The sequence below is a fragment of the Chelonia mydas genome, chromosome 11 (assembly GCF_015237465.2).
Source record: "Chelonia mydas isolate rCheMyd1 chromosome 11, rCheMyd1.pri.v2, whole genome shotgun sequence".
In the NCBI taxonomy this organism is placed as follows: Eukaryota; Metazoa; Chordata; order Testudines; family Cheloniidae; genus Chelonia; species Chelonia mydas.
The window spans coordinates 28,725,967-29,302,682 of NC_051251.2; the positions used below are offsets into that span (position 1 = coordinate 28,725,967).

At 40.5% G+C, this 576,716-nt stretch overlaps 1 protein-coding gene across 3 annotated transcripts; it reads left to right on the forward strand.

Moving 5' to 3' along the window:
- The first annotated feature begins 118,565 nt into the window (after nt 1–118,565).
- GALNT13 (polypeptide N-acetylgalactosaminyltransferase 13) lies at nt 118,566–450,046 on the forward strand. Of its 3 annotated transcripts, XM_043525194.1 has the most exons (13): nt 118,730–118,965; nt 137,106–137,258; nt 144,318–144,564; nt 244,403–244,571; nt 283,055–283,221; nt 285,161–285,368; nt 287,899–288,069; nt 300,372–300,489; nt 314,996–315,176; nt 385,459–385,598; nt 393,910–394,008; nt 422,984–423,118; nt 445,306–450,046. In XM_043525194.1, the coding sequence occupies exons 3-13, from the start codon at nt 144,423–144,425 to the stop codon at nt 445,444–445,446; spliced, it is 1,671 nt and encodes a 556-aa protein (XP_043381129.1). In that variant the 5' UTR covers nt 118,730–118,965; nt 137,106–137,258; nt 144,318–144,422; the 3' UTR covers nt 445,447–450,046. The 3 variants fall into 3 exon arrangements, with proteins under 3 accessions (XP_037768671.1, XP_043381129.1, XP_037768672.1); XM_037912743.2 differs by lacking the exon at nt 137,106–137,258 and having other exon boundaries at nt 118,566–118,965; XM_037912744.2 differs by lacking the exons at nt 118,730–118,965; nt 137,106–137,258 and adding an exon at nt 119,069–119,434.
- Nucleotides 450,047–576,716: the final 126,670 nt, after the last annotated feature.

Here is a 576,716-nt window from a genome sequence, read left to right on the forward strand (position 1 = left end):
ATACGCAGCCCTTGTCTAATTATTTAAAGTTATAAACATAGTGATTCAGAACACTGACATCCAATTGTTGTTGTGTCCTCAAATTGTGTCGGGATCTATTCTCCATATTCTTTCATTCCAGTCTTATATTTAGGGCCCGACCAAATTCACAGGCATGAAAAACGCGTCATGGACTGTGAAATCTGGTCTCCCCCCATGAAATCTGGTCTTGTGTGCTTTTACCCTATACAATACAGATTTCCTGGGGGAGACCGGCGTTTCTCAGATTGGGGGTCCTGACCCAGAATGGAGTTGCAGAGGGGTCATAAGGTTATTTTTTGGGGGGGTTGCGGTATTGCTGCCCTTACTTTTGCGCTGCCTTCAGAGCTCGGTGGCCAGACAGCGGCGACTGTTGGCCGGGCACCCGGCTCTGAAGGCAGCACCCACCCAGCAGCAGCGCAGAAGTAAGAGTGGCAATACCATCCCACGCCACCCTTACTTCTGCGCTGCTGCATTCAGAGCTGGGTGGCCAGAGAGAGGCGGCTGCTGACTGAGGGCCCAGCTCTGCAGGCAACAGCTCAGAAGTAAAGGTGGCAATACCATACCAGGCCATCCTTACTTCTGCGCTGCTGCTAGCGGTGGCTCTGCCTTCAGAGCTGGGCTGCTGGCCAGAAGTTGCCTCTCTTCAGCTCTGAAGGCAGTGCCCTGCCAGCACCAGCACAGAAGTAAGGGTAGAAGTACCACAATCCCCCTACAATAATCTTGCAAACTTCCCCCCTTCCCCCACAACTCCTTTTTGGGTCAGGACCCCTACAGTTACAACACCGTGAAATTTCAGATTTAAATAGCTGAAATAATGAAAAATACTATTTTTAAAATCTTATGACCGTGAAATTGGCCAAAATGGACTGTGATTGGTAGGGCCCTACTCATATTCAAACTGATACACAAATCGCTATTACAATTATATCCCCAAGACCAAATAGTAAAATGGTACCATCAGATTATTAAATCCTAGAGGGAACTTCAAAGTATTTTGCTATTGGAGGATTCTATCAGTTTCTTTCTGTACTTGATCAGGAACTCAGCTCAGGATATGCAGGCCCTCCCCCAAATCCTCAAACTGGCCCTATAAGACTATATTGGATACCCTCAAATTTGGAGACCCACAGTCTTTCTGGATGTCATGATTCTCAAAGCTCAGCACTGGGCAGCTCTAGAGTAGGTTGTGAATAAATCATTAGGATCAAATGTTCACAATTCTTCCTAACTCCTAGTTTTACATTTGGAAGGCTACCTGCACACTTCTACTTAGGAACATTTAAAAAAAATTAAGCTGAGATTAGCATTGACATTTAAGGGATCCTTAACAGCAGGGACCTTATGACCTTGGGCTCCACAGGACCCAAATCCCAGGGCTGGAGATATGCAGTTGAACATGATTATGAGATTCATCAAGCTTACATTCTGAGTCAAATGTGGAGGCAGTATTTATTTTTTCTATAAACAGCACAACCAGTGAATTATTATGCTCTACTCCTAGACTATATAAGATATTTTTACTTGTCAATTTTTTCTTAAAGTGTTTCAGTTAAGTTAAATCCACTAGAAAGCTGCTACTGTCAAGAAAAGTAATAATGGACATTTCTAGATTTGAAGTTTGCCAGCTCAAGCAAGAATGACTTGCTGTCTGATGAATTTTTCAGTCTACCATCTCTCAGAAATAGTATCTACTCATATGACTTCTTGATGTATGTACTGAGGTGCTTTTTTCAATGTTTCATTCAAACATGGAACTTAACTTCCAGGAAAACACTGAATTTGTTTAAGCCCCATATAAATATTGGGACATGCTCTGTTTTGCAGGTACTAATTAAGAATATTTAATACAGAAAAGGTCACTTTTCATTCTTTTGTGTTTGGGAACATGCTTTCAGGAAGAATATCACTTCATGAATTTAATATTTGAATCACAGAGGCAAGTAGAATAATGTAGAATATTTCAGACCTTCATTAGAATACACCTGTTACATCATAAAACAGATACAATAAAACCTTGAACTTTTTCATTTCATAGGAAGAAACCATAATCCATAACAGAACGCTTGTTTCGTTTGATTAGGGTGACCAGATAGCAAGCGTGAAAAATCTGGACAGAGGTATTAGACACATTTAATACTTCTTTTCAGCAAGAAGTACTAATTCCTGATTTCTGTACAGTAAGTGTAAATATAAAGGAAGATTACTTGCAATGGACGAGTCCTTCTCATAGAAATTGTCAGAGCTTACCTTAGAATAATATCTCCAAATAAGGGGATACCTACTACAGATATGCATTTGGATCAGACCCATGTCTGTTTCCATTCTAAGGGCTATTCAGACACAGACACAAAGCACAGTATTAAAGACAGTATAGTACTTACAAAGGTAATTGTGATGTGTTAGCTTTCATCTGTCCGTTCATATTTGACCTAGAGTAGAGAAAATGTGAAAATGGAATTACTGATAAATAGGAGGGTAAAATTTCCAAAAGCACCCAAACCATTGAAAAATCTAAATTACACTGACTTTCAATGGGATTTGGGCTCCTAAATCATGTATGGAGTTCTGAAAATTTCACTACATCTCTCTTTAGGGAGCGGGTTCCAAGGTAACGACCTAAACTGGGGACAGTGAATACTTGAAAGGAGGGTTGTGACAATCTGAGAACAGGGGTTGCTATCTAACCTGATTTTCCCAGGATCGTTCCTTCTTGGAGATAGCAGTCCCAGGAAATTGGTGAGGGTGCTCATTACACATTGCTAGCCGCCCAACTTTATGGGCTCAGGATCATCCCAGTAGTCTTTTTTTTTTTTTTTTTTGGTACCTCAGAAGTGGCAACCCTATTTGGGGAACCTGTCTATAAATCTCTACTTACAATTTCATAACTCAATCAGAATTCATTCATGGAATGCCTCAGTTGATGTGGAGTTGGGCATCTGCTGTCAGACCTGTAGCATGTTCTCCTCAGACCAGGTGCAGTGGTGGGTTTTGTTTGATCATACTGGTTGCCTATTGAGGTGGGTCAATGGGTTGGCGGAAGCTCGGAGAACCAATTTTCTCCAACTTCTCTGCAGGGGGCTGCAGTTTAGAGAGTGAAAAAAATCCCAGATATGAAACAAAGAAACCCAGGTTGATGCTAGCCTTTAAAAGCCACAGAGTGGGTCAGGGAGACTTGGACACACAGGAGCCTTTGGGCAGGAGAGAGGGACCAGGGTGGCATGTTTAACTGTGGGACCAGTCAGGCTGAAGAGAAGCAAGCTGACCTAAAGAGAGAGGCAGGCTCTATGATTAGAAAGAGAAGCCACGGGCAGGAGGCAGTGTGCCTGGACTCCTCAGAGGACTCTGCTCTAAGCCCAAGAACTCTCCAGAGTGGAGCAGAAACTGGGAAATGCATACAGGTATTTTATTTAGGGTTGTCAATTAATCACACTTAACTCACACAATTAACTAAAAAAAAATCAATTATGATTAATTGTACTTTTAATTGCACGGTTAAACAATAGAATACCAATTGAAATTAAATAGTTTTGGATGTTTTTCTACATTTTCAAATATATTGATTTCAATTACAACACAGAATACAAAGTGTACAGTGCTCACTTTATATTACTATTTTTTATTACAAATATTTGCACTGTAAAAATGATAAAGAAATAGTATTTTTCAATTCATCTCATACAAGTATTGAATTGCAATCTCTTTATCGTGAAAATGCAACTTACAATTCTAGAATTTTTTTTTGTTACATAACTGCACTCAAACGAAACAATGTAAAACTTTAGAGCAGTGGTAGGCAACCTGCGGCCTGCCAGACAATTTGTTTACATTTGTACGGCCACCTGCAGCTCCCAGGGGCTGTGGTTTACTGTTCCCGGCCAATGGAAGCTGCGGAAAGTGGCGCAGGCCGTGGGGACGTGCTGGCCGCTGCTTCCCACAGCTCCCATTGGCCGAGAACAGCGAACCATGGCCCCTGTGAGCTGCGGGCAGCCGTGCAAATGTAAACAAACTGTCTGGCAGCCCGCGAGTGGATTAGCCTGATGGGCCGCATGCGCCCCATGGGCCGCAGGTTGCCCATCACTGTTTTAGAGCCTACAAATCCACTCAGTCCTATTTCTTGTTCAGTCAATTCCTGAGAGAAACAAGTGTGTTTACATTTACAGGAGATAATGCTGCCTGCTTATTATTTACAATGTCACCTGAAAGTGAGAACAGGCATTCACATGGCACTTTTGTACCTGGCATTGCAAATTATTTACGTGCCAGATATGCTAAACATTCATATGCCCCTCCATGCTTTGGCCACCATTCCAGAGGACATGTTTTCATGCTGATGATGATCGTTTAAAAAAAATGTGTTAAATAAATTTGTGACTGAACTTCTTGGGGGAGAATTGTATGTCTCCTGCTCTGTTTTACCCGCATTCCGCCATGTATTTCATGTTATAGCAGTCTCGGATGATGACCCAGCACATGTTGTTTGTTTTTAAGAATACTTTCACAGCAGATTTGACAAAATGGAAAGAAGGCACCAATGTGAGATTTCTAAAGATAGCTAAAGCACTTGACCCAAGGTTTAAGAATCTGAAGTGCTTTCCAAAATCTGAGAGGGATGAGGTGTGAAGTCTTAAAAGAGCAACATTCCAATGCGGAAACTACAGAACTGAACCACCAAAAAGAAAAATCAACCTTCTGCTGGTGGCATCTGACTCAGATGATGAAAATGAAAATGTATCAGTCAGCACTGCTTTGGATTGTTATCGAGCAGAACCCATCATCGGCATGGATGCATGTGCTCTGGAAGGATGGTTGAAGCATGAAGGGACATATGAATCTTTAGCACATCTGGCATGTGAATATTTTGTGACACCGGCTGCAGCAGTGCCATGCGAATGCCTGTTCTCACTTTCAGGACATTATAAACAAGAATCAGGTAGCATTATCTCCTGAAAATGTAAACAGACTTGTTTCTTTGAGCAGTTGGCTGAACAAGAAGTAGGACTGAGTGGACTTGTAGGCGCTAAAGTTTTACATTTTTATTTTTGAGTGCAGTTATATTTTGTACATAATTCTCCATTTGTAAGTTCAATTCTCATGATGAAGAGATTGCACTGCAGTGCTTGTATTAAATGAATTGAAAAATACTACTATTTTTTACTGGGCCAATAGTTGTAATCAAATAATATAAAGTGAGCACAGTACACTTTGTATTCTGTGTGGTAATTGAAATAAATATATTTGAAAATGTAGAAAACATCCAAAAATGTTTAAATAAATGGTACTGTATTATTCTTTAACAGTATGATTAATTGCACGATTAATTGCACAATTAATTGTGAATAACTTTTTTAATCGCTTGACAGCCCTAGTATTTTTATTTTGTTTAGATCGGTGTCTCTCTTATGCTATCTCAAGAGTAATTTGTTTTAGAATCCAGTTCAAAGTGTGTCTATTTTGCTTTACTATCACACGTGCTCCTGAAGAGTTAAATTGTAAATCCGGAGTGCCCACATGCTCGGAGTTCTTGGAGACAGTGAGCTTGGGCTACTGGGGAATCTGAGGGGTCAGCACTGGCCTAGAGCAGCTGGACTGTATGGTCCCATTTCTGTGAAGGAGTAACAGACAGAGAGCACCTGTGCCCAGGAGATGCGCCAGAGAGGCTGCGGGGAGAGAGGGAGACAGTGATTGAAGGATTTGATATTAAGGGAAGCTTAAAGCACATGAGTCCAGTGGATTGGGACCCAACAGCATCCTGGTGAACGGCCAGCAGAGGGAGCTTTATTAAGGTCTGTGGGTGAGACAGATTAATTATGATGGTTGGTTTGAAGATTCCTTGAGATCCAAAACAATTGAGCTGGGAATGGGGAGATGCAAATCTGGGCTGAAACAGCTATTGCATGAAGAGCAATGAAGAAATGCAGTACAAAAGGGATACAGAAACAGGAAATACAGTCCTAAATGGATTGGGAGGGAGAACAATGGATATTTTTTGAGACATGACTGTTGTATCCAACTGTCTGGGTAAATACACTTGTTTGGGATTAGAATTAACAGAGTATATATAGGTGGTGGACATGACGATTGATTTAAGATGAAGAGGTTCAGGGACGCTAATGGCTGCATCTCAGATAGCCTGACAAAGAGTCGGAGAGGAACAAGACAAGCTGGAGAAAGATAATGTGCTCTAGAAGAGTGAGATTTTGCTCACATGTGGTATAATGCACATGGAAGTATTTTGACGCCTCTATTTTAACTTTTTGTTTGTTTTTCATCATGAGATTGTCCGAGGGAAAACAAATTGAGTGAGAGCCCTCTAATGGAGGGCTGAATTCTTTGAGAGGAGCAGGCTGGAGTTTGCACCCCCAATTTCTAACTGGCTCCAGTGGAGCTTTGTGTTTAGCTGCCCCTGAAACTCTCTCTTTAAAGGGGTTTCCCCAGCACAGGGGCTCAGCACAAGGTGTAATAAATACAGAGGATTTAATGTACTTCAACCCTGGCCTGCTCCCTTGTCTCCACACATGGCTCTTTGCAACCCATGGAAGTGGCTAATGTATTAGAAGGAGGAGAGCCATAAATGAAGGTTTCGCCCTTCCACACATGCATTGGGGAATGAATGGGCACGCTGTACTCTCTTTCTCAAGTGCCTGCCATTTTTTAGACCTTTAGGCCTTCTGATCTCTCTAACCTGGTGTTGGAACATTCTTTCCAAATGAATTTAATTACATTTGTGTTTTTTACATTTTTGGCTCTGCTGTCACATTGAAAAAAATATTCAGAACAATTCCTACACAATAAGATAAATCTGTGTGCAAGGTAATATGGTAACAACTGTAATTTTCACCAATGGTATGGGTGTAATGACTGCTGGAAAGCAGTGACAATAATTAAATGTTGAGACAATCTTGAAGGGGAAAGACCTCTCCCTTTCATTTATGAATGTTCTTCCTCCTAGGAAACTGGATTTATCAGGAGGCAGTGCAAACTGACAAATTTAATTTTGCATTGCTTGCCTAGAAGCAAGTTTAATTATATTAATATTTGTTTTTATTTTTTAAACCCAAATGCTTTAAACTAAAATGCTTCAAAGTTTAAAATAGAGAGAGATTAACTGTCTGAGCCTTTGTTTGGATTTCTTCTGTTCAGATAATAATAGATGAGAGGAAGGTTTTTGGGAAGCAGTCCAAAGATGTGCATATTGTACCAATTAAGAACATAATTTTTTCTGCTACCCAATAAGAATATAAAAAAAAATTTAAAATGCTCATAATCAAGATTTGAATGATTGTGGCAAATTTTTTTTAATGTGGACAATCAATATCTATTTCCTAGCCCAGTTCTCAGAAAAGTTAAACTGTTTGGTTGATGTTTTTTTTTAAACTTCAATCAAGAATCAGACACCTCCCATAGAAAATTTCAGTCCAAACGATTAAAGTTTGACAAAGTTATAAGCCATGAAAACAGGCCCTTCTACTTGGAAACAGTGGGCAACAGTGGGCACAGCTACCAGCCACACCTATGATACAGAAATATAATGCAAATGGACAAGGGTAGCAAGTACAAGTGTTGCTTGCATCACCTGGAAGTAAGCCTCTAACTTATTTCCCGCAGCACCAGCAAGGCTTAAACCAGTTTTCCCCTAGGTTGAACAAGAATGCACATGTGTTACAGCTGGTCCTTCCACCTCCATCTCACAAGGAGATGTTTTATATTTTAGCTACCCTTCTTTGCTAGGATCCTTTGACACTCCATGGCCCTCATCACAGGCATCCCATGGGGCAGTTGCATAGGAGCTCCCTTCTATGTACATAATGTTCAGTATTTACTGCGGATAACTCTCTCTCTCTTCTCTCTCTCTCTCACTCTCAAGTTATTTTGCCTCCTTCCAGAAACTGGAGGGAAAAAAAATCATCTATATATCTGTAGATAGATTTTTTTTTCTCTAGTAGCTGGAAGGAGGCAAAAAAAAATTTCCTCTCTTAGGTGGCTCTTTGCTTTCTTCTGTCTGAAATACTGAGCTAAACTGGGAAACAAAGCCCTTGACTTCAGAAAACCAGACTTTGACAACCTCAGGAAACTGATGGACAGTATCCCCTGGGAGAATAACATGAGGGGGAAAGGAGTCCAGGAGAGCTGGCTGTATTTTAAAGAATCCTTATTGAGGCTACAGGGACAAACCATCCTGATGTGTAGAAAGAATAATAAATATGGCAGGCGACCAGCTTGGCTTAACAGTGAAACCCTTGCTGATCTTAAACATAAAAAAGAAGCTTACAAGAAGTGGGGATGAGGTGGATGAGGCTTTCTTCTGGCAACTAACAGAAGTTACTAGATCGCAGGCTCTGGTTCTTATGGGAGACTTCAATCACCCTGATTATCTCCTGGGAGAGCAATACAGCGGTGCACAGACAATCCAGGAAGTTTTTGGAAAGGGTAGGGGACAATTTCCTGGTGCAAGTGCTGGAGGAACCAACTAGGGTCAGAGCTCTTCTTGACCTGCTGCTCACAAACCATGAAGAATTAGTAGGGGAAGCAAAAGTGGATGGGAACCTGGGAGGCAGTGACCGTGAGATGGTCGAGTTCAGGATCCTGACACAAGGAATAAAGGAGAGCAGCAGAATACGGACCCTGGACTTCAGAAAAGCAGACTTTGACAACCTCAGGGAATTGATGGGCAGGATCCCCTGGGAGAATAACATGGGGGGGAAAGGAGTCCAGGAGAGCTGGCTGTATTTTAAAGAATCCTTATTGAGGTTACAGGGACAAACCACCCTGATGTGTAGAAAGAATAGTAAATATGGCAGGCGACCAGCTTGGCTTAACAGTGAAATCCTTGCTGCTCTTAAATACGAAAAAGAAGCCTACAAGAAGTGGAAGATTGGACAAATGACCAGGGAAGAGTATAAAAATATTGCTTGGGCATGCAGGAGTGAAATCAGGAAGGCTAAATCACACCTGGAGTTGCAGCTAGCGAGAGATGTTAAGAGTAACAAGAAGGGTTTCTTCAGGTATGTTAGCAACAAGAAGAAAGTCAAGGAAAGTGTGGGCCCCTTACTGAATGAGGGAGGCAACCTAGTGACAGAGGATGTGGAAAAAGCTAATGTACTCAATGCTTTTTTGCCTCTGTCTTCACGAACAAGATCAGCTCCCAGACTGCTGCACTGGGCAGCACAGCATGGGGAGGAGGTGACCAGCCCTCAGTGAAGAAAGAAGTGGTTCGGGACTATTTAGAAAATCTGGACGAGCACAAGTCCATGGGGCTGGATGCGCTGCATCCGAGAGTGCTAAAGGAGTTGGCGGATGTGATTGCAGAGCCATTGGCCATTATCTTTGAAAACTCATGGCAACCGGGGGAGGTCCCGGACGACTGGAAAAAGGCTAATGTAGTGCCCATCTTTAAAAAAGGGAAGAAGGAGGATCCTGGGAACTACAGGTCAGTCAGCCTCACCTAAGTCCCTGGAAAAATCATGGAGCAGCTCCCCAAGGAATCAATTCTGAAGCACTTAGAGGAGAGGAAAGTGATCAGGAACAGTCAGCATAGATTCACCAAGGGCAAGTCATGCCTGACTAATCTAATTGCCTTCTATGACGAGATAACTGGCTCTGTGGATGAGGGCATGTTGTTCCTTGACTTCAGCAAAGCTTTTGACATGGTCTCCCACAGTATTCTTGCCAGTAAGTTAAAGAAGTATGGGCTGGATGAATGGACTATAAGGTGGATAGAAAGCTGGCTAGATTGTCGGGCTCAACGGGTAGTGATCAATGGCTCCATGTCTAGTTGGCAGCTGGTATCAAGTGGAGTGCCCCAAGGCTTGGTCCTGGGGCTGGTTTTGTTCAATATCTTCATAAATGATCTGGAGGATGTTGTGGATTGCACCCTCAGCAAGTTTGCAGATGACACTAAACTGGGAGGAGAGTAGATATGCTGGAGGATAGGGATAGGATACAGAGGGACCTAGACAAATTAGAGGATTGGGCCAAAAGAAATCTGATGAGGTTCAACAAGGACAAGTGCAGAGTCCTGCACTTAGGACGGAAGAATCCAATGCACTGCTACAGACTAGGGACCGAATGGCTCGGCAGCAGTTCTGCAGAAAAGGACCTAGGTGTTACAATGGACGAGAAGTTGGATGTAAGTCAACAGTGTGCCCTTGTTGCCAAGAAGGCCAATGGCATTTTGGGCTGTATAAGTAGGGGCATTGCCAGCAGATCGAGGGACGTGATCGTTCCCCTCTATTCGACACTGGTGAGGCCTCATCTGGAGTACTGTTTCCAGTTTTGGGCCCCACACTACAAGAAGGATGTGGAAAAATTGGAAAACGTCCAGCGGAGGGCAACAAAAATGATTAGGGGACTGGAACACATGACTTATGAGGAGAGGCTGAGGGAACTGGGATTGTTTAGTCTGTGGAAGAGAAGAATGAGGGGGGATTTGATAGCTGCTTTCAACTACCCAAAAGGGGGTTCCAAAGAGGATGGATCTAGACTGTTCTCAGTGGTAGCAGATGACAGAACGAGGAATAATGGTCTCAAGTTGCAGTGGGGGAGGTTTAGGTTGGATATTAGGAAAAGCTTTTTCACTCGGAGGGTGGTGAAACACTGGAATGCGTTACCTAGGGAGGTGGTGGAATCTCCTTCCTTAGAAGTTTTTAAGGTCAGGCTTGACAAAGCCCTGGCTGGGATGATTTAGTTGGAGATTGGTCCTGCTTTGAGCAGGGGGTTGGACTAGATGAACTGCTGAGATCCCTTCCAGCCCTGATATTCTATGATTTTATGATTTAGCTCTGCCTGCAGCTGCCACCATTATTATTAACTACTGGGTAGAACTGATTTGTGAAGCCAGAGTGCTCAGGGTAGGACCCTCCTCTCTTGCTGACAGCTGCCCATTGTGGGTGACCGTGAAGTGGAGACCAAACTTTTTGTCAAGTTTCGTAAAGGTTTTTAAGGACAAACAGCATTGCAGGCATTCAAAACCAGATCTATTTATTTTGCTAACTTCTGCAGGTAGCACCGGTAGCCCAGACAATAGTGTAATGAGCCCATTAGAGCTAGGCAGGATTGGCATCAATATTTAGTGCCAATAAAAGCACATGTTGGATTTAATCTTTTTCCAGCTGTCCGGACCATGAATCTCTTCCAGTTCCACAACCAGTTTATGTGGCAAAACATCTTTCCCTTGAATCTGACTAAAATTCGCATACTCTGGCATAGTAAAAGGGGCATCAGCTGTGATCATTATTTTTAACAACTTTTTGAGCCCAAACACATCAGGAAAGCTGCTCAATATGACAAAAAGGAACATATCAAATCAGTGAGGAGGGGATGAAATTTGCCACTCCAGTGACTCCCCGTTATTTGGCCTGATCCCTTGGTTGGCCTGAAATAAGTCTGTAAGGCCCTCAGACTGTACATCCTATACCAACAACACACCCAACACTGCCAAAGTTAAGAGTATTAAAATAGCATAATGGTCTAAGAGTGATTCTCTGATCTTGGATATGTGCTCCAGAAAATATATATTGTGACTTAAAACACCACTGAAAATTAGATAGCATCTAATATGGAATGCATTTTATTAGAGGTTCACCAAGACACCCCTCCCCCCAAACAATTGTAGTGAATGGTCAGTGTCATCTTACTGACAGTCAGTTCTAGTATCTGGTTCTCATGTGATTTCACAGTGGTTTTGCATTCAGATTTAGAACTGGCTGCAGTGGAGTAGTTTAATAATAATAAAAAAATTATAATATTCTGTTTTTCAAACATGGAATAAATTTTATAGAGATCTGAAAAAACAACAACGCCTGATTAAAATTCTGCATTCTGATGCTTGGAGTAACTCAGATACAAATTGTTCTTTAAAAATACTCCAGAAGTCTTGAAATAGGAACGGGATAGTAAAAATACAGTATTCATACAACAGAAAATATGTACTTTCAGGAGTTACAAAATAAAATAAATCATGATGCAGGAGAGAAGATTTTAAATGTCCTCAGCTAGAAAGCTTTATGTAAGACTTGTTGGGCATCCCCCAGAAACCACAACCAGGACCTTGTATCTCTATTTAGTCACACACAAAAACACTGTATTAAGATGAGTTAAGGTTGAGAGTGTGGATAAATAATGGAAGGGTAAAAAACAGTACAGGGATGTTTCAATTAACCCAAAACAAAATAATATAAATCTAGGAAATTCAGAGTTAAGCTTTCAATTTAAAAGAAATCCGAACATGTTAAGGTAAGAAAAACACTGTTAAGACCCCAAAGCAACCTTAACTCTGCCCACCAGTGATATCGTTCAATAACCGTTTGATTAAAGTATTTTAGTGTTTGTGGTACCAGATTAATTACACTGATTTTTTTAAAGACACATTTGATATTTTTAATGGAAAGACTTTTGGAGGAGAAAGATTTGACACAAAATATACTGTTTATAGTGAGAGTCACAAAAATAAGATACACGTAGGTGAAAGCCTGGCCCCATTGAAGTTGGTGGGAATTTTCTCATTGGCTTCAGTGGGAGTGGGATTTCACACTAGGAGCTGCACAGGGAGATAGAAAATGGCTCAAGCTAAGTTAGAATGCTTAGAAAATTACTGAGATTTTGAAAGGTCAGTTCATCATTTTCAATATCACAGTGGAGAGTGACAGACCCTTTCTGTCTGAAGCATGGTAGAGTGGGGCAGGAAATGGTTTTCCCAACCCATGACAATTTTTGAGATTTTGAAAACTTTTTCCTATCCCGAAATGTTGAAATCTCAAATTGTTGAACTGATAATCAATCTGAAAATAATTTTGGGTGAGGTCAATCGAAATCTTTCAGTATGGGATACCATGGGCTGTTAGGTGTCCAGTCACTGTAAGGTAAAGGATGTTCGTGGCACTTTACAGAATTGGCTGACTGACTAATTATCGTAACAGCTTTTGTGGTAGGTAAATAAAATCCCTATTGTACAGATGTAGTAGCTGAGGCAGAGAACAGCAGAGGCCAATGTTTAGAAACAATTGTATAAAATTAAGCATCTAAATCCATATTCAGGCACTTAAGTAAGAGTGGCCAGATGACCTGCAACTTCAGAAGAAATAAAAGGGACAAATTTAAGTTGTGATTATTCTGAATCCTAGTGGCCAGGCCTTGCTGACTGTGAGGGGAATGTAAATAACCTTGAATCTTAAGGGGGAACAGTGACAAGCTTTCAAAGCTATTGATTGATTTTACATCAATTTACACTTTCAAGGCTATCTTCAAAGAGATAGAAATGCACTTTTCCTTTTTTTAAAAACGGAAAGCTTTGTATTTCTAGGTCCTCAAAGTCCAGCTCTGTGGGCAGGGATGGAGGAGTCTCTGTGGCTGCATCAGTAAACAAGGGTTCTCAACCTTTTTCTTTTTGAGGCCCTCACCCAGCATGCTGTAAAAACTCCATGGCCCCCCTGTGCCGCCACAACTGGTTTTCTGCATTTGAAAGCCAGGGCTGGCATTAGGGGGTAGCAAGCAGGGCAGTTGCCTGGAGTCCCATGCCACAGGGGCTCCTGCGAAGCTACACTGCTCAGAGTTTGGCTTCAGCCTCGGGTGGCAGGACTTAGGGCCCCAGGCTTCGGTTCCAGGCAATGGAGCGTTGGCTTTCTGCCTGGATCCCAGCAAGTCTAACACTTAATGGTCCCCCTGAAACCTGCTCGTGGCACCCCAGGGAACCCTGGACCCCTGGTTGAGAACCACTGCCTATAAGATGAGCTGATAATCATTCCTTGATTAACTCCAGACAAAAATTAACCTCTCACTGAGAAAACAAGCACATCTACTAGAACAGACAGACTTCAGTTAGCCAAAGAACAAAATAACTGCTCCTAAAAATATGCTGTACCCCTAAAGATTTCTGAATGCTTTAATGCAACGTAATGAGCTCTTAGCTCTTGGATAAAAATAGAATTTTTTTCTCCACCAATCCAGACTGTAGTCCTGGAAAGCACTGTATATTAGTCTATTAGGTTTAGAGTGCAATAAAAACATTTATCTTTGCCTGTCCAAATGTAGAAAGACAAAAATCAATTTCTCTGGAGCCAGTTGTCATTTAATGTTCTCACTTTAGCAACATGGCGCAATCTGTGTCACCAATAAAGTTAGATTTTGTGTTGTTTGTTCCAGGAGTGCAAAATGCACTTATCTCTTAGATTGCTTTCTACTGCAGTTTTCACAGGAAAGAGCCACTGTGTCCCTTCTGTCTTTGAGACAGCTAGTGTCTACTAAAGATGGTCAATCAAGGTTTGTTCTTTGTCATTTTGCTGCTTCTAGCAATGTAATTAACTTCTTTTATCAGAAAGATGCAGAAGAATTAAATAAGAGACTAGACACAATCCACACTAGACTGTCTTCTTGCTACATCCTGAATTTCCTCCCTTGCTTTAAATACAAATAGGATCCAACATTCATTCCTAATTGAACGTATGTATAATTGATTATTTCATCAAAGGTTGACCATGCTTCAGCCATCATTTGAATAAAGAACTTCCTTTGGTATTTTTCAAAAATGAAATTGAAAAGGAATGTATAACAAATAATTGAATGTAGTAGAAACATGTGGATGAATCTTTACATATTAATGCCCTTTCTTCAAGTGCAGTCTGCTAATACTCCATCTTCTCTTCCTCTCATACAGACCAGAGGCAGTGCAGTGAACTTAATGGAAATTTTGCCATTGTCTTTAGTGGGGCCAGGACTTTACCATCTGATTCTTAAGTGGCAATTACAATTCTCTCTTAACATCCTACTTGGACAGGTAATAGTGCCTAAAAGCCACAAATGGAAATGATATAGGTATCTACTGAAAACTGTGTCCAAGAGGGAGGAAGAGACAATACCTGCAAGACACGGCCAATATTCTACATGGGGAATACGTAGCACATAAACAGTTTGACAGATCTCTGGCTTGGTGTAAACGTGCTGGGAAATAAAGAAACTATATAAACCTAGCCAGGGGCGGCTCTACCAATTTTGCCGCCCCGAGCAGTTGCTGCCAAATTGCCGCCTGCCGCCCGAAAGCTGCTGCGGCAGGAAGAGCTGCCGTCGAATTGCAGCCACGGGACATGGACTGCCACCCCATTCTAAATGCCGCCCAAAGCACCTGCTTGGAAAGCTGATGCCTGGAGCCGGCCCTGGTACCTAGCCCTTTCCACATTTGGGCAGAGACCAAAAAACAAGCAAGCAGTGCTGAGGTTCTCTAAAGGAAGCTATTGGACAGATAACCTCATTGTCTTTGACTAGTTGGCTTTGTAATGGTTTTGAGGCAGACTCCTCTGAGGAGGGTATCAACCAGTAAGACAGTGAAATAATGCCCCTGGAAGGGGAAATTTATTTCTGTTAACAAGCCCAAAAAATGTACTTGTTTTGCCTACAACAGAGGCAAACAAAATAATTGCCCCAGCTGCCTTGGTTTCTGAGTAGGAGCCACTGAAGATTTAAAATGCACAAGTAGCAATTGTAGCTTTCTTTAGTAGTGGGGTGCGTGTGTGTGTGTGTGTGTGTGTGTGTGTATAATTATACACACACATACAGATATAGGGACCGATCTTGGCCTCTGATCCTTCCCTTTGCACTGCTCCAGCGGTGCACACCAGTCACATCTCTCTGGCTGGGATGATCTCGTGGGTATAGAGGTGGAGTAGCTGACTCCTACACACCCCAACCTCTGCAATCCCTTAGGCTGCTCTAAACTCAGATGGGGCTGACATAAAATGGACTGCATGATCAGAGAGCTGTAAGCAGCTCCAGGAGGCCTCCCCTGGTGCCCTGCAGAGACTGGAAGCAGCAGGTGATCTGACCATACTGTATATCGTAGGAGCTCTCTCTGTCAAAACATAAAGGTAGTTGGTCTAAATTGTGGGTACCGAATGAATGGGACGAGTGCTTGTGTGTTCAGAGTGCTCCCCTGGTTGTCTGGAATGAGCAGCTTACTGACATTTATTAGCATTTTTCCTCTTCGCTGCCTTAAGGCATTTCCATAAAATCCTAAGTGCTCTGCTATTCTTGTAGGATAAGCATTGTGCTCTTGCAGCCGCACTGCAGTTCTCAATGCAAATCTTTTTGTCTATTCTGCAGCTGATCCCTGTACAGAGCTCTTATTGTTAGAGTACTGAATTATTTACTATTCTTATTGTCGTTCAGGAGCTGTAGTCAAGGACCAGAACCTCATTGTGCTAGGTGCTGGATAAAGCCCCAAAAGACTGTCCCAGCCCCAAAGAGCTTGCAATCTAAAGAAAAGCCATGAGATGACAGGTGAATACAGACAAACAGATGGGGAAGTGTAAGAAAGCAATGAGACAATGTTGGTCAGCATGATAGGCGGTGGTCCACATCAAGGATAAGAGAGATTGTCTGGTGATCCAAAGGCACAATTTTTGTCCTTCTAGTTTATTAACTCTGCTTTTTGTCCCAAGGATTTAGTGCTCTGAGTGTCTCTTCACTGTAAGCCTGATTGCACATGGACTACAGTGATGTGGCTCCTGACTTACAGGTGTGAGAAGGTCAGAATTAGACACAGTTGGTTTTTTAAAAATACTTTTGACCAAATTCTGCTTTCAGCAGCATCAGTGATCTTGAGCAATTCTGTCTCCACTGAAGTTCCTCCAGATTTACACTGGTGTCAGAGAGAAGAAAATTTGTCTCTTTGTCTAGCCAACCAGCTGCTTTGACTGTCCTGGGACACTTCTTTTCCTATACAATCCCTTTACATTTTCCTCTAGCCCTTTTTATGACACTTTCATCTCTTTCCCTTTTTTCTCCCCAACACACTGAAGTGTCCCTTCTTCCATCTACCAGTTACACTGAACCATCCTTTTCCTTTCATTAGGCTCGTTTCCTGTTTTGATATATTAGATCTGACACACTTCGCTCCATATACTGAGTCCTGAAGTCAGGAGTCCATTTCCCTTCACTATTTCTTGTGTATGTGCTTCAGTCGAGCGTACTAAATTAAAAATATCAACTGGTTGGAGATGCATCTGATGAAGTGAGCTGTAACTCACGAAAGCTTATGCTCTAATAAATTTGTTAGTCTCTAAGGTGCCACAAGTACTCCTTTTTACGGATACAGACTAACACGGCTGCTACTCTGAAACAATGGGGAATCTGGCCCTGGGTGTCAGTTTTGGAAACCATCTGAGGCCATCAAACCAGCACATTCAAGAAGAGCTCACTGAATGGCGATCTGAATATCATTCAGCATGAAAGGCAAGCAATGACTTTTCTAGGCAGCATGGTCTTGTGTTTAAAGCATGGGACTGGGAGTCAGTCGACCTGCGTTCTGGTCCCAGTTGTAACAATGACTCATTGAGAGAACTTAGGCAAGTTATTACTTTACTCGGTCTGTTTCAGGATGGGGTCCCCATTTAGTATGGGTTGTAGTTGCTTGGGAGCTTACATTCATAACTTTGCTAGACACTAAAAATCATGGTCTTAATAAAATACACTGAATTTATGGCTTATTACAACAATCTGAAACCCACTAACCCAACTTCTTGTCCTATGACTACATGGATGTTGATGGGCCACTTCTCCTTGAATGGTCCCTTAGAATATGTGCTAACTAATTATGCTAAACTATCTGTTTGATCTTGTATTTAGCTGTGATGCTCGAAGTGTGTTTCCCAGACTCGAAGAAGAGCTCTGTGAAGGTCAAAAGCTTGTCTCTCTCACCAACAGAAGTTGGTCCAAAAAAGGATATTACCAGTGGTGAGCTGGAGCCGGTTCACACCGGTTTGCTAGAATCGGTTGTTAAATTTAGAAGCCCTTTTTGAACCGGTTGTTCCGCGAGGGACAGGTGGTTCTAAAAGGGCTTCTAAATTTAACCAGCCAAAAGTGGTGCCTTAGGCGCTGACTCCATGGGTGCTCCAACCCTGGAGCACCCAAGGGGAAAATTTGGTGGGTGCAGAGCACCCACCAGCAGCTCCCTGCCCCACCCCCAGCCCCAGCTCACCTCCGCTCCGCCTTCTCCCCTGAACGCCGCGCTCCGCTCTGCTTCTCCGCCCCCCCGCAGACTTCCTGCGAATCAGCTGTTCGCGTGGGAAGCTGGGGCAGGCTGAGAAGCAGGCCATGGCTTCCCGCTCAGGCCCAGGGAGGCGGAGGTGAGCTGGGGCGGGGGAGCGCGAGGAGGGCCGCCCGTGCTGCAGCAGGTAACCCGGAGGGGCATGCAGGGGAACTGCTCCCCGCCCCAGCTCACCTCCGCCTCCCTGGGCCTGAGTGGGAAGCCGCTGCCTGCTTCTCAGCCCTCCCCGGCTTCTCGCTGAATAGCTGATTCGCGGGAAGCTGTGGGTGGAGAAGCAGAGCGGGGCGATGAGTTCAGGGGAGGAGGTGGAGCAGAGGTGAGGTGAGCTGGAGCCGGGCGCGGGTCGGGGAGCTGCTGGTGGGTGGTCTGCACCCACCAAATTTTCCCCTTGGGTGCTCCAGCCCCGGAGCACCCAGGGAGTCAGCGCCACTTTTGATGTGATCAGTGGGGGGAGTGGCCTCTCCCCCTGCTCCCCCCCAGCTATGCTCCCCCGCCCCTAGGAGCCAGAGGGACCTGCCGGATGCTTCCTGGGAGCTGCCCCAGGTAAGCACCTCTGGGACTCCCCACCTCATCCCCCAGCAGGTGCCTCTAGCTCTTAGGGGTGGGGTGGGCACCCACTACAGTGGCCCACGAGACCCTCCTGCCCAGTTCTGGGGGCAGTCAGGGGACAGGGGAGGGAGGTGGATGGGGGGCATCAAGGAACGTGGGGGGGTTGGATGGGGCAGGAATCCCGGGGGGTGAGGGTGGGCAGCGATTCCCTCGTGGGGTGAAGAGGGAACCTGTTGTTAAGATTTTGGCAGCTCATCACTGGATATTACCTCACCCACCTTGTCTCCCTGATATCCTGGGACTGATACAAGTACAACAACACTGCATATGAGTAAAGTGGGAGACATTCTGAATATCTATCTGTTATTCTGAGGGGTCTATTAACTTTCCTAGTCACAAATGCCTTAGCAGTCCTCCTAAAGATAGTCCTCATCAGAGAAGACAGGCCATGTCATTCATAGTGGCAATTCATAGTCATTCATAATGACAATGAATAGTCATTGAGCCAGAGAGAGAGACAATGACTTTGTAGGGGACTCACCTAGGATCTGGGAACCCAAATTCATGATCCAGACTATTTAATTATTAGTACACAAAAGAATAGCTTTAACAGGAGAGAGTGAGAAAGACTATACTACCATATTCCATAGCCCAGTGGCTTGGGTTCCTCTCCTGCAATCAGGAAGACCAAAGTTCTCATATCCCTTTTCCACATGAGGCAGAGGGGGAAACTGATCGCATGTTTACTGCGTCTCAGGTAAGTGCTCTAACCAGTTGGCTAAAAGTTACAAAGGAGGCCACCATCACAAGTCTGAGTCCCACAAATCCTTTTTCTTGGGGACAGGGCTTAAACTATTTAGTAAATTTGTGTCAAATTCACAAATAGTTTTGGGTCAACTGAAACTGCATTTTTTGGTGAATAAACTGTTCATCTGAAAATTGTTGCCTAAATTGACGAGTCCTGTGTTCCTTTATTTTCTTTGAATGGTAAAAACCACCCTGTGCCAGGTTTATGTGGGTACGTCTTGCCAGTAAATTTTAAAAAAGATATTCACAGAAAATAATAAATGAGTAGAACCCATACCATCAATGATTATTGTTTGGGGTTGATACCAGACAGGCTCAGGCAATGAACGGGAAGAGCATCAGGCGTCTGTGTTAAAGAAAAACATTGGAGGATGAAAAATACAATGAGTTCCCAAAATGCAAACATTAATGCAGTGCTGAGCATTAGCTTTTAAATGCACAAAAATCAGGAGTTTCAAGTTATGGTTCCCACAATAATCATAACAGCCACAATTATATATAACTTTTATGCCTTTATATATGTGTAAAGTGGCAGAGTTATGGTGCCCATAACAACTATAAGTCTTCCTTTCCTGACTTTTTTGTGAATTTCAAATCTCCTCCAAGGGCCCAGTCTTGTATTTCTATTGGCAAAACTTCCATTGAATTAAAAGACCTTTAACTTCAGTGGGCGACTTTCCCACGTAAGTATTACAGAAATGGGCCATGCAGTGGTGCTTTAGCACAATTGTTTGCATTTAGTTACCTTTTTAACTATTACACTTAACTTTGATATGGCCCATGATATATTTGCCTTCTTATCCACATAGACAGCAACAAGATTGACCGGTTTGCAGATACAATATGCTGAGTGATTCTGCTGTTATTCACTCTTTAGATCTATTTTTAAATTTGAATAATTAATACAAGTAGGTAGTTTACCAGAATTAAGCTTCTAGAGATTCAGTTTTAGTCAAGAAGGGACAGTGGCCTTTCTAGGAGTAATAAAAAGCAGCCTACACTAAAACTTCAGTTAAGATCATTAAAATTGATCTTTTACTCTGATACTGATCAACAGTAAACTTGATTTTAGAACCTTGGAAGACATCATAAGAAACAGATAGGGACTCTATTACAGATAATAGCAGATTTTTTCTCTTTAGCACAAAAATCTGTAATATTATCATATTCTTTATTAATCTTTTGCTCGGTCTTGGAAGAAGCCCATGCATCACTATAACATTTTCAGGATATTTGAGCAAGTAATATTATGCTTTGATCTGATCTAGCTGCCTTTTTATGAAATTCAGCAATCTCTTGACATCTGTGGGAGTTATCTGTTTATTGATGGATCTCTAAATACATTTAGGATTATTTTTGTCACAATGTCAAGAGTCTATTTTATTTTTTTTAAATAGCTAAAGAGGGATTAAGTAAAATTTGGGAACTATTTCCCATGGGACCAGATTAGCCACAGATCCAGTAAGTAACCGTCTTAAATGTACAAGCCTTTGTCAATGCCAGGAGGATCTGTAAACAGTTGCTTACAAGATTTTCCAAGACTATGTTACAATTACTCCCATAATTTGAAGGAAAATCCCTCAAATCTCCCTTAGTATAAATTTATTTTCAATGGGATATTGGCTGGGGGGACCCTTCACTGGAAGCATATATCTGGGAGGAGGGGCTGGGGGAAGGTTGCAATTTGTCAATTGTATATGAAACTTGGAGTTCAGATTGTAGTCTTGCTATTTTGATTTTTGTTTTTGTTTTTTTGCTAATTAACTTCCAGTTCCAGGTTCTAAGCACATTAGGAATAATCTATTCTGTTGAATTAATACTTTAGCAATATACTCAACTCCTTCTTGCTTTGTCAGATTCTAAGTAAATAAAACTATCACTTTTTCCTTTCTTCTCTTCATCCCTTTGCCAAACATCCCATTCTACCATTTGGAATGGCTGTCTTCAGAGAGGCCAACTCTACAGTCTGACAAACACAGGTCAGAATAATCTTTCCTTCCTTATTGTAAGCTTTTATTGTACAGCATTAATGAGAGCTATGTGAAATGTTCAACTCGGTCCTAAAATGTACTCAGAAATATCCTTGGTTAGAGTTCAATGTGCATTTAGGTACCGGCAGTGCTTTGTTAGCATAATTTTTGCATCAATTAATTGTGAGAATTATTTTTTTGTCTTGCAATCAACTAACTTTTTCAGGTTACAATTTGCATTCAGACTGGACTCATTGGGAAAGGTGATATGGTATTCCTCTTCTGTCCCTTAGTGGCTGAGCCTATGCTGTGAAAGCAGGAGGTTTTTGGTGTAGGCCATGGTCTGATTCTTGGAAGGAGTAACATAGTATATTATTCTCTTCTGTAACTTCCCCAAATGGTGAGAATGTGTGACACTAAGCACCCTCTATTCATACCCTACACAGTAGTGTAAACAATATGCCTCGTGAAATGTACTTGAAAACTAACAACTCACTGATTATTAATGTTCTTGCATGATATAGGTACGCGGGAGGGTTAGGAGTTATGGATATATGGTAGAATTAGGACTAAAGTGTGTGTAAACCAGGTATTTGGGGGGGAGTTGTTAAACAGGTCTGTCCTAAACAAAGGAATGTGTTTTTACCTCAGATTACATATAAGCACTAAACAGAACCATCAAGACAGCAGGGGGAGGAGATGGCAGGAAACAGAACAACTTGCATTTCAGCAAACACAAGAGGGGGAAGAGAGAGCACAGTGCTTCCTTCACTACCAGACTCCATGTTGCTTTCCTCACAGCTTGAATAAACTTTGCTTTGGAAGGTAGAATCCATTTCAAAGGCTATCTTGGGTCTATAAAGACGGGGGTGCGGAGGCTGAACCTCAAGTGATAAGCAAAGGAATCAACTGACTGAATACAATAGTACTGTATTATAAGAGCACCCAGAGGGGGGGACTGCTGAAAGCAGGGAATCAGAAGCACAGCTAGAAAGTGCTGTGGCACAGGGTTTGCTAGGAGTGGTGGGATACCAGCACAGCTAAGTAAATAGCTATAGGCCAGCACTCAGAGCTGGGAAGACTTCTGGGAGTGGTAAGTCTCTGACACAGATAGGAAAACTGGGGGCCAGAACTCCACTGAGAGCAAGGTAGACTCAAAACGGTAAGTGATGTTTTTTCACACCTTAGGCGGTGATAAATCTTCACTGGTCTGGGTGAGGGAAACTGAGGAACTCAGGGTTACAGAGCAAGTGATACAACCCCTCACTGGTTTGGCACCCAGATCGTGAGAGAATGGTCTTCGTGTCCCAGATGTCTTTTACTCTGATAACTTCTCAGTTTTAGAAGGGAAAATGTGAGCTTCCATATCATGCTTCCCTACAGGAAACCTTCCAGTCCCTCCATTCCTTGTGCAGAATCATGGTTGGAACCTCTTCCATCTATCTTCTACTGGCTCACAGTTTTCTCTAGGTTCCTACTTGCTGTATTAACAGTTCTCCCCACTCCCACCACAAGCACCCACCATCTACAACATCTCTCTCCTCCCTCAACAGGTTCTGGGTGATTTTTGCTTCAGGTGCATGAGACAGTGCTTCACAATGTGAATAACTCTGCCTCTCCCTCCCACCGGTACCATGCTCCTGTTGCATCTCCACCAGCAACCTGCTCATACTCTTCATGACAGTGGCTCTTTAGATGCCTTCATAGAGTCGTAGATTCTGATTGTCCCTAGTGGTGCAAGTAGAAATCATTTCTTGCTGGTACTGCACTCATGGGAGGGACACAAGGGGGGCACATGACCTCCCCATGTGACCCTCCATGTGACTCCTCCCTGCCCTGAGCCCGGGGTCCCCACGCTCTCCCCGTCCCCTCTAACATCCCCCTTTGTATATAACATCCCCCAGTAAACATCAAGATGCTTAACTACTCACTTTCTCCACAAATATGTAGTATTCAATCTGTTTATATGGAATATGGGAGTTGGATGAGGAGCCATTTCAGCATATGTATGACTTATTAAAAGACAAATTTTAAGTAGAACTGTATCCTAAACTGCTTTAGGGTATTGTACCCAAACATTGCATTTCAATGGGGGATTCAACCTCCTTTATAGGAACAGACTCCTGAAACTCTTAACAGTCCACAAAAGTGGTCTATAGTCATGCAAATAGTCCCATTGTCTTCGGTGGGATTGATCAAATGATGAAGGGTTTACAGAATTAGGTTCCAAGTTTGTAAATTGTTCTGGATGAAACTGACAATGCCTGAGCTGTCAGATCAGAAGGAGCTTCATTCGAATAAAGGAGAGCAGATGTGTGATAAGTCTTAGCTCCGTTGCTAGGATGAGGAACACATTTTCAGCAAAGCTCTTGGCAGATTCCTGAGGCAGCTAATTTAAGGCCATCAGTGTCTGGCATTATAATCTTCACTTATAGTTCTCTCACCCACAAAGCTAGAAAATGAGGCATTTGTTTTCTTTGTTTTGCTGCTCCAGTTCCAGTTAACAAAATGCATGTTAGACTAGTTTGGCTGCAAAGAAAAATTCTATGTACACTGTGGATAACACCTGATTCCTGTAAGGCTGCAGAGCTGGGCTGACATCAGAATCCAAACATCTTCTGGTCAGTGCAAGCAGAGGCATTCCTCTAATGATTTGGACTTGATGTGATGCAGTTTGGATGTCATGGATAATTCAGCCCAATGGGGAGAAACTGAATCAAAAACACTGTTTAAATACCTTCCATCCCCCCACTCCACCCCTCTTGAGGACTCCTGACCAACATAACAGCACAGTACATATGCTAACAAACTTAAACAAAGCCTTTGTTTAAGTTTGTTAGCATATGTATTGTGCTGTTAAAGCCATTTAAAGAATAAATGCCCTCCCTAGCTGCGTTCTGCTCCTTTAAGGAGCAGAGCGCATCCCCACCCCCAAGTCTTTCCGATACCCCGTACCCACTAAAAATCTCTTGCCGATACTGTGTACTGGAGAGTACTGGAGAGTGTACTGGAGAGTACCGCCCTACTTGCACTCCTGATTGTCCCCTACTTATATCATGCCCTGGTTGACTGCAGAATGCCTAGATGAACCTACGTCCTAGAGCTCAGGCTGAATCTTGTCCTCCTCCAGGGTGCAGGCAGTTCTGCATACTTGGCTTCTTCACTTTTGTTTGTTGCTTCTGGGTCCTCCTCTAACCTTAACTATATTACACTACACTAAAGCTAAGGGAAACCTCTAAATCTGCCTAGTGATACTGTGCTAATGCTGCACAAGCTACAAAATGAACCTGAAAACCACTTTGTGTACACCCTGTTACCACTGTGTCTAATAAATACTGGTAACAATAAAATACAAATATGGGAGAAAATGAAGCAGGGACTCACACCAGATCAGGTCCTTTGGGGCATTTTGGCATGTTCAGTCATCTAGAACTCAGATGTGAAAAGTCATTCAAAACTGGGGAGGGGGAAAAATTTGCATTGAGTTTATTTCCAAAATAGTGCAAAAGGTCAAAGTAGGAGCATGAATTATGGTTTTGAAGTGATTTGCCCGCGGCTATTTTTTTTTCCTAGTGATTTCATGAGAGTAGAGTAATGTTGGCCCCAAAACAAAGCCACTGATCAGAACATAACTGAACTTCAGTTAAACCTCGATCCCAGCCCAAAATTTCCCGCTGCTCGCTATCTCTACTATCAACTGAACCAACACAGCAGATCTGAACCATCCCAGGGAATTTTGGATCTGAATCTGAACTTTGTGGCTTGGGGCCCATCTTTAAAGAAAATCTTCTCTCTCTGAGTGTAGTAAATGACTATGCTCTGTTATGTTTCATGGCCTAAAAATAGAATTTTATATTAAAAAGAAAAAAAAATACTTTGCTGGAGGTTTGCAACGTAACACTACTTTATTTCTTAGAATTCAGAGTAATAACACACAAGAACCCCAACAGAGGGAGACAAAGCTGGCTGCTCCCTAAAACAAACAGCACATCTTGCCCCGCTTTACTGTAGTCTGTCTGCAAACTGATACTGATCACATGCTTTTTCTTAGAAATCCCCCTGCCTACAAGCAGGACCACGAAAACCCCTCTGCATTTAAAGTCATAGATCACAGATTGAACAGTTTTCAAATATACCACACTCTATAGAGGAGAAGAGCCTCCAAATTTGTAGTGAAATAAAAATTGTTTTGAAATTATCTAAATTCAAATCTATCTATAGCACTAATAAATCTATGATTTTACATGCTCTCACTATAAACAAGTAAATATAAAATAAGTAAGTAGGAAGCAGCCCTACTGTCATTTTGAGGAGTCCATCTAGACCAGTAGTTCAGAGTTACAGAAAGACACACCAGTAGCAGAAGGAGTTTTCCACATCTTGTTATTTAATTTCTTTGTGGGTGGGGGACGGAGGGATGTTTAGTCACCTATATAATGCTTATTCTTGTCCTAATCAGATGTGCTGGGGCTGTAGTGGAGTGTAGTTTGCCTCTGAAGCCCACGCTTTCCAAAATGCTTGCTGTTCCCTATATGTCTGCTTGCAGCTCAGATCTTCTGGTCCTGATGGACATTTCCTGTTGCATTTATCATTAAAGCTTTAATCTAGCAAATCTATAAGGTGCACAGTGGCACAAAGCTGTTGCACTCCAGTAAGTGGAGGCAATAAGTGGGCACAAAGAAATGAAAGTGGTAGAAATAGTCTCCTCCATGCTAAGCAGGAATAAATCTCAAGTCCCTTCCATGCCTACTCTCACGTGTGCAGGATTAAAAAAGGGAAGTGGAATGGACAGAAAATGGGCATGTCTGAGACGTGGCCTTAAACGTGACTCTTTAGTCTAATGAGGTGCTATGCTATGTGCTCATCTCATAGGTCTTACTTCTGCCACTTGTAGGAGTATCTCACTTGCAATGCAGTAGTGCTGTCATTAATGCAGAATCAGGTTCCTCTGTGCTCCCTGTTCTTCCCATCACTTCCTGGCTAACTTTGCTTATATGACAGGTTTCAGAGTAACAGCCGTGTTAGTCTGTATTCGTAAAAAGAAAAGGAGTACTTGTGGCACCTTAGAGACTAACCAGTTTATTTGAGCATGAGCTTTCGTGAGCTACAGCTCACTTCAGATGCTATGCATCCGATGAAGTGAGCTGTAGCTCACGAAAGCTCATGCTCAAATAAACTGGTTAGTCTCTAAGGTGCCACAAGTACTCCTTTTCTTTTTGCTTATATGCAAAGTGCTCCCCACCTACATTGTGAAGAATCAAGCTCTAAAATGGCATCAAATAGGGATTACCTGGCTACTCAGTTCATATCAATGGGGACATTAAAGTATTTGCAAGTATCTGCAGAATACTGTTTTAAATTTTCTCTGAGCTTATATACTGCAAGTAAATGTTTTTATAATCTGCTAAAGCAGTACTAAAAGTACGGCAATTTTCCTTCAAAGCTCTTTAATAGCATAACTGCTTAGCAAATCTTCCTCATCATTCATATAAAGACATGGTGCTATACAGTTAGGATGTCATAAAAATCCACAGTAATCAATAAAGCACGGGGAAGAGACTATCAGTCGCCTTTTTGTTTAATTATTCTTGATGTCTGACTTCTAAAGCCCATGGACCCTAAAGATTTAAAATGTAATTAGCCCCCCTTTGAGTGATGTTGATTTAGACTTCATGATTTTCAATCATTCTGTTGACAGATGTCAGATGCAATGTAGAAGAACTTCCATAACTTTCTATGACAGATTGACAAATTGTCAGGAATATAAACAGAAGTTACACTAGGACTCACAAGTGCAAAGCTAGTGGGAAAACTTTTCAGTATGAAAGAGTCATTTCGCTGCCTGAATATGAGCTTTATGAAAAAAAAAAGTTCGTTGCCCTAAATATCAATGGATGTGTATGCCATGAAACAGTCCATACATTTATAAATGCACCTAAATAATATTGTTGTAAACATGTTTATTAAACCAATTGTTTTGATGCCAGTGAATTCCAGGAGGTGTTAGAGTACAAATCCAACTAAAGAACAGACTCTCAAACAATTATTTATAATAGGATATTTACCAGCATTGGCATTAGGGAGACAGTGTAGCCTAGTGCATAGGGCTCTGAACAGGGACTCAGGAGCCCTGGTTTCAATTTCTAGCTCTGCTACTGGTTTGACTGATCTTGTGTGATTCATGTCATCTTTTTGTGCCTCAGTTTCCCCATCTGTAAAAGGAGTATAATGATACTGACCTGTGCTATAAAGTGCTTTGAGATCTAAAGATGAAAAGCACTTATAAGAGATAGGTATTATTATTAGAACTTGAAATAGAGTATTCTAATGGTGCTCTAGGGCCAAATTCCCTCCCCCCCTTTGCACAAAAACTTATGGAAGTCGAGAAATTCAACCACTTTCCATGTGTTTCTAGCACTAGAAAAGCTGGTTTCTTCCCTCCCTGGTCCCTTTTAGGATGAGTTGGCAGATGGGTGGAATGGTCAAAGGGGCTGGTCTGGTCTTCTAATTGCGTGGAGATCAAAAATTCTGGGGGAGCCCTGGCCTGCAGGTCTTGTGACATCCATGCAGATGGCCTGCCTCTGTGTTGCTTCTTCTCTCCAGACAGCATGCTGACTCAGTACCAAGACTGCCCTCTGTCCCCTCAGTACCTGACTGTGCACTACCTCCTGCTAGGTAGAAGTTATGGGTCAGAAGTTCAGAGTAGTCCAAGTGCTTGTGCAGTACCCAGAGGTTTTAGGGCTCATTCTGTGCTGCTGTTTGCGGGGGCATACATCAAAAAATGCTGTTCTCACAGTTCTGCCCCAGTCCCCTCCCCAGATGAGAGATCCACCCCAAATCCTATGGAACTTTTCACATTTCTGTTAGAAGTTTGGGGTATTTTCTGGACCTATCTCCTCAGCATCCCTCTCCCCCTATACAAATGCTCAAGGCACATTGGATTCCCTTCCAGACATGGGACAAAGAAGGCTATGTGGCCTTTAAGTGGTAAATTTGACTCGGTGCACCATTGGATTCTATTTTAATCTTTAAAAGGATAAAAGAAAAGCATTTTGGACATATATTTAGTATGCATTTCACAGTACTTTATCCAGTAAACAATTTTTGCCACTAATGTACATACTATACGGTATATATTAATTGCATGATGGTTTGCCCTATAATGTATCAGATACAAAACTCCATTAAAAGAATGCATTTAGGTGGCAAAGTCAGGCACCTGAAAATTAGCAAATACCAGATTTATAATTGCCCATGGAACCTTAATTCTGTCCCCTTGTATGTCCATCCTGTGTACTGAACAAGGCAGGGTGACTGCTGCCATCTTGGCCAACAGATTGCAGATTGAAACGGGGACCTCCATAGCTAAAAGCCTGAGTATTTACAGCTTAAGTTAAAGAAATAGGCTCTGTAGCTGAGGCCTGCAACAGACTTGCATCTTCTGTAGATCAGGAACAGATGGGGAAATGTACACACCAGTGGGTTACTTGTGCATCAAAGTTGTCTTGTCCTCACACTGGAAAATAGAAGTCTTGCTAATGGGTAGAGGAAGCGGTGATGAGAAGGTTGGTTTGTTTGTTTATTTTTTTGGTCCCCATTTAGGCTGTGATCCAGCAATGGACTTCAATAGAATTACTCGCATGCTTACATGCGCTGATAAGTGCTTGGCTGCCGGATTGGGAACTTATTGAGGATCTTTCTTTGAGGGCAGTGAACCAAGATAAAGATCTAGGTATTACAGTCAAAGCACATCCTTCCCACAGAATGCTCCAAAGATCTGTTTCCTAGCTACATGATTTTTGCAGGCTATTCCACTGTTTACCCCTGCGTGACCTTGCAACAATATTACCTGGCCTCCTGACCACAAGGCTTGATTACAGTAATTTCCTCTTAGGAGGGTTTACAGCAGGGCTTCACTTTTTCATTTACAGCTTGTTTAGAATAGAAAAACATGTTTGCTCACTGGTTCAAGCATATAACACCTCCTCTCAGCTGTTTATGTTGGCTGCTATAAAGTGGTATACTGACTTCATGTTGATACTGTTGGCTTTTAAAGCCCTTAACCGCATAGGTCCTGGCTATATAATTGAGACCTTAAGTATCATCCTGACAGGAATTTGTTCGTGTACTCTCTCTCTCGACCCCCACCACCAATCCCAACATTGCCATCTTAAGTCAAAAAGCAGTTACATTTGTATTCTCATGGGTGCTACAGTGTGAAACTTTCTCAAACCCATCCCCGTCCCCCTTTTAAAAAAACAATTCTTTTTTTTTTTTACTTGAAGCTGTATTTTCCAATGACCATTGTTAGGCTCCCTGTTTGTTACCTTTTTTCCTTCTGTCTCTTTCCCACTTCTTTTTTTAATGGACATTCCAATTTGCATTGATCTGCCTGAATTAAGAAGGTGGATTTTAATGATGTTTCTATTGTACATTTAATTTGGTTTTGTGTGTTCCACAGAGCCGCAAGCATCTTTTAAAATGCAATAGAAACAAAATTACTATAAAATATTAGACACACAAAATGCTCAGAATTTGTTTTAGATTAAGCTTTTTTACAAAGCATCCATTGATGCACTTATTTCCAAAGGTGAATATACTGTACTATGTTTCTGAAATTCTGTTTAAATGAGCAAATGTCCTGAGTTCCAAAGTCTAATTTCAGAGTAGCAAACCACAATACAATACAATACAATACAATAAAGTATTGTAGGGTTTTTTTAAAAAAAATTCCACACACCACTCTGACAATTACCTTTTCAGCATTCTGCGAGGGAAATCAGGCACAAAATACCCATTAAAATAACAGAAGTTTTCTCATTCTCAATTCCCTGTGCACTCTGCTGAATATATCCCAATTTGTGTTTAGTTGCACACATTCAATATAAAAGCATATTTGGAACCAGAGAAAGCTGTAAAATTGAGAACAGTAGCAAAGACCTGGTTTTCACACCTCCCTCACTCTGAGATTCCTTAACATAAGAATGGCCATGCTGGATCAGACCAATGGTCCATCTAGCCCAGTATCCTGTCTTCCGACAGTGGCCAGTGTGAGATGCTCCAAAAGGAGTGAACAGAACAGGGCAATTTCAAGTGATCTATCCTCTGTCATTCAGTCGGAGAGGGTTAGGGTCCCTGACCATCTTGATAAATAGCCATTGATGGAGCTATCTTCCATGAACTTCTCTAATTCTTGTTTGAACCCAGTTATACTTTTGGTCTTCACAATGTGCCCTGGCAATGAGTTGACTGTGTGTTTTTTGAAGACATGCTTCCTATGTTTGCTTTAAACTTGTAGCCTATTAATTTTATTGGGTGACCCCTAGTTCTTGTGTTATGTGACGGGGGTAAATAACACTTTTTCTCCACACTAGTCATGGTTTTATAAACCTCTATCATTTCCCCCCCTTAATTGTCTCTTTTCCAAGCAGAAAAGTCCCAGTCTTATTAATCTCTCCTCATATGGAAGCTGCTCCATACCCCTAACCATATTGTTGCCTTTCTCTGTATTTTTTCCAATTCTAATATATCTTTTTGAGATGGGGAGTCTAGAACAGCACGTAGTATTCAAGGTGTGGGCATACCATGGAATTATATAGCGGCATTATGATATTTTCTCTTTTATTATCTATCCTTTTCCTAATGGTTCCTAACAGTGTTAGCTTTTTGACTGTTGCTGCACATTTCACAGATGTTTTCAGAGAACGATCCATGATAACTCCAAGATCTTTCTTTTGTGATATCAGCTAATTTAGATCCCATCATTTTGTAAGTATAGTTGGGATTGTTTTCCAATGTGCATTATTTTGCATATATCAACATTGAATTTCATCTGCCATTTTCTTGCCAAGTCACCCACTTTTATGAGATTCCTTTGTAACTCTTTGCAGTCTGGTTTGGATTTAATTATTTTGTAGCTTTGAGTCATCTGGAAACTTCCCCAACTCACGGCTTACCCCTTTTTCCAGATCCAGGATATGATCAGGAGAATTTAATCTCCTTGACATTATTTTAAATCTGACTAATAGAGAGCTGAGTTTGGTACATAAGATCCTGCTGATGACTGCGGTGTCTGTGCTTGGCCACAGATTGTTTTACTTGTGTATAATATGATCTGATAAAGCAATATGTTTCAAAAGGAGAACCTATTTTGCGGTGCTTAAATTTTGCATATAGGGTGTTATGCAGGATTCCTATCTTGTAAGTAGGAGAGCTGCTTCTGAAGAGAAACCACACCATTGTTCATTATGGGATTGTTCTCTCAATATAAGGAAGATGTAACTATATGAGAAACTATAGTACAATTTAGTTGACTATTTCTGTAGCTTTCAAAGCAGTCAATGGATGTACAACTATTCAAATATGTATATTGTAAAGCAATTATAAATGAAGATAATTCATTTAATACTTCAAGACATTCTAGAAAAATTGAAAGAGGAAGCAACCAAAGCAATTTCCTGATCTGTTTCTTGCTGGAAAATTATTGTGAGCCTGAGTACTTTGGAAGTTCTAGCGTCATTTTTGTATTGGAATTGGAGCACGATATAACCTATTTCACCGTTCTTTTGATAATTTCACCTAGCTCTTTTACAGGGCTTTGCTTCAGTACATCACACAGTGCTTTACAAAGGAGGTAAGTATATCATTGTCCCCAGTTTACAAATGGCAACACTAAGACGCAGAGAAACAGTGACTTGCCTGAGGTAACCCAGCAACAGAACCTGGAATAAAACCCAGGTTTTCTGAGTACTGGGCCAGTGCACTGTCCACTAGGCCACGTTCTGAAGGAGTGCAAGCTGTTAAAATGTTAAGACTTACAATACCTCTGTGAGATGTGATAGCATTACAGAGGCTGTACTTCGGTGCACTGTACCTCTGCACTTAGGTACAAGCTAACACAGATAGCTAGTATGACATATGTTTTTTAATTTAGAATATTGACACAAATTCAGTGTTGTGGTGCTGACGGAGGTTTCTTTGACTAAAGAATATATGAGAATTTAAAGAATGCTATACCAAGGAAAGGAAGTTTACTGTGTCTTTATCCATTGACTGCTCTATGTACTCAAATTATACACATTAAAACTTAATATGCCTGCCTGTGTTTTCTGCTGTTTTGCAATAGTCTTATTTTTACCTTTAATGCTAGGATCACAGTACTGTGGGAGCACATGGAATTCTTTGAGTAGATTACAGATACACACTTTTGGGGACACACCCATGTACTCCACATCTGACCTGGAACCCTATGGAAAGCTCTGGCTGTTGGGGAGCTGTATAATGTTCCATGAAAGGTAAAGTGTATTTTGAAGGCTCTCTAAATTCTTCTCCACCCTCAGGATCCAATGCAAACAAAGAAATATGGATGGGAAGTAGAGGATGGGTCTCTGTTTATGATCTACTTAAAGAACTCAGATACAGGTGAGTAACTTTTCTTCTTTCAAGTGCTGTCAATGCAGATCCCTCACACTTTTGAGATTGACAAGCAGGAACAAAACCCTAAGGTGGTGGGGGTAAGAAGGAGTCCTCACTGAATGGTGAATGTGGACACATTTTTAACTTCTGAGGTTAGGTGGAGAAGATAATCCTTCACAAAGGGGTGGCCGGAGCTCCATGAAGCAGCTGTTTTTATTTCCACAACGGGAACATGACAAATGTATTTGGAACTAGTCAAATGTGCTCTGGGGCTTTCAGGGACTGGGATAAGCACTAGCTCAGGAGTGGGAAAACTTTTTGGTCTGAGGGCCACATCAGGGTTCCAAAACTGTATGGAGGGCTGGGTAGGGAAGGCTGTGCCCCCCAAACACCCTGGTCCCTGCCCTGTATCCAACCCCTCCCACTTCCCGCCCCCGACTGCCCCCCTCAGAACCCCCCCACGCTCCTTGTCCCCTGACCGCCCCCTCCCGGGACCCCCTGTCCCTAACCACCCCCGGGGACCCCACCCCCTATCCAACCCTCCCTGCTCCCTGTCTCCTGACTGCCCTGATCCCTGACAGGCCCCCTGGAACTCCCATGCCCTATCCAACCCCCCTGTTCCCCATCCTCTGCTCCCGCCCCTGAACTACTGCCCCATCCAACAGCCCCCTGCTCCCTGTCCCCTAACTTCCCCCGGGACCTCCTGCCCCTTATCCAACCGCCCCAGCCCTGGCCCCCTTACCATGCCGCTCAGAGCAGCATGTCCGGCAGCTGCCCGGCCGGAGCCAGACATGTTGCCGTGCTGCCCTGCATGAGTGCACAGCCCTGTTGTCCAGAGTGCTGCCTGCACAGTGGCATAGCTGCAGGGGAGGGGGGGACAGCAGGGGAGGGGCCGGGGGTAGCCTCCCCGGCTGGGAGCTCAGGGGCCAGGCAGGACGGTCCTGCGGGCTGGATGTGGCCCACGGGCCGTAGTTTGCCCACCTCTGCACTAGCTCATAGCACGTTTCCATACAGGACTTAACCCATTTTGACAAGTGTTGGGATGATCTAGCCTATCTATCATCATGAAACCTGACTCTGTTGTCATAAATCACAACTAATCTGGGGAATTTATAGCATATTTTTGTTTTATTAAAGTAGCAGCTCCTTATGGGCCTTCTTCGCCTCTGGCATGTCTGACCTGGCAGTGAATGTGAGTTAGGGAGGATAATGGGTAAACTGGTGGTGTGATTTGGATGGAATCCTTGATTACATTACGGATACAATGGGGATGAGGATGCAGTTCCATTTTATCCTTGTGGAAGAGCATGTAAAAAGGATTAGCCACTAAAGGCTGGAGCTTGATGATTCTCCTGGCATTGGCTGCCTCATGTTCTCTCGGGCAGAGGGGTGTCAACTTGCTCCTGCTGAATAAGTCATGCCTATGGCACAACTATCTCAGAGGCTCTGTGCTACATGGGGGAGAGTCTGCAGGATTTTCAGATGTACCCATTTTAGCACCAAGCACCTTAACCACACCCCAGAACTGGCCTTTGGCCAATTTACTCCCTTACCCCATCTCAGCACAGAGCCCTTGAGCTCATATGGCAACCAACCCCATTCTTTTAGCCTCCCATGCTGTCCCATTTGTCTGTACAAGCTTTTGAAATTCTGGCTGTAGCGTACCATGGATAGCCTTGGTATGTATTCATTATTCATCACTAATAGGTTATTAGTATCTCTTATCTCACCAACAGATAGTTTGTGCTGGTGATTTAAAAGATTGTTCTCTGGACTCACTGGGTAAATACCAAGCGGATATGAATTTAATTAGAGTACAGTTTTTTCTTGTTTCTTTTCTGTGAAGAGAGCACTGGAGAAAATATGTTCTAATAAACAATCTTATTGGCTTCTCTTTTTAAAGGTTAAATTCTTCTATAATGAAATACCATTCTCTTCCAATGATGTTGCAAAATATGGATGATATTAGGAATTCAAGTCCAAACCCCCACCCATTTAAAATCTCTAAAATTTCTGGGATGTGATGAAACCTCATTCTTGCTGGCAGAAACTTACAAGCATGTGAGTGGCAAGTTTCTCTTCAATGACATTTGTACAGACTACAGTAAAAGGAACTGCAATTACATGACTTGGAGAGACTATAATGTTTATGGATGTTTAAATGCTGTAGAGGTCTGTACACAAGCCAGACAGCAGCAATCAACAGGATGTGATAACACCTAAGCTCTGTCTGCACTAGTGTTTCCACCGTGGTTACCAATGGTGGCATTGTACTGGGTGGTGAATTACATGTCCAACTTTTGCTAGAGAAAAAGGGGAATCCTGAGAAGATGGGTGGGGTGGGATGGACGGAGATATAAGAACACGTCGGAGGGGAGGCATGGATATTTTGTGAGGGAAGAGTCCTGAGAAAGGAAAGTATAGAAGGATCATGGAGATTCTTGAGTAGCAGGGCAGGAGAAGTGTGGGAGTTGTCTTGAGAGGAAGGGGGTTTATACAAGGGAGGTGTCCAGAAGGCAGTGCAGGAAAATAAGCAAGTGCATGGGGTTGGTTCCTGAGGGGAAGAAGGGGTGGTAATGGGACACTAAATGGGCAGCGCTCTGAGTTACTACAGAGAATTCTTTTCTAAGTGTCTAGCCAGTGGGTCTTGCCCACATGTTCAGGGTCTAAGTGATCACCATATTTGGGATTGGGAAGGAATTTCTCCCTGGGTTAGATTGGCAGAGACTCTGTAGGGGTTTCACCTTCCTTTGCAGAATGGGGCATGGGTCACTTGCAGGTTTAAACTGGTGTAAGTGGTGGATTCTCTGTAGCTTGAAGTCTTTAAACCATGATTTGAGAACTTCAGTAACTCAGCCAGAGGTTAGGGGTCTATTGCAGGAGTGGGTGGGTAAGGTTCTGTGGCCTGCAATATGCAGGAGGTCAAACGAGATGATCATGATGGTCCTTCTGACCTTAAAGTCTATGAGTCGACACAAGGTGGGATCCTGAGGTGTAATGTATGTAATTATGTCCCTGTAAGGAGAAGTGTGAATCTGTGTTTTGTGTGCTCCATCTGTACCCATAAGGAGTCTTCCTGGCTACTGTTTCTCTGTTGTGGGGAGGGGTCACTTTGAGACATATCAAGGAGGCTGCTACTGATTTGGAGGCACACATGCTTGCTATCTCATTCACACCCACACACTCTCAGAGCATGCTCTTTGTCTTGTGCAGACTTAACATTTGTTCTTCCTTGGTTTCATTCATCTAAAACAAAAGCCGATTGGACTGAAAGTTTGGGTTTGATCTTTGTGTATGGAAAATATAATGAGGATATTGGAGTGTGGGAGGCTAAGGGGAAGAGGGGAGCTGGTGAAAGAGGAAAGGGGGAGAGGTAGGACAGCAGCTTTTAAACTACACAAAACCTGCAGCCCTCTCCACCAACTCCACTACACCCAGTGCCTGGCTGCCTCTTCAGTGACACCAGCTCACCCCTTCCCCAGTCTCACACTGGGTGCTACCTTTGCTCATCCTCACAAGCTAATTTGCCAGTTGGTCTCTAATTGGAAAATCCGCCCCTGCATTTTCCTGGTATTCCTCACCTTTCCTTCTTTCATCAAATAAAGAGTTGATCTGCACATTACAGGCTGTGTCTACTTCTATAATCAACAATGGATAGGCTGCTGTAGAAACAGTCCTTTAAAAGATAGTTTAATTGAATATTAACTGGGGATGTGTGTCCTCTTACCTTTTAAGGATTTCTTTTTGAACCAGGAGGAATACACTATATCTTCCTGACTCCCTGTGGCAAAATCACAGGCTGCAAACTCATGAATCAACATTTATTCACCAAAACTATATTTGTGGTCTGAACTGGTGGCCTCTTTCATGCAGCGAGCAAAGGGCCAGTCCTGTAAGAACACCTTTCTTGATGGGAGTGGCTCTTACATATATACATAAGGCCCTTTGTTATGGGGTTCTATTTTCTTTAAAATTTCCCAGGAATTTATCAGTGTTTCTAAAAAAAAAATGTAAAGTGTGAAAATCAAATAAAAAAAAGAAAAGAAAATAAAGAGCCAGTGGGGTGAAGAGTGCGTGCTATTTATTGGCGGCAGTGGATGTGTATGTGGTCAGAGGAGCCTTCCAATCCTTACAGGCCTAATCCTGCAGCGATGGTGGGTCTCTGCTGCCAGGACCTGGCTCTTCACCCATTTCACTCCCCCTAACTGTGCGCTGGGGAAATGAGATGGGCAGGGAGCTGGGTGATGGGGAGCAAGATGAGCAGAGGGGCCCTCTCAGCAGCCAGGACCCAGTTCCTTGCCCATCATGCTCCCCCACTGCACCAAAGCAGCAGCTACCAGCTGGCAGTGACTCTCTTCTGCACAGGTGCCTTGTACCATCTGGCAGGCAGTCTGCAAGTGGGGAGCAAGGTCCAGGGAGTTCAACCAGCACTTGAAAAATTCAGGTTAAAAATAGGTAAAACCTGAATATTTGCTTTTTCAAAACCTGGGATTTTTTAGTGAAATTCAGTAAAAACTGAAAACAAAGGGCTTTACATATATATAGTCCCACTGACTTGATCCTAGATTCTGTACATATAATTACCTTTGTCAGCTCTGATCCTACAAGTATTTACACATGCTCAAACTTCCAGTGGGACTACTCAGTGTGTAAAGTTAAGCACGTACATGTTTTGTGCAGGATCAGGATCACAGATGGAGAGTCTTCAGTGGCACTAATCACATGAAGGACTACTCATGGGGTAAAGATTTGCAGTAGTGGCCCAACGTTTCTGATCCAAATCTCTCTCATCCCCACCCTATGAGGGGTTTTTCAAAAATAGCTGAAATACCTGTACATCCTCTGCCCATCTAGCATAAGATGATGCTAAATCAAATTTCATACATCTGAATTTGTTCTTTCCTAGAGCTACTCTTATCTTTTAAAATACAGGTATACTGGTCTGAGGAAAATCAGTACTATTACTCTTTTTTATTAGCATGAAGTATGATTATATCTGTGCCTAGCTACCAAAAATATGATGAAGAAAAAAAATCTGTGTATTTAAAAATAAAAGTTGATCAAACAGGAGAAATTCCATAAACAAAATAAAGAACTCTGGGTTGTGTAGTCAATTGCTGGAAACTGTACAACAGCTGATAAATCATACTCTGTCTAGTTCTGAGGAGTCCAGAATTATCGTCATTATGAGGTTGTGGAAAATCTAGCAAATGGTTGGCTAAGCAACTCCAGGAAGAAGTATCAAGGATGATAATTCAATTAATGTTTAAGACTGGATTGTAATTGGTAAAATTACTAACGGTTTTTCTTTATTTTTTTTTTACAAAAGATTGTATCAACCAGAAAAATGTCTTTAGATATATTGGTACAACAGATACAATCTTAAAAAAATAACAGGTGCAATTCTGACTCTTTCATTCATCATTAGTGAGATATTAAATCATCTGTACGTCTTCTTTCTTTGGGAAGTTCACATCCTCAGGAGCTACTTTTATAAGGATAGTCCTAGCATCAACCCCACTCAAATGAGATTTTCCTATTAATTCTCTAGATCTTTTCAACTACAAGAATTAAAAAAAAAATCAGTGGCAAAACTAGTTTGTCACCAACAAAAACGTTTTATGGAAAAGGACATCTTAAAATTGTCTTGATAAAAGATCTCTAGCTCCCTCTACGTACATTGCTCTTATCGCACTGAAATAGGTCTTTGTGAATGTTGTATCTGTTGCATTCTGCTTAGGACAGATTATGATGGAGGTGGTGGTGGCACAGAGAAGGCAGAACGAAAAGCAAATACAAAGACTTTATTTTTAAAAAGGCAGAAAACTTTGACTCATCCATACATTTTTACAAGATTGGGCCTAGTACTGCAATCAAGTTTCACATAAACTTGAAATCTATGAAAATATTGCTGGATTTCAATGAGATGGATTGAACTGAAGATATAGCAAATTCAGGACTTTGCTACAGCTATATTCTCCTAATAGATTACTAATTGGGGATTTCAAGGTTTGGTGGTTACAAAATGGCTATATTTAAAAGCATTTGTATGGTGGTACAATAAGATGCAATTGCAAATGAAGGATTACTGTAATTAAAATGTTAGAAAATGGTGAGCCTTTCAAGATATTCTAAAATCACCCAAACTCTCAATGATTCAGAGACAATTTTTGTTGTATTTATAAGCATTTCTCTAGCTTACTGACAATAAATCACTATTTAATTTTGGAAATGTCAGAAAAAAGCTGAAAACCTTTTATTGGCCTGGTACTGCACATGTAGCTGAAACACAGTGGATCGATTTCATTACCTGTAAGCAACGGATTGACATTTTGAGTGTCATCTGGGAGCACCACAGACACAAATCTCATCCAATTAAAGTATATTGAAAAGACCAATTTTATGCAGTTCTATTCAGTTTTATATTGTGTGGAATACTTGCATTTAGGATAATAAAGGAAATGGAAGCAACTGACAGCAGTTGTATTTTACTTCAGTGTCCACATTTTGCCCTGCTAATTAGCTCAACTCTGACTTGAGGAAAACTGTCTTCACTAGGTGAGAGAAGTTATTCATTCTCCTTGCCTGCCTGATTCTCATTCTTTTCTGAAAAGAAATTGTCAATCATGCTTAATTGCACTAAATTATGTGATAGATTGGAACAGAACTACTGGTTGCTTGAGGCTAAAATGGGTGCCTAGTTTACTTTCATGAGTCTGAAATTGGGATTTTAACCATGCTCTGGAAGCAATTTATATGATGGCAAAGTGGTGTCAGTGTTCAGGGCAATTGAGCTGTTCAGAAAATGAGGACACTTTTCCCCCCAAAAGAAGTTTTTTTCCTTGAAACATGAAATTCAACTTTTGAAACAGTTCTATAGAGCAGCATTTTAATTTGCCAGGTTTCTAAACTGTGGTTTATATTTTGGTTTTCCTGGAGATCTGGAATTCTCTCTGGGGCTGACGTCTTTCTAATTATTAATAGTGCTGAACAGAAATTTTGGGTAAAATTTTGCTCAGTTTTTGTATCCAACCTCAACCTTCTGTAAATGTATTCCTCACCTCTGCCACACACCTCTTCACTTCAAAATTTCAACTGGAAGTGCCGCAAGAACACGCAGCAAGCCGGTGAGAAATACCATTCAGAAAAGCTGACACCAGGAAATATCACACATCTTTTCTTAGCAATTTCTAATCTTATTTCTAACTATCTGACTTTGTCTTTTCTAATGCACAGTTGCTATAGTATCTGGGTATAACAGTCCAGCCTCGGCACAAGTCATGAGCAGGACTAGAACTTGGGGCTACGGTCCGAAAAACCACAAGCTTTTACCTCGGTAACAATAAGAACAGCTCCCTTAGCTGGAAGAACTAGGAACCTCTTATCCACTAAAGGCCAATTTCAAGATTTTATATGTACTTCAGATAAGCAGCCAAGCTTTTGGATCCTTAGCTGAACAAAGCCTATCAGTCTTCTGAGGTCTGTTCATCACAAGTGTTTTAAGTGGTCTGAGGTAAGGCACCTGATTCTACAAAAGTAAAAAACAATGTGCAATATCCTTTGTTGTCTAAAGCACTCCCCATTTAGTGACTGAGGGTTAGATCCACAAAGGGATTTAGGTGCCTACCAGCCACTTCAGGCACCTAAATCCAAAATTTTTAGATCCTCAAAACCCCTGCTCAGCTGTTGTCTAAATCTGTAGGTGCCTAAATTCCCTGGGTGCTTGTATTTCTGCTGCCTGTAGAGGCCCCATGGCACCTACATTTCTGCTGGTGGGTATGCACAAGGCTGCCTAAATTCTGATAGCACTGAGCTGCACTGCACCCGAGTCTCCTCAAACTAGGTATTGAACTAGCTATCTCGCCTGTGGGGCCTAAGCCCGTAGGGGGCCTCTAAGCATGTCCCTACACAAAACACAGCCCCAACAAGGTGGTTCAAGTCCTCATTCTGCCTGAGAGAAGCAGCGGTTTAACCCCAAGTCTCTTATATCCTGGAAGAGTGCCCTAACCACTGGGCTATTGTGTATTCTGGGGTGGGGTTCTCTAAATCTCTCCTGTTGAAGCTGTTCCAATTTCTATAAAATGTGTTAGAGCAGGGACTTTGGTCTCCCACATCCCAGCCGAGTGCCATAACCACTGGGTTATAGTGTCAATCTCTCTGGCACAATGAACATTTATTTAGACAAAGTGGAGTATTTTCAAGGTGAGAGCTACCCACTTCAGAATACCCTTCCGCCCAGTGGTTATGGCACTCCCATGAGATGTGGGAGAGCTAGTTTCAATTTCCTTCACTGAATCAGGCACATGGTGACTTGAACCTAGATTTCCCACATCCCATTTGAGTGCTCTAACTATGGAGACCAACTGCAGCTTTGGTAGCTCTACACTCAGCTTGCTGGCTTTTGTGAATCCCATTCTTAGGCACCTAACTCTTCCCATTCATTGTACAGGGAGCTGGACACCTAACTCAGGGCTGAGGATTTCACTGGGTGACAGGGAGCCTAAAGTTAGGCACTGCAAAGTTAGATCCACTTGTTTGTGGCTCTCCCCTGAAAGATTACCTAATCCACTGCATAGTAGCGTAATAAAATCAAACTCATCTGTAGCCTGTAATCTATATTACTTCAACTCACCCACAATCTCTCATCTTGTATACCTCATACTGTTTTTTACTGCTTTGTTGGAAAAATAATGTATGTCAATGTTTCTGTTTACTGTTAATAGAAATTCAGAAACTGAAGATCTGAGCTTATTCATCGCCATTTGTGCAAAAGTGTATATTGTAATATATCGGAATGATATGGACAAAATAAGTGTGATGCATGAGACAGCACTGCAATAAAATTTAGTTCTGAGGTGATCTGGTGACTTAGTTCAGACCCTAGTTTACTGGGGCTGCCTGACGAGAGAAAGCTGCAGGATATTTCTTACACAACTGTACTAACATTCACCTTATCAAGACAAGTAATTATCAAGAAAAGTTTACAGCATAAAGAAGAAAGTCATGATAATTTATTGATGCCACTAGATAGTAGAAACTCAAAGCAATAATGAACACCCTGGACAAGAATAGAAAAAGCTAAAAAAAAAAAAAAAAAAAAGAACAGTTCTGCTGTAAGGACTTCTGTAACGAGGCCAGAGGAATGTCATACTCTACAGATTCTCCTTGTAAATTTCATTGTTTCCAAAATAAAAAATAATTCCCACAACTTCTAGTCCCTTTGAGTGAATGCAACTTCCATGCAGTAAGTTGATGCATTTTTACTCTGTAGTCATCCAGATCAAACTATAGTACCTACAGTTGCACAAACTTCCCATATACATCTTAAGTTTTTTCATTAACGTCAAAGCTTAGTCTTGATCATTGAACAATGTAACGTACTTCCAGCCAAAAGGTCTCCAGGCACTTTCCAATCCTTTCCCGCAGTCTGCTGCCAAGTTACTGTTCCAGAAAGCACAGGGGCAACTACGGCCCCCCTATTTTCAAGCACAGGGGCCTAAAATTGTCTCCCTCTGGACCTTTTCACTCCAACTTTGTTCCTGTGGCAGCAGCAGCTGAGCATTCCCCTTGATCTCCCCTACGGGGTACCCCTAACAGCAGAGGAGCAGAGATAAGAGCTCCTTCCTCCATTTGAAAGGCAAAGGCAGCACCAGACTCAGGCGGCAGAGGGAACCAGAAGGAAAAGTCCAGCTTCCCACCTACTCACTCTTAAAGGAATTGGAGGAAGGGTCCCTTCCCACCTGCCCTTTATTAGAGAGACAGGCAGCTTGGGGTTGACGGAACATTGGGGACACACATGGACACAAACTTAATTTTATCTCAGTGCAGAGGCTTGGAGTATATGACTTCTTGAGGTTCCTTCCAGCCCTACATTTCTACGATGCTATGAAACTTGGAGGGTGACAGTTCTGGGAGGGAAAGTGGAGGACACCAAGCTCAGGGTGACATAGCAGGACACAGAACGGTAAAGGGGGACATAGCACTGGAGAGAGAGAGCACTGTGGGGATGTTCGCAGGGACACAGAGCTCTCTGAACATGCACACACACAGACACCTGTTATGGTATAACATGTTGCTCCTAGAGGGCTCTCAGGAGGGGGGAATTGAACTCTTTTGTGGAACCAGCTCCTTCTCACCCTCAGCTTTTGGAACAAAAATGACTCCACCCAACCCTCCAACATATTTTGTGGATGCAATTCAGTGGATTTTTCCCCACCTTATCCGCCTTCACATACCACTACCACACCATGGGCATAGAAACAGGAAGGGACTGAAAACGCAGGCCCAGGATTTGGCCCTAAGGCACTGTGCCTCTGCTGGAGAACAATTCCTACAGGGGGATATTTTAGATTCCCAGCGGTGAAGATAGGTATTTTGAGTCCAGCACTTACAGTTATGCTATCCCAGCTTAGCTGATGTGCATACACACCACTACCTTCTCCTGTCTGCAATATGAACTGTGTAACTAATAGCTAATGCTGCACTAGCTCATGTAGCGGAGCCATTTTTTGGAAGAGAATGTGAGTTGTGTTCATATCATACGTGCACAAATTCACTGATAACCATGATTTCTAGGAGGTTTTCTGTGACTGCGGACATTTATAATGGCAGGCTGCTTATGTTTTACATAAGATTACATATGTACATACACTGCTTCAGTTAAATTTAGTTTTGTGTTTTATTTGAAGTTACTACTCTTTTTAATTTTTGGAATAATAATTTGCATTGTGTTTTCAGATACAACTATTGGCTAATTCAATCAGGATTTAGTTGGGGATTGGTCCTGCTTTGAGCAGGGGGTTGGACTAGATGACCTCCTGAGGTCCCTACCAACCCTGATATTCTATGATTCTATGTTTGATTGAACTAGCCACTGAAGAATTAATCACATGATTTATCATGTTTCAGAGTAACAGCCGTGTTAGTCTGTATTCGCAAAAAGAAAAGGAGTACTTGTGGCACCTTAGAGACTAACCAATTTATTTGAGCATAAGCTTTCATGAGCTACAGCTCACTTCATCGGATGCATACTGTGGAAAATACAGAAGATGTTTTTATACACACAAACCATGAAAAAATGGGTGTTTATCACTACAAAAAGTTTTCTCTCCCCCGACCCTACTCTCCTGCTGGTAATAGCTTATCTAAAGTGATCACTCTCCTTACAATATGTATGATAATCAAGGTGGGCCATTTCCAGCACAAATCCAGGTTTTCTCTCCCCCCCCCAAACCCACTCTCCTGTTGGTAATAGGTTATCTAAAGTGATCACTCTCCTTACAATGTGTATGATAATCAAGGTGGGCCATTTCCAGCACAAATCCAGGGTTTAACAAGAACGTCTGAGGAACAGTGGGGGAGGGGGGGAATAATAAACGAGGGGAAATAGGCTTGAATAGAGACTGGGAATGGTTGAGTCATTATAAAAAGTAACCTATTTCCCCTCCTTTATTATTCCTCCTCCCCCCGCCACTGTTCCTCAGATGTTCTTGTTAAACCCTGGATTTGTGCTGGAAATGGCCCACCTTGATTATCATACACATTGTAAGGAGAGTGATCACTTTAGATAAGCTGTTACCAGCAGGAGAGTAGAGTGGGGGGAGAGAAAACCGTCTGTAGTGATAAACACCCATTTTTTCATGGTTTGTGTGTATAAAAACATCTTTTGTATTTTCCACAGTATGCATCCGATGAAGTGAGCTGTAGCTCATGAAAGCTTATGCTCAAATAAATTGGTTAGTCTCTAAGGTGCCACAAGTACTCCTTTTCTTTGTATGATTTATCATGTACAACAAAAGAAACCAGATGTATCACATCTCTGTTTGAGTCACCCCAATTACTTTCCAACATCACTAGCTCAATGGTGCAAAGTGAAGGGCTGGCTCAAGAGAAACTGGAATTGGACATTCTGCAGCATGTGGCTATGCAGTCAGACGTAAAATAATAAGAAAAAAATATCTATTCCTCTCCCCCCTCCATATGTATCCACACACATTCATCTCTTATTCACTTCAGTAACCATAGCAACTATGCAAGCTGAGAGCAAAATTTGGCTCCTAGACTTACCCATGTGCAATGAGAAAACAACATGTTAGAACAGTTCTGTAAGAAGTCTATTGTGATGTCACCTAGCAGCATGAATTTTAAATTCTCATCTCATCTTGTCACCTTGCTCACACAATTATTCAGGAATGCTAGGCAGTTACTAGGCTCAGATGAAATGAAGCTCAGATGGGTGTTGTGTCTTGTTCTTTAAACAACAAAACCAATATGAAGAAACCACTTGAATACAACAAGAACAGGAGTACTTGTGGCACCTTAGAGACTAACAAATTTATTAGTGCATAAGCTTTCGTGGGCTACAGCCCACTTCATCGGATGCATAGAATGGAACATATATATACATACAGATAAGTTGGAAGTTGCCATACAAACTGTAAGAGGCTAATTAGTTAAGATGAGCTATTATCAGCAGGAGAAAAAAACTTTTGTAGTGATAAACAAGATGGCCCATTTAGACAGTTGACAAGAAGGTGTGAGGATACTTAAATTTAGGGAAATAGATTCAATATGTGTAATGACCCAGCCACTCCCAATCTCTATTCAAACCCAAGTTAATGGTATCTAGTTTGCATATTAATTCAAGCTCAGCAGTTTCTCGTTGGAGTCTGTTTTTGAAGCTTTTCTGTTGCAAAATTGCCACCCTTAAATTTTTTACTGAGTGGCCAGAGAGGTTGAAGTGTTCTACTAACGGTTTTTGAATGTTATGATTCCTGATGTCAGATTTGTGTCTATTTATTCTTTTGCATAGAGACTGTCTAGTTTGGCCAACGTACATGGCAGAGGGGCATTGCTGGCACATGATGGCATATATCACATTGGTAGATGTGCAGGTGAACGAGCCTCTGATAGTGTGGCTGATGTGATTAGGCCCTATGATGGTGTCCCCTGAATAGATACGTGGACGCAGTTGGCAACGGGCTTTATTGCAAGGATAGGTTCCTGGGTTAGTGTTTTTGTTCTGTGGTGTATGGTTGCTGGTGAGTATTTGCTTCAGGTTGGGGGACTGTCTGTAAGCAAGGACTGGCCTGTCTCCCAAGATCTGTGAGAGTGATGGGTCGTCCTTCAGGATAGGTTGTAGATCCTTGATGATGCGCTGGAGAGGTTTTAGTTGGGGGCTGAAGGTGACGGCTAGTGGCATTCTGTTATTTTCTTTGTTGGGCCTGTCCTGTAGTAGGTGACTTCTGGGTACTCTTCTGGCTCTGTCAATCTGTTTTTTCACTTCAGCAGGTGAGTATTGTAGTTGTAAGAACACTTGATAGAGATCTTGTAGGTGTTTGTCTCTGTCTGAGGGATTGGAGCAAATGCGGTTGTATCGCAGAGCTTGGCTGTAGACAATGGATTGTGTGGTGTGTCCTGGATGGAAGCTGGAGGCATGTAGGTAAGTATAGTGGTCAGTAGGTTTCTGGAAAAGGGTGCTGTTTATGTGACCATCGCTTATTAGTACAGTAGTTTCCAGGAAATGGACCGCTTGCGTGGATTGGTCTAGGCTGAGGTTGATGGTGGGATGGAAATTGTTGAAATCATGGTGGAATTCCTCAAGGGCTTCTTTTCTATGGGTCCAGATGATGAAGATGTCATCAATGTAGTACAAGTAGAGTAGGGATGTTAGGGGACGAGACCTAAGGAAGCGTTGTTCTAAGTCAGCCATAAAAATGTTGGCATACTGTGGGGCCATGCAGGTACCCATAGCAGTGCCACTGACTTGAAGGTATATATTGTCCCCAAATGTGAAATAGTTGTGGGTGAGGACAAAGTCACAAAGGTCAGCCACCAGGTTTGCCGTGACATTATTGGGGATACTGTTCCTGACAGCTTGTAGTCCATCTTTGTGTGGAATGTTCGTGTAGAGGGCTTCTACATCCATAGTGGCCAGGATGGTGTTTTCTGGAAGATCACCAGAGGATTGTAGTTTCCACAGGAAGTCAGTGGTGTCTCAAAGATAGCTGGGAGTGCTGGTAGCATAGGGCCTGAGGAGAGAGTCCACATAGCCAGACAATCCTGCTGTCAGGGTGCCAATGCCTGATGGGCGTCCAGGATTCCCAGGTTTATGGATCTTGGGAAGCAGATAGAATACCCCTGGTTGGGGTTCTAGGCATGTGTCTGCACAGATCTGTTTCTGTGCTTTTTCAGGGAGTTTCCTGAGCAGATGGTGCAGTTTCTTTTGGTAATCCTCAGTGGGATCAGAGGATAATGGCCTGTAGAATGTGGAGTTAGAGGGCTGCCTAGCAGCCTCTTGTTCATATTCCAACTTATTCATGATGACAACAGCACCTCCTTTGTCAGCCTTTGTGATTATGATATCAGAGTTGTTCCTGAGGCTGTTGATGGCGTTGTGTTCAGCATGGCTGAGGTTATGGGGCAAGTGATGCTGCTTTTCCAGAATTTCAGCCTGTGCACGTCGACGGAAGCAATCTATGTGGAAGTCCAGTCTGTTGTTTCGACCTTCAGGAGGAGTCCACACAGAAACCTTCTTTTTGTAGTGGTGGTAGGAAGGATTCTGTGCGTTAGTATGTTGTTCAGAGGTGTGTTGGAAATATTTTTTGAGTCGGAGACATCGAAAGTAGGATTCTAGGTCACCACAGAACTGTATCATGTTCATGGGCCTGGAGGGACAAAAGGAGAGGCCCCAAGATAGGACAGACTCTTCTGCTGGGCTAAGAGTATAGCTGGAAAGATTAACTATATTGTTGGGTGGATTAAGGGAACTACCGTTGAGGCTCCTTGTGGCATGTAGCAGTTTAGATAGTTTAGTGTCCTTTTTCCTTTGTAGAGAAGCAAAATTGATGTTGTAAATGGCTTGTCTAGTTTTTGTTTTTTGAATACAGCTGGGTTCCAAATAGCAGGCCACGATTTTTAACACAATGGAGGGGCGCTGCTTCCCCCCCCCCCCCCATCACCTATACCTGGCATTTCATTGGTTACAGGGCTCGTTACCATATAATCCATAATGCAGGGCAGGCTCTCTTCAGCCTACCCCCCAGAACTCCGCTCTCTCTGAGACCTAGTACCCTCCATTCCTAGGAGGGGGATGCAGGTTGGGGACCTCAGCCCAGGAGGTCCCCAGGTCTGAATTTGGCCTGCAAAGGCCACAAAGTCTCACCCTGTCACCTGAGTCCATCACCAAAATCCCAGGTCTTTTACCTCTGGGAACCATTCATTCTCTGACTTGTGCTAGCGCTGGCTACAAGTTGTGATGAGTAAGCAATATCACCCTAGTACCTTAGTTTAGGTACCATGTACATTTCTACTTAACCCCCTGTGGCTTGCAGGTGCTGCAAGGAAGGCAAAAAAACTCCCTAGTCCTCCGCCAATTGGTCCATGGGAGAAAAATTCCTTCCTGACTCTCTGAACTGGCGATTGGCTAGACCCCTGCAGCATCTGTCAAGCTGGGTTCCCTTTGCTAGTTCAGATGGGTAGGGTGGGCTGCTGGAACAGAGCCCAAAGAGGCTTCACATGGCTCCTGTGTGGGGCCAAATCCTGTGAGCTGGGGAATGTTGGCCAATCAGCACCCCTCACCTTCAGCTGGCCATCCCACATTGAGTAACATGGGATCCTAAATGATTAAAATAAGTGGAAGTCACTGTATTGTGAAAGACAGGTAGACCATACGTTATTAGAATATGAAATTAAGTAATCTAATGTGATTTAAAAACATTGCAACAGACAATAAAAATATATGGTCAAATAAGTAACATTTATAGTTAATTGTAAAATAGCTGCATCTATCTGGCAGAATCATTACATTAATGCCTTTTCAAGTTTTAATGGTCGCATTTAGAGCCATTTACTGTGATTGGCAATATACCAATCAGAAACTAAATTTTTTTGGCATTAGATAGGGAAACTTTTAGTAGTGACCAAAAATTAATTAACAGAGTTGGTATTTCAACCAAGTGGAGCAGAATTATACTGTATGTCTTTGTGAAAATCTCTTAAGACAAAAAATGGTCTAATGGTGGTCTGTCATATAGGTTTCCTTGGACTTCTTTTTTCTCTTCCAGTTCCCAAACAGGCTCAGAAATTCAGAATACTATGTGATTAGAGCTAGTCAAAATTCATCTGAAATTTAAAGGTTTTTTTCAAACCAAAATATTTTGTGGAAAATTTGTCTTGAAATTTTCTAGTTTTGTGACCAACCCCCGAAATTGAAAAAAAAATCATTTTTTGAAAACCAAAACAGGTTGGTTTTCAGTTTATCAACCAACCATAACTTTTCCATGAACATTTTTGAATAAAACCAAAAATGGTTTATTTTAAAATGTTTCACAGAAGTTTCTTTCCATTTTTGACCAGTTCAATGTGCGATAATTGATATTGAAGTGCCAATATTCATTGATCTTCACAGGGAGCATGTAAGTCACACCATCCTGTTCCAGTAGGGCCCTTTGTCCCTCTGGGAGATTCATCCTGGGGAAGGGCAGGCACTTACTGTAGTGGGCTCCTTCCTTGAGTTTCTCAATAGAGTGAGGGAGCAGCTTTAATACCTAACAGGAGCTCCGTAGGATACTACTGGCTGAGGTTGCTCTGGGAATGCACTGAACTTACATACAGGGTGCTGGACTGGCTGACCTCTCGGGGTCCCTTCCAGCCCTATACTGATCATAGAAATCATAGAAATGTATCCCCTGGTTGCTTTGGCCACTCCCTCCTCCTGGCCCTTGCTGCTCACATTTGGGCCTGTTTTTACTCCTTACAAAACCCCTACATATATTGCAATATTTCCCCTAGTGAACTTTCCATCTCAGGGAACCTCTTTTGGGACTTGTGCCATCAGAAGCTAGGGAAAGCCTCAAGAGTAAGTCAATACTGTTATCGCCATAAAATCTCTGTTGGTGTTTTTAACTCCATTTTGTAGTTTGTCTCTCTCTCTCCCAATCTAGCTTCTAAATTTGTTTTTAGCTTCTTTTTCATGGCGTCAACTAGCTGAGTCATGTCTTGGTTTCAGTATGGGAAATCTAAGACTGAAAGCAATATTTTTCAAATAATTACAGTAATAAAGGGTAATTTATATGGCACTGAAATCCAGAAGGCCACTGAATGTCTCTGTGTTTCAAAATGTAGTTTTCCGACAAACTATCTATGACTTCTAAATCATAAATAGTTCTGGGAGCTCTTTCTGGAGTCCTTTGTAGAAGAATGTGTCGAATACATACTCGGTTATTACTTATGTACTCCTGTATATCTGAATACAGAGGCCCTGAAACTACAATCAGATATCCAGGTATGGAGCCTGGGACCCATGCAGAATCTCGGGGTTATGCGCAGATGTAACAGTGTGCCCTCAGTGGGTAGTGGACAGTGGGGACTGAACCCAGGGCTTCTGGTTCTAAAAGCATAAGCTTCTACTGCCTGAGCAAAAACACACTCCTCTGTTAGCCACAGCTATAGCAGGCTCATCAACCTCTATATGTAGCTCCACCACCACTAGAGGGGGCAGAGTACCAGACTTAGTTGCTGTGAGTTAGACAGGCGCTAAGATACACTCACTCACACGAATCACACTGCAGGATTGGAGGAGGCTGTTGTGAACCACATGCCTTTCTTTTCTAGGGGAAGCAAAGTTTGTTTAAGCCTTTGGCAAGTATTTAGATTTATTTATTACAGATGTAGTGTCTATCAGTGACAAATTTCAATAAGACCACTGAAGTTTAACTACACAGTCATTAATCCTTGTGCCAAAATTTTTGTTCTTTTTAAATTTATGTAATTTAGAGCAGTAAAGCATGAAGTGAAAGGCACAGCGATGTATGGCAGTACTTGATGGATTGCCATCCCTGATTTTCTGGTCTTCAGGACTACTCAGAAGTCACTAGTCTGTACACTATAGACACCCACAGGATGTTCATGTTCATAAACAGGGATAAAATGCAGGGCCTTCTATTCCAGTATTAGAGGCTCCTGCCACTAGCAATAAAGGCGAATTGTAATGCACACTCGGATGGGGCTGCTGTTCTAGTAGGGGGGCTTTGGTATGCAAACACTGGCTAGTGCGTTACTTTCCGGAGAGCTCTCTCTCGCACAGAAGTTCGTACCAATGTGGTTTTGTAAAAGGTGGCAATAATGTTATCAATAACCCTGGGCAACATTTTTCAAATTTTGGAGTTCAAAGAAACAGGAACATTTCTAAAATAAATAAATGAATAATAATAATAAAAAACCCCAGCTTCTCTCCTAGCTCTAGGTATCAGTATTTTTCCAAAAGTGTTTGGAAAGTGCATATGTGCCCAGTGTGCATTTAATTCCATGTATATACCAAATCCAAAATGGAAAGGTCAGTCTTCAGTTTGAAAACCTGTCCTTTGTCATGCGAACAGGAAAGACTAGTAGTCTGATCCTGGAAGGACTTAATTACTTGAGATGTTGAACACCTCCAGAGAGGTGCTCAATTCCTACTGAAATCAACATGAGGCACTCAGCACTCCATAGGATAGATCCCTTAATAACCCAATAAATGTCTAATATCTATGATTCTATGGAGTCGATGATAGTCTTAGATGTACTTGTGATAGATATGGCAATTTCCTGCCACATCCTTGGGAGACTTCTATTGAAAAGTTTAAGTATCTTTAGGGCCCATTGAATTAATGAATGATTTATGTATTAGTGTGGGACAGGACTGTATGTAAACTCTCTAGGGTGGAGAGGTGAGGTCTCTTAATACACTCCAGGATCATATTAGCCTTTTTTTGAAGCTGCATGTTGTTGACTCATTTAGTTTTCATTTTCATAACCCCCAGATCCTTTTCAGCAGTACTACCACCGAGACAGTTATTCCCCATTTTGTAGTTCTGCCTTTGGTTTTTCCTTGCACTTGTCTTTATTGAAGTTAGTCTTGTTGAATTCAGAACAATGTGCAAGAATGGACTTTTGGGACAATAAATGTTAAGTGGATTCCCCACCTCTGGTTATGCAAAAACACAGCCTGATGAAGCTATGCCCTAAGGAGTGGGTCATTGTCTGCAGATTATCTGTTCCTGGAGACTGGAGATCAAAGGCCCAAGCTGTCTATAGAAATAAACCCATCCTGAGTTCTGGTTCTGAATCTGAGACAGTTATGAACTTGTAACCATAGGCAGGGCTGGCTGTAGGGAAAATGGCACCCTTGTGAACTTGTATTTGGGCACCCCTGGTCCCTGCTACCTCCCCACTGCCTCCCTCGGCCCATCCTCCCCATCACCCATGGCCCCCACCACCATGCTTAACTTGTGCCAGGGCTTGCCAGGACTAAGCCCTGACACCTCTAGGCTTCGCAGTTCATAGCCCTGGCACCTCTGGGCACCCAGCCAGCAACCACCACTTTCTGACCATCCAGCTTGAGCCCCAGCCTCTCTTTCATTACAAATCAAGCACGGCCCCGCTGCCTCCCCATCCATCCCCCCATTGCTCCCAGACCCACTGGCTTCCCACCATGTTGCTGTGAGCTCCCTTCTGCAGCCTTGTACCTCAGGCCCACCCCACTCCTTGCCTCTTGACCATGGTGCCCTGGGAAGTCACCCATGTTGCCCACCTGTAAGACTGACCCTGTTTAAAGGACAGAGGCCAAGGTCATTGTTAGGGTGACTTCTGAGCTTTTTTAGCCGTTTTTTTTTTTTCTGCATGTAGGTTCTTTTATTGTTTTAGTATGTTTTCTCTCATGGTTTCACCTTAAGAATAAATGTGCTTGCTTAGCTAGAGCTGTGTAGTAATTTGTAACTAGGCAATTACATTGTGCATAGCCTTGAAAAAGAGAACAGATTGCAGACATTGGCCTGCTTAGCCAGTCTGGCTTGCTGTGAATATCACAGTGTAAAACAGGGAACTCTGCAGCCTTAAAAAACCCCAATGAGGAGGGAGGGAGAGGCAGGTCTCCACCCAGGAGAGGTGATGGTTGGAAGTGAGAATCTTTTAAATGGATGCCCTTGATAGACTATAGATGGGGAATATATATGCAGTTACTCTGAAACTGTGACATATAGGGGTTACATACAATCCTGGGTCACAATAATACATAAATCATTCATTTAATACAATGGACCCCAAAGATAATTGAACTTAATTCAGTAAAATCTCCCAAGGATGTGGCAGGATATTGCCATATTTGTTACAGTACTTACAGGCAGTTTTCCTACAATAGGAACAGTCAGCTAAATTAATTATAAAATAATTCTCCATTAACAATATCTAGTGATGCATATCCAATAGCAGCAAATGTCACACATTTCTGGAGTATTTTTAAATGCTACACATTTCTGGAGTATTTTTAAATTATTAAATAAGATCTAACCAGCATGTTCTACAAAACATTAAACCCATTAGCAAATTGTTTAATTGGCAAAATCAGATCTCTGATTTTTTGTATATTAATGTGAACCAGAAAACTTTTAACTCTGTCTGAAATAATCAATATAAATTTGTTAGCTACTTGATTTTCTAGTAACATAACCTGTCCCAAATGGAAAGACAAGGAAGTAAACAGCAGTTTAATTAAATTTACACATGATCTTTTTGCTTAGAAAGCATTCCTTTCCCATTAAGATAAGAAATTTTAACCTTGTAACACGACTGAATTTCAAAGCATATGATTTTAAAGGATCCCTACTCTGGAATATGTATTCAGTCCTTACTGGTCTCTGTTTTTCTGAAAGGTAAGTTAAAAAGTTAGAAAAACAATTTCCTTACTTTCTAATAGAAAGTTTCATTAACATGCTACAAGTACAATAGAGATGTTATAATTTTCTCATAAAAGCAAAATTCTTTCTTCTGTTGCAGGATGCAGTTTTACTTTTATTGTTCCTTTACTATCCTCTGTTTGTTAAATTATAAGAGCTTGCTAGTGCTAGACAGGGCCGGCTCTAGGCACCAGCGAAGGAAGCAGGTGCCTGGGGCGGGCAATAGAAAGGGGCGGCACGTCCGGGTCTTCCGCGGCAATTCGGCACCGGGCCCTGCAGTCCCTCTCTTCCTCTTCGGCAGCAGCTCAAAGAGGCTCGGTTTGTTTTGTTTTGTTTTGTTTTCCCTTCGCCGCTTGGGGCGGCAAAAAAGCTGGAGCCGGTCCTGGTGCTAGACCTCCAATGTCTGCAGCGCATCTTCATAAAAAACAATCCACGCCAAATCCTGAGATGCAGTTTTTTCCCTTAGTCGTTACTCATACACATTTCCATTGGCATTAGGATATCAAGATTTAGCACATAACTTGACCAAAATCCATCATAAACTACCATTGTAAATGGAGCTGAGTGAATAACTTGCAGCTGATAAATCTTGCTGCTACAATTTAGTGAGCAGATTTGTGATTTCCATTAATATACCTGTTATGGAATTAAAGTCTTTCAATTTTTTTAAACTCTCTGGAACAATCATAAGTATGCGAAACTCAAACTGCTTAGCTTAGCTGTAATTGGCCGGAGAGATAATGTGGTATTGTTTCTATTTTCTGATTAGATGAGTGCACAAGCATTTGAAGCATAAATTTTTGTGTGTGCTTTCTTCAAGTTCAGTTTTGTGAATTATGTGTAACTTCACATGTTGAGGCAGACCCTTAGCTGGCTTAAATTGTCAGCTAAGAATTTTGAAATGCACTTTATGTGAACATTTATGACCAACTCAATTACTTGAATTTTTGTGAAAAGCAAATGAAAAAAGGTGTGAGTATGGCAAAAGTAAAAACGGAAAAGTTTTAGCATGATTCAATGAACTCTAAATCGTAAGCAAGAATTTGCAATCGGTAAATTAATGGATTTGATTACTTCAGTCACACCTTACACTGTAGATGCACAGCTGAGATTCATGCAATTTATTTGTTAAGTATGAAGTATGGGGATGAAATCTGCTAGAATTAATTTAAGGATATAACACTTCAATTTCCAGTTCTATTTAGATATTTCATGCTTGAAAATGGGACTCATAAGGCCTAATCCCCTCCTCCCCCGGTTAAATACACAAATTTCCATTATTTTTTATTGCAGTACATCAGTTATTTCAACAGAATTATCATAGGGCTGTAACAAAGCAAAGATCACTAAATATAAAAATGTTAAAGTTTAAGCATGGAAGCATTTTATTCAATAGAAGAGCCTATGTTCTTATTTCAATAAATGAGCTAGTCATCTAGCGAAACCTAAATAAAGTTCTTTTGGTAAGTTCATGAAATGCATGGTTTCCCTTGTAGCTTAGTGTATAATATCTCACAACTATTGTAAAACTAATTCCAGAAGTGGCACAATATCGAAGCCAGCACAACTTAGAGATTTCTGTATTGCTACCTGTATGCTCAGGTTGACTAATGTGAAAGTTTAAGGCTCACAGTGGTGTCAAATATTGTAATTTTATTTAAAAAAAAGGAGTACTTGTGGCACCTTAGAGACTAACCAGTTTATTTGAGCATGAGCTTTCGTGAGCTACAGCTCACTTCATCGGATGCATAGCATATCGTGGAAACTGCAGAAGACATTATATACACACAGAGACCATGAAACAAAACTTCCTCCCATCCCACTCTCCTGCTGGTAACAGCTTATCTAAAGTGATCATCAAGTAGGGCCATTTCCAGCACAAATCCAGGTTTTCTCACCCTTCCCCCCCCCCCCCCCACACATACAAACTCACTCTCCTGCTGGTAATAGCCCATCCCTCTTTGAAACCTCTCTTTATAATGCACATGATAATCAAGGTGGGTCATTTCCAGCACTAATCCAGGTTTTCTCACCCCCCCCCCCCCCCACACACACACCCCTCCAAAAACCACACACACAAACTCAGGAGAGTGAGTTTCTGTGTGTGGTTTTTGGAGGGGGGTGTGTGGGGGGGTGAGAAAACCTGGATTAGTGCTGGAAATGACCCACCTTGATTATCATGCGCATTATAAAGAGAGGTTTCAAAGAGGGATAGGCTATTACCAGCAGGAGAGTGAGTTTGTATGTGTGGGGGGGGGGGGAAGGGTGAGAAAACCTGGATTTGTGCTGGAAATGGCCCTACTTGATGATCACTTTAGATAAGCTGTTACCAGCAGGAGAGTGGGATGGGAGGAAGTTTTGTTTCATGGTCTCTGTGTGTATATAATGTCTTCTGCAGTTTCCACGATATGCTATGCATCCGATGAAGTGAGCTGTAGCTCACGAAAGCTCATGCTCAAATAAACTGGTTAGTCTCTAAGGTGCCACAAGTACTCCTTTTCTTTTTACGAATACAGACTAACACGGCTGTTACTCTGAAACCTGTAATTTTATTGGAAGTCTCACAACATTGAGTGTTTTTGATAAACACCACGCTCCTGGGATCAGGTCATTGTGAATCTCAGCTTCCATTTAAAAAATAAAAGTTTCTGGCTCTTTTGGTTCTGGAGAAAAGCTTGAAAATAAGAACCCTAAGACTTTAAGAAAAAGTGTTCACATAAGAACCACCCAAATTTTGTATTTTTAAAGTCTCATAGAAAGGTAGGACTGGAAGGGACCTCAAGAAGTCATCAAGTCCAGCCCCTTGCACTGTGGCAGGACCAAGTAAACCTAGACCATCCCTGACAGGCATTTGTCCAACTTGTTTTTTAAAAGCTTCCAGTGATGGGGACTCCATGACCTCTGTGGAAGCCGATTTCAGAGCTTAACTACCCTTCTAGTTAGAAAGTTTTTCCTAATATCTGACCTAAATCTCCCTTGCTGCAAATTAAGCCCATTACTTCTTGTCCTACCTTCAGTGGACATGGAGAACAATTGATCCTCATCCTCTTTATACCAGCCCTTAACACACCGGAAGACTGTTATCAGGTTCCCCGCTCCCCTTCTTTTCTCAAGACTAAACATGTCCAGTTTGTACCTTTTCTTATAGGTCAGTTTTTTAAAAACCTTTATCATTTTTGTTGCTCTCCTCTGGAGTCTTTCCCATTTGTCCACATCTTTCCTAAATTGTGGTGCTCAAAATTGGATATAGTGCTCCAGCTGGGGCCTCACCAGTGCCAACTAAAGCAGGACAATGACCTGCCATGTCTTACATATGACACTCCTGTTAATACACCCCAGAATTATAGTAGCCTTTTTTGCAGGCTATGAATGTTTGGGGTTGGCAATACTGGGCTCTAAGAGTATGTCTACACTTCAAGATGGCAGCGTTATTCGCAGCTCAAGGAAAAATAGAATGGCATGGCAGCAGCATGAGTGGCGAGAGCAGCTAGCTTATCTGAGTGTGTGCTTGCCAGAGATGCTAAGTACATATGCAGGGCGGCTAGTTCCTCCCAACACTCACTCTGCTGTGGCTACCTTCTATATTTAGCGCATTAGTTTGATAAGAGCTAGTGCAAGTTTAACTCCTTGAGCTGGGAATCACACCCCCAGCTTGAAGTGCAGACATACTCTAAGATTCTGATCTGTGATGTAGGGGAAGGAGGAGGTGCAGTGTCCCAGCAGTGGCACCTGGAAGCATTATGCTGATGGAGCTCAGGAACAGGGACAATGGCCTAGATTTTCAAAGATATTTAGGTGCCTAACTGCCATTGATGCCAGTGGGAGTTAGGCACCTAAACAGCTTTGAGGCTCTGGGCCTATGCTTTTAGGCACTTGTCAAGGTTCCTTCACCACTCTGAACTCTAGGGTACAGATGTGGGGACCTGGATGAAAAACTCCCTAAGCTTATTTTTACCAGGTTAGGTTAAAATTTCCCCAAGGAACAAACTATTTTCCCTTTTGCCCTTGGACTTGATTGCTGCCACCACCAAGCATCTAACAAAAATATAACAGGGAAAGAGCCCACTTGGAAACATCTTTCCCCCCCAAATCCTCCCAAACCCTACACCCCCTTTCCTGGGGAAGGCTTGATAAAAATCCTCACCAATTTCCATCGGTGAACACAGACCCAAACCCTTGGATCTTAAGAACAATGAAAAAGCAATCAGGTTCTTAAAAGAAGAATTTTAATTGAAGAAAAAGTAAAAGTATCACCTCTGTAAAATCAGGATGGTAAATACCTTACAGGGTAATCAGATTCAAAACATAGAGAATCCCTCTACGCAAAACCTTAAGTTACAAAAAGACACAAAAACAGGAATATACATTCCATTCAGCACAGCTTATTTTCTCAGCCATTTAAACAAAACAGAATCTAACGCATATCTAGCTAGATTACTTACTAAGTTCTAAGACTCCATTCCTTTTCTGTTCCTGGCAAAAGCATCACACAGACAGAGAGAACCTTTGTTTCTCCCCCCCCTCCAGCTTTAAAAGTATCTTGTCTCCGCATTGGTCATTTTGGTCAGGTGCCAGCGAGGTTATCCTAGCTTCTTAACCCTTTACAGGTGAAAGGGTTTTTTCTCTGGCCAGGAGGGATTTTAAAGGTGTTTACCCTTCCCTTTATATTTATGACAGCACTCATCACCAGCAATTACTAGGGCTCTGATTCTGATCTCAGACCAGGATAAATTAGGCCTTGTTCTGCTGAAGCCAATGGAGTTACACCACCAAGAGTATGGATCTTAATCGGGCCTTAAATCTGTAGAACATTTATTGCACACAATAATGCTGTTCTCCATACCATCCAGGCACACAAGGTATTGTGTGCTGCTTACAGAGCGAGTGGAACCTCTTTGCTCTTAAGGCAGAGGTGGGCAAACTATGGCCCGCAAGCCACATCCGGCCCACGGGACCATCCTGCCCAGCCCCTGAGCTCCCAGCTGGGGAAGCTAGCCCCCTGCCCCTCTCCTGTTGTCCTCCCTCCCCTGCAGCCTCAGCTCACCGTGCTGCCAGTGCTCTGGCCCACCGCTGCTGCCGGGCAGCGCGGCGGCGTGGCTGGCTCCAGCCAGGCGGCGAGCTCCTGCTGCTCTGAGTAAGTGGGCGGGCGGAGGGATAAGGGGCAGGGGGTTCCAAGGGACAGGGGGTGGTTGAATGGGGTGGAGGTTCTGTGTGGTGGTGGGTTGGATAGGCGTGGGAGTCCCAGGGGGCCTGTCAGGGTGTGGGGGTGTGGATAGGGGTCGGGGCAGTCAGGGAATGGGGGGGGTTGGATAGGGGGTGGGGTCCCGGGTCATGGGAGGGGGTGGTTAGGGGACAAGGAGTGCGGGGGTTGGATGGGTCAGGGGTTCTGAGGGGGGAAGTCAGGGAGCGGGAAGTGGCAGATAGGGGGCAGGGGCCAGGCTGTTTGGGGAGGCACAGCCTTCCCTACCTGGCCCTCCATACAGTTTCACAACCCCGAAAGAGTTTGCCCACCCCTGTCTTAAGGAATGCAGGCAGATGCATTATGGCTCCCCCCTGCATGGGATTGTTGGTGGCAGAATAATTATCCAGACCAATTCTCACCTAGCACACACCCATGCTGCAGTAGCCATAATTTGGCCTTTAATTTCTGCCAATAAACTGGAGCAAAGAGGAAAGTGAAATTAACTGGACAAATTAATTGTTTTGCCAGTTTTTATTTTTTCAGAAAGAACTCCAGGATAGCAGTAGCAACATGCTAGTACTTCACAGGGCTGTGTGTTAAATAGTATGCCCCACAACTTACTACCACATAGAAATGTGCTTTCCTAGCCAGTTTTCATCCTGATTTGCTCCTGAGTTTTAAATGGAAAGTGCTTTCAGATGAAGTGCTCATTGGATTTCACAGGTGTAAGAGGCCATAATTTGCAGACAACAGGCAGTATAACTGAATTATTACAGTGTCCTGACAATTCATTATTACTGGTAGTGATACACGAGAAGTAGAAAATCTAGGCTGAGCAGAAAAATGGAAGTTAAAGCAAAAATTATTTTATTTGTAAACACAGTTATATTGATACAGATCTCTGAGATGTAATAGACATGAAACCCAACAGAGCAGACGCTGACTAACAGGATTAGGTAATTTATCTATCCAATATTTGTATTCTAACATATTTCAGAGTCATATTTGTTATGTTCAATAAGCTGCAGTTTACAAAATTCAAGTCTGCTGATAAATGTATTTAAAGAAAAATCTTAGTATACAGCCCACATCTCTTTACTTTATAGATTTATTTTTTGAATCATCAAGCCAAAAATGATGTTTTCTTAGAAAGAAACTAAAAATTAAATGCCTTCTATGTCCTTTTAAACTCCTCTCTTCAGGATACTGTTTCTGCATAGCCATTTAATGATTTCATGCACTTTGTCATGGGGCGCATCACTCCCCACCAGACTGGGACCTAGTCACTCAGGGGATTAGCTAGAGGCAGAGGCCCCCCCATCCATACTCTGCACACCGTGACTCCATTTCTTTATCTGCCTGCAGCCTCTCTGGCAGCTTCAGGAAGTGAAGCATCCTCTTTGTGGCTCAGCCCTCTGGCCGTGTTCCCCCCTTCCGAGGGCTTTAGCTTCTCAATAGTCTTAGGCAGTCTTCCTATTCACTGCCTCAGTGCCACTCACCCAATGACTGTTAGGGGAAGATGGACCTATCTTCTTCTCTGGATTCCAACCAAGGGACCCTCAGCTCAGCAATCTGGGTCTTCTCTCTTTGGTCTCACTGCTCTATCCCTGGGCAGCTTCCTACCACTAGTCCCCTTTCCTTCCTGGGCCTATCAGTTCCCAAAACCACCTCCTTCTTCCCAGGGAGCAAGTGACTGTAACCTACAATCTTCACTCACTCCTCCATTTCTCCTGGGAGTGTCTTCCTTTTCCCAGAAGCCCTTTCTGCTTTCAGCTCTGGGCTCTATAGGCCCTGCCTATTTCTGCCCTCCCAGCCTCCTTAATTATCTGCCTAATTGGTTAATTGGCCCATTTGGCCTGCACTAAACCTTGCAGAATGAGAGTAGGGTAGACACCCTATCACACATTTCTGCTTTAATGTTAGTATTTTTCATTCCTGATGTATCAAGTGTTTTTAAGTTAGTGGTTTTTAAAATGTTTTATGATATGTAGTTTTAATGTTAAAGGAGGAAACAAAACAAGGTGTACCCTTTTTTGAGTCTAAAATGAAGATGTCTCATATTGTCTTGACATCATCTGTTCTTTATCCTCTGTTGTCTAGATACCACATTAAAAGCACATTTGGAAAGCAACATACTACTCCTTTAAGCATTCGTGTGCACAGCAAGCCAACATTTGAAAGAGAGCAGATGGAATAAGAGGAAAAACAGATTCACAAACGAACTGAATTCCATTTGCGGTCATACTAGTTGGTTGAAAATATTCAAATAACCATCAAGATAAATGAGAATATGAATGAATCATAGTTCATTTTCAGAAGTCAGTGGTTCAGTGAACTTAAGCCTTCGTTCACTGAACTTTTGATTCTACAACTAAATAACAAGCTCTGCCTCTAATGGCTAAATGGCATTTCTTTTATTATAAAAATTCATTGGTAGCTGTAAATTTCTTATCCACTCTATGAAAGAAATAAAACTACCCCAATCTGTACACTGGTGCTCTAATCATCAGAGTAAGTTATTGTCCAATAATCTTGTCTTTTTGTTGTTTTAAAATATATTCTCTACCTTGTGACAAAATCCTGTTGCCAGATTCATCTCTGGCGTAATTCCAATGTAGTCATCTAGGATTCTGAATCTTTTTTTTTTTTTATTATGATACCAACTCTGTTTAAAATGTTGGTATGTTTCAGTCTGTCAGTCAAATGAATGTTTGAGAAGGGGTGTGTGTATAAACTGTATCGCCTGCATGTGCGAAGAACAGGTGCTTAAAAATGCACATGGGAATGTTGTCATCCAAAGTTGCTCATGCACAAATAGCGGCTGTGTGGGAGCCCCTTTGAAAAAATCGCCGTAGCTTTGCGTCTCCAAAAATCCATTGTTTTATACTATTGAACGTGAAATGCATAGACAACAAACGGAAATAAAAAAGAATATGGGAAGACAACTGAAGTTAAAATGTGTTATTTTAAGCAAGAAAATCACACATTCATGATGATTTTGCTACTTATTTAGGTCTCTAGCAACTAAGGCCCTGATCCACAAAGGTACTTAGGAGTCTATGTCCCAGTTTTAGGCTTCCATGCAATCCAGAAAACTCCCACTAAACCCTATAGGCACCTAGTTTTCTGGGTAAAAGTTCCCTAAGTGTCTGCCTCGGGACATATGCACTGCTGCCTCCCTCTAGGCATCTGGACACCTACCTCCTGCCTAGAGCAATCCACAAACTGGGAGAAAACAGGCATTTACCTGCCTATCATGTGTACGGGGCCTGATTTTGATAGGCATGCTCAGAGGCTGCCTTCTGGATTGGAGTCCCATTCATAATCTGGCCACTGGAGGTGCCCACCTTACAACTTTTAGCCCAATAGTTAGGGTATTCACCTAGGATGTGGGAGACACATGTTCAGTTCCCTTCTCTGCCTGAGGGGTCTCCAACCTCTCAGGACTGTGTGCTAACCAATGAGCTATGGGATATTCTGAATGGGGTGGGGGGATGTCTCTCATTCTCTCCTGTTGAAGCTGTTCCATCATGCATAAAAAAATGAAAGAGCAATTGTAGTAGAGGGACTGGACCCAGCCCTTCCTGCCTCTTAGGTGTGTGCCCTAACCCCTACATTACAGAATCATTCCCTCTCTTTGACCCAATGACTATTTAAGTCTTTATCCGCACTGGGGCACACACAAAGAGGGAGATGAGGGACCGTGTACGTCAGGAATCAAGGCCGTACTGGAAATCCTGGGACCAACTAATTGACCTACTGCTGAACACCCTGATTGCCGAGACCCTGGTTGGCTGGGAGGTGTCACAAGTCCTCCTCTTAAAGCCCAGCAATAGGAGCACAATGCTTTATGCCTGCAGCTGTGATTGCTCGTGTACCTGTCGTATTCCCAGCCTGTTTCCAGCCTTGTTCACCTGCTGGGTTCCTGACTCTGACTCTGACTCCTAGTTACTGACTGTCACTGTTCTGACCACCCATGCCTTGGTCTGCAACACAGGGCCCTGATATCCTGCTCCAGCTCTAAATCAGGCGTTGTGGATTGCAGTTTGTTCCTGTGACTTTCTAGGCACCTAAAAGTTAGGTGCTGCAATGCTGAGTGATCCAATGTCTAAGTCCCTTTATGGATCTGGGCCCAAAATTCTTCCCTCCATGACCAATTCTCAGTTTAGGAGGGGATTGAGACCCTCCTTCAATAAGGATCATGAATGCTCTTTTGATAGGATGAATTGGAGAGCCTCATGACTTATTGCTGGGCTCCAGATCTGACTTTAAGAATTACAGCATTATTTCCTGCAGAGCTGGGTTCATCTTTCCTCTCCTATAACTATTTTTTCAAAATAGTAAGCTTCTGCTAACTGTCTCTGTAGGTTCCTAGCTGGGATCCACAAAGGGACGTAGGTATTGCAATAGCGAAACGGTTCTTTGGGTTGCAACTCCTTTTCGATGGGATCGCCAGGAGAGAAACCCGCGGCTAGGGACTGAAGTCTCAGTGGCAGCTGGGGGCTGATGTGGGGCTGTGTGGGTCTTCAAGTCTGAACAATTTGGCTTGGCAGGTCCCCCTGTAGCCTGGGCCACCCGCAATTGCCCTGCTTCCCACCCCCTGCAGGCCCTGTGGATCACTTGCTGTACTCATGCAAATGTGTTTACCTACCAGTCCACTCAGCACTTGTTGTGTTGAAACCGGTTTGAAAAGTTGCTGTAGAAATAATTATAGCAATGGACTGTTTTCTGAAGAAAAGTGGAGGAAAGAAAGGTAACGAAGGGGAGTCAATTGCCACTTGCAGCAAAAGAAGGGCTGACAACGAGGATCCAAACAACAGTAAAAAACCAAGAAACTGCAAATACGACCCAAAATATTTGGAATATGGATTTACATGAACTGGCTTTCAGGAGGACCCATAGCCACAGTATGTGGTGTGTGGTGCAGTTCTGGCAAAGGAGAGCTTAAAACTGTCTAAAACGTTGCAGCACTTGCAGACCTGTCACAGTTCTTTTAAAACTGCTCGATTTTTTTCAGCGAAAGCTGGGAATGCTAAAGGGCCAGAAAACAGTACTGAGAATGGCAGCTACAGCAAATGAGAAAGCCCCTGAGGCATCTTTGCTGTGTCATAGTGGATAGCTAAAACTGTGAAACCGCACACTACTGGAGAAACTTTTTTTCTGTCACATGCCAAGAAAATGGTTTTGATTATGTTGGGGCAAGGGGCAGCAACTCAATTTGATTCAATTCCCCTGTCTAACAACACTATTGCCAGGCATATTCACAGTATGACAAATGACATGACTGAACAAATGATTGCTAAAATCAAGCAAAGTCCTTTAAAATTGGAGAATGACGAAAAACTCCAAGCGGAATTTCTGATCTGCCGGCCATTACCATAGTGTGCTACAGGGGAACAGCTCTTCATACTTTTGGATGCTTTTGTCTCTGATTCTGGCTTCGACTGGCAGTGTCGTGTAGGAATTTCCAGTGCTCGTGCAGTGATTGGAAAAACAGTGAGCTAGTCACCCGAGTGCAGGCTGTTGTACCTCAGGCAGTTTGGACTCACTGTATTATACACAGACAAGCCCTAGTTGCAAAAAAAAAAAAAAAAAAAAGGCACCCATTCTAAAACAAGTTCTCAATGAAGCTGTTTGCAGTGAAGAGTAGATCACCGAGTGTACATCTGTTGGAGTTTTGTGTGATGAGATAGGAGCTGAGCACCATCAGCTGCTTTACCACATAGAAGTTTGGGGATGGTGGCTGTCTCGGGGAAAGGTTCTCAATCGTTTATTAGAGCTCAGAGAGGAAATGAGAATTTCTCTTCCAAAGATTCCCCGCTGGCCGAAAAGTTTGCAGAGACCAAGTGGCTTGCTTTGCTAGCTTAGCTGGCAGACATTTTGGAATGCCTAAATGTGTTAAATACTTCTGTGATGGGTTGGACCCTCCTTCTGGGGTGCCATCTGATGTGCTGGGGTCCCGCTGAGCCCACTCATTCCACCAGCCTATCTTACTGCACACACACACATAGGTAGGGATGCACCCAGCTGTAGAATTACACAGAATCTGCAATCAGCTCTATGTGGGAAGACTCAGCTCAGGGAATTGCCCAGTACTCTGGTGCACACACCCTCTGGAGTGTAAACCCAAAATTATATTGTCTTACGCTATATAGACAGGAAGATATGCATGCTATGTGGAGGAAGATATGCACAAACTGTTTATAGAATAAACAAAAAACAAGTTTATTAACTACAAAAGGTAAATTTTAAGTGATTATAAGGAATAGCAAACAGAACAAAGCTAATTATTGAGCAAATAAAACAAAACATGCAAACTAGGCTTTTTAAATTAAAGGAATTGTCTACAAATAGTAATTTCTTACCCTAAATGTTTTATGCAGGTTGCAGAGTTTCTTGAAAGTAAACTGCACTGCTTGCATCTTAAATCTCCAGGTATACCCTTCACAGGCTGACCTTTCTTGCCTGGGCTCAGCCCCTGCCTCTCCCCCCCAGCTTAGTTCCTTTGTTTCTTCAGGTGTTTTCAACAGTCTTCCTTCTTGGGCGGGGAGGCAATGGAGAAGAGCCTATATTAACTCACTCCCCAGGATTGACATATGGTGGGAATCTTTTGTTTCCTAGTTTGACCTCCACCTCCTTCCAGTGGAAAAATACCAGAAGTCAAAAATGATGTCCAGTACCAGGTGACACAATCACCTGACCCTGAAGTGTCAAAGTAGCATCCCAGAAAACTTCTCAGGAGGGAGATTAATGTCTTCAGAGTCCTATTGTCCTTCCTAATGGCCCATCCAGGCTATTTGCATACTGTCTGGTGGGCATTCCCCAGGTGAAAACACAGTTGCAATTATTACATAGTCAATATTTCTAACTTCAGATACAGAAACGATACATGCATACAAATTGGATAATCATATTCAGTAAATCATAACCTTTCCAAAAATATCTCACATCACCCATCTTGCATAAAATACATCTTAGTTATGCTGTATTCTTATCATAACAATATTTCTGTGAAGAATATGGGGCGTAATGTCACAACCTCACTTCAAGGGCAAGATGCTTCCATCTTTTCTCTCACTGACAAAATCAAAAGTTGTATCAAAAAACTTTCCTTGTATGCTCATGTGGCCAGTGGCAGTTTTGAAGGGTGTTTTTTTTTTACTGCATGTCTTTTTGGACGAAAATGCCTTGCCAAAGCATGACTTGCAACCCATTATCATCAGCCACCTGAAAAGCCTTAAACTGCAGTTTTTGAAAGGGATCAGAAAACAGAGGTGTGGATGCAGAAATGACTGCAAGTGCTGTTATGTCACTTACAGTGAAAGAAACATTAATGGACCATTCCTGTGATGAGACATTGATGCTGAGATTTTCTGAGCAACCTATTGCTAACTTCTGGATTTCTATGTGAGAAGAATATCCAGAGGTGTCATCTGCAGCTTGAAAATGCTCATGCCATTTTCATTCACCTACTTGTGTGAAGCTGGCTTTTCATTACCGACTTTACTGAAAAACAAATACAGGACCCGTCTTACTGTTGAAGATGCCCCCCATCTTTACCTTAGTCACATAGAACCCCGCTTCAAGGATTTGTGTTAATCAATACAAGCTCACCCCTCCCATTAGGTGAATTTGTATTTTTTATTGCTGGATATAAAGATAGTCTTGTGATTGTATTGTGAATAAAATATGTAGTGGCTACGTTTTGTAGCTACAGCCTTGAAATGCATTTTTTATTTAAAATACTACTCTGAGTAACACAGGGCACTAGGGTCATGTAATAATTTTTCTGGTCAGAAGGGTATCACAGTGCAATGATATTTGAGAACCAATGCAAGAGTGAGTGTCACAGAACCTAGAAAATCCAGCAAGAACAGTGCAATCCACAAAGCAGAGTTAGCAGCCTACGCTCCCTATACAATAAGAAAAGGAGTACTTGTGGCACCTTAGAGACTAACCAATTTATTTGAGCATAAGCTTTCGTGAGCTACAGCTCACTTCATCAGATGCATACTGTGGAAAGTGTAGAAGATCGCTCCCTATACAATGAAGGAGGAGAGATAGGTACCTTAGACTGTGACCCACAAATATGCTAGGCAGGGAGCTGCTAAATTAGCCAATGGGAGATGCTGACCAGAGAGGTATGTGCTAAGCCCCACTCCTCTCTTAGAGATAGGCACCTAAGTTCAGGCTGCAAGGAGTTGCCTATCTCTGCTTAGTGATCCAGAAACAGGCACTTGCTGCCTGGAGTCAGACATCTTAGGTCGTAAGGCATTTCTTGCAGGAATGAATTAGGTGCCTGGCTTGCTGCTGCCACACTAAACCGCTGGAAGAGGAAATGGTGCCCACTTTATAACTTTTAGCCTGGTGGTTAGAGCACTCATCTGGGAGACCCAGGTTCAGTCCCCCCCCACTCTCTGCCAGAGGGGGAGAAAGGATTTGAACAGAGGTCTTCTACCTTTCAGGAGAATACTCCAACCACTGACCTATGGTATATTCTGAACTGGGGCTCCCTCAATTTCTCCTGTTGAAGCTGTTCCATTGTGGATAAATAATGGAGTTGTTGGAGCAGCGGTACCAGGCCAGGGTCTCCCAAGTGCGTGCCCTAACCATTGCAGTACAGTCATTCCCAAATTCATATTTCTTCGCTCTTCCTCTCTGCCACGGATTGTTCCAATGTGGATAAACACTTAGTCATTGGAATAACTCTGTAGCCCAAGTACTTTTGCAGATCCCACCCCTAATTACTAGGAATAATCCACATTCACTAGAAATAAGTGTAATACAGATACTCAATGCATGTGATCATGCCTCCTAGGGCATGTGTACACTGCATCTGGGAGTCAGCCTCCCAGTCTGGGTCCACAGACTTGTGTTAGCGGAGTTTGTGCTAATGTGCTAAAAAATAGCTGTACAGATGTTGTGGCTTGGGCTCTGAAGCCTGGAGTGGGGGTGGGCTTGAGGACTGAAGCCACAACCTCAAAGCTGTCTATTTTGAGAGCACTTGCACAAGCCCCACTAGCACAAGTCTGTTGACCCGGGCTGTCAGGCTTGCTCCTTAGTGCAGTGTGGACATATTCCTACTGACTGACCCCAGTGCCTGTAACAGCCTGCTACTTACTCCTTTAACTCTGGCACTGGGGCTTCTGCTTTTAGAATCTGTTCCAAAGCCTACTGGAGTTAATGGAATGGCTCCCATTGCCTTCATTGAGTTTTGTATCAGGCCCTTTGGAAGTAAAGGTCCTAACTTTTATTCTCTTTGAAGACTGTGGTGTCTGGTATTTTTTTGGTGCAAAATCACACAGTAGTAAGCCACATCAGTAGTAAGCAAGGTGAGATCTCATGGCTAGACAGTAACATAGAGAGATTTTCTAACACTAAACAAAGGAGCTTTGCAAAGATTTAAGCATCTTTCTGTGCTGTGTTTGTACAGTGCCCATCTCAATGAGATCCTGGGCCATGACTAGGGCCACTACTTGCTATAATGCCAATAATAATCTCTATAAGAAATAACCTCTAAATAAGGTGAAAAAAACTAGTTCTGCACTGCTTTTCTGCTTCCTCTATTTCTTTGTTTAGAACATATTTTATTCGGAAAATCTGATAAAAGCAGCATGATGTCATGTGTATTCCAAGGAAGTAATTCACGGTCAAGAGAATGTTACAAAATCTACAAAGATTATCAAATGTACAAGACATCAGGAACGGAGTTATACATAGAATTTGAGCATATGAGTTGCAAACGTTCTTACCCTGATGGAATTCTTCATATCAAAAACAAGAGAAACTTTAATGGTTATTGTTTAAATAATATACATTTTAAACTGTATTTCTTTCAGTGGTTATAACAGCATAACGATTGGCTTGCTTATAGCAGAGATGAGTGAGCTGGTTTGAATAAAACAAGACCTGTTTCTTTCCCCAAACTTAGTCAAAATTCACAGCAGACTAATTTCTGAAATTTGGTATAGTTCTTTTTAAACACAACTTCTTTCTCATCTTCACAGGGGTTTCCATGTCCTGGTGGTGGACTGAACCAGAATTGGGATAGAGACCAAAAGAAATGCTGTTGTCCTGGGATTTCCACCTCAACCTAAGGCAGAAAGTACCAGAAATCGCAGGAGAATGCCACATTCCAAAAGATCTCCAGCCCAAATGTACAGGCTCAAGAAATTCGGACAAAGCTTGATTAAGGTAATCTGGAAATGCAGGCTGAGGAACTCACATTGGGAATAAGAAAAGGAGTACTTGTGGCACCTTAGAGACTAACCAATTTATTTGAGCATGAGCTTTCGTGAGCTACAGGAACTCTTACCGCACCAGACCAGGAGGGGGAGGCGCTTTCCCTGTTATTTGTCTGGTGGTCTTGCCTAGTTTGCCCCACTGTGCTAGGCACTGTACAGACACATTTTGAACAATACTACGCAAGAAGGAGGGGGAAGATCTCCCTCTGCTTTTCATGAAGGAGTGGGAGCTGCACACTTTCCTTGCCTTGACTAATAGCAACAATCGCAAACAAACCTACAGGAAGTGTCTTTGCAGACAGAACAGAGGGTCCACTTGAAAGTAATCAAGGTGGGCCATTTAGAGATCCGATGAAGTGAGCTGTAGCTCACGAAAGCTCATGCTCAAATAAATTGGTTAGTCTCTAAGGTGCCACAAGTACTCCTTTTCTTTTTGCGAATACAGACTAACACGGCTGTTACTATTGGGGGTGGGGGGGGGTGAGAAAACCTGGATTTGTGCTGGAAATGGCCCACCTTGATTATCATGCACATTGTAGGGAGGGTGGTCACTTTGGATAAGCTATTACCAGCAGGAGAGTGAGTTTGTGTGTGTGGTTTTTGGAGGGGGGTGAGGGGGTGAGAAAACCTGGATTTGTGCTGGAAATGGCCCACCTTGATTATCATACACATTGTAAAGAGAGTGGTCACTTTGGATGGGGTATTAGCAGAAGGAGAGTGAGTTTGTGGGGGGGGGGGGTGGAGGGTGAGAAAACCTGGATTTGTGCTGGAAATGGCCCAACTTGATGATCACTTTAGATAAGCTATTACCAGCAGGAGAGTGGGGTGGGAGGAGGTATTGTTTCATGGTCTCTGTGTATATAATGTCTTCTGCAGTTTCCACAGTATGCATCCGAGGAAGTGAGCTGTAGCTCACGAAAGCTCATGCTCAAATAAATGTGTTAGTCTCTAAGGTGCCACAAGTACTCCTTTTCTTTTTGCGAATACAGACTAACACGGCTGTTACTCTGAAACCTGTCATAGGAAATTAGGCCACTCAGGCTGCCAAATCCCTACTTTAATTCTCCCACAACCTGGCACCCCCCTGATGGGGGTACCTACCCTGTAACACTAATTAATATGTTGATGAAAGGAAGCTTTGTTAAAGATTTAGCATCATCACGCTTTCCTAGCTTAGAGCATGTGTGGTGGTGCTAAATCTTTAACACCAGCTGTGAAGATCAAGCATAATCATATCATGATTCTTGATATTTCTAAAGGTTTAAAAAAAAGTAAGAAATAAACAAACCTTTCATGACTTTTTTATTACATCATAAAGGAGCAAGACAGTTTATTTAAAAAATCCTTTCACGATCACTTTTAGATGAAGAACTTACTTTCTAAATTCACAGATTTGTGGGTGGAGTATAATGCTGTTTTATCTTTCTAATACGGTCCCCTATCACCACAGTATCTGAGCACCTCACAAGCTTTAATGTATTTATTCTCACAAGCCCCCACCCCCATGAGGCAGGATGTTACTATTATCTCCATTGTATAGATTGTCTCTCTATGCCTCAGTTCCACAAGTGAGTTGCCCAGGATGGGACAGGATGTTCAGAGAGTAGGAATTGAACCAGGTCTCCCATGTCCCAGGCTAGTACTCTAATCACTGGACCATCCTTCTTTTCCTGGGAAGCTGACATTATAAATGTTAGGTGCAACTATAGAGGGTATTTCTTTTACTATTGTATTTGCAGTGCATGTCTTCCAATTACTCCCTTTGATGCTATTTCAGGTTGTAATGTGCTCTTGAGAGATTTTAAGGAATCATTTGGTTAGACAGAACATTTTAAAGATAATTTATTTTAGCAGTGTTTTTTGTTTTGATGTGTAGTTACTGTTCTGTTGAGCTGCTATTTTCATCTCAGTATAAGTCATAAATAGATAATCCCTCAAGAGAAGGGATGTTACACTTATAGTCTGAAAAGACAAATAGAAAGCTATATAAACCCCTAGGAAATGGCCATATCATGGGTATTTAAAATAGTACTCATTGGGGTACTTGTTCAGAACTTGAAATGTAAACCAGCTAAGAACAAACTTATAACAAAAGGCAAATAATATGTTTCACCCATGCCTAGTAATTCTTGCCTCAAGTCCATAACTTGTTTGTGCTAGGGTATTCTAACTTCTGCAAAGATTTGCAATCATGATTTAAAAACTGCAAGTAATGGAGAATCTACCTGTGATAGACTCTTCCGTGGCTGAGTGGCCCAGTGGCTAGATCACTGGCCTTTCAGTCTGTAAGGACAGAGGTGGGACTGAGACCCTCCCTCGCTATCCGGTCCCAGTCCAGGGCCCTGTGTAGATCAACCCCTAAACAGGGGAGATGGGTCTCCCTCCCAGCAGGGAGTCAGGACTCACTTCCTTGGGCTACTTCCTACAACTTTGGGGTGTGGCCCCATTAGTCCAGTTTCCCCAAGTGCTGGGGTTTATTTGCAGCCTCCTGTTGGCAGAGGAGCCCTTGCTTGCCAGCTTGGTTAACAATTCCCCAAAATACCTCCAATCTCTGCCTAAAATAACTGGGTAGGCAAGCATCAGAGCCATCAGGGACTCTTCTCGTCTCCCCTCTGTTCACTTCACTGAAGTCACTTCAGTGCAGGGGTAGGTCTTCACGTCTCCATGCACACACTGTAACATGATGGTGCCCTGAGTTGGCCCTGGGTTACGAACCACCGCGCTTGTTAAAAGAGTCTGGGCACACCCCGAATCTACCAGCCTCACTGCTTCTCTTCCGTTAACCCACACTGGGATGATTAGTTTTGCTGGGTTGCCTTGTCATGCTCATGTCCCCAGGGTCCATATCTTCCCGAAGCTGCATTCTATGTAGGGACAGGGTCTGGACCAGTGCCCAGAATGGCCACACGTGAAACACCGATCCTTATCTTGGGTGATTCCCTGTCTGGTCATTTGGGTGGTCTCTTCCCCATGGGCATCCACAAGTTCCATTCCCAACAATACCCCTTTCTGAACCTCCAGTGGCCCAGTCTTGAACTGGGTGTGAGCCAATGGCTCTGGGTCAGGGAATCCTGGGACCTCTCGGGCCTCGTGCCATCTGGGGCTCTGGTAAGGGGGTAGCATGGCTATGCTCCTCAAGGGGCTGGGGTCCATGGGTGGTTCCGTCTTTCAGTGGCATGGGACTCTTGGTCCCTACAGGTCCCGGGGGGTGGAGGGGTCATCACAGGTGACCTAGCAGCTAGGTAGTTCTCAGTGAGCTGGATGGCATCCATCATGGTGTCAGTACCAGCTCTAGCAGGACCAGTTCATTGACCTGCGCTCCAGTCTTTGCTTCTGGCTTGAGCCACCTCCAGCATGAGTCCTGCAGCTTCTGGGCTCCCGGCAGTTACCACTCCCCCCCAAAATGTTGTTGGAACGTCTCCTCTGAGATGTCTAGGGCTTCAAATAACAGACTTAACCTGGGCATATTCCTGGGTGGCGACAGGGTCTAAAGTGCGATACATGGTCCGTGCTACCCCTGTTAAATATGGGGCCAACACCGCTGCCACTGGGCTACCATGGGCACCTGCTCAAAAGTTTTCAGGAAAGCCCCAGGGCCATCATCGGGTCCCATGTTGGTGAGCCCGATAAGGGCAGGGATAGTTGACTCTGCTGGAGTGCTGGGTGTAATATTGTGCTGCTGTTGCTGGGCCGCCAATTTGCGGATAAGCTGCTGCATGCCATCTGCTGCAGCAGTTGCTGTTGATGGTGGGAATTTTGCTTGGTCATCCATTTTAGTAGCTGTTTCATCTCCATTTAAGGGTCTTTTTAAATTGCCTCTGGCAGGTACTAGGGCACATGCCCACATTGTCCACCACTTGTGATAGAGTCTTCCATGGCTGGGTGGCCTACTGGCTAGATCACTGGCCTTTCAGTCTGTAAGGCCAGGGAATTGGAGGGGGATCCAGACCCTCCCTCTCTACTGGGTCTCAGCGCCGGGCCCTGTGTAGATCAATCCCTAAAGAGGGGAAATGTGGTCTCCCTCCTGGCGGGTCGTCAAAACCCGTTTCCCTGGGCTACTTCCTACAAGTCTCTTCAGTTTGGGGTATGGCCCCATAATCCACTTGCCCTGAGTGCTGGGGTTTATTTGCAGCCTCCCTGTGGCAGGGGAGCCCTTCCTTGCCTCAAGTGGCTGCACTGGCTGGCAAGTTGCTGATTGGTCCCTTCAGGCAGGCAGACAGAGAGCTCCTGCCTCCTCACCAGTCAGCCCCTATCTGAGCCAGGCTCCTTTTTTCTCCCCCTCCAAGCCAAGCATTGGCTGCAGTATCGTGGGGTGGGGCCAGTTGAACCCAATGATTTTCTTTAACTCCACTGTGCTAGACACAACCAAATCCGTAGTTCTTCCAATGTTTAATTATCTTCATTGTTTAAAAAAACCCAAACTTGCATCTTGTTTCTAGTCTGAATTTATCTAGCTTTGGCTTTCAGCCATTGGATTTTGTTACGCCTTTGAATACTAGATTAATGAATCTGCTACCACAGAAAATCTTCTCCCCATGCAGGTATTTATAAACTGAACAAGTCACCTTCTATCATTATCTTGAATAAACTAAATTGCACTTCTTTAGACACTCACTGTAAGACGGGTTTTCCAGACCTTAAATCATTTTGTAGCTTTTTTCTGAACCCTTTCCAATTTGCCAGCATCATTCTTAAGCTAGAGACACCAGAACTGGACACAGTATTCCAGTAATGGTCTCACTAATGCTGTATACAGTGGTAATATCGTTTCTTATTTCCCTGTTTAAACATTCAAGGATTGAATTAGATTTCTTAGCTACTGCACCACGCTGAGAGCTCATGCTGAGTTGCTTATCCACCATGATCCCTAAATCCCTTTTATAGTCACTGCTTTCCAAAATAGTCTTCGTCCTGTAAGTGTGACCTATAATCTTTGCTTCTAAACATATGACTTTGTATTTGCCTGTATTAATAGGCATGTTCAAATGAGCCTATATTACCAAATGATCTAGATTGATTTATCTTGGCTATTTATATAGCTCCAATATTGTAGCATATGAGTAACTTACAATCTTTATATTTATCCTCACAACAACCCTCTGAAGTAAACAAGTACTGTTTCCCCATCTGTAATAGCTCTCCTTGTCTCCCTCTCATTTATTGATATACGTGAGAGAGACCCCAGAATAATCCAGTGTTTAGGACACTTACCTGAGATGTGGGAGATGCCGATTCTAGTCTCTTATTTGGAGCAGGGATTTGAGCCTGTCTCTCCCACATCACAGGTGAATGATCTAGCTAGGGCATAGACTCAACTTCTCATGTTGGAACTGTTTCACTTTGTATAAATTTAAGTAATCATTGGGCCAGAGAGAAAGAGAGAGACTGACTCAGGCAGAGCAGGGACTGGAAGCTGGGACTCTCGCATCCCAGTGAGCTCTAACCACTGGGCCATTCTGGAGCTCTTTCTGCTTTTTAGAAAAAGAATTTCCAAAGATCGCGTTTTCATCCTGATGTGGCAAGAAAACAAATTCTGAAATGTTTTGCAAAATGGAACGCATGGTTTATAGGCATTAATTCCATTTAAGACTTTACTTTACCGTATGAGCCTTTCCATGATTTTGCCTGGGATTAATGTCAAGCTAACTGGCCTATGGTTACCTGTGTCATCTATTAATGCATTTTACAGAGCAGATAGAGGCACAGAAGTGAAGTGACTCACTTAGTCACTCCCAGCTGGGATTAGAACACAGTTTTCCCTACTGCCCCCTCCTTTGTTCTACCCACTGGAACCTGGAGTCTTTACTTGAGGGAGCTGTTTATTTAAAATGTTTGTCTTTAACTTAAGTACTGATCTTTATAAAAGATGACTAATATGCAACTAAGATTTAAACTTATGCTTTTGCATCTTGACTGCTTCCAGAACGGGAATAGCATTGGTTTAAAACTGATGTAACTGAGTGAAGTCCAGTATCTTTATTAGTAGTTTATGAAAAATGATCAAGGAAAAGGGCTTTTCAAAAAAAGCTTTAAATACATTTAATTAATTACTCTAAAAATAACTAATGCTGTCTGTTCAACCTGAGAGCAAGTCCTCTCAGCCATTAAGGTTCTTGAAGCAAATGTTATGGATTAATCTTTCGCATATGAATGAAATTACAGCCTCTAACCTTGCTAAAGTATATAGACCAAGTTGGACTGCATCCCAAGTTGGTTTTTGCAAAGATGTGGATGAAGAACTTTCACCAGTATTTCCCCAGCTCAAAGTTCAATGATACTCGAGGACTATATACTCCTGGGGGGCTGTGCGGGACTGCGTGCCCGCAGAGAATGCCCCCTGCAGGTGTCCTGTGTTCCCCTACCGGAAACAGCAGGGAAGCCGCGCAGGGGGGACCGTGGGCGCAGTTGTTTTTTTTGGGGGGGGGGAAGGGAAATGCCCCCCTCCAAACAGAGGCGAGGCAGGGAGGGGCACACAGGGTTACATGCCTCTGCCCCCCCTCATTCTGCAAGCACAGAGCTGCCCAGCTGAAGGAGGCTGTGTCTGGGCTCCCCTGACTCTGCAGCTGAACGCCACATCCTGGGTCCTAGTGCCAGTCATGGTCCCCTTCTGTGTGCTGGGAGCCTGCTTTCTGTGCAACAGTGAGTGCCCATGGTGGGGGTGGGGTGGGGGGAAGGTGGGAAAGAGGGGAGAGTGGAATAGGGCATGGGGAGGGGAGTGAAGGAGGGGGATGGATAGGGGAATCATGGGGTGGGGGGAGCGGGAGCCCGGGCTGTGGCATCCCCTCTGCAGCAGCTGGGGCTCCCCTGTTAAGCAGAGCCATTGAACCCTCACCCTGACAAGCCTTACCCCCCTATGCCTGGACCCCTCTGAGCCCCCCACCCCCAGACCCCCACCCCACTGATCCCCGAACCAGTTGCACCTGGACCCCCACCCTATCTAGCCCCACTCCCCCAGCACCCGACCCCCTGAGCCCCCCACAGCCAGACCCCCTTCCAAGCCCCATCTCCCCACACCTAGGCCCCCCATCCTGAGCCCCAACCACCTTCACCTGGATCCCCTGCAGAGTCCCATTGACCCTGCACCTGGAGCCCCCCAACCAGCCTCTGTGTATCCAGATCTCCCACTGAGCTGCCCGCACCCAGATTACCCCACACAGAAACCTCTCACCCCACACCTGGATCCACCAACACTAAGCCCCTCCACACTTGGATCCTGCTGGGCTGAGCCTGTCCACCCACATCTGGTGCACCTGGCACAAAAGGGCAGGGCTCCGGGGTGTTTCTGGAGCAGGCCCAGCCCTTGCACTGTCAGGGTCCGGTGCATGGGGCGTCAGGGTGATCTCCAACCTCAATGCAGCCAGTGGCCTGTGCTCCCCAGTGCTATGCTGGAGCCACATTTATTTACTGACAAATAAAATTCGTAGAATTTTGCAGAATTTTAAAATATTGTGCGCATAATATTTTTAAATTTTTTTGGTGCAGAATTCCCTCAGGAATACATATGTACACTTGACGCTTTCAGAATGAATGAGTCTGTTTAGCATGGATGGTAGTATCATGTAAAGTGAACAGCAGCATGTCCCTAATAAAGTAGCAAACAAGTTCTGGATTGGTTTATTCCAGTTGTCAGACTACAATATTCTCATACTGGGGACAGCGGTCAGTTGTTCAGTGTCTGGGAGGTGGGAACTCTATCAATGACATATTATACATCATTGGCACAGATTCAGTTTCAAAAGCTGCTGCAGAGGGAAAGTCTGGTACATTTGTTCTAGAATTTCAGAGTCAGTTCCATCTGCCTAAAGTGGGATTGGGGAGCATTTGCCAGTGTTAAGAGGCAACTATCAGGAAGGGGAAATCCCCACATCACCACACACTTGGGGGTTTGTTCGCATCTTGTTAAACTGACGAGCTGTATGTGACACTTTGTGAGTAAAGCTATGGGGGAAATTCTTCACTGAATTCTAAAACGAGGAAATGTATATCAAGGTGGAATCATAACACTGGACAATGGATATACTGCATTTCCTGGGAAATAGAGAAAAGAAATCATATTGCAATTTTCATACTAGTGTTTCACTTTGTTAAACGTTTTCTCATTCTATCTCAGCGAAGGAACCTTTTGAAATGATCTGTTCAACTCTGATCTCTCTGGAGTTGGGGCAGGGCCGAGCGGGAGCCTTGGGGGTCTGTGAAAAATTTTAAATCAAAATGCGGGTCCTCCAGTTGCTAAAGTTTGAGAACCGCTGCTTTAAAGGGTTAAAAAGCCAACAAAAGGACAAATAAAATAGATTTTTGTGCAGGTGGATCTAGGTCTGCTGGTTATAGAGAAGTTTAATGGTACCAGCGCACTGGTCTGAGCCACTGCAGGTGTGCAGCTTAATGGAGTATTAATGGGTAGCTGTTGAACATGAACAGGGAATACAGTGGAGTACAAGCAGTTGCCATGGACAAACGAACAGTGTGCATTTTGAGTTCATGCAACTCAAAATAAAATATGCTGTAGTTTACCTAACTGCATTGCAGCATTTGTTATAGCTCCTGTAACTCCAATGTCTCCCTCCTCCCAGGTTTTTCATTCTATTATCCCAGCTTCATCTACTCTCATTTCTGAAAGCCATGCCACTACCTCTGTTTTCTTATCTGAAGCCAATGAAATAGTTTGATTTCCCCTCTCCCCCAACATTGTGGCAAAACCAAGACAATTACCAGAAGGCTTCTGTGTCAGTCACCTAGATCTGTAGTAACTGACATCAGCCATCCTATGATACAGTAACAATGGCATCAGAATTCCATGGAAGGAAATGCAATGTTTGTCTTTTTGCTGCTGATAGAATGCCAACACCCTTAGGAGTGCTTGTCATCTTGTATTACATCTACACCATACCTGCAGGATTTGTGCTGTTCTTCAGTGAGCAATGAATGTTTGTAAACAATTTTATTTATTAATGCCATATAAAAATGCATGTGTATTTTATATGGGCAAAAGGGATATTTTCCACATGCCTAATATCTGTAGCTGCATTAATGTTTACTCTCCCCTAAACCCAGTCTCTATTTTGTGTATGTATATAAACACGCCATTCATCTGAACAAAAAATGGGAGATGTTGAATTTATTTGTAGGAGGGGCTCAGATGAAGAGATTTTTATTCATGAACAGAGAGGCACACATGAGGATGTAACCTAAATTCTAATAATGAGGGTAATTGTACTCTGACAAACAGGGAGCTGGAGCCAGAGAATGAACAATCTTTCAGTCAATTCATCTATTTAACATTTTGATTTTTTGGTAAGATTTTTTTTTTAAGAATCTGACATTTCTTAACACACTTACCATTTTCTTTAATTTTTCATGTAAAGAAGATGAAGTTACAGCAGCTTAAGACCTTGCAGTTTATATTTTGCTCCATGGTTTAATCAGATCATGTCTAACGTTCTCTTGTCTTGAGTAAGTGTTCTTTGTTTGGCATTCATCACTATTAAAAGTCAACCTGCATTTTCTGTTTTTCTAAAGGTTTCTAGTTCCAGTATAACATTGACCTTGGGATTTAAATTGTCCTTCAAAATGAGAATAGTTTCTGTTTTGAATTACAAGTGCTCAAAGATAGCACTTGTAATTCAGTTGTTTTTGTACATTCCTATAATTAAAAGTGGATTCTTATTTTAAAATGAAATCCAGGAAGAAACCTTATTCTTTCAATTGGGACATACCAGAGTCTAGTACAGCATCGTAACTGTTCATTTCCTTACTTTTATGACAGAAAGGTGAACATTAATGTAACTTTAATATGCAGTATAAAGGGTAAAAGAATGGAGACAACTATCCCATAAATCCAGAAATCAAACCATTAAAAAGAATATAACAGTAACTAAATATAAATCTATAATTCTCACACATAAGAGCAAAATATAGAGTAAAATTAAGAAGATGTAGTAGCATGGGGTGTGGGGGGTCACTAAAATGTTTAGCACTAAAGTACAGAAACATTTCCAGCTCTATTGAAAGACAGGCAGGCAGCATATACTGTTACAGAATGAAGTCTTTTGAATTTCTGTTTTAATGACACAGACCTTGGAATTAAATTATATCTTAGAAGTCTGTTATTCACTAGTCTGATAATATGGAGAAAATTATCCAGTACTGTCTCAAATTATCAGCAGTGAGTTAAAGGTAACACAGCTCTTTAAAAGTGAGTGGCAATTCTGTCTCTTTGGCTAGTTCCAGCCAAGGGTTCTCTGCTGCAGAAACTGTCAGTTGTGTGTGTGGCATGAAGCCTGAGACCAATAACAAATGAAGAGATCTGTGTGTGAAGCTATCCATTTTTGCCTCTTGAGCTGCTGATGTGCAAGAACTGAGATTTTCATGAGTTTTTGCAAGATTTCTATACTTGATCAAGGGGGAAAATTTGCTGTTTCTGCAACTGTGGACTTTCATGGCAAAAGAGATAAAATCCTACCCTGCTCCAAATTCTGAAACTTCTGTGTGGAAAAACTGGCAGCTTTTCACAGATAAATGGCATTTTTCCACCTTCAATTTTTTTTTTACTTTTCTGTAAAACAACAGACCAAGAATGCTAACCCCAACTTAAAAAACCTGAGATGAACCAAAAAATATTTCACTTCACAAAATCAACTTCCCCTAGTGCCCCCACCCCCATTTCAGACAAGATGTGGCAGCGAACTTATTATTTTATTAGATATTTATTTATATCTCTAATAATGAGAACAAGTACCTGAAGAGACTTTATCAGAGGACAAACATGAGGGTGTTTCAAAACAGTGATAATGTTTTAGCTACACTGGAGAAACACCCAGAGAACTTTTTATTTTAATGGTATTTCTTTTTTTCTAGATTTTGTGAACCTGCGGTCCTGATGTATAAATTGTAGAGGGTATAGTTCTGCAAACTTGTCAGTCCCTGGCAGTTTACTTGTCCTTCACTGCTCAGAAATAAACATGCATTCATAAAGGATGATAATTATATTAAATAATTATAAGAATTAAATTATGAAAGAATCCCAGATGGGTCTTGGTTAAAAAGCACAGCCAGGAAATTCAGAATTCAAGATGGAGCTCCATTTTTGACCAATTCTGTTGTTCCTATGACTTGTAAGGAGACAAATTCAGGACTTAGGTTCCACACACAATGAGTGCATTCCTGCAGAGCTCTGGCTGGGACAGGGCACTGCCTTTATGTACCTAGCTCCCCAGAATCTGTGGAGTTTATATTTCACAGGTTTTCCATAAACAAAAATGGAGAAGCAGGCTTTCCAGGGTGGATCAAGGAATTTTGTCATTCATGAGGAATGCTTTCTTTCTCAACTCATACTAAGCTGTGTGTGTGTAAGAGGGGGTCCTTTAAAATTATTGTTTTAACCACAGGTTATGCCATTACTGCTAGGAGGAGGCATACTCATTTTAAATATAGGGAATATCTGTCTTCTGACAAAGTCGTAACACACTGCAGTGCTGTAGTCATGTGTCCAAGACAGTGCTTAGTCTCATACTTCTGGGACCGGGAGCATCACGGATGCTGCACATTCATCAGTCTCTGTGAGGCGGGAGCACTTCTCATAACTTTCAAGGGTCCTCCTCTAGCCAATGATCTGAAATTCATTGTAGCCTCCAATGGCTAGAGAGTAATCACTTCTAATAGCCATCAGCATGACTTGCACCTGGAGGATTTGGTGGTTTGAGGCTGGTGCTTGGGGCATAATGGGGAAGAAGGAGGGAGAAAAAATGACTTCAAAAGAGATTTCAGATCCTTATGTTTTCTTGCCTGATTAGTGAAAAATTGCATCTATGGCTGAGAGGCACAAAAACAACACTCAACAGACACACTAGCCTTCAGAGAGTAATCACATTAAAGCAGATTTTATGAATAAGTCACCATCTCTGATATAATGTCTTGTTTTGTGGAAAAGCCCATTACCAAAATAAATATTTTGCTTTATTTAGATCAATAAATGGAAAATCTTATTTCAGTGATGTATACTGTATGTTTACATTTATAAATTGTACTTCTAAATACAACTTTAAGTGCCTCTCTTTGCTTATGTTTTCCTAAATTTAAAAAACAAAAACTTGGCAATATTAGACTGTCCATAAAACCTTTATTATAAGCTAATTTGTTTCCAGTTTAGTAGAATTTCTACTAATAAACCATTGATTTATTGGGTTCAGTTAATTCTAAATCTTTTGTCTATTTTTAATACAGCCAAATAAAGATCTACTATATTGCAGGATAGTTATTCTGAGGTCTAATGAACTAGAATTGCAGTAACCAGTTGTCAGATTTTAAAAAAATTTCTAGATGCCAAGAATTCTAGATACTTCTAATGCACTAGGCTTGTGGAAGTTTTGATTAAAAGTGCAAAAGGGATCTTTCCAATTTCATAATGTCAGCCAGACCCAGAGGAGCCCCACAAATCAAAGGAAAGTTCTTGGCTGAAGTTAATACAGCACCGGCATATACTGGTGGTCAGATTCTCATTGTATTCTAGCTCTGGTGGCATAAAAACAACTGGATTCAGCCACTAAGGGAAATCCCCTGGTACAAGGGATAGTTGCCACTGGCATAGAACTGGCATAATAGCTCTCCGCCATGCCTCCTTGTAGTCCCCTTGTAGAAGGGGCCGGGCCAGGGGAAGAGATGTGGCAGAAGTGCTACTGCACTTCAGCTATTCCTGGCACTCAGAATACCCCTTTTAGGGTTATAGGCAACCAGGTGTAAATTAAAGTAGCTCTGAGACTGGTTTAAATTTCATCTGGGGTCAGCCTGAAACTTTACTTCCTCCTCTCTGTTTTTGTTCTTGTGCAGAGATTATCTAAACCAGAATGAGACTCAGAGTTCAGGCCTGAATTTGTGCCATAGATATTCAAGAGCTTCAAATTTATGGTAGTGAAGGGAGCTGAAGGGATATTGGACCACGATTTATAGGAGGTGTTGAACAGGAAATACTAGATGGTAGTGGAAGAATCAAAGAGAACATGGGACAGAGAAAAGAGAATTCTCCAAGTAGTCTCCCCCTAAACCCACTGATGTGACAAGGAAAGGAAAACCTGGTAAGAAGGTGTTCATATAGCAGGAGCGTGAAGGAGATGCTTGTTAGGAGCTTTCATGTAATATTGGTTTTGGGACTACATAAAATGCAACTCTTTTTTTATTCTGAGTTTAGTGTGGATGGGTGCAGTGTTTTTGCCTCAGAATTGCATTTGATATCAACAAACCTGGAGCTAAGTGGCAGTAGTTCATTACTCTGCTATATATGAAGAGCTAGATTCAGGAGCAAGGTCAGAGGGAAAATATGAAATATGTAGCCCCAAAGTGGAGAGAGACTACAGTAGCATGTTGCTCAGATTCCTGGGGAGGAGGATGTGTACAAAAAAGATATATATTTGATAGAATGACCTAGTTCACAAACACTGTTAAGCTCTAGTGAATTGAGCTCTAGACTTTCAATCTTTTTCGCTACAGTAAGAGCTAGCTATAGAGCTCTCTTCATTTGCTGGCTAAAGTGGGTCAAATAAATCATTGCAGATAACTTATTTGGGGAACGTAGTCCTCCTTCCTCTTTGATATATGAACAGATCATGATTTTTAATACATTTGTTCATTCAATATTGCTTGGTGAATAATGTATTTACTTGAACAGTTCATAGTGTAACATTGTAGGTTTTTGCCTGAGAACATTTCCCCCTTGGATCATTTCCTCCCATGCCATGACAGTGAATCTGTCCCACAGATTATTAAAGGTAAATTTTGAACAGGTTTGTTACTGGCCTAAGTGAAACTGCCTGTATAGTCCACTTGTCACGGAAGTCACATCTTATTGTTTTTGTTCTCCAAATGGATCTAATTATGAACTATTTTGATTTCTAATGAAATCAATTTTGTTTAATCACAAAGCTTTGTTTCTTGATTAAACAAATCTCAGCTCTAGGCTTCAAATCTGCTTTCTGACAGAATTAATAAAAACAAAACTTTGTGTATGCTCATAGATGAACTTCTTGAGAGAAAGACATGGACTCAGAGAAGAACAAAGGGGTGCTGTTTAGATGACTAGGAGACCAGAAGCTAAGTTTGTCTCAAGAGACACGAAGTGACCTAACTTGTATATCTTTTTCTTCTGTAATATAATATCCTGTAGTCAAGGACCTTGTAAGTTTTACTTTTAATTTTATTTTCTCTATTTCTCCCTATGCTTTTCACTCTTTAATAAAGCTCATTTTAAAGAAGAACTGCTGTCTGCTAGGAAGTTCACCCTGCCTTCCATACCAGAGGAGAATAAACAAGCAGGTAGCTGATATTCAGGGTTGTGCAGGCTAAATGAAGGCCTGGAGCCACACACTCACTCTAGGGCAGTGTTTCTCAAATGCGGCCACCAGGTGCTTTTCTTGCAGCCACAGCTGCCTGGGCTGTGATGGGGTGAGGGGTGGTCTTCAGTAGTGGTTGAGCCCTGCCCCCCTCTGGAGACACAAAAGCTGGAGGAGCAGGCAGCCAGTGAGTTCCTCACCTTCCTGGGGTCAGTGGGGTCAGGGTTCAGCCCTTGGGTGGTGGGTGGCAGGCTCCAGTCATGGGGCTTCAGGCTCCATTCTCTGGCCGTGCGGTGGCGGGCTGTGGCCCCAATCACCCTGGCCCTCGCTGCCTCCCCCAGTGCCCCATCACCACTGGCCCCCATTGCCTCTGTACCCACTTCCCCATCCAGGGTTTAACTTGTACCCAGGCTTGCTGGGACTGAGTAAGTCTGCTGTGAAAAGTGATACTTGTATGTTTGTTAATATTACTTTTCACAGCTGACTTACTCTCTAGCAAGTCTTAAAAAAATGCAACTAAAAAAGCAAAAGAAACAACAAGAAAAAAGACAAGAACGTGTAAAGTGCCTGATTTGTGTTTTCTTTAGGTCTGGTAAAGAATAGAGACAACTATACATTATTTTTTTATTAAGTCTGCAAAAAACAAACAAAGCCTACATAAATAAATGACAATGATTTGGGCATGTATATGTGTAGATTTACTTGTTTTTCCTAAAGTTAATTCAGTATTTTAGGAAAAATTGTGAGAGTGGTCCCCAGGAAGAGATGGTGGCCGCACTCTGAGGCCACCAAAAAGTTTGTGAAAACCCCTGGTCTAGTGGATCATGAGATCCAATCCAAGGAGGGTGATCCCTAAAGGCCCTCACAGGGGGTAACAACTGACAGATCAAGCAGGAGAATGAGGTGCAGGTGTAGTTAAAAGGTAACAGTGAGTATATCTTCGCATAGCAGAGGCAACAGCAAAAACTGCATAATGCTTTCCATTCTAAAGCCTATTCACAGTTGCACATAACTTTCTGAAACTTGCAGCTATCAGAGTGAAATTTTCCATGCTTGGTTTCTGTTCTAAGGTGACTTTGTTTGTAAAGGTGATCAGAATTTGTATACATGCTCTTGAAAATGAGGAGAGTGGGGGGGGGGCGGAAATAAATGCTTTCCTTTTATACAAAAGTTGTTGCATTTTTATTTTAAAGAACTTTGCTGATATAATGGCTGGTTGAAAATTTAAAAGTGGCAAGGAACTAGTCATCCCTGGGTTACATGAATTTGAATTTTTCCTAAGAAAATTGGTTTAGGGTTGATTGTTATGAGCCTTTGAAATCACATACTGAGCATGTGTAGCACTTACTGCTGAATATGTAGGGTGGCATTGGTCTGACTGTGCTAATTCAACAGGGGAGCAGAGTTAGCACAATGCCAAGTGCTCTTGTAAATCCCACCCATAGATCGTGAAGCTAAGGAACAGATCTGCTATGTGTGACTGACTAGACAGTGAAGATATGCAGGGGATGAAGCAATGACGTCACAGGAGTCTGCTTCATTCAGTCCCTGTGTATCTTTCAAGTTACCCAGGATCTGGGGCAAGGGTTCCTCAAGAGAGGTGCACAAGGAATGTTACTGCCTGTTGTGTAGAAAGCCCAGACAGGAGCCACAGTATGACTAGCAGCGCCCTAACTAGTGAAAATCGAAGACACCTTCCCCAGCTGAGCAGCAATTAAGGTTTGTAGGAGAGTACCCTTGTTGTGGGCCTTCCTAAAACATAATGGCATGGTCTGGTGCTGTCCAGCCAAATTGTTCCAGATTATGGAATTTACAGGTGCTATTTTCAAGACAGAATAACTGCTCAATCCTAGAGAAGCTCCAACTAACCCTTTTGTTTTTCTAGTTTAAAAAAAAACCTGGCAAATTGCATACAGAAAATGTAGATCAGAGGAAATGTTAAGGTTCCACAGTTAAAGAACTGAAACCCCAAAAGCAACAGTTATTGGTATACAGTTTTAACTCTCCCCCCTGTGTATGCATTACTGTGGCGTTTAACTGCACAATACCAAAATATTTCTCAATATACAGTACATTTTTTTCCTGCAACTTTTATAATTATGTACTATTTTGTATCTTGACACTTCCTGTGTGGCCTAGGGCAAGTCACTTGATGTCTGTCTCAACTCCCTGTCTGTAAAATGGGGATAATAGTACTTCCCTGCCTTACTGGGTAGGAACAGTTGAGAGGACAAATACATTAGACTGTGAGTGCTCAGTTACTATGATAATGGATATATAAGAAGAGACAAACAATTTCACTGATATGAAATTCACACTATCTTATTATACCAGATATTACTATGGGGAGTGAGTGGACTTTTCAAATGTGTAACTTCAGTGGGAGCAGTGTTAGATCAATGCTGAGTGATTTTGAAAATCACACCCTGAGTATAATAACATAGAGTAATAATGAACATTTGCTGGAACATAGTGACTACATAACTTGATAGCCTTCCCTGGATGCAATTCACAGAATGAGGGAATGTGCCATGTTGCTTGTTGAAAAGAAAATGTATAGTAAATAAAGTCAGTTCTGAAATACATTAGCATAAAGGGGCAGAGCTAACCTTTATTGTGCTATTTCCTGACATGAGAACTTCATCTTGCAATTTTAGGGCGTGCCTACACTACAAACTTTTGGTGATGCAAGTTACATTGGTATAAAGCTGCCACAGTCAGTATATCACTGTGCATGTGCATACTTGGCTCCTTGTGTCAGCGGTGCACATATTCACCAGGAGGGCTTGTTTCGATGTGTAGTGAGGTGAACCATGGGTAGTTATCCCAGTGTCCAACTTGCCACCATCCAGCATCCTGTCTTTTAGGAAGTTTTGACAAGGTCTGATGGGGCAGAAGTGAGTAGCACAGGGGTGACTGGGACTGCAGGCTCAAGTTCCCATCATGCAATTTTCTCCACCCCATAATGCCATCTCATCCCATAATTTTCACGCCTATTTTGAAAATCCAGCACAGGACTTGTCGCTGTCTAAAATCTTTGACAGAAGTATGGAGCCCACCTAGCGCTACATTATCATCACATGCCTTGCAAAAACAGGATGCATGATCCTCCAGCATTTGCAGAGCTGCAAGAATCGCCGTACAGAACATGACAATTTCCTGAAGGGCAGATTGCTGTAGGACACAGAGCGAACCAATTCAAGGTTGTTGGTGGACTTCGTGGAGCAGCTGCAAAGGATGGAGTACCACATCGGAGCCAGAGAAATGAGCACTGACTGATGGGATCATATTGTAAAGCAGGCTTGGGATGATGAGCAGTGGCTGCAGAACTTGTGGAGGTGCTAGTGCCTACAGGGCTTGCCTTCAAGACATGGTCCCCTGAGCACACTATTTGCATCCTGTGGGCTTGGAATACAGAGGAACCCTAATAATTACAGTATGCTGCAAAACTTTGAGCCATCCTTTGGCATCATTTAAATAGAGCCATAAGACATAAATTGCTGTTCTGTCCTGTTCTGTATGTGACAGGAAAGATATTGTCGTGTGATTGCTGTTCCTCTGCCACTCTTTGAAACATCAAATGTCACTTGACTGCAGCTCTGAAATCTACGTGAAGAAAAGTGCTTTCAACATCTCAATTGCTTGAGTCGCTTCTTCTAGCATGCTGCTTTGTAGCTTTCTGTAATAGCTGTCTCTAAAGTGCACAGATATGAAGAACATTTGTAGAATTAAAAAGAGAAAAGCTGTCACCATTCCTAGAAATCCTTGTAGTTTCTGTTTGTTGTGTGGCCCTGACACTTCAGTAATTACTTCAACCTTAGTGCAGTCAGGCTTTGTGCTTTTCCTATATGAAACATTCTTAGATTTCGTTTTTCAGATGTTTCAGCCCTTCTCCCTTGTCATATTCAGTGCTACTTTTAGTTTGTCAATGTGTTGAAGTCATTTTGTTAACTATATGAGAATGTCATTGATGTGATGTGTCTGACATTCCTTGCTTTACTCATCAGGGACTGAACTGGCCCCTTACAATCTATCCTGAGACATGTGCTACCCCAGGAACAGAGCAGAGACTGAATTGTGATTGTCACAACTTGGTCCCTGCTCCCCCTTGCTTTGGAGGGGAGTGAGGTGTAGAAGATATTTATCTTCCTAGTGCAGCCAAGACCTGCACAGGAGCGGCAGTAGTGGCTTCTTAGGAGGCTGCTCTTCATTTACAGCCACTCATGCCTTGCAAACCTACTGTATTCTGTGTAAAATGTCTATTCTTCAACCAATCTTTTGAATCTAGCTAGTGATTTTCTTAATTATGACCAAACTCTCCACACTTAATAGCTCAGCTAACTGTCTATTTCTGACTGCAACAAGCATTTTCTGGAGATTCTATACAAAAGGTGGCACATTGAGTGCAGCCTAATGAAAAGTTTACTGTCAACAAGGGTTCTATGCACCCTGTCTTGTTTGGGGGGGCTTAATTTTTTTAATGAGCTAGGATGTAGAGGTCCTCTAAGCATTGCCCAGCCATGCTGAATTATCTTCTCCTGTCTCTGTCTATTGTGATTTGTACTAGAATGGTTAGCTATAGATTCAGGGGGAGTTAGGAAATACTACCAAAATTTTTTTTGTACAAAGGTATTGTTACTCCTATAAGAGTCATACGATGATAACATCAAAAAAGAGTAGCACTCCCTTTTAATCCTTTTTCTTTTCTCCTTCTCTTCTTGACCCCTTTAATTTTAATTTTCAGTTTTATCTAGGTCAGGTGATTTGGGATTTCCTGATTTTTCTACTGCTATTTCCTGATGCCTGATTATCTCTTCAGAAGACCGCTCTCCCTGTCTTTGTCTGATGTTGTTTCAGGAAGGTCAGATTTTTCTCACTTTTTCTGTCTTCCCTTTCTTCCAGTATTAATTCCTCTCCACTGTGTAGTTTTATCCTCTCCTGTCTGTACCTCTCTCTCCCTTGCTCCTCTGTTTTCTCTTCTTCCTATTTGTCTCTCACCTTTATATTGAACGTTTTCTCACTTTGCTAATTCTATGTACTCTTTTCTCACCCCATTCTTTCTATCTCTACTACTACTCTCCCCCCCTTTTTTCTTTTGTCTCATTGATGAGTGTTTAAAATATTTGCAAATCTTTTATAATGAAACCAGAAACTAATCATTTAACTATCAGTTAACATTTATTTAGGAATTACTCAGAACTGACTGACTTTTATGGCTTTAAACTTCTCAAGCATGTAGTCCTCCATGACACACAGTGCACAGATTAGATTTAGCAAAATTTGATCATAGGATTAAACAGAAGAAGTTTAGTAAAACCCATTTTAATACATAGTCATGATTGACAATTTAAACACAAACGTCATAGAGGCAAAAGCAGATGAAAATCTATTTTTGTGCCTAAAACATAAGCTCGGAAGTTAAGATTTCAATTCCTTGTGCTGCCAAGGATTTCCTGTGGGATCTTGAGCAAGACACTCAACCTCTCTACCTCAGTTTCCTCATTTGCCAAATATGGATAATAGGGTAATACTATCTCACAAGGGCAGTGTTAAGCTCAATATATTAATATTTTAAAGCACTTAGAGAAATGCAAAATAGTATTTGTTATTACATGATGTGAAACTATACATCAAGGGACTTGATCCTCTGCTGGTGGTAATTGCCGTTGTTCCACTGAAGTCAATGGAGCTATGCTGATTTACACAAGCTGGAGACCTGACCCCAGGTGACCACACCAACCTTAACTTTGTTCTCTCCTTACTTGTATCCCATGAACCTTAAAACTCTCCTTGTTGCCCCACTAATCATAAGTATGTTCCTTTACCTCCACCTGCCCTCTATGTATGGACTAAAGATTGTCTTCTCTATGAGCCACAACGATATAGAGTAGGACAGAGATTTTGATATCCATCCACTCTCCATACTGGGAATGAGACCACCTTATACCACAAATCTCAGCCAGCTTCCAGGAGACAGAGTTTAAGGTTGCTGTGAAGAAAATGGGACAATATACAGAATAAGGGTGCCATAAGCATCTGCCAAATGGATCCTCCTAGCAAAATTGATCAGAGGGTTGCAAAATATTTTGGGAAGATATCATAGCATTCTAATCTATGTCAAATAGACAAGAGAGCACAGTGATGGGCACTTCATACATACTTATAAAAATAAATATTAGAGCTGATAAAAAAAATCTTGTTAATTGAAAATGTTAATTGAAAATGCTTCCATTTTAAAAATCCCTTTTGTTCGTATTTTGTTGAAAAACAAAATTTTAACATCTGACCAGCTCTACTAAAGATCAGATTAGATGCTTTGAGAATTTCTTGGTTCTTCTTCCTTCCCTTGTTTCAATTCTTACTTTGATTGTGCATTAAAATTGTTTGCCACATTAATTTTCTTTGAGTATTTTGTTTTGGTTTTATATGTGCACACATAAATATATCTAACCGTTTAAGGCCCCATTCCCATACTCATATCTAGGCAGGAGAGCCCTTTCACCTGCTTAGAGCCACCTGAGTTCAGTGGAGATCTTTGCAGGTGCAAGGGTCCACATGCAAGGGTGTGATTACTTGCTTAGGTCTTAAGACTGCAACCTCCACTCTGGTTTTCTCCTATAGCAATTTCCATAATGGTAGCAGTGAAGCAACTGCTGAAATTACAGTGATAATGAGCAATTCCAGTATGTCTGTACTTAATATTTTGAGATGGTCCCAAAATAAAAAAGTTCTCTTCTGGTCTGATGATAGAAAATGGAAGCAAGAGTTATTTCAGGGAATATCTCTCCTCCCACCACCAAATACTTATTATTGTGGTGGTATAAAAATTACTGAAGATAAACTTTCAAAATTCTTTTGACTGTAGCCATAGTACTTTACCACTATGGTTTAAAAATGAATATCATCAACTGTAGAGGATAAGAATAAAAATTAAGAGACATGAAACAATTTACTGCTTGTATTAGATCAAACTCAAGAACCCGAGAAGCTTGAACAAGTGGAATGAACTGATAAGTTACAGCAATGATTTTTTAAATCATATGTATACTTATTGCAACTCACAACCTATACTGCCTCTTTTCCGCAATATTCCCTGGTCTGGAATATGTGACATCTTCTGATTTAGTCCTTGGACTGTCAACACTTTCATTCATCTGTAATAAAAAGTTAGTAACTAACTAACTGCCACTAACTGCCTTCCCATCCATGCAATTCAATTTCCACAGTTGAGACTGAGCCTTAACGACAGTCTGTGCCACATGCAAACAGCATTTAAATTATTAAATTTGTCTCTTTATTATTCGACTACACTTCCCCTGAGGATTTTTATAGAGTGCCCAAATGCTTATATCTGTCTTTTCATTATATCTAGTAATACACCAATCAACTGTCTCTACAAGTAGTTCTATACAAAATAAAAACAAAAATCAGCTAAGTGCTAGTTTTCTAGGCATTGCAGTTTTCATAAATATTTGGATTACAATGGTGCAAGTGTCACTGTTTTTCTTAAATGTAAATTTAACATCAGTAGGTAGAGGCTTTCTTGCAGCATACTGCAACATAAGATTGACAGCTTTTCTATCTTTGTCAGACTCTGTAGTCACTGAATAAATCAAGAACTATTTACATTTTGGTTGCTGTTCAGCTTCATTTCCATGTAGTTAAACATGTGAGGGGAATGTAATGGATTCATTTTTCAGGAAAATTCTCTATTTCTTTGACCCCTCGAATGATTCAGCAAGACACTATCAGAGTCACTAACATCTTTGCTGAACCACTCTATGTGATGTCATGTTACCAGAATTCACTGCCATAATGGTTCACTTTTTCAGTATGACACATAGCCCATATCTTAATCCAATGTGCCTGCTGATCAGATTATCTGATTATATTGCTCTATACATAAATTCCCTCAATTTATAGGGCCACTTACAATACAGTTTTCCCAACTTTACACAAGAAAATCTCCTATCTTAATCAAATTTAACTTTCTGGAGATACACAGTACAGATATTGCGTAGCCATGGCCTCCGCTTTCATTCTAGGCTTGACAGTTTTCCCATCTGACATGTCATAAAACTTGATTTCCCGCAATCCTCTGCTTCATCTGACTTCCCCCGCCCCGAACAGTGGCCCAGGATATTCTCTTAATCTCAGGTGTTCTGTTCACATGTTGGAATTTGAGTAGCTAGAAAAAGTGACTCGAGTGAGTAAAGGGACAACTCCTTCCCCTTCTGTCCCTTTCACATGGAGAGCTGAACTCAGTCATCATATAAATGATGGTGTAACAGTGTAATTTGTACCAGGGCAATGGTAAGTGGGTGGTTGTGAAAAATGCATGAACCCTGGAGTGTCGCACCCACAGAATTCAAGCAGAATTTGGTATCTGGGTATGGTTTGGATATAAGGTAAAGTAGGGGGTACATATTAGGTCAGAATTTTTTTTAAAGCAGAACTCTCCATTTGAATCAATAGGGCATTGTATTTTAAAAAAATCAATAGCACAATATGGCACAAGAGGTTTGGTCTACTTTACACCTTCCTGTTAGTTGCTTTTCCTGACTCCATCAGTGCAAAAGTTATATTTGCTTTTCAGACCAGAGAATGCCAAATTAGTGAACGCTACATTAATTTGCTACTCAATCTACTGCTGAATTCCACACAGTGCCTGCAATGTTGGTGCACCCACTTGCATCTGGCTGCATTTAGCTCCATGTGCCCTATTTTAAAATCTTCATAAGCCTTTATGAAAGAATACAAAGCTAAAAAATTCTGCTGTTCTGATATGCTAACTTTTTATTTCTGGCATATACCCATTTACTTGAGATAAGTAAACAAACAAGTTCCTAAACATGCAGCCAATAAGTCCATCAGGTGTACGTCAACCAGTCTGGGAAGTATCAACCTTTTCTGCAAGTAGAAACATAAACCTTCCATATACACATTAAGCATCCTCAACATCCCTTTTGTAAACTTTTTTCTTTAGGCTGTTCACACCATCAACAGTTTAAAACCCTCCTCTGATTTAAATATGGTTTAGCAAGCTTGATACCTATACTTTTGCAAGCTACATTTTTATTGTTAAATGGAGTCCTTCAAAAGCTGAACAATCTCCTTGATCTTTAGGTGAAGGCAATAAACTCTCTTGTTTGGCTAGTGGCAAGATTATCTTTACTGAGTTTTGGGTATACTGGAATTTACATTGAGTTAATTTGCATATCAAAGTAGGCTTCCTCTTGGCTGCTACTCTGAAAAGTTTATTTGTGACTGGATGTAAGCATAGCTAACTGCTAAACAAAGGAATGGATCCTTAGTGGCATCATTGTTTGAAATATGGTCTAGGATTAGGACAATGGGTAATGCTGCCAGATATGTTTTGATTTACCATGACTTAAAGTGTTCAGTTATTTTAAACTAGTTTTGAAGAGAAGGGGCTAAACCCCAAAACACTGCCTGAGTTTGCTGCTTGACCCTAATTTAGGGTGGGTTTCAAGTTTCATACAAATATTTTGTATGGTCTTTTTGCCTCTGAACTTTCATTGGATGTTCCTTTGCTCTTGATTTAAGAAAGGGTAAACAGGAGCTGTCACCTGCCCAACATTATACCATTTGATATTTATATGCCTCTGTCGTGTCCTTTTTTACTTTCCACTTTTCTACACTAAACAGTCCTTATCCTTTTCAGTAGCTTCACAGAGTCCAGTTTATCCATTCCTCTAGCTATTTATGCTGGTTGTCCCTGGACCACTTCTACAGCATCTTTTGAGGTCAGAAGACCCTAAAGGAGGCACGGTGAGGCTATACCAATGGAAATATAATTTCAGTATTTTCTGTCTTACTTTTTATACATCTTTAGCATTCTCGCTTGCTTTTTTCACCACTACGGGGCACTGAGCATGTTTTCAGTGAGCTGTCCAAACGTTAGAGGGCTTATTCCTTCATCCGCGTACTTCCCTGGTCCTTCTCGCATGAACAGAGAGCAACAATACCCGAAGTCTGAAGGTGCAAACAATTCGATGTTTATTGGGGTGAACTTCTAGCAAGCAATGATTCCAATTTCCTTCCTTAGTGTCCCCCTTCCCAGCTCTGATACCACAGAGCCTTGCCTGTGTCCCTGTTCCCATTCCCCCTTAGCAAAACATGATTCCAATTCCCCACCCCCATTCCCTATTACCATTTCCCCCCCTTACTTCCTGATTGACTGCAGACTATATAGTAAAACTTGAGTTCTGCTTAGCTATACCTTAACCAATCATTTTACTGAAATTTAACTAACCAATCCTAACATATTGTAACATGATTATCTAACCAATTATATCGCACCACCTTAATTAACTTACACCTAGCAAAATTAATTATACAGCAGACAGAAACAATTAGAGAACCAGACAGATTAACAATAGAAAAGCGGGGGCCACAAAGATAAAACATACAGCCAGACAGGATGCTATCAGACTAAGTTTCCTTTTACATCTTCTAGGCTCTTCCCTTTATCTGGAGGTGATAAGCATTATCAGGACAGGATTGTATTTCTAACAGTCCAATAGCACCTTATTTCAATGTGACTAGTTTGAAATGTAAGGATGTGACCATTCGCTTCCCAGCTTATGGCTGCCTCTGCTGCTTAGCCAAAGGCATTAGCCTTTGAACAGGGCCTCAGACTGTCACAGTGAGAGAAGGCCCTTATACAGATTCTTTCTTTTATACCTCTATAACTAGCTAAATGATAAACATATACCTAAATTCTTAAAGTACAGGCCTTTACAGACAGGCCCGAATATCTATATCCTAACATCCACAATGAGCCACAGGTCTTTTTCCTGAGTGGTTTTAGGTAAGACCTCATCAGTGTGTGTAAGTAGTTCAGATTATTCTTTCCAACATGCATTGCATTTGTCAACACTGAATTTAATCTGCCATCCCGGTGCTAAATTGTCTTGTTTTGTTTTATCCTATTTTCTAGGAGTCTTCTCTGGTCTTAACTAACCTCAATAATTTTGTAACATCTGCAGATTTAGCTTCCTCTCTGTTCACCTTTTTCTCTTGGACACTGATCCTTGTACAAGACCTTAAGTATTCCAAGGTTAAATTCTTTCTATGTTGAAAATTTATCATTTATTCCTACACTTTTTCCCTTTCTGAGACATTTTCTAATCTGACAGAATTTTCTCTCTGTTTTGTTTCTTGAATAGCATCTTGTACAGGATTTTGTCAAAGTCTTTTTCAAAGTCTGAGTTATATCAACCTGTTCTTGTTCATCCGCTATTTTGCTGACTTGTTAAGAAAAGTTCTAGCAGATTGGCAAGCACAGTTTTCTGTTAGACACCATGATGGTCTGTCCCTATCAGATCCTGATCAGCTAAATGTTTTATAACCTTATTTTTAATTACTATTTCTATTGATATCCCTGGTGCTGAAGTTAGGCTCACTAGTCTGTAATTCCCAGGATTCCTCATTACTGCCTTTTAAAAAAAGATAGATACAACTTCTTCTACCTTCAGATGAAACAGCTGTTTTGAATGAAGAAATGCATATTTTTGTTAGTAGTTTAACCTGTTCTTTCAGTTATTTCTTTAAAATTACTTCAGAACTCTTAGCTGAATGCCATCAGCTCCTGGTGACTGGTCACTTTTTAATTTCATCAGTTTGTTCCAATGCCTACTCTTCTGACACCTCAGTCATTGTGACAGTGACAATACCTATTTACCTTTTTACCTATTTACTTTGTCTTTACTAACTAAAAAGAACAGGTATCTCTCCAACATCCTCTGTAGTGAGGACTGATGCAGAGAAATCATAAACTTCTGTACGGTGTCCTTATCCTACTAAACTACTCCCTTTATTCCCTTGTGGATCCACCAATTCTCTTATAGTGCTGCCTGCTTCCGATGTACTTAAAGAATTTTTTAAAAATATCTTTGGCTCTTTAATCTTCACATTCCCTCCTACCTCGCCTAATGTCTATCCTACATTTTACCATTTTAGCTGCCGTAGTTTATTACTTATGGAACTCTCAAAGCACAAAATCATTCTATGCCATATCTGTCATGTTAGTGTCACAATAACCCAAACCTAACCACCTACATTTCCTCCCATATTTGAGTGTCTAAACAAAGAAAATAAAATCTTTAGATGGCATTGCTTAACAAATTACATGACTATTCTGAGTACTATTCAATGCAATGAGTTCCTAAAAAGTTACCATTACATATACATGCATTTTCCTTCAAGGGGTGCAGTATTTACTGATGTTAATTACATAAATATTAGACACATCTAGAATGGTTGCAGATGCAAAATTGGCACCCTGACTGTTAGGTTTCAGAAAGACACTTTTGAAGTTACAGTTACCTTTTGTTTCCTAATGGACAGTCAATAAGAGGATGGAAGATTTATGTCTATTGACATTCTTAAGAGGAGAAAATCCATTACTAGCACAGTAACTGGGGATATACTTTCTCTTAAATAGTTAGAACTGCCACATCAAATCTCTAATTGGACTTTTACTAAAATATCTTCCATCTTGGCATCTCTCCACAACCTTTTCCATCTTCAGTTAATAAAATCCTCTTATCTTTAGGTAAAAACTTATTGTAAAGCTAGACCTGAATGAAAAGTGCAAAAAAAATTGTGACGGTATTTGTGATCTTTTATTCACTTTGCACAAACATTCATATGAGCAAAATGTTGTCAAGAATGTGCACAGAAAGAGGAAGTGTCCCAAATACCTGGGTTAATGTGTATTAAGAGAATTTTTGCAAATATACAAGAAGCATTCAATGAGGTTGTAACTAGGAAAATTCATGCAGAGTTTGGCTTTCTGTTTGTCAAGTACTCTATGTAAACACTTATGGCCAAATTTTGCTCTCAGTTACATGGGTACAACGCCCATTGTAGCCAAGCAGATGAAGGACTAGACATTACATGAATACAATGGACAAATGCTTTCCCAATCTGAGTGCAAGGAAAAGAAGGGAAGCTCCATTTTTTGGAGATGCAGAGGGATGTGAAAAGTGTGTCTGAGTAAATTTAAGTTAGACTTAAACATCAAAAGCATTTTTCTAAGACAGAAAAGATTTAGGCAGGAGGACAAAATATTTATGATGGATTATTTCAAGCATAACAGAGAAATGAGGTTTCAGGAGCATCAGTTCCATAAGGAACTTATAAGCGATTACATAAAGGGCCAAAAGGAGATTGCAGTGCTGTCCCAGGAATAGGTCCTTTACATCTGTTCATAAATCATCTGCACACTACAATAGCATGATACCAAACCCACAACTGGATCCTTATAGCAATGAAACCTACATCTTTGGTTTTACCCTATCTGTTGCAGAGCCTGAACGTCTGTGCGACAGGTATATTTATTTTGGCAAAAGATCTCCGTAAATAGTATATCAAGCATACTGCTTTAATGGCAATACATCCACAATACACTCCTTATTAAGTTATCACTTTAACTCTTACAAATCATATGAAAATTAAACACTTTCTAATTACATAATGATAAATCTTCCTCCGGTAAAGCAAACAATAGTATTTAATAGCAAGAATTTAATAATAATTACTAAAATATAATGCTTCGTTAATACATTTCCCAGTACAGTCCTCCATAAACTCCCTCACTTTAATTCATAAAATATATATAACTATGGTGATTGCAAGAAACTCATAATTACCACACAAAGATAAAGCTATTATAAACAAAAGTTTGGTTAAGCACTGGAATAGGCTTTCAAGGGAGGTGGTGGAATCTCCATCATTTGCAGTTTTTTAAGAACAGGTTAGACAAACTCTGTAAGGGATAGTCTATGGGTACTTGGTCCAGCGCCAGCGCAGAGAGCTGGACTAAATTACCTCTTGCAGTCCCTTCCAGCCCCACATTTCTATGATTTATGATTCTAAAACATCATAATTTCCCCTTGAAATCATGACATTTACTCCTACCTACATCAGGTATCTGCATCATCCAGCTTCTCCTCCCTTCTGCACTTTGAAATATGTGCACAGAGCACTTCTAATTTAGGCAGTATACCTATTGCAGTGAGACATGCCAAACCTGCGGAAAAAATGCAGAAATTGGGCTTGTTTTTGGCTTAATTGGCTTGTCAGTTGCTTGTTGGCTAGTTTTTGGCTTGTTGCTTGTTTGGCTTGCAGCTTGGTGCTACTTTTTTTTTTGATCAGCTTCCGGCAAGGGGGGGCAAGCAGGGGCAAGGGGGGGAGAGAGAGTCAGGGGTGCACTGTGGCCCCACCACAGTCCCAGACTACACTGGGGGGATCTAGTCACATAAAGTGTTGGGGTTCTTAGGGATTGTCTTGTTTTGGCCTTGTTTTGAAATGGGATTACCTTGATTTTTGGCTTATTGTGAAAGTCGGGGTGCTTATTTACCATGTGAAAGTTGGCAACTGATTGCAGCTGTGTTTATTTAAGTCACATCCTCAAGTGGCACAGCTTGTCTGTCCAATTATGAATAATTGCAGCAAGTCCCACTGCCTCGTCATTTCACAGTGCATTGCAGACAGATGATATAATTACTACATTGCTAATGGCTCTGTCATTGCAGACAGAGAGGTTCCATAGTACAAGTAACTCCTCACTTAAAGTCGTCCGAGTTAATGTTGTTTCGTTGTTACGTTGCTGATGAATTAGAGAACATGCTCATTTAAAATCACGCAATGCTCCCTTATAACGTTGTTTGGCAGCCGCCTGCTTTGTCCACTGCTTGCAGAAAGACCAGCCCGTAAGTAAGTTTGGTGGGGCTGGAACCCTGCAAGGTCTCTGTGCTTTGGTCACCCAGTTATCTATTAGGCTAGGTGCTCCTACATCTCTTCTACTGTCTCCTTTGGCCTGGGAGACAGGGCTTACTTCCTGGGCGCTGCCTTGGCAGGCAGGCTAGTGACCCTTCCCCTCAATATCTTCATAAATGATCTGGAGGATGGTGTGGATTGCACTCTCAGCAAATTTGCGGATGATACTAAACTGGGAGGAGTGGTAGATACGCTGGAGGGCAGGGATAGGATACAGAGGGACCTAGACAAATTGGAGGATTGGGCCAAAAGAAACCTGATGCGGTTCAATAAGGATAAGTGCAGGGTCCTGCACTTAGGACGGAAGAACCCAATGCACAGCTACAGACTAGGGACCGAATGGCTAGGCAGCAGTTCTGCGGAAAAGGACCTAGGGGTTACAGTGGACGAGAAGCTGGATATGAGTCAGCAGTGTGCCCTTGTTGCCAAGAAGGCCAATGGCATGTTGGGATGTATAAGTAGGGGCATAGCGAGCAGATCGAGGGACGTGATCGTTCCCCTCTATTCGACACTGGTGAGGCCTCATCTGGAGTACTGTGTCCAGTTTTGGGCCCCACACTACAAGAAGGACGTGGATAAATTGGAGAGAGTCCAGCGAAGGGCAACAAAAATGATTAGGGGTCTGGAACACATGAGTTATGAGGAGAGGCTGAGGGAACTGGGATTGTTTAGTCTGCGGAAGAGAAGAATGAGGGGGGATTTGATAGCTGCTTTCAACTACCTGAGAGGTGGTTCCAGAGAGGATGGTTCTAGACTATTCTCAGTGGTAGAAGAGGACAGGACAAGGAGTAATGGTCTCAAGTTGCAGTGGGGGAGGTTTAGGTTAGATATTAGGAAAAACTTTTTCACTAAGAGGGTGGTGAAACACTGGAATGCGTTACCTAGGGAGGTGGTAGAATCTCCTTCCTTGGAAGTTTTTAAGGTCAGGCTTGACAAAGCCTTGGCTGGGATGATTTGATTGGGGATTGGTCCTGCTTTGAGCAGGGGGTTGGACTAGATGACCTCCTGAGGTCCCTTCCAACCCTGATATTCTATGATTCTATGTAGGGATGTAGCTGGCTCCTGCCTCTTGCTAGTCAGCCCCTAGCTGAGCCAGTTTCTCTCCTTTTCTCTCCCCTCCAGGCCTGACATTAGCTGCAGGTATAATGGAGTGGGGTTAGCTGTGCCTCAAGGCTCTTTAACCCCTTCGGTGCTAACAGGTGGTTTCACTGTCCAAGAGAGATGACAGCTGGCAAGCTGGAAGCCTGAGAATGGGTACCCTTGGTGGACCATAGGAAGGGAATACAGGTGCAGCTGCCTTTAACTGTGACATGTACCATTTTAACTATACCGGTATTGTTAAAGCAGTACAATCCATGTGTGTAGACAAGGCCTTAGGGTATTATATATTTGAGAGACTGAGTCATTTAATGTTAAACCAATCATTAGGCACTTCACACTCTATTATCAGATTCATCTGTTCACATATTTTAATTTAATTATTTTATAACTATGAAAACACACACCAAATGTGGAAAAAAATCCCCTCTGACCAGAAATTCTTCAGCATTTTTGTATTTTGGTTTGTAAACTTCCCTTCATCTTGCTCTAATAAGTTACCAGGGATACATAGGCTTAAATAATTTTCTGTAATAACATCCAAATCAGTTCTGTATGACAGCATCACAGTAGCTTTGCCTTAGCTATCACAGAACAGAGACAGGCAAACACCAACATTTATGTGATATCATGGCAAAACAACACTTTGGGATCATCTGCTAAAATGTAATGCCTCAGTAGTATGGTTGTCTCTTTGACAGCAATTCAAACAGACTCTTGTTTGGACTGCGGAGTGACCTACCTACCTTAAAATTTTTCCCATATTGTAAGCCAAAAGGCTTATCTAGTCACATTTTTTGTACTATATTAACTACGTTGGTTTAGAAACAGATATAATCAAATGGTACAACCCCCCCTCCACTACCTCCCCCCTTACGAACTATATAGCACTATAAAGGTGATTTTATCAATATAGCTTGTTTCTCCAAATCTGAATGATTCCTGCACTGTCAGACGTTGCACTTTTCTACCAGTATTACTGTGTCACACTAGGGAGTTGTACCATTTTAACTGTTTCTAAACAAATAGTTAAAGTGGTACAAAAACGTTGTGTAGACTAGGCCTTAGACACCATTCATGCTGCAAAGGGCACCTTCCAGAGCCAGCAGAGGCTGCTTTGCTTCTGGGAATTCACCCTGACAGGAGAATAGATGGGCATGTCCCACCCCGAGCTAGTGCGCCAAATTTTGGGGCTCCGCTCCATTGTAGAGGGGGTGTTGTGGGGTCTTTGTGCCACCCCAGATTTTCTACCACTGTGGACCCTGAACCCACAGACCTATCCCAGATCCCCTAAATCTAGCCCCTCATCTTTGTCAGTCCAGAGGTTTATATTTTTAAGACTGGTATTTCCTTTTCTTTTTGATCTGCATTGCACAATCCCATGAATATTTTTGTCTTCCTTTGGGCACCATCCTTGTAAATATTTTCCTTTCTCTCATCTGAAGTCCTCAGACTCCCACTACAGCCAATTAATTTTGACCATGTTCTTTTTGGCTGATTAGTTCTGATTTCAGAGATAAACTGTTGCTTGGCATCTGCATCTCAAAATCAAATTTTCTCCTGCAAAATTGTAACATTCATTCATTTTTAATGCTCACAGGCAATTTGTTTTATTTTGAGGAGACAGTATATGCTTTGATCTCAGTAAAAAGCAGAATAACCTAATCTGATCTCATTACTATTTGTTTACTGAGATAAAAATGTTGGTAGCCAAACAGCCCTCGACAGGCTCTGTATATGCTAAAGCATATTTTAACACTGTGTCTCACATAGTTTTGCAATTCTTTTCATTATATGCAACCTATACTGAAAGACCCTTTTTTCCCGAGAGACATTTTATGTTGGGAAATCACTGAATTCATGATAGGACCTTGTGAAGAGCAGTTCCACAAACAAAATTTCAGCCCTTATTTAATTTTTGTGATTAGTATTTTATGCCACATCCTATTAAATTTCCTTTTTATTGGCCATGAGGAGAGTGCTTTTAAAATTCCTCTCTGACACTCAATTCGTGCTTTTTGAAAGGGAAGCTCTAAGACCATAATATGTGGCTCCTATGATTTCCTTATTTCATATCTCCTTTAAGTGGTTGTCTTGAAAAATATATTGATCTCAAAGGAAATTACTCCTTCCTCTGAGAATTCCATTTGTGATGGTATATTGAATTAACGGATTTTTAAAGATTTTTGTTTTATCTCACTCATTAAGTTTGATCATTTGCTAAAATATAATGCCTCATCAGTACTGTACATCCAAGCTTTTCTGTCTTCATCTTGTTTTATTTTCCACTTATTTCTTTTTTAATCTGCTTATTTTGTCAAAAGTTTCTGATGTTTCTCCTAAGCATTATCTTCTTGTCATTTTATCCATCCATTTTATGTCTGTAAGGTTTGGATGAAAATAAAGCTTCACCTAATTCTGATTTTAAAAATCCTATCTACTGATTAACTTCAAGGTTTCAAATGCATGGTTTCCAAATGGCTTTAATATACTTTTTTTAAAGATGCTTTGCCCATAACCTGTGGAATTTCCTGGCATTATTCCTTTGTTCCTCATACTGGGTTGAGGGCCATCACAGTAGCTGATAAATGTGTGGGTCTGGGTTTGTGGGACTATGGCATAATAGACCTTCTGAACGTACCAGGATCTAAAAATAGGTCTCCAGTGTCAGATGAAGGTTTTCTGATATGCTGGTGGTTACAGAGCTTCTAAAGATTTGTGTAAGAGAAAAAAATTTCCACCATCAAGAAGAATTGTGTAAGAATTAATAACACTAGTATGGGAATTTTACATCTGGCATATAGGTTTGATGGTAACGCCACCCTTTTTCATGCCTTTCTTTTATTGTTCAGTCCTCTCCTTTTCTTTAGTTCTTTAACAATATTTGATAATTTTATGTCCTATAGTTTGAATATGGGTGTGCAATCTTCTCACGGCAAACTTTTGTTGAGATCATGGGTCATGGTTGCAGGACTAGCTGCAACTTTACTCCCTCTTGGTTATGTCTGAGTGAAACTCCTAAGGAGTTAGGTTTCATGTGCTCACATTTTCTGGGGTGGAATCCCTTGATATTCCCGCTCTTAGACCTGGTCTTTGGCTAAAGCACCAGTGCACCAACCACGTTTACCCAGCAGGTCTAACTGGATTCAGCATCTGCAAGTCTTCCCTTTGAGAGCTGTCACCAGTGTTTAATCCAGTGATCAGACAGCTTCTTAAAACAAACTGTTGTTTAATCTGAACAATAGCAACAGCAAAACATAAGAGAAAAGGGTTGAAACACAATAAACATTCTGTAAGCATATTTGTCTTACCTTAAGTTTACAATCTCTCTGGAAGCTGAGGAAAAGCCTGACTTCTTCGGACCCCCAAATGGGGAGGTCTGAGTCTGCTCCTACAAGCAGCTCCCTGACAAGTGTCTCCCCCTTCTCTTTACAGAGACAGTTTTTAACTGTAACAGTCCTTTTGATCTGTCTGTCCCCTGCATTGGCAAAACAGCTGTGTAATGTTGGCTGGCACCTGGAAATAACATCTTCACAACTAACAGTTCAGGTATTGTTTCTTACCACCTCACCTGTTTACCAGGCATACTTTATTTGGATCCATTGTGTTATCTTCCTGCTTGTTTCCTAACAGCTCAGCTATTAATTTAAACTCCCATATACATACAGTAAACATTCCAATGTATCAGACAGTAAACATTTTCCATGACCTGGTCACATATATCATTCATAAAGTAAAACAGAACAGCTCCATGTTGTTCATACCATGGCACCATACACAGACTGGCACAGTCTTTGTTTAGCACAGGGCAATTACAAAGTTGGCCTGTGAAGAAGAATGTCATCCAGTCAGGGAACATCCATCCATTCATCATGTCTTATGCTTTCAATCAACCGAGCTTGAATTGTGAATTTCTACTATCGAATACTTAAACTGTACACTGTGAGTACTGCTTTATGAACAGTCTATAGGCTGAAATTGCTTAAGATACAAAATTGCTCAAGATAATTAAGTCCCAGGCAGACTGCGAAGAGCTACAAAAGGATCTCTCAAAACTGGGTGACTGGGCAACAAAATTCAGTGTTGATAAATGAAAAGTAATGCACATTGGAAAACACAATCCCAACAACACATAAAAAATGATGGGGTATAAATTGGCTGTTACCACTCAAGACTGAGATCTTGGAGTCATTATGGATAGTTCTCTGAAAACATCCACTCAATGTGCAGCGGCGAACAAGCGAACAGAATGTTGGGCATCATTAAGAAAGGGATAAATAATAAGATAGAAAACATCATATTGCCTCTGTCAAGGTTCCTTCCCCACTCTGAACTCTAGGGTACAGATGTGGGGACCTGCATGAAAACCTCCTAAGCTTACTTTCACCAGCTTAGGTTAAAACTTCCCCAAGGTACAAATTAATTTTATCCTTTGCCCCTGGATTTCCACTGCCACCACCAAACTTTAACTGGGTTTACTGGGAAACATAGTTTGGACACGTCTTTCCCCCTAAAATCCTCCCAACCCTTGCACCCCACTTCCTGGGGAAGGTTTGGTAAAAATAATCACCAATTTGCATAGGTGACCATAGACCCAAACCCTTGGATCTTAGAACAATGAAAAAGCATTCAGTTTTCTTACAAGAAGACTTTTAATAGAAGTAAAGGAATTACCTCTGTAAAATCAGGATGGTAGATACCTTACAGGGTAATTAGATTCAAAACATAGAGAATCCCTCTAGGCAAAACCTTAAGTTACAAAAAAGAAATACAGACAGGGATAGTCATTCTATTCAGCACAGCTCTTTTCTCAGCCATTTAAAGAAATCATAATCTAACACATACCTAGCTAGATTACTTACTAAAAGTTCTAAGACTCCATTCCTGTTCTGTCCCCGGTAAAAGCAGCATACAGACAGCCACAGACCCTTTGTTTCTCTCTCTCCTCCCAGCTTTTGAAAGTATCTTGTCTCCTCATTGGTCATTTTGGTCAGGTGCCAGCGAGCTTACCTTTAGCTTCTTAACCCTTTACAGGTGAGAGGAGTTTTCCTCTGGCCAGGAGGGATTTTAAAGGGGTTACCCTTCCCTTTATATCTATGACAGCCTCTATATAAATCCAAGGTACATCCACATCTTGAATACCGTGTGCAGATATAGTCGCCCTATCTCAAAAAAAGATATATTGGAATTGGAAAAGGTTCAGAAAAGAGCAACAAAGATGATTAGGTGGATGGAATAGCTTCTGTATGAGGAGAAATCAATAAGACTGGGACTTTTCAGCTTGGAAAAGGAGAGACTAAGGGGGGATATGACTGAATTCTACAAAATCATGACTGGTGTGGAGAAAGTAAATAAGGAAGTGTTATTTACTCCTTTTCATAACAGAAGAACTAAGGGTCACCAAATGGAATTAATAGGCAGCAGGTTTAAAATAAGCAAAAGGAAATATTTCTTAACACAATGCACAGTCAACCCGTGGAACTCCTTGCCAGAGGATGTTGTGAAGGCCAAGTCTATAACGGGGTTCAAAAAAGAACTAGATAAGTTCATGGAGGACAGGTCCATCAATGGCTACGAGCCAGGATGGACAGGGATGGTGTCCCTAGCCTCTGTTTGCCAAAAGCTGAGAATGGGTGGTAGGGGATGGATAATTTGGTGATTACCTGTTCTGTTCATTTCCTCTGAGGCACCTGATATTGGCCACGGTCAAAAGACAGGATACTGGACTAGATGGACCTTTGGTCTGACCCAGTATTGCCTTTCTTATGTTCTCATGAAATATGTATGCATAAACTCTGGAATAATTTCCAACTATGAAAATATGTGGACATTGCTATCTGAGTCCAAACAACTCATGAACAGAGAAAAGGCTAAATTAAGCTAACCAATTGTTAGCTGTAAATAGTTCACGTGCTCTCAGTTGGATTTGAGGGTTTTCCATTATGCCGATGGCATACTCATAATTCTAATATTATAAAATTACAGCATTAAAATTGCAAGAGTAAAATTGGACAGATTAATTGCTACTGAGGGTAGTATCACAATTGTCATCTTGCCATCTGTCCTGCTACAGTTGTACTGATACATGATATATTTAAACATACAGTATGTAGTTTGCTTGGATTTGAACTTTAACTGGTTGTGAAGAATGTATGAATGATTTTACCCAGAAGGATGTTGTACTGTTGTGCACAAACTGGGAAAACTGATAAAACTATATTGTTGCCACTGAAAATCTATTTAGTACAAGAAAAAAAGCTTTAAGGAGTTACATCTTTCAGGAGGAGAAAAGTAACCTCATCAGTCAATTTATAAATGCTGTGCTGAAAGAAACAAATTAATGTATTTTTCCAATGGCAATGGTGCAAACAATATAAATGACAATTTAATAAGGGCCTGGGAAAATAAGTGTAAGCAGATCTCACAAGGGAAATCTAGCTTTTTCTTTTATAGTGCACATTGCTTCTCTACACATTTCTTCTGTTGTTGTAAGTGCTGAGGCCAAAGCCCTATTCAATTAGGGAGAGTTAACTCAAATACATTGTGAGATACAGAAGTTACACCACACGTTTTATTACTGTTCATTTTTAAGTTGAAGAACATTCACAATTTATTCTTGAACCTAGTAGATTGTTGGCCATTGTTAGATAGATGGAAATGTGATAACTTACTTAGAGTATAACAGTAGCTACTGATGGCAGTAAAACTAATCTCCAGAAAATAGTATATGAAGAAATCATATTTTTAAAGTATAAGTGAGGTCACAATTGGATGAGTTGTATGTGTTAAAATAAAAAGATTTTCCTAAAGCCATTGTTTCTATATGAGATTTGGACTTAAAATTTACCATTCACAGAGAAATACATTAGAAGGGTAGAGGCAGGAAAAAAGAGGTTGCTATGATGGTGCTGACAGAGGTTTGGGATCTAAAAAAGGAAGTTTTAGTAGCCAAAACATAAATCTTATTGACAGAGATGGATACAGGAGTCAAAGAAAAATTTCATTTTTCTAAAATAATAATTTTATCTATCAAATATGTCTTACCCTAAACAAGCCTGAGAAATAATGGGAGTTATCTGATCTAACTTGTTATGGGGATTCTGCATGGTGACAGATCTTTGTTTTGAATTAAGTCTCCACTAGTCAGAAACATTACCTGCTATAGCATGAGCATCAAAAGCAAGTATTGTGAGTAAGGGAATTTGGCTGCATTTATTACAAAAATGATTGTCTGCTTACAAGATGAAATCCTGCCCCAAGCGATGAGTGGACATGCACGCCAGCTGCAGCCCTGTGGCCTAGTTATGTTTCTTGCTGAAAGTACTAGCACAATCCTGAGGAAGAAAGCCCCCTTCAGGAGCAGTTATAGTCCTACTTTGTAGATGCCCAGCCATGTTCTTAGAGGTAGAATCTGAGACTTCGCTCTGTCACTACCATATATATATGGGGATGTTTTATGTTGGGCAATTGCTCATCATCCCTAAAGTCATTTGGGGTTCCACAGGCTTCCATTTTGTCTCTTGTCCTGCTCAGTCAGTAGATGGGGCCATTGGAAAGTCCAGTGAGGAGGCATGGGCTCTGGTGCTTTCAGTATATTGGTGTGACCCCACTTTCTCAAACTCATTATTTCATCCAACCCAGAAAATACTGGTGAATGCCTTGGCTAATGTCTGTTTAGGACTGGGGCTAACTGGCGACAGTCACCTGGGATAAGACTGAGATGATGCTGGTAGTTTAGGAGGAGCATTCAGAAGATCTGTCAAGTATTATGGCTGAACCTCTTATTGAAGATGTATGCTCACCATTTGACTTTGTTTAAAGTTTGCTAGATGATGTATCAATAATGTCTAGGAAGATTATTTTTTCTTCAAGTCAGGAGATTGTGACTATTTCTTGTGGCTAGAGATCTTGTTACTCTTTTCCATACCCTTTTCACCTAAAAATCTAGACAACTGCTATGTGTTCTACTTGGCGTGACAGCTTACATCAACTGACATCTGAATTTAATGCAGAACTGGGCAGTCTGTTTGTTGATCCGTGTCTCCCCCTGGGAGCACCTCACACCAGTGCTCCACTATCCACATTGCTGTCTGTTTCTGGATTGAGTTCAAGTGTTGTTTTTTAGCCTACAAAGACCTAAATAGCTTGGGACATGCCTACTTAGAAGCCGCCTTGTTCCCCATGCCAGTGCCACAGCTGTACTCTGTAACAGCACCTGAGCTGGAGCCTCTTCAGTATAAAAAAGTAGGTTATTAACTGAGTGTCTCCCCTGAGGTGACCATGGAACCTACTTCTCCCACATCTCATTCCAAAAGAGACCAAATCTACACCCCTTCAGTGCATGTTGCAAGGCCCTTCTGTGGACCAAGGCTTTTGGGGAGGAAGGGAAACAATAAGGGCTGAAATTTGTGAGGGTGTGAGATTATCATCATCATCAACACTGATCATTCAAATTTATTATGGTGTTATAGAAGAATTCTGAAAATATCACGGATAGACCCTCTAACCAATGAAAAAGTTTTGGAAATTATTGGAACTCAGCAAACACTAGTCAGCGATCTTGTAAAATGAGATTCGATTTCCAGGGCACATTTTAAGAGATTCAGTGGGTGATGTATGTTTACGGGAACCAGAAAGGAAAGTTGATGGCAGAAGAGCAGAGGGTAGGAAAAAAAAAAAGATCTTGGATGGATGATATGGTATCCTGGGAGGATCAAAAGGACTATTAATCCACAAAGAGATTAACAGAGGATTATACAGAATGGACTACCATGATTGCAAATCCCCAGTAATGGAGATGCCACATAAAAAGAAAAGGTGTTGGAAAGGATATAATCTTTGGTTGGGTATTTTCTGGGTTAGGAGTTTTAGGTGATCATTTCTATAATTTATTCTAAAGGTCCTAAAATCCAGGATAGTGTTTTAAAAAAATATTCTTTATAATGTTTCAAAATATAAATACATACTGCAGCAGCAGCTGGACAGGGAGACAATCCACATCCAAAGATGAAGAGTTGGGTCTACCCAGTTCATTGTTAAAGGGAGACGGGGAAAGGTAACATCCTCCCTGCCCCAAGACGTTGAAGACTGCAAGAACTCCATAGTGAAGCTGTCATCTATGAAGACGACAGGAAACCTTATTCTTCCAGGGCATGGGAAGTGGAGCGGGTAGCAAAACGTCCCATACCCACCCCATAAGTGCCACTTTCAGAGGAAGCGTCTGATTGATGTTCAGCACGGACACACCTCTCTTGCCCTTAGAGATGCATATAATAACCCCCTTTGTCATTGCCTGCGGAAGACAGGGACAAGATCTATGGACAACCTGTCAGGGCATTGGGACGAGTTCATTTGCATGAACTCCCCCCCCATAATGTAAGGCTCTGAAGGTCCAGATCAGTAGGTGGCTGCTGTACTGCTCAGTGCCCTCTGCCATGTCAGCCTGATCCTTCTCAGGATCAGTGAGCCCAGCATGAAGTATCTCTATGCAGGAGTAATGAGTGTCCTTCAGAATTTGACTGCAGCATACATGAGATCAGCAAATCATTTCACATGAGTGACTGAATGCAGTTGTCCAATAATAATGACTTTTGGTCACTACTCATGTAGCCATATTCACACTGGTAAAACAGAAGTTAAAAAGTTCCACATCCTATGACAAGTCCCTGGATCATCCATGAAGCGATTGGCTATTCTATAGTAAATTGAGAACTACTAATTCACCTTCTCTCCAGTCTGAGTAGGTAGACTGATGATGTGGGAAAATCATAAGTAAATCTTTGTCTCCACCCTCCCCAAACTAAATGACTTTTCTTAGCTTAATTGGGCCATGTATTTTATGTCCTTCCTGTTTTTAAGAGCTACTCTAAGTGAAAATCACTCCTACTCTAAAATGAATGACGAGTCACAGGTAATGAAAAACTGTACTTTAGACACTCCCATAAAGTCAAAAACAGCTTCGTTGAGAAGAGTATTGAAGTAATAAACTTGTAATGAATGTCAGCAAGATGTGAGCCCTTTATTGGAGAAAACTCACTTACTCCTTTTTAACAACTGTACTTGTCAGTTATACAAGTGAAAATGCATTTTATATTTACAAAATTCTAGCATAGTTTTTGGTTTTACTCTCTTAGTAATATTTATTTTACACTATAGGTAAATAGAAGTTTTGGACAGGATTTCAATGGGGTTTTTTTGGTTGTGAAGCTATAATCAAAGACAGTTGTTTCTCTAGTTAAAATGTACAGTAACGATTATTTTCCCCAACCCCCAAAGGAAAGTCAGATACACTTTCTCTATGGGAGATCCCTATATGGCTATTATGGCTATTAAGCTATGAAGCCAAGGCTATCAATTTGAATGAGGGAGATTTAAAAAAAAAAAAGTGAGATTTTACTGAAATGTATCACTGAATCACACTGAAATTTTCTTAATCACAAGAGAGAAGTATTTCATATGTTTAAGTGCGATGATACAAGAAGAGATTAAAAAATGTCGTAACATTTGTCTATATGTAACCACTGTGTAACCACTATAATGAATCCTCAGATAAGAAAGTAAATGCTCTTGTCAGATTGTGTCTATATGTTCACCTGGCAAGTACACAGGAGTGCGAAAAGCACTTATCTGGCAGGGTTGGCAATTTCCAGGAAAAACTCGTTTAGGAGAGAGAGCTAGCAAATACTGGCTTATACCAGTTTACATTGGGAAACTGGGAAAAATAATTGCATAAAAAGTTTCTAGAAAGTTCAGCAAGCACAGAATTAATTTTTTCAAACTTTGGATATATCCATTCAAAACTGAGGAATAGGCTCAGTCTACATCAAAGTTGGTTTTCTACTACAGAATGCAGCATGCCCACATAGACTGGTAGTCTGCATCTCTGTATGCTTCTTATTGCTTAATGCTTCGTCTACAACTCTCTATTATTGTCATTTTCATATAACTGAATTTTGACTTATTTATATAATATCGAAAAATGAAGTCATGTCTGTATAACTTCCTTGAGAAAATACCAAAAAAACATATACAGATGTTCCTATGTTCAGTATTATAATTACATTATACTCACTACAGTTTTACTTTTTATTTGTATAACCCTACAAATCTTCTGCTTTATGTAACCACAATTTGAATATGTAACTAACAAACTAAAACTAAGTGTAATGTGGTGTGATTTGAACAATTTTTAAATAGAAAATGTCTTAAAAACTTAGACTAACTAGTTTTTCCCAGGCAGTAAAAACCATGATCTTACCTGGTAAAAACCACTGCAATCCCTGTAACCTGGGCCATTTGGTTGGATTAGATCAGAGGTCTCAAACTGGGGACTGCAACCCCTTAGGGGATCAGAAAGTTATTATGTGGGGGTCATGAGTACATGCATGTAATTTAAATCTAGCATTTTAGAAAATTACACACACCTTTCTGTTGCAACGTAGTGTATTTACTTCAAAAAGTATTGCAAATGTATAATGAAGCGAGCATTGTTCCTAAACAAAATATATATTATCACCACTTTAAGGAAATTGGTCTCTGGGAAGTGTAGTATTGTGCATGCAGGTTTGTTATCTTGAGACTAAAAAGGTGGGACTTAGACAATATTAGAGGGCTTGATTGTTCAACAGCTGAAATGAACTGCACACCAGTCAGAATACCGAGGCAAAAAAAGTAATGTATAATTTAACAGTCAGACGGGTAGTGCTAGGAGGTCGTGCAGGCTATAGCCACCCCCAAATTTACCTTAGCCCCCCCCATAGCCACCCTTCCCAGCATACAAGTCAAACAGAAGTAAGGGTGGCATGGGACAGTCAGGAGCTGCCGTTCTCTAGCTACCACAGCTCTGAAGGCACTGCCTGCCACCAACAGCTATAGGGCAATAAGAAAAGGAGTACTTGTGTCACCCTAGAGACAAACAAATTTATTTGAGCATAAGCTTTCATGAGCTGCAGCTCACTTGAAACCTGTCAATAGGGCGATAGTAAGTCTGCTGTGAAAAGTGAAATTTGCATGTTTGTCAATATCACTTTTCACAGCAGACTTACTAGTGCCCCATAGCCACCCTTGCTTCTTCACTGCTGCTGGCGATAGTGCTGCATTCAGAGCTGGGAGGCTGTAAAAAGTCATATTAACAAACATCACTTTTCACAGCAGATGTTGGATCATATTAAAGAAATTCTGTATTAAAATCCCAAATGAGTTTGATTCCCCATAGTTTAAATTCCGGGGTATTACTAATTAAGAGGTCTCTTGGTTTTTGGTACTGTTTCTCTCCCTCTATGTGTGAAACTTGCAAGCTGCTAATAGTGTTAGTACATTCTAAGACAGAGTCTGTTCTCAAAGCAATACTCTGTAAAAACAGAAACAGCACCCAGAGACTCCCCGCTCTTTTGTTGTATTCATCTCGCTTTGTTAACAATTGTGATTAAAATAGAGATAGAGGATGTATGTGGATGGATGCTTGGTGTGGATAATATCTGAATGATCAGGGAGGTGCCAGCCTAAGAATCCAGTGTCCATCGGCTGAAGAAGGCATCAAGTGGAAATAACCAGAGGACCCCCGGAGGGCAGACTGGAATCCACTCAACAACCTTAAGAATGGGAGAACCAAAGAACAAGATAACATCTGGCAGCACGAAGCCGTCAGGAATATGCCATCTGCTGATTGATTTAGCAACAGCATGATGAAGCAATTCCCATAGACTGGCATAGGAAGAAATTCCTATAAAAATGGACTCTAGAAAGTGAGAACTTTGGGGTCTGATTCTGCAAACCAACTTCCAGGAGCATTAGATGAGCATCTGACAAGGCCCTGCTCCCTCCTCATGTCCAGGCCACCTGGCCAGTGGCTTGGCATGAGCAACTCTAAGGCTGGTAACTATGATAACAACCTTGCAGAACCTGTGTGTGTGTGTTTGTATGAATGAATGTGTGAATAAATATGAAATTGAATGGAATGTTATAGCTATAACTAACTGCTTACTATGATTCTTTCTGTATTCACAATAAAATCCCCTTTAATAAGATCCTGTTGGTTTTTATTTTACTGATATAACACAGACTTGCTAGCTAGTAAGCCTGCTGTGAAAAGTGGTATTTGTATGTTTGTTAATATCACTTTTCACAGCCTCACAGGTAGCTAGCAAGTATGCTATGAAGTCTACACTAGTAAATCTGCTGTGAAAAGTGATATTGACAAAGTTTCTTTGTGCCCCCGGCAGTATTAAACAGTAACTATTAAAAAAAAACTTCTCTGTTTATAACAGTAATTTGATAAGAATGTGTTTGCTTAATTTAAAAATGATGAGAAAAGGTAAATTATTTTAAACAATAGAGCTATAAGTTTAGGATTTAAAATAGTGTTTTTAATTTATAAGGGAGGGATTCATACTCAGAGGCCTGCTGGGTGAAAGAGGTCGCCACTACAAAGAGTTTGAGAACCTCTGGATTAGATCTATGCCCCATAAACTAGCTAGCCATAATAACTGTTAAAAATCCTAACGTTATGCTTATGCCCATCTTCTTTATATGATAATTACCCAAGAAATGACATTAGTTAATCTGCGTAGGGCAGGTTCTTCAGCTAGTGCAATTCAGCATAGCTCTTTGACTTCCATGGAGCTATGCCTATTTATACCAGCTGAGGCTCTGGCCTGTAATATGGATATCTAATTTAATTATATCAAAGTATTATAGTGGTTGGGTCCATTCTTGTTTCTTCCTTCTTGCATACTGTCACCTGTTAATCACTAGCAGATACTCAACATACACAAACAAAACAGCAGATAAGAAATCAGAAAGTCTCCTCTATATGAATGAGAGACTTGGGACTCTATGCAAGAAAGCATGGTCTAGATATTCTGTAAACCTTTCCAGACAAAGTAGTATACAGGTTTAGGAAGTACAAACCTACCATATTCAGACCAATGATTCATCTGAGCAGGTGCTGGAGCCGGTCAAACAACATTTGCAGATTGTATAGAATAAACTATTTTTCCACCAGTTCATAAATAATTTTTTTAGGATGTCAATTAATCACAGTTAACTCACACGATTAACTAAAAAAAATTGTGATTAAAAAAATTAATCACAATTAATCACACTGTTAAACAATGGAATACCACTTTAAATTTATTATATATCTTGGATGTTTTTCTACATTTTCAAATATATCTATTTCAATTACAACACAGAATACAAAGTGTACAGTGCTCATTTTATATTTTTGATTACAAATATTTGCACTGTAAAAAGGATAAATAGTATTTTTCAATTCACCTCATACAAGTACTCTAGTACAATCTCTTTATCATGAAAGTGCAACTTACAAATGTAGTTTTTTTGTTACATAACTGCACTCAAAAACAAAACAATCTAAAACTTTGGAGCCTACAAGCCCACTCAGTCCTACTTCTTGTTCAGCCAGTCGCTAAGAGGAAACAAGTTTGGTTACATTTATGGGCGATAATGCTGCCCACTTCTTAATTACAATGTCACCTGAAAGTGAGAACAGGCGTTCACATGGCATTGTTGTAGCTGGTGACGCAAGATATTTACGTGCCAGATGTGCTAAAGATTCATATGCCTCTTTGTGCTTCGGCCATTGTTCTACGCTGATGATGCTCATTAAATCCATTAATTAAATGTGACTGAACTCCTTGGAGGAGGAGAACTGTATGTCTCCTATTCTGTTTTACCTGCATTCTGCCATATATTTCATGTTATAGCAGTCTCAGATGGTGACCCAGCATATGTTTGTTTTAAGAACATTTTTACTACAAATTTGACAAAATGCAAAGAAGATCAGATGTGAAATTTCTAACGACAGCTACGGCACTCGACCCAAGATTTAAGAATCTGAAGTGCCTTCCAAAATCTGAGAGGGATGAGGTGTGGACCATGCTTTCAGAAGTCTTAAAAGAGCAACACTCTGATGTGGAAACTACAGAACCCAAACCACCAAAAAACCAACCTTTTGCTGGTGGCATCTGACTCAGATGATGAAAATGAACATCACTGGTCCACGCTGCTTTGGTTGGTTTTCGAGCAGAACTCGTCATCAGCATGGACACATGTCCTCCTGAATGTTGGTTGAAGCATCAAGGGCAATATGAATCTTCAGCACATCTTGCGGTGCCAGCTACAACAGTGTGATGCAAACGCCTGTTCTCACTTTCAGGTGACATTGTAAACAAGAAGCAGGCAACATTATCTTCTGCAAATGTAAATAAACTTGTTTGTCTGAGCAAGGACTGATTGGACTTGTAGGCTCTAAAGTTTTACATTGTTTTATTTTTGAATGCAGGGGTTTTTGTACATAATTCTACATTTGTAAGTTCAACTTTCATGATAAAGAGATTGCTCTACAGTATTTGTATTAGGTAAATTGAAAAATACTTTATTTTGTTTTTTACAGTGCAAATATTTGTAATAAAAATATAAACATCTCTGTACACTTTGTAGCCTGTGTTGCAATTGAAATCAATACATTTGAAACAGTAGAAAACATCCAAAAATATTTAAATAAATGGTAATCTATTAACAGCGCAATTAATCACCACTAATTTTTTAATTGCTTTGAGAGCCCTAAATTTTGTGAATAACCTCATTATTTAGCTAGATGTATAAAGGGTTAGTTCATGTTAATGACATAATAGCATTTTTTTCTGCCGTGCTGCTCCTAAATTATTCATGAGTCATTTTATCACCATTCACCCGGTTTTCTGTTATTCTATCTCTAAAATAGGCTAGTACAAGATACTTAAGAGAAAGCTGTGTGTGACGGGTTCAGTCACAGAGACCCCCTTGGGACTGTCACCTGATGTGCTGAAATTAGCTCTGAGCCCATTTTCCCTGATGGCTTGGGACTTCAGAACCTTGCCTTGTTGAGCCAGACACGCTAGTTTGTTGCAACACAGACCCAGGTCTGGTGCATGCCCCCAAAGCTGCAGACTTTAACTGAAAACTGCTCTCAACACGTCACTTATCTCCAGCACCCAGTTCCCAATGGGATCCAAACCCCAAATAAATCCGTTTTTACTCTGTATAAAGCTTATACAGGGTAAACTCAAACCGTCTGCCCTCTATAAGACTGATAGAGAGATATGCACAGCTGTTTGCTCCCCCAGGTCTTAATCACTTACTCTGAGTTAATTAATAAACAAAAGTGATTTTATTAAGTACAAAAATTAGGATTTAGTGGTTTTAAGTAATAACAGACAGAACAAAGTAAGTTACCAAGCAAAATAAAACAAAACAGAAGTCTAAGCCTAATACATTTAAGAAACTGAATAGAGGTAAATCTCACCCTCAGAGATTGTTCCAATAAGCTTCTTTCACAGACTAGACTTCTTCTTAGTCTGGGCCCAATCCTTTCCCTGGTACAGTTCTTGTTAATTCCAGCTCAGGAGGTAACTAGGGGATTTCTCATGACTGGCAGTCCTTTGTTTTGTTCCACCCCCTTTTATATCTTTGGCAGAAGGCAGGAATCTTTTGTCGCTCTGGGTCCCCACCCCTCTTTCTAAATGGAAAGCACTAGGTTTAAGATGGATTCCAGTACCAGGTGACATGGTCACATATCCTGTGAGACCCCAAGCCTCCATTCTTCCTGGTCTGACTCACAAGAAGGCTTGCACATAAACAGAGCCATTTACAACCAATTGTACTAGTCAATGGGAGCCATCAAGGTTCCAAGCCACCATTAATGGCCCACACTTTGCATAATTCCGATAGGACTTCAGAATACTACTTCATATTTCTAGCTTTAGATACAAGAATGATACATACAAATAGGATGAACACACTCAGTACATTATAAGCTTTGTAACGATACCTTACAAGAGACCTTTTGCATGAAGCATATTCTAGTTTCATTATATTCACTCATTAGCATATTTCCATAAAACATATGGAGCGCAACATCACAGAATGAATCCCACTCAATGGATAATATGGCAGTAACATGCTTCCAAGCACGAAGCAACAGGAAGTTCATGTCCTGCAGAATGTCCTTTACGTGTCTTATTTTTTTAAGTCTTAGCTTGACTGTGACTGCAAATGATGGAGTACTTTTTTATAAATCCTACCAAGCAATTTGTTTCAATAATATATTGTGGAGGTGAATTCTACAGGTTAATTTATTTGTTTTACATGCTACCATATAATTTCATTGTGTCTCTTTTTATTTCTATTTCACAAAGAGGGATCATAGGAGCACCTACCTGGCCTTTGCTATATTATCAGTTATTTTACATATGTTGGAAATATCACCTCCTCTTCATCTTTTCTCTAAGCTCGACATCAGCCACACTATCAGAGGCTCGTTCACTTGCACATCTACCAATGTGATATATGCCATCACGTGCCAGCAATGCCCCTCTGCCATGTACATTGGGCAAACTGGACAGTCTCTACGTAAAAGAATAAATGCGCACAAATCAGATGTCAAGAATTATAACATTCATAAACCAGTTGGAGAACAATTCAATCCCTCTGGTCACTCGATTTCTGATCTCAAAGTGACTATCCTTCAACAAAAAATCTTCGAAAACAGACTCCAACGAGAGAGTGCTGAATTGGAATTCATTTGCAAATTGGATACAATTAACTTAGGCTTGAATAGAGACTGGGAATGGTTGATTCATTATAAAAAGTAACCTATTTCCCCTTGTTTATTCCTTGACCCCCCACTGTTCCTCAGACGTTCTTGTTAAACCCTGGATTTGTGCTGGAAATGACCCACATTGATTATCATATACATTGTAAGGGGAGTGATCACTTTAGATAAGCTAAGGAGTACTTGTGGCACCTTAGAGACTAACCAATTTATTTGAGCATAAGCTTTCGTGAGCTACAGCTCACTTCATCGGATGCATACTGTGGAAACTGCAGAAGACCTTCTTCTTCTGCAGTTTCCACAGTATGCATCCGATGAAGTGAGCTGTAGCTCACGAAAGCTTATGCTCAAATAAATTGGTTAGTCTCTAAGGTGCCACAAGTACTCCTTTTCTTTTTGCGAATACAGACTAACACGGCTGTTACTCTGAAACTTTAGATAAGCTATTACCAACAGGAGAGTGGGTTTTGGGTGGGGGTGGGGTGGGGAGATAACCTGGATTTGTGCTGGAAATGGCCCACCTTGATTATCATACACATTGTAAGGAGAGTAATCACTTTAGATAGCTATTACCAGCAGGAGAGTGGGGTGGGGGGAGAGAAAACCTTTTGTAGTGAGAAACACCCATTTTTTCATAGTCTGTGTGTATAAAAACATCTTCTGTATTTTCTACAGTATGCATCCGATGAAGTGAGCTGTAGCTCACGAAAGCTTATGCTCAAATAAATTGGTTAGTCTCTAAGGTGCCACAAGTACTCCTTTTCTTTTTGCGAATACAGACTAACACAGCTGTTACTCTGAAACCTTCTCTTTTAAGTCTCTCCCCTTCCATGCACCTTATAACTTTCCTTGCCCTTGTCTGGGCCTTTTCTTTGTCATCTATTTCTGAGATGGACATAGTATTCAAAGCGAGGGCATGCCCTCAGCATATACAATTATATTCAAGTACTTACACAACAGTATTTCTCTGTATCTTACTTCAACCTAATCGCTTGTACGCTTGTTTTGCCCTGTGTCCACACTGATATCGAAGTCTTTTGCTTGAGCGTCTACAGAATTTTACGAAAAGGAGTACTTGTGGCACCTTAGAGACTAACAAATTTATTTGAGCATAAGCTTTCGTGAGCTACAGCTCACTTCTTCGGATGCATTTAGTGTAAGATACAGTAGAATTCAGCCTCATGTAAGAGTAGCCCACGGCTGACTCTGGCTGGCCTGTGCCTCCTTTTCTTTGCCGCGCCGTGTGTGTTCGCCCCCTGCGGGGATCGGCCTGGCGCTGCCGGGAGCGCTCACCCCGCCGGTTAGCGGCTCCAAGACACGCCTGTACTCGGGCGGCCAAGGGGACGGAGGGGAGTTTTCCCGAAGTTATGAGAGGGATTTGTCGGCGTCTCGCTGAGCAGTCGCAGCAGCCCCCTGGGGGCAGCTGGGCGAGGCTCGCCTCTCAGGCGCCGCCTCACAACACCCGCGTCTGTGGAGGGAAGCGCCCCAAGCCACGGATACGCGATGACAAGGGCCCGGGCAGGCAGCGACTCTTGCAGTTGGCCGGGTCGGTTAGGGACTCTCCCCCGGGCCGTCTGCGGGGGCTCGGGCAGCTCCCTGCCGTGCTGCAGGAGCTGCGCGGGGCTTCAGCGAGCAGAGCAGCAGCCCGAAGTTTGTTCTCCTCAGCGGAAGCCCGCGGCCCCCCCACAGCCCCACCGCGGCCACTCTGCGGCTCTGCCTGCCCACGTATCGCGGGACTTGTGCGCACCGCTCCCGCCAGCCGCGGGAGCCGATTGGGTGCCCGCCCGCACAGCCCTTGGGGAGGTGGGGGCTAGTGACGTACCGGCCCCAGCCCAGTGCAACCCCCGCGGCTGCCGCTGTCGGGGCGAGCGAGCGAGGGGCTGGGGGACTGGAGGCGTTCGCAGCGCCGGCACGCGCGGGGGGAGGGAGCTGGTGACGTAAAGTTGCCAGCCCCCGGCTGCTGCGATAGGCGCAGCGGGGCGGGGGCGTGGCTGAGCCGGAGCCGCCGCCGCGGTGGCTCAGCCAGAGGTGACAGTGCGCCAGGCGCGCTCCCCTCACCTCTCCTGAGTCCCGCGCCCGCCGCCCGGTCGCCCGCGGCTGCGAGATGGAGACGCCCCTGGTGGACGAGGAGAGGCCGGAGCGGGGCTCGGCCCCGGGGGGCGTGTGAAACCCTCGCTCCCCGCCGAGCGGAGTCCAGGTGAGCCCTGGCGCCAGCGCGGGGCGCGCCCGCTCAGCCGGCTGCGGGAGGGCGCCCTGCAGCCGCGGTGCTGTGAGTCGAGGGCTGCCCCGGCGGCTCTGGAGCGGTGCGGGTGCTCCCAACTTTCTGCGGCGGTTGCCGTCCGGCTGGGCGCCCCGGGCTGCGCGAGGAAGCTGCCGGGGCCGTCGCTCCTGGCGGAGGCTGAACTGGTGCTACACGGCGGTTTGCGGAGCCTCAGAAGCCAAGCGGCGGCGGCGGCAGCAGCAACTTTCTCACGGGTTTGTGCTGCCTGGCCGGGGGAGGAAGGTGGCAGCGCCCAGCGGTGCTTCGAGGCTGCCTGGAGGGGTGAATCGGCGCGTCCCTGTCTGCCCGGCGGGACATGGCAGAGGGCATCTTCTTTCCTCGGTGCACGGCGGGCTGCGCTGTCTGGCAGCGGGCGGAGAAAGTCTTCCCGCGACTGCTCAGGGAGGTGCGCCGCTGCCTGACAAGCAGATGGGGCATCTTCCTTCCCAGCCACGCTCAGCACCACTGTAGGGGATGCGTTGTGGGTCGGGGAGAGTTGCAGCCTAGGAAGGGGATTGAGGTGTGGAATTAGGTATCTTTATCCTCGGGGACATTGATTACCGCTGCCTGGCAGAGAGAGGGGGCGTCTTCCTTGCTTAGCTCCTTGATGCACTAAGTATTGCTGATGGGATTGGGGTTTTAGGTCTCTACATGCCGCTGAAATCTGCTCCTTGGCTGTAGTAGTTGGTGGGCTATAGAGAAGGATGGGTAGGTGGAAGAGGGGGCTCAGGAGAGACTTGTTTGCTTGTATCTTCACTGAGATGCTGGTGCTGTGGAGGAATCTCAGACTCCAGAGAGACCCTGACCTGAGTCTTCTGATTATGATAATTATTGCAGTTATTTGCTGAACAAAACAAATACATGGCAAAAAAAGATGCAGAAACTCAGAAGTGGATTGTTGCCCTTGTATACCTACTTCCTGTCACCTTTTATTTTTCTGTGTTCAACTTTCAGTCTTTTAAATATTTAATGTAAAGACATGTCTGCCTTTTTGCTGTTCGCCGTGCAGCAATTGTACAATATGGGGCTGAAACTCTAACAACTTGGGCAGATTTCCTGCTGTGTGGAAAGAGAAGGGTGAGAGTGCAATAGAAGTCAGTCAGGAAACAAACTTGTATGTAAGATATCCTAGAAATCATTTAAATATAGGGCTGAGGGGAGGGATCTTGAGAGGTCATCTGGTCCATCCGCACATACTGAGGCAAGAACAAGTATACCTAGACCGTCCCTGATAGGTGTTTGTCTAACGTATTCTTAAAAACCTCCGATGGTAGGGATTCCACAATCTCACTTCAGTGCTTCGCTATCTTTGTAGTTAGAAGGCTTTTCCTAGTATGCAATCTTGCTGCAGATTATGTCAATTATTTCTTGCCCTACCTTCAGTGAACATGGAGAACACTGATCACTGTCATCTTATTAACAGCTCTTAACATATTTGAAGAGTATCAGGTCCTCAGCTATCTTTTCTCAAGACTAAACATGCCCAGATCTCTTACCCTTTCCTATTAGGTCAAGTTTTCTAAATCTTTCATAATTTTTGTGCTCTATTCTGGACTGTCTCCAGTTTTGGGCTGCACCCTTTAAGAAAGATGTGGACAAACTGGACACAGAACTCCAGCTGAGGCCTCACCAATGCCAAGTAGAGCAGAATAGTTGCTTTCCGGGGCTTACATATGACATTCCTGTTAATATACCCCAAAAAGATATTTGCCTTTTTTCATAACTGCATCATATTGTTGACTCATTCAATGTGTGATCCACTATAATCCCTGGATGCTCTTCTGCAGTACTGTCTAGTCAGTTATTCCCCATTTTATAGTTGTGCATTTGATTTTTTCCTTACTAAGTGTAGCTTTGCGCTTGTGGTCATTGAATTTCCTCTTGTTGATTTCAGATAAATTATCCAGTTCATTAAGGTCATTTTGAATTCTAATCCTGTCCTCCAAAATGCTTGCAGTGACCTCTCCAACTTGGTATCATCCACAAATTTTATAAGCATACTCTCTGCTCCCCAGGAAGACCCCTGTGGGACCCCATTAGATAAGTCTTCCCAGTTTGGCAATGAACTATTGATAATTACTCCTTGCATACGATTTTTCAATCGTTGTACACCCATTGTATAGTAGTTTCCTTTAGACATTTCCCAGTTTTCTTATGAGATGATCATGTTGGATTATGCCTTACTGCAAAGCATTACTAAAATCAAGATATATCACAACTACTGTTTTCCCCCAATGAACTAGGCCAGTAACTCTGTCAAAGAAGGCAATTAGGATGGTTTGGCATGATTTGTTCTTGACAAATCAATGTTGGCTATTCCTTAACCCTATTATCCTCTAGGTGTTTATAAATTGATTTGAACAAATTATTAAACAGTATCTTTCCAGAAATTGAAGTTAGGCTGACTGCTCTGTAATTCCCTGTATCTTCCTTTGCCCCTTTTTTGTACATTGTACTAAGTTTTCCCTTTGCTAGTCATCTGGGGCCTGACATTGTTTCTGCCTGGGAAATAATCCTGCCCACGCTCAACTCGTTTTGAAACTCTTTATGTTGAAGCAAATACTGGACAGAACATTAATATTCTGTTTAAATTATTTTTAGTTGGACTATGTATTTGCACAAGTGCTATTTAAGTTTTCAGTAGTGGTAAACTGATACTTGTATAACTTGCCCTCAAAATATTATTGGCATCCACAGTCCTAAAGATTTTAAAAATGTAAAGCAAGTGAGATACTCCTGTGCCAAAATAGTAGACAATAAGAGACTACCTTAGTGAGTTGCTGGGAATATAGTATGTGGCAAGACATTTGCAAGAGCTGATCATCTGCCATGTTACTGCTGAAGGTGTAATATCTACCTCAGTGGGTGTTTATCACTACAAAAGGTTTTCTCTCCCCCCACCCCACTCTCCTGCTGGTTTTGTAGTCATAAACACCCATTTTTTTCATGATCTGTGTGTATAAAAACATCTTCTGTATTTTCCACAGTATGCATCCGATGAAGTGAGCTGTAGCTCATGAAAGCTTATGCTCCAATAAATTGGTTAGTCTCTAAGGTGCCACAAGTACTCCTTTTCTTTTTGCATTCTGATTTAACACTCTTTTACACTCACTTTGAATGAGTGTAAATTCCCAAACTACAGGGCAAAAGAGAATCTGGCCTGTGTGTTTTCAGATCTGGGTTTTTGATTCATCACATAAAGTGATGAGTCAGTTGTAAAGGTCAGATATAGAATTCAGGTTCACATGCCAGCTGTTCTTCCAAGGATCAGGTTAAGCCTGATTTCAAGTTAACTGCATATAAATTAATTTAAATGTGTTAGAAAATACTTATAATCAGTTTGGAGTAGTCGAGGCTGAAGCAACAGCTGGAGTTGCCATTATTCCACCTTTGTTGCAAAATGAGAATGAGAATATTTGTTTGGGTGTTTCTGAATGGCTGAAAATAGTAAATGAGCAATAATTAATGAGAGTAAGGCATGATTAGAATTAAGTACTTCACAGGAAAGGAAAAGATTAGGGTCGTTTAACTGCTTGGTGGCTGTTGCACTCTAAGCAAAGAGATAAGCAGAACAATTACATTTTCCATGAAATCTCTATTTTCCATTGTATTCTCAGTTAGTAGTACAACCTCATTTTAGCTCTTAATAAACCAAAAGTCTTCTCTGTGTCCTGTGCACACGAGTAGTACCATACAAACGTTCTGATGCTAATGAGTTAAAACTGTTTTACTGAGACCCCTGTTTTAAGTCATGAGTCATCACTATGTGAGACTGCGCTTTAACCAGGGTCATTACTACAAGTATTTTGGTTCTTTTGTCATAAAAAACAGCTTTGAATGTTTTACTGAGCGAGTCAAAGTGTTGGGTGAGTGGTTAGAAAGAATGGACTTTAAGCCAAGCTGTTTCAAGGACTTATTTCCAGGAATGAAGACAGACCTAAGTTTGGGTCCCCGACTACTTTCAGAGGTTTATTCAGTGATTTCTTCATTGTGGCAATTTTTTTTAAAGATTAAATGAAAAACATATGGTCTATCAGCCCATCTTTCTATACAAATATGTCACTAAGAGTATGTTCCGAAAGGTGTTTGGGTAGTCATGAGAAGCTTGATTGCAACAAATAAAATAGAAATTGAAAAAGTGAGAGTTATGTTGATCGCAAATCTTAGAGGAATTGTGAGCGAGTGCATCTGAAGTTGATAGGTATGCTGCTGTAATGTTATATTACTCTACTGGTTGGATAGTTAAGGTTGCCTGAGTGTTTTCATTGTAAAGAGACCCTTTTTAGTTGCTTCTACTTTTCGCAGATCATTTGGGCTGAAAATTTCCAGATCTCTTCTCTGTCCATGAGTGAATTGCTTAAAATTAGTTTGAGAAAAAACAGTTCAGCAATATCAAACACAAAGGGGAGAAGGAGGGGATAGTGGTATAGTGCATGCTGCCACCAGGGGCTTTTCTTGCAGCCACAGCCTCCTGGGAGGTAATTTGGGGGGGCCGGGGGAGGGGGGAGGAGAGCAGTGGCCCCTCCCTCAGGGCTGCCAGCAGATTTGGACCCTGCCCCTCTCTTCCCATGGAGACACAAAAAAGCTGAAGGAGCAGGCAGACAGTGAATTCTCCACCTTCTGAGGCGCAGGGAGGTTAGGCTTCGTCCTTTGTGTGGCAGGCTTCAGCCACAGAGCTTTGGGCTCCGTTTCCCATCCATGTGGTGGCATGCTCTGGTCCTGAGCTCACCCCTCCCAATCACTGTTGGCCCTTTGCTGCCCCCCCAGTGCCCCACCTCCCTGTTCAGGACTTAATTTGTCCCCAGGCTTGCCTTGACTGAGTGAGTCTGCTGTGAAAAATGATATTTGTTTGTATATTAATATCACTTTTCACAGAAGATTTAGTAGCTAGCAAGTCTTTTTAAAAAAAGCAAAAGAAACAAGAAAAAAAGACAACATTCAAAGCATCTTATTGGTGTTTCTATTCTGTTTTGGTCCAGTAAAGCATAGAGACCAACTGTACATTTTTTTATGGAGTCTGCCAAAAAAAACCCCAACCCTACATAAATAAATTACAGTGATTTGGACATGTATATGTGCATATTTATTTGTTTTCCCCAAAGTTAATTAAGTATTTTAGGAAAAAATTGTCAGAGCGGCGACCAGCAAGAGTTGGTGGCTGCACTATGAGGCCACCAAAAATTTGTTGTGAGAACCCCTGTCTTGAGCAGTGTTTTGCAGCCTTCCAGATTACTGTGCTCCTTTCAAGAGTCTGATTTGTCTTCCATACCCCAAGTGTCACCTCATTTAAAAACTACTTGCTTACAAAATCGGACATAAAAATACAAAAGTGTCACAATACACTATTACAGAAAAATGCTTACTGTTTCATTTTTACCATATAATTATAAAATAAATCAATTGGAATATAAATATTGTACTCACATTTCAGTGTATAGTATATAGAGCAGTATAAACAAGTCATTGTTTGAAATTTTAGTTTGTACTGACTTCGCTGATGCTTTTTATATAGTCTGTTATAAAACTAGACAAATATCTAGATGAGTTGATGTCCCCCCTGGAAGACTACTGCGTACCCCCAGGGGTACACGTGCTCCTAGTTAAGAGCCACTGTTCTAGTGTAGTCTTTTCCAAATCAGACAGAACACTGTTTTCAGGTCTATTGTAATTTGGATAGCCTTCTGAAGGTACAAAGAAGGAAACTGAAGCGGTTGTGGTAAGTATGCTAATGCATGCACTCCCCCCTCAGAAGAAAGTTACTGAGTTCTTCCTCTTCTAATTTATATGGAGTGCTTATTGAAAGTAGGACAATGCTATACCTGGAATGTCTAGCTGGAGCTTCGTCCTATAACCATGTAATTTTTGAGTCTCTGCTGTATCAGTTTGAGTTTCTTGGCGTGCTGGCAAAGTACTTCATAGAAAGTATAAATAATGAAGGGGAAAGTTTTATAACTTGATTTAGGTTGGAAATTCTTTTGCAGCTTTAGGTTACGTTACTTTATTTGTAGCAGTAAATCCTATACTGTATTCTGTGTGAACCAGCCATAACAAACAAACGAACCACAATGCAAACAAAGCACAAACAAGTAAACTATACACACATTGAAAATTATGCCTCTCAATATGTTGACAAAGAAATTTAGCAACAAAGCAGCAAAATTAGGGACAACACTTAGATATAAGAAACCTTGTAAGACTATTAATGTAAGACTTTCAAGTGCTAGTCTCTTATGAGACAGTAGAATAAAAGGGGACAAATATATTTTTCTTGAAAATATGGGAGAACTAAATTTCTTCCTCTTGAAAAGCCTAAATTAATTGTGTTGTGAATTGCTTAAATGAACAACACTAGGAAAAATAGCTCCAGGAGTTAGATTTTCTGTTCAATATTGTGAGAGCTGTATATTTTTAAAGGACTTTTGTATCTGCATGATTGCTTGAGAAATATTACTGAGGATAATAACAGGAAAGAGAGAATATACACTGTAACATTCCGGTATACTAATTTTGGAATGATGAAGTTTTGAATTTACAGTAAACACAGTGGGGAAAACAGCATTTTAGATCTGGTTTAAAAATAGTCTTGTATTTTCGTATTCTGAAGTTACTACTATAAATTGTTTTTGATGATATCAGGGTTTCAACCTAGGTTATTTTTATTTTTATTTTTTTAAAAAAGAAAAATAATGGTCTCTTCATTAAACAGAATAAGCAAAATAAGCTTTTGTTGTGTTGCTGTAGCTCCAACCATTTTCGGTGTGTCCTGCATGCATAAGGAATATGATAATGTCCTTCTGTAGTAACTAAGGGCCAGATTCACACAGGTATTTAGGCTCCTAAATTCCATTGAAATCAGTGGAAGCTAGGAAACTTTGTGGATCGGGACCTCAGTGTTGGTAAGTCTTATCTTCAGTCTAAAGTTAGTAGCCAATAGTGAGAGTTGTCTTTGACTCTTCTTTTCTGAGATAAAATTATCAATTTTACAGTGCTGGGATTAGGTTTATATGATCTTCTAGTACTGAGGTTTTCCACACTGTTATGGTTTCAGTTTAAATCAGTAACAAGAGAAGTCAAATGGCTAGGCTTAAACACCTTGATTAATCAAAGATTTAGTCAAAAATTAATATAGCATAATACAGAAAGGAAGGCCAATATTTTGATAACCAGTCTGGGAGGCAGCAGTGCAGCTGTTCAGCTGTCTCAAAATTTGAGGTTCACTTTATTTCTATGTATACTAAAATTGTTTAAAACCGATAAGGGTTTCACCATTTCTTTGTATTGCTTCAGACCTAACATATTATTCTTATCTATTGTCTTTGTGTTTTGGGAAGCCTTTTTTTCTAGGCTGACACAGACTGTGCAGTAAACAGCTTCCTATTTTGGTTTGGCCATAGCATTCCAAAAGTCAGCAAAACTTTAGAAACATCCTGCACCAGCTATGGCTTGGCACAGAGGGCATGTTAGCTAAACATCAACAGAATTGTTTTTGTTCTTTTTCTCTGGAATTTTTCTATACCTAATGTTGAGTTTACAGTACTTCACATCTCACCTTTTGTACCTTAGGGACTTTCTCTTATTTAGTTCCATATTTCTGCAAGACATATTTGTAGTAGCCAGTGTGACAGGGTCAGGCCAGATGGCTACAGGAGAGTGATAGAAGGCAGATATATTAGCCCCAGATTAAGCAGATCCCTTTTCCCTGAGTAATGTAATGGGCTGTTCCAGAACAATCAGGAACTTGCTGGAACCAGTTAAGGCAGGTAGGTTAATTAGGATGCCTGGATCCAATTAAGATGCTGCTAGAATCAGTAAAGACAGGCAGGCTGTCAAGGTTCCTTCCCCACTCTGAACTCTCGGGTACAGATGTGGGGACCTGCATGAAAAACCCCCTAAACTTATTTTTACCAGCTTAGGTTAAAACTTCCCCAAGGTACAAACTATTTTACCTTTTTCCCTTGGACTTTATTGCTGCCACCACCAAGCGTCTAACAAATATATAACTGGGAAAGAGCTCGCTTGGTAACATCTTCTTCCCCCACCCCCCCCCAAATCCTCCCAAACCCTACACCCCATTTCCTGGGGAAGGCTTGAAAAAAAATCCTCACCAATTTGCATAGGTGAACACAGACCCAAACCCTTGGATCTTAAGAACAATGAAAAAGCAATCAGGTTCTTAAAAGAAGAATTTTAATTGAAGAAAAAGTAAAAGAATCACCTCTGTAAAATCAGGATGGTAAATACCTTACAAGGTAATCCGACTCAAAACATAGAGAATCCCTCTAGGCAAAACCTTAAGTTACAAAAAGACACAAACAGGAATATACATTCCATTCAGCACAACTTATTTTATCAGCCATTTAAACAAAACAGACTCTAACCCATATCTAACTAGATTGCTTATTAGCCCTTTACAGGAGTTCTAACCTCCATTCCTGCTCTGGTCCCAGCAAAAGCAACACATAGAACCTTTGTTTCCTTCCCCCATCCCTCCAGTTTTGAAAGTGTCTTGTCTCTTCATTGGTCATTTTGGTCAGGTGCCAGCTAGGTTATCCTAGCTTCTTAACCCTTTACAGGTGAAAGGGTTTTTCCTCTGGCCAGGAGGGATTTAAAGGAGTTTACCCTTCCCTTTATATTTATGACACAGGCTAATCAGGGCACCTGGTTTAAAAAGGACCTCACTTCAGTAAGTAAAGGGACCTGAGAGGGAGAGGGCTGGAGGACTGAGGTGTACAAACGCTATCTGGCATCGGGAAGAAGGTCCTGTGGTGAGGATAAAGAAGGTGTTGGGAGGAAGCCATGGGGAAGTAGCCCAGAAAGTGGTAGCTGTCACACAGCTGTTAAAGAAACACTGTAGACAGCTGTGATCCACGGGGTCCTGGGCTGGAACCTGGAGTAGAGGGCGGGCCTGGGTTTCCCCCCAACCCTCTTCCCCACTACTGGATATAAGAGGAGTTGACCTGGACTGTGGGTCCCACCAGAGGGGAAGGATCAGCAGAGACTGAGGGGATCAGAGACTAGGTGGATCAGCAGAGACTGAGGGGATTGTTCTCCTTCCTTTTCCCCTTGCTGGCCAGTGATGAGGTTAGCTGAGTGAACGGCAGGTTTGAGCCACTTGCAAAAGTGGCCAAACTGAGGGCTACCGTGAATCTCTGAGGGAAGCAAATCCGCCAATAAGCGCAGGACCCATCAAGGCAGAGGAGGAACTTTGTCACACCAGGTATAGTAGCATACCTTAAGGCTGGTGGCCTGAATGTATTTCTTAAAACCTGTTGTGTGATACTGCAGGAGAATACAAGAGTCATGCGAAAGTTACAGCATCTAACTGTGGTTCAGTTTTAGAATGATACAATTTAGCATGAATATAAAGTATTCTAAATGTAATGTATTATACTTCTTTACTGTTGACTGCTTTCTTATTTTGGGTACGTAATGTCTCACTTTTAAACACACTTATAGTTACAACAATGAACACCTACATTACTTGATTAATAGTGATATGGGGATAGCAAATAACAGTTTATCTTTCTGGTTAATAATTCTGTTTCTGAAAGCTGTTTCTCCAATATATTCTGTTTACAAGAGTCAGCTCCACAAACCTTGATAAAGTCCATTCTTTATTTGGTAACTGTTCCTATAGCGTTTAGCAGTGTACAGTAAAAGCTGTTTTATCTGGCCCTTCACCAACTGGAAAGCTCTATAAACCTACATTTCTGATCTTCATTTAAATTCTGGTTTATAGTCCAGTTGGCACAGGGCTGGCAGGGGTTTGGGCGCCAGAGGGGGCGCAGGCTCTGGGAGGTAGTTTGGGTGCGGGATGGGGCTTGGAGCAGTGGGTTGGGGTGCAGGAGGGGGTGCAGGTTGCCGGATCTGTGGGCTACTCACCTTGGGTGGCTCCCTGCAAGCGGCAACTTGTCCCGGCTGCTCCTAGGCAGAGATGCGGCAGGTGGCACTATGCCCTGTCCCCGCCGCACCCTGAGCACTAGCTCTGCAGCTGCCATTGGCTGGGAACCACGGCCAGTGGGGCAGGTGGGGTCTGTGGCCAGAGGCAGTGTGCAGAGCCGCCTGCCGCACCTCCGCCTAGGAGAAGCTGGGACAGGTTGCTGCTTGCGGGGAGCCATCCACGGTGAGTGTTCCCCAGATCTGGCACCCCACATCCCCTCCTGCTCCCCAACCTGCTGTCCCCCTGCACCCAAACTCCCTCCCTCTCTGTTAACCGGCATTTTTCACTTACCGGCACCCTCCATTTCCCCCAACATCTTGGATAAAACAGCTTTTACTGTACCTAACTAAACCTTTGCAAGCAGTGGTTCTCTCTCTCCCCTCCCCCACCCCCCTTTTGCCTTTGGTCAGGCTGCAGAGTAACATGGGGCTTTGGTTTAGTTTGGTCAACAACACTATATCACCTATACATGCCTTCAGCCCACCAATCGAGTATCTCAGTTTCTTGTCCATGGTCTTGTCTGATTGGCCTCAGCAGCAAGTGAGTTCCTCCTGGCCTATGTAGCTGGTTACAAGAGGCCACGGAGCCTCCAATAGGATGGTGTGTGTCTTACAGGAAGTAGCCATGGGATACTGTCATGGAAGCTTGGAGGTGGTGGAACCTGGCTGCACATGGAAACAGTTACTTGATATATAGGGCTCTGCGTAGCCTGTCCTGTTCAGGTGGCACAAGCCCTCCAACTATTTATTTAAAAAAAATGTTGGATTTGTAATAACTATATTTTCACCTCTGAATACAACCATTTGTCACTTTCTGTTTATCAGTGGGCTTATTATGAAAAGAGCATTTGACCTATGCTGTTCAGTGTTGCTGTAATATCTTATGAGTGTGTAATTTGGTGACTTTTGACCAGATTTCAGTCACAGTAAGTGCGCAGTCTCAAAATATGAAAATGTGACTCTCAGAAACAATCTACAAAAGAAAAGATGGACAGTGTACTGTAGGTAACGAATGCAATATAGTCTAGTGTAGCAACAGCAAGAAGTGCTATTGCCAACCCATCAACAGGCCACTTGTGACCTTTATGTCAATTCAGCTTACAGGTTCAATTTTTAAAAACTTTGTTACATAGGGAATATGCCGATAAGCATTTTGTGCATACAAAAGAAGACAAACTGCTACATCTACTTACAGGTTATTAGTTTTTAGTTATAGTGCATGCAGAATAATGGGATGGCACAGCTGGGGTTGTGTGCAGGTTGGCTAGTTTCACAACACTGTGGAACTTTATAGCATCTGTGCTAGTGAATACTGTAAAGTAACACAATTGTAAAAGTTAGGGGAGAAATCCTTTGGTACACAGTTGATAACAGTCTGCTCTACATTCTCACTCCAGTATTTGTCCCCTGGCTTTCCTTTAGGTCATTATCTGAATAGCTGGCTGCTACTGCATCATTTTATCCCTGTTTGGATGGGCAGTGCACATGGGGTTCTGGCCTGAATCTGTCAAGCAATCAACTTTGTGTGTGTGTGTATATATGTTATTCTAATACACCTTTGCAGAACATTGAGACAGCATCAGTAATCTGGAGGAAAAAAGGAAGACATCACTTCTGCAAGGCACACTGTTAATTGACTGTGACAAGGTAAAGTGGCATCTTTGGCAAGAATCTCTTAACCCTTTTTATCACGTGGCTGGGCAGGGTAAAAGAAGAGGAGGCAGGGTTCAGGGGAAGGATATATCCTGCTTCCCACTGTCTGGTTAAAGCCATGAAAAAGCCTCTGGAGATTGACTAGTATTTTTTTTTTGATTGAATTGTTTTATTTTTCATTGTTTATGTCCTTTATAAGAAACAATACACTGTGCCCTGAAGAAAAAAGGCCTTAAAAAGGACTTGGGTGTGGAGTTTGTGTCCTTTCCCTGGCTGGTGAAATAGCTCGCCATCTCACAAAGGCTAGAAGTCTCAAGGTGGACCCAGACTAAAGGTTCTGTATTTGAGTAGAGGCTGAGCAAAACTCCATATCCAAACATGCCTTTATTTTAGGATCCAAACTTTGTAAATGGCCTTTCTTTTTGTAATGGGCTGAGCCAAACCCCTGGATTTAGATACCTCCTAACTTTGTGATTTTTGAGCCCATCTTTTTACAATCTTTTAACTTAGTAAAACTAAGTATTGCTTCTCTGTGGTATAAATTATGACTCTTCGGAGTCAGGAGAACACGTCTGTCGTAACCATACAGCTAAGGGTAGCCTAGAATTCCTTCTTACCTGTAAGGGGTTAAAAAGCTCAAATAACCCGGTTGGCACCTGACCAAAAGGACCAATGGGGAAAGAAGATACTTTCAAATCTTGGGGGGGAAGGCTTTGTTTGTGTGTTCTCTGGGGAAGCAGAGAAGCATCAGGTCAGAAAACTTCTCCTAAAAATCATCCTAAAATGGGTCTCAATATTGCAAAAAGAGTAAGTAAATAAGGCAAGGCGCCTTAGATTATCTTTTGTTTTTAGCTTGTGAATTTTCCCTGTGCTATGAGGGAGGTTTATCCCTGGCTTTTTTTTTTTTTTGTAACTTTAAAGTTTTGCCTAGAGGGTAATCCTCTGTGTTTTTGAATCTGATTACCCTGTGAAGTTACCTTCCATCCTGATTTTACAGAGGTGCTTCTTTTACTTTTTTTTTCTTTATAAGTTCTGTTCTTTAAGAATCTGGTTTACCTATTTGGTTGGTATATTATTCTCAAGCCTCCCCAGGAAAGGGGGTGAATGGGCTTGGGGGGGATATTTTAGGGAACAGGAACTCCAAGTGGTCCTTTTCCTGAATCTTTGTCTAACTCACTTGGTGGTGGCAGCAATACTCATCCAAGGATGAGGAAGGATTTGTGCCTTGGGGAAGTTTTTAACCTAAGCTGCTAGAAATAAGCATAGGGGGTCTTTCATGCGGGTCCCCACATCTGTACCCTAGAGTTCAGAGTGGGGAGGGAACCCTGACAGTGTCTGAGCACCATGGAGGGAGACTCTGTGCTTGTGTACACCTTTTGGCATTTAGGAAAATGTGCCTGGCAGCATCACTTACTACACCTTTTAAATAGCATCTTAGCTAATGTTTGCCAGTACTGTGGGGCCAGTGATGCCAATACACCCTTCTGAGGCTTGGAACACAGCTGGTAGTGTTGACTAGTCAATGTATTTCTCTCCCCAGTGCTTTAAGGCTAGATTAGGATGAATACTGGGGGAGGGAAGGAGAAGTTCTGATTGTGGGATCTATCAGAATGTGGAATAATTTTCCAAAGACATTGATGTAAGCCTCGTCACTGGGGCCTCTAAAATTTGGTTTGAACATCACAATACAAAATATATTGTAAGTAATAGAGAGACAAGGTAGGTGAGGTAGTATCTTTTATTGGACCAACTTATGCTGGTGAAAGAGACAAGCTTAAAAGATATTATCTCACCCATCTTGTCTCTCTAATATTTTGGGACCAACATGGCTACAACACTGCAAATGCTGTAATGAATAGTCCTGCATTGGGAAGTAAGTTGTTTAGATGAACGCAAAGGTCTTTTCTCACTCTAATATCTGAGAGTCACAGATGTGAGTTTTAAATGAAGAATAAGTCCATTTTTAAATGTCAAGTAGAAGACTCTCAAGAGAGGAAAAAAACTGAAAAGAATTCTTAAAAGACACAAAATGATGACTGATTTTCAGCTAGAAATATCGAAATCTAATTTTGTTGTCTTATCAAATGTGAAAAGGCTCTGTTCTGAGCTCTTGATAGGCTGTCAGTTCCATCATAATTTGTGCAGATAATTATTCATAAATTAATAAACTACTTGTGGGAATCCAATGATGCCTTATGCTGTTTCTGATCTATTCCTAGGATATTTGCAGACTATTAAAATGTATTGAGGATTGGTTTCACAGTAACTTAAACATGTCTTAACTCTGGAATAAGAAGTCTGTATAAAACACATTCTACTTTCAAAACATCACAATTTAAGAAGATAAGGTTGCGAAGTTTACTTATTAATGCCAAACGACCTAGGAAGGTTTCTGGAGTGGTGGTTTGGTTTGTGCTTCGGTAGCAAAACTGATACAGTATGAAAGACATCTGTCACATGCATTGTAGCACACTTTAAAGATACACTAAACAAAAAATTTAATTCTCACTTTCACACTGTTTATTTTAGCCTATGAGATCACCTTTTATGCTTTCATGGCTCCAATATGCATATATTTTCTGTGCAGTTTTCTTGCTTCATGTTGTCTGATTGGGAATTGTCACCAATGCACTAATGTCCAAGTTAAATGCTGATGTAGAACTTGGCATAAACGGAGTCTATGTTGAGTTCCCTTTCTCCAAGCAGTATTGCGATATTGTCCATTCTGCATCTTCAGTGCATTCCACAACAGCCTTAAGTGGCTGATAGTCACATTCATTTTGTGACTCACCTGGGATATAACCTGGAAATTGCTTCCTATGGCCTTGAGCTCAGGTGATTAAACTAGACTCTCAACTGCACCTTGTACAGCAGAGTTGAATGTGTAGACTTGGCTTATTTCTCATGCGCTGAAGGTGCTCTGCTATGGTATTGCCTGCCCCATTCCCTTGCCATTGACCTCAAACTCTTGGGACATCATTATAAGTGTGCTCGTACAATTTATTAAACTGGCCACTTATGAGGCCAGGATCTAAAGCTGAAAACAAGGTTGTTATTGACCCTAGGTCAGTATTGGGAGGGTAGACACTAAGGCAGAGTTTTACATGGTATTTCCACCTTGTAGATTTTTATGTGTACTTTTAGTATTGAATGCTGCTCTCTGTGTGGTGTGCTTTGCTGGCATATTCTCTGTGTTGGTTTGAATACTTCACCATCACCACTTCTTAAGTTCCATCTTCATTAGCCATCTGCACCAGTTTGTGTTGAATGCTGCAACAAAATATTGCTTACAAAAAGTGTTTCTGCAGCTGTTGTGTGGACATGCTGTATGGCCTGTTCTTTGTAAAATGATGCAGCATGTTAACACACAACACAGATATTACCATACCAGTGCCTGTGGTCTGTGGCTCTCCTGAGGCCCCAGTGGAATGATTATGGGAAAACCTGCAAAGTATTACAAGACAGGTCTAGAGATGGCGGTGGGCAGAATTGCAGTGGTGAATTGAGATAGTAGGGCTTCCAGAACTGGAAGACTATGGCCCGAGTGGCATCTAGTATTTAAAATTGTGTTAGTGCAATTTTAAAATGCAGTGTGTCCCAGCTAAATAACAAAAAGATTGGAAATAAAAGTGTTAAGGTCCTAAGAGGCATGTAATGAGTTACATTTATTTATTCACTCATCCACCTTCCTGTTGCCCCTATAATCCTGAGCAACATGTATAGTTATTAATATGTACATAAAAAATCAACCAAATGCAGATCTTCTGCTCTTCCAGATGGTATTTTTTTCCCTTTGCTGTGTTTTATCTGGGGTTTCTTTGGGGCGGGGGAGGGGAAGGAGGAAACAAGAGTAGGGTGTGTGCGTGTGTTTGTGTTTTGTTGTCTTTTGATATTATAGGGAGGCATTAGAAAATAGGTCTCTGGTAAAATTTATAGCTTTATATACTCCTATGCTGCAAAATGTATACTGTAGAATTTACAGTTCAACATAGCTGAGTAAGTGATGGTGTTGAAATCCTGCCTTTCAGTTGTTTCTAGTTGTGAAACCTTATATTATATTTGTATAGTGTTTGGTATTTTATTATGGATAGAGTAAGGATGCTGATTTAGTTGGAAGATGTTTCTACATCCAATATCCTATGGGAAAGCAAGCATATTTTGTTTGCAGTGGAGATATTAATGGTGCACACTTTGTTGCGTTTTCTTTCTGGAGAACAGTTGAGGTAACCTTATCCAGTGTTCCTCCATTTATAAATAACTTATCACTTAAAGCTTTGCTACCATATGGTAAAGTGATATCTCCTGTTAAACCGATTTAAGATTACACTAAACCAGGAGAAATAACTGAGACGCCTTCTCTGCCTTTTAGAGGATTCTCTTTTATTCTTTTAATTTACACACCACCAAGAATCGTGGAAGTGGTGGACCGTTTGCTCTTCTTCTTGATTATTAAGTGCATGATTTTTCCCTTTAACCGTAGGTATTAAAAAGCTCTTGGGATACCTGAAAGGTTCTACCTTTTTGGTTTCTAAGATGAATCTGAAGCTGTTGAAAAGAACCTTGCAACAGTTCTGAAACCAAAACTAAAAAGACATGCTGTGGAAGTACAAATAAAAAAGATTTTAGTGAGTAATACAAACCTTATGTGCTCACTAAAATAAAACAATACAATGGTTTGGAAACTTAGTTGAATTCCATAAAAAATCACCTCCTTGAGAAATGCAGCTACCATGAATTGGGTGCTAGGGACAAGACTGCTGATTTTTGTTGCCAGGCAACAGCAAAGTGAGGCTCACAATCATGCTTGAAATAGATTCACCTAAGAAAGTATCTCACAAACAGAAGGAAGTATGAATTCAGTGTTGGGGATAGGGGAGAAAAATCTAACTAAAATAAGAACACTTTCCATAAGATATGGTTAATCAGATTGTGTTTCCAGTAGGCATTAACTGTTGTCAACAGTCCAATAGGCTTCTAATATTAAGATCAAAATAGCTAGAGATAGAAAACTACCTACTAGATTAATTCAACAATAAATTGGCTGATTTAAATTTACTGCACTACTTTATTATAAGAGTAAATGTAGCATTTTCACCTGAGGTTCTAACAGCACTTTTAATAAACTAATGACTAGAGATCCAGCACCCCAGAAAGGCTGTTTAGTATTAGGCCCATTTTATGGATGGATAAAGCAAGTTACAGAAGGATCAAGTGATTTATCTGGAGTCATAGGCCCAGATTCTTGAAGGTACTTAGTCTTCTAACTTCCACTGAAATCAGTAGGAGTTAGATGCTTGAATACCTTTTGAGGATCTGGGACAGAATTGCCAGGCTGGAACTTAAACCCAAGAGGCCTAACTTCAGGTTCCCTGCTCTAGCACTCAAACTACACTTCCTCTAGTAAACCATTAACATTACTCAATGCTTCCAATACTCTCGGAAGGTGTTGCTGTGAGTAGTGATTATTTATTTGTGTAATGCGCTCTTGCCCTTGCTTCAGGACACTTCATTCACACAGTTGTCAATTCTCTTATTTGTGTCCACAGTAGTAGGAACTATTTCTCAAAGGCCAGCTGATCAATGTCTCACAGAAATCTACACTCTAAAAATGTATTTAGACACATCTGTGTATGGCTGTTTCTGAACACAACTTTTCCACAAGGTGCTTGCTGCCCCTGAAGTAATGCCACTGCGATACATCCTCCTATCTCCTTAGCAATTAAAAGCCAAGTCAGAATATAAAATCACAAGAGATTCTGAAGTTGTTGGAAAGCAGGCTAATGAAATATGAAAATGAAAAACTGGAATATAGGATTAGTCGTATTATGGACATGGTTGGAGTGAACAATGAGGTTGTGAAATGGATGCTCCCTAGAGGAACCTAGAGTAAGATAATCAACAGGGACGTTCAAAGAAAACTCTCCCCAATATTTTAAAGGATGTGTCACTTTGACTGTTTCTCTCTGAGCTTACAGATAACACTTTAGCAAAATATCATATATTGCATCTTGTATATTTAGTATTTTTATTCACTTGGTCAAACAGATAAACTAGATAAAATACTGAATGTATAGGCCCTGTTGAGAGGTTAGCATGCAACACGTTGCCTGAATAGAGGAAAGACTACGTCTGCATGCTCCCCATTGCGATGATGATCAAGGAATTTGTCCAAGAGAGAAGTGTGGCTGGACCTGGCTTTGGGATAATGCCACTGGAACACTCTGCAAAATTTGAGCTAATGAGTTCTAGGAACTTGACATTTTAAGTGACAGAAGAAAATGCTGGCAAAAAAATATTTTTGTATTGACACACTTTTTAACTTTGGCTGCGTAAAATACTCTGAAAAATAGGCTCTATTCTCACCCAGTCACAAAGGCACACAAAGTTATGAACTTTTAGAAATTTTGGTTTTAATCTCTTTGCCTCGGTTCCTCCTCTGTGAGTGAAAATGGATTAATAATGTTTCTTGTGTACTCATATACTAGGATAACAAATGTCCTAGACTATCCTGTGAAGAAATTAATCCTCTATTCAGTGCAGAGTGTTGAGGATAAAAAGAAACCTTGAACAACCACCTCATTTACTGAACATTATTCATCCTGTGCATGGAATGCTGCAAGAGACTGATGAAAAAAATTGTATGTCATCATGATGCATACACACAAGGGAGCAAATGTAAGGGTTCATGGACAACTTTAATAATGGCATTCCTTAATGTTTTCAGTGCTTGACTTTGCAATCTTCAATTCTTTTACTACAGCTGTTTCTTAGTGGTTATTATAGACCAGGCTGGTAGCACTGCCTATGATGAAGTTTGTCTGACAGTTCCCTTATAAGATGTTGTTTTCAGTTGCTTATAATTTTGCTGATCTTTAATCATTTGAACTGAAATTTTCCATGTGAGGTGTCTACTTCAGGCTGGATTTCTTTTTGAAACCTGGAAAGTTTTTCAGCCAAAAGGATTCGGCTATTTCTGAGAACGAGGCTAGGGAAAAATAAGTTATTTTCCCATTAAAAAATTCTGGTTTCTTAACTTCTGAGTGCTGGACTTTCAGCCTTGATATTCTTTTAATGTATTTTTTTATCTGGAATATATATATTATGGCACAGTGGTGTGCAAGACAGTGAGAGCTAAGCCAAGGTCCCTGTCCTGAAGAGGTTATATTCTAAGCAGATAGTGAGTGGTGTGGAATGGGATAAAAAGAGATGCTAAGTGATAGATGCATGCTAAACTGCATTGCTAATGTTAGTTCCGTGTGTGTGTGTGTGTGTTTAATACTAACTCCTGACACGATTGTTAACCAGAATACACTGATTCTTTGGGCTAGCAGCACTGTATCCAACTTTTTGCTTTACGCCTTTTCTTTCTGATAATTTTAAATACTTTTTAATTAATTTTTCATTTAAAGAAATGTATGTTTTCTAATATAAAGCATTTATGGAGACAAGTAGACACTTGAAAATCCATTAGCTTGTTGCCAGAAACAAGGAAAACTGGAATGGACTCTTACAGTTTTATCTTCAACATATATAAGAAGTGTGTATTTCTGGTACATAACTGGCTAGGGCTGTTACCGGATGTTAAATGAAAATATCTGCTGGTGGCTCTTCCTCTAGTTCTGAGATATGTTAATTATCATCTTAAAATGGAGATTTAAAGGATATGAAGAATGGGAGGCATGATTCTTATCTGTTTGTAAATTACAAATTCTATTTAAGGTACTTAGTCTAGTCCTAAGTGTAAGAATCTGATGTCAATGCACAGCATGCACTGCTACACAGATTGAAATTACAGTCTCTATTTGCATAATGAACAAAAATATCCTGAATTATCTTTGACTTTTTTAAACTGCAGAATCCAGGTAGTAATTTTTAGTCCAGATGTTAATAACATAAGAGCAATTTACTGCCAAAATTAATTTTCCATTATTACCATTCACCATTAACCTCAGTATAGTTTATTGCACAAGCTTTATTGGACCACAGGTAAATTTCACAGTTAAGGAAAAAAGTTCAGCAGCATGTTGGAGTAGCCCTTGCATCAATAGAGACAGTGTTAAAACTTGTACTGCCTGGGGCATGGAAGATTTCATGCAGCCCAATCTATAACAGCTATGGTTTTATTATTATTTTTAATATAAATAAGTAAACCTAATTGAAGAGACAGGTTCTTCTAGATTATAAGGTCCTTGGGGAGGGTCTGCCTTTTTGTCTTATATAGCATCAATCACATCTTTGGTGTTGAACACATAATGATTCTGCTAAGCATCCCAAAAGCTAATTCTAACCTCCGTACTGGTAGGGAATGGGGGAGACCTAGCATATCAGTCATCATTTTTCCTGTTTTTAATAAAGATCTCTGTCTGTTGAGGCCCATACAATTAGAACTGGGACATGTGGAAAGGTTCATCAGATATCAAGTACAGAAATGGTACTTTAGGAACTATTTCAAGGGTTATGTTTAAATGTATACCATCTTTATCTTTCTCATCAGTTTAGTATGCAATTAAACTTAGTCACCTTGTACTTTATATTTTTTTATTGTTATTAATAATTCTGTTAATGAAATTCAGCACTCTTGCGAAGTGTTTTTACTGGGCTTTGGTTAAACATAGTGGTGGGTGAGGGAGGAGTAGTCATACCGTGTGCAGTGCTGTAGATTGTATATTTAAAGGAGAAAAAGAAATGTAACATTTAAATGGGTGCTCAGTTAAAACAAACCACCATCAACAAAAATGAAATACTATAAGCAAGTTATGCCCCAAATCTCAACTGTCTGAAATACCAACATCCTTGTGTGGGAACTCTGTCAATTCTAAATGTTTTTAATTTACTACATTATTGCTTAAATATTTTTTTAAAAGGAAGTAAATCTGAGCAGTTGTTCATGAAACTTAAGGTAGAGTGTCATATGTAAGACACAAGAGACAATTGTCCCGCTGTACTTGGCACTGATGAAACCTCAGTTGGAGTGCAATTCTGGACACCACACTTTAGGAGAGAGTCCATAGGAGAGCAACAAAAATGATAAAATGGTTTAGAAAATCTGAGCTATAAGGAAAGGTTAAAAAAACTGGGCATGTTTAGTCTTGAGAAAAGAAGACTGAGCAGGAACCTGGTGAGTCTTCAAATATGTTAAGGGCTGTTAGAGAGGATGGTGATCAATTGTTTTCCATGTCCACTGAAGATATGACAAGAAGAAATTGACTTAATCTGCAGTAAGGGAGATTTTAGGTTACATATTAGGAAAAACTTTCAAACTATAAGGATAGTGAAACACTGGAATAGATTACGGAGAGAGGTTGTGGACTTCCCCTCACTGGAGGTTTTTAGGAACACGTTAGACAAACATCTGTCATGGTTGGTCTATGTTTACTTGGTCGCCCCTCAGTGCAGGGTGCTGGACTTAATATTTTCTCTAGCTCCCTTCCAGCCCTACATTTCTATGGGTATGTTTACATTGCAATGTGGCTGGCTCGTGTTAGTTGACTTGGGCTTGTACTATGGGGCTGTTCAATTGTGGTGTAGAAGTCTAGGCTCAGTCTGGAGCCCGAGTTCTGCCTCAGGGGAAGGTCCCAGAGCTCGGGCTCCTGCCTGAGCCTGAATGTGAATGCCACAAGCCTGAGTCAGCTGACATGGGCAGTTGCAGGTGTTTAACTGCAATGTAGGCATACCTTGTGCTTCTAAGGAACATGAATTAACCAGCTAATCTTATTCCCAGAGCTATGCTGAAAATTAAGAGGATGGTTTTATCCCTTATTGGAAGTGGTTTGGAGGGCTCTTTAAATCTTCTTTCCCTTCATTGTGATTCTTCTAGTGGCTATTTAAGTACTCTTAATGTGCTCCAGACAGGAGTAACGGAGCATGAGCAGCAGATTCTCCTGCTTTTTTCCAACCCTTCCTCCTCTCCCCGTTCCCACCCCACCCCACAAAATGAAACCATTCAATGGTGATCCACCAACAAAGGCACATAAAAATATTTTGAGTCATAACTGAATTGTAAGATCCTTGGGACAAGGAGTGTGTCAGCTTCTATGTTCTGTAGAGTTCTGAGCATACTGCTGACACTATAAAAGAATACAAAACAGGGACTAGATAAGGGCAAAGCTAGAGCGGAAAATGTTTCTAAGGCTCATTGCTCACTAGCCTAAAATCAGGCTTACCAGCTATGGTTTTGTTTGAGGGAGAGTATGTTTGAATTGCATCCTTTCTCAGTTTTTGTTTTTGTTTTTAATCAGCAGGGAGAATATTGAAATATACAAGAATCCTCCTGTTTCAGTGCTCTAGTGAGAAGGATTCTTACAAGAAGGGGGCAGACCAGTGTAGTAGAGGGATAGTGTGGCATATATACACATACTTGTAAAGTAATCCATGCCCTGAGTTAGTTGGGTCCCCCAGAGAAGATGAAATTTTATTAGCCTTGTTACTCTCTTCTTGAGAAGCCAATAGATTTTGTTTTTTCAATATCAAGAAGGTAGTTTACCATTTTCTTTAATACGATCTTTTAAGTAGATTCAAATTTGGATCCTCGCAGTGGAGCACGCTCTTCCAAATGAGGGCTCTCTCTAAACTGTCATTTATTTTTGGAAAAGACATGTATGTAAGTGCTAATAGATGGCATATTTTGTTTTATTAGGCCCTTGGTAAGGTATCCAGCTGCTGAATGTTAGGATGCTGCTTTTGAAACCTGGCATCAATACAGGAAGTGTCCTATACGATTTCCTATCTCTGCGTGGAATGCTCTTTGTAGTTATGTGGAAGTTTAAATTTACAAGCTAACTTTAATATATTACAGTAGAACGACGAATATGTAAGGGGACTGTTGCCCCCTTACTAACATTCAGTGGGGGTGTTTTGGTTGGCTAGCTCCCAGTACTAAAAGGGGAAGGGTCTATGGGAAATCAGGACCCTGAGACTGATAGTCCCCAGAAACAATGGGGAGAGACCAGTGCTCCAGGTCAGCCTGAATGACATGGCGGGCAGGCTAATCAGGGAGTCAGGAGGCCAGGGAGGTCCTGTCCTCCATGTGAGCTGGATTTGCCTGGGTCAGACAGAGTGGGGCCGAGCTAAGCAGGGGCCCGAGCTGAGCTGCGGAGCAGAGCCATGCCAGATCCAGAGAGAGCAGACCCTTTCCTGGGAGCAGAGCTGCAGCCCCAAAGCCAGAGGCACAGCCCAGAGAGAACAGACTTGCCCTGGGAAGAAAGCTGCAGCAACCAGAGCCAGAGGGGCCAGAAAAGCAGCCCAGGAAGCAGGTCAGTGCTGGGAGCAGAGTCACAGAAGCAGCCTGCAGAGCAGACCTGTCCTGGGAGCAGAGCTGTAGCAACCAGAGGCAGAGGGGCCAAAGAAGCAGCCCAGGAAGCTGGAGGCAGAGCAGCAGCAGCAGCAGTGCTGAGACAGAGTGGTGGAGCTGGGGCTGGAGCCATCCAGAGCTGGGTGCGGTGAGCAGCCGAGGAGAGCGAGGGGGACCCTGGGCAGCAGGACCAGCAAAAGGAGACGCCTCAGCCAAGAGGCTCTGCAGGCCAGGCTTGGATCGTAACCCCGACAGGGCGGGGGCGACACTGGGAAGAAGGGTCCTACCACTTAGAGCCTGAGAGCGTGTGGCCACCACCAGAGCCAAGTGTCCAACCCACAGCATCCCTGCAGCGCAGCCAGGGCCTGAGAAGGCGGCCTGGGACTTACAAGGAACAGACTGTGAACTGCCCTGACGTTCCAGAGACACTGTTTGTGATGTTCCCTGCCACAGAGCGGGTTGTTTTGTTTCCTTTAACCTTTCCCATTTTTCCTTATTCTTTTTAAAATTAATTGTTGATTAAATAACTTGCATTTGCTTTAACTTGTATGTAATGGTCAGTGGGTCAGAGAAGTGCCCAGTGCAGAGAGAGTACCCTGGAGTGGGGACACCCTAGCCCGAGTCTTAGGTGACCACAGCAGGGTTGGGGGTTGAGCCCCCCAGGAATCCTGGGCCCAGCCTTGTTGGGGTTACGAGCCTTGTTGGGATTACGGTCTCCCACAGTATTCTTGTCAGCAAGTTAAAGAAGTATGGGCTGGATGGATGCACTACAAGGTGGGTAGAAAGTTGGCTAGATTGTCGGGCTCAACGGGTAGTGATCAATGGCTCCATGTCTAGTTGGCAGCCGGTATCTAGCGGAGTGCCCCAAGGGTCAGTCCTGGGGCCGGTTTTGTTAAATATCTTCATTAATGATCTGGAGGATGGTGTGGATTGCACCCTCAGCAAGTTTGCGGATGACACTAACCTGGGAGGAGTGGTAGATACGCTGGAGGGTAGGGATAGGATACAGAGGGACCTAGACAAATTGGAGGATTGGGCCAAAAGAAATCTGATGAGGTTCAACAAGGACAAGTGCAGAGTCTTGCACTTAGGACGGAAGAATCCAATGCACCGCTACAGACTAGGGACCGAATGGCTAGGGAGCAGTTCTGCAGAGAAGGACCTAGGGGTGACAGTGGACGAGAAGCTGGATATGAGTCAACAGTGTGCCCTTGTTGCCAAGAAGGCCAATGGCATTTTGGGATGTATAAGAAGGGGCATTGCCAGCAGATGAGGGACGTGATCGTTCCCCTCTATTCGACACTGGTAAGGCCTCATCTGGAGTACTGTTTCCAGTTTTGGGCCCCACACTACAAGAAGGATGTGGAGAAATTGGAGAGAGTCCAGCGAAGGGCAACAAAAATGATTAGGGGTCTGGAACACATGACTTATGAGGAGAGGCTGAGGGAACTGGGATTGTTTAATCTATGGAAGAGAAGAATGAGGGGGGATTTGATAGCTGCTTTTAACTACCTGAAAGGTGGATCCAAAGAGGATGGATCTAGACTATTCTCAGTGATAGCAGATGACAGGACAAGGAGTAATGGTCTCAAGTTGCAGTGGGGGAGGTTGAGGTTGGATATTAGGAAAAACTTTTTCACTAGGAGGATGGTGAAACACTGGAATGGGTTACCTAGGGAGGTGGTGGAATCCCCTTCCTTAGAAGTTTTTAAGGTCAGGCTTGACAAAGCCCTGGCTGGGATGATTTAGTTGGGATTGGTCCTGCTCTGGGCAGGGGGTTGGACTAGATGGCCTCCAGAGGTCCTTTCCAACTCTGTTATTCTATGATTCTGTGACTCTGCCAGACAGGAGAGTGGAAGGGGAGTCCTCAAGGGCCGGGAGGCCACTGGGTAAAGGAAGTGGGAGCGAGGACTCAGATCCTTTCGCTAGCCCACTTCACCAGGGTAGTGCAGAAGCCAGGAAAGTTCCCCAAAATGGTGGGACTATTCACCCGCTTACAAATAGTTAAGTTTAATCCTCCTTTCCAAACATACTCTTTTCAAGGCAGTGTTCCACATAGGTAGATTATCTAGTGGCAGTTTTCCTTCAGTGACATCTGGTGCTCAAGTGGTGGTCTAAATTTCAGTGGCAGGGTCACTCAGTTTTTTGGATTTACAGACATCTAGGTAAAATATAATCCAGCACAGGCAAAATCAGAAGAACTGGATTCTTTACAAAAGCAAAGGAAACAAATCTTCGTAAGATGGGTTAACATTACAAAGATGATATTTAGATACAGGAGAAAGGAAAATAGATTAATTTTTAAAATAGAGTAAAAACATCTCAGCATTATATGTTTGTATCATTTTTGGATCTTAAACCATGTATACTTGTTAGGTAATTCAGATATTTTTTTCTTTAATTACAGTGGATGCTCTCGACTTCACTTTCATACTGGAATTTAACTGTGTGGCTTGGATACATCCCAGCAATAGCCATCTTTACTAGTGTGTGAACTAAAAACCAAGACGAGATGAGGAGATTTGTCTACTGCAAGGTGGTTCTCGCCACCTCTCTGATGTGGGTGCTTGTGGATGTCTTTTTACTCTTGTACTTCAGTGAATGTAACAAATGTGATGACAAGAAAGAGAGGTCACTGCTGCCTGCTCTAAGGGGTAAGCCCAAGTTCTAAATTATGTACAAAGGTCACAGATTTGTTTGGAAGAATTTGTCCTGACCTGGAACTTGGACTGTGTTATGTTATATATTGTTCAAAATTAGAAAGGCAAAATATCAGAATCTTAAGCATTCTGGTTCATATTACTATATTGGTTCAGTTTGTTGGTTATGTTAATTTATTTTAGTATTAGACGATTAGCATATTAGCAGCTCAGACAATTTGGTATAAACAAAATTAAATATACAAGTCCCATTTATATGTAAGTATTTGTGTAGGAGAAACCACAGTTCTGTGAAGAGTTTTTCATAAAGGAAAAACTGTTGACTGACATGCAAATCAGTTGATATGCAGAGTCTATGTAACTGCATTTATTATGGTACATGTTGAATTAAAAGTTTGGTTTAACTCTAGTCATAAAACTTAAAAAAGAAAAAACATATATATTTTTTTACCTATTCTTCCATACAGAGCCATCAGGATCATGTTTGATTTAACTGTAGCTGCACAGGGGGTAGAGAATGGCAAATATTTAGCCACCCTTTCTCCTCCATCCTACTCCCCTTCTTCCCCCCACCCCCGCATCCACCCAGAAACCTCCCTTCCTCTAATATTCATTCAGATGATTAAATGAACTAGAGTTGTCCGTTTTGCTTTCTTCAATATTTTAATAATTTGCTTTACTGGCAGTTATCTAAATGGAAACTGAATCTTAAGAGATTATAACAGAAATAGTCGTGGAAAGCAAATTTGAATGTGTAATTGTGAATATTTGTACTGCAAACTTGGTTCTAAAGTTTCTCATTGGCTAAGAGAATACCATTGCACCATCTGTCTTACGTGTTCAAATAACACAATCCAAATGTAGACTGATACTTGTTCGAAAACAACCTCCCAGAGCAAGAATAAGTCATTGCTATTTGAGAGAGAATTTTGATTAACGAATACATTGGAGACTCTTAATAAGTGGAAAATTAACAAACAGAAGAGGAAGTAAAATTTGTCAAATAAATTATTCATTATGAATTAGTTGCTCACCCCTCCTAGGGAGTCTAGGTACAGCCTATGCAGGAGGCAAAGTAGTTTGAGTCTTAAGTCCCATTTAACTACTATATTTATAATGTATCTTTTGCATGAGAGTATGCAAAAGAGAGTGTACAAGGCCATCATTTTTATAATAAATGCATATGTGGATTAATGCACTGATCTGTGGACAAAAGTTGAGAATAAATCAATCCTTCTGCCATTTGTTTTTGTTTTGTATGTTTGTAAGGCTCAGTTCAATTGCTGTTTCTGTTAAAAGTTGAAATACCTCATGGTGGATCACTTCAGTTTGGAATGATCAGTTTGTCATTTGTTGAACTGATTCAGTCAGATCAGTTGCCAAAAGCAGTTAGCCTGAGTCAGCAAAAATCTGTCTAGCTTCTCAGCCAGGCTAAGGAAGTAGATGTAGGTTTGCCTGTCTTTATACTGAGTTTAGAGCTTCATTTATTTATAGTGAAATAAATAAATAGAATTCTATTGCAAAGGCTAAAACTAGTGATTGAGTTGGTTTTGTATGTCTGAAATATTCAGTTGTAAAATAAATGAAAGTATAAAAGGTTGTCTCTTTCTTGGAACATGAATTGGATTTGTTACAAAAATTTGAATAAAGACTTTGGTCAATAATACCTCTGTCTGAGAAAGGATGTAGAGGATTTCATCCATTTTAAAAAAAAACAAACAAAACTAAATAAAAATAAACCAAAAGCCCTAACTAAATAATAAAGGTGCTTAAAGGCCTCCTAGGGATATGTTGGTATGTCTATCTATTTTGATATTTTCTTATTTGTTTTAATTTCTTGCATTTAGGTTTTAGATCTGGGTAATCTAGTGTGTTTGATTTTAACGGGAATACTTGATCAAGATCTGGCCTATAGTAACTAAAAATTGATTTGCCTTTATCGTGAGCTGCAGAAAGAGGAGCACAGGGGTTCTCAACCTTTTTCTTTCTGAGGCCCCCTCCCCCCCAACATGCTATAAAAACTCCACGGCCCATAACTACTGTTTTTCTGCATACAAGACCCAGGGCCAGTGTTAAGGGGTAGCAAGCAGGGAAGTTGCCAAAGGCCCCATGCCTCAGGGGACCCTACGAAGCTAAGTTGCTCAGGCTTCAGCTTCAGCCCCAGGTGGTGGGGCTTGAGTCACCGGGCTTCAGCCCCATGTGATGGGGCTTCAGCTTTCTGCCTTTGGCCCCAACAAGTCTAATGCCAGCCCTGCTTGGCGCCACCTGAAACCTGCTCGTGGCCCCACAGGGGGCTCCGGACCCCTGGTTGAGAACCACTGCTCTAAAGTACAAGGTAGAGATTTCTCAAAAGATACTGTACTGTTGTCAGAACATGCCTTTAACAGATAATTACACTAATCTTAACTATTTGCTTGCTGATTTCTTTGTAAAATAAAAAATGAGACAATTCTACAATGGTTTTTGTTTTGGTGTTAAGTCTGTGCTTGTTTTTTTAATGTCGGTTTATTTAGGGTTTTTTTTTCTCTCTTCAGAATTTATATTGAATATAAATTGAATATTATATTGAATTATATATTTATATTTATATTGAAATATATGCATTTGACTACCACAGGGCTAAACGTTTTGCTAATCTGTATGGATTAGCTAAAGAAATTATTTTAAAAAAACCTCTTACATAATCTACCAGATTTTACTTCATAAGTAATTTGGGTGACTAGACTGCAGTCGGTATCTTCTTGTAAACCATGGTGTCTACTTTTCATGATTTTTAATATTCAGTTTATTGGATTTAATGTGTTATAGGTGTGACAAGATTTCTCTGCAGAATTCTCCTTTTCTCTCCATTGCAACTGAAGCTATTAAACTTATATTGTAGTATTACTGCAGCTGGGTGTCTGGGTTTTGTGGAGGAAGTCTTACAGAATATGTAGTAATAACCTTCCTGTTCAGAATTTTGGCAAATACAATATGGAGAGAGTGTGTGTGTGTGTTACTCTGCTCCTAGAAAAATACTTGAAGTTGTAACAGTGTTCATTGCAGAACTTTAATAATTATACTCATGTTGTATGAGGGACCCAGGGACTCTACAGTTTCATTGGAAGATTTCTTGTGCATTGCATGTTTTTTTTAAAAAGTCTGTTAAAATTACATTAAACTTCTGACTTAAACAAAAATGATGACGATCTAATTTCATCTTTAGCTGCTTGCTTCTGCCTAGTAATTTCAGTTTCTATGAATATAGAACCATGCCCTTTGAGACCCTCTACTTTACTTGGTAACCACATGCTGAGTGAAGTCGAAGCAACTCTCTAAATTGGAATTGCCTGGTTTAGTTGTTTTTAAATGTCAAGTCTAATATGCTCTGTTAACATAGCATTTGTATAAAAAGCTTTTGGTTTTAAAGACAATACTGTACTGTGCAAACTACAGCAGTTATTTTGCCTAATGAATAGTTGCATAAAAGCCAACACAGGTAATTGATATACCTATACCCATTATTTAATAAAATAGATTTTCAAAGGTAGACCAAGAATCTATGTACTAATTATTGTAAGGTCATATAATCCATTACTCTTGTAGTTAATTTGTAGGAGGGAAGAACTTCTACTTCTGTACAACTACATTTTTAGCCATGAGTAAAATAACAAGTAGTTATTCCATGCCTTCTAATCTGCGATAATTGTTAAATCTCCTAAATTAAGGTGTCAAGTATTCTTGTGCCGATTGAGGCATTAGATTAAATGATTCAAAAAGTTAATACCAGCACAACTGTTGCTAAATTATGGACAGTGGCAATATGGAACAGCACATCCTTGTCTAGTATTATCCACTAGCATTTGTCTGTACATCTTTAGGTTTGCTAGCCAGTATAGTGGAGGCCAAATGGTAAGAAATAGTGTCTGCTGTATTTGGTGGGATCAACTGAACGATCTCTTCATCTTGATGCAAATGTTATCCTAAACTGGAGTTGATATTTGAGTAATGGTTTCTTTATGCCATATGTTTGTTCTTGTTTTTTGAGCAAGCATCTTGTTGGAGAGAAGTTAGTTAGTTAAAGTAACCCCTGGATCACATCAAGAATTTACTTTTAAGAAATAGAAGAAAAAAGGTAATTTGGGGTTCTCTAATTTTAAATGCTCATAATTTGTTCTATCTGATTGCCTTAAATATTAACCTCAACATCATCCTAAAGAAGATTGCTGTTGCCTGTTCACTGAGTAGAAACAGATTTTTGGTTCCCCATTCATTGGATAGACACTGATGACCCAGACTAGGTCTTTTGTAGTACTTCTCCTTCTCCATACTGCTTGGGTGCCAGAAGGTTCCAGCATTTAGAGCACTGGAGAAACAGAGCACCTCCTATAAACTGGGAGGAGTAATTGCAGGGTAAAAGTCTTGTTCAGCCGCCAGTACAGGAGTCTTTGAAAAATTTAGCTGCCACACTCTAACATGTCTCTGCTGAGCATGTGTGAATTGAGACTTTTGGAGATTTATAACTTGGCCGGTTTGGATGGATTTTCATGGGGAAAGTAAAAGTCCCATCCCTGAAACCAGGGATACCGCTGCCTGATCCCACCCCTAAATTTCAAGTCCCTGCTCTAAGAATGCTTCCTTCTCAATGAACTAGCTGGGGGGGAAAGGGCAAAATAATATATTTTTCCTAAACTAATCTGTAGAAATGGCCAAACCTTTTATGAGGTGTATGTGTGGGGAAATTAGCTTGAGGTAGTCAGTAAAATTTCAGCTTCAAAGGTTAAAATTTCAGAAAGTTGTACATAACTGAAAAAGGATTCTTAAAGCAAAGTATTGGGCAACCTTAACTAGAGGTGTAGCTACCAGATCTGCCTGTAGTTAAATAAATGCACACAAGGGCTATTAACTTTGAACAGAATGTCCAAAATAAAACACTCTCTCTCTCTCCCCGCCTTAGCCCCCTTGATCTCTGTATACTGCCTGTCCTCCTTTCCTGTCTGTGTCCTGTACTTTCTACTTGGGAAACCCCTTAATCTGAGGTCGCTAGGTCTGGACCACATGCAACTCAGGGTGTATCTACACAGCAGCTGGGAACATGCCTTCCAGTCCAGGTAGATAGACTTGGGCAGCTGGCAAGCCAAAAATTTCTGTTTGTTTCTCCTGAATCACATTTTTGCTTGAAATCCCTGTGAAAAATTCCATTTTTTATTTTTTTTATTTTTGACATTTCGTCCCAGTTCAGAATGAAAACCGAGAATTTTTTCACAGGAAGGGATTTCCAGTTTTTGGCCAGCTCTAGTTAAAACCAGGTGTCTCCACCTCAAAATTCCCTTGCCTTTACTCAGTCAGTTTGTCAAACATTAAACAGTAACTGGTGTCTTATAGAAAACATTGGGGAAAAAAATCTAATCTGCATTCCTCTTTCCCTTTTTAAATTAATGGGATGCTGACATCAAATAGGAACTTCATTGCCTGCAAGTTCATTTGCTTAATTTGCCTGAAGCCCTAAACATCTCATTTTGAAATAATTAGCTGAGATTTGTCACAAATAAGCATTACAGGCTTGTTCCTGGTCCTGTTCAATTCAGTGGTGTTAGGAGTAAACCCAAACTGAAGAATAAGATGCAGGATTAGAAGAATTTATAAGCATCAATGTTAGTAGCCTTAGTAATAAAAAAAAAAAAGGGGGGGGGGGGAGAAACAGAAAATATAACTAAGCAGAACTGTCGCTAAATACTTTTTATTATAGGCAGGGCTAAGTTGCCGACACTTCCTATTATAAGGCACTGTTTTCAGTTACCTAAAACTGCCAGACTTGTATGGGCTGAAATTTTCCAGGCCAGGTGTCTGACTCAGGCTGAACGTTTTTGGAAAAATTCAGCCAAAATGGATCAGCCATTTTTGAAAGTGAGGCTAAGGAAAAATACATGATTTTGCCTATGTTAAAAAATGCTTGGGAGCAGGGACTTGACATTTGGCCTTTGTGACAGGGATTTATCTACTGTCACTTTTGTGAAAATCTGCCCAAATTTGGCCAAGTTAAATGCCTTTGAAAAATCAGTTTGCACGTGTTCAGTAGAGACTTCTTGGGTTTTTAATAGCAGATTGCTTAGGAACCTATTTCCTAACTTGTGAGTACTTGACTTTGCAACCTTAATAATGTTTTTAATTAAGTTTTTTTGCTTGTAATATATATCCATATGATGCCAGAAACTCTTTACTGTTGTAACTTTTTTTGTATTTAATGTGCATGCACATTTTCCATTTCCCTCTGCCCCGCCCCCAAGATGTAGGCTAAGCTGTAGTAAACACTATGCTAATGTTAATTATGTCCAATACCATAAATAGAGGGTAATGGTACTGAAGTTGCTAGACAAATTATTTAAAATATTATTTTGGAGGAGAATTTTCTCAATGTGACAGTAACTCTACTTTATTTAAACTGATAAAGTACTCCTATTTTTAGGCTGTGTTGTGATCATGTGAATCAAGTTAATGAAACATTTGGATGCTGTAATAAAAGTTTGGGGTTATGGCCAAGTTTAGAAAATGAGGCATTCATTTCAGTAGTTTCCATAGAAACATGTTTATCTGACAAACTACTGTATGCATTGGACACTCTGCATTTACAATGGTAGCACACATTTTTAACAACATACCTTATACACATACCTTATGTGTATAATAGATGGAAGAAATATTTGTTAAACAGAAATCTTGTCACAAATTTGTTGACAAGATTTAAAACATTGATTTGTCTATTGTGAAAATGCATTAAGTTTATAGATCTTTGCTATATACCTCATGAAATAGGGTTTCTAAAGGTTGAGAGAAAACTGTTACATAGACACCTTCTCTGATTGTGCATTTAAAAATAAATGGAAGCTCTGACTGAAGTTTATAAAGTCCCTGTCAAGGAATATCATTGTGTTTCAAGTACTGCATGGAAATATATCATAGGACTTACTATTATTTGTAACTGTAGAAGCGACAATAATTTAGTTGTTACTAAGTTACTTATTTTTAAAGATATTGAAAGTATGACTGCCAACCAGCTTCTTTTGTCAAAATGAAGGAATTTATTGTGGGATAGGTTTTAATAAGCAAATATTGTATTGGGAACCATGGTTCATGTTTATGTCTCTTGGAAACATGTTGCCATAAATACTGCTGCTTGAGCACTAAATAGTGCATCTGCAGTCTCATTTATTATCAGTTGCATCTGGTGGCCAAAATAAGTTATGGCGTTGGCGATTAGATATTAAATACCCTTTCACACTTCTCTAATAAAATATTTCTGAGCTCTGAACCTCCCCACACTCCACCATTGTTTCTGATTTCCTAAATAAAATTAAGCAACCAACTAAACAATTTACTGCTCTGTCTCCTCCCTTGATAAATATATTCTATCCCAATAGCTCTTCTGCTGCCACCTCTGCTCCCCTAATGCTATAAATGAACAGGTTTCCCCACCCACTCTGCTCTGCACTAATGAAGAAGGCTCTTGCATGTCTGAGAGGTAACTGCTGGTTTTTGAGCTATCCTAATGCGCAATAAAAGCAAATCTGATGTGCTCAACTCCACTGCATGTCATGGAACACAACACATAGGTGTTTCTGTCCTCCCCCAACACACATTAAACTGGAAATTGAGAAGTACAATAGAAAAAGGTTCATGCTTATGTTAATGTGCATAATACTAACGCTATGCCAATTTATTAAGTTGTCATGGTACATGACTATTCTTTTAACGTTCCACTGTTTGGTATAGAAAAGAATGATAAATACTTTCTAGTGGGTATGTCTTGTCATTTGATGAAGGTTTTTAAGTTCAGTTAGTATTACTGTGACTTGCTGCGTTAATATAGGAACTTAGAGATTCAGAGATCGCACCCTACAAAGGATCCCTTACAAAATGTTCCCTATAATACCTTACATTACCAGTCTTCACTTTGTATTGGGTTTTGTACTTCTGCCTGTCACTGAAGTGTCTGAGAAACTTCCACATAAAATTGATAGCAATAGCAAATTTCCTAATAGACTTCATGGAGTCTCTGGCACATTTCTCTTTTTGGGGGTATCATACCAGTGAATTACCATGTTGTAATAATATTCTGATACCGTTGGAGCCATTATGATCCCACATTCACTGTGGTGCTAAGATGGAAGTCAGCTTCTTATTCTTAGAATTTTTCTCCAGAATATATTAGAATGATACAGCTATAATATAGTCCAGTTGCTGGCCTGGCACCCATCCCCAAATCTGTAAACAAAGTACCATTATGTTACCAGTGGACAACTGTCTGTTAATACTATTGTGATAAGAACTTACTGCCATTATGTTTTATATAAAGGATGCCAGATTTAAAGGCTGTGAAACATATTTATAACAGCTGGCAGTCTGAGGATTTTGTTCAGCAGCGAAGTCCCAATGCTGTGCTGGGTAATTTTCATTTCATTTACATACTTTACCAGCCTGCATTTGCCAAACCTCAGCCCATGTTCCTGAAATCTGAACATGGACTGTGGTAGTTTGCATAGCTGAGAAGCCAGGGGAGCTAACTTCCTGATCCCAGTTTACCACCACCTCAGCAGCCATTCCCTCCTCCTTGAACAAACCTTTCTAAACACATCTAAAGTAAAGATGATGGTCCTGGGGGTAAGGAGAGAACAAGCTATAGGTTCAAGTTCACAAACTCCAGTCTTCAAGAGTATCTGCAGGGAGCAGATTCGCTTTCAGCCCCTACAAACAAAGCTGTAGGGTTCAGGTTGAGATTCCTTTTGCAAACCCTGCCCTGCATTTGCACAACACTAATTAAGAACCGCAGCAGGTGAAATCTCAGCTCCATTTGAAGTCAATGGTAAAACTTCAGCTCATTTCAATAGGGCCAGGATTTCACCCCAGATTTTTCTGTTCATTACTTTAGATGAGGTAAAGTACAGGAAGGAAAAATGGGAAAGTAATATATTGAATACAAATTTCATATATCCTGAAGCGATGTCTGGAGTTTGGAAATTGTAGGGTATTCAGGGCCTTTAAATGGCAGAGGAATTCCACTGTGTGTCTGCCTGCCCATCCCTTCCCTACAAACATTGTGGTGGTACCTTACTTCATACTGTATAATGGTGCAAACTACAGCTGGGAACAAAACCCTGGGTCTGAATATATCCAGATTTATGGCTGTTCAAAATACAAACCTGGACCTAGGTCATAATTTTAAAAATGACTTACCAACACAACAGATCAGACACCCCCAAGTCCAAATCTATATCTGAACTTTTCAGCTTTGGTATTCTGTGCTAAAATGTAAGTCTGATCCAGTTCTCTCTAAAGACTATGGGAGTTTCATAATGGACTTCAGTAAAAGCAGGATCACATCCTTAGTCTGATCCCATGGCTTTTGAACAATAAACCTAAATTATACAGCAGAAACATTGGAATTGTGGCACTGCCAGTTTCAGGATCTTTTGGTGCTACTGTTACTTAAATAAATTAATATGACTCTTATTTTAAAGTGCCTCATGTTTTCAGTGTGGTGCAGGTTTTGCTTATTACTGCACTGTAGAAGTTGTTAGGGGAAACCCGTCTGTTTTGGCAGCTGACAGGGGGCTTCAAAGTCTCTGAAGGCATGGGAATCTTCATCCCAGAGAAGCTGATTGAAGCTTTATGTATGGGGGAGGAAGTATATCTTCTATTTTCTGTTCCCTTTTGGGAAAGGAAAGTGGTGAATTTGTATTTGGGGAACAGGAGGGTATTGTATGCCACACTGCCCACACTAGTAAGCCTTTATTAAAAAAAAAAAATGACCTGCCCCACTGCACCTCACCCCAATGTATACTGTGATGGGGCAAGGCCAGATGTCTACAATAAAGTAGTGGGAGACAGATATATTAGTCACAGGCTAAACAAATCCCTGTTACCAGGATAAGCAAGTGGCAGCTGCTCCAGGTCAATTAAGACACGTAGGGCCAATTAAGATCTTTCCAGAAGGCAGGGAAGACAGGTAGGTTGATCGGGATGCCTGAAGCCAATCAGGGCCTGGTTGAAACTAGTTAAAAGCCTCCCAATTAGTCAGGTGGGCGTGCATGTCAGGAGCTGTAGGAGGAAGTTGCGCTGTTGGAGAGACTGAGCAGTACACACCATATCAGGCACAAGGAAGGAGACCCTGAGGCAAGGGTGAAGTGAAGCTTGAGAAAATGGGGGCTGCTATAGGGAAGTAGCCCAGGGAATTATATGCGTCCTGTTTCTAAAAAGTCAGCTACCATAACTGATGCTATTACGGTCCCTGTTCTGGAGCCCAGAGTAGATGGCGGGCCCAGGCTCCCCTCTTTGCCCCCACAGCTTAATCACTGAGACTGGGAGACAACAGAGACTGTGCAAGGGAGGATAGCCTCTCCTCACCTCCCTCACTGGCTTTTGATGAAAATGGCTCATTAGGCTGTGACCCTTGCCTCTAGAGAGAGAAGGGCTATGTGAAGGGTCACAGTGAGCCTCTAAGGCTAGCGAAATCTGCCAGGAAACGTGGGACCCACGGAGACAAGGACAGAGATCTGTCACAATACCAATATATACAACAAATTTGATGTTTTTTCATAAATAATTAGTGTTGACATAATTATGTGTTCATATTTTAAACCTGTTGTTGTTAGGTTTCAGAGCTAACCCTTCATTTAGGTGAGTGGGGAGAGTTCATGCTTTTCTCAGAACTGTTGTTTCCTCTATCTGCAGGCTCAGGCAAACATTGCTGTATTGGTTTACAGCTAGTTCACAAGTCTAAGAATACATTTGGAACCATAAGGGCTAGAGAGTGAGGACAAGATTTTAAAAAGACTAGTGACTTTGGGTGCCTCCACGTTTGGGTGCCCATCTTAAGTAATTAGGCTGACCAGATAGCAAGTGTGAAATATTGGGATATGGACTGGGGGATGGGTAATAGGAGCCTATATAAGAAAAAGCCCCAAATATTGGGACTGTCCCTATAAAATCAGAATATCTGGTCACCCTATAAGTAATCTAAAAGAGGCCCAATTTTCAGAGGATGGGTGCTCAGTGCATTCTGACAATTGGGTCTGTTTAAAGTTACTAGTTACTTTTGAAAGTCTTGACCTGCACTTTATTTTTTAGATGAAAATTGAGATTCTGAAGTATATATTTTTGTAGAAAACTTAAAAAGAATGTATTGCAATTTGCATGGCTGCATAAAAACATTGTACACGTGGCCTTTTCCTTCACATATTAATGGACAGAAAACTTTGTTAACTTTAATTATGCTACTCTGAACATATATCAAGGATGATTATACTATTAGGGATTTTTAAAGCATTTAACAAGTATAGAAATGAACAACTAAGAGAAAGTTAATGAGCATTCAGATATACTCTCAGCTCGTATAATAAATTCATTAACTTGGTTCTTTTCTTATGGATAGATTCTGGAGAGTTGCAATGAACAATTTTTCTTTCCCAAAGGCTCTCAGATGTGGAGTTTTTCAGGGATCATTCCTATTCTCTGTTATATTCATAATTCAAACGAGGCCATTAAAGGAGGGTGTGAGCTACCCAGGGCTCAGATGGACAATGTCTACTTCTACAGATCTGCCCTAGATAGCAATGCCTTTGTGACATGGCTGGTTGCTCAATAAAGCTCAATCCAGATAAGATCCAGGAGGGCAGGGGAAGCTTTTTGATGAGATAACTGAAAAGATGACTTTTTCCAGTTCTGAAGGCATCTGTCTCTCTCCAGTAGTCATAGTGGAACACAGTCTTCCGGTAGTGCTCTCAGAAATGCAGTTAGATGCAATGACCAGGATTGTTTCTAAATGGAAAAATTTGAAAGACATTTGTTTTATTGGATTTCAGTGGCTCTTTAAGCCTGTAGGGAGCCAGGGTGGCTCCCCTCCAAACCAGAGGGTAAAGAGCCACCCTCTCAGCCTGAGTGGGCGGGGCCAGACCAAGCTTACGCCAATCCCTGGAAGGGGAGGGGTGGGACAGGAAGTACAAAGGGCGGGGCCCTTTGCCCAGTGAGGAGAGCACCAGGGAGGGAGGCAGACACAGGCTGCTGGCTGCTCCCTCGCGATCCTGCTGCTGACGCAGGGGAGGCCCTGGGCAAGGAGGAACCTGACCGGGAGAAAGGCCTGTGGCAACCAGGACTGCCAGCCGCTGAATACCCGGAGGACCTGGAGGGGCCCGGCTGTAGCCCGGGCCAGCGTGAGTCTGACACAGAGGGGGAGCTGGAACTGCCAGCAGCAGAATACCCGGACGAGCTGGAGGGACCGGAGAGACCCGCTTGAGAGACCGGGTAGGAAGTAGCCCGGGGCGGAACTGCACCGTGGGGTGGGTGTGTTTGGTCAGCGGGCACGGATGGCCCCCGCTGACCCAAGCGGCGGGACCTTCGCCTCCCGCCACTGACTGGGCCCTGGTCTGGAACGCAGTGGAGTTGGGTGGGCCTGAGTTCCCCTACCCCGGCCAGCCTGCCTTGGGTAGCAGAACTGTGTGCTACAAACCCATACCGGCGCCCCCCCCGCCTGAGGGGCGCGCTGCCGACTCGTGCCGGCGCCCCCCCCGCTAATTCCCCAGCGCCCGAAAGGTGTGAGTAAGGCCTGCCAGTGGGACCATAGCTCTCCATCGCCCCCTAGGGGCTCGGAGGACAGGTGATCCCTATCCCTCCAGAAAGGGGTTAGCCGAGGGGGCCTCTGAAGCTCCCCAACTGGAAAGATGGAGATGGAAAGGCTTATCAAGTTCGTGGCTGAGAGCCAGGAACAGCAGCAGCACCAACTCGTACAGCAGCTGGGCGCCCACCAGCAGCAGTTGCTTCAAACGCTGGGGGCCTAGCACCATGAAAAACAAACCCAATGCTTCCAGCAGCTTGCAACCCTGTGGCCGGGCCATGGTGGTGCTCAACCGGAGAGGGCAGCCACCCTGACCCCTCCCGCCCCACCGATCGGTCCGGCCAAGATGGGTTCTGAGGATGACCCGGAGGCCTATCTAGTGACCTTCGAGCGGGTTGCCTCAGTGGCTGGTTGGGCGCCTGACCAATGGGCGACACTCCTCGGCCCATATCTGACGGGGCCGGCCCAGAAGGCTTACCGTGGGCTCCCAGATGATGAGGCCCGCGTTTATGTTCGAGTGAAAACAGCTATCTTGGATGCCTTCGACATTACCCCGAAGACTTTTCGGCGATGGTTTCGGGAAAAGGTCTACCCACCGGGCGCCAGACCCCAGGCCGTGGCCCAGGAACTGAAGGACGCAGGTACCCGATGGCTCCAACCTGAGCGTCGAACCGCAGCTGAGGTGACTGAACAGGTCATCCTCGAACAATTAGTGCACATCCTCCCACCCCAGGGGAGGGCTTGGGTGTTGCAGCACCGGCCACAAAGTCTGAGCACGGCCGTCGCGCTTATGGAGGACTTTCTCGAGGCAGAGGCCCTGATAGGACCGGCCGCCCGCCCCCCAAACCCTGGACCCAATGCACAGAAACTTGAATGGAGGGGGCCCACCTCCCAAACCAACAGACCCCACCGTACCCGACGACCAGATGGCAGCAGGACCGAGTTTTCCCGACGCCCCGAGTCCACACGACTCTCCGGCCCTGGACGCTTAACCCGAGCACCGGGCCCCAGCCCACTCTGCAGCCCCACTGGTGCCCTCACGTGGCCGGCGTGCCCAGAGGTAGGACCTTGTTTCCGATGTGGCGAGTACGGTCATCTGCAATGGATTGCAACTTTGGCCTGGTGTGCGTCGGGGAGCGACGGGCCCGTCCGCCCTCCGTGGCCAAACTGACAGCTCCCATGGAAGTCGCCGGGGTCCCCGTGGTGGGTCTAGTTGATTCGGGCTGTGGGCAGACCTTGTCCGCCAGGCGCTCTTCTCGGACACCAAGCGGACCATTGGAGAAGTATGGATTCAGTGCATCCACGGAGATGTAAAATCGTACCCCAGGGTTCGGGTCCCCATCACGGTGAACGGAGCAACTCAGTTAATGAATGTGGCGGTGGCGTCATCCCTTGCCTATCCAGTGATCCTGGGCCATGACTGGCCAGACTTCGTCGAGGTGCTCCAATCCCTACCCACCAAAGAGGCATTCAAGGGAGCCCCCGCCTGAGAAGAAGACAGGACCTGACTCGAGCTCCGACCCTGGAGCTGACCAAGGTCCCACCCCTGGGCAGGATGGCCTGGAAATGGCTCGTCCCCCTCCTGACCTGGTGGACTTTAGCCGGGATCAAAGGGAGGATCCTACGCTCCGGTTTGCCTATGAGCAGCTGGCCCGGGTGGATGGTGAGGTCGTGGAGGCGCGGCGCACCACCGAATGGCCCAGGTTTGAACTCAACCATGAGCGGCTCTACCGCCTTGACCGAGACCCCCAGACCCAAGAGGTCCAGACCCAACTCGTGGTCCCGCGCATTCATCGTCGGGTTGTCCTGAAGCTTGCACATGACATCCTGGCTGCCAGCCATTTAGGGCAGGAAAAAACTGTGGCCAGCGTCCTGGCCAGGTTCTTCTGGCCCGGCGTCCACCGGTGAGGTGAGGTGAAGGATTACTGTGCGTCGTGCCCGGACTGCCAACATGCAGCCCCGGCAGGGGTACGGAAGGCCCCCCTGGTCCCGTTACCAGTCGTAGGTGTACCGTTTGAGCGGGTAGCAATGGACCTGGTCGGGCCTTTTCCAAAAAGTAAGGTGGGCCATCAATACATCCTCGTCCTGACTACAAGCCTTCCCCGAGGCCATCCCCTTAAGAAGTATCACCACCCGCACTATCGCTGCGGAGCTCGTGAAGATCTTCGCAAGGGTGGGCCTCCCACGGGAGATACTCACTGATCAAGGGACCAACTTCACGTCTAAGCTGTTCCGTCAGGTATGTGCCCTATTGGGGATTAAGAAATTGCAGGCCTCGGTCTACCATCCCCAGACTGACGGATTGGTCGAACGGTTTAACCGGACCCTGAAGGGAATGTTGGGGCGTTTCCCCACCCAGGACCTCTGCCAGTGGGACCAGCTGCTCTCTCCTTTACTACTGGCAATTCGAGAATCATAGAATCATAGAATCATAGAATATCAGGGTTGGAAGGGACCCCAGAAGGTCATCTAGTCCAACCCCCTGCTCGAAGCAGGACCAAGTCCCAGTTAAATCATCCCAGCCAGGGCTGTGTCAAGCCTGACCTTAAAAACCTCTAAGGAAGGAGATTCTACCACCTCCCTAGGTAACGCATTCCAGTGTTTCACCACCCTCTTAGTGAAAAAGTTTTTCCTAATATCCAATCTAAACCTCCCCCATTGCAACTTGAGACCATTACTCCTCGTTCTGTCATCTGCTACCATTGAGAACAGTCTAGAGCCATCCTCTTTGGAACCCCCTTTCAGGTAGTTGAAAGCAGCTATCAAATCCCCCCTCATTCTTCTCTTCTGCAGACTAAAATCCCCCCTCATGTGAAGTCCCACAGGTGTCAACGAAGTTCTCCCTGTTCGAGCTCCTCTATGGGCGGTGACCCTGTGGGGTGTTGGACCTCTTGAGGGAGACTTGGGAACACAACCCGTCCGCAACACGGGATCTCTTGCAATACGTCTTACAACTACAGGGGCGGCTGGTGCGGGCGGGCGAGCTCGCGAGGGAGAACTTAAACACAGCCCAGGAGCAGCACTACAATCGGGGCACCCAGGCTTGATCATTTGGGCCAGGGGACCGAGTACTCCTCCTGCTCCCCTCGGAGGAATCAAAGCTTTTTGCCCGCTGGCAGGGTCTGTATGAGGTCCTCCGCCAGGTAGGGCCGGTCACCTACGAGATTCGGCAACCTGGTCGCCATAAGGAAAAACAGATTTATCATGTAAACCTCTTAAAACCCTGGCAGGACCGGGAAGGGCTCCTAGTTGCCCCATGTCCCCCCGAACCGGACCTGGGGCCCCAACCGCCCGAGGAGTCGGATAATGGTGAGCCCCAGCTAGCAGAGACGCTCACAGTTGAGGAGCAAGAACAGGCACTCCGCTTAGTAAGGGCATTCCCCAAGATGTTCACCACGAAACCCGGGTGGACTACGCTCACCTACCATGTGATCCAGACGGAACCCGGGGTGGTGGTCCGAGAGAGAACCCGGCCATTGCCTAGGCGAATGCGGGAGGCCGTAGAGGAGGAAGTCCAGGCGATGTTGGATCTGGGTGTTATTGAGCACTCCCAGAGCAAGTGGCAGAGCCCCGTCGTCCTCGTACCAAAGCCAGATGGGAGCCGGCGGTTTTGCATTGACTTCCAGAGGGTAAACGCCATTTCAAAATTTGACGCCTATCCAATGCCCCGTGTTGATGAGCTCCTCTACCGGGCTCGGGGAGGCCTGTTACATCACCACTTTAGATCTCACCAAAGGGTACTGGTAGATCCCCTTGGATCCCAAGTCCAAGGAGAAGACCGCGTTTGCCACCCCTTCAGGGTTATACTATTTCACCCGGATGCTTTTTGGCCTACATGGGGCCCTGGCAACCTTCCAGCGTTTGATGGACCGGGTGTTGCAACCATACACGAAGTATGCTGCGGCCTACCTGGACGATGTGGTCATCTATGGCAATAACTGGGAGGAACATCTTAATCAAGTAGTGGCAGTCCTCCAGGACCTCCGCACAGCCGGGCTTACGGCCAATCCAAAAAAATGCCAAATCGGGCGGGAGGAAACCACTTACTTGGGGTACACCTTGGGCCGGGGACAGGTCCGCCCCCTCATTGGGAAAGTCCAAGCACTCCCGGAATGTCCGGTGCCGACCACGAAGAGGCAGGTGCGTCAATTCTTGGTCTTAGTTGGTTATTACCGGCGGTTTGTACCCCACTTCGCAAGCATTACGGCCCCGCTAACGGAGCTCCTGACCAAGGACAGTCCCCGCCAGGTGCATTGGTCCAACGAGTGCGAGACGGCCTTTCAAACTATCAAAGAACGGCTGTGTAGCGATCCAGTACTCTTCAGCCCTGACTTTCATCGTGACTTTATTGATCAGACTGATGCCTCAGGCATAGGGCTTAGGACAGTCCTCTCGCAGGTGGTGGACGGGGAGGGACACCCGATTGTTTACCTCAGTCGGAAGCTGTTCCCCAGAGAATGGAACTACTCCGTCGTGGAGAAAGAGGCCCTAGCAGTTAAGTGGGCAGTCGATGCTCTCCGCTACTACATCCTCGGGGCCCCCTTTATACTGGTTACGGACCACGCACCCCTGAAGTGGCTTAATAAGATGAAGGACAATAATGCCAGGCTGATGCAATGGTATCTCGCTCTGCAGCCCTGTGCCTTCACGATTCACCATCGGGCGGGATGAGACAACGCCAATGCGGATTTCCTATCCCGCCTCGGAGAGGGTGAGGATGCCAGCTCCGAAGATTGGGAGCTGGATTTGAGGGGTGGGGTATGTAGGGAGCCAGGGTGGCTCCCCTCCGAACCAGAGGGTAAAGAGCCACCCTCTCGGCCTGAGTGGGTGGGGCCAGACCAAGCTTACGCCAATCCCCGGAAGGGGAGGGGTGGGACAGGAAGTACAAAGGGCGGGGCCCTCTGTCCAGTGAGGAGAGCACCAGGGAGGGAGACAGACACAGGCTGCTGGCTGCTCCCTCGCGATGCTGCTGCTGACGCATGGGAGGCCCTGGGCCAGGAGGAACCTGACCGGGAGGAAGGCCTGTGGCGACCAGGACTGCCAGCCGCTGAGTACCCGGAGGAGCTGGAGGGGCCCGGCTGTAGCCCAGGCCAGCGTGAGTTCGACACAGAGGGGGAGCTGGAGCTGCCAGCAGCGGAATACCCGGACGAGCTGGAGGGGCCCGGCTGTAGCCCAGGCCAGCGTGAGTCTGACACAGAGGGGGAGCTGGAGCTGCCAGCAGCGGAATACCCGGACGAGCTGGAGGGACCAGAGAGACCCGCTTGAGAGACCGGGTAGGAAGTAGCCCAGGGGCAGAACTGCACCGTGGGGTGGGTATGTTTGGTCAGCGTGCGCGGATGGCCCCCGCTGACCCAAGCGGCAGGACCTTCGCCTCCCTCCACTGACCGGGCCCTGGTCTGGAACGCAGTGGAGTTGGGTGGGCCTGCGTTCCCCTACCCCGGCCGACCTGCCTTGGGTAGCAGAACTGTGCGCCGCAGACTCGGGCCAGCGCACCTTCCCCGTTAATTCCCCAGCGCCCGAAAGGTGTGAGTAAGGCCTGCCAGTGGGACCATAGCTCTCCATCGCCCCCTAGGGGCTCAGAGGACCAACTGTCACAAAGCCTAATACCAGTGGAATGTTTCAAAGAAGTCCTGGAAAATTTCCTTTTCGTCCTGTGTTTGTACATCACTCTTATCTTCCACATGTTCTCTCTAATCCATTCAGTTGACCTTCGTAATTGTGGTGAGGAATTATGCTGCTTAAGGGCAGAGCTCTGTGATCATTTTCCTTCTCTTTTTTCATTCTGTGTCAAGGTCCAGTTTCCACAGAGGAAGACTGAATCTGTCTCAATTTCTTTAAGAGTCACTAGTGCACGTTTTTCTCTCCCATGCACCTTGTTCTCACAGGTTTCAGAGTAACAGCCGTGTTAGTCTGTATTCGTAAAAAGAAAAGGAGTACTTGTGGCACCTTAGAGACTAACCAGTTTATTTGAGCATGAGCTTTCGTGAGCTACATGCTCAAATAAATCCGATGAAGTGAGCTGTAGCTCACGAAAGCTCATGCTCAAATAAACTGGTTAGTCTCTAAGGTGCCACAAGTACTCCTTTTCTTGTTCTCACAGTAGTCAGACCAACCAGAGATCTCATTTTTATTTGTCCATTTCATTTTGCTCTCCATTCTGTCTTCCATAGTGACTTGATCATGTAGTATATTTAGTAGCGTGAGTGTTTGAGACTTAGTAAATTTTTTCTTGGGTTCTGAAGAGCTCTGCAATAAATTTTTGATTTGAATTGGATCTCTACATTCCTATGTTGTGCATAACTCTTAAGAATGACATGTGAGAGACTTTTAAAATGTTGTTAATGAAATGCATCATACTGACAACACTGTAGTCTGAACTTACTTTACCATTTTTGGAATAGGCAAGGGGAGTAGCTGCATAAGCTTCCTTGCCCTGCCCAAGTACCATTGTATCTCTAAGGTGCCACTATAAGGGACAAAAGGGCACTTCATTCTCCATGTCCATTAAGTCCTTTGCCTGCTCTTGTTATATTTTTGTAGTGCAACAGCTATGCAAGATAAAAAAAGGATAAGGTAAAACAATTTCTGATGCGTGAATCTTACAATCCGAATATGTTAAGGACACAATACAATGATTACTATTCTGGAGGTGGAGGACTAATGCTATTTGGAGAATGTGATTTTTGTTCCCATGGAGCTCCAGTTGCAAAAGATGTCTTGTTTCACATTTTTTTTGTACATACCTAGTTATTTTCTAGAGTTTAATGTTTAGGAGGACTGTTACTGAAAGTCTTTCTGGGAGAAATGCTTCATGGACGGATTTGAATTACTGCTGCAGTAGAGTGGCATTCAAGTGCAAGATTATTCCAAATATTATTGAAAGCATGGAGGAACGAACAAAGCCAGAGTGAAGAAAGGTTAAAAGGGGCAATTAGGAAGAAGACTTGAGTGGAGAAGAAGGAGCAAGAGGAAATAGGAAGAAACAAGAACAACAATGTAAGTAGAAAAGAAATTGTGAATTCTTTACAGATACTGTCAATTGTAGTATTTTTTTAATGTTGCAGACCTATTGGTACTGGGTGGAGACCACCAACTCACTTCATATAGAGAAATGACTAGCCAACCTCTGATTTATTAGACAGATAGTTTTGGGTTTAATCACCTGAAAGGTTCTATGTTCCATCACCAATTTCCTGAATCATCCGGTCCTCAGAGGTTTTGCCTGTGGCTTACCAAAAGTTAGAGTGCTTTACGATCCTTCCTGTACACAGTCGTGTGTGACTCCTGTACACTGTCACATGAGTAGCAAGGCTGCTCAAGGTAGAAAAATCTCCAGCTTTTCAAATGAAGACTAGGAGGTATTGGCCTGCACCCTCAGAGGAGTGAGTGCCACATAATGACCCCAGCAGGTTACTCTTATACAGCTACTTGTGAAGAAGAATTTTGCAAACATTCTTGAATAACTGTGAATGTTGTGTTGTGACTTTCGCTCTGTTTTACCAAATCATTATTAGCAAAGTCACTTCTGCTTGTGGGGTTTTTTTACTTTGAAGGACAGTTAATTACTCTCTGCTTGACTGACTGGAATAAAGTGGTATCATCCCTCCTTGATGGCACTCTTTCAAACTGATACCAAACTCTTAACAAACATGTGCTGGTAGGAATTAACAATACCATCTTTATCATATTTCACTGACATTCACAAGAGCAAATGCATTTTCAACATTTATCAGTTTAGGCAAGCGAAACAGTAACTATCAAAGTGACAGGCTTGCAAAAAAGTTGTTACACTGTTGAATAAAATGTCATGGTCCATTTACAAGGATGAAAACACACCATCCTCATCCTAGTAAATACAGTCAGTTATATGTGCTCATATATTGATCTGTTTGCAATACAAGGATTTAATAAATTCAGCATTTTTTGTATAGTCAGAAATACCTAGCACGTGGTCTGCTGTAGTTGTCATATTGTGTAGTACCTTTTAGTATATTGAGCTAAATTCTGATCTCAGTGATGGTGGCAGAAATGTGGAGCAAAATTACTGAAGAGATACCAAAACAGTCTCTCTTATTCTCAGCTGTTACTGAATGTTTAAGTATCAGAAATTGCCAAAAATGCCTTTTCTCTTTGGGATTTGGCAAGAAAGCAGTGGTGTTTTCTTTGAGACGTAGACCTCGTTACATGCCTTTGTCACCTCAATGCTGGATTACTCTAATGTGCTCTACATGGGGGCTGCACTTTCAGGCCATCTAGAATTTGCAGCTATTCATCTATTAAATAGTTTCCGCAATAAGGAGTATATTACGTCTGTGATCTGCACTACTGATCAGTTGATTTCTAGATGAAGTTTAATAAATTGATTTTAATCTATAAAGTCCCCTAAAGTTTGAGCATTGCTCTAGAGACCACTTCTCACCATATGTGATTCTTTGATAGTTGAGATCCACTAAGACCCTAAAGCTCGCGGCACCTGTCTTAAATTCTTAGTCTACCAGTCCCCAGATTTATTTACCTAAGGGCATAGCATAAAATTCTCTTCTTCTATAAGGCTTTTCCAGGAGTGGGAGGCTGCTGTTTAATATGTTCCTGGAATGAATGATTGGGTGAATCTTTGGTTGGTATTGATTGATGTAAGTAAACGATGTATTAATAATTATTTTAAACCTTGTACACTCAGTCCATTTAAAATATATAAATAAAATACATAACACTTGTCAGCGCTAATTAGTTAATTTTACAGAAGTTTAGGGCAGTAGGCCTCAAAAATATTTTAAATTAGAACATTCATTACTGATTTGAAGTTCAATAGTGCAACATGCTGAAAACAAATATTATCCCTGCCATCTATTTTAGCATATGCTCTTTTTCTCCTGGGAGCATACTCCGATCCTGCACAGATGGTGGTAGCCTCCTGAAGAGAGTACTTACCTTATTCTTCTGTATTATAGTTCAGAAGGTGTAGTTTATCAAGTTGTACTGTTTGTAAAGATATTCCTTTAGCATTGTTTCAATGGTTTTTGTTCCTATTTTTCTATTCTAGCGTTTTATGTTTGTTCCTTTTCATTATTCTGTCTTAGGCCCCAGTCCTACAATAGTGTGTGTCCTGGTGTAGTCCTGCTCCCATGTGGACCACCACTGTCTTTAATGGGACAGAAACCTGTGCATGAAGTTAAGCTTGTGTTTTTAAATGGGACCGCATATAGAAACAAAACAAAAATACTCCCCCCTGCCCCACCCCAAATTCCAGGTAGTGGTATAAATTGTGATCGTTATATTGCAAAGTGATATTTTAGCTCCTGTAACTTTTTAGTTTTCAGTTAAACTGATATTTTTGTAAATGTTAATTTTTGAATCAAAGTCATCATCTGAAATCTAAAGTATGAATAAACTAAATATTTTTAAATCACTTACCACTTTTAAGAAAATGAAATACACTAAATGATCTTACTGCTGGTTGGCTTTACAAGCATATTGTATAGTGTGATAGCAGTAGTGAAAACAGTCTCTCTTCATTGTGTGATCTTCTATTCAAGGGATCACTAATTTAAAAGAATAAAGCGGTTACACATTTACTGTGAGTGTGCACACGCACACACTTAGTGCAGATATGAGTGTATACAACATATCTGTTTTGAGTTTGCATTATTCTCTATAATAAATTTGTTATAATACTGTGTTTCTGAAGGGAAAATATGAAAGCCATCTGAGTTGGGAGGCAGGGCAAAGAAGCCATTCTCTCGTGTGTAGATTGACACTTTCTGCAGATTGTTCACCTCAGGATGCCACAGAGATATTTGGAACAGATGCTCAAAACTTCCAGGCTGTTTTTTGTACGTTTTTCTTTGTGTTTTTGTTTTTAAATTTCCCAGGTAAATCAGAGAAATAGAGCTAGTATTACATTCAAATCTGAGTATGAGCTATCTGCCGAACACCCCTACCTCCATTTGGTTACAAATATATACTTGTAAAATATATTACCCCTTGAAAAACAGTAGCTTAGGAGAAAAACATTTAATGAAAACTTTTACAGAAACACAACTGACTTCTAGCCTCAGAGATTGTAATGATGAATGTGGTATAAAACTATGGCCCCTATCTTGTGATTGGAGCTATGCAGCCATTGACCCATTGACTTAAGAGGGGCTCTACACAAGTTCAGGTGTCAGCCCAGTGCATATGTGATTGCAAGATTAAGACCTTCAATTGTGTAGCCCAAACTACCATCAGGTTCTCCCACTCCTGTTTATAAATAACACATATGCTTTTTGAGAGGTTGTTTTTACTTCATTCAGTATTGTTAACTATTCTGCTATGCTGAGGTTTTATTCTCTGATTTTAGCACCTGAGAATGGTACTGGACAGGATTTAAGAAACAAAACAAGACATTGAAAACATTAGAAATAGTAAGAGAAAAAGTAGGGTATTAAGATGATATAGCATTGTTGACAATGCAACATGTTGCATCCTCATCTTCCAATTTCAGAGAAGTGTTTGTTGCATTCGTCTTCTCTACACTAACAGCTGTCATTCAACATTCTTGGGAAACTTTAAAATAAGTGCTAATGAAGATTACCAGTAGAAAACACATTTTAACTTTTACCTCAAAATTAGTACACTATGGAATTTAAAATTATAATTACATGTGCACCATAATCGAAGATTTAAGCTCTAGACATTCCATGGTTGCCAAATCAGACAAGCTAAATAAACATTCATTTACATAATAAAGAATCAGAGTGAAATGTATTCCAATATCATCCTTCTTATCCTTGGGATTCTGTGCTTCTTTTTTGAAAAAAATCAATCAACCTTTGAATGTCCAATCACCATATAGTAACAAGGATGCTTGTTGGTATCTTGATCCCTTTGCAATGTGCCAGCTAGTGGAGGCATTTTACAGAAAGGTGTCATTTACTTGGAATATTTGGTAAAAGAAAAAATCATGGTTTTTTATGAAAGGAAAAGAATAGGGTAGAGAGAATAGTAAAACTAAATGTTCTGTGACAACATAGTAGATCAATAAAGTTCACACATTAATCTTGTATGATTGTACTTGTCACTTTTAATTTCAAAGTTTTATTTTTAATATAAAAGACTTCTTCAAGGAAATCCTTTGAATTCTGACTTATGTTTCTGCAGAATAAAGGTTTCAAAAGCTCACTGAATGAATTACCCAATGCATAAAAAGTAATTTGTAGTCAAGAATGTTTTACTGTAAAAGTATGTTTTCTTAGGTTCTTGTGACTTGTATACGTTTTCAAATATGAATACTCTAAAACGATATATGTATTAATCTCAAATTCTCTTTGCACACTTTTGATTAAATTAGCAAGAACTGTCATTTGAAAATGAAATGAATATATCACAACATATTTTACTGTCTGTTAGCAAAAGGGTCCATTCCTCTGTCCATGACATTGATTCTAATAGGAGCAGGATCAGAACCTAGTGCACAACCTACATCATGTGATTTATAACTTTCCAGTCAGAACCTTCTACATTACAACTATCCTTGCAAAGGTATGCCCAACTGCAGTGCAATTTTACACACATTTAAGAAAAGTTAGACATGAGGAATGGTTGTTAATTAGGGTGTGTCCACTGTTTTTTTTTTTTTTTTTAAACTAAAAACAAATCTTGCATTAAGTTCAGTGGGGCCAGGTTTTTATCCTCAATCAATAACCATTGTCTAGTTTTATTTAAGATGCAGCATGCCTTGTTTTATTTATAAACCAAGCCCCGTCTTCTTGTATAGATCTGTTTTGGTTTCTATTTAAATTTGAAGTTAATAAATTGGTAACAATAAGCGCCTAAACATTTAATACTTGCCAATATAACTTTAAGTGAATGTTCTCACAACCTTTTTATTTTAAAAATAATTGTTTTCAAGTGGCTAAACTGGTCTAGCCCTACTTGGGCAGATACATTTTTAATTGTAACACAATCAGTTTCACTTATCCATATATTCTTGAAGAGTAGTGACTTCAGGTGTACAATTACGGAAAGGTCTGCTGTTTAAATCCTAGCAGAATCCTACTGCCAGAAGTATGGTGTTATCTATCTATGTCAGAAACCTTTTCCTCCCCATTGTCCCTGTTAATTACATGCTCCACAGCTGATCTACTTACCAAGTATATTTAGTGTTGTTTTTGGAAATCTAATCACTTGGGCAGAGTGAGCAAGTGAAAGAAAATAGAAAGCATGATTATGCCCTTTCGAGAAGTCACTGTAAGGGTACATCTACATTGGAGTTGGGTGGTGTGATTCTGGGTTCACATAGATGTACCCACTCTAACTAGTGCCTAAAAACAGCATTGTGTCCTTGGCGACTCAGACTAGCCACCTAAGTAAGTACCCAGGGAGTTGGGTGGGATTGGGCAGCTATCTCAAGTGGCTGACCTGCCACCATAGCCACACTGCTATTTTTAGGCACTAGTTCAAGCAGATCTAGTGGTGGGTACATCTACACAAACTGGGATTCACACATCCCAGCTCAAATGTAGATGTAGTGTAAGTTCCTTCCACCCCACAAAACAGGGTGGCTTCTGTACTCCATTTCTTTCTTCTTGCTTGAACTAGGACTTCTGTTACATTTGCCTCATAGAGACAGATGTGATACTGGTTTTAGGTCTGAGTAGTAGTCTGCTTTATAATCAAGAGTGGATAATTACCTACTGTACCTGTGCTGACAGAAGTATGCTCTAGGAAGGGACTGTTTTTTCGAAGATGAGTCAACTCCATTATCTTAGTGGATATATCTGTTTTTCTTAACTATACAAGCTAGAAGTGTGGTAAAGTTTGCCAGTAAAGCTTTAATTCCAGCCTTGTAGAAGGAAAAGTATGCAAGTGTAATGCCAATCTGTAATTCATGCCTTCTTTATTTTTGGATGAAAGATCATTTTATCCCTGTTCTCTATGACTGGTTTTATATCATTGACAAAAGGAATTGAATAAAATGCTTGTACTTTTGTAGTACTTTAAGCAGTTTAGCTACAGTACGTTAACAGGTGTAATTGTAATCTATCACATGGGGCATAGTGTTCCTCCTTCTAAGTATGAAAGATGCAGTAATTTATGAATTACCTCTCAAAAGTAAAATCAATAATTGTTTCTTCTACATTTCTTGTAGAATAATTAGGTTTGGATCTTAAATATTTCCCCCACTTTGCAATATACTCTTTTGTGATGAATCATGCACTTAATTATTTTTAAATCAGAAGTGTCTGAAGGTTATTTTTAGACACGATGCCTACTCATATATTCTATTAAGATAAATGGCAGTTTGACATGGAAGGATATTCTGTTTATGTCTTGTACTTTAAAATGCCATGGACACAATTGTGTCAGGAAATTGGAATCATATGAGTATTTGATGAATTTGCATCTGCTGTCATTAACAGATCTCATTCTCTCCTTATGGCATTGTAGACAAGTTTACCCAATATTTAAGTGTTTTAAATGTCTATATTATCTGCTATTGCTTTGGTTACTCAGCATTACAATTTATATCTCAGAATTATACCTTTTTGTTTTTCAACCTGTTTCCTTAAATCATTGTCAAGTAAGGGCTCTAGAGACCCTCTCACCAAAAAGCCTGTGTTCTTTTAGCTTATAGATAGAGGCATGCCATCTACATCTGACTTCTCTTCCTACTCCTGCATCATACATGACATTACATAATTGTCTCCCTTTAATTTAATGGTTCAATATTAGCATCAAGCAGCTACATAGCCCTGCTTAATAACTACCAACATCCCCTCTAATGGATTCTCCTGGGCACTTATGCTTCCTATTCCATTCTCTACATATGTACAGAAACAAAAATGGATCCAACACTCTCTGCCTCCTCCTCTCTGTTCTTTTTCTGTGTACTTTAAAATTAAAATTGGGCTATTCTAACCCACCTGCTCCATGTATATTCATAGAGTTTAAGGCTAGAAGGGAGCATCAAGGTCTAGTCCAGCGCATGCCCAGTCTATTACACAGATGGTCACATAACCTAAGAACAGCCTTGTGTGGGCCAAACAGATTCTACATATTTTAAAAAGACTTAGTCACCTGTACTGATTTATATTTTAAATTCAGCTTGTTTTGTATGTAGTTTGCTTGTTTCTGATACAATATTGTCTATTTACACACTTGGGTAAACTAAAATGTATGGAACGAAGACAGTTTGGACATGTCATACTTTCTCATTCCGCAGCATTCTGCACTATAAAGTAATGTTGAAGGTACGCAGCTCTGATAAATGTTGTTTGGTTTTGGTGTTGTATTTTGATGATTTCCAGAGTGTAACAAATGATAGTTGATAAATCTGTTCCACAGTTGAGTTACATCAGGGGCTAAATTTGGTTTAAGTCTTTAAGAAAAGTCTTTAGATATATTTTTCAAGAGAGGGGTATTTTTTAGTACCAGCATATTCTTCAGTAACTCATGTACAGTATTACTATACAATTAAGATGAACAATTACTGCAGAGCCTTTTAAAAGGAAAGGAATTTATATAAATACATATCAGTTGAAGAACAATTTCTAGGTCATTTCTTTTGAGGTTAATAAGTTTTGGAAATATTTTCATTTTTACTGACTACATTTAAACATCAGTATAATGTGGTATTTTTCTCTGCTCATCTTGAAGTAAAATAAATTAGATCCCCACTTCTTCATTATGATTGGTAGAATGTGTTGGATTTCCCTTTTATCACTCATCTACTGAAGATATTTTGTTCTAGTAATTTTTTTAATTGGGGCACTTTGCATAGAAAACGTTAGAACTTGCACACTATCTTATAGTCAGTGTGTACAGTTCAAATTGAAACTCATTCTGTAATTGAAAGCACAAAACCTGCATTAGATGAGGCATTGGATCGTTTTTCTTTTAATGTACCAAAGTTTTATTGATAAATGAGATTTTTTTTTTTAAATCTCGCTTTCATTTTGCTTTTCAAGCATTCACTGAACAAAATTAACTTTGCACTTACAGGATTAGAAATTATGATTCCAGTTTGTCAAGGTATTTAAAAAATCTGGTGCTTTAGACCACAAAACATTTAGGACTGATTCAGTAAGGGCAGGTCTACACTTAAAACCCAGCAGCGGCACCGATGCAACTGTGCCGCTGTAGCGCTTCAGTGAAGACTCTCCTATGCTAATAGGAGAGCTTCTCCTGTCAGTGTAGTTAATCCTCCTCCTGTCAACATAGCGCTGACAAGACAAGACAAGCCCTCCTGTCGACATAGCGCTGTCTACACCGGGGTTAGGTCAGTATAACTGCATCGCTCAACCGTGCTGGATTTTCATACATCCACCTGGGCGATGTAGTTATACTGATGTAAGTTTATAGTGTAGAGCTGGCCTAGGGTACTTAAGAACTTGCGTAAGTACCACTGAAGCCAATGAAATTTAAGCATGTGCTTAAAGTTTGTGCATGCTTAAATATTATATGATATTGTGACATTAAATCTCATTACAGGGGTTGGCCTATGTGGATAGATCCTGGTGCACACAGAATCCCATTGGACTTCAAGAGAACTCCGTGTGGGTGCAAGGGTTCTCCTATGTGGATCCAATTGCAGGATTAATGGCTTAGACTGAAAGGTGTTTCTGGCACACTTGTGGGTAGTATAAAATAGTAAATAATGAGCAATGCAATCCTGTTGTTCAGTTGATTCAGCTTACTTAATTAATGCACTAAATCATGCCTCTCTAGATAAATAATATACCTGATGACTGACATGAACTCATTTAGAGAAGCATTGTATATTTCTAAGCTACAGAGGTAATTTGGAATTAAAATTAGTATACTAAATTTGGCTTCAGTGATGGTGTGGAAACTAAAATGGCCAACTGGCTTCTGCAGGAATTTATCAGTAACTCCTATGAGGCAGGAGAGTGTGTAGAGTGAGCATGAGCTGTCAGTTATTATCTGATAATGAATTCGCTGTGGATTCAGGTGTCCTCTTAGAAACATCTTTAAAATGAGTTAGAACTAGACCAATATAGTCAGAGAGAGAGTGTGAAGGAGATTACCAATACAAGATCTTCAGAATTATCCACTAGTGAGACATGGAATGAATTTCAGGAACATATGTAAAGAACTTAATTATATTATTTGAATTTATTTACAGTATATGGTATTTAAATAATGTGATTCAAAGATTGCAGTGGAGAATACTTATCTTTACACTATTTCAGTTTTTCAATCATTTTATTTTTAAAAATCCATTTGACTCTTGAGCATGTGATTAAGCTTTACCCAACAGTACTACCTTGTAATTTTGGGGTTTATATTTTAATTTTGTGAGTGAACTTAATAAATGGTATCTTTACACCCTTGTACCACCTTGAATCAGAGGATCTCAGAGTACTTGAAAAATTAACCCTCACAACACCCCAATGAGATGATACTGTAGATATTATCCAAATATCTCAATGTGGAAACAGCAAGACTGTGTCTTGTGCAAGATTATACAATAATTCAATGGCAGAACTAAGAATAGACTCTTGGAGGCAGATTCTCAGCTGGTGTAAGTGGTCTTAGCTCCATTGAAGACCAGTGAAATTTACTTTCAGTGGCACTATATGGCAGTTTACCCCAGTTGAGGATCTGGCCCCAGAACTTCTAACTACAAGTTCTGTGCTTCAACTGCTCTATCATAATCTTTCTATCTTTTTGTGTAATCTCCTAGTGACCTTGATCACTTTAGCAAGTACTAAATGGTGTCTAACTTTTGCACTGGAGAAGGGAGCTTAAATAAATGGCAACATTTTAGAACCATGAACATCTTGCCCAATTAGTACTTAATAATATTATTAGTTGAGTGGATATTAGATTACATTTTCTGCCTCTCTAAATTGTCTACCTTTCTAAGCCATGTGAGGCTACCTTTCTAAGCCTTTTGTTTTCATTTAATTTCCCCTTGTTCTCTTATTATGAGAATGGGTAAATAGAAGAGCACAATATGCAGAAAAGATTTTATTGTGGTAACTCTCACTTATGTAAAACATTTAAAGAAAATACATTTGTTTTAGTGGAACTGCTTTGAAAGAAAAATAGAAAAAATACGAAAATTTGGATTTTCACAATGGCCAATATAGTATGATATTCTGGCAAATTGAACTGTAAGTATTATAAACATATTGAGAGAGCTTCTGCACTCCAGACTGTGCTGAATTACAAGTATAATGTTCATCATGTAAATGTTGGTATCTGAATGTTGAATAAAGCTTTAAGGATAAAAGATTTTCTCCATTAAGTGATAACAAAGCCCTTTGTAATAGAAGGATTTTGTCAGTCTTTCAAGATTTAGGAATAATTTAACTGTTAAATTTTCTCATATTTTACACTGATTAAATGGTATTTCCGTTATCTGTTGTGCACTGGAAATCACAAATTTAAACATAGCATATTAGGACCCTAATATTAGCTGGCTAAGCAGTTACTACTAGAGTTGATGGTGCTGACCTTTTGTAATCTGTTAAAGGAAAATAATTTATGTGTTAGTCATCAGTATTAGTTAGAACAGGACGGTAACCACAATGAAGTTCCCAGCTTTCTTCTCCACCTTAAGGATATAGATAGTATTACAATACCAGACCAGACCACTGGTCCATTTAGCTCAGTACCCAGTCTCTGATGATGATCTTAGCTTTGAAGTAAGGTGCAAGTTACCCCACCGTGGACAGCTATAGAATAATTGCCTAGACGGGAAGTTTTTTTTCCCATTCCTGCCAGTGATTACTTTGAAGCATAAAGGTTTGCATTGCCTATAAAAACATTTTCTTCAATTTAGTATACTGTAACGGGACATTTTCATTATCCATAGAAATGTATAATTTTTAACTTTACCAAGCTCTTAGCTTCAATTTTATCTTGTGGCAGTGGGTTCAACAAGTTTAATTATATGCTATGTAAAAAGTATTTGCTTTCATGAGCTTTTAAAACTTGTTGCCTTTTGTTTTCATTTAATTTCCCCTTATTCTCTTTTTATGAGAATGGGTAAATAGAAGAGCACAATATACATTGTCTGCAACATTTGTTATTTTCTATTCATGTAACATGCCCCCCCCTTCTTTAACTCCTCTCTAAATAACAAGCCCAACTTTCAATTTCTCTGCAGATGGGGTTGCTCAATGACTGACCATTTTCAATCACTTCTCCCTGTTCTATCTTTCTGTTTATACCGTATCTTTGAAATAGGATGACCAGAACCTAACATATTCCAAGTAAGGGTGCACTATTGATTTATATAATGGCAGTCTTCTCCTGTGACAATTTGGCAGCCCTGTCACACCTGCCCTCTCCTCATTCTGAATGTGATGCTTCCAGAGGAGCTGTACTTCCTCCTACTGTGGTGGAGCCTGCTTACAGACAGTCAGGCCATATATCTCCCTCTCCTTTGACTGCTCCACTTGCTGGAGCTGGGCATGGAAAGAGCAGTCTACTGCAGGAGGTGTCCGTTCAACCTAGCTTTGTTATATCCCTCTGAAGCCCCTCACTCTCTCCTTTACCTTGATTACATAAATTGTTCTGTCAGCCACAAACATTTTCACCTCTCCAATTACCACCCATGAGGCCTTGTCTTCACTAGAGTTTTTACCTTGAGCCAATAAAATCGAGGTATTTGATACCTTTGTAAAGGCTAGTCTGGATGCTTTGCCAAATATTTGTTCCAGGTTATAAATGTTCACGGTTTTCCTTAAAAATCCGCATAGTGTAACTTACAGATGTTTACAGCCTTGATCAAACATTTGAGGGTTACTCAGTCTCATTTGGAACAAACGTTTTTAACTACCGCAAGTTAATTGCCTATCAATTACCCTAGTAAAAATCTCCAGTGTACCCTCAGTCTCTAAATTCCTTTTTGATGAAATGTAGAAATTATAGAAAATAAACTCCATTATCACCTTGATTCCTCTGATGTATTTGCCCCCTTTGCAATCGGCTTGAGAATGACAATCAGCACTAAATGTACATAGTAATTTACAGAATAGGCAAAAAACTGGGTTACTGGCTAGCACAGCTTACAAATTAGGGCCCAAGTCTTGTAATTAAATACATATTGTGTGCTGGGCTCTGGCTTTAAAAAAGCATGCAGGCTCCCAGTGGTTGGTAAGACACATGGCTGGTGAGCCTAAGGCAGCTGTGAGATTAAGGGAGGAGTTAGCTAGCTGAGTTTAGCAGCAGAGGAAAGCAGAGAGGTTGTTTTTCTTTAGCTTGTAGATACTCCACAGGGAAGAACTCAGGTTGGGAGGAAAAGGGCAAATTTGACAACACCACTGTTAGCTCTTCTTCTGCCTGCATGCATGGCAACCCTGGCCAGACAGGCATCCTGACCATGGAAGCTTCCATGCATAGCCTGGTCTTGACATGCTGGGGATGTGGCCTGCATGTTCCTGTTGAAGAAAGGCTGGGGAACCACCTAGTGTAAGAGGTGCCTGTAGATGGAATACCTCAGGAACCAGGTAAGTGAGCTGCAGGAAGAGTTGGCTTATCTATGTAGTATCTAGGAGCCTGAGGATCTAATTGACAGGATGGACATGGAGATGCGAGTGGATGGAAGATGCTAGCCAACTTGAATAGACTACAGTGGAGCCAAAGGAGAAAAAAGAACCATCTGCTCCACCAGGAGGAGACCTCAGGCAGTAGATTGTGATTCAACCTACATCCATGTCCCCCATTGATCAGGTCAAGGAATTATGGGAAATTCTGCAATTTTTGTATCAAGCCTTGGTTCAGGAACCAATCTCCCCTTTATACCATTGATTCCTATGGGAAAAGTGGTTTTGACTTACAATGTTTTGACTTACAATTCGTTCCTCAGAATTGCATTGTGTCGTTAGTCTCTGAGGACTCCCTGTATATGAGGCCCCATGATCTATTTCACGAATGTCAAAGGGCATACTGCTACATAACCCTGATCTTTCTTAATTTACACTCCTTAAAATGTAACTATCCAGCTGTGCTCCCTTTTGGTTAATTTAATCCAAGCACGTAGAAATACTTACATCTTCACTCAGAGGCTTCACACTTCAAAGCCTTTCTATCAAAAAGAAACAGAGTAAAATCTCTAAAGAGGAGACTCTGTATCTAATAGGCATACAGTTAATTATTCAGGAGGCTTGGAGTCTAGGATTTAAAAAAAACCCCACAAAAAACCCTCTGGAGATTTAAGTTATCAAAACCTGTTCAGAAGATTATTCAAATTGATTATGAGTAAGTTACACATGTCACTTACTGTTTCATTGGTAAACCTTACACCAAGCATCAAGCACAAAGTTTGCATTGTAAGAGTAAAGTTTTTTTGTCTCTGACACCATAGGAAGAAAGACATGACTCCAGAAAGATGGTTTAAGTAAGCCACAACTTTATTAAGTTTCACATCTGGGATGTACCAGGCAATGACTCATCCAGTGCCGGTCGTAGAATCGTAGGACTGGAAGGGACCTTGAGAGGTCATCTAGTTCAGTCCCCCGCACTCAAGGCAGGGCTAAGTATTATCGACCCAGCCCTGACATGTGTTTATCTAACCTGCTCTTAAAAATCTCCAATGATGGAGATTCCACAACCTCCCTATGTAATTTATTTCAGTACTTAATTAGCCGGGCAGTTAGGAAGCTTTTCCTAATGTCCAACCTAAATGGCCCTTGCTGCAATTTGAGCCCATTGCTGCTTGTCCTATCCTCAGAGATTAAGGAGAACAATTTTTCTCCCTCCTCCTTGTAACAACCTTTTATATACTTGAAAACTGTTATGTTTTCTCTTCTCCAGAATAAACAAACCCAATTTTTTTCAATCTTCCCTCAGAGGTCATTTCTAGACCTTTTGATCATTTTTGTTGCGCTTCTCTGGACTTTCTCCAGTTTGTCCACATTTTTCCTGAAACGTGGCACCCAGAACTGGACACAATACTCCAATGCAGCGCTACTCAAAGTGGGGGTCAGCGGACCGGTGCCGGTCCGCGAGCCATCGGCTGCCGGGCTGCGCACACATTGGAAAAAAAATTGCCACATCAGATAGCTTGAGAAGCACTGCTCCAGTGGAGTATTGTATTCATTGCAGAGTAGAGCAGAAGAATTACTTCATGTGTCTTACTTACAACACTTCTGCTAATACATCCCCGAATGATGTTCGCTTTTTTTGCAACAGTGTTACATTGTTGACTCATATTTAGCTTGTGATCGACTATGACCCCCAGATTCCTTTCCATAGTACTCCTTTCTAATCAGGTCCATCAATGGCTATTAGCCGGGATGGGCAGGGATGGTGTCCCTAACCTTGGTTTTGTCAGAAGTTGGGAATGGGCGAAGGGGGACGGATCACTTGATGATTACATGTTCTGTTCATTCTCGCTGAAGCACCTGGCATAGGCCACTGTCGGGAGACAGGATATTGGGCTAGATGGACCTTTGGTCTGACCCAGTATGGCCATTCTTATGGACTTATTTACCTGTATGGCCCTGAGGATGTCACATGGGCAGCAGATGTGTGCTGATTGGGCTGCGGGTTGAGAATCACTGCCTTTAGAGTAAGCCTCACTCTCTTTCCCTGGCTCAATGACCATTCATTGTCATTATGAATGACACTGAACAAAACAGATATTTTTGAACTGCCAGCAGATCAAAATATCAGTTATTTGCCAAGCTGTTTCCATCAACCGTGGGTAGTTCTGCTTTTATCAAACAAATTATTCTTATAAGGAAATCATTTTTACAAGATATTAACACAGTGGTATCAGCTACTTTGGAAATCATATTTCATGAGAAGGCATCTCTTTTGGTTTCACTACTGTTTGTTTTCATTTTCTAAAAGTTACGTATGTGGTTAGTCAGTCTTAACCTCTCATGATGTTGATAGCTTTAGCTCTTCATAGCAGGGATCTGTTCTGCATCCGGTTCTGTTCAATATCTTCATCAATGATTCAGATAATGGCATACAGAGTACACCTATAAAGTTTGCAGAAGTTACCAAGCTGGGAGGGGTTGCAAGTGCTTTGGAGGATAGGATTACAATTCAAAATGATCTGCACAAACTGGAGAAATGGTCTGAAGAAAATAGGATGAAATTTAATTAGGACAAAGTATAAGTACTCCATTTAGGAAGGAACATTCAGTTGCACACATACAAAATGGGAAATGACTGCCTAGGAAGGAGTACTGCAGAAAGGGATCTGGGGGTCATAGTGGACCACAAGCTAAATATGAGTCAGCAGTGTAACACTGTTGCAAAAAAAGCAAACATCCTTCTGGGATGTATTAGCAGGAGTGTTGTAAGCAAGACATGAGAAGTAATTCTTCCACTCTACTCCACACTGATTAGGCCTCAACTGGGAGTATGTGTCCAGTTCTGGGCACCACATTTCAGGAAAGATGTGGACAAATTGGAGAGAGTCCCAGAAATGAGTGACCAAAAACGATTAAAGGTCTAGAAAACATGATCTATGAGGGAAGATTGAAAAAATTGGGTTTGTTTAGTCTGGAAAAGAGAAGACTGAGAGGGGACAACGGTTTTCAAGCATGTAAAAGGTTGTGAAGAGGAGGAGGAAGAAAAATTATTTTTCTTAACCTCTGAGGATAGGACAAGAAGTAATGGACTTAAATTGCAGCAAAGGAGGTTTAGGTTGGACATTAGGAAAAAATTCCTAACTGTCAGGGTAGTTACGCACCGGAATAAATTGCTAGGGAGGCTGTGGCATCTCTATCATTGGAAATTTTTAAGAGTAGGTTAGACAAACACCTGTCAGGGATGGTCTAGATAATACTTAGTCCCGCTTCTAGCGCAGGGGACTGAACTAGATGACCTCTGGAGGTCCCTTCCAGTTCTATGATTCTATGATAGCTAAAATTTGGAATAGTAATAGAATCATGAAACTATTTAAGTCACAAAAAATAATCCCTAATGTTCTAAATAGCTCAGTTGTTACACAATAAACAAGGAAATGAGAGTTTCAGGCATATTATCTGTTAAAATGTTGTGTTAAACTCCTATACGTTATTGGGGTTCAAAGCTTTTTCTATGAACCACTTCAACTTCCAAGAGGAAGTCTGATGTGGAAATTAAAACACTGGAGTAGGAATCAGAAGATTTTGTTGTTTCTGGTTTTTCCATAGACTTCCTGTGTGACTGTAAGCAAGTCACTTAATCTCTCTCTTTGAATGAAAGGCCCTCTAGAAGTGTGAAGCATTAAACTACATATTATAATTCGAAACAGCATTTAAGTCCCTTTTCAATCTATCCTTTTAACCAAGGGTTGGCAACCTGCGGCACACGTGCTGATTTTTACTGGCACGTTGCTGCCAGTTGGGGTCCCGGCCGCTGGCCCTGCTCAGCCCGCTGCCTGCCTGGGTGAACGGAACCCCAGGCTGGCAGCGGGCTGAGTGGAGCCAGCGGCTGGGACCCCGGCTGTTCTGTCCACCAGCCCCGCTCAGCCCACTGACTGTCTGGAGTTCCAGCCGCCGGCCCCTTGCCAGCTGGAGTTTCGGCCACTGGCCCCGCTCAGCCCGCTGCCGGCCTGAGTGAATGGAACTCCAGGGGGGCAGCAGCTGAGCGGGGCTGGCGGCCAGGACCCCAGCTGGCAGGAGCCAGCGGACAGAACCCCAGACCGGCAGTGGGTGAGCAGCTGCTGGTCTGGGGTTCTATCCCCCACACAGCTCAGCCCGCTGACGGTCTGGGGTTCTGGCCGCTGGCCCTTTGCCAGCTGGGGTCCCAGCCATTGGACCCGCTCAGCCTGCTGCCGGCCTGGGATGCCAACCGCTGGCCCTGCTATCCTCGCTGCTGGTCTGGGATTCCAGCCATCCGGCCCCCTGCCAGCTGGGGTCCGGGCCTCTGGCCCTGCTCAGCCTTCCTGCCAGCTTGGGGTACCGGCAGCCAGCCCAGGGCTCTGCTCCTGGCCTGGGTCCAGCGCTCGGCAGCCCTTATCAAAAATTACACTACAATTAGCTTAGAAACGTACTTAAAAACTTTGTATATTACAGTAATCGTTAAGAAATAAATAATAATAAATACATAGGTTTGATGAAATAAAGTAGTTACTTATGCGCCTGTGCTTAATTTGTGTTTTCGATGATTTACCTTCTAAAAAAAATCTCACGTCTCACACGCCCACCCCAGGGGGTGCGTGCACCCTAGGTTAAGAACCACTGCACTAAACTGATAAGATCTGCATTTTAGTGTAATTTTAAATGAAGTTTCTTAAACATTTTAAAAACCTTGTTTACATACAACAATAGTTTAGTTATATAATATAGACTTATAGGGCGAGACCTTCTAAAAACATTAAAATGTATTACCGGCACGCAAAACCTTAAATTAAAGTGAATAAATGACGACTCAGCACACCACTTTTGAAAGGTTGCTGATCTCTGCTTTTAACCTTTGTTTTTCCATTTTTCATTTTGTGCTCCTTACCTTTCTCAGTGTTCTAAAATCTTTCAAAATACGGCTGTATTATTCTTTGCAATTTCATGACTGAGAAAAAAAATTCTGAACATCAAGTGCTTGAACTTGTACATGCTCTGGCAAAATACCCCTTGACATCATCAATATGAATGCGTGTTTTCCTTGTGCAGTGTGCAAGTGTGGGCCCTAGGTGTACTCTTTCAATTAGAAATTGACATTTTGTTTTCATCCTTTTTATACACATTATTCTACCTGTTACTTCATTTTTACGTGCTGGCCCATTTTTATTTCTTTAGCAGCTTGTTAATCTTTAGACCCTACATTGTGCATTACCATAATGGTGGTGCTAGCAAATCAGTTAAATTACCTTATGTTCATGAACGTTGGACATTTTTTTTCTGATGTTATGTTCATACATATTTGTTGAAACATTACGAAGATGTCACAGCTTCATAAACGTACAAAAGAATAAACATTTATATATTCTCTTGATGCTGTCTCTCTAATTTTCATGTGCCACTGAAAATAGATGTTTTGCTAAGTTTTAGAAATATAAATTGGAGCAGTAATTAACTTTACTTGCCCAGAAATACCTACTATATGGAGCCCTGTTTTCCTAGCTATTTGTTTTTAAGATGAATCTGAAAATCTCTTATCTCAGTAGCTCAATGACTACTATCTTTCTATTTTTGTATTTCACTAGTTTCTGCTGATAATGCATTTGCTGTCCCTCTTCTCTTTCCAGATTAATTTTTATGACTCTGTGATTTTTCTCATCATTCTTTGTTCTCATATACTTTGACATATCCTCACTTTTCTTAAGCTAATGCACAATGTTGCTTTTTAATTATACTGTGGTGTTTTTCCTTTAACTGGCATTTGTCTTACTGTTTCTTCTTGAAGTATATTCAAGCTTTTTTCATCCTTTTTTCTATTTGTTTGTGTAAGTGTGTTGTGAATTTCAAATATGCCAGGTCTCATTTTCAAGCTGTGATGTGACACTCTCAAGCGCTATCATCACCCTTCTGAGGGACTGAGAGAGAGACACACACAAACCCTGATGAAATCAGCAAAATTGTTTAAAATATTTCACATTACTAACTTAAGGGGATTTTTTGTGAAGAAACTCTTTGTAAATCTGAGTCTCGCAACAAAATATATTTAATTTAAAACAGCAAGCTGGCTCTATCAAGAACGAGCATGATTAGCTTTGGAATGTTCTCTTCTTTGTCATAAAGAGACATGCACATCTTTTCACTTCATCAGTTTCTTCATCATTAAGAGACCCAATAATAGATGCCCTCGACATCCACCCTCAGAAAAATGATACCATTGATGATAGCAGTCTAAGGCTTGGAACAGTCACTTTTATAAAAATGTAATATATAGGGGCAACCACATTCTTAAAAAAAACAAACAGATGGATACAGCAGTAGAATATTGTTTATTTAGAAAATTAGATTTAGAAATATGGAGACTATCCTAATCTTTTCTTACTGTGGCAAATGGCTGGCGCTATTATGGTGTGCCTGCGCTTTTCCTTTGTGTGACAGGTCAGGGTGCCGCCTCTTGCCTCTATCTTGGGCATGACAGCTCCACTAGTGCCCTGGTGGGGGAGGAAACGGGAGTGGGAAGGAACACTGGCCCACCCTCTACTCTGTCCCAGCCCAGGGGTCCTATGGACAGCAGCTAAGCACTTGGAGATGTTTTTTCTTTCCCCTTGGCTACCTCCTGCCCTGCTCCTTCAGCTTCTCAGCTTCTTACTCTCTCCCTGCTTGGGTAGGGTTTCTCTTGGTCCTCTGTGCCTGAGGAGTCCCTCTGCTCTGCTTGAGCAGGATTTCCCTTCCCCGGGTACTCTGATCCTCTGGTCAACAACAGTACTCCTCCAACTACGGTCAACTCTCCTTCCCTCCTCCCATCTGACTGAAGCTGGGGTTTTCAGTTAGGTCCCTGGCAGGCCCTTAATTGACTTCAGGTGCTCTAATTAACTTGTAGTAACCTCTTTTCAGTCCACTGGGAATAAGACTCTGATCATCCTGGGGTTTATATACTTCCCATCAATCACTCTTTTGCTGCCCTTTGGTGCTGCTGTATCATATTACTCTCTCTGCTGTTGCTGTTCATTCACATATGCACCTCAGTGGGTCCCCATCTCATCTCATTTATATTCAGACATTTCCCCTGTATTTATTTTTGCTCACACAGACTTAGTTTACTCCTGGTGGAATTCTGTGCCAAAATATCAAAAATTCTGCAACAAAAAATTAAAAATTCACACAATATTTTAAAATTCTGCAAAATTCTGCATATTTTAATAACACAATATAATCATACCGATTTTAATTATGTTTGGTCATTTCTTTCAAAGTACCTGTTAGCAAGTATGTCCATAACAATACATACAGACAACAAAAAAGATTTAGGAAATGTTTTTTGACAAATAGATTCCTTACGAGGCATCTTAATACAGAAATCTGAGTAATTCATTTAAACTACAATACAGAACCATATTTCTTGCACCCCCTCAAAAGCAGTGCAATGGCTTGGGGGAATCAGCGGTAATGGAGGAGCTGATGGAGAGGGAAGTAGGAAGGAGCCTGGGTGTGAATTTGGAGGGTTGTTGGGTATGGGTGGGAAAAGTATGGAACAGGTTTTTTTGGGAGGGGGGGCCACGGGGATGGATTGTTAGGGAGCTTCCCCCATTCATACCCTGGCTGAATCCTAGTCTCTCCCATTCAGTCAGGCACATCTGTCCCTGTTCCCATGTGTTCCTGCACCCCCATGTGTCCTTGCACCCCTGATCCTGTGTGTCCTCCCCAACCCATGTGTCTCTGTACCCCCACCCAGCCACTCCGCATCCCTATGTGTCCCTGTCCCCATGTGTCCCTGTCCACCTTTCCCCTGTCTCCATGTGTCTCTGTGCCCCCACTCAGCCACCCTTCTGCCCCTGTGGCTCTGTACCCCCTCTCTTGTTCCCATGTGTCCCCACTCAGCCTCTGTCCTTATGTAGCTCTGCACCCCTCCCCATCACCATATGGCCCTATACTGCCCTGTGGCCCTGTGCTTCCACTCCCATTCAGCTCCTGCCCCAGTCTGTCCTCCCCCATGCCTGTTCTATTGCCACAGCACCCTCTGGTGGGCAAGGGGCGGAACTGCATCAACATTTTTGCAGAAGCTTTTTTCTGCACAAAAACTTAAAAGTATGCACGTCTCATTAATTATGCACATGTGCAGTAGCACAGAATTCCCCCAGGAGTATTTTTTCTCTCCCTAGATTCACTCTCTTATAGCAGGAACAGGTCGGGGCTCTGGAGATTGGAAGGGGAGAGGCGAGAGCAGAGGTAGGAAAGGATTTTTCACTTTTGATGCCTGTTCTCTTTTGCAACTGGCTGGAACTGTGGGGAGTGAAAACAGGTCGCCACCATAACCGCCATTGGTTGCATCCACAATACAATATGGGGAAGCTGGCAGTCTACAGAGAATTCGTATAATAAACCCATCAGACTTTGAAGTAGTTGGCTAGCAATTCCTTGCAGAGTCATAACAATGACAATCTCTGACCAAAGAGATTGAAGTATTCTCTGACCGGTTTTTGGACAGTCTACATAAAAGAATAAATGGACACAAATCAGACGTCAAGAATTATAACATTCAAAAACCAGTCACTGGAGCAGGGACTTGAGCAGTGTCCTAGCCACCAGGCTACAGAGTCTCTCTCTCTCTCTCTCTCTCTCTCTCTCTCTCTCTCTCTCTCTCTCTCTCTCTCTCTCTCTCTCTCTCTGTCATTGTCATTATGAAAGATAATGCTTAGTATCCCAACCAAAAAGGAGAGCAAACCAAGACAGTGCAACATTCAGGCTCTAGTTGTTCCTTCACATATACGGTCTTTTCTCATCAAGCACTTCATTAAGATAGTTTTCTAAGTTCCTATATGAAATCATACTATAATGCCCACGTTCATAAGTTATTTATCGTAACATCCTTTTTGTCATGTTTATTTGATGTAGCAAAATTAAACACGAATACCATAATCTGCTTGTTTACTCAATATTCTCTTATACCCCCATAAAGTCTATATCATCATCAAATAATAAATACTTAGATTGTAAACTCATTGGAGGAATCTGGGATGCTGCAGTGATTATTGTTTTCTCCTTTTTTCTTTTGAGGGGAGTGGGTTTGTAATGTTCTTAGTTTCTGATTTCGTGTACCTACAGGAGTTGACTCACTTCTGATACCACATTCAATGGTCAAGTATAAAAAGAGACAGCGCCAAGATAGTGCAATGTGCAGGTTCTAGTCATTGCTCCACATATTTGTCTTCTCTCATCAGGCACTTCCTGAAAGGCTAATTTTCTAAGTTCTGCTATTAGGAAGCTATCTGTTGCAACACCTGGAGGAATCCAGTGCTCCAGAAGCACTCATGTATCTTTGAGGATGAGTCTTGCTTTCTGGAAAAAGAAATTTATTGAATCCAGTTCTGACCTTGTTAGAGTTTAAACAGATAGGGTCTTGCATTCTCTTGACACAAACAAAGTATCTCCCACATACCATGCTCAGGCCCAAAGACGCTTACAATAAAGTGCCACACAGTGTTGCCCCCTAACCAAAATACAAACGCTGAGAATGCAGCATAAAACAAAACATACCACAGCCTCCAAATTAACTGTTCAATATAAAATAATTACAACAATTATTGCCGGGTACTTATGTTATTCTAACTTTAATACTTGTATAATTTTTTTCACCCCCACGTGGGTCATCAGCATCCTATTATCCCATATGTTAACTAGCCCTTAAAGGGAGACACAACATTTTCTGGTGGGTTATTTGTGAGACAGCAGTGGAACAGTTCATATTAGAATTCTTAGTTTCTGTTCTTGGCTCTGGAAACAAAATGGGTATGTCCTACACTGCAGTTAGACACTGACAGCTGGCCTGTGCCAGCTGACTCAGGCTCACAGGGTTTGAGTTAAGGAACTGTTTATCTGAGGTGTAGATGTTTGGACTTGGGCTGCAGCCCAAGCTCTGGGACCCTCCCACCTCGCAGGGTCCTAGTACCCAGGTTCGAGTCAGAGCTGGAACGTCTACACCGCAATTAACTTGAACCCTCTGAACCCAAGTCAGCTGGCATGGGCCAGCTGTGGGTGTCTAATTGCAGTGTAGGCATATCCAATGTGTCCTAGTGATTATAGATAGTGTAGCTTAAAGTAACAAATACTGCTCCGTGTTTGAGTACTTTGTGATGAGTGAGGACCTTCGTATGTAAAAGCATGAGCCTGTACCATTTGAGCTAAAGAATTGGCTCTCTTAAGATGGAAGCAGTAGCAGAGTCATAAACCTCTATGCTTGATTTTTTTTATCCAGTGTATTATATATGTCAGAACTGTATTGTCTAATTTAGAGTATAAAGTCCTATGTGAAGGGGTTGAGTCTACCTCTAGACAACTATGCTGAAAGCAGGTGTTGTCTAGTATAGAACACAGTCTTTAAGGTGGAACAGTTTTTTGTGGGAGAGGCCTGATGTGAGAGTACTGGGCTGAAGGAGCATGGAAAAGAGAGTAATGGCCCAGTATTTCTGAGGAAGGTAGGACTGATTGTATATTTTTACTGAATTCCTGAACACAAATAGGTACTCTTGTCTGAGTGATTTTGATATCAACTGGGTCAGACATTCTCAGATTTACTTTTCAGCTTTTTCCTTACCTGTCTGGTCTTTGCACATTTGGGTTATTATGCTTGGCAAATATTGCATGCATATTTGTGGAGGCTATTTGAAAGTTTGACTCTTGAAATCTGTCTCTTTTTTCTCTCTGTTAGTCTCCATTTCCTATCCTTCAGCCTAGATGTTTTTCTTCCCTTACCCCAATCACCCATTTTCAAACACTAGCAGGTGACTTGGGGGTGATATTGAATGAAGGGATTCAGTTTTCAAACTCATTCTATCGGACTCTGGCCAAATGAGTAATGATTTGTAAGCTTCCTGTGGAGGTCCCCTGAAACAGAGATGTCCTGGAAAGTCTCAGTACTTGAAGAAAGCAGCTGATCAGACTTTTTTACTCCTAGAGATGAACTCTGTAGTAAGCAGCCTGGATGGGAAAGGAGCTAAAGTACACATCTAAACTTTTTATAACCTAAAATAATAGCTTGTTTTCACAGTTTGAGCTAAAGTTCAGGCTGATTCTCAATTATTAATTGGAACTAGTTCACCTATCCTTAATCTGAACCCATTCTTCAGTAAATAGGAGATGTTGTGGGGTGTGTCTGATCCAACTTCCTTTAAAGTGAATGAAAAGTCTGTCACTGATTTCAGTGGGAACAGGGTTGGGATGACAAAAAGTTAAGATACAGAAGTATCTGAACTTGTGAAACAGTTATTATTCTGGCCTTATTCCTCCCATATCTGCTGTTCTGATGCAATCATTGGTATTTTTTTAATTTAAAAGGCTGAACTTTGCCAAATGATTAAAGATTGTGTACACTTTCCTATGTACTACAGTATGTAGACATATATAATTCTCAGAATTGGAGATAGGGGAGAGAATTCATCCATTCACTTAAGACTGGCCTGAAGGTTTAGTGTATTGTATATCCATTAAGATTATAAACCTTCAGACATATAATTAAATTTTAAAGGCATAAGCGTTTATTCTGTTTTTTAAAGTAATAAAGTTTAATAAAATGAATCATTATTGAACAGCTTTGTGAAATCATTTATTGTATTCATGTAGAGAATAGTCCCAATAGCACTTTGGTGGTGGTTACATTTTTAAATACAAGCTAGAATATTGATCAGATTACATTAGGATGTAGTTAATACATTAACTGATCAATAAAATTATCCTGGTGGTTTTAACTTCTTAGTATCCTTTCTTTTCGCTCTTTAGCTCTTAACATTCAATTTAATTTCCTTAGACTTGGGTTTATATTTAGTGTTTAATTTTTCCATTACTTAAGTTATTGACTCTAAATTTTCCAATGTGATATTTGTTTTAATATATGGAGGAATCAATAAAAATGTATTAAAATATTGTCATTCTAGTACATACGAAAAAGTAAAGCTAACAAAAACAAACAGGGTTATCTTTAAACATACTAAAATAAAGTTTGGCACTATTTTGAAAAACACCGCAATCATATTATTGTAATTCAAATAGTTTAGAAGTTGAATTGCTTGTTGTATACAAACATTTATTTGGATGAGAAGTACAGGACCACGTTTTCAAATGGACCTCAAACTGGCCTCCATTTCTACATTCTTCTTCAAATAGACATAGCGCCTTCAGGCATTAGTGCTAGAAAAATATCTACATGGTTATTTGTGCCTACACACATGGAAGCCACATTTTTAAAGTATCAGTGGGTAGCCGTGTTAGTCTGTATCCACAAAAACAACAAGGAGTCCGGTGGCACCTTAAAGACTAACAGATTTATTTGAGCATAAGCTTTCGTGGGTAAAAACCTCACTTCTTCAGATGCATGGAGTGAAAGTTACAGATGGACACACAAATATACTGACACATGAAGAGAAGGGAGTTACCGGACTCGTTGTTGTTTTTAAAGTGTGATCCTTGATCTAAGCAATGATTGCTGGAGTGATTCAATGGTCTGAGGGAGATAAATGTACACGAAGATTTGTTGTTTTTCAGCACAGTTTAAATGCTTGTTTTAAAAGAGAAGAATTAGTTTGCTATCTCAGGCACACTTTTAATGCATACCTGTACTTAAAGGTGTAATCTAGTTATGTTAGAATAAAGCTTAGCATTGGCCAGTAACTGTTCTTTTTAGTGAGTCAGTGTTTCGGACTGGTCATCTCTATGTCAGTAGATCAAGGGTGGAAAAAACCCAAACAAAACATGAATGAGACTGGGGATATAAATGTGAGGTTGGTGTTTAGACTGTAAGCTCTTCAGGCCACTGACTTTGTTCTATTTTGAATAAAATAGATTTTGCTGTTTTTGCTGTTAAGAACATAAGAATGTCCCTACTGGGTTAGACCAAAGATCCATCTAGCCCAGTATCCTGTCTTCTGACAGTGACCAATCCCAGGTGCCCCAGTGGGAATGAACAGAACAGGCAATTGTCAAATGGCAAATAGAGGCTAGGGACACCATTCCTGCCCATCCTGGCTAATAGCCATTGATGGACCTATCCTCCATGAACACTATTGTAAAGTGTTTTGTACGTCTATGGCACTCTATATAGCTCTGACTATTTAAATGAATTCCTGTGCTTCACAGGTCACAGCAAAGAGGACTGAAAGTCCATTACCAAGGATAGGCTATGCTGCAGGCACTCCAGCACTGGTTCCTTCTTTAAGCAGCCTTAGTGGTAAATACAGAATATAACCAGACTAAAAGAAAAACAGCCTAATGACATATGAGTTAACCTTCCTCCCAGTAGTGAACAAATAGCACCTTCTCTTTGCCCAATACCTATCAGAAGTGTACAACATTTCCAGTTTTCCTGTCTCCTGCATCTGATTGCTTGCCCATTGATGTAATTAGTTTCCAACCTTAGTTCTTACATGGCTGGGCTGGCTCCCATTTAGGACCTCTTAGTCTAATTAAGACAGCCACATTCTTACATGGTTGACTACATCTACAGTTCAGGCAGTTAGGACAGAAAACTCGACGCACTCTCCTGTGATCTCTGCCAAAATCTGTTTGGGGTTTGTCGTTTAGTCAGATTCTCTCGTAACACTAGCAGCAGTAAGGAATGCTTTGCTTGAGCTAGTGTGTAGGTAATGTATTAAAAAGAGAAGTGACGATCTTGTCTAAAACATTATTGTTCTAAAGCTGCGCACAGTACTTGCACAATGCAATACTCTATGTGCTAAGTGTGACTATTTTTGTCCTGTGTTCTTCTGAGAGAACATTAATTGCAGTGTTTCGCCCATTAACAGAATGCTGGTAGTTTGTGTTCATCGATGCTGTATTGTTCTGTGTTTTTTAAAAAAAGCCAATCAGGTTTTCTTGATAACTCTAACATTGAAGACACATGCGTACATATATCCGACAAAGTGGGTATTCACCCACGAAAGTGAATATTATGCTCCAATACGTCTGTTAGTCTATAAGGTGCCACAGGACTCTTTGCTGCTTTTACAGATCCAGACTAACCCGGCTACCCCTCTGATAATTGAAGACACAGTGATAACATTTCTTGTAGCTTATGCCCTTGTAATGTGGACTGTTTGCTGAAAAGTGATGCTGTTTGTTAATGTGCTTATGATTTCCCAAGAAAACATTCTGAAGTTTAAACTTAGTGTCAAGTTTTAGCAAATATTTTCTAACAATCCTAACCATTTTCAACTTCATAGGTTTTTTTTTATCAATATTTCTTAATACTGGTCTTTGATGTATGTTTTTTCTTCTGATCCTTAGTCTTGTATTAACTATGGAAGAATACATTTTCTTGCATCCCTTTTCTCGCATCACGGGCCTCATAGTTGGTAGTGATGTTTTGGGCAGAAAAGTGAATAATTAAAACGTAGCAGCATGACAAACAATAGGCCCCTGTTTCCTGTAAATTTCAGTCATTAGATAAATGAGGTTTCCAGTTTTTTGTATTACTGTTTGCACAGCATGCTACATTAAATTACTTACTTACAATTCAGTTTCTTTATAGACCACTTCGGTTTCTTTATAGACCACTTGCTGCTGAAATAGTCCTATCCCAATCCTAGATTAGTTGAGAGCAGTGTCCTTTTGTAACCACCTTTAGAATTCATCCCCATAACACTAAAAAAAAATTATAAAAAACCAATAGAAAAGGCAATTTGCACCCACAATAAATTGTGCCCCTATTTTTGTGCCCGGAATTTATTCATGCTTTTTCCTGGAAATTCATTACAGGTGAAAAAATATGGTACATTTAATCTGCTGAAGCTCACCCTGAACAAAGAACCAGCACAAGGTGGGCTCAAGTGACTTTTAAATGGTCCATACATCTTGCAATTGTAGGCAAGTCTATGCACTGACTATCTGCACAGGGTGAATTTTTCTCAATATAATAATTTACAAAGGGGTCTCTTTTTTGTTCGTGGTAATTAGAGAAGATCTAATACTTGCCATCAACTGAGAGTGAGCAGCTTGAAGTTCAGTCTATATAAAACAGAGATTGTACTGATTGATTGTGGGATGCATGTTCGGTGAAATTCATCCCTGTGCGAGGCGCCTTTGTTCCACCCCAGTCTCTTGTAAATGCTCAAAATATGCTTAAGTGGAGTATAGGCTTAAGCTGGCCTTTTGGAGTATTTAGGGAGGGTGTTTGTTCTCATTACTGTGGAGAAGAAAGGGTTTCAAGTCCAACTGTTGTAAGTTAGGTCCACAGTTTGGTGATACTTCTGATTTCTCATCAAGTTACTAGTAGTATCAGGGGCCAGAAGGCCCTTATTTCGTCTGTGTTGTGGTGATTGTGATGGCTCCTCTTTGATATGGACAGTGCCATTATCACCTCCAGACTGGATTAATGAAATACACTTTACATGAACTTTGTCATCCACTGCTTTATTTTACAGAGTGTATGTTTTATACAAATGACTATATTGATCCTAGGAAAATAAATAAACACAATTTAAAATATGTGGTGGTTGGTGTATTTCTCTAAAAGGAAAAAACATTAAGGAAAGGGAGAAGGAACAGTTAGATGAGTTTTGCCTCTGGCTATGAGATTGGTTCCCTTTCTGTCTCTTTCCTCCCGCTATTGGCCACATAGCTAGGCAGCAAAACTCACAAGTGCTGAGAAGATTAACAAGTCCCATCAGATTCACTGGCCTCCATTCTTTCCTCAGCAGCAATGGCAGGCAGTTCTAAATAAATTTAGAGTTATTTTGATGGTAGAAAATCAAGGTAGCTTGCTTAAACATAGTCTTTCAGTTGAAGTCTAATATGGACACATGGCTAGATTTGTCAAATCCACATCTTTAAAAGAATTTTGAAAAGCTGAGCACCAAGCCTAGTTGTTTGTCAAGAGGAAAAAAGAGGGGAAGAAACAGTTTAGGCTATGAAAATAACCTTATAAAATAATCCAAAAAAATAAAATCAGGAGCAATAAAAGATGGAAGAAGGGACAGTTAATTAGGTTGAAAGATTACTTTAGAAGTCCAAGGTACACTGAACATTAATTCTGATGTGGTAAGGTATTAAATAGCTCCTTTCAGTGTCACACTGGTAACGGCCTTTCTCTATACTTCAACATATACACCTTGTAAAAGTAGAAAATCTAATTTTGCAACAACAAAAAAGGCTTTTCCCAGAAATCTGATCTTATTTACTGTACATTTATCATGGCTAGCGTGTCCCCGTTTTATCCTGACACTTTGCTTAAAAACCCCATGGAACCTACACTGAATACAGAACACAGCTGCTTAGCAATGTCAGACACAAATAGCTGCTTATGCTAGTGCTCCTGAGCCAGAAAAGGCTCCCTATTGTGCAGGTACAATTCTAGGTGAACATGTTTTATGTTTGGAAAATTTTTGCAGAGATTTTTCTGGAGTTTTTCTTCATGAAAACCCAAATCTCAGACGGTTGGGGTTTTGAAATCTTTGAAAGAAATTAAAAAAAAAATTCCCTAATATAATTGTTTTGAAAATAGGCAATTTTTCATTTAAACAAAAATTAAAAAAAATTTCTAGTTCTGAGCATCTGTGGTTCCTTCTCTGCAGTTTTCCCTGTGGCTGCCTTGTCTATCACAGGGGAGTGAGTAGTCCTGGTTAGTCCATTGCCTATGTCCCTCCTGAGCTGGGGGAGGCTCAGAGGGAGCAGCATAAGAGCTTGAGTGGCTCTGCCAGAGCCTAGTGAAGCACCTAGGGGAGATCATTTTAGCCAAAGTATTGACTGTTTTTTGAAATTATGCATGTTCAGACTGAAAAGGCTGTACACATAAGGTCACCTGGGGAAATTCCTGCCTGATTATCCACCTGTGTGCTCTCAGCCATCTAAGTAGCAAAGTTAAAATTTCTGTCACGTTGGATAGTTCTTTTGGTGAACATTGGGCCTTCCTGAGTCCCGGTTGGAGCATATACTGGAGAAGCTGGATGGAAAACTGGTTAGTCTGCTAGCCTAGGAGCCCGGAGACCTGGGTTTAGTCTCCTGCTCTGCCTCAGGCTCCCTACACTTAAACTGCATTCTTAATGTATATGTTGTAATCACAGATCTTGATGAATATGAAGCCATATGTTTGCCTTTGCCCAGTTTATTCTGTTTGATAGTCAGAAATGATATTGCATACACAGCAGAGCTATGTCTTTTTCTAGCATCGTAACATTCAGTTGTACATAAATAAAAACAGTATATTGTAAATAACAAGTTAGTTCTGGGTTTTTATGGAAATATTGCTGCATTTCCCCAGTATTTGGGATAAAATGAAAATGAAGTACTTGTGTATTAAGTACCTTTACCAATTTAATGTAAGGAATAACTGGGGTAATTTTAAATGTCTTCCTGCTCTTCAGTAACAATAGAGAAGACTGAGGTTTTTGTAACACAGCAGAATTAATATAACCTGCCTGTTAACAACAGCCACCATTGGTGCCTATCTAATAAATAACCTAAGTCATTCTTCATATTTTTATATAGGCATAAGCAGTAAGAAAGTGCCTCAGGTTAGAAAAGCATGATTATTTTAGTAAATGCTGTAGTCTACACAATAGAAAATGGGTAGTATTCTATCATATGCCCTGTTGTAAGGTGTATTACAGAAATAAAATTAACAAATATTCTATAATTCTGAGCCAAACACAGTAAAGAGCTGATGTATGAGAGTATATTTTTAATCCAAGGTAGTTTTATAACTAAATAAAACCAATCATAACTCTGAACAAAGCACTATTATATATGGCAAAGTATAAAACATTAATGTTCCTTACACTTGACAACAGTAAAAATGTCCTGGATTGTTTTGAGGCTATTGCTATCAAATGTTATTTGTCAATATAAGGACAGAAATTACGTATGTTCTGTTATGAACAAAAGTCCCTAAACTCTCCTAGAATATTGATTGCTGCAGGATAGGTTTTAATCTGGATTTCTGGAGTGAGTAGGTTCCCAGATACAGCATTGTCGTCATTGCCATTCATATATCATAGTGAATGTTCATTTTGCTTTGTAGTTCTGAGAAGTCTTGTTTTTTTCTTCCTGAAGCCTCCACACAAGCAGTTACACTTAGTCCATATTCATCCTAGTATAACTCTGTCATCTTCAAAAGAATTATACCTGGGTTGAATTTAGCTCATTGTTTACAATTGTCACATGCTCTGCAGCAGTCATGGTATGTGGTATGCAACTAATCAGTTAATTACAATGATGCTGACAGAGGAGAGTTTGGTTGCATTTTCAAATAAAAACAAAATTTCAGCACTTCTGAATTCTCATTGTCTTCATTAGTAGCCTAGCACACAGCATCATCAGATTGATTTTGTTTTTGCAGGCAATGTTTTAAGTTTAGTTGGGTCCATTTCAGAAAGTAAAGATGTTTTGATTAAACCACCACCCACTGTTTGCATTCAAGAGGTGTACTTTACTGTAAGTGTTGTTAGTTTCATATTTGGAAGAGCCTCATCAACATGATTATGGGCATTGGCCGCAAAAAACTATTGAGATCACACTGGCATAAACTAGATTTTACAAAGCAGAGTATTGGGCTTACCTTATTGAAAGTGGATGGTACTTAACTGGAGAAACCATTATACTTGAAGTGGATTTTTTTTCTCTCCACATGATGAGTTACAACAGCAAAATTTTTGCATTTTTAACTCTAAAGCTGATGCTTTCTTTATCATTTTTGTTTTCCATAATTAATTTTTTTAAACGGACATCTTTTAGGAGTTCCTTTGAGAAAGAAAGCAAAAATGTGTTTACAGCAACTGAGAGTTACAGTAGATATATCTATATTTTATATGTAAATATATATTACAGCAATACTAGTTGGAAAGAATACCTGATGATGTATTGTCAGATTATAAAATTTATTTAATATTTTTAATGGAAAGACACAAGCATAAAAATGTAATTGAATAGAGGATCATGCCCCCATATGTCAAAAATACTTCATTCATATATATTTTAGAATAAATAATGATTATATTGTAAATGCCCGTCATGGCTTTTTTGCATACCGGCAAATTTTCTGTTCCACATTATCAGGGTTACTGGCACAGCTTTAAAAACAAAACAAAAACCTGGATCTGGTGAAAAGGAAAGGTTGCAATCAAGGATAAATACTTTATTAATGAAACTTACAAAAATCTTTTTACATTAAAAGAAACTCTACATTTTAGAGGGTAGGAGCAGTAGCCAAGAGCATAGAAGGTTTTGGGACATTGTGATTCAACCTTTCACTTTCTGTTACCAATTTCAGTCCCTCCTATGGAATAAATTGAGAATTAGAGTTGCTCTTTCCACTTAGAGTTGCTCTTTCCACTGAGAGTGATTAAAATCATAGCTGGTACACTGGAAAATCCAAAATGGGACTTTCTGGCTTCATAGAAACTATACGAAACATTAATCAGGAGTAAAGTTTAGATTAGACATGGTCAGACAGTGGTTCTGAACTTGGTCTTTTCAATGATTACTGCCATTAATGTGAAGGTCTTACAAGAATTAGAACTGTAAGATGAGGATATTAAAAGAAGAACAGTTGGTTTTGATTTGTTGTCTAATGACTACCCTAATTTTCTGAAAGTAAAAGCTGATCTTTGGGGAGAGATCAGTACAGTGAAGTCCAGTGTTGTTTGTACATTACATTTTGTAATGCAGAATCTAAATTGCTGCTGCCATTGTTGGTGTTATCCTTTGCCTCTTTTGTAATGTTTTAATACTAGTTCTCTCCATGTGCTGTATATAAGAGATTAACTTTAAAGCATCAGGAAAGTATAAGCTCATGGCTGCTCTAATTTAGGCTCAGATGCAGTTAGGGTGATCAGAGAGCAAGTTTCAGAGTAGCAGCCGTGTTAGTCTGTATCCACAAAAAGAAAAGAAGACTCTAAGGTGCCACAAGTACTCCTTTTCTTTTTGCAGAGAGCAAGTGTGAAAAATTGGGATGTGGGTGGGGGTAATAGGAGCCTATATAAGAAAAAGACCCCAAAATTGGGACTGTCCCTATAAAATCAGGACAGCTGGTCACCCTAGATGCAGTTGCCTTTTAGAGCCCTTATCTAGAGCTGGTGAGAGGGCACAGGAGTGGCATAATGTCAGAATATCCCTCAGGGGACATTTCCACTGGCTTTCTAGAGGAGAGTAAAGAGATCACATTGAAATAGGGAATCCAGGCCTTTATGTTAAAAAATGTAAACTTTGTTTTGCATTAACGTAAGGTGCGTGTATTTGTTTTTTGATGTTTTGCAGTGTATACAGACGGAGGAATCCTGTTTTTTATGTTTAAATCCAGGGACACTGAGCAGCTGAATTTGGACAAAATAATTTCATAACTCTTGAGAACTTTGATATAATATATGAAAAATATTTGGAGTTGGATATATAGAGAGTTAACAAAAAAGCATTTAGGTGCCTCAGAAAGGAGAGAGAGAGACACACATTTTTTTTTCTTACACATTCCTTATTCAAAGTGATTCATTTAAAATATTTACTAGTATTTCCAAGACTCAGATATTTTTACTGTTTCTGTGCTATTACCCAAGCATCCAATACCTGCAGATTCAGTCTTAACAAAGACACAGTGCAAACACCAGTTCCAGAAAACTATTCTATACTGTTATTGCTCCCCTGTGTAACTGTATCCACATATGGAATATATTTCATGATACAGAAACCTTTGGCATAGAGAATCCTTAAATGGAACTAGCATTGAGGTTTATGGAGATGACACTAACATAGGCATGGACTTCAGACAATTGATTTTTAATCTTTTGTAGCACAAGGTGAAGTAAGAATCTTTGAAAAAAGGCAAGAAGTACAAAGTATTTTTTAAATGCTGGCTGTGAGCTAGGGGCTTGAGCCTGAGAGATTCTGGTTTAATCAAGGACTGATGCTGTGGGCATGGAAGAGAAGTTTGCATTAAGATGAGGTTTCAAAATCTTTTGTTTTATAGCCTGAGTAATTTAACCTAGAGGGCACTAATTTCTACATATGAAGCTCCTAATTATGATTCTTAATATTTATGAGTTTAAATAGCTTGGAGAGTGTTGCTATATGCAGTAAACTAAATATTTTAGTACACCTGCTTAGAACTGAGAAATTGACTCTTGTAAAGTCTATATATTCTGTAGGTTTGACTCCGCTTTAATTTCTGCAAGAAAATGAAAACTTTTAAGTGGTAAATTGAACTACTAGACAGAACAATGAAATATATTTTTAAGAAATTTATTCTCTCCTGGCTCTAATGAACTGATACATGCTTTACTAAAGATTTTAATGTCTGCTTTGTGCTGTATATTTCAAAACTAATCCAAGGTCCATTTTAGATACCTGAATCATGTGACCAAGAATTAGTTTGGTTATGTAATATTTGAATAATACTTTGTGCCTTTATTTTACAAAGAACAATAATTCAAGCCCCACAGTGCTTCTGTGACATAGGTTTGACAGCTAGTTCACAAGTGGATAATATAAGGTACGGATAATTTAAGCAATGATCCCAAGATCAAGGGCAGAAAAGGTGGGGGAATAGCACTGTATGTAAGGGAGCAGTATGACTGCTCAGAGCTCCGGTACGAAACCGTGGAAAAACCTGAGTGTCTCTGGATTAAGTTTAGAAGTGTGTGCAACAAGAGTGATGTAGTGGTGGGAGTCTGCTATAGACCACCGGACCAGGGGGATGAGGTGGATGAGGCTTTCTTCAGGCAACTCACGGAAGCTACTAGATCGCATGCCCTGATTCTCATGGGTGACTTTAATTTTCCTGATATCTGCTGGGAGAGCAATACAGCGGTGCATAGACAATCCAGGAAGTTTTTGGAAAGCGTAGGGGACAATTTCCTGGTGCAAGTGCTAGGGGAGCCAACTAGGGGGGGCGCTTTTCTTGACCTGCTGCTCACAAACCGGGTAGAATTAGTGGGGGAAGCAAAAGTGGATGGGAATCTGGGAGGCAGTGACCATGAGTTGGTTGAGTTCAGGATCCTGACGCAGGGAAGAAAGGTAAGCAGCAGGATACGGACCCTGGACTTCAGGAAAGCAGACTTTGACTCCCTCAGGGAACAGATGGCCAGGATCCCCTGGGGGACTAACATGAAGGGGAAGGGAGTCCAGGAGAGCTGGCTGTATTTCAAGGAATCCCTGTTGAGGTTACAGGGACAAACCATCCCGATGAGTCGAAAGAATAGTAAATATGGCAGGCGACCAGCTTGGCTTAATGGTGAAATCCTAGCGGATCTTAAACATAAAAAAGAAGCTTACAAGGAGTGGAAGGTTGGACATATGACCAGGGAAGAGTATAAAAATATTGCTCGGGCATGTAGGAAAGATATCAGGAGGGCCAAATCGCACCTGGAGCTGCAGCTAGCAAGAGATGTCAAGAGTAACAAGAAGGGTTTCTTCAGGTATGTTGGCAACAAGAAGAAAGCCAAGGAAAGTGTGGGCCCCTTACTGAATGAGGGAGGCAACCTAGTGACAGAGGATGTGGAAAAAGCTAATGTACTCAATGCTTTTTTTGCCTCTGTTTTCACTAACAAGGTCAGCTCCCAGACTGCTGTGCTGGGAATCACAAAATGGGGAAGAGATGGCCAGCCCTCTGTAGAGATAGAGGTGGTTAGGGACTATTTAGAAAAGCTGGACGTGCACAAGTCCATGGGGCCGGACGAATTGCATCCGAGAGTGCTGAAGGAATTGGCGGCTGTGATTGCAGAGCCCTTGGCCATTATCTTTGAAAACTCGTGGCGAACGGGGGAAGTCCCGGATGACTGGAAAAAGGCTAATGTAGTGCCCATCTTTAAAAAAGGGAAGAAGGAGGATCCTGGGAACTACAGGCCAGTCAGCCTCACCTCAGTCCCTGGAAAAATCATGGAGCAGGTCCTCAAAGAATCAATCCTGAAGCACTTAGAGGAGAGGAAAGTGATCAGGAACAGTCAGCATGGATTCACCAAGGGAAGGTCATGCCTGACTAATCTAATCGCCTTTTATGATGAGATTACTGGTTCTGTGGATGAAGGGAAAGCAGTGGATGTATTGTTTCTTGACTTTAGCAAAGCTTTTGACACGGTCTCCCACAGCATTCTTGTCAGCAAGTTAAGGACGTATGGGCTGGATGAATGCACTATAAGGTGGGTAGAAAGCTGGCTAGATTGTCGGGCACAACGGGTAGTGATCAATGGCTCCATGTCTAGTTGGCAGCCGGTGTCAAGTGGAGTGCCCCAGGGGTCGGTCCTGGGGCCCGTTTTGTTCAATATCTTCATAAATGATCTGGAGGATGGTGTGGATTGCACTCTGAGCAAATTTGCGGATGATACTAAACTGGGAGGAGTGGTAGATACGCTGGAGGGGAGGGATAGGATACAGAAGGACCTAGACAAATTGGAGGATTGGGCCAAAAGAAATCTGATGAGGTTCAATAAGGATAAGTGCAGGGTCCTGCACTTAGGATGGAAGAATCCAATGCACCGCTACAGACTAGGGACCGAATGGCTAGGCAGCAGTTCTGCGGAAAAGGACCTAGGGGTGACAGTGGACGAGAAGCTGGATATGAGTCAGCAGTGTGCCCTTGTTGCCAAGAAGGCCAATGGCATTTTGGGATGTATAAGTAGGGGCATAGCGAGCAGATCGAGGGACGTGATCGTTCCCCTCTATTCGACACTGGTGAGGCCTCATCTGGAGTACTGTGTCCAGTTTTGGGCCCCACACTACAAGAAGGATGTGGATAAATTGGAAAGAGTCCAGCCAAGGGCAACAAAAATGATTAGGGGTCTAGAGCACATGACTTATGAGGAGAGGCTGAGGGAGCTGGGATTGTTTAGTCTGCAGAAGAGAAGAATGAGGGGGGATTTGATAGCTGCTTTCAACTACCTGAAAGGGGGTTCCAAAGAGGATGGCTCTAGACTGTTCTCAATGGTAGCAGATGACAGAACGAGGAGTAATGGTCTCAAGTTGCAATGGGGGAGGTTTAGATTGGATATTAGGAAGAACTTTTTCACTAAGAGGGTGGTGAAACACTGGAATGCGTTACCTAGGGAGGTGGTAGAATCTCCTTCCTTAGAGGTTTTTAAGGTCAGGCTTGACAAAGCCCTGGCTGGGATGATTTAACTGGGACTTGGTCCTGCTTTGAGCAGGGGGTTGGACTAGATGACCTTCTGGGGTCCCTTCCAGCCCTGATATTCTATGATTCTATGATTCTAAGATCTCAGTCAGTTGGGAATGGAATCCTGGAGTCTTGACTCTGGGGCCTGTTATATAGGCACGATGCCCTGAGCAAATGGAATCAGTTATGCAGTGCCCCACATTGTGTTTTCCTGAAGTGATTGGATGTACAGAGACACGTATGGCAAAGCATATAGAAAGAGACTAGTTAGCTAGCCCATTTGTGAAGCAGTTTGTTTTTCGATGTAGGATTTGATTTGGAGACCAAATAAGTGCATTCCCATGAGAAAGCTAAAGTAGGGCGGCTACCTAGAGAAACTAAATGACTCAGTGTATTTCCTCTGAAAGCCTTAAGCTTCAGTTTAATTGGCTAAATGCGTCACTTCTGTAACCACTAAAAGGATAGAAGTCTAACTGTATTGATGTATTCTTTTGAAAGATTTAAACCCTTGGACAGACATCTGACCAGTATCTGTGGATCCAGTTAGAAACTGTCAGTATAAGACAAATTTGCTGTGGGTAAAATCCATTTTTAATTTACTTGAAATGTCTTTTCTTGCATCCTGTCATAATTTCATCTCTGGTGCTTGATGTTTTAAAGGCCAGTTGGAAGCAGTTAGTGTTTCTCCCCCATTTTATGTTTTTGCAGTGTGGATTCCAAGAAACAAAATGTGGTCAATCCAGGTGGGCTGCTTAGGTTTTGTTTCATCCCTCACATAATCCCCTGGTCCAACACTAGCATGGTGAAGAATAGGAGTACTGGGCCATGTCTGCCATTCTTCTTCTTCTTCTTCCACAGTAGTAGCTGTACCCTTTCAAAGGCACACTTTCTACTACAGAGGGAGACCAAGATTTCTGTTTTCTCTGTAGACCGCTTTTAGAATATGCTAGTCTGAATGCACAGTTGGTTTACTCATGCCGTGTGTTCTTTCCCATTTTTCATGAGTTTAAGGGATGCTCCTAAACATTCTTTTCTTAGGGTAAAAAAACCCATACTGCTGCCAGCTGTAGCGCAGAACTGCAGAAGTAACATTTGATCTTTGTGCTGGGAGGGGTGGCAATGGAGAGGCAAAGACAAATTTTGGGGTGGCTATAGCTCCCGCAAGTCCTGCTAGTGCTGCCCCTGCCTGCATGATTGTCAAATGATACATTACTATTTTTTGCCGATCTCAGTGTTCTGATTGGTCTGCAGTTTAATGCAGCTCTTCAGCTGCTGAACAATCAAGCCCTCTGTCCCACCCTTTTAGTCTCAAGACAACAAACCTGCATGTACGATACAATCCCCAGAGTCCAATTTTCTTAAAGTGGTGATAGTACAAATATATATTTTGTTTAGGAACAGCGATCACTTCATATGTTTACAATACTTTTTGAAGTAAATACACTACATTGGGACAGAAAGCTGTGTTATTTTCTAAACTGCTAGATTTACATTATATATTTTATTGCCGTTTCTCTCTATTTTCTGCATGTATTCATGACGTCCACATAATAACCCCATGACACCCTAAAGGGTCACGATCCCCCCCCCCCAGTGTAAGAATCCCTGTCCTAGAAGATACTTCAGTACATTTAATAACTTATCATGATAAAGGCAATACCTTAAAAGATAAATGCTTCTTTTTTAATGGCAATAACTTTGTGATTGATGTAATAAACCTTACACAGTACAAAAGAATAAATCTGTTTATCTCCTTGCTCTCCTGCATTATGGCTTGTCACAAACTAGAACCATATGATTGGTTTTACTGGGCAGTAAAACCTATATATTTTGTACATTGTACTGTAACAAGTTCTGATCAAATGTATACACAATATATAAAATAATACCTCAAGATCAAATACAAAGATTCTTATGTTTTCAGTTCTAATGTGACCAAATGGATAACCTCCTTTACAGACCTTGGGCCAGAGCCTCAGGTAAATTGGTGTAGCTCCACTGATTTCATGCCAGTTTGTTAGCTGAGGATCATGCTGTATGACTCTTTGATTGCTTATTTCCCTGCCTCAGAGATCTTAGTTGACCAGGATGCTGCTTATTTGGGCACTTTGCCTTTTGTGTATATAGAAAACATGCATGGACAGGAGGCACAGATACCAATTTAGGGAAAGAAGGGAAACAGTAAAGACTTCTAAGCAACAGAAAAAAGACAGGAATTGCTGTAGGACAGTGTCTTGCGTACAGTACTGAAAAAACCTTGAATAAAACACAGTGGTTTAGAAAGTCCATCTTTTGAAGTTTTATCTTTGAATATAGGTACTGCATACAAATTAGGAGCCAACACTTTCACCTTGGTCACAGGTGGATGTTAACAATTGTGACAGGGTCAGGCCAGATGGCTACAGGAGAATGATGCTATTGGGATCTAGAAGGCAGATATATTAGCCCCAGGTTAAGTAGGTCCCTTTCCCCGGGTTAGGTAACAGGGAAGGTTCCAGAATAATCAGGAACCTTCTGGAAACAATTAAGACAAGCTGATTAGAACACCTGCAGCAAGTCAAGAAGCTGCTAGAATCAATTAAGGCAGGCTAATCAGGGCACCTGGGTTTAAAAAGGAGCTCACTTCAGTTTGTGGTGCTCGTGTGAGGAGCTGGGAGCAAGAGGCACTAGGAACTGAAAGTGAGAACGCGTACTATTGGAGGACTGAGGAGTACAAGCATTATCAGACACCAGGAGGAAGGTCCTATGGTGAGGATAAAGAAGGTGTTGGGAGGAGGCCATGGGGAAGTAGCCCAGGGAGTTGTAGCTGTCACACAGCTGTTCCAGGAGGCACTCTAGACAGCTGCATTCCACAGGGCCCTGGGCTGGAACCCGGAGTAGAGGGTGGGCCCGGGTTCCCCCCCAAACATCCCAACTCCTGGTCAGACACAGGAGAAGCTGACCTAGACTGTGGGTTCACAAAAACGGCCACACTGAGGGCTGCCGTGAAGCTCCAAGGTGAGCAAATCCGCCAATAAGTGCAAGACCCACCAAGGTAGAGGAGGAACTTTGTCACACAATCCAAAACTAGTGTCAATGTGGTCTCATGATCAGCATTGCCGTGTCTGCTACATTCTAGACCCTGCATAGATTATTACTGCTAGGGGCTTGGGAACACTATACAACAAATTGGCCATGCACTTTGAACACAGGATGCAGCCCAGAATGTCCTCTATGCAGCTTTAGCCAAGGAGGTCAAGACGTGGACTGTGAACCACCGAGATTTTTGGGGTGCAAGGTTTGGGGTGCCTTTTCTTTCTGGGCACATGCCTAGTCTTTGCCCAAACCCTGAATTTACCTCACATTTTGCAATTAAGAAGCCTCTGTAATTCCAGTTTAAACTCAGAAATATTATATCCCTTCTTCCTTTCTGCCCATCCTTAGGATAAAGGCTACATAGGTTTGATTTTGTTTTCTTTATTATTTAGTGCCACAAGGATTTCTCGTTGTTTTTATAGATCACAAAGGCACCCTAGATCCCTGAATGTTATACAAAGTAAGAGCATCATTTATATGACGGAAAATAAGTATTTGATTCGATAAATTTTCAAAAAATCTTGTTATACATATAACATTTGTAACTTAAGCACCTGTTAATATCTCAGATCATTGTATTATTTTCTTTGAAAATGTTGAATTCTTTTTGTTTTAAATAGATATGAATTGGATGTTAATTCAAGATGAAAACTCAGTGACGCTTTCTGGGTATAGAAGTCCTTCTGACATCATTTAATGATACCACATGCTAGGATTGTTGAAGCTTCAGCCTTTAGAGTCACAATAAAATCATTTTTAAGATCAGCTCAGTAAAGCTTCATGAATTTTCCGATTTGACTTTTGAACATGGTATGGCCCAAATCTTCTCCTCTGTGCCCAAGTAAAGAGAGAAGGATGAAGAGAGTTCCAGGTCAATTGGAGCTAGGGGAAATAGAATCATCAGGTCCTCAGTAGTCAAATTAGCTGCTACACCCTCCCTAATGGAGTTAGATCTGGCATCCTGAATGATTTTGATGTACTCCCACGTTGGGAATGCAGGAAGTCATTTACTATATTACAAGTGTAACCCACATGCTTTGTACAGCAGCAATTGATTTGTAAGACCAAAGAAAGGGAGAGAAGCAATGGGGAGGAGACATGGATTATTTTGTTTGAACCCTTTATTCCCTACACATGTGCAGAGAGCAGGGCAGGGCAATTCATCTTGAAGGACCTAGATGGACTCATGGTGTGGCAGAACCTGGACATGCTCAATAGTTGTTTTTGAAACTGTTTAGAAAGTTTCCAATAAGGGTAAGCAGTCTTACAGGCCTTGCTCATTTTCATAATCTGCGAGTGGAGACAATTAGAGTTCAGAAAGGAAAGACTAGAACTATGGGAGTTGGAGACAAATACAATCCTGTGGACTCAGTGGGTGATTAATGCAGGACCAAGATATGTGTCTGCTGTGAGGGCTGCATCCCAATATCTATACCATTCTGAATACAAGTGAGTATTACTTCAGCTTTACTTACTAGGGTTGTCTAATTTATTAGTCTATAAAACTAATTTATAGTCAACCATAGCGCATGTACCTAGAGGGAGAACTGTAAGGGGGAGCATTTGTCACCCCCAGAGGCGACAGGGACTATGAAAACTATGCTTTGCTATAAACTAACTGCTTTAAATTGGGATTCTGTTTTAGTTAAAGAGAGCAGGGGGCAGAGTTCAGTCAGGTGAGAGTTTGTAAATCCTAACCTGATTTAGGTTTGTGGGGTAAATATAGTACCGTATAGAGTAAGAGCCTTATAGAAATCTAGGGAAAGGGATATTTTATATATTGATCCCAATACTTGTAGCACTTGGGATACAGGCTACACCAGAAAATGAGGAGTCCAGTCAGCTGTTAACCTAAGAACTGGAATGCTGTTTAGCTGTAAGGATCCCCAGACTTTTGTTTACTGAGAAGGCTCTGAAGAATCTGGAAAAGAACAGAGGCGTTGTTTCCATCTTCTTAAGCTTTGAAATATCCAGGAATCCACATTACATATTATGGCCACATTTAGAGAGAGACTAAGAAATCATCTCTGAAAGAAGATCAAAGGGAAATATAAGTATATAAGAATGGCCATACTGGGTCAGACCAAAGGTCCATCTAACCCACTATCCTGTCTGCTGATAGTGGCCAATGCCAGGTGCCCCAGAGGGGGTGAACCTAACAGGTAATGATCAAGTGATCTCTCTCCTGCCGTCCATCTCCACCCTCTGACAAACAGAGGCTAGGGACACCATTCCCTACCCATCCTGGTTAATAGTCATTAATGGACCTAACCTCCATGAATTTATCTAGTTCTCTTTTAAACCCTGTTCTAGTCCTAGCCTTCACAACCTCCTCAGGCAAGGCATTCCACAGGTTGTGTGCTGAGTGAAGAAGAACTTCCTTTTATTTGTTTTAAAACTGCTACCCATTAATTTCATTCGGTGACCCCTAGTTCTTATATTATGGGAACAAGTAAGTAACTTTTCCTTATTCACTTTCTCCACAGCACTCATGATTTTATATACCTCTATCATATCCCCCCTTAGTTTCCTCTTTTCCAAGCTGAAAAGTCCTAGCCTCTTTAATCTCTCCTCATCTGGGAGCTGTTCCAACCCCCTAATCATTTTAGTTGCCCTTTTCTGAACTTCTCCTAATGCCAGTATATCTTTTTTGAGATGAGGGGACCACATCTGTACGCAATATTCAAGATGTGGGTGTACCATGGATTTATATAAGGGCAATAAGATATTCTCCGTCTTATTCTCTATCCCTTTTTTAAACGATTCCTAACATCCCATTTGCTTTTTTGACTGCCACTGCACACTGCGTGGACGTCTTCAGAGAACTATCCACGATGACTCCAAGATCTTTCTCCTGATTAGTTGTAGCTAAATTAGCCCCCATCATACTGTATGTATAGTTGAGGTTAATTTTTCCCATGTGCATTACTTTACATTTATCCACATGAGATTTCATTTGCCATTTTGTTGACCAATCACTTAGTTTTGTGAGATCTTTTTGAAGTTCTTCACAGTCAGCTTTGGTCTTAACTATCTTGAGCACTTTAGTATCAGCTGCAAACTTTGCCATCTCACTATTTACCCCTTTCTCCGGATCATTTATGAATAAGTTGAATAGGATTGGTCCTAGGACTGACCTTTGGGGAACACCACTATTTACCCCTCTCCATTCTGAAAATTTACCATTTATTCCTAACCCTTTGTTCCCTGTCTTTTAACCAGTTCTCAATCCATGAAAGGATCTTCCTTCTTATCCCATGACAACTTAATTTACATAAGAACCTTTTGTGGGGGACCTTGTCAAAGGCTTTCTGGAAATCTAACTACACTATGTCCACTGGATCCACCTTGTCCACATGTTTGTTGACCCCTTCAAAGAAGTCTAATAGATTAGTAAGACATGATTTCCCTTTACTGAAACCATGTTGACTTTTGCCCAACAATTTATGTTCTTCTATGTGTAATTTTCATAACATGTATGTAAATCACTGTATAAAAGCACATTCTTTTTGCTTTCAGCTTTCCTGGTCGATAACATATTTTGCATTAATCTTATTCTTATATATTAATACAAAATACGTGGAATGTGTTTGTTTATATATGCTTGCTAAAGAACAGAAGTGCAAACAATATGTTGAAGCCTTACACTGAAATATATGTAGCAGAGTGATGGAAGTGTGTATAAGAAACACCAATAGTGTTACTATTTAATAGCATTTGTTTAAAGAAGTTATTCATGTTTTCCAAATAATGTTTACAACTTTTTTGTGTTAAATATTTATTCAATATGCTTTGATAGCACACTCTCTTTAAAGCTAAGTGAAAGCTGTTGTTAACATCTACCTGTATTCAGCTTTCTGCACACAGCAGCCCTGAAGGTTTAACTCTGTAATGCTTTCCAAAATGTCCAGAAAAGACGCACTTTTCGCCTATCCTTTTCAGCAAGAGTTAAGCTGAGGTTCAGGAAAAGGGGAGTATAATAGCATTTTAAATAACTTTACCTCCAGCAATCCATCTACACCAATGGCAATCAGGGACTGCCACTTTTTACACAAGCAAAAGAACATATACATTCATAGAAAAATAAGGTCCTTCTGAAGAACATTAGGATACAGAGTTATACATTTTGATGTAGCTCTACTTGGTTGTGTTCCATGGCTGCTTTTATAAAGAACCTGCTTAAAATTTTGATTTTTAATTTCAACAGGAGTAGCTGTTAATGATTATAACATATACAAAGTAACTGATCATGTTTGTGCTGGGTACAAACAGTGGAAATATATTTGTGGTATTATAATAGTTACTCAGGCCTGGAGTTGTCCTTGTTGATATAAAAATAAGCACTTAGGTATAAAAAGTACATTTTAACAGAATGTACAACTTTTAAAACCTGTACAATTTGATATCTGAGATCTGTCACTTTCCTTTTCTTCCTCTGCAATATCTCCTTAGGCTTAGTAACTCACTGGATTGTATAGAAACCCAGTAAGTTACAAAGTAGCAGTAGTTTTAGAAATAAGCTTTATTTACAAGCAGTCATAATAGTCTATGCCCCCAGACGTTAAAAGTTAGGCCTTTTCTTGGTATGGTAAAAACAGCTACAGCAGCTTTCCTTAAAAATAAAATAAAATAAAATAAAAAAAACTGAACGATGGTTGCATTGGGCAAAATGGCCATTATATTGCATTAAAATTTAATTAACTGCCGTATTTATTCAGAAGTTAGGCATATTGGTTTTACAATAACTAGTGCCAAATTTAATGCATACCACTCCAATAATTAAGTTAAAAATTATTAAAGATCCTCAACCAGTTCCCTGAGTAGAATATATCAATAGCCTATGTGACAGGTGAATATTACAGCTGCCCTTTACTGAATGAGATGGAAATCCTCATGCTTTCTGTGTTCTTTTGTCACTAACAAAGCACTGCACATACCCTAGAATGGCCTGTGATGGGCAGTGGAAACTCCACAAGTTGCAGTTTGCACAATGCCCTCTGTTTTTTTGGCAGGATTTTCCCATCCTTAACCCCTCCCGCTGAAGAAGCTGCAGGTTTTACATCCAAACTCATGGATTCCCCAAGACATTCCTTGGCACAGATTTTAGAGATACAGCAGAAACAAGGGCTTCCACACACATGCCTCTCTCTTGACTCTGCATTGTTGTCCAGGTCACCTGGCTTTGTGTTCCTGGTGATCTCCTTAAGGGAGGTGGTGGTCTAAACTGTGGATGATAAATGGCATAGATTATGCCAACTTCCCCCATATGATTTGGGAAGATGCTGGTAGAGCACCACTGGCTCCCTGTCTACATCAGATCGAGTTAACTAGAATCCTGTGAGGTGCTTCTGCATAGCTGAGTGGAGTGGGGAACATGCCACAGCATTAGGAGGATGATCTATGAGAAGAGAACCCCTTCTGTATATGGATGTATAGGGTATGAATGGAGCCATTGTTTTGTGCGCTTAAAATTAATGTCTGAGATTTTCAAAGCTACCTACCTTTCAAAGCTACCAGATTTGGATGCTGAGATTAATCAGAATTGGATGTTCAAGTCCCTTAGGCAGGTTTTAGAATCTTACCCTATATCTCTGTGGCCAGAGAATGCCCTGTAATATGATGTAGGGCTGAGTGACTGCTGCAAAAACTTTTCTGAGAATATCCATTCCAATTTTGGAATGAATTCACTTTCTCTGTATTCAGACCCTGTTTTGTGTTCACTTTCTGTGAATATTCTAAGAAACAAGCTTTACTGGGGTGAGAAATTGCAGAAGACTGAAAGTTAACTTGAATTCTCAAATTTTCGACAAAAGCCAATTTCATAGTATACAAGCTGAAATTGGTGATAGTGCTGGCTTGTCATTACATACATCATCCAATACCATCTCTGACTTCATTCAATACCGTTTTTAAAGCTTCAGCCTTTAGACCCACAGATGACTTATATACTGAAGTAATAATACAATGCGACTTTTGCAGTGAATTGTTTATGACTTAAACTTCAGACCAGACTTATTCTCTGAAAAAATATGAAAAAATTATAATTAATATATTTCAGAATTTTGCCATTTTTTGCAGGAAGCTTACAAACAAGGACAGAGGTGAAAATTCTTGAATAAGTTACCGGATAAGAGTTATTCATTCTGCTGTACTACAAAGGCTCTCCTAAAAAGGAGAAACCTTAACTCAAATAACATTTTCTCAAGCCTAGACCAAAGAACGTAGTTTCTATGAACAAGTTACTGATTTGTGCTGCTAAACTTAATGTAATTACACAATGAATCTTGTATCAAATATCACATGGGATAATGTGTAATGCTCAATATGCAACTTTCTGTGGATCCACGGGGTGTTGATTCAAATGGCAGTTCAGAAAATAAGTAATTCCACTATTCATAAATAAACTGATTTATTCGGGGATAATCTCTTTTCCTCTGAAATAAGTAGCAGGGTTGGTTTTAATGGCTACAGAATATTCTAGGCCAGTGGTTCTCAAACTAGGGCTGCCGCTTGTTCAGGGAAAGCCCTGGCAGGCCGGGCCGGTTTGTTTACCTGCCGCGTTTGCATGTTTGGCCGATTGTGGCTCCCACTGGCCGTGGTTCGCCACTTCAGGCCAATGGGGGCTGCAGGAAGGGCGGCCAGCACATCCCTCGGCCTGCACTGCTTCCCGCAGCCCCCAGTGGGAGCCGCGATCGGCCGCACCTGCAGACGTGGCAGGTAAACAAACAGGCCCGGCCCACCAGGGGCTTTCCCTGAACAAGCGGCAGCCCTAGTTTGAGAACCACTGTTCTAGGCCATGGCATTAAGTAAGAAATGCATGGGAGAAAGGATTTTAAATTTGGGCAGAATGATATCTGGACTGTGCATCAGTGTGAAGAAAACAGGAGGAGCCAGTGGGCCAGATCCTCAGCCCCTGCCCTGAAATACATTTTCATCCTTTATAAGGGTTTCTATTAATAAAATGCACAAAGCCTGGGAAACAAGCAGGGAGAACTGGAAGTCCTGGCACAGTCAAGGAATTATGAGGTGACTGGAATAACAGAGACTTGGTGGGATAACTCACATGACTGGAGTACTGTCATGGATGGATATAAGCTGTTCAGGAAGGACAGGAAGGCCAGAACAGGTGGGGGAGTTGCACTGTATGTAAGGGAGCAGTATGACTGCTCAGAACTCAAGTATGAAACTGCAGAAAAACCTGAGAGTCTCTGGATTAAGTTTAGAAGTGTGAGCAACAAGGGTGATGTCGTGGTGGGAGTCTGCTATAGACCACCAGACCAGGGGGATGAAGTGGACGAGGCTTTCTTCCGGCAACTCGCAGAAGTTACTAGATCGCAGGCCCTTTTCTCATGGGAGACTTCAGTCACCCTGATATCTGCTGGGAGAGCAATACAGCGGTGCACAGGCAATCCAGGAAGTTTTTGGAAAATGTCGGGGACAATTTCCTGGTGCAGGTGCTGGAGGAATCAACTGGGGCGGAGCTCTTCTTGACCTGCTGCTCACAAACCGGGAAGAATTAGTAGGGGAAGCAAAAGTGGATGGGAACCTGGGAGGCAGTGACCATGAAATGGTTGAGTTCAGGATCCTAACACAAGGAAGAAAGGAAAGCAGCAGAATACAGACCCTGGACTTCAGAAAAGCAGACTTTGACTCCCTCCGGGAACTGATGGGCAGGATCCCCTGGGAGAATAACATGAGGGCGAAAGGAGTCCAGGAGAGCTGGCTGTATTTTAAAGAATCCTTATTGAGGTTATAGGGACAAACCATCTCGATGTGTAGAAAGAATAGTAAATATGGCAGGCGACCAGCTTGGCTTAACAGTGAAATCCTTGCTGCTCTTAAATACGAAAAAGAAGCCTACAAGAAGTGGAAGATTGGACAAATGACCAGGGATGAGTATAAAAATATTGCTCGGGCATGTAGGAGTGAAATCAGGAAGGCCAAATCACACCTGGAGTTGCAGCTAACAAGAGATGTTAAGAGTAACAGGAAGGTTTTCTTCAGGTATGTTGGCAACAAGAAGAAAGTCAAGGAAGGTGTGGGCCCCTTACTGAATGAGGGAGGCAACCTAGTGACAGAGGATGTGGAAAAAGCTAATGTACTCAATGCTTTTTTTGCCTCTGTCTTCACGAACAAGATCAGCTCCCAGACTGCTGCACTGGGCAGCATAGCATGGGGAGGAGGTGACCAGCCTTCTGTGGAGAAAGAAGTGGTTCGGGACTATTTAGAAAATCTGGACGAGCACAAGTCCATGGGGCCGGATGCGTTGCATCCGAGAGTGCTAAAGGAGTTGGCGGATGTGATTGCAGAGGCATTGGCCATTATCTTTGAAAACTCATGGCGATCGGGGGCGGTCCCAGATGACTGGAAAAAGGCTAATGTAGTGCCCATCTTTAAAAAAGGGAAGAAGGAGGATCCTGGGAACTACAGGCCAGTCAGCCTCACCTCAGTCCCTGGAAAAATCATGGAGCAGGTCCTCAAGGAATCAATTCTGAAGCACTTAGAGGAGAGGAAAGTGATCAGGAACAGTCATCATGGATTCACCAAGGGCAAGTCATGCCTGACTAATCTAATTGCCTTCTATGACGAGATAACTGGCTCTGTGGATGAAGGGAAAGCAGTGGACGTGTTGTTCCTTGACTTTAGCAAAGCTTTTGACACGGTCTCCCACAGTATTCTTGCCAGTAAGTTAAAGAAGTATGGGCTGGATGAATGCACTATAAGGTGGATAGAAAGCTGGCTAGATTGTCGGGCTCAACGGGTAGTGATCAATGGCTCCATGTCTAGTTGGCAGCCGGTTTTGTTCAATATCTTCATAAATGATTTGGAGGATGGTGTGGATTGCACCCTCAGCAAGTTTGCAGATGACACTAAACTGGGAGGAGTGGTAGATACGCTTGATGGTAGGGATAGCATACAGAGGGACCTAGACAAATTGGAGGATTAGGCCAAAAGAAATCTGATGAGGTTCAACAAGGACAAGTGCAGAGTCCTGCACTTAGGACGGAAGAATCCAACGCACTGCTACAGACTAGGGACCGAATGGCTCGGCAGCAGTTCTGCAGAAAAGGACCTAGGGGTTACAATGGACGAGAAGCTGGATATGAGTCAACAATGTGCCCTTGTTGCCAAGAAGGCCAATGGCATTTTGGGATGTATAAGTAGGGGCATTGCCAGCAGATCGAGGGACGTGATCGTTCCCCTCTATTCGACATTGGTGAGGCCTCATCTGGAGTAGAGTGTCCAGTTTTGGGCCCCACACTACAAGAAGGATGTGGAAAAATTGGAAAGAGTCCAGCGGAGGGCAACAAAAATGATTAGTGGACTGGAACACATGACTTATGAGGAGAGGCTGAGGGAACTGGGGATGTTTAGTCTGTGGAAGAGAAGAATGAGGCGGGATTTGATAGCTGCTTTCAACTACCTGAAAGGGGGTTCCAAAGAGGATGGCTCTAGGCTGTTCTCAGTGGTAGCAGATGACAGAACAAGGAGTAATGGTCTCAAGTTGCAGTGGGGGAGATTTAGGTTGGATATTAGGAAAAACTTTCTCACTAGGCGGGTGGTGAAACACTGGAATGGGTTACCTAGGGAGGTGGTGGAATCTCCTTCCCTAGAAGTTTTTAAGGTCAGGCTTGACAAAGCCCTGGCTGGGACGATTTAGTTGGGGATCGGTTCTGCTTTGAGCAGGGGGTTGGACTAGATGACCTCCTGAGATCCCTTCCAACCCTGATATTCTATGATTCTATGATTAATAGGAGTTGTAAGTTGGGATCTCCATTCATCATGCTGAGAATTTTTCCCTTTCAGTTTTGTCCCTCCATGTTCTTCTAGTCCCTTTTTAAAATGGTGAATTGTATTATGTCTTGAAAATTTAATTCAGAAGTAGTTAATTTACTATGGAACTGTTGTGTTTTAATTATCATTTACAATATGGAATAGTATATTTTAATATGATTCAGTGTTATTGAAACAGCTGTAAATGAGGAATGATTAAAAATCTTGCAAATAATGCAATTTTTAAAGGGAATGGTCCACTTTTTAGAAGTAGGTTTTTCATTCTGGGAGCAGCAGAAACATTCTGAGCAACAGGCTAAAGAAGTTCTGTTCCAGATTCCATAATTTACCTATATTATAGGAGTACAATGGATATAGAAACATACAGCACAAATGACAAAATGTATACTGGATTGTTTGTAGGGCGCTGATGATGTCTTAAGAATGAATTGCTAAATGTAGGAACTCTAGAGAAAATCTGAAATTCCTCTTAGGAAAGTACTATTTGCTGTTAAATTTGGGCAGAATTGTATATTCTCCATAATGGCTCTCCAGTAGTAGGAGTTAACGCCCAGTAGTGTGGTGATGAATCAAACACTTTTTTTTTCACCAAAGGGATCTGTTTGTCCTCAGTACCAGTTTCCCAGTTCCTTACTTCTGCAGTAGATGTCCAAAGCTTGGAAAAGGGCCTAGAATAGTGCACCTTCTGTAGAGGGAATTCAAGTCTTCCTACCGTTCCTTTCACTTGGAGAGTGATAGAAAATCTGGAAGGATGTTTGCTCCCGTCTGACCGTAATAGTTTTGGTTTGGGACAGGAGAGCTTTGTTTACACACCACCAGCAGTTAGTATGGTAATTAGCCTTCTTTCTTCACCCAATCCCACATTTCTACACATACCCACACTCACTCTTGTAATTTCTTAGTTTTCCAGATCATCTCCTTCAGGGATGTCATCCTGCACACTGATCTCAGCTTGTCCGGACCTCTCACCTAGTTCATGAGTATAAAATAGTTGTATCTGGTGTTTCTCCATATAATCTCTTCTTTTACCATTTATTTTTGCTGACGTGTCATTGGGCTTCAGTGTACCGGATGAGTGTTTTACTCTTACCCTTTGCATTTGGTTACTTTTTCTCCTAGACTCCTGTTTTCGTGTGGACCAATGTGATGGGGTGTTCACCCCACACATGACTGGAGGGTTAAGGTGGCTAGGCAGGCCAATTAACTGCCCAGGCTCCACCTGAAGGAGACAGGGAGCAGGTGACTAATTGGAAATGTGCTCAGATGGGCAGGACCAGGAGTGGCCTGTATAAAAGCCCAGGAGCTGCAAGCAGGAAGGGGCTATAAGAAGTAGTTTGCAGTCACTCCCTGGGAGGAAAGAGATTAGGCTGGCAAACCCTAAAAGAGGAGGAAGCTAGGTAGGTAGGAAGGAAGAAGCCAAGGAAAACTGCAGCAAGGGGTAGGACTGTACAGACCTTGACTGCGAGTTATAGGATCCTTGGGCTGGACATTACTATAGAGGGCAGGCCTGGGTTCCCCTGCCAGCCACTGGAAAATGGCATAGGGTGTTGGAGACACCAGCTGTTCAAAGTGGAAGGACTTTGATACCACTGGAAGGGGAGGAACTTAGTGACCTGGCTGGAGGGACAAGCCATGAACGGGAAGCTGCAGCTTTGGAAATGAGGGGCTGTAGGGTGAAAGAGAGAATGGATAGAGATCTCTGCCAGAGGAGGGTGCAACACCTGACAAGAGCTAATCCCCAGAGCCACCAGGAGGAGGCACCATGTGTGGTGAGTGGACCCCATGACAGTTGGCTAATGCCTTGCCTCCTTTTCCACGTTTACTCTGTGGGCTGCTATTGAGAAACTTAATATCTATGCTGGTGACAATCAAGTCACGTGAAAAAATAATTCCTACTGTGTTCTGAATGTTGCACCAGTTAACCTGTCCTCCGTCTATTAGGGATACAATTGGGAGCTAGAGGAAGAGGGCAATTTTTTCTTCCAACTGCAGAAGTGCTTCACTGGTGCTTCAAGCAGCCCCATGGCAATGAAAATGCATGCATATGATTAGTTGCCACATATAAAAAGATATCAAATAAGACAACTATTACTGTTTGATCTGAGTTACTATGAACAATTTATTTTATAATCTGTCATTGTTTAAATATTCTCTTCCAATAACAAAATTTTATATGTACAAGAGAAAAAAGATAATTACAATTACTACAAAATGAGTGACAATGTAATTGGTATGATATGTTTAGATCTTTCTCATTCACGATTATTTAAGGCACGGCAATTTAGATATTGCATGTATTATGGTACAGAGACTATTTAAGTTTTCATATTATGATTTTTCAATGCAGAGCTGCCCTGAGTACCACATGTCAGAGATCTCGTATTTCATTGCACTGTCTTAAAGTACTTATATTAGATAATTAAAGCATGTACAAAGTCTGCCAGTGGTCATAAAAAATTTCAATATTTCCCTTTTCAGTGTGCTCCTGTGATAAGAGATAGTGTTCATTCTCTGTTTAGAAATCATATGGGGAAATAGGAAGTCCAGTAATGGAGAAGTGTCTTTATCCTCTTGAGGAAAAGTTTGATCTTTTGGGTGTCTTTATCCTTTTGAGAAAAATTTGAATATTCAGCTCAATTATCTGTGACTTCCTCTCTTAAAATTTACTGCTGAACAACTAAAAACAGATTACTGAACTGCTTCAAACTAGTCTAATATTTAGTTTGACTTGGAGTTTTCATCAAAATCTAGATTTGTGGGAGTGTATTTTGTCAGAGCTGTTTTCATGAACAAAACAAATAAAAGTTATACCAGTAGAAACATTTTACTTTAAAAGTGATGTAATCATTTAACTTGTGCGAGCTTGTACAAACAGCTTCTAGCTGATCAATGCTCTTGACACTTCATAGATCAGCATCTCCCAACCATGGGAAAATCTGGAGACTCATAGCTAAAGCAGCTTACCACAGTGTATATTTTGTCCTTGATTTGATCCTCATCTGTGCTTACAAATACTACATTATTTACACATGCAATTACTATGGTGTTTGTGTATGCACACGCACATTCACTGATATTGCTAAATACTTTACAAAAATAAGGTCTTAGATCCCTTCAGTACTTGACCCCACACGTTATGACCTTTGTTTTAAAATTAAAACAATCACTGTTTAATTGGCTGTTCTGTCCCTATAAGGGCCAGAGGTCTTGAGCCGACCAGACCTGGGATAGTGTGTGGGGTTTAATTAGTAGAAGCAGCTGGTACAGAGGAACTGATTCCCCTATAAAGAGTATCCGGAAGCTGTAGAGAAGAGGGGGAATGCACTGACACTGATAAGACTCCAGCAGGGAATGCTGAGCCTGCAGGGAAAAGGGCTGCAAGCAGGGATGCTTGGGAGACCCCCTGTGGGAAGGGACTGAAAGTATAGATTGGGTAAGGATGGGAGTTTTTGAGAACTCTATTTTGGGAGTTATTTTACGTTAATGAATCCAGCCCCCAGGAGTTGTGTGCTGTGGGCTTCACCGAGAGCCCTGAGAAGTGAGGAAACTGAGGCAGGGTGACCTCAGGTCTGGGAGGGGTGGTGCTTGGGAGGCAGCCAGAGTGTTCGTGCACTGCACCTATAAATCGCTGACATTCATGGTGAGGTTTTTTCTTAGAGGTACATTGATTGTCACATTTTACTGGGTGTTCCATTTAGCTAAGTTAGATCAGAGCCATGACTATAATATTAGGTAAAATACCTCTTACAAGATTTACACTGAAACTACCACATTAGAAGGAAGATAACTGGTTAGACCTTCTGTAGTTGGCCTGATTTCATAGAATGCAAATACTGAAATGCATCAGTATGAACGTGTGTGTGTGTAGATGGAGGAATAAACTCTCACTTTCCTTATCTGTGGGTCATCACTTGGCACATTAACGAGACACTAGATGCTTCTTCTCAGACCCTTGCACCAAAAGTTTGCAATCATTATTCTTTAAATAGGTTTATAGCTGTCCTAAGGTGATTTTTTTCACCTGCTGCTTGCTTCATGGAATTATTTCTCTGTCAGTCAGACCCAGCCACCAATTTAATTCCTCCCCTCCAGCATCCAAGACTGTCTTTCTTATACCCCTCAAGCTGTCTAGCTTGAAACTGCCAACAGGAAACCCAAAGCAGTTTGGCATATCTCTAGACAGCACTTGTAGTAGAAGCACTGAAAAATGTATATATTTACAAGAGAGGCTGCAGTGATTACTAGTGCATTTAACTAGATTATTGAACAGCAGCTACAGGTTTTTCAGAACTATACAATATGAAATGCTAGCACAGAGAAATATTGTGAAGTGAATTATTCAAATTAATGATGTTTGACTTGTGCAGGATTTTGACATAGCATGTAATGAAAACTAGAAGTCTTTATGTTCTGGATTTAAGATTAGAGGCTGTGAGCAGCAAAAAGAATGTGTCATAAACAACATATGAGTATGTTTGGCTGTGGTTGACCCTTTTGTTTATTTGATTCTGTGCAGAGTTGATGGTAAGAAATTCTGTGTGCTCCATGGAATGCAATACTGGTTTCCTTTCCTATTCCTGGATTTATTGTGGAGATGTAACAGAGAATTATCAGCCCAGGATGCTGAAAAAAAACTCCAAGTAGCAAGCTATTAGCAGGTCACCTTAACATGCAGACTCAGATGCATTGAAGTATAAAGTATTGTATTACATAAAGGATATTTTGGTGCTTCTAATGACTCTTAGAGTCTGAAGTACGTAGCAGATGATAGAACAGGAATGGGATACAAGACTGGTACCTGTACTATAATTTCTAATAGTTTTTTTTGTTTTGCTTGAAATGTTTTTCAGCTTATTTCTGGAGTCAAGATGGAGATTGCTAACTGATATTCTTATGGCTGTTTATGACAAAAATGCCTTAGCTAATAAGATGGCTATTGCTGGTCGTACTGAGAGGAAGGGAAACTTGAAGCGGGCCACAGATCTATTTTGATTGCTCAGGCCAAAATGGTTTGGAATAGAGAATAACGTAACGGCATCTGCTATATTTAAAAGTATATCTGAATGGTGAAAAGTAAAGTGAATAAGCAATACAAATAATTCTGTGAACTGAATTATAGCGAAACTTCATTAGTAATGAAGCAAAAATGAGTCACAGTTTAATGCAGGGGCTGTAGAGCTATTCATCATCTAAGCCACAGCAGTAGATCAATAGCCTCATGGGCCATCTCCTCCACAATTCCTATTAGTGTGGACCACCTTCCTTCAGTTTGGGTCCGAATAACAGCCATGTAGAAATTATTCCTGACCAAAACTACCCTGCTGTAAGTGGGTTCCAGTGAATCGAACTGCTCTGAGCCTTGTTTGATATGAGGTATTGTGTCACCTGCATTTGTTACCAGCTAACTCTTTGGTGGCAGGTGCTGGGTCTTAGAAAGCACCTAGCACATTTGGTGTTGGACTACAATCTAAATGACAAGGAATTGGGCTTTATGTTCTTCGAAATGGCTTAGCAAAACAGTAATTTATATCATTCTCTGTGTAAAGGCAGTGTTCATAACCCTGATCCTACAGCACTAGCATGCTGTGAGGTTATCTTAGTATAGCCTCTGGAGTCCACATCAACCATGATGTTGTCATTGAGGATTAGTATCAAATTGCAGTTCCTGCTTTTCAATATTAGGTCCACCACTGTTTCAGTAACTCATGATTCCATAAAACTACTACGCTAACTTTGCCCCAACAATGGAGAATCTGTGGAGAAGCAGAACCATGACACCATCACCATCAAGAGGGGAGCGCTAGCCAAATATCAGGCAGGTGCACACTCTGGCACCATGCTTTGAGCACTGACTTCTGGGCTATCATGGGCTTACTATGATTCTAATTAATAAATGTGTGCATCCATCCATACGCTCTCTCCCACAGCAGAATGGTTAAGAGGGCCAAGAAAAGTACGTTCTGAAGCACCTCTTGCTTCTGCTCCAGTGAAGAATCAACATGCACGCTCCATAGTGCATGCTGTCGATTTGCAGCATATGTGTATAACTGTAATGAATCTGTGTCCTTATGTAGCTACTTCTTAGCCCTCTGTCTACTGAGTTTGCTCATCTGCTGACTTTTTCTGAGTGCCAAAGTAGGGAGCAACAGAGCAGTATAGTAGGAGCTCAATAAACTTTTCCTGATTCCTTCAATGTCAGATCTTTCTGTCACTATTCATTGCATAGACCACACTGAAAGAGTTCAGTCTCTTTTCCCGTTAAAGTTCATTGTCACACAACTTTTACAAAGGTCTGAGGGGTAGGGTAGTTTACCAACTTGAAACTGTGCAGGCCACAGCACTATGAGAATGTCTTGTTCGCATTGAAATCGGTGGCAAAATGCCTGTTGACTTGAGTGTTGTATAAGCAAACCCATGAGGTGTTGCCAGATGTGTTAGCTGGGAACCATCCTCCAGGCAAGCCTGACTGAAAGCTCATGAAAGGCAATGGCAACATACCCATTGATTTCAGGCTGTGGATCAGGTCCAGTATGAGTACTCTGAGGAAATCCTGGCTCGTTTCTGCCCTCACAGCTGTCGTCAGCCAATTCATGTAGCACAGGGCAAGATTTTGGAACTAAATCCCAGAATCTGCTTTCTTTTTGGCTTCAGCATTGTCTGTGTATATATGGTTTAATGTTAACAATCCATCAGTTTCATGCTTAGTTGAACGGAGAAGCTCCATGCAGTTTTTGTTTTTGTAAGTTCCGTTTGCTGTAGAAGAGAGCTGCCAATTTCTATGTTTTTAAGTTTCAATGTATTAAATCAATTTTTGCACACAGAGGGATAGATTATGGGCAAAACCGTCTCTTGCCCTATGTACCCACATAGAATGTTAAGGGAATCCTGACTCCTCTGTATGGTATAGGATCTGCTATGTTGCTATCCTGGGGAAGGACAACAATCTCTTTGGAGCTGGTATTTCCGTTGATATGCAGGTGGTGGGTATGGTTATGGAATATGCAATGCCTTGGTTCCATTCCCACGGTGTGAGCCAATACTGCTGGGATGGCATTGCAGGGGATATAATCTGCTACTGGTGTATCTCAGAAAAATTAAGCATGATTTTGAAACTTTTCTTTCTACATCAAAATATGAAATTTACAAAATAGAATGAAACTGCTTGGAACTTTGTCGCAGCTTCCATCCTTTATGTAAGAGGCACTCTGGATCACAATTGCATCCCTGATCTGCATCTGGATTAGTGCAGCTTTGTGCCACCCCTTACTCAGTGCAGATTGTAATCTGATGATTTATCCCTGTATATTTAAACTTTCATATTTAGCTGTATTTAATTCTGGGACTTGTTTTGGAAGCAGTACTACTGAAGCCTAAACCAGTTTTCATGCAATTCCTTTGAGAATGAGACAGGAAAGATTGATTTTTATGACTCACATTTGTTTTGGAATAAAAAATAAATCCATGATAATTAGGAACTGCATAATGCATAAGCTGTGTATGGATAGATACAGTGCTTGTACTGATAGAGAGGCAATTGGGAAAATAGAAACATAGAAAAGCAAGCAGTCAGTAGTAAAATTTCTAGATATATATGATCCACTATCTATTTAATTTATATACTTTACACATTTCAATTCTAGTCTATACTTATTTCCAAATTTATTTCAACGTTTATTTTGTTTATTTTATTATTTTATTTATTTTGAGAGGATAAATGAAACTCTGTTTAGCAAAGTGGAATGGTTTACTGGTCAATGTGTCTTTTAGATGTTGGGGGAGGGGGAAGGAAGGGTGTGAGTCTGCCCCTAAATGTGCAACATACATAAGAGATTACAGAGCCAAATGTATCATGCACCTTAAACTACCCTGCCCTTTCCACATAGACTACATCCCAAAGGCGGAAATTACTAACTTCCAGAACAGTCTATTTGGAAAAAAAAAAATTATCCAGCCAGACAAATGTTTTCTCAGTCTCCCCATATATTTGGAATTTTTCCTTCAAATTACCTGGAGGCACAGGATGGGTGAGATTCATTTTACATGGTTTTAACTCTGGAAGTCCCTGGTTCAATCCCTTGTGTGTTGGCCAAGAAAGGCACCCATCATATAAGTGGGGATTTGTCTAGTGCAAATCCGTGGCTCTTAGATGCTCAGGGTGTTTCCTCTCTCCAGAGGAAGTATGTAACCCACTAGTTAATGTGTATTATGCATCACCCTTTGCGTCTGATCCCCAAAAGGGACATCTAAAGTGACATTTAGTTGCAGTTCCCTGGGAGTAGTATTGGCCAAGATCGTGAGTGTCACAATCTATAAATAGATCACATAAGGATGAAGTGATATTCCCAGCTCTTTCTCTTTTTGAAAAAGTCTGAGGGTTTTTTTATTTTATTTTTTTTAAAAAATAATACAACACTGATTTTAATGGTTTCTTCAGAGAACTAATTCTCAAACCTAAAAATCAAATTTGAGACTGACATTTTTTCCCTTTTTGAATGTTTTTTGAACATTTTTGGATCCAAATGACCCAATCCCACAATTCTACATAACTCAACTCTTTTTTTAAGAATGTAGGGTGCACAGCCTTTCATATTTCTTTTATCAAAAAAAACAAACTCACTGTAATAATTTAATATTTAATTTAACTCATTTAATATAATGGAAGAAACTCAATCACTTACTGACTGTGGTAACTAAATGAGTTAACCTGTTGAAAGCAATAATATGGAAGACTGTCAAATAGGACAGTGCTTTAATCCAAAAACAGCAATATTGTTGTGTAGGCATTATAGAAGAAAGGGTGCACAGTATGGAAGAAGAAAAGCAGGAAAGTTAAACACGAGATCCTGATGAATTGTGTTCCTTGGCTAGTTTATACACTATTATTCAATTATCATTAAGGCTAAGACTTTGTCACGCATATTTTTAGTAAAAGTCATGGATAGGTCACGGGCTTCCATGAACTTATCCATGACTTTTACTAAAAATATGCATGACAAAATGGGGAGCTGCGGGGTCCCCACACCACCCCTGGGGCCCAGCTGGGAGCATCCCCACCACCTGTAGCTCCCAGCTGCGGGCAGCCCCTGCAGTCCCACTGGGGCACCTCAGCAGCCTGTGGCGGCTCCCAGCCACCACGGGCGACGGGGGGACCCTGCAGCTCCCAGGCGCTGCAGGCTCAAGTCATGGAGGTCTCTGGAAGTCACAGAATCCATGACTTTAGTGACCTCCATGACAAAATTGTAGCCCTAATTATCATTCTTGTGTAACGGTTTGAAGATTTCCCAACAAACAAAATATCTCCTCACTGTCCAATGCATTCTTGCCAATTACTTACCCAAGAAGCTCTTCAGTTATCTGCACTACTATCTCTTTGTATTTCATTGAGGAAAGAAACTTGAAATTGCCTTTGTGTGAGGTAGGCAGCCTGCCTCCTTAGCATTCATTCTTACATCTACACTGAGGACTTGTTTGGTTGAAGGTTTGCTAGGTTGAGGGACCTGGTTTTTTTGGAGGGGCTAGTGGTCTATATCCAGTGGTACCAAAGACCAAAAAGAGTCGAGTTCTTCTACTTTCTGTGTAGCTGGCTATGATACAATCAGATTTTTGTCAATAGAAATAACAAGGTAATTGGGCAGTAGGAGATAGAGTAAAAAAAACCTGTAAATTAAAAAACCTGTAGTGTACCTCAAACTTGGATTTCATTAATATTTACTTACACCCAAGCTACAGTTGTCACAACTTAAATATGCACATGAAAGTTCTAAATAAAAATAAATGTCAACATGTCAAATGTGTTACTGAGCCCTGGCATCATTTGAACATTCACATACCTCAGCAATATTCCCTGTCTGAAGCCTTTTCTGAATCACTAAATCCTGTTTTGAAATCCACTGGCTACTGCCTCCCCCACTCATTTATCTTCTGCAGTCCACCAAAGATTTCAGCACTTGTAATAAGCCCTTGAGTGGGTTGTTTTCACTTCCAAAGGAAGCCTATCTGTTGTGACAGATGATGAAATATGTCTGTAGGCAGAGTGCTGGAAAAGTTGCATTTTTATTCTTTTGGGGCATGCTTCATGTCACTTTGTTATCCTTGCATGCGCCAAACAGGTCATTGAAGGGATGAGCTGTTAATCTTGTGCTTGAAGGTTAAACTATTCTTGATCGACAAATTTGCTTGAGAAAGCATATTTGAAAAGTACTTGAAGCCTGCTTGAATATATTAAGAAGACTTAGTGTTATTTTTTAATTGCACCTATGAAATAAAATTAATCCTGCCATCATGAGATTCATACTTCTGCCTATTTCTGATGTAAAGTGTATATATAGTTCCTACTGTAATTATACAGGTATGCCTAGTAAGATTTGCAAGATGTGGCAGTCTGCAGATATTTCTAGGTTGCCTTTGTGACAAGATCATGAAAGATAATTCTAAAAATGTAGGGCCAGATCCCTAGATAGTGTAAGTTAGTGTTGCTCCATTGACTTTAGTGGACTTACATTAATTTACACCAATTGAGGACGTGGCCCATAGTCTCTTAGGGCTTAATCCAAACCTCACTGAAGTCAATGGAAGTTTTCCCATTGACTTCAGCTCATGCCTTTAATCTTTCAGGATATAATAATGATCATAAAATAACAGACTAGGGAGCTGGAGGAAACCTCTTTGTTCATTTAGACCATCCCTCTGCCCCAGCTAGAATGTTCTATATCCTCCAGTACTTTTGCCAACACATAATTTTGCCCCTTGTTAAATTATTCTGTGTCTTCAGTCTAAATTCCCCTTTGCTAAATTTTGTCCCTTTTATTCTAATTGACTCCTTGGCCCACCATTCAAATACTTATACAGATTATTGGTTCTCATAGTCCCATGTTTCTTATTCCATGTTGGTTTATGGATGGTGCCCATGTTTTTCCATGGGTCTGGACCTGGGTTAATAAATCGTGAGTACTTCATTACATGCATTTTACCTCTTTCTGTTGGCCTACGTGTGTGTAACTTGTATGCAAACTTTCTTGCATTTATTCATAATTCTGAATAATGAGCATTTGAGACTCAAAGTTTGAGTCACTAGGATGTTTGGAGAAAGTAGACATAAAAGGGGGACACTTTAAAATATTTGTTTCAAACTAGTATTTGTAGATTTTTGTTTGTTTGTTTTTGATTTGCAGTATGCACTCAGCTGTATGTGGGATCAAGGCAGTGACTTCCACATGCAGCCAGAGCTCCTACTGGCTTTGTTTATCATTTAACCAAGCCTTAATATGTATTTCTTTTCCATTTTACCCCAACATGATCTAAATTTTTATTTATTTTTTTGCTATTCCGTGAATTCTTCCAAACTGTCAATATCCTCATTGGGCTACTTTGGTGCCCAGAAATGTGTGACGGGCAGGGGGAAAGACTATCTCATTCCTGGTCCATGCTGAGCTTCCATATATATATTCCCCAATATTGCATGGACTTATTTTGCCAGTATAACCCATGATCTTTCTTAACATCTGTAACGAATGTGTACTTTCCAACTCTGATTTATAGAGATCTTGTCTAAAACCTGACAAAATACAGAAATTATTTCTGCCTGTAAAACATACATTCACTGTATGGTATCTCAGGCTATTGAAGCACAAGTCATCTGGCTTTCTTTTCTGTGATATGATGTAGATAGCATTAAATCTCAAGACTCCATTAGATATCGATCCTGTTTTTCTCTCTTACAGCCAGTTAGCTCTGGGTGAAGTCAAAGCCCTGGAAGTTTAAGCTTTGTAAATTTTGAAATACTTCAGTCTCGCCAGCCTTTTGTGTGATTGTGATATACATGAGTGAAGTTTTTTGTCATGTATCTAAAAACAAATCTCTGTAAAATAACCCTGTTTACACAGAATGATTAATTAAAACTAAAATACATTAATCGACTTTGAGATTTGCTAAAGTGTCATTCGTTCAGATTGTCATTATTCACTCTTTGTGAACTCACCAACATGTATTTGGGGATGTCATATGCCCCTGTAGCATGAGCATTATGGGTTGTAGACTCATTTTATTCAGTCAAGGGGGGGAGGGAAAAATACTCCAGAAATTCATGAAGTATGCAAAAATAGGGGATTTTTATCTGAAATCTCATAAGAGCAAATAAGTTTGGCATGTACAAATTCAGCTCCCTTTTTTGATTTCAGCTAATCAGCCCTCTCCATCTTTCTCAACTGTTTCCTTAGGAGGTTCATGTACATACAAAAATAAATGGGTTTAGCTCTTTTTTTTTTTTTGATAATTTATACTAATTTGCCATTTTGGCTTCTTCGTGAGTTTAATTTCCACTCGTAACAGAACAGATTTGAAAATCAGGACTAAATTTGCATTTAGTACTTCATGAGGAATCTGATTTAGATTTTTTTTTCCTGCTGCTACATTTCATCACTACTTTCCAAATCTCTCTTGCTCTAAATGCTATTGCTCTGTGCTAATGGCATGTGGTGGTACAGGTTGCTCTGTAATTTTTGATGTCTTTCACACCCCGAACTGCCAGTTCATGGGCATATTGACTGATCATGTTAACTGAGGGGACGACAAGGTAGTACACTTCTATGCTTGAAAGATTCTTATTTTCTTTAGCTAAATTGACTGACTGTCTCAGAATAAATCACCAAGCTTAAATTGAATCAAGGACTTAAATATCCCCTTCTATGAGGTACTTAGCTTAGATGCAACTTTTAGCACATGAGTAATCTCATTAATTTTAATGATACTATTCACATGCTTAAAGTTAAGCACAGTATCTTGCTGAATCTGGGCCTAAAGTGCAATGTAAAACGATTATAAACAGTGTTTTGAATATGAGTGAGGCTAAAATCTTGAAACTTTTTATTTAAAATTTAATAGAAATTTGCAAATATTAGGCGAATGCTACAATATATGTTTTTAAAGTAACTTACTACTCCATTCACATGAGGAGGCCAATGATTGTATATTTTTCCTGCAATGCATGTTTTGATAAATTGTGCTTTCAGAGTTACATGTTCAAAAACTACGTTGCTACAAGTTTAAGCAGGAGATTTTATTTTAACTACATAAGTCAGGTTACTATTTCCTTTTCACTGAATTATATTGCTTTTTAAAGAGAAGAAGAAAAAGGAGAGCGAATAAAGAAATACTGTAATGAACTGGCTACTGTGTAGGTGTAGACCTCTATCCTCTAATGGATGGAATCTCAAACACTCACCTTTTGTCTTATGGCAGGTCTACACTATGGGGTTAAGTCAACCTAAGTTACTCAACTCCAGCCACGTGAATAACATACTTGGAGTCAACATAGCTTAGGTCAATTTATTGTGGTGTCTACACCATGCTGGGTCAATGGGAGAAACTCTCCCATTGACTTACCTTATGCTTCTCATTCTGGTGGAATACTGGAGTAGACAGAGGAGCGATCTGAGGTCGATTTAGCTGGTCTTCACTAGACCCACTAAATCCACACCTGGTGGATCGATCGCCACAGCTTCTACGGTAAGTGTAGACATGCCCTTAGTTCCTACACTGCTAACAGCTATTAGTTATTCCTTTAACTCTAGTGATAGGGGTCTGTACTCTTGTAGCAGAACCGTATGAATTCTCTTAATACTATTGCTATGGAGTTAGAGTGGACAGGCTAGCATGAGGATATTAACACCAACATTTCTAAGAGACCACAGATTTATAACAACAATTCCCCCAAGAGCTAAACCCCTATTGGATTACCCTAAGAGATGAGCATTTGCACCCCCCTCCAAATCCAGTCAGAGCACTTCATCTATCCCACTGCATTGTTAACGGCATTGGGTTTGTATTTTAAATTGTTTTTGATTCAGTTCTGGATGATTTTTAAATTTAAATTTAAATTTCCTATAGTGCCACTACAGTAAGACTTTAATGGGAAGTTCATTGGAGGTACTGAGATAGAAAAGATTTAATAAAATCTGATGACCTGTAATGAAATATGAAGATTAGTTCTCAGGGACACAAGCATAAAATACCTTCTCTATAGCTGGCAGCATTATTGGAATGAAGCCTATGTGTTTAATCATAGTGCAGAAGCAGCTCAAGATTTATGGAAATGTTTGCCTGAACTTCTAATGTTGTTCCCTCTAACTTCCTTTCTTTTGTGTCTGTGTGGAGGATTTTACATGGAAACTCTCTGGTGTCACTTTTGTTCTGTTAGCCTTTCTTGACTTAGATAACTCTTTGCTGATAGTATTGAAATGGGTTTAACAAAACGTATTAAATGCCTAGTTTTTGGAGGGTCTTGGAAGCTCTGCACTCTCTAAAACCAGGCTCCTTTCAGGTGTCTCAAAAAACGTAATACAAAAATTGAGGCACCCAGTATCACTATGTAAATAGGTTTGTTTTGTCTATGAAGTGGCTTTCCTTTTAAAATTGTCTATTAGCATTTCCCTATTATCAAGAAAGAGTACTGTATACATAAGGCTGTGAAGTATTTTATTCAGCGTTCAACTTCAAGTTGCTTGTGCTTATATTAATTAGGATTCTGATAAAAGATTTTAGAGAACAATTTTTTCGACACAGGTACATGAGAAGCCACATGAAAAATATTTTTGTTTCTGCCTTACATCCGCAATTTTTCTCTCCAAAATGATTGTGGCATCTGAAAATTTAATACTGCAATTAAAATTGTTTAAAGTCAATAAGGGCAGTGAGTACATTGAAAACAGTGATTTATAAACATAGGCGTTACTTAAAATAACAAGAATATAACGTGACTTTTAATAAAACACATACATGTATTATGTGAATGGATTGGGGGCATTGACTATGCTTAGCTGCAAGTCAGCTATGGTTAAATGTTTAATAGGGACTAAAATTTGATGCAATCCAGGTAAGACGTGGGAAACAGTCTTTTATAGAATGTAGAGGAGTCTGTGTATGTCCACACTACAATTAAAAACCCGCAGCTGGGCTGCGTCAGCTGACTCAGGCTTGCAGGGCTCAGGATAAGGAACTATTTAATTGTGGTGTAGATTTTTGGGCTCAGGCGGTAGGACCCTGCAAGGTGGGAGGACCCCTGAGCTTGGGCTCCAGCCTGAGCCCAGATGTGTACACCGCAATTAAACAGTCCCTTATCAGAAGCCCAAGTCAGCTGGCATGGCCCTGCCATGAATTTTTGATAGGGTATGTCTACACTGCAATGTTACATTCTTAAGTAATCCATGAGATGCACATTGTAAAGCCACTTGTGTTTAAGGTGTATGCAGCAGGAAAGCACATTGTTTATGTTTAGAGTAGAAAGCCACACTGGGCAACATCTGACCAATCTTAGATGTTGTAAATTGTGTGAGGGCACTGGCTTGGGAATCTGGAGCTGGAGGCTCCAATACTGTGGCAATGGTGGCTATGTATAGCTAGAAGCTAATCTGCTGATAGATCTACTTGGTGATCAAGAAAATTAAACGTTTCATGTTGGCTAGTGTAATTATGAATATTCTTCTTATTGAGCCCTATTAAGCCTTTGCCTCACTAATATTGTAGCAGTGAGTTCTCCTCCAAACTAGAAAATACTGCCTTTCATCAACTTTAGTTAGCTTGTCTAAATTTCATTGAATGTCTCCTTCTCATATGAAGACTATATAGAAACTGACAATATACTTTCTCTGTACTATTTTATATAACTGGTTCATGTTCCCTGTTAATCTCTTTTCTAAACTAAATTGTCCTAATATTTTTATTTCCTCATATGAAAGTCCTTTCATACTGCTAATAACTTTTGTTCTTCAAGTATGTCAGTGCAGATCCCACTCTAGGGATCCAAATGTGTGCAAGCTTGGAATGCTATAGCACGGGCCCTTGGGGCTGTGACTGCACAGAGCACATCCTGGTGCCACCACTCAGAGCATAAATGCTTGCTTCCATCATCCTATCCCTACAGCTCAAGATTAGGGTTGGCAATTTTGGTTGGACATATTCATGGAGGTTTCATCACATGACATAATCTTTAATTAAAGATTAATGTTTAATTCCTGAACAATCCTGGAGGGTTGGCAACGTAGGCTCTTGGCTTGCAGGACGCATACTTCCACACGACCTGCAGGAAGTATCTACAGTGTACATAATCTTCATGGTAATAAAACATGCATAGTCTACTGGGGACTGGGCCAGCCAGACCAACCCCTGTTGATGGCATTATACAAATCTCTGGGGCGGCCCCCTGGGTGATGCCAGGTCAAGTCAAATCATGCACATCAATGGAGAGCTTGAGAGCATGGTGGGCTTGTCCATCTGGGCAGCATGGCTGAAGAGCATGCAACACTGCTTTTCAATATAGTGAGCTATCAGAGGAAGGCCAGATCTGTGAGATATTATGGCATTTTGCACAAAGTTGGACTGTTTTATGGACTTGTCGCTGACAGCACATACAGAATGCTTCTAGTTGCTTCAGTCTGCCTGTAAGATGGTCCAGGTTTCTGACCCAGGTAGAAGTACAGGCAGCACACAGCTGCAGCGTTGGCTGCCCTCGAGGAAAGGGATGTTTAAAAAGCCATGTTTTGCGTGTGTGTCGGCTGGGGTATTAAATCCCTCCTCAATCCATCATTTTTGTTCTGGTTTATTTTTAGGGGGCTTCTGTGTTACTCTCATTTTTGAGCTTCTGTTTCATTCTGTAGTATTTTGCATGAATATAATACCTATTTAAATATACTTTGTTTTTTGAACAGCAGGCATTGGGGTCCTAATTTCAATCTGTACATGAAAATGGTAACTAATTTAAAGATTTAAAAGGGAAGTGGTGGAAACATCAAGCTCCTTCCTTCCGCCATTCTCCCCCGCCCCCACAGGATGGGGAAATTTTCACTTTGAAAAAATAACCCTGTTTACAGATGGTGGCTGTCAGATACTGCCCTCCTATGTATGCTATTGGCTGCTTCGGTGGGCAATGACACAAATCTAACTTGTATCTGTAAATAATTTGTCCATATTGTATGGTGGAGACATCTTTTTTCATAATTTGCAAATGGTTTGATTCTTGTGTGCAGATTTGATTTCCAGCAGAAATTATTCCCCCCTCCAGTTTAATTGAAACTGGATATTAAAAGATTGAGATAATGTTCTGAAGAAATAGCTGAAATTAATGGATTTTTCTTCCTACCATGTAATCCTGGCTCAGTGACACATTGGTGTGGCCCTAAAGAAAAATCACTTTGCCCTTTTCTGTTTCTGCACCCATACAAGGCTATAATAGGTTGACATTATCTTACAGTGGTGGTGTAAGCATTTAATACATAGGGGCAGATCCTCAGCTCATGTACGTCAATATAGCTCCATGGAAATGTGTGGAATTAATTCCCAGTTCACACCAGCTGAGGATCCTGACCTTGGTGTCTGTACTGTGCTTTGAATATGCTAAGTATCATGATCGATTTCTTTTTTACTTTGTGGATGTAAAAATTAGCTTCGTAATAGACTATAAATAAAATGATTGACAGCTTGTGCAGTTTGCTGTCTTTACCCTGCTGTTTATAGTTGAGGGGGAAATGAGGGTGATTTCACACATTGCAGCCCAATTTGGCATGGTGCTCTAGATTCACTGATTTTAATCACATTTTCAGAGTTGAATAAGGAGGACTTCTCTCTCAACATAAAACATCTTGTACTTCTCAGAGGTTCACAGCTGGAGGCCTTGCCCTCTGTCATTCCAAAACCAAAATGTTATTTTTTTAGGTTCCATTAAAGTGGCCACCTGTCCAGAATAGCTAACTATTAATTCACCACAGTTGCCTCAAATCCAGTCAAGTTAGAGGGAATAGGAACTCTCATCCACCTGTTCTGCACACACAGGAACCCGCAGACACCATTACATTAAGAGGATTCAGTTCAGATCTTCACTTCTCTGGAAGAAGTAACTGGCTTTCTGGTTAGCTGGCTGTGACCTCTCTGAATCCTGGTATCTCATTACAAGGATGAGGGATATTTTCCCCAATGTAGGTTGTGAAGTGAAGTACTTTTGCTTTCAGAAGCTTTGTATGGTTTCACCAAGGAACTGCAGGCCCGATCTTGTTATTTAAAGTCAATGGAAGTTTTATTCATTAGCTTCAGTAAACGGTCTGGACCAGGTCCTTAGTGTACAGTTGTTCTTGAAAATAAGAGAAGCATATTTATCCTACAGGTTTTATTTAACTAGAATGGAAAGTGTAAAAGTAACCAGATATTTTACAATAAAATGTAACATGCTAAACCTACTGTGGCTGTTGCCTGCAAACTGCAATTGCTTACCTATAGCATAGGTCTCCAGTGAATGATACCATTTGAATGTGCCTTTTATAAATTTGACTTTGATTCTTAATGTACTTGTGAGAATTGGGTAAATGGCAGTTGTAACAAAGAATCCAAATGTATTTATTCTGGGCTTTAAAAGTTCCTGTTGGCTTTCTGAACTAAAAGCTTTGAGATGCTCTGAGATTATTCTGGAGACAGTTGCTGACCTTTATATACTGCATTCATAAACTAAAATCCAAGAGCTGAATTTCCAGAAATAGGATTTAACATCCTCAATTATAGGAACACTATAAGAGAAGTTTAGATTCTTTTTACATAGTGCACAAATACAACAGTAATATATTGTGAAAATTGGTTCAGGTCAGGAGGGCACAGTTCAAGGCAGAGTACAAAGTGCATTACTAAAAATATAAAGGCAAAGAAAAATATTATGATGATTTGAAAATGGAGTTCCAGGGAACTCTAATAAAGGAAAAATGCAAGAGAAAAAAGTGAGGACCCTAAGCAAAAACATCATTGTAAAATCAGGAGAAATGATATGCAAAGAAATAAAACAAATGAAGTGTTCTAAGAAGCAGCTACAGGAAAATAAGGACAGTTGTATTGCTTATCTTCTGAGAATCACTATTAGCGACTTTAGTGTAGACCCCAACTTAATCTGTAGGAAATAACAGTCTTGGTGAATAAGTGCATGCTTGTGTGAAAAATCCCCTTTCTAATATGGAGATTTAGGATATGAAAACATTCTGCAGTATTTCATATGGATTTGAATGGTGGTACAGAAAGAGAAAGTATCAGTCTACAAAATCATAATACTGGTAAAATGGTGATGTATACTTTTGGTTTATAGTGGTTTTCAATTTGAAAAAAGGGATGTGGGAGTGCTTGGCACTTGATAGAAAACAGTAAACTGTGGTGGTTTGTGAAAGCTAAAGCTTAAAAATGGAAATGGGACTAGCACATCTATACCTCAACCAGTTTATTTAAATTTTGACCTCATGCAACCCTGCAAGTGAAAACATAGCTAGTGCATTTTTATTTTCAAATGGCCAAGTTAAATAATATATACAGCTCAAAATACCACAAAACATATTAAAAATAATTAGTTGAATATTGGTAATGCAATGGCTATGTAAGCAAACACAGCAGCCATTATGTGAGCTGAACAATAGCTCACTCATCCTTGGATATTGGGACGTGATTTACTGAAAGAACGCACATTGGCTAGAGTGCCAAGCTTATCCCCTGCTCTTTTCAACAAGTATAATGGAATCTTTTACTCTCCTCTGTACAGCCACCAAAGTCCAGCAGGTTAAATAGCTTTTAAGAAGAACAGCACTTCTCACTGGATGAAACTTACTCATGTTTTGTGCAGTGTGTGTGTAAATGAGCTTTGTGAAAGGAAACTATCCAGGGGTTGAGGGGATCCACAGTACATGGGCCTTTTTCAGAGTAGCCCCTTATCTGCCTTTGCAGCCGGTACCCTAGGATGGAATGGGGGTAGGCCCCCTTCACCTTCCCTGTGGAGGTATTTTGACTTACAGGCCAACTTGACACAAATCCTTCCCTATGCTGGAATGTGCATACCTTGCTTAGGAGTAGCCTAAGTGTACTCTTGGAGCCCAGCTCTGCCATGTGTAGAAGAAGTGGAGCCTCCTGGTGTGCCTCTTCTGTAGGTGCTCATGCTACACAGCAGAATCTCAGGGCTTTCCCCAAGTTGGGTGATTTGAGATACCTATTTGACTTGAATTTCACCGACTGCAGTACTGCAGGTGTGCTTCCAATTTAGGTGCCAGCAAATGTGTATTAGCCCAACTGCTAATGTGGGATTTGAAGTTTCTGCAGGGAAAAAAAAAAGTCATAGCTTCCCTATTAGGAGTATTTTCAATATTGGTCCCACATTAAGATTCAGTGAAGTACCAAAGACACAATAGTGACTAAATATAGTTATAATGGAAGTACAGGATAGCTGAGGGACAGCATGTAATCATGGATTAATCATGTACCCACCTAACATCAATTACCCCCACTGAATATTTTTTTCCCATTTAATGAACTGAACTATTGTAATCAGTGGGTAGAGTACAAGGTGGTGGTTTTGACAGATATAGCCCTAAAATGACCTGGACCCTCCTTGCCAGGAAGTCCACACTTCTCCAGGCAGCCACAGTTGAAATCAGCGGAGGTACCCAAGTTGGAGTCCCTGTGATAAAAGATAAATAGTAAGGACCCAAAGCTTTGGAACTGACTCTCCCATATGTCCAAAATAGCCCCAGTCTATTGACCTTCAGAGCATACTGCAAAGGCCATTGTATTTCCTCTCAGCTACGGAAAACAAAAGGCTCTAATGGGAGATATTAAAGACTTTAAATTGGGGTTTTGTTACGAGGTTATTGTTGGTGTTTTTTTAGATGGCCAAAGAAGGAGGTACAAAGGAGGTCTAAGAACATTTGGAGCAAGGGATAGGCACTCCATTTTTAATGGATGTATATAAATCAAAGTATCTGATTTCTTAAGAAATATTAACAATAAAGTAAATACAGGCACCATCATTTAGAATGTCATGATTCTTCAATCTTTTTTTTTTCCTAGGTACATCTGGCGCATACTAATATACATCCCATGGTCAGCCATGCACTTCCTGACAACTATCTGCCCGTCATTTATCCCATATCTTGCTAACTTCACATACTTTCTTGGTTTGCCTAGTTTTTCATCCTCTTGTCAGCAGTTACAAGTCTTCTCACTGCACGGAGTTATAATCCACATAAAGGTCAACAGAAAACATTTACGCTTTCTTTTTAAACCCCCCATAGGTAGATTAGGATCACTTGACAGCTAAGGATCCCTGGGTTTATAGATTTTTTGGTGGAAAAAATGTTAATATAAAAATGTGTAGTTGTTCATATTATGCACATGAAACACACAAGCACTTTGCAAATTTCACTACACTCCAATATTCATTTCAAGGAATCTTTGTTGCAGTGTGTGGCAGGGTGTGGCAAGGGAAGCCCTAATCAGCTCCTGCCACTCCAGCCCAATCAGGGGAAATGGATTGGGGCTGGGAAACTAGCTAGGACTGGCCTGGAAACTGGCCCCACCTGCCAGCCTCATTAATGGGCTAAATGTTTGGGAGGAAGTGAGTCCAAGGGGGTTGGGGGGTGCGAAGACTAGGAAGGGAGAGTAGGCTCAGAAGGCCTGTGCTAGGCCAAGCCTGTAAATAACCTGTAAATAGTTGGAGCTTGGTGGTGGGGACCAGACACAGGAATAAAGAGCATGGGTGTTGCCCCAGCTTGGAGTGGTCCTGATTCATTGGGGAATGGGGCCAGGAGGTTGAACCTAGCAGGGCATGGTGAGCACCCCGTTACACAGTATGAACATGTCATTTTTTTTCCACACTAATGTTGAAATTTTGTGGGACAGAATATGCTGTCATTTTGCCTTTAGCATGGAAAATGTCTTATCTAAATCTTATGATTTTTAGAAGTGTTGATAACCCACAGGTCCTGTTGACTTCAGTTCAACTTGTGGGTGACACATCTGAAAATCATGCTGTTCCTTCTGCAAACTCTCAAAAATATGGGCCATATGTTTTTCATGACTGTGTTGTAGCAAATCAAAGGCCATCTAGGAACTTAACAGTTATGCTGTACACCATTGCCACTCAGACCTCAGAATGACAGTGGGGATAGTATGTAGTGTTGTAGCCATATTGGTCTGAGTTTAAAGAGAGAAGGTAGGTGAGGTAATATCTTTTATTGGACCAACTTCTGTTGGTATGAGAGAGAGAGAGAGAGAGAGAGAAGCATTTGATCTTGCATAGAGCTCTTCTTCAGGTCTGGGAAACCCATTCAGAGTGTCAAAGCAAAATAAAGGGCGGACCAGATTGTTTAGCAGAAATAGTTAACACATTTCAAGGGACCATTCAAAGTGAAGCGGTTCATTAACAGCCCTCCAGTCATGGCGGGGGTAGAGGGGAGATGGTCGGTTGGGGGGGGGGGATGTTAGTGGGTTATAGATTGTAATAAGCGATAGATCCAGTGTGTCTATTTAATCCATGATTTTTAGAGTGTAGCAAAGTTATGAATTTAAACTTCCAGGCTCATCTTTTGAAAGTTTTTTGTAGGTTTTCCTTGGAGGAAGAGGACGGAAAGGTCAGATATAGAGTGATGGCTTTGTGAAAAGGGTTCCACCCCGTCCAGAGGGAATGGGGTGGTATTGTCTGTCATTTTTCTGTGAGTTCATTCAAGAGCATAGTAATTGTCTCATTTCACCAATGTAGTTGCTTTTGGGGCATTTAGTGCAATAGATGAGGTCACCACATGTTGTGATAGGCATGGGTAGGATCCATGGATCTTGAAACGTGTGTTGTGGGGGGTGTTGATCCTTGCAGCAGTGGAGATATGTCTGCAGGACTTGCAACTGTTCTGGCAGGGTCTCGTGCCACTTTGACTTGGTGTCCGGGTCTGTGGGGAGCTTGCTTCTGATGATGAGCATGGAGAGGTTGGTGTGTTGTTTTGAAGGGAGGGACACTGGAGTAATAGGGAAATTAGGAGAACATTAAAGAGTAAACTAAATCGTATTAATAACTAAATCATGTTAATAGTTTGGGAATAAGGCCCACGGGCTTAATGGTTCGTTGCCAATCAACCACGCATGACATCTGAGTTTACTAGTAACTCAAACTCTTGCTATCTGGACTTATGAAGTTCAAATATACTCAAAAGTTACATGCTTGGTCTCTGGGGCTCAGTTGATGATCTATCTGCTCTAATAGTGCCCCTCACCTGACCGATAAACAATGTCGAACTTACTTTGGGAGGAGTCTTCTCACCCATTCTGCTTGCTGATAGAAATGTGCTACAATATTGATTGTCTATCGGAAGATGCCCTCTTGAGGACTACAGTTAATGTCTGCTGGATTTGATACAGTCAGGGATTATTTCTTACAGACTCTCTGGGCACAATCCATTTGCTCAAACATGAGAGAGAAGATAGCATCCATTTTGGAGCCATAATAAAAATAGATTTTCCTATGTTACCAATGCATCTGATTTAGACTATATATCCAGCTTTATTTTAAAAAGTACTAATGAATTGTGGTTTGCTTAAATACATTTTATATCTTACATAAAGATTGGACATGGGTTGGTTTTGTTGCATTTTAACCACAATAGAGCTATAATTCTTCATGGCAAGAATATGTTATCTAAGAATGAAATTTAATCTGTTTTAGTTACAGTACACAGCATGAGTACAGACTCTGTAGGAAGTTATGTAGCTTTGCAGCTTAAAAGCTACAATATAGCAAAATCTGCTTTTGAAGTTTCACCCTGATGGACTTCAGTGAATAACTGTAGAGCAACAACAGATTGCTGTGGTTCTCCAGCTTGATGAGTGTATAGTTCAAGCTTTCAAGAATGAATGTGCAAGTTGCAAGCCTGTTCTGTGCCTTATTTGTTAATTTATAATGTTCACAATGACAACCAGAAAATATTGTTCAGTAGTATACCATGCTATTGCCATGAAATTCCTGGATCCATCTGCTGATGCTGGTTGGGGTAGTATACCATGTTATTGCCATGAAATTCCTGGATCCATCCGCTGATGCTGTTTTGTATTGCTGGACCTTACCTGTTTGCACAAATTGCTATTAAGTCTGACTTATGATGTCACTATCTCAGGGATTTCCATTAGGTGTTAGTCTCTTTAAATACTAAGTATTTCTCTTCCAGTTAGAGCCTGGTGCTAGGAAGTGAAACACCCTGTCACAGCAGATAATGGAACAGATCCCACAGATTGTATTTAACTACATTTTAATGGGAGGTGAGGTTCTGCAAGGATAGGTATCAGGTCACTGCCAGTGACTAGATCAATGATCGGGCTGATCAAAAGTTTATCAACTGGTTTCAGCTAAAGAAAAATTTCCATTAAATTTCTGCTTTCTGCAGAATTTTTGTAAAAAAAAGCAATCTGAAGACCAAATACCTCTCAACTGAAAACTGAAATATTTTGATTCAGACTTGCTGCCACAGTGCATAATGGGAACTATAGTTTGGTTGTCTTGTGTCCCCATTCTCTTACATGGGCATGGCTCCTCAGTTGGACCTTATTTCTCATGCTGTGCCACGGGACTCCCATAATGTACCATCCTCCTATCAAAAATGGAGACTATGGGACTTCATGGGAGGTGCAGCTGAACCAGTGGCATGAGGCACTACAACTGCCATGAAATACTGCAGCAATATTTCCAAATTGAAATGTTTTGGATTTCAGCCAAAGTGTACATGTGTTTTTGTTTTGTTTTTGTTTTTTTAAACCAAAAAGTTTAAATTTCCAGCCAGGGGGAAGAGGAAAGTGGGAAACCTCTGACCAGCAAGTTTATGGATGATGTGATTTTACTGTGTTAATCACGTTTAAGCTTTTGAGCACGTGATTTAGGATGATTTAGTTGGTGTTGGTCCTGCTTTGAGCAGGGGGTTAGACTACATGACCTCCTGAGGTCTCTTCCAACCCTGATATTTTATGATGTTATGTCCACTGGTGTTCCTACAAGCCTGAGCAGACTCAGTCTGAGCTGGGTGCCTGTTCAGTTTATCATATGCTGTCTGTCTGTCTGTCTGTGTCTCTCTCTCTCCCTCTCTCCAGCAAAGCTGCTTCCTCGGTGATCACTGAACATTAGTTATGAAGCTGATCACATCTCCAGCAAGGAAACACTGTATAGGTCATATAGTACAGTACCTAATCTACTGACTGGAACAGCCACACCAACTAGGTACAGGTCCTAAACTGAAAGGTTTCCCTGCCAGGTAGATTGCATATTTCACTCCAAAGCATAATTGATTTAGTTGGGGTTGGTCCTGCTTTGAGCAGGGGGTTGTACTAAATGATTTCCTGAGGTCTCTTCTAAGTCTAAGAATGAGTAACTGTTGATAACTACAAACCTTTGAAGTATTAGCATCATTTCCTCCTGGCCTATTTAGGGGTATTGTGGACCAATATAGGTCCATTTCTTAATTTTATTTTAGTTTTTCATGGGGTGGAGGCAGAAGAAATGGGTGCCTCTTTCCTGGCCTGATTGCGTTGCAGAAGGGGATAGGGACAAACTTCCTCCCTAGTTTCACCACACTGTAAGGAAGACTCTCTGCTATAGAGAGAAAGGAGACCACGGGCATGTGGAAACCAGCTATCTGGCCAGGTGTATGGTGGTAAAGGGGTATGAACACTTTGAAGACTTGCTACAACATATTCACTCTGCCATTTCCCCAGATAGTCCTACTCAGACTGGGGGATTCATCCTCTCCCCCTTTCCATTTATGCTACATTTTGGGGGGTAGGCAGTTATCTTGCTCCTTCCTTTGCCCAAAATGTTTTCCTCCCCTGGTTCCTTAAGTCTTGCTGCATCCTATGGCCAGTTTCATGCTGCTGTGTAGAGCAGAGGTACTCAAACTTCATTGTATGGCAACCCCCTTCTTACAACAAAAATTACTACACGATCCCAGGAGGGGGGATCAAAGCCCAAGCCCCACTGCCCCAGGTGGGGAGGCCAAAGCTGGGGCTTCAGCTTCAGCTCTGGGCGATGGGGCTCAGCATTTGGCCCTGGGCCCCAGCAAGTTTAAGACAGCCCTGACAACCCCATTAAAACAAGCTTTGAGAACCATTGGTCTAGAGAAGGGTGTATACTCTGACATCTTCAGCAAACGGGTGATCGAACTTATTCCGGTAAGAAGGGTGGGATGAAGGGATTCTGAGGCTGTGTGTAAAAACTGTAACCTATTACAATTCTTAAATACATGTTTGGGTTTTAACAGTATCTGACCCTCTCTTTTCTCCAAAAAGTGAGGGCCAAGGATACAGTATGCTTCAACATTAGTGGCTACCAGCCTAAATATTTTACATGCTTTTTATAATGCAGTGGGATGTTTAAAGCAGGATGAAAAGTTAACAATAAATAATGTGCATGTGGCTGCTGGTAGGGTGAGATTGCCAAATGCTGTTCAGAGATAACTAAAAGAGCAGAACAACATACATGACTGCTTCTCTCTCTCTTGTGGGCTAGGTATACTTTCCAAGATAAAATCTGATGATTAGGAAGCATATAGAGCACTATAAGTTCTTATCATTCCTTCCCCAGAGCCAGATCCAGAGAACCAGCAACTGCCCAGACTCAGAAAAACTATTTTATAAAATGTCAAATGAGCATTTAGTAGCAGTTCTGGTGCATAGTGTATTTAGCTCTGGGGAGGATGCTGCTGACCCTGATGCACATTAAACAGTGAGCCTGTCATATACACATAGGAACAGGAAACTTTATGGAGCAGACATAAAATTTCAGAATCACCACTTGCAGTTCTAAAGTGGCCCCAGTTTTAAGAATCCCTCTGATAATTTCATATTACAGTCACAGTGAAACCTACTGTAATTCTTCCTCTTGCAATGTATAAATGTGCTCTGTGACAGGGTCGGGCCAGATGGCTACAGGAGAGTAATAGAAGGCAGATATATTAGCCCCAGGTTAAGTAGGTCCCTTTTCCCTGGGTAAGGTAACAGGAACCTTCTGGAGACAATTAAGACAGGCTGATTAGGACACCTGCAGCCAATCAAGAAGCTGCTAGAATCAATTAAGGCAGGCTAATCAGGGCACCTGGGTTTAAAAAGGAGCTCACTTCAGTTTGTGGTGCGCGTGTGAGGAGCAGGGAGCAAGAGGCACTAGGAGCTGAGAGTGAGAACGCGGACTGTTGGAGGACCGAGGAGTACACGCATTATCAGACACCAGGAGGAAGGTCCTATGGTGAGGATAAAGAAGGTGTTGGGAGGAGGCCATGGGGAAGTAGCCCAGGGAGTTGTAGCTGTCACACAGCTGTTCCAGAAGGCACTCTAGACAGCTGCATTCCACAGGGCCCTGGGCTGGAACCTGGAGGAGAGGGCAGGCCCGGGTTCCCCCCCAAACCTCCCAACTCCTGGTCAGACACAGGGGTTGACCTGGACTGTGGGTTCACGAAAACGGCCAAACTGAGGACTGCCGTGAAGCTCCATGGTGAGCAAATCTGCCAATAAGTGCAAGATCCACCAAGGTAGAGGAGGAACTTTGTCACAGCTGATATTGATCAAAATGGGCATAATAAATGGATTCTTTTAAATGAGTTGTACTACATTCTTTGTTCAGTTAAGGTGTAAACTAGAACTGGGGAGACAAGATTTCTGTGGTGTGGTCAAACGCTATGTTACACTATCTGTAGTCCATAATATATATAAAAAAGTCAAACGTCTAAGCTCATTTCTATTAAATTCACCTAATAAGGACTAATGTCTAATTTGTTTAGTGAACCCATAGTTCTACAGTCTGCTCCGAAGTCCTTCATCTCCTGTGGAACAATGATGGTTTGGAAAGGCTTTTACAGGTGTTTGTTTTCTTTGTTACAAGAATAAGCAATTTTAATGAATAATTGGCTACAGAGGCACTGATAAGTAACAGCCCCCCTCCGGGCATTTATGCTCTGTATTTTTTTTTTTCAAAACCAAGCCAGTTCGTTCCCATGCTAAGGAACTGAAAACATGAACAGAGAAATAAAAGGTTCCCAGCTCTGAAAAGTAAGCCACTGTAGTCTCAGAAAAATATTGGGAGTTCCATGTGGAGATTGGAATACTGCAGATACTGCCCAGCCTGCTGAGGAGGAAGTCATGATTCATGAACTTAAATGGCAAGCTAAGCATGAAGATAGTCTGGTTGTATGTAGGGGCACACAATATTTCTAAAGACCCCAATTAAATTCTATGAGACTTTTTTCCATATGGGGCACAGTCCTATGCAAAATGGGAATGGGTAAACATCCTATAGTAAGGATATTGTTACTAAATTGTATAGACTTGTAAATTATTTCTGTAGTGCCTATAAAAAGATTTAAACACCCTTAACCATTCCTGCAATTGTGGGCTCTACCCCCCATAACATGTGACATATACCGAATATATGTTATAACAAGCATTTATCTACACTAGTTTGTGATGACTTGCATAACTCATTTGTGGCTTTGCCAATCATGGGTAATGCAACCATCCCAAACTCATTCTGATGATATTTTTATAGCAGATCACACTCTCATGTATTCCATTTCTCTCTTGGTAGACTTCTCTCTATATCAGGGAATGAGGTAAGGTGGAGGGATTTTTGAAGATTTTGTTTTTATTGATTTGTGTCAGATTTTAAATGGCATGATATAAATGCTGTTTTTTATGCTCATTTACCTACATGTAGTTGTTAGCAGACACTGCTGTGTTGATGCTTCCTAGTTCCATTTTTATTACCTTCATATTTTTTTTCAAGCCAAGTATGGATGGAATTGAACAGGAAACTGAGGACCAATATTGTATGATAAATTTCTGCAATTAAATGTAGAAAACTGGGTTGTTGCATGTGTTGGATTTTTTTCAGGATCAGAAGCTAATTGGTTAGTACAGTTCTCCTTCAAAAAGCTTTATTGAGTTCATTGTGGTCGATTGGTTTTGTAGGACTGTTCTGTCACACAATTAATAGAGTTAAGAAAGAGTACTTTTTTTCTATTATTATGGTTTAAATATTTCATATGGGAGTGAGGTTCTCACAGATAATTTTCAGGTTAATGCTGTCAGTGGACAAGCTAATAGATCAAGCTGCCCAATTTGGATTCAATAAGTGGGACATCCTTTAGGATATCCCATTAAGCAGCCTATTTCATAGGAATGCTATGGAGACATGCCTGGGGTGAAATCCTGATCCCATGAGAGTCTCTTGGGAGTCGTGCTATTGACTTCACTAGGGCTAGGATTTTACCCCTGGCAAGTGAGACCTGGCTCCTGCCCCTGCCAGAGGTGACATCAGTGCTTCAGAGGAGAGTTCCTCTTCCTTTGCTTTTGGTACAGTTTCCTGAGATCCAGCTTTTTTGGGGTTGTTGATCAAAGCGGCTTCTTGTTTGTTTTTCCCCTCCATCCCCCAGCAAGCTGGACAACTGTACTCCTTGTGCACCCCACCTCCGCTAAAAAGTGAGGTCAATCTCAGGTTTAGGAAACCTGAATAAAGATATGGCTTGGTTTCAGACTTTAAATAGTAACTGAAGCTTTTGTTAAAAATATTTTGTTGTTTCTTTTATTCTAGGAAATGGGTTCTGTGGTTGTGTGACAATGTCTGGGCAAATTATGTCACACTAATATCCCTGGGTATTTTCTGATTAACTTTAAGAACTTCCTTCACCAAACCTTCAAAACAAACTAAATGGCCCACCTTGATTATCACTACAAAAGGTTTTCTCCCCCACCCCCGCCCTCCTGCTGGTAATAGCTCATCTTAAGTGATCAGTCTCCTTACAGTGTGTATGATAACACCCATTTTTTCATGTTCTGTGTGTATATAAATCTCCTCACTGTATTTTCCACTGAATGCATCCGATGAAGTGAGCTGTAGCTCACGAAAGCTTATGCTCAAATAAATTGGTTAGTCTCTAAGGTGCCACTAGTACTCCTTTTCTTTTAATCCAATCCTGCAGTCAAATGCCTGTGCAGGTTTGATTGTAGGATCAGGGCCACAGTGGCAATGTTTTCATTTGATTATCCACGTCGTCGTTGTCATCATCAGATAAATCTTGACACTGAAGAACTAGCAATTTTATTATGCTGATTGTTTTTAAAAGAATGCTCTTGTTTTATGGATTGATTTAACATGCAAATAATTAGTAATATAAAAACTTAGTTTTCTTGAAGATTTATTTTTTTATTTAAATACACATTGAAGGTACATAGTGAAATTGATTGTACTTATTACATTGTTTTTCAGGAGGATGTTCCTTGCCACTCTTTTGTCTTGTATAATATGATGATGTAATTACATCTCAAGTTCAATATACTTTTTATTTTGATACTGAGAAACTTAGAAAATAATAAGACATAGGTTAAAATGTGCTGTATGTAAAAATACCTCTCATCAAGTATATAAAAATATGTAAAACATATATTCTAAGACTGTACCAATATTGTAGCATAATTCACATTGGGATAATGTATGTTTACAATCTTCTCGCTCTGGGATTAGTTTCTTTAGGGCTAGAATATTTAGTAGCATGTGCGCAGCAGTCAAGGGTGAATTTTAAAAGGTTAGGGTTTGGATTCAATTTTCATAACCATCAGATAATTTGGATGCTTATATAAATCTCATGGACATCTCTTGTGTCTGCAAAATTTCACTGGGAATATGATACTGTGACACAATCATATATAGATATAATGAGAATAACAATTCATTACTGTTATATGTGGTCACTTCAGAAACTAGAAGTGGGTGGAAAAATGTATTTGAAAATTCTAAACTTTTTCTTAAAAAAAAAAAGTTTAGAATTTAAGTTCAGGTCCAGATATGGGTGAAATCTCAGGCTGGAGTGCAGACATTTTATTTTTCTCTAAATTACCCCATGTTGATAGATGACATAAGTCTCCTATTAGTGCAGAATGAAATCAACACACAAATATTAAAAGTGGGTATTTTGTTATCTTGTGTTACAGCTGTTATTTCAAGAAACCAAGAAGGACCTGGAGAGATGGGAAAGGCTGTGCTCATTCCCAAAGATGAACAGGAGAAAATGAAAGAGCTGTTTAAAATTAACCAGTTTAACCTTATGGCCAGTGACTTGATTGCACTTAACAGAAGTTTGCCAGATGTAAGATTAGAAGGGTGAGTTTGCAATGCTCTGTGTACTTTTCAACACATATGGCTCAAAAATCATACTATGGGCCACATTTTACCAGTAGATATTTGCCCAGGATTCCTAATTGATTTCAGGGCATGATAGGGCTCAATATTTGATTGTTTAATACTTGATTATTTTCAGTAGTTGGTTGAAGAAGCTGTTTGAAAACATAATGATTTATCTTCTATATTCCCTGTACTTACAAAATTCTTGTCAATGGCAGTAGGGATGTGTGTGTGTGTAGGGGGTGTACTGAGGAGAATTAGACCTCAATCACGTTTTCTAAAGCTGCCTTTTATTTGTATTTTTTTTAAATTGCTATCAGCGGACAACTGTGGCATGCACTGAGCAATTTATACAGCACTCAGTTACCAGCTATAGTACCTGAGGGGAAAAACAGTATCTCTAATAATTCTGCTTGAAACATATTTGGGTAAAGATTTAACATATGTATACATAATCAGAACCTTACTTTAAAAAAAAAAAGGTAGTAAGAACTATTTCCACAGGCTAGAAAGATGTCCTGAGAAGTCCGTGACAACACGTATTCTCCAATACCATCTCTAGAGTCTTCTACAAACTTTTATGTATTAAAAAATGTTAGTATTCCACACAGTGTAGTTTATGAAGTACTGTACAATGTCAGGTTGCATCAATCCCTTCATATCATGGCATATGACATAGTTATCTAGTGTGTGTCACATCACTGGGATCATAGTTACTTTTTTTCCCAAGGGGTACTTCTGAATATGTTATGAAAGTGTTTGTATTTACTATCTGAAAATTCATAGTAATTATGCATATAGATAGCTCCTAGCACTGAAGCACTAATGGTGGAAAAGTAAACTATCCTGAGACTGCATGCTGGCTTACATCATAAGGTCTTTGTAAAGTCCTGACTGCTTTGATTACTGAGATTTTATGTTACAAAAAACTTGTCTTAGATTTCCCATCATTACAAAATTATCTTGAGGAATTTTCTGTAATGTGCTGGCTTTTTGGGTGTCAATAAGTGTATTGCCCTCAAGTTGTAAATCCATGTAGCGGCTTTGAGGTCTACGCGTGTCAGTACCGCAACTCTCCTTCAGTTCAGGAGGCCTATTTTTAACAGAGTCAAAGGACAAGTGTGCCATCCATTGTGCTCTGCGTGTATGTATGCATGAACATGTGATTTATATAATAATTGTCAGTGTCTGCAGTGTATGTTGTGCTAAGTTGTTGTGCCAAATAAAATTCCCCATTCATTGCTGAATGTAATGCTTCACTTAAAGGTAGAAAAAACTCCATTTGGTACCTGGCCAACTATGGCAATGGTGTATATAGGAGAGGATAGGAATAAGAATTTCCTCTTGTCCCCCCAACATGTGTATGTCCATATGTCCAGGAAATAATGGAGTTACTGCAGCATAAGCAAGGCCCTTCATTTTCAGTTTTTACCAATTTTTCGTGAAACATTTCCAGGTTTGACAAAACCTTTTATTCAATCACTCAACTACATGAAAAATTGGATTAAGAAAATCTAACACATGATGTTAGGCAGGTGTGATGTTAGATTAATTTTTTATCTGTTAAAGTAAGACAGTGTCATGGAAGATGTATGCACATGTGCATAGATATGGACCTTGGTGCTTGAGTCCTAAAATTAGAACTGCTGGAGCTCCCTGAACCCAGCTCCCTGCTCCAGAAGGAGAGATGGCAGCCTAGTAACTTGGGAATCCTAAGTAACAGAGTTGCCATCTCTCCTTCTGGAACAGGCCTAGAAGTGGAAGAGGTAGAGAAGGCAGCATGAGGAGACTATGCCCTTCCCTCCTCTACCTCTTCCACTTCTGAGGCCACTCTTCTCTATTTGTTGCTTTATTTCCCTCTTCTTGTCCCCGATATTTACCCAGAAAACTGAAGCACTGATTTTTTTTCCCATTTTAAATTTTTTTTTATAATAAACACCATCTATAAATTCCTGGGAAATTTTAAACAAAATAAAAACCAAAAATGAAGGGCCTTGAAGCATAAAGCTAATGTAATGGAGTGGAAAATCAGTCCCCTAATTTCTTAACTTCAGTTTTTGGATATATATAAAAAAGATACTATTTTTAAAAAGGTTTCAGAGTAGCAGCTGTGTTAATCTGTATTAGCAAAAAGAAAAGGAGTCCTTGTGGCACCTTAGAGACTAACAAATTTATTTGAGCATAAGCGAATGCATCCGATGAAATGAGCTGTAGCTCACGAAAGCTTATGCTCAAATAAATTTGTTAGTCTCTAAGGTGCCACAAGTCCTCCTTTTATTTTTTAAAAAAAGGCTCAGTCCTTCTAAGGAGGCTTTCAATTGAAATTACATGCATGAAGGATTGACGTTTGGAACAAATCAAGTTTTACAGATGTCGGTATCCATTTAAGGATACTTGTAGATTGCGGTCTGTAAATTTAAAATCTGGGAAGGCCCCTGGGCTTTGTAACCTCACACCTAAGTTACCGAAGACAGGTGAGAGTATTGTTGTTCCACGACTGCGCAGGTTCTTCCAGACCATCTGGCTCACTAATATAATTTTTCACTGGAAGAAGGGTGGTGTTCTGCCTCTTGTTAGAAAAACGCAATAAGGCTGGATGTAATAGTCACTATAATGGTTTTATGCTGTTGTCGGTCCCAGGGAAAGAGTTAATGTCTTGAATCAGTTCTGAACTTTGTGGCAAAGGCACGAAACTTGGTCATTTCTCTATTGACTAAATCTTTAACATGAGACAGCTTTTTGAGAAGATGCTTGAATTCAATAAACCATGTGCAGCACTTTATTAATAAACTTCAATCAGACTTTGATTCAGTGCATCAGGTGAGCCTGTAGGATTTGATGACATGACTGCATCCCTGGGAAGATAACGTTATTAATAGAGTTCTATAATGAAATAGAAAGCTGTGTTTTGAGATAATGGTAGATATATAGCATGGTTTCCTATTTCCATGGGAATTTGAGGCTACATACTCATAGAATCATAGAATATCAGAGTTGGAAGGGACCTCTGGAGGTCATCTAGTCCAACCCCTGCCCAGAGCAGGACCAATCCCCAACTAAATCATCCCAGCCAGGGCTTTGTCAAGCCTGACCTTAAAAACTTCTAAGGAAGGGGATTCCACCACCTCCCTAGATAACGCATTCCAGTGTTTCACCACCCTCCTAGTGAGAAAGTTTTTCCTAATATCCAACCTAAATCGCCCCCACTGCAACTTGAGACCATTACTCCTTGTCCTGTCATCTGCTATCACTGATTATAGTCTAGATCCATCCTCTTTGGATCCACCTTTCAGGTAGTTAAAAGCAGCTATCAAATCCCGCCTCATTCTTCTCTTCTGAAGACTAAACAATACCAGTTTCCTCAGCCTCTCCTCATAGGTCATGTGTTCCAGACCCCTAATCATTTTTGTTGCCCTCCGCTGGACTCTTTCCAATTTTTCCACATCCTTCTTGTAGTGTGGGGCCCAAAACTGGACACACTACTCCAGATGAGGCCTCACCAATGTCGAATAGAGGGGAACGATCACGTCCCTCGATCTGCTGGCAATGCCCCTATTTATACATCCCAAAATGCCATTGGCCTTCTTGGCAACAAGGGCACACTGCTGACTCATATCCAGCTTCTCGTCCACTGTCACCCCTAGGTCCTTCTCTGCAGAACTGCTCCCGAGCCATTCGGTCCCTAGTTTGTAGCAGTGCATTGGATTCTTCCATCCTAAGTGCAGGACTCTGCACTTGTCCTTGTTGAACCTCATCAGATTTCTTTTGGCCCAATCCTCCAATTTGTCTAGGTCCCTCTGTATGCTATCCCTACCGTCAAGCGTATCTACCACTCCTCCCAGTTTAGTGTCATCTGCAAACTTGCTGAGGGTGCAATCCACACCATTCTCCAGATCATTTATGAAGATATTGAACAAAACCAGCCCCAGGACCGACCCCTGGGGCATTCCACTTGATACCGGCTGCCAACTAGACATGGAGCCATTGATCACTACCCGTTGAGCCCGACAATCTAGCCAGCTTTCTATCCACCTTATAGTCCATTCATCCAGCCCATACTTCTTTAACTTACTGGCAAGAATACTGTGGGAGACCGTGTCCTTGCTAAAGTCAAGGAATAACACGTCCACTGCTTTCCCTTCATCCACAGAACCAGTTACTCATCATAGAAGGCAATTAGATTAGTCAGACATGACTTTCCCTTGGTGAATCCATGCTGACTGTTTCTGATCACTTTCCTCTCCTCTAAGTGCTTCAGAATTGATTCCTTGAGGAGCTGCTCCATGATTTTTCCAGGGACTGAGGTGAGGCTGACTGGCCTGTAGTTCCCAGGATCCTCCTTCTTCCCTTTTTTAAAGATTGGCACTACATCAGCCTTTTTCCAGTCTTCTGGGACTGCCCCCGATCGCCATGAGTTTTCAAAGATAATGGCCAATGGCTCTGCAATCACATCCACCAATTCCTTTAGCACTCTCGGATACAACGCATCCGGCCCCATGGACTTGTGCACGTCCAGCTTTTCTAAATAGTCCCAAACCACTTCTTTCTTCACAGAGGGTTGGCCACCTCCTCCCCATGCTGTGCTGCCCAGTGCAGTAGTCTGGGAGCTGACCTTGTTCGTGAAGACAGAGGCAAAAAAAGCATTGAGTACATTAGCTTTTTCCACATCCTCTGTCACTAGGTTGCCTCCCTCATTCAGTAAGGGGCTCACACTTTCCTTGGCTTTCTTCTTGTTGCCAACATACCTGAAGAAAACCTTCTTGTTACTCTTAACATCTCTCGCTAGCTGCAACTCCAGGTGTGATTTAGCCTTCCTGATTTCACTCCTACATGCCCGAGCAATATTTTTATACTCATCCCTGGTCATTTGTCCAATCTTCCACTTCTTGTAAGCCTCTTTTTTGTGTTTAAGATCAGCAAGGATTTCACTGTTAAGCCAAGCTGGTCGCCTCCCATATTTACTGTTCTTTCTATACATTGGGATGGTTTGTCCCTGTAGCCACAATAAGGATTCTTTAAAATACAGCCAGCTCTCCTGGACTCCTTTCCCCCTCATGTTATTCTCCCAGGGGATCCTGCCCATCAGTTCCCGGAGGGAGTCAAAGTCTGCTTTTCTGAAGTCCAGGGTCTGTATTCTGCTGCTTTCCTTTCTTCCTTGTGTCAGGATCCTGAACTCGACCATCTCACGGTCACTGCCTCCCAGGTTCCCATCCACTTTTGCTTCCCCTACTAATTCTTCCTGGTTTGTGAGCAGCAGGTCAAGAAGAGCTCTGCCCCTAGTTGATTCCTCCAGCACTTGCACTAGGAAATTGTCCCCTATGCTTTCCAAAAACTTCCTGGATTGTCTGTGCCCCGCTGTATTGCTCTCCCAGCAGATATCAGGATGATAGAAGTCGCCCATGAGAACCAGGGCGTGCGATCTAGTAGCTTCTGCGAGTTGCCTGAAGAAAGCCTCGTCCACCTCATCCCCCTCGTCTGGTGGTCTATAGCAGACTCCCACCACGACATCACCCTTGTTGCTCACGCTTCTAAACTTAATCCAGAGACTCTCAGGTTTTTCTGCAGTTTCATACTTGAGCTCTGAGCAGTCATACTGCTCCCTTACATACAGTGCAACTCCCCCAACTTTTCTGGCCTCCCTGTCCTTCCTGAACAGTTTATACCCATCCATGACAGTACTCCAGTCATGTGAGTTATCCCACCAAGTCTCTGTTATTCCAATCACATCATAATTCCTTGACTTTGCCAGGATCTCCAGTTCTCCCTGCTTGTTTCCCAGGCTTTGTGCATTTGTATATAGGCACTCGAGATAAGCCGCTGATCGCCCCTCATTCTCAGTATGAGGCAGGAGTCCTCCCCTCTCACACGCTCCTGCTTGTGCTTCCTCCCGGTATCCCGCTTCCCCACCTACCTGAGGGTTTTGGTCTCCTTCCCCCGGTGAACCTAGTTTAAAGGCCTCCTCACTAGGTTAGCCAGCCTGCTCGCGAAGATGCTCTTCCCTCTCTTTGTTAGGTGGAGCCCATCTCTGCCTAGCACTCCTCCTTCTTGGAACACCATCCTATGGTCAAAGAATCCAAAGCCTTCTCTCCGACACCACGTGCGTAGCCATTCATTGACTTCCACGATTCGACGATCCCTACCCCGGCCTTTTCCTTCCACGGGGAGGATGGACGAGAACACCACTTGCGCCTCATACTCCTTTATCCTCCTTCCCAGAGCCATTAGTCTGCAATGATCCGCTCAAGGTCATTCTTGGCAGTATCATTGGTGCCCATGTGGAAAAGCAGGAAGGGATAACGGTCCGAGGGCGTGATGAGTCTCGGCAGTCTCTCCGTCACATCGCGAATCTTAGCCGCTGGCAAGCAGCAGGCTTCTCTGTTTTCCCGGGCAGGGAGGCAGATAGATGACTCAGTCCCCCTGAGGAGAGAGTCCCCGGCCACCTCCACCCGCCTCCTTCTCTTGGGAGTGGTGGTCGTGGAACCCCCAACCTTAGGACAGTGCATCTCATGCCTTTCAACTGGCGGAGTCTCCTTCTGCTCCCTTCCCCCAGACGTATCATCTGGGCCACTCCCCGCAATGATACCTGTGGAGAGAACATGAAAACGGTTACTTACCTGTATCTGCGTTGCTGGAACATGGACGTTCCCCCTTCTTCTTCTGGAGGTCACATGTTGCCAAATTTCTTCACTGGCCTCCTGTCCCGGCTGTGCAGCCTGCTCTGAATCTTCAGGCCCTTGTGCCCGTAGATCCTATCACAATCTTTGTTCAATATTTGATATTGATTGGCTGATGGATAGGCTAGAGAAGGCAGCTGTCAGTGGTGTTGAGCTGAACACCATTTTGCTTTGATACCTTGAACACCTTGATGACATTTGTCTTGTTGGATCAATCTTGTGAATCACTCTAGTTGATAGCTGATCTGGTAGGGCAAGAACCAGTACACTTTGGTTTGGTTATCAGACAGAAGTAAGTTCCTGAAGGACCCTTTGACAATAGATTACAACCAGCTCAGTATTAACCTGACCAGATGGCATACTGATCAGATGGCAAATGTCAAATACTTTGGCTGTGTTGCAGACAGTGCTGGAGTGCTTGAAAGTTGTAGAAGCTCATATAGTAGCAGCCAAATTCCAGACCATTTAGTGATCTCTGTGGAGATGTCACAGCATAAAGCTTACGACAAAGCTGTGGATCGACAGAACCCTGGTTATACCAACTTTATTGTATGACAGTGAAACATGGGAGCAGAGAAAGGCTGAAGAATGGTGGATTGGTGTTTTTGCTTCTTGTTGGCTTCATCAGCTGCTCCATATTAAGTGGCAGGACAAGATCAGCAATGAAGCTTTCCATAGTGAAACCCAGTGAGTGCCTGCATCAACACTGGTTCACTTTGTACAGGCATATTAGGATGGAAGACCTATTCCATATTCACCATCAACACTGGTTCACTTGGTACAGGCATATTAGGATGGAAGACCTATTACAAAGCATGGTTACCAAGGACTGCTACTACACAGTCAGCAATCACATGATTGCCCAAAGCTTTGATGGTGTGATCGGTTCACCAGTGACAGACATAGACTGAACTGCCAGCCAGTCTTACGGACCTAGCTAGAGATCAGTCTGGGTGGTGCTTGATTTGCATGAAGGTCCAACCATTTTTGGATGTGCGACTAGGATGATTAGTTTTGTGTATTTGTTTTTGTTTGGGGGGGGCGGGGAGGGAGGAGAAATCTTATTTTGGTCACTTAAAACATATGGAAATATGGTGCTGGCTGACCGTTATCTTCCCCCTTTTAATTCTCTACTTCTCATCCATTCTGTATTTTGCCACCTAGATACTCTGATAATGGCACACATATCAATGTAATAAATTGCTAAATTTGTTCTCTCAGATGACTCCCACTGTGGATCCCACTTTTACCTTAGATTTGCTGGACCTTCCATCCCTATACAGACACTTTCTGATAGGATACTCTTTAGCTCTCCCTTCCTTGACAGGGAGTCTTTTTTTTTTTTCTTTTTTAAAATGATCAGATTCTGTGTAGTTAAAAATCCATGTGCATTCCTGATCTCACACACTTATTTGCGTATTCGTATAAAATGCTTTTCTTTTTTAAGAAACCTGCTAAAAGAGCAACTGAAAGAGTAAATTAAACATTTAAGTGTTAAATAAATGTGTTATGTATTCCATATGCTTTTGTTTTGATGTGGGAATTATAGGGTATCAGTCACCACATGAAGGCTACTATCTGAACAGATAAGGAAGGACAAGAAAGCTTGTCTAAGTAGTTCATCTACCTTCATCATTCTGCAAGAGTGTCAACAGCTGGCATATGAACAGGATCATTTCAGTTATGTTACTGTATTTTCCCTAATTCCTCAGTGTTCCCTTAGAACAATATTCATTAGTCAAACTGATTGGCTGGTACTTATTACTAATAATTTAGTGCCTGATTCTGCAAATGCTCAGACACATGAGTAATGTGAGTACTCACGAGTTGATTTACTCGTGTGAGTATCTTCAGGATTGATTACTAGATTATTTAGGAAAAGTGTGAGGCAAACTGAATTAAATTATGAAAATATCAATTTTAAATTTTCTCATTTAAGAAAAATCATGTTCCTAGAATATCATGACCTACACTTAACTCTCAATTATTTTAGTTTACAACACATTTTTTCAGATAAATGAAAACAATTAAATATACACACATTGTCAAGATGTCTAAATCTCCAATTGTGCATGCTTTTAAAATTGAATCTTCACTTAGCATAAATTGTCCTGCTTATATATATTGGGTTTAAACATTAATCTCCCCAGCTCTGAGTGAAATTTAAAATAAAACAAGCAACGCCCCCATGTCCCACAACACACACACACACACACACACACACACACACACACACACACTGCTATTAGGGTAAATCTCATGCATAAACCATGCATGTATGCACCTCCTTGAACTGTAGTCATTTGAAAGACAGCACTAGGTAACCGTTATGACAAAGTTGTATCAATATTTTTTTCCCTACAAGGCAATATTTCTGGTGATTGTGTGGTAATTTTTGGCAAACCTTAATTTACCTTGTACAGTGATGGTTGCAGTAATTGTATGAACATGCAGATGAGCTTTTATAGTGAAATTAGACCTAGGATAGTGGATTTTTTTCATTGCTCAGAGCTGAAAAGATCTATTTATGAAAACCAAGGACCTGGTTCTCCACTACAGTGGTGGTGGTTTGCATGACATTGTTCGTGGGTTGTTGTTTTGTTTTTGGTGTACAGCCAGCATAGCTGGCTATTTAGGAAGGTAGAGTTGGTGTAGCAGTTCCTATACCACCACTCAGCCTAGATTTGGTTTAGGGAGCACACTATATGAAAGAGGCCATGGCCAGAATGGTCTACCCTCCACTTCTCCCTCACTGCTCCCTGTATCATGGAGCTTTGGCAGCTGGCAAAACTTGAGTTTACAAGAGTGATAAGTTTGTGTGTGTGCATCCTAAAGGAAAGTTTCTACTGCCCAAATTGCCATTCCTCCCATCCTTGTATCTAGGGTAGAGTTACTGAGTTGTGTGCGACAGTGAACTGATTTATTCTGAACACCTGCAAACAAGATGGGCCAACAGAAGAAACCTGGTACAAAACGTGCTGTTAATTCTCATATAATAACCTGATTCTTCATTTATGATATAGTTTATTGCAAAAAGCATCAGCTTTTTGACTTTTGGCCTGTAGAGAAATGGAAATATAAAGAAGGCAACATGTAGGGTGGCCAAGTTGTTGTTGTTTTTGCTTTTTTTTCCTGGTCATTTATCGTATTTGTTCAGTTCCTCAGTAGGCTCTGTTCCTGTTGTGGTCTAAGCTGTAGTAAAGTGAGGCATATGCTGTTGCTGCAGGGTTCAATATTTTTGTCAGAGAAAGGCTGCTGGTCCATCTCTCTGTGATACCTCTATACAAAGTAGAACAGTTTCAACAGGAGAGACTGAGAGAAACTCACCCCAAAATAGCAAATAGCCTGGTGGTCAGGGCACTCACCTGGCATGTAGAACGCTGGGCCTCAGGTCTCTGCTCCACATCTGGCAAAGTGGGGAGTTGAACCTAGGTGAGTGCTCTAACTACTAGGCTGTTAGGTATAAGGGGTAGGGTGGGAGGGCAGTGGCACCTCCTCTTTTGAGACAGGACTAACAGCTTAGATGCATATCTCCAGGAGAGAGTTCATAGCTGTGAATCTTGAGCAGAGGGAAGCAACTCCCTCTGGCCCAGGGTTAGGTGCATAACTCCCTTTTCTGGGGGGAGGGGAGGACTCTGGGGGTTTAAGTCGTATCCTCTTCTTGCCATTTCCTACTGCTAGCTCCCTGCTCAGCTTGCTGGCTCCTGTGAATCCCTTTCTTAGAAGTCTAACACTCCCTAGCCATGGGTAGGAAACCTGGGTGTCTAACTCAGTGCTGGTTTCAGAGTAGCAGCCGTATTAGTCTGTATTCGCAAAAAGAAAAGGAGTACTTGTGGCACCTTAGTCTAACTAAGGTAACTCAGGGCTGTGGATTCCAGTGGGTGGCAAGGCACCTAAACATTAGGTGTTTGCAATACTGAGTCTGAATCCCCTTTGTGGATTCACCTCTGTGTGTCTTGTACATTCTGCAAAAGAGTGTTTCAAGTGAAAACAGCACATATCCTTTGAATTTCTATCCTGAATTGTCATCTTCAGAATTTTTCTCTCTTCCAAGTCTGATTTGGCACACATACTAGTATGACATTTTGAAAATTACACTAATTCACCATAGAAAATCATGGTTTTCATTTTCTTTCTAAGAATTGTCTCAAGCAGTTTAAAAATCTTAATCTCTCTTTATTGATAAGACTCTGACAATAGACTGTGAAGAGTATTCTATATGCTGTATATTCCATTAGAGTTGGATTTTTCTCATCTTTTTAGGTTCATGTGAATTTGTTTCTCATCACAAAAATTCACATGAGAACAAAATGGTGAGGCTTTTATTTTTCTGCTCTGGAAACGCTTTCGTTTGAAGCAGCTAAGTGTAATCTCAGATGGTATTGTGTATTACTTTCTTTATATCCTTCATTAAAAACCACAACAGTTGAGCATTGTCTGAAATAAAAATATTCCAGGTCATATTAAGGTATTATGAATATGTACTATCATCTGAAATTTCAGAGCTTGAAAACTTTAATAGTCTGTGGTCAAACTGACTGTTTTGTTGGCTGACCTTAACATTCGCTACATTCGCTTTAACACAGCCTCTGAATATTATTTTTTTATCAGAACTTCTCATGAAAGAACGATATATAATAACCAATACATTTTTCTGAGCCATATGGTGAACGAATGTTCCATCTCACTTTGATGTTTCTGAAAACTGCAAGAAGAATTGCTATTGAGTTGATAGAAAGCTAGTCACAATGTTAACTATGGAAACTCTCTCTTACAAATCCAATTTTGACTTGACCTTTTAACTTCTCCATAACAAAACTAATCTATCTGAATTTTTTTATATAGGCTTCTCAGCCAGAGGGGACATTCTTTAAGAATTCTTAGTGATCACTGGACAAACATTGTGAAGGAATCAGAGGCCTATCATTTTTTGCAAGTGATATTTGTAGCTGTTTTTGGAACATAGTATCTCAAAAATTCTTGGTTAAGAAATTCCATTTTTGATTTATTTTGCTTTACTTGGCAACGATTTCTTTAATAAAAAAAAAAACAAAAACCTACAATATTCTGACTTTTTTTCCCTTTAAACTACCAAAGCTCTTCTAAAGATTTTATTTTCATCCTTAATGATTGTATATCTACAACCCTAATTCTAGCTGATCTAAGTATTTTCTCTGGAATTTTTTTTTGCCTTGACTTGGTTATCACAAATCTAGGTGCTCCTTAGGTGTTTGCAACCAATTAACAGGAATTTCCAGTTAAAATACTCAGCTGTTCCAATATTGCTCATCGTGATGCAAAAATCACATGTTTGGGTTCGGGTTTTGTTTGAATACATTGAATGGCAGCTTGAAAGCCTGCCCCTTGCTTCTGACATTTATAAATAGAAGAGGTAAGAGAGAGCTTCCAATTTGATTTCAAAGACCAGGAAGGAGGATTTTAAGTAGTGGACACTTTATATTCTCAATCTGTGAGAATCTTTTTTATTCCATTTTTCTTTTTTATTTTATTCTGTGAGGTCTTTTTTATTTTGTGTGTGTGTGTGTGTGTGATGGAAATCTTTGAAAGAGCACTTGCTATCTGAACCAACCTATTTATTACATTGACTGCATATCTAATCAGCTACTTGGGGAGGCGGATGGTTTTTTGGCACATTATTCCATAGCTCACTTGATATTCATTATTATTTATTACTTACTTGAAAATGGATTTCACAGCATTGTTTATAGGAATTTGCTGCTTAATTGATTGTACAGTTCACTTACTCACAGGGATTAGCCATTTAGTAAGGTGCATTACAGTTTTTAACATAAAGATCCCAATTATAGATACCATAAATAATTGAAAGTGACCAGTGGTTTCTAAAATTTACTTAAAATTACTTTATGTGCATATTTCTGTTTTTGTTATAGCTTAGAATTATTTACAAATAAACATAATGTCTGTTCATGGAACTACTTTTCCTTCTTGTGAAATATATTCACACTCCTTGTAGGGTGTGTGTGTGTGTGGTAGGTAGTATTCAAAAAGTATCTGTTTACCACTACTTTTGGAGAGGGGCTGGTGGGGGAGAAGAGAGGATTTGGTTTTGGGTGCTTTTGTCTTTATCATCTACATCATTGTACTGGGCTATGTTCCTTCCCTGTACCCTTCCCCCCACCCCATGGTTTACATTGGCTTTTGACAGTGAAAACCTGGGTGCATGGTCCCAAGGGAGGAAAGCATTCACTGTGGGTAGTGGCAGCAGCAGTCAGTGACTGCAAGCTCCATTCTGCTGGGAAGGCTGTAGTGTTACATGGTAGCATGAAAATGCTTTCAGTACCTCAATACATGTTCGGGAGGAAAAGTGTTGATGAAACCTATAGGTTAGATGGCTGTTTGTCTAGGAAGGGAACACTTGGCAGGAGAACCTTCACACAACTTAACGCTTGGATAAATTGTTTTATGCAGTGGTGGTCATATATCCACTTCATTTGCCTTTTACCATCAATTGTTGTTTCATTCCTAGTTTTTGAGACATGCTGGATCAACCTCTCCAGAATTCCTTTATTTTGAAAGTTGCTTCAAGTTGTAAGATTAAAAGCTACCCCATTAGTTTATTTTTGAGCATACAAGATATGCAGAGAAAAAATACAGACTACTCAGTTCTTCTCATTTACCTGTCTCAAACGGGTATAATCTTTTGAAGAAGAAAATGGATTTGAAAGCCTAGAGAGATTAAATTAATTAGTTCTGCTAGAAAGTGTTGTTAAATGAAAGTTTGAAAATGTACCTACCTTGTGAACACACAAAAGCAAAACAAACAAACAACACAATCCATCACCTTGGAAGACTGCCAGTGGGGAGAGAAAAAATATAAACAGATACCCTGACTGAGATCAAAGCGAGTTCCCAACACATAAATTAGCTAATGACTGTTAAGTCAGGAAAAAAGATAAGAGTGATGACAAATGGAACAATTAAAATCTGCAGCTTTTTCCTTTTGTCTCTCTTGATCTAGTTGCTGTTATCCCAATACAGAAATAAATGCTTGATTCCATTGTCACTTTCATCAGTATTATACCCATATGAATGTATTGTTTCCAGGTTATTTCTGGATTAGACTGGTGCATGTGAGAGCAGAATCATGCCCTAAGTTTGAGAGAACATGCCTAAATTCAAAGAAACGTAATGAAGTTATTTAAAAAAAATAAGTCCCTGTCTGGTGCTAGCTCTGGGGAAAAAAATAAGTAAGGGAGTGGCTCAGGCTACATACTTCCATGTTTTGGAGGCCTCTGGCAGATTTTGGGGAAATATGCCTGGATGAGGAAAATTCCACATTAACCCCATTTGCTATGCCATTTGACAGCTACTGTATTTTCCTGGTAACCATTATGCCCTAGAAATGTCCAAAGTAAGTTATTTATTATTTGTTCTGAGATAGCAATTAAGATCCCCAGTCATAGACTTGGACCCCATTGTGCTAGGCACTGTACATACACAACAACAACAAAAACTTTCCCAAAGAGTTTGTAATCGAAGTATAGGACAAGAGACTACAGGTGAATACAGACAGAGGGACAGATGTGGAGTACAATGAGACCATAGTGGTCAGTAGAGCTGGTCAAAATTTGGGACTTCCATTTCATGGGAAATTTTAACATTTTGAAGTTTGTCAGATTTTGGAAATTTCCTGCAAAAATGGAAATTGCTTAAATGTTTCTATTTTGGAAACACCAACATATGATGTTCTTGAAAGTATATCTGCTTCTGGGGACTCAGCTGCTGATTGAAATGGATGTGATTCTTGTAATGTTCACTTGGTCATCAGTGATCACTTTCACCCCTGCTATTTAGTGGTGAGCAGCAGTGAAACTGATAAGAATTGTCAATTTCAATTAGCTACCACAGGCTTCCACCCTCTACAGCTCCCAGGCAGCCTTCCTATGGCCCCCCAGGGCTTCCAGATGCCGGAGCTAGCTGGCTCCCCTGGCTGCCTGCCTCCTACAGGCCATGGAGATGCCTGCCACAAGCATTGAGCAGCCTGGAGAGCCAGTAGGCCCAAGAGCTTAGAAGCCTTGGAGTCCCCAGCCCTGGGGCAGTCTGCATGGTGAGGCTGTCCCAGAGCTGTGGACCCCAGTTGCCTTCTGGGCAAGGTGGTGAGAAACCAGGCAGCTGTCAGGAAACCTGTGGTTTGCTGGAAGATTGTGAACCCAATAGGTTTCTGCAAAACATTTCAGGTTTGACAAATTTTGCATTTTCTGACACAAATTTATGACCAGTTCTATTGGCCGGTATGATAAGCAGCTTACCAGCTGCCGAACCTTTTTGTCAATTTTTTTTGTAGACCTCCAGGTAATGGAGAGTTTTAAGGAATTTTAAGTTAGCAGCAATGTTAGAGAGAACATGTACTACTGCTTCTATTGATCACGTAGTCTGGGGTAAAACTAGAAAGAAACATGACATGCTAAAAAGAGTTCTGATTACGTCAAGGAGAGATGGTTTGAAATATTGCAGGTAAGGTACTTTGAAAATATATTTACCCGAAAAGGCATCTAACTATGTAACACTAAAGCAGAGTTAATTGTGAAAAAGCCAGTACCTCAGAATAAATAGGTTTCAGAGTAGCAGCCGTGTTAGTCTGTATTCGCAAAAAGAAAAGGAGTACTTTCAGCATCCAATGAAGTGAGCTGTAGCTCATGAAAGCTTATGCTCAAATAAATTGTTTAGTCTCTAAGGTGCCACAAGTACTCCTTTTCTTTTTTCAGAATAAATAGGCATTACACAGATGCCTAGAAATAGTCCTCTAGTTCTCCAGATTCCTGCCCAAATATACACAATACCATTCCATATAGAGAGAGATTCTGCTGGCCCCTTACCCAGGTGTGCAGTGGAAGTAGAAGGAGTAAATAGCTTCCTTCTGCACCTCTTTAGAAGGCTTGCGTAAGGGCCAGGCAAAAATCCAGTCCTTACACTTAAGAGGAGTTCAAGGATTGCTCTCTTCTTTTCCCCTAAACAGTAATAGAACCATGGCTCTAGCCTCATCAGGGATGTCTCTCAGTTCAGGGCAACTGCACTTGTATTCCTACTCTTTTATACCTCAAAAGCACCCTAGGCTCATGGCTCCTCAGTCACACCCTCTCGGGCAGAGACCTGCATCTCTTCCCCTTCCCAGATATTTTCCGTGCTGACAGTTCCCGTTAGCACTGTGATAGTCCTGGCAAGCAGACCATCTACACAGGCCAGCGTCTGCACTTTGCTTTCTCTCCATAGTCTACGGATAACTCTACTCACCAGCAGGTACCAAAGAGCTCTTTATAAGCAAGTACATCTATTCTTAGGCTGGAAGCATGACAGAGAACACAATAAAAGATTTATGTGCGTGTTAAAAAGCTTACCAGAGATCACCCCAACTTCAGCCTCAGGCCCTGCTCGACGTCATTCTTTCAGAACACACAACTGTGTTTTCCCCTGGTTACAAGTTCACAACTGTCTCAGATTCAGAACCAGAACAACCATGGACAATTCAGGCTTTTCTTTATCCAGCTTGAGTCTTTTGATATTGGCTTCTTGTAACAGCTGGTCAGCAGGCACTGTCCCACTTTTCAGGGCATAGCGTCAAAACGCTGGGTTTCTGCATAACCAGAGGTGGGAAATTTGAATTCACCACCACTTAGGTATAACCCAGGAAAACCATTTAACACTCTTTGTTCCAAAAATCTATTTTTGTCTGGCACATTGTTCAGTATAGATCTTTGAACAACCAGGTGTCTAATTTGTCACATTTCCCCACTGGAGAGGTTACATACAATCCCAGTCCACAATAATACATAAATCATTCATTTAGTACTTAAACTTAATTCAATAAGGTCTCCCAATTATATTCTAGGAAATGCTATATCTGACAGTGTCAACCAGCAAAGCTAGTTGGCCAGGCAGGGGAGCATGCTGTATGTCATGAAGGAGTAGGGCAGTGTTCATGCTCCCCACGCACACTGAGGAGGCTGCTATCCAAGCACTGAAGGAGGGAGTTGCAACAGTGTTCAGAATACCTGGGCAGGGACACAGAACCTTAACCCTGTTCTCTATTCTTGAAACTATAAAGCCTCTCTTTCTGCAATTCCCATTCTAAACTTCTTAAGAGTTTCTTTAGTTCCCTTTGGAGCTGTCCCAGTTTTGCTGTGTTTGTCTAAAATCTTCTAAATTCCAGACTCTCCCTCAGTTGCAGGACATAGATGTTCATAAGCTTTGAATGGAAAAGAAAGGATCCAGAACTACTTGTTCAACCTCTTCTGCTGAATGGTCTTTTTAAGTTCTGTCCCTTTCTGTTCCTCTAACACATTCCTGTAGTGTAGGTGCATAACCTCATCCTCACACTGCACAAAACATTCTCACTAATTACTTTATAATTTGTTTAAAAATTTGCGTAACCTGACAGCAAAATAATTTAAGCCCAAATAACTTAATCATATATCTGTTTTAGTAGCAACTACAAAACCTTAATCAGTGTTCATTACAGCAATGCAAAACTGCTCTATAGCTTATTCTAGACATGACAGCTTTGGAATCTTGATACCAATATGCCTAAGAACTCAGTTACAGGAAATTATTTTAGTCATGGAAGGAGACCTGAACATACTAGCAATATAAATAATTTCCTACCTAATTGCATAAATCTGTAATATTAAGTGTTTCACTAACTAACTCTTTGTAGAATTGGTTCTAAAATTAAAAAATAAATTACTATCCTATCTACTCTCAAGCTATTCAGTGTAAGAAAATCTCTAGTCTGTATGCAGCCTTCTAGAACTATTGGAGCTTGTCTTTATAGATTTATACTGAAATGCCTCCCTAGAGCCAGATTCAATACAGATTGGCAGATTTTACATTGCAGTAGGCTACTACTGGGAAGCAGAAAAGACTGTTTTTGAAATTGTCTTTAACATAATATGCAATGAATTCTTTGTATTTCTCATTAGAATTGAAGAATTTTCTTTTTATATAAAAATAATATTATTTATGGCTCAAGTGAGGGACTATGGGTCATTATGCAACATCTTACATCTGCCATAGCTATGAAACTTAAGATTTCAGATTCAAGCATTATCAGCTGAGCACCAAGGTGGGTGAGGACAAGAAAACATGAATGTGCATCAGGAGTATTTGTGTATGGCTAATATAATTTGAGGTTGCTTCAGTCACCAGCGTCAATAAAAATAATAATTCAAAGTTCTATATTTGCGGCTGTATCAATAAGCTCTTGGGGAAGGGAAACCATCTCTTTGTTCTGTGTTTGTACAGCACCTAGCACAATGGGGTCCTGGTACATAAGAACCACTCCTAGGAGCCATGGTAATACAAATAAGTAATATGGTTTTACCCCGTGCTGTGAGGGAAGGGTTTTCATCCTGAAGTTGGAGAGTGCAATGGCACTCTGTGATATTTAGTAGTGACAATTTTGTGGAAAGTGTACATGATAGCTTCACTTCCAAATATTGATATACTGGTATGTTTTAATTTGAGCCATGTGGGTATCCAAATAAAAAGCATACATTACATGAAGGAGTTAGACATTGCTTGGCTTTTGAGATATTTGATTCGTTCAAATGACTCTCTTTTAGGGTGAAGAGGTCCACTTTTGAAAATGCCCTTTGTTCAGAGAATCCCTAAATAATTAAATGGCCTAAAAGTGCAAAAATATGTCCAGAGCTGATTGAAACTCAGAATTTCTATTTCATCTGAAATTTTGATATTTCAAATCCCCCTTCCCCCAAAATAGGAATTCTGAAAATTTTAATTTGGAAAAAATCTGAAATGTTTCAGAATTTATCGCCCCTTTATTTTTATATTTTAAAAAATTGCTTACATTGTTTCATGACATGTAAGTAGAAGTAGTGGATAATATGTCATGTCAGGTCAGGTCATACTCTGTCATACTACTACTGACATATCAAATTTGACATATCAAAATATTTTATTGTATTTTTGAAATCATTAAAGGTAGTTGCTTCTTAGTACTGATGAAAAACTCTGATTTTGTCATTGTTCAATATGTCTCTTGTTTGTATTTGAATTAAAACAGTTTGACATTTCAGCACTTTCATCCAGAAAAGATCAGTGCTCAGTATTAATTAGAGGAGCAGCTATTTTCAGTATCCTAGGATTTAGAAAAAATGAGTCCTGTCTAACACAAGGATATTGAATACAGCGTCTCCTCTAATTGTTATTATGTAATAACATGTCATATTATGCACTACTAGTACTGACACCCCACAAAATAAAGGTAATATAAAAATAATGTTAAAAAATTTCAAACCAAAAATACTTTTTAAAACAAAATTTTGGAATAATTCTGAAACAAACATTTTTGCTGTCTGGAATCCTTTCAGAGGAAATTTAATGAAAACTGGTATGATCTTTCAAAAATAATCAGTTTCATGGATATGGCTGTTTCCAATAGAAAATGTGCGATGAAAATGTTCCAAGCCACTCAGCAGCATCGATGCCACCGTATGGCTTTATTAGTGAGATCCTAAATGGGATCACTCTGTGAGGCATAAAGAACTCCTCTCCTTAATGAAGTTCAAAAAAGAAAAGTTCTCAAGTGCAATTTTGTTGGATTTGTTACACTATTTCTGGTTACTTTTCCACAATCCTTGTTGGTTTGTGTTTTTATTTTTCTCTGTTAGTTTATTTCTTTATTTAAATATATTATGAAGTCTTGAGAAGGTTGATGTATGCGGGGAAGATGGGAGGAAATGAGTTAATTGGAGGAGGGACTAGGAAGAAGAAGGTGGGACCCTGAAAGGAAACAGGAAGAGGGAGCAAGGAAGAGAAGGAAATGAAGGATTGAGGGCAAGGAGAGCGAGGTAGGCAATGGGACTGCAAAGCAGAGGGGAAGGGAGGAGTTTGGGGAAGTAATCAACCATGACTCCACTGACAACAAAAAACATGACTTTTAGTTGGTTTTTGTAAAAAGTCATGGTTTTGGTTGCTCTGGCCAACCTAATAGTGAGACAGACCCTCCGTGATTTTTTTTTTTTTAATACAAATTTGGCTCTTTGTATGTCAAATGGTACAGACTTGCTGGTTTTTTAAATGTTTTTTTTTAACTATTAGCTACATATTGTTAAATGGCATTGATAATTTTTGTGTAAAATAACGGATATTTGACTTTGCTTATTTTTCCCATGACAAACAACTTTTTCATTAACATGTTGTATGGCAAACTCTTCTTCCTTTTTTTAACTTAAATCATGACTCTTGCAATTTTGCCTCCACAGCCAAGGCAAAGAATCTTGCCTCCCCAACATCTTCCTAGCTCCATCATAGCCTGAAACTGATTAACATCAAAGCACCTTAAAATGCATCGCCCCCAGCTCCAAGACAATTTGAAGGTCGTGGGGAGAATAGTAAAGGTGGCTAAGTGTTCAAGGTGGAGGAGGATTTTGAATTTTTGCTTGGCTAACTGGTGCTTGGTTACCTTTTTTAATAGTTTTACTGTTCTTCTTAACTTAAAAATATCTGTCAAGGGTACCTGCCACATAAGCACCCTTTTAGTTTTCCTATAAATCTAAACAAAGAACAGAAATAGTGACATAAGACATTTATAAAACTCCTGAGGATGCACAGATTTCACCTAAAATATGCATTTATTTAGAATCATAAACGTACCTTGTTTACTATTTTCCATGAATGCAATATTTTGGGGTTCCTCTTTGTTGTGTGCTGTTTCAGGTGTAAAGCTCCCACACATACACAGTAGACGGATACATTGGTGGTAGATTTGCTTGCAGCAGCATCTTCCTTGTGAACTGACAGTGGCTCGATTTTTCTGATTTAATAGTGCAAGGCTATTCAAGCATGAAATTGCCTCCTTCATGTAGAGCAATCCCCTTTTGCCTGGCAAGTCAAGGCTCAGAAACTTGATATTTACTGTGATTACAGTTGTTGACCCCAAACAATTGTTGCTACTAACAAAGTTAAGCTTTTTTACATGGCCCGAGAGAGAAATGTTAGAATAACTCACCAAATTCTGTTCAGAGGTGAAAAGAGCATGCAATTACATTCAGCAACATGAAACTAACTTATCCGTTTCCTTGCTTAAAAAACTATTCTTTAATGGTAACATTACATTGTTTTATGCTATTCGAAAAATGAATAGACAATGAAAAGCTCAAGAACAGGAGTATGAGACACTACTCTTGCAGACCATGGCACAAATATTGATCACAGAAATGTAGGACTGGAAATGATGTTGAGAGGTCATCAAGTCCAGCCCCCTGCGCTGAAGCAGGACCAAGTGAACCCACACCATCCCTGATAGGTGTTTCTCCAACCTGCTCTTAAAAGCCTCCAGTGATGAGAGTTTGCTCCTGAAGGTAACTGAATGCTAAGCGTGGAGAGCCAAAGTGCAAGTGATTCGCAGTCCAACTTTTTATCAGCAACTGCGGAGAGGGGCTTCTGCATAGTATAGAGAAATGTACTAGACATAATGAACTGAAATGAACTGGTGATTAGGTTGGAGCAGCACCTATCTTTGAGTGGGTACCACCTATCTTTGAGTGGGTGCAACGTTAGACAATGATCAGGAAGCACTCGATCACTTGAGCACTCAACTGTGGAGAGGGGTGGAATCAAAGTTCTGTCCTTCCTCTTCAGAAAGTGAGGGTCTGATGAGGTGCTAGCCAGGGCCTGGGAGTATGCTGACAAATGAGTTTTGGTTGGCCCTCTATAGGGGCACAAGAGGGCAAGGGAGTGGGTCATAGTTCTTTGAGCACCCATGTGGGGGCTGCCCAGAGAATATAAGAGTATTTGGAGCCCTCTTTCAGGGGTGGTTCCGGTCCTAGGCCTGGAGAGGGAAACTCTGGGAACAGCTTAGTTTAAGGAGAGAGGTTTAGGCATCTGTCTTATTATATATGGTTATTGTATGTGATGCAGGTTATTTCCAAATTTCAGGAAAATATTCTATTCTATTGAGTTAATGGACTTTTTATTTTTTTAACGCTATTGACAGCACACCCAGAAAATTCACTCGGTGTTACAGTGAATAACTTGGAGTAATTCCCAGAATTCTAGGAAACAAAACCTCTGTAGACAATTCATGCTCCGGCCTTAAGTGCTTATTAAAGAAAGCTGGTCTCTTATTTTTGGTGTGGATGGTTATTCAGGGAAAGAGGTAATAAGCAATAATGTTGCATACGTTGTAGTTTAATATACATCTTACACTATAACTATTCACAAGTAAGAGCATAAGGCGTTTTCTACTAAGAATGCTCATTCATCGTGGAGAAGCTAGCAGAACATATTTATATAATATGCAGAACTGGAAAACAGCATTTCCAAATTTTGTAGTTGTTAATTAGCAGTTGCAAGAGCCATTCAACAGTACATCTAATCAGCATGGAGAAGTCATGATGACAGATACCTGTACAAGGAGAGTTGACACAATAACAATACTAATGCTTGTGAATTTACAAAATTGGATTGTAGTTAATCAAGACAATAGATGTGAGCCTTGCATCACAGTGATTTGCTCTGGGTACATTTGAAAAATCTGGTGCATCATAGAACTATTGTTTGATTTGTTGCTGTTGCTATCTTGACAGAAATCCAATTTACAGAAGAAGCGCTAAGACTAATACATCTGTTACCTGCCTTATGAAGCATGGCATTGAAGACTACCTTATACCTATTAGCTAACACTGAACAAGGAACCAAGTGACTGTGTCATAAATTATATCATCTCCCTTCTCTTTACTCAGAGTGACACACAATTTTGCCTCTCAGCTAAAAGCTCCAAACCTAGCTTCTGTAGATTATCACAGAGCAATAAAATGAGGACATGATTAAGCCTGTAGCATACAAAATGTCATTAATGGTGCCATGTGAAAATGATTGCTGATTTTCCTCTTCTCTTATTTCTCTTATTGCAGTTATAAGTCAGGATACTTTTAGTTTCAGCACTGAACGCTTTCTAAAACATACTTTGAATATATAATGATTCATAGTATATAGAGCATGCAGGGGTGCAGTCAGAAAGGCCAAAGCAAACTTGGAGTTTCAGCTAGCAAGGGATTGAAGGGTAACAAGAAGGGTTTCTACAGTTACGTTAGCAACAAGAAGGTGGTCAGAGAAAGTGTGGGACCCTTACTGAATGGCGGAAGCAACCTAGTGACAGATGATGTGGAAAAAGCTGAAGTACTCAGTGCTTTTTTTGACTTGGTCTTCACCGACAAGGGCAGCTCCCAGACTGATGCACTGGGCAGCATAGTATGGGGAGGAGGTGAGCAGCCCTCAGTGGTGAAAGAACAGGTTAAGGACTATTTAGAAAAGCGGGACATGCACAGGTCTATGGGTCTGGATCTATTGCATCCAAGGGTGCTGAGGGAGTTGGCTGATGTGATTGCAGAGCCATTGTCCATTATCTTTGAAAACTTGTGGTGCTCGGGGGAGGTCCTGGATGATTGGAAAAAGGCAAATATAGTGCCCATCTTTAAAAAAGGGAAGAATGAGAATCTAGACCAGTCAACATCACCTCAGTCCCTGGAAAAATCATGGAGCAGGTCCTCAAGGAATCCATTTTGAAGCACTTGGAGGAGAGGAAGGTGATCAGGAACAATCAACATGGATTCATCAAGGGCAAGTCATGCCTGACCAACGTGATTGCCCTCTATGATGAGATAACTGGCTCTGTGGCTATGGGGAAAGTGGTGGACGTGATATATCTTGACTTTAGCAAAGCTTTTGATACGGTTTCCCACAGTATTCTTGCCAGCAAGTTAAAAAAGTATGGATTGGATGAATGGACGATAAGGTGGATAGAAAGCTGGCTAGATTGTCTTACTCAATGGGTAGTGATCAATGGCTCGATGTCTAGTTGGCAGCCGGTATCAAAGAGAGTGCCCCAGGGGTCGGTTTAGTTCAACATCTTCATCAGTGATCTGGATGATGAGATGGATTGCACCCTCAGTAAGTTTGTGGATGACACTAAGCAGGGGGGAGAGGTAGAGACACTGGAGGGTAGGGACAGGGTCCAGAGTGACTTAGACATTGGAGGATTGGGCCAAAAGAAATCTGAGGTTCAACAAGGACAAGTGCAGAGTCCTACACTTAGGATGGAAGAATCCCATGGCTAAGCAACAGTTCTGCAGAAAAGGACTTGGGGATTACAGTGGACAAGAAACAGGATATGAGTCAGCAGTGTGCCCTTGTTGCCAAGAAGGCTAACAGCATATTGGGCTGCCTTAGTAGGAGCATTGCCAGCAGATTGAGGGAAGTGATTATTCCCCTCTGTTGGCACTCATGAGGCCACATCTGGAGTATTGTGTCCAGTTTTGGGCCCCCCCCACCATAGAAAGGATGTGGACAAATTGGAGAGAGTCCAGTGGAGGGCAACGAAAATGATTAGGGGGCTGGGGCACATGGTTTACAAGGAGAGGCTGAGGGAAGTGGGCTTATTTATTCTGCAGAAGAGAAGGTGAGGGGGGATTTGGTAGTAGCCTTCAACTACCTGAAGCGGGGGGTTTCCAAAGATGATGGAGCTAGGCTGTTCTCAGTGGTGGCAGATGACAGAACAAGAAGCAATGGTCTCAAGTGGCAGTTTGGGAGGTCTAGGTTGGATATTAGGAAAAACTATTTCACTAGGAGGGTGGAATGGGTTACATAGGGAGGTGGTGGATCTGCATCCTTAGAGGTTTTTAAGGCCCAGCTTGACAAAGCCCTGGCTGGGAAGATTTAGTTGGGGTTGGTCCTGCTTTGAGTATGGGGTTGGACTAGATGACCAGACCTCCTGAGGTCTCTTTCAACCCTAATCTTCTATGATAGTAAGACAGAAAAGGTGAGGATTTCTCAGTAGGGCACAAAGAAAATGCTGTATCAACAGGTAGACTGGAAATTAAACCAAAGGGTCATCTTACTTGGTGGGGAAAAAATTAGCAATCAAAGGAGTTTTAAGAAAAAGCCTTTCCTGATCTATAATTTCCATTACAGATTTGTTCCAATTAAGCTATTGGTCAAATCATTATTGCTAATGCTTTCCTGTTTTAACAAACTAGGACTCGACTCTATCCCCTTTAAGTCAGTGGTAAAATTCCCCTTGACTTCAGTTGTGCAGGTCTTGTGTTTGCAAATGTGTCCATTCAGCTTTGATCACATAGGTTTGGAGACTCTAGAAAGAGGCCTGCCACCTCTTAAGTCACCTTAAAGATATAGAGAAATGAAATGGCCTCTATACTATGGTGTTTGTTTTTTAGTAGTACTTTGTCTACATTACCTTGTTCCCACTCAAACATAAAATAACTTTGAGCTTTTAGTAAATGACATTCTTGCATTGAGTAACTTCTAAAATATTAATGCTGTATTTAGGGTTTGAAATCCCTAAGGAAGTTTTGATATTCAAGGCTACATTCAAAGTATGTCATCGTTATGAATGGTGACAGCTGAAGGTGTGAGTGAAGGGTCTTTGCTCCTGCAATATACCTGCTTATACTGCATAATGGAACACCAGAGAGACATTTTCATGACATATTTTCACATCTATCTTCTGCTGGATATAAAAATTGATTGGTTCTACAGTATTTTGGTTCAATAAAATTCAGCAACACAATGTAGATGCAATTGCTTTATGATGCTGCTTCCCTGTAAGTGAAGTAATTCTCTTTTTAAAAAAATTCTGTTTACATTTCATTTGAATTTGTTTTAAAATACAAACTTTTGCAATTTGAGTAATTTATGTAATTAAAATTGAGTCTAAACCTCTACGTACTGAAACGTTGTAACAGAATATGTTTTAAGACATTACATTATTTTCTCTTGTCTAAGGTGCCTGGTTGAAACAGATAGTTCATTCCATATAGCTGTCAGAAGTTGACTTCTGTAGTTCCTGTGGGATTTGAGACTTACATACAGCTATGGTGGATGGGGAGGGGAAAGCATAATTAATTGATTAAACCTAAATTGTTGAAATACCTGTCAGAACATGGGAATTGAAGCACACTTGCTTTTTCTCTCATTCTCAGAATCTTATCTGGTCCAGTATAATGTTTCAATTTTCCTATGTACTTTCTAGATTGTGTATAAACTGTTCTGGGTGAAAAATCTATCTTAAACAATAGGCTTACAGTAAACATGATCACAGAGCCACATGTGTTCACTCCAACTTGTGTTTATAAGGAAATGTTTGCACTTTATGAGTGGCTGACTTTTTTTTAAATCTGCTAACCGCTTACTAGGAAGTATAATTTTCAGAAAGCTCCCTTTTAGAAATTATCTGAACATGACTCTCTTCAGACCCAGTAAATCAGAGTTTGTGACAAAGAAATGCTATTTCTTTAAGTGCTACTTAAAGGAAAATGAGGATCACTAACCTCTCATTCTAGGTATTATTTATAGTAGATACATTCAATATAAATCATATCAGGACTTTATTTGGCTTCATATAATGTACTTGGCAGTTCAATGATAATGTTTTAAAAGAAAAGACCATGATTTTGGCTGTGTCAATTTTTTATTTAGAGAAGTGAAGTCAGAAAGAGCCCCTTCCATTACAACTGAGTGTTGAGCAAGCCATTGTTTCATTAGAGTACTCACTAAGCAAAAGGCTCCCTTTTCATTCATTTTCTAAAGCTGTTCAAGACTTCCTAGAAAGTACGGCTCAAGCTTTGTGCTACTACCTAAAAAAGACTCTGTGGAATTTTGTGTGACTCACAATCCATCTGTGACCACGGGTTTTGAACCCTGGTCCCTGGGGCTCATAGGAGCTGCTTATAGTTGCCAGCATAGAAGCTGAACTCCGGCAGAGGACTCCAGTCCTGGAATCTGATTGGCAAAACATTGGTGGTCCTGATGGGTTTACAGATTCTATTTAAACCACGAACAGAAACAGGAAGTTGTTCATGCAATTGGGTTTTCCCTCCTTAGGACTTCTTCCTCTGCAATACCTGATTCTGCTGATCTCCTGTAGAGATCCTGTCTTTCTCCTGACGCTGACTGTTGGGGTATGTCTATACTACCTGCTGGATCAGTGGGCAGCGATCGATCCAGCGGGGGGTCGATATATCGCATCTAGACTAGACGGGATAAATCGACCCCCAAGCACTCTCCCGTCGACTCCTGTACTCCAGCGCCGTGAGTGGCACAGGCAGAGCCAACAGGGGAGTGGTAGCAGTCGACTCACCGTAGTGAAGACACTGCGGTGAGTAGGTCTAAGTATGTCGACTTCAGCTACGTTATTCATGTAGCTGAAGTTGCGTAACTTAGATTGATCCCCTCCAGTGTAGACCAAGCCTTGGTTTTGCCCTCTGGCCTGCTTCAGACTCTGATCTCTTGGTATCTGAAATGGCCAGACTCCTGCTCCGACCACTAGGTCAGACTGCCCACGTCCTGTTTGATAGTCATCCATCCCATGCACATAATGTTATCTCTGAGGATTCTGTTGACACACACAGTTGCTTTTGCATTTCCATTACAATGTCCATATTGCACTATTGCCATGTTAATTTTGCTTTAGAATGTGAAGAAAGACATCTTGTCTCATGTTTAGTTCTAGAAGGAACATGATGAAGCTTGACTTGTGTTCACTGGCTGCCCGTCTTAGTAAGTAATATTGCTTTCACCTCCATTCAGACATTGATCAGTGTGAAAACATGTAAATGATCCTGTGGCTCAGATCAAGTTTCACCTCCAGGCACTGCCTCTTGGTTATTGGAGGTGAAAGATTATTGGAAATCACTGATTCCAAGATTTCCTTCACTCATAGTAGCTGCAAAGGCAGGCCCGTGGGTTATTTCTGTGCCTCCATACCAAAGCTGATAGTTGATGGGAAGAGAAAAATTCTTTGATCCTGAGAGAGAACACTGAAGTACTACTGAATTTTCTCCTGAGGATCTTCCAGTGGTGCAGGGGAGATTGCTGAGGAAATAGTTCTCCTAGGCATTGGAAAATGTCTTCTTTCACTTTTAAACAGCTGTATTTACTTCATGTGTATTCCTAAAGCAACATCTGACAACTATACAAGCAAAAGTGATGTTTTTAGGAAAACATTTCAATCACTAGTATATTTCTAACCTTTAGAATGGATTGTAAATGATCTGGAGAAGGCAGAGAGTGGTTCCTTTGTGTTTATAATTTCACGATCAATAGCAGCTGATTTATTCACCACTCCTTTGATGTGGTGCACCTTTAAATAGGAAAAAATACAACATGAACCCTTTTAATCATTTCAGCAATATAAAGTGAAAGGTCTTTAACTTCTGCACATCTATATATAGTACCAAGTGAGTAAAATGTCATTAAATCAAGTGATACACTGTTCAGAATTAAGACACTGTTAAAGGAGAACTACAAAGATTAATGGAATTTAGCCTCAGGCTGTGGGAGATATTCAGCATTTTTGAGCCCATGAACCTTGAAACTGTACACTGTAGGACAGGTAGAGTCTACCGAGTTCTTGTAAGAAAGATACTCCCTTGTTACAGGACTGGTAACATTTTAAAACTCCAAGATTCTAAACAGTTGTAGCAAACTTTTCTGAAAATATTTTTTCCTTCACCTGAAATTCTGTATCCTAACAATGTCCCATAACTCCTTATTTGGTGACATCACTAACTCCGCTGGACATGTGTGCTGCATTATAAATCATACCATCTGGCAGGTGGTAGTAATTGGAAAAATTAACCTGCCAAAAATACTAAGAAAGAACATTTGGAAGTCTGGCTGCCATTTATGGTTCCTTGATAGTGAGTGAAAAGAAAAGGAGTACTTGTGGCACCTTAGAGACTAACCAATTTATTTGAGCATAAGCTTTCGTGAGCTACAGCTCACTTCATCGGATGCATACTGTGGAAAGTGTAGAAGATCTTTTTATATACACACAAAGCATGAAAAAATACCTCTTCCCACCCCACTCTCCTGCTGGTAATAGCTTATCTAAAGTGATCACTCTCCTTACAATGTGTATGATAATCAAATCGGGCCATTTCCAGCACAAATCCAGGTTTTCTCCCCCCCCCCCCCACACACACAAACCATTACCAGCAGGAGAGTGGGGTGGGGGGAGGTATTTTTTCATGCTTTGTGTGTATATAAAAAGATCTTCTACACTTTGCACAGTATGCATCTGATGAAGTGAACTGTAGCTCACGAAAGCTTATGCTCAAATAAATTGGTTAGTCTCTAAGGTGCCACAAGTACTCCTTTTCTTTTTGCGAATACAGACTAACACGGCTGTTACTCTGAAACCTGATAGTGAGTGGTTATTTCAGTTTAGTGAAGGGAAAGTAACAAAGTAACAACTTCAGAACAACAGGTCCATTATTTGTGTAACACCCCCTTGAGAATAGGGAATCACGGTTGGGTCTTTTAGCTTTTATTACTTGGCAACATTGCTATCTGTACATTGCAAGAAGAACTTTGTATGCTGTAATACCTGTATATGCAACTTTACCTTAGAACACTCTGTATTGCAACTGTGGAGCAAGTATCTTTTTATACTGTTACCTTCATGTATCATTTAAATTTTCTCTTTAATAGTGATATAGAAACTCCACATAGGTTTGTTACAATTGTTTATATAACTCTTAGAACAGTACTTTGGTCATCTGGAAGCAAGTTTAAAATATACAGTAATTACATTTTTCATTGAATATGTCTCATTCACACGTGGTTATATTAATGTATCTGGGATGAAAATATTCACTGAAAATTGTCAAGTATGTCACTTGTCTGAATTTTATTTTCTAAAACAGTTGGTGTCTTTTATTATAGATTGTGATAATTTTCCATTGCACTTCCGGTAATTGAAAATGTGAATTACGGTAAGAACAAGACTAGTGATTATACACCCACCATATGTGTAATATTACTGTTTGTTCTTTAATGTTTTAAAAGTGAATTTAATACTTATGAAAGTTTGTGTGCTGAAAACTAATCAGTCCTAGTTTATCCACCAAAGTTTAGTGTAGGTGGTGACAGCACAAGCTTCCCATACTGACCAGTCTCAACCTTGAACTAGAGCATAATTCAATCTCCATGCCGTCTTTGTTGTGCATGACAGTTATTGGCAATTTGCATGGTGGCTTTTGTGATGTGCTCTAGAAAATAACTTTAATGACTAGCTGTGATGACTTGTGTGATGTCCATTGGGAATAGTACTAAGTACACCAAACTTAATTCACATAGGTCTTCAAACAGTTAAAAGATTACGACTATCAGTTGGTGCTATGTAATACATTATCAGTTTGTTCAGCATCCTTTTCTTTTGACTTGGTCCGTAGCAGCCTACTACCACAACAGACTTATAGACTCATAGATTCCAAGGCCAGAATGGAACATTGTGATAATCTAGAAAGACTTCCTGTTATACAGTGGCTCTCAATCTTTCCAAACTACTGTACCCCTTTCAGGAGCCTGATTCCTCAAGGAATCAATCCTGAAGCACTTACACGAGAGGAAAGTGATCAGGAACAGTCAGCATGGATTCACCAAGGGTAGGTCATGCCTGACTAATCTAATCGCCTTCTATGATGAGATTACTGATTCTGTGGATGAAGGGAAAGCAGTGGATGTATTGTTTCTTGACTTTAGCAAAGCTTTTGACACGGTCTCCCACAGTATTCTTGTCAGCAAGTTAAAGAAGTATGGGCTGGATGAATGCACTATAAGGTGGGTAGAAAGTTGGCTAGATTGTCGGGCTCAACGGGTAGTGATCAATGGCTCCATGTCTAGTTGGCAACCGGTGTCAAGTGGAGTGCCCCAGGGTTTGGTCCTGGGGCCGGTTTTGTTCAATATCTGGAGGAAGGTGTGGATTGCACTCTCAGCAAATTTGCAGATGATACTAAACTGGGAGGAGTGGTAGATACGCTGGAGGGCAGGGATAGGATACAGAGGGACCTAGACAAATTGGAGGATTGGGCCAAAAGAAACCTGATGAGGTTCAATAAGGATAAGTGCAGGGTCCTGCAGTTATGACGGAAGAACCCAATGCACAGCTACAGACTAGGGACCGAATGGCTAGGCAGCAGTTCTGCAGAAAAGGACCTAGGGGTTACAGTGGATGAGAAGCTGGATATGAGTCAGCAGTGTGCCCTTGTTTCCAAGAAGGCCAATGGCATTTTGGGATGTATAAGTAGGGGCATTGCCAGCAGATCAAGGGACATGATCGTTCCCCTCTATTCGACACTGGTGAGGCCTCATCTGGAGTACTGTTTCCAGTTTTGGGCCCCACACTACAAGAAGGACGTGGATAAATTGGAGAGAGTCCGGCGAAGGGCAACAAAAATGATTAGGGGTCTGGAACACATGACCTATGAGGAGAGGCTGAGGGAACTGGGATTGTTTAGTCTGCAGAAGAGAAGAATGAGGGGGGATTTGATAGCTGCTTTCAACTACCTGAGAGGTGGTTCCAGAGAGGATGGTTCTAGACTATTCTCAGTGGTAGAAGAGGACAGGACAAGGAGTAATGGTCTCAAGTTGCAGTGGGGGAGGTTTAGGTTGGATATTAGAAAAAACTTTTTCACTCGGAGGGTGGTGAAACACTGGAATGCGTTACCTAGGGAGGTGGTAGAATCTCCTTCCTTGGAAGTTTTTAAGGTCAGGCTTGACAAAGCCCTGGCTGGGATGATTTGATTGGGGATTGGTCCTGGTTTGAGCAGGGGGTTGGACTAGATGACCTCCTGAGGTCCCTTCCAACCCTGATATTCTATGATTCTATGATTTGTCTTGTGTAATCCCCAAGTTTCACCTTGCTTAAAACCTACTTTCTTACAAAACCAGACCTAAAAATACAAAAGTGTCACAGCAATTTTTCAATAATAGTGTGCTTACTTTCTAACTTTTGCCATATAATTATAAAATAAATCAATTGGAATATAAATATTGTACTTACATTTCAGTATATAGAGCAGTAGAAACAAGACGTCTGTATGAAATTTTAGTTTGTACTGATTTTGCTAGTTCTTTTATGTAGCCTTTTGTAAAACTAGGTAAATGTCTAAATGCCTAGATGTGTTGATGTACCACTTGGAAGACCTCTGCATATCCCAGAGTAACGTACCCCTGGTTGAGAACCACAGCTGTAATACACAGGCCAGAGAACTTCCCCAAAATAATTCATAGAGCAGATCTTTTAGAAAAACATCCAATCTTGATCTAAAAACTCAGTGATGGAGAATGGTAAATTGTTCCAGTACTTAATTACCCTCATTGTAAAATAATTTGTCTTATTTCCAGTCTGAATTTGTCTAGCTTCAACTTCCAGCCATTGAATCATGCTACACCCTTCTCTGCTGGATTGAAGAGCCTATTAAATATTTATCTCTCATGTACATACTTAGACTGTAATCACCACCTCTTAAGCTTCTCTTTGTTAGGCTCAAAGTGCTCAGGTTAGTTTATCACTATAAGGTACGTTCTCTAATATTCCCATGGCTCTTCTCTGAATCATCTCTAATTTATCAATATCCTCCTTGAATTGTGGGCACCAGAATTGGACACAGTATTCTAGCTGCGGTCACACCAGTGTCAAATACACAGGTAAAATAACCTCTCTACTCTACCTCTGCTGAAGATTCCTCTGCATTAACTCTTTTGCATTAACTCTCACTGTGTCATGCTGGAAGATCATGTTGATCTGATTATCCACCATGACTCCGAAATCTTTTTCGGAGTCGCTGCTTCCCAGGATAGAGTCCCCCATTCTGTAAGTATGGCATAATTCTTTGCTCCTGGCTGATATTCCTTATTTAGCTCAAGTTGTAGATGTTTGTGCTGTGATGCTGAAGTTCCCAGTATTTAAATCATGCTGGTGACCAAAGCAGAGGTTGTCATAAATGTAAATCATGTAGTCACCTGTGCAAATAACTGTTTATGCATGCAAATTTTGCAAATGCATAAAGCAGAGTCTCTTTTAAGTTGGCCTAAAGAGTTATAAATATCTCTGCTTTGCAAAAAAGTTGGATCCTTTGCCATACATTGATGTAAGAAAATTTTTCAGTGAATTGGGTCTTATACGATAAATAGATATAGACCAAGAAAAATATTGTTAAAAGGAGTAAGTATTAAGGCTATACTGTTCCATGCAACTGCACCCACAAGCCCCTCCTGATAAGCCCTGCAGGATGTACAAACAAGAATCTAGCTTGAACACTCTGAAAGGTTTACTTTCTGGAGTTTACCCACGTGCTCCCAACAGAAAAGGGGATTGGAAACCCCATAAAGAGGTGAATAGGAGGCTCACTTTAAGACTCAGGATCTGTGAGAAAAGCAGACACCAGCCAGGCAGAAGACTTACCCTCTCCTTGCTGTCATTGGCTTTCTCCCTCTCCTCATAGTTGTGTACTGTCCTTCTCTGACTGGGAATAGAGGCTTTGGAGGAAAGTTAATACAGCATTAAATATCTGCTGGATTTCTGCTCAGAAATTCTTTTTGTGTTTGCAGAGAGCATGCCATAGTGTTTTATGATCTTTAGTGTTTTTCTTAAAGGCCTAGCTGCTGGAATCAAGAGATTGCATGAAAACCTTATCTTTCACGAAAGAAGTAAGTGGCTAGCCTTCATGGCTGAAAAGCTTAGGAGAAAAAATTGTCCTGAGTGCACCATAAAGACTCAGAAACTAGAATGCAAATCAAGAAAATCTAAAAAATATTTTTTATCTGGAAAAAAAATCAAAATTTGGGGGCCTGACTCATGATTTTTGAATGCTTGGGATTAGCAATGCTGATGCCAAGTAAATACACTGACCGCAGTCCTAAATGTAGAGCCTCAAACTCATGCTAGTTAGAGGAAAGCAGAGAAGGGTTAAATGTGTTACAGAACCACTGCTTTCCTTAAGGTACTTTTGCCCCTTTTTATTCCCTTGTGTTCCCCTCTGTATTGCAGAGAGGAAAACCCAGAGCCCAATTTATAATCCATAGTGGACTAAAAACTCCTCTGAGTACTTTAATGGCAGCTACCTGTTTTCTAAATGACAGCTAACGATACATTGCAAATTATGATTTAATACTGCAGCTTAGGCAAAGTAACAGCCTTTATGACTTCCACTAAAATCAAGTATCCTAAATTAAATGAATTGGGTAGTTTTAATTTAGTTTCTAGTGAGAGGTTCAGCTGTTGACAAATCCGAGCACATCACTTGGTGCACTGCAGAATTTGTTCATGGGAGTTATCCAGAATGAGCTCATCTGGAAAGCGAATGATCACTTTCACATGCACATAATTTCTCTACCTATGCGGTTTTCTTTGCTTTCTTATTGTTTTCTATGATTCATTCGTTCATTAATATATATATGTGTGTGTGTGTGTGTGTGTGAGAGAGAGAGAGAGAGAGAAAGAAACAGATTAGCAATGTCATTTTGTCTGTTTTGAATAACAAGAAATTATACAATTATAATACAGAATGACAGATTTCAGTCATATTAAATAAGAAAGATTCAAAATGACAGCTGTATGCATTAATTATACATTACCGATCAAAGTCCCAGGTGTGAATGTAGCAGTCAAAGTGTTACATTAGCCCTGTTTTACCTTAGGCCATTGTAATGTCTCTATAGGTGATTGCATACTTAATTGTACATACACGATAGATTGAAATGTAGTTGTTTGTTACTTGTAGGTTTATCTTTTTTCCTGTCTACATCCAGGTGTTTCTGTACTGTGCATTGATACAATCTGTGGGATGCACCCTTAAACCACTTAAATTGGTTAACATAAGTTTTTTCCCTATTTCTCTTGTTTTCAGTAACCCAAATTTATACACAGATGAACTTAGTTTATGTACAATATAATGGTAACTAATGACACAAATAATGCTTTTATATGGCCTATAACAGAGGCATGACCTGGTTTTCTATATTTTAATTATTTCTATTTTTTATTCTTTTATTAAAATAATGTTTTGGGTTTTTGTCCTGGTTTTCTTAATCTTTTTTGCCACATACAAATGTACCTGTTTTAGATGGTTTTTCAGTTTTTACATAAAGAAATCCATTTTTACTTCCTTAATATGTTAGTAGTTTTCCATGATAAAGGTAGTGTGAGATTGCTAAAACAGGTACTCACAATCTTCTGTGAGACGACTTCTTACTCTGCTCCCTGCCCCCAGCACTTAGTTTTAGCAAGAGACTAACAAATAGAATTTTTACTTAAGTTTCTATTAATTTGTTTGTTATAGCAATTAATATTGCTTTTGTAAATATTTTCAAGGAGGTTGTGAAGGCTAGAACTATAACAGGGTTTAAAAGAGAACTGGATAAATTCATGGAAGTTAAGTACATTAATGGCTATTTGCCAGGATGGGTAAGGAATGGTATCTCTAGCCTCTGTTCGTCAGATGGTCCAGACGGATGGCAGGAGAAAGATCACTTGATCATTACCTGTTAGATTCACTCCCTATGGGGAACCTGGCATTGGCCATTGTCAGTAGACAGGATACTGGGCTGGATGGACCTTCGGTCTGCCCCAGTATGGCCATTCTTATATTCAAGCATAAACTTTAATAACCAATTTTTTAAAAACACAACACAGAAGAAAATGGTATAAAAATTAAAACAAAATGAAGTTTAAGTGCAGGTTTATGTACACATGTTGAGGGGAATACTTCTATGGTATTTGCTTGTGCTTGGGAGACAAATTTGAAATGTTTAGTTAGCTTTAACATTTTACAACATAAACGGAGATAATGTATATCCTTTTAAAAACATTTTGGCTATAACACAGGCCAGAGGACCTCACCCAGTAATTTCTACATTAAGCCTATAACTTCTAGTTGAGCTACAGCATATCTTTTAGAATAGTAATTAATAGTAAATGAGTTCTTTACATGATCCTGGCTAATACTGTATAATTATACAAACTGAATGTTTAGCGGAGGGGATATATACTGTAAAATAAAGTGCTAAAAACATGGAAGAGAAAAATCCTTCAAATGAATATCCACCTCCATGAAGGCAATTTATAAAAACACGGATATGTTTTTCTTATTGCTTTTGCCATTCTAGAACCATGATAAAATATTTTAATATTTTAGACTATACAATCTCATTTTAATAGTTCACTTCAAGTAGTTTTAATCTAGTTTGTTTTTGTTTAAAATCAAATACCAATCACTACTGAAATAATAAAAATTGTTTAACAATATCTGAAAAAGGAAAAAAAAAAACCAGTACAGAAATAACCCCTTCAACAATGACATTATATTATGAGGGCACTGGTTGTTAAAGTTGTATTGTGTTTTGCATTGAAATCCTTCCATTTCACACTTCATTGACTGAATTTAGTTATCAGGTTTGGCCACTATATATCTTCGGGGAGCAATTGAACATCATATGTTTTTAGGAAAACATTTACTAACTTTTGCAAAGGAAACAATGTTCCCTTTCTGAGAGAGTGCCCCGTTTTGGTCACATTTCTTTGGGTTACTTTAACTAAACTACCACCATCCCCACAGATGATAATATAATAGCCATATTTTTCATGAACCCTGTAAATCTAAATCATAACAGATGCCCAAATGTATAGTTAATTAGGCCCCCGCAGTAGTTAGGAAAACAAGGACTAATATGTACCACCTTTCTCCATGGATTTTAAAGCTCATTAAGCAAATGAATAGCTTACTGCTCTAAGGCCATGTTGTTTGACTAACTTCCTCAATGATTGCTTCCAAATTGTACATCGCTATAAAATCTGCAGAGAACAATTTCCAGTTCATACAAATTTAGCATGATTCCCCCTGGCTCAGCCGGGAGGAGATTCCTTTTGAAACTCACCTGGCAGAAGAACTGCTTACTTATCACAATGCTCCTGGTTTTACTCTCCTGCAATAATGGGCAAGATGTACCACATGGATAAGACAAGCAGTCAAGAGAGGTTCTTTGCTCTGGTTTCTAGAGCACACTGTGGACTTGTGACTATAATATGGAAACCAGTGAACTAATAGACTTTCTTCTATATTTCATACCTGGAAATGTCACCCTTAAATTTTGAAGGCTGTCATTGTGACTCTATTTTATGTAAGTTTTCATGTCAGTGAAGCAATAGAAAGTTTTACAGAGTTTTGTTATGATAAGTGTCGGGGGGGGGGGGAGTTCAAGGACCATTTAATGTTTCTTCAGTGCCCCAATTCTGTCATTCTTCTGACTCCTAAATCAAAAAGTAACTTGACTGACTAACCCAGTGTAAATACTAGGGAGATAGCACAACATATAGTTCTAGTTGTACTGATTTTCTGCAGCATGGTGAGTATTAAAATATTATGGACCACAGTGATACATTGCTCTTGTGTGAGAATTACAGGACACCAAGTCAGAAAAGGCCAGTAGACTACAAAAGAGTTTCTCTGCTTGTAACATTAGTTAACATACATTTTCAGATTTAAAACATTTCAAAGAAAATGTTTAAAGAGGAATGTATAAACATGTTCTTAGCTTATCTTAAGTAAAAAATAAATACCACGTATAGGCCTCAGGACAGGTAAGCATAGGGTGACCAGCTTTCCAAAATGCAAAAATTGGACATATGCGGGAGCTCTGCCCCCTGACCAGGTCAGAAACCTGGCAATGGTAAGAGCCACCCAGGGAGCCCGGGCTGCTGTGGGGAGCCCTGGACCCTCCACCTGCCCTGGGTGTGGGATCAGGGTGCCCAAGAGCAGCCCCTGGCCTGTGTCCAGGGGCAGGGCCTTGGGGGGAAGAGGAGGAGGAGCAGGGGGCAAGGTCTTATGGAAAGGGGGGCCAAAGGCCCCACCTCAGCCCCACCAGGAAGAGGCTGGCAATGCCCCTGAGCCTCAGGCAGGCCAGGATAGGCACCACAGGGAATCCAAAACAAATGATGTCCCACAGTCATTCAGCCCAGAACTTGAAATTTACATTTTGGGACTGTGCCGCCCAATTAGGGATGTGTGGTCACTGTAGGTAAGCACTGAACTTACAGGTAAGCATGTGTTTAAGTGCTTTCTTGAAATCGAGTTCACAAAGATGAAAATAGAGCTAGAAAATGATTTTAAGTACATAGCTGACATTTATCAATATATCTAAAAGATTTTTTTAAGTAGCAATGCTGAAAATATTAGAAAGAAATATCTTGGCTTTGATAACAAGTACTGCTGGTCTTATAATAGCTGCCTGTGCACGTGAAGTGCACGTATTGGAGATGGGATGAGAAGACTGTATTTTGATTTGGGATTTGCAAAACACCTCAGGTGAATTTTCTTTACTCAAACCAGGAGTGGTTGGTATTTAAGGTACCATTATATGACCCCCGCCCCCAAATTTTAGAGGACAGAGATCAAAGGTTTTAGTTCCATCCTTCTGTATTATGAGCAAACTGGAGTTTTTTAAAAAATACTCATTTTTAGGTTTTAGTTTTAAGAAACTTCTAGTGTTGCTCAGTGCTGGGTCCCATTTTATCCGAGCTGTAGGACTTGAGGGGTCGTCACTCACATGTTTGGGTGTGTATGTATGTATGTATATATGTGTGTGCACTGTATTATTTCTTGGATGTAAATGCTAATTCTTCATTTAGGAGATCTGGTACAAAATTTTATTTGCAGCTTTAGTCTTTTTACTCATAGTTTTTCCTAGCCAGAATACAGTATTCAAAACCCCATGCCTGAGAATTTCCGTGTGATTTTTTGTTTTGTTTTTTGAGGGGGGCATGGATGGGGGGGCGGGGAGCGTCTGGAGAGATTCATATCTTACTGAATGGTGAGCTGTCCAGCAATCTTGAACCTCAATTTCCAGAACTTGATAACCTGTCATGTTGTTACATAGCACTGGAGAATGAATTTATAAAAAGATTAACTTGTCTTTTTTTCTCTTTGGCAGATGCAAGACAAAAGTCTACCCTGATGAACTCCCAAATACAAGTGTAGTTATAGTATTTCATAATGAAGCCTGGAGTACTTTGCTTCGAACTGTTTACAGTGTTATAAACAGATCCCCACACTATTTGCTTTCTGAGGTTATCTTGGTGGATGATGCCAGTGAAAGAGGTATGACCCTTGCTCTAATTTTCTTGTGGATAGTTATAATAATTTGATAGAGATTTAAAATGTACATATTTTGTTAGTGTCACATTTGAGAAGCCTGCAGAAGGGATTGTAAATCAATAAAGTTTTAACCAGTAATGAATTTGACCCCCAACTCAGAGAGGGGCAGTTTTCTGGATTAAGTAGCTCAGTGATAATGGTGCTTTTCAGTGACCATGTTGTGAGTGCTGTGCCAATATTCCCGATAAAGAATATCAAGAATATAGTGTCCTATGTCTCCATCGCTCATTTCTCTCCTAACAAGGAAATGACTCACTCTTGAGGTTTAAACTTGTATAAATGTCAGAAGCTTGAACAGTTTCCTCAGATTACTCTTTGGTTTTTGTTTTTAATTTATTTTGAGCCCGAGTTTCACATAGTTTTTTTAAACCAGTAATTGATGTTATTTGAGGGTAGAAAAAGCAGTTTTCAGTAAGAAAAACTGCTTTTGATAATGTTAATGTTTTAGAAATAAAAAAATGCTAAAATAATGGAACTGGTGAAAAGCCAAAAAATGTCAATGTATTTGTTTTGGATGTCAAAATGTTTGCACAGCATGGCACCATGAGGACTGCAAGATTTGGAAGCTATGTTGCCTGATTTCTCTATGGGTTCCAAAACCTGTCCCCTGAGGGAAACCTTCAGCAAACACTGCAAGGTGCACCTCAAAGATTTCCCTAGGTCTTCTGTCCTCATGGAGGTTTTACCATAGGCAGGTACGTTACTGTATCTGCAGCTGTGTAAAAATAAATGCAGGGGAATTTGAAGCTTATTACACAGTATGAAAGGTACTGTCTTTTGTAATCCACTGATTAGCTACAGCATCATATCCTGTTCAGCATTATAGAGCTGTCGCGTAATATCAGGGGCAGGGCTGTGCCATTGATGTGACATGCCAAGCAGCTGAATTTTTTTGGTTTTCCCCTGTTCCACATTTTTAGGATTTTTTTTCTTCCAAACTATTAAAGTGGTCAAAAGCTGTTTTTGTGACTGAAAACTTCAGACCACGCAGTATGGCTCCCGTACTGGCTTCCTCTACTCTGTGCAGGGTACCCCTTGGAGGGATTGCAGGTAGAGAGCTGATGTTAATGCTGCCCTAAGTAGCATTAACATCCACATGGCTACCCAATTAGATATCCCTGTTTCAAAGAGTAGAGGGGAAGCATGCTCTCTCTTGCTCACACTCACAATGTGCAGCTGTTACTAAGGGGTTGGGGGGAGGGACAAGTATGCTGCACTGGCTTCACTATACCTTGCTTCCACTGCTCTGGATTTTTCCCCCTAACTGTACTTTTTGTTGCTCCCTTCCAAGTCAGACATCAAAGAGAACCACGGGGTCAAAGTACTTAACATGACTCTCATACGTAGGGAAAGGGTATGTTATGGAAGCTCCCAAACTGCTGAAGAAGCTTATTAAAATGGATATAGTTGAAAACTAAACTTCGACTCTACAACAAAATAGCAAAAACATATATTTAATCAAAGTACACATTTCTGGATTGAATTTATACTAAGCTTTGACTGACCAGTGCTATAAGTAGGAAATTAATCATAATTTTTTCCGTTTGAAATCTTTTATTTGCATGGTCTTCTCATGAGACCCATTTAACCAGAACTATATTGCAATCCTAGAATGTGAGCAGTGTCCTAACGTAAACCTCCATGACCTGAAAACTTATCTCTCATTCTTCAGAAAATTGACAAACATGTCTCAGACTGTATTTCCTGAATTGTGCTTTCAGGACCTTTGGTCTTTCAATATTCATGCATGAAAATATTGTCCAAGAATTACCTGAGTGACCAGTATGATGTATTAACCATACAGTTCTATTTTGAGTCCTCACTGACTACTGAATCTAGTTTGAACAAAAGGTTTCTTGTATTTTTAAATTGCATTTGGCAGATTTTCTGAAAGCCTCATTAGAAAATTATGTGAAAAATTTGGAAGTGCCAGTAAAAATTATTAGGATGGAACAACGGTCAGGACTGATCCGTGCTCGGCTCAGAGGAGCAGCGGCTTCTAAGGGCAAGGTCATAACTTTCCTGGATGCACACTGTGAATGCACTTTAGGCTGGCTTGAGCCCCTGCTGGCAAGAATAAAGGAAGACAGGTAAGGGCTGATATATGTCCTTCTGCATGATGACAATGCCTGCTACACTGCTCTAGTTAAGGGTCTGTCAGAGTTTCCTTTATAACCCTTTATTTTCAGTGTGATTATATTTTGGCTATAAAAAGAATCTTCTTTGGCCTGAACACATTGAAAACAAGTCATCAACCCAACAGTGTTTTCTAGTTTTAAAAAAATGGTTCAGTAATTTTTCAATCAATATTTTTGTCGGGATAAGATGCTTTAATAGTTATTGTATCTTTATTCCTACAGGGTCTCTGTTAGTGTAGCTGGTAATAATAGTTAATAAATGAAGCCTTTTATTTCTGTGGCACCTATCCAATCTTTGGTTGGCAAACTAACCCACCACCTTTGTTTGGTTCATGAGTGCTTGTGTATGCTGTGCATTCCTCCACTCTCCCCATCTGTTCTCTTCTCGTGTGAGCTCACAAGCAATTGGAATTTATGCTTATCCTGTCTTCCAAGTGGATGGTGCAATGTGTACCTGCTCAGTTTATGTGCATAAGTGAATGTCCAGTCACAAACAGAAATCAAAGCCGAAAGCCTTGCTATCATCACTTTTTGCTATTGTTCTAAAAAGCAAATTCCATACACTTATATTTTATGTTGAGGAAGCTTGTGTGTGTGTGTGTGTGTGTGTGTGTAATACCTGCTTGCCAGCCTACCTATCTACAAATGCTGTTGTGTTCAAGGCCAAAAAAGACTCTTTGCCTCTATTTGTGAAGCAGATGGATTGCAAGAGGTCTCCACAAAATGTTCCCTGAGTGACCCAGAGAGCAGAGGGGCAACAGCAACCAATTACTACAGCAGCTGCAGGGGTTAAAGATGGGTGGAGTGTCTCTTGTGTTTTCAGGATGATGGGTAACTGTGGGGAGGAGGGCAGACGTGTCAGAGTAGGGGGGGCAAGGCTATCCATTGGAGGAAAGCAGCTTCACAGCATCAATTGAATGCTGCAGCAACAACTAAAGAGTTTATTTTGCTATTTGTGTAGAGAGAGGGTATGGGTTTATGTGGAGGGTGTCTCTACAGAGGAGGGGGTATAGGGAAAGGAGATGGGCGGGAACTGTGCTTATAAGTGGAAAGCAAAGAAATGGAGAAACTTTACAATATCAGTTCAGTTTTACTCTTGGCGTAAGAAATGACAGCAATGTCCCTGCTTGCTTGAAGGAGGGGGATGTCTGTGCATGGGGATAGGAATCAGCAGTCTGACCTGGTGTTTGCTGAGGGCAGGGGAAGAGGGGGTGCCAAGGCTGCATAACTCACTGTGTAGTGCATCTAAGCTCGATGCTTCTCGTTTGATGGCCTTCCCCCAGCATCATCATCTCAGTGCTAAGAGATAATGAAATCACGTGTGTCCGAACCAAACCAATTTAAAGATAATTTTGTTGTTGTAAGAAGACCACAAATGCACAAGAGGCATGAAAGAGAGCTGACTGTTGCACCCTTATGGATCCAGTTTAATATAATATACTTTACAAATTGTTTACAATAACTTGCACGGAACTGTTATTGGAGTGTTAGGGAAATGCACAACATTTTAAATTGTGGTGCTCTAATTGCATCTTCTTCTAATGTTTCACTAAGACTTTTCTAATGTATAGGGGATTTTTACAGTTTGCGCTTTGTGACCCTTATGTTATAAACAATGTTACAAATTATGAACTGATAAAACATCAAGCATAGCAAAAGAGAAAAGCTATCTCACTAGGGATAAAATAAAATATGGCACCCGCTGCAGAAAAGTTAAAGCTATGTGGTATGGAGGTCAGCTTGGCACATCAGCAGCAAAATTTAGGTGTATTTCAAAATCTGCCTGGCTCAGCTATGGGTTTTCTCTTTAGCTAGAGCCCATACTGATGCAGAGGACACTAAGAAACACATTTGTTACTCTGCATGGTTTCAAGCAAATACACAGATTATGCTGTTTATGGCTGTTATATAGTCTATAACATGTTTGACCTTCTGAGCTGATGTTTTATTAATATGGACATCAGCTTAATTTTATTAATATGGACAAAAGCCCTGGAAAAATTCTTTTACAGAGTAAGTGATGAAATGAAAATGAAATGTTTCATTAAGGTTTCAGGTTTTATTCCAAATCTGAAATTCATGACAGATTTGCTGAGGTTTGAGTGAACCTAGATGAATTTTTGACCTAACCTGCACCTAACCTAACCTGCATCAACTTAATGTATTTGGATGGAAACTGTGGGGACCACCTGTTTGGTTACCATGAGTTAGTCCTGAAATCTGGTAGCTTAAAGCTGGGCTGTGATTTGAAATTGGGAGGCTAAACTTGGAGTGAAACTCAGGGAGTGCAAGCCTATCTATGTAAACCGAAATGGTGGAAAAAAAAGGGTTTGCAAAAAGATCTGACAATTTGAGAAAACTAATTTTGCACAGTCTTGTTTCCAAATAAAATCTCTAGTGTGGGTCTTGATTTCTATGCAGAGAAGCCACAACAGAAAGGGGTCTGTAGCATATTTTAAAAAGTAATCTTTTTTTCTTACAGAAAAACTGTTGTCTGTCCAATCATTGATGTGATCAGTGATGATACATTTGAATACATGGCTGGGTCAGACATGACATATGGAGGGTTTAACTGGAAGCTTAATTTTCGCTGGTATCCTGTTCCTCAGAGAGAGATGGACAGAAGGAAAGGGGACAGAACCTTGCCTGTAAGGTAAGGAGAATGGGCAAAGGATGCTATTGTATTGTCTTTGACTCCATTGCATAATTGTGAGCATTGCAGTGTTTTATTTGTGGGTAAACATTTTTAATTATTAAGACTTTACTGAAATTCAAATGTATACATATCCAAAAAGCATAAAGGTGTGGTACACCTTTTAGATTAAAACAATAGAAGACCATTTTCTCACCTATTCACAGTGTGAATATAGTTATCAGAACTGAGCAAATGCCTTAAAGGTCTTCTGTGAGTATTCAATAACATACAAAATGAATTTGTTTGGATGTGTTTGTCCCCTTTGCATTAATTTTCTTCAAATATTCTAGTGAAGAAGTGTATTGGCTAGCATGTTCATGAAAACAATGAATTTTAAGCTAATATTAGAAAGTACTTGTGGAGAAAGAAAAGGAGTACTTGTGGCACCTTAGAGACTAACCAGTTTATTTGAGCATGAGCTTTCGTGAGCTACAGCTCACTTCATCGGATGCATAGCATATCCTGGAAACAGGTCTTCTGCAGTTTCCAGGATATGCTATGCATCCGATGAAGTGAGCTGTAGCTCACGAAAGCTCATGCTCAAATAAACTGGTTAGTCTCTAAGGTGCCACAAGTACTCCTTTTCTTTTTACGAATACAGACTAACACGGCTGTTACTCTGATACTTGTGGAGAATAACTTCTGAACTTGTAAAATTCAAATATTTTCCCTAGAAACTTGATTCTAAAATTCATGCTCTTCCAGTCAGGGAACAGAATTGATACCTACAGTACGTATCCTATCAAATCTAACAAACATATCTCCCATTCCAGTATTGAACACTGTCAATGAATTGCTCATGAATGAGCTACAGACTAAGAATTAGTCACAGAAAGTATTTGGTGACTCACTGTAACACATTTGAGAAACTTGCTATCAGCTTGTAGAAAATTTGGGAACAGAAAAAAGAGGTGACATTCATTGACTAAATTATTTGCTATGGATTATTTGCTCAGTTCTGATAGCTATAATGGTCCTTATGATAGTTAATGAAAGTATTGAAAAGCTGAAAGAATGATTTCAAACATGTCTGAGGCATAAAGAAGTTGGGGAAATTCCCCATCCTGCATGTCCCATTACTGCGTGCAACAGGCAGATAAAGAGAGAGCCGGCTCAGGTTGAAATAGTTCACAATGCAGCCAAAAGAAAGGTTTCCAGACAAGACAATGGATAATAAGAGACATTTTCATAATTATGTACATCTGAAAGGGCAGAAATCTATAATTCTATGTTCTTCAGAGTTTTGGGTTTTTGTGGGTTTAGGTTTTTTAATATATTTCTGCTTGACAATGAAGTTATCAGGAACCATCTTTTCTTCCACTTATTTATTAGGAAAAACTACAGAAAGTTGGTATGTAGAATATAAGGATTAAATGCTTTCGCACAGCTGAGAGGGGGAATATCAAAGGTGGCTTTCTGACACCTATCTGTCCCCTCAGTCTGAGTCCAAACTGCACCTTGCTGCAGCCAACCTCCAAGGGTCTATTCTTCAGAATAGCCAGTGCATTGACCACACCTGTGAGTAAACCTTTATGCCAGGGCCAGGAGAAGCAGGATAGGGCTGGCTGTCGCTGCTCTGTACCACCTGAGGACTCCTCCATGCCAGTTGCCTCTCAAGCTTTAAGGGGACCAGGATATGGCTCTTAAGTCTTTGACTAGAAAGCATGCACCAAATTCTGTTTGGAAATTGCTTTGGGGAATTGGACGCTGGAGAGTATATAATGGCCCTATTTAAACTGCCAGCAATTTTTGATGATTACCACAACATGATGTTGGGGATACACTAGAAATAGGCAATAATTGTGGTAAGGAAATAGTACCATGAGTACCATAGGTGATAAATGTGGATTTTTAAAATAGTGACCACTGTAAATGTTAGCCATACTTCACATTTAGGGCTTAATGCTTTCCAGCGCTGCTGGGTGTGGCATGGGCTCGGGGATGGCTGTCAGGGAGCTGATTCTGGCTCTGTGATTCTTGGAGCTAATTCCAGCCCCAAGGCTATGTCAAGATGCTTCTTGGCAGCACTAGCATGTGCCAGTGATGGATCCTTATGGACCCTACAGCAGTCGAGGAGTACAGTGGCAGAGCAAAGCTCAGCCAGGTGGCATCCCTGCTCATGATACACCTCCTCCCCAGGAATCATAGAATCATAGAATATCAGAGTTGGAAGGGACCTCAGGAGGTCATCTAGTCCAACCCCCTGCTCAAAGCAGGACCAATCCCCAACTAAATAATCCCAGCCAGGGCTTTGTCAAGCCTGACCTTAGAGGGTGTGGAGACCAGAGGTTCAGGGCCTGACTGTAGTGCAGATGTGCCTCTGTCAGATGAATTCTCTTTTGGGTGTTTGCAGCTGGATTATAGCTCCTTTTGTAGTACCTAAATGGTGCAAAAGGGCTATAGCTCAGCTGGAGATTCTGGCCCATAATGTAGACTTGTAAATGACCTGTTTGTAGTTAAAAGGTATCCAAAGAAATGTTCTAGAAATGTATACATACTGCATAGTATATAGTGTGTACACACAAGTACACACACACACACACATACACACACGTATTGATGGACTGGCCTCGAGCAAATATTGTCCGAAAGACCAAAATTAGAATGGTGAGGGAAATACACAACAAACAAGGAAACCGTTTTCCCCCAGGTCAGATTTTACTGCTATTATCTGAAAAGCCCCTCAATGGCTGTTCACTAATGCTGAGAAGTTTGTGTAAAATCCCAAGAGTTAATTCTTACCACTACCCCTACTGGCTCAGCCTCTTTTCCTCCTCACCTGGTGGCTCCATCCTCCATGCCCCTTCCTGTACTGGATCTTTGTTCCCTCACATCCCTGCGTGGTGCTTTGTGTGTCAACCTCCTTGCTCGACTTATCCACTCTCCCAGCTACTAGCACTGACTTATGGGGAATTTCAAGAAATTCAAAAAATGCTGCTGGCACCAGCTCTCCTCTGCATGGTTTTCAGCTCCTTTAGTGAGAAAGTGTTTGTGTTTGTGAGCAACTTGCTGGTATGTTGGCTGGTCTGTGTAGGACTTCACTGCTGATATCCTGTTTCCCTCTCGTGGAGTCAAATAGCATTATTTTATAGATTGGTCCTGAGCCAAAATTAGTCAACAGATTTTAATTTTAAAAAATCCTTTTATTAAAATAAAAATCCTGAAGAGGTTGGGAAGAGACAGAATAAGATACTTATTTGGCAGGTGCTTTTTGTTTTTAGCTGAGGTTGCTTGAAATGTTAAAAGTAGGCCCGTTGGAGATAATTAGTGAGCAAAGTATAGGCAGAGGTACATGATAAGAGTAAATTATAGTATGTGGGTTTATTTTGATTTACAAACAAATTATTAACTCTAGACATGTGTGAAAATTCACAAACATTTGAATTTGTAATATGTTAAAAATATTAACCTGCCTAAAATCCTCCCCAGCTTCAAAACAAAATATTCCTCAATTATCCATCCCATTCCCCTCCTTCCTGTGCCTTGGGGAAAAAATTGGGTTAACAAGTGAGTCTTGCATCTTGTTCTGATGACCACCTGATCCGGGCCCCGATGTACCAGGAGAAGAGAGTTTCAGAGGCAAGGGCCTCTTATCAAGAACACCTACCACCAGTTACTCCTACTTAAACTAAGTGAATGTTAGCTCAGACATCACAGGTGAGCATGGCTGCTGTGATGTCCCATGTGGGGGAAAGGCTGTCTCAAGTAGCTAGGACCCTTACCCTCACCCCATTCTTTTTTCATAAGTCAAAACAGCATGTGAAACTGGAAATCAGCTGGCAGCTAGTGCATGTCCTGAGCACAGGTACAATGGGCTTCCTCTGGAAATAACATTTAATTAGTAATCTGTTGCATTTGATGCTATCTGCAATTTTCAAATAGATTTTAAAGCATAGCCTCATATGGAGCTTATTGCAGTAAATCAACCTGTAGATGTTAAAGACACGGATAATAGTAACAAGGTCTGAATCCAAAAGAAAATGATGCAATATTCTAGCCAAATAGCCTAAAGTGTTTTTGGCAACCACTGCTACTTCAAAAGCCACTGGGGATCCCTCTCCCCCAAAACAGACCCTCAAACTGCAAATCTTAGCAACAAACCATTTCTTCTGGTTGATTTTCTCATTCTATAAGCATCTGGGTTAAGTACTGAGTGTGTATCTAGATCTGTTTTTCTGTCCAACTGATGAAATAGGTGTATATAACACCACTGACTTTTATGTTTTCTTGAATATGTGTATAATAGTCATTGCACCCAAATTCTGCTCTTTGGCACACTGAAAGTTAAGGGGGTTGTAGGCATATAATTGAAAGAAGAATGTTACCCAGAGTATTTATTATCTATAATAAGTCAATATTGATCAACACTTACCTTTCCCTTTTTATATTCAGTAGCAACATGTATACACTCCAGTAAAAAATATGGGATGCTTTTTAAAGACCTTTACCACCTTTAGTAAGAAAGATCTGGATAATTCACTCATAAGTCACTCAACTTGCTCATGAAGATGAGTCTTAACAGAGCTCAGTCATCTTGTATTTTGTGTATATTAATCCTGATACGTTGAATGTGAAATTTACTGTAAACTCTAAGCAGTAGAATTTATCTGGTTCTTTTTCTTCAGTCGATGGAAATAAGCACTAGACTTACTTGCTTTGTTTGCCCTAGAAATTACAAGAAACTGTTTCATGAAATTTAATTCTGTAAGATGATTTGAGGAGGTGAAGCAACAGAAATATCTGCCATTGCTGGAGTTTCTAGAATTTATAGCAAATGGTTAATTAATTCAATGACTGTTGTAAAAGCCTACAGATAATTGTCATCCAATACAGTTGAAGAGAGAACTTTCTTAGTGTAAACTATAACTGAAAAAGAAGCTCAGTCAGATAGCTTTTAAAAAAAATCACCTGCAATGAATAGTAGCTGTGGGAATTCATAAGTCTCTTATTTTATATTAAATAACGATGCTTACAAGCAAACAAAGATTCAGAATTCAGTTACAGCACATTTAAAATATCCTGATCTGATGTACAGTCACCGCTGTCACTGTTCTTCACAAATGCATCCCTGTTGTTTTGATCCCATATTTTTCTTCTTTGTTTCCAAAATACTGCTCCAGTGTCCTTGTTCCCTTTCCTGCTTCCTCCTCACCATAGTCAAGAAGTCTACCTATCTAGGTTTTTATAAGGTCACCATAGTATATTATCTCCTCCAATAATAATTTTGCACTTAAATGGTGCATTTCATCCTAAGAACTCTTAGCACTTTTACAAAGGTGGATACCATCTTCAGTTTACAGGTGGTAAGTGACCTGCCTAAAACCACACAGCCAACCTGGAATAGAATCCAGCTCACTCAACCTGCTGTCCTCTACACTATCTACTAAGCTGTGTTACTTTGTTCATGATTCCAAACAAATTCTTCATTTCTCTTTCAGCTGGGGAGTGAGGTAAAGGTTATAGGTTTGCACTGGGACAAAGAAACATTTTTGGATAATAATAAGAACCAACCAACTTTCTACCAAAATTCAAACAGAGAAATGAATCAGAACCTTTTCTAAAGTTCAAGAAGAATTAGCTGGATTTTTCTCAGGCTTGGTTGTTATCTATTTTTTTCCACAGATGTAATTATTTTAGTCTGTAACAAAAGCACCACAACATCAAGAGAAAATCTGTGGCTGAAATTGCAGAGCGAGGAGGAAAACGGGAGGGAAGGACGGTGCGAGAGAGAGAGAGAGAGAGAGGAAATCCCCAAGAGTAGATTGATTTCCAGAGACAAAGTAGTTTAGACAAGCATTGCAAATATTGTCTGGGCCCAGGCAGCCTGTGGAAGTTACTGCAGGACACTTCCTATAAAAGGGTGCTTTGTTTATCTGAAATAGAATAAGTTGTAAGGACTGTCAATCAATATGTCTTAATTAAGCTCCTACTTAACTCCAAAGTTCTTATCCTGCTCCCATTTAAGTAAATAGCAAAACTCCCATTGACTTTCACTGGAATAACCTTAGGCCCAGTAGAGCTGCAATAGATTATTGGACCTTTTCCAAATGCTTTATTTTTATACATACACATAGTGTCATACACAGTCCCCTCTTCCATGAGTACAGAGATTGTTCAGGCTGCAGAACTAGTGGGGTTAAGCTATGTAATGAGAGAGGGGTGGCTAGATGCCAGGGGCACATAAGAGGAGAAAAGCCACAGAACTCTTCTCCAACTAAGCTCCCTTCATGGTTGTGCTTGAAAAATGGAAGGGGTGTGGCTGGAGGACCCACTGATATATAGATCTTCTGCGCTACAAGTGGGAGGTGTGATCAAGTATGGCCCTCTGTAGCCTGCTCCAGCCATCAGGCTTGAGACTACAGCCACATTGCATGCATTACACCATGTCTATACCTTTGTCTTCCAACATTTTCTCTGACAGCCATTGGTTTCACTCCACTGATGATTGCAACCAATGTGGTGGTTATAAAACTAGCAGCCATTGGCTGAAAGGATATACTGGACATTAGAAGGAGTTCTGAAATCAAAAGACAATGGGAGCATGTTTGAGGGGCAGTTATAGTAATTTCCAAACCACTATTCTTTTTTAGCTCTAGATAACAAAATGGAAAAAGTACAAATCAGAGCTTCATGTAACTAATTACAGGCATCAAGCCAACATCTATCTGTGACTAATTAAAATGGAGTAACAGACACCACAGGGAATTTTGAACCATGCACCTTTGTCAGGTTGTTGTATCCCACCACTGCACAAATGATGAGGGAGAGGGTTAACCAAATCACATACTCTTGCTAAGCAGAACTACTTCCTTAATATTTTCCTTTAAATAGCTTTGCATACTATTTGTACTCTGCAGAGCTCACTGTGTGTTTGAGAAAATTCATTCCTCCTTCTGTCAGCGTGCCAACATATTATCAACCTTCAGGCAACAGAATACTGTCTGTGCTGAGAACAGTTTAAACACAGCTTGTGTCTTCATACCTACAGTGTCAAAAATACCAGATGTTTTTGTGCTGTGCATGTTAAAGCTGTCCACGCCAGTACATCTTTACTGGATGTCACCATATTCAGCATCCCTTCTTAAAAGCTCAGTTCACTAGAATCTAAAATCTATTGAGTCACTCTTTATTTTGACGTTTTTGCTTTCTTCCTAAGCATTTTATTATTATGCCAACTACTGTGAATAAAAATAAGAGAACAAACATATACAGAAAGTAGGGAGCATACCTTGTTTATCCCTTTCTCATTCTCCATCCCAACAACTGGATGATGTCTGATACTAATAAAAACCTATATAAATAGAATCCTTATTCCAGATTACATATAATGTTCTTATTTATCTTATATACCTTAAGGTGGTGTATAGTTTTCACTTTTGGCTGTCTGTTGAGGCAGTCAACAAGGATGCTAGTGGTGAAACTAATGTTCTGTTTTTTGGGTTGTGGACACCTTCTCATTAATAATTGGACTGAGACCACCAAATCATATGGCATAGAGTGGCACGGCCATAAGATGAAAAGGACTGTTGGTCATGCTAAAGTTGAACTAATGACTTGGGAACAAAAAGCTTTATGTTTCATTCATAATTCCTAGAATCATGGAAAATGATGACTTGTCCATATTCCCTCATGTAGTCCCTCATGTTGCGAAATGTGAGTCATGCAATTTACGACTGTAAAATATGTTGTATGCAGTGTTGTTGTTAGGGTGACCAGACGGCAAGTGTGAGAAATCGGGATGGGGAAGGGGGGGTAATAGGAGCCTATATAAGAAATAGACCCAAAAATCGTGACTGTCCCTATAAAATCGGGACATCTGGTCACCCTAGTTGTTGTAACCAAGTTGGAACCCAGGATGTTAGAAAGACACGTTGGATGTAGTAATAACTTTTTTTCAGCCAACTTCTCCTGGAGAAAGGGGCAAGCTTCAAGCTGACACAGAGCTCCTCTCCAGAGGTCTGCAGAAGAAGCTTGAAAGCTTGTCTCTTTCTCCAGGAGAAGTTGTTTCAGTAAAAGATACAATTTCACCCTTCTTGTCAGTGTAAAAATATGTAACTCATTAATTGCCTCTTAGAATTCTTGGAGCCAGTGTTAAATATAATGGGTAGTACTCTGTGCTGCTCTTCTGAAAGGTACAGCACAGATTTCACAGCCAGGAGCAGGGGGGCGTAGGGCAGCTTTAAGCCACCTTTCCTCCCTCCCCGTTCTAGGCTGCTTCAGGGCTTGAGGAGACTCCCAACATAACTTGGACAGCCCTGGAGGCCTTATCTAATTTTTGGCAGCTCCCCTAGTGGCCACAGTGCTGCCTGGAATCTCTGCAGCCTCCCCACCAGCATGCCTCTCTGTCCCGATGCCCTAGCTTGCGAGGTGATCATGGGGGGGCAGTCTTCCACTGGCCCTGCACTGACTGAATTGTCCCTCATCAGGATATGGGGTTTTTAGGGTGCTTTTATGCTGTGTTGCTCCTTTTACCCAGCATCAAAGAGCCAGATCTTCTTCCCTGGTCTATCTCAGTGGGTTGGCAAAAACTGAACAAACCAAAAAAGCCAAATAAGATCAGAAAAGACCAAACCAAATAAGACCAGAAAAATAAAATCATAATATACTACCTTTACTCTTAAACAATCAACACCTAACACACACAATGCACTGATAATCATACAGTGGCAGCAGCTGAATTTCAACAAGGATCAATAGGACTTTATTCTTTCTATTATCACTATTTTAGTTGTTTTTATGATGACAGCTGCACAGCAATTTTTTAGGTAACAAGTTCAATTTACATAGTTGATAGTTTTGGCTGTCATGTTTTATTTAGGTAACCCCTTTATTGATGTGTATGTAAATTTTACAGTACACCTGTACAATACTCAGTAGTTTCAGTTTGTAAGGATTGAGGCGAATATTGCTTACACCCACAACCCCGCCATCAAATTTCAGAAGCCCCACAAATCTCAAAGTAAAACTCAGTTGAAACTGCCAAGAGTCACCTGCTTTCACAACTAATCTGCAGAAATGAAAATTTTCACATGATTTTGATGCAAAACCCCGGGGCTTAATACTGCAATCCCATGCACAGATGAGTAACTCTACTTATGTGAAATCAATGGGACTACTCATTTTAGTAAGATAGTCTCCTATATGTGTGTTTGCAAAACAGGGCTCATATGCTGGCCCACATTTGTTCATGCATTGCAACATTCAGGTTTGTGCAAAACATTTGTTAATCTGGGTGATCTCTTGATGAATCTGAAGTTGATGAAGTTTCATATATATAAATAAAGCCCAGCAAACAGTGATTTTTGGTTTCAGTGTAGTGATTTCACTCAGAAATAGAGATCTTTAACTAACTACTAATATAATTGTCATTTAAAGCTAATATTTTTAAATTGGTAAGCACTCTCCAAAATATAATGTGAAGAAGTGTATACAAATTACAAGACTTTTTGTTTCTTCTCCTGCTTGATGATAGTCACCTATAGTATTACAATATCGTACAATGAAATGCCCCAATCAGATAGGGGACCATAGCCAAAAATCATTACCATCTGTTCAGTTTCATTATTGTTCCTCATTATAGCTCAGAGGGTCAATGATATTACTTGTGGCAGAAATATAGCAAGATTGAGGGCAGTTAAGCAGCTTTGAGACCTAGAAAGGCTCAAGTATATTGAAATGACAGGCAGTTAATTATCTGAGTTTACAGTGTAGAGAGCATGGGGAGAAAAACAGACCTATTAAATGTAGGTAAATGCAGAGGTTCCATATCATTTGGTTGCTCTTCACTGAACTATGCTATCTTATTAGGAGTTATGATAGTAAACTCTGGCAGAAGAAGAAATAATTATGCAAAGGCAAATTCCTTGATTCATTAAATATATTGCTAAATGAGACGTTATTACTGGCACAGTTATGTTTAATATGGTCAGTTATATACTATGTACCTATACATATATTTTGTATGACATATACAGCTGATACCATAGAGTAACATGGAGGATTGCAAGGAAATCTCTTATTAGTGTAGCTTCACTGGTGCTAGCAATGGTGGGAGTGCTAGCATAGACCAGTAGCCAGCTTTCTTTACCACCGGAACAGTTAGAAAGAGGTGGCTAATGCACACTAGTGCTCCCAATGTTATTAAACACCAGTGAAGTTGTGCTGGTGCTAAAATAACAGTGGAAGAGATCCCTCGGTGTGCACAAGGGTGTATGTGTTTCCAGATATTTGTCTATGTATAAATATATGTGGTTGAATAGAGTTGAATGAGTAAGGCAAACAATTTCCCTGAGTACTCACCCATATTATTGAATGAATTCTGTTGAGCTATGCTCATTTGAGCAATCAAATTGACATCCACATTTTCACAAAGCCAGCTACAATGTCACATTCACAAGCATTCATGGAAACTGAATTTTAAATTCACACACACAGGTATTTGTGCTGGAAGTGGTTGCATTGCTTATCCATTCAGGGAAGAGAAGCCTGTGACATAGCTGACAAAAGACAAGGAGGAAACTACAAATTTTAAACATTGTACTTAGTATCTGATATTCAATCTTTACAAATAATCCATTGTATAAAAGAAAAATTGCTGAATAAATTAATTATGAATTACTAAATTGTATGTGCGTCTATATACATATTTGTATACAGAGTAATAGAAAAGATTAGTTTCAAAATTAAACACTAATTAAGTGTCATTCATTTTGTAATTGTTCTTAATTCTGAGGATAAAACCACTATTCAATTTCCATATTTGAACACCAGTCCCTAATTAATAGTAGTTCTAATTTTTTTGTGCTTGGATGTTCTTATCCAGCAAAGCACATAAGACCTCATTACTTTAATGGGGCTGCTTAAAGTTAAGCTCAAGCTTAAGTGCCTTGTCACATCAGCACCTTAAATATGAAAGGGTTACATTACTAGAATGTAATATTAGAACTTGCCTTCAGTAAGGGGCAGGGTTTAGCTACACCATCAGAGCAGATCAGAGAATTAGTTGCCATCATTTGCTCTCTGCCTTCCCTTTTGTACTGGAGGGAAGTAATCTGCTATTGGTCTATACCAGTAGCCTCCACACTGACTCAAATCTGCTGACTAGTGGATTGCAGGAGAGGGTCAGAGCGAACACCCTGCCAATCTCCCCACCCCCTGCCTGGTCACCTATACAATAGTGGAATAGCATTTCCACAATAGTTGCTCTCCTTCCCACACTGCCCCACCATGTAGATAACCCATGCAGAGGATTAACGCAGAGCCTTGCACCTTCTTATTCCCTTGTATGGTGATGTAAGGACAGGTTAAAATCCTGCCCTAAGGAATTTACAAATAGATTAACTAAAGCGTGGAGGGCCAATTTTTCAGTGAGGGAGAATATAGAACATAAATACTAGAACGTATGACTAAAGTTCTGCATAGCCATGTTTGTAGGGTCAAGTTTTAACTTAGATTCCATGCTAGCTAGTTCTGTCTCCCCCCCCCCCTTGGCTGTGCACTAGTATTTAGGTTGACAGTACTATAGATGCACTAATGAAAGCATTGATTATGAAATTATCTCAGCCTTTATTCTGATGGGAAGAGAAGCCCAAAGCCAAGTGTCCGTGAAGCCTGAAATTAGTACCGTTTCAATAATGTATGTTTCTATTATCTCAGATAAACATTTGTCATTAATGTAGATTTAAACTCTAAAAAATCTTTCCGGGGAAACAGGATATTTTTACTCATAGTGAATTTGCACTCTGATTGGATTTGCCTGTTGTAAAGATTTATAATCCTGTTAAGGGAGATTATGCCTGGTAATTTTATGAACATTTAGCATCTCTCTCTAGGGAAAGAGCTAAAGGCATTAAACTCTCTTCACTAAGCATTTCAGATTGGATTTAAACTGCTATTCCAGATGCAAAAGGCCAATATTCCATCCATTTAAATTGATTATTTTTTTAGGTGCATCATATTAAGTGGAATTTCACGTACAGAGTGATGCTGCAGTTCTTCCTCAGTAAAACTCCTGTTGTCAGTGGGAGTTTTGCCTGAATAAGAACTGCATTATTTGGCCCACAGCTGGAGCAGAGCTGTAGAAATTCTAAACCATATTATTATTTTATATATTTTCATTAATGTACTTAAAATATATTTTATATTCAAAAGATCTGGAGGCATATGTGCTATAGTATCATTTTATTAAATTTCAGTGTCTTTCAAAAGGTATTTTTCTTTTTTTTCTTTTTCTTTTTTTGTTTCTGTTTGTTTTCAACTAGGACCCCTACTATGGCTGGTGGCCTATTTTCTATTGACAGAAACTACTTTGAAGAGATAGGAACTTACGATGCAGGAATGGATATCTGGGGTGGCGAGAATCTTGAAATGTCTTTTAGGGTAATTCCCATTTTACTTCATTTTCTGACAACCAACAGTTATACGATAATGACATGTACATTGCAGATGAGGCACTTTTGTTTTAGCTAAAATGCAAGTTCTGGATTAATTTAAAATTCTAAAAATAACTAGAGATGCCTCGTAGTAGTGTTTCGGGGGCTCTTTTTCTACTGCATGCAACATTTATCATTGTTCTGAAAGATTTTTAGATAATGATTTTAAAGTTATCATAAGGTTTACTAATATATTTATATTAAAAACCCAGGGCTTTCATTGAAACAATAGGGATGCCAATTGACATAAATTAAGTAAAGAAGTGAGTTGGATTTTCAATACTGCAATGCTTTTCAACAGAAGCTTTTAACTATGTATATTCTCATGGATTTGCAAGCTATGACTGTGATTTCTATTGTTTTTACATATGAGAGCCCTGCTCTCTAAGGAATTCAATATCCTGCAGAATAGTGAGTTGATTTCTATCAGCATATTGCCCCTGACAAGAATAAAATGAAATGCATTTGTTTTATAAATTATCTTTTAAAATCAAATGAAGATTGGAAAAGTAAGGCTTTGATGAATAAATGATTAGGAAGGATGTGAAAAATGACTTAATATTATATGATGTATTGCAATCTTTACAAGGCAAAGTAGTTTGCAAAATAAAACTAAATATACCCCTTTTCTACGCATAAAACACAAGCAGACATTATTATTACTTTTAGAAGAAATCAGCTGAGGCTTTGACAGTATCTTAACTACATAGTGAAAGCATACATTGTTATTGTTCAGTGAAGTAGAAGGATAGAGATTTTTTTCCTAAACTTCTTTTGCCTTGAGTGTTTTTGACTTAAAGTATCAGATGTACAATACTGTGTGTATATGTGCGCGCGCGTGTGTTCATATGTACCTGTTAATTCAGTTCACTTTTTGCTGGGTATAAAAGTAAATGAATGTCTGTGACTTATGATGAGCATTTTAAAACTAAAGTTTTTGATGTAAATTAAACCATGTCCCAGTGAACCTGGACACAATAGTCTATAATTGTCCAGGAACAGCCTATTGTTAGAGCCTTCCATGGATACAAAATTTGTGTCCCCATCCGATTCGCAAAAGTGGTCCACGGATTTGCAGGGCTCTAGTTACAAAATTTGTGTCTGCATCCGATCCGCAGACCATTTTTGTGGATATCTGCAGATTTGCAGGGCTCTACCTATTGAAGTTCTATTTTCAGGGTATTTCATCTATTGTCTTCGAGAAGGACTCTGTCCTGTTATTCAGGAAGCTTCTCTCCATGGTTCCCTTTGTAATGTCTGTCAAGAAGGAAACCTGGAAAAATTGCTTGCCCCTCATCTTGCAGCATCTAACTCCTTAAAGCTCTAATCCTAGACATTTGATAAAAGCTTTTTTTGTCTCCTGTTACCTCTCAAGAAAAGTGTAGTATTCAATTCAGGACAGCACATACACGTATATTTAGCTTTAAGTACATACTTAAGAACCAGTTTCAATAAAGATAGACTTAGTGTGTGCTTACCTGAATCAGGGCCCTATATTTTAAAAACTTGCTCCTAGGGGTTTAATGTCTTAAAAATGGTGGTCTCCATCCTCTGCTGATTCTACCTTGCCTTGTCTTTTCCCAGCTCCCTGGCAGGCAGTTGGGGTATCCCTGTGGTATTTACCCAGACAGAGGTCAAGAACTCTGAGGATTTAGCTGCTTTGAACCATAGTGCACTAGTCAATAACTCTTTCCCTAACAGATGTCCCTAGGGAAGTATAACCCTATTTAAACTGAGAATTGTTTTAAAGAACATGATTACCTATCAGGTGAAATCCTGGCTCCACTGACTTCAGTGGGGCCAGGGCAAAACTCCCATTGACTTCAATAGGGCCAGGATTTCACCCTGTGTGTTTAGGTTTGTGATGTGAGTTGTCTGGTCTTAGAATATTCCATTCTCTGGAGAGCAGAGCATCAGTTTATAGCATTTTTTCCCCTTTTAATACTTTCTTTGGACATATACCATCAACTCCTGAGGTCCTTGCTCAATTTGTATTTTGCTCCCATTCAGGAAAGTTAATAGGAATTGGTCTAAGTAAAGACCTCAGCATTTGGCCCATGTTATGTAAATTGTGGGACTATTTCATTAGACACTAAATTCCAAATTCAGATTAAAAATGCCACTCCAGAATATTTGAAATGGTCAAGGGCAGTAACGCAAGTGCTAGTTGTAAAAGATGCACTTGTAGTAAGGAGAAGAGGGAGCTTCGCAAACAGACCTATCCTTCCTCACTCATTAAAACTGGGCAAAATAAGCTTATGAATTTTCTGATGAACTCTCCAGGCATCACATTAGGAAAAGTTATTTCATGTCTTACTTCAGAAGACATTTAAACTTCAAGAAAAATCACCAGTTTGAAAAGTAAGAACAAGCTAATGAGAGCAAGACATCAAGAATAGAAATAAAATAATATGTTTTCAATGCAATGAGATTACCATGGAAATGGAAAGCATTAATACTATGCTATTTCTCGGTATTCAGAGTCTTTACATTTTAAAAGAAGGCAAAGTGTGACCTAATTAAAACAAAGTTTTTAGACCTCAAGCAGGAATTGATTAATAAAATACCAATGGGAACAAATTAAAAACTAAAGCTGGTGAAAACATTTCTAGTTTCATTTTTTTTCTATGACGTTTTCTGCACTTTTTGACCAGCTCTGTTGAAAACTAGTGATGGAGCTACCATGGTATGGGTACCAGCATGTGAGGCCTTATGTAATGGTACCAAGGTTTACAGTATTTATTTTATGCAAGTGTTTTTTTTTTCTGGAAGATGCCAGACTGATAGTTATGGTGGCTTGAATCAGTATTTAGTCACAAAATGAGCACAGTATGGTAAGAAACAACAAAACTTTTACTTATGTTAGCTCAGTAATGTGCCTCTCTCTACCTGTTCTGGAGGGATTACCTTTTATGGTGAGAGAGAAGTTTAGTCTCCTCACCTGTGAAATGCTTGGCCTGTCTGCGAAGACAACTAGCCAGGGATAGTGGTGAATGTTTGTTCATTTTCTTAAAAGAATATTTCATAATCTGAAGCTTTTGTGTCATCTAGCAGTAATACGTGTTGGCACATTGTGTCTCTCAAATCTGTGGTGGAGTTTCCCTCTAGAGAATTCCACCAGGATGTAGTTTTGTCAAGGAAGTTTTCAGAATTCTATATAGGTTCTCCTCTTGCAAGCTTCTGATTATAGACTCCTCATGTTGTTGTTTCAGGAATTTATGCTGAATGTAAAACTCTGTATTCTGGGTATCTCAAGACTTACAGGTGCCTGCCATTGAGTTATTTTTGGTCTGTGAATAGTTACCAACACATAATAAGCAGTAGGCCTGAATAATGTTAATGATGACACTCTTGCTATCAGAATCTAGGAAATTAAAAATTGTGATTGGAATCCCCACTTAAAGCTGAAAACAGACGCACAACGTAATGAGAAGGTGGAGCGTCAGTCCAAAGTTAGAATTTTCTGGCTTTTACCAGTTGGTGTCATACTATTTAATTATGTTGTTATTTTTGGAATACATGTCCCAGAGCTTAGTTTTAGCTAGCATCTAAAAGTTAATGGTAAGTGGTTCAAAACCTACCACCAAACAATCCCTTTTTTGTCCTATTGCCCCATGATGGACATTCTGTGGCATCACTCTTATGAATAAATTTAAGGAATAAATCTTCACTAGCCCTGTATATCCCTTTTATACTCCTATATTGCCACATTGGAGGGGAAGCAAGCTCCATAGAATTTTTTTTATGAAGAACAATAATTGGATGATTACAAAGAGGTGAGCATTGAATGTTCAAACAATAGGACGTTTTCAGAAATGCTGAGCACTTGAACTAAATAGGATCTAGGGATACTCATTATCTTTGAAAATCAGATTACAATGTCTGTCCATCTCTCTGACAAAAGGGACTGAAAACAATGGGCTTCAAAAGGATCAGGTCCCAAATCAGAGTTACATATATATTTAACAGGTTTCAGAGTAGCAGCCGTGTTAGTCTGTATTCGCAAAAAGAAAAGGAGTACTTGTGGCACCTTAGAGACTAACAAATTTATTTGAGCATAAGCTTTCGAGAGCTACAGCTCACTTCATCGGATGCATAAGAGAATTTGTCTCCACAAAGACAGAGAGGAAAATGAAAGGCTTAAGAAAGGAGAAGTCAGATCTAAGATCATAACAAAACAGTCACTTTGGGGATGTTTTAGAGGCTGTTTATCCAAAGGTAAACATTTATAAGTTAAATAATAAAAATCATTTCAGCTCTTCTGGAGTCATGAAAGGTTAGAAATATACAATTTTCTGGATATGAAAAAAACAAAATTCTGGCTACCTTTTTGTTTTCATAAGTATAAATCAAAAAGAGTTACACTCTGAGGGCCAGATACTCAGCTGGGGTAATCAACATAGCTTCAGTGAAAGAATTTAAGTATTGAGTAGTCCAAACGAAGTCAAACACTCCATTCAGGAAGGCATGTAAGCACATGCTTAAAATGGGTTGAAATTTTGGGGAAATGTTCGTGACATTTTTTTTCCAAAACGTTTATCCCCTTCTCTCTCTCTCTCTCTTTCTCTCTCTCTCTCTCGTCAAAAAATTGAAACTTAGAAATTTTTTGATCTGCTTTACCAATAATCAAGACAAGTTTGAAAAATAAAGTGTTTTTTTTTCCTTTTGAAGTTAAGAATGGATAAGATTTGTAAGTCTTGGGACTACCTCAACTCATATACACTTAAAAAGGTATATGCTAGTGCATATGAAGGTATGGTCATTCATTCTGCAACACTAGGAGAGACTAGTTAACCTTGTGCTGACTCATGCCTGTTAATTCTTCAAATGCAAAATATGACAATAATAGGTGCCCATTGACACCTACCAACTGTTACCTGTCAGTTACAGAACTGGGAATCTGTTGGTCTGTTCTTTCATAAAGCGCATCCATTCCCTTTTGCGTAGAAGAGTTTTTACACTCAAGATAATTTTGTCACTGTGCATTTTATCCTGTTGTGCTTCATCTTTATAAGCTCCGATTGATGCAGCATGTAATACATTTTGGAAATAGATGGCAACTTTGAGAGCTTGTCAACGTTTTTCACTTTCTCCAGCCCCAGTTCAGCTCCACTGGTGCTAGCATCAGTGGAAGCACTAATATAGCACATTCAGGCATTTTTATCATTGCCTCATCTAACCATGGTCTGAGTTGCATTGGTGCAAAATGAACAAAAAATGCAGAGTCCTAGTGCAAATGTACTTTTGGGACTCTTGGTTTGATAGATGCTTGACATGATTTTCTTGCTACTTCACTATTTTCCTACAGCCTCAAGGGGGTTAATACTCTTTTGTGTGTGCGTCTTTTTCTCCTGAATGAACATCCTTCATAATTTACCAATGGTAATCTCTTACTGCCATCCATTGTTTCCCTTTCTGACATAGACTTGGAGAATTCTAACAATTCATTTGACTTATTCATGCTTGTACCAATTGGTTATAACATCATGGCTATGTTGGAATCCCTTCTCTACAGCCATGTTTGAGATGGCCAAGCTGATTTCTTTTTTAGATCTGAATGAACAAAAGGTTGCCACAATGTTCAGATGAAGGAGTCAAGATGTTACAAAACTATTTGAAGAGAGAGACAAATTTTATTAATGCAATAATGCACTCCATAGTATGCAGATTGTACTCTAATAAAAACACTTCTCAGATGAAAGGAGCACTTATATTTTGGGGTTGTTTTTTTTAGTTTGTTCGTTACTGTGCACTTGAGACATCATTAAAGTAATGGTTGTATCATTCTATGAGAGCAAGCATGCACTACATTGCTATTCTTGGCATAGAGATTTCAATCTCAAAGGTGCCTTAGCAAAACCGTTTCCTTAATGTTCCTTTGTCAGAAAATGATCCCATAAAGCCTAAAATGGAAACAAGACCACTTGAAAGTTAATTATTCTGAAGGGTAGGATGTGGCATATTCCCTTAGCAGACTTTTTGTTACCAAAGACTGTGGCTTTAGCTCCCGTTGAAGCTCAACATATATTAATTATAAGCAAAACTTCAAAAACAAAATTGTGGTGGATAAGAACATTTTTCAAAAGCTGCAGGAAATCAAAGATAGACTAATTATTGTTCTGTCCCAAGAGAGTCAAAGATATGTGTGTGTGTACCAACCAGAAGCATGATGAACATGATAGTAAAGCAGGAAGTTTGCTGCAAGTACCTGTGTTATCCTCGGAAAACTTCAAAACCAAACATTTAATTGAGAAAAGTCTTGTGAGTAGGAGTGAGCCACAACTGGCATTGTTAACATCTCTCAGATCTTCTAATACCTCTCTCTCTTTTCATCCGATGTTCGAGTTGAGAGGGAAAGGGTACCCTGAGGGTCCTTCACTTCCCAAATCACAAGAACAAACTGTGTATTCTTGGTGTCACTTCTGACTAAGAAGGCACCACCTTAGGAATGCAAATACAAAAGGATCAGGATCACTAAATATCTCCTATTATGGTTATTTATAAAAGTTTTGCAGACTACAATTGTCTTTTGGGCTGATGTCTACAACTGCTTTCTTGAGTCCCATTGCCTGTCCACCCACTTCCTGGTGAAGATGGCATCATCTATAAGCACAAATATTAAATGGATTAATTGGACTATATGGTTTCTTTCTCACTCAATACTTTGTCCACAGTAAATCTAGACTAGATATTACAGCTAATTTGTAAGCTGATTTCTCTGTTATTCAACTGGCCTCAAGAAGGTGCATCAGTATTCAGTAACCTGCTTTTATCCTGATGGATGAGGAACTGGCATTAGTGTTTTCATCACTTCAGAAAAGGCTTAGGAGTGTAATCAGTAGACATTAATATTTAGTATATTGAATTACCCAGCTGGAGTTATTTGCACTGCACAGAGATCCTTGAGCTGTGGAGTGAATGTGTGCAAATGGTATGGTTCCACAAAGTTTTCATTTCCACAAAAATACAGATTGAAGCCATCCTATTTCCCTTATTACTTGCAATAACAATACAAGGCTTAGCTCAGATAATACAGATTAATGATACATAATGAAATGTGTATCTATTCTGTTGGGAAAACAGTCACACAACTCCACATAAAATATTCCACAAGATAATGGTAATGCAAGTTACTAAATATGATTTTTGTATTTTCAAATAAATCAATATAATCTTTTAGCTGTGCTACTGATCTTTGGTACTTTCTCTTTAATAATTTTATTTGTAGCAAGTCATAGAACAATGGCAATTTGGCAAAATATGATGCAATATCTCCTTTAATAAAGAACTTTAGTCTAACAAAAGAAAATATCCCTAAATCTATCCCTCTGTCTCTCTGCTGTAGTGTACAGTTTATGCCTACAGCTTTACCCACCTGTCTCCTGTATAGCTTTCTGATACTGATTTAACAAAGCAGTATACACATCACGAGTTGTCACATTCATCTTTCACTAAATGCCTTGGGCTGTAAAACAACATGCTATAGTTACAAGAGGATTGCATACAGTGAAGGCTTGGGAGTTGCTAATTTTTCACTTTGCTCACTGCACCATATAAAAATAAAGTGGAACATTTAGCCATTCAGGAGTAAATAGTCCAGTGGTGTAAAAGGTGTTTTAACCAGTTAGGTGAGTGTAATTAAGCACCTAAATAGTGTAACTGGCCGAAGTGCATAATTGAGACCTTTCTTAAAAAGTTCTAAGCAATTTAGTAAGGATGAAACCACCTGTGTTTTGAAGACACTTAATAGAGTTTTATAGGAATTACTCTAAAGCCTGTTAGGATCTTATTCTGTATTACATTCTTTCTTTAGGTTTTTTTAAAATCCATTCTAGGGAATTTCTATAGCAAGGATTTATTTCCCTTAAATTCTACAGGATGTTTCAAATATTTTTCATTTTTTATTCAGTTCTGTAGGGTTTTTTTTTTTCATAAGGGAATGCCCAGAGCCCCCTCATAGTGGAAAAGGAGCCTTAAATAGCAGGAGGTGGGCTTTTCTGAGGTGAGTGGAGCATTAAATAGGGAGTTTAAGCCAGAAAACGGGTTGTCCTTTAGAAAAATGGAGTGTGTCAAGGCTAAAGAAAATTAAACTAATACTGTGTTGAGAATAAGATATTGTTTAATCTTGCTTTTGTGCCTAGTATTGTGTGTGCCTAGAGATTTGTACAGACACCTTTTTTATTGTAGAAATCCAAATAAATCAATGAGGGGAAAGCATGTTTAATTCAGCTGTGTTACTTGGGTGGTACCTCTCTGCCTTAAGAAACACTCACATTATAGCAGTAATCAAAATCACTATGCAACAGCCACACAGCACTGCAGAATAGAGCCTTTTCCAGAAAAACAGTGAGGGGGTCTGCGTAACCAAAACCCACCCCATTTACTATATGGCTAACTATGGCAATCACTGAAAAACACATGGCCACTGTTCAGATGCCCAAGGACATGTCTGACAGCTGCACCGTGTTCAGGCTCTTTTATATGTTGCTTCTTAGCTTGCACCACTTTACTGGATTTTGCTTTCCTGATACAACCATTGACTAATGTGGGTAATGCTTATCCCAATGTGCAGAGAGGATTATTAATTCCAGATCCTTAACCTGACTTTATCTGAGTCTTTATTTTTGCACCTGAAAAATTGCAGTGATTACACAGGTGATTTAAATGTTTAAGTACACTATTTTAGGCACAGTCACTGATTTAGCTGTCGAAAAGACCTAAGCCGCACTATATAATTATGGACAAAATAATGTGAGCCAGTGTAACTCGTGGTGAGGCTGGAAAAGTTGCATGCATGCTTACTTTTCAGAAGTAAAACTAAAGTAGATGGTGACACTGAAAATTATTTTAAGTGTTTGTGTAATTTTGATTCTCTAATTACGTGCCAAACAGTCATTCTAAAAAATTAGCCAAAGGGTTTTTCAATATTCCATAAGTGTTCAACTCTGCTGACTAATTTTAGGAGCACAGTTTGTACCCAGAATGCACTGAACATGTGCTTACATGCTTTAATATACATCCCTGAACTCAGGACTACCACTTATTTTTGCTCTTTCCTTTGGGCATGCAATAAGGTTTGTGCACCTAAGCTCTATTTATTCTAAAAGTAAATTTGTGCACCGCTGTCTATACTGCATCCTCAGATTCATTTTTGTGAAAAGTTAGCTGGAAGTATCAAAAGGACATTGAAATAGCTAATTTCATTATTACAGCATATTTTAATTATTATTATTAATGGCTATTTTCAAATAAATTTTCTACATATTTCCTTGTCAAAGCAGCTGTTTCTTGTGTGGATTATAGTCATTTTCATGTGATGGAAAACATGTCTTTTTGTACTGTGATTTCAATGCCTGTGTGTAAACTGTGATTGATGAATGATCGAATTGAACCATCAATACACGCTCTGATAAACATGTTCAAGTAAAAAAAAAAAGTATTAATTTCCCTTTCTAAAATCCTGTGAAACAGATTACTGATGCATGTAAAATGTTTTCATTATCCGGATCTCTTGAAATCTTAACCTAAAATGCATTTTTCACCATGAAAAGAGAAATTAAGCATGCGGAAAAGTTGTGACTTCAAGAATGAGGCTCTCACCAACAATTCAGAAGTGTTATTTCTAATAACCTCCGTTGTTTGCAGTCATATGATTCTGTTTTAAAAGGTTGGAAATTAGAATGGACAATTCGTAAAGCAGCTGTATCAACAGATGAGTATTTGGCAGTAAGAAGCTGACTGTGCCTTGCTTGCCCCAGTGTGATCTGCCAGACATCAAATATCTACTGAATTTTTATTAAATTGTCAAGTTTAAGTATCCATGGTAACTGTTGGAGAATTCTATAGCAGCCTAAACTATGATTATACTGTCAGACCTGGATATTCTACCTGCAGTGCAATAGTCAATACAAAGACCAATAGTATCACTGTTGTTTTCAGCAACTATAAGGGTGGTTTAAAAAATGGAATCAAATCACGTGACATGTTTTAAATAGATCAGAGTAATTTATGCTATAAAGGACAAATGGCTGTAGGAGATATTTCACTTCTGGGCATCCATAGATTGGTTGCTGGTGTGTATATTGCGAACACAGGGACCTGAATGTAAGTGATCTTGCTTTGACTTGGTATTGACAAGACAGAAATGATGCTTTGTGGAAGGAGAAAACACGAAGTGGTGGGATGAGTCAGGATCTCCATCATTTATCAGCAAGATGTGCACATCTTTTACCAAATTGGTTTGCATTCTGGGATGCTTTGGTCCCGTGCTGTTCTCATTTAGCAGCTTTGGCCCAAAATGTCTTTTATCATCTATGCAACTGCAGTCATTCCTAATATGGGCATTGCCACTGTCGTTCACATGTTTGTCACCTTCAGGATGAAACATTATAGTGCTTATTATAGACCAAAGGAGGCTTCAGGCAGTGTGGAATCTAGCTGTCTGCCTCTCAAGAGGAGGTGAGGCAGCGAAGAGCTTACAACAATAGACAAAGTTTTTTGCATTGGATTCTTATTTGCTTCCCAGTACAGTTCATGGTGTTTGTGATTATCTTTAAACATCTGAAAGGTCACTTCTTACACTAGCACGCAGGTGAGTTTGGCTTAGATGTTCTTTGACACCAGCAGCAGGGATGTCTCAGTTGAGGACTCTTGATTTTGGACTTTACTCCCCTCCTAGCCTTAAACTGTACTGTTTATAGCATCTTGCCATTACAAAACATGACTAACAAAAACAGGATGCAAGCAGACATTACAATTAATGGACGAGCTATAGAGGTGTGAATTTAATTATCTGGGATCATATTTATACAACCGAGGCAGCAGTTCCAAACAAATCAGAAGACCACCTGGGCTGACCTCCCTTAAGAAAGTGTGGAAAAACCATGACATCTCAAAATGTACAAAGGTGTGACTGGTGAAAAGGCTAACTTTTTCCATAGCAATTTGTGGATGTGCATAATGGGAAGTTAATGCTGTTGATAAGAAGAAAACTGAAGCTTTTGAAACGTTTTGGTGAAGACTCTTGTATATCTCTTGGATGGGAAAAAAAGAATGAATGCGTATATTAGAAACGTTGTTGGAGAGAAGCAAACCCTGATGTCGGAAATCAACAGATACAAACATAAAAACTTTGGTCACATTAGGCACAGAGATGGAAATAACCTTGAGAAAGTTGTTATGGAAAGAATGGTGAAGGGCCTTCATAGTAGGGGATGAGTAGCAAGTGGATGGATGGATGGTGTGCGGCAGATCAGTGAAAGGTCGCTGCTAAGTGTTCAAAATTAGTGATGGCTCATGAAGGCTTCTGAAAATTCTGCTATGATGTCACCAATATTCAAACATGAATAAATGGGTTAACTTATTGATCCAGTCAATTCTCACTGTTAATACAATAGTCAGTTCTCGTATAAAAGGTTCTGGGATAATAGTACTTCCCTACCTCACAACGATGTGGGGGGATAAATATACTTTAAAAGATTGTGTGGAACTTAGATACTACAGTAATGGAGGCAAGGCATTAATAGGATTGATAACAACAAAAAACTCCAGAATAGACTCTCTCCCATTACATTTTTACATGCCCTCACTTGAAGGAAGCTGTAGAATACAAATTCCAGCACTCCCAGAAAAAAATTGAATTAAAAGCCTGCTATACAGTAAGTTAAAAGGAATTGTAGCCAGTCAGCAAAATATAACTGCTGTATTGTGAAGCAGAGTTCAATTGCTAGTCATATGGATTGCACATGAATACCATACTTGTTTCCAACTCAAAGGTGTGTTCATGTGCAGTTATATGACTAACCAGTGATCAAAACAAAATATTAACAGGTTGCTTGTCACCCCAGTTCTGGTCATGTCTACACAGATTCCATATAGTTTAAATACTACATTTTTAATAGTAGTCAATTTCCCTATGCATGCTTAAAAGCAGTTTACAAAAAAAAAAAAAAAGACTGAAAGGTTAAAATGCTGTTCTTCACAATGGAATTTAGACACCTCTGTAGTCCTGTGACAAGTTTACTGGAGAGGAGGTTGTATCAGGAGCAATGAAAAGTTAGGAGTATAAATTTAAAACAAATATTTTGGGAATTTCCTGGTGGACAGTATAATCAGCAGGGGGAGGAATGGAAAATCTGATACTAGAGAAGTATCTTAGTGTTGTTGCTTAATGAGAGGCATAATGTTGAAATACATGAAATATATTGTTTTGGTGGTGGTTTGTAAATATATACAGTAATGTAAATTTAATTCCCTTTTTTAAAAAAGTTAGCAACTGTTCTGTAGTATGTCAGCTTGAAGTTTCATCTATACTGACTAATTGTCACTGAATATAAAACACAAGATGTTAAACGCAAGAATGTTTTGTTGTTGTCATTGTTAATCCCACCAGAATACATTCATTAGCATACTAATGAAATTATAGAAAAGAGTTTAGCTTTAATTAAATAAGAGCTATATTGTTACTATGGCAACAACATCTCTATTCGTACAGTTCATTTTTAAATGTTATGTCTGTTTCAAGGAGTACTAAATACAAAAATGTAACAGTTTTCTTGTCAAAGATGCCAGAAAGTTTTTGTATTTTTTTTATTTTTTTTAGTGATGAGGAAGTGCTGTAAATTGACTTCATAAACTATGCTGTCAGGGGACATAGGAGGTGGATGGGTTCGATGGTGGCTGCTCTCTTTGCTTACAGCAAAAAAGGGGATGAATGTCAATTAAGTATGAGCCCCAAAGAAACTACATAATATAGGTAACATAGAGAAGGGAGTAGTTCTGAGGGATATGATTAATTGCATTGTGAGGTGAAAAACTGAATAATATAAGTGTAGTAACCACATTACAGATTTATGGAGAGGTAATTAGTAGATAGAGTGAAACTTCTATATTGGAATGGTGACACCACTAAACTCGCGTAATTTCTGGAATCATGTCAATCTAGATTATTCAGCGGCACTAGCACTACATACTTAAGGTTGCAAATAAGTTTCTGTTGTAAATGTGATACATCCTTGCCCTTCATTTCCCCCTACTCCATGCTTCTGTGAAATCCACACAGGAATAACAGTTTCAAAATTGGTCGGCAAGGTCTGTGACCTGAGTGGAATATTTTTTTACCAAATTACAGGGCTACTGGATGCTGAAACGTAGGAGTGAATTATGAGTCCCCAGAAAGAGATGTTAAAGACTTCTGAATTTTTCCAGTGCTTTTTTACTATTCGGTAGCCAAAAAAGACAAGAAGTAGAAAGGGGAAAATCTGATTTGTTGGACTGTTCTCATTGAGGTCTATTGCACAGAATCAAAGATTAGGTTATTAGATTCTAATATTAAAAAGTTAACATTTTAAATAGGAACATACATGAGTCATTGAGAGCTGATGCCCTAATTTTGGCTCATTGGCAGCTCCAGAGACATTGCTGGGAAGCAGAAGGAAACAGACAGGAAGAATTTATTATCTCCCCAAGTCGCCTGCATGGAGACTGGGGAGGAACAGCAAGATTACAGGCAAGAGCATATAATACGCTAACCTATGTATAGTCCTGGAACTTTAAAATTACATTGGTCCTGCAGGTGGATCTTGTTTTGTGAGAACTTGCTGCTGTTCAATGTAATTACGTATGCAGGTCTGATGGACTATTAAAAGCCTAAGGCCAAAATTTGCCCTCAGTTATACCCGTGCAATCCCACTGAAATAAGTGGAATTACACTGATATAACTGAATGTAGAATTTGGCTCCAGGACTTAAGTAAACCAGTAATTTCCATTGCATGGAGATTATCAGATTTTCTTTTGTGTGTATAGATTTCTTCTTGCTAGTCTATGGTAGCAGAGCTGCCTATCTCACCACAGATAGGGACTGGTTTTGGAGCCAAAGAGCATACATTTGGGCCTAGTGCTTCATGTATGTAGCAGGATGATGGCCATGGTGACTGTGTATATGCATATCTATACCTATAATATTACAATCAAGGACCATTGTACCATCTTCTAAATAGCCAAAAAACACGATGCCAGTAAAAATTACCAATGCTCTTTTCTATTGTTATAAAACGCTATGAATTGCAGAATGAAATTCTTGGAAACTCAAAATCATTACAAAGAAAAGAACAACTGACGTCCTGAATTGAATATTAGTGCATAGCATAATTACACCATTTATAGTGTAGGGTGCTCGAAAAAGTGTGTGTGTGTGGGTCTAAAGTGATAGACTGAGTCTGCAGGTAAGCTTGCACAAGATGACAGAAGTCTTGCACGCACTTTATCATTAGTGAAATTTGACCTGTATAATTACGTTAAAAATTGTTGTGTAAATCTCTATACGCTTCTGGGATGAAAAAACAAAGTAAGGAGTCATCTGTCAAATGTTTTCTTAGAGCTGGCTGCTTCTTGCAACAGAATTTTTGCAGGATACTTTTCATACACAGTTTTAAAATATTTTGCCTAATTTCAGATTTGGCAGTGTGGAGGCTCCCTGGAGATTGTAACATGCTCTCATGTTGGACACGTGTTCCGTAAGGCAACCCCTTACACTTTTCCTGGTGGCACCGGACATGTAATCAACAAGAACAACAGGAGACTAGCAGAGGTCTGGATGGATGAGTTTAAAGACTTCTTCTATATAATATCCCCAGGTAAGAAATCATTTTGTGATCATTTTATGAAATGTGGATCTATCTGAAAAATGAATATGCGTATATATGTATGTGAGTGAGAGGCATGGGAGAGTATAGTTAGAGTTCTTTCTGCATCTCCTTCTCAAGTGTCAAATCCTTCTATATTCTTTTTTTAAAGAAAAAATATTGTCTATTTAAGTCTAGAAAAAATCGAAGGTCTTAAGAAGTCTTGTTTGAGATAATTTCTAGCATGTTATTTTCAAACCAGTGGGAAAATTCTTTGGCTCTATTAACTCTAAGAAAAAGAGGATGTAGTCAGATCAGTCTTGCATTCTGGTGATCCCTTGGAAGTAGTTGCAACTGGTGCAAGTTAGAGCAGCTCTAGAACTGTTCTGCATTGCTCACTGGACTATAGCAGTACTCAGTGGCCTGGCAATCAGGGAGCCAAAATATTAAAAAGTGAAAACGTGAGTCTAATTCCTCCATTTGATGTACATGCATAGCTCCCATTAATATTTCTCTCTTCTATGCATGTCAAGGAAAAGACTCATTTTTTCACTTAGTCCAGAGTAAGAACTTCAAGAAAATCATGAAATGAAGGAATGATTCTAAGATAATGCATATCTTGCTATATATTATCATACAGAAATTGAAATGCCTATACAACAGATATGAGTAATGTATGTAAAATATTGTATTTTAAACATATTCTTGTATTTATGATTTTTATATTTCAGTGACATGTAAAAATAATTGCACAAATGTTTGTAAGTACATTTACAATCAACTGACAGGGATCACAGAGTATACAGATAGTAAATATGCAGTATTTTTTCCCTTATGAACAAAACATGCAACATTTTTCAATAAGAGTCACTTAATTATTGGTTCAAAAATATATAAAATAGCAAAAATAAGAATGTAAGGACATAAGTACTAAAGCGTGTCAAAAATGTCATTTGAGACATCAGCTGAAGAGTTGGTGTTTATAGCACCTGGAAGGTATAGTATCTTCAGTGTTACTGCATTTATTAAGGGCTAGACTGTGATGTTAAAATCAAGCCTCAAGCAAGGAGTGCAGCCCAGAGGGAGATTGCTACACAGTCTCCTTCCTGGTCTCACCACTGCCATGGGGAAGGAGTGCATTGTGACAAGTCTATGTCCAACACAGCATATTCTCCCTGACACACTGGTGTAGCAAAGCTGCCAGGTGCACAGTATGTGATGGGGGAATGAATGTAGAGCCTCTGCCCTGTCCTTCCCCTTCTCAGCCCAAGAAGTTTTGGGTTGGAGGGGAAGTGCTTTTAGAGTAGATCAGGATAAGGCTTTCCTATCCCACATCACTTTTCAAGATTTCAGAAATGTTTCCATTCCACATCAGGCTGAAACAGCACTTTTCAAAGTGTTTTGTGAAAAACAAGAGAGAGAAAGAGAGAGACCCAATCCACAGTAGCCAGGTCATCAGGACACTCACCTGGGATGCTGTTCTCCTACATCCCAGGTGAGTGCGCTGACCTCTAGACTGTTGGCTCTTCTGGGATGGGTCTCTGTCTCTTTTTCAGTATGACCAGAAATTTCGTCCTGGACCTGAGAAACCTTTCCTGACAAAAGTTTTGTCAAAACTGGTATGTTCCAGTGAAAAGCTTAGGTTTTGATGAATCAGCAGTTTTTTGACCAAAAAATAGTAATTCAAGACCATTTCAGGTGCTCCTGACCTTGGTACCAGTAATGGCGCTGGAGGCCCCCATCCTCAGCCACCCTTATGACAGGGCTTTTCTGTACTCTGTCTGTGCAAGTGCATGAGCAATCATGCCCTCTTGCATCATAGTGCTTTTTGATTTATTTATATTTTTAAAAGAGGAAACTTTGGCCTGATAGACCCCCTTCTCTGCTCCCCTACTGAGTTTCATAATGAAGTTACCCTAGGAAATTTCTTCTTCCTATCATGCAGCCCCGTTGTTATGGAATATCAGACATACTAAATGTATGATTGGTCAATATAATGTGTCCTTTGAGATGAGTTGTATCTAGGCAGATTAGAACCCTTGCTTTGGTGTGCATAAAAGATGTACCTGTGAAGTCCCATAAGTTTTTTTTTCTTTCCCCTGTGATTTTAAAATGTATTTCATATTTTTGTTTTCCCTTTTATTCCATCTTCAGTTTCTTTTATGAAAATATTAAATTACCATAGCTTTTTATAAAACATATAACAACCCTGTAGCCTCTTAAAGCTTGTGGCAGTTTTCGGCATATTGGCTGTCTCAGCTTAAACCTAGTGGTTCAAAAAGGAACTAGTCTTTACAGAACTGCCAACATTTCAGATGGAAAACTCTTCCCTCCCTCCCCCCTCATCAAAGACAATAATTGAAAACTTTAAATTGTGGCTGTGATCAGAAAAAATAAGTGTTTACCAGCAAGTCAACGTTTCAGATAAAGAGGTTTTTTCCCCTCTTCTATTTCAAATAGTTTCTTGACTGGTAGTAGCCAGTCTCCTGAAAGCTGCCACAGGCTTTATGAGTTAAAGCTTTTGTATTTGTGAGCTTAAACCTGTGTTTTCATTTTTTGGCTGAAACCCCCCCCTAAAAATAAGGGTAGTTAAAATCTATTTTATAATACATTTTAAAGATTTTTTTTGTATAAAATCTAATGCCAGTGTAAGGTGGTTTACATTTTAGACAAGCTTGGTTTTATGGTTTTATTAATACCTTAAAATCACAGATTCCAAATCATGTCCGTTTAAAGCCAGAACCTCACATCTGGAAGCCCATTATATTTTGCAGCTTTAAAAATCATTGTTTAAAATGTTGAAAGAATTGGCTAGTCATAAACTGAAGGTGCTGTTGCTGTGTTTTATCATGAATCTCTCAGTAGTCTTCCCACTCTCGTGTTGATAATGTACCTTGAGTCTACAGCAGCAGAATCCCCGGGATAAAATTTACACAATAGTTCATGAAGAATTTGATTCCAAAATCCTATTATCAGTGGGAGTTTTGTGTCTAATCCTCTGCACCATGTATTAGAATGTTAACCAAATCCATTCATTTTAAAAGCCTAATTGGTGCCACACACGCTTTCACTGCCTGAATATTCCAGGACTTCAGGAGTTCAGTCAAAAAGAACATAAGAATGGCCATACTAGGTCAGACTAGTGGTCCATCTAGCCCAGTATCTTGTCTTCCGACAATGGCCAATGCCAGGTGGTTCAAAGGAAATGATCACAATAGGGCAATCAAGTAATCCAGCCCCCCATTGTCCAGTCTTAGTATCTGTCAGTCAGAGACTAAGGGACACCTGGAGCCTGGGGTTGCATCCCTGATCATCTTGGCTGATAGCCACTGATTGACCTATCCTCTATGAACTTATCTAAATCTTTTTTTAATCCAGTTATAGTGTTGGCCTTCACAACATTCCCTGGCAATGAGTTCCACGGGTTGACTGTGCATTCTGTGAAGAAATATTTCCTTATGTTTGTTTTAAACCAGCTGCCTATTAATGGATGACCCATGGTTCTTGTGTTCTCTGAAGATGTAAATAACACTTCTTTATGCACTTTCTCCACACCATTCATGATTTTATAGATCAATATGATCCTTGTTTGAGTAGTCTTCCAAAGGATGTGCTGGCACAGTGGATCCTGTATTCAATTTCTGTGTCAATGTTGCCTGTTTTTGAGAGGTGGCTGCCAAGGTATGCAAAATGGTCCACAGGTAGTTTGTGCAGGTGAGGGCTGGTAGAGTACCTTGGTTTTCCCAATGTTGAGAGAGAGACCTAGGCTGTGATAGGCATCTGTAAGAAGATTTAGGGTGCTTTGCAGGCCAGCCTTTGTGTGTGCAAGAATGACATACTCATCTCTATACTGAAGGTCAGTGATGCTAATTCTTGTGATCTTAGATTTTGTTTGGAGACATCAAAGATTGAGGAGTTGGCCATCCATATGATACTCAATCCCGATTCCATCAGGAAGGCGGTCGCGAATGAGAATCAGGATCACGGCAAGGTAAATGGAGAAGTGTGTTGGAGCAATAACACGGCCCTGCTTGACACCAATGCGAATGATGAATGGTTCGGTCTCTGAGCCATTGCACAGAATGCCGGCAGTCATCCCATCACGGAGTAGTCCGATGATGGAAATGAATTTCTGTGGACAGCCAAACCTACATAGCACTTCCAGAGGGCATCACGATTGGTAGTCAAAGGCCTTGGTTAGGTCGATGAATGTTATGAACAGTTCCTATTGTTGCTTTCTGCACTTCTCCTGAATCTGTTGTGCCACGAGGATCAAGTCGGTTGTGCCTTGGGATGGCCTGAAGCCACACTGTGGTTTGGGGAGGAGTCTCTTAGAAAGGGGGAGGAGGCGGTTTAGTAGGATACGGGCAAGAATCTTTCCAGTGATGGAGAGGAGAGTAATACCTCTGTTGGTCCCACACAAAGATATATCCCCTTTCTTTAATGTAACAATGTTGGGGTTCTTAAAGTCAGGTAGAATTTCTTCGCAGTTCCAGATTTTGGCTAGGAGTTGGCAAAGTTTGTGCTGGAGCATTGTTCCACCAGCTTTAAAAACCTCAGCTGGGATGCTGTCTGGGTCTGGTGTCTTGTGATTTTTTTTTTTTGTTTGAGTGATGGCATGCTGGACTTCCTCAAAAGATGGGGCATCAGCAAGGTGTTCCATTGCTGAGAGTTGTGGAATAAACTCAATGGTGTCTTCAGAGACCATGGATTTATGGTTTAGTAGACTCTCAAAGTGCTCCTTCCAGAGTTGTTTAATGGATGCATTGTACCTGAGGAGGGTGGAGGCATCCTGAGAATGTAAGGGGATTGGGCCTTTGGAGCTTGGCCCATACATAGCTTTGGTTGCTTGAAAGAAGCTTCTCATGTCATCCTAGTCTACTAAACCCTGGAACTCAGAGGCCTTCTCTTGCCACCACTTGTTTTTGATGTCATGTAGCTTCCTTTGGACTTTGGCTTTAAGCAGGTGATAGGCCTCATGTTTTCATTTGTTAGAGGAATCAATTTGCCAGTTACAAAATGTATTTCTTTTCTGTTGAATTAATGCTAGGTTTTCCTCAAACCAGTCTTGGTGCTGATGAGTGGAATATCCTCTGATTTTAGCACATGCATTGTGAATGGTGTTTAAGTTGATCCCAGTGCTATTGAATGTCAATGATGTTGTCAGGCAGGTTAGAGAGTTTCTGTCAGATGTTGCTGGAATGTCTTGCAGCTGGCTTGGTCTTGAAGTGCTTTGACATTATATCGCTTTTGCTTAGTCTTTGGGTGTTTGCGGTGTGGTGGAGCAAGCTGCAGGTACCTGACAAAAATGATTAGGGGACTGGAACACGTGACTTATGAGGAGAGGCTGAGGGAAATGGGATTGTTTAGTCTACAGAAGAGAAGAATGAGGGGGGATTTGATAACTGCTTTGAACTTCCTAAAAGGGGGTTCCAAAGAGGATGGATCTAGACTGTTCTCAGTGGTAGCAGATGACAGAACAAGGAGTAATGGTCTCAAGCTGCAGTGGGGGAGGTTTAGGTTGGATATTAGGAAAAACTTTTTCACTAGGAGAGTGGTGAAACACTGGAATGCGTTACCTAGGGAGGTGGTGGTGGAATCTCCTTCCTTAGAAGTTTTTAAGGTCAGGCTTGACAAAGCCCTGGCTGGGATGATTTAGTTGGGGATTGGTCCTGCTTTGAGCAGGGGGTTGGACTAGATGACCTCCTCAGGTCCCTTCCAACCCTGATATTCTATGACTGATCTTACTAATTGATGGTCTGGCCAACAGCGATCGGTACCTCTCAGACCTTGTGTTATATGATGTCAGTATAGTCTCTCGCTCTGACGATAACATAGTCAGGGAGGTGCCAGTGTTTGGACAGAGGATGTTTCCAGGTGTTCTTAAATGTATTACTCTGCCTAAAGATGGTATTTGTGATGAGCAGGTCATGCTCCACACATTTGCTGAGGAAGAAAATACCATTGGGGTTTACCTTTCTCACCCCTTATTTGCCTATTGTGCCACTCCAGAGTTGGGAATCCCGTCCGACTCTGGCACTGAAATCTCCCAGGAGGATGAATTTGTCTGCCTTAGGTGTGGTTGTGAGGACTGCATCAAGAGTTCTACAAAACTTCTCCTTATTGTCTTCCTCATCATCGAGTGTTGGGGCATATGCGCTGATGCCTGTGGCATATTGGTTGTTGCTAAACTTGAGCCAAAGAGTCATGAGATGCTAGTTGATCCTCCCGGGAAGCTCCAAAAGCTGACTGGCAATCTTATTTTTGATGGCAAATCCAATCCCGTGAATGTATCTCTCTTCGGGTGGCTGTCCTTTACCAAAGAAGGTGTAGCCACCTCCATCCTCTTTTAATTGGCTCTCATCGGCCCGGCAGGTCTCACTAAGAGCTGTAATGCCAATGTTGAGTCTTGTCAGTTCTCTGGCAATTATGTCAGTTCTTCTTTCTGGACATTCACTGTGCTAAGAGTCCATAAGAGTGTGGACAGTCCAGGTGGCAAAATTCATTGTCTTGTATCTTTTTGTTTCAGCTGCAGAGTTGAGTGATCCCACTGGATAGGGCCATCCAGTCAGAGGAGTGAGAGACAGCCTGTGTTTGGAGCACCTTTTCTAGCCCCCTCCCCCTGAAAAGGCCTGCTCAGTCACAGCCACTGCTGTCGAAATGCACTTCTGTCTCAACCAAGCACAAAATGACCATGACTTGTCTGTCACCATAGGACTTTGTGTGGGTGTGAACCCTTTGGCAGAGGCCTGCGCATGAAATCTTTTAACGTGGGGAAACCGGTGCGCAGGCAGTGACCACAGAAAACTTGACAGGAGGAAAACACTGATCCAGTGGCAAGGAGATCCAAGACAACCAAGGGCCTCCTTCCTGCTGCAGCCTTCACAGCTGCAGGGTACTATTAGGTCCTCTATATGTGCCTGTTCCGCTGTTGGGGTCTTTTGAAGTTTGGACCACGGTTAGTCAGGAGCCTCGCCTCAGACCTGCTCACCAAGGGGGACCCTATCAGGAGTATAAAGACTCCAGACGAGGATCTTTAGCCCACGCAAGCCTCTCCACTGCAACAAGGTTGCGGTCCATCAGAGAGTACCACTATCGTCTCTCCCCCTTTGTCATCTCTTTTCCAAGCTGAATATTTCCAGTCTTTTTAATTTCTCCTACTCTGTACCTTTTCCATATCTAATCTATCTCTTTTTGAGATGGGCTGACCAGAACTGTGAAATATTCAAGGTGTGGGCATACCATAGATTTATATAGTGGTATTATGATATTTACTGTCTTATCATCTCTCTCTTTCCTCATGGTTTCTAATATTCTGATAGCTTTTTTGACTGCTGCTGCACATGTAGCAGATGTTTTCAGAGAACTGGTCACAATGATTCCAAGATCTCTTTCTTGAGAGGAAATAGCTAATTTAGACCCCATCATTTTGTATGTAAAGTTGGAATTATGTTTTCCAATATGCATTTATTTCTGGCAGGTTGGGCGGCGCGGCCGCAGGCTGCTAGCCCCGGAGCTGCAGCTGCTTCGGAGGCTGGGGAAGAGCAGCATGGCCAGAAGCGGAGAGACTCTGGCCCGGCCTCTTCCCTTCTAGCTTTGCTGCCTCTCCTTACCCCCCCACCCCTGTTGGGGGGAGGGGCTGTGTCCCACCTCTCCCTCTCTATACCTGTTCATAAGCCGGCCGCCTTCTCTGATGCTTCCCTTTCTTACTAAAACAATTCAGCTTATGAACGAGTGAATACGGTAGTTCCTCATTTTTCTGTAGTTCCTCTTTCTGAAATTAAATGCTACTGTGGTAGACTTCTTTGGTATTGCCCCTCCAACAAGGATGTTAAATTTAATTATATTATGGTTGCTATTACTGAGTGGTTCAGCTATATTTACCTCTTGGACCAGATCCTGTTCTCCACTTAGGACTAAATCAAGAATTACCACTTGTGGGTTCCAAGACTAGCTGCTACAAGAAGCAGTCATTAATGGTGTCTAGAAACTTTATTTCTGAATCCTGTCCTGAGGTCACATATACCCAGTCAATATGGGGATAGTTGAAATCCCCCATTATTACTGAGTTTTCTATTTTTATAGACCCTCTAATCTCCCTGAATGTTTCACCATCCTGGTTAGGTGGCAGGTATAATATTCCTACTACTGTACTCATATAACATAGCATCTCTATGAATAGAAATTCCATGGTACAATTTGATTCATTTAAGATTTTTACTGTATTTGACTCCATGCTTTTCACATATAGTGCTACCCTCCCACCAGCACAACCTATTCTAACCTTCCTATATATTTTGTATCCTAGTATTACCATGTCCCATTGATGGTCATTCTACCAAGTTTCTGTGATGCCTATTATATCAATATCCTCATTTAATACCAGGTACTCAAATTCAGCCATCTTAGTATTTAGACTTCTAGCCTTTGTATACAAGCACTTCTAAAATTTGTCACTTTTTAGTTGTCTGCCATCATGTGATGTAATTGAATGGGGACTCTTTTTCATTTGACTGTTTCTCTTCAGTTCCTACCTGTATTTTATCAACTTCTATCCTCTTTACTAAGATACAGAGAATCCTGGTTAATGGATCCTTCCCATGGGATGTCTCTGTCCAAACCATGTGCTCCTCCACACCTGTTGGCTTTCCCCCAGCCTCTAGTTTGCTGGCATGTAAAATTAAAAAGGTCGTAATCTGGTTCTGTTTTGGTTTAGGGGAGCCCATCCATCCTATATAGGCTCCTCCTTTTTCCAAAAGGTTCCCCAGTTCATAATAAACCTAAAGTCGTCCTTCCTACACTAGCATCTCATCCATGCACTGAAACCCTGCGGTTCTGCCTGTCTAACTGGCCCTGTGTGTGGAACTGGAAGCATTTCAGAGAATGCTACTATGGAGGTCTTGGACGTTAATCTCTTACCTAGCAGCCTAAATTTGGCCTCCAGGAACTCTGAGCATGCCCCAGGTGGCTCTCATGATATCTGAAGACACTTGATTTGTGGTTGAGTTAACATGAGTATCCTATGACTGCCGTGGCATGCATATGCAAAAAAGGGGTATGCTGAGTGAGAGAGAATAGTCTCAACTCCTTAATTTTTTTAAATTTCATTTTAAACATCCTAAAAGATACTTATTCACCCTGCCACCCAGTAAAAATATCATCCAAAATATTTTTTAAAAAGCAACAAAATTCCCCACCAATCAACATCAACATATTTGCAACAGACTAGCTATGGTTTTTCTGTATTTGTTATTTTATGTTTGTTTTTCTGATCAAAAATGAAGAGGATGTAATGGATTGAGAACAATAAAGATGCTGTGCTAGGGAAAGGACTCTTTGATATGATTTACCAGTGCATTTGACCAAATTAAGGTAGTTTTTTTAAAAAATCACCTATTGTATCGTGGTATATTTTCTAAAAGAATGGATAATTCCAAGTTCTCTTTTCACATACAGTTTGATAATACAAAGATCCCATTGCAAGGGCCACCTCAGCTTGTTACAATAAATGGTTTTAATAATATCAATTAAGAATACAGTTTGGTTTATAGGGGTATGAAACAAGGAAATAATAATACCTTGATCCTAGGTGTCTGCCATTCTAGCTGCTTTTGCATTACACCTTACCAGCAGGTGCTCCAGGCTGACTGGGGTTAGTTGTTTAATGCATTTCGGTGAAATAATGCACTCAAAATGCATTAGAAAATCACATTAACCTTCATTTTATTCTAAAATACTTTAGAAAGTACATTCTGAAGTGGATACATTATTGGTAAAAAGCATCATTATGTAAGTGTTTGGGATAGTGATATAGACAATGGAATAGTTAAATTATTCTATTTTTCAAAAAGGGCCTGGAATGAAATTGCAGCCTAGCAATGGTGATAGTCGTTCCTAGTACTAAAGACAAGTCTGTCAGCATTTCAGTTATGAAGACTAGCCGACCTGTGCCATTTTTATTTTACTCCTAGAAGCAACCTGCTCTTCACTGATCCTGGCTAGCAGAGTGCAGCGGTGCTTGGATATTTTGGGAAGAGGGTTTAATTCCATATCTGCCAGAGGCAGTGTAGGATCTCTTCATGCCATCATACTGTTTCATGCCTTGATGATTTCCTTTGTCCCCCATTCTGTTTTGTTTTCTACTTGTCTTCCCTTGCCTCTCTGCTTAGTGTGGGGATTTCAATACTTAGGGCATCTTGATTACAGTAGACTCCCACACTGGATTTTATTTTGTATACCTTCTTACACAATTCTCCCACTGAATTTAACTGCACTGGGTGATAGGGGAATGTAGTAATTTGAGCCTCCCTCCCAAGGAGATCACTAGTATAAACAAATTAATTAAAAAAGCGGAATGGAAAAGTAGATCCAAATTTTGCCTGTTTTTCACAAATTCAGCTTGTTCTCTGTTTGCTCCCCAAACCTGTATGTGCCCTATTTCCAAACTCTTCCCACTCTGTGACCTCTGTTAATCATGTGACCAATTGTCAGACTCCCAAAATAATGTTCATGTGGAATCAAAGATAGTTAATAGAACAATTAAACCTTACTGACTAAAATGAATATTTTCTGGCCAGTCTTAATAGGGCTGGCCCAAAGTGTCTACACTATGTGGTGCTTTCTCAGTCTGTGCCTCATTGATCCAGCCTTTTGTCTACAAATGCAATGGAAAATGGGACTAATACCCCGAAGGTGGTAGTTTGATAGTTTAGTATCACATAAAAACCAAGAGTATTATTTGCCTTAGATGTTTTTGTATGAGAAGACAAAATATAATGTTTTAAAAAATGGATGCAGCCCTTTAGAAAGTAGATGTATTAAAAACGTGGGTGGTGGTAATGTCAAATGACTGTGTAACCTTGCATTTGCTTCAGTGTTTCATTCTGGTAAGTTTTAATAGCCAAGTGCCCCACTTTAGGAAGCAAGGGATACAATCAATAGATTTTCTGAGATCTGCTGCCAGAAGTACGTATTTCAAGGGGTGAGCAAGAGGCAAACATATTTTTCACTGGGGAATTGTCTCAAATACTCAGGAGACCCCAAAGCATGAAGCAGCATACAGTTGGGATGCTAATTAGATTTAGAATCTCTTTCTGCAAAAGAACTACACTGTTTTTTCACAACATGTATTTTAAAAGTGCCTAATTCGTTCCCTCACAGCATGTGTTTGAAAAGTTCCTCATGCTCTGTATATCCTAATTTACCTCTATAGATTTTTTTTCCCAGTCTTGTGAAACCTCTGTGGAGTTAGGTGCTTGGGATATAAGGTTTGATTTTGAATGTTGATATGATTAGTACAGTAGGAAGTACTGGAATATGGAATTCGACACCTTACCCTATTATGCAACAGAATTATTCATAAGGATATCTTAATGCTGGGTCCTGTGGTGATATATTTAGTGTATGGATCTTTTCTCAATATATTGAGTAGATAGATGGTATCCTACCTTAGGCAAGATGGGGGAACATTAATGAGCCTCCATTGTTGTGAATTGTTTAACAATTCCATTATTTAACTAAATAGAAAATGGCTTATTTGAAAGTTTTGACACACACAGCCGTTGAGTGATGCTCTTGTAGTGGAGTACCTGTCCTTTAAGAGCTTAAATGAATGAATGTTTTAGAGCTTCCTCACAGGAACTTCTATCTTGGACAAGGAGAAAAACAAAAGAGATTCTTTTGGTGTCATGTTTGGATCCTTTTGTGACTACGCTTACAATCCTGCAGAATATAGCATGTAGGGTGAGAAGTTATTTTCACCACCCAAATCCATACTTAGTCACATAAATATACACCACCAGATTTTCAGAAGTGATAAGCACTCACTAATTCTATTGAAATAACTGAGATTTGCAGGAACCCCATGCCCTTGCAAGCCAAGTGACTTGTACTTTGATGCCCAAAGATAGATATAAATAAGAGTTTGTCTTCAGTGCATAATGCTGTTCCGTGTACTGTCTCTTAGCTTGATGCCCAGGGGCTTGATTGCCCTTTTCTGCAGTAAACTCTTCAGGAGGGGCTAAAAGGAGGGGCAACTATGTGGTGTCCAACATCATTTCATGATGTGAGGGGGAGCTATTTCCCCCTTCACAAAATGGACTATGGGGCCTGGGAAATCCCAGAATCAAGGTCCGTGAGCCCCAGAGTTTCCTAACCCGGGCCTAGTCCCTGTAGGCCTTGCTTGACATAAGTAACTTACCTCATTTCTTATTGGGCATAAGTGGGAAGGTGAATGGAAGGTTAAGTTGTAAATGGGATCTTGAGAAACAGTATGCTGGAGTCAGGATGTGTGTGCTAGCTAAGATAAGCAGCAACAGCCTGACGCTAGGGACTATGGACAAGAGTAAAGATCAGGTTCCACATGAACAGTAGGTGTACAGGGAAACCAATCCAAAAATGTGTGGTGTAATGGATAGCAAATGCAATGTAATGTGTAAATGTACATAAAAGAAGAGGCTTTCTGTCTAACTTTGGATGTGTGGTATGCACATAGCCACCCCCTACTCTTGAGTCTGATCAACTCCTTGTCGCTTTGCTGTATGCCAAATAAAGGAACCCGAATGGTGAAATCCAGTGTTTTGGATCCTAGAGATCTCGATGAGGTATTCTCCCAGAACTGGACAAGGTGTTCTGGATAAGCCAAGTAGAAGAGATCTTGGAGGGAATCCCAACAGTCCCTGTCAGTTGGCTCCAGTGGAGCTCAACCACTTGGAACTCGCCTTGTTTTATTGGTCCGTGGGATTCCCTTAAAGTCCGCACCATAGGGGGGAATCTGTGGGAACATTAATATAGCTCTAGGTAACCTCCACAGGCCAGTGGGTGGAGTGCACCGCTCTGGGGCTCAGCTTTTCAGTTCCCCTACAAGCAAGCGACCTTTCCAACACAGTAGACTTACAAGGAGCTGTCCATATCTTGAAAAAGCGTGAGGATCCAGCTTCTTCTTGGTTATCACTCATCTGTCCCCTTCTAGATGATGAAATGATAAGCTCGTCCATCTACCTCTCTATCTTGCATCTCTCCATAAGGGCAAGGGTCCCTGATCTTGCTGTCAAACTGTCCCAACCCCAGATGAGCTAGCTGGCTTACAAACGTCTGCCTGCGACTCTCAACATCTTACATTGCAAAAGGCACCAGCAAAATCTACTTTGAGCTCAGTGGATTTTCCTTAATGGCATCTGCTTTGTGCAAATATGTCCCTGTCTCAAAATTGGAATTTGGCCCAGGATATTAACCCTTAGGTCAGTATTGTTCTCAAATGATTATTTATGTGTTTAACGATTTGGATAAACTTTGGATAACAATATTGTTCTATAAAGCTTTTTATCACTTAAAGATTCAATTTGTATTACTACTTCTGTGCTAGGAAAATTAGGATGGGTGGGTAGCTTTACACATTGTATAATTCAGTGTTAAATTGTGATTGCTTTTGCAGAATTTTACATTGTGATGAAATTTTTAATTATAGTAAGTTTATAAGAGCTGCAGCTTTCTAAAGCAGAGAGTAGAGGTTAGATTTATTAATTACTCCAGAAACAAAGCAAATGATTTAGGCTAAGTAAATGGATATTGAAAATACAAATCTAGCTTTCAGGCTTATTTAGACACAATGTTTAATTGCAAACCTATGTTCCTATGTAAGCATTTATAATCATTAAATTACTTTCTCTTAAAATTGTATTGAAAAAAATGCCACTCAGTCTGAAAATCACCACCCTCTCCTTGTCCTCTCCTCCCCCCGCATGCAATGTTGTTAGTTTTCAAATTATTTTCGAACATGGCCTTTCACATACTTTAAATACAGAAATCAAAGTAGAAGTGTGAATACAACATTAAAGTACCTAATTGTGCAGTCTTAAGACATGCAGGAACTCTGAAATTTGTGGGATTTTGGCTGCATGAGGACTGCAGGGGTGCTGGAACAATTTGTATAGTGGGGGCGCTGAGAGACATTGAACCAAACTGTAAACCCTGTATATAATTGAAACCGCTTCAAGCCAGTGGGTGCAAGAGCATCCTCAGCACCCCTAGCTCCAGCATCTATGGAAGACTGAGGAATCAAACTCTGAACTATATTTTGGATTAAAAAAACCTATAATACTTACATATTGAGGAATACTTTGAAACTGATTTATTTACCTCCCATAGGCCTCAAATGTTATTTTAGTCGTGTTTTTGAATGGCCAAAATACATGTGTTGGTCCTGCAGAAAACTTGTACTGTTGATAACCATTTCTAAAAACTACTGGACCTGATTCTGCTCTGTTATACTGGTGTAAGTCCCAAGATCAGCAGAAGTACTCCTGATTTACGTTGGCGTAACTAGTCACAGACTTTAACATTGTGATATCAGAAATAGGAGATCGCTGCAGGATTCAAGTGAAGGAAGAGATTGGTTTTGTAGGGAAAGGTCTGTATTCAAACACATTTTCAACAACAAAGAAAAAATACCATATGACAAAACTAATCTTTGAATGAATTTTCACTAGTGTATAGTCTTTTTAAAAGTCCATTTAAATATAAATAATAAAATTATAATAAATATGGTTAACAAAGTAAAAATACAAGCAGAATTGTTGCAAATAAGCATAGTTTTCTTACATAAGAAGAGCGGCAAATATAAAAGGAATCTCTTCATTGACTTCAGCCATAAAAGAAAAGGGAACATAACAGAGCTGAGGCAACAAGGTTGAACTGCAGCAAATATAGATACTGTTGTTTTAAAAGTTATATCTATTATTTTTCCTCACCAGTTCATCCTATCTGCCCCATCTTTTTTTCAGATAGTTCAGTAATTAGATGTGGCCTTTTTAAGTTCAGGTAGGATAAGTAAATGTACAACACCATAAACAGGTAGACTTCCAAAACAAATTTCCATGGAGGAAATTTACGACTAGCTGAATACAAGATTTTGTATGTTAACTTGTGCAATTCTTCATCCCAGCGTAGAGGGCCTTGCACAATAACACCCACATCACTTTAAGCCTTTTATGTCAGGCTTAAATGGTTTGGGATTCCTACATTGGAGCGAATTTAATAATCTCTGCAGGATCCAATGAATCCCAGTAGTCATTGGGCAATAGAAAGATATATCTATAATAGTGAGTGTGTCATGATGAGAACCAGCCCAAGTTAGCTAATACTCTTTCACAAATATTTTAGTGATGTGGTGTTGTTTTGCCTGTTCATTTAATTCAATTTTGTACTTGCCTCCTCCACTCCCACCCCAAAGTTTTATTTTTCACAAAATTTTGAGACTGCTTTTCATAGCAAAGCAAGCAAAAGCTCACAAATTTGATCAATGAAGTAGTGCAAAACTTCAAGGTGGGAGAATGGTGCCAGGGATAAGTAAAGATAATGTTAGCGTGGGCATAGAGATTGCTATCTTGATCATTCATTGATCTAAAATGCTAACATTAGTACTGCTAATTAGAGCTGTGCAAATAACTAATTTTTAGTGCCAATTAAACTTTTAGAAAATTTTCAGTGATCTGAAAAACTTAACAAGTTTCAGTCAAACGGAACATTTTGACCCAAAATGAAATGTTTTCAGGTTCTTTAAATTTTTAAAAAAAACATTGCAGTAAAATTCAATATGAAATGGCCTTTCAAATAAAAATGTTTCATTTTAAAAATGTCAGAACAAAACACACACATGTTTTCGCCCAGTTCTACTCCTGATCAAAATTTCTACCCACTTCTTTTATTCCAAGCATTTTTTGCTGCCTTTTTAGAAACTCAAAACCTGGCAAATGTCACAGGAAAAAAAATCCACGGAGAACATTTCCTCCAGCTGTCATCCCTCACTGGTAAAGTATAATAAGGTAGGATTGTAATTGCTGGATGAAAATCATGCTTGAGGATACAGCCATAAACTATACAGCAAGAAAAAAGCCTGTGGTTTGTTTCCAGAAACACTGGCCTGCCAGCCTGGGAGTCTTTCCTATGCATCAAAATCAAATATGCTGGGAGTCGAGACCTCACCGTGAAGCCCTTAACTTTGAGGGAACAGTCAGTGAGGAGTTAGGGCCTATATTAGAGGTTCTTCTAGTTGAAGAAAATCCTCTGTTAAACTCATTAATCCACATGTCGCTAAGGGATTGTTTCACCAACTTGGCACTGCTCTCCTTTAGTAGCAGATTTCAGAGTAGCAGCCGTGTTAGTCTGTATTCGCAAAAAGAAAAGGAGTACTTGTGGCACCTTAGAGACTAACCAATTCATCGGAAGTGAGCTGTAGCTCACGAAAGCTTATGCTCAAATAAATTGGTTAGTCTCTAAGGTGCCACAAGTACTCCTTTTCTTTTTAGTAGCAGACAATGTGATCATCATATTTCATCAGGGTGATGGCTGCAAATGGAGCAAAAAAGTAATCAAGTTCATGTAGAAAATAGAAAATAAAGTTACCAATTATAAGATGACCTTCTTTATAAGAAAGGTGTAGATAAAATATTAAGTAACTATAGCTTATTCTTTTATAGGTCATTTCTGGATGTCAGAAGATTATCAATATTATTAAAATTCTTTTTATGCTTATATCCAATACAGATTTTTCATAGTTTATTAGTCTGTATAATATAGGTTTCTAGATAATACTGTTCGAGAACAAAGAGAGTTACATTAGTAATTAGTTCTCTGAAGCGATTATCTATTGGGCACATGCTTATCTACCCTGCTCGTCTTTGGGAACTGATTCACTTGAATACTTACATTATGTCCTAAGAGAGAGAGAGGTACTGATGTTATTCACACTGGTAAGGTGTTAAATATATCCTTTAATATAAGCATGGAATACACCAAATATTATGCCTCGAGGCAAAATCTTGATGAATTGAGCTATGAATTGCTGTCTTGTGGCTGTGTACCAGAGAAGTATGACTCCACTGATAACCACAACCTATTAGCTCAATTTATAGATAAAATAGCTCTCCTCACCTAGTATGTGATGTAGGGTCTGTAGGAACCAGAGTTTTGAAATAAGCACAGTTTTAAAAGATTTAAAGAAAATTCCGATTGTGAATTTTTGTAGGTCAAGTTCTTGACAAAACACTGTGGCTTACAAGGTAGGTCAAGTTTTCCATGTAATGCAGTCAGAGTCTAAGACGCATAAGGATTAGGTACCTACCTCCCTGTACTTACATTACCTTCATGGATAGGCACTTCACACAGTTTGGAGCAGCTGTTAGGGATCCAGCAGAATGTGTTACTCTTTGATCTGTCTGAGCCACCCTGTGAGTGTGATGTCTATTGCTGCTTTCTGCAATCCCACCCTCAGTGCCTTATACTCCTAAAGGTAAATAGGGCATTTTTGTGTTCCTCTTTTAGAAAGTGGGATGCTGTTTGTTGCAGAGTGCAATAAATATATTTAAAGTATTCACATATATAGTTTTATATAATATAATTATTTGGAAATTATGATCCTGCACTAAATGCATAAAATTCAGTTTTTATGGCTGATCATTTTCAGTGCATGGGTATGGTGTATAATTTGAGCAGTCACTCAAATGTAAAGATCAGTATTGTTAATTAACTGCAGTTGTGAGACAACTTTCTATGAGAAAATCTTGTGTCTGAACTGGAGGAATTTTCTAAAAGGTCATCTCAGCAACATGTATCATTTTCTTTTTAATTGAACAAATACTTCCAGAAAGCTACACATTCCTAGAAGCAACGCTCTTTGTGAAGCCATCATGGATCAGCTGGAAGCTTTTGTAGACAGTGCATATGGAGTTCTGGTTTAGTGACATTTCAAATAGAGTAAGCTCTTGTATGCTACCATACTGAGGTCATAAACAATAAAGCCAAAGGATGCACTTTTTTGTTATAGTTTTGGTAAATGGAAAATGTTTCAGAGGAGGAAGTAATCTCTAAGTTGAGTAACATATTTACGATAAATAGTCAATAAATCCAGTGTCCCCAGTCAGGACTCTATAATGCTAGGCATTGGACAAACAAAGGTAAGTTGTTCTTTCCTGATATAAAAAAGCTTCCCACTTAAGCAACCAAGCGAAAAACAAATAGCAAGGGAGAAAAACAGTCAAATACATATTATCTATATAATAAGATTCCAGGATTGTCACTTTGTGTCTCATTCTGAAGTCAAGTATATCTGAGGTATGAAATGATGGAAACAGCAACAAACATGGTTGGAGAGGTGTTTTTGTTTGGAATATCACCAGCTTGAATCCTCTCTAGGATTCACAATCTCTTACATTCCAATTTTTAAGTTCTTCGTCATTTGACTTTATCAAGCACTGGCTTTCAGCTACAATAAGGCATGCATCTATGCTGTGCCAGGAGACCTAGACCATTGTGATATCAGCAATAACTCAACTCTTCACCCCCCCACACCTTACTTTACAGCTAATTTGCATGCAACAATTTCATTAGTTGAATGAAGGAGATTGCACAGATGGTGAATTACTTGGCCCAACTGACACTCCCCTGGGACAGCTCAGGCTCTCAACTACTAGCTTTTATATACGTGACATGCACTAAATCAAATCAGTCCCTTCCTTTGCAACTCTCTGGTCTTCACTGACTTTACCCAATGTAGGGTTGCCCTCTTACAGGAACTTATCCCCAGCATGCTGTTCTTAGAGTCTGGCCCTTTCAACTGGCAAAGTTATGCAGCTGCTGCCCTACTACTGATGCCACTTCCTGCATCTCACTCTTTCAGCTGGTAAGTATTCTTGACTCCAGGTATGTTTTCCCTTTCCGATTCTGGAGGAGATGATACAGTCTCCCATTATTTATATCCATTGGGGCCTTAAGTAACATGGAATCTAGATCATAAACTCTAGTAAATTCAGGCATAGTGCTGATGTCACAGATTAAGGGTTTGATCCTGCAGCCATTATGCAGCCAAAACTGTTGTTTTTTGCTGAGTGACTGTTAAAATGAGCCAGGTGGCCAGATAGGTATGGTTTGTAATTTGAGCAGCCAGATATCAGTTCTGCTATCACAAACTAGGTTTTACCCCCATTAAGGGAAATCCATAATTTCCAGAAACCCAGGAACACTCAATTATAGAAGTTGCAATTTCTTTAGTTGGCCTCACAGACATTTAGACCTTTAAAGGTTTCCAGGATTCTGTATAAAAGCTGCTTCTAATGTACTTTGGCCAATGGTACCTAATTGTAGTACTGAGTTCTACTATAGTTCCCTCATAAATTTGAAGACTGAGCCCGTATAGATACATCTAGCAACACTGACTCCGAAGTGTAGCTCATTCAAAACCCTTTAAACGATAATTTCCTGTCTGATCAGCAAGCCTCCCTCCTCCAACTATCTAAAATGAGAGAGCTTTGATTCCTTATAGACACAATACCTGTTAGGGAGAAAATGTTGACAGATTTTCTTGTGTGTTAAGTTATGGCAGCAATTCCTGTATAAAAGGATACTGTATATGGTAATTTAGCAATACTACTTTAAGTTAAAAATAGCAGTTTCATTTCATCTAGTGAAAAGGGAAGTTGTTCTGTATATCCATAGTGTTATTTTCCAGACACAAAACACAAAGAAAAGGGCAATTCACATTAGAATGCCATTATCAATGTTGCAAATGTGCTGTTTACTAAGAAAACTAAGATTGGTCTGAAGAATTATGTTGATAACATACATAGGAAACCATATAGGGATCATTTAAAATATCATTCATAGAAGAGAGAGAGAAGTAAACAAACCCTTAAAAAATTCAATGAGAGAGCCTAGCAAAGAGTGTTCAAAAGCAAAATAACTGGATAACATCATGATTAACAACACCAAAATGATGAGCACAGCTGTCTCTGAAGCTCCCAAAGGTGCCTGTAATGTAGATAAACAGCTTCCTGAGCTTCTCTTTTTAGGGTCAGTGGTTAGTGCCCAAACAACTCATGAACAAAATACTTTTTTGTTAATGGTTTTTACAGTGCTCTCAGAAAATGCACCAAATGTCTCTGCAGCTCTGGTTAAAGAAAAACTAATGTATGTTCTTTAGTAGAAACAGTATTCATTACTTTAGTTTACTGTGGAAAACAGATGGGCTGCTGATTATGGGTTCAATCCTGCCACCACTGAAATCAGTGGGAGTTTTGACATTGACTTCAATGGAAACAGGATTAGGTGTGTTGCATGCTATTTCATTTACACTAAGGGCCTGGCACTAGCATGGGTGCACTTGGGGGATGAGGGGAGGGAGTCTTTCCACCAAGGATAATATCCGTTCCCAAAGGGAGTGGAGAGGTGGTGGGGTCATGGCCCTAGTATACCCTACTGACCCACAGTGTTAGCCATATATGGTGATTGGGAAGACACTGGAGCATCCAAAGGGATGGTATGTGGGCACCTACCATAGTCACCAGCAGCTCAGACAGGGATTACATATCCTGAGGAACAATCGCTCCCCATGTTCCCCTTGTGGATGGGTGGCTGTAAACTGACTCAATGCAGGTCTGTGCATATCTGGCTTAATTTGGTCTCAACTCTAGTAGGTCTCATCTACAGGCAGTTTTTGTATCACTGTGACTATATCTGTTTAGAAACCAACTTAAAGAGTTGCAATCCCTTAGTGTGAATACAGTTGGAATAGAATAAGGGTGCTTATCATTATATCTTGTTCCCTGTGAGGCACCTTTATCCTGATCTAACTGCATCTGCAGTGGGAGGTTGTACCACTTTAACTATGTGAGTGTCTGAGGGCATGGCTACATTTGCAGATGTAGAACGCTGGGAGTTAAACCAGCCTTTGCAGACTGCAGTAGGGAAAACGCTCTCTTGTGTTTACACTGTCACCTGCAAGGGCACTGGCGTGGCTATATTAGCAGCTCTTGCAACGCCACAAAGAACAGTGCATTGTGGTAGCTATCCCAGTGTACATGTGGCTGCAGCATGCTTTCAAATGGGAGAGAGGTGGAACATGACGGAGTGTGTTGTGTGTATGTGGGGGAAGAGACAGTGTGTTTTGGGGGCCAGAGAGTGTGTCAGCATGCTGTCTTGTAAGTTCAGACTGCAGCAGACCCTCTTCCCCTGCCTCTCTCTCTCACACACACTCACAGCAGCAGCATTCCACAGTAATGGTTTGCCTTGTCCCAGAGCAGATGAGCATGCCAGCTGTCAGAAAAGAGCTTTGAAAGGGGATATCCGCATGCCTGCAGCCGAGTTCAAAACAAGAGTGGCCGCTTGTCTTCAGGGGATTATGGGACGTTTCCAGAGGCCAGTCACAATGCAGTAATGCAACATGTCATCCACACTGACACCTGGGCATTTCAGCTGAGCCGCAGAAAGCTTTATGCTTCTCTTGGAGGTGGATTACCAGGAGCGCTCCAGCTTCAGAGTCTAGGTGCTCTACGTGCCTTGTCAGTGTGGACACATTGGGAGTTAGGGTGCTGCTTTAATGCCAAGTGTAGCCAAGCCCTAAGATGATCTAGTCATAGTGGAACAAACTGTATATACAAGCCTTTACTCAGTGTTTGAACTGTAGGTAGTTGAATTGAGTTCCCTTGATTTCCCTTGAAAAGAAGCGATTATGTTGAAGATCTGGATTTTCCCATGAAAATGCCAAGGGAAAGGAATAGTTTTGTATGCCTTCACGTTTGCACAAGCTAATTTTTTTCTATTAGAAGTTAATAACCTTCAGACAACTTTCTGTAATATTTTAAACTTTACATGACACTAGGTCTAAGTTAATAATGATGTAGGTTCTTGTTGGGATTCCCTCCAATGCCTTTTCCACTTGGCTTATCCAGATCGTCTGGTCCAGTTCTGGGAGAACACTTCATCCAGTTCTCTGAGATCCAAAAAACTCAGTTTGACTCCACATTTTGTCACTCTCAGGTTTTTTTTATTTGGCATACAGCAAAGCTATGGTGAGTTCATCAGACTGAAGCATAGGGTTGAGCATAGGGTGTACCACACACCCAAAGTTACACAGAATCCTCTCCCTTCAGATGCAGCTCTCATTGCATTTACTAAGTATTACATCACACATTTTTTGATTGGCTTGGTCTCTGCAGGAAACAGTCCCTGTACAGCATGTTCAGTTCATGCATTGTCCATGCTTGACCTCCTCTTTACATTCCTAAGTATATTGTCCATTTTTAATAAATGCTTCCCTGGGTATTCTCCCTTTTATTTTAGCTGGCTCAGACATTGTCTTTTTAGCCCGCTGACCTATTTATTTCAGCCTAACGATCTGTTTACCTCCCTAATTCTATTCTGCAAAAAAGGAGGCCTCTCTTCATGTGTTCATTACTCATGTCAGGCGAGACCTATAGTTCTTAATGTGAAAGAATACGCACAGTTTATGTGAAATCTAAATAAGTAGATTAAGTTTTATTTTTTTAACAAATTATCTGCCTCAGAAGATTAGTGCCCTAACCTTTCTATGCCAAGTACATCTATTTTTGGCATCCTACCAGCTTGACATTGGATGACTGAGGAAATAGGTCACATTTACTGAGGTGTAATAATATTTCTGTCATATTTATGCAATAGTTATTGTAAATCCTATACATAATATCAGTAAAATTCCATGCAAGTTTGAATAGTCTAGTCACTGAACAGTCAAAGGGGATGCAAAGAAATGTATCTGGTTGGTAGGTAAGTAGCTATGAGTATATACAAGGTGTGTGACAAAATATATAAGCAATGCTCTGCCTGTTCCGTTTTTTTCACTAGCTCCCTCTTCTCCCATTTGCATACCTGTTTTTTATCAGCTCAGTTAATCAAAAATGTTAATCATTTCATGTATTTTAAGTAGTTTGTAACTATATGTTTTTGTAGCCATATTCCTATTGTGATTCTGATTATTATTACTGAATAGGCTGTCAAGCGATTAAAAAAATTAATTGCACGATTAATCGCTCTGTTAAACAATAATAGAATACCATTTATTTAAATATTTTTTATGTTTTCCACGTTTTCAAATATATTGATTTCAATTTCAACACAGAATACAAAGTGTACAGTGCTCAATTTATTTTTATTTTTTATTAGAAATATTTGCCTTGTAAAAATAAAAGAGAGAGTATTTTTCAATTCACTTAATACAAGTACTGTATTGCAATCTCTTTATCATGAAAGTTGAATTTACAAATGTAGAATTATGCATAAAAATATAACTGCATTCAAAAATAAAGCAATGTCAAACTTTGGAGCCTACACGTCTTCTCAATCCTACTTCTTGTTCAGCCAATCGCTCAGACAAACAAGTTTGTTTACATGCTCAGGAGACAATGTTGCCCACTTTTTGTTTACAGTGTCACCTGAACATGAGAACAGGCATTCGCATGGCATTGTTATAGCCGGTGTTGCAAGATATTTATGTGCCAGATGCGCTAAAGATTCACATGTCCCTTCATGCTTCAACCACCATTCCAGAGGGCATGTGTCCATGCCAATGATAGGTTCTGCTCAATAAAGATACAGAGCAGTGCAGACCAACGCATGTTAATTTCCATCATCTGAGTCAGATGCCACCAATGGAAGGTTGATTTTCTTTTTTGCTGATTCGGGTTCTGTAGTTTCTGCATCAGAGTGTTGCTCTTTTAAGACTTCTGAAAGCATGCTCCACACCTCGTGCTTCTCAGGTTTTGGAGGGCATTTCCGATTCTTAAACCTTGGGTCGAGTGCTTTAGCTGTCTTTAGAAATCTCACATTGGTACCATCTTTGCATTTTGTCAAATATGTAGTGAAAGTGTTCTTATAATGAACAACATGCTGGGTCATCATCCAAGACTGCTATAACATGAAATATATAGCAGAATGTGAGTAAAACGCAGAGCAGGAGACATACAATTCTCCCCCAAGGAGTTCAGTCAAAAATGTAATGCATTTTTTTTTAACGAGTGTCATCAGCATGGAAGCATGCCCTCTGAAACAGTGGCGAAAGCATGAAGGGGCATACGACTGTTTAGCATATCTGGCATGTAAATATCTTGCAATGCCAGCTACAAAAGTGCCATGTGAATGCCTGTTCTCACTTTCAGATGATATTGTAAATAAGAAGCGGACAGCATTATGTCCCATAAATGTAAACAAACTTGTTTGTCGTAGCAATTGTGTGAACAAGAAGTAGGACTGAGTGGATTTGTAGGCTCTAAAGTTTTATGTTGGTTGTGAGTGCAGTTATGTGACAAAAAAAAATCAACATTTGTAAGTTGCACTTTCATGATAAAGAGATTGCACTACAGTACTTGTATGAGGTGAATTGAAAAATACTATTTCTTTTGTTTTTCATTTCACAGTGTAAAAATAATATAAAGTGAGCACAGTACACTTTGTATTCTGTGTTGTAATTGAAATCAATATATTTGAAAATGTAGAAAAACATCCAAATATTTAATAAATTTCAATTGGTATTCTATTGTTGAACAGTCGATTAAAACTGCGATTAATCATGATTAATTTTTTTGAGTTAATCGCGTGAGTTTACTGCGATTAATCGACAGCCCCACTCAGTAGATTATCCAAACTGAAATGATTTGGGAAAGGACAGCTGGTACAGCTAGGGAGCAGGCTGATAAGGTCATAATTAAAGTCCAGGAGTGTCTTTTTGTGCTGTATGTCTTTTTCTATTGTGAGATGTCCGTCTGTCTCTCTCCCCCAATCATCTCACTCACCATCTGTCAGTCATCACCATTTATAGTCTCAACCAGTCACTCTCGCCATGACTCACTCCATTCACCCTTTGTGACCCTAAAAATGGACAGTTATGCCTCCAATGACTATTTGTGTGTGTGCAGATACCTAATTTGTGCAGGCAATTGCATATTTGGGTGCACAAATTGGGCACATATTTTTATGTACACATTTGCACAGAGGCAATTTAGAAAAATCCGGCGCATAATATTTCAAGGTGTAAGAGCTCAGTCCCTGTATGCTCTTGCTGCGTAGCTAAGCCATTTTATCTTCTTAATAATCAGTTAGTATAAAATTAACACATAGTACCTAGCCTGTTAAATCTAAGATAAATGCAAAGGTACTGTGTTTTTAGAGCACTATAAATAAAGTGTTATTGGAAATTTAAATGTACTAATTTTAGAGTTTTAATTTGGGATTGCAAGATGAGTTCATGTTTTACCAAGATTTACTCAGCAGATGATGTGCAATGCTTTTTTTCAAATGTAATTACATAATTAGGTTGATGATGACTGTATTAGTTTAGTGAACAAGAAACCTTGATAAACATTTTCACTCTTTCTTCAACCATTTTGAATTTTTGTGTTAAAGACTTCTGGAGTTATGCAGTGAAATAACTCCAAAATAAACACTTTTAACCTGTGGCATTAGGGCCCGATCCTGTAATGGGATATGTAGGGCTAATCTAGTGTACCTCTGTAGCAGGACATTTAACATACTGATTCAGGTTTAAAAACAACTGCATAGCATAAGAGTGGCTACTCCACATGCACAAAGCATTCTTAGCTTTTACTGCTTAATCATGCTGTTGTTGATATGGGCTGTATAGTAAGAAATAGGTTCTGTTTAATATCTTAATAAAAGATTTAGATAATGGCATAGAGCATACTTATAAAGTTTGTGGATGATATGTAGTTGGGAGGGGTTGCAAGTGCTTGGGAGGGTAGGATTAAAATTCAAAATGATCTGGACAAACTGGAGAAATGGTCTGAAGTAAATAGGATGAAATTCAATAAGGACAAATGCAAAGTTTTCCACTTAGGACGGAACAATCAGTTGCACACATACAAAAGAGAAAATGCCTGCTTAGGGAGGACTACTGCAGAAGGGGATCTGGGAGTCATAGTGGATCACAAGCTAAATATGAGTTGACAGTGTAAAACCGTTGCAAAAAAAGGAAACATTTTGGGATGTATTAGCTGGAGTGTAGTAAGCAAGACACAAGAAGTAATTCTTCTGCTCTACTCTGTGCTGATTAGGCCTCCACTGGAGTATTGTATCCAGTTCTAGGTGTCACATTTCAGGAAAGATGTGGAAAAATTGGAGAAAGTCCAGAGAAGAGCAACAAAAGTAATTAAAGGTCTAGGAAACATGACCTATGGGAAAAGATTGAAAAATTGGGTTTGTTTAGTCTGGAAAAGAGAAGAATGAGGGGGGACATGATAACAGTTTTCAAGTACATAAAATGTTGCTACAAGGAAGAGGGAGAAAAACTGATCTCCTTAACCTCTGAGGATAGGACAAGAAGCAATGGGCTTAAATTACTGCAAGGGCAGTTTAGGTTGGACATTAGGAAAAGCTTTCTAACCACCACAATTTTTGTAAATTGCCTAGGGAGGTTGTGGAATCTCCATCATTGGAGATTTTTAAGAGCATGTTAGACAAACCCCTGTCAGGGGTGGTCTAGATAATAATTAGTCCCGCCATGAGTGCAGGGGACTTGACTAGATGACCTCTGGAGGTCCCTTCCAGTCCTTTGATTCCATGAAAAGTAGTCATGCTGTGGATGGAGAATGTGAGACAGAATTCAACACTACTTATACCACATTCTAGCCACCAACAGGGTCATTCTTATATAACTAAATCTCCCTTTGACTGTAGTGAGAATTTTGAATATATAATGAAAGCAAGATCAAATCCACAATGGTAATAGTCGTCATGCTGTTAGGAGTTACTTTTACTAAAGACAAAATTTAAATGCATTGATGCAGTTACTACTATTTGGGGCCTAAATTCACAGGATGCTTTTTGACTCCAAGTGTATAGTGCGTCTCCCAAAGACCACTCTTGCAGCCCTTCTTTTGGGCACCTGTAAAAGAGGAGGGGAAAACTGAACTATAATTAATTTGTTGTTGTTGGGACCTGTTATTGCTCCTGTGCCCAGTTACACTTTGTCAATATTCTTGGTTCTTTTAAGGCTCTGTCCTTCAAATCCTCACTCATGTAATAGTCTGTGCATGTATGTATAGTTCAGTTGAAGTTTCGTGTTTTCAGGTTCAGCTCTTTAGTCTACAGCTTTGTATTGGTTGACAAAAATAGAAATTGAATTAAAGCAATAACATTAAAATACCAGTCCAATCACAGGTTTCAGAGTAGCAGCCGTGTTAATCTGTATTTGCAAAAAGAAAAGGAGTACTTGTGGCACCTTAGAGACTAACAAATTTATTTGAGTATAAGCTTTTGTGAGCTATAGCTCACTTCATCGGATGCATTCAGTGGAAAATACAGAGAGGAGATTTATATACACAGAGAACATGAAACAATGGGTGTTACCATATACACTGTAAAGAGAGTGATCACTTAAGATAAGCTATTACCAGCAGGAGAGCAGGGTGTGGGGGGGGGAGAAAACCTTTTGTAGTGATAATCAAGGTGGGCCATTTCCAGCAGTTGACAAGAACGTCTGAGAAACAGTGAGGGGTGTGGGGGGGGCGAATAGTTTTACTTTGTGTAATGACCCATCCACTCCCAGTCTCTATTCAAGCCTAAGTTAATTGTATCCAGTTTGCAAATTAATTCCAATTCAGCAGTCTCTCGTTGGAGTCTGTTTTTGAAGTTTTTTTGTTGAAGAATTGCCACTTTTAGGTCTGTAATCGAGTGAAACCATTTGCTCAAGAAACTCCCTGAAAAAGCACAAGAACAAATCACACCCCTGGAACCCCAACCTGGGATATTCTATCTGCTACCCAAGATCCATAAACCTGGAAATCCTGGGCGCCCCATCATCTCAGGCATTGGCACCCTGACACCAGGATTGTCTGGCTATGTAGACTCCCTCCTCAGGCCCTACGCTACCAGCACTCCCAGCTATCTTCGAGACACCACTGACTTCCTGAGGAAACTACAATCCATTGGTGATCTTCCTGAAAACACCATCCTGGCCACTATGGATGTAGAAGCCCTCTACACCAACATTCCACACAAAGATGGACTACAAGCTATCAGGAACACTATCCCCGATAATGTCACTGCAAACCTGGTGGCTGAACTTTGTGACTTTGTCCTTACCCATAACTATTTCAAATTTGGGGACAATGTATACCTTCAGATCAGCGGCACTGCTATGGGTACCACAGTATGCCAACATTTTTATGGCTGACTTAGAATAATGCTTCTTCAGCTCTCGTCCCCTAATGCCCCTACTCTACTTGTGCTACATTGATGACATCTTCATCATCTGGACCCATGGAAAAGAAGCCCTTGAGGAATTCAACAATTTCCAACCCACCATCAACCTCAGCCTGGACCAGTCCACACAAGAGATCCACTTCCTGGACACTATGGTGCTAATAAGCAATGGTCACATATACACCACCCTAAACCAGAAACCTACTGATTGCTATTCCTACATGCCTACATGCCTCCAGCTTTCACCCAGACCACACCATGCGATCCATTGTCTATGGCCAAGCTCTACGATACAACCACATTTACTCCAACCCCTCAGACAGAGACAAACACCTACAAGATCTCTATCAAGTATTCTTACAACTACAATACCCACCTGCTGAAGTGAAGAAACAGATTGACAGAGCCAGAAGAGGACCCAGAAGTTACCTACTACAGGACAGGCCCAACAAAGAAAATAACAGAACGCCACTAGCAGTCACCTTCAGCCCCCAACTAAAACCTCTCCAATGCATCATCAAGGAACTACAACCTATCCTAAAGGATGACCCATCACTCTCACAGATCTTGGGAGACAGGCCAGTCCTTGCTTACAGACAGCCCCCCAACCTGAAGCAAATACTCACCAGCAACCACAAGCCACACAACATAACCACTAACCCAGGAACCTATCCTTGCAACAAAGCCCATTGCCAACTGTGTCCACATATCTATTCAGGGAACACCATCATAGGGCCTAATCACATCAGCCACGCTATCAGAGGCTTGTTCACCTGCACATCTACCAATGTGATATATGCCATCATGTGCCAGCAATACCCCTCTGCCATGTACATTGGTCAAACTGGACAGTCTCTACGTAAAAGAATAAATGGACACAAATCAGACGTCAAGAATTATAACATTCAAAAACCAGTTGGAGAATGCTTCAATCTCTCTGGTCACTCGATTACAGACCTAAAAGTGGCAATTCTTCAACAAAAAAACTTCAAAAACAGACTCCAATGAGTGACTGCTGAATTGGAATTAATTTGCAAACTGGATACAATTAACTTAGGCTTGAATAGAGACTTGGAGTGGATAGGTCATTACACAAAGTAAAACTAGTTCCCCATGTTTATTTCCACCTCCCACCCCCCACTGTTCCTCAGACGTTCTTGTCAACTGCTGGAAATGGCCCACCTTGATTATCACTACAAAAGGTTTTGTTTCCCTCCCGCCCCCCCCACTGCTCTCCTGCTGGTAATAGCTCATCTTAAGTGATCACTCTCCTTACAGTGTGTATGGTAACACCCATTGTTTCATGTTCTCTGTGTATATAAATCTCCCCACTGTATTTTCCACTGAATGCATACAATGAAGTGAGCTGAAGCTCACGAAAGCTCATGCTCAAATAAATTTGTTAGTCTCTAAGGTGCCACAAGTACTCCTTTTCTTAGTCCAATCACAGTTTCAGCTTACTCAAGACTATTTGGTTTCTATTAATTTCCATAGAAGTCACACAACTAATTCCACTTGTGCCACACTGAAAATGAGACACTTCGAGATATACTCATATAATTCTATCTCTAAACTTATAGTGTTGTCTGCTTGACAAACTGCACACATAAAAAAGCCCAATCTTGCCCTTGATTATGTCCATGTAACTCCCAGCGAAGTCCCATGAGAAGTGTGCATGCGTATCCAAGGGGAGAGTAAGTCCCTTTGGATTTAATGGCATATATATTTCACTCAAGTTTTCATGTAAAATGTTCTGCATATTTAATTATCTCAAGGCCATCACTATGTCTGGAAGTATACTTCATTACATAGCATGAAAATTATTTCTGTATATATTCACATTTTTTGGTACTGGCATCCAGATCTCATGCATGCATGCAGGTGGATCTCTGCACCCACATGGAGCTCCTCACAGGATTGGGCCTAAATGTATAAACATTTTCTTAATATAGTGCTTATTCAGTATTTCCTGTAGCGGCTATTACTTCATACATTCCAAGGCTGGAAGGGAACACTGTGATCATCTAGTCCATTGTATTTCAACCTGTGGTCCACAGACCTCTGGGTGTCCTCAGGCTATACCTAAGATTTCCAAAGAGGTCCGTGTATCCATTTGAAATTTTTTAGGGGCCCACACATGAATAAAGGCTGAAAACCACTGAACTAGTCTGACCTCTTGTATAGCCCAGGCCATAGAACTTCCCCAAAATAATTCCTAGAGTATATCTTTTAGAAAAACATCCAATCTTGATGTAAAGATTGTCAGTCATGGAAAATCCCCCACAACTCTTGGTCATTTTTTCCGGTAGTTAATCACATTTGCGGTTAAACATATACACCTGATTTCCAGTCTGAATTTGTCTAGCTTCATTTTCCAGCTATTGGACTGTTATACCTTTTTCTGCTAGATTGAAGAGCCGATTATTAAATTTTTGTTCCCCAAGTAGGTACTTAGACTGTAATCAAATCACCCCTTAACCTTCTTTGTTAAGCTAAATAGATATACTGCTTGAGTTTCTTGCTGATTAAGGCTGATTTTCTAATCCTTTAAGCATTCTGGTGGTTCTTCTCTGAACCTTCTCTGATTTTCAAAATCCTCCTTGACCTTACTGACCTGTTTGTTTGTTTTAAAAAAAAATTACAGTTTGCTATTAAAGGTCATACTTAAGTAACGTGTGAGTGGTGGAGAGGACAATGAAACTAGAGCTGTGCAGCATATTTCTGTGTTTGCATTTTTAAATTAAGTCACTTGGAGTGGCCCCTGTTGTGTGTTTTCAGCAAATGTTCTAAAAATGAGTTTACTAGCTGGAATGTTTGTGGAAACAGAAACATTTAGACAAATAGTTGAAAGTATTTGTGGAAAGTGAATTCTGAGTTCATATATGCAACTGTTCATATCAGAATCTTTATTTGTGTCTGTGTCCAGGGGGCCACACTGAGGTTACTCAATTAGGGCAAACTGCAAAGAATGGGGCAGATAATTCCCAAAGCTGGTGGATATTCCAATACTTAGATTTACCAAGCCAGCACAAAACGCTTCTACAATTCCTTACTAGTTGCACAGAAGCCAAAACACAGTTCCCTTATTGCAACTCAGCCTTGAGCTTCCACCCAGATACCCAAGTCAAATATGAGGATTACTGAAAATCTTATTAATCATATAAGAAAGTTCTATCAATCCCAAAGGATCAGACACATTACCTCCCAAGTCAATGAATATCTCAGATTTTACCCAAATACACGCTAACAGCCAATTCTTATTATCTGAAATTTATTATTTTTAAATTCTGAAAGTTATTAAAAAAAGAAGAGAGTATTGGTTAAAAGATCAGTGTATATATACAGACATGAGTACAATTCTAAGATCAGTTTTATAGAAGAGATGGTGAACTTTGTAGTTGCAAAGAGTTATTTCATAATTAGTCCATAAATTATTAGTCCAGTGTTCATATTCAGGGTGATCCAGGTGGGACTGGAGATCTCAGTTTTACGACTTAGGCTTTCCCTGCATAAAGCATCAAGCAGATCTAAGATGAAAGGATCAGGTCCCAAGAGTCTCTTATACAGTTTTCTAGCAGCCTCTTTACCATACATCACAGTAATTAACTACATGGATTAACATAAGGCAATTTATCCATTAAGCAGTTTATCACAAACTTTAAAGAGACATATATACAGTGATATTTCACCCAAGATTCATCTATATGTAATATTCCCTTTTGATCTCTGAGTCAATAGCTATAGTAATAGACAGGAACTGTCTGTTTACCTGGCTAACATCTAACAAGTAATAATAAGTAAACACATACAATTAGTATCACCTCTAATTCTCTAACAATACAGGTTTGCATTTCAAAGTTCTAGCCCATCTAACATGGAATGGCCTGAATTACCATTTACATACTTTTCTAACATGTCTCGAAAGGTTGAACCTGTATCAATTAGCCTGCGAGCTCCTTAACCCTTTCTGGCCATGTGTCACAATGTTATATTCTTTGAGTCAGATAACAGTAGTATATTGTGTGGTCAGTGTACTCAGTTAAAATGAATCAAATATGAATATAGCATACTCTCAACAAACTCGTCACAGATGATCTGCAGGTCAAGAATTAGTCACATAAATTACTCCGTGACTAATTCTGAAAATCAAATTTGAGAAAACTCTCAATCTGTTCATGAAGAAGGAAAAAAAGGTTAAATTCTTCGAATAAAATATTTATTACATATTCTTCACTTGCTCTAGTTAGAATAAAGGTACATGCTGTTCCATTAAGACTTTCATTTGTTGTTGACACTCTGATATATTCTAAGTGGAAAAGAATATAAATTATATGGAAAAATATGAATATCAGATCCTTTGCTGAAAGGTTAATAACTACAGAAATAAGGTGTACCTTACAGCAAAAACACTTTAATTCATTTTTGCCTAATATGGTAAAGAAAGGAAGAAAAATACAGTAATGACATGTCAAGCAGATATCATAAAATCACAAAAACTCTGGATGGAAAAGGTTTAACGATTTAGGGTTGGAAATTGTTAGGTCATCTTTTCATTTCACTTCCAGAATTGTTCACTACAGTATATTCTCTAGTTCTTTGTTCAGTTAAGCTTTAAATTCACTTATGTGACTGAATTACTTGATATTAAGAAAAAAAAGAATAGCATTTATATAGTACCTTTTTATCTCCAGAACACTTTTTATAAAGATTAACTATTCTTTTACAAGACCTGTTTGAGGTAGTTGAGTGTTATCTATATTTTAAACAAAAGGAAACCGAGGCAGAGATGTTGAGTGAGTGTGACCGTCTGTATCTCTATGTTCAGTCTTTATACAAGACTCTGATAAACTTTGTACAAAGTATACCTTGTGAAGTATCATTTGAAAACTCATAATCTGCTGACCATTATTGTCATGGTAAAATATGTGTGGCAACATTGTATGTAAAGTTTCAGAGTAGCAGCCGTGTTTGTCTGTATTCGCAAAAAGAAAAGGAGTACTTGTGGCACCTTAGAGACTAACCAATTTATTTGAGCATAAGCTTTCGTGAGCTACAGCTTATGCTCAAATAAATTGGTTAGTCTCTAAGGTGCCACAAGTACTCCTTTTCTTATTGTATGTAAAGTTATAAGATTCTACTGTACGACTATACTGAGATATGCTCCAAGTTTAGAAAAGCAGGCACAAATCGGTTCCCCAGAGGCAAGAGGCTAGCCAACACAACAGCCAGGTGTCCACATAATCCCCGTGCTTTTAGGGAGCTTCTGCCACTCGTGCCCTAGATAGTGTCAAAGTGAGTTACCCAAGATCATAGAAGGAGTCTGTCAGGCTCAGAATTAGAATTATGCTCACATCACTAGAACATACTTCTCCCAGATACTGTAGGTATCTGCTCTTCTCCTGAATAGTGTGCCTATTAATACACTATATAATACAGTGATATGCATACAGAGAGAATTATGTAATTACATTAAAGCTTAATCTCTAATACAAGAATGAAGTGCATTGTGAAAACTACACTCTTGTTTGCTGCATCATGCATGAAACAATGCTTGGAAAGTCATCCATCTTCACAGAGTGAGAAATGGAGTAACTGGCATAAGCTACAAGTAAAATCAGTTTGGTTATCTCAGTTGTCTATAGCACAAAACCACGACATATACTGTGGTGATTTGTCATGACTAGTAGCAATCTTTTTTTTCAGTGAGTCCCCTACTGGAGTTTCAGGGGAGTGTTGTTCTTTGGAAAGGTAAGTGGGAATATTGCACTGTGCCAGGCAATAGTGAGTTTTGTTCTCTTAAGATCTGTCAGTCTGCCAGGCATCAGCCTTTACATTTAAAAATTTGCCTGCAGTTTGAAAAGCAAATGTTGACATTTCATACATGTGCTAATATTTAGTTCACATGCATAAACTGTCTTTGTAAATAATTTGCTATCCATGAAACAATTATCTGAGAAAATAAAAATTTAGACTAAATGTTTCAGCACAGGATTTAAATTTGAATCCTATCCAGTTTAAACAAAAACAGGTTCACACATACTAACAGTGGAAATTGAATTACCAGAGTTCAGAAAATATCTTGATATAAATTATAGGTCCCAAAAAACTTGTTTGAACAGATTTGAACAGCATTAAATTCTCCTTTTGCTGATCAGTTATGCTGTCTGAGCCTCTCTCCTTTTGCGTAAACAAGGAGAAGCAGCTCAGATTAATGGCTCATTCCAGAATGCCTGGAAGCGTTTTGTATGTTCACAATGCTCAAAGCTTATTGCTGGCTAGAAATTTGACACATTGCTTCAGTATACCTTGTAAATTGCAGTTTACATGCATTTTCTTGCTTTCAGAATAGGTTGACTTTATTAAACTCTGATTTTAACAATAGCTGTCTTGACTTAAATTTCAATCATATAGGCAGTAATGAGACTGGTATGTTTGCAATCCACTATTTTGAAATAATCAGTGTGTAATATTGCATCCACAAGCCACTGGTTTAAAACATGGTCTTACAGAGCAACATGCAGGTTTAGATACCCTCAGTACAGTACATGATTATTTACTGTAAATTTCTTGATTCCAAACAAATTATGTACATTTCTTGATTCCAAACAAAGATTCAGAGATATAAGGCTAGATGGGATCATTATGATCATCCAGTATGACCTTTTGTATAACACAGTCCATAGGACTTCCCTTAATTCCTTTTGAATTAGAGCATATCTTTTAGAACAACATCCAATCTTTATTTAAAAATTTGCCAGTGACCAAGAGTCTACCACAACCCTTAGTAAATTGTTCCAATTGTTAATTACTCTCACTATTAAAAACTTGCATCAGATTTCCAGTTTCAATTTGTCTAACTTCAGTTTACAGCCATTGAATCTTGATATACTTTGTCCGATTAGAATGGAGAGCCTATTGTCAAGTTTTTTGTTCCTGATGTAGGTACTTATAACCCCTGATCTTCTCTGTTAACCTTAACCTACTCTTTGTAATGCTACATAGGTTGAGCTCCTGGAGTCTATTACTGTGAGGCATGTTTTCCAATACTTTAATCATTCTTGTGGCTCTTCTGTGAACCCTCTCCAATTTATTAATAGTCTTCTTGAACCCTGGAATTCTGAACTGGACACAGTATTCCATTAGTGGTGCCAGATACAGAGGTAATAGAGTCTCCCTACAATTTTTTCAATCTTTCCTCAGGTCCTATTTTCTAGACTTTTGATCATTTTTGTTGCTCTTCTCTGGACTTTCTCCAATTTGTCCACATCTTTCCTGACATATGGCACCCAGAACTGGACACAGTATTCCAGTTGAGGGCTAATCAGCACAAAGCAGAGCGAAGAATTACGTCTCGTGTCTTGTTTACAACATTCCTGATAATGCATCCCAGAATGGTGTTTGCTGTTTTTGTGACAGTGTCACACTATCGCCTCATTTTTAGCTTGTGATCCACTATGACCTCCAGATCCCTTTCTGCAGTATTCCTTCCTAGGCAGTCATTTCCCATTTTGTATGTGTGCAACTGATTGTTCCTTCCTAAGTGGAGTACTTTGCATTTGTCCTTATTGAATTTCAACCTATTTACTTCAGACCATTTCTCCAGTTGGTGCAGATCATTTTGAATTTTAACCCTATCCTCCAAAGCACTTGCAACTCCATCCAGCTTGGTATCACTCGCAAGCTGTGTAAGTATACTCTCTGTGCCATTATCTAAATCATTGATGAAGTTATTGAACAGAACTGGACCCAGAACTGATTCTTGTGGGATCCCACTTATATGCCCTTCCGGCTTGACTGTGAACTACTGATAACAACGCTCTGGGAGCGGTTTTCCAACCAGTTATGCACTCACCTTATAGTAGCTCCATCTAGGTCATATTTCCGTAATTTGTTTATGAGAAGGTCATGCAAGACCATATCAAAAGCCTTACTAAAGTCAAGAATGACCACATCCACCGCTTCCACCCCATCCACAAGCCTTGTTGTTCTGTCAAGAAAGCTATTTGGTTGGTTTGGCACAATTTGTTCTTGAAAAATCCATGCTGACTCTGTTACTTATGACCTTATTATCTTCAAGGTGTTTGCAAATTTATTTCTTAATTATTTGCTCCATTATCTTTCTAGGTACAGAAGTTAAACTGACTGGTCTGTAATTCCCTGGGTTGTCCTTATTTCCCTTTTTATAGATTTACATTATATTTGCCCCTTTCCAGTCCTCTGGAATCTCTCCCGTCTTCCATGACTTTTCAAAGATGATCACTAGTGGTTCAGATATCTTTTCATCAGGCCCTGGTGACTTGAAGACATCTAACTTGTCTAAGTAATTTTTAACTTGCTCTTTCCCTATTTTAGCCTCTGATCATACCTCATTTTCACTGGCATTAACTGTGTTAGACGTCCAATCACTACTAACCTTTGTTAATGAAAACTGAAACAGTCATTTAGCACTTCTGCCATTTCTACATTTTCTGTTATCGTTTTTCTCCCCTTATTGAGTAACGGACCTACCCTGTCCTTGGTCTTCCTCTTGCTTCTAATGTGTTTATAGAATGTTTTTTGTTACCCTTTATTTCTTTAGCTAGTTTAATCTCGTTTTATGCCATGGTGTTTCTGATTTGGCCCTACATACTTGTGTTGTTTGTTGATATTCATCCTTTGTAATTTGACCTAGTTTCCACTTTTTGTAGGATTCTGTTTTTGAGCTTCAGATCATTGAAGATCTCCTCGTTAAGCCAGGGTGGTCTCTTGCCATATTTCCTATCTTTCCTATGCAGTGGGATAATTTGCTCTTGTGCCCTTAATAATGTCTCTTTGAAAAACTGCAGACTCTCTTGAACTGTTTTTTCTCCTTCAACTTGCTTCCCATGGGAACTTACCTACCCAGTCCCAGAGTTTGCTAAAGTCTGCCTTTTTGAAATCCATTGTCTTTATTGTGCTGTTTTGCCTCCTACCAGTCCTTATAGTTGCATTCTCTACCATTTCATGATCACTTTCTCCTAAGCTGCCTTCCACTTTCAAATTCTCAACCAATTCCTCTATTTGTCAAAACAAAATATTTGGTTTGGGTCAAACTGAACTGTTATCCTTTCCTTCTTCACTCTCCTGCTCCTTTTTTACCCCTCCTTCCTGGCACCTCTGCTGCCTTTTCCCTTTCTTGTCTCTTCTCCCTCTTTTCTCTCGAAACCTTCCTCCCCTACCCCCACATAGCACTGATTTCAAGGAGGTGGTGAAGTGGGTGAATAAACAGTAGTGCAGGATTTCAACCCAGAGAGATGGCCATCTTGAGCTCATTGTTCTACCCACTGGAAGCATTGGAAGATTGCAGCCATTTTTACTTGAGGCAAACTCACTTCTAGGTGCAGAGAGAATGTGAGGAAGTGGTAGGCATTTTTACTAGGGATGCCTAGCTTCAGTAAATTTAGAAGTACTGTGAGTTGGTGGCTAATAGGGGTGAAATTTGCAAGAAGCTCAAGAGATCTGAGCAGATTTTGTAAAGATTAGTTAAAATGGGAGACACGTGATGAAACTAAAAGAACTGGCAAGTCTCTGTTGTTCAAATGTAAAGCAGGATGTTTATTTTGGTGGGTGAGGGTGTGGTTAAAACTGCCTTACTTCCTGATGGAAAAACATGCAAGACCCAGAGCTGGCATTGCATCCCCAGACTGAATGATGCCATATTTTGAGTATTGTTGGACCATGAAATATTCTTCTCCCCTTTCCTTTTGGCTTACATCCACTTCTTTCTCTGGTACTTGTGTACCCAGTTATCTAACCCAGCAACTGCCTCACTGTTGATTTAATTCACAGCCAAGTTTAATTAAATTTAGGGTGTAAAAGTTTAGCTTTTTTTTACCCCCCACTTACTCTCACGATCCTACCCTTGTCCATATCTTCCTAACTTCATGCAATCTGTGTTGTTGACCCACAATCAGTTGAAAAACAGAGCTTAAAACTTTTCTTTCTCGTAGGTGCTCCTGTTTTATTTATCATGTTATTTTAAAATGTTTTACAAGACGAACATAACATTTGTACATCAAAAAGAGAAGAAGTGGCACAATACATAGTAAATATACATGAAGCAAAAAAACCCAAAATCTTATTTTATCTTGTGTGTCATTTACTACAGTCTGGTGCTTGCAAAGAGCACTCAATTACTTTTCCAGTAAAGTAAAATCAGAGAGAGGAGATTCCCAGATCATTGCTTATGGGGGAAACAAGACCATTCTAGAATTTGTTTTTCAGTTTGGTGTTCTATCATGAGCTACATAGCAAGGTCTATAAGGGCTCAGATCTCATGTAGCTTGTCAGCTGATAGGGGAGAGTGGTAGCCGTATTAGTCTGTATCAGCAAAAACAACGAGGAGAACTTGTGGCACCTTAGAGACTAAAGCTTATGCCCAAATAAATTTGTTAGTCTCTACAATGCCACAAGTACTCCTCGTTATTTTTACTCATACTATAGGCAGTTTGTTCTAGAGGCTAGGATGTTGTACTGGGAGTTGGGCAACACACACATTCTATTACTGGGTCTGCCTCTGACCTCCTGTGTGACATTGGACAAGACACTTCACCTGTTTGTGCCTCAGTTTCCATTGCTGTCCTTTGTCTGCCATGCTAGATCTTTGAGACAGAGATTGCCTCTTACGATGTCTGTACAGAGCCTAGCACAGTGTGGCCCAATCTCGTTTTGGGCCTCAAGGCAATACTGTAAAATAAATAATAATTCTATCTTTTGTACAAAACCCTCTTTTATATACCCCAAATGCAGATAACTTGAGTCACCATCATGTTACTATATAAATAACTTGCTTTACCATTACTATCTGATCAAATAACCTTTGCACTTACAACTTTGAAAGCAACAAGTTAGACTATGCAGTATGCATATGTTTTATGAATAGATGTTTATTGTTTTATATGACAGTCATTTAACAAGCCATCATGTTGTGCTCCCTTTTATCTCTTAAATGATAAATAACAGATTTTACCTGCTTAAGGATATATAAGTAAAAGTATGTTACTTCCCTAATCAGAATGGCATAAAAACCAAGAGTAAAAACATGGTCATGGAAGGAGTGTGTGCAAGAGAGTAATGTATAAAATAATATGAAATAAATATTTGGAATATATTGAGGGTTTTTAAACTAAAATGTATCAGCCTGATTTGGAAAAAAGAAAATCCTATTTTGCATGGATGCTCAGACATATAAGTTACTTCAGCACACTTGTTTGATTAGACTGTTTTAATGTGTTCACTATCATAATAATGCATTCTATCAGTTGCATACCATTAATACTTTGCTATCAAAGTTGTGTACTTATTTTTAGGTGAAATTTAGAGATGGGAAAACCTCGGGGGAAGACTTAAATGTCATGGAAAACTGCAGGGAAGAAGAAATGTAGGCTCTAATCCTGGAACTTGTTCCAGGTAGGCAGACCAATGACACTACATCAAACCCTATTTACTTCACTGGAGCTCTGCGGGAGTGCAGGTGTTCCTTTGCATGGAACAAATTGCAAGATCAGAGTCTTGGCATTCAGAGCAGAAGACAGGGAGTCAGTTCTGTTCCCAGCTCAGTCACTTAGTCACTTTTGGTGCCTCCATTTATCCACCTGTAAAACAGGGATGGTGATAGTTACCAATTTCATAGCCACCGTAAGGTTTAATTAATTGTTGGAAAGCAGTTTGAGAGACTTCACTAGAAGGTATGCAAAATGTTCCAATTTTATAACTTCTTCCTATCATCTGTCATTCTGTCCCCTTCATAATAAAGCTTGTGGTCTGTGTCTTGCTGCTGTTCAGACTGCTCCATATTGATCCCAGAATCCTTGCAAGCGGTGTATCACAATAGTGATGGTACTTGTACACAGGAACATAGGATTCTGGAGGTGGTCACTGGTAGACAGATGCAGACTTGTATCTCTGAGGCTGTGGGGCCAGTTAGAAAAAGGGCTTTTAAGGATGAGTGAACCATTTAATTGAGAACAGGGATGGATTCAGACTTTGTTGGAGTTTTGCAAAAAGTGAGATTACTTTTTGTCCATTATTTTTCAGTTTCTTTTAATCTCTAAACTTCCTAGTCTAAGCTAAGATCAGAACGATAAAGGGGGAAATAACATGAAGTAGCCTGCTGTTGTGTTGTATTGTTTTCTTTGTTTGTTGAGTTGTTATTTTGGTTTGAACAGAAGCTGAAAGTTCTGGAAATCTCAGCAACGTGGCGATTCTGATGAGTTGTCCAGTGCAATTTTTCCAATTCCTGTTTTGTAGAAAATTTGAATAAGTTCTGGATAATCATGCAGACTCCTGGACCAACTGAACCAAAGACAAATCTATTGAGGTTTTTTAATCCCTATTGGTGATATAGTTGAAAGTTTGCAGTGCAGAGGCTGAGATAAGAGAGAGGATGGGGCTGAAGAGGCAGAAAAAAAGTAGTTGAAAAGAAGGAGGGTAGTAGAGACAGAAAGTTCTCTTAAATAACTGCAGTCTGTGTATAGTATGTTGTTGGTTTGAAAGTTAATCACTTTCTTAGGCTAGAGTAAAGCTTTTTACAGCCCCAGGTTTCCCTCTATTGTAGTTTTGGGGAGTATGTGTAGGCTGATATTCAGATATTATAAGGCTATTTTAGATATATAAGTATAGTCATTCATGGGTGAGCCTAAGAGAAATACCAAAGAACCTAGCTAAAAATTGGATCTAATTTAAAGGAGTGTTTAAAAATGTATACGTTAAATCTCTTGCAAAATTGAATAGCTTCATGTGTATTTATTACATGAAAATATTGTCTTTCTAACCACATGGATCAATAACACAACTAGCAATGAGATGTTTTACCCTCCAGTGAACAGCAGTGGAAAATAAATGTGCATATAGTGATAAAATAGATTTTTGTACTATTTTTCAGTCTTGATTGTTATGTTCTTTGAAACATATTTCTTTTTAAATAAATCAGCCCTCCATCATGCCCCTAACCTAGTGCCAATCCTGCAACCATGACTCATGTCACTAACAATGCTCACATGAGTAAGGACTACAAGACTGACAGAGAAACAGGATTCCTGGGTTCTTTTTCTATTCTGCCACTTAGTCACCATGGGCCTACATGAGACATCCTTAAATCTTGTAATCAGACTTAAGCACATATTTAAAGTTAAATGCACATTTTAGTGCTCTTCTAAATAGGGAACTTTAGCGTATCCTAAGTATGTTCCGGAACTGGATCTTTGTAGTCCTGGTTCTGCAGATGCTTATTAACACACACGCTTAATTTTGGTGACATGAATAATGCATTCACCTCAAAGAGATTACTCAGGTGAGTAAAATTAAGTACATGAGTGTTTGCAGGATCTGAGTCAAAGTTACTACTGTGTGCAAATCAGTTCACCTCTCAGAGCCTCTGTTTACTTACCTGAAAGAGGAATATGATATTAACCTTCCTAGTAGGTGTGTTGCAAGGATTAATGAATGTTTTAATGTTTTAAAGTGCGTTCAGAAGCTCGGATAGAAGACACTATATAAGTATGAAGGATGCTGCTGCTGCTTTATTTGTAGAAAGAAGTACTGACATTTTCCATTTAGTTTCTTGAGTAATAGTAGTTTAGAATGACAAAGAATTTAAAAAGTCTCTAAAATTGTATAGCTTAATATATATATTTTCTCATGTATTTAGAATCTGCCTAAGTCACTACATTTCACACTAATTAAACTACAATCATTTATATTGTTTTGCTCACAGGGTGATCTAAGAACCATTCAGACAGGTTTTTTGGACTCTCTTGTCAGTTGGGCATATTTTTTGTGCAGTGCAAATGAAGCACAACTGAGAATTCCACAGCCAAGTTCATTAGTATTTTCCCTGATTGGAATGTTTATGAGCTGCCAATTAACATGTCTGCTTCTGATACAGGTGTGAAATAAAGGTCACTGGATTTCAGAAGTGTGTGTAATTTGCTTTAAATTTATTCTTTACTGAGCCACCTCATATGAAGTTTCAGAGAAGCACAAAAGACATATTGCAATAAATCATTGTACTCTGCACATGATTTCAACGAGTTAGACCAGGGGTCTCAAAGTCAATTTACCTTAGGGCCAGTGCCAGTCCTCAAATCCTCCCAGGGGGCCAATAATGTCACTCAAGCCCCCCAGAACCACCCCCCAAAACTCTGCCCGCATAAAACTCTGCCCCCACCTAACTAAGGCTTTGGGAGGGAGTTTGGGTAGGGGAGGAGGTCTGGGGTAGGGGCTTGGGGTGCAGGCTCTGGGAGGGAGTTTGGGTGCAGAAGGGGTGAGAAGTTGGGCTCTGGGAGGGAGTTTGGGTGAGGGAGAGGGTCTGGGGTGCTGGCTCTGGGATGGAGTTTGGGTGCTCAGTGCAGGCTCTGGGCTGGGGCGAGTGGTGGGGGTGCAGGAGGAGGGGGGGTGCAGGCTCTGGGAGGGAGTTTGGGGATGTGAGGGGGTGTGTGGGAGGGGGTGCAGGCTCTGGGAGGGGGGTGCAGCACTTCGCTGCTGCCCCCAGGTGCCTCTTCCCATTGGCCACAGGGGCCCTTGGGCCGGAGGCAGCGCGCAGAGGCACAGCCCTGTCCTGCCCAGGGGCTGCAGGGAGGGACCGGCAGATACGTGGAGCGAGCAGGCAGACGCTGCTCAGCTCCGCTGCGCTGCCAGGGCCCTGGGCCATTTTAAGTCGCCTGTGGGGGAGGGAGCATCCGGGAACGGCAGGTGAGGCCAAGGGAGAGACCTGGCCTCAAAATTGGTGGACCCCCACGGGCCACATTGGGGAGGTTTGCGGGCTGCGATTTTGAGACCCCTGAGTTAGACCATGTATCCTGCAACGTATGGTGATTATTTTTGAGTTCTAGGGTTATCTTTTGCATTTCTGCAGTATGCCAGACCTAATTCAGTTTTCTGTTCTGCTGAGATGAAGGTAATTTCCATTTTCTAATTAAAATACACCTGGTTGCAAAGATTAAGTCACTTACTATAATAAAAAGAAGTAGTTAATTATGTGCAGTTCGGTAGAAAACCCAAATGGTGTAATATTACCCAAAGATTCACCTTGATAATGTCACATGGATTTTTGTGGAAAAAGTCCAATGTTCCATTAAGGCAAGATTCATGTGACCTTCACTGAGACTACATTACAAATACTCCTTCCCGAAAACAAGTTTCAGACATGACATTTAATACGATCTTCTCATACAATATTAATGATAATCTCCTGTATGTGTCACCCAAAGTTTGAAATAAGAATATAAGAATGACCATACTATGTCAGAACAAAGGTCCAACTGTCCCAGTATCCTGTCTTCTGACAGTGGCCAATGCCAAGTGCCCCAGGGGGAATGAACAGAACAGGTAATCATCAAGTGATCCATCCCCCATCACCCATTCCCAGCTTCTGGCAAAATATCCAACATCATGTGCTCTATCTGTGCACTAATGTGACAGATTGTGTATATCCTTTCCTGATCTAAGTACAGTGCAGTGACCAGAAGTGACTGGTGACTTTGGGTGCCTCTGTGTTTGGTCAAAACCTTAAAGGAGCCTGATTTTTAGAAAATGCTGAGTAACCATCCTCTGAAAATCAGGCCCCTTTAAGGTACTGGATGTTGCTTGCCCCAAAACTGAGGCACTCCAAATAACTTGTCACTTTTGAAAATTAAGCCAGTCTAGCCTCTCTTAAGTAAGATGCCACCTAAGTGAAATCTAGTACTGAATTTGAGGGATTAGAAGCAATGGCATTGAGCCACACTTGCTCTATAATGCACTGGATTTTTATGTGGACATTATTTGCATCTAATGATATTTAATAAATTGCATTTCACAAATATAGGAAATACAGTATAATTTGTATGTTTTATTTTAATTTTTCCCAAAGATGGGGTTCTGGGCATATCTTTGTATGATTTTGGCATAAAATTTAGTTTGTTCAAGAACTATGTAAGTCATAATACATGTCGCTGAAGCTATGAGTAGTCTCCTGATAAAAACTTTTTTCATACTGAAAAATTAAATGCAAGATGAGCTGCGATTTCAAATTAAGAGAGCATTGTGGTAAACAGAGAGATGCACTGACATGCATTTCTGTAATATTTTTAGATTTTAAAAAAATGGCTTGAAATTTGTCATTGAGCATCTGTCATAAATATAAAGGGAAGGGTAAACCCCTTTAAAATCCCTCCTGGCCAGAGGAAATCTCCTCTCACCTGTAAAGGGTTAAGAAGCTAAAGGTAACCTCGCTGGCACCTGACCAAAATGACCAATGGGGAGACAAGATACTTTCAAAAGCTGGGAGGAGGGAGAGAAACAAAGGGGGTATGTGTGTCTGTCTATATTCTGTCTTTGCCGAGGATAGACCAGGAATGAAGCCTTAGAACTTTTAGTAAGTAATCTAGCTAGGTACGTGTTAGATTATGATTTCTTTAAATGGCTGAGAAAAGAATTGTGCTGAACTATTTCTGTCTGTGTATCTTTTTTGTAACTTAAGGTTTTTTTGCCTAGAGGGATTCTCTATGTTTTGAATCTAATTACCCTGTAAGGTATCTACCATCCTGACTTTACAGGGGGGATCTTTTTTTTTATTTCTATTTACTTCTATTTCTATTAAAAGTCTTTTTGTAAGAAAACTAAATGCTTTTTCATTGTTCTCAGATCCAAGGGTTTGGGTCTGTGGTCACCTATGCAAATTGGTGAGGCTTTTTATCCAACATTTCCCTGGAAAGGGGGGGTGCAAGTGTTGGGAGGATTGTTCATCGTTCTTAAGATCCAAGGGTCTGGGTCTGTAGTCACCTAGGCAAATTGGTGAGGCTTTTTACCAAACCTTGTCCAGGAAGTGGGGTGCAAGGTTGTGTGAAGTATTTTGGGGGGAAAGACGTGTCCAAACAGCTCTTCCCCAGTAACCAGTATTTGTTTGGTGGTGGTAGCGGCCAATCCAAGGACAAAGGGTGGAATATTTTGTACCTTGGGGAAGTTTTGACCTAAGCTGGTAAAGATAAGCCTAGGAGGTTTTTCTTTCATGCAGGTCCCCACATCTGTACCCTAGAGTTCAGAGTGGGGGAGGAACCTTGACAGCATCTATATACATTTCCGTGTAATAAAACTTTGGTAAGGTTTGTTTTATTTATTTATTTATTTATTTATGGACTTAAAGTAGCAAGTGACAACTCTGGGCATTAACAGTTAGGTTAGTAATTGTAATCATGGCTTGTTGGGTTGCTTTTTTAACTCTAGGGCCTGGTCTACGCTAGAAGAGCTATACTGGTATAAAACTATGTCAATTAGTGGTGTGATTATTATTCTTATTTTTTTTTACCCGTATAGTTTTATACTAGTATAAGGCCTTGTGTGGATGCAGCTATGAGTGGTATAAAGATGTCTTTTACTGATTTATAGTTTATTCTTAGTTTTGAAGTGAAATAAACTACACCAGTAAGCACTTTTATACTAGTATAACTGTGTTTACGCTAAAGGTGTTTTGCTGCTCTAACTGTACCAGTATAATTAAAGTGGCAAAGCTTTCTAGTGTAGACGAGCCCTGACTTGGTTGCTTTTTCCACTGTAATTTGTTCCTTTCTTCTCTGTTTCCCTTTTCATTATCCCTTCAGCAAGAAGAGGAGCGGCATTGTTATTCCTTGACTTTTTGCCCCCCTCAGAGGGTGGTTGTCGTCTCCACCTGGCCACTAAATATTTATTTAGTCTTCATTAACCTGACTCAGTTGTCAGGCCTGAGATTTGTAGGAAGTTTTACTTCTGTGATTGAGTGTGAGGAGGTTTGAACAGATTTACTTAAAGCAATTGCTTCCAAATTACCCTTCAGTTTGCTTATCCTTTGCATCAGGCCTAAAATATCTCATGGGCCATGATCGTCCTTTACCATAAACTGTCTTGAATAGTTGTTCTCCTGAACCATCTATGTACTTCCATCTGTTTCTTGATGACATATGCCTGCAACAGAAACTCTTCTGATTTTCCACTTATCCTATCGAAAGATAAAATCAGTGTCTTAAGGCCTGATATTAAACTTGTATTCACATTTAATCCTTACTCATGCAGGTAGTACCAATTAAGTGAACAGATAAACTGGAGAGAGAGAAAAATTAAGAGAAACTTTGCATAATCAGCTCAGTGTATGCCTCTGTCTTCACAGTCAGGGCTGCTCAGTGAGACCTTGCAATGGAACCCAAACTGTCACAATCAGGTGTTGCTATAAGTTAAGGGGAAGGCAGCTATGAGCACAAGGAGAAAAGCATAGCAGATTGAGATAGAAAGGGTGAGAACTGTGATGAGTACAATTTTGTAGACTGTGGGCTTATTCCTGCAAGCTCCCTACACATGGCACTTATATGGACTGCCAATGGGATTTTGCATGTTGGAAGATTCACAGGATTAGGCCCTTAAATTTCTTCAGGTTTTTTTTTTTTTTTTTCCAGTTTTGTAAATTCTGTACAGGTGTGTTTGCTGCACAGACACCCATGGAAAAGTACATCGAGGGAATATTAAAAGTTAACTTGAAGAAGTTTTACAACCTTATTGTTCTCACATAAAATCTTGCCATGTTAGCTCTTTATTCTTAGGGCATTTTAAATTTGTTAGCTTTAAATAATATTAACAAAAGCAAACTAATATGGAGATTTTCAAAAGTGCCTAGGTGACCTAGGACTACAAGTCTTTCAATGGGATGTGCTTGTAGGTCACTAGTACCCATATCCACAAAGGTATTTAGGTGCCTAAATCCCATTTTTAGGCTTCACTGTGATCCACAATACTCTCACTCATCTGCCACCTAGCCCCATAGGTAACTAAATTCACTCAGCACCTAAGTTTCCAGGGTAAAAATTCCCTAGATGCCCTAGTTTCTGCTAATGCGTATGCATACTTCTGCCTTACTCTAGGTGTGTGGGCACCTAAACCCCAGAGCGAACTGTGGGAAGATAGGTGAGTGCATAACAACGACCCTACTGGGTCAGACCAAAGGTCCATCTAGCCCAGTATCCTGACTTCTGACAGTGACCAATACCAGGTGTCCCAGAGGGAATGAACAGAACAGGCAATCATCCAGTGATCCATCCCCTGTCGCCCATTCCCAGCTTCTGGCAAACAGAGGCTAGGGACAGCATCCCTGCCCATCCTGGCTAATAGCCATTGATGGACCTATACTCCATGAACTTATCTAGTTCTTTTTTGAGTGAAGATATATCTTGCCTGGGTGGGCTGATCTGCTAGGTATACTCAGAGGCCACCTACCTATTGGGTCTAATTCAAAATCTGACAGAGAAGCAGGAGATGGAGCCTACCTTATAACTGTTAGCAGAGTGGTTAGAGCACTCACCTGGGATGTGGGAGACCAGGGCTTGAGTTTCCCCTCTGCGTGAGGAGAGGAAGAGGATTTGAACAGGGATCTCCCACACATCTCAGGAGAACACTGAGCTATGGGATATGGGGCTTCCTTAGTCTCCTTTATGCACAGTGGAGCAGCTTCAAATAACTGGAATTATTGGGGGGACTGAACTCCTCCCAGTTGGGTCTCCTAACTACCACAGTATTGGGTCATTCTTGTCATCTGGCCCCTTGACTCTAAGTATTTATACAGAGTGGAAGACTGTCAATAGGAGAAATTGGAAAATAGGAGGCCCATGTCAGAATATCCTATAGCCCAGTGGCTATTGAATATCCTATAGCCCAGCCTCTGAGCACTTTCCTCAGAGGTGGGAGACCCCTGTTCAAATCCTTTCTTCCCCTCAGGCAGAGGGGGGAAATTGAACCTGGGTTTCCCACATTCCAGGTGAGTGCTCCAGTCACGGGACTAAAAGCTGTAAGATAGGTACTGCCACCGGCCCCACAAGAAATGCCTTAGGCACCTAAGTTGCCTGACTCCAGGAGAGACATTCCTGGCTGTGAGTTGCCAGCAGGGATCGGCACCTTTCTTCAGCCTGGACTTAAGTGCCAAACTCCATGAGAGTGGTGGGACTTAAAGTACACACCTTACATAGCATTTCTCATTGGCTAAGGTACACAAGACTTGAATTTATAAAGAATAAGTATATGTTTTTAAAGCAAAAACTTCTTACCTTCTTCATACATCACAAAGAAAGGAGCTGGGGGAGGGAAGGCACCCCCCCGATATTGCTTTTCTCGCTCTTTAATAACATAATTAAGAACCGGATCTTGCAGCACACTGCACATGGGAAACACTGCTCCACCTCCAGGGAGGCACACTGATTTCTATAGTTGTCTGCATAGCTGAAGTGAATTGCAGGACAGGCCTAAAATGGATTATATCAATCCCATTACTCTAGCTATTTGTAATGCCAAACCACAAGAGTATCAGAGATATAATACAGGAAAAATATAGATAAAAGAAAAAAGTTCCTGCTCTGTGTTCACGCAGGCAGTCAACTAGGCTACCAAGGAAAATGATCTTATAGGAGGAATTGGTAGTGTCCTTTATGTTTAAATTGCCTCCCACTTTCCATTATAAAAGATTTTTGTGACTTGTTCTTTGAGGAGCTTTCACACCTCCTTGTGTGTGGTTTTTGGCAGGAGGCCCTCAGGCTACCAAAATGTATTTTTGGTTCCATGAAATTCCATTCAGACAAAATGCTAAAAATTGCCATTTCCTTTTTCTGGCTTTTGTTCCTCGGGAAATTTTTTGCAGCATACCGGAATAACAGATCACACAAACTTTTTATCTAGCTGGGTTGCTGCCCTAGCAACAGCAATACTCAATGTGCTGGGAACACATGGGAGCTGCTAGAACAGCTGTAGCAGAAGGTATTGAGGGAAGAAGAGAGCTGGGCTGGGTTCCATCCCCTCACCTAAATCACCCTTCAGACTCAGCACCTGGACCCAACAGTCTATCCCTCTATAGACTTCTGCTGCTGCCAGCTAACATAGTTAGTCCTGTTTGAGTCTTGGAGCTTAAGTGGTAGCAGACAGTATTGCAGTGCTGGGAAGGGCTTAAACATCACTGATGATTAAGGCTGTAATTTGGTCATGGAAGTCACGGAATGCATGACTTCCAAAGACCTCCGTGACTTCGGATAGCACCAGTTAGGAGTGGTAGGGAGCTGCGGGGCACCAGCTACACACCACACTATCCATTGTCTGCAGCCAAGCTCTACGATACAACCGCATTTGCTCCAATCCCTCAGACAGAGACAAACACCTACAAGATCTCTACCAAGTGTTCTTACAACTACAGTACCCACCTGCTGAAGTGAAAAAACAGATTGACAGAGCCAGAAGAGTACCCAGAGGTCACCTACTACAGGACAGGCCCAACAAAGAAAATAATAGAACACCACTAGCTGTCACCTTCAGCCCCCAACTAAAACCCCTCCAACGCATCATCAAGGAACTACAACCTATCCTGAAGGACAACCCATCACTCTCACAGATCTTGGGAGACAGGCCAGTGCTTGCTTACAGACAGCCCCCCAACCTGAAGCAAATACTCTCCAGCAACCACACACAACAAAAACACTAACCCAGGAACCTATCCTTGAAACAAAGCCCGATGCCAACTCTGTCCACATATTTATTCAAGTGACACCATCATAGGACCTAATCACATCAACCATGTCATCAGGGGCTCATTCACCTGCACATCTACCAATGTGATATATGCCATCATGTGCCAGCAATGCCCCTCTGCCATGTACATTGGCCAAACCGGACAGTCTCTACGCAAAAGAATAAATGGACACAAATCTGACATCAGGAATCATAACATTCAAAAACCGGTAGGAGAACACTTCAACCTCTCTGGCCACTCAGTAGAAGATTTAAGGGTAGCAATTTTGCAACAGAAAAGCTTCAAAAACAGACTCCAACGAGAAACTGCTGAGCTTGAATTATTTTGCAAACTAGATACCATTAACTTCAGTTTGAATAGAGACTGGGAGTGGCTGAGTCATTACACATATTGAATCTATTTCCCTAAGTTAAGTATCCTCACACCTTCTTGTTAACTCTCTCAATGGGCCATCTTGATTATCACTACGAAAGTTTTTTTCTCCTGCTGATAATAGCTCATCTTAACTAATTAGCCTCTTACAGTTTGTATGGAAACTTCCAACTTCTCTCTATGTATATATATCTTCTTACTATATGTTCCATTCTATGCATCCGATGAAGTGGGCTGAAGTCCACAAAAGCTTATGCTCTAATAAATTTGTTAGTCTCTAAGGTGCCACAAGTACTCCTGTTCTTTTTGCGGTTACAGACTAACATGGCTGCTACTCTGAAACCATTCAAGTTTAAGTTAAGATGGAATCTTAACTTAAATATTTGCCATGCATTTAAATACAATAATTTCATGTATGCATCCCATGATGAGGGTAGGAAGGGTGTGAGAGAGAGAGAGAGAGAGATACATAAACAATTAGTTGCAGCCGTAGCAGTAATAGCAAATAGCAAAGACGTAAACGCTGTTTGTATGCAAACTGTAAACTGACATTTATGTGCATGAAACACTGTTAAATGTTACTGAATAACAGCCAATTGATAAATATCAAAATCTCTTGACAAATATTCGTGAACAAAAAAGGGTGGTGGTTGTAGATTACTCTACTGCAGAACTTTACTCTGACTCAGAGGGAGAAAAAAGAAGAGCTTTCCACTGCTGCTTATACCAGCTTTCAAATGTTTCCAGTGGGATACGACGCTTCTTTTTCTGGTGGGTTCTAATGTATCACATCTTCAAATGAGTATACTTATTATGAATCAAAGAGCTAGTGTGAAGAATTTTTAGTTTCTAAAGATCATTTCAGCCAACTTTCCTCTCCTTTTGAATTCAGGTTTGCAGACAGTGTCAATCAAGTTTTAAAACTCTCCAGTAGATTTCTAAATAATATTTTCTGCAAAATATGTGACATACATAGATTACATGATGGTGTGGGATAGTGGAAATTATTTTTGGGGAACAACTTGAATAATGACCTGGATCACTTGCTGGTACCTTAGCCACTCATGAGGAATTACAACTGCCCTAAAATCATGCCATCAAAACGTTGGTACATCCCATACCACTCCCCACTCCCCACATGCATCTCTTAAGACAGGAGGCTGCTTAGTAAGGGGACAGATTTCACTAAAAATAATAAATGCTGTGAAGTATTGTGCAGATGCCTTTAAATTAGTTGCAAAATCACCCCAAGATTCCATCCCAAGATTCCATTCCTGGTCTGTCCCCCTCCTTTTTGCTCTCCATTTGAGACTCGTAAAATATAAGCTATTTGGGACAAAGCTTGTCTTTTACTCTTTGTACAAATCATAGCACAACAGGGCCCTAATCCTCTAAGCCAGTGGTTCTCAAAGCCGGTCCACTGCTTGTTCAGGGAAAGCCCCTGGCGCGCCGGACCGGTTTATTTACCTGCTGCATCCGCAGGTTCGGCCAATCGCGGCTCCCACTGGCCGTGGTTTGCCGCTCCAGGCCAATGGGAGCTGCAGGAATGGCGGCCAAAACGTCCCTTGGCCTGCACCGCTTCCCACAGCCCACATTGGCCTGGAGCGGCGAACCGCGGCAGGTGGGAGCCGCGATCAGCCGAACCTGCAGGCGCGGCAGGTAAACAAACCGGTCCAGCACGCCAGGGGCTTTCCCTGAACAAGCGGTAGACTGGCTTTGAGAACCACTGCTCTAAGCACTCTGGTAATAAATAGTAAAATCCCCAGCTTCATCACCTTGTACTTTGTTTCAAAGGCATGTCACTTCTATCTTTATCATTATGAATTAGTTTATGCCATCTTGTCTCAAAAAACAGTACATTTAGCCAATTTTGAAACTATATCCTCCTTCCAACCATTTGCAGTATATTCCAGTTAGATAAAAGTAGGTGCAATGCAATGCCCCGTATCATCTAGTTTGTTACCACTTGAAAATCATCTGCTTTTTCATCTAAACAGCTCTTTCCTGAAATATTTAAATCCATTCTTTTACAAACTATACTTTTTCTATAGCCTCAAATATTATGTTCAAAGCATGCGATGCTTTCACTCTGCTGCCAGCAAGGACATGTTTGATTATTTGGTGCACAGTGACATTAATGTATTGATTGATAATAGCTTGGTTTTAAGTTGAGCAGAGGGGAATATAAAGGATTACTCAAAATCAGTACAAATTAGTTTCTTGCTCAAAGTAAAAAGAATATATGTGTGTGCTAGCATGCATGTGTATAGTGTGATGTAGTTCTGGATAAGCCAGTCTGTTTAGGTAGTCTGAAATGAAAAGTATTTATAGCTGAGTTGTTCTGGTTTTTTTTAATACAATACAAAGGAGAAGCTGTCAAAATCTCCTGATTGTATGTACTGTGGTAGAAGTTTCAATTTGTGAGTGAGATCACACTGAGAATGTAGTTAATCGGAGATTAGCAGATCACAGTGAAAAAAGGCAAAGCATGAAACATCCAGTGAAACAAAAACTAGACGTCGTTCCTATAAGTCACATGGTGTTTGAGTTAAGAGGCAGTATTTCTGATTTGGATCATAAAAAGAACAACATCAAAGTTTCTTCTCCTGTATTGCTTGTGATCTTAAATGTTATAATCATTTTAATATCTTTTGTTCCTTGATATTCAGCTTTAATGTGTTATCTGCAAATATTAAAACACTGAGAAAAAACAATATTTGTATTTTGCTTTTAATTCCCTAAAATTGAGGCCTCTGCCCGAAAGTGGGCTGGCTAGGTCACAGACCAGAATTCTAAGTCACAAGAAAAAGAACTAGAAGCATGCCTTCTCCCTGAAGTAGTCAAATAAGCACTCTCCTTCACTCCCCAACCCCAATACAATCAGATACTTTCCTTTAAAATGTTGTTTGACATTGAAAAGTGGCTCTTTTTTCAAAAAGTGAAAATGGTGGTTTCCCGGTCAAGTGTGCACAGGTTACAATTAACAAGAGGCTTCTCAAACTGCCACGCCTACAAATTCCACCAGAGCTCTGAAAATCAAGATGGGTTCTTTTTGATTATCAACAACAAAGATTTTGCAAACAGAACTTAGTTAACCATTCTGTTGATGATGCATGAGCCAGAGTAGAAACCAATCCATACACTCTCAATTCTTTTGCCTCTTTAGTGGTAAAAGGAATAAAAATGATACTTATTTTAGTCAGTAAAGTCACAAGGTCTGATTTGTTCTACAGAGTTCCTTTTCAGAGCAATACTGCATTTTAAATGGTGGCCTTTCAGCTGGCAGGTGGGATTGGTAGGTGTTAGTGGGTGCAGGTAAGAATGCATAGGGATTGTAGTTTCTGGGTGCAGATAAGTAAGCATGCTGGCATGTGGTGTTTGACACTAGGTGACTAATGCATTTTCTTTTTGAGTGTTGACCCAGGAACAATGCTTGGAAAAGTTTATTGTTCCTAATGTATTTATACAGTTTCCCTGACCTGCTGCATCACAAAATATTGCATCTTAAAGCATAAATATTTTTTCTTTTGTTGTTGGATATTAATTGTCTGGCTATGCCGAAAGGAGGACATGAGACATTTGACATCGGTTTAATTAGGCTGCAAGTTTATTATTAGATATCTGGGACTACCCAGCAGATAACAGTGTACAGTGCAGGTAACCCCCATGTTTATTCCATAATTACCTGGGGGGCTTTTACCAGCTCCCCCTCTTTTTCCATCCATGTTCCTCCAGCAAATCCATTGCTGGGAACTTACCATCCACACCTGGCTCGTAGGAGGGCTAAGGTAGGCTATAAGAATGGGGGGTTGGCTCCCTGCCATACCAACCATTTGAGTCCCCAACCACTCCCCTGTTCCTTCCTTTAATGAACACCTCTTTTTAAGTTCTTTTCCAAGCCATTTATCCAGTCACTCTATACCTTTCCTATGGAGTACCTGCACTGGACAATCGCCGTACACTTAAATAATGAGTTGTGACATATGGCCTACCTGCCGTCATGCCATGCATGAACAAAGCCCTTTCTGAAACTTGCTGTGGGGAAAGCAGGAAAAAAAAAACCAACTGCACCCAAGCCAATATGGTAGTAAGGGAAAAATTCCTTCCCAGCCCCCTTAAAAAAGGGACAGCTAGTGTAATGCCTACAACAGGTGTTGACTAAACTGGATATTTTGCCACCTAAAAAGGAGGGAGGGTGGGTCTTTCCTCAGCCTTGGTCCATGTAAAAGGAAGGCCTTGCTGCTCCTTTTCAAACCCTGCATTCCCAGGGGATGAGTCAGTGACCACTCTACCTGCCCCTTTTGCAGGAGTTTTCATACCCCGCCACCCCCAGCCATAAAGCCCTGCTCCCTTCACTCGGCCAGACCAGCCAAAAAACCACCTGCTTAAAGGTGCAGGAGCGGTCAGTATGTCAGTCAACAGATGTTTCACAAAATTAAAGCAAAGCTAATCTATATCTTAGCTGTGTCTCCGTTTCCCAGAGGCTGTCTGAGAGCTATGCTGGTACTGCTGCTAATGTGAGCATTTCCTGTTTCCATATCAGTCTGACAGTGAGGAAACAATCTCCAAGATAAGCTTTGGTCTCCAACGTGATAGCTCCTCATGTTACCATTAGGTCTGGGCTAACTCCCTTAAATGGCATTTTTGTCATATTTGAATACACTACTCTGATCTAGCATAGAAAATTACAGAAGAGAACATTTCACTTCACAAGCAACAGCTCAGACATTTGAACATGACATTCTTCTTAGACTTGATTCTACGTTCATTCTGAACGGTTGTCAAAAATAACTGCATGGTCTTGGAGCTGAAAAACTATAATAGTAGTTTGCCTTTCAGTAGTTATATTACCAGGCTTCCTGACAAGGGAGTTTCAACATGTGTAATCAGAACTTCAGCAAAAGAAATACACACTAACCAGATGCTAATTAACTGAATCACAGGGGTAAGCACTGAGGTGAAAGAGAAGACTCTCAGTGTGCTGCAAAGGAACAGTTATCCTAGGATAATAACCTATTTGGGAAACATTAAACCCATCAGAGACTAATGAGGAAAAGTGTCCTTACGCACCCCTTTACCTCATGGAACTGCTTATAAATTGGAGCTTTAAAATATATCTCCTGGACAAGTTTCCACATCATAAGATGACCTTCAGAATGGACTGTAACTGGCATTGATGTGGACAGTGACAAAATGAGCACAGCCATATCCTTGGAATTAAGCAGCAGGCGGTAACTTTACACAAGGGAGAGGCGCTACCCCTCTCCCCATCACCCATACTGTCCTATACCAGGGATTTAATTGGTTCCAGTGCTGGGGTTACAGGGCTCCTTACCATATAACCCATATCACTGGGTAGGCTCTCCTCAGCCTACCCTCCCAGCCTGGACTCAGCTCTCTCCATATGAAGGGGACAGAGGGTTCAGCAGGGTGGGGACCTCTCACCCTATCACATGAGCCCAAGGCCCATCACCAAAATACCAGGTCTCTTACCTCTGGGAACTGTTCATTTTATTCTCTTAACTGCATGGGAAATTGGCCCCAATTGTGACAAGTAAACAACTCCCCCCCAGTAAATCAGCTGGGTATTAAGTGTGTTCCTACTGAACCCACTGTGTCTTGCAGGTGCTGTGAGGAAGGCAAAAAATTCTCTGGTCCTATGCCAATTGGCCTATGGGAGAAAAAAATTCCTTCCTGACCCTCTAAACAGGAGATCAGCTAGATCCTGCAGCATCTGGCAGGCTGGGTTCCCATTCCTGGTTCAGGTGGGTAGGGCGGGCTGCTGGAATGGAGCTAAAAGGGGCTCCACGTGGCCCCTGCGCTGGGCTAAGTCCTGGGATCTGGAGAATGCTGGCCAATCAGCATCCCTTTCCCTCAGCTGGCCAATGGGTGCCAGAGACTCCCGGGGGCGGGGGGAGGATCTACGTATTGTCCCTTGGCAAGTGTCTCCCTTCCTTGCTTCTGGGACTGTTCCCCTTTCAGCGCCAGCCCCATCAATTTCCTCCACACTTTGATGTGGGTGGGTGGCATTTCTTGTTAGCAGAAATACTAATGACTGAACAGAGATGGGACTGAATTCCCTCTTCACCTTCTATAAGTGGGGAAGTATGGGGGAAGCCAATACCCCTGTTGCCCATAATATAAGGTCTTTCAGATTTTCAAAATGGTTCATGACTTTGGGTACCTCCATTTTTGGGTAACCATTCTGAGACACCTTATTGGTCCCTCATTTTCAAAGAGCACTGAGCACCCTCCCTCTGAAAAATCAGATCACCTCTAAGGTGTCCTAACAGAGCACCCCCAAATTGAGGAACCCCCACTCCTCAGCACCATTCACTTTTGAAAATCTAGGTCTAACTGTCCCGTATACAAAGGACTTTGTTCTGCAAAACTCTCAAACCTTTCACACATTGAATTCACTACAAAAAAGTATGTATGATGACACCGTACCATCAGTCTGAATTTGTAGTCAATATTGTCACATCTCTGTGGATCTTTTTTATTCTCAGAGTCCTAATGTCAGAAAATGTGTCATAGACTAAGTATAATGGCTACAGAACTATTGAAGTTGACTGGCAGGGATTTATTTAGCAGAATAACAGTTTGTCTGATAATTCCCTTTTTTTCCATTTCTTTTCTTATATTTGCCTGGCTTTGAGAATGTATCCTCAAATGCTATTGGGTTCTAAAGCTAGGAACAACTCATTGTTCATGTCTTTGCTTTGAATGCAATCCCACAAAGGAACACTTAATTTTGGAGCAGAAAGCAATATTTTCTTTACAAATTTCTGGTGTTTTTCTTCCCATCACAATTATGTATGAATTAAAAGGTGGGGGGTGGGTGTCCTGTTGCAGTTGTTGGTTTATCCCTTGGTACCAAATTGTATATGATGATGCTGTTCCAAAAGCAACATGATATAGCATTTAGCTGTATGTTTACCATGCATATATGATCATATTGATCCATGTACCTAATTAGCCATTGTTCTGTGCACCAAACTGTAAATGCATTTTAAAATACAAATTCACAGGTAAAATAATAAGAACAAATAAAATAGACTTGAGTCAGGAAACCAAAAGCTCAGGAAAAAGAGCAAAACCATAGCCATGATATCAACTATACTTTCAGATCAGTTATTAAGTAACACAGGGCCAGATTGCTCCCTTCAACAGCAGGAAAACTCTGCATGAGTCCACTGGTGGAGTTCTCTTCACTTGTTCCAGTTGGGTGTGTGGTTTGCTCACATTCAAATCTGGAGGATACTCGTGGATCTGCAAGATGCTTGGACAATCCACATAGAGGCCCACTGTCTTTATTCTGGCTCTACATTCTCTGTATTCCCCAACAGTACAGTTCAAATGGGAGCTGGGCTACCAAGGTCTCCCCGTGGTTTTGGTTGCCCTAGAGTTCACTATCATGAAAGAGGTTCTGCAGAACAGGTAGTACAATCACAGGCTGTATTGCCTTTCCCAGAGAATCACCCTGGGGCCAGAGGCCCTGTCAGGTTCCAACCCCACAGCTCTCTTCCTATTCTCAAGCAATCTCAGTCCCAGCCCCACTGTGCAGATCCTTTTACTGCCCTCCCTCCGCAAGTCCTAGGGAGTGGGGATGGAACACGCTGGTTTGCTGAACCTCCTCCCTCATTTAGCTGTGTCCTCCATTTACAGACCTGAGAGTCTGACACATAGAGAACAAAGATGCACAGAGAGCAGCAAATTTAAAAATAAAATAAAATAAAAATGCAAGTGGACATGGTCCTTTTTCTCACATAAAAGCTTATATGCTATGAGGTGACAGGACTTTCTCAGCACAAGAGAATTCAGTGATCATTATATTAACAACTCAAAGATGATGTTAGTTTTCTTTCACCATGACACCCTGTGCATGCGCGCATGCCATCTCACGCTCTCTCTCGCTCTTCCCCCCCCCTCCCGCCCCAACAAAATCTAATTGAAATGAAAAGCTATACTCTTGTATTTTCGGAACATCACGACGGTATTTCCTGCCCTAAGTGCTCAAATATTATTAGTCAACCACAAGCAATTGTAAGATTAGCTTAACAATCATGAGGTTTTTTTAATTGAATTTTTTGTTTGCCTGAGCTTTTCTCCACAACTATAATGCCTAGAAATGTACTTTAAAGGAAGGACAGTATGAAGGAAGGAATATCAGATAATAACATGATTCCAGGGCTTGGGAGTTTAAGAAAGTCCTCAAATATTGAGAGGCTTGTATTACATTTGGCATTGCTACTATATGGGTTAGATATAAAATAGCTGAACGCTTGAGCAGAGACTCATTGCCGCATTAGCTGTACGCATAAGATCTAATCCAACAATCCTCACTGAGAATTCATGTCAAAATTTTGGCTCAATAAAGACTGCAGGATTCATCCTATTGACTTCAATGGCTTTGCCTGAGTAAGACCTACAGGTTTGGGCATATAGTAGCAGTACCTCCCAGTAGCATGTATTTCATCTCCATCCATCTCTAATGAATTTTGACTACTAGGCTCCAGTTTTTAATGGGAAAACAGTTCCATCTGCTGGATGTTGTGTGTAAAGGACGGTGTACAATTCACTGCATCCACAAGTGCATTTATATATTTAAGTAAGCAATATACGTGTAGTGTAGAATTGCTACATAGTCTATCTAGAGTTTTCTGTTTTCTAAATGCTGACCTATCTAGGATATATTTATTTGGGGGATTTAACTAACGAATAAGTGAACAAAGATAATCAAAGCATAATGCATATTTTCAAATGTATAAGGGAAGCACAATGTTATTTAAGTTTTTTTTTTTACAGGTTTTATTTTTATTACCTACTGTCAGGGTAAAATTCACTTTACCCACATTCATTCGCAGAAATGGAGAGTTTATGCCGGTGAGGTGTGCAATGTGTGGATCCAGAGCCAGGAGGTCACAGGGTAGCCACCTTCCCATCCCAGCCAATCATCTCAGCTGCTATTCCATTCTGCTGGCTGGTGCAGCACCACTACCCTTTGTGCACCACTTTTAGGTGTTAGAGTCACTGATCCTGCCTGATAGCATATTTTATGGTTTCCATCGTGACTTGACCCCAATGCTTCCCTCTATGGAGGCCTATATATAGGATCAATGTATAGCCCTTATTCAGTACTCTGCAGGGGGAGAGGTCACCCTGATGGGCCGTTCTGAGGTAGCTTCCCTCACAGCCACACTTCAGCTGTGGAGGGTGTTACCCCAGCTTTCACAGAGAGGTGAATTTAGCTTTGGTGATTGCACCATTGCTAGTTAGGGGCCAAACATATTTTCACGAAAATGTTCTAGGTTGTTTTTGTTTTGACATGTTCAAAAACTGTCCCTGTTTTTTCTTTAATATTTCCCCCCAAATGATCAAAAATACTCTCCAAAACACTTATTGAAATGGTTATTGAAATTTTTTGTTTCACAAAAAACAGTTTTAGTAAACAAATTTTCTTGATAATATTCTCAATAATGCTTTTAATAAAAAAGAAAATGGAAAACAAAATATTAGGAGTGAAAGCACATTTTTCATGGCATGAAATATATTGACAATATTTTGTGCAACTTTTGATTTTGAAATAAAGGGCATTTTTCAATGAAAGAACTTTTCATGGAAAAATTTCAACCAGGCCTACTATTTAGTTGCTCTAAACCAGGGGTGTTCAACCTCAGCCTGAGAATGAGCCAGAATTTACCAGTGTACATTGCCAAAGAGCCACAATAATAGATCAGCATCCCACCGTCAGCTCCCCCACCCATCGGCCTCACCCTCCCTCCCTCCCCACACCTTCCATGCAGGAGGCTCTGGGAGGGAGAGGGAGGAACGAAGGCACGGCAGGCTGAGGGGAGGGTGCGGGAAGGGGTGGAGTGGGGGTAGGGCCTGTGGCAGAGCCAGGGGTTGAGCAGTGAGCACCCTCCCCCGCAGCACGTTGGAAGGTTGCTACCTGTAGCTCCAGCCCAGGAGTTGGTGCCTATACAAGGAGCTGCATGTTAACTTCTGAAGAGCCGCATGTGGCTCTGGAGCCACAGATTGGCCACCCCTGCTCTAAACATTATCTTTGTACTTCTACTGAACATGTTCCAGGATTACTTGGTCTAAATCCTAGTTGTTCAGTAGCTTGTTTTAGCATTTTTTTCCATTCTGATTTAGGCAGTGAATGGATCCCAAGTGTGAATCTTAATACCATGTACCTACAGCTCAGACATTTATAGACTAGAAAGATAGCGAACACATCTTAAAATTAGCTAACATGTTTTAACTAACACAGGTTACAATAAGAAAAGGAGTACTTGTGGCACCTTAGAGACTAACCAATTTATTTGAGCATAAGCTTTCGTGAGCTACAGCTCACTTCATCGGATGCATACTGTGGAAAATACAGAAGATGTTTTTATACACACAGACCATGAAAAAATGGGTGTTTATCACTACAAAAGGTTTTCTCTCCCCCCACCCCACTCTCCTGCTGGTAATAGCTTATCGAAAGTGATCACTCTCCTTACAATGTGTATGTTAATCAAGGTGGGCCATTTCCAGCACAAATCCAGGTTTTCTCCCCCACCCACCACCGACCTGTTGGTAATAGCTTATCTAAAGTGATCATTCTCCTTACAATGTGTATGTTAATCAAGGTGGGCCATTTCCAGCACAAATCCAGGGTTTAACAAGAACGTCTGAGGAACAGTGGGGGGGGCGGGGAAGGAATAAACAAGGGGAAATAGGTTACTTTTTATAATGAATCAACCATTCCCAGTCTCTATTCAAGCCTAAGTTAATTGTATCCAGTTTGCAAATTAATTCCAATTCAGCAGTCCCTCATTGGAGTCTGTTTTCGAAGTTTTTTTGTTGAAGGATAGTCACTTTGAGATCAGAAATCGAGTGACCAGAGAGATTGAAGTGTTCTCCGACTGGTTTATGAATGTTATAATTCTTGACATCTGATTTGTGTCCATTTATTCTTTTATGTAGAGACTGTCCAGTTTGACCAATGTACATGGCAGAGGGGCATTGCTGGCACATGATGGCATATATCACATTGGTAGATGTGCAGGTGAATGAGCCTCTGATAGTGTGGCTGATGTGATTAGGCCCTATGATGGTGTCCCCTGAATAGGTATGTGGGCACAGTTGGCAACGGGCTTTGTTGCAAGGATAGGTTCCTGGGTTAGTGGTTCTGTTGTGTGGCTTGTGGTTGCTGGTGAGTATTTGCTTCAGGTTGGGGCGCTGTCTGTAGGCAAGGACTGGCCTGTCTCCCAAGATATGTGAGAGTGTTGGGTCGTCCTTCAGGATAGGTTGTAGATCCTTGATAATGCGTTGGAGGGGTTTTAGTTGGGGGCTGAAGGTGACGGCTAGTGGCGTTCTGTTATTTTCTTTGTTAGGCCTGTCCTGTAGTAGGTGACTTCTGGGAACTCTTCTGGCTCTATCAATCTGTTTCTTCACTTCCGCAGGTGGGTATTGTAGTTGTAAGAATGCTTGATAGAGATCTTGTAGGTGTTTGTCTCTGTCTGGAGCAAATGCGGTTGTATCGTAGAGCTTGGCTGTAGACAATGGATCATGTGGTGTGGTCAGGGTGAAAGCTGGAGGCATGTAGGTAGGAATAGCGGTCAGTAGGTTTCCGGTATAGGGTGGTGTTTATGTGACCATCGTTTATTAGCACTATAGTGTCCAGGAAGTGGATCTCTTGTGTGGACTGGACCAGGCTGAGGTTGATGGTGGGATGGAAATTGTTGAAATCATGGTGGAATTCCTCTAGGGGTTCTTTTCAATGGGTCCAGATGATGAAGATGTCATCAATATAGCGGAAGTAGAGTAGGGGCGTTAGGGGACGAGAGCTGAGGAAGCGTTGTTCTAAGTCAGCCATAAAAATGTTGGCATACTATGGGGCCATGCGGGTACCCATAGCAGTGCTGCTGATTTGAAGGTATACATTGTCCCCAAATGTAAAATAGTTATGGGTAAGGACAAAGTCACAAAGTTCAGCCACCAGGTTAGCCGTGACATTATCGGGGATAGTGTTCTTGGTGGCTTGTAGTCCATCTTTGTGTGGAATGTTGGTGTAGAGGGCTTCTACATCCATAGTGGCCAGGATGGTGTTATCAGAAAGATCACAGATGGATTGTAGTTTCCTCAGGAAGTCAGTGGTGTCTTGAAGGGAGCTGGGAGTGCTGGTAGCCTAGGGCCTGAGGAGGGAGTCTACATAGCCAAACAATCCTGGTGTCAGGGTGCCAATGCCTGAGATGATGGGACGCCCAGGATTTCCACGTTTATGGATCTTGGATAGTAGATAGAATATCCCAGGTCGGGGTACCAGGGGTGTGTCTGTGTGGATTTGATCTTGTGCTTTTTCAGGGAGTTTCTTGAGCAAATGCTGTAGTTTTTTTTGGTAACTCTCAGTGGGATCAGAGGGTAATGGCTTGTAGAAAGTGGTGTTGGAGAGCTGCCGAGCAGCCTCTTGTTCATATTCTGACCTATTCATGATGGCAACAGCACCTCCTTTGTCAGCCTTTTTGATTATGATGTCAGAGTTGTTTCTGAGGCTGTGGTTGGCATTGTGTTCTGCGCGGCTGAGGTTGTGGGGCAAGTGATGCTGCTTTTCCACAATTTCAGCCCGTGCATGTCGGCAGAAGCACTCTATGTAGAAGTCCAGTCTGCTGTCTCGACCTTCAGGAGGAGTCCACCTAGAATCCTTCTTTTTGTAGTGTTGGTAGGAAGGTCTCTGTGGATTAGTATGTTGTTCAGAGGTGTGTTGGAAATATTCCTTGAGTCGGAGACGTCAAAAATAGGATTCTAGGTCACCACAGAACTGTATCATGTTTATGGCGGTGGAGGGGCAGAAGGAGAGGCCCCGAGATAGGACAGCTGCTTCTGCTGGGCTAAGAGTATAGTTGGATAGGTTAACAATATTGCTTGATTATCATACACATTGTAAGGAGAGTGATCACTTTCAATAAGCTATTACCAGCAGGAGAGTGGGGTGGGGGAAGAGAAAACCTTTTGTAGTGATAAACACCCATTTTTTCATGGTCTGTGTGTATAAAAACATCTTCTGTATTTTCCACAGTATGCATCCGATGAAGTGAGCTGTAGCTCACTAAAGCTTATGCTCAAATAAATTGGTTAGTCTCTAAGGTACCACAAGTACTCCTTTTCTTTTTGCGAATACAGACTAATGCGGCTGTTACTCTGAAACAGGTTACAATAGAGCTTAGAGGAGTATAACTAGGACAGAAGTGTTTAACTTTTTGTACTTCTCATTTTTGTATTATTCTGTTTGAAAATTTCCTAGGTGGCAATTCTGACTTGTTGACTGCCTGCCTGGTATTTCATAAAACAAAGTATTAAATAACAACCAGAATGCTAAACTTCTTCAGTACTCTTTTTTCAAATACAGCAGAATCAGCAGTTATTAGGATATCCTGATGGATGGCATATTGTCCCAGTTAAGCGGCTGCTTCTATTGAGAGAAGAGACCTTTCCTTAAAAAACAAGAATCTGAAAACACTTTCAATAATATAAAATACCCTATGGACTAGAAATAAAGTAAAAACAGCATTTGCCATATTTAATCATTATTTGATTTGTCTTTAATCTTTTGGACCATTCCTGTTAGCTCCCTATTTACTATGTTTGGAGTTCTGCATGTGGATTGCTTGAAGGATTGGGTTCATGTAGTATTTTTTTTCCTAAATAGAAATTTGTCAACATTGACATGCTTCTACAAAGTGTTTCATTTTTGACAAATCTGCATTTTCCAACAAAAAAACATTTTCTAGACATCTCACTACCCCATGGTATCTAGAGAGTGGATGAAATTCAGACAAGGACAAAAAAAATTGAGCTAAACAAGTATAACTTGACTAGATGAGGACTCAAGTGATTATAGTAACTATTAGTATTTGAAGGCTGCAAACACCAAAGAATTGATTGTTGGGGTAGTCCAAGGGGTTCTGACTGAGAGTAAGATGATGAATCAAACTTTTGGTAGCAATGCGTGTAATTAAACAGACAAATAGTTTTCCAAGAGGTACAGTGGAAGCCCAGTCACTAGTAGCTGTCATCTAAAATTAGATAGACAAGGCGGCTGATATAATATCTTTTATTGGACCAACTTCTGTTAGCGAGAGAGAGAAGCTTTTCAAGCTACACAAGCTTTCGAGCCACAAGCTTCTTCTTTTTCTTTGTCCAGTAAAAATATTACCTCACGCTCCTTGTCTCCCTGATAACCTGGGACCAACACAGCTATAACTATACTGCATATAAAATTAGAGTAGACTCAAGAATATAGGCACTTACTTCTTCAGCATGAGCTTTAGTCAGTCATTGGGGTTCTTTTGTTTTTAATTCCCGGTCTTAAAATAACTCAAATTAGACGGTGTCATTGGAATGGCCCACATGCTTCTTCCCATTATTTCAATGCACCTTGACTGGCCCATTCTTTCCCTGAGGGCTAGAATGGGTGCCAGCAGAACTGGCAATGCCTGTCATTAGATGACTATTGTGGTTGTCTTTGACAAATTATAGGCAAACCTGCAAAAAAAGTCAACTTGATAAGGAAGTAGAAAATGAAAAGAATGTCAGCTTGTCACGTTTCCCTGTGTAAAGGTTAAGATATTGGCTATATATACTCCCTCCTTTTGGTACTAAAATTATATGCCTGACGCACTTCTCTTCTCATCATGACTGGATTTTGTTCTTTTGACTAGCTGTTGAAAAGTTCTAAAGCTGAGCAGTGTGCACATTACCTCATCAGTTGTACCTTATACAGTCTCAGCATACGTTCTGGGTGGGCTTTTCCAAAGCTTCTGGGGTTGATTGACTCTTTCCCCATTGAAGGCAATGGTAGCAAGGTTGGGCCAACACTGTGTGCTTTTACAACTCTCACCCTTTGTGGAATATCTGACAGTAGAAAATGTTGATAGGGGATGAAATATTATATTGCTACTGCCCAGTCAAGGAACAGCATACAACCACAATTGCTATCCTAAGACCCATGTTTAGGACTCTTCCGTCTTCCCCATATCAAAGGAATGGCATACTTTATTTCCAAAAAGAAGTTTCCAATACGTGTTTGCTTAACATCCCCTGCTAGCCAATTAATAGCATACACAGCCCGCTCTTATAGCAAGAGATGTGCAGTTAACTTTTTAAAATCAAATTTCAATCAGAAAACATTTATACTTCCTTTTCCAATTTGTATTACATAGTTTGTCAATAGTCAGCGTCAAATGTGTTTCTTATTGAGATTGACTGATTGTCAGGAAGCTTATTCCATGAAACATATATGAATGTTACAGTGTGGATTTCTTTCTAGTAACCATGTGAGAACATGTAAAGGCTACAGTAATTGCCAGTCTGCTCTGGGTAGTGTCACTTCTGCAGTTGCATTATAGTTAGGAAATTAAATGCAACTGGGCAATACATTGGCAGTTACAATAGCATATACTATTGTACAGCTATTTAAAAATGAAGATTCAGATTGTTGTGTTGCAAACAAAATAATCGGTTCAAGTGGCTAATGCCTCATTTTTCAACGTTAGTCTGCAATGTGGTAAACTAATTGAAATAAAACAGTTTATTTAAATAAGGGAGCAGTAATCACAGGTTGTAGAAACACTTGCAAGCCTTGAAATTCCTTGTTTGTGAAGTCATAACTCAGATTTGGGGCCATATTTTGCTCTCAGATGTGGACTTCTCTCTTACTGACCTTAATGTGCATGCTATCAAGGGCAGAATTTGGCCCATAATATATATTTGTTTGCTTTGGCTGCAGACATTTATGTGGTTTCTTCCATGCTGTCTCCTACATATGGAACACCCACCTGTATCTGGTTCACAAGACTACCGCCTTCTCATTCAGACCCTTCCTGTACATGTTCATCTACCATGATATCCACAAGAAATCAATAGACTAAATATTGCGAAGTTGTGAGATAGTTGGAGACAGTCTATATATTCCTTTAATTTGAATGGGAATCTACTAGTAGGATGTAGCCAGCCACCATCTGGCTTCCTTACTTGTTTGGATTTCCCCCTGTCCCTTCATCTGTTTTGTGTTTTGAGTGCATCAGTTCTCAAACTGAGCTGTGGATCCCTTGTTGAAGGTCTGCAGAGTATTGCATGCTCTTGTGCTGCTCACTATAGCTCATTTGAAATGCGTTGAGTTCTTATCTGTTAATGCCCTTACATATAATTAATTACTGACATTGCCAGATGGATGCTATCTCATGGTCGATAGGAAGGAAGGTATCCATGAGGCAGTCTGCCTATTGAGTTGTATCCCACACTGTAAAGAAGTTTGAGAACCTCTGTTTTAGGTCCCAATCATACAATTTGATCTGCATGGGAGGACCCCTACGGCCATGCACAACCCTCTTGAAGTCAATATAACCACGGTGGCAAAAAAACAAACCTATATCCATGTATAAGTGACCAGAGATTGTCCCATTCTATTGGACATAGATTTGGCTACATGACCTGTACGTTTGAGTATTCCAACCCATTCATTATCTCTAGGAATGAAGCAGCACACCCTGAAAAGCACCAACTGGTAGAGAATTCAGTAATCCAGTTTAGCAACATGGGTTGCTATGAACACATCTCAGCCAAGCAATGCTCTCTGCACTGGGTTCCTCTTGCATAGAGAGGCCTTTGGAAGGTCTCAGTCCTAACATTCGAAGCCATCCATGGAACTGGCCCTAGGTATCTGAGGGAGTGCCTCTCCCTCCTCAGTTATGACTACTCACACCAGGTGATTCCATTGGAACCATGAAAGTGTTGACCAGAAGAGCAAGGCTCATTAGTGGAGGATAAAGGAGCTGGCCCTGGACTATAGAACTTACTCACACAACAGATAAGTCGAGAATGAAAACGGGCCTTAGTACTTTCCGAACAAAATGCTAAACTTATTTCTTTAATTTTCAAATATACATGCAAAAATGAGGTAATTATCACTTTGAACAGCTGTTAAATTTTGACAGTAAATAAAATAACAAATAGAAACATTTATTCATTCAAGTCTGAACCTCACAAAATATCTTATCTTTTTATTCCAAATAAAGGTGAGCCATAAAGTCAGTTAGAATGTTATTTCTCAGATAAGATGAGACAGAGTAGTAGTAATTTTCCACTGTCACATTAGGTATTTTTTATTTCATTCGTTCATGATTAGGCTTTCTCTTTGTATTAACAAATAGGAAAGCTGATGAAATGCAAACTCAGCAAGATTATTTTTATATAAACTGAAAATTACCATTGGTGTGTATCATTAATATGATCAGATAACTGTCAAGAAAATTTTCGTAGCTATGAAACACACTTTTGTTAGTGAAACTCAAAAGATAAAAAATTAGATGGCTAATATATTGTCAGAATTCATTTTTCTGGGTTTATACAGTTTGTCTTCATTTTAAGAAATTATCCAAAACTTTTTTTGAACAACTAAACTCTTTTTAGCCAGAGCTCTATTGCAAATATTTTCCACTGCAGCCTCCAGACATCTCTATCCTTAGGAAAACCTGATCTAGACTGTGACTGAGAGGAAAATGTATCTTGTAGTGGATTATAACCTTTATTTATCTTCTGCTAATTACCCCCAGACCGAGGACCCATTCTCTTTTTCCAAATGCAAAGAGACTTGCCTGTCAACCGCATCTCCTTGTGCTTTATCAAGTTTGGAACTAAAGCTTCTGCACAGAAAGGCACCCTACATAGTTTTTGACGAGTAGAAAGGTAGTTTGTGCATGATTACAGCATATTTTTGGCAGCCATTTTTTCTCATTAACTGCTAGAAATAGAGAGCAATGCTTTATACCATTTGAAAGCTGGAGTTACAAGCTTTTGTATGGTCTACACCACTGATTCTGTGTTTAATAGCTCTCAAGATAACAAGTACTAAAGGCATGTCAAAATCAAAGGGGAGAGACACAGGTAATTAGAATGTTGTGAGTTTAAAATCGATTATCTCATGAAACTCTAAACCTAAAAAAAAAATAGCTATCAACCATTCTAAAGCTGGGAGCCTCAGGAAACAGTATAGCTGTTTAGCAGCAGTGGAACAAATTCTGCTGTCAGTTTCATTGAATAATTACATTGATCTTAGCGTCATAAAAATGCAGAGCTAGAAGGGACCTCAAGAAGTCATCTAGTTCATCTCCCAATGCTGAGGCAAGATTAAGTATACCTAGACCATCCCTGACCATTGTCTGTCTAAGCAGTCTTAAAACGTCCCAATGACGCGGACTCCACAGCGTCCCTACATAACATGTTCCAGAGATTACCTGTCCTTACAGAGAGAGAGGTTTTTTTTCTAATACCTACCCAGATCTCCCTTACTGCCAACTAAGCCAATTACTACTACTTCTACCCTCTGTGGACATAGAGGCCAATTGATCACAATCCTCTTTATAACAACTTTTTACATATTGGAAGGCTGTATCAGGTTCCCCCTCAGCCTTTTGTTCTCTAGACTAAATATGAATTTTTTTTTGGCCTTTCCTCACAGGTCATGTCTTCTAAACCTCTTATTTTTGTTGCTGTCCTCTGTACTCTCTGTTTGTCCACATCTTTCTTAAACTGTACCACCCAAAACTGGACGCAGGTCTCTGGCTGAGGTCTCACCAGTGCCAAATAGAGTGGAACAATTGTCTCCCGCCTCTTGCATATGACACTCCTGTTAATACTACCCTATATTGACATTTGCCTTTTTTGCAATAGCATTACATTATTGGCTCATATTCAATTTGTGATCCATTATAACCCCTAGATGTTTCTCTGCAGTACTGCTGCCTAGCCAGTTATTCCCCATTTTGTGTTTGTGCATTTGATTTTTTTCCTTCCTAAGTGTAGTACATTGCACTTGTCTTTATTGAATTTCATCTTATTGATTTCACGTTATCCTGTAGTAAATGAATCAATTGAATTTTTTGGATTTACATAGATGTAAAAGAGAGAAGAAATTGGGACCTGTATATTTTCCAGAGAACCTGTCAGTATATTGGTCCATTCTTTTCTTTCCAGAGAAGCCCTTTAGAAACAGTCAAACACAAAGGGAGAGGGTGAGAATGAATAATAACAACCAGATTTAGATTGCAAACATAAAAGTGTAAAATTTAAGAGGTAGAAATGTTAATTTATCCCACAACCATTGAAATCACTTTCTTGTGTTATAACTTCTGTGAATGACAATAGCAATGTCAAATCCTATAACCAGAAAAATGGAAATAAGATGCAAATTAGATTGCTGAGAACATGACTTTCTGAGCATATATTGACTATAAGCAGAAAGAAAGATCATAGAGTAGAAAAGCAGATTGTATAGTGATTGTGTTTATTTTAATGAACAGATATTAGCACTTGACTGTGCCTTTAGGCTCATCCGTGAGTAAGGGGCAATGTGTACACTGCACCATGCCACAGTAGCACCAGGAGGCATTGTGCCTCTGGGACACCTCTTTAAGGCACAATCTCCTCCTTCTTTCTCTTGTTCCAAGGGGTAGTAATTTGCTGTTGGTTTATAACAAGAGCAAATTATGAGACTATCTGCACCAGTTTGTGCTGGTTGTTATGTTGCAGGTGTGGAGCATTAGTTCTCCGGGCCTCATGGGCTGCATGCACCCATAGAGTAGAGGGAAAGAAAGGCAGGATTTTCTCCCATAGAAATAACAAAATTGATTGAAAAAAGCAGCACTGTTACTTCCATACTTGTAATAAGACAGTAGGTTCTTCATGACGGTCAACTTTTTAAAGACAATGAACTAATTTTTGAGGGTTTGATAAAATAATCCATCTTCCTTTCAAGTTATTTTTCTCAAAACAATTAGTTAAATTTTAAAACCCCAGCAAGATGCCTTTTAAATCTGTACTTAAAAATTAGATGGCTATTTTTTTCTTTCTTTCTTAGAAAATCAAAGCACATAGAACCACTGGTAAACTAAAGCAAAAGAAAACCGTGTGAATCATAGCACTTAAAATAATCTGCATTGAAATCTTTTTATATAAAATGAAGCTGGATAAATTCATATTGATTTCAGTCATTTAGGTTAGTTCAAATTTAATTTTGATTCTGAGATAGTAAATTAATAATATTTCATGCCATATGTAATTAACTATCCAACATGGGAACCAAGACATTTGTATGGCTATACTTTTCCACATTAGCAAATTATAAATAGAACAAATATTGTTTTTATTAGCCTTTAATTTCCTAAAGTGGATGGCAGCAAAAATATCAGTGTTGTAACAGCTGCTACATGCAATTGTATCTTGTCGATCTATAATTATAGGAATTAGAAAATGATAAAATGATCAGTGACATTTTTGTGTAGCTGTATAGAATACTATACATTGATTATGTATTTCTCTGAAAAATTCCAGGTGTTGTCAAAGTGGATTACGGTGATGTGTCAGTCAGAAAAGCACTAAGAGAAAATCTGAAGTGTAAACCCTTTTCATGGTACCTAGAAAACATCTATCCAGACTCCCAGATTCCAAGACGCTATTATTCACTTGGTGAGGTATGAATTATTTCTTTTGGTTAAGTTAAAATACATTGTGAATATGGGGGCATTGCTAAATAGCTAGAATTTCTGTAGCATTCTCAATTAAATGCTTTGAAATGTTCCCCACACCCGGTCTTTTTATTTTAAACATACTGCTGCTTTTCTTTTGCATGCTTCATAAGGGGATGCCTCTTCATAAATGTTCAGACCTAAAGGTTTATATTTTTAACTGCATGGCATGTTGGAAAAATAATGCTTGTGACTAATACTTTTAAAATGAAAATAATGTGCATTAGTCAGAGAAAATGCTTTCCAGTAGCATTTATGTGATTATGGATAGAGTAATATAAGTGAGGTCATTTTTGACAAATTGGTTTATTCGTTTATGCCCTGTCATCTGGTGGTGTAGTTTACAGGTGAGTATCACAAACATTCCTAACAAACAGCAGATTTTAATGCAACAAAGTGCAGAGACCTCTTTAAATGTCAGATAATCTACTATTTGAAATATTATTTTATGTTTTATCTGAGCTGACTTTTAAAAGCTCTAAATACTTGTGCAAAAAGATAACTACTGGTAGAACAGCAATCAAAAGGGTTTGTGTTTTTCTTACATTCAGCAAAGTAACCTCAACATTGTAAGAATTTGGAATTGCTATGCAAAGTAAAATCCACAGTAAGCTTTTTAGTCTAACTACTTAAAAAGTAAGTCAAACATGGTGTTAGAGAGAATGTACTTAATAAGCATGAAATAATAGGGTTTTGGAAGAGAATGTCAGAATGGTAAACCTGGGTATGTGAAAATTATAAAATAGTCATTAAAAACACCATATTTTCATCAATATGGCCTCGGTTTCTATGGAAACGGGAACAAAAACTCAGGCAGCATCTGTGAACTAAAACTCTTGCTTGTCAATTTCAGCTGCTGGCTGCCTGCTGAGCAGCAAAGGTGGATTTTTCCACCTATAGATAATAATACTGTAAATTTGAATAAAGCAGAAGTGAGAGAGACACAGGACAGTATATGTCTATTACTTAATGGGGAAGGAGAGAAAATAATGGATGAAACAGACAAAGCTGATGTGTTGAATGCCTTTTTGGTTTCAAAAAAAAAAAAGAAAGAAAAGGAGGACTTGTGGCACCTTAGAGACTAACAAATTTATTCGAGCATAAGCTTTCGTGAGCTACAGCTCACTTCACTGGATGCATTCAGTGGAAAATACAGTGGGGGAGATTATATACACAGAGAACATGAAACAATGGCTGTTACCATACACGCTGTAATGAGAATGATCAGGTAAGGTGAGCTATTACGAGCGGGAGGCAGGGGAGGAACCTTTTGTAGTGATAATCAAGGTGGGCCATTTCCAGCACCTAACAAGAACATCTGAGAAACGGGGAGGGGTGGGAAATAAACATGGGGAAATAGTTTTACTTTGTGTAATGACCCATCCACTCCCAGTCTTTATTCAAGCCTAAGTTAATTGTGTCCAGTTTGCAAATTAATTCCAATTCAGCAGTCTCTCGTTGGAGTCTGTTTTTGAAGTTTTTTTGTTGAAGAATTGCTACTTTTAGGTCTGTAATTGAGTGACCAAAGAGATTGAAGTGTTCTCCGACTTGTTTTTGAATGTTATAATTCTTGACGTCTGATTTGTGTCCATTTATTCTTTTACGTAGAGACTGTCCAGTTTGGCCAATATACATGGCAGAGGGGCATTGCTGGCACATGATGGCATATATCACATTGGTAGATGTGCAAGTGAACGAGCCTCTGATAGTGTGGCTGATGTGATTAGGCCCTATGATGGTGTCCCCTGAATAGGTATGTGGACACAGTTGGCAACGGGCTTTGTTGCAAGGATAGGTTCCTGGGTTAGTGGTTCTGGTGTGTGGTTGCTGGTGAGTATTTGCTTCAGGTTGGGGGGCTGTCTATAAGCAAGGACTGGCCTATCTCCCAAGATCTGTGAGAGTGATGGGTCGTCCTTCAGGATAGGTTGTAGATCCTTGATGAGGTTTTAGTTGGGGGCTGAAGGTGAGGGCTAGTGGCGTTCTGTTATTTTCTTTGTTGGGCCTGTCCTGTAGTAGGTAACTTCTGGGTCCTCTTCTGGCTCTGTCCATCTGTTTCTTCACTTCAGCAGCTGGGTATTGTAGTTGTAAGGATGCTTGATCGAGATCTTGTAGGCGTTTGTCTCTGTCTGAGGGGTTGGAGCAAATGCGGTTGTATCGTAGAGCTTGGCTGTAGACAATGGATCGTGTGGTGTGGTCTGGATGAAAGCTGGAGGCATGTAGGTAGGCATAGCGATCAGTAGGTTTCTGGTATAGGATAGTGGTTATGTGACTATCCTGGAAGTGGATCTCTTGTCTGGACTGGTAAAGTAAACCTCCCCCACCCCCGGCCGTTCCTCAGACGTTCTTGTCAACTGCTGGAAATGGCCCCACCTTATTAGCACCGTAGTGTCCACTTTTTCCCCACCCCCCGCTCTCCTGCTGGTAATAGCTCACCTTACCTGATCACTCTTGTTACAGTGTGTATGGTAACACCCATTGTTTCATGTTCTCTGTGTATATAAATCTCCCCACTGCATTTTCCACTGAATGCATCCGATGAAGTGAGCTGTAGCTCACGAAAGCTTATGCTCAAATAAATTTGTTAGTCTCTAAGGTGCCACAAGTACTCCTTTTCTTTTTGCGGCTGTGTCATAAATATAAAGGGAAGGGTAAACAACTTTAAAATCCCTCCTGGCCAGAGGAAAAACCCTTTCACCTGTAAAGGGTTAAGAAGCTAGGATAACCTCTCTGGCACCTGACCAAAAGGACCAATGAGGAGACAAGATACTTTCAAAGCTGGAGGGGGGCGGGGCAGGGAGAAACAAAGGCTCTTTCTATCTGTGTGATGCTTTTCCCGGTAACAGAAAAGGAATGCAGTCTTAGAACTTAGTAAGTAATCTAGCTAGATATGCGTTAGATTCTGTTTTGTTTAAATGGCTGATAAAATAAGCTGTGCTGAATGGCATGTATATTCCTGTTTTTGTGTCTTTTGTAACTTAAGGTTTTGCCTAGAGGGATTCTCTATGTTTTGAATCTGATTACCCTGTAAGGTATTTACCATCCTGATTTTACAGAGGTGATTCTTTTGCTTTTTTTCTTCAATTAAAATTCTTCTTTTAAGAACCTGATTGCTTTTTTCATTGTTCTTAAGATCCAAGGGTTTGGGTCCATGTTCACCTATGCAAATTGGTGAGGATTTTTATCAAGCCTTCCCCAGGAAAGGGGGTGTAGGGTTTGGGGAGGATTTTTTGGGGGGAAAAACGTTTCCAAGAGGGCTCTTTCCCTGTTATATGTTTGTTAGACGCTTGGTAGTGGCAGCAATAAAGTCCAAGGGCAAAAGGTAAAATAGTTTATATCTTGGGGAAGTTTTAACCTAAGCTTGTAAAAATAAGCTCAGGGGGTTTTCATGCAGGTCCCCACATCTATACCCTAGAGTTCAGAGTGGGGAAGGAAACTTGACAGGCTGCTACTCTGAAACCTGTCATTTTTGGTTTCATTCATCACTAAAAATGTTAATAGTAATCAGATGCTTAACTCAATTAACAACAACAACCAGGGGGAAGGATCCCAGGCCAAAACACAGAAAGAACAAGTTAGAGGCTGTTTAGATGGGTTAGATGTATTCACATCCACAGGGCCTGATGAATTTGACCCTAGAGTACTTACAGAAATAGCTGAAGCAATCTTTGAACTATTCATTGGAGAGTATCTTTGAGAACTTGTGGAGGACAAGTGAGGCCCAACACACTGGAGAAGGGCAAACATTTCTTATCTTCAAAAGGGAAGAAAAGGAGGATCTGGGGAATTATAGACCAGTCAGCCTAACTTTGATATCTGGAAAGATACTGGAACAAATTATTAAACAATCAGTTTGTTCAAACCTGTAGGATAATTAGGTGGTAAGTAATAGTCAGTATGGATTTGTCAATTAGAAATCATGCCAAATCAATCTTATTTCCTTCTTGATGAGGTAATGGATGGGGGAAGCAGTAGATTTGATATACCTGGATGTTAGTAAGCTTTTGACACATTCCCCTATGACATTCTCATAAACAAACTAGGAAAATATGGTCTAGATGAAATTACTCAAAGGTGGGTTCACAACTGATTGAAAGACCATTCTAAAAGAGTACTTATCAATGGTTTTCTGTCAAACTGGGAGGGCATATCAAGTGGGGTCCTGCAGGGGTCTGTCCTCGGTTGACTACTATTGAATATTTTCATTAATGACTTTGATGGAGTTGAGAGTTGTGATGCTAGGCACCTGTGTATTCACAGCATACACACTACCGTAATAATAATTGTACAAATTATGCTTTGTGAGGTGTTATATGAAAGCTAACATGCTGATTATTAATATCATTGTAAAATGCATATGTTAACATTATATGTGAGTTATGAATTCCCTTAATATGATGTTACTAACTTGTTTAAGGCCAGACAGCCTAGCCTAGGTAAAAGTGATAAACAGGTCTGTCCTAGACAAAGGAATATGGGTTTACCTCAATTAGCAGTAAACAAAGCCATCAAGCTAAACCAGCAGGGCCTATCCAGATCCTGAACTTGAGATGCAGATAATTAATAGGGCTTCTTCACCCCAGACAGATGCACAGGAGACTGAATCCCCCGGTGGCCTTCCTGACTTATAAGACAAAAACATCCCTTTGGGGATATAAGGAGGAGAGAGAGCAAGAGAGACTATCTTTATCCTCCGCCTTAGGAGACAAAGAAACCAAACAATTTGATCTCTGTGATAGGTCCTAGCCAGGCTGGCCAGTAAAAGCTGGAACGGAGATGGGGATGAGAGAAACCATCTAGAACAAAGACTGTATTTTGCTAGATTAAGTTTTAGACTTTTGGATGCATGTTTTCACTTGTATTTGCTTGTGACATCTCTATCTTGATCCCTTTTACTTGGTATCACTTAATCAGGGCTCTTTTATATACTTTTACTATAAACCAATTCAGTGCTTTGTTTGAAGGGAAGGCTGTATTTACCCCAGTTAAATTAATAAGCAGTGATGTATTGAACAGTGAACTCAACATCTTCTGTGAATGCACAATGGCAGGGGCAATGCACTGCAGAGAAACATATCTGCGAAGTTTGGTGTCTGGAGTTCACTGACGGTTACCTGCTAGGCAAGGCTTGGGCCAGGAGAGCCCTTAAGGGGTTTGCTGGTGAGGGATCCTGGTGTGGCAGGGAGCTGACACACAGTCTAATCACCAGCAAAACTCACTCTTGCTCAGGCAGAGAGGTAACAGTGGCTCCCAGCTGTTGGTATTCCCAGCAGTGTGTTACAAGAACATATTTATAGAATTTACTGATGATACCAAGCTGGGAGGGGTTGCAAGCACTTTGGAGGATAGGATTAGAATTCAAATGATCTTGATGAACTGAAGAATTGGTCTGAAATCAAAAGTGAAATTCAATAATGACAATGCAAAGTACTATGCTTAGGAAGGAAGAATCAAATATAAAATGGGGAATAACTGGCTAGGCAGAAGTACTGCAGAAAAGGGTCTAGCCTTTCTAGTGGATCACACATTTAATATGAGTGAATAATGTAATGCTGGTGTGAAAAGGCAAATAAAGCTTGGACAGAGAGCCTCCTTCAACAACCATGTGAGAGAGGGTTCTCCCCCACCACACATGGAGAACAGCTTTTCCAATTGCCCCAGTCTCCGGATAGGAGTAGTCCCCAGTCTCCAGCAGCTGAAGCTGCTTCTGCTTTTTAATAATAGAACAACCTAGTCCTGGAACCTTCCCTTTCCCCTCATTGGAGTCAGACATGAAGCCTGCTACACACTTTGCACTGCAATCATTTTGTGGACTGCCAATGAAGAAGGATAGGGCTAGAACTGGGAGTAGCACTACTTACTTATCAATGAACTCAATCCCCCAAGCAGCTTCATAGCTCCTGTCTGCAGAGCAGATGGCTTGTTTCCATATACACCAGATCAACCTGTCCCTAAAGAGCTCAGGCTGATGTGTGAGCATATTACACAGCCTTAGGGATCTCAGATACCCCAGAAAGCCACACATCTAACTTGCACAGCAGAGATTTAAACAAGCCTGAGTTAAAATAAATAAACTGTTTAAGACAAACACCCTGATGGTTTCCTTTGAGGGAAGGAAAGCAATTTAAAAACAGAAATATCTTTATCATCCCAAATATCTTAGTGCAAGACTCCCTAGTTGAATTTCTTGTCAGAGCCTCTTTTTCCCTGGGCCAGTAAGGCCTAAGAGGGCTGTAAAATAAGACCACTGAGCATCTGAATGAGAGCCTTGTGTTTGTGAATAGTGACCTCCTTTAGCTGATTAAGGAGCAATGTTGTTAGGTTGTAAAGACCGTCCCCTTCCAGTCCTCCTTGGCATTGTGTAATATATTAAAATAATCTGATTTTACTTGTATCGGTGATTTAATTCTGATTTAATTACATTCCAGCTGGATTTATCCCGTACATACAGTACCAGTTAGGCATCAGTAAGTGGTATTTGTAATTGCAGCTGATGGATAATTGTATTACATGTAAATGTTTAATCAAGACATTGAAGTATTTTGGAATTATGCAGTATCACAATGGTTTTTCATAAAGGATGCATGAGAGCTAAAGATGCATTTGTACTTTGTGTATTGCTGTTGGAAATTCCCCCTCTCCTACTGAAAGGGGAAAAAACGCTTTATTTGTAAGACACATTCTTTAGGGTCTGAGCTCCTTTCTTCTGAAGAAGGGTAATAAATGAAAGAATAACTTTTGTGTATGATGAGAACTTTACACACTTTGTACATGCAGCTTCACTGAAACTTTGGGGTGCCAGACAGTATCACGTGGTGTGCTGATGGGGCCTCAGAAGGGATTGTAGTGTCACTTGTTTCAGTTCTGTCTGCAAAGTGAAGGCAAGGGTTGAGGAGACTGTTTCTGAATTCACCCACTTGTCTGGTAAGTAGGCACACAGGCACCATGTTGATGGACGCAATATAAGGACCTAGACAGATACCCAGATACTAGAAAATCATCTTACCAGAAGTCTTGAAGAGCAAATATTTTTGCCTTAGGAATACACCAGATTGTGCCAACTATATTTTAAAAAGTATTCCCTGGGCGGGGGGGGGAGGGTGATACCCCGTATAGAATCTATCTACTACGTTTGCTTTATTACATGCATGCACGTGCACACACACAATTGCGTTTGTTAGACATTGTGATAAACTATCAATATATTCATGGTCTGATTTTCAGAGGCTCAAGCACCTTAAGTTCCCACTGACTCTAGTGGGAACTCTGTATGCTCAGCACTACGGAAAGTCAAGCCATCGTTGTATTTTCAGGAGCAAACTATAAAATATGCTATTAAAGTGCATTGAAGAAAAGTTTCCCATTTAGTGCATTATTCCATGTTTATTGCTCTGAGCATATGGTTTTGTTTAAATGGAGAAAATAAACAGATTTCCAAATTTCTCATGCCTCTATAATTGTGTGTGCCTATGAGGATGGAAGCGTTGTCACAGAGTAAGGGGGAATGTTTAGTTGGAGCCTCGTGTTAAAATATGGACAACACATGCTGGTGACAACCAACTGCACAGTATATTGTATTACAGTGGAGGAGAGAGAACCACTTTTAGTCAAAGGGCATTAGGGCAAACCATTACACTTATGAAAGTGCCATAAGATTGTTAAAGTCTGTGCAGAGCAGGTGGGGCCTCAGTCTTTAAGGTCTTATCTGAAACGACCACACACAGAACTGTGTGTTACTCAGTGGATCTACCTGGGAAAGATGGAGAGTTGAATCAGCCCTGCTGCACTTGGAAAAACAACAACCAATTTTGAAGACAAATAATTTTGTCCTATATCACTTTCTTCAGGAAAGGTAATATTTTATTAGATAATTAAGGCAAAACAGTCCATTGACATAGAAGGAAAGGTGAATTTTTATACATACAAGTAACACATTTAAATCACAATGTGCTGCTTTGTGATATTTTTCACGTGCTTGGAGATGTTCTTTGTTCAAAGCTGGGAACGCACATACATGTAGCAGGTTAAAACATTGGTGCGTTTGGATCATGTAACTGAACATTCAGACGGGTAGTTGCTCATGCAGTTATCTTATTTTCACACATAAATGTGAGGTTTGGAATTATATTTTTCAAAGAGCATCTGTAGTATCTAGGTCTACAAATTTAATCCTAATGTTTTTTGCAGTGTCTTCTGGTTTCTTTTCTTTTTCTCTTCCTTTTAACTACCTGCATTTGTTTTCACCTTTATGTTTCTTCAGATCAGAAATGTTGAAACCAACCAATGTTTGGATAACATGGGCCGCAAGGAAAATGAAAAAGTGGGTATATTCAACTGCCATGGCATGGGAGGAAATCAGGTAAAAAAAAAATTAGCTACACAGTAATTGCTTAAAGAATGATGTTCTTTAATCGGCGGGTGTGGAAACTAAGGCACAACAATCATCTAAATAATATAAACAGCCTGATTTAAATTCACTGAAGGTAATGCTGAGGCTGAAAAACAGTCAAAGCTAAAATTTCTCCCTTCAATACTTCACTGTTGCTTCTTCACTGATGCACTATGGGATGGTATTTTTAAGTGCTGGTATTTAAATATTATGCTTCATGTTCACAGGGCAACAACATGTGTTGTCCCATGTACCTTTTACTTTTGGCAGCATTGAAACAGTTTACTTACCTAATTGTGCTTTGGTATTGCAGCAGAAATGTTGGTGTGTAGAATCACCCGGTATTCAGAGGTTACAAAACAAAAGCTATAGTTGCAATTATTGAGCAAAATAATGAAAGATAAAGACAGAATTCCAAACTTACTTCTTAACTTCCTGCCACTTATGAATTTTAACAATACTCAAAAGGCCTAATTTTCAGATAGTGTCTGTACCCTTTGAACACGTATATATTGTACACACAGACCACCATTTGCAGCTCTGGCCAAACTCTTGAGTGAATACATTTTTTTTCTTTGTAAGCAAACAAAGACCTTAAGGTGCAATGTAGACACCAGCTTTGAACATTTGGTCCTGAATGTTTACTTATTGTTTTGCTTATGGAAAAAATATCCTTTATGGAAATGGATAAGATTTGGATGGCTTACAACCTCATAGTCATAATTTTTAAAATGTGTGCTGTTGTATTAATTAAGATGGACTATATGGCTAAAGGTGTTAATATAACCCAGTCACTGTCCAGCATTAAACAGTGCTAAACAAGGTCCAGGGTTTGGTATACAGAGACCTCAGCCTGCGTAGTACCAGGGCAAACACAGCATTAAAAAATATTAACCTTTTATTAAAGATAAAGGAAGAAGGAAAATAGTTATAGCATTTGAAATATAAAGTATTAAATAAGCTTTCACTTTAACAACATCCCTTGTTCCCTTTCCCTTTAGCTGGAGAGAGCTTTTAGAAGGGAAAAAAACCGTTGTCTGGCAGTCTCTGAGATGGTATCAGAGGGTAATAACTGTCCCTTTTGGGAAAAGAGAAGTTAGCTGAGATGGGCTGGAGCTGTTGCTGCTGCTGTTAAAATCAAATCCCATTTCATCCCACCAGGGTGTTTGGGCTTCAGCTGGAGCTGGTAGAGGTGGTCGTGTCATCTGCGTCCCTCTCTCTGGCCTGGTCTGGTCCGGACATCTCCCAGGATTAGGATGATGAGGGCCTGGGTTCCCAGGAGATGTGTGGGGAGGTGCGGGGATAGTAGTCATGATGATGAAGCTCGCTCCAGTAGCCAATTTTTCTCCCAAAGTCTTTCTTTAAGAACCCAAAAAGAGAATGGCCCATCTCCTCATTATTTTGTCTGATTTCTAACACACCAATTTTGATTCACTGATTTCTGGTTTTACACTTTTCTTGTTAACCAAGCATGATCTTAACAAAGTCTTTGAGTTAGATCAATAAGTCTTTTTGTTTGGACTATTTCATACTTTTTCCCATCAATGTTTGTTGTTGTAGGTTATTGTTACAGCTTATGAACTAGCACTGACTTTTTACAATTGAACTCCCAATTAGGGTAAATCTGTAAACCCAATTATCACAACAGTGCTTACCACTATGAGTGACCCCCACTAGCATTCATGAGGCTACTCAGGGCAGTCAAAGCTTTGCCTGGTAGTTGTGTTTGCTGGATTGGGCTCTAATATTTTTCTTTAATGAATGGCAATGGCGGATTCTGAGCTCCCCTGGGCTGGTGTCACCCTCCACTGAAGGATTCTTAAATCTCCAGATTATTTTTGTCCCTCATACATGCACATTAGGGGCGACATTTCCAAAGTAAGCACAGTGGATGCACATGCAGAGTGTGCATTTACCCATTGCACTTTCAAATCCCTATATTTGCTTATGCAAATTAGTCATTTTATATTTCTGGTGTTATTTTTGATGAGCCATTCATATTTGACCTAAATATAGGGGTCCGTTATCCTTTAGTACTCATACGTAACTCCTATTATCATTAATGGGAGTTCATAATGAGAAAGAAAAATAGGACAGAATGTAAGTGCTAGAGGGATTGTATAGCTAACAAAATATAGCTATGAAATTGAACTATTTCAGATTGAAAAGGATGTCAAAAATAATACCAGGCTCGTTAGAATTTCTGAACAAAAAGTATACAAGCTTTCCCAGCTTGAGGCAAAGACAAATATCTCATGGCTCACAAATCTTGCTAAAAATATTTTGTAATTGTAACATGTCAAAAACATTTCAAGAGACTTTAAGGCTAAAATATTAGAAAAGATCATATATTTTAACATTTCTTTAACAAAAAATGTTGCATTTAAAGTCTTAAGAAAATGAGCTCTAGTGATTATGAAGCCATGTATAGTACTATATGTTAGATTTATTTGATCCTACATTTTAGCAATGTTGCCATTTGATAGGCTTCATGGTCATGCAGACCTGTGCATTTCAGATAACTGCTAACCACTAATTGTGGTGCATTGATGAGTTAACTTTGAACCATTTTTTTAAAAAGCTGCAAATTGTACAGTACAACTTACTGCAACTTTAAAACTGGCCTCTGTGCCAGGGAAAAACTTCAAAGGATCTGGGGCCAAATACTGCCCTCTGCTATGGGGAAATGATTCTAAATAAAGTCAATAGATTTTGTGTACTGATGTCTGAGTGGAAAGAGCATATACACTTTGACATGGACACAGCAGCAAAATGAGGACACATGCATGAAATTAAGTGGCAGGCCACAACTTGTATTAAACTTTAAAACAGAGGAGGGGCTCTACCTCCCCATCACCCATCCTCTTTTATATCAGGCATTTAATTGGTTCCAGTGGAAGAGTTACAGGGCTCTGTACCATATAACCCATAACACAGGATAGGATCTCCCCAGACTACCCCCCCAAGACTCAGCTCTCTGAATCCTAGCATCCTCTCCCCCGGCAACCCATGTGAAGGGGACGAATTGTACAGCAGGGTGGGGACCTCAGCTTGCGAGGGCCAAAAGATCTCACCCTGTCACATGAGCCCAAGGACCATCATCAAAATACTAGGTATTTTTACCTTTGGAAACCGTTCATTTTATTCTCTTAGCTGCACTGGAAACCGGCTGCATGCTGTGACGAATAAACAACTCCACCCCAGTAACTCAGCTGGGTACTAAGCATGTTCCTACTTAACCCACTGTGGCTTGAAGGTGCTGCAAGGAAGACAAAAATCTCCCTGGTCGTCTGCCAATTGGCCCAAGGGAGAAAAAAATTCTTTCCTGACTCCCTAAACAGGCGATTGGCTAGACCCTGCAGCATCTGTCAGGCTGAGTTCCCATTCCTAGTTCAGGTGGGTAGGGTGGGCTGCTGAACTGGAGCTGAAAGGGGTCCATGTGGCCCCTGTGCTGGGCTAAATCCTGGAACCTGGGGAATGCTGGCCAATCAGCACCCGTTTCCCTTAGCTGGCCAGTGGGTGCCAGAGACTCCCAGGGGGAGGAGCTACCTATTTTACCTTGACAAATGTCTCTCTTCCTTACTCCTGGGACTGTATCCCTTTCATTGCTGGCCCCATCAAGTTTCCTGACCATTTGATGGCGGGCGGGGAGGGAGGGAGGTGGCAATTAAAACTGTACCTGTAGATAGATTTTTGATTCGATGGAACACTGGCGATAAGTGAGTCACACAGGAAGATGCATTATTAATGCTTGTCAAAATCAGACATTAGGTAAAGCCCCTTCATTGTCATTCCACTTTTGCAATAGCTGACTTCTAGATTTTTGTTATTTTAGCTGAAATCAGTTGATTTTACTGGTCAGTTAGAGAATAACTCAGCCATGTGATTTGCCCGCCTGGAATCATCTCCATAGGCATCATGGCTTTGGCTACTCTTGTATTATGTTACCATGGAAGCGGTTTCTGTTACTGTGTATATTCAGAAATAGAGCCTCTGCTCATAACAATAATCTAATCATACCTTCATTCACACACAAGAAAAAGAAATAAAAGAAGCCTGAACTGGAGATTAATGGAAGTTTACAATTGCTACTCCTATATGTTAGCTTTACCAAAAGAAGCTTTCTTTTTAAACATTAAAATTTAATAATATTGGCTCTCTATGGTAATAGATGGGAAATGTCTCCCTTAGCCACACACATTTGTAGGAAGAGCAAGAATATATAATCAATCACTCTTTTTCTCTTATAAAGGTAAGTCAAATAAACAAAAAAGCTTGAATTTCAAGGTCCATCATTCATTCATTTCTCTTAGTTTGAATTCCTTTCTTGAGATCCAGTGGTTGTATTGTGTTTGACACATTCAGTATAATAGCAAAAAGGCCTGCTTTTCTCCCAGTGAGCTGTTTTTAATAAAAATAAATTTAAAACCATCAACAGACATTTGTTGTAATACCTCTTAGCTTTTCTTTTTAGTCACTAAATCTTCAGAACTAAATGAACAAAAGAGGTCACCTTCTGAGAAGCCTAGATTAGAAGAGACCCTGTGCAGTGTTTTTTTTTTTTTTTCCAGTCTTCTGAGTTTTAGCAGCAGGTTAAAATTAAGGAGTGAGATTTTATATTTTCAAAATATAAACACAGATTGATGTCGGATTGACAGGAGGAACGATGAAGGCAAATGCAATGAGAGAAAAACAGTGAAAAATCCAAGTGAGCTATGAAATGTACACAGTAGTAGATAAATGCATTTCTTTTTCTTTTGCTACATATTTAATTTATAATTTTATGCTGGAGCTGGTTTAAACGATGACTTTCTGAAACTGTGCTGAACTTGTTTTGTCCTGGTCTACACTTGCAACTCAGCTATGTAAGTGGCAAAGTGGGGGTATGATTCTCAGCTCAAGGAGGCATGCTTGAGCTAGCTTGCAAAAAATAGAGAGTAGCTGCAGCAGCATGAGCTGCAGGATAAACTAGCCGCTGAGTACATGCCTTTCCGAGACCCTAGGCACATACTCAGTTTACTGCTTTGGCTACACTCTATTTTTAGCATGCTAGCTCGATTAGAGCTAGCAGAAGTATGTCACCTTGAGCTGGGAGTCACACTCACTCGGCTCGAAGTGTAGACATACCCTAAGAAGCACAGCACAGAACTCACAGCTCCGGGGTAGTGACTAAAATAGCTTGAAGCCACCTTTGTATCCTCCTAATCCTGGACTGTTCTAGATGCAAGAGGCTACACATAATTTACACAGCTTCAAGGGACTGTCTAAATTACAGCAGTTTCCTTGGGCTGCCATATGGCTGTTCAGACTCTCAATTCTGCCGAGTGCTAAAGATCTCCCCCTCTCCATTCCTTCCCCCACCCCTTCCCCCCCACCCAGCAAAGGCCTCCTGCCAATGCTTAACTTGTAATGGAAGAGGTGCCAGGGCTCAAGCAATTTTTTTTGCATTCATAACTGATGCAGCAAGCCCAGGGGCTATGGATTGCTAAGTCTAGAGGTGCCGGGACTCAGCCCTGCACAAATAAAGCACTGCCTCCTGCCCTCCAGCCCTTCTTCAACATTCCCCCATGCCACGGTTTGCAGTGAGGTACTTGGAGCCTTACAGCTATCTCTGTAGTATTGGCACTGGGGTCACCTTCCCCAGCTGTATATGATACTTTTAGGGCTCCTTTACCCCACTCTGGTCCTTTTCTCCAGTTGAAAGAGTCTGGAGCAGAGGTGAGGCTCACATACCAGGAATTCATGAGTCCTAATTCCATTTCTAACACTGAACCCCTCTCTCTCCTCAGGCAAACCGCTTAACCTTTCTGCCTCAGCTTCCCCACCAGAAAAATGCAGATGATAATATGTACATAACTCACCTCACACCATGAAACTCCATGGAAGTTGTTGATGGTGAAAGGAGGTGAATTTCCTTGCAAAACGCTGCCAAAGGCCTGCTGTTTGTTGTAAATCAGTGTGAATTTGACCCAGTGTTTCTAAAGTCCTCTAAAGCAGTGGTTCTCAAAGCTGGTCCGCCGCTTGTTCAGGGAAAGCCCCTGGCGGGCCGGACCGGTTTGTTTACCTTCCGTGTTCGAAGGTTCGGCCAATCACGGCTCCCACTGGCCGCGGTTCGCCGCTCCAGGCCAATGGGGGCTGCGGGAAGCAGTGAGGACCAAAGGCTGTGCTGGCCGCCCTTCCTGCAGCCCCCATTGGCCTGGAGCGGCAAACCGCGGCCAGTGGGAGCTGCGATTGGCCGAACCTGTGGACACGGCAGGTAAACAAACAGGTCCGGCCCACCAGGGGCTTTCCCTGAACAAGTGGCGGACCGGCTTTGAGAACCACTGCTCTAAAGGTATTATGCAGTGATGTTTGTGGTGGCTTTTGCAATCCCTGTTTCTCCATTTTAACCTCACAATTCTGCAATCCTTTCCTATTTGGCATTCATTCCACCATATTGTAGGACGTTATTCTGGGAATCTTTAGTCATGGTTGCTCAACTCTATCCTGTCCTGCTGTAATGGAACATCACGAGTGTTACATGGTAATTCTGAAAGCTGATTTCTTTTAAAGATGCTGGCTTATTCGGCTTTATTTTAATGCAATGTTAGAGATTGATGCTTTTACCAAATCTTTTTACCTTGCAAAGTACTCTTTCTAAATTTCATGAATAAGAAGGATATTTTATATAATAGCTGACTGTAAATCTGAGACTAGTAAAAGCAAAAGCAGAAAATGACTATTCCCATGTAATAGGGCTATGTAAGCTTTAGATAAAAATCCTGTTTGTTGTTGCATCCAGATAAAAATTTCAGAGCTATCCAAATGAGGGAATAAATATGGTAAACTGAACCACTCCTCAGCAATTGCCCTATTCAATTTTTTAATTCTTTCAGTTCGTCAGTTGGGGTTTTCTTTTCTTCTTCTAAGAATAATAAATGCATAGTCAACCTAAATGATACGTTACAGTTGCTGATTTGGAGTGAGTTCTACAAGGTGTTGAGATCTTCCTCCATGGTGTTGTGAGCAGCATTCAGTTCATCTCTGGAAATGTGCAGCCCCTTGTAGAGTCAGACTGTAAGGAACTAAAAAAAAAATTGAGTTTGGAGACTGCAGGTGAGATCCTCACTTCTGCTCTAGCCTTTTTACTTCAGGTAAACCAGCCAGTGAGGCATAAAGGGGCCCTAAATGCCCCATGTCCAGCCTAGGGAGGTTTCCCCGGTGCAAGAGCTATAGAAAGATTCAGAAGTCTGCATTTTGAGGACTCCTATACCAGCACTGATGTAGGGGACCTGCCAGGTGTATAGGTTGGGGAGGAGGGACAATATGGGGTGAGGTCGCAGTATGCAACATTGTGGAGACTTTTGGCCATGCTGCAGTCCATAGAGTAGCCCCAGAACCTGCTGTAAGTTAGGTCCTAAGGGGTGTCTAGGTTGAGCTGGATATTTTCCTTAAGTGAAATCTGAAAAAGTAAAGTTTTTTTATTCTGACTAAAAGTTGCATTATAGTGCCACTAAGACTCAGAAGCTTTAAAAGGTTTCATATGGCTCTTCTGCTCCAGGTTAACCATGCAGAAAGCGAGGTTACCCACCGGGTCAGTAAACAGTGCTGGCTATGGAAGAGAAGTGTGGGGAGCTGTAGTCAACCCAGTTGTGTGGCCAGAGAAGTGGGGCCAGAGAAACCTGCTTCTATTCAGGACCTCTTTTACATTTAAAAAAAATAAAAAGTGACCATATATGTTGAGGCTTGGATCTCCTTCACCCAGTAAAGTTACTGGCTGCAGAGGTTTGGGGCTCATCCCACCTTTCACTGGCTATGGAGACAAGGTGTGGGGAATCTTGCCTTCTTTCCCTCCATATAGGGCTCCCTCCTTGGTGATCACCATTTGTAGAGGAAGAACACAGAATTTTGAGCCGTTTGCTGGCAGCTCCAGCTCCATTTCAGAACTTCCACTTTCAGAACTGACTGTCAATTGCTCTGTGGTGCCTTCCTTGAGCTCCAGTGCCCTGTACAGAAAAAGTTAGATTTAAGGAGCAATGTAAGACTGGATTCAGCTATATGCAGCTGCTTCTGAGAGGGGGGTAGCCTTTAGAATAAAGGGCAACATTGATGGCTATAGGTTTCAGAGGGGTAGCAGTGTTAGTCTGTATCAGCAAAAACAACAAGGAGTCCTTGTGGCACCTTAGAGACTAAGAAATTTATTTGGGCATAAGCTTTCGTGGGCTAGAACCCACCTCATCAGACGCATGGAGTGAAAAATTCTGTAGGCAGGTATAAATATACAGCACATACCTGCCTGCTGTATTTTTCACTCCATGCATCTGATGAAGTAGGTTATAGCTTATGAAAGCTTATTCCTAAATAAATTTGTTAGTCTCTAAGGTGCCACAAAGACTCCTCATTGTTATTGATGGCTATGAAAGCAACGACTCTCAGAAATCTTCTGTGAGCTGTGCAGACAATTAAAAGCTGAACAGAGCCCGAGAATAAAAAAATAACCTGCAAATGTCCCCATTGCCTTTTTCACTTATATTCTACATATAATCTTAAAGGATGACCATAAAATACGTTGTATGTTTGATTTGTTAAGCACCTTTTTGTTAGCATTTAGCCTTTTGCAATTTATTTTTAATTAGGATATTGGGATGAAATAATGAACACAGGAACATAGTGTTTTGGCAGGTATCAGGTGGAGTTTATGGTCTTTCATGTTCTTCTTAGTATGTGAAAAAATGTTCAGTTTTTGGAAGACATGCTGTGGTGTTGATAAGTTTGGTTATGCACAGTTCTGTTCCAAGGTAGTGGGCCTTGGAGAGGGATCTGTGAGAGCAGCAGGTGAGTTTGCTTTCTGTCTTGGTCTCTGATCCAAGTCAGAGGCAGTGTCTCTGAGGCACAGTTGCCCCCTGGAAATCAGGCATTGGTGTTGGACTGAGATTCCTGAAAGAAGAGACGACCTACCTGCCATTTGACCACCTCTATTCCAGGATTGATGTATACGTATAATAAAATAATAATATCTAGTTCTTGTATAGCAAGTTACATATATAATAGACTGATTGCTCCTCCACAAGTAAGGTGACCTGCATGGTCTTGGCCTGGAGATCTGTTGCCACTTGGCAGAGGGGCAACATTAGTGTCATAACAGTACACTAATGTCAGTGCCCTAAGAAGGGGCAGCAGTGGGAACAGGCCAGCATAATATGCAAGTCGTGCAATGTAAAGCAATTAAAAATGCTATTTCATTACATAGGTATAGCCTATATCTAAACCATATTCTCCAGTTTCAAAATGATTTCCACCCTCCCCAAGAAGAATATTTTATGAATAATAATATAAAAGCAAGACACAGCTAAGAGAGTTTCAGTCACTTAGGGCTGCATCCCCCAAAATGCTGAGTACTCTCCATGCAGGTGAGGTGTTGAGTGCCCTGCACTCCTGTTGAGGGCACTCACAGCCTAGCAGGACTGAGCCCAGGGACATTGTTGATTCATTGGCAGTTAGAACCCAATCCTTCAAGATGCTGAGTACTTCCTCTGTGGGGCAGGATTGGGCTCTTAGTGAATCCAAAATGAAACCAGCCAGATTTTTCCCTAGTTTTACTTTTAGTAATCAAACATCCCATGGTAACAATTGTTGCAGAGTGACATTAGAACAGGCATATTATGTGGTTTTTTAGCTACCATATATATGAGGTAACCATTTCCCCCTATGTCTTATACTGTCCGCTTAGAACAGATTAGAAACTGAATGACAAAAAGCATATAGTTTATTGAAGGAAGTGATGCAGAACCCTTTCTCAACGTAGAATTCTAAGTAACAAATCTTTAGGGATTGTTATCCATCTGTGGAATTCTCATTCTATGCACACTTAACAACAGGATAGGTAATTGTAACATGCTAGTGAGTATGAGGGGTTTCTACGCAACTACATGTAAAAAAAATCTTGATGCTTGGAAGATATGCTTGGCTTTGAGAATCTGCTCAATTTTGACTATAACTATAAATGTATGTTTTATCTTGCTCTAGAGAATTTTCTACAATAGAAATTCTCAATTATAGGTATGTTATGTGGAGTAATTTTTTACTCAGTAAATACCCTGCCAAATCATAAAGACTAAGAGCCATATTGTGCCATTGATTTTAAGCACAAGAGAATTTGAATTTGAATAGAGAGTTCTGCTGAAAAATCACAATATGGCCTTATAAGTGTAATAATTAGTCACATTTTATATATTTTATTTTAATTATGTAGCAATAATTCTAACGTTTTATACAATCATCTAAATGTATTTTAAACACATTAATTCAAAAGGGCAAAATAGTTTATTTAATCATAATTGGACATTAAAGTAAGAAATTTGTCATGTGTCAAAGAAAGGCATGCTGGTGATTTTGCAGAGTTTACGTAAGAGAAAGTATCACAGAATAGTGACTTTATTGCCGCCACCACCAAGTGTCTAACAAATATATAACCAGGAAAGAGCCTGCTTGGAAACATCTTTCTCCCCGCCCCCCACCCAAAATCCTCCCCAAACCCTACACCCCCTTTCCTGGGGAAGACTTGATAAAAATTCTCACCAATTTGCATAGGTGAACCCAGACCCAAACCCTTGGATCTTAAGAACAATGAAAAAGCAATCAGGTTCTTAAAAGAAGAATTTTAATTGAAGAAAAAAAGTAAAAGAATCACCTCTGTAAAATCAGGATAGTAAATACCTTACAGGGTAATCAGATTCAAAACATAGAGAATCCCTCTAGGCAAAACCTTAAGTTACAAAAAGACACAAAAACAGGAATATACATTCCATTCAGCACAACTTATTTTATCAGCCATTTAAACAAAACAGAATCTAACGCATATCTAGCTAGATTACTTACTAAGTTCTAAGACTGCATTCCTTTTCTGGTCCCAGCAAAAGCATCACACAGACAGAGAGAGCCCTTCCCCCCCCCCCCACTGCAGTTTTGAAAGTATCTTGTCTCCTCATTGGTCCTTTTGGTCAGGTGCCAGCGAGGTTATCTTTAGCTTCTTAACCCTTTACAGGTGAAAGGGTTTTTAGCTCTGGCCAGGAGGGATTTAAAGGTGTTTACCCTTCCCTTTATATTCATGACAGCTACTATTACATTGTTCACTCCACTTGTGTCGTACACCCCTTTCCACACCCTGTGGCTGTCTGATCTATTTATGTTGCGAGCTCTTCAAGGCAAGGCCTGCCTAATACTCTGTGTTTGTACAGCACCTAGCACAAAGGGGCTTCGTTCTTGGTTGGTCTTTAGGCATCATGTCTGTTTCAGATGGTAAAGGAAAGAATCTTGTTTATATAGTTAACATTTCGAAAGTCATCAACTGATAATAATTACCTCACAAAAAGTGTAAACTGTATATTTTTTATTTTAATGTTATTTGTTTAATATTTTATACTTTATACTGGCTCTGAGTATTGGGCCTTGTGACCTTACAGTAATGATTGGTTTTAGGTTTTTAATATGCTTTGTTTAATATGTTTTGGTATGAACACCAAAAATAACTAAATAAACAAACAAATATTCATGATTATTATTGGAGCTGGAAAACAGTGGAATAAATTTTCCATTAGTATTTTTTGCAAAATGAACTCTGCTTTGATCAAGTTTGAGATCACTGCTGTTGGTACAAAAATCTGTTAGATGAGATATGAGTTAATTTCATGCAATTAAATATCCTGGCATAGTTCCTGGTTCAACACGGCACTTGACTGATTTGTCCATTGAACAACGTAGTGTTGCAAAAGTCGTGGTTACTAAACATACTAAGATATCATTGTAAAATGAAGCCAAATATCTGATTATGCTTTGTCTCATCTATTCAATCGCAAATATTTACATTTATATTTTGGATCTGTCCATACGCTAAAATACTTCAGTGAACTACAAGATTTTCATAATTAACTATCGAGTTTGAAAATGAATAAGCAGAGTATGCATAAATCTGCTGTAACATTTTGCCCCCTAAAATGTCCTAATTGGAAACTTGGTAACATTTGTGTGTATTCTTTAATTGGTAGTATAATCAACTTCAGTTTGAATGCTTTGCCTAAGGTGGCTTTCATCAATTAATGTCTTTGTGCATCAGCATAATGTGAGAGGGAAGAGAAAGCACTTTCCCTGTAGCTTTTATTAGAATGCTTTAAATCAATTAAGAAAGGTGAATGCAAAATAATTGGGAAGCTTGGGATAGTTAATATGGCAGTAAGAATAAATGTGATTAGGCCCATATGCAGTGTTTCTTTCTGAGAGGTGTCGAGTTAGTGAATGCCCTTACCTGCTCCTTGATTTTGACGCTTTTTTTTAAGAGAGAACATTTCTTCACTGTTTGAGTTGAGTCCACATAGTATTTAAAAAGTATATTTCCTCTCCTGGGCATTAGACTTCTTATTTTATGGAATCCTCAGAGAACCGATAAAATATACTTGCCAGAAATCTCCCCTCAGATCCATACAGTAATGTCTTGTGGATCTGAGAGGAGAGTTTTGTTCATAAATGACTGAAGCTACATGCTTATTTGGCACTGCATCATGCCATCAGCATTTGTCCTACCTCCTTCTCGGTAGTCGGCAGGTCAAGGTTTCCACCTGGAGGGCATAAGATATAAATATCCTTCCCTCTGGTAGGTCAGTGCTACCTCATCTGAGCTGGGGTTCTGGTTCTGTCTTGCTCACCTCAGATGTTGCCCCCTTTTACTTCCTCTCATAACCCAGGGCAGTGGGGACTTTTCAAGGGGCCATCACTCCTTTTCATCTGCCCAGACAAAGACCCACTGCATTTAGTTGCGGGATCATATTCCCTTTATCTTTTGGTTTGTCCATCCTGAGGCAAAAGGAATTACAAGTATATGTTAATCTTAAATCTGATCCCGTGATTGTACAAACCATTTGTACTTATCCATGTTACCAAGTTCAGAAACTTTATATATTTCTGCAGGAGTGTTTAGTTAGAATAATCTTACTGTCACAATCTTTAGAACATAATAGCATGCAGATCAAGGCATAATCAATTTAATCACATTAATTTTGTTTTACTGTGTGTTAAGAACTCTAGATCATTTAAATTGATATTCTTTTCCCCTTAGAGACTGCACCCACCAAAGATGGTCTGTGGAGGTAAATGTGCTATTGATATAGATGTTCAGTGCAGAAGATAATAAACACCAGGTTGCATAGTCCAAACAGAAATATAATAATAGAATTTTAAATATTGCTTGAAATCCCAGTATAGGCAAATTGGTACAAATGTGTACCAATACTTGACTGGATAAAGAGTTAATTGTGTTGCTTTGAATTTTACCAGTGTTGACCAATCAAGTTAATTTCTCAGACTTTCACTTCAAGCAGAGTGGAATACTTGGTCTGCTTCTTTGTATGTCAATAATACACAAAATGACTCTGTCATTTCATAGTCATGCTGTTATGTGAGCAGTAAGCATAGGCTTTGACATGCTTGTGGCTTCATGGCGGTCATTCCTGATTATGTAGTTGCTGTTCTGTGTACAGTTCTAGATGTCACATTACAGGGGTAATATTTAAACATTGAAAAAAGTACATAAGAAGATAATCACATTGATCACAGAAGCTTCCAGGTAATACAGCCATTGGGTATGTTTGCATAGCTACTGTCTGGGTCAGAATTGCATTAATTAGAAAAAGCTATCGGCTATTCAGATAGGGGTAGAAAAGGTAGAAACCATTTCATAGAATAATAGTTATTATATCTTATCTACGTACTTGTATGCTCCTCCCCACAATACTTAAAATTTAGAGTTGGTTGAAAATGTTAATAGCTTTTTTCCATTTCTCTAATAAGCTCTGTTTTAAAAATAAAAGAAAAAATAATATCTTTCTCTTTCTTTCTTCACAGCCTATAGGAAGAATAGCTTAGTTAGTCGTGTGTGTGTTAAGGAGTGGGTCTATGTGCTTATGAAGCCCTTATAGAAAGAAAGAAAGAAAGAAAGAAAGTAAAGAGTTTTGTATGTAGTCCTGAACTAAGAAGGCCCCAAATCATTCTTATCTGAGAGTGAGTTCCTTACCTGAGGTTCAGTTGTGAAAGTTTTGTCTCCTACACTCACAAGCCTGTCTCTATTTGTTGATATTTTCATGGTTCCGGCAGAGGCTAGCTATCATGGGAGGTTATGACTGCACAGAGAGGCAGCCTCTGAGGAATACAGACCCATTCCTATTGAGGGCTTTGAATATGAGGACAGAGACCTGAAATTAGACTTTGTTTTCAGTGGGAGTCAGTGTATAGAAAAGAGCAACTAGGAGATTTATTCACAGTGACCTGTGTTGCTAAACAACGATCTGCTGTGTTTTGTGTTATTTGGTGATTTTTCAGGGTCTGTGATGTCATCCCAGATATAATCAATTGTAATAATCCAGCCCAGAAGTCACAAATGTATGTATCTCTGTGGCCAGATCTGAGTCTGTTGGGAAGTGGTATTCTTCTGTCCACTAACAGTAGTAAGTGGATGTTCTGTGCTGCCATTGTTGTTTGAGCATCTAAAAACGCTCAGATCTCCAAAAGGAGCCCAATGTTGCAGCAACCTGGCTTAACATTCAGTGGGCAGATGTCCTCAATAGAAGAGTATAGTACAGAGGTAGCAAGTTCTTCAAATGTCTTCCATCTTCCTACTAGTATCCAGTCAGTCTTGCCTTGGTTCAGCTTTAGCCAGCTGCTCTTCAAACTGCCTATTCAACAGGCTCAAAAACAAGAAGACATGAACTGAAGCTATGAAAGGCCTGGGCAACAATGGATATTAACAAAAATGTCTTTACAGAGGGTCATGTATGTGTGGAATGAACTGTCAAAGGCATCAGCAAAAGCTGAAAGGGTAAACATATTCAAATAGGAATTTGAGAAATATTCACAAAAAGCAAATTTTGCAAGGTAAAGACCCAGGAAGTTAAACACATATATGGCCTTCTGACTGAACGCCTTTCTAAATGGAGAATTAATGGTAGGAAATTGTTGTGCCCAATCTCTTTGTGTGTTTACATCACATTATCTAACATCGCTGATCTTATCCCCAGTTCTTTATTGTTATTGCAACACAAAATGCAAAGTTGGAATACTATGAAAGAGCAGCAAGAACCATTATTTGTGCCCTGTCAGTCCTACCTGAAACATCTTGTGAGGCAGTGATCCTGTGAAATTTCTAGACCAAAGTATTTAAATTAGGATCTAAACTTGTGGGTGCGCATCAGAAACAAACCTTTGGACGGTGGTTCATCACTAACCAAATCCACAAATGCTCAGTTTTGCATTTGGATCTCTGCTTTTGCTGAATTATATGTAACGTTTCAGGTATATAGAGAACTCCTTACTAGCTACATATCAGTGAAGAGTCCAGAAGCAAACTTATAATTTACATTACTAACTGCTTTCAAAACTGTGATTTTCATACAGCAAAACAGAATTTATGGGTTTTGTTAAAACTGACTTCTTTTGTTAAGTAGGCTGCCGTTTCAGTGATTTGTCTTCACAAATGTGAGGGACAGGATCAGTGGATGTTGTCAGCCCTCAGCGACATCATTTTTCAGATATAGTATCTGGATATCTGTGGTATCAGGGAATAGAATTAGGCCTTCTTAATTTACCAAAAAGTATTTATTAGCTAAACTAACCCTAATTCAGTATATAAAAGTTACTGATAATACTCTGTAATTTATAGAACTGGGTTAGAATTATTATTAAATAAAAGGAAATACCTACCATTCCTTAGGTCTTCAGAGAATAATACTTAGGCACTCAGAAGATTCTTCACTTTCTGCTTGGTGCATAACTTAATTGATAGATTTTATTTTCTGGGTACATGAGATAACCTTTTTATAAAGTAGTGTCATTCTTTCTTCTTAAAATAATCAGATGAAATATGAATGTTATTTATTATTGTATTCTGATGGTGTCCACAATGAACTATGCACTGAGCACACAGAGGATGAAACCGTCCCTTCTCTGAAGAGCTTACAGTCTAAGAAATTTTGATGAAAAGCTGAAAACCAATTATGAACGAAGTCAACTGGGAGGAAGAATTTAATCAAAAAAATGTAAATGATGGGAATCTTGTAAGAACACCTTATTAGATTCCCAAAAAGGCACAATTGAGGAAGAGGGCTGTACTGGTTAAAAATCTGACCTGGTTTAGAAGAGAAGTGAAGGCAACTATAAAATATATATATATATATCCCTACATTAACACAGTGCTTGGGGTATTGTAAATTCCGCCAGGATCCAATTTGGACATGGATAGAGACCTCCTTAGTATTTTCATGAAATAAATCCTACTGGGAATTATGTGATTATGGGAGACTTTAATTTTCCAGATATAGATTGGAGGACAAGTGCTACTAATAATGGTAGGGCCCAGATATTCCTGAATGTGATAGCTGACAGATTTCTTCACCAAATAATCATAGAACCGACAAGAGGTGACACCATTTTAGATTTAGTATTGATAAGTAGTGAGGACCATCCTAGAAGAACTGGTTGTGGAAGACAATCTTGGTTCAAATGATCGTGAGTTAATTCATCTTAAACTAAATGGAAGGATAAACAAAAATAGGTCTGCAGCTTGGCTTCTTGATTTCAACAGGGCAAACTTAAAAAAATTAAGAGAAGTAGGAGTGTACTGGACTGAACAACTCAAGGATCTGAATGTGGAGGAAGCTAGGAATTACATTAAGTCAAAGTTACAGAAACTGTCTGAAGCCTGCATACCAAGCAATTGTAGGGACGAATCGCAGACCAAACTGGATGAGCAAGCATCTGAACCAAGTTATTAAAATACAGCCTATAACAAATGGAAGAAGGGATGGATCAGCAAGGAAAGCTACCTCTTGGAGGTTAGAAAGTGTAGGGGAAAAGTGAGACCTGCCAAAAGCCAAGCGGGTTTGGACCTTGCAAAGGAAATTAAAAACAATAGTAAAAGGTTATTCAATCATACAAATAAAAATAAAATAAGGAAAGAAATAGGATTTCTAAACGCTGAGGATGGGGTAGAAATTAAAGATAATCTAGGCATGACCCAACACCTAAACAAATACTTCGCCTTGGTTTTTAATGAGGAGTTGAGGGGCAGTGGCATTGCGGCTAATGAAAACAAGAATATGGAAGTAGAAATACGGAAGTGTAAACCAAACTCCAAGAGCTTAATGGGACCAAATCGGGGGGACACGATAATCTCCATACAAGAATATTAAAGGAACTGGCGCATGAAATTGCAAGCCCAATAGCGAGGATTTTTAACTCCCACTGTGTACTCGGAGGAACCAGAGGACCTATGGGTTAGAAAGGTACCAAACCCCCGGGAGGTAGGAAGTAGCCCAGGGGCAGCCGATGACTGTCCAGCTATGTTGCTGACTGACTCAAGGTCAGCATGTTACAGCTGGATCCCAGCTGACCCAGTGGCTGACCACTCTGCCACTGTTAGGGCCCGGGGCTGGAATGTGGTGGAGTTGGGCAGGCCCGCGTCCCCCTGCTACCCCACCCCTGGGGTGGCCGACTCCCCACCATAGGCCAGGAGGCCTGTGTGAACCTACTGTCCATCGAACTAAGATGCTAGACTTGGTTGGTGCCCCCTCCCCGGCCCCCGGAGCCCCTAGACTGTGTGGGTGCTCCTTCCTACCCAAATCCTGAACTGAGTGTTTGTTGGCTGCCTTAGCCAGAAAGTTTAGGTTAAAGCCTGCCCCCTGCTCTGCCCTGGCCACAGGGCCAGAGCCACAGACTGTGTGTTTGCAGGCTGCCTTAGCCCACAAGCTTAGGCTGAAGCCTGCTCCCTGCTCTGCCCCGCCCACAGGGCCAGAGCATTAGATAGTTAATTACTGCCAGGCTGAAGGCTAAAGACTGCTCGGTGCCTAGCCAATCCGAAGGAGGGCAAGAGCCTTAGACTATTGCTACTTGTTTGCCTCTGCTAAGCGGCCACAGAACTATAGACTGCTTTTGACTCAGCCCTGCCAGCACGGCCCAAGCGCTGGTGCCTCATACAGCGAGGCGGAGTGGCCTCCCTCCCCACTTGAGACTGAGGAACTACTTCAGGACCAATCTTATTTAACATTTTCATTAGTGACCTTGGCACAAAAAGTAGAAGTGCACTAATTTAATTTGCAGATAACACAAAGTTGGGAGGTATTGCCGCAACAGAGGAGGATCGGAGTATCATACATGAAGATTTGGATGAACTTGAAAACTGGAGTAATAGAAATGGGATGAAATTTAATAATGCAAGGTTATGTACCTAGGGACTAATAACAAGAATTTTTGCTATAAGGTGGGGACATCTGTGTTCAAAGTAGCAGAGGCATTGGTGAGACCTCATCTGGAATACTGTGTGGAAATGTGGTCTCCCATGTTTAAGAAAGATGAATTCAAACTGGAACAGGTGCGGACAAGGGCTACTAGGATGATCAGAGGAATGGAAAACCTACCTTATAAGAGGAAACTTAAGGTGATTGGCTTGTTTAGCCTAACCAAACAATGGCTGAGGGGAGATATGATATGATTGCACTCTATAAATACATCACAGGGATAAATACCAGGGAGGGAGAGGAGTTATTTAAGTTAAGTGCCAATGTTGACAAAAGAACAAGTGGATCTAAACTGGCCATCAACAAGTTTAGGCTTGAAATTAGACACAGGTTTCTAACCATCAGAGGCCTGAAATTCCAAAACAGCCATTTAAGGGAAATAGTGGGGGCAAAAAACATAACTGGTTTCAAGACTGAGCTAGATAAGTTTGTGGAAGGGATGGTATGATTGCCTACAATGACTGCTAGTAGCAAATATCTCCAGTGGCTGGGTATGGGACACTAGATAGGGAGGGCTCTGAGTTACTACAGTGAATTATTTCCCAGGTGTCTATTGGTGGGTCTCGACAACATGCTCAGGGTCTAACTGATGGCCATATTTGGGGTCAGGAAGTAATTTCCCCTTAGTCAGATTGGCAGAAGCCTGGGGGTGGGGGTGGGATTGCCTTCCTCTGCAGCATGGGGCGTGGGTCACTTGTTAGTTTGAACTAGAGTAAATCGTGGATTCTCTGTAACTTGAAGTCTTTAAAACATGATTTGAGGACTTCACTAACTGAGACAAAGGTTATGGGTCTATTGCAGGAATGGGTGGGTGAGTTCTGTGGCCTGTGATATGCAGGAGGTCAGACTAGGTGATGAGAATGGTTCTTTCTGCCCTTGGAATCTACAAAAATGTAGATGATTTACCCCATACCCCTGAAAATGGCTTCTTCTAGCTGTTGTCTTTAAAAATTAAATACCTTTTCGTGTTTTTAGCTTATAGCTATGGATAACCTAAGTAAGATGGGGGAACAGTTATCTAATTACTGTAAACAAGAACCATGGAGTATTACTTTGAAATGTCAAATGTTCATAAAGGAGTGCTGTGAAGCAAATTCAAAAAATTCTCCAGTATTATGGAACATTGGCATATTAGTTCAAATATGCTCCATGTCTTGAGCTTCTCTTAGATATGTATTAAGGAAGCGTTTCAGTTTACAACCCAGGACCATTCCCACTGTGCTGTATTGAGTGGAAAAACCCACTAGGTCTATGATCCAGACTGAACCTTTCATAGTCAAGTCTTTCAAATGAAATGTGTGTGTAGTTGTGAGAGAGATGCACGGAGTCTAGTCTCCTCTCTGGCCATTTGAGTATTATAACATCTGTTAGCACTACTGTGGCTCAAGTGACTCACATGTTCTCATCAACAACATTTGTCTTTGCAAATAAATGCAGAGTCCACAATTGTGTCCGTTTCTTTCAGTAATTAGATATGACTATTACTTATCATTGACAATTGTTGCCTAAAAACACCACCTGTTTCCAAAACTCAATAAGAGGGTCCCATCAAGAAATGTCTTTCCTTTGCAGTTTGAAATCAGTAGAATTAGAGCCTACTGGTAGAGCCCTGCACGGACACAAAATTTATATCCACAGATATAAAGTGGATATCCGAGGAGCTGCAGAACTCTACCAGGAACTGCAGCAGCGAAAGCAGCAGCATGTTGGGCCGCCGCTCGCAGGAGCTAGCACCCCACATGGGCAGCTTTTCCGGCATGGCTGTACCACTCCCCCGCAGCTCTTGCCCCTGGGGCGTGCACCAGGCTCACCGGCAGCTGTACCTGGTCGCGCTAGTGTGTGTGTGAGCGACTCGCATGCTCCTGGACAGGAGACACAGCCCGCCGCATGGAAGGGACTCCTGTCTGGGAGCATGTGAGCCACTTGCACACACTAGTACAAGCCCTGGCAGTTAGACTCGCTGAAGAGGGGTGCAACTCAACCCCACTCAAAATGTTCCTGATTATCCTCAGTTGTGGGGCCTGTTAGTTATTAGTTTAGAGTAGTTCTTCTAATTTATACAAAGAATAAAAAGGGGTTTATTTTTATTCAGCAATGTGGACCCTTCAAGGGCATTTTTGCAGGGGTACTGTTTAGAAAAACAAGCAAGAGTTAACACACACCAAAAAGAGAAAACAAGAATGTTGTTCCAGCCTCACAAGAGTTTGAATGTTCTGTGTTGTTGCCTTCTCATGTTTTCCTTTGCAGTCCAGACAAGGATTAAACCTAAATAGGATCCAGCTCCACCAAAATATTGTGAACCTGCAAAAACTTCAAGGTGTTTCCTCTATCATTTGCCCAACACACGCGTTTTAACCGTCACTTTCTCTCAATTCCTACTCCATCCTGTATCCACCCTCACATGCAGATTCTCCCTCCCTCCTTGCTTTATATTCTCCCCAGTCAACAACATCAAATAACATTTTACAGTTTTTTTCACATTTGTATATTTTCCATATTGCCAGCTCCAATAACTAAAAATCATGGATCAGGCTCCCAAAATCATGAGACTGGCTTAAAAATCAGAGGTTTTAAAAATAATAAATGTTGGGTTCTTTTTATTTGCCTTCTGATGCTGGAAACTGTATGCTTCATTTTTAAGCTTTTCTTCACCACTGTGAGCGTTAGAAACTTACCCTTTTTTTCATCTGAGAACTAAGATGCTTGTATAAAAACTTGACTCTAGGAATCTGCACTTTGACCATACTTCCTCCTTTCTGGTGTTTGTGTCAGCTCTATTCCTTTATGAGCTGTTAGGAGAGCAATGAAAATTATCTATTTTTTGTTCTTCAAGTGATTGCAGATGTCTGTTTCACCAAGGTGTGCAGGTGACCAGCATGCCAAAGATGGACAACCCCTGAATTGAATACACATCGGCATCTACCTCTTGAAGAACTGTTACTGTGCAGATATGTACCGTGGGGATTTTTTGCTGTTTGGTGGGTGGATCTTGGGGAGACAGGAGGTGTTTCCAGGAAAAAACTTGGGTTTTGGGGGGTAGGGCCAATAACAACTGCTTCTTTCTTGTGGTCTGCTAATTTACAGATGGATTGGGCATGGATTCTGTAGATTCAGGTACCAAGTCAGTTATTATCTGCACCCATGATGCAACATTGGTCCCTGGCCAAAAAATTGTTCGTAGACAAGTTCAAAAACTGAATAGTTGTTGAAGGTGAAAGTAAAATTATAAATTGATGAATGGCCTTTGTGGGAGATTAGTGATATGATTGGCAAAACAGGTATGTAGTATCACTAGGGATATCAGAATACTATCTTATTGTTTGGACTTGTCTTTGGAGGAATTCTGTCTCTTGCCAATTTGGAATCATTCAGCATGAGTGATTTAGATGTAAATCATTGTTATATCACCTTTTATAACTCCTACCGTATCATATTATTATATGTGTAACAGACTGTGAGGCTTCTTGGGCAACAAACCAGCACATACAATCACTAGACTGGGAAATGAATGCTGTGATTCCTTTCCAGATAATCTTGTTCTGTTCCATTATGTTTCATTTGGTTCAGTTCCATTCCACTGGATGTGATTAGCATCTGAGGAACAAAGAAGAATTCTACCAAAATAAGATGACGACAGTCATTGCATTCGGAATAACAGTGCTTCAGCCCTACAGTGAAATAGGCGTGAGTCTCTAGTGACCCAAATATTTCCATGTGGAAAAACTTTTAATCTTAAAATATCCTGGAAAACCTCTTAGAATTAAACCGTTTAAAAGTAACTCTGTTCAAATATATGTTCCAGGGAGCATCTCTAGTTAGTGAGATTGAGGCAGAGGCCAAGCTCCTTTGCTCTTGCCGGCTCCTGCAAATAAACTGCATCAGAAAATCAGCAACATCACAGCATTATCTTTCAAGTCTAAAAGCTGGCTCACATGCTAAGGAAAAGAACTTGGGGCGACGTGTAAAAGTACCATCTAATGACCTCTTCCATAGCAGCAAAACAAAACAAAATAAAAAATTTTATGGGAGATTTCTGAGATATAAGTTTTCAGACTTGAGTTCCTTTAATTTCTTTGTTAAGTAATTACTTGCTATTCTTTATTATTTGACACATGATTTTTCTCTTAGCACTGTAGTAATTTTCCCTCCAGTAGTTTGGTTACTATTAAGCAGTAAAGATGGTTAGTGGATTAGAAATTGTACGACTTTTGATAATACAAGAAGTATGTCCTGTATAGACAGGTGCCATACCATATGTGCACAGTTTAATCTACCCATCTGGCAGACAAGACAGCTTTATGAGCAATAGGTAAAGCACTTGAGCATCACTAATACCAACACATTTAAAATCTTCTTTTTAGACATTGCAGCATGCCATTATTTTAGTTAAATATTTTATCCTTGTAAAAAGATGCCTGAGAAAACCAACAAAATAACATTTGTTATGTCTGTGCTTTTGCTAAGTATTTATCAATTATAATATTTAATTCTCTTCCTCTGACTATTGCATGCTGTATCTCTAGCATATTTGGTAGCCACAGAAACAAACTATTTATTGGGGGCAGGGGAGATATCATTCTGGTCTTTGATGTGCATAATGCACAGTTGTAAAATTTTCCTAATTATGGGCAAGATTCTGCTGACCTCTGGCTGACTACTCAGTGGGACTCCTTGTCTGGTAAGTTACTACTTAACGAGGTTTCAGAGTAGCAGCCGTGTTAGTCTGTATCCTCAAAAAGAAAAGGAGTACTTTTGGCACATCAAAGACTAACAAATTTATTTGAGCATAAGCTTTCGTGAGCTACAGCTCACTTCATCAGAGTGAGGCTGGCAGAATCTGGCCCTATTTATATGTTCAGTACATTGAAATGAATTCTTAGAAAGTAAGGGCTGGATTGTGACCCAGACTTGCACAGCTGCGTAGTGAGTGAGGGAGAGTAAGATCCCCCTCACCCACATGTGCAGTCACATTAGTGCTTTCCACTTCACAGCTGCAGGTGAGGGTAAGTGTAGAGGCTGTGTACCCAGCAGGGGCAAGTGCAGGCATTTAAATTGGGTCCCTTTTGGAAGGGCACGTTCTGTGCCCCTGCCATGGCCCATGCCGGGGCCAGGAAGAGCTTGCCCTTTACCACCAACCCCTCCCCCCCCGATGATTATTGGGTGGGCATGCCCCTGATGCCCAGTACTCTTCCCCTCATCTCCCCACGTACATACACAGAGCATGTAGACGAGGAATAGAAGGAGTCTCGGAGTCATGCTCTGGCATAGGCTTACCATCTCAGAGGTACAAAAAACTAGGATGTTCTGTGTTGATCCTTAGCCAATAAAACTTGACAGATGGCTTTGTATACTGAGCGCACTTCCAGATTTCCTGGGAGAGCTACCTCCAAAAAAAGGGACAACCCTGGGAAAACCTGGACAGATGACAACCCTACCCTAGCATCCAATGCACTGACAAGTAAGTTACGTTGCAAAAAAGGGCAACAGCAAATGGCTTCCTGTGGCAACATAGGCAGGGAAGGAATTGTGCCTGAGTGTGAATCACTCCATAGGCTCCTCTTGGAACAGCACAGCTATGCACCATCCATTCCACATGGCTAAAGGCTCCATTTAGCCCTACGTTTTTTTATATTATGAAATTAATTCACGTGTTAGTAAAATGTTACTGACTGGTAATTTGAAACAATCGTTGGTACGTAGTTTTCTTTCTCACACCGCATGTTTTTAAACAATGTATTGCGATTATTGAATATAAAAAAGGAAACAGAAAAATGCACCTAGAAATTGACTTCAAAATATAATGATAATATAATCCTTTTCATAAAACACAAATACAAAAACCTCTTAGAAGTGAGAAGAAAATTGCCAAATTCAAACAGGTTTTTGGGTTTTAAGATGAAAGTGACTGAGATGTTTTGCTTTCAGGTTAAATGAGCCGAAGCTGAAGCTTTGCCATTCAGAACCCCCAAACTGTGGGGATGTTTGGATCCAGATCTACACTTTTCATGCTAGTTCCCCTTTTTAACTATTTTTTTTTAAGTGTCGGTGTTTTATAATTACAGTTAATGCTACCCAGCTACCTTGGGCTAAAGGTTTTGTTTCTTGGAAAATTAACAACATCAACTGAGTTAATGAATTTTAGGGTAATGAACATAATAAAAACTCGTGTGCATTCTGTATGAGTACAAGAGGGCTTCTGAGGTAGGAATATACAAGCATTACCCTCGGTAAGTAGTACCTTTATGTCATGAGCAGACCCAGTGTTTTTTCAGATAAATCCAAAACAGGCAACCATTCTGTTTTATTTCAGTTATTGCATTTTATGGCCAACACAAAGTAATCAGTTTCTCTCCCTGTATGTATATATAATTGCTTGATTTCAAATGTATGTGTGTTGGCCATCAAACGCATATATTAGGATAGCTTATTTTGATGAATGATTCTTAAAGGCAGGTCTGTAACATTTTAAATACATACTATCCAGCCCTGTCAAACAAAATCTGTCCAATTTTGATGGATTCCAGTCTTGGTGCGGGGGGAAAGGAATTAAATTTACGATCTATGAAATTTATGAAGAATATTCTCAATATGAATAGAACCGTTGGATAAGTAAGGAATATTTCACCTATAATTGGAATAATTTTGTTTAGAACTTACAGGCTGCAGTTCCAGTTATGCCAACAGAGTGCTATGTTTATATCAGTACTTATTAAGATTTATAGCACCAATATCCTTTTCATTCTAACCCCTATTTTTAGTTGCTTATAAATTTATCCAAAAAGTACCTTTTGTGCTGAAATTTCTCATGTGGGCATTAGTTCAGAAGTGATTTGCAGGTGGTTGTGCTGATTTAGAAATTTCTGCAGTCATTTTTGTGTTACTGAAGAGGGGTTGGGGAAGTTGTTGTTTTTTAACCCATTTACAAGTATTTTTCATATGCTTTGTTGTACATTGATAATGCAAATAGCTTTATTTTTCAAAAGCTCCAGATTTGTTTTTAGCCCATTATGTGGACTTTTGTTTACCTCCCTTGAAGAAATTGTCTTAATGAGAAAGCGGTGAGCATTAGACAGTCTTGTAGCGAGTAGCTGAGTGCATTGCTTTTCTTAGTTTTGACAATGTAACAAAGCACATTATGAACAATGTTCAAATATCTATTAACAGGGGTTTGTCATATTTCTTGTACCTATGTATTTCTAGTTGACGTTAAACAGGGTCTGAAGTGATTTGGACCTGGTAATCTGTAGGGCTTGGAAACATATTTGAACATTTGCCTGTGCTTATATGTGTTTTCAAGTGAAAATAAGATTATTAACACTTCAAAAGTGGCTGCTTAGGGTATTTATGTGTCAAACGGTAACTCCCAAATGGTGGCTGGTATTTTATAACACGTGCAGGATCCTGAAAGCTCTTAATCCACTTAAATAGCAGAGGCACAATTAATTCCTTGTCACTGAACCATGATTCAGTATCTCCCATTGTAATGGGTCACAGAACAATCCCGTTCATATAGTTTGGGTGCTAAACCAAAACTCAGAAGCTGTAAATTGAAGTTCCCTGTGGCAGGAAGGCCCCTCATGGACTCATGGCAGATTCTGAAAATAAAGTCTGGGGGATGCTACACTAAGGTGCATTTCTACACAGGTGATGTTAAACCAAGTCCTTTCTACCTGACTCTAGGTGAAAGTTCAACAGTTCATGATACTTTTCCAAATGATTAAGGGGTAACCTAGTGTTTTGGCCTGCAAAAGGAAAAACCAAAAACAACACCCCCCTACCCCCCGACACTTCCTAATTAATCATATTATAATATCTGGTTTCACATGGTCTGTTGCTGAAGGTATAAATAAGGAGCAAATAATCTAGTTAGGAGATGTTTTGCTTCTGTCCCTACCACAGACTCTCTGGGCAAACCTCCAAAATGAACCTGCAAGGGTTAGTCCACTGCCTTCCCAAAGTAAAGCGAATGTGCAGTTTTCAATTCATGTGACATGCATAAACTGAAGCCTGCAGAGTTTGCACAGACATAGTTGAAAGGACAAATTCTCAGACAAAATGCAGAACTTGTTTAACATGTTTATATTGTAAAAGGGGGCAAATTCTGCCTTTGACTATGAGTATGTGAGCCGTGATCTTCTGCAGGGCATAACATGTCCTTCAGTAAATATGGTATTAATAAGTGGTTTGAGGTTGGCCAGTACACAACATACTAAGAGCACTGCTTATTACGTGTGTCTGAGAATATGAAATTTGAAAAAGAAGAAAAGGTCACTGATCCCCATCATGTCTGGTCCTTCTTAGCTTTCCTCATTTCCCTTTGCCTATTTCTGAACCTGCTTCTCTCTCCTCTTTACTTAGAAACTCATTTAGTTGTCTCTTCATCTGGCTGCTTCAGTGTCCCCTTTGGCTGTTTGTTTAATACTGTGAGATTTACTACCATCTGTGTAAAATAAATTTGCCTAAATTTCAATTTCCCAAGTTTGAGCCCTATTCTCTTGTGCACTTGCTGTAGTGTGTTTACGTGCAAAAAGTCAGTTAGATGAAATTGCCTGTCCTAGTTTTAAAATCTTCAGTTGAGAGTGGTCACTTTAGATAAGCTATTACCAGCAGGAGAGTGGGTTTGTGTGTGGGAGGGGAGGGAGGGGTGAGAAAACCTGGATTTGTGCTGGAAATGGCCCAACTTGATTATCATACACATTGTAAGGAGAGTGATCACTTTAGATAAGCTATTACCAGCAGGAGAGTGGGGTGGGGGGAGGTATTTTTTCATACTTTGTGTGTATAAAAAGATCTTCTACACTTTCCACAGTATGCATCCGATGAAGTGAGCTGTAGCTCACGAAAGCTTATGCTCAAATAAATTGGTTAGTCTCTAAGGTGCCACAAGTACTCCTTTTCTTTTAGCAAAGCTTCATGGTTTCCTAATAGAATCTGGCCAGCTTTTTCAATCTTTCTCATAATTCATTGAAAAATGGTTTCATTCTGATGTATGATGCTAGATATCTCAAGGGCAATTACATAATTTAGGAAGTACACTTGCCTTCCCAATAGATACAGCATTGTATTAGGTGAGAGTTATCTGGGGTTTGTATACCAATCCCAACTTTTTGATTTGTATTGTATTCCCCTGGCAATGCATGACAGTATCATGCTTAACTTTTTCCCTACTTTAGCACATTGGGTTTAATCCCATAGGAATTGTCCTACAGTAACTATGAAAACATTTTTAGTAGCTATGTATCATACCTCCATGTTTCATCAAAATTTGATATTTTTGAATATACTCTAATCATTTGTATTGATATCTGTTAAGTTACATTTGCCCTTTTTAAGTGAAACATTTAACGCTATACGATTTTAACTGCATTATTAGACGTTATCCAATATAATTATAAAACATTACTTTACTTTTCTGTATAGACATTGATGTGACCAAATCATTCTACTACTCAACGTGGTATTCACAGTATTTTGCTTGAAAGAGCAGTACATCAAAGCGCGCTACAGAACTTCTGTATATGATAACAGGGTCTGCATGGCCAGTTAGTGCACAGCAGGCTAGAGCACCATAGATTCACACCCCGGCTTGCCATGCTCTAAGTCAGCATGTACACAATCCCTTAGAGGTGCAGCAACAGAATCTCGCCCCATATCTTAACTACTGAAGTGTACTGCTAAAGATCATTGCTTGTGTATTAAAATGTGATGTGAAAATAATTATGGTAAATGTTGCCAGTATAGGCACGGTTTGTTTTACATATTTGCTCAGGCAAAAGAGTTAATAATCATAATGTCAAAACATGGAGCCTTTTGTTTGTTCCTACCTGAAGATGTCCACAGTTAAATGAGCAAAAAAGTAGAGATATGCTGTGTAAGACTTTATAGAGTAATAGTTTTATTCAGTTACTGCTTCTACCATTTTTTTATTATCTAAAAAGTTGTAAATATTGATTTCGCTATCCTTTATTCAAGATGTTGTAAAACAGCACTTCCTCTAATGCAGGTACTGAAAACTAGCTTAAAATAGTTTTGTTGATGGTGACCCATTGTTTTCCTGTTCTTCAACCATAATTTTATCAAAGTACCCAATATTTCTTATTCCAAGATATAGCCCTCTATACATACATGATAATCTTTGGTACAGTAAATTAGGAAGTTGAGTGTTTCGGCTAAGAACACGCTGATTCTTCAAATGATAGGGTCAATATCCAAATCCTGTTTTTTAAAAAAAATCCTGTGAAATGCTTTCTGAAATATCCATATATAGGATCATGTATTATTACTTTGTCCTTTTGTACTATTCTCAACTTTAAGACTCACACACTTATTTAACTGTATCCACTGAATTGTCCCTTTGATTCAAAATTAAGCACATGTGAAAGTCTTTGCTGGATAAGGGCTTTATACTCGTTTTCTGTTATAAAACATTCATTTCTTAAAGTCATACTGTGAAGCTTATGTAAACTTCTGTGAAACACAGTACAACATTGTTCAGTCCTTCTCAGTGTAGAAGAAGGAACTGCTAGCAGGTCACTAACTTAAATCAAAATGATGGATGTTACAAGTCAGTAATCGTTTAAATAGGTGTGTGTCTTTAATCCCCTATAACTTTAATCATTTTCTGTTTTCAGGTATTTTCTTTTACTGCTGATAAAGAGATCCGCACAGATGATTTATGCTTGGATGTTTCTCGACTCAATGGCCCTGTGGTCATGTTGAAGTGCCATCATATGAGAGGAAATCAGCTCTGGGAGTATGATGCCGAGGTATATAATTATTTCATAATTAGAGCAGAAAAATACAGGTCCAGTGTTTCATATCCATTGTTACTCATTTTAATTTCAGTTGGATTTGTTTGACACAGGGATGCAATAAGTATATCTTTGTCAGTTTTTTGTGACAGAAGATAATTTGTGTGTGACAGCTGACGGTGGAGTGACTTTATCATACTTATATCATGATGTGATGGTGTCCTGCCAGTTCAGGGATGCAAAGTGCTAAATGAATACAGCTGGTTGAAAAGTTTTCAAATTTCAATTTTTCATTCAAAACCACAAAAAAATAAAAATAAGATGAGAATTAACTTCAATTTTTGTACGGTTATAGAGCATGATGCAATGTTTTGATTTTCAAAAATTTTCATTGAAATGTTAAATATTTAAAAACACAGTAAAATTCTGAAATTTTTACTGGTTTTTCTACCAGTTCTTAAATGGAAGATGCTTGGATATGGATTTTAGTGACTGAAACACTGTGATATGCAGGTTTCTTTATAAGACTCTGACCTTGAAAAAAATGATACACCTTTAACTTTACACAGTGTGAGCAGTCCCATTGTAGGCAACAGATTGAGAGATTCTGGACATCTTCAATTCATATTGAAGTCAGTTGGAGTTGAAAAGGGACAGAACCTTGCAGAAGGTGCTAAGCACCTCACAGAATCAGTCCCATAATGTGGATGAAACACTTGAAGGGCTCAGTTCTGCGAACATTCAAAAGGAATGCTCAATATCTTGCATAATCATGTCCTTAGTGTTAATTTTTTCCAGCATAGTCTACTGTTTGGTATACCTTTTATAAATGTAGGCTGCTTGTTGTAAGAGTTGATCTAACACTCATCTGTGCAATTTAAGGGACTGCAAATTGTAAATGGTCATTTATATTTGGATCAGTTGCTCTGTTAGGCAATAGATTTACACAGTGCTTCAAGCAACTTAGTTTCCAATGTTATCTTATTCCCAAAATTGTTAAGCTATGAGTTTTTGTTCCATATTTCAAGAATGCTTTAACTGTCATGTAGCAGAAGTTACACAATACAGTAAAGTCTAATAGCTAGATTCTGCTATTAGTTACACCAGTATATAGAGAACTGCATCAATAGAGTAACTGAGATTAGAAGATGTCTTAGATTATACTAAAAATCTAAAGTAGCATCTCTGAAATTGTTATAAATTATATGCAAGATATAGAGCATAGACTTGTAAAACTGAAGTGAAAATTGGTAAAGTTCATTGCTCTGAAACAAATGCAAAAATTCTGAACTATTCTAAGTATAAACTTATTAAATCTTTCACAGCAAGCTAGAAGTGCCTGTGTTTAATGCTATTTCCTTGCTAAAATTCCAATCATACCCAGAAGAACTCTTCTGAGATCATATTGCTCTCCCTCATCTGCAGTGCTCTACTTGCAATATTTAACACCTTCCCAGAGCATGGGACATGTCCTCTTTGTGGGAGTGTGAAGGACTAGCTGTGGGGAAATGAAATTAAGATGACTAGGTCTTTAAAACATTGTGAGGATGTAGTGGAATGAGACTCACTTGGTTTGATTTTCCTGAAAGGGAGCTCAGCTCTCAAAAGTTTGGTGACTCAGGGCCAGATTGTGATGCTGTTTTTATTTCAGTACAAAATAGAGTAAATTGGGTTGGATCTCAGTGGTAATATATTACTGAAACAGCAAATAGAGCTGGTTAATAAAAAGAAATTTATTGAAATTTGTTTCAAAACTTTGTTTTGTTTTGAAATTTGAAATTGGCAGAACCAGAGCGTAGGTGGTCAAGCCTAGTGGTTCAGAGTCCGGGACCAAGAGTCAGAACCAAGGGTCAGAGCCTCAGCCCAGGGAGTAGGGTGGAACAGGCCTGCAAGAAGGCAGGAAAGAAGGCAGTCTTGGAAGCAGTCACTGTTGCAGACATAACCTAGTGCTGCTGCTGGGCTTAAGAGCAGGCCCTATGATGCCCCTCCAGCCAATCGGAGAGTCTGGCTGATTAGGATGTTCAGCTGCATGTGCCAGGCTCAGCTGCAGGCCCTGATTCCTGATAGAAATATTATCAAATTTGGAAAGTGTTGATCAGCTTTATAATTAGTCAAAAAATGAAGGGGATCATGAAAACTTCATTAACATTTCTCCCTTTCGTTTTCAATTTTGAAATATTGCAACCTGACAAATTGTGACCAACTCTAATAGCAAATAAAGGCTCCAGTCCTGCAGCAGTTCCCCATTTGTAGAACCCTGAGTTTGTGTGGAGCCCCATTGAAGTAAATGGGACTTAACACTATGGTTACCATCTTTGAAATGCAAAATAACAGACAAGGCAAGCCCGCTACAACCCCAACCATAGGTCAGCTCTGCAACCCCTAGCTCCTCCCCACACCCCTTGAACAGACACTTATAGTATCTAGGGAGATACAGAAACACACACAGATAAGATTGATAACATCATTTTCTTACCTTGGTCGTGTTTCTCGAAGCTGCTTTGTTTGTATCTGTCACAGAGATTATTTTTTTCCAAACTGCACTGATTCCGTGGTTTAACTATGTACTCGAATGTGAATGTTTGGGAACTTTATATGTAAAGAAAATCCAATGAGTCTATTTCTTGTATTTGTATTTGCTGTTTGTTTTTGCTATTTCCAGCAATTTCTTATTTTTAATGGCAACATCTTAGCATCTTTAGCTGGACTCAGACACTTTTAACATTAGATATCCTGGTGTATTGTGATAATAATGCAAATACTGAGACCCATGTAAAAAAAAAAAAGGCAGATTAAATTATTTTTCAGGCAAATCCATAAAAAAACCAGCCAGGCCAGTCAAATACCAGCCAGGTGGTAACCCTGCTTCACACAGATCTAGAGGTCTGCCTGTGCAGAGAATCTTATGCACAAGTTTCCTAAAGACCTTTCCAGGGGAAGGTTCTTAAAAATGTAATAGTACATTTCAGTTTTGCAGAGTGAAATTCACCAAAGTGTGAATTTAATTTGCTTCTACTAAAAAAATGTCTAATCCAAGACCGTAGAAGGCAGCATGCAAAGAATATATAAGCCATCCAATGCATACAATTAAAGCAGTAACAAGAAAAATTACTGTAGAACTGATCTTGGCTGAGGTCTAACTTACATAGGTCTTTGATGTCATAAATATACTCTATAGTATAACAGCAGAATGTAAACCCACTGTCCCCTCGTTAGGAGGGAATCATTTTGTTCATATAAGCAATATTTAAAGATTCTCTAGTGAGATCACTGTTTAGCTACATTTTGGAGGGTGTTCACGCACTGAGGTGACATGGATAATATCTGAGACCCAAGATGTGATGACACAAAGTAACTCCACCTTAGTTATATTAATTGATATATCCAAATGGATGATGACTTCCTTTATAGCTATTTATAAATTGGGTAACAGACTTGAGAGCAGCCTGGTGCTAGCTTGTGGCCTCAGCGTTTAAGTGCTTTATGGTGATTCTTGTCCTAAACGCCCCAGGGGGACAGGCATAAAAGCACTGTGGACAAAGTATGCTTAGCCTCCTATTGTTCTACTCATATAGGATTCCCTCTGGATGATGCTTTTATTATCTTTGCTAGAGTTATGTCCCGTTGTCTTCCACTTGGTATCAGGGTCCCTTTTTGACTATATTCAGTGTGTCTGCAGGACAGGGGGAGTGAGTAGGGATATACTAGATGTTCACTCCTTCACTGACAAAAGAGAATTATTAGCAGGGGAAAAAAACAGAATAAGATGCTAGACAAGCAATCATGGGTAGGCCCTCCAATTAAAGGTTTGTGCTGCGCTGATACTCTTTCATCACTGATGTTGATTTTATCAGGTCTGGTTCGTGTTGTCATTCTCATAGCAAGCACTTTGTATCAGTATTATTCAAATCACAGCAGTATTAACCCTTGTCCACTGATGTGCATGGTTCTTAGTTTTAAAGTACAGTGACATTAATCACTTTACTTTAAATGTCAGTTTTTCAGACTGTTGGATTGAGGTTTTTCAGGCTCATCTGAGGTACAGCTCAAATGGTAAAACAGACTTTCTGTCATTAACTTTAATTGTTTTATTTTTAAAAAGAAGCTCTCTGTCCATGAGTGAATATGAAGCTAGGAAGAGCAAAACCTCTGGGGAATTTTCTGATATAACTTCCTGATGCTCACAGTGACCTATTTTATCATTTTATGTGTTTTCTTTTTCATGCGCATAAGCAGTCAGACCTAGTTAATCCAAGCCAACTGGTGTATTGAAAAAATGTGTTTGCAATCTGTGCATATATTTTAACTTCAACCAGGCTGGATCTTTAGTGAATTCTTGAAGGCAACTTAAATTATCCAAGGCCAGAGGCTAACAAATTAATGTGTATTAATTGGATCCAAACTTCACTTGTGTATTTCCTGGAACTTACTTTTAGTATGTTCCCGTTCTCAGAATTTCTCATTAATATCTGAAAAATGTTGACTGAGAGCACATTACCCATATTATAAAAGCTTGACCCTATTGAAGTCAATGGCAAAACTCCCATTGATTTTGGTGAGGTACCCATAGTGCCTAGCATTCATATTGATAACCAAGTGTGCCATGGAAGTTTCTAAGTCTATCCTCCCTCACTTCACTTCTCTTTTGTAAATAGATTTTATTTCAGAGAAAATATTTTATTCCCCAAATCAAACTCAGAGAGGCATTTTTTGTTAATAAATATGGAACCTTCCCTCCCAAATATTTTGGCCTAAAATAAGCTTCCCAAAGACAATGGCCCTAATTTTGTTCCCCCTCCTAGTATATGAATAGCCAACAGTAGCTGATTTAACAGATTACTGAGTGATACATTTCTGCACATCTGAGATCAGAATCTGGTTCTTAATCTGATTAGCTAGAGTCAAGGGAGCATTGCTTGTGACTTTCTTCTGAGCTTTAACAAGAGGCAAATTGGATTTTTTTTGGAGTAAGGCTAGAAAAATATCGGATTTATAACACCCTAAACAACTGTTTGGAAAACTATTTTGATTCTATTCATTATTCTACATATAAATTTTATAGCTTATTCTCTATCTATATCTTCCATGCTACAGAAAATGCTATCACTTGCTTTTTAAAATGCTGTCTTTTTCTATTTAAAAGGATTTAACATAAAAGGTCCATAATAGAAGAATTTATAAGATACTTTTAAAAACAAAATCAACCATTAGATGGCGCTAATAAAAAAGAAATATTCACCATGCTTCTTGATCAGTTTTATATGAGAACTTTGTGAAAACTGCTTTGTTTTGCCATCTGTTTTTACATGTAAAACACAATCAGTTACATTAAGTAGAGAAACAGAATTTTTTTATATGATTTATTTCATGGACTCTATTTTATAGAAGACATTGCAGTATCTGTCAGGTTATGTGATTCTTTGTGATACTGGACATAGTTCTCTTCTCAATCTCCTCTATGCCTTATGGGAGTGGGTTTTGGTACATTTTAAATTGAATATTCTCTCCCCAGCCTAGATATCTGTGGGGAGGATTGGGCCCCCTAGTACTACATGATGTATTCCATGTATTTTACTAATGAAATATTATTAAGCAATACTGCATGATTTTGTGCTACAACCTGGGAAAAGGTAACTATGATGGGCATTATGTCCTGAGCCAAAGGTCAGTTATTTCGTGAACATTGGGAGTTACATTTATATCATCATAGTGGATACTTTGATGCTTTGAGAAGCTTCCTTACTACACATTTTCCAAAGCCCAATATCAGAATGTTGGATAAAAATGGTAGCCAAAAGCTACAGAGACTGTATGCAGTATCTATTATTTGTTTGTGTGTAATGCTGAAAGAAAAGGGTATTGCCCTTTAGGCTTAAATCTTTGAGGATAAAATTGCTATCTAAACATATGTCTCTCTATGTCTTCTGTAGAAAGCATCAAAGTACCCACTATAATGATATAAACGTAACTCTCAATGTTCATGAAATAACTGACCTTTGGCTCAGGACATAATGCCCATCATGAATATAAATCAGAAGTTAGGAATTGTCATATGTATTGCCTCTCCTTAGTAAGACCACTTTACACTGAGTGTACATGAAAAAGTGGAGCGAGGTGACAATCAAAGACACGCCACACAGTGTGACACAATAGACAGTCTTTGCTTAAGAGAAACAGAGGACAAGGCATAGCATGGGTGTTGCAGTCAGGTGTGTGGTGCATTGGCTAAGCTGTATGAGCTATCTTGCACAGCACTAACCGTCACTTCAGCACTACGAGACCATCACTTTCAAGAGCCCTAAATTCACTCCCAAACTCTTTAAAGTTCAACAGGTGATGTGAACTAAAGATAGGAGGTCTTAGCTCCTAAAGGGATTAAAGTAGAATTTTGTTTTAAAAGGCCTGATTGGGAAAGGCACTGAGCACCTGCAACTCGCACTGAAGTTAGCAGGACACATATTGAAGTCCTGTTTTAGTCCTTACTCAGTAACCTTCCCTTTTCACTTGTGCCTGAGTAAGAAGTGAGCAGGACTTCAGGCTCTGCCAAGGCTGGAGCCATGGTACTCAGCATCTATCACACTGACGGCCAGCCTGTGTTTAGGGGCCACTCATGCCCTCAAGGTTTTAAATTGTCACCCCGAGGGCAACTGTGTTAACAAGGAAATGTGAATTTGATTATATGAACTGAAAATGTGTTCCCTTAGCCCTACACTGTGGCTGTTAGACGGAAGTGTTTGAATCAGCCCCATTCCTGTGGGAAGTAATAGTGGGCACCATCTCCAGGGTGCTGCTCCAGGGACAGCTTTGGTGTTAGCTGTAAGTGTCATGAGCTGTGGTTCCTATCACAGCCCCTTAGCAGCTCTCTTACTGGTCCTCTCTTGTGTTGTAGAAGAGGGAAGATAGAGTAGCTCCATTGCTGCCCTCCCTGCTGGGCTGTGGGAACCCTAGAAAGAGTAGATAGAAAGTGGACTGACTGCCTGATCGTAGGGGACTACATAGTGAACAATGGCTGCCCTATCCCACATATATACCCAGGGCAACCCAGAAGAGGGGAAAAGGAAGAGAAGCTGAGGCTAACAACAAATTTTGACTCCCTATTTCTCTACCCCAGGCAAGTTGAAGAATTTTATGGGCAGCTGGAGACAGACCCATAAAAACCATACACCATCTGCACCTGAGTGGTGCAAAGGGAGCACAACAGGATTGAGAATCTGTTTTAAAGTATTGATTGTGGCCCCTTGACCTTTAATAATGTTTGGCCCTAGGGCTGAAAAGGTCCACTACTGACCTCTCAGGATCAGGGGCGGACAAAGCAGGAATTAATTTATGATATATTTATTTATAAAATACTTTCTTCTTTGAGTGCTAGTTCCCATGTGTGTTCCACTTTGGATGTACAGATGCACTCCATGTGTCAGATAATTTTTGAAAGCAGTATCCGTTGGTCCATGCATGCACCCTCACTCTCCTTGTGCCTCCAAACCAAGGGATAAAAGGTGGACAGGACAGATCATCTCTCTCCACTTCCTTCTTACCATCTCATGTCCTGGGTTAGAATCTCCAGTGTCCAGAGATTCATGTTCCTTATTAGTAGAAGAAAAGATTTCACCAGGAAATGCTACTTGACCAAATGGAAGCATTTCTCCATCTGGGTGCAACAAAAACTTGTATCCTCAGAGTCAGCAGATATCAGCAGTCTTATTTTAGACTATCTTCTGTACCTCAGAATGACTGGTGTCTCCATCAGCTCTTTACAGGTTCACCTGGCAGCAGTCAGTGCATATCACCCATCTTCTCATGGATATTCCATTTTCACTCAGCCCCTGAGTAGTAGGTTCTGGAGAGATCAGATCTTTTCCACCAGTAAGGTTTCATGGCTTGTGTCTGTCACTTCAGCCAGAGGGGTAGATGAGCTTAGAGCACTGATGGCAGATCCACCTTGCACCATATTCCATAAAGCCAAAGTCTCATTACATTTACATCCTGAGTTCACCCACAAAGTTGTTTTGGAGTTTGACCTGAATCAGTCAATCCAGTTGTGCTCCACGTACCTGTGTTTTTTTTTTCTTTCTGAAACTACATGCATCTGGAGAAGAAAGGAGACTTTATTACCTTGACCTGTGATGAGCCTTAGCTTTTCACCTTCAGAGGACAAAGCTAATCAGAAAATTATTCAGACTGTAGCTGAATGAGTCCAAGGGCAAGCTACATCCTCACAGAGGATTTCTAAATGGATCTTGTGCTGTGTCTTACCCTATCTGTTGTCACATCTTCCGCCCCCTCCTGGAGTGAGGGCTCATTCTAAAACAGAGCAAGCAACATCAATGGTGTCTCCTCAAGAAGTACCTTTCCTGGACATTTGCAAGGTTGTTCTTTATGCTACTCTGATCACCGACATGCAGTTTCATGTGTTTCGTGGTCACCCCTCAAATTCTGTACATTTTCTTTCCTCTAATCACTTAAGTCCTTCTCTGAAGACTAGAACCTAAGAAACCTTCCTTCCACATCTATTTATGTGGCCTGCTTATTGGGTGCACATCAGATGGACCCCAACCCCCGAACACACACACACACGCCACATATCACCCTTATTATACCGTAGGCCACTGGACTTCTAGAGATGAGCCAAAACTAGGATTTTTTTTAACTCAATGACACCAGCCTGAACTTTGGTGGTTTGCCAACTCTAATCACAGACAAGGGGTGGGACTGAACCCTGGCCTGTGGGACCTACAAGCCAATACTCAATTGCTCTTTAAAAGACGGATGGATTAGAACAGTCAGACCAGGTAAGAAGAACAGGAGTACTTTTGGCACCTTAGAGACTAACAAATTTATTAGAGCATAAGCTTTCGTGGGCTTCTCTCCTCAAAAGGTGTGCATCCCAGGTCAAGTACTGCAACCTGTATGTGAGATTAGCCTCTTACAGTTTGTATGGCAACATCCACCTTCTCTGTGTGTATATATATCTTCTTACTATATGTACCATTCTATGCATCCGACGAAGTGGGCTGTAGCCCACGAAAGCTTATACTCTAATAAATTTGTTAGTCTCTAAGGTGCCACAAGTACTCCTGTTCTTTCTGCGGATATAGACTAATACAGCTGCTACTCTGAGACCAAGTAAAATCACCATCTGTTGGATTGCCCTGAATTAGGAATTACAGTATCTATCTTTTATTGACACTGACTAAGCCAGTCTACCAAGGCATTTCCACCCTTTCCTTTCTGCTAGACCTAGGGAATAATCCTTTTGTTTGAGCCATGCATGTGTGTGTTTAGAGGTGACCCAGAAGGTGCTAAAGCCCCTGAGACAGAACCTCAGCTAGTGTAAATCAGCCTCACTCCATAGACTGCAACGAGCCAAGACTGACTTGAACCAGCTGAAGATTTCGTCCTTATGGGCCAGAGTTTTAAAGGCGTGTAGGCATCTGAGATGTAGATAGGTTCCTATTGGGAATTCTAAAAGCTTCCCAATTCCTTTAAAAATCTGGCCCTATATGCTTTAGCACCTAACGAGCCTATCTTCAAGGTTAGATTCACCTGGCAGGATACCAAGTAACTGCTACAGGTTGATTTATCACATCACTTCAGCCCAGCCATTGAGTGGGGCCAATTACAATGTTTTATAGCATGTATTAGAGCCTAGCAAAATGCAGTAGCTTAAAGTGATTAGTAATAATGGATGCTGAATTGGCGGAAGTGTCATAGCATCTCATACACAGGTTGCAGTGCTTGACCTGGTATGCACACCTTTTGAGGAGAGAAGATAAATAAATCTGAGTTTAAATACTGCCTTACCAAGCGGACCAAAGGGTAATCATGACTGAAGATCTATCAAATATTAGCCAGTGGACAGGGTTTTTTCCTCCTGAGAACTGTCATCACAGCAAAAAGACCAATTGTTTAAAAACTGGAAAATGATCGCTAAATGCTGTAGTTTCAATGAAGTCACACAAATGAGGGTCATTCTTGTCAGTTGCCAGCTTGTGCAGATCAAGGAGTGACTGGTTCACATTCTTTTCCAGGTGCAAGGCACACTCCATTGCTGTCAACCCATTCTACCAATCACTGGAAGCACGCTGTAGTACCAGTACCCCAGTGATAGAATAGTACAGTAACCCCACTGTAACACTAACATTTGGGGTTACATCTGCAGTTACAAAGATTATTTTCACGTCCTATAATTAAGTGAACAGTCAGAGGTGATTGAAACAGGCCCTTTCTTCTCTCTACCCTCAAAAAAATGGAGAGAGTCACCTTGTTTTTAATTTGCAGTCACTGAAAGGAAAAAAGAAACAGAGCAGCTTCCAGACAGGATCAAAAGAAACAAATAACCTGCTGTAAGACTGAGTGAGTGATTGCACTCACAGACCATCCACCCCAGGTGGCATTTTGTTTGTCCAAAGCTGTTTCCATCCCCTATTGTGAAACAATTATAATGTTTATTATAACCCTCTTATGCTTGGAATGAAATCCTCATGGCTGTGAAAAACACAGAACTGGCATGGTTTCAGTGAGAGTGTAGACTAGACACTGTCTGGGCTAGGGACAAGCGCCATCATGGCCCATTCATTGGAAGAGTCAAGAGGGAGACAGCATGGTAGGGCAGAATGGGGTTATAGACAGGGGGGCCATGAATCGCATGCATGTACTGCCCACAAAAATATATGCATGGAAATATCAGTCTGTGGACACTACTACTGGCCATACAATGCAGGCTGCTACAGGTTGGGACTGGGAATTCTGAGACCCGCATGCATGCACACAGGAACACAGCCTTTTTATTTAGGCTGCGTGCTGTTTCCCAGAAAGTCATCCTCACTGAGCATCATCACTTTGACTCATCCCAGTTGACATCTTTATGGGCAAAAGCAGCTCATGTAGATAACGTTTCCTATAAAAACAGAACAAAAGTCCAACATTAAATCTTTTCTTTGGAGGTTAAAAAAAATCTTTACCTGCATAATTGATCATAGGGACACAGTTCAATTTTAAGAGAGCAACATTCCAAATTAGGGGAGTTTGAGGCCACTGAAAACAATAATGGAAGTAAACTTGCAGCTTGCAGACCGCTACTTGAAAAAGTTATTCTCCAAGAAGGCGATGCTAGGCAGGGCAATCTACTTAATTTCTAATTTCTTCATGAAGTATTTTGTTTATTTGTTCTGCGAATTCAATCTTGGCAGGAAACTCATTTGATTTGATTTTTTTAATCCATTATTTTTCTTCATTGTTTCTTAACGCTGTTATTTCGCACTTCTCAAAAAGCACATTAAGATTCTTGCACTCCTTCCCCTTTGAAATCTGACTATTTAATTACAAGGGCAACCTCACCATATGCTATATGCATAGGTTGAGACAAAATTGAATTTCCCAGTTTTCCTTTGGGCTATCCTATAAAATTCAGGCTAAAATACACCATCTAATAAATGTTATAATGGTGATAGATTTAAATAGATATCTCTCTTGCTTTGTTTTATTCTGTATCTGAAGTGAGCTCTGATGCTTCATCTTATATTGTGGCTTGCAGAGTCAAGCCAAACCCCATAACTTCTCTCTCCCTCTCTCGTTCCCATATTAGTGTACTATCTGAACTTCTCACAATCTTTAAGAGCTTCTGGCATTCCTGGCTTGAATTATTATATAATATTTATATTACAGTAGCATTCAGGCTCATGAAATACATATGAAAACCACATGAAACACATCTGTGCCTGTGCTCATATAACTGGCAAACAGAATGGCATTTCTACCCGAAAATCCAGGTGGCTCTAATGTGTATGGAATCTCTTACAATATATGAAAATATGTACAAGAAAAAAATTGTAAACCTTTATCTATTATAAACCTGCCATACTTTCTGAAAATAATAACTATATATATAATTATTTATATATATATAGCGCGTGAATAAAAATTTCAAGATTTTTGTGGTAAATTTGCATCACCTAACATTAGTATAGTATAAACCTATTGGATAAGCATTGTATAAACCTATTGGAAAGAGGAGGGATTTGACGTGTTTGTCCTGAGTCATTGTTTCTTTCATATTTCTGTGCTTCCGTCAGTATGTAGGTAAATGGGAATATAGTTTTGAGGTAAGTATACTAACGCTTGCAGTTCCTGTAATAAATTCTAGTTTAGTATCTCCCTGTCCTTGTAGCAGTGTGGTACAAAAGTGACCTTTACTTAGTATCTTTCAGTAGACTGTGTTTCAAGATGATAGATCTTAACTTTTCAGTTAGTGTATAGTACCTATATGTGTAAATGTTTTCTGTGGAATGCATTAGTTTTTAGAGAGACTGATAACTCAGGGGTACAACTTCAAAATCTGTTGTTGATGGAAGATGTACACACAAGTTCCTGTATACTGAGTCAAATTGTTCCCTCACATAAGCATCCAGGGCACCTAGCAGAATTTAATCAGGGCCCTATGAATGTATCAGAGAACAGAATTTGGTTGATTATTGGAACATGAGGAGTAGATTTATATATCAAGTGTGATTCTCTCCAATCAAATGCAGTAATTATGTCCTTTGGAAACCATAACTGACTTTGCCAAACAAAACCCCATTTAGGGCTTAATGCCTATAGAAGTCAGTAGCAAAGCTTTCATTGACTTCCGTGATGCAAGAGCAAGCACAAACTGTTCTAAACAATACATTTTCCCAACAATACAACATAAAGAGTGACAGTGGAGAAATATAAAAGCATATCTTTCCAATTAATTTAAGCAACTATTCTTATATTGACTGAATAGTCTAATAAGCCTTTGCAATCATGACTGACTTAACATGCAGTGATGTGTCATTAACTTCACATTTACCAGTGCGCATCATTAAAATAACTATAGCCTTTGCTGATCTGACACTTTGTAAATGTATGGGGCCCATAAACTGAAGTCAATGAAGGCATACTAACTTATACCAGCTTGAGGATCTGGCCCATAAATCAGATCTTTAGGTAAATTGCAGTCTGATTACAATTGATCTAAAAGGACCCATGCATTTTTTGAAAGGAAAGAAAACCCAGATTTTGCACTTCTTTCTTATGTTTTTAAAAGGACACATTTAATTGAAAGGAAAACAATAGGGGAAGACACTCATCTGGCATAAGTCAACATAGCTCTTTTGAAGACAATGAAGCTATGCTGATTTCCACCAGCTGCCAGCTCTGACCCTGTTTGTCTGAGAAAATCAAATACATTGGTCTGTCCATTAAAATAATGCATCACTGTCTATATACTTCCCGTTGAATCTGCCAAATATATAGTATGTACATTTAAACATGTAATACATTGAGATTATTAAATCTTTTCCTTAATTTGTTTATGTAACACTGCTTTTCCTTTAATAGAGAAGTAGACAGATGAGAGGGATATGAACATGAAGCGCTGATACATAATGAAACAAAAACAAAAATTGATGTTCATGCTGGTTACTCAAAATGACATTATAAAGACATATGTTCTTGAATTTTCTTTGTGGCCTCCATGTGTTTTATTTTTTACTTTGGAACAAAAACTGGGATGGCTGAATGAGTTATACATAAAATACTAAGTAACATTTTGTTATAGGGGTTATATGAAATATAACTTCAAAGAAAGGTCTCATTCAGGACTAGCTGTAATTTCTGTGAGTACTGCGCTTTCTGTTTTTAATGACAGTACTTTCTATTAATATTAAACTAATTTTTAAAAAACGTGCAATTAAATTCCAGAGCCTATATAAACTCTATATATTGACTCTCCCAACATACTATACAGATGTATGCAATGTATATTGGTTCAAGACATTAAAAAGCTGCTTTACTGTATTCTAGTCAGTTTTATTTCAAGTGACAAAAAAAGTAAAGCAGCTATTTAAACTCTTCATGCACAGAACTCTATACAGGTTTCCAGAAGGCTATGGTTCTGTAGATTTAAGGTGCAACTTTTATATATTTATAGGAGCTATTCATGAACATTTTCCTCCCGGTAAAAGTTAAATTCTCTTGTTTGTTTCAAAAAAGGATACCCGTCTTCTATATACGCTGCACAAACTTGTTGTTCATCCATCCAACAATCTGCAATTCATAAGTTTAGGATTGCAGGATGTTCCCTCATGGGGTTTCATACCACTTGAGTTTTGAATTTTAGATTAACACAGCACAAGAAGTAGAAGTGAAACTTAGTAAAATCCACTAAGCTTTGCCTGACTGTGGTCAAAACAGAGAATCTACCTCCCCAGAGGTTATTGTGAGTCTGTGGAGGGAAGGATTGCTCCTTTCCCCACACCAGGATGACAGGAGCAGTCTAGCAGACATTAGGTTGGTAGCTGAAAGCAGCAAAGCCATTTAGCTGCCTGAGAAGGAGGCAGGGTTCTCTGAATTCTCCACTTGGTGAACATCCTACCTCCAGCTTTGCAAAACACATCAAACCTGGACTCAGTTTGAGTGGGCTCATTGTTATGTTGATTAGCAAATCCCTGAAGTATGAACTCTGCTGGAAGACAGCCTCATGAGTTTGTTATAGAGGGCAATAAATGCTAACATGAGGCAGAAGGAAATACATATTCAGTGCATTCATTAAATAGAATAGCATCTTTATAAAGCTCCTTGTTGAGCACTACTTAAACAGTAGATTATGGGAAAATGTATATTTTTCATAATATCATGATGGAGGATCGGCGCCAACATTTACAGTAATTTAATACAAAGTACCAGATAAAAAGCTTTGTACTGTGTCCTGCAAGAGTTTCATAATATGCTAAATCCTGCAATTTTATCAGGGGATGGACTTGTTACCATAATAGCTCCTTCCCATCTCAATTTACTATGATTCTGTCTGGAAATATAGGGGCCAAGAATTAAAATTATGGCTGGCAGTCAAATTCTTCTCATCTAACATTTTTATTTGAAACATATGCACCTATTATTAATTATAGTATTTATTATTTACATTTCAGTCGCAATCAGGGATCAAGGACCAACTGTGCTAGGCCCTGGACACACGTGCAATTAAAAAAAAATCTTTACCCCAGTCTTAGCATATGATGAGACAACAGGTGGATAAAACAAACAGATGTGTGCTGGGGGAGAGAGAACAATATAAGTATAGTGAGCAGTGGTCTCAGCATGCCACTTGCCCAGCATTGTCAAGTGTTTTGTTCTAATATTTGTGCCTCATGGTAATTGCTCCCAGTTCATTTGCACCAAGTCCTAGCTCCTGCATGGAGCTCTGTGTGGACAGGTTCCTGAGATCAGGAAAAGTCCCATTGGAAGGGTCTGCTGACCCAGAGCTTCATGAAAAGATCAGACCCTAAACTTGTGGTTGTGCACATTCGTGTGTGGGTTAAAACTATGTTTTGCGAATACAGACTAACACGGCTGTTACTCTGAAACCTATCCAAATGCTGTAAGTTTTAAGAATATCCTCCAACAATAAAACAGTGCTCACAGATGCAGCTAGACTTGAGAGTATCACTTTCTCGTAATTTCCCTGATGTACTGTTATAGGTGCATAATAGTACAGTTTATTAATTTTCTTTTATTTGTTTTTGCTGTCTTTATATTTGCTTTTAAAATTTTTCTGTCATGCAGACCCACACCTTTCTTCATATAATCACCCAATCGTGTCTGACAATAAGCAAAATAGAGGATGGCACCCATGGTCCCACTGTGGAGACTTGTAATGGTAGCCCTTTACAAATGTGGATGCTAAGAAACTACACAAGGATGGAAGTTTTTAGGAATATTTTTTACAGCCCCACTGATTATTTCCTTTAGCAAATTATTGGAGGTTGGTATTAAAGAGCGAAATAAATGTATTTCAGTTAAGATTTTCCCTGAATAATGCTGTCTTTCATTTTCTACTTGTTAACTCATCTCACTTCCTTTTTTTGTTTTTATACTCATAAATATTCTAATATTATAGAGAGACAAAGTTGATTATTATTAGTTAAATACAATTTTAGATGCTTTAAAATATCTGAGTTCCACTGATTTTAATGGAACTTTGACAATTTACACCAGCTAAGGATCTGGATCCTTTTATAGAGGTATATTCCAACATACACAGGAACTACTCATTACCAAAAAAAAGTCTCTGTTACAGACAAATATGTTCAGAAACTCATATTTATTTTTAAATGTGTTTCTGTTATCAAAATGTGAGCAAAATGTGTTTCGGTTATCAAAATGGATAATTTAAGAAACCATTTGCCACTGACTGAGTCATAGCAAACCTGCTAAATGCTCCTTGTCTTACTCACCAAGAGGTCCTATTGGAAGTAGTAGGGCCATTAACAGGAGCAGGATTTGGCCCTAATTTCTTACATGCATCCCTGATCCTACAAACATGCATACGCTTGCCTTTAAACGTAAGAGTAGTATCTTTGAAATCTCTGGGTGAAGTCCTGGAAAAAGTCCCATTGACTTCCATGGGATCAGGATTTCACCCTATGACACTACTCATGTGTTTAAAGTTATGGGCATTGGAGTTTGCTGAACCAGGGCTATAGTATTTATTCACTTAGACAACACTCCCATTAAAGTATATGGGAGTGTTGCCTGATGATAGATTCCAGAATTTTATCCATTTATGTTTAACTGATCTTGTTTTAAAATATTATTTTGTCAGAATCTCATTCCTGAGATTTAGTGTCTGGAGAAGGTTAATTTTCATCATTGCAAAAAATTAAGATTTTATAGTGTACAGTGTTTGTGAGTGAGCAGAAGGCAGACTCAGGTATATGTTCCATCAGCAAAATAAATGGGTCATTGCAAAAAATGTTTTGCTATGTAGTGGCTTTGCAGTAGTATACTGAGATATGTTTTTTCTCAGTATATGTATAACAGCTAGGTAGCAAAAAAAAATTGTTGAGATTGTTTTTCTCAGTATTACATTTTAAAAATATTTCTAAATGTTAATTCACCTTTCATTTAAATAACATTTCATTGGTATCTTTTCAAGTAAAATGATTCATAATAATCATTTCCTCTAAGCAGTTTGATAACACTTAACTATTTTTCCATCACTTTGATGTTTATAATTACATGCTAGAACTGCTAGGGTAAAGGGAACTTCAATTTTTATTTTATTATGTTTGTCATAATGCATGTGAATTGTATGCTCATCAGAACATATTCGTTTACATATACTTGGTGAGTAAGAACATATAGAGACTTGCTCTTAAGCTTCTGAGTGTTTATATAACTAAAGCTACTTCAGTGTAATCATTCTTTGATTCTGGACATTAAAAGGAAAATCCAGACTGGTTTGTATGTGTGGTATATTACCCAGTGTAATTGATTGTTTTCGAAACAAAGGAGCCTTTTCTGTAATAGCATTAATAATGATAGAAAGGAGAAAAATGCTTTTAGGAGACAATTGAAAAGCTCAGTGATATGCTAGCCTTATATGAAATTGTACACTGAATAAAAAGGAACAGCTGATGAAGGCAGCAGTATCATTTCTAGATTTGTTTGCATTTCTGGTTTATAGTAGAGAATGACAGAAGCTTAATTGATCTTAAAATCATATAAGTGAAATATCTTTAATGCTTTGAAGAGGGTTATTTAATAAACAAGCTACTTCTGTTAAGATTACTAATTCTTTCCTCTTGTGATTAGTGAAAGATGGCTTATCTCCCAGCACTGAATGAGTATTAAATGGCCCTGAATGATTTAGTAAAACAGATGTAGGCTTTTCTTTGGGAATTGTATAACAGTTTGTTTTGAACTGAAGAGCAGGCCTCTGGGGAAGCTTTACTTAAAGAATAGACCCAGGAGAAATCATGCACTGCATAAAATGTTGAAATGTGACATATGTCAATCCAGCATGAACTGTAAAGTAATATTATCTTCTGCAGTAGAGTGGAGAGATGTTTGGATAATATAATTACTGCTATTGCTCAAGTCTTAGGAGAAAATAGCATCTTTAAAAAAAAGTGTTTTAACAAATAGAATTGGCAAGGATATACTGAAATTCATATCCATTGGCAAGATACTGTAATTGGCAGCATGTCATGCTGTGGTTCCTGAGGGCCACCTAAGGAAGGTGCAGAATATGATACAAATCTCTGGGTTAAAGACCATTGGCAACAACTTCATTACTGTGATTAACCAGTAAATAATCCATTATTTATTATTAACTTGCAGCTTAAGTCCATGAGGTTCCTTAATCAATGTGGCCCAGCATGCCTATGAGCAACTCAGTGGCCCAGCTTCCAGAGATATCCTACCCCATAACAGAAGTCTCTCTTTTTACAGTTTTGCCCCCTGGGGAGAATTACATAGCTTGGTCTTCATTCCTGTACCCAATAATAGGGTCCATCCTTGGCAGTGATGTTGCCACCAAGTTTCCAGCACTTTGTGTCCCAATACAAAGCTGGATGCTGTCCCACAACATTCTCCTGATGCCGTGTCAGCTCACCTGGACCATAGCACATTGAACCTGAGTTGTGGGGATTGTCTTTGGCCTTGGAAATATCTAGCATCCCTAGAACTAGGCTTGGATTTCAGCAGGGCTGACTCAGCCCTTCATATTTCTGAGGCAAATACGCTGAGAATGCAATTTAATGTGTGAAGGTCTTTTAGATAAGACTTTAAAAACAGGTTTTAACTGCTTCATGTGGACACTTAAGCTCCCATTGCATTTCTTGTATGACTAAGGGCTTGTCCCTGGGTGCTTGGCCAAAATTTCCCCTCAACACACACTGTTTCTATGCTCCAATTGGTTGGTACTCTCCCCTCTGTGATCCAGTGTTGGTGTATGAAAATGCTGGTTTTTGTAAAGCACCTTGGAACCATAAGGTTGAAAAGCCCTATGAGAATGTAAAATATTATCGGCTGCTGGATTTTTATTAAGCAGCTTTTTGAGATGCTGCAGGCATCTCTGAGATACATTGGTTACCATTGTAAGAGCTCTTGTACGCTGATTACTGCAGAAGGCGGCATACAATATACAAACTTCCAGACAGCAATTTAGATGTAGCTTTGGATGATAGTTCATTTATCCACACCCCCACACCCCCATTTAAAATAAGACATAACTTATTCAAAGCTTTGTGTGTACTTTTCTGCGAAGAAATGGTTGAGCAGGGTCATTTGTTTCCCAGGATAAGTCTTCATGACAAAAAAATAAAGGTGTGTTCTTAACTCGTTTGCTAATTTGCATAAACTAACTTAGGTTAAAATAGCAGTGAAGACCCAGCAATTCAGCTGTTAACTTACATTAGCAGCTTGAATTGAAGCCTATAAGGAAGCTGGAGGTTGAACTCAAGCTACTAATCTAAGTTAGCAGCCCAATTGTTGTGTCTTTACTGCTGTTTTAACTTTAGTTAGCTAACTTTTGGGGGGAGGGAAGGGAGAGTGAGGACATATCCTCAGATTACTCTCTCATTTGGGATTGTTCACAAGTTGGAGTCACAGTAGGGCTGATTGTATTCTTAGGGAAAGGGTTGTGCATGCCCAAAACACAGAGCAAATTTCCTGTTTGGTTCACAATTACTGTGTGTTTTTTGATGTGTTGGCCACCCTCTAACGTTACATTTAACAGGAGAAATTTGGGGCTAGATTGTACATTTTGTGCACTTTGAGTGAGGGTCATTACATAGCAGCACCAGCTCTGGAGGCATCGTATCTCAGAGGAAAAATTCCTCCTGGGCGCCTTGGTTGTGCTGTATGTTACTTTTCTGGGGCCAGATGACAGAGTTGAGGATCGGAACTGGGTTACCTGGAATGGGACAACAGGGAACAAGCAAGGACTATCACAGCCACAGGTAGATGTTTTGATCAGCCACTGAGCAGCTGCTGCTGGGCTTAAGAGCCAGTCTGCTGACTCTTCCAGCCAATCAGGTGGTGCAGCCAATCAGGTTGCCTACTCCAGGTCAACTGTGCTCCATAGGTTGCCCAGAGACATTCTATGTTGCAGGCCGTGCTTGCAGACTGGGTGCATTGCAATCCCTGATTCGTGACAGTGTGTAGGGAGGGATGTAATTTGCTACAGATTTTATCAAGCTGCAGTTTACTTCCCCCCTCCCCCCATTGGGCCAGATAACTCTGCTAACCAAATCCATTCTCACTTGCTCCCTTGGGGATCATATGGCACATGACCCCTGCACTCTCCTGACGACCTAATGCCAAGATCTTGCTAGCCTTAACGTGGTTATATAAGGAAAGAATCCCTTGCCCCTGTTTCCATGTGTGGCCTCATTAGGGCTAGTCACATTCTATCCCTTAGCTGGTATAAGGTTGAATGGTTCTAGCCTTGTTTGATCACATCACATAAGCATTTCAGAATGCTTTATACAATACTGTAGAGCAAAAAGGTGGGGAAAGCCTTTACATTTATTTTCATAAACTGAAGAGAACTTCTCTTTCAGGCACTTCAGCAAACAGGGGTCTTTTACTGGATAAGTATTGAGTTCATAATAAACACTAACCTTGAAAGGCCATTGATAATTAACAATACATGATATAATGATTGGTCTAAACTAGAGATCTTAAGCTTCTTTTGAGTAAAATCCCTCTCCCATCTACATGCTGATTTCTGGGGGAGGAGGAGGGATAGGATTCTATCCAATAATCCAGTGTTCCAATAAGTTCTGGAGCAAGACGCTTATTGACATTTTGAATGTGCCATTGCTGTGGGGGACAGCTGAGCTGATGTTTAATCTCTTGGAAGGACAGATTAAATTTCACCTTGGGTCATATGTTTGACACTGCTATTCTACAACATTACAGTCAGGGGTTGCTACTGTACATTTTAAAATATGGATTACATAATTCTCCCACAGATGAGAAATTTAGGATGTATTTATGTGTGTGCATGGACATAAAGTTTTGCTTTTGAATGTTACCCCATCTATGGATAGAGTACTAGGTGTTTCAGAACTGGTACCAAGTTCTTTAGTAAGTACAACAGTTTCCTAATGCTTTTGTTTCAGTCTCCTTTAGCTCCTCCAACAAAGGAAATATATGATCTTTAGATAGGAAGATGCTGCATATTTTAAAAAGATTGTATACGGAGTTCAAGGGAGGAAAGGCTATCTGCTTTCCTTAGGAGGTACTTTAACACAGAGCGTCCAGCACTTGGTATGCTCACTCATGTAACACACTTGAAGTGTACCTAATTTTTCTCTTGCTCATGTGTGTGTGTGTGTGTGTGTGTGTAAGCAACATTGTACACATGGTGTTGATTTGATATGCTATGAAGTAAGACAGTCTGTTGTAATCAGAAATCAAATGCAGATATTTTGACCACGTATTTTGGGGCCTCCCCAAATAATTTCCAATTCACTCAGAGTTTTCCATTGGCACCTTCCTGTGAAGGGGATGTGAGGGGAACATTTCCTGGATGGAATAGGCTTGGAGCCATACTGCACTTCCCTGTGACTGCCATCATATCAATGTTAGCTCCAGATCAGCAGTGTGTGAAAGAATGCTGCCAACTCTAGTTCCCTGCCATTACCTTGACTAACCACCCGTAACCAAAGACATACCACAATCAAACGAAGTAAAATCCTTGGGGGAATGCAGTTTGGACAGCACTGCAATCCAGAGACATTTTACCTTGGCCTGTTGAGCCACTGTGCTGGCATGGGGTTCTGCTCAGTATTATAGTAGTGGTAATCATTTTAGTGCACTGTGATTGCATTATCAAACTTTTTGAGAAGAGAACTGAAAAATATTTTAAGGATTAATTTTTTGGAAACAATGGTTGACTGCTGATGTGTGTAAAATCCACCCTCAGTTGCACATGCTATAATCCCCACGAATGTAAAGGTGAGGAATATGGAAAGGGAGACACGACTTTGGATTGGACCTTTGATTCCTTGAACCTAAACATAATTGCTTTGTAATAATATTCACTTGCACTTAATTTGAACTTTTTTTTACACATACATCACAGTCCCTCACTCCTTAAGTGGGATGGCCTTGACATACATCTAAAAAAGGTGAGCCCATTATTTTAATCAAAAATGTGAAAAGTGGCATGGTACATGCTGTTGGTGTTCACTGTGTCGGAGCTGTACAAGTGGTAGTGGTTACTGAGTGGATGACGCACAGTTTGAACAGGGACATATGCTTTAGGATGAAACACTCGTTTCTTGTGACCATTAAAGTAGCTAGATTAAGATTAAAATGATTAAATATTCAATTCACAACATTAATTATCTTTTGACAATTATTTCATTTATTTTTGTTTGTTGTTACAGCGGCTCACATTGCGGCATGTCAACAGTAACCAGTGTCTCGATGAGCCATCTGAGGAGGACAAAATGGTTCCAACCATGAAGGACTGCAGTGAAAGGCGTTCCCAGCAGTGGCTGCTACGTAACATGACCTTGGGTGCCTAAAGCTAAAGAGACTTCCCAGGTTCCCTCAGGCCTTGTAACGTGTCTAGGCTTTCATTCTTCACTTATTTGAATCAGAGGAAAGGATATTCCCCTTCCTTTGTTCTTGGTGAAATGAAAGGCTTTGAAGCCCTCTTAGAAGTCCAACTATCAGAGCAAAGTCATTTGGTTTTTTGCTTGTTATGGCATGTTTGCACATGCCCCTTTGAAAGTTGTGTCCATTCAAAAGAAGCACATTAGAAGCTATAAATAGCATAATATATGCTACTATCAATACCAGACGCCCTTGGAAAAGTATTTCCAGAAAAACCTTTGAGCCTAATATCAAAAGGTTTGGGAGTTTTGTTTTCTGGTTATGTCACATAATATTGCTTGAAAGTGACATGATGTAAAATGCCTTATGACACTAACTTAGTTGTGAAAGATTATATCAGTTGTTTTATAAATGTAATGTATTCGTTCTGGCCCTCCATAGCAACATGATGAGAATATTAGTTGCTATCCAGTGTCATTTGGTACTCAATGAAGTATTAAACTGAAAGGGTTACTGAGCAGTAAATTTACTGTACATAAAGAATGTTTCATGTTTTGTGCCAGGAACAATGAGATCGCTATACATAACAGTTCTTTATAAAAGCAGCAAAACTGAACAAAGAATGCAGTAAGAAATGGAAACTGTATCATAAATGAAACTTCAGCAAAAAATGTTTGAATGATATTAAAGAAAGTGGGCAACATACATGAGTAACCCAGTTTAATGCAGACGGAATTACCCATGTATCCTGTACAATAGGAAGACAAATCACTATGGGCCTCATTTACCCGTGTGCACCTCCATTAACCCCAAATGGTTGCATGGATGGAGAATGGAACTGGTACCAGAATTTGGCCATCTGAGTCAAAAGTTAGGCTGAAGCTCAATCTGTAGCCTCTTGCTTTGAGCATAAATATAGCAGCAGACTGCCTAATGTATACAAGGGGATCCAAAGTTTGGAGATCCCTAAAATACCTATGCACAAAGGGACAGGCTATGGACGGACTCTGAACTTTCTTGCTTTAATAGGTTTATGATAGATGCTTATTTATATTTTAAAATAATAGTTTGTCTCTTAATTTCTTTTATTCTCTCTTCTTAACATGGATATTAAAAATGTGCTGCTGACAAGCTGTAGTATCAAAGGCTTCATAGGAACCAATCCCATACCAACAAACACAGTAAGAGTTAGCAAAAGTGTTTTGTGTTGTTTTAATACATGTTCATAACACAGACATTTGAGCAAAACCCTCTCGCGCGTATCGCCACATAATGGATCGGCTTTTACAATGCTTGGACTCTGTGCAGTAGGCTTAATGTATGTCATTTGCCCAGGGGCATAAGGGTCATGGGAGGTCCCAGCACAGCAGAGCCAGGAATAGAGCAGCAGCCACAGAAAGGCTGCTGAGCAATATGGGCAGCATCCTACCCAGGGATAGGGGATAGATTCTATCCCAACCAACCACCCACACTTCCCCAAACACAGCCTGTTGCATTGTGTTATGAGCGGGAAGATGAAACTGACTTCATTTTCTGTGTACTGGCTCCTTTGGTGAATGTGTATTACCAGTACCATGTATTTGCATACTATGGATTGATATTTCATGCACATTTTCTTGATATGGATCATTAAATGAATACCAAATGCATATTAAATTTGAAAAATCATTACTATGCATACACAGTAGCTGCTTTTCAAGCCCTCATGTCTTATCTTTTTTTAACACACACACACAAATTGTTCACATTATAGCTTAACAGCTATCAAAACTGAACAGGGCTATAATTTTACTACATGAAAGGAACATTACAAAATCACAAACAAAATCATTTAAATGCCAAGCTTAATGCAGAACAAATTATTGCATTTTTTAGTCGTCACCTTTCAAAGGTCTGTTGGCCCATTCACACCCTTATTTCGAAATTCATGCTGATAGATCACTTATTTGGCTACTTACCTTGATAGTGCCCCTGTAACAATAGTGGTGCTGGTGGGAACTACTATCATGTCTAACACCATTTAGCAATGTTAGAGGAGTGCATATGGTGGTGCCTGCCATCTTTTTTTAACCTCTAATATTCTTATTAAATAGTATCTCACTTATCTAATTGCAGCTTGTAAAGGTTGCTAAGTGCAGTTGCACTATACATTTCTGATTGCGCAGTATTATTGATATTATTGGAAAGTAATGAGAGAATGGTACAATATCTAGGTTGATTTCAAGAGCTGAGTCTCAAATACAGATCATGAAACTGTTCGACTTTTCTTTGCTAGGCATGCTGTACTACAGTGTTTAATACTTTTTCTCTGTATAAAGTGGATTGTGGCAATGAATATGGACTGTTATACTCCTTGATTACTGTTGATGCACCTTTATTATATCAACAACTGCACTGCTCTATTATATATGAGCTGCTTGACTTCGAAAAAAGAAAAAAAATACTTTTGTTTTATTTTATGCTTACTGATGGATAATGACACTGAGCACAGTACCATGTTTAGAGCAGAAATATAGTTCAAAGGCTTGTCAGAATTGCATTACAGCTAGAACATAGGCCTCATTCTTCAAACACTTACACATGTGCTTGCTTTACGCGCTATAAGTATGCTGTTTGACTTCAGTGAGATTAAGCCCTAAATTTTACTCCCTATGTAAGGAGTATAGGAACCAAATAAGCCACCAGAAAGAAATCTAATATAAGCAACTTGGCTGAGGAGAGATGTCCTGCCACTCACCAACTGGCTATTGTGTTGCTTTTGAGATACTCCAGGGCCATCTTAATTTCTCATGCAGTTTGAGAGATGGTCTCTCAGCACAGCAGTGGTATATCGTGTCCTTAGTACTGAGGGTAGTTTAATGAGCATAAGACTAGGAACTTTCTAGGTTCTAATTCCAAATCCTACGATTGAATTTCTGTTGGCCTTGGCAAGTCATTTAGGCCAAAATTATTTAAAAGTGGTGTTTAATTTTGGTTGCATACATTTGTGCTATCCAAAGTGGGATACCCACAGATTGAGGCACCCACAATTAAAGGCCATATTTGAAAAAATTAGTCCTTAACCTCTGAATCTGTCTCCCCATCTGTAAAATGGAGCTAATTCTTCCCTACCTCCCAGGGTCTTGTGAGGATTAACAAATAGTGTTTGTACAGTGTGTTTAAAATGTAAAGAGCTATATAAATGCTGAATATTATTATTACTACTAGTGGAACAGAAATTTCAGTTCTCATATTTTCCAAGAGTTGCTTTCAGGGAATGAAAGCCGGACACGAGGCTAGAGCAACATGTTAACAGCATTGAACAAAGTGGGCGTTTTGAAAGGCAGGTTATTACTGTAAATAGGACAAAAGTGCTGCAGTTTCTCATTACTCCTGTACCTTCAGGAATTACTTGGGGAGGAGAGAACTGTTGTAAAATATGAGAACAAGTTAAATTATAAAACAGATTGAGTTAGTTTTGACTGGAAGGGTCGTTCTGGACTGATGTAATGCCCTATTCCTTGGAATATTTTTTGTTAGTTTCTTTGTTTGATTTTTGTTTTATTGCAAACTAGTATGAATAACATATCTAAGAAAGGACAAGTACTGTACTTCTAACCTACGTATTCTGCATTTTGCACTTGAAAGGAAAGATCATATCTGATCACATACATTTTAGTTGCATCTGATTTGTAGATGCTGAATACAGTCCTCAGCAATCCTTGGTCAGATGCTTAAGCTTAGAGCTATTAAACACTGTAGGTTGCTTTCAATGGTATGAACAGTGTGGGGAAATAAAAAGAACTTAAGTGTTGGTAAATGTCACAATCCATAAATCCTTACGCACTACATCCATCATCTGAAAATCTTTAATGCCCATAATTGAGCAGGACATCAAAGATTTAATTAGCTATTGTGACAGCTATCACTTCAGAATTCTCTTTGTGTACCACTAACCATCATTCTGTTTTCTGTATTTCAATATAGGGAATAGATAAAGTTAGCTGTTATACTGTATGGTATCAGAACACATCTGGTAAGATTACACCATGTTTAAACTGCTACTAAATATAAGCTATTGAATGATCTTAAGGTGTTGAATGAACACCAGCAATGTGTTTTAACTAGGTTATGTGAATTTTAGTGTCAGTGTTCTTCTTACATTCAATAACTGCTTAAATCAAGTCTTGTTCATATATATTGAAGCCCCCATTTCATTCTCAAATAGCATGTATTCAGGAGAGCTTGATAAGTGTGTTTCTTTTCAAACATAGCCATTATTATTTTAAGTATACAAAATGTATCTCTATTTAAAAAGAAAGTTATCTATAAAGTATGGACTCTTGTGTATTTTCTGTTCTCTGTGAACTAGAAGAGGCTGGGATGTCAGTTTATTTAGAGGACTCACTTATAAAGCATCCTGAAGAAGTGCTTGAGACACAAACTCAAATTAAATTTACAAAGGTAGATTGTGAATAAAGAATTACACATTTTAAATGTTGTAACAGTTATTTAATGGTCTGGTACTCTTTGCTGTAAATTTAAATATTTATACATTTTTGTAGAATAAAAATATACCAGTTTAGTTTTCTTCTGGTGTATATTGTCTTTTGATAGCTGTACAGTTATGTGTTTCATGTTCAATTGTTGATCTATATTATGAACTAGACTATTATTTTCAAATACATACTATTTACATTAAGGCCCTTTATGCACATCGTAAATTTGCACAGAAATATCCAGAATGGTTATTGCTATCTGGGTGTACTATAAAGAAGTGCATATGAACTGTCTCAGTCAAAAATGGCCGGCACTGTCCATGTTGTACTATCCAAGACCCCAGTCCTGGAAGCTGAAATAGATCTCTGGACCCTCTGTTATACTTATAAGAACCACACAGGATCTTTATAGGGAAGAAGGCAGCATGCCGCATTTATTGAGAATACAACAGTTAGCATATGCTTTTCAGTCACACACACAGAGAGAGAGAGAGAGAGAGTCCTGCCAGTTGATGTTGATAGTTACCAGTCCAGAGTCTGGATCAATCTAGTGGCCAGCCAAATTGGTTGCAGAGGGAAGCAGGGCTCTGTCGGTCGCAATCCGATGCTCCTGGAGTGTGGGAAGACAAACCCAAAGTCCCATGGGCAAGCACCCTGTTCTTATAGTCTTTTTTCTCTGTTGAAGTCTATGGATTTTGCTGTGTCAGTTTGTGAACGGTTACTTCTTAATTGGTGTATCTTTTGATGTAAATATTCCAATACAGGTCTGAGAGGGTTATCCAGTACTGGTTGCGATTTAATCAATTGTCCCGTCTTTAGGGGTGCCAGCCTTCACCTCAGGGTCATCAATTTGCCCTTCCTTCATTATGGATGCGCGTTGATGATTTTCTGGTGTCGTTAAGTCTCTTTACTCCTTTTTCCTTGATCATCTGGCTATAAAAATGGCCTTCACACCTTATCTTTTCCTGATGCATACGTTCCTCATTCACACAAACAGTCTTTTTACAGAGACCTTTGAGAATACAAACAGTGTCAGTTTATTTTGAATCTCCTTAACATAGACACAATACAAGATCCTGTCTTTTACTTACTAAACCTTAAAACAAAGAAATGTATATTTAATGAGAGTGCCTAATTTGTAATACATATAGGAAACCAGAGTAGACATTATAACTTATCCTAAAACAAAAGGGTGATCATAATCAGTCATAAGGATTGTTCTGGTCTGTCCCTGCCTTAACATCAGAACAGACACTGGCAGTCTGTTACATGCATTCCTACCAATGTCCCAGAGGGTCATTCCTTTCTGCTATTCAAAAAGGGTGGCTGGTAAAATGAAATCAAGACATACATTAGTACCTCTATTCTTATAGCTCAGTTCCAGGTTCAGCTTGCAGCATCAAAGCACAATGAACTCTCCACTACATAGTCCATGATTAAAATTGTAATAGCACCAAAATAAAGGAATATATAAAAGTGTGGGTCATACAGATCAATTCTTAATAGATCAAATTTCCTAAATCCAAATTGCATGGCACATCCTATTCATGTATTTAATCAAATGTACAATTTTCAAAAACTCTGTCAATGGGAAGGAAATAGTTTTCATCCAAATGCATGTGTTATTTCTCATTTCTTCTGGCAAAGGGACCAAGCTGGACAATCTTATACCACAATCATGATTGCTGATTCATGATGCTTTTCATCCATAGCTCATAACAATACTCTCTGATTACAGAGAAATAAGGGAAATCTGGAATCTTTTTATACTTAAAGCAACAGATATTCAGTATAGTCTATGTTAATGACCAGAGGTAAAAAATCAACATTTTGAATGGTGCATTGACAGGATAATTTCTAGCAAGAGGCAAAGAGAGAGGCTAATAGAAAAGAAAAGAAAGAATTTGTGAATAAAATCAAAATTAAATCCATCTCAGGAGACTAGGAGAGGAAGAATACTAGTCCAGTTAATAATCTCCTACTCTGTAGAGAAAGTGATTCATAATAAATTTCAGGAAGAATAATGGCAAACCATTATTAGATTATTTTAAATTCTATTGTGAATTCTAATTGCTTGATGAACCCACATCTCCTTGTATTAACCTCTTGAAATGTCAAGGGAAAGTGATACTTTTGTTTTTTTATTTATTTAGCTTTGATCAGCAATAATTTGAGTAATTTATACAGAACTGCTGAAGATTTTTTTAATAGCAGCAATTTCAGAAATGGATTTAACAAAAAAAATCCTTTCTTTCAGACTCTCCCTCTGTAGTATAATATGCAGACATTATAAACTGTACTGATTTCTTCGTAGTTTATCATCCCAATTAACAAAATATCTCCCTGAATGCTGGCACCCTTGTCTATTCAAATATAGAGGCAGAAATATCTTTTAAACAGCTCTTTGTCAGAGTACACCACCATCAGTATTTACTCATTCTAAAATTATCTAGACTGCCTCAGAAATGTTTACTCATCTATTTATTTCTGATGAACGCTTGTTTATATACAACATTCAGCACATCTATGAGATTAATAGATGATTTTGAAACCACTACAGTGATTATGAAACTATTTTGTAAAGATGCAATTAACTGCAGGGCTCATGTTAATTACAGTATGTGAATTGATAAATGAGTCACCAAATAATCTATTTGTGAGTAATGAATGCAGAAATTGAGGTATGTTTCTTTTCTGCTCTGCACTCAAAAAGTTAATAAGTTAATGCTAAAATTAGAGAAGGAGCAACAGTCCACAATTTGTTTTCCTTAATAAAAATATAGATTTTCTCTTGTCCTGGCACAATGTGTCAAATTTTGAAGTCCTTATGCTGGCAAAACTCCTCTGAGGGGGTTAGTGGAGGTGAGGGCACTCAGCAACTCTCATGATCAGGTCTGTATTCCACAGACACTCTGCAGGTCTCAGAATTCAGTCCCAAAACTTATTTTAATAGGAGTTTTGTTGAGTAAGATCTGCAACATTTGGCCCTAATGCTCTGATCCTATGTAGGATGATCCCATGTGAATAGTCCATGGAACATCATAAAAAGGTACATGCAGGATTAGGGTCTCTGTAAGTATGGAACAGAATTAAATTATTTACTTATATAGATTTTATAATTTCCTTATATAGATTTTATTTTTGAATACACATCTTTAAGAACAGATTAGACGAATACCTGTAAAGGATGGTCTAGGTATATGGTCCTGCCTCAGTGCTGGGGGCTGGACTACATGACCTCTAGGGATACATTCTAAGACAACCTGGTGCATGGTTGTGGCAACTCTGGTGAAGCCAGAGAGTGAGTAGCTTGTTGATCCTGATCCAGGATCTACGATCAAGTGGGACAAGGCAGCAGGTGCAGCAATTGACTCCTGAATTTACTTAATGTGTTAGACTCCCTTTCCCACTGTTGCTTGCACTCTGTAAGGGCATAATTTAAGCTCCCGGGGGCGCTAATCCCTCAGTTGCATCAACAAGAGTGGATAAAATGGAAATAGAATGCGGAGAGTATTCCACATGCTGAAGATGCTGCCAGCCCACATTGTACTTCCTCACCACCCTTCTTTGCTGTCCTTTGTACACATTGAAGAGGAGATGTGACTGAATGTGGAACCCTGAATGAGGAAAAGGTAGATGCAGGTAAGCAACTAACCAGTGCTAACAACCTCAGATCTTTCAGCAAAAAAGTAGTGGAAACAATCCAGATTGACTTCATCTCCCCTTTCTGGGGCCTGCCAGTGCATTTACACCTCTGGTGAACAATATTGAATGTAGCTGACAGGTCTAGACATTCACCTTCTAATCTTCATATATCAGTAGCAGGAGTTCATCAACTAGCATAACCAGTAGAATCTATGGCTCAGACCTAAAGCTAAACTGATTGAGACTCAGACGACAGAGGAACCCTAATTCTGATGGCTGTTCTCACCACAAGTACCTTGAAAATCTTCCCCCAGAAAAGGAACACTGAAGACAGTGAGAGCTGGAGAGTTTGTCAGTTTGTTGAGGAAGGTATAAAAATACCTTCTTTAAGAAAAGCTGGCATCTTTACTCACTGAAAATATCCTTGGAGGAACCTTTAGTGTGATAACTGCCATGGCGTTCCACAGTGTATTGGAAATAGCATTTGGGCATTCTCATAACCATATCAGTTAGAGGTGGAAGGCCCATTATTTCATTCAGTCAGTCCTGCCCCCCGCAGGATGGCTGCATGCTGATTATTTACTAGTTTTTGTCCAATATTGTTTTAAATGTCCCAAGCAGCATTGCTTGAACTAAAATACATGATACATGTGCAAACAATCAGCCTTGAACTTCTCCTGGACTACAATTAGAAAAGCCATATGTTGGTAATTTTCCCTAGATTTTCAATAGGCTCTTGAATCTGACTTACAATTTGTTCTCATTGTAATGCAATGTGTAAGATTCTCCTTACAGGTAATATGCAGGCAAGCAGACATAAAATAGGCTCTAGAGTGATTATACCATAAATTTAATTAGATTTGCACTAAGGACTTGCATTTGATGTTTAGTCTTAAGTCACAAGGTATCAGTTCCTATTATTTTAATACAGATTTACTACAACCAACAAAGATAAACTCAAGCTGCAAAACTTATTTATTACTAAAATGTTATTTATTTATACTGTTTACCTGTTCTCTAGGTAACTCCAGCTGCACTACACACGGTAACAGATAGTTAATGTATAGTCATGTTAATGTGTCAATTAAACACTGGAGGGCCAAATCTTACCTAATTCACACAAATAGTTCTACTGGCTTAGAGCTTGATCTTGCACTCATTGTAGCCAATGGCAGAACTCCAATTGACTCCAAGGTGCCGTATCAGGCCTTTGGGCTCCAATCCTGCAACTGAGGAAGTCTCACCTAAGACTAAGGTAATGTGACCTTATAACAGAGTGGTTTGCCCCTTTAAGGCCCCAGGTCCAGCCAGCCTTGTTCAAATATCAGACCCAGCTCTCCTTCGCTAAAAGAGAGATTCCCTAGCTGGACCTGATTAGGAAGGCTAGGTGGCATCTGGGGCTATTCAAGGGAGACAGAAATGAGAGTGAGAGTGAGTCCCAAGTTTGCAGAGCCAGAGGCAGGAATGGGGCTGGACAGGACTGGTTCTAGGTGGTGAGCAGGGTGATGGCTCAGGGGTATAACTTCCAGGAGGCACCAGCCCTACAGCTGCACTACTTGCCTTTTTTTGCTCAGCCACTCACGGAGAGTGGGCACAAAAGCATTTTCTACCTTACCGGCAACATGGCTAGGGCCACTCCTGAGGCTGGAGAAAGCTCAGAGCCAGGGAAGCAGCAGAGGGTTTGCCTACTGACCTGTCCAAGCCAAAGAACAGACAGAACCAGGAGAGTGTCGAACCCCCTCCTGGGGAACAAAAGAACAGCAGGTTGGAAAACCAGGGAGTTCCTGCTGGGAAAAGTAGGGAAGTATTCCAGCTACATGGGGCCAGGGTGGCTATTTGGCAAAAAAAAAAAAAAAAAAACCCAACAACAAATAAACAACCAGGCTGGAACTGAAGTACATCCCTGAGACTGGCAGAAGTCTCAGGAACTTAATATGTGCTGTATTAATGGATGGTATTTTGGGACTTTGAGGACTGTTTGAGTGTTTATGGTAATAAATCATACCCAAGCAGGGATATTAGCCACAAGAACTTCTAATGCAGTTCTTCAGAGCCCTGAGTTGGGAAAATGGAGATACGTTCCCTCTGGCTACCATAAGGGAGATTCTAAGGAATAAGGAGAACATGTCAGCCCTAAAGAAATTATGTAAATTAATCATATTTCGTCCTTTTTATGAAATTTGCAGCCATGTTTACATGAGTCACAAATTCATAATTACATACTCTAATTTGCCAAATACCATCACACTATTGTGATTTTGGAAATAGAAACCCCTGGTTTCACATACATTATTCTTTTAAAAATGTAGTTTCTAGCATGTATTCTCTGAAATGACTGAGCCCTCTAATCTAAGTAGCAGTAGCACATCATCATCAAGGCAAATCCCAAAGGGATATAGCCACTTTGCAGATCCAGGGACCAATTTTACATTTGCCATCGACACAGAGGATATGGGGATGGTTCTTTCTCAAGGTTTCCTTGGCCATTTTTGCCTCAATGTTGCAAGTGATTGACTTCAGTAGAATCAACCTCACAGCATAAGTACCCGCCCTGGAGGGCAATAGTACACGGTTTTCCATTTATTTTCTGTAAAGAGACATCCTCTGGGGGTACAAAAAGTTCTAAAAGCAATTTAAGATATTTTACCAGCCTGTGTACTAAGCATTTTTCTGATTTCTTAGATTGCCTAAATCATCAGTATTTACCACATTGCTATTGCACTAGTGTGCTGCGATATCTCTAATTAAACCTTCCACTTAACTACTATAGATGCTAGCACACATCTTAAAGCTGAAGAGTTGGAGTCAATATGTAGTTTGATCTGCTCCAGTTGTCTTGTATCAACTCTCCTGTTTTAGCCCCAGTTCAACCAAGGGCTTAAGCACATCCATCTTTAAGCATCTGAGTAGTTCCATTGAACTGATATGCTTCAGTACCTTGCTGAATCAGGATCTTAATGTAGACTAAGGTAGCTTTCCAGCAGGCAATGATGTCTTGTGTTTGATGCTGAGGGTACACACCACATTACCATTCTTCAGCTTGTTCCCTATGCAATTCTGCACATGCAAACTACCCCCAGATGAAAAAGCACAGGTCAGAGTACTGATTGAATCCCACTGGATCTTAGTGTCAAGCAAAAGGTCATCGTTACAGGGTAACGTAACATAAGAACAGCCATACTGGGTCAGACCAAAGGTCCATCTAGCCCAGTATCCTGTCTTCTGACAGTGACAATGCCAGGTGCCCCAGAGAGAATGGACAGAGCAGGTAATCATCAAGTGATCCACCCCTGTCGCTCATTCCCAGCTTCTGGCAAACAGAGGCTAGGGACACCATCCCTGCCCATTCTGGCTAATAGCCATTGATGGACCAATCCTCCATGAATTTAGCCAGTTCTTTTTTGAACCCTGTTATAGTCTTGGCCTTCACAACATCCTCTGACAAGGAGTTCCACAGGTTGACTGTGCGTTGTGTGAAAAAATACTTCCTTTTGTTTGTTTTAAACCTGCTGACTATTAATTTCATTTGGTGGCTCCTAGTTCTTGTGTTATGAGAAGGAGTAAATAACACTTCCTTATTTACTTTCTCCACACCAGTTATGATTTTATAAACCTCTATCATATCCCCCTTAGTCATCTTTTCCAAGCTGAAAAGTCCCAGTGTTATTAATCTCTCCTCATATGGCAGCCGTTCCATACCCCTAATCATTTTTGTTGCCATCATAATTGTAAATTAAATGCCCAATCCAACCCCATTAACAGTAAAACTTCCGGTTTTGATTCATCGACAACAGGTTCAACTCTCAATCCTTTGATTATAATTATAGTCAGTGTATACTTGAGTATAACAAATGTATAAGAAAGCTTAATTTCATCTATACTATTCAGAGACAGACGAAACAAGCATTGTGTAACATGATACCCAAACCGTTTTCAGTCTTTATAGTTTTTGTAGTGAAAGTATAGTGTTCTGAACTTTTTTTATTATTTTTTAAAGCCTGTTATTGCCCGAATGAAAAAGTCCAACAGAATTTTGTAGAGTGCTGTTTTTCCTGTAGAATTATTCAATTAACTGATAGCAAGGATATTATTATCTCTTACATTCTGTAGGATGTTTTAAACATTCTACATAAAGAATTTCATTATTTGTCATATGTCATTCTGTCTTCTTATCCGAACCAGTAGCCATTATGTTCAGTATTACAGCTCCATCTATGGTAACAAGAAGCAAGAAATGTCAATCATCTAGATATACCCCAGTCCACTTTTTTGCTTTCTACATCAAGAAAGCATAGGGGAACATAAGGAAAGCACTGTACCTTCCTTCTTTTAGCCATCTCAGAGAAGGGATCTGAGTCAATGCCTCTTCCAATAACTGGATGCAAAAGGAGATCAATTTAAAGTATGCTAGTAAAGATGGTTAAACAGGGAAGGAATGGGGATATTCTGAAAAAAAAAACACCCTGTTTTTTTCAAAATTTGAAATTTCATTAATTTTCTAGATTTGAAAAACAGTAGTGAGCTCTGCATGCTAGCAGTTTCTTTGCCAGAGCCTGGCCTCAGATTCACAGCCAATGGCCTGACTATATGATCAGGAATAAACCCAAGCTCAGGAGGCAGCTATTGGAACTCTTCTTATCAAAATATCCCTCTGCCTCATCCCACCACTCCTGACAGAAAAACTGGGGATTTTGTTTCCAGTACTAATTGTTCTGCGAGTGAACATGGGGCTTCAGCTAAACCTAAAATTCCTGGACCTAGCAAGGTAGATGAAGGACTATATCTTCCTTGCTTAGGACCAAGCTAATAAAATCAATCTGCAGTTTCTCAAGTTGGACTCCACTGTGGCCATCTCACAGGCTTGGAAGACTAAAGTATCCATCCCCTCCATCTGCTAGGCAGCCCCAGGTCATCTCCACCTATGTTCACTTGCCATTATCAGCTGGACCTCTTGTCTACAGAAGAATCAGAGTTCAGCTGGTCAATGCTCTGAGTGCCACACTAGGTAAGCCTCCGCCACTGTTCTATGTGTTCAGTTAGTGTAATAATTATCATGCAGGATACGTGAAGACATGGCTATACAGTGAAGAAAATTACTTGTCATAGTCCTCTCTTCTCCTAGCCTACATCCACCCCGATGTGCCTAGACAGTATCACTTAAGTCATAAGTATCTCTTAACATATTTTTTTCTTATTCGAACAAACTCTTTCACACGGGAAGTGCCTAACTAGTAGAAAGTAAGCAGGCAGAGGTCAACACATAGATTGCCAGTTATTACTTACCTCCTCCTTCCTGATGGATGGAGACATAGTGAGCGTAATGGGTACCAGGTAAGATAGGAGAAGGTAGGACTGTGACAAACAATTACTAATAAATAATCTTTTCTTATTCAGATCTGTAGTCGGGGGGTCAGAATAGTTTGCTGTATTCTAATAAAGCAGGTAACACTGTCTTTTAAACTTGAATGTAGTCTGCCTATCCTGTATTGCATTAACATGTAGCCTTTCAGGGGGGAATAATGACAGCAGTATTTTTATGACTGATTTCAGAGGTCAATAAGGGATTCTAAATGTTTATAAGTGGAAACTTAGTCATCTGAAAACTCATAAATCATGTTTCCAAAACAGGATAGCTTTTAGTTATCATGGATGCAGGGCTTAATGAAAGCTACCACTAGTTGTACCAGTCTAGGCTCTTTTTTACAAGTGACAGAATTCTTGGTGGAGCCAGATATTTCCCTCATTCTGACACTCAAAACATCAAACTTGGACTCAACTTTTTATACCAAATCAAAACGTATCTCCTATGATCTGGGAAAGGAACAAACGTTATACCTAATCTGTGACCTGGGGAAAAATGTTTGAAACTAACAATACAAATATCTTCAAGAGGGAAGGATGCAGTAGTCGGTGGTTAAGAACGGAGGACAAGATTTTCAAAAATGGGAAACTAAAGTTAGTCACCTAAATACTAGGTTAGGAATCTAGTTAAGTGGCCTGACTTTCAAAAGTGGACTCCTGTTTTTGGAAATCTTGAATTGAAGATTCAGCATAGGGCTTTGAATTGTATGGGTGTTGGTCACCATTGGCCTGTGTCACCTCCCAGCCTCAGACTCCCTTGCTGTAGGGCAAAGGCTCTGCACTATAGGCTCCTAGGATCTGGGTCTGTCACCTAAGGTATAAAATGTGGCAGCCTGCAGGTGCACCAGCTCTCCTTCAGTGCTGTACCAGTCAGCCCTTACCCCAATTGTCTTTCTACTGTAGACCAGGCAAGTGCATATGAAATGTCAGAGGTAACTTAGAACTTCTTTCACACTGCTTAACTTTCCTGTTCTTCCCCAGGACTACCGTCTGTGCTCTGGAAATGCAATGGGGGATGGGTTATGCTCCACATAAACCAGCTGCACAACAATTCTATAGTAAGTGCCTAACACTGCGTCCTTTACTATAGGCAATGCATGATAAATTACTGTAGGTATTCGACCATCTATGATTCTTCCACATCCCAAATACCCACAAATGGGCAAGTGGGCTAACCAATTGGTGGAATATGGTGGTGAAGGTGAAGCTGCTCTCTGATTCACCGGGTCTTTTATTGGACTCTCAAGAGATAAGAGGACCCAGTCTGGATATCAGACTTGTCTGCCACCATCATAAATTCTGTCAGTTTTCACACTCTGCATAGATTGCCCTCTTATTTCTGTTGGATACACGGGGCAGAGGCCTAAGCTTTCAGCTCAGACTAGCCAGCCACTCAGGCCATTGGTGTGTACTGGCCCACCTATATGCTAGGTGGCTGCTTGTGGTGACATGGCAAAAGAGTCTCAGACCCAAATGGCCTGGCACCTGGTTCTTTTAAAAGATTCTAGTTTTGTATATATTTGGCCATCTTTAAATATTGGTTTACTAAAGAAACTGCAATGTTCAATATTGATTCACTCACGACCATTAGCTCTTCTGTATGAAGAAAAGAGAACCTAGAAACATTAAACAGCTTTCAATTTAATTCAACAGTATTTTTAAATTTTCTTTTTAAAAGCTACTGGCATGTTGATAAAATCCTTTTGATAAGCACTGACATCTTTTGATAGGTTCTTGAAGCTAGTGTATGTTCGTCATTGGAGTCCATGAGGGGTGTAATTTTTCCAAGCACTTCACAGGACAGGAGCAATGGGAGATGCACTGTGCAAACCTTGCACATCGCTTTGAAAATATGCCCTTTCTTATTTTGTTTCATGCACTATAACTGGGCCATGCCTATAACCCACTAAACAAAACCATGTTGTAAACAGTGCCTTAGGCACTAAGATTCACATCTCAGTGCTTAAGGCATTGCTGTCCTCGCTATGTTTGTTCAAGGGAATATTTTACAAAGCAGGCTAGAAATAATTTTGAATAGAGTTGATTTCAAGAAATTAATGATATAAGCAAAGATAGAAGCAACATGGGCAAAGTGTCACTCATAACTTTCTGAAGCTTGGATATAATTCCTGTCCTTAATTCTGTTTTTAATTGCATTCTTTGCCTTTTCAGTTAACCAAGACACAAGACTTCAGCCTTTCCATGTATGTACAGAAATTCTCATAGAAATCTATGGGCATTTGGGAGATCTGTACCATCCAGCATACTATACCACCCAATCACCAGGACTCCAGCAGGTACTTGGATGATGCACCCAGTTAACCAACATTGATGAATCCTCCTGTATCCTTAGGTCCTATGTCTATTCTAAGCTCAGAGATTTAACAGTCTAATGTTTTGAGGCAGAAGGGAGGTGTGAATCAAACACTATTTTTTAATCTTTGTCTTAGATTTGCTCTCAGTTTTATCAGCCTTATCACAGGACCTAGAGTTAGTACATAAAGAGCCGGATTCCGCTATCATTTACGCTGGAATAATTCTGCTGCCGTCAATAGAATTAGACTAGTGTGGACCTGGTGTCAGATCAGCGTCAGACCTACAGTATCTTTTCTATCTTTTGATTAAGCTCCCTCGATCTTCTGTTTAAATAAATATATATAAACTCCTGAGCCACTACTTCCTGTCTCTTTTCCAGGTCCAGATTAGTCCATTTTCCCCCCAGTTGCCTGGCAAATGCCCCCACCACCAACCAAAAGAAAAAGAGAATTTCCTGAGGAAGGACAGTCTTCTGGTTAAGGCACTGGGATTCAAGAGATCTGGGTTCAGTTCAGTGTTCTGCCATAGATTTGCCCAGGTCACACAGGAAGACTCTTTTCTCCGAGGGTGAGATGCTCATCACCCTTCAGGCCCCTATACACCAGGCAAAGGGGTGCTAAAAGCCCTGGATCCAGTAAGGAGAGAATTCGTCAGGCACAAAAACAGGAAAACAGCCAAAGGCTGTCCTCTGAGGAACCCCTAGCAAGCCCTGGCATATAGGACTTATCAGGTGAAAAGTTGAGGGGGGAAGAGTATTTTGAGGCTGCAGCCACTGCAACAGCACATAGGGCTATGGGGATTCTGGGCAGTGCTGCTACTCATTGTCATGTGGGGACAGGCTGCTCTAACTTAGCTTTAAGGAACTGCCTAAATTATGTCTCTGTCCTGAAGCATCCTAGAGGTCATACTGGTGACTTAACCATAGTCCCCCTCCCTCTTGGCTGTCAGTTCTGTGCTGCGCTTCTCAGAACCACAGCTCAAAATCACAGAATCATAGAAGATTAGGGTGGGAAGAAACCTCAGGAGGTCATCTAGTCCAACCCCCTGCTCAAAGTAGAACCAACCCCAACTAAATCATCCCAGCCAGGGCTTTGTCAAGACAGGCCTTAAAAACCTCTAAGGATGCAGATTTCACCACCTCCCTAGGTAACGCATTCCAGTGCTTCACAACCCTCCTAGTGAAATAGTTTTTCCTAATATCCAACCTAGACCTCCCACACTGCAACTTGAGACCATTGCTCCTTGTTCTGTCATCTGCCACCACTGAGAACAGCCTAGCTACTTTGTCTTTGGAATTCCCCTTCAGGTAGTTGAAGGCTGCTATCAAATCCCCCCTTTCTCTTCTTTTCTGCAGACTAAATAACCCCAGTTCCCTCAGCCTCTCCTCATAAGTCATGTGCCCTAGCCCCCTAATCATTTTTGTTGCTCTCTGCTGGACTCTCTCCAATTTGTCCACATCCTTTCTGTAGTGGTGGGGGGAGGGGGGCAAAACTAGATGCAGTACTCCAGATGTGGCTTCACCAATGCCGAATAGAGGGGAATAATCACTTCCCTTGATTTGCTGGCAATGCTCCTATGAATGCAGCCCAATGTGCCATTGTCCTTCTTGGCAATGAGGGCACACCATTGACTCATATCCAGCTTCCTGTCCACTGTAATCCCCAGGTCCTTTTCTGCAGAACTGCTGCTTAGCCAGTCGGTTCCCAGCCTCTGGCAGTGCATGCAATTCTTCCATCCTCAGTGCAGGACTCTGCACTTGTCCTTGTTAAACCTCATCAGATTTCTTTCGGCTCAATCCTCCAATTTGTCCAGGTCACCCTGGACCATATTCCTACCCTCCAGTGTATCTACCTCTCCCCCCCAGCTTAGTGTCATCTGCAGACTTGCTGAGGGTGCAATCCATCCCATCATCCAGATCATCTTCACCCTATATGCCTTAGTTCCTGTCTCTATTTAGATTGTAAATTCTTTCGGGTATAGACTGTCTCTTTCTGTGTGCATATACTGTGCTCAGCAAAATGGAACCTTAATTTAGATCTTGATCTCTAGTTGGTGCAGGAATACAAGTAGTAAATCATAATATTAATATTAACTAGAGTTAATAACTCTACAATGATTTTTGCACAGAGCCTCCAATGTTCTACCTTCTTTGTTTTACCTTGGAACTTTTGCAGTGCAGTGCGCTTTCAGCCTAGGGCATGATCCAAATCCCCCCTGTGGTCAATGGGAGTCCTTCCATGGACTGTAGCAGGCTTTGGATCTGGACTCTAGTGAATTACTAGTAAATTATGGGTGTGTGCCCCACAGCCAGATGAAAATGTAAAGAAGGGTGTGATGGCAGATCTTAGTCCATTAAACTCGGGAAAAAAAGGGATTTTTGTAGAACAGTAAGTTCCACTAAGAGACGAACTGACATTAATAGAAATTTATTTTGCTATGTCCAACTAAGGGCTTGTCTACGTGGGAAGTTGGTGAGTAAGCTGGCACTAGCTATTCTTCACTTGCTCTCTGCATAGACACTCTTTCTGCTCACTAAAAGTAGCTTTGTGTGGTTTAGCTTAGTATACTTTAAACTAATTTGTATTACTGTAGCAACTTCAAAGTGTACTAAGGTAAAACACACACAAGTACTTTTATGGTGTCTTATGAGTGTCCATATGGGTTGTTAGTACAGAATAGTTAGAGTGCTTTAAATTCACAACCTAGCTTACTCTATGCTAACTCCCATGTAGACAAGCTCTAAATCATAAATAGACAACATATAGTGAGGGCCCCTTTTAAAGTAATAAATTTAAAGGAATACAATTATAATAGAAAAAACTTCCACTGCAGAACAAAAGTTTACACACAATGGACAATAAACCCAATTTAAAAGAACAGAGCAGATGAATGGGTAGCAAATAAACAATGTCTGATAAAACAGCAGTGTCCTAATAAGAAATAGATGACAAATGGAATACAGCTATTTTGCAAAGTAAGATGTATCCCTGGCTGCTGTAAATATTGAGCACTCCTGATTTACATTTAAGCCCAATGTAGGAATAGGGGGTGTGTGAGGTGTGAGCTAGTCACACAGGAACTCAGACTATTCTGGGAGGTAACTACCTTTAAGACACATTGCAAGACCCTCTTCATTGAGAAAGCTTTCCCACAGTAACTGTGTAAATAGACAAACAATGCCCCAACCTGGGCCTAGATGGATTCAGAACCTCCTGTACCCAGGGAAAGGCAGAGCACAGACAACTCCATATAGTTCATACAAGTGGACAGTCGAACTTAGCTGGGAAGTACTTTGGTATTACAGTGATGGACATAAAAACCCTAAGAAAGGTAAGAAAGTAAGTCTGGGGAAGTAGACCGGTTACATTACAGGAGACATATTTAAAAGCATGGGACCTTGACAAAGACTGAAATCCATATTCAGAGGATTTATGTAACCAGATATAAGTGAAAGGGGAATTTTAGTTATGCTGAAGATCCAGAAGAAGCTGTCAATAAAAATACCTTAGATTCCCCTCTGAATCTGACCCTGAGAATCTTTTTTTTCTCTTTTAAATTAATAACCTCATGCATTCCATTCAATAGGAGCTTGTGAGTAATAAATTCAGTTCTGTGCATCTAACCAAATTTTCTGTCTGTAGGTACTAGACATTTAATCTGAACAATTCAGTTCTTTGCTGCTCCTATGGTAATATCTCCTTCATATTCCATGAGGTTATGCCGACCAGAAGGAATTAGTCATAGTTGGAAATTATGAAGTTAGTGCTCTATAATTCATCTTTCATTAATATAGAGGAGTTTGCTTCTTGAATTATTATCCTTCCATTTTACACATATATTTCTTGATAATATGTGGTGATCTGCCTGCTGCAGCTTGAGAGTGGGAGTTTAAGTGTAGTGCTTTTGCTGGGGAGGAATAATAGTATTAGAAGCAGAGCCACAAGTGACAGACACAAGGCTTTGGAGAGAGAGCAGGTTCTTCAGCTCCTACATATGTGCTCTACTCAATAACTGCCCTGAATGGCTTCCTACTAATGGAGCAAGATTATTGATGATTATGTCAAATTTGAACAAACAAAGCACACTGTGAACAATTTGAAAAAACATGTAACCAGTTTATCAATGCTGACAATTTGTGATGGTTTTAATGAGTAATGTGCAAGAGGCGCACTGTCAAATGACCTGGAATCTCCTGCCTATTCTCAGGTGTCTCAATTCTCTTAATACAAGAATTCTTTATTACAGAGATTAAGTACTGGAAAAACCTGCATAAAAATTCATGTAGCCTCCCAGTCTCAGATGATATTTTCCTTCACAGAAAACTGATATTCATCTATGTAGGTTGTAAGCTCTCCAGGACAGGGGGAGTGTCTCATTATGTTCTATCCTTAGCTCAGTGGAGCCCTGTGATGGGGTCTATGGGCCTCTCACCAAACTAGGCCTGGGAGTAGAGCAATATTGGTTGAGAGAGGCCCCACCCCTCAATAGGTGCAGGGTCTAGTCCAAATGGAGGAACAGTTTAAAAGGACATTAGTAGCCTGGGGAAAAGGGTGAAATCAGTTGTATGTGACATCTGGAAGCAAGGCTGATGCTGTGTCAGGAGTGGCAACAGGCTTATGAAGGCTGCTCTAATGGAAGGGGCTTGGATTTCCTCCCTCTCTTTGGAAGATTAAAGCCCTAAAAGAGATTGAGCAGGACACTAAGAGACCAAGGAGAGTCTGCTAAGCCAGAAAACATGTCCCAAACTGAGGTGCTCTAGGAAGTGACCTGGGGCAAATATAATTTGGGAGTAGCCCAAAAACTGGGCTGGTTGCTTTAATAAACCCCTGTTGTCTCTGAGTTGGGACCTGATGAAGTGGGTGGGTTTGGATTCCTTTATCTTGCCACCTCCACCCCTCCCCCCCCCCATTCTGCTCTTCTGTAGTGACAAAACCTCTGGAGGGAGGAATTAGCACATTCAGTGGCAGAGGTGCTGGAGCTAGGGGTGTGGGAGGTGCTGCCGCACCCCTTGGCTTAAAGTGGTTTCCATTATATACAGGGTTTACAGTTTGGTTCAATGGCTCCCACTATACAAATTGTTCCAGCCCCCTTGTGCGGGGGTGACTGAGACCACACCCGTAAAAAGCCAGGGCCCTGCCCAGAGGTTACTCTGCCTCACGGAGATGGCTTTGCCCTACTGCGGCTGTATGGTTTCAGAGTAACAGCCGTGTTAGTCTGTATTCGCAAAAAGAAAAGGAGGACTTGTGGCACCTTAGAGACTAACCAATTTATTTGAGCATGAGCTTTCGTGAGCTACAGCTCACTTCATCGGATGCATACTGTGGAAATCGCAGAAGACATTATACACACAGACAGCTGTATGGACAACCCATATGGCTGTATGGACAACCCATAACAGTCAAGTTCTTGTCTAGAGGAGCACACCATAGGCCTGACACAGGTCGCTTTATTATACCACTGCCAAAGAGGTAGCCACTAAAAGCCAAGCTCCTGCTTAGAGGAGGACCTCATGTGACTGAGCTCGGCTGCTGTTGCGGCGCAGATTCTCAGGAAAGCGCATAGAATCAGACCACATAACCAAAGAGGTGCTCCTGAGCAATGGCTGTTTGCGGCAGGACTAGTGGCAGACTAGTGTCACTTCCCTTTCCCTGCTTCCTCAATGGGGTTTGTGTTTTTAGAGCATTGTCAAATTTTGGCTTTATGCTTTGTGTTGCTCTTTGTGGCTTTATGGTTCTTAACTCTGCGTCTGTGGTGAAATAATACTTCTGGCTATTTGTTTTTGTTATATTGCTAATGGTGAGAGGACAGTGAGAGTTTCTGTCAGTCTTGTTTTAGTCTCTGATTTTCTTTTGTTTGAATGGCTTGGTTGGGCTGTGAATCATTGTCTGGCTTAGCCTCCCATTTCTGTAAGTGTCCTAGCCCTTTGCTTTTTGTAATGGGCTGAACCAAACTCCCTGAGTTGAACACTAGATGAGGATCCAAACTTTACCTACAAGTTTGTGTGTAGGATAACAGGATATGTTTTTGTTATGTGGAATTCTTACATCTCTGACCACTTACATTCAATTGTAAGTCATACGTGTTCTTCTGCTTGAATCTCTGCCTCTCTTTCCAGTCTCACAGATGCTATTCTCCTATCCTTCCACCCTGTCTTGTTTCCAGTTCCTGCTCTTGTCACCTAGTCAATAAGAATGTCTGGCTCAAGAGCTGGACAACATAATACAGAGATGGATTTAGGAGGTAATTACACTGACAGCAGGTAAGCTTTTGCTGAGTAATCTATTCAGAGTTCAGAAGTTAATCATATGTAGGAGGTAGTTACAGTATCTTTCAAGGACTTATTCTTTGGCTTTTACTAGGCAGCTTTACTTTCATTTAAAATATCCTTTGTGCAGTTCCTATTTTAGGACAGAATTCTTAGACATGTTTTGCACAGTATGGCAATACTAAGTCGTACAATAGTTGTCTTTTGACATATCAAAATCAAGTAATAAATGAGGATAACTCACAATGCACTACAGGTAGTGCTGAATTGTATGGTGCAGAATAAGTTAGCAAATGCAACTGCACTATGACATTTAGGTATCTAAACTAGAAGTATCCTTTTTCTTATTTATAATGGCAATAGCAATTGATCCGTTATTATCACTGGGGGAAGATTTCTGAGACAAATAAGAGATAACACAGTTTTCTGCTATTGATATGATGATAGTCAACAAAATAAAGCTTTTATTTGTCCCTATGGAAGCATTGGAACCAGAACTGTTAAGTTCTATTTTTCTTCCGTGCATCAGGAAAAATGTAGTTATTTGCAAGAGACTCAATTTCCCATCATAATACAGTATTGCTAGCACCCTGCATGTATTAGCTGTAGCTAAAGATACTGCTGCAGAAGAAAAGGAGTACTTGTGGCACCTTAGAGACTAATCAATTTATTTGAGCATAAGCTTTCGTGAGCTACAGCTCACTTCATCGGGTTTTCATGCTGGGTAGGCTTAGGCATTAAAGCAACATTGGAATGGAACTCCGCAGTCAAACATTTAATATTGCTAAAGAAATAAAGGTCAGTGACACTAACACAATATGTGAGCTACTTTATTTCTCAGATGTGTCTCCGCTCATCCCCTGGGTCTCTGTTCCAGGGCAAATGCTTTTTATAATGTTTTTAAACCACACAAATTGCAACAGTTCATTGGGATTTCATTTAAAACAAACACTAAGGTTTCATTTCAGTTTACATGGAGTCCTTTCAAGAGCTCTGTGTGAGCCAGAAGGTGTGACAGAAAATAAAATGCAACAAATGGAGTGAGAAAGCTTGTAACAGGAATTGGTCCCTAGGAAGAAAGATATCTCCTACGAGTAGAGAGGAGATTTTAGGAGGACATGAGCAAAAAAGGAAAATAATGAGTCCCAAAAGCTCAGACATTCAGTGCACTTCCAAGTGGTCTTCTACAGATTCAACCCTAGTGGGTTTTCCTAACTCTAGAAGATGTAAATCTTATTTACTAACTAGCAGCTGAAAACTCATGCTGTCACATGGGAGTGGCAGTTGGGCCAAGTAATCCACCATCTGTGCAGTCTTGCTCAGACAGCCAGTGGATTCTTGCATGCAAATTAGCAGTAGTGAAGGGTAGTCATTGGTTGATGTTACCTCTGATATTATAATGGTCTAGGACTCTTGGCATGGAATAGATACATGTCCTTCTGCTCACACTGGAGTAATTGATAAAGTCAAAATGGCTGAGACTGTGAATGCTAGTGATGATTGAACCTGGGGATATTCTGAAGAAAAGAGCTCTCAACCATGCATGTGGCTGTTTCCTTCACGTGACACTGACTCAACAGGCATTCTAGGCTTCTGAGTCACATATGGTGACAATCCTAAATTTAGGATGTAATAATTGGAATGTATGTTTTAGGTGTTGGGACATGTGAAAAGATTCCTGCTTTTCTGGCAAGGAAAGAGAACAGTCAGGAAAACAGATAGGTCAGCATACTAATCTTAGTGGTAGGCAGAAAAAGTGTTTATACAATATATAATGAATAATTTTGTAACAGTGTACTTAAGGCAAGCATCCGAGCGTGGGGGTACACTTGCATTTAACCCTAATTTTGTCAGAATCTCACTGAAGTAGCAAAGAAACGACATATTTCTTCAGTTCAAGAGTCTGTCTGTGAATCTGTGTATTCTGGATGGTGGGCACTGGAATCTTAATATTGTATATAGATATACTTTCTTGACACTAGAGAGACAAGCCCAGGAAATAGTGAAGAATTAGATGAAACCACCATGGGTGAAGGGAGAAACTAAGTCCCATAATCAGAGAGAGAGAGAGAGAGCACCAAGAAGAAGAGAAAATGGAGCTTTGGAAGCAAGGAGAGAGAGAGTGCATTTAAAATCCTGGGAGAAGAGATCAGTGAGTTTGAAGTGAATCACCCAGTGAGCCAGCTAATGAAAATTCATGCAGCTCACGGGAGGTGTGCCATAATTCAGAACTGTCTCTCTTACCATTAGAGCTAAGCTATATATGAAGGTATAACACTATAGAACTATTCCAAATGCACTTCATCCTTTGTTGAGAGATTTTTTTCACCCCTACTGAGGCTGAGGAGGAAAGTTTTAAAAACAGCTGATAGCCAAAACTTCTAAGAGAGCATTGGATAATGCAAGTTGAAGAGAGCTTTGTCTAAAATATTTTTGCATTGTTTTCTATACACAGAGAGAGAGAGAGAGAGAGAGCATGCATGCATGGGTAAGAGTTTCATTAGCTATTTTATTTTAATTTCAGGGGTTCAGGGGAAGATGCCAAAGAAGACTCTCACATCATAATGGGACAGCATGTTTCAGATGACAGTTATTAAATAGGAATGCACAGGTTTTCAAGTGATGTTTAGAGAGGAAGGATGATCCAGTAGTTAGGGTGCTAGCCTGGGCCACAAGGAACCCATGTTCAATTCCTGTTCAATCTCAGACTTCCTGGGGCAAGTCACTTAGGCCAAGATCTTCAAATATTTAAGTGCCCAATTTCCACTGATTTCAATAGGAGCTAGGTACCTAAATAGGATCTAGGCCTTAATCTCTCTGTGCCTCCAGTCCCCCTTTGTAAAATGGAGATAACTCTTCCCTACATCATAAATACATTCAAGATTGTGAAGGAGGGAGCTCTACAGAGTGAGACTCCTCAGAGAGAAACCCCCCACCCCCCTCCATTTCTCAAAAGACCATATCTACAGACTATCAAGATGAGCACTTCAGAAGGTTCCAGTCATCCTGATGGCAGGGTGAGACAGGTCATGCTACCTCATGAAGTCATGTCTGGCAGCATGAAGAGCTTTATAGTTAAAAACAGGACCTTGAATTGTACTCATCTGTGAAGAGAAGGCAGTGCACTGCACACAGGTGGACTTTATTTGATCAAAATTGCTTCAGTAAGTAGGCAGACCACCTTATTTTACGCTAGCTGAATTTTTATTTTAAGCAGTTTTTAAAGGCAGGTTTTTTTCACTTGACTTCACTTTATTTTATTGTATGTATTTAAATAATGTTATTAACCAGCCCTTGACATGCATGTGCATATTTTCTACTAAGTTCTTTCTGTAGTGTGCACATAATTAATCATATTTGCTAAAAACACTGATCTCACATTTACTTCCTCTATATAGAATGCAGAGAGATTTCTGCAGTTTACCAATTATATGGGCTTCAGATTACTATCTAATTATAAAATACAGCAGGAAGTGGTTAGAAATCAAGTCATGTAATTTTAATGGATCAGTAATATAATTAAAAGATTACTTTTTTCTGCTTGGCTAGGATTACACCAAATATTATATAATTACAGGACACAAATCTGTTCACTTCTGATATTAAAATGCATGGGGAAATCAAATAGGTAAAAAACATTTAGCTGTTTATTTAGAAATGGTGCCAGGTGGCACAATAATCTTATTTATTTTAAAAAAAAAACACCTTTGTTCTAAAAAAATTGTGGAGTAGTATTTTTTTAAACTAAATTGTCAAGGTCCCTTTTACAGATTATTTACAAAAAGTTACTCCTGCTAACGTATTGTTGTTAACTGTGATTGTCCCAATTTTGTCAGAATTGTTTCTTTAAATAATCAGGTGCAAATATTAATCTGAGCCTCTAGTTGATGTGTGGTGACTGTGATAAGGTTGCTTCCCTTTTAAAATGCTTTTTGGTGTCTATATTGCAGTAACTACTGATTCTTTCCTCATCAAACCATTTTTCTTGTTCTTCTGTTTTGTTCCATCTTCCCTTTTTTCAGTGATACTGAAGAGGGAAAAACTGGCTGAGTTATCTGTGGGAAAGAGTGAGTACCCCTCCAAGAGCAGAGCCTGAGGGGAACCCACTTCAGGGTATAAAGCAGGTGGTTGCTAGGCAGCCTTCTGTCAGGCAGAGCAGAAGGGAATTAAAGGGATGTAAGACTTATTAATTAAGAGAACTAACCTCTATTGATGTATAGTTGGACTGAATTTATTCTCTTATTTTATTTAATGTGTGGGGGTTTAGTTTAAATAAACTGGATTATTTAACTTTATTTATAGTTGTGTTTGCTGTTGGTTAAATTCCATCCTTTTAGATTTGCTTCAGTTGTCTTATGTATTATTTGTATTGCGAAAAGATGTGGTTCCTATTCTGAAAAGTGTACAATGTCTCTTAAGACACTCACATATTGTCTCTTGTAACAAAGGAGAAGGGGAATGTTGCAGTCCTGTAGGCTAGTGATATGTCCTCTACCTGATGGTTCTGAATCCACTACAATTATGGTGGGAGTTCTGTTTCTCTCTTTCCCCTGATCTAGTCATTATTTGTTGCCTGGCTTCCTGGAGATACCAAGGGAGTCTTGAGGAGGAATTGGAATGAAAAGACAACAATGGCCTTAAGGGCTAGTTCAGGGAGTGAAAGTTATGTGTAAAGGGAAATGTGAAAAATGGCTGTGGCAGAAGTGGATAAACAAGCAGTCCAACATGTTGTTATTGCAGTGTGTGTGTGTGTGTGCACGTGCGGGAGGAGGGGAGTTATACTGGAATCTTCCTCAGACTCTAGGGTGAATTTTTTTTAAATGTATGTAATTTTATTTAACTTTATTTTTCCCTTCCTAAGTCAGAGGTGTATCCCATGGTGAAAAAGGAAAGGGAGCACTCTGTGTACCAGGCAAGAAGGGGTGCCAGCTGTAGCAGTGAGCATACACAAGGAGAGAAGGGGGTGCTTTCTAGCTAGGGAAGGGGAGCTGCACTCCTCCCTTTTGACTCTATTGTCCACTGCATAGCAAAGTTAGAAAGGACCCAAACAAAAAGCCAAAGTGGGATTTTCTTCATGCTCACAATCCTCTGAAATATTCTCCCCCCACCCCACATACACACTTTGTCCTCTGTCACCCATACAAAGCACACAAAGGGTGAGATTCTGTGCTGCACCTCTTAGAACTCTCAGCTGAGGAGAAGACGGGTGGGAGGTGGACACTGTGGTGGCTTTAAGCCACCATGTTAAAACCACCATAATGGTTTATTGGATTTAAACTATAGTCTCCCTGAGCTGCCCTCCGGGCCACTGCCCTGCCCTGTGGTACATCTCTCCCACCTGGGCTTGCAAGGGAGTCTTCAGGAGGGAAACTTAGAGCTGTGTTTTGCTGTGCCTTTGCTGGGGAAATTCCCCTCCTGCTGGTTATGGGGCATTTAAGGTCCCTTTATGCCACTCTCACCTCTCTATGAACCATAAAGGAGCCATAGCAGGGAAGAGTGTACTGTGTCCAAAATGTGCATCCTAAACTGCATTAGTTGTTCATCTCCTAGACCCTGGTGTCTCTCTCTCCACTTCCTCCCCTCTAGCTTCCAGTGTTTTTACCCTGCTCTTTATTAGATCAGCAGCTACTGAGTATTCTTCTATACTACTTCTCTTCTGCTGGGCTTCCTTACTTCTCTGACCCCCTTCCCATTATGGAGGAGAAGTAGGACAATTACAAATGAGGGGCAGTTTTTGGAGACTAACTCTCCTTTCCCTTTGGCAGCAGTGGGTTCTGTAAGGCTCCCTGCATGTCTGTGCCCCAAGCACTGTGCAGGAGCTACGGGAATGGGATTCAGATTTGATTTTGTTCATCCTAATACCACAGTACACAAAACATTCTCCCTTCAATCTGTCACTCATTCAAGAACTGGCCTTGGCTTAGTTCTTGGGTGAAAGTCAGCACCTAAATACTATAGTGACAGGCTCTCTAGAACTGGATGGAAAGTGTGCCTGCCCTGAGTGCTTTCTGCTATCTTTTCTCAGTACTTGTGAAGTGGATCTGAAAGGGATTCTAAAGGCAACACAATGGAGAATTGTTCTAAAGGAACTACAGCATTATTTGAACAGCTGGTCAGTTTCACAAAGCTAACAAAGATCCAGAAAATCATAAATTGTTCTCTGAGCTGGAGGAGCATTATTTTTTGGGGAAGGGGGGAGAATGCAGGGAGAAATAGTAATTGATCTATTTTAGCTGAAGAAGAGTTGATTTTAATCAGGAATTAAGAGGCAATCTCAACATGATAAAAATCCTCATCCTACCAGTACAAAGCCAGATTGGCTCAGGCCTTTTGAAAAGCTCCAGCATAATGTCCAAAATTCCTCATACTGTACTTTCCAGACAGTGTGAACACTTGGTATTCAAAAGGTAACTTACACAGATTGGGGGAGAGAGAGAAAGGGATAAGGAATGAAAAAATTGAAAGTATCTCAGCCATCGTAAAATCAGTAACTCCTCTGAAATTAAATACACTAATCAAATAGTAAGCACTAATTACTATAGACTTCCACCTGTCCACAAGGGCACCCATGGAAAATGGTGGTTGTGAGAGAGAATGATCCATAGAAAAGCTAATCCAGTGTGAAGTTATTAGCTTTTCTGTTTAACTTTACTAGGCTGCAGTGGAGTCCCCACTCCATAAATCCCACCCCAGCCCAATTTGACTCCATTCTCTCCCCTTGCAGAGCTTGGAGTTTATGGAAGAGGGTTGATGTCTGAAGGAGAATAATCCACATCTGGACTGGGACAGGGGATATTTTCACTTCATCTTTAGCCCAGAGGAGTCTTGCTACAAAAACTGGCTGGTGTGAGGGTCGTACTGAAGAAAACAAAACCACTTATAAAGTCCATCTGGCTGTTTCTGTTGAAGCAAACTGATCATGTCAGCCTATGTCTAAGAGCATCATGTTCAAATGGTTGTCTAACGGCATTTCTCACTGTCATTCTGTGGCAGGGATGTCACATGACAATATTGTAAAAACCTTATCAAAGGCTTGCTAGTGACAGCAATATTCCACTGATTCTACCTCCAGAATCTTGGAAGCTTTTCTCTCAATGGTATTGGCAATCGGGAGAAAGGGGGATGGAATCTAGAGCACTATAAGTGACTTTATTTAAAATTATTTTATTTACAATATTTTCAGTTATTTTCCATTTATCTCCTTAAGTGAATGCTTGTCCTGCTCCATATGATCATCCTCATCCCTGTAGCATGATCAAAACCAATTTAATAATAGACATTTTAAAATGAAAAAAGTTATAATTAAATATTGTGATGTAAACACGTCATGATATATTGAATCATCTGCCATCACCCCTGCCTTTCTCACTTTAAAATTAGGCCATTACAATGCACTGAATGTGGAGCTACATCTTAAACTGATTCAGAAGCTGGAACTGGTATATGGGAAGCCACCTGCTTGGTAAGTGGGGTGCCCTGTCAAGAGAGAATTACACCTGTGCCGTGGGCTCTGCATTGTAAGCTTCTGGATAGATTTAAAGATGTTGGTTTTGACCTATAAAAGCCCTAAGTGGCCTGGGAACAGCCTGCGTGAGAGTCTCCCCCTTTTTCCATGATACACTGACACAGTTACAGCCAGGAGAGATTCTGATGAATGTCACCACTGATATAATACAGAGAATGTAGTTGGCAGCACATTCTCCACAACAGCCCTGGAGTTCTGGAATGTCTTCCAGCTCCTGGCCCAAAATGCCTGGGGCATTGACATCAGTGGGGAAATCACCCCAGATTTGCTGACTTTCAGTGCATACTAAGGAGCTCTTTGTTTTCCCTTACGTTTGAGAAAAGCTGATCTACAGCTGATAACTAAACCATTTACAAAGTGTAATTTCAGGTTCACACCCTCCCATAGTTCATGACCTCTCAGTCAATGTGAGCATGAAAACTAATGGTTGACCATGGAAATGACTAGCTATGAATGTATTATTTATTCCCACTATAGGGTCTGTTCTAAAAAAATTTGTCACTTTGAGGCAAGGACTCCCTTTCTCCCAGATGAACTAATGAGTAAGATCAATGTGCTGTCAATAGCTGAGATGTATTTTACTTTACTGAGTCTTTATTTAAAGAAAAAAGCAGGTGGGATTTGAATTTTCATAAATCCCTAACACCCTAGTAGTTTGGATTTGCCACTGTTTTGAAGGACTGTCATTTTAAGAACATAAGAATGGCTATATTGGGTCAGACCAAAGGTCCATCCAGCTCAGTATCCTGTCTACCAACAGTGGCCAATGCCAGGTTCCCCGGAGGGAGTGAACCTAACAGGTAATGATCAAGTGATCTCTCTCCTGCCATCCATCTCCACCCTCTGACAAACAGAGGCTAGGGAACCATTCCTTACCCATCCTGGCTAATAGCCATTCATGGACTTAACCTCCATGAATTTATCTAGTTCTCTTTTAAACCCTGTTATAGTCCTAGCCTTCACAACCTCCTCAGGCAAGGAGTTCCACAGGTTGACTGTGTACTGTGTGAAGAAGAACTTCCTTTTATTTGTTTTAAACCTGCTGCCCATTAATTTCATTCGGTTGCCCCTGGTTCTTATATTATGGGAACAAGTAAATAATTTTTCCTTATTCACTTTCTCCACAGCACTCATGACTTTATATACCTCTATCATATCCCCCCTTAGTCTCCTCTTTTCCAAGCTGAAAAGTCCTAGCCTCTTTAATCTCTCTCATATGGGACCCATTCCAAACCCCTAATCATTTTAGTTGCCCTTTTCTGAACCTCTTCTAATGCCAGTATATCTTTTTTGAGATGAGGGGACCATATCTGTACGCAGTATTCAAGATGTAGGCATACCATGGATTTATATAAGGGCAATAAAATATTCTCCATCTTATTCTCTATCCCTTTTTTAATGATTCTTAACATCCCGTTTGCTTTTTTGACTGCCTCTGAACACTGCATGGACTGCTTCAGAGAACTATCCATGATGACTCCAAGATCTTTCTCCTGATTAGTTGTATCTGATTTAGCCCCCATCATATTGTATGTATAGTTGGGATTATTTTTTCCAATGTGCATTACTTTACATTTATCCACATGAAATTTCATTTGCCATTTTGTTGCCCAGTCACTTAGTTTTGTGAGATCTTTTTGAAGTTCTTCACAGTCTGATTTGGTCTTGACTATCTTGAGCAGTTTAGTATCAGCTGCAAACTTTGCTACCTCACTATTTACCCCTTTCTCCAGATCATTTATGAATAAGTTGAATACGATTGGTCCTAGGACTGACCCTTGGAGAACACCACTAGTTACCCCTCTCCATTCTGAATATTTACCATTTATTTCTACCCTTTGTTCCCTGTTTTTTAACTAGTTCTTAATCCATGAAAGGATCTTCCCTCTTTCCTAAGGATTGTTTAACTTTCCATGTTTTGCAACCTATGCTGCTCTCAAAACACTCAGAAATAGTGTTTGGCAGTTAAGTTAGATCATTTTTAATCTTGGTAGAATATTCCATTATAACTGTTGTTTACTCTTTTTTAAAAATGATATCTGGGGGGGAGGGGCATGAAGGAGAGAATGGAAAGATGTGTATAAATTAATATTCAGTCCTGAATGAGGGGCAAGAATTTGCTCAAAATAAAATGTGTCCTTGTTCTCCAGAAAGGAATCCTAGCACAATTTTAAATCTTCTCAATTCAGAATGGATCCTGTATCCCCTTCCCAACCAGGTTAGATGTTGAATACAAACAAAGGACCAGTGCACTGGACTCTTTTGAAAATCTGCCCATAAACATCACAATGGGAGTAGCAGGTTGCACTTTTGAAAACCGGATGCCTGTACTGAAGAGGCTAAATGTGAGCTGAGATCTTTTGAGAATATATAACTCCTATCGTAGGTGCTAAGGACTTTTTAATATCAGGTCCTGTAAGTGAAGTTTTGCTGTGCTAGTGGATGATTTTCAAAGGCACCAAGAGCAGCTAGACACACAACATCCAATGAGCATTGGGGTTAATGGGAGTTGGGTCCCTAACTTTCCTTTGTGCCTTAGAAAATCTCTCCTTTATTGTGTAGATTCATGTCAATACACTCCTATTATAAATTCAGGCATCATTTTTGGTAGGGAGGAACTGTCACTGGAGACTATACCTCAGAATATCTTGCTACATCTTAAACTGAGCTGCTTTATGAGCTGTTATAGCAGAAGGTGTAGATTGTTTTCAACACTGCTATGATTTTAAGCTACTATTTGAGAAATAGCACATGAACATGTAACTACAGATTGTTCTATCGTATACATGCTGTATGCATTATGAAACAGAGTTAAGCTTGCATGTGCAAACTTCAAAATAATTTCATGACTATTTAATGCTTAATATTGTGTGACAATCTTAATGTAGTATTCTGTATGGAATTTAGTGAGAGATCCATTTTGTTTGAATCTAAATGGCAGTTGTAGTACCTATATTCTAAGTTGTAACAATCTATTATGTATTTGCCATTGAAGGATTCTGAACAAGATTTTAGTATGATAATAGTATGCACATTAATTATGGAGACTCCATATTTAAGGTTGCATTGAAATTTGTGCTTAAAACAGGGGTAAGATAGTAACACCATTTTTCTAGCACCCATATATTCAGTAGCAATTATAAAATCATCGAATTAAAGATAATAAAATGTTAATAATTTGTAAGTGTAACTACATATTAAGAATAACCAAGTTGGCTCAAAAAAACTTACATGATGCCTGTGTCATTTCAACACATTCCTGATGAAATCCATTCTACCAGGCTCCTTTTTTTAGTTCTAAAATACTGTTGAGAAAAGCTCTTTCTTCTGCCTCAGGCACACGCTAAAAAATTTAGACTCTTGATAAGATCCCTTCCTGGAGAAGGGCACAATTTATTTTGCATTATATTGTTCCTCCTTTGGAAGTTGTAGATAGAGTTTTGTTTGAAAGAAACATTATTTAACTATTTGCCTAGCGAAAACTGTATTTCCAATTCAGTTGATAAACTGTAACAATGTATTTACTTGGGGACATTGTTTTGTCATTCAACAAAAGCTACAAGAATTTAGCATATTGAAACTAAAGTGCCACAATAATTACATTTATTGTGTGCTTTTCACATATTCAATATTGCAGAAAGAAAACATAATGATTCTCAGTCTTTTAAACTCTCCAAATGAATGAAAACATAATGATTCTCAGTCTTTTAAACTCTCCAAGGTCTCTACTAAATATGGCAGGAGACTTAAGAATAAGCTAACAACAGCCATAAGTTTTATTCCTATGCCTGTAATTGATCCTGGCCACAGTTATGATTGGTGACAAATTGCATAGTGTAAGGAACAAACAGTTTGAATGCTATTTAAGAATAAGAATGTGGTTTTGTGTTTGCACTCTTTGAAGCTGGTTCCTAAATATCCCACATTCTCCATGTGGCAAAGAAAAAAATTAAGCACTGCTAGTTTGGATTGGCATTATCCTGGAGTGGGGGACTTGCTCATAAAGGAGGTCGCCACATTGCCTTAGGAGAGGGAAGAAAAAATAGTGTGGGAGGTCTGTTACCACAAATGAATTGGCTCACATCACTAGAAAAGATGCATTGGCAGACTACTGCCAATGAAACTTGCATATATTATCCTCCACGTGTGTGTGTGAAAATGAGTAAGTCACACAGTGTTGAAAAGCATTCAAGGCCATATCACCCCTCAGCATGGAGGGAATGAAATTCAATTATTGGACAAATCTGCCTGCTAAATGTGAAAGAGGCTGCTTCTTCCCCACCACATAGCCCACTGAATCCCAGGCCAAAATAATTGTAGTGAGGCACTACACATTTTCAGAAGGAATATGAGACAGCTTGGAGGAGGTGAGGTTCTAGTGGGTAGCCGCTATGGGCCTGATCCAAAGCCCACTGAAGTCAGTATTTAGTCTTTCCAGTGACTTCACTGGGTTCTGGATCAGGCCTTATGTGGAGAATTATCCCCTAATAAATGGAATTTCCAGGGTTTAGGGCCTGATCTACAGCTCATTAAAGTCAATGGGAATCTGAGGCTTGCAGGATCTCAGCATATGGCTGAAGGATAATTTTGCCTTCAGGTCTGCCACTGCCTTCCTGAACAAAGGATATTGTATCCCTAGCTTCTTTTCCCTCCTTCCGCTATTTCTTTAGTCATTTGGTATGTTTGAAAAGTGTTGGATTACTAGCAATAAAGGCTAAAACCTTCTATTCAATGGTTAGCGCTAGAATAGATAGTAGTACTGGTCTATGAAGTGTAATTTCCCCCATACTATCCCTCCAACGTGACTTAACCTTGGTTTGAATAAGCCATCTCTAGAGAACTGACTGTGACGGCCAGCAAATGTCACTTTTTGATGATTTGCAGTGTTGTTGTAGCATGTTGGTCCCAGTGATTTTTTGATACATTGAGCAGACAATGTTAAGATAAAACACAGGACTATGACCATCAACTCCCTTAATACAGGCCACTGAACAGCCACCCACTTTTAATAACTGGTCACTACTAAACTGGGATGAACTTGAACCAGTGACCTAAAGGTGCCAAGTCCTGTAACATTTGTATTCATATCCAGCCTCTCTACCATTTTTATATATAAAAAAGACGAATAGAGTATCATACATCTGACCTGAATACGTACAGGGTCTCACACAGCAGAGAAGAAAATGCAGTAACTAGAAAGTAAACACTAATTGAAATGTGCAAACATTAGACTTGCATGCTGTTGCAGTAACTAAATTAGATTGCAGTTAGCAGTTTGGAATTTCCTCCTTTATTCGATTCATGCAGGTGAGGCTTGCCTCCTTAGAAACCTAGGTGTTTGCCACACTGCTGTCTGTACATGCAGACATTTATGCATATACTTAACTTTATGTAGATAAATAATCCCATTCCCTTTGTTACCAAACACCAGCTGCCTCTTAGGCCCTGTCTATAATACAGAAATTTGCACTAGTGTAGCTACCTTAGTGTAAACTCTGCACTGAGGTAAAGTGGGGTTGACTCCACCAGCATGGCTTACTCTAGTAACTTTACATCAGTGCAAATTTATATTGGTGCATACTTAATGTAGACAGGGCTTTAGGTCTTCATCCTGCAAACAGTTTACACACGTAACTTTTGTCTGAGGGAGTAGTAAATAGGACTATGCCTGCATGTAAATGTAAGCAAACATTTGCGGAACAGGGACTTACAAGTCCATTGGTGTATGACAAGTGTTGGTTCTGCCATCACGTTCCGCATTAGCAAAAGTATCGTGAGGGGGGAATTAAGCAATATTTGGGGGAAAGAAGAAAACCAAATCTGAAGAGGCTTTGATGTTGGCAGGGAAAGGTCTATAATGTCCCTTCATTATAAGACAGAAATCAAGAAATCTGTTTAATGTCTGTATTAGGAAAAGAGCAAGAGCAACCACTTTCCTGCTTGTTATCAAATTGTACCCTGCTCTCTGCACACCTAGAGTCCACAGTGAAATTCTGGAATGTACTACATCATTACTCAAACTAACGTAAAGCTGTGGTGAGGACTCTACATATGATGGGAATCTCTTGATCAGGATTTATTTTTAAGTGATCTACAAACAACATGCTACATTTCATTTTCTTCAGCGATATGTGCTGAATGCCTCCACTAATGGGGTGGATTTTAGAGTGTCTTATTAATGTTGGTAAAGAAGCTTTGAAAGCCATAGCCCATCATACCATTGCCCGTCATATACTGCAGTTGCTATGGATAAGCAGAATTTCCTTAGTACTTCAGCTCTCAGAGCCTGATGCACTTTGGGTACAGACCAGCCACTGTGACTTCAGGCATTCTAAAACAGAAAGTAAACTTTCAGTTGTTCTCATGCTGAGCACCCCTCCTAATCTTGGCTTGTGAGGTTACGCAGCATATGGTGCTGAAGTAACTAAAAATCTGCCAATTTTGTTTTCATATCAGCTTTAAAATATAGTTTTAGATATGGATTTTATGGTAATTACAGGGATGTTCATCAGAACCACTTGAATTCGTGATCTTTAAGCATTTCTATCGGTTTGAAATCATGGACTGACAACTGATTAGAGTAATATAAACAAAGGTATAAGACAATGATTCTAATTGAGGTTCTAGTGGGGCATCACAGTGATTGGTGTATGGTGGTCCAATCTTATTAAACATCTTAATTTTTTTATCTGAAGTGGAGGGGAGAATTCTTGTGGTAGAGCTACTGGACTGGGACCTTAAGAGGATCTGAGTTCAATTCCTGGCTGTGTCACAGACTTCTTGTGTGATCTTGGACAAGTCATTTGGTTTCTCTGGGTGAAATCCTGGTCATAATTACATATTCTATGCCTCAGTTTTTCCATCTAGAAACTGAGGATTGTAAGGGTAAATTACTAATGCTTGTGAGGTTCTCACTATGAGTGCCACAGAAAAGCCTGTAAACAAATAAAGAACAGACATATTAATGAAAGTTATGGTGATCCTACGCTGGGAGACATTGCAAACAGTAGTTAGGGCAGAAATGCAGCACCATTTTTCATAGAGATGCAGGAGGGAAAACATAGGTAGGGAACAACAAAATGATTATATTCAACCTGACTAAATGCCAGCTATTTTCTGGTAGAAAATGATCAGGAAGATAAATATAGGTAAATCCTAATTTTTCTGAACCCTGATTATCCAAAATTTGTTTTCCCCTCTTTTCTGAAATTGATGTAGAATGCCAGTCATGCACTGGAAACTCCAATTTACCAATATTTTAGATGTCCCCTTTGTAAAACTGGAATTTACCTATATTAAATTAAAATGACACATTTGAAAAGCAGTAATGTGTTTAAGTGAGTGAGAGGACAGCAAAGAGCATGAGTTTGCATTGTAATATGGCATAAAAAAGCCAATGTAAATTTGGGTACATATGTAAAAGCATTAGGTCATCATGCTACAAGGAGGAAAGAGTTGTCTTCTGGGCAGCACTGGTGAAAACCTTGAATTCAGCACATATTTCCATGCAAATACTGTGTATATGTCAAAAGAGGCAGATAAAGAGGGAAAAATTATTAATGAGATGGAGGGATTGATGGGAAGAATGAAACATGTCCTAACAGTGAGACTTAAGTGGAATAGTCTCCCAGTGGAAGATGTGGAAATCCTGTCATTTGGGTCACTTAAAATTGGATTGGAAAAAGGTATCAGAAAACATACATTAAGATAAATGCCTGAATTGGCAGGGTGGATGAATTAAATAACCTCACTGATCTTTCAGTGTCTCATTTATATTATTCTGTTATCAGGTACTATTGGAAAGGGGTAGCATGTTTGTGTAGTGCTCCAGGAGGAAATACCTGGAGCCACAATTCCCACCCCCCCAACCCCCACCCCCACACACTCTACATCTTCCACTCCCTTGCTTTTGGCAATGTGCCAGCAGTAAATTACTACCTCCAGCACACTAGCACTGGCCAAAGTAATGGGGGTTTGGTGGTGGAATCATTCCCAGCCCACAGGCTTAGAGGGTAGTAAATGTGCCTTAACTCTGTGCACCAGGTCCCAAGCCCAACCTCTGGGTAGTCATGCAGGGAAGTAAGAGGTGCGGGGAGGGGAAGGGTATTACTCCACTTCATTTTCCTGGGCAGGTGCAAGTCCTACCTTAGTTTTGCCCAATGTTACTAATAACTTTAAGAGTGTTAAAATATATTTTAAATTCTTCCATGATTTTTACTGCTCACATTCTTATTTGAACTTGTCTCTTCTTAAGCAAACAAAATAGACCTTCCTTTTGTTGCCTTCTACCTTAGTTCCTATACACGTTCACTTTCAGGTTTTCATTAAGGAGCACAGTGCTGCAATTTGGAGCTGCAAACTCTACAAGGAAATATTTGCTTTTAGAAACTGCTTCTGTAGAAATTAAACATTTTTAAAAAAATCTATCAGCCTTAAATTCTGTATGTAGAAAATTCCTTGATTTTACAGAGCCTAAATTTGGGGCTGACTTTTATAAACAGTATTCTTCTGAAGGATTAAGGCTCAGATCCTGCAAATGGTTATGCATGTGAGTAGTTCCATGGAAGCCAGTAGGACGACTCACGGTACATAAAGTTAAGCATCTGCATAAATCTTTGCAGGATGAGGGTGTAAGAAACCGAATATGACATGTACTTTACCAGATCTACAGTACTTATAGTCAGTTACTTCTCACTTCTCCATATATATTTTATCAAATGAAATAATGCATTCCTGGCCTCGAGTTAAAGTACAAAGAAAATAGATTGTCTGTTTGAAAAAGCTTAACACCCATTAGAATTGATAGAAATTATGCACAGTTCCCTGTTGTTTGAGCAGTTTTGTTTAGCTGTTTGTCATTGAATGTTAGAATGATTCTGTCTTTCACAAGAGACTGGTGGATCTGACCATTGTTGTAATGACAGGGAATTATGAGAGTATTTACTGGGAGACTAGTTTGAAAGGAAATTATTTATTCATATTCCTGTAGCACCTAGGATCCATAGTCAGGACAAGGAGCCCATTGTGATAGTTGCTGGACAAGCTCTAAATGAAAAGACGGGTCCCTGCCCCAAGAAGCTTACAGTCTAAGTATACACGACAAGAGACAAGAGATGGATACAGACAGATAGATGTGGAAGTGCAACTGAACAATGAGACAATATTGGTCAGCTTGAATAAGCAGTGGTCTCAGCACACCAGCAGACCAACTGTCAGATTTTTCGTAGGCATCACAGAAAAGGAAAGATTGAGGATGGATAATGAGGTAGCTTTGCAAATGTTTACAGAGAGCTACTCCGAAGTGTGAGGGGCAGCACAGCAGAAGACAACAAAGATGCTTGTTTGAAAATGTAACAAGTAGGCAAAGAAGCCTGGTATCTTGGGCTGACTGGAGGCAGGAACTGATATCTCCATAGTGAATGAGAGATGACAGACAGGGAGGGGATAGGCCATGAAGGGCCTTGAAAGTCAAGACAGATGGCTTATGTTCGATGTGATAGAGACACTGGTTACATGCAAGGGGGAGGAGATCACTGGCAATGTGAGGTGAAGAGATTATTCTTCATATCAACTCCTGAATCCTATCTGCCTGTAAAATAAGTAAAGAAGAGCCAATTCAAAACAAAACTACATTCTATCAGCTAACTTAAAACTGGTACTCAAAGCTGTCTGATTTCTAAGTTTCTTCTTGTATCCTAATTATCTTCAATTCCTGGAAATGCCTTCATCAGCTGAATGTTTTATTATTTCTTATGTTAACTAAATACCAATTCTTTTACAAGGATGCAATTTTAAAACACTTGGATTTTATTATAAGACTTTAGGCTCTTTTACAAATCCTGTAAATTTGTATAAATGACAGTTTTAGTGGGAATCATTAAAATAACAGCTCTGCTTTACATAGTTTAGGGGGAAAAAACCCTAACTTCAGTTTTTCATTGTCAGAAGAAAACATAAAGAATGTGACTGTAGCACATAAAGAGCTGCTTTAAACAAATTTGTAATATGGCATCTGAACATTGTAACATGAATATTTTGAACAATATTTGCAAAACCAATTCATATATTCAATAGAAACTAAAACTTACACGGTAACTGAATATACACTGCTGAAACAAACTATGTGTCTGTATTTTTTTCTTTGTTCAGAAATATTATAATCCACTGATTAATCTGCCATTTTGAGATAGATAAGATACTATGGAGATGAGTATGGTCTAAATATTTAGGTATCTGAGACAATATGAAAGACATCTCTGCTATTACTTGGAAACATGTGGTTTGTGTTTTGGCAACAATTGTTTTCATTTTGGAAACATCAACAATTTGAAAACAATTGTTTTCATTTTCATTTCATTTTTTGTAGGACAGCGGTGGCTTGTATGCAGTATGTATTTAATGAAAAATAGTAGATATTAAAAGGTAGTTTGAAGAAAATATGGCACAGTCAATGCAGGTTACCTGTATAGTTGTGGTGATATGAGATTTAAAATCTATCAAAACGGTATTCCCACTGGGCCTTTGCAACAGAGTTCCATATGATGATTAATTTCTTTACAGACTTGAAAGTACATAAGAAAACAGAAAGACAAGAAGACCAATGAGCCTTTTCTGACCCTCTTCTTGCCCCCTGCAACTGTTTCATCTTATTGTTAACAAGTTCAGAAAACAAAAGCATGACCAAAATAAGGAAATATACATAGCCAGAGAGAAGTTTTCATTTGCAGAAAGTCTTCAATAAATTATATATATGTGGACAAACAATGTTAAGAGGTCAGAATTATAGCTGCATCAGGGTATTATTAACATTGCACTGATTATGGACATCTTCAAGAGGAGTAAAGAGAATGAACATTTGACCCATTTTTTTACTTAATGCACATATTGTGAAAATTATTTTAATTCCCATGGTGTCTTAGTGGTTTGATATCTTGGTGATAGTCTTAGTTTGATCAAACAAACTGCACACTGTTTGTTGGCACAAACACAATCCAACACACTCTGCTACCTACGATAATGCAAAGGGAGTCCACTACCATTGATTTCCATGCACAGTGAATCCACTAGCATGGATCCCCATGCCCGGCAGGATTCTACACAATCATTGGGGCCCATGCTAGCAGATCCCAAAGAAATTTTGTATTTAGTTCCACTGAAGTCAATGAGATTATTTACCTGATTAAAGTAAAGCATATACATAGACAAACCTGCAAACAGTTATGATTTGATTTTCTTGTGGCTTGGAAAAAAATAGTACACTTTTTAATTTGGAATTTTTATTAAAGATTCTGAAATAGTTGGTAACAAATATTACTGGAATGTAAATATAAATCAACCTCAACCATCTCATAAATATTTCTGAAATATTGAACAAGATCAATATTTTTTTATTACGAGTTACAAAGAATTCCAGCAATCTCTTGACCTGCCCTGGTATTTTATGACTAAGTCAATCAATATTTCATTTCAAAGCTCCCTGGCAATTTGAAACAGGTATCCTGTTTCTACTGCAGAAGATCTTATCTCCAGAAAAATTCCTAAAATGTTCTGTCAAGGCTAGTATCAAATGCTGGTTTTTAGACACAAGTCAGTAATTTGTTGCACACAAAGTTTACAGGATTAACTACTTTGTTAACTCTGCTGAATCATCTGAAAAGGATTTCGTATTGGAAAGAGTTCTTTCCATGTGAAATACTCTATAAGTAGATGTGGCAGTGTTTATTTTAACTAGGTATTTATTTCATTATCATTTTGATGGATAATATTGATTATAAACATTTTTTTCTATTTAAATTTTCACAGTTGCAGGAATTTGGAAGGAGGGAACAGACAATAATTATTTAATAACAGAGGCTGAGATTCAAAAAGTTAAAAGCTTTATAACCATTAAAACACAAACTCTCAACATATGTCAAAATGTTGGCCTTAAATCAGACTCGAAATTCTCAAGCAGCATTTCCTTTCTTTGTCTGTCTGTATATATTGATTGTTATGAATGGAAATATTTTTTCATTTGTTTGTGTGTACAGTGAAATTGACCTCTATCAACATTTACTGATAAAATCTAATAATTCCAAGACTAACTATAATTTGATAAGCCAACTCATCAATAAGGCCTTCAGCCAACTCCAACTGGAGTTAATAGAAATGTTCCCAATGGGCTCTAAAATGCATGACTGGCTAAGCATTAACCTCAGCACACAACATTGACTCCTTCTCCCACTGAAAGCAATGGCAAAACTCACACTGCCCTGAGTCAGGTAGATCAGGCTACAAATTAATATAGCTTTTCAAAATGTTCTCTATTGAAATATTCTGATAATAAAAATAGAGATGATGTTACAGGCCTGTGTGAATTTCCAGCTGCATCACATGAGCTTCTTTCTCAGCTGCGAGCTGCTACATGCATCTGTTGTGGGCTACTCTGTCTCTCTCCACAGCTTCTTTCCATCTCAGCAGTTTCTTTCTTCTCCATTATTCAGAATTCCAGCATCCTTATTTCTGCATCTACAGCATCTGGGTCATGGGGGTGTCCAGACCCTGCTTTTTGGTCATAGTCCAAGAGCTCAGCACTCAGTTCCCGATCAGAAGTTTCTTTCTTAACAGATCTCCCCTTTCTTTATATAGTTTTTTAAGTTATTTTGAGTCAAGACTCACATATGATTGTGATTCGCCCATTGTGACTAATCTTTAACCCTTAAAACTCTCAATATCAAATTTAATTTTTTAACAGCATTGGGTTCTGATCTTTAAGCCCAATTGACCCGTGGCATGTGAATCCTGCCAACTACACCAATTCTCACACTGTCTGGAGCGGCTCACAGCTGTGAGTGCCAATCTTAGATCAGACTGTGAGAAACAGGGCAGACACCCCAAACTGGTGGTGTATTCTATAATTAGATTTCACCAAGCCAGTTACAAATGGATCACTTATCAGCCTTACCATGGAGTCACAGACAGTCCCCTTAGGATCTCCAGTTTATCTTGCCACCCAGACAAACTGAACTTTGTGATAAAAGGTTATTAAAACAAAAAATCACACCACATGAGGTTACTCCCAATCCCAAATGATCAGTCACTTATCACAGATCAACTGGTACTCTGGATCTCACATCAAACACAATGCTGGAAGTCAAATCTCTAATAAACTAACTAAAGATTTATTAGCTAAGAAAAAGAAATGAGAGTTATTGAGAGAGGTTAAAGCAAGTAAAATTCATTAACAGGTGAGTCAAAGTTTGTAAGTCCAAAATGGTAGCGGAGATGTAATAAACTGCCAGTTTCACAAAAGTCTTTCGGGGTTACCCAGAATAATTCCAGGGATCTCTCTCTTTTTGTCCAGATATTACACCCTATTAGAATCCAAACAGTCCAGTGATGAAGGCTCATTCCTTGAAATTCATTTTATAGCTTTTTCACACAGCCAGCCAACCAACAGTCTCACTACCTACATGGGCATTTCTTTTGAGGATGGCGAGTGAGGAATACACTTAGAGTCTATGAACCCCCATTGTCGCACACAATGGCCCTTGCTTTGAAGTTAGCACTCTTCTTCATTTGCATTTCCCCAAGGCTTCCTCTGCATTTAATGGGTTATTTAGTTACAAGGATATACAGAATCTAAATGCCTGCCATTATATTATAATAGGAATAGATAAGTGAAAACAAGACAGGTAACATTCCATTAATTTTCATGAAGTTTTGACACCCGACTACATTCTTACATCAACACACCTTTGACCTATGGTAAACTAATTACCAGGATATAAATAATGTAATGCGATAGCAATCAACGGGTTATAGATAAGACAATACGAATAACATTTCCTTTGAATTATACACACACACAAGTGAATTGACCTGATTATACTACAGTACCTGTTGACACTCCTTTGATTTCTATTAGCATATGAGTGAATTAGGTGGCACCCTGGTAGACCGCGTCACAGCTTGTCACTTGAAAAGGGTGCCCACTGAAAGACAGACCAAAGGTACAGCTCACCATTTAACTGTAACAGCAGTTAACAAAGTAGTAGGGTAGACCAATATTTACTCCTTACCATGCCACTTTCAGCCATTAAAAGAATATAACTCTAATAATTAATGAACTCCTTCATAACCTCTTTATTTATTTGGACAAAAACAAATGCTGAAATGTAGGAATTTCCTGTGGGTCAGACATCCTGTTCTTATTAGAGCTGACAGAACTTTAGCTCTAAAAGCTGCTTTTGGATTTATTTTAAATGTTTATATTCTATCCTATTTATGGTGGAGTGGGAAGAATTTTCTACTTTAAAATAGAGGGCAAGATTCCCTAGCATGATCTGTCCTCTTTGCTCTTCTCCAGTGGCACAAAGGGGCCAGGGACTAGAAACTAATGAATCTCCCAAGCTGAGGATTCCCTCAGCAGCTGGGACTATCCAGCAAACACAGAGCCATTGTAGTTGGCTTCTGTACCATCTTTCCACTCTGTAACCTCAGGTGTAGTCAGTGTGCCAGTGGAGACCATGTGGTCAGAGTGTACTGTTCTTCAGTAATCCCTTATTGGTGGATGGCCCATTGGGGACCATAGCAAGCTGCCACTAATCTACACTGGAAGTGGAACTGGCATAGAATTAGCCTGATAATTCGGCAGCTGCAATCTGGTCTCTTGCAGTCCCTTTCCCCTTTTGCTGTGCCCAGTGGAAAGTAGGTGGAGCAGAGAATCTAGCTCAAAATTACTAAAGATCCCCTAGTAAAATTATGAGTATGTGTGATGGGGCATACCTACTCCGCACCAGCCCCAAGAGGGTTAACTCTGCTTTGCAGGCTGAGGAAGCCCCACCCCTCTGAACCTGCTGGGCATGCTCAGCCTGGAGGCAGCATATGACTCTGGGCAGGCTGCTGGAGGGGAAGGAGGAAGGGTGTAAGCTCTCTCCAGGAAGTTGCTACAGGCCCTGATGGTGGGACCCCGGCTCATAGAGTGACAGACAGACTCCAGGCTGCCCGACGAACCCCGAGAAGGGACTGCACTGGTGGGAGCCCAGCCATTTGAGGACCCCAGAGCCCCAGAGGTACTGGGGAGCTTTGACGATGGGGAAAGGCTAAGGAGCAGCCCAGGGGACTTAAAACTTTTTACCAGTGAGTGATCTGGGAAACTAGTCAGCTTGTTTCGGGAGGATCCGTGCTGACTCAGTGGTGAGCACTCCCAGCGTCGCCAGTGCCTTGGATTGTGACTCGGAGGAGCAGGAAGGGCCCGAGTCCCCTTGCCCAGGGTGCCACATTCCCCTGAGTGGGGCCCCACTCCCCCTGCGGGCAAACAGGCCAGGCAGAGGTGGGCTACTTTACTGACTCTGGCCATTAGGCCACACTGCCCTAGTGAAAGGGCCATTTGCTGACCTTGGCCATTGGGCCACACTGCCTTAGCGGAAGGGCTGCTTTATTGACTTTGGCCATTAGGCCATGTTGCCCTGTGTGGGAGGGCGACATTATTGACTCCGGCCACTAGGCCATATTACCCTGCTTCATAGTAAGGATCATTAGCACTGGACCTAACGGGCGGCAGCACAGCCTCTTTCTTCGCTTGTGAACACGTGGCCTGACACCCTGTGATGGAGTGTACCTACCCCGTGACAGTATTAAAGACAGATTTGCTGAGAAGTGTTAAATATTTTTATTTTAAAAATGCTAATTTACTTTATCATCTGAAAGGTATCTTCTTCCAAGGACGGCTACTTCAAACCTCTCTACTTTCTGAAAAAGGAGTAGAAATTGGTGCAGAAAAACCCTATTTTTCTGTGGTTTATTTTGCATCATTAAGCTGCATTTCATAACATTAGAATTCTATGAATCTTCTCCACATATGTATGTATAGGTGTATGTGACAGGTTATGCATACCCCACACTAGGCAGGAAAGGGTTAACCCCAGACTGTGGGCAGAGGAAGTCCCGCCCCTCAAACTGTGCTGAGCTAGTATAAGGGAGAGCAGCCCAGCTCAGTCGGGGCTGACCACCAAGGAGGAAAGATGCTTGGTAGAGGCTCCAGCCCAGGAGTCGTTACAGCCCTTGCATGCAGGAGCCAGAGACCCTGAGACTCAGAGTGGAGACCTGTCGCCTACAGCTGAATGGCTGGAGCTAGAGTCACAGGGAGCTATCTGCGCTGAGGAGACTGATGTCATACAGACTACAGCTGCAGGAAGCATGGTAGGAAGGAGCCCAGGGAGGTGGAGAGAGTGGTATCTCCCACCTGCACAAAGTCAGCATGTTATATCTGGATTCCCCACTGACCAGTAGTGGATCTCTCTGCCACAGTTAGGGCCCTGGGCTGAGACCCGGTGAAGTCGGGTGGACCTGGGTACACCTTCCCCAGCCGCTACCCCCACTTTGGTGGCAGCCCCCGGATCTGGCCACTAGGCCATGCAGCCCTGCACTCGAGTGCCGCCCTATTGACTGGCCACTAAATTGCACAGCCCTGCACTCGGGGGCCGCTATATTGACACCACTAGGCCACACAGCCCTGCGATCCTGGATGGCCACATTGTCTTGGTCCATTAGGCCACGCAGCACAGAACCCAAGGTTAGTTGCTTTGACTCTGGCCATTGAGTTGTGCTGTTGTGAGTCCCAGGACAGTCTGGTGGACTGTAACCGCGGTGTCACCACACCCGCAATCCACCCCGGAGAAGATGGGATGTACATACACTACCACATGGTCTCAGTCTCACTCTGTAGCTCTGATACATTTTTTCATGGATATTTGGTGCTTAATTCTCTTGTGGGATCAACAATGTTGAAATGAGAGCAGGTTCTAGGATGGATATGTGAAATTTTTCATTTGGACATCTGAGGATTAAACTCTGTGGAAGTTAACAACACCTAAGATATTATTTCTTTCCTCAGTCCTTATTATTGGGAGCTATTTTACTCCGAGGTTAGCTTTAGTTCAGCAATGAGGGAGTTGGATGATGTTAGCATGGTTGGTAACTCATTTTATGCAGATTGTAGTTTCCTCTGCATGGAAAGAAATGATTGACAAATCCAATATCTACCTATTTCTTCCCTTTGAAATTGTGTGTGTGTTTTTTTTTTTTTTTGCTGACAAGTTTACACTAGCATGTATCTGAGAGGAGAGAATTCAAAAGGGAAAGTAAGGACACCAATTTTTTCCCTTCAATCTTAAAGTTTTTTAGGTAAGGGCCCACGTCATTAAAAGTATTCTGTATGTGGGGTGGATGGTATGCTGGGGGAATTACATTATTTTTACCTGGGAACTAACATACTAGGTTTTGGTTTTGTCTTCTTTTGGGGTCTGGGCTTCAGAATAGGAGGATATGGAAGTAACCAACCTTGGTAATTACTTAAGGAGATGCAAAATATTCTGCAATCACTTTAGTCTGTCACTGAATTTTAGGGTCCAGGCCAGTCTGGTGTACATGGGAACTACTCCATTGACGTCAATCAAGTTGCACCCACTTATGCCAAGGCTGAGTTTAGTGATCATCTCTCACATCATAATGCAGAAGAGACCAATAGTTAACACCAATTTTACAAGCTGATGAACTAATAAACTGGAGGAACAGGGTCTCTATAATTAAACATTTTATTTAGAGACACTGTTTTGTGAAGGGGGGCCTAGGTGTGCACTGAAAGGAGCCATTTCTACCCTTTTCACCACCTAATGCAAAAAATCAGCATCTCCAGTGAAGTCTGACAGAAAGGCAAGCGAAGGAGAGGAAAAATGGAGGGTCAAGAGCTCTTTGTTACCGTTTATTATCAGTCTTCAAAACTTCAGGGGGGCTTTTTAGATTACATCTGAGCTAAACATTACTGCAAATAACTTGGTAGAGCCATGATTGTAGAGCACTGTTGATATGTTCCCTGGGTAAGCAGCAATTCTTTCATTTCAGACATATATCATTTATTATTTTCTGCCATGCTGAGCTTCATTGCTGTTGTTTATGCTATGGCCTTAGCTCTGAACTGTTTATGGCTATATATTAGAAAGTTAGCTGTGCATATTAGCTACTGTGGCTGATTAAATTGGCATTATTCGAAACTTTTACATAGGCTTTATCAAAGCTAATATTTTTTTCTTTTTGAAAATTTAAATGAAAATAGTTTGCAAGAGGTTCTGCTGTGCCCCCTTCCCCCAGGTCCTATAAAGTGCCTACATACTTATAAAGGATGCAGTATTTCCTAGTGGCTAGAGCAGTGGGCTGGGATTCAGGAGACCTGGATTTTATTCCCAGCTATGCTGCTGGCCTGCCTGGCAACCTTGGGCAAGTCACTTCACCTCTCTCTGCCTCACTTTCCCCATTTATAAAATGGGGATAATGTTGCTGAACTACTTTGAAAAATGCTTTGACAACTACTGATGAAAAGTGCTATTTAAGATATGATGGCATTGAAAAGGGGTAAACATCATGTCAAGAGCAGGGAGAATTCCCTTAGTGCAGGTATTGTTAGACCACTTGAATGCAAGATCTGGAATAGAGGACAAGCCAGGAGTCAGAGGTATCAGGTCATAGCACACCTGCTATGGCGCTTCTGGCATGTACTGCAAGCTACAGACAATATCAGGGAGGCTGCCATAAGTTAAAGTAGCCTTCACGCCTGTTCAAGTTTCCCTGGGGGCCCCTGCTTCCCTTGCAGCAGCCCAGAATCCAGAGGGTGCAAAGGTTGATTTAAAGCCACCTTTGGCATCCTTCCCCCTGGACGGTGCTTTCAGTGCCATGCTTCCTGGAGGTGCAGCACAGAATTTCACCCTTTGTATTTATACTTTCTCCAGAAGCCCAGACACTGCAGGATTATGCTACTGCATGAAGACTAGGAAGTGAGGCTGACTACAGATTAAAGTGCTCAAGGAGGCTCAGTTAAATGCTCATTGTTGGCATAACTATGTTCCTGTTGACGTCAAGGGGAGTTAGGCCAATGTTGTGTGCTTTTGCAAAGTAAGCATTAACACACACACTCATGTACACAACCATTAGGCTATGTTTGGGCTAGCTCAGATATCTGCCTGCTGGCTATGGACACTTAAACTAGATATTGGATCAAAATGACTTTCATAATTTGTTGGAGGCCCATTACATCCTTTAGGATAGATAAATACCTAAATAGATACTGCATACTATTATAGTCATTTACAGTAACAGTACCCTCTGTGTGTGGGTCTAGTGGAAATGTGCTTCACTTACATCCACATATAAGGGTTAAAATTATTAAAGTAAAACTTTGTTTCATGGCTATGGGTCCTCCGCCCCTGCCCCTTCCCCCTGAACATTTTTCTTGCCCAGTATATTTTTGGGGATGCATACAATTACTGATTTAGAGAAGATTAATCTTTTAAGCTCCTGGTGCCTAGAAAGCTGTTTGCTGCACTTATTACTAACATAAATCTCTAGATTTGACATCCAAGGACTCAGAACTGCCATTGCTTTCAGTGAGAGCAGGATTTGAACCTAGGTTCCCAGCAAATGATTTATGGTGTCTATTTTAGTTATCATTAGAGCAGTTAACCATAACCAAGAAGCAGAAGCTGTTCTGTGAGTGCATGATTGCATAATCTTACTGCGATGTTAGCCAAAAGATAACAGCCAGCTTTAATAATAACTTCATTATCTTGTACCCCATTGATTAACAGAACACTTTGTTTATCAGTCAGAGTGCCAGCTGAGCATTCTTTCAGTGCTTCAGCACCTTTTCCAGGACTACTGCTTTTGCGGATAGTATTTGTTGCAGGTTATGATGAGGAAAACACAGTCAAGTTCATAGGAGGAAGGTGATGACAAGGACTTAGGGCTTGTCTACACAGTAGAATAATGTGCTCTGTGGGGGTACGATTTCTAAGCACGCTAGTGTGTTGCACATTAACTGGTCCATGTAGATCATGGTGGTGCACTAAAGGTCTCCTAGTGCTCTTGAATTTAGTACTGCTTCAAATAGTACTATGTTAAAGCACACCAGCAGGGTCTACATGGACCAATTAATGCATACCACTTTAGTTCACTTTAAAAATCATACCCCTGTGGAGCACATAACCCCACCATGTAGACCAGCCCTCACATTTTACTAGTTCTTATGCATTTTCTCATAGCCCTGTCTTTGGAGGTTTGTTTTAAAAAAAAGTTTTATTCTCAAGCTGTGCAGATTTCCTATATGTCAGCCGTCCACAAGAACTGTAAAGGGGAAATGCCAAACACCGTATTGTTAGTAAAACAAAACAAAACAAAACAAAAAAACCACAAAACCCCTTTTTTCTGTTTAATGATAAAAGGAGAAGGACTTAAAGGTATTTTGCTCTTCTTGAGTTTTTATTCCAAAAAAGATTGTTCTTGCTTGTGTTTTTCCAATAAAAATACCTAGTCTTGCCTTCCTTCTTTTAATCAAAAGAGCCTATGGAACATTGAAAATTAAGTGGGATTATAGGACATCACCAGAGACTGAAATCTGAGCTGCATCTTCCCACTCCTCAGTTAAGAGAGGTGGGGACATTTAGTCAAATTGTTTTAAAATATTTTCTTTTTCTTTGGTTTTGATAAATCTGTTGAAGTCTAAATTTCTAACAAACACTTGGTAAAAACAACGAGGAGTCCGGTGGCACCTTGAAGACTAACAGATTTATTTGGGCATCAGCGTTCGTGGGTAAAAACCCACTTCTTCAGATGCATCTGGTGAATGGGTTTTTACCCACGAAATCTTATGCCCAAATAAATCTGTTAGTCTTCAAGGTGCCACCGGACTCCTCATTATTTTGTGGATGCAGACTAACACAGCTACCCCTCTGATGCTAAACACTTGGTAGAAAGTGAAAGATTCAACAGTGCTTCCCCTCCTATTGAGGGCTGAGAATACTTCCATTCTGGTCCTCTAGAAAATCCTCAAGCAAAAGCAGGGGAAACTAGTATTTCATAGTTTAAAAAGAAAGAAAGATATTGAAGTTATGAAGGTCACCTCTATTCACTTTGGGCTATTCTAAACCCACCATTTAATATTGTAAGTCAAAATAATATGATTTTGAAACTTTTATCCATGCCTCATCAAATTATTGGGAGCAATGAATGACCATGGCAGACACCTTCTTTAACTTTGCAGTAGGTAACAACTTTTCCTCTAGTGTATTACAGCATAAATGACACACAGGACTGGCTCCACAAAGGGACTTAAGACATGGTGATCCTAAGCATTATAATACCTAACTTTTAGGCACCTTGAAAATCTCAGGTTTGTGGATTCCAGTCAGGGGCCTAAGTTCCCTATACAATGAATGGGGAAAGAGGCACCTGAGAATGGGAATCACAGAAGCTAGCGTGCTAGGCCAGGAGCCACCTAAGTAACCCAATGGGAGATGACAACAAGAGGTGTGTGTCCTAAGCGCCTCTCACCTCCCCAAGTTAGGCACCTAAGTCTGTGCTGCAGGGAGGTACCTATCCCTGCTTGCAAACCAAAACTGGGAACCCCTCTCCTGGAATCAGGCGTCTTAAGAGCTTAAGATGTGTTTTGTGAGAGTGGTTTAGGTACTTGCCTAACTCTACAAACAGCTGAGGCAGCCTCCCTTACAAGCTTTATCCCACTGGTTAGGAAACCCACCCAGAATGTAGGAGATCAATTCCCCACTCTGCAAGATGAGAAGAGATTTGACCCTGGTTTCCACACCTCTCAGGTAAGTCCCCTTCCCAATAGACTGAAGAGTCATTCTTTCTCTGACTGAGTTAACAGTTAATTATTTAATACAAAGTGGAACATCTTCAGCAAGAGTGTTGGAGGGAGACCCACGTCAAAATATCCCAGACTCCAGTGATCTTGGCACAGTGTGTATATAGTTTACTTGCTTGGTGGTACCTAGTTCTGTAACTCTTCAGTCCTTTTCCTCTCCCTCTTTCTGACCCTGTGACAATCTTGTGATGTGCCTAACTACACTAGGGCATAGGTATTATTTTATTAAGCCCTTAATAGACTTTATTTTTTCTCCTTTTTATGTATTAATTTTGTTGAAATAAATAGTTCCCAAAGAGTCAAAGGTGTTAATGTTATCCTGCCACTGTCCACCATTAAACAGTTTTAAATTAGGGTTTGGAATACAGACCACAGCCTGCTTGGTACCATGGCAAAGACACCATTAAAAATCCCCTTTTGACCTTTTATTGAAGATACAGAAAAGAAGAAAAAACATGTAAGCATTTGAAATGTAAAGTAATAAGTAAGGCTTTTATTTTAACAACATCCCTCCTTTCCTTTCTCTCTAGCTGGAAAGGACCCTTTCCCCCCATTTGCATTTAAATGGTATTAAAGATTGGTATAACTGTACTGTAAAAGAAAAGAGAAGAAGTTTATTGAGATGGGCTGGACATGTTGTTAAAATCTGATCCTCTTTTCTTGAACACAAGACAAACACACAAAAGGGAAGAGAAAAACAGCAAAGCTAGAAAATGCAGCTTCTGTCTCTGGTGATAACTCTCACTTGCAACCTCACTGCTGTAAAAACACAGGCACAGGTTATGATCTATCAGCCAGTCTCAAGACCTGGCAAACCTGTACCAGCATCAGGCTGTTTAGGGCATTGCTTATAACTGCCTTTCTGATCACAGGCTCATACCAGGGTTCCAAAAAATTCTTGGCAGGCTAAGTGAGACTGATATTAAACAGAGGGCAAAAGGAAAGAGATAGGAAAGAAAAGACATAATGTGAGGAAGGAAAAGGACACATCAAGGGTGGTGATGACAAAGTCTTACATTCCAGATAGCGTTCAGGATTTAGCTGGAGTAAGTGGAGGTGGTCGTGTCATCTCTTTCTGGCTCAGCCTGGTCAGGACAGTGCTCATTGTAAAACAGTGGTGTTATAATTACATATGTCTTAACATCTGTTCAAAACCTCAATTTTCAATAGAGGCAGATCTGAAAAAATTACCAGATCCAAATACCAATGATTTTTGGGAAAATTCAGATTTGGATTAAAACTTTTCAGTTGACCACTTTATCTGTGTTAGGCAAAACCAAAACCTAGATCCAAACACCCCTTTGGGGAACTTCTCATCTGGCTCAGAACTATGTGGCTTGGGCCCATATTTAATTCACAATGATTCATAGCTTTGCTGTTAAAAATGTTGCCAGAACTCAACTGATATTATCACATCTCCAATGTGATTTTCCAGTAAAATTTAAATAAATAATGTGACTGCATCAAGATGATCAGGAGTGCAGAAGTGATATAGGAGGTTATCATTTTTAGATGCACTGCTCCCCTCCCCCTCAGCTAAAACTGGTTTATTTTCACACCATCATTACACTTTTGGGATTTGGTACTTGGCAATTCCAAAATAAATGACTGAGACTTAAAAACAGTTACCGAGTTAAAACAAACCCAACAGAGAGTGCTCAGCATGCTATGGCTTATCCTGCAACCTATATATATATACAATATACACACAATCATTATACTGCTCTTATGAATAAGAATTGGGAGTGAGCCCTGTATGTTTTCTATTGTAAAAAATCAGATGGTCAGAGCAACAAAAGAGGAGGAGGATAAAGAAGAATCTTCCTTCGTAGTAGCTGTATATTTGTTCACAACCTAACAAAGCCTTTTAAGCTCTTAGAAGCAGATACTGTGACAGTTATTACTATTATCTCTCTTACACCAATGTTGCTGTGATGAGATTTCAGGTACTCCTTATCTCAGTTTGTGTCATAAGATAGGGATGACTGGATCTTGGAGAGTTCTGTAGGAGGGAGAGTAAAATGATGCTATGTCTTCTAGCACTTGGTTTATGGGAAAATCCTTCCAGCATCTTCAGGAGTTATGCATATGTTTTCAGCTGCCTCCATTGATATCATTTTGAATAAGGCAAAGTGTTCTGTTTTCTAGATATGAATCATGCAGTATTGTCAGTATTATTCCCTTCCTGACATCTCAATGATTCTGAACATTAAGGATAGCATAGAATTTCTATTTCCTATCAGCGAGATTACAGCTGCATTTCCTGTACGTTTGAAATATGCTCTACCTTTTTTTACCCAACAAGTGTGGTAGCTGGATGAATTGTAAAAACATGTTTATACCTGGATTATCATCATTCTTGAAAAATAAATTCCGTATGGACTGTGTATAACTCAGCTAAAATGAATGAAGATGAGCACCTTATCTTCATTTCTTCTCCTGTGGTTGCTGCAGTATAACAGGCACGCTTTCAAGTCCTCTGCACTCCCTTTGGATCTTAAATTCCAATTACTTGGAACCAGCTGCTTGGGCAGATATTTTGGCAACTTGTTTACTCACTGGGTAGGGAGAGGTATGTCAAGATTTATGTGTCTTAGAGAGAATGAGAAAGTTTACACAGCATCATCTCACATTCTCACAGACAAGCTGTATTTCAGGAGGAAGGAGGAACTTGAGGAGGAGATGGAAACAAAATGCAAAACCTTGTGTATGTGGATAACCATCACGATTATAGGCAGAGCAGGTAGAGATGCCTATAATTGAAGTTGCATGACACTTCCCATGTAAAACTGTTTTCAGTTGCTTAGAACTCTGACAGACTTCCGGTGTTTCAGCTAATGTCTTCTGTGCCAGGTGTCTGCTTCTGGCTGACTTTTTTTTTTAAGCTTAAAATGGTTCAGTTGTTTGTCAGAATGAGGTTGGGGAAAATCCATTGTTTTGCCAATGTTAAAAAATTCTTACATTTGGTATTGTGAAGCTCTAATATCTCTATGACTTGGAGTAGGGACTAAACATTTAGCAGAGGGGTGAAGAGACTGGAACGGTCATAAATAGCTTGGGAAGGGCGAGGAAGAGACCCCCCAATGGGGGGGGGGGGGTTAAGGGAGCGCAGTCTCTAGGACGGCAGGGAGAACTGTGAAGAGCTCTGTGGGATGGGAATAGAGACTGGACATGGAACCAGAGCTGAGCAGGACAAGGAGCCAGGGAAGGGTGCTGACTGGAGATGAAGAAAAAGACAGAGAAGGGCCGGGGAGCCAAATAGAGCGGGAAGGTAAGGGATTTTGACTTGGCTGTAGCCCAGTTTATGACACAGTGGAACAATTATTACAATGTCCAGTCCATCACATGCTAGGCTACCACAAGGTTTGCAGTGATTTTTCCATTACAGATACCTAGGTCACAGCTTTCACTGGGACAGCTCAAGTCTGCTCAGTGAGCTTGGTTTTTTTGGGGGGGTGGCTGCCTTTTTTATTTTGTTCCCAATCCTGCCCCACTGCCTGGCTGTCACTCTGGAGCCATCTTATGATCTTGTTGTGCCTTTGGTTCACCAGAATGCCAGTGGTACTGACTACAAACACACAGCTGACCTTAAAGACCTAGCTGTAAGTCCGGGGGGGAAGGGGGAGTCACTCATTGACAATGTGCAGGGTCCCCTGCTGTTGCCTGAAGTACCAATGCCAGGTCCTTCTGTTACTACTAACTGCAACCTCAGTAGAGGTTGCTATTCATTGCTGTCATTAATTTCTGATTGCTAGGCAATACACTACCAATTCTTTCTGCCTGGGAGAAGGTGGTATTGGTGTCCGCGGAAGAGGAGGAGCACCTATTGTGGCACTGAGGGTGGGTGGGTGTGAGCCTGCCCATTGCTAAAGACAGACCCCACCTCAGCATAAGGAGAGGAGCTATAGGCGCCAACAAACCCCAAGGGGACAACAAATGAAAAAAACTGGGGTGGGAATAAAGGTCAGAAGGAGCCAGATGAGGACACCAAACAGAGTACCCCAGGCAGCGCCCACTGTTCTTTGAAGGCATCCAGGGGGGCAGCGGACACCACTTAGAGGAACTCTGCCTGGAGACATAAGTTAAGGAGGGATTGGAAGTAGGCCCCACAATCGCCAATGCCACCCCATCCAGCTTCCCCCTTGTCAACCTGCATGGAGGCCATGTTGGCCAGTGCCAGGAGGAGGTTGATGAGGTGGTCTTGCGACTTTGTGAGGCCATGGATGGGGAATGCGTGGAGCAGGAGGTGTGAGGGAAAGTGCAGTTGGAACTTCAGGAGGAGGTTCTGGAAGAGCCGGAAAAGGGGTTGCAGGGGTTGCACACCCTCCATAAATGTGCCCCAGGGTCTCCGTGTTGCTCCAGAAAAGCAGATGTGGAGGGAGGCCATGAACCACATTAGATACATGCCCATGCTCACGGTTCTGGGAAGGAGCCAACAACTAATATCCCCCTCGGCTCTGAGAGGGTCCCATGCAGTCAGTGTGGTCATGAAGTCCCTGTCCAGGACCAGGTACTTGTGAGAATCCAGAGCGCTGAGGAAGGCAGATGCCGGCCAGAAGAAACACACCGTCTCTGGACCTGGTATCGGGGCATTGATATTAATGAGGTTGAGCATCAGCGCCTCCATGCAGGATGGGAGGTGCAGCAGGAGAGTTAGCAGAACCTCAGTGACCCCTCTAGTACCCTGAGCACAGTGAGGTGGCTGAAATAGACTACGTCCCCTCACTCCAGCCACCTTCAGCAGCTGGGTCTGTGTGGGTCTTCTACAGGAAAATAACAGAGTACCCCCTCACCCCCACCCAAAGGAAGAAGAGCATTTGCGGAGACCCACTCTACAGACCTGGGTGTTCAGGGAGGCAAAGTTGGTGTGTTTCATTGGGGAGTGGAGTAGAGGAGCCTCATGGCCAGGAGTGCCAGCCATCCCCACAGAGCCGCACAACAACCTGTGGTCAACCCCAAAGGTGAGCAGGGAATCATTGAAGCTGCAGGCCTTCTGGAAGGCTGTAGCATCCTGCTTTCTGGTCCCCCTGTTGTCCCCTAACATGGCTCTCATGGCCTGAAGGACCAGATGGAAGTCCCCCCATCGCTGGAGCGCAAGCTGCACCTTTCTCTTGGAGCCACACGTGTCTGACAGGAACAGGCACAGCTCATTCTGTAGCAAGTTGGGAGCCATGATCTCTGTGGACTCAACCGAGTCCATGGACTCCTGGTCATCTGCTGGTAAGGTCTCCTTGATGCCCCCGCAGATTTCAGGCATGGTTGGGCATGCCCCACCCTTGAGGGTAGCAGACCCCTTTCATGATGCCTGTTCTTTCATCACCACTTCATTCACCCCAGCTCCTGGCAAGAGCGTGATGATGAAGGAAACACAGCAACCCCAGATGGGACAGAGAAAGGAAATGCAAAAACCACTTCCCAAGGGCTGCCTCCCACAAAAGGGAACAGAAACAACCTTGGGGTGGCAGCAGCATGGGAAATGGAAGTGGTGAGGGATGGGAAAAGGATCAGGGGCTACAGTGGCTGAGCCAGAGCAGGAGGAACAGGAGCAGCTGCATAGGCAGCAACCCAGAACCTCACCCAGAGGCCAGTAAGGCCTCCCAGCTACCCCAACCCCCACTTTCTCAAGGAGGCGCTGAGCTTGGCAGAGCTGAGGGTGGGGGCACTTACAGCCCACCATGGAGGAGCCAAGCTGAGGGGTATCCAAGCTCTACTGATGGTAAGCTTAGCCCAACACTACCTACAGAACATTCAAGCCCCACCTGGGGAGTTAAGACCAACAAAGCCTAGGGTATCATATGTCCCCTTTTGGTATCTGTCTCAAAAAGATGGAGTTTGGGAGAATACTTGTGCTCTCTCCCCTCCCTGCCTGTTTTGAGCCCTGATATAGACAGCTAGCTATGATAGATGCCGGTAACTCAGAAACCTTTATCGAGACGCTCATAAACTCCGAAACAGGAAATTAAGTATTTTTATTTTCCTTTTTGGTACTAGTTCAGCTCACTTCTCTATAGGGTTTTCAAGGGATCACTGTTTCCTAGACAACATTTAACATGATGCATAAACTATTTCAAAGGAACAACTGTTCATTACAGACTCATAAGCTTCATTGTATTGGCCAACAACCTCTCCTGCTGTGAACTTGGGTACAAATGAATAATATGCAGTCCTGTGGCTTTTCTTTTATCAATATTTAAAGCAGTACAGTGAGAAACTTACAATATGTAATAGACAACAAATATAATCAATGTTCTCATAGCAACGAAAGCAGAAGCTATTGTGTTCATGTGCCAGTCATCACAGTGTGGGCTTATGAGGTGGTGATATTCAAGAGAATAAATGGTGAAATTTCTCCTTTGATCAGTATTGTTCTGTAGAACTCCATTCATTCCCTCTCCTTTCTGTTTCTATAACAATACAGTCTGGGAGATATTTACCACAATATAATACAAAATTTAGACCTTGATTTTCCTTTGACAAAACTGCATGTGGCAAACCTACACAGCTCTTGCCTCTTCCTCCCCTGTCAATAATCATGGTCCATGCTAAAAGACAGTAACACAGCCAGAGGTTAAAGGTCTGTTACAGGAGTGGGTGGGTGAGGTTCTGTGGCCTGCAGTGTGCAGGAAGGTCTCTCTGACCTCAGAGTCTATGCGTCTTGTAGGAAATAGTTATTCAGCAAATGTAGGCTATCTTTTTCTATTCGTAAATTATCTAAGAACAGCTTGTGGCTGTCTCAAATTTATTCATGACATACTGTTCACCAAATAATTTCATGACTGATCATGTGAGTGTTCTACACTTGAAATTAAATCTGTGTTGGTTAGTTCTCACTGAGCACATAGGTTCATATTGTTTTGTTTCTGTTCCCAGATTAGATGACTGTAACTCCATTCGAGGTCCTGATTCAGCAAAGCAATTATGCACATGTCTAACTTCAAGCATGTGAGTAACCTGCTGACTTCTATGGCACTATTTATATACTTAAAGTTAGGCATAGCTTAATTGGTTTGTTGAACCTGGGCCAGAATCCCTGTTCTGGTGTGAAATACTCAAATTTACTGGTTGAAAACTTGTCTTCGCTGAGTATTTTCTAATAACTTCTTAAAATGTGCTGTTCTGGCAAACTTTCCTGCCTGTAAACTTGTTCATTAGACTATTCATGGGAAGCAAACACAAAAAGCTGAACATAGCCAAAGAGAATACATGACTATTTGAGTATTCAAATAGGGCTCTATATTCCTCAAATATGTTGTGAAATATTCACCCACTTCTACACAATTCCTATAACATAAGTGGAAAGTAAAAGAGAAAATGATAGCAATTTCTTTCTAATAATCATAATGGACACAATACTTTACACTTCCCACTCTGAGGCTTTAATTTTATTGCTGGTTTGCCACAGTTCTTCCGACACTACAGATGCTGTATATAAAGTGAGCTTTGGCAGAAAACTTTAATAGGCGACCAACTTTTTATTGTTATTCCTAAGGCACAAAAGAGGTGGCACCTCAAAGCTGATGGCAAATGTTTTAACGCCTTCAGCAATGAGTTCAGTAGACTGGTGAGACTAGTGTCCCTGCTCTGGGGACTGACAGCTAGCAATGATCTTGCCAGAGACACCTCCAGTGGGCCCCTTGTGTTTCCCTTTTTGTTTCTGACAGCTCTGGTCTCCGTCCTTAGGTTTTGATGACAGTCCCATGTGCATGCTAGTTCTTCCAAACTTTAGAATAACTGTATCCTGTCTGGAAACTCCCTCTCCTAAGAACAGAAATCTGTTACTTGGACCACTCACAGAGTAGTTATAGATACTTTTGTCACACAACTCCTCTATCCACTTCTAAAAGCACAAGGTTTTAACAACACCATGTGGCTTTCTCACATTGCAAGTGTGGAAGGCTGGTGACAATTCATCTGGGAAAAAGGGCCTGTGACTCAGGTATGCCCAGACCTCCCCTGCAGGTAGGCGAGGGAAGGGGCGGAGAGGAGCAAGCAGTGGGCAGGCGAGGGGAGCCTCGGGGGAGGAGGTAGAGAGGAGTGGGTGGGAGGCGCTAGAGGGAGGGATTGGAGAGGAGCAAGTGGCGGGCAGGCGGGAGGGGAGCCTTGGGGGAGGGGGCAGAGAGGAGAGAGCAGTGGGTGGGCAGGGAAGCCTCAGGGGAGGGGGTGCAGAGGAGTGCGCGGTGGGTGGGCAGGTGGGGCCAAGGGGTCAGAGAGAGAGTGGGAAGAGGCCAAGCGAGAGTGGGGCCTCAGGGGAAGAGGCCAAGCGGGAGCAGGGCTTCAGGGTGGAGCGAGGGTGGAGTACCCACCGGCAAAAACAAAAGTCAGTGCCTGTGATGTTGGTGCACCAGGAGCATGCTGGCCCCCTCTGTGGTCCCATAGTGCCTGTTCTGCCCATCACAATGTATTTGCATTACTTGAATATATTATAATGATATGATTATTGAAAATATGGCCTTGCTGGGAAATCAACCTGTTACTCAAGTGGTGCCAAAAGCTCTTAGCTCTTACAAGCCTCACAATGTTGTCTCTAGTAATGGATGAACAAGTTCAGGTAAAGTTCTCTCACCTATATAGAGACTAGCATGTGTCCATTATAAGTGCCTCTATCTACAAATCTTCAGTTAAAACTTGAATTGAACCTGTAAATATATGAAAAGTTGAGCTAACTTTTCTGCACTTCTAGGATTAGGCCGGCAGAATTGGAATAAAAGAGCTGTTCCCCTGTCTTTTGACTGAAAGTAAGTAGTACCAAAACTCAATTAATGCACATATGCACCAAATGTAGTTCTCACTTCATAGACTGACTGTAACAATGTTACCTGAACAATGGCTGTTTATTGTCCATGTTCAAGCATGATGATGGCTGCTTTGCTCATCCTGCTCAGATTTGTAAGGAGCAGTGTCCAAAACACCTGATTAGTCTTTCAACAAAACGGGTAGAAGGGAATCCTTTAACAGTGAGTTTGAGATTGAGCAGCTGCCGCACTACTGCTACTAGTGCCTTCAAGTGATTTTTTTAGTCTAGAGCTAGGCCAGTGGGTGCTGGCAATGCCAATATTTGTCAGAGCAGTATTCATGTGGCCACTTCACTGTCCAGTTTCTCAGAAAATCATCTGGTATACGAGACGGAGGCAGTGTCCCCACTTGTGCTGAAATGAAGTTGGAGGACAAAATCCATACCTTGTATTACCTGTGGCTCTGTCAGAATTTGCTTACAGTGAGCCTCCCCTGAATCAGTTACAAAGAAATATTTCTGGCTGTTAGCTAGCTTCTCTCAGAGGTGGCCATTAAGAAGAACAGGTTTAAAAATTTTATTAAGATGATGTTTTAAAAAAAAAGTGAACGGTATAGAGTTTAAGCATAGAAGTTTATCGGGGAATAACGTACAGATTATCAAGGGGCGCCAAGTTCGGTTTAAGATCGGATTGCATAAGGAATACATAATCTTCAATATCCCCAACTGGGGGTAAAAGGTTAATGGGTCAAAGTACAGACATTGAGATATGAGGGTATGTTGTTCATATAATGGCTATGTTCAGGTGTGGAGTATAATGAGTGGATACAATGATGAGGATGGATAGACCCTCATTTGGTAAGATTTAACGTTCAGTAAATTTATGGTTCCAGTTCATATGGTCCAATGGACAAAGTCTCTCGGTCCCTTTCTTGTAGTCGATGCACGATGCCGCTCCAGCTCACACCTCCTGGTACTGTTGGTGGCCGGTGATGTGTTCGGTGTAGATGTCCCTGGACCATCGGATGGTGTCTGAGACCATGAGGCACTGCTTGGACATGCGTAGCGTCGACCGATCCCGCAGGTCCGCAGCACATGCTTGTTGCAGGGGTCCCAGGCGCCCAGGGCTCCAACAATCAGGGTGTCCATCTACACCTTTGCTCTCAGGGTGTCAGCCAGGGGAGCATACTTTTCCAGCTTATGAGCTTGGGCTTCACGAAAGGCCGGGGTCCTGTTCTCAAAGGAGACCGTGACATTGACATTTTTCTGGGCCTTATCGGTGGTGATAATGTCAGGTCACAGCTGGCTGTCGGTACCGGGGATGGCGCCGTTCACGGTGACCTCCCCCAGGCGCGGTGCGATGGCTTTCACCAGGCTGTTCTGGATGGCGTTGTGGCACAGCTGCCAGGATCTGGAGTGGGGGCTGCAGCTGCACAGGACGTGGGGCAACACTTGTCTTGGTTCCCGTGGCAGATGGCTCTGTTAAGTGGGATGGGCACGGTGGATGAACCGCCAGTCGGCGAAACGGGTAATGCCACCCCCGGCGAGGAAGTGTTTGCTGGAGTCCCTCTTGCTGGTCAACATATTGTTACCCCTTTTTTACCCCAGTGGCTAGCCAAATTTGAGGGCTAGCAGGCTGTTTCTGTTAGGATAAATTGATGATGGAATAGATATTTCTTTGATGCAATCTTCTTTGTTCACAAAGAAAGCACAAAATCCTGTTTCCTTGAATACAGCAGGAACCAGTGTCTTTGCTCACAGCTCCAAGCCCTTTTAAGCCAGTACTTTACCCCTAAGCTCACGCTCTCAACTTTTCCCTAAGGGTTATTGTACCAGGGCTTCTCTGCATGTGTTTCGGCTTTTTGGCTTCTTTTTTCAGTACTGCTGTGTGTTTCTGCTCCCTTTCTGTCTCTCTCACACACATACCTCCACTAGTCAATGCCTCAGTCCCTGTGTTTGGTATATCAGTCTCCAGGGAAACCTCTTGGGCCATGTGGGTCAACTTCTCCATGTTCCTGTGTTTTGGGTGGTGGCTTCTATTGTTTCATCCATCTGGTTACATAAAGAAGCTTAAGGAAAAGGAGTATTGTGGCCCTTTAGAGACTAACACATTTATTTGAAAAGAACCTTGATTGTTTCTTACATTTATGTTGACTGAAGGGCAGTGGTTAAGCCCACCAGCTTCAGTGAGATTTGGCCAACACCCCAGAATAACAATTGAGTACCAGAAAGAGCAGCAGGGAGCCGGTACGACATCGTGCATCAACTATGGGAAAGGGACTAAAAGACTTTTTCCATGGGACCATATGAACTGGAACCATAAACTCACTGAACATTAAATCCCACCAAATGAGGGTAAATCCATCCTCATCATCGTATCCACTCATTATACTCCATACCTGAACATAGCCATTATATGAACAACATACCCCGATATCTCAATGTCTGTAGTTTGACCCGTTAACCTTTTACCCCCAATCGGGGAGATTGCAGATTATGTATTCTTTACGCCACCCATTCCTAAACCGAATTTCGCACCTCTTGATAATCTGTACCTTATTCCCTGATAACCAGAAACTTCTATGCTTAAACTCTGTACCGTTTTCTTTTTACTTCAACATCATCTTAATAATATTATTAAATCCCCTGGCAATGCTCCCTTCTGCCTGTGCTTATCAGAGCACCAGACTCTTGGTTTTGCTGTAGTGAATATAAAATTGTTTTTCCTTATTCATCACTCTGTTCTGCCTGTTCTTGTCACTTAGGATCATATATAATTAGCCTTGCCACTCCCACTTCTGAGAGCAGAATATTTTAATACCCATTGGTTTAGGTTTGCAGTCTGTGCCTTCAGCTTAATTTTGTTGCTTCATGCATTTTACGCTAACATGGAACAGCTTGTACCTTGATTTTGGGGAAAAAAACAACACTAATTATTTCAGCTGAATGTTTATTAAACCAATGCACTTATATTCAAGTGTCCCTTTGTTTCAAATTACTAGCGGGGGGAGACACACAGAAGTAACATAGAACTGTTTTGAAGACCAAAAGATAAAGCATTATGTTGCACAGGGATTACAAATGCTTTTCTTGCAAACGATCCTCCATTTGCTGTTGCTGCAAAAAACATCACTGTTGGTGAGGGGTAATGCTGCCAATTTTGGCTTTATCAATTTGCTTGAGTGAAAATGAATTTTTCATGAAAATCCTTGAGCTCTGTGAACACATCAACCTATGTAGCTGGGCAAACTAATTCAAAATTTAAAATGAAAGGAGAGTTCAGACATAACGTGCACTGTTCCTCCCCACTACAATGCAGGGGAAGGGATACTAAAGAAGCAGAAGGAAGGACTGAAGCAGCAGTAGCATCTAATGCCACTTGGCATTCACAACTTTTGGGACACAACTACCGCCCCCAGTGTGTTGCTCTAAAAGGGGCTTTTCTTAAGGGGAAATATGAGTTAATAATTTAACTAATAAGACTGGGCCTCAGCACCGGGGGGAAGCCAGAATATGCGTGCTCTTTCCAATTATATCTTAACTGAATGACACACATTATGGCCCCAGGAAATGAAATAATTTTTTACTAGTAGATAGAGAAAACTAAGTAGGGAAAAGATCAGCTGATTTGAACATTCCTTAGACATAAATAGGTACAATATTCTTTTTTATATTGTTGTATTAAAAGTGAACTCTAAGGTAGAAAGTCTTCGCAGTGAACACAATCAATCGGCATTAAATATGAGCCCGGCTGTATCCGTATCTGAATCAGCACGGCTTGTGCAATATGTCATTTCTGTTTACCTTGCCTCATAACTAGTATCATATTAGTCTATTGTGGTGACTAACGAGCTTCATTACAATTTGAGCAAAAGGCTGAAAAAAGTATGAAAGTTGATGTTGATTAGTCAAAACACAGAAAGGAAAATTTGCCTCCCAGTGTTGAACATTAGCATCAGAGAAAATTGCTTAATAATTCTAGTGCAAAATTCTTAAACTACATAATCATTACATGGCAGCATTCCATTCACTATTCATAGTCTGCAACCCTATAATGCATTTCTCTTCATGTATGCCTCAGAAATGAGATAAAATTGATATGATCTCATTATACCTGCATATTTTTCCATTGTTATTGCTCTTTCTCCTGCAGTTCTATATTTTTTGTTAGGTTATTTTGGGATGAATTCCAACAATCAAATTCTGGTCTCCTTGAAGTCGATAAAACTTCCATTGACTTCAACCAGACCAGCTACAAAGCATCTGAGACAAAACTTCTTTTTAAATCAACTATCAAAAGCTGGACACAGTATAACTATATACCTAAAATGAATTTACAATTCACACACATTGTCAAAACATAGGACCCTTAGTTTTTATCCTAGAATTATACTGTGTTAACATAAAGTTTTGTACAAATCAGTAATTTAGTTGTGACATCCCTGCAATATTTCTACCTTTATCAAAAAATAACAAATATTATAAATATAGGAAATTCAGCATGAAGGTTCAACCTAAAAGAAATTCAAACATGTTCAAGTGTGGAAGAGAATAGTCCAGATAGTCAAGGTACTCAGACAACCATCGCTCTGCATTGTAGTGATGCCATGTAATAACCATACATTTATAATAATGGCTAATAGTGTTTGTAGTCCCAGGTTAGCTGATTTTAAAGACACAATCAGATATTAGATTCTTTCATTTTGCTTGTGGTATAATTATAGGGCAGATAACTTTGGTTGGCCTTAATAGCACATAGACTTTAAGGTCAGAAGAGGCCATCGTGATCATCCACATTTCACTACCTTAACAGATTTAAATCTCTTATGAATTTCTTCCCATAATTAGTGAATTTCACACTCATAAATCAATACAACACTCTCGGTGCATGATAATTCCTCCCCTTTCTCCTTCTTGTCCATCTTTTAATGAACTGAAGGGCCTCTAGTGTGTGTTCTAAAATGAAAATCTGTTTTATTTAACTTATTTGGTAGAGGCAATTTAAAAGGTTTTTTTCCCCATGTAAATTATATGAAAAATCTTGTGTAAAAAAACATGAGTCACTTACAAATAGACCCTTTGGGATATTTAAAGAACTATCCAATTAATTTCCAGTATAACTCTACTGAAGTCAGTGGAATTGCACTTAGGTTGAATTTGGCCCAAAGTAGCTAGAACAGCTACTTAAACTGAAATTCATCTGACAAAATGTTGTTTGTAATACAGTTGGTGAGCCACTTTGGGAAATCAGTGAGAATTAAAGGCTCTGTTTCAAGGGATTTCAATATTACATTTATTCCAGAAGCTACTTAAGTGATTGTTGTGATACCTTTACTAATGTGGCTCATACCTTTTCAGTTTCTGCTTTTTTAGATTCTTCTCCCCAGTCCACCTTTCTCACTCTATCTTCCATTAATGACACCTTAATTTGTTGCTTTTGTTCTTCATTGGACCTTGCTTCCGAGTCACAATCCAGCTTTCTATCAATACCCATTTCCCATCCATTCCAAAGTGTAATTATATTGAATGTCTCCTGTACTGATGAAGTGCCTCTATAAGTTAAGCCTACAAGTACTTTGTCTTTGTATTTCTAAGGAGACCATGTCCTCTTTGTCTTGTCTTTGATAAAGTAAGGAAAAAAAAGTTCTTTGCTAGTTTGGATCTATATTTGGAAGGAGTTTGGGTTTGGTTTTTAGGTTTGACAATTCATACTCAACCTTACATGTGAGGTCCTCACCCCCTACTCTGGCACCTTTACACCAGATAAAAGGGCTAGAACAGTGTAAATGGGCTTTCGAAGTGCTGGCTCTGGCTGTGGGAAGATCCCCCAGGCTCAGCCACTGCAGAAGATAGCAATATGGCTGCTTTCTGAGGACCCCCTTGCAAGTACTGCATGAAGGGTGTGTTGGGCATGGGTTTGTAGCATGCAGTGCTGCAGAAATTTGCAGCAGCTCCATGATCCTCAGGGCAGCCCAGGGAGGCTGCCATATCTTAGGCATGCAGCCTAAATCAGGGATGGGCAAACTACAGCCTGCGGGCCACATCTGGCCCATGAGACCTTTTAATCTGTCCCTTGAGCTCTGGCATTCCAGCCACAGAGCAAAGTTGGGGGCTTGCCCCGCTCTGCACATGCCGCGGCTCCACATGGCTGCACAAGGCCACAAGGCTCTGGGCAGCGCTTACCTCAAGCAGCTCACGGAAGCAGTGGCATGTCCCCCACTTTGGCTCCTATGTGTAGGAGCAGCCGGGGGCTGCACACGCTATCCCTGCCCCAAGTATAAGCTCCCAGCTCCCATTGGCCGGGAACCACGGCCAATGCGAGCTGCAGGGGTGACACCTGCGGACAGGGCAGTGCGCAGATCCACCTGGCTGTACCTCCACATAGGAGCCAGAGGGGGGACATGCCGCTGCTTCCGTGAGCTGCTTGAGGTAAGCGCTGCCCAGAGCCTGCATCCCTGACCTCCTAGCATACCCCAACCCCCTGCCGCAGCCCTGATCCCCCTCCTACCCTCTGAACCCCTCAGTCCCATTGCAGAGCCCCCTCCTGAACCCACACCCCGCACCCCAGCCAGAGTCCTCACCCCACACACCCCAACCCCCAGCCCGGAGCCCCCTCCCGCACTCTGAACCTCTCATCCCTGCCCCCCCCAAGAGCCCACAGCCAGAGCCTTCACCCCCTCCTGCACCCCAACCCCCTGCCCCAGCCCGGAGCCCCCTCCCGCACCCGGAACTCATTTCTGGCCCCACCCCATAGCCCACATCTCCAGCTGGAGTCCTCACTCCCTCCTGCACTCCAATCCCCAATTTTGTGAGCATTCATGGCCCACCATACAATTTCCATATCCAGGTGTGGCCCTCAGGCCAAAAAAAATTCCCACCCCTGGTCTAAATTATGCCATGAGTCCCTGCAGCACCCAGAATAGCCCAGGATTGGGGAAGCACAAAGGAGGCTTAAAGATATATGTGCATGCTTTTGGATTTGAACATTAATGAAAGAGAAGCCACCATGTACACCTTTTCTTAACTCTTTATTAAAAGTAGTAGAAAAGGTGATGTACAGTCACAGCATGGTCACCCTTTTCACCTTGCACTTTTAAAAAAAATTAGCTGTATACTTTCTCATGTTTCAGAAGTAGGACAAAGAGTTCAGTGCCCAGGTGGAAGATCAAATGCACCATTTTCTCTGAAATTCTGCAACCAGAGAAGTGCTGGTAAGAATGGAGGGCCAAATTTCAAAAGGATCTGCTTCTGCCTGACAACTGCATTGCAAAGCTTGGGTGGCTGGACTGCTGCTACTGCGTCTGCATCTTTTGGACTTCTGAAGAGTAATGGTTTCTCTGTCTTGTTACAATAAGATCCTATTGTTCAATGCTTCTTGATGGTGAGGATGGAATAATATTGATGGTTATGCTTGTATAAGGTTCCAGGTCTGAAATTATGTTCAGGGTTCTTTATTGTTTTGTTTGCTTTTCTAATGGCTACTTGTCACTTGTGATAAGGGAAGGGCAAAAGGGAAGGGAAAAGTACTTGAAGCAGTATATTTTACTACATCTTCTTTAGTCAAATGGCTTAAACCAAATGAGGGAAGAGAGATTTTGATTAGGACAAGAAGTGATTTAATTGTCAAAAAACTTATTTTAAAAAATTAGAGACTCATGTAGAATCAAAAGTCAGTGCAGTCTGTAGGAGTGTATCAAACACACAATACAATGGCCATTCATTTGTATAGTCAAAGTTGTCAAGTGCTGAATAACTACCAGTGGCCCAAGTGAAGCTACAAAGTATTATTGTTATAAAAATTTGCACGTCCTCTATACGCACAGTGGTTTTTCAACCAACAAGCAGAAAAGAGATGTTTCATTTTTCTACAAAAAAATCTAAGCTCAAAGCTCCTGCAGAAATCAAATTAATAAATTTCCTTAATAGAATTTTAATAATGCAGTAACAGCATGTAATACATATTCATACTATTACTGTGTATGAGAAGGAGCTGCACCACTACCCTGCTATTCATGAATGTATGCAAGAGTGACAGATACACTTCTCCCCCCACCCCTCTGTTAATACTTGCACATGCCTCTAGGCCTAACGTGTTTTTACCAGCCTAATAAGGGACAGAATGAGGAGAATAGCGACAGGGAAGCTGGTCCCTTGGCTAACCTTGCTAGCCAGCAACTACTGCAGTGTTGCTTAGAAGGAACAAGTAAAAGCAGAAGAAAGATAGGAGATGATAATTCTGTATTGGCTAAATTGGCAAGTTGTCCCCATAGGAAATTAAATGTGAGCCATTTTGATATGTTTTGGTGCATCTCTAACAGCACATTCAATTAAAACCCAAATTAACTTTCAGCCTCTGTGCTTCTTCCCCAGCAGTCTGAATATGAATTGCCCTGTTCAGGCTGTCTGTGAATGATTCATGTACTAGGTCCAGAGAGCATGATTTAGTGGATAAAGCAACGGACTGAGAATCAAAAGTTCTGGAGTCTGTCCCTGATGATACGGTCTTGCTTTGTGATTTGGGCAAGCCACTTACCATCTCCATATTGTTTACCTACCTATAAAGTAAGGAACACTTACATGAGCCACTGTGGCATTATAAGACTTGCTTTCAAAGCAATTTGCAATCCTCCCATTCCAGGCATTATAGAAGTGTTACAGTTGTTATGTAACACAAAACAGGCTATGTTAAAAGGACATTAACGTTGCAAAGTCAAACATTCAAATTAGGAAATGCCAGAATTAAGGTTGCCTGTGCAGCCTTAATCCAACCCCCTTCTGAGAATGCATTGTGACAGAAAAAAATTGAAGGCATGAAAATACTTTGGATGGGAAAATTGGCAGAACCCCACAGGCAGCTGAGCAAGGTGATTTAAAGGTTCAGGAGTTAACTTTTTGTTGGTGAGTATTACTTCACAAATCCAAAGATGTTACTGAAGATAATATCTTGCTGGGAAGGCAGGTAGAAATATTAGAGAGTGAATGTTCTCCTGCAAAGTACATATGATAGGTATTAACAAATTTATTTGAGCATAAGCTTTCGTGAGCTACAGCTCACTTCATCGGATGCATTCAGTGGAAAATACAGTGGGGAGATTTATATACACCCGTTGTTTCCTGTTCTCTGTGTATATAAATCTCCCCACTGTATTTTCCACTGAATGCATCCGATGAAGTGAGCTGTAGCTCACGAAAGCTTATGCTCAAATAAATTTGTTACTAAAGTGCCACAAGTCCTCCTTTTCTTTTTGCGGATACAGACTAACACGGCTGCTACTCTGAAACCTGTCATGATAGGTATTAATATACTGATGGAAGCCATTTGTTATTTTGGGAATGTTTTACATGGATTTTACATCCAAGCCATCATCTAATCTAATCTGTGTATGCATTTCTAATGGCCCTCTTGCAGTGGTAGCTAGTTGCTAATTATGTCTTAACAGAAAAGTCTTACCCCTTTGAAGAGTCAAGATAAAGATATAGTTCATGGGGAAAGGATGATCATTTGGGTGGGTTTGGGATTGTTTTGTTTTGTTTTGTTCCCCTCCCCCACTCACCTTAGACCTATTATATAGATAAAACATTAGGAACCAAGAGAAGTGAAGAAGAATTTAATGGATCAAGGAGTGGAATGCACTCTTACTCCCAGCCAATCTCAACCCCAACCCCAAATAATTCCCTAGTAGCCATATCCACTGGCTTTATGAATACTGTGATGTGAAGGGACTACAATACAATAGAGCAATAGGCCCATTCTCTTTTTCTGTCTTCTGTTGTAATCTTTATTTGTGCTAACTGTGCAGCATCATTGTTTCTTGTATCCTAACAGGATTTCTGGAGATTCTTTATTAATATTTTCAGTTACCATATTAATAAAAAATGAACTTTAAAAGTTGAAAGGTTTTTTTATTTTGTTTGACAGACTTTCCCCTTCTCCTCCCCTGCCCCCCTTGTCACACTGTGTCCCATTACACCAGAAAAGCTTTATGCAGGCCTGGAGCCCTCAAACTACACCTTCCAGTTAGCGTCTCTTTTACAGGAATTTGTTGTTGTTCAATGGCATTCATGCTGCAGGTCAGGTGGAATTTTAAGGCTTCAGGACTTCACTAATGTAAGTGCTACAGGTGATGTATTTTGCTTCAGAGGAATTCAGAAATATATAGTCTTATGAATATTACATGAAAACATCTCTAGTAATAGCCTTTAAATGATTTAATTTTGAAGAACAGCATAATTTACAGGAGAAAATGCATAGAAAATAATTTGGCTGCAGTATAGTAGACCCATTTTAACAACCTATTAGATCTTATTTGCCACTGTGTTACTTCTGTTTTGGACAAGTTTAACTATTGATTTCAGTGAAGTTACGCCTACATAAATCTGGAGTAATACAGAAATGAATCAGGTCCACTAAGTGAAGAGAAGTACCACCAAGCAAGCAGTATATTTCTCCTTCAATATCCATTAGCTGATGGTTTTAGATACTGAATTCTAGCAAGTCCCATGCTGCCAAACAAGCATTGTCAGCTGGAGGGTGAAGTGTGTGAGGTTTTTAAGTGGACCGACATTTGCTATAGTAAAAAACTGTTGTAATTGTTGTGCATAAGGGCTACTGGAGTTATTCAGCACATACAGCGATAATTCAGTCCAAAAATGGTTTACTTTGTGTGCCGGCTTGCAGTTCAATTATTATGAAAGGAAATTGGTTATTTGATCAGTTGTGCATAATGCCTCAAATTCAACCATAAAATTTACAATTGGTATTTCAGTTCAGATACAACTATTCTTTACATAGAGTTCTGGGAGTATTCTTCAGAACACAGCATCTGATGTTGATATTCCAGGGTTCTATTATTGGCTTTGCCACTGACTTGCTGTACAACTTTAGGCATCCCACTCAACCCCTTGGTAAACTGGGACCGATAATACTTAACTTCCTCATAGATTTTAAGGCCTGAAAGAACCCTTAGATCATCTAGTCTGACTTCCTGTTTAACGTAGGCACCCCTGTTACTCAGGCACCCCTGTATTAGGCTCAATAACTTGTGTTTGAAAAAAAGCATATCTTCCAGAAAAGCATCTAGAAATTATGGAGAATCCACTACTTTCCTTGGAGGTTTGGTCCAGTGGTTAATCACTGATGTAGTGAAGCATGTCTGTAAAGTTCTTCTAGGCTTCTGATTAAAAGCGCTACAAATTAAATTATGAAATTACATTAGCTTGTGTGCTTTCATTTGCTTTATTCCTTTTCCATATTAAAATAGAAAAATATGTTATTTGTCTCATTTCCAAATAACTATTTTTCCAAACGAGTTAAGAATGAGGCCTTTAATACCATAGAATCTGTGGTGACAATCCATTAGGCCATGAATGGCAGTAGGACATATACTGTAAAAGTTTCTCTCTCATGGCCAGGGGAACAAAACCAAATGCATGAGAGAGATAAAGGGCCATATTCAGTTGTCACTTATACTTATGCAACCTACCAGTCAGTAAATAAGGGCAAAATGTGGCCTATGATATATGATCTGGTGGTAGCATTTTTGCAAAGTAGTCTTTCTTCTTTATATAGTTTGCAATCCCTGTTTTGCCAGAATACTATATGTATCCCTGAGTTTGCATTACCAGGTCAATTTTAATAATGTTTCGCTCTCTGAGAAAGATAAGAAGATTAATGTGGTTACTCCGCTATAGGGAGACCAGTTTTAAGACAAAATATTGCTAGTTTGATTACTGGAAGTATTGACACTCAGTTAAACTGATCTGTTGTATACAGTCACAATAGTCAAACTAGCAGTTTCGTTTCAGTTCCTAAATTAAAATCTACATGTAGAGAGAGCACTATATGTCTCAGACATATAGGCTGCATTTAAATTAGTCTTATCACATCAATTGATACATACAAGTGCCCACGCATCTTGTCTGGTTGGAATTTTTTTGTTTTGTGTTCATAAAAAATATATGTGGTGTATGCAAGTAAAATAAGGGCACAAGGGTGGGTAAAATGCCAACTCCCTTACATGGATTCCCTATTCCACAATCCCAGCTGGCTTTCTCCAACTCTTTCTTCAAAAGTAAGAGATGTCATGAAATGGTCACATAATGAGAACATTTTTTCTCTCTGCGGGTGTATAGAGAAAAGAGCAACAATAAGTAGTTACATCATCTGAAGAGAACATTCTCTCTCTAATAGGAATCAACTGCACTTGCCGTAGGATTTTAAAAGAAATAAGATGGGAACCTTATCCTTCTGGATATAAGCCAATCTCTAACCACAGTGGTTAGGAAGAGACTTCCACTATGGGCAGGTTACTACACAATTGTCCGCTGCAGAGCTTCTTGTGAATCATCAGATAGTGACCATTGTAGGAGACAGGACACTGGGCTATAGGATCACTAATCACATCTGATATATTTCCTATCTATCTCTATTCCATTTGCAGTGAGTTATCAGCCATACATGAGATAGGATCCAGTGAGGAAGTTGAAGTGTACAGATCCATACAGAGCTATCAGGGAGGCAGCCCTCCCAGTGCCTTTCTCCCCATGTGACAGGTCACTTTACTTCAATATCCTTCAAAAACCTTACTGAATAAGTTTAAGTATCTTTGGAATCTATTGTATTGAATGCAAAGTTTATGTATTATTGTGGGATTGCAGAAGAGAGATGTGGCCAGCATTACCCTTGTGAAGTGTTATGAGCTTCAAAAACTATTTTAATCAATGTGCCAGACAAGATGGAACTTTTGGGACAAACAAAGTTAAGGAAATACCTGGGGGGAGGTGAATGCAAATTCCCACCTCTTAAAGCTATGCCCTGCACAGAAAACTATTGTCTTCTGATTACCTATTCTTAAACATGAAAACCAGAGGCCAAAGCTGTATAAAGGAAAGACTGACTTATTCATGTGTGTTCTTGTTCTAAGCAAAAGCTGTTACGAACTGGTAACCACAGAAGAACCCTGTGAGAGGGCTGAAGGACTCTTCACCTATCAGGGCTCTTGTTGGAGTTGCGGGTGATCTCTGGTAATGCTTTCACCTTGGGAATAAATGTGCTTGCTTAGAAAGAGCCATGTGGTAACTTTTAACTGTGGGCAATTACAGCTGTTCATAGCCTCTGAGGAGAAAGCAAAGCACCAACACAGGCCTGTTTAGGCAGTCTGGCTTTCAGGGGAACTCAGTGTCAGCATAGAACTGTGCAGCCTGGAAAAACCCCAGTCAGGATAGGGAGAGATGCAGATCTCTGCCCAACAGAAATGACAGCTAAGGAGATGGGAGCCTAGATTGGGTGCCTTTGGTTGACCACAGAGGGGGCATACAGGTGCAGCTGCTCTGAAGTGTGACATATATGGTGGGTGAATGTGTGGATCTTTGACCGTGTGAATTGTCATTAATGCCAAGGCCAGTAAAAGCAAGTACTCTAAAAGGGAAAAGCCCAGAGAAAAGTCTCAGTCTGCTCGGGAAAGCAGTCTGCTCAGTCTGTGAAGAACTTCAAAAAGATCTCACAAAACTAAGTGATTGGGCAACAAAATGGCAAATGAAATTTAATGTGGATAAATGTAAAGTAATGCACATTGGAAAAAATAACCCCAACTATACATAAAATATGATGAGGGCTAGTTTAGCTACAACTAATCAAGAGAAAGATTTTGGAGTCATCGTGGATAGTTCTCTGAAGACGTCTACGCAGTGTGCAGTGGCAGTCAAAAAAGCAAATGGGATGTTAGGAATCGTTTAAAAAAGGGATAGAGAATAAGATGGAGAATATCTTATTGCCCTTATATAAATCCATGGTACACCCACATCTTGAATACTGCGTACAGATGTGGTCCCCTCATCTCAAAAAAGATATACTGGCATTAGGAGAAGTTCAGAAAAGGGCAACTAAAATGATTAGGGGTTTGGAACGGGTCCCATATGAGAGAGATTAAAGAGCTAGGACTTTTCAGCTTGGAAAAGAGGAGACTAAGGGGGGATATGATAGAGGTATATAAAATCATGAGTGGTGTGGAGAAAATGAATAAGGAAAAGTTATTTACTTGTTCCCATAATATAAGAACCAGGGGCCACCAAATGAAATTAATGGGCAGCAGGTTTAAAACAAATAAAAGGAAGTTCTTCTTCACACAGCGCACAGTCAACCTGTGGAACTCCTTGCCTGAGGAGGTTATGAAGGCTAGGACTATAACAGGGTTTAAAAGAGAACTAGATAAATTCATGGAGGTTAGGTCCTTTAATGGCTATTAGCCAGGATGAGCGAGGAATGGTGTCCCTAGCCTCTGTTTGTCAGAGGGTGGAGTTGGATGGCAGGAGAGAGATCACTTGATAATTACCTGTTAAGTTCACTCCCTCTGGGGCATCTGGCATTGGCCACTGTCAGTAGACAGTGGGCTGGATGGACCTTTGGTCTGACCCAGTATGGTCATTTTTATGTTCTTATGTTCTTAAATGTATAGTGAAAAGAAAGACAAGGGAAATGAATTACAAACAGCTGAAGAAGGGGTCTAGACATGCAGTTGCCCTGAACTGTGACACTCCCCAGTGAGGCTGTGTTGCTGAGTCCACACTCCCAGAACAACCCCTGTGGCACAGCAGCAGCAGCTGAGGGCTACATTCTGAAAAATGTTAATGCAACCAGGGGTCAGGACAGACAGATAAAGGACAACAGACAATGGCAAAACATTTAGCAAGCACAGAGAGAGATGGCCCCGGAGTTACTGCCCAGGATATAGCACTCCTCCGACAAGGTAACCCCAGTTCACCATCGCACAGTTAGGATTCACCCAGAGGAAAGTCTGGCTATTGGATTCATGGGGCCCCCCTTTCCTACTGCCACTTGGGTGACATTAATCAAGGAAGAAGGCAAAGAACTCTAGGGGTCCCCCCTTTCACAGCAGCTTCTTGTACCAGAGCTGGCAAGGGCTCAAAGTTCCTCCTTCCCCTGTGACTTCTGGTGCTGCTGATCAGGTTGGGAGATATCACATTTCTCTGAGTCATCTCTACTGCTGGTGGTCTAGGGATAGAGGGAAGGGAATCAAGAGTTCTCGCTTCCATTTATCATGCTGCTGGTGTAGGGGGGAGGCTTCCAGAACTATTTTTCCTTCTGTCCCTTGTCTTTTTCTCAATTTCTGTCTCCCCTTCTCTAGTCTCCACTTTCTCTCTCCTTTTCCTACCCAAACAGAGGGAGATTATGTAGCAAGGGGAGAAAGGCAGAAACTGAAAAGGAGGATGAGGAGGTTGAGAATGAGGGTTAAGAGGAGAGTTAACAAATATGGGGTATGGAATGAGTAAGAGGAGAGAGGGAATGAATGAATGCAGTTATATGGAATGGAGGAGGAGGGGGACTCAGGGGAGAGAGAATTGGAGTGGGCAAAACTGTGTTTCATGGGTTTAAACTCAATCTCTTGGCAATCTTTCATTCCAGCCCACAGGAAAGAAGAAAATCAAGGGCATGTTGCCCTGACTCCATTTTCCTCTGTGCTTCACTCTCTGACCCCTTCATGATTCCATTCCAGGATGACTTATAAACATGCAAAATCTGACATTTTATCATTCATTTTCTATATCAAGTGCTCATAAGGAGCCACCTCAGCCATCTCCAGATACCAATCCTTAATTGCAGGAAAAGTACCGCTCTAAACCTCCAAGATTGAGAGTGCAATAAAATCCATCATTTAGCTGTATCTAGTAGTGCTGAAAAAAGTGGTAAGAATATCTGCTATAAAGTGTAGGTTTATAATCCAATTATTTTTCGATTATGTTAATCATTTCCTTTGGGACATGATCCAATAGTATTAGTCAGGATGCTGCCTACTCTGCCACATCTCCAGCAAAAGCATTCCTATTTAGTCCGCATTCATAGCCATGGGGAGGAATCCAAAATGTTCTTTGCAAGATTTGGCATTTACATTGGTGTATGTTTGTTGTTAGTGATTGGAAAGAGCTAGTCTTTCCAGAAAAATTAGACTAATTCTTCATGAGCCGGACACCAAGGTCAATGAATACCCCTTCAAAGTAGGGCTTTCACGCCAGAACATCTTGGGGGGAAACAGAAGTGAGTTTTCTCTGCATTTTCCTTTAGTTAAAGATATTTGAGTTCTGAATCAAATGGCCAGACCATTGGCCCATTAGGTCCCTTTTGTGCCACTCTGGTGGTGTGAAATAGATTTAAAGCTGCCCTAAAGGTGTAGTAAGGTTTGAAAAGGGAGGAAGTAGAGGTGGCAGTGGGGTGGTCCTCATATCTTATCTCACTTTGCTGGTGCATCCTGGGTTTGGTCAGTGTCCTTAGGCCAGGCAGCTCTTCCTGCCTTTTCTTTTTGCATGTGTCATCGTTCTGGCCCCCTTAGCTCAGATAAACATCCATCTTGAAAACAGAATCTGTCTTCTTTTTTTCCCTGGTGCTTCAGCTGGGGGAAATTCTGGGCTCAGCTTCTGTGTAGAGAGTCAAACAAAGTCAATGGCCCTACCACTAGCAAACCCATTGTTCCAATAGGGGACATTCAATGTTGATGGGTTTTGATGACTCTACCATATCTTCTCGGACCTATTCTTTCTACTAGGTGTCAAGCCCAACTATAAAACGGTTGCTCTAATCCACACAGGAAGTTGCAATACAACATGAGGATCACAGGAAGTTACAATACAATGCAGAGCCCTGAAACAAACCTGGCTTCATGATTTGACACAGTCATACCCCCAATCTGTCACACATAGCACTTATTTTAAGATACAACAAAGTAAAGCATACAAAAAATAAAAAAAGATTATTTCTGCTGGTCCCGATTCTAATACCCGTATGTACCTTGAGTAGTACCTTATTGCTCAAGTAGTTACATGAAATGGGATTACTTGAAGACTAAGGTACAAGTAAGTGGGAATCTGGTCTTTTATCTGCATTATTCCTATAGAAAGTAAGTTACACACTAGTGGAATCCACAGATATATTAATTGTGAAGATACTCTCAAAAGTTATTGTTATGCTCTAGTAGTCTATTAGCTTGCCTTCTTCCAGGGTGCTTACCACCCCTCTTCTTCCTCCCCACCCAACACTTGCTAAACACGGACATTATGTCAACACTTGGAGCTAGGGGTCTGATTCCTAACTGGAGGAGACGTTCTCCCACTAGCTTGGCTAAACACAGAATGTAGCCACAGCGGCCACCAGCGGGAGGGACTAGCTTCCCCAAGTATGTGCCTATGGTCTCACACAGAACAGTACTTGGGGCAGCTAGCTCCTCCCATTGCTGCAGCTAAACTCCATTTTTAGCAAGTTAGCTCTATCAGAGCTAGCATGGGTATGTCTCCTCAAGCCAGGAATAACATTCCCAGCTCCCAGTGTAGACACACCCAGATACGTATGCATCACGTTCTCTTTCAGCAGGAAAGACACTGTATACCAACTGTATAGTTATAGCCAGTGTAATACACAGCTTCGTCTCTTACTATTGCATTTGTCCTTTTAAAATCATCTTCTTGGTAATGACCCAATCTGTCTGTCTGGCCTAATCACCACTGAATCAGCTCTGCTGGAAGCAGAAACTCCTGTCAATTAGTCACAGGGAGACCTTTATCCAGAAGACCAGTTTAATAATATGTCAGGCACAGAGTGACATTTAATCCTTCTAAAGACATTGTAACCCATTTTGAAGACTTAACCCCTACCCCCATCAATAGCAACCCTCGTGTCCCTTTGCTGATACAGAAAAGAAGAGGAATGGGTCAGACAACAAGGGGAAAGAAAGGAAGAGGCTCTGCTCTGTTCTCCTTGTCCTTTTGCAGTTATTCCTTCTTTCTTTAAGCAATTACACAACAAATGGCTAAGTGAAATGCCATAACCCTAATGGTATGATGCCACAGCTACTGCTCTGCCTTGCTGGAGACTACAACAAATCACCATTTTATATTGCCCCTTATGGGTTACTGCAGACACACGTTTCAGAAGCAGTGTGGCAAAGTGGACTTGCTTGCTCATGCCACTTAACAAAATAAACAAATATACTGACCATTTTTATAGACTAAAGAGGGTAAATTAACATTAGAATATTAGAATTTAAACATGAAAGGTCAAAAATGGATGTCGTAAACCCTTTATGATTTCTCAGGCCTTTCCCCAAACAGCTTGCCCACAGAAACTGGGACAATACTACTGGACCGGATACAAAACAATGTCCATTAGATTTGCAAATGACCCATCCAACAGTTATCACCAGTTTTTTCATGGACACAATGGATTTTTTCCAGGGAAACCATCAGGAAACATTAGATGGGGGCAGATTCATCTTGTCCCGAGAGCAGAACTTTCGATGTGAGTAAAAATGAAATTACTTCTTAATTATGATTTTATTTTCAAATATCAATGCAATTGTAAAGGCTTCACATAAACTGTGTTCATGGTTTAGCATTTTAAAGAGGTTTAAAAATGCAGTTATAAAATTTTGTACAGTTCACTTTTGAATATGGAACAGCATTTGACACAATGGTGGTATATTAGTTCATTACAGTGTAAATATTTCTGGCATAGCAGTTAGTAGTAAAGAGCTAAACCTATACACTTGATACTTATTTCCCTTCTTCACAGAGGTAGTGTGAATATATATTTCATTATAATGTAATACGTGTATACTTATGTATAAGTGCTATTGTTGTTTATTATGTTTCCATTTCACTGAGTGCTTATTGTACTCTAACAGATAAGTCCTTCAATTCTGGATACTGTGAATCTGCAAAGATATAATATAATACATTAATTCTGAACTTATCAGTCTAGCCAAAGTAAAGAGTTGGGTAAATTACAAAGACAGAAAATTGACCATTTCAATATTTCATAAAACATCAGTAAAGTTAGAACAGTTATTTAAATTGTAATTGTTCAGGGAGTCCATGTGAATATACGTATACTACAGCTCATAAAGGGATTTCAATTTGATGAGGTTTTCTGAAAAAATACAGCGCTCTAAAGAAAATCAAATTAATTTTGGTCTGTGCCAGTCAAATTTAAGTTTAGGAACTGCAGCAAGCAGAAAAACACCAGATAGTTCTATACTAGGTAATGGCAATCATTCCCTCAACTAATTACTACTTAAAAAGTGGAAAGCTCAGAAAAAAGGATATCCCAGGGATCAGAAAATGGTGAGCTGGCATATTGATTCCTCAGATGTAAATCCACATTGGCAAATTCCAACATTATAGATTCCTGCTGTGATAATATCTCTTAGGTCATATGAAAGTGTCATGAAGGAAAAAACATTGCAGTAAACCTAGAATACACTATTATGGTTCACTCATTACTTTATGTAACTGAAGAACATTTTCAGAAAAAAAGTGTTACAACTGCAATAACCTATGCTATGAAAAATTACACTATTCTCAGCAGTAGAGGCTGCTGTGGAGAAACAAAAATATTAATAGCAAATAAGTTTATCCTCTAAAGAGATTTTTTTTAAAAAAAAAGCTTTTCACAGTCCTAGAGCATTAGCATTAAAGTCTCATCTTCTTTACTACATTTCCAAATAGTGGTGGACATTCTTTTCAACACCTTGCTATTCTCTAGATTGCCATCTACTGGACGGGATGGGTGTTTATTTTAAATTATTCAGCCTTGTCATTGTTTCTTTCCACACATTTTTTAACAATGCTACAAACCTAAATGCAATTTCAATTCTATTCAGCTTAACAAACAGAAGGTTAAGGGGTGACAAGCCATCTACATGGGGAACAAATATGTAATGATGGGCTCTTCAGTCTAACAGAAAAAGGATAGTCTGATTCAGCGGCAAATTCAGACTGAAAACAAGGCATAAATTCTTCACGGTCAGAGTAAGTAACCATTGGAACAATTTACAAAGGATTGTGGTGGATTATCCATCAATAACCATTTAAAAATCAAGATTGGGTCTTTTTCTACAAAATATGCTGGAGGAATAATTTTGGGGATGTACTGTGGCCTGGGCTATGCAGAAATTCAGAATATATAATCACAGTGGTCCCTTTGGTCCTTGGCATCTATAAATCTATAAGGGGGGGCCAAGCTATGGTTGAACAGCCAAACTTAGTTCTGGAATTTCCTAACTGTTGAGTGTTTGACTTTACAAACTTAATAATGCTTGTAATGATATTTTATAATGTATGTTAATAATGTTCTTTTTTTGTGTGTGTTATTTTCTAAGTTTTTAAAAAAGCAAACTGAAAAAAGAGAAATTCCATCATATTAACACCCACATGGTCTGTCCACTGGCTGGGAATATTTAGGTCCCTTAAACAGGCCTCTGCCACTTGAACTAGCAGTAAGTGACAGCAATAGCAGGATTTCATCCTCTGTGAACCAGCACTCAAAGGGGATGAGAGAGACACTTTGCCAGTGGGTTTCAAAGATATTTGCTGGCATCTGAGGAATGATGAGACTCAGGAATCTTGAGTTCTATTCCAGGCTCTTGAGGAGGGTGAGCTCTAGTGAGCACAGACACTTCTGCCAGTGTACTCCAAGCTTTCTCCTTCTGCCCCATCCTCTCTAACCTGTCCCTGTCCCAGTTCTGTCTCTTCTGCACCCGACCCCTTGTCCCAGAGCCATTCTCCTTACCTACCCAATCCCAGTCAATTTGCACAGCTAGTCCCAATTCTGACAATCCCATCCCATGTCCTTGTCCTTGCGCCCAGTCTCCTTGCTCAGCCAGTCACAGTTGCCCCCTCCTGGTTCTTTATCCAATCTCTCTTCCTCTCCCTTCCTACCTCACTGGCTCCCAATAGAATCTCTACCCACTGGGCTCCTCATTCTTTCACTTCACACCACCAGCCTCTCCCTGTGTTCTTGCCCAGCCAGTCCCAGTTCTCCCCTCACAATTCAGCTCATTGTTCAATCTCAGTGCTCTCCTTACCACCACCCGACAGCTAGCTCCAAGTCCCTCCCTGCCATTTCCCTCACCAGCTCCCCATCTAGTCTCCTCCCGTGTAGCTCCCAATCCCAGTCTCCTTGCCCAACCAGTTCCAACCTGTCTGCCCCCCCCCCCCCGAGTTCCCAGTCTCTTTGCCAAGTCAGTCCCAGCCTCCCACCCCCCACAACTCCCAATCCAAGTTTCTCCCCCTTCAAGTCCCAGTCTCACCAGACTCCTTGTCCTTTCCCTCCCCCATTTGGTCCCCTCTGCATTTGAATCAGATGGCTTCTTTCTGCATGCTGCCTGGGCACTAGCAGCAGAATCATTGCGAACACAGAAGATACACACTCCATGCCCCCAGGGCCAGTGCCCAGCCCCACCCTCTGACTTAGAGCAGCTGGGAGCAGTGGGAGCAGTCATTACAGGGAAAGTCTTTTTGAGCCCCCATAGCCTAGGACTGAACATGCTCAGTCTCTCGGTGTGGATGGTGCATGCACAGTTCAGTCACATATAGGAGCTGTGAGAGGCTTGAGCATGCCCAGTGAGGATGAAATATTTGGAGATTTCAGCAAGTGCTAGCAAGTCTCTACTAAGCATGTGCAAACGGCAATTATTCAGTGTCTTATGACCTGACCAAATTTGGGTTGATTTTCATGGGGATTGCAAAAGACACCTAGCTGACACGAAGGCCACCCCCTGACAAATTTAAAGTTCCTGTTCTTTCAAAGGAAAGGTTTCCAGAATTTTTTAACATGGCCAAACAAAGTATTTTCCCCCAGCCTTGTTTTCAGAAACTGCTCAATTGTTTTGGCTGAACTTTTTCAGAACAATTCATCCAGCACATAAAATTTCACATAAAACAGTTAAAGTTTGCAAAGTTAGAAGCAACTGGAAACAAGGATATATAATGGGAAGTGTCGGGCAATCTTAATAATAAGGGGTGCTACCAGCCCCACCTATAACACCGCATAGTCTTTGACAAAGGCCTGGAGGATAGATTTTTTTCAGAGGCACAAATGGTAGTTAGACACCTGTTCCTACTGAAAGTCAACAGGAGATAAGGGCCTAACTGACATTTTCACCTTTGAAAATCTCCACCTTGATCCAGTGAAGACTTATTTAAAAGTATCAATGTACTTATGTGTGTAGTCCCCTTAAAGTCAATGAGGCTATCAGGTGGTTAAGGTTTTGCATGTATTTAAGCGTTTTGCTGGATTTGGGCATAAAAGTTCATGTACGTTTTCTGTGGCATTTTGTGTGCAGTTAATGGAGATTACACCTACAAAATGTTTAGCTTTTGCTTTTCACTGATTTCAGTTGATGGCGCTGTATCTATACTCATACTCTACATAAAACTATACAACTTTACCAGTTCCTAAAGCTTTGACTGCATTCTTTCCATGAATAACTTGAATTTACTACAATATTAGTTCAACATTCTAATGTTTTATGGTTTTGTCTGTAACGTTTCTATGAGGTTACTAAAGTAACAATATATCAGATTTGCATGATAGCTTTATTATGGCATTATTTTCTTGGGAATGCTATTGAAACACATTGAGTAAGGAAAGGAGGCAGATGAAAGATTGTTCAAGAGGAAAAACTGCTAAAATATTTTGAATAGGTTATTACAACCTAAATCTTAGGTGAAGGATAGAGATTCAGCCACAGTCATAAAGAAATGCTAGGCAAAATTAATGGGGAATCACCAAAATAATATTTAAAGAAAATTACAGTTTCAAAATATTTTAAATTAACCAGGCTCCTATCCAGAGTAAAGAGTACCTTTGTTTTGCTCCTTTTTCTATCAGTATAAGCAGTGATAACATTTTATTCCATTTTATTCTTCCATGTGATGTACATTTATTTTATAATTCAAAGGACAAAGGAAAGCTTTTAAGGGTGAGTCATGGCTATAATTTATTTAAACTTAAAGGGGGAGTTGCAGTAGCACCAAAAAGAGAAATTGCAGGTTTTGAAGAATTCCGAATACTCTTATTGTCATACATGCAAAACATATTGTATAAGATTCCTATATTGACTGTCAAAGAAAAAGCATTTTTTAAACAGGGTATGTTGACACATATTATATAAGATTGAATGCTAGCTGTAAGCTTCAGAAACCACATTTCATAATGCACATTACACTGTGAGTCTTTCAAAGAAAAGAACTCACCCAAAAATCTATTAAATCTAAATTAAATACTTTCACATGGGGCACTTAATTTAAAGTGTTACCATCACATTAATCTGAACATGACTCAGAGATGTCAGCAAGCTTTGAATCATATAAAATTGTTTAAACAGGCTACCTATACGGAATCTTCAATGTCTAGTTCTAAAATTCTCTTGAAATTGAGTAAGATTTGAGTAAGATTTTGGAAAATTTCAGCCAAACTGGTTCAGCCACTTCTGAGAACAAAACTTGGGACAAAGACATTTGTTTTTCTCATGTTAACAAATTCTGGCAATCTTTTCTATGTGCTTTGGAGCAGGGACTTGAAATTTTTCAGGGGAGATCTTTTTGTCTGGGATGTACCTTTTGCTGTGCCCATGAAAATCTGTCCAGATCTGTCCAAGTCATAAGCTTTTGAAAAATCACAGTTCACACATGTTCAGAGACTTATTTTAGCAGATAAATTCCCCCCAAAGATTCCATCCACACTGAGCATGACTTTCTCTACAATTGCAGCATGTGGGGTCTGGACACATAGAATCATAGAATATCAGGGTGGGAAGGGACCTCAGGAGGTCATCTAGTCCAACCCCCTGCTCAAAGCAGGACCAATCCCCAATTTTTGCCCCATATCCCTAAATGGCCCCCTCAAGGATTGAACTCACAACACTGGGTTTAGCAGGCCAAAGCTCAAACCACTGAGCTATCCCTCCCCCGCCCCCCCATAAACTGAGAGCAGGGAGCATGTCTTTCCTGTCCTCTCCCATTTTATTAGCATATGAAAATACCCTTTCCTTAAGGTAATGTTAATCATTTACATTTAGCAGGAAAAACACAAAATCAAAGGATGTGGTTCAATTTACCCATCTATTAATTGTATATAATAATACTTATCTATTTCACAAGGGTAAAATGAGGCTTAATTAATGTTTGTAAGATGATTTGAGGGCCTTAAAAGAAAGGTACTGTGGAAATGCCAGGTGTTATACAAAACTCCAAAGCTGTTCTACTTTGTGATCTGGGTTGAGTGGATTTCTTTGTGGATAATTAAGTATTATATAGTTTTATTATAAAGCCTGCTAGACTGCAAGATGATCAGTCATAGAGCTAGGTATCCTTAATCTACTGTTTATTGGCCAATGCAGAGACTGATACAGTAATTGATAGTGGGGGAGGATATATGAAAGATGTTAGGGTCAAAGGCCAGAAAGGGGTTGATGTGAGAGAAGCTGCTTGAAGATTTACTTGCACAATGCCATCCACATAATTCCAAGAGGGTGGATTTGTCCCCCTGTCAAATGAGCTGTGCGTCTGGGATGAATGCAGCAGATTCTGTGAACTGCTTGGCAAGTGCATAAAGGCATCTGCATATTGATCCTGTGCCTCTGTTCTGGTTTTGGGGCTTTCCACATCCCTTACCTTCCATGCCCCACTCCGTTCCCTGACAGGATAGCTTGGCTGGCATCCCACTAACTAGGGATTTCCCTTCCATGGCTGTTCCTGGAAGGTTGCCTTTAAACAGGTTCTCCAGCATTAAAGGGGTTCTACAGAGAAGGTATAAATTCAGTAGTAGTTATTCTACATAATCTCTGTGGGAACTGCAGGGGACAATGTGTGCCCCAGCACCATGAGCTACCCACTCCGTAACCCTGCATGGATCCTGACCCTGTGGGGATCCCTTTGTGGAAATTGTGACCTGGAAGCAATGTACACTCCATTCCTCTTATCCCTCCAACCCATACAGGAGAGGTATGATCCACACACAGATATTACCCTTTGTGCATGGCCTTAAGGGTGTGACCTGAACCAGTGATAGGTTAACTTCTCTTTTAATCTGTATTTGACATAAAGAGGAGTTGTCCTTTCCTCCCAAATACTTTTCAAAGGACACCAAAGCTGTGGCAAGATCTTCAATCAATTCCACTCCTAGGTTACCTGAACAAATAAATAAGTTCTGCCAGACAATAAAACCATGGTAGGTTATCTGAAAATAAAAGGTGGAACAAGAAAGGAATAATATCCAGACACGCTTCTGCTGACACTTGCAGACAAACATAATTGGATATATATTTAGCAGCCTACATTCCAGAAAAAAGGGAACTGTACATCTTTGTCAGAGTCTTAAGTTCATCTGACAAAGAGTTAAAAGAATTGAAGCTTCAAAAATTAGGCTTAAGCTCTGTAACTTACAAAATAAATGTATATGACTAAGACAGCAAACTTTGTGTTAAAAATATACTGTTTCTCTGTAATACGTATGTATCTTTGTTATTAATCAGTTAAATACAAGCAGTGTTCTTACAAAATTTAGTATTAATGGTGTAACATTATTTTAAAGGGGCACAAAAAATGCCATGTCGGACAGCAGCAGTCAAAACAAAATGTTACAAAGCATAATGAACAGGATGGAAAAATAATACTGAAAATACTATAATGCCATTGTATCTTAATATGCTATGTCTTTATCTGGAGTACTGTTTTCAGGCTGGACCTTCCTATCACAAAAATGATGTAGTTGAAACCAGAGGTGGCTCAGAGACAAGCAACAAGCAATATTAGTGACATGGATAAACTTCCGTATGAAGAGTTGCCTGTGATGGGGTGTTCAAACCCCCTTATTGGGCAGCAAGGGTTAAGGAACTACTCTGGGTCCAGCCAGCCTCATCCCGCCACACCTGTAGCAAATGTGCCAACTGGAGGAGGAGTTAAAAGGCAGGGGAGCAGCTCATTTGGTGACAGATCAGAGACGAGAGCAGACCTGCAGCTTCAGGAGAGAAGAGCTGAGGGAAGGCAGAATCTCTCCCTAATTAACTGCCCAAAGGTTCCTCCCTGAGGAAAGGGAGAGCATGCTGCAGAGACAGCCTGATAGGGATGCATCACCATTTCCCTCTCATACCAGTTCTGGACTTGGTTAATCCCCATGTGGATACTCCTGGCATAGATCAGAAGACTACATTAATGTGAAGTCCTTTTTAGTTTGTGGCAGCAGCATCCACATGGGGCAGATAGAGTACAACAGTTTGGTTTGCTCTGCAATTCAGACCCTTGTAGTCTGCACTGCAGCATGATGTAGACATCTCCTTCCACACTACAGTTAAAAAAACCCATGGCACTGAGGTTCAGAACCCGGGTCAGCTGACTTGGATTCACGGGGCTTGGGATGCAGAGCTATAAAACTGCAGTGTAGATGTTCAGGCTGGAGCCCAGGTATGGTGACCAGATGTCCCGATTTTATAGGGACAGTCCCAATTTTTGCATCTATTTCATATATAGGCTCCTATTACCCCTCACTCCCTGTCCCGATCTTTCACACTTGCTGTCAGGTCACCCTAAGCCCAGGTGCTTGCAGGGTCTCAGATCCAGGCTACAGCACAAGCCTGAATGTCCACACTGCAATTTTTAGCCCCAAAGCCCAAGCCCCATCAGCCCCAGTCAGCTGACCCAGGCCAGCCATGGCTATGCCATGGGTCTTTCATTGCAGCATAGGCATACCCATAGATTACTGGGAATTAAGGTGTAGGTAATCTTGTTTCTCTGGGTCTTGGCAATGAATATCCACATCCCAACTAGGAGATGGATTTTTTCTTCCTCACAATACATTCCACATATTTGTCAGCTTACTCTTTTAGTTTTCTCCTGACTTTCAGAAATTTCAGCATAGCAAACAATCGTCCTCAAGGAATAATGTCCAAAGCAAAATAAAGGCAACATCATACTAGAAAACAAAATGTGTACACCCAGATATCATAACTTTATAGATCCTGGGAAATTGCAATGGGCTAGATTCTGCACTGTGGCAGAAATAACTCTTAGAGAGATGGATTAGTAGGTGATGTGCTAGTGCAAGTGGCCCAAAGTCTATGATAAAGAAATTAATTACTTGACTGTGCAATTTATTACATGGGTAGCACCTCCATCTATGTGCTGAGTGTACATATTAATAATACAAACATGATATTTTGAATCATGAGAATGCTTAACATTTAAACAGTGCTTTTCAAACAATACTTAATTGGTGCTCAAATACCCTGTGAAGTAAGCAAACTGTAGTGATGTGCTACTAATGTTTTATCAAGATGCAAAATTTCCCCCTTTAGTGTATGACGAACAGGGTCATGTTCTTGCCGAGTGTGTTTCTTTCTCTTTACTACAAAATTTCATCAAGTTAGACCATGACCTTGTTGAGCTAAGTTAATACGCAATGCTGACCACAACTTTGCAGTCACAGAATCTTAAAAATGGAGGGATGGAAGGGCCCCCTCCAGAGGTCATCTAGTCCAGCCACCTGCACTGAGACAAAACAAAATATGCCTAGACTATGCCTGACATGTTTGTCTAACCTGTCATACAGAGCAAATTGGATCACTTAATACAATCGACCCATTAAAACATTAAAACCCTGGAGACAGGGTTGAAAAAGGAGCAACCCAACTCAGAAGGATGGAGGCTTGGGAGGAGTACAGCTCTACCCTGCAGGCTCTTGCCAAAAGGGGCTAGAGTCACCTTCTTGAAGTACCAGGACTGTGTGCTGAGCCTGGTTGAGGCTGATGGTTTAGTTACCTTTTCCATTTTTCTTTTTCCTTATCTGGGATCAGAGGCAGAGGGAGGGTAACTCAGAGGGTACACCCCCATTCTCCATGGTCCCTGGATTAGGTCTTGGTGGAGTGGGTTGGGCCCCGACTGCCCTACCATTACCCTATGCCTCAGTGGATCCTAACCACTAGTCCCCTCCCCCTCCACCCCCAAGCCCTCTGAGGACTGCTACACCTTCAGAATAGGGGACTGTATCCTGGAAAGCAGTGATTCTGAAAAGGATTTAGGGATTATAGTGGGTGAGCAACTCGGTGGGAGCTCTCAATGCAATGTTGTGCCAAAAAGAGCTAATGAGATACTTGGATGTATAAACAGGAGTAGGAGTAGGGAGGTGATTTTTATCTCTGTATATGGCATTGGTGACACCAATACTGGGATGGTGCATAGAATTCTCATGTCCACATTTTAAAAAGCTTGTAAAAAAAAAACTGGAGCTCCAGACCAAGCACAAACATTTACATGGCTATTTTTAGCACCGTAGTTCAAGCCTCAATCTGTAGCCCAGACTCTGAGACTTACTGTTGCAGGGCCTTTTTTTTTCTGCTGTGTAGATATATCCTAAGCATCTATGAACATAGCACTGATAGCTTCTGGCACAGGCATATACAGTTGCTATTAGTAACAAGTTAAATCTTTGTTCTTCAGCAACAGAGTTGCAAAGAAGTGTGATTTGATATTACGTGGGGGAAAACCGTGTGTTCAGTTGTTACTATTCCAACAGTGGTGGTAACAATAATAATTATCTCAGGTTTCCAGTGGACAATGACAGATAGTTACATTAGTTCTCGCTGCAAATCAATATTTCTAAAAATTGTAAGAATTGCACTAGGGCAGCTAAATATGTATTTATTGAATAAACATATGTATTAGTTTACATGAGGAACTGAAAAATACCTGTTGTACGCTCTTTGTTCAGTCACAGGGTGTGAATGGTGCTTGAAACAATCAAATAGGTGGTTTGTAGTTATGAATTAAGAACTAGGGCCCACAACTTTACAATGAATTCTTTCCAGGTGGATCTCTATGTCCCAGTGCAGCTGTGTTTACATCGTGGGGTTCCACACAGGTCCATGGGTGCACCCACATTGGTGTTCGTTGCAGAATGGGTACCTAGAATTTTAAATCTGGACATTTCACTGACCACTTCAGAAATATGAAATATAAAATGGGATAAATAGTGCTCACTGCTGTACCAACCGTGACTCCCCAGGGGGTTGGGAGGATTAATGAAGGCTTGTAAAGCATCTGAAGATGAGAAGTATTACGTATACTGTAACAGGAATCTATTGCCTTTGTGAATTTTCATTTCATGCAGGTTGTTCATTGCCTGTTTTCATTAAAGAAATGCAAACTCTTTTAATATATCTTTAAAATAGTTTGACTTTATAAAAATATTCAAATAACATTAAATAGTTTTTGTTTTGCAAAAGTATATCAAATGCTCCCTGTGTATTTTTGGCAGAATGTGCCACTGGAGAATCATTATATATCTTATTAGGGGATGTCATCTACTGGCATATTACTGTTCACATATGCATCTACTGCACTTATCAGTATGCTTTATTTTTACAACAATCCTGTGCAGCAGTGCTGGTTTTTAGGAGTAATTCAAGGAGAACACTGACCTCAATGTATCACTACCATGCAATTAAGTGTGGGAAAGGGGTTATGTTTTTGATTCACGTCACAATGATGTCTTATCCCATATACCTTTCTTTTGTTTGTGGTAAATATAATTCCTTGTTTATTAGACTGTAATCATAATTTTTAAACTCAAGCTGTGAAATATCTTGAGCCTTTGTTAAAAACCAAAAACCTTTGTGCAAGTCAAATTCTTGCAGGTCTATAGGGGATATTTTGATTTTTGTGAATATAAGAATAAAAAATAAGACTGAGTTTAAAAAAACCTAAGAGGAGACTCTTGTATAAGATATACTGGAAGTGTGCTACTTATGCTTCAACACCAGCGATAACAATATTGGATTAGATAAAAGAAATTGGAATTAATTGGCCAGATCCTCTGCTCCGATTTTACACGTGCAAAGCACAGATGAAAGTAATGCTAACAATGGTATGGCAAATGGTCCACACATAATGGGAGAGTGGGGAATCTCCCTTTTTTCCATCCAAGTCTCTGGATGTCCCTCCTTGTTAACACTGCAGTTACCTGTGGGGTTGGGGGAGTTAAATGGCCAGCTACTGGGGGACACAGTTAGGAAGGTGGGAATGCCTCTCCTGCAGCCCTGCAGATCTCCAAGGAGACAAAGTTTCCTGTGGTAGTTAACGCTGCTAGATTCAGCATTAATGCCTGCTGTGCAGCTTTTTACTCCACTTAATGGGGTCATTCAGTTGGAGGCAGGGAATCTGAGGAGCCACATGGAGAGGATGGCCCTCCATGCATGGGCAATGCAGATGGGGATTGAATTACCCACAGCATTTGGCCATAAGGCAAATCCTCTAGCCCCTCCATGGGGCCTTAACACTCCCCTCAGCAGGAGGCAATTCTACAGTTCCCAAGCCTCGGCTTTTTTTGTTTTAACTTTTCCCATTCGCTTGACTGAAAGTTGGATCATTTAATCCAGTATTTGCAGAATTAATTTCTCCATCTCTCTTGCCTTCACTGTAGTATGTTGATTTAATTCATATAATTAGTTACAGACTCAGAGGAAGGAAACAGGACAAGGCTGAACTTCACAGACTAGGAGAGGCAGCTCATGATGCTACTTAAAAGTATGAGTTCAGTAAAAAATTGGCAGTAGAAAATTTAGATTTGTCTAATTTAAGACAATTTACTAGGGGAGAGACAGAGGGGAGCAGAGGTAATGAGCCCTCCTGCTTCATGTTAAAATAAATTTTCTGTGCCTCGAAGTATTGCTATGGCTGTGATCATTCATACTACTAATATTTATCCATGGCTGCAGCTTTGCTTCTAATAGCCAGATTTTAAGTATGTCCCCTAGCAGAGGGGATTAAACAGAGGTAGAAGGAAAAGCGATAGAAAGGGAACTTGCCTCCTTTAATTTACACTATATCCTTGGTCCTGCTACAGGAAGGTGAGAATAATGTTAGTTGTAAGCAGGACATATTTTGTTCTGATGGCCAAGCGGAAATGATGGTTCTATTGCAACCTTCTCAAGTTCTTTAAATTATTCTGTTTTATTCTTTATGCGTATTTAATATCCATGTTTTTCACCACTATTCACATTCTTCTTATTCCTGCTATGTACCACACAGTTTGCTTGCTTGCTTCTGTCAAATAGTCCAGCATCATATCTGTCAGAAACCATAATGGGAATAGTCAGATATAGTGATTGGAGCCATAGCAGTTGGGCCTAGTGGTTGGAGCTGGAATCAGGAGTCCAGAGCTGGGTTGGAGCAAGGCTGGAGTGACAGCAAGGTTGGAGCAGGGCAGCAACAAGAGCACGGCCGGAGCAGCCTAAGGCTTGGGGAGTCTATTGTCACCATCAGGCAGGAGTGAGTTCCAAGCCTTGGAGTGACATTGAGCAGACTGAGCTGCTGTTCCCCCTGTGGGGCTTATATACCTGCCCTGGGAGTCACTAGACCAGTTCCTGGCTTGCAGATTGGCTTGAGCCCAGCACAGGAGTGACTTATCACCTTACAATATCCAATTGGGGTTACTTATTATTTTAATATATTTTTCCTGTGAACCACACCAAGAGTTGTGACACTGTAAAATCCTGAGGTAGTCTGTTTTCTCATCATAGTGTAGGAGAATACTGTGACCTCATTCCATTAGTTGATCAGGAATATCTAGATATTGCTTTTCTCTTCCCAGTAATTGTTTTCATAGTTTAACAATGCTGTCTCCTAATTTCAGAGAATGTAAGAACTTAGAGTCCTTTAAAACTGCAATGAGCCATACAGATGAATTGTTTCGTCCATGCCATCAAATTCCATTTCAGTTTGCTTCTCAAGGGCAAGAAGAAAAACTACAGTCAATACTAAGAAAACCAACAACAAAATGAAATACAGAGAAATCAAAATGAAGTATGAAAACAAAATACAACACAAACAAAAGGAAAAAAATTAGTGAACCAAACGAAAATGAGGTACAAGTACAACAAACCTACAGTGCACAAGATATGAACTGAAAGGAAAGAGAAATCACTGACCTTGGAAAACTGAAAGTACTATATAGATTTATAGTTTGCCTGAAGGCTCTGAGAACAGGTAAGTTTATAATGTAACCTGTCCAGTCATAGAATAATAGAAATGTAGAGCTGGAAGGGACCTTGAGAAGTCATCAAATCCAGCCCTCTGTGCTGAGGCAGGACTAAATAATCCTAGACTGTTGTTAAGTAGATTTCATTTTTATAACACAGTCTTAGGTATCTATCCTACTTAGACTTCTTATTTAGAGAAAGTGAATCATGTAAAGTGGCCAGGGAGTGCAGCTGGAGTGTTTTATTAATGGTTTAGCCTGGGATTTCCAAAGGAACCTAAGGGAGTTAGATGCCCAAGTCCCAATCAAAGTTAATAGGAGTTGAATATGCAACAACCTTACAGCCCATTTGAAAATTTCAGCCTCACATTTCAAGGGTACTCAGGGTATGCTGATTCCTTTGTTAAAATGAAATACTATAATTAGCTTACAGGGACACCGACAAACCCCAAATATAATCCTCACTCCACCACCAAAATCATTCTTTATGGAAATCTTAGATCCTAGGTTTGGTCCTAATATAAAGTATTATAGCCAGCTCACTGGATAAACACCAGGAAGAAAGATCTGTCATCATTGCAGCTGTAACAGCCTAACAAGGAGGCAATGTACAGTAGCAGCATCACTGCTGAAATGCTGACATTCTCATTTGTCTTCAAACTTATGTTTAAATGAATTATCTCCAAGACAGTTCACAATAAAATATCCCTTGTTATATGCTATTTTTAGACATGATCTATGGAAATGCATGGAGTGAGAGAGTCCAACTAATCACTTTTTAAATGCCTACCATTATTCTGGCTTTTGGTGGCCTTTGTACAATGAGTTTGGTGGTCTCAGTTTTGGTTCCTTGTCATGAGGTGAACCTCATGCCTCAGGGCTTACTGCCTACTGTGAAGTTGCTTGCACCTGCCTCTGAAGCATCTGGTACTTGCTGCTGCCAGAAACAGGATACTGGGCCAGATGGACATGTGGTCTGATCAAGTATGTCAGTTCCTGTAGTCACATAACAATAATACCACTAACACATATGGTATTGGCAGTCTTTGCATTGGCAAGTACTCAACACTATTGGCTTTGACGTCAAGGGGATTACTTGTGTGTTTGACAATTAAGTGCTGAGCTGGATCAGGGTGGGTAGTATTGTAACCCCCACATGGGATTTCTCAGCCCCTGGAGCTCCAGGCTGAGAGTGTAGGGGGCTCTCTACAACTAAGATGGCAGCCAAAGCCCCTTGACTCTATCCTCAGCGTGCTTGGAGTCAGTGGTGGGGACAGAAGAAATTGGAAATCCCTACTGGGGCCAATAGAGAGGTTTCTGTTTGGGGGATCAGGATGAACAGCCCACTGGACCAATGACAAGTCAGGGCTGCACAGCCCCAGCTTGTTGACGGGAGAAGTGGCAGCCTGACTTTAGAAACAAAGAAAGAGAGTTTGAGTTTGCAAGCTGTGAGAGACAGAGCACAATTTAGTGAGTCTTTGGTTTACCTTATTCCCTCCTGTGTTCTGGACTTTAAACTCCTTGTCAGCTAGGAGTATTGTTATTGATTTCTTAAGGGATAGGATGTCGTGGCTGGCATGTAGGAGGCTGGGTCTAGTGGTTTGTAACCTACTTCAGAAGAGTTGTGTTCACGTTCCTGGGAAATAGGCATGGGGCCAGGCACTTATTTGGGGCATGAGAAGTCAGGCTGAAGTCAGAATACTAGGAATCAGGCAGGTCAGCGTCTGTAGTGCCAGGCAAGGGGTCCAAGCATCAGCCCAGTAGTGCCCAGTTGTTCAGACAAACTTGGATTTAAGTAGGAAGCCCTGGCCAGTCAGATGTCCTGGTGTTCCTCCAATCAAAGCCCAAGGGAAGCCTCCAAATGTAGCTTCAGGTTTCATGGTCTCTCCACCTGGTAGCAAACTGCTGGGTGAAAGCAGGGAGTTGCTCAAAAATAACATGCAGAGCAATCCCTTCTTTCAGGAAACTCAGCCCAACAGCAATGCCCAGGCAGAAGGCAAACTCTTTTCTACTCCCGTGGCTCATATGTTTGTGCACATACACATATGCAGATGTCCCAACCATATATTGAACTGAGTACCTCACCTGTGTATTTACTTGTATATTTGTATATTGAAAATTTAGTGGTTTAGGTTTATAGATTACATGAGTTAAATTTTTTAATGTTGCTAAGTGATAGGGGAAATGTAAAGGCAAATGGAAGAACTTATCTGGGACATTTTTAAAAAAAATGATGCACAGAGAAAAAAATGAAGAACATTAAGGGAAGAACACCAGAGAGAATGAAAAGAGAAACAAGTGAAAGGGGGAAGGAAATAAAAATAAATAAGATCTTTGAAACCAGAGCTGCATGCATAATGAAGCTGGGAGATCAGGACTCCATGAACAAAAAAAAAGAGACAAGAAGAATAGAAAAGTGATGGAGAAGACCAAATACCATATAAACACAAAGGGGGAGAAAAACATCTGCTTTTGTCCTAGTTCACAAAGTAGCCTGCTTTAAAATGAGTACTTATAGTTCACAATACAAGAAACTACTTTAAAAAATTCTAGGGTAGCATGCCCCCTGGCATCCCTAGATTAGATTAGACATCACTCAAATACTACTCTTTATTTCTCATTCCAGAAGAAACTAATGTAGCTGCACTGCAGGGATACAACCACCTATATTCATTCTACTTCTATTTTTGATCAAAAACTGTACACTTCCATCAAAGAGAAAAGGGAATACTTAGGTATATTCTATTGTAGGTGTACCCCAGGGGAGGTTTCTTTGTGACTATTCTAGAAGAAAACAAAATAATAAAAATGAAATTTAATCCTAGGTTCTATTTTTCATGAGGAAAAAAGCAAGATTACTCCTGATAGATGTGCATATTTATTTCCAGGGGTCTGTAAAACTGCCTACTCTACTAAAGAAAGAGAGAACTTTTTTGGAATCAAAGTCTAGATCAGAGGTGGGCAAACTATGGCCCACGGGCCACATCCAGCCCGCGGGCCTGTCCTGCCCAGCCCTTGAGCTCCTGGCCCGGGAGGCTGTTCCCCCTCCACCGCGGCCACGCCGCCGTGCAGCGCAATGCTCTGGGTGGCAGGGCTGCCGAGCTCAGCCTGACCCGGTGCTCTGTGCTGCACGGTGCGGCTGTACTGGTGCAGCCACGCTGCCAGCCACTGGTGCTCCAGACAGCGAGGTGAGGGGGCAGGGAGCCGGGGGGTTGAATGGGGTGGTGGGGGACAGTTAGGGGCAGGGGGCAGTTAGGGGCAAGGAGTCCAGGGGCAGTCAGGGAGAAGGGGTGGTTGGATGAGGCAGGGACCCTGGTGGGGCGGTCAGGAAGGAGTGGGGGGTTGGATGGGACAGCGGGGGGCAGTTAGGGATGGGGATTCGGGGGCGATCAGGGGCCCAAGAGTGGGGGGGTAGTGGATGGGGCAGGGATCCCCGGGGGGCCATCAGGGAACGGGGGGGTTGGATGGGGCAGGAGTCCCGGGGGGGGCCATCAGGGGGCAAGAAGTGGGGGGGTTGGATGGGGGCGGGGGCTGGATAGGGGGCGGGGGCCGGGCCATGCCTGGCTGTTTGGGGAGGCACAGCCTCCCGTAACAGGCCCTCCATACAATTTCAGAAACCCGATGCAGCCCTCAGGCCAAAAAGTTTGCCCACCCCTGGTCTAGGTCATGCATTGGACTTTTGCACTAGCCTTTTATATTTGGAAATGGAGACAAATCCGGCTTTTGTTTTCAGCTGTGTATACACACAGTAAGTCTATTTGCTTCCAGTGGAGTTACTCCACATTTACACAAATATGAAGGAGAGGAGAATTTGGCCTGTGGTTTAAATCCTACAGAGTTTTGGGAGTGGATGGATATTTCGCATATGTTGCCTGCCCACTATACCTGCCTCAAACTAATGCTGATGCCTCCATTTTGTGGGCACAAAGGCACTTATCCACTTTAAAAAAAGGGGGGGGGGATATCCATAAAATATGTTTTTATAAAGTATTTTTACATTTCATGGGGACATTAAGTATTATGCCTTTTTCTTCCAGTGCAATTCAGGAATAACTCTTGGGATGTAAAATTAGTTTAAGTGAAAAGAAAATCAGGACTAGTAGAATTATTCCAGATTTACCATGAGTGCAACTAAAAGCAGAACATGGCCACATCAGACAATGTGGTAAACTGTTACATTATTTCAATGAATGGAAAAGTCTGATGACAAATTTCTCTTAAAAAAACATCCATCATACTTCACAAACACAACAAACGAGCACAGAGAGAGGGATTACAGCTAAGGAATTACAGAGAGAAACCAAATGTATGAAAAATATAATGGAATAAATCTGGTTTTGAACAACCATCAAGTGCATTGTGAAGGAGCTCACATAGCATGTGACTGGGAGGGTGTAATGTGTCCATAATATATTCACAGCTGTGTCTCTACAACCAATGTATATTTTTATGTAGGGATTTTTTAAATTAGTAATGTAGCTTTATGACTAAAGTTCATAAGAAAGAAAACAAGGTTATTTATTGGATGGAATAGCAAGGGTGCCAAGGCGTGTTCACCACCACATGCTGGAATCCGTGATACCGTCGGTGTTTCTCGGACTTGAATAACCAGACAGTTTTGGTAACTGTTGGTAAATGGTGACTTTTTAATGGCAGCTACTGTGGTAGCTGCGCACTGTGGGAGTTTTTTTTAAATATTACGGAACTTCTTTCAGATAAATAGACCCATTTATTACAAAGATAATATTTTTATTGATAATGTCATGAAACAGGCTGAACTACCTAAATTATAAGAGGCCAGAGGCTACTTAGTCAATTTAGAAGATCTTGCAATCAAAATTAAAAAAAACCAAACAACTCTTTACTCTTTTTGTCTAAACTGTACTGCTTTTTTATGGGAAATGTTTTTGCTTATGCTTAACTTCTAGCAATTTAATTTTAATTTTCAGGAATATCTACAGACTCTAAACAAGAGACTAACAGATACGAAGCTTCGTTTCAGGCAATGGTCATTCTTGTTAACTGACTTCTCAGGGTAGTATTCTACTCAGGCATCATTGTCAAAGCAATGTCCAGAGTGCCTTGAAATGATGTTGCTTTGCATTGTACATGACCTACAAGGATCCTATTACTGTCACTGGAAGAAAATATCTACTATTTTTCAGCCTCAGTAACAACCTTCCTTTAGCCAACAGCATTTTCCTTTGATAAGATACCTGCACTTGTTATCTTAGGGTAAATTGGGAAAATGCTGGCTTACTAATATAACGGATGTGAGAACTGGAGAGTATTTGAGTACCTGCGTTCAGCTAATAGTCTTTTACACCCCACTTTTCCCAGGTAAAAATTCTTCACTCCATTTCAGCTTTAATTACTCAACTGGAATCAACTAATATTAATTCTATTACAATGTTTGTAGAACATTTACTCTGTTCGTTCCATTTTCTGATTTCAGCAACATAGGTATATTTTCCCCCTATCCACCCACTGATTATCTGTAAACATTGGTGAAATGGTACCCTAAACTTTGTGTGGGGTAAAAGTTTACACCATTCATACATGGTCCTTTTCACTTCTCATAAGTGATTCTTTTCTTATGATGAGTTTTATTTTAAATATGCCATATGATACACTGTGTTGTAGTAAAGTACTAACCCAGTAATGATTCATTGGAATGGCTGTCAATCTCTCAAGTGAGGACAAAAAGGTATAAAAATACTTTGTCAAGAAAATAAAAAATTTCAGAAGCCATGCTAGCTGTGAAATATGAATTTGGTAGTGGTTTCTAATAATTAGGAGGTAGCACTGTTGTATTAATTGAGATTAAATAAACGGGCCAAAGATGTTAATATTACCCAGTCACTGTCCAACCTTAAACAGTGTTAAACGAGGTTTGGGGTTTGGTATATGGAGACCTCAGCCTGCTTAACACCATGGCAAACACACCAAGAAACATCCTTTGAATCTTTTATTAAAGATAAAGAACAGAAGGAAAAACAGTTAAAGCATATGAAATGTAAAATATTAAATAAGGGTTTCATTTTAACATTTCTTGTCCCCTTTCCCTTTAGCTGGAGAGAGTTCTAGAAGGAAAAACTCCCTTGTTACACCAGTCTCTTAGATGATATCAAACATGGTAATAATTGTCCTTTTGGGTAAAAGAAAAGAAGTTAGTTGCAATAAACTGGAGCTGTTGTTGTCGTTGCTGCTGTTAGAGCCCAATGCCATACGATCTCAGAGGGTGTTTGGAATTCAGCCGGTACTGGTAGAGGTGGTGATGTCATCTGGATCCCTCTCTCACTTCTGGTCTGGCCAGGACATCTGTCAAGATCAGGATGATGAAAGCCCAGGATCCCAGGAAACACTGGGGGTAGCAGCCATGACCCCAAGATGGTGAATCTTGCTCCAGTAGGCTCCATCTTTTCCCCCTCAAAATGTCTTTAAGGACGAGCAAAGGGAGTGGAGAGTGGAACAGCCCACCCCTCATTATTTTGTCCACCAATTAGTCCTAATATCTGACACACTTATTTTGGTTTATTAATTTCCAGTTCCACATCTTCTGTTGTTTTTTTACCAAGTAGGATTTTAAGATAGTCATTGAGTTGTATCAGTAGGCCTTTTTGTTTAGACTAATTCAGTTTTTCTGTCTCCCTTTTGTACCTTATTTTGTTATAGGTTATTGTGACATTTTATGAACTTCTATGTACTTTTTACAGTTGAGCTTACAATTAGGGTAAATTTTTAGTCCCAATTATTACAACAGTACCTCCACTACAGCACCTTTAGGGAGCTTTTTCACATGCTCCATCGATCACTACTGTTCTATCATTCTTCTGACACATAGTTATTAATTTAAAATGTAGAAGAAAGAATGTTGCTTTCTGAGCTTTTACAGAGCAAATACAGATGTAATCATAATTACAGCTCATGTATCTTTAGGACAGGGTGTAGACTTGAATGTCTTCTTATGGATCAACTAAGGAACAACTATAACTGTCTTTCAGTTTTACAGGCAGAAAACAGTCTGATGCTTAAATTGTCACTTAAACGCATGAAAGCAAAGAAATTCGATTAGTTCTGTCGTTCAGCGCTTTTCTCCTATAGTTGTGCTTTTGTATTTACAAGATCTCCCATATATAGCACATGTATTGCAACACAGGCAGCAATTGTTAACTACAAAGATGTATGTCTTCTCAGTGATGAATGGCAGGATTTAAAGAACAATATTACCAGCTCTGATTGGCTGCTTCCTAGGATGAAAGCAGTAGATCTTAATGGCTCCAAAATGGATATGATAGTGTACTGTGTTACGGAATACAGTCCTAATTTGGAGTGGGGGGTTGACTTCATTTCTTTTAGACTTTCATTCTCTAGTGAATCTTCTGGGTCTGATATCACTTAAACTGGTTCTATAACAGTGCAGCTCAACTGAACTCAATGGAGCTACTCCTGATTTACACCAGTGCAACTGACAGCAGAATCAGGCATTTCATTTGCTAAGTATTCACATTTTGGCCTTTTAACACTAAAATATCCAAATCAACATTTTTTTCAAATTTTATTCCCCCTCTCCCCCGACCGATAATCCAAGTGTCCATAAGGAACTAATTTCTGTGGCCTAACTGTAACTCTTTTCAGTTGGTATTAGCATTTCCATTACAAACTAAGATGATCTGCATACAGCTCTAATTCACTGGAAGAAGCTATTATAATGGACTAGCCAAGTTGTGATTTATAAAGTAAATTCAGAGTTAAGGTTGCTATGGTTTTATAAGCCTGTTGCTGTTTGCATATGCACTCCTTTCATAATATGATGAGATAACACAGTATGAAATACTACTGGTAATTTTTTATTGTACAAATATGTGTTAACTGTGTAAAATAGTAAAATATTTCATACATTGTTTATATTACATTTCCAGATTATACACGTCTGATAATTCAATTTTCAATGTCAGTCTTCAAAATTAAACCCCCAAAATTGTGTGTGTATAAATGTTCATGGGCACATAATCTATATTTTTGTAGATGGCTTAGTAACCAGTCTTCATATGCCAAGCCCTGTCTGTTTTACCAAATGCAGATTTTGTTTGTGTGACACTGTGCTGTGCTGGCTGGCTTGCAGGCTGGTTGTAAAACTGGTTCCACCATATGAGAGCATCACTATCCAGTTGTCCAACCACAGATGTGGTCCAGCAACATATCTAAAACTGTTCTGTGGAGAGCCATAGGTAGAAAAGAACTAGAAGTAAGGTGGTGCATAGTTAGACAGATAAATCATTGAACTATTCAGTCAAGATATTTCAACATAGAAAAATATTACAAATGGGGTGTATGTCCAAGAACACGCTTCCTCACTATTTATCTATCTATCTAGGTAGCTATATGTGGAACATGCTTCCTCTCTATCTATCTATCTATCTATCTATCTATCTATCTACATAAACATAAAGATGCAATACCTGTTTGCATTAAAATTAGAACAGTGATGAGGCTGTGCTGAGAGACCTAGTCACCAAAAACCTGAGCAGCTTTTCAATTTTGGACTGGGAAAATATAAACTGAAAGCAAGATACCTTATAAAGCCTGTGGAGGAGGTTGAACAGCAGTGACTGAATCTTTCTGGCACAGACACATAACTGTAACTGTTTCTTTTGGCTATTCTAGATAAACAGGAAAAAGATTAAATGGAAAGGAATGGCTTATCTAGACAGAGGAACAAAGAATGTAAGGGATTGTTACAATGTATTACAAAACAATGTATTGTTTTTGCAATATAAATTAGGTATTTATTCCTCAGTTTTATGATAACCCAGGTGGAAGTTATGGTCCCTTGTTTTAATTGTTCAACAAAGGCCAGGAATAGACAAGCTATGACAGCCTTATTTATTTCATTTCAGAAGAGACAAATGTGATCACTGGGTGGGCTCTGAACCAGCACTTGTATTTTTGCTCCCTGATTTAAGTATTTTTCTGAACCTTAGTGTTCTTATATAAATATAGCAATAGCATCACAAAACTTTGATTTGAAAAAAGAGATGAGACATAATATATAGTGTTACTTTAATTATACATGTACCTCGCCAGCAGTATATTCATTTAAGGGGACTTGAACTAAGGCCCCAGTATAGCAAAACACTTAAACGTGTGTTTAAGCACAAGATACTGCAGACATGCTTAAAGTTAAGCATTTGTTTCAGTGCTTTGCTGAATCACGGCCTAAATGCAGCTGCATGTTTTATGTTCTGACCTGACTCTGCAATGATAGATCATCCATTCTCAGGTAAGTACGAAAACATTTTGAGGACTATTGAACACTAAGAGGCAAATTCTGTTCTCAGTTAATGAGTGTAAATCTTGAATAACTCTTAGCCTGTGTAACTGAGAGCAGAAGCTAGCTGTATGAATTTACCCAGTAAATCAATACAATATTGTATAGCACAGGTTTTCTGTCTCTGGATACAGCGGGAAAATATAGACTTAATGGCCTGTGAAGTCCCTTTTTAACCAATGCTCAACTGCAGTAATGTCGGCAGGCACACATTTGTTCTGTAAGGGTGTTTTATAGCACACCTTGTGTGTTTTCTATCTATCGCTATGTTAATGAGAAGAGATAATCACCACCGGCCTTTATATTCCACATTTATTTGTTTTTGAAATCCTCCCAAATTCTAATGCTTGGACACTATGTTAATAGGGGACCATATATGTTAATAGGGGACCATATACGCATCTAGATAGACAAATGTATAGATACTACTTTTAGTCCTATGTTGCTTAGCATAGATTATTGGTTTTGACCTATAAAGCTTTAAATAGCCTGAGATTTATGTACTGGAAAGACTACCTCTTTTCCCTGTACAATACTGACATCTTGGTAATTAGCAGAGGCACCCCAGCCAGATCCCCATCAGAATTAGCGAGAGGGAGCAGAGGGTAATCTCCCTAAGGCCCTGTCAGCTTTGGAACTTGCTTTCCCAGTCTGAAACACTGATAGCTTATCAACCTTCAGTAGTACATTCGTCAAGACCCATTTATGAGGGACTGTGAGGGATCTTGTGAGAGATTGTAAATATATGATATATGTGTTAATTATTGGTGAAAACTGGGGTTATAGCAGTAGCCTGGTTTTATAACTGTATTTTTTACAGTTTTATAACTGTATTTTTTGTGGCCAGGGAACTGCAACCTCCAGCTGATGCACTTCTGCTAAAATAGCCTACTGAGTCAGTAAGGGGATGTCTACCTGGCAATTAAACCCCTGTGGCTGGCCCATGTCAGCTGATTGGGGCTCAGGCTGCAGGGCAGTTTAATTACTGAGTAGACATTCAGGCTTGGACTGGACCCTGGGACCCCTCCCCCATCCCAGTCCTAGGGTCCCAGAGCCTCTCCCTCCTGGGGGCCTGAGCCCAAACATCTACACTGCAATTATACAGCCCTTTAGTCCAAGCCCTGCAAGCCTGAGTCAGCTGGCACAGGACAGCTGTGGGTGTTTAATTGCAGTATAGACATACTCATAGAACATGTAAGAGATAGGGTGGCCAGATAGCATATGTGAAAAATCAGGATGGGGGTGGGGGATAATAGGCACCTATATAAGAAAAAGCCCTGAATATCAGGGCTGTCCCTATAAAATCGGGACATCTGGTCACCCTAGTAAGAGACCAGCTCTGTGACTCGCTCAGGACTTACACCCACCTTTCTTTCTGCCCTTGGGCAAGATGATGAACTGATTCTCTTTGCCTCCACTTCTACATCTGCAATATGGGGTTAATAATAGTCCTTTACTTCAATGGGGGTGTTGAGAGGCATACTCCATTGCATATTTGTAGAGTGTTTTGAGATGCACTATAAAGGGCAAAGTATTATACTATCGTCCTTATCAATAATATGAGAGCTCATTGTAAAATGGGAAAGCCTGTATCTTCTCATACCTTGTTATCTATACTGTTTGGTCAGAATGGCAGGCTGTAATTTATCCTTTTTTACAGACTTTTTCTCAGCTTGGTGTAACGAAAATATGGAACCCAGTTCAGTTTTCTGAAGGAACTGAGCAGTTCTTGGAATAATGAGGTGGTTTTCTTTAGTTTTATGACTATATTCTAGTTTTGACATATTTTTCCAGAAATGAGGAGGCCAGGTAAGTGTCAGTATCTTTCTGAGTCTGTGTTTAACACTTGACAACCACAGTACAAGAAAGCATGGGATCAGATCCTCACTGGTGTAAACTGTCTCCGTTTCAGAGCTCAATGGAATATACCCAGCTGAGGATCTGGGCCACAGTGTCTACAAGAGAGGCAATAACCTAGCAAACTACTTCCTAGATAGTGCAAGCAGAGTGCCTACCAATTTAATCATTTCAGGGGAATATTTATTCTTCTATGCATAGTAAGATTTTTATCTCTGGTCTGACTTCAATTCAAAGCTATTTTAATATGGCTCTTCTTATTGTGTATTGGCCTAGTCCAGAGGTGCTGAGTGCTTCCTCTGAGATGTGACTTGACTTCAGTGGGAGTTGAGAGAACTCAGCAACTTGCAAGAGGAGCTCAGCATCTCCCAAGATCAGACCCTGAGTGATCCAGGGCCTAATCCTGTTCCCACTAAAGTCAGTGGGAGTTTTGTAACAGATCCCATGTCACCCGGAAGGGCTGTTTTCAGAAACCTAAGTCATCCAATCTGTTTGTAGTTGTTTAAAATGTTCAGAAGATTATTTATTTTGATTTGTACATTCAGTGAAAAGTATCCTGTAGCCTTTGCTCTAGGTGTTCCACTCATTTTCCCCAAAGCCATTCCCTTGAAATATCTGCTATGCAAGGAGGAAGCAAAGAGGATAAAATAAAGCTACTCGAGTAGGTCCTGCACCATCCAGAGATATCTCCATGCTGTGGAAAGCTGTAGGATGCTAGTTACGTGAGCTGTGAAGCTGCTTTGCAGTGGTCAAAATCTGGCTGTGTACATGTAGATTTTAATTCTACCTACTATGCAAAGGCAGTTTTGGGGGCAATGAAACACATTCTTATGACACAATTAATGTGAGATTGCCTGTGTCTGAGCATACAGGCTTGCATGCTATGAACTAGGCATGGACTTACTTTTAGGGAGAAGAGGAGGAGTAATATAAACTATTTCTGGCTTCTCTGCTAAGTATGTGGGGGAGTGCAGAGACAATATTCTAAAGCTGATCCTGGTAATATGTATTTATATAAAACCAAGCGACTCCCACATTTTTGTTTCTAATGCTAAGCTCCAACTATATATACACAAACACACAATATGCGAATGTAATACTAATTAATTGACCTGATATTCAAAGGTTCTGGACACCCAGAGGCTCCCATTGAGACAAATGGTGTCTACAATGAATGCCTTGATGTGGAATGAAGTGCCTATTTTTAGGTTCCCACATTATTGATGCTTTGTTTTCATTTTTAACCATACTTTGCAAATAATTGTTAAGATTCTGACTGCCATTTCCATTGTACTGGCAACCAATTATATTTATGTTCTCTATGGGGTCTGTTCACTGAATTTTATGTGAGAAAGGACTATATGGTCAGACCCACAGTACAGTGCATCACTTTGAGCCTATCCCAGAGAGAGAAGATTGAGAAAAAAAATCCACATAGCTAAGCTTCTTTGAAAAATGATTCTCATATCTATGAACAAAAATCAAATATTCTATATGGTGGAGCAACAAATTGTATTTTCTTTGTTAATTATATGAAAGGTACAACTTCTCACCCTGTACATACTTGTCAATTTCTCTTCTAAGCCTTGTCTTTTTTCATAAGGTAGAATAGGACTAATTCCCTGAAGAAACAACCATATCAAATTCATTCTATATACAGGATGGAGCTCACTGAAAATTGCTGTTTGGCCACCTTGGTCCTCAAAATAAATACACAGATAAATCAATGGATGATGTGTTTGCAAATGAAAACAAATGGTTAAGAAGACTGTTTGAGAGAGATTAAATTTAAAAATTGACATATACTTATGGACATGAAACTTCAAAGACTTGGTGGGGCCAAGTTAGCTTTGCACCTTGTTTAAACCAAGGTACCACATTATGACTTCCGTTACTCCTGTGCACCCTCATGATTTCAGTGCAATTGCATGGATGTAACTGAGATCAGAACCTGGCATGGTGTACGTTTCCCATTACAATTTCTGGGCCAGTTTCTGATCTCACTTACACTTCTATAAATGAGGAGTCCCTGCACCGAAGTCAGTGAACTTACTATGATAAGTGTGATCAGGAATAGGTCCCCTCTCTCGGCCCACTCTTTTTTCATCTATCTTCTGATATCACCTTTCCTCCCCTTTTCTCACAAGCCATCTATCTACTTACTATGGGGATACGGGCTAAATATCTGAGCACTTTAGGCACTTTTGTATATTTGTTTTTCTGAGTGCTTGTCTGTCTACATCCTCAAAACACTTTACAAACATTAAGGGCCCAGTCCTGCTCCCATTAAAGTCAATGCTTTTCAAAGTCCACAGAAGCAGTAAAGGAACTCAAAAGTCCCTAGCTCCCAGCCCTGTGCTCACTTCACTGACAAAGCAGTCCTTCCTAATGCTGTATTTGTTTGAGGGGGGTTTGTAAATAATACAAAATCTGATTGCATAAGGTGACCTGTTTGCCACTTTGGTGATAGTTTCATATTATAAAGTTTTGTTTCATGTGACATTGCTGTAGGTGGCTTTCTGACATGCTTTTTTAAAATAATTTTGCTTTGAAATTTAAGGCTTATTTTAAGTTCATTTTTAAAAGGACCAACAAAGCAAAACATTTAACAATATCTCATGCTGGCTTGAATGATAAATGTTTAAATAATTGTACTCATTCTGGAACATGTCAAGCAACTCACTTGAGAGCAATAGGACCAGATGTCATTTTTCAGCATGCTACAGGGCAAGAAAGAAATGGATAAAAACAAAGCAGTCCTTCCTAATGTGGACTAAAAATAATATTAAAAGAGCAATAACTTTATTGAATATTATATAACATACCCAAATTACAGTAAACCTTCTGAAAATTTAGGTCCTAATTCTTTGCTATTGTCAGATGTAATTTTACTAAAAGTTCTGATTTAGAAAACAGCAGCAGCCATAAGTTATACTGAAATCCTCACTGCAAAAAGAAAATTGATTCATAGTTACTGAAGAGGCACTGTCACTGCTACTGCTAAGAATCAAACACACAGAGACTTGCACCAAGAAATAATCAGATGGGGTCACCATGTTAGCCCCTGGTACATATACTTTATATTTCAGAATGGCCACGATTGTTTGTCTAAAAAAAAAACTAGCCTGAACATTTGCACTTACTTGGAAAGGAATACTTCTCCCACTACTCTTTGTTGATGGGATCTCTCCCTGCGGCTGATGTTGCTTCTGCAGTTCAATTCAAAGGCTTCATTATCATCAGAGCTCCAGACTGCATACTGCATAAACCTCGTATAAGATGCAATGAGATTTCTGGGGTATCTGTGGAGCAAATTACCCACAAAATCACCCAAACACTCCACTTCCTCCCAAGGTTAAGTGCCCTACAGTTTTTAAGGATGTGTATTTGTACTCTGAGTGCACACTGAAATGCACGCTCACGCTCTTGCATATTTGAGGGCATTTGGCCGCAGTAGGCGGTACAGAATAGAACTTGCATTTGTATTAATATGGAGGGTGGGGGGCTGTGGTGTCTATGTGAGGAGGGAGATGCTGAGACATCCTAAAAATAGTTTTTGTTTTTTTATTTTTATGGCTGACTTAGAACAATGCTTCCTCAGCTCTTGTCCCCTAACGCCCCTACTCTACTTGTGCTACATTGATGACATCTTCATCATCTGGACCCATGGAAAAGAAGCCCTTGAGGAACTCCACCATGATTTCAACAAGTTCCATCACACCATCAGCCTCAGCCTGGAACAGCCCACACAAGAGATCCACTTCCTGGACACTACAGTGCTAATAAGTGATGGTCACATAAACACCACCCCATACCGGAATACTGACCGTTATACTTACCTACATGCCTCCAGTTTCATTCAGACTACATCACACGATCCATTGTCTACAGCCAAGCACTACGATACAACCACATTTACTCCAATCCCTCAGACAGAGACAAATACCTACAAGATCTCTATCAAGCATTCTTAAAACTATAATACACACCTGATGAAGTGAAGAAACAGATGGACAGAGCCAGAAGAGTACCCAGAAGTCACCTACTACAGGACCGGCCCAACAAAAAAAGTAACAGAACACCACTAGCCGTCACCTTCAGCTCCCAACTAAAACCTCTCCAGCTCATCATCTAGGATCTACAACCTATCCTGAAGTACAATCCCTCACTCTCACAGATCTTGGGAAACAGGCCAGTCTTCGCTTACAGACAGCCCCCCAACCTGAAGCAAATAGTCTCCAGCAACTACACACCACACAACAAAAACACTAATCCAGGAACCTATCCTTGCAACAAAGCCTGTTGCCAACTCTGTCCATGTATCTATTCAAGGGACACCATCACAGGACCTAATCACATCAGCCACACCATCAGGGGCTCATTCACCTGCACATCTACCAATGTGATATATGCCATCATGTGCCAGCAATGCCCCTGTGCCATGTACATTGGCCAAATCGGACAAAAGAACAAATGGACACAAATCAGATGTCAAGAATTATAACATTCAAAAACCAGTCGGAGAACACTTCAATCTCTTTGGTCACTTGATTACAGACCTAAAAGTGGCAATTCTTCAACAAAAAAACCTTCAAAAACAGACTCCAACGAGAAACTGCAGAACTGGAATTAATTTGCAAACTGGACAACATTAAATTAGGCTTGAAAAAAGACTGGAAGTGGATGGGTCATTACGCAAACTAAAAACTATTTCCCCATTCTAATTTTTCCCCTACTGTTACTCACACCTTCTTGTCAACAGTTTGAAATGGGCCATCCTGACTATCACTACAAAAGTTTTTTTTCTCCTGCTGATAATAGCCCACCTTAATTGATTAGTCTCGTTAGAGTTGGTACGGCAACCCCCATTTTTTCATGTTCTCTGTATATATATATCTTCCTACTGTATTCTCCATTGCATGCATCTGGTGAAGTGGGTTTTAGCCCATGAAAGCTTATGCCCAAATAAATTTGTTAGTCTCTAAGGTGCCACAAGTACTCCTTGTTCTTTTTGTTTTTTTAAAGTTTGTTTGGTTTTATTTTCAGCAACTTTTTCACATTTTACTTGTGTGTACCGTGATTTTGGCAAACAAAAACAACCCAGCTATTTCTGGTAAAATGTGGAAACTCTGTGGCATGTTAGCTATCTACAGAGTAGGCTAGAAGTCCAGGGGCCAGATTCTGCTCCTTTTCCAGCCATTTTATCCCACTCTGGCATTGCAAAGAGGCCAGAGAACGGTCCTAACTGGATAACTGAGGCTTCCGCCAGGAAGGATGTTTCAGGGGCGTGGCCGGAGTGCGCTGCACTCCAGCAATCTCTGAACAATATAACAGCTCCTTAGGAGTCATTCAAGCCAGCAAAATTAAGAGCTCTAAGTACTAAACTGAACCCATTTGGATCCTTGGCAGTCCCAAGGAGCAGGGGAGTGTAAAGGGGATGTAAAGCCACCTTTGAGCTCTCTCGCCACAGCTGCAATTACTAAAGCTGTGTCGTAGCTGAATAGAGGGCCCAAAGCTTTTATTTGTTTACCGAGGGAATCACCCAAAGTCCATGACCATATTCCATAGGAAACTTGAGGCAAAACTGGAAGGAGCTGAGGGTACGTGGGCTCAAATTCTACTTATAAATCCAGGTCCTGAATTCGAGGAAAGATTTCCATAAGGAGTTAGGGATTAGGAGAAGGAAACACAGGACCAGCTGAATGCCCAAGTTCAGGGCTAGTTATTTTTAAATACAGAGGGAGAGTCTAAAAAGAGAACACAGCATGAGAGGGATTATCACACTAACCATGAGAGAAACAGATGACAATCTGAAGGCCCAAGGACAGAGTCTTTTTTATTCCAGTCTAAGCTGCTACATGAAATGATAGGTGACAGGGCTGCTGTGCTGTAAATGCACTGTTTTCTGGGTCACAAACTCTGCTATGAGCAAGTAAATGGAATGTGCTGTGCGCATATAATCAAATGAAACGGAATGAAAGAAAATTCTTTTGAATGAGTTTAGAGCATAGTGACTTCCAAAGGTACACACATTTTATATGTACACATAAATTAAGTGCATTGTGCATGTGTAAGGGCATGTCTATATTTACTGGTGATTGATGCTGTGGCGATGGATGCACCGGGGGTTGATTTAGCAGGTCTAGCGAAGACCTGCTAAATCAACCGCATATCGCTCTCCTGTTGACTCCAGTACTCCACCAGAACGTGAAGTGTAAGGTAAGTCAACAAGAAAGTGTCTCCCATCAACCTAGCACGGTGTAGACACCGCAAAAAGTCGACCTAAGCTATGTCGACTCCAGCTACGTGAATAAGTTGTGTAACATATGTCGACTTACCCCCATACTGTAGACATAGTCTAAGTGAGTTCTTCTCTACGTTGTGTATAGATAATGGAGACAGTTTCCCACCATTAAGGTGATGATTGAGACACATTGGAGGAGCATTGTGGAGAAGTCCTGCAGTGTTGTTTCTGCTGTGCCAGTCCTGCAGAGGAAGACAGAAAGTCAGCCGTAGATTATAAATTCTTTGGATCAGGGACAGTCTTTTTGTTTTATGTTTGTACAGCTCCTAACACAATAACTGATAGTCTTTGATGCTACCACAATATAAATAATAATAATAAACTAACACCTTTCACAAGCACTTCGGTCAAAATTTTGAAACGTGTGCCTAGAATTGGACATCCAAATCCAAATTTAGGCACCTAAATAAGTGAGCTGATTTTCAGCAGTGACAAAGAAGCCACAGCCTCCAATCCGTTGTTTTAAATGTTTGTTGCAGGTACTCAGCAACTCTGAAAATCAATAGAGTTACTCATGATTTCCATTTTCTGAGATCAGAATGTAGCTCCGTATATCTATTTCTATCCTAAGCTTGACAGCTGTATTACTATATTACACTGAGTCTAACCAAATATTGTGACTGTCAATATAGATTATGTCATGTTTTTCAGAAATTCACCAGGGCTTCAAACATGATCAATAATTACAAGCTACTAAATATTGTAGGTAGACATTGTCACAATGTTTGCCAAGATCTTCATTTTTGAGAATGTAAAGAAACACTGTTTAGCAGCTGAACACAGTAGCAAAGGTCTCTTTTCTTAATTATCTGTTTCTGTTTCCAGACTATGAAGATGTTGTAGCACTTGGAAGAATATATGCTGTGTTGCACTGTGCATTGAAGTGCATAGGATATGTAGCAATTAGGAAACTCTGAGTTACAGACTTTGGATCAGGAATTAGCATCCTTTGATCTGGTTTGAAGTTATTGCAAAGATTAATACAAAATGCAAAATTAAAATCTATATTGGATTTTTTTCTGAAATTCAGGGGGAAGGGCTAGGATCCAGGATTCTAGGTCATGTTCAGCTCTATTTGTTACAGTCCTTTCTAATGGAAACACTCATGTATGTGCCATCATTATTTAGAATCTATTTGCTTATATCGATTCTTTGGTCTCATGAGTAATTATATTTCTTACTATGAAATTCCCTATGCCGGTTTTTAAAGTAGCTTTAATAATAAAAATGTTTAGCACTTATGTAATGATTTTCAACTCTAGATAACAAAGTACTTCATAAAGGTGTTCAGATATTGTTGTTCTCATTTTACAGATGAGGAAATGGAGAAGCAAAGAGGCCAATAGTAACACAATAAGTCAATGACAGAGCTTGACTTGCACCAAAGCAATGGTTTCTTGACTGCTAGTCTGGTGCTCTCTCAGCTGGACTATATCTGACTCTCTTTAAGTTGTTTCTTACATTAAATTGCTTACATGATATTTTTTATGATTAAAACGTCTAGTGAAATAATAGTGCTTTCCAGTTCAACTGAAAGCTCATTGTGTCAGGAGAAAATCCATTGTAAATAGGATTGTTGTATGACAACCACTATATTAATTCCACTCAAAAATGAATACTGCCAGCACTTCCGTTTCAGCAGAGATTTATGTAGTTACAAAAATGTTCCAAAAGTTATCTGGTGTGTGTGTCCAGTAGCTAATTTTAAAGCACTGTGACTTAATTTTTTTTAGAATTGTTTTTGGGTCAAAATATTGGGCAAATATTCAATGCAGCTTGTGTAGCGGGTGAAGTTAAAGCCTCGTTTGTACTTCCCTGATCCTTAGGAACAACTGAGAGCAGCCTCAAAAGTTGTAGGATATGTTTTTAGAAGTATTAGAGATGGAAAGATTTTAATTATCTATGTCTTTATATCAGATTAAATCTTGCATCAGAACTAACATCTTTCAAACCAAATTTTAGTTTGATCTACTTTGAAATTAACAGATATTAAACCATGAACATCAACTGATAAATTAATTATAATTATTCACTTTAAATTTTTTAATTTATTTCTTCATTATTCTATTCCATTGTATTCGATATAGGTGCTTATATTGCACTCATTACTATAGTGTCTTCCATTAGTGTTGTTTTCAACAACATGACTACACATCTGCCATGTGGTGTTTGTTCTCTCATTTGTTCCATGAGTAAGAATAATTGACGATAACAAAACTTTAGTAACCGGAGTCCTTGCTAGCTTAACTCCATAGACTTCCAGTAAAAATTCTTCCCTGCCCTCGTAAAGGACATTGGTTTTATCCAATAAATATGGATCAAAACTGTACTGAAGTCCATTCAGAGACTAATTTACTAATTTGGTCCTATATGTCTTATTGAGCTGTGTCCTAGGAAAAAGTAATTTTTTGTCTGTAGTTTCCATTTCATTTATAAAGATGGTGCAGTTGGCAGAAGTTCAGATGAATGAGGGTTGGAACTGGCAAACTTGTCCTTTGTTCACTATTAGAAATGTAATGTGTAAAGGGCACACACACTGATGCTCTGAGCTGTTCAGAGTCTTATATAGAACAGCAATCAGTGCAGCTGACCAGAAAACAAAAGAGGATGTAAGTAAATAAATAAAACAATTTGGGAGGGGTTAAAAGGGTTTTTTGTTGTTGTTTTATGTTTTGTTTTGTTTTGCAGTACATTGTGCCATGGATTCTCTTTTTTTCTTTCAGTTCGTGTACTGGGAAAGATAGATTGTCTCCCACAGACATAACAGAAATGATAAACAAATTGGAATCTAACAATGCAGATAGGACTAGTAAAAAGAAACAGACATTATTTAAATGCAGGAGCCAGTGTTAAAGATTATTATTATGCAGCCAAACTAAAATCTCTTTCCAAGAAAACTGCAACTTGCAGAACCAAAGAAATTCCAGGTTAAGCTGCTCATTCTGTCCCTACCTCAACTCACTACTAGCCAGATGTTGGCCCTTCCTACGTACTGGTGCAAGGGAAAAGAGCTGAGTGTAAAGTGTCTCTTTACTCCTTTGTGCCTCTGTACTCTAATGCTGTTTGCAGCACATGAGGAGGAGGAGTAGGTTCTGAACAGCCACTACATCCCACCTGTTGGAAGTGGGCCGGAAAGGGTGGGAGGTAACTCCTCAGCCTTACGATAGTTCTGTCAGATGTGTAGGATAGAGACTTAGTGCAGTTCACTCACTCCCCAGGCCAACTGGGAGACTAGGAGGGAGATTGCAATTGTCACAGTCTCCCAGCCCAAGCTGCTCCAGAAGCAGCACAAGAGTGCACTACCCTTTACTCTGGACAGTTCATACTCTGACAATCTAGCCCTAAGTCTGATTCTGATCTCGCTTACTCTATTTTTGTTTTATGCCCTGAAGCTCTGTTTACTTCATTGCAAACACTTCTATTTTACACCCGTGTCAGCAAGATCAGAATCAAGCCCAGAACAGTGGTTCACCTTGGATACTGCAGCCTGCCCAGCAACAGGCTGGTAAGTACCACTGAGTGTAATAAAGCCAGAGTCCTAGCAACACTGAGATTTTCTTTACTTTCACTGGCTTAAGGTAAAATTAAACAGATATTTAAAGTTATTTTTTAATAAAAAGTTAGAAGAACTGTTTATTTTGTTTGTTTTTTGTTTTTGTTTTGAATTGATGTTGAGATATAGACCTTTTCACGACCAGGTCATATCCCGAGCAGAAAATTGTTACCTCTGACTGACATTTCAATGGCTTGTAAGGAAAGACTTTGGTGCTATGTCCATTTCCTGGTGGATAGCCATCCACATCAGCACAGTTGCCACCAACTGAAACTTTGTCAGCAGTGTCAGTCAAGATGAGGACTAAAGGTCTAGTCCAATGCCTGCTGAAATCAATGGAAAAACGCAGAATTCGCAGGGCATTGGATCAGGCCTTAAACAGGCAATACACCTGAACTACTTTCTCAAGCTTAGATATATGGTCCCTTTAGATGAAGGATGAGACTGATGGGTAGGGTTTTGTGGGGGATAATTACACAGTCAGTGCCCATGCTGTCTTGTTTTTGTGCATGAAGAGAATACACCATTCTCTGGCACATTTCTAGAGGACAAAACTGAGAGAAAGAGACACTTTTGAACTGGAACTTGCACTGACATTGCAGTGGTTTCTTTGAAACCATTTCTATTGACTTTCTACCAGCTCAGATTCACAATAAAAATAAAAAAAAATACAGATGAAAACTTTTTTCCTAATAACCCTTGACTGACACTATAATGGCTCCTTCTACAATTCTTCCATTGCCACCGAAATAACTCACTTTGGAAATGAATTCAACTAAACTGAATTAAGGCCACTTTAATTCTGAATAACAATGTCCCCACAGGGATTTCATCCAGTTTAACTAGTCCACTTCAAATTCACACCTTCAGCTAATTCAGATTAACTTTCCTGTGTGTCCCCGTGTAGAGAAGCCCTAAAATGCTAATTCCACCACTATCCTCCTCATCCCCTCACCTGCCTCATGTTTTTGGGCTGAACGCAGTATTGCCAGACTTGAGGACTTGGACCAGGGTCTTGAGAGGAGCTAAAATATGGAGAATGGGAGGAATCCCCCATATAAAACCTCCTTTCAAAGAGAAAAAAATAAAAGTTGCTAAATCAAGAAGTAATTAAGATTCATACATATCTGAACTGCAAAACCATCTCTTTAAGTCTTATTCGGGCTGATGAGATGGGAGAAATGGGAACAATAGTAGTGGGTCCCGGAGCACAGGGCCCCCCCAAAACATTTGTAATGTCTATGTAAATAAAGTGAAATGGAAGGATGTGGAGCCACAGCGAACATGATGTACTGAGGCCCCAATTTTCTCTTGACGGGCCTGCTTGACCTGATGGTGTTTGGACATACTGCTTTCACAGACCTAAACCAATTAAAAAAAACAACAACTCAGCTTTCTGTTTGTTGATATTTTTCAGTATAATTTCTGTATAGGTTTTGAAATTCTAAACACAAATGTAATGTGTGTGTATCAAGTTCAGTGTCTAAAAAACAGGTTTTCTTATAACATTGTGAAATAATCTGAATTATTAGTTTGAAACAGGGCTGTAGTAATGAACAATACATTTCACCCATTCAGATAATTTATTTATGTTTACTCTCATGCAGCAGCAGAATCTACATAAAAGAAGTTGCTACTAAATTGTCTTTTAACTGATGTGACACCGCTACAGTATTAATATATGCTTTAGAAAAAACAAGTATTATAGCTAGAGTCTTATTTCACCTGTCCTGGAGGAAAGTTGTGCGTCAGTCTCATTTGTCTCTCTAGACACCATCCTTTTTCTTCATCCCCAGTTTTTCTGAAGGTCTAGCGTATCCATCTGGGTTCAAGTGTTGTCAATTACTCTAATTTATGACAGCAGTGAGCCAGCCCCTGGTTGTCTCTTTACAGGGTGAACGTAAAGGCAGCGTAGAACCTGATCACCACCATGTCTTGGGTCCTGCACCAAGCAGATCTCAGCTAGATATAAGGATGTAACCAATCTTTTCACAGGTTGTAACTTGTCATGATTTTTGCCTTCACTGTTGGAAAGCACTGCTGTCTCTTAAAACTCCATATTAGATCTTCTCCAATATGGCTTCTGACCTCACCAGTTCACCAAAACTCTTTGACTTAAGATCATAGATGTCCTCCTGCTTCCATACTCTTGTCCTTGAGCCTCTCTGCTGTCATCATTTTTCTCTTCTTTTTCCTCCCCTCTCTTAGCTTCCACAACTTCGTGCTGTCCTGGCTCTCTCACTTAGCTGTCTTCAGCACCTCACCAGTGACTTTTTATGCTGCTTTCTGTCCAGTCTGTTTGCTTTCTTTATCTTTCTCCATAAGCTCTTCAGATGGGACATAGAGGAATCTGCCTCTGAGAGTTGGGGAAATCCCTTTAGTTACAGTTGGCTAAATTGAAGCAGATTGGGGAAATTGTGCTTGACTGCAGGTGAAGAGGTGGCTTTGCATTGCCATTTACTTTTCACAGCATAGAAGTCATTGCATTTTAGAAATAAAACTGTTATCTAAGACAATTTATTTACCATCTTGCATGCTTAAAGGATAAATGACATCTTACTGAGGCTTGCATTTTAAAGGACAATACTTCAAGTGTTGATGTTAGATTCCTTTCTCTATCTCTCGGTCTTTTTCTGTGCAAATGTCAAAACATGGTTTAGTATTCTGAGTGACAGAGTTATTCCCTTTCCTCACTTAGTGCCTGTGATGCTGATTTTACAAGGTAAGTTGTGGAGATTCAGTGACGTTTAATACTTTTGTTTGAAAGAAAATGTAACCTTGTCAGGCTTGCCAGATAAATCCACTCAACTTATCTTGGCTGTGAGTTTCTGATAGCCAGGCATAACTTGGGTTCCCACACAAGATGGATTATATCACCAAGAGTGATGTGCATTTATGTGACAAAATTAATTTGCTTGTCTGTCACCAAAGGAGTCCTGCTCCATGTCGAAGTATGAAGTGTTCCAACGTTTACACTGTCTGTCCTCTTAAAGCATCAGAGATTTGGGGCCAGATTCTGCCTCCATGCACTGCACAGAGTACATTGCAGGGGGAAAGTCAGCCTGAGCAGCTAGCTGTTGATTCTTCTGGTATAGCGGAAGTCACTAATGGCATATCAGCTCTACATTATTCTCTTTCCTGGTACCAATCTAGGGGGTGTGATTAGAATGCTGCTGTTCTCTGGTGATCCCCAGCTGTTTGAATAGCCTCTTGAGGCCATGGACAGAAAATGCAAGTTTGAGCAGACTTGAAATGGGGGAGCAGGTATGAAAGCTGTGAAAGTGGTACCCTTCCCTGCCACCCCCGGTGCTGCTCCAAGTGGAGTTGAGCCAGACCTTGTGGTCTATGACATTCTCTTCAAAAGTTGCAGTTTGTAATATTTTTCTGTCTTCACTGTTGCGTGGCATTGTGTTCTGTACAGTTATACAAACTGACCTAGTGGAATGAGCTTATGCTCAGCCAAGCCTGTAACGAGGTGGTGACAGCAACTGAAGAAAGGACGCACTAGTTGCCAGATTTCTATTTTGCTAGACCCTGATCTCCATTACACCAGTGTAAATCCAAAGTAACTCCATTGACGTTAGTGGAGTTATTCCAGTTTTATATGGATGTAGCTAAAATCACAGTCCGGTACTATTCAATTTGTGGTGCTCTATACCTGTAAACAGGCAAAATCAAAGAGCTTGAATGTGAAATACTGTCTATAAAATGGAAAACTATATGGAAATTATATAACTGCTCCAAGAATGACTGATGTTCTTTGAGCTCAAGCTGTCTGGTGGTTCTTGGATTCTTGGCCTTCATTTTGCCTGCCTACTGCTGCTGACCAGCATTAAAAAAGGTATCCATATTCAAAATAGCTCAGAGCACTGATGTTTATGAGCTGCTGATTAGTATTCTATATGAGATACTAAATTGGCACAGCTGACATCTTTTATTTAAGCCAAAAAGGGCCTTCTGTTGCATAAAAGATTGCCCATATCCTATAGGTGAATATTCAAAACACTTTCCTAATATAGCGAATCACAATGTTTAAAAAAAATTAAGCATGACTATAAATGAAAGCACACAATAGGATAAGAGTATGATATAGAGCCATAGCTACAGGGCAGACATTTAGAACTGATAGACAAGGCACTTCATTATTTACAGCCAATTTTTACCTTTACTGACATCCTGGGTAGTTCCATCAAATTGAGTTCCATGTGACTACACAAGGTGTTAAGAGAAAGATTGGCCCACTCTCTCCAGCCTGTAGCAGTTTATTACCATGTTATCTCAGAAGCCATTTTTTATGGTCTATTGAGGACGAATGTCATGATACACAGAAAAAATTCCAGGTTCAGTGTGTGGTGTCCCCCCCCCGTATCATACTACTTCTGATTTAGTCTGCAACAAAGTTTTAATGCAAGGGAAATTTAGCACTGAAATATGACTGAATTTGGTCTAAAAGTCATTGTAAATGGAGAGACGTGTGGTGATGCAGATGGCTGCTTGTTTGCCCTTCATAATTAAAGCATGTGTTGACACTCGAATAAGACTAGAAATGTGCTACAAAAGCACATTGATTTCAATATAGCCAATCATCTGACTAAAGAAAAACTAACATCTGTCTACTACTGCACAACACAAAACCAGATAATGTAGATGGATAATATTCACTTCTCCAACAAGGTGCTGTCTAAACTAAGTGTCTGAAAACATCCTATGCTGTTAAAAATATTAAATTCAACATGATTTTTCTTTAGTATAAGTTTGCTGCTATGTACAAGAATGTCCCACTCATAGAATATGCACTGATTTAGTTCGTTAGCAGGATGTATATTTGTTCAAGAATATTCCTATGCAATCAGCAATAAATAGTGAGAATATCCAAGATCTTGATAGGGCAGAAGTGGGGGCGGGGGAGAGAAAGAGTGTGTGTATTGGGGGGCATTAATCTAAACTAGCTGAAATAGCTGAAGAGGAAACGATAAATGTGAAAAGAGAGTATGTATTAATCTATTTAGCTGTCATATAAACCACTGGCTGTTTGGAAATAAACACAACACCTAATGGAATGAGGCCTTCTTCCTCCACTGACTACCCTTGCTTTTGTTCTGTTCTTTGTCTTTTAAAAGCTAGCTCATTTCATTAAACTTATTTCTATGTACAGTAAATGCTGTACTTCTTACCATCCATCAGACTCTCTAAATCATGAGACAGGCTGGTAATCTGTTGTTGGATAATGAACTGAATGTGCTATGGTTGGAATAAATCATCACTTGTCAAAAAATTGGATAAGACTCTTTAAATGTGATATTGCACTTCAGTCTGACCTCTAACTTATCCAAAATGGATGTTACGGCGCTGATGACCTTTGGGAAACAATTGTGCTGCTGAACCAGCGTGAAATAGCACTGCAGGTCTTGAAAATGACATTCCATTAATTTTGCTGATGAAGTGTAACTTAAATGTGCAGTGTTAAAATAGTTCATAGTAGTTTTAGAGAGATCAGACCCATTGAACCAGATGGTATGGTAGCACTCATAAGGAAATGTCAGGGTTATATTTACCTGTTCCCAGCCCCTTTAAGGATTGAAGGTCTGCTGAGAAGGAGTAAAAGGGGATGGCTCTGGTTGCAGCAGCAAAGTTGTGTGTGCTTTAAGGATTGAGCAGCAATAGGGCTTGTGAAAGCTGTATTTGTTTGGTTTTTTAATACTAAGTTTAATAAAACTTTAGTTTTAACACCAGTGTAATATTTGGCAAGCACAGGTAGGAGAGGCTACATTGCAATGATTTGACCTCTCCAAAAGAAAAGCCTACCTGAAGATGGTGTAAACTGTTCCAGGAAAAGATGCCAGAGGAAATTTGATTATTTGCAAGCACTATTGCTGGGAAAGAAAGGACCTGCATATGGAGGTAGGAGGACTTTTATACCAGTTAATGGATGAACATTTAAGAGAAGTCTGACTCTCTGGGCATTTCTGGGACACGTTGCAGTGAAACTGCAGCAAAAAACTATCTTGCTGTAATTAAATATATAAGACGCTACTTAAATAGGCAGGAAAAATTGGAAGATCAGAGGTTGTCTACATTGCTGGCATTAAAAGATAAGATTTTACACCTTGTTGCTACATCAGAAGAGGAGCAAACTGGGAACAACTGAACTACAGACATTTTAGAAATGATATGTTGAAAAATGAAGATTGCTTGAAATACTGTTTCAGGAAAGCATGACAGAAATTATGGAAAATCTGTCACTACTACCACCACAGAAAACAGAACCAATTTTAAAGACAGACTTTAAAATAACAGGATGGAGTGGGGACTCCCACCTAAGCAACTTGATGTATGAGATTGAAAGTGGCATTCAAAAGGAGTACCCTGAGGCAGAGATCATGGAAGCTATGATTAGGGCAGTTTGTCCAGGACTGAGCCTCAGGGGCTTGGAGGCAAAACTGATCTGAGCCTGCCAAAACTGAGGTGCATCTTAAGGTCCTATTACCAGGAAAAAGGTGCATCTCAACTTTTCCTGTAGCTCTCAAGAGCAGCACAAGAGCTGGAAGAGACACCTCAGGATTTCCTAGTCTGAGCACTGGATTTGAGACAGAAAGTATTGTTTGCCTCATAAGAAGCTGACTCTGACCCAAGATATGACCCTGTCCCTGAACAAAACATGTTCCTCCCTTCAGGCCTGACAGGCCTGCAGAATGACAACATTCGGACTGTAATGTGACCTTACTTAAAAAAAAATAATTAGGTTGCAGATGAGACTTTGAGAAGCTGCACACAGCCATAGGTGAGGAGGTAGAGAAACAACAGAAGTTGTGGAATAGAGCATGTACTAAGGCAGTAACTTGTAGGTCTGTGCAATCACCCTACACAGAGCACAGGTCACAGAGTAAAGCAGCACCTCCTCCCAAGGGAAAAGGAGTCTCCAAAGGTGACTCACTGATGAATGAGATATGGGAACTACAGGCCAGAATTGATTAAATCAAAGGTGTGAAAACTCAAATTAATATATGAGCAAGCTGTCCAGGTGCATGACAAAGGAACTGATAATGGTATGAACAGGCATGCAGACAGGATGTGCTAACTGTAGGCAATCTGGTAGAGGCAATACTTGTACCACTGTTTCAGATGTGGCAGGAAAGACCACTACCACTCAGGATATCGTGCAGGAAAATCACAAGAGAGCAGAGACCAAACTGATACTGCATCTGATTTACCAGGAGCGGCCTTCATTTGCCACCTAATACCCAAGCAGCAAACCAGAGTAGCTAATTTAGTTGGAAAGAGATGTATGGCAAGCATGGTGTTTCCTCAATAAAGTAAACACTCAAGATTGATGGGACACTGGAGCATTGTGGGCATGGTCTCAAGTCAGTGGGTGGAAGATAATCTCCCAGGGACATGCCTTAGAAAGCTTGAAGGGTTATTGGAAATAGAAGATGGGCTTGATCTTAAAGCTGCCAAATCCCTTACAAAGGGTGGATTTAAGTCCAGTTCCAATTAAGCAAAGATGATGAAATCTTGACTTTTCCTGTGCTGGTCTACTCACACAAATTACAGAACTTGATCATTAGCTACAATGTTACTGAGGAGATAGTCAAATACCGCCACTGTAATGTACTTAATGAGGCACCAGCCCCTAGAAAGGAACACCATCAGAAACAACAATTCAGACAAACTATGTGTTTAAAGTAGGGAGAAGGAATGTAATTATCCCTGAAGGAAAAACCACTAGTGTAACATGCTGGGCTCATGCAGGCTTCAATTCTGAAAGTTGAGTGGCAATATTTGAGCTAGATGCTGCTGTTCAGTGTTCTGAGGATTTGGACATAAAAGAAACATTAGTCAAAATACCTAAAGGATCATCTTGCTGGATAAATATCCCTGTGAATAACCCATTAAAACATGACATCTTTTTGAAAGGACAGATTGTGCTGGGAAATTTACAGCAGATTAAATCTGAAATTCCAGGGAACATTCCACAGATAAAATCCTTACTGGTGGCATCAGTGTTAAAAGGCAGAGATGTGATATCATGGATCAAGGACTGAGGCAACAAAGAGAACAACTTCTAAGCAGAGGTGATGATCGAGATCTGTCTGAACATCCGAAGCAGTTTATCAAAGATGCAAAGGAAAATGGCCAGGCAGATATTGAAAGAGGAGTCCAAAGTTTTCTCCAGAGGTGATGGACACATGGGAAAGATCCCTGCTCTGCAGATGCATAGCAAGTTAGATGACCAGCAGCCAGTACAGACGATTTACATCTCAGTGTCCCATCCACTATATAAAGAGATAAAGGAATATCTGCAAGTTCTCCTGAACAGGGGATGCATCACAAAATCAAAGTCTTCTTTTTCATCACCAGTAATATGTGTCCAGAAAAGGAACGGCAGTTTATGACTCTGCATCGACTATCGGGAATTTAATAGAAATATCATCCCTTACTATAAATACCAGAAGACAACCCATCCCTCAAATCCAAGATGTTTTGAATTGATTAGGTGATAAATCTTGGTTCTATGTCTTAGATCAAGGGAAGACCTTCCATCCAGGTTTTGTGGCTGAAGAAAGCTGTCACCTCACACAGCCTTCATTACATTAACAAATGCACTTGCTGCCTTCCAGCAGTGCATGCAAAGTGCCTTGCAGAATTTAGGGGAGAGATATGTATTCCCTACCAAGATGATGTCATTGTGTACAGTGGCACTATTGAAGAACATTTGAGGAATGTAAGGAGAGTATTGAAACAGTTCAGAAGCATGGAATTAAGCTGAAAGCTTCTAAAAGTGCACTCTTTCAGATTGAGATACATTACTTGGGAATGGTGGTATGTGCTGAAAGATATATGGTGGATTCAGCTGACACATCTGGTGTTCGTGCTCTTGCAGCAAAACCACCACACACCGGAGGGGGACTTTGCAAGCTGTTAGGCTTCTTCACCTACTATTGAAGGTACAATCAAGATTTTTCTCATCTAGCAAAGCATTGTATGACTTGTTGACTGTTCCGTTGGAATTTGACATGCAACACTGTCAAAAGTGGACTCCGAAAAAGAAGGAAGTCAAAGGGCAAGGAAAAAGACTTGGAGAGAGACCCTCTAAACAGCCAGTTACCTGGACTGAGCAATATAAACCAGTTGATTAACTGCCCGGTTCAACCATCAATAATATTCTGTCTCAGTTTTGCCTTACCCTTTATCCTTTATGTAGATGCTTCCAATAAGGGATCAGGTGCAGTTTTATACCAATGTCAGGAAGGTAAACTGAAAGTCATTGGTTTAGGATCAAGAACACTAACTGCAGCTGAGAAAAATTATCACCTTAATTCAGGAAAGCTGGAGTTTCTAGTTTTGAAATGGGGTATAATGGACAAATTCTGTGACTAGCTATACTCCGCACTTAAACTTTATGGTTTAAAGTAGTAACAACTCACTAATCCGTGTTTTCACTTCTGCCAGGCTGAATGTCACAGCAAACTGGTAGATTGCAGAATTAGCTGACTTTATCTTCAAAGTTAGATATTATCCAGAGAAATCTAGTGTGGAGGCAGATGTTTTATACAGAATGCCATTGATATGGAAAAATATGTGGCAGAATGCACAGAAGAGATGAGCAAAGATTCTGTCTTATAGTCCTTGGATGTACAAAGAGATAGCAAGATATCTTGGTTAGCAGATATTACTACCAACTTTTTGGCAGTAGAGGACTTCTCCTTGGGTATTATATCCACCATAAAGCCTATTCTACAAAAAGACTTTTGACAGCTCAGAAGGAAGATCCAGCTATTGCTAAAATTCTTCATTATAAGTCCTTGGGGCACAAACTGAATAATCAAGAGAACACACAATGATGTGGTATGATCTTAGCTCTGATGTGTGAATGGTATCGGTTGCATTTGGATACAGGTGGAATACGTTATTGGAAAACCAAGTTACGAAATCAACTGGTATTACCTGAAAAATACAAAAGACAGGTGTATCAGGAACTACATGGAAGAGATGGGACATTTCCTGATCTGGGAGTGTACTAATATTACTGCATTAGCAAGGACTATGCACAAGATTTTGTCCCCTAAATCTCTCCCTCTGCATAGAAGTGAGAGGTCAGCCACCTCTGAGGTACTATCCCTCCCTTCCCCAGACTCATGCAGGGCTCTTCACAGTGCTGAGGATCAGTGATTGGGAGGCAGTGGGCCAGGGAATGGGAAGAGGGTGGGAGCCTGAAATCTGCATTCACTTCCCTGTGGTGCTCCCCTGTGCTGTGCAAACTGCCATTGAAGAGATGCTGCCATGGAGAGGGGGGTCTGGAGTGGTGTGACAGCACAGGACCCCCATGTATGACTCTCTGCCTCAATCAGATCGTAGAGACCGATGAGGATCTTGGGTGATCTGCAGGATTTGAAAGAAGACGCCTGCTTCATCCATGGGGAGACAAATGCTGCCCCCAGTGGAAGAATTCACAGAAAATTTCATGATGTTCCTCCCCACAGGGTGCTCTTTTTGTAGAATTTTCTGTGGGAGGGGAACATTGCATTAGTTGGCTTTCAAGAAATATAAAAATGGATTTCCTCTTTGTGATCAATGGCAGCCTCATTTCCAACAGTTTGAAACAACTTTAAGGACCCCTTTGTACTACTTACCACAATAACCATATTCACTCACTCACTGAATGCTAAATGAGTGCAAATTATATGATGTTGACCATTCATGTACCTGTTTCCTGGTTTCTGATCAATGTACTCCCAGCATAACGCTTTACACTCTGATTTACCCCATTTCTGATTTTGACCCAAAGGCTTTCCTGGGAGCTGCACCTATTTATTCCATTCTGCATTTGGGTGAATTTGATCTAGGAGTGACCTTGTGGGAAGAGACTAGAAAAATTGATATTGATCATGAAAACAATGGTTCCTAAATGCCAGTACAAATGCGTCCACCTGAATCAAATCAATAGTGCTGACATTATAATGCGGACACCCCCTCTGCCCAACTAATGGTGCCCTTTTTGTGGATGCAAGTTATCATTGGAGCAGAATGCCAATCTCAGGCACAACATTTAAGTCCTGGTGTAGGGGCTGCAAACGGTGTCTGTCTACTGTATGACACAGGTGTGGCTGCACACCTCCTGCATGCTACGGGAAGGTCTACACATCCACTAATATGAAGGAACACAATAGGGGTGATCTGGGGATGGGCTTGGTGGGGGGTACAGATGGATATTTACATGGATCCAGTAGCTCCAGTACCCTATGCACGTGGCACAGAGGGGCTGCAGCTGCTATTCAAGTCTACTGTCATTGCATCTTTGAGGGATGGGATGAGATTGTACTGCAGCCTCATCACCCTTGCCCTAGCTTGTGAATTTCTCCTCCTTAACTCAGACTCTAAGCAAATGGAGGGATTTTTTCAACCTATAAGAGGATGTATCAATTTAACCAAGTCTTCCAAAAAGAGTATGGGCACATTCCCTACATGATGTGAAATCAGTAAAATAAATTATCACCTCCTGGCATATCAAGTACTACTATGCAGCCCATTCAAAAAGTCTACCAAGATTTAATGGCAGTGATGGACATCATGAGTTTAGCAGTGTGTGGTTATGAAGGCTAAGGCAATTTGCAAAGAGAGATTTGACATACCTGATATTCTTATTCATCCCTTGCTACCTACAGTGTCCACAATTCCCATCTGTGCCACTCATCAATGCTCATGAAAAATGCACAGACAAGTATCTTGTAGAGGATAGAGAAAATATGATTCGTTCATTCTTACAATTATTTCAGGGCTAGTCAAAGGGTGGGAAAGCCTGAAGAAACCACTGCATCTATTCCCTGATCATGGGGGAGTGAAACTAAGGCATTTACCAAGGGTTTCTCTATAGACAACAAAACCAGTAGTTATGAAACCCCACACATTTTTATTATTATTATAGCAGCTTTGTGGCACTGTCTAGCAAAGAACACTAAGCATATGGGAGCAATTCCTAACCGAAAGAATTTCATTTGGGAAACAGTAACCCTGAGGCGAGGCACATACCTTATTATATTCCTTATTAATAACATCATAAAGAAGAGCAACAAATGTTTTCACTAACATTACCTTACTACCCTAAGTGAGAGAGATGCAAGTTCCTTGAAGGTTTATGCATGACCCCAAAGTTCTGGAGCCAACGCCTCTTACTTGCATCTCTGCACAGTGATCAGTTGTATATGTATGTTTAACTTTTGGCTTGACAGTGTGTTCGGTTTTCACTGGAGTCTATGATAGCCTTATGATCCTTTATGACTGTCTGCTGGAGACTGTTACAAATGTCACCTAGTTCAACCTAGAGGTGGGAAACCAGAGCCAATGTCAGGTTTTCTTCCTTTGTGAAATAATAATTTTCTGCCTCTCTGCCTGCTTTAGAGGGAATAAGCTTCTCTTTCAATATTGTCATATCTCCCAGTTCCACAGTTGTTGTTGATTATGAGCCTGTCAGTTGGCTCAATATATCTCTGTAGCAGAACCCAGAAAACCAAAGCAAGCCACTACCTTAGCAGTATATGTCAGTGAGATCTTTCAGGAACAGAACTGCAGCAGCCATTCTGACTACAGTGCAGGGCAAATGATGCATCTCTAAGACTTCTCCTTAGGGAAACCAATTTATTAGTTCTGCTCTTGAACAAACCAATCCTTAAATGGGAAGTTGTTTTATTAATTCTTTGTCTCCTGAATGAGTACTACTAAGTGGTCACAAAGCTATCTTGCCACTCTGTTCATCGCCCAGTCCGTACCCTCTGCCTGTACAAAAAGAAAACTAGAGATGTAAAACAAGCCAGAGGAAGACTTAAAGAGTGCATAGCCCTTGTGTCAGGGGCATGAACTACATGCCTTCTTACTTACTTGTTTGTTCTTATCCCACTTAGAAAGTGGATAAAATATGCTAGAATCAGGGACTGGAACTGTTGAATGTAGGCCACCCTGAACCCTGTTGAATTTTGCTGGTAACTGTTATATTGACATTCTCTTAGAATAGCTGTGCAAGCATAGTGGGCTATTTGCATTTGGTATCTTAAAGCCTAATTCTCCTATCACTTATTAGTGATAATGATTTATTAGTGATTAGGACTGTTGTAAATTAGGAATAACTCCACTGAAGTCGGCAGAATTTACAGCACTGTTAAACAAGTTTAAAGGTATGTCTACTGGAGGTGTAATTCCCAGCTCAGATGGATGTACACATGCTAACTTTGATTGAGCTGGCATGCTAAAACTAGCAGTGTAGCCACAGTGGGTGGAGGCTTGGGCTAGCCCCTGAGTACAATCCCATCCAAGACCCTAGATATGTATTCGGGCAGTTATCTCATGCCACCAGCTGTCCCACCGGTCCGGGCCACTTCCAGCTTTTGAGACCCCTAGCCATAATAAAAATAAAAAATGATGACACATGAAAACAAAATAAGGCACCAATAAAAGAGTGAGACATAATTTGAATATTTTTTTATTTAACAAATTCTTTTCTAGCCTTTTTCTGTACAAATGTACTAATTACTGAGGAAAAATCTAGCTTTCATGCACATAAAAACAAGTTGTGAAACTTATCAAATGCCAGAAAATTAACAAGTGTCTAAATTTTAGGCCCCCTTTGAGCTTGAGGCTCAGGCCAAATGACCCTCCTGGCCTCACCTCTGATTGGCCCTGCGCTATATTGCTATTTTTAGAAAGCTAGCTTGATCAAAGCTAGTGCATGTACATCAACTCAAGCTGGAAATTACATCTCCAGCTGCAGTGTAGATGTACCCTAAGTGTTAGGAGAACCAGGCCCCTGGACTGGAGTCTTACCTTCATAAGTTAAGATTACTCATAGACTTCCACCTCAATGCCTTTGGCCTGATATGAAGCCAAGTCTATGCTGGCCATGTTAGAACAATATTAAAGCAAGTTATACTACCTTATAAAAACTAACTAAACAGAGAAGCTATGTTTTAATTCTGAATTAATGTTAAAGTTTGTACTTACATTTTGAAAGGTGAGGAAACTTTGAGTTAAGATTCTCTCAGCATCATTAGCTGTGCCGCTTTATTTGTAAGCACTGCATATAAACCACAGTGACGGGTTCACAATGGCTCCAGTGGCTCCACGGAGCCAGGCCCATGCTCAGAAGAGGCCCCGGCCTGCTCCGCTTGCACTGTGCCCCGAGACCCTGATGGCTCCCCACGCTCACCACTTGCTCCTCTTGGCCTGCCCACCGGCTGGCTGAGGGCTCCTCTCCACACCCTGGCCCCACCCCCTGCTCCTCTCAGCCCCCTGGCTGGACTCCAGTGCACCTCTGGCTCCAGGCAGTCTCTGCTTCCCACCACCTGTGGGGCCCCACCTGTCTCCCCGGAGCTGAGCCGCCTGGGACTAGTGCAGAAGCCTGGCCAGTCTCAGCCAGGTGGTGGGGGTGAGGCAGAAAGACAATGTGGGGTGCTTGTCTGGGCCCCCGCCAGGCAAGTGCATCTTGAGGGAGCCTGGCCGGGGCAGGTCCTGGACTGGCTGACTGTGCCACTCCCGAGGGGCTGGAGAAATTCCTGGCCCTGGGACCAGCGCTGGCTGTGCGGCTGGCTAAGCCCGGCAGACACAGTCACCGCCCAGCAAGGCTGGTGAGTGCGGCCAGGAGGCAGGCCTTAGGGGAGTGGGTCTGTGAGAAGTCTGGGGGGGTGCTGGGCTGTGAAGGGGCGGCAAAGATCTGAGTGTTGGGGCACTAGGGAGTGAGGGTTTGCGGGGGTGCTGGGCAGTTTTGGAGGGGCTGTGGGCAGGGGTGGTGTTGTGCAGGGCACTGTGCATTTGTGGGTGGGTGTGGGGGGTCGCTGGGCATAGTGGGTCCGGGGGGGGGTTTGGCCATAGGGAGTCAGGGGGTGTTGAGTGGTGGAGTGGTTGTGTGGTGTGGCATGGGCCTGCCTCCGAGGGGAAGGGGCATGGTGTCAGCACAAGGCCGGGCAGGCCACTGTGCGTCTGGCAACTGCTGGTTTGTAAATAGTGTCCTCACATTGGGCCGAGCGGGGCTGCCCCTGCCATGCCATGCCCCATTGCCTCTGGCTGGCTCCTCGCTCCGGGGACTGACCTCCCCGCGCCATGCTCCATTGCCTCCATGGGGGCCCACAAATATGTTTGGTGGCAAGCCCACAAAAGGTTAATTCAGCCCTGATAAACAACCTCATTTTATCAGTGCAACAGCTGTTTGCCTCATTTTAGGTGCTAAATGAGATTTTTAGCTCTTGTTCTGGGCAAAATGTATGAAGAATTTAATTTATCAGTGATGTTGTTACTACTGCTATTATCATGGCTTTCCATTTAATCTACAAAAATGATATGCCAAGTAGTGTGTCTGATTTTTAAAGAGACTACTTTGAAATGTATTCATGGAGTTTTTAAGGTAATGGTTTGCATGAGCTATTTTTACATTTGGCCTAGCCCAGTCCTGGAATGCACCTCACAATGATATTTCTAGTTGTTCTTTACATTCACACTTGATCTGGGTGGCACTCGATCTTTGGGACTTGATATGATGATGATTTATATTCACTCTATCTTTTAAAATAATAACATTAAATATCTACTCCTGCATTTTGTGTCATGTTTGAATCTATGTGTTGACATCTTGATCCCACTAAAGTCAGTGGGAGTTTTGCCATTTACTTCAATAGGAGCAGTATTTCTGTTCTGTTCTGTTCTGTCCAGTGGTGTTCTGTTCTCTCAGATTCTTCCCCATAGACACAAGAAATTCCATTGAAAAACATGATTTAGAATCCAAGCCTAACCAAAATGGTGATGATTATATGGTTAAGTTGTACCATACTATAAATATATTTGGAAGGCTATTTTGAGTTACAGTATGTTGCCACTACATTTTATAAATTACACTCACAAAATACTGTGAATATGTTTGTGTGTCATATTATGATGGTACCGCATGTTGTTTCCTGCCTAGACACCTGATCCAAACCCTGCTGAGTAAATGGAAAGACTCTCATTGATCTCTGTGTGCTTTGTATCAGGCCCAAAATCCTGATCCTGTTACTGAGTATGTAAGGAGTGGCCCTTGTGTCCAAGTAGAAGCCATTGAAATGAACAGGAATCTGCTTGAATAGGCCTGATTACAGATTTGAGGCCCCAATTTTGTATTACATTTGTCTACACTAACAATGAGTATTCCAAGAGGAACTCACAAAGAAAACTATTGTCAAAAAATAAATCTTTCTGATTTTAGTGATTCATAGATTTTTTAAGGCTAGACAGGACCATTGTGATAAACTAGTCTGACCTCTTGCATAACAAATATAATTGAATATTATGCAGTAACTCCTGCATCTAGTCCAACAATTATTTGTGGTTGAACTAAAACATATCTTTTAGAAAGACTTCCAGATGCAGTGAGGAGAAGCTCAAACTCAGGTAGCTCAAAATTTCAGGGATCTTTCATGGTTTTTGTGTATGAAATTGTTATTAAGGCTTTTTGATTGTCCCGATGGTCCCCATTGTGGAATGGTCTGTCCTGCATCCTAAAGTGTTAGTTTTTGGAATATTCTACAGACTCAATTTTAATTCAAATTAGAAAACGCCTTCATGCATCATGAGTGACTGCATGACAATGAGATTATGTTGTACTGCCAAAATGCAACACTATGCTTGGAATTCCCTAGTACAATGGGGCTGCTTGTTCCGCTGGCAGATCCAGCCACTGAGAGATTCCAATGGTGTAGGTTGTGGTTTTGTGGGGTGTGGTTAATTGTCTGTCTCCTGAAATCTGAATTTCATTCATGTATGTGCAGGAACTATGTATAGCATCAGCAGAAATTAAGAGCTCAAGAATAAGGATATGTCTAAACTAGGAACATTACAGCTGCACCTACACCACTGTACTACAACAACAAAAGGGTTTTTTCTGTCACTGCAGTAAATCCACCCCTCGAATTCTATCTTTGATCTAGCTGTGTCTAGAGAGGGGGTTAGGTCAACCTAACTACATTGCACAGGATGTGAAATTTTTTACAGCCCTGAATGACGTAGCTAGGTCTGCCTAAATTTTAGGTATAGACCAAGCCTAAGATCCAAAGCAAGTGAATTCCAAGGTGGTGGTGGTCTGTCTCTCAATTTATAGCATCACAGAATTCCCAAGCACTTCCATTAATTGCAGAGTTCCTGGTTGGAAAAAGAGAATTTTTGCAGGGCATTGCTAATAGCAAAGTATTTCTTTCATTGAGCTCATCTGAATGCTAATGGAAATTCTTATACATTTATGAGTTTGTCTTGGCTTCCACTCCCATGACATGCTTACCTTTCTGAATGTAGTAAGACAGATATACACTTTAATCAACCCATCTATTACCACCTGGAATGATATCCTGGATGTGGAAAGGAGCTCAAACAAATGTAGGAATATTCTTATAGGTGCGAAAATTGGTACTTCGTCTTATAACAGTTATAGTAACTAGGTACAACATTCAGCACTTTGAATCCCGCTAAGTGGGCTCTCCTTAGTATAAATGCAGTTTATATAATAATCAAAAGTCTCTGCTGCGCCAAGCAGAATGGCAATGAAATGTGTTCTACTCAAAGACATATGCCAGGAGAGGTTGGTGAGAGCAGCACAGGGAATGAGGAAGTGCTGGAAAGAGAGACAAGAACTATCAAGGCCTGAGTGAAGATTGGACAGGACAGAGTAACAGTGACCAAAGGATGAAGCGTCCAAAGGTCTGATTCTGGCTTCCATCCACAAATAGGCCCACTGATTTGGGACCAAAAAGGAGCAAATTTAATTCAGTCTTCCTCAAGAATCCAGGCAAATCGTGATACCATCTACTGCCCTGGCTGCAACATTTCTTTCTTGGACAAAGGTAATCAACAAGTTGGTTCTGAACAGATTCCAGGTGCATTTCACATCTTCCAGGACACCAAACTCCTCACATTCAGGCTTCAGACTGGGAGATAACGCAGAGATGGCACCGTTGGATAAACTCTTCACAGCCACTGAAAAAAAATATCCATGATGATATTTTTTATACATATTGGACCCTTTGACACAACCAGTGATGAGATCTGCTGCTGACACAGCTAGGAGACCTGGCAGAGTTGCATGGAATTGCATAGAATTTCATTCATTCTTTTCAGACAGATCTCCAAGGAGTGCAATGGGCAGTTCTTCTTCCATGTGGATTTCCATGCAGCTCAATCCTGTCCCAAGTCTGGTTTATTGTACATGTCTTATACCACTAGTGAGCTTGTGAGAAGCAACAGGCTTTGATGTCAGGAATATGCTGGTGACACTCAACTTTACATCTCTTTCACGTCTAATGAAAACAGGGAAATTAGGGGTCCCAGTGTTTGGGAGGTATAAATGAATGGATGAAAAGC

What these genes read in the sequence shown, in the direction of transcription:
- GALNT13 (XM_037912743.2), top strand. Translation starts at nt 144,423, where the DNA reads ATGAGGAGATTTGTCTACTGCAAGGTGGTTCTCGCCACCTCTCTGATG. An exon ending in ACTGCTGCCTGCTCTAAGGG is followed by an intron (nt 144,565 to 244,402) that starts GTAAGCCCAAGT and finishes CTTGTGTTACAG; the next exon opens with CTGTTATTTCAAGAAACCAA. An exon ending in GACAGAACCTTGCCTGTAAG is followed by an intron (nt 288,070 to 300,371) that starts GTAAGGAGAATG and finishes GTTTTCAACTAG; the next exon opens with GACCCCTACTATGGCTGGTG.